Genomic DNA, 516420 nt, shown 5'->3' with positions numbered 1-516420 from the left:
ACACAGACACATGAATGTATGTGGTTCATGGACCTTGTACAGAACTTCAAAAGGTCATTTCATCTGGGTGGTTTTACCTTCCCTAATTTGAAAATCATATTTTCTGCCCCTGTTTGGGGCAAATTTCTAATCTAGCCCCATTGCTTAAAACACTGTTAAAGTGACTGTTTTTGCCAGAGGCTAATTTGGGGAGAGGGAGTTTCATGTTTTTTAGTTAGAAAACATTTTTTGAAATGTTTGTTTATTTTGAGAGAGAGTGAGTGAGCAGGGGAGGTGCAGAGAGAAGGAAAGAGAGAACATCCCAAGCAGACTCTGCGCTGACATTGCAGAGCCTGACACGAGGCTTGAACCCACAAACCGTGAGATCATGACCTGAGCTGAAACCAAGAGACGCTTAACCCGCTGAGCCACCCAGGTGCCCCTAACTAGAAACTTTTAAGTGTCATTTTAAAAAGTAGAATTGTTACCTGCTTTATTGAAGAGAATACTGTCTGAAAAGTACTTTTAACTTTTTAACACGGCTTTTTAACTTCTAGTGTGTTGATACTGAGCTATTTCTACATTAACATTTTATATAGTGTAATTATGCAGGAGATCCAAGATTAGATCCCAGATCTCTTATGGCCAGCATTTCCAACCTCCTCCTTAGAATTTGGAGGAATTCAAAAAAGGTTTAAGAAACAAGATTTCTAGGGTGCCTGGGTGGCTCAGTCGGTTAAATGTCCAACTTCAGCCCAGGTCATGATCTCGCAGTCCTTGAGTGCAAGCTCTGCATCAGGGTCTGTGCGGACAGCTCAGAGCCTGGAGCCTGCTTCAGTTTCTGTGTCTCCCTCTCTCTCCCTTCCCCACTCACACTCTGTCAAAAATAAACATTAAAAAACATTAAGGAAAAAAAATTTCTTCATTCTCCCCACATTTGGGCTCTTCAAACTGTAGTGGAAGGAGAGTACTGTAAAACTTGTAGCTTATATATCCCCTGTCAACAACCCAAATGTCTAATTTGTCATTGTCTAAACACATCAAAGATGCTCTAAGCTATGCTTTAGCTGTAAAAACCTATCCTGACTGTAAAAGAATTTTGAACATAAATAAAAATTTGCCATAGCGTTTGGCTAGCTCCACAGCCACAGTGGCGATAAGCTAAGGCTATCACTTGCATCTCAGAGATGCCAGCTGGAAAATGAGGGTCTCTGTATGTGTAGTGGCCAATTAGTGACTTTAATTGCTACTATATCTGCAGATACTTGTTCTTAATGGTAGAGGAAAACAGAGTTGCTGAGGGTGTTGAGGGTGTTGAGGCTGTGCAGGCTATGCAATAACCTTACGGGTGCCATTTATAGATTAACGTATGTGGTTTCCCCGCAGAGCTGTGCACTAAGCAGCTCTGAAGACGAATTATTTCCCCTTTCGTTACCATGCTTTATGAAGTCTAAAATGGGCATTATTTACTGTCATCTCAGCCAGTGATAGACTAGAAAAGGCAAAGTATGGCATAAACAGCACTGATTTGGGGTCTGGGCTTTAGCCCCATAACCAGTAATGATGAGATCTTAAAGCCACGTCTTTTCTGACCATTTATAAGAACTAGGAAAACAGTTTTGGGCTGGAACAAATGAACCAATGTGCAACCTATTAGCTATAACATGGTTATCAGAGAATGTGTGTGTGCACTCGTTGTTTGGGCAGGGGGTGGGGAGAGTTTGCCCTCAATTGAGCAGCCCAGGACTCAGCTCATGCAGGCCTTCCTAGCTTTACCATGAAATTAATAACTGGAACTTCTTGGCCTTGTAAGAATTGGAGAACACATTCCGTCTGAAGGCAAATGCCACCTCATCCTAGAGGTCTTTGAGCTCTGGTTGACAAACTAAGTAGACTTGGACAAGGGGACCTACCTACTTTTATTATTTTATTCTATCCCGACAGACCTTCTGAATTAAGGCCTATTTACAGTCTCAATCTCTTTATGTGGAACAACTTGTAAAATAACTTTCCCAAAGTCCTATGAGTCACAGATAAAGTAGAAAATAGAACCCACATCTCCAAGCTACCTCTTCAGTACTCTATTCCAAGTTAACTAATTGCTCACTGGAAAATATCTCTTTGTAGGTATCATTGATTGGGGAATTTTGAGTTTGCTGGGAAATTATTAGCCCAGAGCAGGAGGCCTGGTTTTTGATTAAACAGAGCTGCCACTGGATGTGCCTGAGAACACAAAGCTAGATGTACAGAAGTGAAGCAACAGCCAGCAAACAGAATGTGCAGCGAGGCTCTGTTAACTCTGCAGGTGGGTAAGCAGGCATGGCTCAGTACACATAGGACTTCAGAAGACAAACAGAGCCTTTGTTTCTGGAGATTTAAAAAATAATGACATTCCATTGTTGCAGGGAGACTGCAATTTATTATTCAGACGCAAACAAGTTAGAAGTTTTTGTTCGGCCACAATGGTGATAAGTACTAGGGTATTACGTCATTACACAGGAAGGCTGGACACGGAGGGGTTAGAGACATTTATTTTTGATGTGTTAGTGTCTTGTGTTTCTTTTAATGAAATTCCATTTTTCTTTCAAACTCTTAGTGCTTCCTGGATACTTTAGAGTATAATTGTTGGGTATCTGAAAAACATCCTCGGTCACTTTGGCAAGGTTATTATTTTTTTAAGATTTTATTTATAAGTAATCTTTACACCCAACGTGGGGCTCAAATTCACAACCCTGAGATCAAGAGTTACATGCTCCACCAACAGAGCCAGGCAGGTGCCCCTTGGCAAGGTTATTTTCATTAAAATCTTTATGTCTACCAATTCCCAGAATCTGGAACAGGTCTGTGATCTTGATTCCAACCAAAAGTCTTTGCAACTTACCGAGCTCATTAGCATTATTTCAATTCACCAACTCTCAGATGAGAAGAGACTTTATATCTAATCTAGATCACCCTTGGGCCACCTGGCTGGCTTGGGGCAAAGTCGGTAGAGCAGGCAACTCTTGATCTTGGGGCTGCGAGTTCAAGTCCCACGTTGGGTGTAGGGCTTACTTTAAAAAAAAAAAAAAAAAAGTGGGTCACCTGGGTGGCCCAGTCATTTAAGCATCCGACTCTTGATTTCGACTAAGGTCATGATCTCACGTTTTAGAGATCTCACATATTCTGCTGTCAGCACAGAGCCTGCTTGGGAGTTTCTCTCTACCCCTCCCCTGCTTGTTGTCTCTATCTCAAAATAAATAAATATTAAAAGAAAAAAAAAAAAGAAAACTAATTTAGGCCCCCCCTTATTTCTCAGCACATGTCCCCTCTCTGATGTGTGCCAAATGGCAGTCCAGCTTGCATGTCCCACCAGTTTCGTGGGACTTGCTGCTTCCTGAGGCATTCATTCCATCTCCAGGCACTCCCTACATATAACTTCTCAATCTTGTCTCGAAAACTGTGGTCTAGGGAAGGTTTCTTATGCCATCCATTGTGGCTTGACTATAGAATCACAAATACTCATTGGCATTGTTACCAAGTCTTACCAAAGGGGCCAATTGTGTCTGCTTGTTTAAGCAGGGAGAGGAATGCAGGCTAAAGTTCATTTCTAAAGGAAGATACCTTGGCGTTACTAAGGGTGGCTGACTGAAAAAGGCTCTTGTGGTCTGGGTGGAAAGTAAGTACAGAGGAGATCCTGACTCTGGGGTAATTTTGAGGTTATATATAAAGCCAAAATGATACTTCCTGTGTCATGACTTTTTCTAACAGTACTCAAATCTTAGAAAGGATACCTTCACCCAAAACAGAGATGATATCTCCTCAAAGTGAGGATTTGGTGCTTTGTTTTTCATACTGTCTCTGGCCAAGCCCCCCTAGACACCTACGTATAAATACATAAAATACTAACTCTTTAAGAGAATCTAAGTTCTAGCTAGCACAGTCTTAGGTATCAGAGATCATAACTCACTACTGAGAACTCAACCTTCCGAGGCAACTGTTTGCTTCCTGGCACTCCGATCCAATGTGAGGAGACAGAGGACTCAGCCTACTTCTGAGATCGTGCCTCCTTTAAGCCATGGGGTTTTGGGGAATTTTTTTGTTTCTTTGTTTTCTCTTACCATTTGAAGGTGTTAATAAATAATGAAGAGACCAAAAGGAAGGCAAGCAAGTGAATGAGGGCCTGAGAGGATCATGTAAGACTTGAGACCTGGAAAACTCCCAACTCAGAGGTACTTCCTTGGGTTGTCTCAGTTTTGTTTGTTTGTTTTTGTTTTTGTTCTGGTGCCCTCTCTGAGGCTAGTTTTGTTTTGTTGTTTGGTTTTTCCTTCCTCAACCTCATAACTTGGTATTTCGTTCAAGGATCACATATTCTCTCTGGGGTTCTTCTGGCTGGTTTCATGTAATTAGCTATTAACCAATGCAGAGCCAATATGGGCGATTCCTTCATTGTTACACTGAAGGACAGGGTCACCCAAACCTGCCCCGATAGGGGCTGCACATTCTTGGCAAAATGAGCTGAAAAAAGCAGTGATGGGAAGATGAGAAAGAAGTAGCTTCCTGAGATAGGTTATAAGCACATGGGGTGCAAGGGACACGGAGGAGAAATACCTTAGGGTTTAGGTATTAGGGCCCTGGGTCGAAGGGAATTAATGAAGCCTGGGCTACAACTGAAAGGAAATTTTTATATGTATGTACATGCACCCCACCCCCACAAACTTACTTTCTTATAATAAAGGAAAAGAAAGCCAACTACAATTTCCCCAAAAGCTATTATCTTAAAGAACCAGAGTCCCATGGCCAGATACCAGATATCAGAAACAATCCAGAGTTCAGCCCTTGGGGGCTCTGTAAGCCGCGAGCTTAAAAACCACTGGGCTGCTTCCCATTTTGCAGGCAGTTCTGAATGATCCTAGGTCCTGCATGTGGGACTGCAGGACCCTGACTAATTGAAATCCCCACTATACCAGATGCTGGGGGAGAGGGGTGGCCAGATGTCAGTAATTCTTGCTCAGCAAGCCCTGTGCCGAGGCTGATAACCAGCAGTAGGACGGCTCCTTTAGATTTCAGTTCCTTGCTATTTCTCCTGCTCAAAAATGGTGAAAGAATGTTAGATGAGGAATGTGGAGGAGGAGGAGCAAGAAATGAGAAAGAAGGGAAGACATTTTTTCATGACAGGATAATGTGCTTTCGATACAATTGAGTGTTGTCTGCATTTCGGGGGAGATTCTTGGATAGTTCAGAGTTTCTTCCTATTTGATCTAGAAGAAGAAGAAGGCTGGACTAAGATCATCTAAACCTGAAAATTACGGCTCCAGGAATTCCTCATATCAAGCCTTAAACATCTCTCCTCTTTAAAATTGCTTTGCTGTTTGTGAGGCCAGGATGGAGCTTTGGGTCAAAGCAGGTGTCTTCTTTCTTGATGACAAAATAAAACTTCAGGGCAAAGCTCTTACCAACACATAGAACTAGATGCCTGCCCTATTGTTTAATGGCCTAATCCAAACCAGGATGTGCGGATCAATCTGTACGATGCCTTAGTTTACTCTGATCTTCAGCATTATTCCTCATGAAACCAAACACCATAAAACCAGTCACTGAGTGGCCAGATCCAGGAGGAAGTTTTTTCTACATCTACACGGATGGCCTTTTGAATAAATTGACCAGAAAAACTTGGTAATGGGAAATACTCATAAATCACTGGGTCAGTACCAGCCAACCTCTTGGAACTTTTGCTTTCCCTGGCCCCAGGTGTCTCTCCAGGCTCTGGAGAGGAAGAGACTAGTAGTAGGGTCAGAAAAGAGGGCAACTAACCAGAAAATACCAAAGATACAAGATTTATACTTTTTGCCACTTAGAGAAAGCCCACGTGGCAGAAGAAAAATAGCTCTGGCTAAGGTTTTCCGGAATAACCTCCAGGAACGGTACTGGAGGGAGCAGCTAGAGTACCTAAGTGTCTGGCTCTTTGAACCATGGTCTGGCAGACTGTGTGTGAGGACTTCCTCTTCCTAGAATCATCGATCTCTCTAGGCTTGAGGTCCTCGCCTGAAGCCCCAGATCTGCCCAACCAAGATTTGCAGAACTAGTCCGGAAGACAGGACCTCAGTCTTCCAGGCACAGACACATTCACTCCATACCTTAACCTCACCACCCCAGCCTCAGCAAGCATTCACTGCCTCTGCCGCCTTTCTCACACTCACGCAAGACTGATGCAGCCACACCGCTCTAGGAGCTTCCACAGCTGCCACAGCATGAAGTCAGCAGAGAGCCACAACCACAGAACCAAATGAGGGAAGTGGGACTAAGACACAAACATCCTGTCCTCACTGCAGTGAGTGGCTCCAGATCAAGAATCAGGGTCACAGAGCTGATTATTTATGTGGGACACAGCTCCCCGATGACATACATAAACCCATTTTCTCTGTAGTCCTTTTGAGTGAGAGAGTATTTTCTCCTGAATCCATGGCTTAAATGGTGCTATTCTTTGGTTTAGGAGGTTGATGACAGGAGACAGAGACAGTGACAGTGACAGCCCAGCTGCTGACCAGGAAGAGCCAGGATGTGTTGAGCAAAGCCTGGGGCAGGAGTGTTCTCCGGGTAAAGTGAGCACCAGCTTGCTGGAAATCCCATCTCTTCCCACGGACCAGTTCAAGAGAGAAGGGGCTGAATCAGTGGCCAAGAGCTGGGACCGCCTGCCGCCTTCAGTGCTCACCACCTTTTCAGGACTCTGGCGTGCCCAGCCCTGCTCTTCTGTGCAGGACTAGGGATGTTCCTGGGCCAGGTCTCACCTTGTGTACGATCGCTTCCAGCTAAAGATCTCCTCCAGATGGGAAGAGGGAGAGACCTCCCGCTTCTGCAGGGTTCCCCAGCGACGGCGGCCCCCTAGGAATGAAGCTCGGCGCCTGCTCAGCCCCTTCATCCTCTCTTCCGTTCGGAAGAACTCAGTCAAGGCCCGGAAGTACTCCAAGATGACCTCATGGCTCCAGGCTGGCAAGGGCTCCTGGCGCAGGAAGCCACAGTGGCCTCCATGGTGACTGAGCAGGAGGAAGAAGTAGGGGTTGCTGTGAAAGAGTTCGGTGGGCAAAAAGTGGTCTGGGGGCCCACACACGGGGTCATCAGCACTACAGATACACAACACGGGCACGGCAGCCTCGTCCACATCCCGGAGGGGGTCGTTGTGGTCCCAATAGGTGTCCCAGCTGATGGGGAAACTCTTGGTGTGGCAGAAGAGGGTCTCCTCAAACTCTCTCAGGGAGCGGCTCCTGAACAGTTTGTGGGTGTCCACTGTGTCCTGCAGGGCCGAGGCGTACCTGGCAGCAAGAAGGTGAACGGGGAAGGTAGGAAGGAGAGGGAAGAATGAGAAAACAAATTGATAGTAGAAGTAATGGGGAGGCGGGGCGGGGGGGGGGGGGTGGAGTTCACAGGCCAGATTCTGGCCACAGAAACCTTCTTTGGCCATATAATATTTTTTAAAACTTGCATTTCATTGTCATCATTTAAAGATTTTATTTTTTTTTCTTTAAAGTTTTATTTAAGTAATCTCTACACCCACTATACGAGTGGGGCTTGAACTCATGACCCCGAGATGAAGACTCCCGTGCTCTTCCAACTGAGCCAGCCAGGCACCGCTAAAGATTTTATTTTTTTAAGTAAACTCTACACCCCAATGTGGGGCTCAACTTTACAACCCCGAGATCAAGAGTCACGTGCTCTGCCGACTGACCAAGCCAGGTGCCTCGTCATTGTTTAAAACCAGGAGGTTGTACATAAAAGGCAGCTACTTGGGTTCTCGAGGGAAATGGAAAGGTCTGGCAATGTGGGCTGGCATTCCTCAGGGCAACAAGCAGTGCATCTCTTCCCTTTTTCCTGTGTCACAGTTCCTACCAGGCCTGCCACTCTTGACGTGACCTGCCCAGCCCTGGGGCAGCAAATGACTTTACAGCTAATGATCCATAGTGTGACAGCTCTCCTCCTGATCACAACTTCTGATCCTCTGTAGGGAACTTGCTTTGAATTCTCACCTCCTGAACCCCTGCTAGAGTTCCCTGGCTCAGACTATCCAAACCAGCAGGTGACATCCCCCATCGTTAACATTTTACTTTAGGTTATATTAGCCTTTTTTTTTTTTTTTTTTTTTTTAAAGCTAATATGCTGGGGGTGCCTGGGTAGCTCAGTCTGTTGAGAGTCAGACTCTTGATCTGGGCTCAGGTCATGATCTCACGTGAGTTTGAGCCCCGCCTCGAGCTTGGGATTCTGTCTCTTCCTCTCTCCACCCCATTCCCCTCAAAATAAATAAACTTAAAAAAAAAAAAGCCTAATATGGTGCCCAGATAATGGCAAATAAGTGTGACCTTGAGCAGTGATGCAGGTATTCCTAGAGAGGGCCCAGCAGCAGAGGAAGTGGCTGGGAGTATCATTACTTTACAGGGTAACCTCCCACAAGGGAGCCTGAGAGCTACTGCTCTAGGGAAGAGGGACATTTTTGCTGTTTCCACCCGCATGGAGACAGCCCAGCACCCTGACAAGGGGGCCAGGACAGGCAGCTCAGTCTTTTGGGTGGTTCAGTCCAAACTTAAGCCAGTTGAATTTGGATGTGTGTCTCCTACAAACATTCAAAAAGGTTTGCCCTTTTTTTCAATCCCAATTTTCCATGGGCAGGGCAGATCCTAAAGGCCCAGACTTCCTCTCCACTTCTCTCACCTTACTCCAGCTGGTGCCCAGAGTCGGCACTGGTGGTGGTCATTTGGGGATGGAAACTGGCAATTAAGCCATATAAGAACACCTTACCCTTGGACTCCTCACAAGTTCTGGGTTGCCGTGACAGCATTGGGCCATTGTGGAGCTCAGGGATTGGCCTTCTCACAACAAAATGGGGCAAGGAAAGAAAGAGGGGGCAGCTGAGTGGCTCAGTTGGTTAAGTATTTGCAGCAAATTCGAGCCCTGCATTGGGCTCTCCGCTGTCAGCTCACAGAGCCTGCTTCAGAACCTCTGTTTCCCCCCACACACATATATTTCTGCCCCTCCCCTGCTTGTGCTTTCTCTCTCTCTCTCTCTCTCTCTCTCTCTCTCTCTCTCTCTCTCTCTCTCTCTCTCTCTCAAAAATAAACATTTAAAAAATCTATTTAGGGGTGCCTGGGTGGTTCAGTGGGTTGAGTGTCCGACTTCAGCTCAGGTCATGATGTCGAGGTTCATGAGTTCAAGCCCCGTGCTGGGCTCTGTGCTGACAACTCAGAGGCTGGAGCCCACTTGGGATTCTGGGTCTCCCTCTCTCTCTCTGCCCCTTCCCTGCTCGTTTTCTCTCTCTCTTTCTCTCTCTCAAAAATAAATAAAAACGTTAAAAAAAATTTAAATAAAAATTAAGAAAAAAAAAAGAGGAAAGAGAAATCACAATTGCCACCACTTTTTGAGCACCTACCCAGTGCTAGGATTTGAACCCCAGTGGTTCTGACTGCACATCCCAGGTCTTTCTGCACACCACACTTTCTGCTATAATGTCTTTGATCTCATTTTGCCATTTCCTAGGAAAGCAATGGTGCATGCTGAGATGTGGTTATTTGCTGTGGGAACATCGATCAGGCCTTCTCAGTGCCAAAGTCTCACCTGTCACAATAATGGTAGATTGCTCTCCTTTTGGAGACTTTTTTTAAAAACTATGTTGACATATTCTTTAAATGTTGGGATTCAATATACCTAGGAATATGCAAAATATTTGTCAAGTCCAAAGAATGTTAAAAATCACGTAACACCAAATTTCTGATTCCTGTCACCTCCAGTCTCAGACACTGGAAGGAAACATTCTGGATAATCATTTGTAATTGCTTCCAGAGGCCTCTTTGCTGATTTGACAAACTGTGTGAATTAAGTGGTAAATGTCAGGTGCTGCCTCTGCTACAGGTGGGGCAGGTGATCAGGTTGCTAGGACACGCTGGGGCTGAGGTGAGGCCACGCGCTCCAGGCCAGGAGTCCCTATTTTAGCATAACGATGCGAGCCCATCTATGGCTTTTAAACCTGTTTCCCTGGTTCTGTGTAGACCAGAGGGTTAGGGCAGCTTCAGAAATTGTGTGAGGAGAACTTTGCTCAAACTGCCCCAAACCTATTTGATTCAATACTAGGCAGAAATGTTTCTTGGTCACCCTAAGACCTCTATTGCCCCCTTGCCCGGCTGGGGCCTCCGTTACCCACCTGCTGAGGGTGATCTTCTGGTGGAGCAGAAAGCCCCGCTCGTAGGGCCAGGGCAGGCCGGCCTCAAACCACTCGCGGCAGCGTAGCACCGGCGAGATGCAGGCGGCGCCGGTCACATAGCTGGAGGAGCCGCACTCGCCCAGGTAGGAGAGCAGGAGCGCTGAGCCCGAGCCCTCGCTCACCGCGAACAGAGGGGCCGCCGGGTGTCGGAAGCGGATGTAAGTGACCGCCTCTTTGAGGTCGGACGGGTCCCCGAAAGGCTGCAACCGGGGACTGACCAGCGGGCAGCCGTGGTGGCCACGGCGGTGGAAGATGACCGGGTAGTAGCCGCGCTCCAGGGCGAGCAGGCAGAGGCCGAGCACGTTGCGAGTGAGGCGCCCCCATGCATTGGGGATCACCAGTAGCACCGCGGGAAGGCCCCCGGCGTTGGTGACCCGCCGACCCCGGGGGCAAGGTCCCACGACCCAGTCTAGGGCCACCAGCCCGTCGTCCGCCAACTGCAGGTACTCTCGGGCCAGTTCAGGCCCCGGCCCCACCGGCAGCACAAAGTGGCAGAGGGTCTGCAGGTGGGGCCCGGAGAGCCAGGAACGCGGGCGCGGCTCCAGAGCTGCTGAATGTCGTAAGGCGCTCAGCAGGCACTGGGCCAGCGCCGACGGCTTACAGATGAGCCTGCACCCTCCGGGCAGCGGCTCACGCCCGTCGCTGAACTCGTCCGCGGCGCCTCTGCCGTCCACCTCCTCCTCGTGGTCCCGGCCGCGAGGCCCGGGCAGAGTCCTCGCTCCGACGGCGCGCCGCAGCCGCGGGGCGAGCAGGCCGAGCAGGGCGAGCGCGGCCAGAAGCAGGGCGAGGGCGGCGCCCCACGGCGGCATGGCAAGGCGGGAGAGCCCCCGGCGGATAGCGGGCGGCGGGTGGAAGGCAGCGGGGCCGTCCCCTCGGCGAGCTCCCCGCTCTGCCCGCGGCTCCGCCCGGCGGCGGGCAGCTGCCCCAGGCTCTCCTGCGCGGAGGTGGGGGGTGCACGCTCCGGATTGGCCGTGGCCCCGCAGAGGCAGCCAGTTCGGGCCCGGCTCCCCTCGCCCGCCCCCCACTCCCGCCCCTGGCCCTTTGTACAGCGATTGCGACAAGCTGAAGCAGAGGGTGAAAGGAGCCTAGGCCACAAAAAGGGAGTGAGGACGCGCCAGAGGGCCGGAAGGGAGAGGGGAGGGCAGCGAGCCGAGGAGTGGGGTGTTGTCGGCAGACAGTGGGGAGACTCGGAGACCGAGGATCCGGACTCGGGGATGAGCATCAGAGTCCGCGCCGACCCCTCGCCTCTGCCCCGCTTGGTGTGTAGCTGCGAGGGTAGACCCTGAGTCGCTGCGCCCTCAGGGGCCACAGTTGAGAAGTAGCAAAAGGGAGAAGTGCATAAACCACAGCTCAGGGCGCGGGCTCTCCCGTTCCCGCGGGGCGGCTGCAGCCGGAGCCACCAGCCGCGCCTCCCTCCCGAGGCTCGGCCGCGCTCTCTGACCTGTGTGTTCGTCTCGGCCCCGCGGGCACCCTCAACTGCGCGAGAGCCCAGTTGGGCGGGGGTCCGGCTCAGCGCCAGCGAGGGCTGGGCCGGCGTCCCGCCCAACAGCTGGTTTGCTGCAAGGGGCTCGTTCCCTTGCCTGCATCAGCGTGTGGTCTCTATCCCGCCCCCGCCCCCACCCCCACCGGGAGCATAGGGTTCCCCAGGAGCCTGGCTTCAGATAGAAGAAATCCTCAACACCGCTCCCTGAAAAAGACCTCCCCAGAAGCAACAGCCCCAAACTCGGGGAAAAGACGCACTCGGGTGCCTTGCGAGAAGGATGCCTGTCACCCTACGATGGGGCCATGGCAGGGGATAGATCGCAGGCCCTTCATCGGTTCAGTAACTGGCAACTGGGGGGGGGGGGGGACGAGGGATGGGTAAGAAATCCCCCTGTAGGTCACGTTCTTGCTCTATTTAGAAATAACCCGTTCTCGCTCCACTTCTAATTTGAGGCTGGTCATTTCAACCCTCATCCTCCACCCACGTTCCCTTCTTTCGTCAAAATCCTGAGTCGGGCCAAGGAGAAGGGCATTGGAAAGAAGACAGCAGAACCGGCGCCCCCCTGCAGGGGAGGTCCCGCCAGCGCTCCCTGCTGGGGGCGAAGCCTGTGACTCCATCTCACGGTGACAGATGTCTCCCTGGGCACATGCCAGCCATCGGTGAACTAACAACGACAAGAGCGGAGGCGGGCATGGGGGAAACAAAGCAGCCCCAGGCCCGGCTTCAGGTTCCACGGACTTCTGGGCCTAGGGAGGGTGGTGGCCTGAGACCCACCGAAGCTCCTCTGGGTTCGGGCCCTATTTGCGAGGGCACGAGTGGAATGGGCTGAAGGTGAAGCTCTAGAGCGGGGACGCTCTTCCTCCCGCAGCTCGGACTTCGTGATTCTGCCCCTCTTCTAGTTGCAGGTCACACTGACGTGTATGAAGCGGGTTTGCGGGAGGAGCGTACCCGTCTTCCCTCCTGGGCCACTCGGTCCACTGGGATCCCACTTCCCGCCCTTCGCCTGGCTCCATGATCCCACCCAAGCACTGCAGCTGCCCTCCGCAGGCCGTGGAGACTCGCTGGTACTGAAGCGCGGGTGAAGGAGAGGTCCCCGCCTGTGTTGCAGCGCCGTGCGCTTGGGCAGGGTTCCTACGCAAAACTTTTCCGGCTTCGGGTTTACGACGCGTGCGCGCAAGGTCGGTGGTTGTGGGCGGGTATTGGGGCGGGGCGGAGGCGGGGCGAGAGTAGTACGCAGCTGCGGGGGCGGGGCGAGGCGGGAGGCGCGCGATCTTGGGAGTCGTGTGCGGGTGGGGGCGGGAGGGCGCGCGCGCGCGGGCGCGATCCCGGGATCTACGTGGGCGCGCGCGGGGGCGCGGGGAGGGAGGGGGCGCGCGTTCTCTGGCTTGTGGGACTTCGGGCCGAGCCCCGGGCCGCCGGGATGGCGCCTCAGCCGCCTTCGCCCCAGCTGCTGCTTCTGGCAGCCCTTGCGGGGCTCCTAGGTCCCAGTGAGGTAAGGCGACCCGTTCTTGAGCAGGCTTCGGCCTGAGATCTCAAAGCGCTTTGTTGAAAGTTGGTCCTGGAAGGAGTGGCGCGTGGAGGGGGAACTAGGAGTCCTCCCCTGACTGGCTGGGCCTGGGAGGGAGAGGGCAGGGCCCACACCGAGGCTAGTTCTCCCAGTTCTGTGCCTTGGACCCACAGGTGGTAGCTGAGCCAGAGGAGGAAGCGGGGGCCAGTTGTCCCGAGGGCCCGTGGCCTCTGCCCCCACAGGTAGGAGCTTGGCGGGGGATGGGAGAGAGGGGTGTGAAGGGGTAGTCCAGCCCGCTCTGGCCTCGCTGCACCCTCCACCGTCACCCTCTGAGGACCTCTGCCGGTTCCTCTGGCCCTCAGTTGCCAGCGTCTCCATCCCAGCCTGGCCGGGTGGGGCCTGCTGTCCCCTCCCCACCCGCAGGCGGAGCCCCAGCTGCTCTAAGCCCTCCTTTTCCCCTCGTGCATAGGTGTCACCAAGAGTGACCTACACGCGGATGAGCCCATGGCCGGTAAGTACAAGCAGGGAGCCATCCTTGGTGTCTGCCCTCGAAACAGTGAGCTCCTTGCAGGCTTCCTCCGCTTTTTCTGCTCACCAGCTCCATTCTTCACCAGTTCCCTCAGTGTTCTTAGGCCCGGGACAGTGAGCCACAAGCCTCTGTCGTCTGCAGTGCTGTGTCAGGAATGCTGTCTGGTAGCTGTCTGCCCGTGGGCAGGAGGCTGCAGGGGGAACTCTGGCCCTAGTGGCAAAAAAACAACCCATGCCCCAACTCTGCTGTGTGACTGTGGAGAGTCTCCTGACTTCTCTGAGCCCCAGTTTTCTTAAGAGGGGCTGTTAATAATGTCCCACCTCCCCAGGACTAAATGAAGTGTGTGTGATAGCACTTTGGGAAGTAGGAAGCTGTATGAGGTAAAGAGTGTGCCTCAGTTACTGGGCACCAGACCGTGGCTTCACCTTGCGTGGCTGCCTCTCTGTTTTTGAGGCCAGTGGTCAGATACCTTCCCTGTCCCTTTGGTTTTCCTTTTGAAATATCTAACTTTTAAAAAAAATTTTTTTTTTAAGGTTTTTATTTATTTTTGAGACAGAGACAGAGCATGAGCAGGGGAGAGGCAGAGAGAGAGGGAGACACAGAATCTGAAGCAGGCTCCAGGCTCTGAGCTGTCAGCACAGAGCCCGATGCGGGGCTCGAACTCACGGACTGTGAGATAGTGACCTGAGCTGAAGTCGGAGGCTTAACTGACTGAGCCACCCAGGTGCCCCTAACTTTTTTTTTTTAAAACCTTGTAATAGCTTCTGGCCAAGAAACCTCATGCCACCTACCTGATTCTTTCCCTCAAACAGCCCTTTCATTAAGTCATTCCACTGTTTGGAAACCTTCAATATCTTATTTCTCGTCTTATCATGGTCATACCCAACTGACCCCTCACTCCCACCCCCAGCTTTTCGGGCCTTGTCTGACCTCCCCAAATCTTTGGTTCTTCTCCACCACACGTGTGAGTGCCAGGCTTATTCCCACTGCTGTACCTTTAATGCCACTTACTCTCCACACCTGGCCTATCCTGACTAGAAGCTGGAGTGGGCAGCTCCCTGCCCTCCTGCCATCCATCCCATCCACCTCCAAAGCCCAGTGCAAGAGTCAGCTCTTTCCTGAGAACTTGCCTGATCACATCAGCCCTTATTCATCACCTTCTCCAAATTCGTGTAATGGTTACAACTTCTGTCTTACAACTTAATGGCTAATCACTTTGAGTTCTATTAGTTCTTTCATTTGCATTAGTTCTATTGCCCTGAGTTTCCTCTACATTTCCCGCAAGCAGAGTTCAGGCGTTGTCTTTTGGCATCTCCTGTAACATCTGGCACAGTGTGGAGCATTAGGTCAACACAATCAAAAATAATTAGTAATTGATGAAGTGTTTGCATCGTGGAACCGTGCACCTGCTGCCTGAGTGCCCTGCATTTGGATGTTTGGGGAAGATTGAATATATAGGTAGATCAGTAGATAGGAGACCTGGTCTCCATTTGGGGGATGCTTACAGTCTAGACTGGGGACCCGTAGAGCCACTGTCACAGGTGCAGAGAAATACAGCTGAAGAGTGTGTTCTGACAGCGTTAACCAGGCTTGCTGTCATGGAAGCTGTGAGCTTTGAGGTGTGGCATTTGAGGGAGAGGAGGGGTGAAAATGCTCAGAGGCAGAAGGGAGTGCTCACCAGTACCCAGGGCTCTTTGTCCTTTCCTGAGCCCTGAAGGTGGGTCATCTGGCTGCCTTGGAAATCCCTTTAATAAAGCTGGTCTCCAGGATGGGAGAACTTGGGATTCTCAGAGAGTCATCTGGCCTGGCTTAATGTCTCCATGCCATTACTCCAGGCTGAGGATGTCACCTTCCTCTACCACCCCTGTGCCCACCCATGGCTGAAGCTCCAGCTTGCCCTCCTGGCCCACGTTTGTGTGGCCCAGCCCTCACTGGCCCCGGACTCCAGCCTTACTCAGGAGCGGGTAAGCAGTTGATGAAAGGTCGTTGTTTCGCACTGGCAGAGGCTGCAGCCCCATGTGCAGGAAAGGAAAATTCAGGGACTTCCTCTTGCTGGCTCCCCACCTTCAACTTAGTTCTCCTTTCCTAGCCCTTGGTGCTGGCAGCATGTGGGGTGGTGCTGGAGATGGCACGGATAGAGCCAGCCTGGGCTGCCCACTGGCTGAAGAGGCGGCGGCGGCGGAGGAGGCTGAGGAAGGAGAAGGCATGGTTCTGCTCTCACGGTCTTTCTGGGTCTTCTCCCTCGGTGCCAAGGCCAGGTAGAGGGAGGCTGTGCCGGAGAGGGTGTCTGCAGGTGAGGGGTGCTGGGCTTGGTTGGTGGTGGGGTCCTTGGGTTATCTGGGCAGGAAAAGGGTGACTGCTGTCTCTCTCCCCAAAGGCCCCAGCTTTGGCTTTTACCCTGCGGAGCTGGCGGCCCCCAGGTGTGGAGGAGGCAGCTGGAGGGTCCAGGCACCTCTCTCCTGGCGGTGCCAAGAGGCGTGGGCTGCGGGCCGCTCTCGGTCTCCAGCCCACGCCCTCAGCCCTGAGGCTCCCCCCTGCCTCTCCACGGAGCTTGGAGGCCAAGCAGCCCATGCCGGCAGCCCGGGGTGAGGGGAGTGATGCCCCATCTGTGCCCACTCTCCCCTTGATTCATGAGGGGCCCAGAGGCAATGCCAGCTCCAGGATAGAGGCTCAAGTGCTCAAAGGGCAAAGCAGCCCAGCGGGCTGTACCTGTCCAAGTGAGGCTTCCCCAGCCCCTCGGGCAGCAGCGCCCCCGCGGGTAGCCCGGGGCCCTACCCCGCGCACGGAGGAGGCTGCTTGGGCGGCCATGGCCCTGACCTTCCTGTTAGTGCTGCTCACTCTGGCCACGCTCTGCACACGGCTGCACCGAAACTTCCGACGGGGGGATAGCATCTACTGGGAGCCCACAGCGGACAGCCAGGACACGGTGGCTGGTGAGAAGTTAACCCTCCTTACCCACCCAACCCCGCCCTGGACCTCCAGGGCATCCCTGCCGATCACCGACCCTTCCCCACCCTGCCCGTAGCTGTGCTGAAGCGCAGGCTACTGATGCCCCCGCGCCGGGTCAAGCGCTCCCGCCGGAGACCCCTCCTCCCGCCCACGCCGGACAGCGGCCCGGATGGGGATAGCTCCGACTGACTTGACCCCAGCCCTGCCACTTTGGCGGATTTGGTTTCGCCGCGCCTGGTGAGGCCGCGACCTCTGCCACGTGGACCCTGCTCAGGACCGCCCCCTGGTGGCCAGATGGAGCAGTCCTGCCTAAGCATTGCAAACGGGCTTGTTCTTTAAGGTGTGGTTGGCTGGGGGCGGCGGGGGTGGGGGGAGGGATGGGCTGTGTTTCTAATTAAATTATTTTGGTAGAGTTTGGAGTTGAGCTTGTGTCTCTGCCACACACTCTCAGCCAGGACACTGTCCTCGGCCACTTAGGTTTTGTTTGAAGTGGGTGCTTACAAAATCAGGTTAGGCACCCACCAGCCTGCCTCCTCCAGCCTTCCTGGCCTCAGCCAAAGTTTTAGGAGTGTGGTAGGACCAACGGTGGGGAGGGAGAAAGTGGTGGTGGTGGTGGTTACTGACACTTTTATTTCCCAGCTTCTTTTCTAGAACACAAGGGCTTTCCTTGCAAGTTCCAGGTCTGGAGCAGCTGTAGTCTTCGTTTCATGCTCTTGCCAGGTCTGTCTTTGTCCCTTTCATGTCTGTCACCTCCCCACCCCCAAATTCTTTCAACACTAGCAACAGCACATGGTCACTTATTTATTTTTGATACAAATGTACATGACACACGTCTTGACAGTCAGCCCACCCACCACCACACAGGTATAGCCTGGCCCCTAGGGCAGAGGCAGGACAGAGAGAAGGGCTGGTAGGCACGGCCATCTGCCTCTCCAGCCTTCCCAGGCTGCTGCCCAGATTCCAGATACCCAGAGACTGCAGGGCAGGTGCTGGCCTCTCAGAGGTTATAGGAGGGGGCTCTCAGCTGAGTCAGGGACCCCGGGGAGCCAGCCCCAGGCTCAGGTGCTCAGTTCTCTGCCCCAGCCAGCACAGCCCCCTCCACAAGGGAGGGGGGGGGAGGAGAGATGCAGGGAAGTGGTTTTTTTTTTTTTTTTTGTAAGTTCATAGAGAAGGGGACCGATGGGGGAAGGCAACGGGTAGGACCCCAGATGATTTACCAGCAGTCCCTGGCCCCAGGATGGGAGAGTGGGGGACTGACCCCTAACTCTGGTCCTGCTGCCCTGGTCCCCTCACCCTTCACAAAACTCCAGATGGGCCAGGCCTCCGGAACGGCACTGCCGCCCCGCACACGCACACACAGGCACGCAGGGACACTCAGTTACCACAATGTTAAAATTAAGGGGTGGAAGAGGAGAGAAAAAAAAAAAAGATTTTCCAGTGTTTGCTGCTAGGGACCCTGGGAACACAGGTTTGGGCCCTGTGCCCTAGGCAGGGGCCGTTTGGCATTAAAGGAGAGCAGCAGGGGGGTTGGTGGCTACAGGGCAGGGGACATCCACAGAGATTATGTACAAAGGAGGGGATGCCCCCGGCTCAGCCCCCAACAGGGCTGAACTGGCTCATGGGGGTGGGGTGCCTGTAGGGGGAACTGGCCTCACTTGGAGTGTCCCCACCCGACCCTTTGCTGAGGGTGCCCCAGAGGAGAAGGGGCTGGGAGTGATGCCTTAGAGGCCCCTGCACACTAGAAGGGGGGGATGCTATGTACAGGGGGAGGTGCATGGAATGTGGGGGACAGAAGCTCCTGCCACCCCACCTCCCCATCCTTGGGGATTTGAGGGGGGCGGGCACCAGGGCGCCTGGCTGCTGGGGGACAGTGGCAGCACTAAGGGCACTTGTGCCAGCGGCTCCGTTGGGATGGGGATTAGTGTCTGGAGTGGCCCAGCTCCCATGGCCAGTGAGGTCCCAGTGCAGGTGAGGGTGCAGGGAGAGTGGTCACTGCTTCTTTTCTCGGGTGGTGATGGTGACCAGCTGCTTGGCAGCCTTGGCGATGTCGTAGGCGCACTGGATCACCTGCTGAGTCAGCAGCTGGAAGTCCACAGGGGCGCCAGGCTCCGGGGGCACTGTCTTCCGGCACTCACTCTGCAGCCGGTAGGCGCTGGCATTGAGCAGCCGCAGTGAGCTGCGCACAGGCTCCAGGGCTGGCCTCTGGAGGGAGGAGGGAGTTGGGCCTTGGACTTCAAACCATGAGCCATGAACATGGCCCAGTGTGTCCTCCCTCGTCTCCACCCAGGTAGTGGTCACATTCCCTACACCTGCCCCACCCTGAGAGCCTTTCAATCCTGCTCTTCTCTCTGGCCCCTGTACCTTTGGGAAGAGAGAGGCCATCTCCGTCACAGCCAAATGGATCTTCTCCGAGCAGGGCACGAAGCTGTGGGGGCAGGGGAGGGGAAATAGCGGCAGGGTTTGCAGGAACAGGACATTGGTCACCCCCCCCCCCCCCCCCCCCCCGTCCCTTGCCCTCTGCAACACCCAGGGGCTGCTGTGAGCCCTTTACCTGTCATGCTTGAATTCTTGGGCAGCCCGCAACAATTCCTGGATGTTCTTGGTGACCTGTTCCGTCTTCAGGATGACATCCTCTGTGCTGGGAAGCCCAGGGTCAAGGTCTCCATCCAGGCTTTCCAACTCTGGGTGGAAGTCTTCTTCCTTGCCCAGCTCAAGAAACCTCTTCCCCTCCAGTCTGAGGTCAGGGTTAGAAAGAGACATTACAGTGGTAAGCCGCTTGCCTGTACCCTCACAGATCCTCCAGAGCCCACTCAGCCTTCTTCCCTGGGGTGTCTCACCCAAGCAGTGGGTCCCCGCTTTGCGTGTTCTCATAGTCACTGTCAGCACCACTGCCGTGGCGGGAAAGCTTGCTCTGGAGGATCAGGGAAGGGGTAGTGGGTGAGGTTCACATTCACAGACCCACACAGCCCATCACCTGTCCCCTTGGGCCCTAGGGATTGGAACATTACCGTATGGCGGCTTCCTTCCTGGGAGCAGGACAGTAGTGGGGAGGAGGGAGTGAAGGGCACGGCTGAGGCTGACACCCCCTTCCGGATCTGAAACCCAGGAAGACTGGAGTCAGTCTCTCCTCCCTGCCACCCGCCTTCCAGCTTCCTGGCAGTGAGGGTAGGGACCAGGTATATCTAGTCATTCCTGTGCCCAGCAGCACAAAGCCTGACACCCACTGGGGCTCAAGACCTATCTGCGGAAATGGATCCGCTTCCTCCAGGCCCTACTTACCCGGTAAAGGCCAGCAGGGACATGCACTGAATAGATGGCATCATCCTCCAGCTCCTGGGGATTGGCACAGTAGGTGTCACGGAGGGCCCTGCGGCAGCCCCAGCCCTCTGTTCCCCCCAATCCTTGAGACCCACAGGCAACTCACAGTGCTGTGGAAAGGCTGTAGCCGGGTAGAGAGCTCATCCCCAGGCGGGGCCCCAAAGGGCTTCAGGGCAGAGCCTGGTTCATACATGGAGAAGGCCTGGCGGTCCCTGCGATGGGCACTCCCGCCAGGCCCCATGGGTGTGTGTTCTGCCCGCTCGCTGGGCAGTGGGGGTGTGGGCACTGGCCCGGGTGGCTGCCGGATCTGCAAGTTCTCTGCCTGCAGCTTGTGGATCTGAGAGCGGACAGTGATGTCAGAAACTCCAGAGGATCCAGGCAGCACCCCACCTCTGGGAGCGGAGGATCCTCTCCGACCTGGGCACTCCCACCAATGCTGCAGCCCTTACCTCCCTCTGCAGCCTCCGGAGCTCATCACTCAAGCTGCTGTTGACCTTCATGAGCTGTTGCACCTTTGCCTCGGAGGTAGCCAGAGCCTTCTTCAGCTCCAGATATTCCTGCAGCGTCACAGCCCCATCGGACAGGTCTGAGGAGTCCATGCTCTGCAGAGTGAGACAGAAGCTGGTTAGCCATCAGGGGCAGGGGGTGAATGCCCACAGAAGACTGTTCTCGAGGCCATAACCAGCCCACTAGTCCCTGAAGCCCTGGGCTACAAGGGGATAGAGCCGGGCCTTAATGGAGGCCCGGGGAGGGGCAGTGCTCAGACCCGGGCACGGTTGTTCCTAGTGGCACCGGCGCTGCGCAGGGGCTCCTGGTCCGTGTCCTCGTCTGAGGCCACACTGTCGTAATCGTGCTGGTCGTCGAGGTCACTCTGGCTCCGCGCGGATAGCTCAAGGTTGTCTGAGGACATAGTCCAGTTACTCAGTATTCTGCCACACGACCCTTCCATCATGCCACCCCAAAAGGGAGCCATGAAAGAGAATATACTAGAAAAATGCCCACTGCCCTCAGCCCTAGCCACACCCTTCCCACCTGTGGGGCTGCTCAGGCTCTTGCCCTGCTGTCTCCGCTTGGCCTCGCTGAGAATGTCAATGATCAAGGTGGCAAACTCTCGGGCATTGAAGCGGGCCAACTTCTGTCGCCCCTGGTAGGCAGAAAGAACCCAGCCTGCATGACGGGCCCCCTTACAGCTGATAGATGGGTGTGGGAACAAAGCAAGGCCATCCCCTGCTACCTGGCTCACCCGGCCAGATTCTGGGTGCCTGGGGAGCTCCCAAGAAGAGGCTGGAATGTCCCCCAGAAGCTGCTCACGAAGAGCTTAAAAAAAACTGTCCCCCAAATCCCAGTGCCAGCAGGGCCCTGAGAGAGGCCTAGGCCAGGGGAGGAGAAAAGCAGGCCCAGGCAGAAGCCCACACAACAGCCGGTGAGGAAGGGCAGGGCCCGCGAAGCTGGGGACCCCAGCAGGGGAGGAGAGGCCCCTGTCTGTCCCCCTCACCTGATTCCGCGTGGCCGAGTACTCAGGGTTCACAGGCAGGAAGGGTACAGCGCTGCGCTCCGTCACCAGGGTGCTGTGGTTCTGGGTAGCCAGCCACACTGGGGGAGGAGGAGGGGGGGAGGAGCAGGGAGCAGATCATCCAGAGCGTCCACGGTGGCCAGGCCCACGGGGTGGAGGTGGGGATGTGCTGAGCACAGCCTTCCTCGATCCTCCCCACGTCCACCAAGTGCTGGTGTTCAAACCAGGGGTGGTCTTCAGACACCGGAGGCAAGGTTGGGTCAGGGCAGGGCTGGGCAAGGCCAGCAAGACTGGCTAGGCCGATGATGACGAACAGAATGAGGCGACTCCTCCTTGCCAGGCCCAGCCCAGGGTTTGGGCTGGAATCTGGCTGTGGCCAGGAAGGAGTGATGTAGTGGGGGGTGGAGTGGGACTGGGGAGTGAGCCAAAGTGGGAGGCAGCCAGAGCAGAGATGAGCCCCAGTCCAGGGGTGGGGGCGGAGGAGCAGGCTGGCTGCCTCCAGCTCAGCACGCTCCGCCTGGCTGGGGAGGCTGCCCGGGCTGCTCACAGCCAGCAGGGGCGGAGAGGCAGACCTGCCGAGCAGACCAACCTCAGGCCTCCCTTCTTAGTCCCAGCAAAAGGCCCCAAGAGCCACACCAGGTCCTAGCCCTTCCCCAGCAGGTGGGTAGGTACCCGTGTCTCATCCACCCTCGGCCTCAGATGCCCTCTTGGCTCACCAGCGTCATTTTCTCTTCTGTCTACCTCGTCGTACACATCCATGGCAAGTTCCTCAAAAAGCCGGTTGCTGAGCTAGAGACAAAAGGGGGACCCAGTCTTTGTCAAATCAGTTGGTCCCCAGTGCTGACAAGGCCAAGTCAACCAGGATGTCCTAAGATGTGGGAAGTGGCTTATGTCCTTTATGCTGCCCAGCCCCCACAATCTCAGAACTGGAAACTGGGGCAGGGGTCTCTCTGCCAAGCTCCAAGGTGGGAGAGGATGGAAGGGACCAGATCAGACCAGTTAGTGCCCTGGTAGGTCAGAGGTGGAGCTAGGGCCCAGGGAGCCTACGGAGGGCAGAGCCAGGGTCAAAGACCAGGGGTGGGGAGGCGGGGGAAAGAGAGCAGGGAAGACAGAGTGAGGGGCAGGTCAAACCCTTGGAAAAGGAGACCCTCAGAGGAAGGAGGAGCAATCGTAGGGGTCGAGGCTCAGAGGTGAGGACAGCTCCAAGTAGAAGGAGCCCATCCAAGTGGACTCACCGCCTGCAGCTTCTTCTTGGCAGCTTTGGCCAGCTCGGACAGGTCTAGGCTGTGGAAGGAGGAGGGAGATGAGAATGGGCAGACAGGAGAGGTGACCAGGCCCCCACTTGTGACTCCCAAACATGCAGGGATCCCAGGAAGACAACATCCCAGATGCTGCACACCGGATGCCGCCCCCCACCCTGCCCCCAACCTCCAGAGCCTGCTCCCGAGGCAGGCACCATATACCTCTGAGACATGCACTTTTGCCGAGATCTAAGTCCAGAGAAAGGCAGCAGAGGAAAGAATAGGACAGAGGCAGCGATTACCCAGGAGCAGGGCCCCACGTGCCTTCCACGGCAAGCTCAGACCCATCTCCGTGTATACGCCAGACCCGGAGGGTGCAAAACGAACTCCTCTCCCCTCCCAACCTGCTCCTAGACCAGCCTGCTCTCTCCCTCTGTGACCCACTCACCCAGCACCAGCGTCTGCTTCTAGGAGTCACCAGAAACCTCCCTCACCCTCAAGCCCCAGCCAAGCTTTCTCTGGTTCTGCCATCGATCCCTCTTTGCCTGGGCCTTTGCAAGTTTCTTCATCTGTCTTCCCACTTCCAGTCTTGCCCCTACAAGCCTTTTTTTCCCACCCAGCAGCCTGGGTCACCTCTTTGACACGTTGGGCCACACTACCCCAGGCCTTAAAAACATCTTAATGACAAAACACATGTATGGATACTTCAACTGTACTTTAATAAAAAAACTTCCTTAAAAAATATACTACGTGTTTAGTGTGCATTATCTTATTTTAATCCTGTCAACAGCCCAGAAAACGTAGGTACTGTTGCCTTTACTCCCAGGAGGTAACTAAGCCTCAGAGAGGTTAAGTAGCCTGCCTGAAGTCACACAGCCAGTAAATGGCAGAGCTGACATATCTGGGCTTGGAACCTCTCAGCTCTTCTTGGGGCTCACAGGACTCGCCATTCTCTCGCCTGTTTCCAGTCCAGTGCTGCTCCTGGGATTCCCTGCTTCTCACACTATGCTCCAGCCACATGACTCCCTGCAGGTCCTGGCACAGCATTTCTCACTTATACCATTTATGCCTTTACTTCTGCTGTATTCCCCACACTGAACTACAGCTATCTGACCAGGCTGCCTCCTCCTCTGGACTGTGAGCTCCTGAAGGGCAGAGATCATATCTGAGTTACCCGTGTGTCTCAGGGCCAAGAACGGCAGCTGGCACCGGGCAGGTGCTCGGGTTAGCCCTTTACTGAGTCCATGCCCATATGTGTTTAAACACATACACCAGACACACATGCAGGTACACACACCCCGCAGAATAAGACCAGAGAAGTAGGAGGGAATCTTGGAGTCTCAGAACAGAGTAGGTCTGGGTTCAAGGATTCAAGACGCTTAGGCCTGACAATCCCTGTCTGCCCACACTGGTCTTTGGAGAGGGAGGGAGCCTCCTCTCTCGGATCCAGGCCAGCAGGCACAGGTTGGAAAAACAGCCTTCAGATGTGGCCACCAGGTGGCGCCAGCATCCATCTTGTGAACTGGGTGCGTGTCCCCCCACAGCCTAGGCGCGCGGAGGCTTTTCAGATCAGAGGCAGAAACACCTCAGTTGTGAGGGGCCCTGCCCCCACCTCCCACCCCTCCCCAATTTCTGAGCACACCACAGAGGCCCAAAGTTAGTCAAATCCCTGGAGCCCACCATCTTTTCAATGAAAAGCAGAGGCTCGTCTAAAGATTTTACAGTGGGGTGAGTGCCACTGGAGCAGAGCCCAGTGAGCCACCCCTCCTGGGGCAGGTGTTTCTTGTACTCAGGACTATGTGTGATGGCCTGGGGCTCAGGCGGTGCTTGGCCATGGGCTGAGCTGACATCCCTTCCCTGCCTTAGGGCCCAGCATTAGGGAGTGAGGATCTGACTGAAATGTTTGTACACCAGACCCGGGGCGGGGTCCCTAAAGCCCAGGGACTGGGAGGGGTAGAGGTTCTGGGGTTCAGGCACCCACATGGTGTCCAAAAGCCCCTGGGAAGGGGCATCAGGTGGGCACTCACCTGTCAGCCATCTGTGGGATGATGTAATGCCCATTCTTGTGATCTGAACAAAAATAAAAATGCCAAGTCACTGGTGCTGGGTGGCCTTAGCAGCTGGGAGCCCACCTCACTGCCACGAGCAGACCTTGGCACCCAGAAGTGTCAGGGGACAGGGATGAGGGCAGGCCACCCCCAAGAGCCCTGGGAGCTGGCTGGAAGTGATGCCCACCCCCCACTCCCTACCCCAGTGTGCTGTAGCCCAGAGCCTTCATCAATTTCACAGGAGCCAGTTGCCTAGCAACACTGTTCCCCAGCCGGCTCGGTCACCATGGCACCTGCTGCTGGGGTGTGTCTGGGTCCCACCTGCCTGGCCGAGCCAGGCCCACCCCGCATTCTGCTCACCCGGCTTGCGTCCACAGAGATAGAAGGCCAGCCGGTCAGTGAGCTCATACTGGCATTCGACTAGCCTTTCCGCCAGCTCATGGTGCCCCGCCTGCCTGTGGGGAGGGGGCATGGCTCAGCCCTGCCGCAGCAGTCCACTCCCCCCACCCGCCCGAGCCTCACCCATCATCCGACCCTCACCTGGCATAGTCAATGGGCGTTCGGCCATTAACATCAGGGGAGCCAGGATCAGCCCCATACACTACAAGAAGCTCAGCCTGCAGTGTCTGCCCCGCCTTGGCAGCCACATGCAGAGGTGTGGTGCCCTTCTCTGGATGGAAGAAGTTGGCCTGGGCACCCAGGGACAGCAGGCGCAGACATGTCTCCAAGTTGCCCGTCCGCACGCTTGAGTGCAGTTGCTGCAAGGAGCAGAGTGTGCAGCAAGTGTGTGCGAGCACCGCCCCCCACCGCACCCCCAAGCCGTACCAAGTTAGGCAGCTGCTGGGACTCCTACCAGCTCCAAGGGCCCGGCTGAAGTTGGGTTGTCAGGGAGGATAGAGGCTTTAGTGCCAAATACTAACAGCTGCTATCAGTCACCATCTACCTGTGCTATGGGCTCTGCTTGAAACAGGCATTATCTATGAGGGAGATGCTGTTGCTTCTTTCCCATTTTACAGAGGAGGAAACTGAGGCTCTGAGTGGCTAAGAAACCGCCTCAAGTTTTCCCAGCTTTTGGATGGCAGCCTGTTGTGTCCACCTAGAAGCGGAGGGGCCTTGGCCACATGCAGCTGACCACGCAATCCCATCCCCTGCTGTGCCCACGATTCTTGCCTGACCCGGCTGGCTGCCTTTGGGGCCTAGGGCTCGGTGGTGATGGAGAAGCCCTCGGGGTGCTGTGGGCAACAGGAGGGGAGGCCCACCCATCTGTCCACCGTGGGGCCCCTCTAACCTTGCTGAGGTCTTTGGCAGTGACCCCGTCATCTTCCCGGCAAGGAAGCTTGTGCACAAATGCCAGCATCTGGTACTTGGCCCTGATGAACTCTGACTTGATGGGGCTGGATGGGGCACAGAGGATGAAATGGGTGGGGGGCAGAGTGGGAGAGGCTATTCCCCCCGCCACCTCTCAGACCCACGTCCCACACCACGCAGCCCCTGCCACCACCCCTCCGGCACAACTCACTGGACTTTGTCTTGGGGGTTGGCTTTGCGCCGGCCGCTCTGTACTTGCGCGGGGTCCAGCAGGGAATGCTCCCAGATGGAGTTGGCCCCGTTGCTGGCGAGCGTGTGCACCATCTGCAGAGAAGAAGTGCCAAGTGAGAGTGCCCACTGTGCACTGGGTACCGGGGGAAACACCTCCAAGTGCTGGCCGCAGCCGGCGTGGCTGCAACCAGTACCAAGGGGCCTGTTGTGTGCCTGCCACCATCACACCTCCATCCAGCCGGGCCGCCCAAGCACGTGGGTCCTGGTCAGCACCTCAGGTTGTATGGCGAGTGTGCCAAGGCTCAGAGAGATAAAGCGACTTGCTCAGTGCTATGTGGCCAAGCTAGTAAGTGGCGGAGCTGCGGAGAGAGCCCCGGTCTGCGAGACCCTAGTCTCAGAAGCCCCCCCCCCCCCCGCCGTCTGCATGGCAAACACAATGGATGGAAAGGGTCAGGGTTAGGTTCTGCCCCAGGTGGGTGCCGCCCTCTGGAAGCCGCAGAATCCAGAGCAGCGTGTGTGGGTATGGGGGAAGTGTGCCCACGCGGCCTGGCCCCGTACCTGCAGCAGCGTAGGAGGCCAGGCGCTGTGGCGGAGGTGCTTGACAATGGAGATGTGGCGGCCCAGGCTCCGGTGCACACTGCAGCACTCGTCACACACCAGCACCCCCCTGCTGATGGAGGCCCAGCCAGGGTCTGCCGAAGGGGGAAGCGACAGTCAGCGGAGGCCAGGTCGTGGGCAGTGCGTGCCGGGCACCTACTCCGGGCCCACACTAGCACTATGCTCACACACTTCAAGTACCTAGAAGCTGGGACCGCAGGGACACAGGTTGCTGAGGAGGAAGCTGAGCTATGGCGTAGGAGGGATTTCCCCAAAGGCTCGCAGCAGGTGACTGACAGCTGGGCCCCTTCCTACACATCTTTGCCTGTCTGGGGGGTGAGGGGGTGGGGGGAGGAATGTGTGGTCCCCAGGGCCTACTCAGCGGGTATGTCCTGCAGTCTTTCCCAGGGAACAAGACAGTTGGCCCAGGCCTTCCCCAGGGAGGCAGGAATCCTCTGGGGGATGTGACACCGATGCTACATGCCAGACATCCTAGACACTCCTGTGTCTGGGTCAGTGCCACATCTCTCCTGCACCCAGGCTTCTGCTGGAACCACTGGCCACCCGCCTGACCCACCATATCCTCCATGGGTTCCTGCCTTTGCCCTCATCTTGGCAGGCAAGAGGCTGTTTCATGCTGAGCCTCCTGCCACCATCACTGATGGGCTGAGCTGGAGCCCCTCTTAACAGGGATGGAGAGGGCAAAGGAACTAACACTGGATACCCAGTGTGTACTAGATAGACCTGTATGTACGAGGTCTCTCACAACTGTCAGACAAGGCAGGAAATTCTATCCCTGCTTTACCAATGAGGAAATGGTGGCTCAGAGAGGTTAGAGCAGTTGCTCAAGGTCACACAGCTGATGAGCAGGATTGTTGGGATGTGGACCCAGGCACTTTAGACACCAGAAGCCACGCCATGTTCACACCCACTGCTTTTCCTCCGTTCTTGCCTGGAAGGGGTCGGGCCCAAGTGGGCAAGGGCCCTGGAAGCCACTCTTTACTCCCTGGGGAGCAGCAAACTTTGGAAACAAGAAGTGGGGCCAGCATAGGGTGGGAGCTCCTTGGGTGCTTCTTAAGGGCAGGGGAGATGCCACCCATCCCAGGCCCCTTGGGAGAGGGGGAGGAGACAGCTGCACACAGCTTAAGCTGTGGAAAGGTCACGGGGGAGAAAGCAGCCATTGTGTGCCTCCAGAGAGTGGGGGCAGGGAGCTTCTCTCCCAGGACACTGTGCTCTGCCCGGGCCCCCCACCCCAGTCTCAGGAATCCCTGTGCTGGGTGGGGGAGCAGGGACTGGCTATCTTCCTTGCCTGGGAGTGCTTAGGGAGTCCAGAAGTGGGCCCCCCAGGGGAGGGACAGGCTTGGGGTAATGAGAGCCTCTCCAACCAGAAGGCAATCTCAGGCCCTTCCCCACAAGGACTTCCATCAAAGTTTCCAGGAGAATTGTAAGGAGACCGAGTCAGGGTGCAGCCTTTGTTCTGCCTACAGCAAGTGTCCCCTCCATAGGGGACAGGAAGAAACAAAAAGTGAAAGAGGGGGTTCAGCTCTTTGGGTCTAAGCTTCTTTAGGCATCTACCCAAAAACAGGGCAACAAGATGCCTGCCATACACCTTCCTGGGAGCTGATTCCAGGGGCCCACGAGGAAGGGATCCATCATCTGTGCCAAGAGGGGGAGCCCAAGGACACTCTTTAGTACTGGCTTTACCCAAACAGTGAGGCACCCCAGTGAGGCACATGGAAAGCTCCCTCCCCCCACTCCCAAATCACTGGGGTTAGGGGTCTGCCAGCCACCAGCCACCTCCGGCAGCCCAAGCAGGAAGCTGGAAATGACGCAGCCTAAATTCCTCTTGTTGAAACGGTGGGGTTTCCTGTAAATGGGGAGCCGCCCAGGCCAGGATCATAAATGGGCCGCCCTGAGGCCTCCAGCCCAGGCCCATGGCTCTACCGGAGAAGCAGGGCCTGGGAAAACTGCACATATATCGAGAGCCAGACCAGACATGGTGAGACTCTGAACATGGCAATGACCAAGAAGAGATCAGGATTTGGGGAATGTAGTCCAAGGCTTTGCTAGCCACTCAGCCTGGGGGAGGGGTCCTCCCTCTCCTCCACAATGACCTGAAACAGGAAGGTTGAGCAGGGGGCACTGTCCTGGCCTGGGGAATGCTGGTGTCAGCTCACTGGGCTACACAGATGAGAAGCCCACTATCTACTTCTTACATGCCCGAGGGGCCTTGCGTCTACCCAAGCAGGAGCCCCCAAGCCCCACTTAGGCCAGTTCCTAAGGCCAGGTAGAGTTTCTGAAAAGTCAAACGGCTATTGTAGCTGAAGGTTAAGGGACTCTTGCCCCCAAGAGGCTCCCTAGACTAAACTTGGGGTGGAAGGGACAGGGACATAAGGGTTTTTTTGTTTTAACAGGCTCCATGCCCAACTGCCAAGTGTGGGGCTTGATCTCATGAGATCAAGAGTAGTATGCTCTACTGACTGAGCCAGCCAGGCGAGAAGATGCGGTGACCTCCTCAGTATCCTGCCAACACTCCTGGCAGCTTCTGCTTCAGGGTGGGGGTCTGGGAAGTGTGGGCAAGTGGTAGGAGGGATCCTGGGATAATGTTAACCATGCAGGCCTCTACTAAGGTGAATTCATGTCATCATCCAAAGCCATTAGTAGCCTCTAGGTCTGCTCTAAGGGCCAGCGTCTCCTGAGCAAATTGTCACTAGGCACGAGGGAGAAGTCCACCATCTTGAAAGCAGCTAAGAGTAATTAATCCATGGGGATAAAGATCAGAATGGCGGTTACTTTTGGGGGCTGTTGAGTGCGAGGGGGCAGAAGAAGGGTCCAGAGAGTGATGGAAATGCTCTACCTCTTGACTGGAGTGGTGGTTACGCAGGTATATAGACATGTAAAAACTCAACAGGCTAAACAGTGAGCTGCAGGAACCCTGCTGTACCTAAATTAAACCTCAGTAAAAGAGGAAGAGAGCCCACCATTCACCCCACCCAACAATCTACATTGTGAAGAAACAAATGAGCCTGCAGGTTTCCAAATGTCCCCAGCCAGTGACCATCCATGCTCATCCAAGGTGCCACCCGAGGTACTTCAGGTACCTTGAGGTATTCACTCCTGTGCCACCAAAGTGAGCTGGGCCAGGACTGTGTGGCAGAGTGAATGGAGGGGGACGTGGGGGGAACACATTCTCCAGGGTTCCTGACTGCTGCGCCTCCCTTGCCTCCATGGCAGGCAGGTACACATGTGGGGCCTGATGAGGTAGTACCACAGCAGCCATGCCATGCCCAGCTGTCTTACAAAATCCACCTGTCACTTATATGCCCAGGCCTGGGAGCAGAGGGAGGATGAAGACCTTTGGGGTCAGCCTGCACTTCACCTTTCACCTCTTTAACCTCCCCAAATTAACCAACCACAAAAAGGCCACGGCCCCACCCCTAGGGCTGGACACCCCCCTTCACAGTGAGAGAAGCCTATGACTAGGTAGGAGGCATACACCAATGGAGTCCAGACTGTTGTTTACCCTCGAGCCTCATACCTGGACTGCTACAGTCCCACACCGGGGATGCCCCTCCCTGCATCCTACAGTGGGGAAATGGGGTAGCCAGCTGGGTCCCTGACAAGCATCCAAACACTCAGGGAGTGCCTGCTGCCAGGTGCTGGGGTAGGGTGATGTGTAAAGACTTTGTCAGCACCCTGCCCACCTCACTCCTCACCTTCTCACCACCTGCCTCTTCTGACCTGTATTCTGGATCAGGGGAAAAGGAGGTACCTGGGGCAAAAATGCCTCTGTGGGACAATGACTATGGATAGGAACCAGACAGTCCCAAGATATCAGATACATACCACTCCTTCCTGAACCCACTGGGCACCCAGAGGCTTCACACAGCCAAACGCAATGAAAGAGGGACAACTGCCTTGCTGATTCTGCCCTATGTCCCTCTGGCTGAGAATCAGGACCACAGACTTCAAGATGGGATGGTCCTCAAAAACCATTTTTATTCCAACTTCTTTACCTCACAATTGAGGAAACTGAGGCCCAGAGTGAGGAAAGTCTTGCCATGGGTCACAGGGTAAGCTGATATGGTGTCTGCTAATCACTCCCCACCCCCATGCTATGCCTGCCCCGCATAGGTATAGACCAGCCTGGGAGAGGCATAGAAGGCAAGCTGTCCTCTTAGCCCTTCCATCCCCAGACGTGCATGTGGTTGGGGGAAGGAGATCACAGTTTCCAGCTCACTAGGGTAAGGACACATAAGCCCAGATAGCTTCTTCAGGGTCCTCTAGACCTGAGAGGAGTCACAGGGTCACAACCACCCAGAGTACCACGTCTCTTCCAGGCATCCACAGTGCCAAACTCTCTAGCCTGGAGGCATCAGAACCACCAGAGTATCTGTGGGTCCCAACCTGTTGGGGCCCCGGGCCTGTCCAAAGGGTAGCTAGAAGTTATGGGCCCATGAAACAGCACTTCACACTCTCATACTTAATTGTGCCCACAGTCCCCCTGGAGTTCACAGACACACTGAGCCTTCCCAGAGGTCTCCCAGGGAGATAGCTCCTTTTTAAAAGAGAGGATGGACAAGAGCCAGGGCTTCCTTCCCCAGGCCAGCTGCTGAGCCCCATCACTGGCAGTGTCCTCCCACATCATAAGATAACAGCCTCTCAGGTCACTGCTCCTCACTTCCTCAGGTCAGGGGTGGGGGGTTCGCATCAGCCTGGATCTGACTGTGCTGGGAAGAAGGGAAACACCACGGTAAATACAGCCAGGAGACAGGCGAGGAAGCCAGATCCTGAGAACCTAGGCGCCCTTGGGTACTGTTCCCTACCCATTTCTGGTCAGACTGGGCTAGAGGGCTAGGAGGGGTCTGTGCCCAAGCTGGGTCAATGCTAAGCCCCCTTCCCAAGCAGGCCTTACTGGTGCATAGGAAAAGCCGAGCTAGTTGCTCCCAGGGATGCCTCAGAGGAAGATGCCCAGACTGTACTGGCCCTCAGCACCAGGCCCTGCAAGGAGCCCCCGCCTTGGGAAGTAGGGGCAGGGAGTCCTAGGAGGAGCCACCCCCTCGTCTGCTCACGAGGAAACACTATCCAGGCCTCCCCTGGCCCATCTGCCCGGTTCTCTGCCCCTTGACCTCCGCCACCTCAGCGGGCGCGCAGACCATGCGAGCAGCAGGTGCAAGACGCGGGGGTGGCACTGAGATGACACAAAACCACACTCACCCCCACTTCCTAAACCTTGCTGGCCTCTGCCACAGCCCTCCTGCCACCCCACCACCCCAGGCTGGCGCTTCCGTTGGGATACAGAGATGGAAGGTGGTGGCGGGCGGGGGGGAGGGGGGGCGGGGGAGGGAGGGCAGCTAGCTGCCTGCCTCTCTCAGACTGAGGGGTGGGATGTGGCGCCAGGAATGTCCTTCCTTGCTCGTCCACGGACGCGAGGGACTGGGGCCCCCAGCCGGCCCTCCCGCCAAGGACGCGGCTCCGCAGTGGCCCGGGCGGGGGCCGAGGCCGGAGGCCGCAGCCCCCAGCCCCGCCCCGCCCTCCGGCCCCGCACCGCGCTCCCGCCAGGCCCCGGCGCCTGCCCGGCGGCCTCGCCGCGCGGTCCCGCCCCTGGCCCGGCCCCGCTTACCCGGGGCGCTGCAGTCCGCACACACCTCCGCCCGCGGCCCCTTCCGGGACATCCTCAGCGGCGACGCGGCCGCAGCCCTCTGGGCCAGCGTGGGGGGCGCGGGCGGCGGGCCCGGGTGGCGGCGGCCCCTGCTGCCCGGCCCCGCTCCGGCAAGGCCCCGGCTAGGCTCCGCGCGCCCGGCCAACCGTCCGCCCCCGGGGCTGGCCCGGAACCCGCCGTGCCCGCCTGCCCGCTCGCCCTCCGGCGCCCTCCGCCCCGCGCCGCCCCGCGCCGCCCCGCCGCCGCTCGCCGCTCGCTCTCTCCGCCCCCTGCGCGGCTCCGGGCCGCTCCTGCAGGAAGCGGCGCAGGCCCTGCCCACCGGGGGAGGGGCAGCCTGCACTCCCGCCCCGCCGCCCGGCCCTGCGGGCCGCGCCTCCCAGAGAAAGGAAGCCGGGAGCGCGGGCGGGAGGGGGCGGGGGTGCTTAAAGGGGCCGCGCGGCCTCCGCTAGACAGGCCGGAGAGGGCAGCATCGCCTTCGGCCTTGGCCTCTGCTCTGGCACTCTCCGGCCCCGCGGCAGTGTGAGTTACCCTCACAGCCCCATCCGCTTCTCTTTCCAGGTGGAGGGTGGTCCAGGGGGCTCGGCCCCAGGGACAGTGACCCTTGGGGAACAGGGAAGAGAGTAAGGAGCTGGAGGCCCAGGCCCCCTTCCCCGTCAAGAGGCTGTTTGGGGTACCCGCCTATGTCTGGCTGGGGTAGCATGTGTGTCCTGGTCCCCCATGTGTCCTCATCTGTGGGTCCAGGTGTGTGTGTGTGGTCACACCCTTGTTGATTATGCACGACACCAACAATATGGACGCCCAGGTGTTCCCCTGCCTCCCAGCTAAAAATACATCTGTACCTCATCCATGCTTCCATCCCAGGAGGAAAGAATCTGGGCACTTTTTAAGGACCTCCCGAGGAGTGACCACTGTGCCTGTGTGCCACTTGGCATTTCGTCTTGTATACGTCCACGGTGTTTCTGGGCCACCGCAGGTTTGTGTGTCCAGGGCGTGTGCACATAACACACAGGGACCTTTTCTTGTGGTGGCCTTTCTTCCTGGACTTCACACAGAGACTTGGCGTAGGTGGGGGGGACAGGAAGCGGAGGCGCGGGCCGCACGTGGGTGCACCCCTGCACTGAGCATGCTCCCCCATACACGTGTGCCCCGCGTGCACCCAACCCCCATCCCTGCAGCAGCAAAATGCCAGAGCACTTTGCTTGTGGGGACAGGGCACGGGTGGCCAGGACCAGGCCTGGGGGCCAGGTCGGTGGTGACAGAATTAAGGGAAGATTCCCAAGGGGGTAGGGGGTACTGCTCAGTAACAAGGAGGGAGGAGGGAAAGTCCTTGGGCAGGGGTTCGGGGTTGGTCGATTTTATCCCAGCGGTGCCAGAGCAGCAGTGACTTGTGGGTGGGCAGGCTGCTTCCCTGGGGGAGACAAGTAATGCTCATGAGTCACACCACCCGAAATACAAGCAAAGCTGCCTCCATTGCCTTTTGCTGCAGCCCAGATTGACAAGTTTGTTTGAAATCGCGATCCACGGGGTATATTTATAATCGCACCTTAAAAAAAAAAATTTTTTTTTTTTTTTGCAGGCTTCCCCTCCCCCCACAGCCAGCCGCTCAGCTGGCGGGGTTTCTGCAAGCAAAGGTACCTCGCAGTGGGGGTGGGGGTCGGCGGCGGGGGGAGCACCACCTGCCGCCCCATGCTGCACCCGCACCAAGCAGTCAGTCTGTGGGCTTGATGGCCCTAGGCTGGGCGATGAAAAGGAGCGGCTTGGCCGCTCTTTACCGGGCGCACAGCCCACGAGCGGTGGCCGCCCATTCACCCCCGATCGACCCCCAGCTATGGAATTTCATTTATTAAATGTCGAGGCGGCTACTGGCAGCCCCATCGCTCGGCTGTCTTTGTTTCTCTGCTGTGTGGGCGCGTCTCGAGCACGTGGCAGCTGGAGCGCGCAGACCGGAGGAAGAGCGACCCGGGTTTAGGCTATGGCCGCCTGGCAAAAAGAGGCCCGGCTGCTAAGGGGATAGGTCCCCCAATCCAGGCTGAGCTCCCCCTCTCCCAGAGCTACAACGCTTTTCAGGATGATTCACCCCACTGCCCCCTCCCGCCCGCCAGCTCCACCTCTCGGTGGCCCAGGGACTACCTGGGCGTGGCCTAGGCTGAGAGGCACTGTCCAAACTTTGTTCCGGAAGCCCCCAGACCCACCACTGCAGACCTTCTGGGCCTGGGACTAGGGATAGAAGGTTTTCAGGATTTCCCTTGGGAGATGTCGCCAACTCAGGGAGCAGGACAGTAAAAAAGAAATCTCAGACAAGGTTCTAAAAACAGTTTAATGAGGAAACGTACACGCATTCTCCCGGCCACTCCTAGCCGTCCCTACTCCGCTCCAGCCCCCTCCCCAACTCTGGCCGCGGCCACAACACTCTGCTGACCCCTCGCGGTAGAGGTGGGCAGCGGTCCTCGGTTGCCTGAGGTGCCAGCTGGCTCCTCCCAGGCTGGAGAAAGGGGCGAGGCAGTCCACTCCTCCCTTATCCTTTCCCGCCTAGGCCTGGCACCGCAGGGTGTGGAGGAGGAAGGAGAGAAGACCACACAAAGAAACCTGAGAGAGGCGCGGAGAGTTTGCAAGCTTTTGCTAGCACCTCCCACACAAACACTTTTTGGATTGTTCTATCATGAGCTGGTATGGAATCCCTAATTCCTGTCCTGTTCTAGGGTGGACTCAAGAAGGCGCTGTGCCTGGTCCCGCCACCTGTCTCAGTCCGCCTGATTGGGGGCGGGACGCGCCGTTTCCAGGGTAGTTACTATCCTTAGCTCACCCCAGTAGGTAGTATTTCGAGTCTCATTTTAGAGGTGAGTGGTCTGAGGAAGCAGAAAATTTAAGCAATTTGCTTCTGGTCAGGCGGTTAGTAAGGGGGAATTCAGACTGCTCTAAGATCCCAATCCCCTCTCCCTTCAGGTCTGGGCCACGCCTCTAGATCCTTCCAGCCCTTGCAATAGGCAGCCCCAGAGGTCAATTCCATTTTACCACAGCGTCTGCAGGGACCCTTCTGGAAGGACCTTTGTGCCCCGGGGGTTATTCGGGAAGGAGACAGTCTCTGGAATCAGTCACTTCCTCTCTTGAGGGGACCGCATTGGGTGGAGGTGGGGAACTGCCACCTGCTGCTTTCTCTGCCCAGCCCCACTCTGGTCCTTGCAGAGGACAGCAAAGGGGGGGGGGGGGCGGAGGGGGGGAAGGGACTGTACTCCCAGCCTTAGTGGTCATTCCCTTTCTAATGTCAAGTGTGGAAGATGGAATTTAATAAGAGCGCGGGGAAGACTCCTACATAATATTTCACGTGACAGATCCCTGGTTGTTCCAACGACCACTAGTCCTAATGCCCCGAACCTTTCTCGGGATTCTCCCCCATCAGCCACTCTAGGAATCTGGATCCCATCTCACGTTCCACTGGGACCCAAACTCAATCCTGAAAGCCACGCTTTCCTGTGCCCCCAATGGTTGAGCAAGGCCTGTAGCCCCCTCCCTCACCAGCAAAAGGCAAAACGCCGGTGGGTGGGGGTGCGCCCCAGCCCGCCTGGCGTCAGGACACTGTCTCCGTTCCTGTCAGGCCTGACTCCCTCCCCATCCTCTCAGGGGATCAGGGGGACAGAGTGGGACACTCTCCGGCCGCCCGCCACCCCCAGTTCCACGAGGCGGACTACATGCCCCATGATGCCGCGGGGCCGAGCTACAACAAGCTCTGCCCCGGGCACCCGGGTCCCCCTCCCCTCTTCCCCGCATCCCCGCATCTCTCGCAGGCCGCTCGGGCTGAGGGCCGGGCAATGCAGCTGCGGGGAGCCGGGGGCTGCGGGCGCGCGTCCCTGCGGCGGCGTCCCCGGGGTTCGCGCCCCGTGCGCCCCCGCGCCCGCTGCGGGAGCCTGCTCCCTTCGCCGAGTGGCGTCTTTGTGTGCGGGGGTGTGGGAGGTGAGGCGCGAGTCCGCGCCGCGCCGCCGAGCGCCCGCTCCCTCCCCGGGCGGGTGGGGGCCTCTCCGCGCCGCCCGCCGCCGCCTCGCGAGGACGCCCGCGGCCCGCGCCTCCCGCACAGCGCCGGGCGCGCCGCCCCCGCCCGCCGGCGCCGCTCGCACATGCCCGAGCCGCAGCCCTGCGAGCAGGCAGCGCCGGCCCCCCGCCCCGCGGCCCCGGGCCCCGGCTCCGGCGCCGTCCCCCCTCCCCGGCCGGGCGCCGCGGCCCTGGCATGAGGAGCGGGCGATGATCCCAGCCAACGCCTCCGTCAGGAAGGGGCCCGAGGGCAAGTACCCGCTGCACTACCTCGTGTGGCACAACCGCCACCGCGAGCTGGAGAAAGAGGTCCGCGCCGGCCAGGTAAGAGCGCCGTCGGGGCGCCGCGGGGACCCCACGGCCGGGCACGCCCGCTGGGTGTGGGGAGGGGGCGCGGCGCGGGCTGTCCCGCCTCCCCGGCGAGTTTGCAGCGCTTCTTTGTTCGCAGCGGCGGCTTTTGTGCTTGTTGACCGGGAGAGGGTGATGGGAGCGGTCCCCGGCCGCTCCCCTCCGGCTCGGACGGACGGCCCACACGTGTTCTGGACCCTCCCAGGTTGGGGTAGGGGACGCTGTGCCCCTCCTCGGCCGGGGCGGAGGGCTGCGGGGAGGGGCTGCCGGGTCGGTCTGTGCTCCATGTGGTGAGAGAGTCCGCGGAGCAGCAGAGCAGCGACACCTCCCGCGTGAGTGTGCGGAGGTGGGCAAGGCCTGCGTCGGGAGGGGGTCACAGGTCAAGGATCAGAGAATGGGCTGTGGCACTCCAAGGCATCCCAGCCCCACCCAGTGCCCTCTACCCTCCCGCTGAGCTCTTCATCTATTTGCTCAGATTGAGCAGAGCCCCCGGGTCCCACAGACCTCAGCGCCCGCTCTGGAATGGAGAGTGGGGAGAGACTCCCTGTGGGGAAGCCCTGAAGGGCCTTGTCCAGGTGCTGAAAGGAACTCTCCTGCCCTCTGGGGTTGGGGCCTGGCTTCTTGGGCGCTGAGGAAGCTAGGGGCCGCTGGCCTCAGGATTTGGGGTTCTGTACACAAAGTGGGCCCCCTGGTTGCTGCCAGTCTGTGAGAATGAGTGGGTCAGCCAGCTTTGGCTGGGCAGTAGCCTCCAAGAAGACCAGGTAAGGGATGGGGTCTCCTGGTCATTCTTCAGGACCAAGGCAGGCACAGGTCACAGGTAGCTCCGACTCTGCCCTTAGTCCCCAGGCCACAGATGGGCCCTTGGGGTGTGGACAACTCACCCTCCAGGGTGGGGAAGCATGAGCTAGTGCTGGGCCCAGCCTGCTCTGGTTTGCCTCAGGTTGAGGCCTGCAGACTTGGCCGGGATCTGAGACCCCAGGGCCATGGGAGTGGTTTGCTCAGGAGTGGTCCCCTTTGGGAATATGCCTTTGGAGGGCCACTTCCTGAGTCACAGGAAGTTCATTTTGAGGAGCTGCCTGCTTCCCAAAGGACGAGTGAGGGGGGGAGCAAGGTGAGGGTTGGGGAGTCTCTGAAGTCCACTACTGAGCCCTCAGAGTAGCAAGGCATCTGCCTCTGCAGAGCAGTCCTAGGAAATGTTGGGGTGACCTGAGCCTCCAAGCTTCTGGGCTGGTTGGGGTGTCCACTTACTTTCCATCTCTGCTTAAACAAGGGTACTCCAAGTTGCTCCTCAGACCATGCCTCTGTTTTATCCATCATAAAGGACGTGGTTTGCAACCAGAGAGCCCTGGTAAAGGAAGCGAGGCCTGAGTGGTAGGTCCTGGGGGACAAAGATGAACAAACCAGGCACATCCCCCGCTCTCAAGGAGACCCCGTTCTGGTGCTGTGAGTGTGAACCAGGAAATAGAGTATGCTGTGCTGGGTGCTAAAACAGTTCAGTCTCTTCTGAGTCTTCTGTTTTCCTCCCCTGAGGGCAAAAGAAGACAAGCTTCTGACAGAGGTTAAGGCTGGAGGGATTTAAATCTGATCTGAGAGGAACTTCCTGATGGGGTGATAGATGATTGGTCCAAGGATTGTTAGGCAGAAGGCTAGTGGCTGAATCTCCAGAATGTCTCAGTTGTACTCCCTTGCCTGAGGGGTGGGTGGTTCTTTTCTTGCTGAGATTGGAGAGAGGCAAAATGCCCTGGAAGAAAAGACTCTCACCTAGGTCTCTCTGATTGATAGTACTCCAGTCAGCAGCCATCTTGCTGAAGTGAGGTCGAGGTGGGGAGCATTGGAACCCGCTGCAGGTAGGGGTACTTTGGGGCTGATGAGTGTGTTCCTCTTTCCCCTCAGGCTGCCACAGAAACTAGGCACCAGGTTCACCAGTATCTCCAGCCTCCCATCCCTCCCACTTCCCTGGTGTGTTTGTGTCTCCTTGAAATGGACACTGCCTACCCTGATCTAGGATAGCAGGAATATAGGGCAATGGTTGAAGTTAACCCTTGTTCAACCACAAAGGAGTCAGGCCAGTCCTCTCCCTTGCTCCAGGGTTGCCAAGAAGGGGAATGCCAATCCTTCTGCATGGAAGAGGCCCCTGGCTGTATCTCCACATTAGGGCTGATGCAGAGTGGTCCTTGCATCCAAATAGGCACTGCTCAGTCCTCCAGGCATCAGGGTCCCAGGGGGAGCTGAGGGTGCCCAACCCAGCCCTTTACTGCTGGGGATAATCCTGGGGGCAGCGTTCTAACATCATAACAAAACCCCATAGACCCTAAGCATTCCATCCAGCGGGGGTTCCCTGACCTCTGGTTCTCCTGGCACCAGCTGTCACAGAAAACACCCAGGCTTTGCTCAAGCACATACCAGCTGGGTTTCCCTGGTCTTCACCTGGCATAGCTGCCTGTTCTTCGCTCCAAGAAAGCCCCGCAGAGGCCCTCCCATGGGCAGCCTTGGCAATGCTGGCAGGCTGGGGAGGGGGATGGAATGGCGGGTTTCAGAGCAGGTTCATTGGCTTTGCTTAGGGCCCCCACCCCCATAGCTCTGTTGGGGGCTGGAATCAGGGAGTGGTGGGGAGACTGGAGGTGCTCATCAGGTGTTTTGGTGACGGGAAGGATCTATGACCACCCCTAGTTGGCACCCAGCAGTATGATGGTTGCTGGGTGCCCTTTGTCCTGCTATGCACACACCCTGCCAGGTTGGGAGGGGGCATGGGGCTGTAGGCCAGTGGATGTGCTAGTTTCCCCTTGGCTAACAATGCCCTGAGGTTGGCACAGCCAGCTGAGCACAGCCCGGGTTCCTGAGTCAGAAGTCCCTGGTGTTCCCTGCGGGGCAGGAGGTGGAGGTTCGGCTGTGTGGCTCCCTGTGGGAGGGCCAAGGGGGGCAGGGTTCTTTCCTGGCAACAGAGACTCTGGAGGGGGCCAGACTGTTCCCAAGGAAACATTTCTTTCTTCCTGGGGCTGCCTCCATCATGGTCTTCCTTCCTGCTTTCCTCAGTTCATCCTTCTAACCTAGAGGCAGGCAAGATGGGACTGTGGGGACCCTAGATGCTCAGACAGAGGTTACCCCACCCAAGGTACCTGGTGTGTCCCAGAACACCTGTGATCCCCTGTCCCCTAACATAGGCAGACCTAGGTGTGGGCCATCACTACATCTGGTGAGTGGGGAAGCTCAGGAGAGGGACCCACAAACCCCAGAAACCCCAAATCAATGTGTCTGGGAAGCAGATGGGGAGGGGCTGCGTGGGGTAGGGTGGGAGGAGAGTGAGCAGGTGCCACCCTCTCCTATCCAACTCAGCTTGAGGAAGCATCCGGCCTCCCTGCCCCTTGAGTGAGCTCAGGCCTACCTGGTGGAGGCTGCGGGGCTCGGAAGTAGTGACCACACCAGACACCGGTTGTCCTCTTTCTGGCTGGGGGAGGCGAGGGAGCAGGGAAAGGAGATCAAAGCTGAGCATGCATGGCTCTATGCGCTGGGCCCTTCACCTTTCTTTTCCGGCTCTATACGTTTGGTGTGCCCTTGTAAGGTTTCATCTAACAAAAGGATTCTGCTAATGCTAAATAAGTTTGAAAAATAACCTGCTAGTGCCTGTGGGTTCAAGGGGTATGCATGTGCCAATAAGCTGGCAGCAAACTTAGGTGTGACCCCTACAGATCCAGAAGGCAACTGAGCTTGCAGATGCTGGTACACTTATGGGAGCACATGGACCCTCAGTGTGGGGGCAAAAGGAGTGGATTCTTGTGGATTCCTATGGTACCTGTTCACGTGTGCGTGTGTGTAGGTGTGTGCCTGAGTGGAAGCAGGGAGTCTCTCTGCCCAGGGAGCCTCAGCCCCTGAGCTCAAAAGACTCCTGCTTTTGACTCCAGCTGAGGCCTGCTGGGGTGCAGAGTTTCATTCTCTTGGTGGTGAGGTCTGGGTGTTAGGTTTCAGAGGAAACCTTTTCATTCTAGCAATTAAATAGCTGCAGGCCTTTGCTTTGGAAATTAATGAATTCTTCCACCTGGGCGTGGGGCAAGGTGCCACTTTCACTGCAGGCCATGCTTTGAGCAGGTGTGGGGAGCTTCCTTGAGGGGTTGGCTGGGTGTATGTGGGGGGGGGAGGGGGGGCTGTGTTAGCCCTGGAAAACAACAGGGCCCTGGGGACCCTGGGGAGAGCTCCCCAGGAGTGGAGGTGGGGAGGGGCAGCCAGGCCCAGCTAGCAGCACCAGCCTCTCTCTGGGTCCTGGAGGTGAGGCACCTGAGGCGGAGGGTGGCAGGCAGCATCTGGAGCTCTGGGGCTGGGCGGGGTGCCCTGTCAGCTCCCTGGGGCCTTGTTAGCAGCGCAGCAGTAGTAGCATCTGGGACAGGGCTGGTGGGACGCATAGACACATAGACTTTCAGCTGCTGCCCCATGGGAAGGCTCCTCCTGACTTCCCTGGGCTCAGGGTCTGTGGATCCTGCACTCCCACCCCCAGACTGAGGGCCCCACTTAGGCTGGACACAGAGGGGCTCAGCCCATCCCATAATAGATGAAGAGTAAAGAACGCAGTCCTTGTTGTAGGGGAGCCAATGTAGAGGAGCGTAAGATGGGGTGGGGAGAGGGGTGCTTGGATCTCTAAGCCACAGCTCAGAACGCCACGTGGGCTAGGTACATTTTTTTTTTTTGAGGCTCCTAATATATTTAAAAATGAAGAAATGGGGGCGCCTGGCTGGCTCAGTCATTAGAGCATGTGACTCTTCATCTCAGGGTCATGAGTTCAAGCCCCATGTTGGGCATGGGGCCTACTTAAAAAATTAAAAATAAAGAATGAATAAATGCCAACACAGGGTTATTAAAATCATATAAATTACTTAAATTATTCAAAATGTCTTGTTTCTGACAAAGGAGTTAATTCTCATGTTTTAAAAAATATTTAGCTGTTGCTAGAAGAATTATAATGAAAAGCTGTAGTCCTCACTTACCGCCCTCGTTCCCTGGAGGCGACCAGTTTGGACTTTAGGCTGTTCTGTTATTTACCTCCAAGATTACAAACAATATACATCTACAACTACCTCTTGGCTTATCAGTTTTACATTGTATTGCTTTCCCCTCCCCAGGTCCCTTAAATATAGTCATTTATGCATCTGTTGAACAAATATTTATTAAGCACCAGTTACGTGCCAGGCACTGTCTAGAGACTGGGAATATAGCATTGAACAAAACACAAGGACCCTCCCTTTGTGGGGCTTACAGTCTAGATGAGGGAGACAACGAACAAATGAACAAGTAATTTAATGTTGGAAGAGAACTAAAGCAGGATCGGGGCAACAGATAGACAAATAGCAAGTGTCATTTAAGATGGATGGTAAGGGCAGGCCTTTTTAAGGAGGTGACATTTGAGCAGCCACCTGAATGAAGTGAGGGAGAAAGTGCTGTGGCTATCTAGGGTATCCAGCAGAGTGGAACTGGGAGGAGAGGTGGGAGAGCACATGAGTTCAAGGAGACATCCAGGGCTGCTGGATTCTATTCTAAACAGGATGGGAGGTCTTGGGGAAGTTTTGAGCTAAAGGATGTCAGGACCTGAGGGACATTTCACAGGATGATGGAGGCTAGGATGGGTCATGTGGAGACTAGACCTAAGAAGCCAAGAGAGGAGTGAAGAAACCAGTGAGGGGCCTACAAGGCCACCAGGTGAGATAGGATGGCTGCCACCAGAATGGTAGCCTGAAGGTGATGAAAACAGAGAACAGTCTGGGTCTGTTTTGAAGGTAGAGCCCATAAGGTCAGGCCTCGCTGATGGATTTGATATAGAAGGTAAGAGAAAAGGAAGAGATAAAGACAGTTACAAAGTGGTTTTTTTGTTTTGTTTTGTTTTGTTTCTTTTTACCAGGGCACCTGGCTGGCTTAGAGCATGACTCTTGATCTTCGGGTCATGAGTTTGAGCCCCACATTGGGGGTAGAGATTACCTAAAATAAATAAATAATTTAAAATAAAGTTTTATTTTATTTTTTTACCAAAAGGGGGAGAGAATTGAGGTAATGTTTCCTATGAGGGGAGAATTGGGGCAGGTGTAGCTGTCCAGGAATGGCTGGGAAGAAGGCAAAGGGAAAGACAAAAAGTCATGGGAAGTCAAGGTGTCTCTTCTTGTTTCATGAATTCAGTTATCTTTTCATATATTTCTGAGGATATAAATTACTGTTCCCCTCTCCCCAAAAGTGTTCTTGTATTTCCTGCATTGACAGTGTATCCTCTAGGTTTTTAGCATCTATCTGCATGGTTTGGTCTCTTTCATATTGGCAGCTTTCCTCAAATGTCCAGGCACCCTTGGCTGTCGGGGCATATTTAAGAATGTGGGTGTGGAGCTCATTGATGCATGGGTGGTATTACTGTCAAACGATGGGTGCAAGCTGGCCTGCTTATTGGAGGGTCCCCAGAGGTCCGTACCCAGAGGTTTTCGGTGCCTCTAGTTTCTCCAAGAAGAATTCTCCAGTCTCCTGCTGGGGTGGGATGGGGCAGTTGCGTGTACTGTCAGGCTGTTAGTGGTTCAGGACCTGAGGCAGGAAGGGACTGGGCTTTCACCGTTCACTAGTTTTCAGCCCCATGACCTCATCTTCAGACCAGTGTCCCCAAGTCCAGTGGGTCTCAGGCTCAGTTTATACAGAGAATAAATTTCTGGCATCCTATGGAGGGGAAGGGGGACATCTCCCAGCTTTATAAGATTGGGGAGGGGGCCAAGGGTTCTGAATTTTAACCAGCCTCCCCCACCCCCCTGGATTTAGCTCTGAGCCTCACTCATACCTCTGCCATTCCCACTGCCTTCATGTTCTGGACATTTCAAGGGTGGTCTGGCTTGACACTCACTGGGGTTCCCCTATGAGTGTTTGGGTTCTAGTACCCTCTGCTCCACTGAGTCCGTTGTAATGCCCCAGCCACTTTCTATGTTCTAAAGATGTGTTAACATTTCTCATCTGCTAGCATCTCTTCTCTTTACTCTTGTGGGTTTTAAATATTTTATTGACATTCTTACACTTACTCACAAATTTTCCTTTTGAGGCACTCTTCATTCCTTTGTACAGATCTAAGTTTCCATCGGTTAACATTTTCCTTCCACCTAAATAACTTCCTTTAACATTTCTTGCATGTCTTCTGGTGATAAATTCTCTTAGCTTTTTTTGTTTGTCCACAAAAGTCTTCATTTCCCCTCCATTTTTGAAGGATATTTTTACACAGGACAGAGAATTCTAGGTCGACATTTTTCCCCCCAGCACTTTAAACATTTCATTCGATTGTTTTCTAACTTGCATGGTTTCTGTTGAGAAGTATGCAGTATTTCCTGTATTTGTTCTTCTAGACATAGTGTGTCTCATTTCTCAAAATGATTTTATTATTGTTTTTTTAAGATTTATTTATTTTTGAGAGAGAGAGTGAGAGAGCACGTGCACGCAAGTAGGGGAGGGGTGGAGAGACGGGACAGGATCCAAGGTGGGCTCCATGCTGACAGCAGCGAGACCCATGTGGGGCTCGAACCCACGAATAGTGAGATCATGACCTGAACTGCAGTCTCACCGCTCAACCAACTGAGCCACCCAAGCGCCCCTCAAAATGATTTTAAGATTTTCTTTTTATCACTAAGCTTTCAGCAGTTGATTATGATGGGCCTGGGTGTAGTTTTCTTGGTGTTTGTCTTGGTTGGGATTCATTGAGTTTCTTGGTTCTGTGGGTTTATCATTGTGTTAGCTTGTGCAGAAAATTACCACAGATTGGGTAATTTTATTCTTTCATTCTTTGGGAGTTTGGAAGTCCAAAGTCAAGGAGTCAGCAGGGCTCCACTCCTTCCAAATGCTTAAGGGGAGAATCCTTCCTTGCCTCTTCCAGCTTCTGGTATCTCCAGGCATTTTTTGGCTTGTGGCTGCATAACTCCGGTCTCTGCCTCCTCTTTACATGGAACTTCTCCTCTCTCCATGGATCTCTCCTTTGTAGGTCTTATAAAGGCAGGTCATTGGATTTAGTTAGGGCCCACCTGCAAAATCCAGGCTGATCTCATCTTGAGATCCTTACCTTAATTTCACCCACAAATACCCATCACTCACAGGTTCTGGGGGTTAGAGTATAAACATATATTTTGGGGGGACACCACCATTCAACCCCCTATAGTAGCTTTTTTAAAACAACAAATTTGGAAAAATGTTGGTTGTTGTCTCTTTAAATGTCTTATTTCTCCCACTTTCTTAGCCTAGCCTCTGGGACTCCAATTACATATATGTTAAAATGCCTTATAGTGTCTCACATATTGTTGAGGCTCTTTGAATGTTTTTCAGTACTTTTTCCCTCTTCTGTGCTCCATTTCTGTTCTCTGTGCTATAGTTCTATTGTTATGTCTTCAAACTCACTGATTTTTTTTTTATTCTTTAGTGTCTAATCTTTAAAAAATTTTTCTTTAGATGTTTATTTATTTTTGAGAGAGAGAGAGAGAGAGAGAGTGTGAGTGAGGGAGGGGCAGAGAGAGAGGGAGACACAGAATCCGAAGCAGGCTCCAGGATCTGAGCTGTCAGCACAGAGCTCGATGTGGGGCTCAAACTCATGAACCATGAGAGCATGACCTGAGCCAAAGTCAGACATTTAACCGACTGAGCCACCCAGGTGCCCCTATAGTGTCTAACCTATTTTTTTTTTTTAACGTTTTACTTATTTTTGAGAGACAGAGAGAGAGAGTGTGAGTAGGGGAGGGGCAGAGAGAGAGGGAGACACAGAATCTGAAGCAGGCTCCGGGCTCCGAGCTGTCAGCACAGAGCCCAACATGGGGCTCAAACCCATGAATGGCAAGATCGTGACCTGAGCCGACGTCTGATGCTCAACTGACTGAGCCACCCAGGTGCCCTGTCTAATCTATTCTTAATTCCATCCTATGAATTTTTCATTTCAGATATTGTACATATCTCTCATTTCTTTCCCCATGAACATTGTGTTCATGTTTTTCTTTCAACTCTTGAGCACATTAAACTATTCATCATCTTTATCATTTCTGACTATGTTTCTGTTAAATGATTTTTCTCCTGATTATGGGTCATATTTTCCTATTTCTTTGCATGTCTGATAATTTTTTTCTAGTAATTTGTAACTGGATGTTAGATACTGCAAACATCGTAATGTTAAGCATCTGGATTTTATTGTCTTCCTTTAAAGAGTGTAAGGCTTCGTTCTAACAGACTGAGTTAAGTTACTTGTAAATCAGTTTGATCCTTTTGAGGTTATTTTTAATCGTTATTAGATTGGGTTTAGGTGAGCCTTTTCTCTAGAGATAGTTTAATCCTACTACAAAGGCATCACCATTCTTGGGTCTCTGTTGAATACCTTGTGCAAACAACAAAGACCTTCTATTCTAGCAGGTTGGAGTTTGAATGTCTCCCTGCCCTGAGACATGAGTGCTGGAAATTTACCAGCTTATTGCTCCTCTTCTGTCTAGTATTGCTGAGTTTCACTCTACATAGGTGAGGTTTGGTATTCTGCAAAGACTCAGAGGAACCCCATGCAGATTTCTGGAGTCCCTTGTTTGCATATCTCACTCCTTCCTGGAACTTGGTCCTGCAACTTCTTGCTACCTCAGCCTCCCTGAACTCCTCTGTCTCCTCAACTCCTCAGCAAGTCTACCATGCTCTGCTAGGGATTCCCCGCCTCCTGCATTGCTGTCTGGAATGATACTCCCAGGTAGAAATCTAGGCAATCATAGGGCCTACCTTATTTGTTTCTCTTATTTCAGGGATCATAGTCCTGGACTACTTGTTGCCTAATGTCTGAAAACAATTATTTCATGTATTTTGAAGTATTTTTATCTGTTATAATGGGAGGGTGGTTTCAGGTATCTCACTATAGTTGGAATAGAAGCCATTTACTGGCATTTTAATCAAGTTTGGGGAAGGAGGAGTTACATGCATGTCGTCAGTTCACTGTATTTAGCTAGAGGTCTTAGACTCCTGAAATATATTTAAATATTTATGTTTTTATCACACAACAAAAATCTCATGCAATATAATTATGCTATCCACAAAACAATAATAGGATTTGTAAAAAAAAAAAAAAAAAAAAAAGTGTTAATACATAGTGTCCCACATATAAAGGACATGGGTTTGAAGTTGTACCATATTCTTTCATTCCTATCAATATATTACAGCAATTGTTTGTTAAACCTCACTCAGTGATAATGTCAATGATCTAAATTGATAGCCCTTCCTGAAAGTGTGGTCTTGGACCTGTAGGATAAATCTAGTCTCAAGTGCTCTCCTTGGCCAACAGCCTGTCTCGACCACCCTTCAGCTCTGGGATTATTCTTCAAAGTTAGCCCACTGGGCCTTGGAAGAGTGAACCCAGTCAGGGGACTGAGGTGGACAGGAAAGGAGGAAGGTCCTTCCTTTCTCAGGGCTACTTCCTGCCCTGTCCTACAAGCCTCTTTTCACCCACCTGACCCCAGCTCATTGTGTCTGTCTTTTCCATTGCCTTGTAAGGTGAGCAAGGCAGGGCAGCCAGGTGGTTGCTGCTTCCCTAGAGGCTGTTGGGTTCAGATGGGCTGCCTCAGAAGTGACCAGGGATACGTCTTCACCTCCTTCTCCAGGTGGACATCGAGCAGCTGGATCCCCGTGGGCGGACCCCCCTGCACCTGGCCACCACACTGGGACACCTCGAGTGTGCCCGTGTGCTCCTGGCACACGGTGCAGATGTGGGCAGGGAGAATCGCAGCGGCTGGACAGGTGGGCACCCCTGCTCACCCCAGCCCCACAGCCAGCGTCTCCCAGCTTCATATCCTCACCCTTGGTTTGCTGACGGGGGCCACAGGCAGGGTCCTGACCTGTGACTTTGCCTCCTCCCCCCACCCCCAGTGCTTCAGGAGGCTGTGAGTACCCGGGACCTGGAGCTGGTGCAGTTGGTGCTGAGGTACCGGGACTACCAGCGGGTGGTGAAGCGGTTGGCGGGCATCCCCGTGCTCCTGGAAAAGCTGCGCAAGGTGAGGGCCAGCCTCTCAGCCTCCCCACAATGCATTTGAACCCTGTCTCTAGCACAGGCTTAGCTACTCTCTTTTTCATCCTCCAGGCCCAGGACTTCTATGTGGAGATGAAATGGGAGTTCACTAGCTGGGGTAAGGGGGCCGATGGGGGCCTCTCTGGGCATTCTCCCACCTCAGGGCTTTTGCACCTGCTGCTCCCCTGCCTGGAGCTCTATTGCCACAGCTCTTCCTGTGGCTCCTTCTCATCTTTTAGTTCCCACCTCAGTGCCAACTCCTTGGCTAGGCTTTTCCACATTGCCTCAGACACTGTCTTGATTCCATTATTATTATTTCCTTCACTTTGTAATGATTTGCTCATTTGTTTGTTACTTGTCACTCCTTGCCAGAAAGTAAGCTCCAAGAGGGCATGTTCAGTGTTCTATCCTCATTGACTAGAACAGTGCCTGGTACACAGTAGGTATTCAATAAATATTTGTTGGGAGATTGAAAGGTTGAGTGAATGAATTAACAAATGGTGGCTATTAGGGACTTGATAGCGGCTGAGACGTGCCCATCTTCAACTTCGGGTTGCTTACATCTGAGTGACGGGTCTCCATTCACCTGGGGGGAGTTTGGAAAGGGGCTGCTCTCCCACTATCTCTGTTATCCTTGCCCAGCCACAACACTGACCCTGACCCCTATGCCCTGAGGTGGCCCAGGCTGGGTGGACCAGGCAAATTGAAGCCACTCTGACCTTCCCTTCCACCTAGTGCCCTTGGTGTCCAAGATCTGCCCTAGTGACACCTACAAAGTGTGGAAGAGTGGGCAAAACCTGCGGGTAGATACCACGCTCTTGGGCTTTGACCACATGACGTGGCAGCGAGGGAACCGCAGCTTCGTCTTCAGGGGCCAAGGTCAGGCAGGGCAGGAGGTGGGGCAAGGTGGGAAGGCCGGGGACAGCTCCACGCCACCCCTGACCCCCCTGTGCTATTCTGTGGCTGGCAGACACAAGCGCCGTGGTCATGGAGATTGACCACGACCGCCGGGTGGTGTACACAGAGACTCTGGCACTGGCTGGGCAGGACCGTGAGCTGCTGCTGGCTGCTGCCCAGCCCACTGAGGAGCAGGTGCTGAGCCGGCTTACCGCGCCTGTTGTCACCACACAGCTTGACACCAAGAACATCTCCTTTGAGAGGTGAGTGGGCGCAGCCCTCGTAGCCTAGAGCCAGGCTGCTGGATGCCCCCTCACCTGGACCACTCTGCTTCCCCAGGAACAAGACTGGCATCCTGGGCTGGCGCAGTGAGAAGACAGAGATGGTGAATGGGTATGAAGCCAAGGTGAGGCCACCGCTCCCTGGTACCAGAACCTGCCAAACTCTTGCCTGTAGTGCCCTGGGCAGGGGTTTCCTGACCACTCTTTTTCAGCCTTGGAGGTGCAGAGGCAATGCAGCAAGGAGGGAAGGGCACTAGACTAAGAGGCAACTGATGAGAATGGCCCGAGTTCAAGTGCTTATTACTATACTCATGTTTGAGACTGTGTTCTGATGTTTTGTATGTATGTGTGAATACATATGTACACACACACACACATATTTAATCCCAACAACCTTTTTGGGTAGGTGCTATTATTATTCCCATTTTACAGGTGTTTGTTGAGCCTTTCCAACAGGAACCTTCTGTGGGGTGGGGTATTGGCCCATTCTGTGATGAGGAAGGAGGCTTGGAGCGGTTCCATGACCTGTCCAGGGTCACACAGCTACAGGTGACAAAGCCAAGGTTTAGACCTTGGCTGCCTAACTCCAAAGCCCGACCTTTACTCCTAAGAATACCTTGTTGGTCACGCTGGGACCCCTACATCACCCTTGTGGGGCCACATGGTGCCGCTGGTAAAGGAAGGAACTAACAAATGCTGCCAGGCTCTGCATTGTGTCCTGGAAGCGTTCCCTGGCCCTGCAGACTGCGTTAAGGCCTCTGCTTTTTGTTCCCACAGCCCTCTGCAACCTTCACCAGAGTGAATCACACTATATTATAACTGCCCATTTCCTTATCTCTTCAAATAGTGTGTGAGCCTCAAAAGGGTGGGGATTGTCTCTAGTAGTGCTTGTTCACCACTGAGTGGTGCACGTTCATCACTGTCCCTGATGCCTGCCTCAGTGCCTGGCACATAAAGTCTCCTCACAGAATGTTTGTTCAGTGAATAAGAGAATGGATGAATGACTTCAGATATTTACTTGCCCAAAGGCTGGGAGATGGAGCAAACAACTCCCCCATCCCCCAATGGACCCTTCCTTGCAGAAAGTGTTCATAAGGCCCTTGGGGGCTGGGGATAGGGTACTGGAATTGTCTTTGAGCCCTTTCCTCATCTGTCGCCAGGTATATGGGGCATCCAATGTGGAGCTCATCACCCGGACACGGACAGAGCATCTTTCAGAACAGCACAAGGGCAAGGTCAAAGGTAATAAGCAGTGGTGGAGTGGCCGGGGAGGGGTGGTGTAAGGAAGCAGCTCCCACTTGAGTACCTCCATCAGTATTCCCTGTGACATCCCAGCAAAAACCAGGATAGTTTATTCACGTAAATAGGTTTCAGTTCAAGTGCCAAGTGCTAATAATTGGGAGTGACTGTCTGGAGTGCAGCTAGGAAGATTCTAAGGCAACATCTGGGCTCAGTGGGAAGGAATTCTACAACTGGTAACTGACGTCTGCCTTGGATTTGGGAGTGGAAATGTCATGTATGCTACTTATTGGCCATTCCAGTCTAGTGGAACATACCCTAAGCAGAAAGTCAGGGGGTCTGTCACTGATGCTTTGTGCCTCTTGATACTACACCTGACTCTCTGGGCACTGGTTAGGCTGCCTAAGGTAGAAAGACAATTCCTACCTCACAGGGGAACAAAATGAGGTAATTAAGATGGAAGTGCTTGAAGGAAAACACACACATACACATACATCCCCTAAAACTGCTCACCAAAAGCAGGTATTTTTCGTCCAGTGTCACCAACCTGGACACTTTTGGAAGTTTCTCCTAAGCCCCAGGCCTACTTTTATTCCCACTGTGCCTGTAGTGTTCCTCGCCCCTGGCCTTTGGAGTCCTCAGTCACCTTCACATGAAGGTGCCTGAGAGTTTGGTGTGGGTGAGCAATCCTCCCTACCTGCCAGGAACCAGCCTCCTCCTTAGATCGGGGGTGCGTCACTTCTGAGGGTTGCAGTGCCCTCTGAGATGCTACGTTTCTTGTAGGCTGTAAGACACCTCTGCAGTCCTTCCTGGGAATTGCTGAACAGCATGGGGGCCCCCAAAATGGGGTGAGTATGTGCCAGGGGTGCCCTTGTGTGGAAGGGTGTGGATGTGGCTCAGGAGACCTGGGAGGCGTCCTGCCTAGCATGGCCTGCGTGGAACTACTTTCCACAATGCCCGAGGCCGTGTCAGCTCCACAGTGGCAGGGGGGATAGCTCTGGGGCCCATGATACCAAATGGCTGGCCTGGCATCAGAGACTGACAGGCTCATGGGCACTTCCTCATGTGGTACAGACCCTGATCACTCAGACTCTGAGCCAAGCCAACCCCACTGCCATCACTGCAGAAGAATACTTCAACCCCAACTTTGAGCTTGGCAACCGGGACATGGGCCGCCCCATGGAACTGACCACCAAGACACAGAAGTGAGGCCCCCTGCCGGTGCTGGGGAGGGGTGGGTAGGCCAGGGCTGGACGGGGTCTCCAGAATGTATTGGGTGGGAGGCCGTGGCTTCTACTATGTCCCTCACCCCTTGGGATCTGGGGGGGGCAGGTTCAAGGCCAAGCTGTGGCTGTGTGAGGAGCATCCCCTGTCCCTGTGTGAGCAGGTGGCCCCCATCATTGACCTCATGGCTGTCAGCAATGCGCTTTTCGCCAAGCTCCGGGATTTCATTACCCTGCGCCTGCCGCCTGGTTTTCCTGTCAAGATTGGTGAGACCCCACCCCCATTTCTCTTCAGCCGCTGTTGGCTGGGGGGGGGGGGGGGGGGTGGGGGGGGGGGGGGGGTGGGGGTGGGTAGGGCTTAGATGAGGTAAAGATTGGGGATGCCTAAGGTGTGAGAAGGTGGGTGGTGGCACCTGACAGTTTCTTCATCCTCAGAAATCCCAATCTTCCACATCCTCAACGCTCGCATTACCTTCGGGAACCTCAATGGCTGTGACGAGCCAGTGCCATCGGTGCGAGGCAGCCCCAGCAGTGAGACCCCTTCCCCAGGCAGCGACTCCTCCAGCGTCAGCAGCTCCAGTTCCACGAGTGAGACCCCACCCTCTGCGCGCTGCCCTTACGTCCCTCCCCGCCCCGCCCCGCCCTTGCCCGTGCCCTTTCCAGGTGGGCGGAGGGTGGGGCCGCCCTCGCTCTGACGCCCAGCCTGGCGCCCTCAGCCTCCTGCCGCGGCTGCGAGATCTCCCCCGCGTTGTTCGAAGCCCCGCGCGGCTACAGCGTGCTGGGCGGCCAGAGGGAGGCGGCCACACGCGATGATGACGATGACCTGCTTCAGTTTGCCATCCAGCAGAGCCTGCTTGAGGCGGGTAGTGAGTATGATCAGGTGCGTCCCTGCCACCCCGCCGCCCCTGCCCGGCTGCAGCGCCACCCTGGCTGACTGGCCCATGTCCCTCCCTCCAGGTCACTATCTGGGAGGCGCTAACCAACAGCAAGCCTGGCACTCACCCCATGTCCTACGACGCTCGCCGACAGGACAGGTCAGTTCCCGCCAGTCCTGACTTGTCCTCCCTACCCCGAAATAACACATGCACATGTACCATGGTGCCCTGTCCCAGCGGGTGAGGATACTGCTGGCTGGGCAGCTCTTCTTGGCCCCAGGAAACCATGGTACCCTCTGTTGGGCCCCTGCTGGTTTCCAGAAGGCTTCCACCCCCACCGTTTCCTCACTCTGAGCAGTACTCCAAAAGCAGCCAGGGAGCAGGGGACAGGCCTCAAAGGCCTTCAGACCCTTACCAGGCAGGATGTCGGGGCTAGGGTTCTAGAAGATGCATGCCCACATGTGCTGGTCCACCGTCAACTGGGAGGATGGGCTTTGTAGGGGCTGAGATTCGTCACATCTGGGTGGGAGCCAGGGAGGTGATGCGGGATTCATCGCTTCCACCGGCGGGTGACGAGCCCTACTCTGTCTTCGGGCCTCCACACTGTCTCCTGGCCCCGCTTACGGGCAGGTGCGCCCGGAACCCTCGACGTATCTTACCCGCCCCCAGGAGCGCCCCGCCCACGCCGCAGCGCCAGCCTGCGCCCCCCGCGGCCCTGGCGTCGGTGCCCAGCCCTCGGCCCAGCCCGCGCCCCGGCCCAGGTGGCCATGTGTTCCGGAGCTACGACGAGCAGCTGCGGCTGGCCATGGAGCTGTCGGCGCAGGAGCAGGAGGAGCGGCGGCGGCGCGCGCGCCTGGAGGAGGAGGAGCTGGAGCGCATCCTGCGGCTCTCACTGACGGAGCAGTAGCGCCCACTGCCGGGCCCTTCGGCCACGCCCCGCGTGACCCGCCTCGCAGCGAGACTCGATCGCGCCCGCGCGCCCGCCGGGCTGCGGCCGGAGACTGACTGGAGCCGCAGCCTCGGGGGCATAGAGGCGCATCCGGCACCATGCGGGGAGGGGGTTCGGGGGACCGCGCGTTACCTGTCCTGGCCAGGGCCCTGTAGGCAGCTCGCACGGCCCGGTCCCCCTGCTTTGCTATCTCCTGACGCCCACCACTCTATCCTGGGCTCAGACTTGTCCAAGGGGGCCAGGCCGTCCTAAGGGGGAGCCGGGTCCTTAAAGGAGCATTGTCCCCATCCCTTGCTCCTTCTGGTCGGTCCTCCTTTTCTGCTCACAGAACCCACTGTAGGACACTGTCCGTGAAGCCTTTGCATCTCCGCTCTTCACCCCTGGGGGGCAGCTGAGCTCCCCACGTGCTGTGTTGCTGCTTTGTCCCAGACACAAACCAGCACGTCAAGGGCGCAGCTCCTCCTTCACCCCGGCATTTCAGCGTCAAGTGCACTTAGCGGGGTGCCCGGCTTCCCCAGCCCCCCACACCCCTCCCGGGTCTCAGGGTGGTCCCAGTTTCTCCTTGGGCGGCCAGAGGTTGTAGTCCCTATCCCCAAGGCACGCTTTTTGTGATCAGGAAGGGTGCCCAAAGTGGCCCCCCGGCCTGGGCAAGGCCTGGTTCCTTCATGATGTCTTGGCAAATGGGGGGCATATTTGGGCTGGGGGCAAGCACTAGACCCTGTCCCCCGGCCCCGCTTATGGGCAGGTGCACCATGGAGCCCTCTCACCGGCTCAGGGCCCTGGCACCACCACCCACCCCTTCCCACCAGCTGCTGCTAGCCCTCTGTGGTCGTGTGTCCCACCTGCCCCCACCCAGGGGCTGACTCTAAAACCCTTCATCCAATGGTGCTAACCCCCGGCTCCCCCCTGCCCCACCCCACCCACCCAGAGAAGCACAGACCCCGCTAGGGGCAGGGGCCCACTGCACACCCTTGTCCACCTTCTCAGGCTGGCCTTCCTGGCTCAGCCAGTGAGGCTCAGTAGGGACACAAAAGGGATGGAAGAAAAGAACAAAGAGAAACTGTTCCTCTCACCTCCTTCCCTGATGCCAGGGGCACCAGACTGACTCTGAGGCACAAATAAAAGAGGCTTCAAACCCAAGGCTTTTCCTAGCTGGCTTTACTGGGGAAGAACGCCCACCTACGGGTTAGGGGTTCTTTCTGAAACTCAGTGTGGGAGGGTTTTGAGGTAAAAGAATGCCTAGTGGGTCCTGAGCATTTGTCGGCACCGCCCCCCCCCCCCAAGCCTGGGGACAGCATTTACAGAGGCTTGGGTCTCGCCCCCCTCATCCCCACCCATGCTGGAGGCACAGACTGAGCACTTAGTAAAATATTTCATTCGGTAAGTCTTGTTTTCCTCCTAGGGTCAAGGCCACAGCAGAATGCTGGGGGCAGTGGGGGGCGGGTAAGGGGGGGGGGGACGTGAAGGAGGGCGTGAACCTGCTTCCATGCCAGTTTTCTGATTAGTTCTCCGGCGGGGGTGCAGTGAGGAAGCCGCCCTCTCCCCTGTGGGTGAAAAGAAGGAAGAGAGCCCTCTGCCATAGACTGCTGGGTGTAGCCGGTGGATTCGGCTCCACAGCCAACAGGTTGTGTATGTCTGTAGAACTGGGGTGACACCCATACGTTTTACCACTTAGGGTAGTGAAATCAAGTGAACTGATTAGAAGGAGAAGCGTAACTTAACCCCAGTCAGTCTGGGGAGACCCATCGAATTGCCGCCACCCCTTTGAGGTCAAGCCCAAGCTCCTAGATATCCCCAAGAATAGCGCTAATACTAAGCACTTCCCCTGCCCTGACCGGGGGACAGAGGGGACACCGCTTCGCCATGCAGCACCATTGCTGAGGTCCCTGTCACCCCGTGTTTCCCAAGGCCAGCTCCTGCTGAGTCCCGGACGAGGCACGCAGCCCGGCGGGTGCCAGGCAGACTCGAGTCTCTGCGACGCTCCATTTGTCCAGGACTCCCGCGAGGGGCGGAGTTCCCTTCCCAGTCCCGCCCCCGGCCCCAGCCCAGAGAGGCGGGGTCCGAGTTCCAGACCAAGAACCAGGGCGGGGCCAAGGGTGCTCCCGGTCCGGCAGGGCCCCCCAGGCTCGGAGCTTCCCCCCCGCGCGCTGCACTAGTCCGTGCCGTCCACCAGCTCGCACAGCATGTTCTCCAGAGCCGTGATGCGCTGCTCCTGGGCCTGCACCTGCTCACGAAGGGCCTTGATCTCCTCCAGCAGCGTCTCTAGAGTGTGCTGCTGCTGGGGCACAGGGGAGAGAAGAGGCTGTGTCTGGAAGGGATCGGTAGTGGGGGATGTGTAGACTGGGCCGGAGTGGAGCGAGGCCGCATCTTACCGACAATGGGGCGTCGCTGGCCGACTGGCTGCGGCGGGGGCCCGAGGGAGGGCGCACGTCCAGAATATTGCGCTTGGTGACCCGAAGCTCGCGGTGCTTGGGAGGTATGTAACCGTCCCTCAACGAGATGAGCACAGGTTCCGCGTCCTGGCCAGCTAGCCATTCGTCAGCTTCTAGGGCTGGCTCAGGGCCAGGCGTATCTGGGTATAGATCGTCCTGGAACAAGTCTGACTGCGGGCGGCGTGGGGAGAGAGGAGGACTAGTGTTAGCAGAGTGCCTGGCCTGCTCCGCTCCCTTCCTCCTCGGAGCCTTCGCTCAACCCCTCTTCCAGCCTCCTCACCTTGCGGGGCACAGTCATGATGATGGGCTCACATTTTCTTTCGTGCAACTTGTAGAACCTGGAAGGGAGCGGGGTTCAACACCCCCGCAGGCTCCCACCCCCTTTTCTGCCTGGGATCAATGGGTTGGAGACCAACACTTGCTGAGCCCCTATCATGCTCTGTACTTCAAAACACATTATTGGCCCAGCTGGTAAAACATCGCTGATGGGGTGTTTGTATTATTTTACAGATGAGGAAACTGAAGTTTAGAGAGTGTTAAGCTAGTTAATGCTGAGACTGGCACCGAAACAAGCCTGTTTGACACCCCCCCCCCCCCAAGTCCCTGTGTCTTCCCCAATGGCTAGTGGGGACAGACATGGCAAGCGAGAAGGCTGCTGACCGGGCGATCTCACACTTGTTGACTTCCAGTCCCCGCTTGGGCATGAAACCCATGCCCCTCTGAGGCTCCTTGCTGCTGAACGTGTTCAGGTAATGCACGAAAGGTGGTTCGTCTGTAATCTCAAAGTACCGAATGCTGCTGTCGCCCTGCAAAACCAGTCGGGTCAGAGACTCTCCCAGGCAGAATTTCAACATCTCGGTCAAGCCCTTGTACTTCCCTCCCGGCCGCAAGCACCTTGCCGCATAGGTAGACGATGCTGGAGTCGGGATCATAGAAGGGCAGTAGGACCCCGTTGCTTGTGTCCATCTCCTGCAGTGCCACTGGTTCCTCGAAATTGTTCTGCCCGAGCACAGGAGGCGTGACCAGCCCTGCTCTGGCCACGTGCCACTTCTGGACCCCCTGAAAGCCCCTTTAAGCTTCCTACCCGCTCCAAACTCCAAGCGTTCCCAAGGCAGCTCTGGAGAACGCAGCACCACCCCCCCCCCCGCCCCCGCCCCCGCCCGCACATATACCCCTGCGCCGCCGCATGCAGTCACCGCAAACCACCCCCAGGGACTCGGCATCACCAGGTGGAGGTGCCAGCGTGGGCTCCTTCAGGCGACGCAGCAAAACTGGGCAGAGGGGTGGGTGTGGGGATGGCAGGCGCTGCAAAGGGGGCAGCAGCCTCCAGCCCAGTCCAGGTGGGCATGCCCTGCGGGTGGGGGGCGCCTGGCCCCTCTCCCGTGATGCCAGTCCCCGGGGCACACACCCCAAGCTTCCAGCTGCGTTACCGGGTCCCACAGGCCCAGCTCTCGCTGGCTCATGCGGGTGAAGCCCGTGGTGAAGATATGACCCTGGCGCGTGAAGACGGCCCGCATGGGCCTCATTCCCTCGTGGGCCGCAAACCTCTCCTGGGGGAAGGGGGGAGACAGGGAGAGGCGTCACCCAGTTGCCTGCTCTGGAGAGCCTGGAGGGCCGAGCAACCAGCTTGCTGATTTTGGTGGGGAAGAGACAGGGTAGGGGTGGGGGTTGGAGACAGAAGAGGGCCTAACTACTCAGCTTCCTGGGGGTCCCTGGCTGGCCGCTGGCCTGGAGAGAGTCTGGGCCCATAGAGAGTGGGAGGCGCGGGCCTCTCAGCAGATCCCGAGCCCTTAAGCGCCCTCAGAGGCTGATCCCTAGAGCAGGGGATGTCTGCCGGCTCCCCGGGTCGCAGCGAGGCTTTTCCCAGACAGGAGCTCCCCGCTCCGCTTCCGCCTTCTCGGGCACAGGCCGCGGCCTGGGAGGGCGCTCCTGGCAGGCCCAGCGAAGGAGCGAGCGCGTGTGCCCAGCGCGGCCTGGCCTACCGGGTCCCAGAGCGCGAGTTGCCGCTCACTCATCCTGCTGAAGCCGGTGCTGAGTAGCTTCCCGTCTGCAGTGAAGACGGCCCGCAGCGGGCGGGCGCCCTCGTGAGGCCGGGCTCGCTCCTGCTCGCGGGGTTAGTGGGTTAGAGCGCCCGCCGGCCCGCCCCCGCCCCGGCCGCGCCCTCCACGCGCACCCCGCGCAGACATGCACGTGCCCCACGCACCCGCACCCCGCGTAAAATTGAGGCTGGTGAGGCAGGTGCCGCCGCCCTGCCAGGGTACCGAGCTGGGACTAATGAGGCACGAGGGTTGTCCCCTCTCTCCCTGCCGCCCAGTGGGTTGACTAGGGCAGAAAGGGGCCTGCCAGAGAGCCCGTGTCGGGCTCCAAACCCTGGAAGATGGCGCTGGGTGCCAGATGAGAGGAGAGGGGTGCGGGAGGTTTCATGCAGGTTCTGGTGGAGGGATAGAGTTGGCAGGTTCTCGCTCAATTACAACTGAAAGAGCACTGCTCTGAGCTTCTGAGATGCAGGGGAGTGGAGGGAACAGGAGGGGGGCAGAAAATTGTGGACTGTGGGCTTACTTAGGGCTGGGAGCAGTGGTTGCAGACACTGGAAGGAGGGTGGCCTTGGGTTGGGGTGGGGAGGCGAGAGCTGGGACTAGGGGCTCAGAGGATTAAGGGTACAGGGGCCTGACAGCTGGTTGGGGGATGGCCACGCCAAGCACTCACCGCCACCACCTGGCCCTTGCGGGGGTCTATAATGCGCAGGGTCTTGTCCTTGCAGGTCGTGGCTAGCAGGCTACCATTGCTGTTCCAGCAAACACTGTGGATGACGTCCGGGTGCATGTCATCTAGACTCAGGAGCACCTCCCCAGTGCCCACATTCCAGATGATGATCACATTGTCACCACCTGTCCAGAGCAGCCAGTCACCATTACTTGGGTCCTGCCTTTGCTTGCCCCCCCCCCCCCCCACAATCTACAGTAGGGACCCCTCCCCCAGGCCCCAGACCTGCACTGAGCAGAACATTCCGGGCAGTAGGGTGCCAGCAGAGGATGCCCACACGTTTGGAGTGGCCCTCGAGTGTAATGATGGGTTCTGTGATGTTGCGCATAGGGGTATAGTCTGGAATTTGCCACACCTAGGTGGGGAGGAAAAGGCATAGGGTAAGTGGGATGAGGGGCCTGCTTTGTCCCTCTACTCCTCCCTTATTCCGCACCCCGCCCCCCAACCCTACAGGCTCTCTTGAGTGGTAAAAATCAAATGCAGGGCAAGATGTAATGGCGCCTGCCCCAGGCAGAAGCAGCTGGGAGCCAGGAGGGGGCACTGCCAGCTCTCCAGAGACCTCTCTATACACCCCAGCAGGGAGACTTCAGAGCACTGCCCCCTTGCTCTTCAGGCCTCAAGTTGGCCATGGCTATAATTAGTCCTAAGAAGTGCATCCTGGGAGCCGGTGGGCATGTGGCTAAATATAGCCTGGGAGCTGGGCAGGGTAGGGCCCTAGGACCTAGCAACTCTTTTACCACCTTCCCTAACACAGGTGAGGCAGCCCTCCCCCCCCCCCTTCCCCTGTCCAACTGCCCTGAAGCATCCACTTGGCTCCTACCATGACCGTGGTGTCGTCTGAGGCACTGGCGATGACGTTGTCATTATGTGGGCACCAGTCGATGTCCAGCACTGGAGCAGTGTGCCCAGTGACCAGAGGGTAGTTCTTATCCACTCGTCCTGTCTGGAGGGGTCAGAGAGGGAGCTATAGGGTCACTTTCCTGTGTGTTTTTTGGGGGTAGGCAGTGGACCTGTTTACATCTCAGTACTCTATCACCTATTTTCTCTTTGCAAACCCCTTTCTGCATCTTCAGCCCCATCCAACTACTTCCTGTACTTCACTGAAGGCAGAGTTGAAGTCATTTAATATCTCAGACACAGAGAGGTAATGACTTAGCCAAAGACACAGAGCAAGATACTGGTTGAGTCAGTACTTGAACTCTCAGTCCAGAGCTCTTGCAAAAATACCTATTAGGAGGAAGCTGTTCTTGGGCCTGTTCTCCCAGTGAGAATGTCTATAGGAAGCCCCTGGTAGAAGAGGTCAAGGTGAGGTAATATGGAATGCAGTGGCCAATAGCCCTTTCTTTGTCCCCCTTGGCAAGTCTCCCCCTTGTCACTGGTTTGACCTTGGAACCACAAGCAGCAGTTACTCCTAGTGCCTGAGCTGGCGCTCATCTACTTTGGTCCTTATGGGCTTTTTATGGGGGCTCTGAAACCTTTGCAGGGGCTGGAGTCAGTCCAGACCAGGCAGTAGGGGAGTGGGGTGGCTGTGTAGCATTGGAATGGCAGTTGTACTGGGTGAGGAAGTGGCTCCAGCTTGAAATTTGAGCCCTGGGGATGGTGTCCTTAGATGATGTCTGCATTGTCCCCAAGTGAGTCACTGGCTATTGTCAGGCCTCTTTCTGACCCTGCCACCTGTGGAACCTCCCTTAACAAGGTATAGGGGCCAGATCCAGGTCAAGGTCATGACTTCAGGTGGCCATCCTGGGGGGTGGAGATTTCTAAGAGGCTTGAGGCCACTCATCAAAGGTGGCAGTCACTGCTGGCCTCCATCTCTGGGGTAGGGAGGGCTTTGGCCTTATATGTCATGTCCCCCTGCCCTTCGTTCTCATTCTATCCCACTGTAAGAACCACAGTGGGGAGGTGGCCAGGGACTCTTTGGAAAGAGCTTGACTCTGTCCTCAGTGTGCTGCTCTGGGGTGTGATTTAATCCAATGATCACCCTGCTCTGGGGAGAAAGATCCCACACCCAAAACATGAGGAGGCATGGCATTAGGAGAGATGGGGACAGAGTCTGGGCCAGGCCCTGGCTCCACTGCTTCCCAACTATCTTCATAATACTCTTCTGGTCCCTGCTGGCAACAGGGTGCTGCATGGAGTGAGGGATGGGCTATGAGTGGGTGCAGGGCACTGTGATGCTGCTGCTCTGTGAAGGGTGAGGGAGCCTCCCACTTGGTCCCCAAGGGCTTGGGGAACAGGGAGCAGCCAGTGGATACAAACTGCCCTCCTGACTGAAGGAGGGGTCCCCAGGAGCTACAGCCAGTGTCTTCCCCACTGCTTTCTTCCCTTCATCCCTCACCTTGGCCAGAGGCAGGACAATGAAGGCACCTCCACCTCCAGCCTCCACAATAATGGCCAGGAATTTGGGGTTGACAGCACAGAAGGAGCTGTCCCACGTGACCTTGGACACACGGATATCCTCGTAGGACTGGTCAGCCTTTGCTGCCTGCCCAAACACATGGCGGAACTTGCTCTGCCGAACCACACGCCGGCTCATGGCTGTGGGTAGAAGTGGAGGATCTCAGTGCCCAGAAATGCCTTTGGTCCTTAGTCCTGTGAGCTGTGGGAGGGAGGAAGAGTAGGGAGAGGATGGCAAGTGAGAAGGGTTGTCTGGCCACAAGTCAGGTCCTAGAAGCAGGGAGCTTTCTTCTAGGTGATTAAAGTATGGGAGAGATCTTTGCCACCTATAAAGTGCTGCTTAATTCAAGAGGTTACGATTTGGGGACTGACTTTTTTGAGACCCAGGCAGGAGACAGTGGAGTTTGGGACTGAAAGCTTCCTGGAAGCTGAAGTGATTTGGGGAGGAATGTCCATGCCAGGCTGCCCTCCTGCTGTCAGCCTTGGCTGAGCATCTCTTCAGGAAGTGTTTATCTCCCAGCAGCACCTTGTCCAGAATCAGAGGCCCTGGTTGTGGGATCTTGGCTCAAGGCCAGCTATGGGGCTAAGATTGTAGCCCCCCCCCCGCAAGATCCCCAAACCTGTATGTTTAACAGTTCAGGCAGAGGGACTTTTGCCTGTTTCTAAAAATACGCCAAGGAGAAGTTCCTCCTGTCAGCTAACCTGAGCCTTTCCTGCTACTATTTTCATCAATTTCCTCCCATCCTGTTGGGGGACACAGTGTAAGTGGATCTCTCCTCTTTCCACGCTTCTCTTCACTGGCTTCTCTAAGAGGTTTTAACTATGGTCTGGCTTTTGCCTACCACACTTTGGTCCCGTTCTTCTATGCGTCCTCTCTCCTACTCAACTTTCCTGGGGTGGGGTCCTCAACGCCCAGGCTATGGCCAGATTTGCAGGAGTGGGGTGGGTGATGTGGGGAGGGTGACGATCCTTTTCTTCAAACAGGGTTTGTGTTGTGCTCTTCCCCAGGGGGCTCACCGAGCTTTTCCAAAGCCCCAGCCACGGACTCCTGCCCCTCCCCAGCCCCAGGCTTCCCCGTGCCCTTCACGCCGCTTCTATGGCCCCAGGCCTGACGCCCGGCCTCCCCGCACCCTCCTCGGGCCTCCTGCCCCAGCACTGCGTTCTTGGGAGAAGAGGTGTCGGTGCCCTGCAGGCGCGCGGGCCGCTGTCCGGCCAAATATAGACACCAAGTCCGCCCCGCCCGGGACCGAATTTGGCGGCGCGGGGGAGGGGGCGCAGACCTCTGCTTCTCCGGAGACCCCGCCCGCTCCGCTGGCTGCGGTGGCAGCGTGTGTGTGGGGGGGTACCTGGTCCTGAGTGGGCCGAGGGGCGCTCACGCTGCGACTCCTCTGCAGTGGGGGCTAGGGGTGCGCTGGGGGCCGAGGGAGGCGTCAGGGCGACGGAACTGCTTCTCCGGGTGTCCGCTGCGTCTGGGGCCCGGGTGTTCGTCTGAGCGCTCCAGCCACTGCTTGCGGCTCTCTGAGGCCCGGCGTCGCTGCAGTCCCAGCTGCCGCTGCCATCAACCTGCGGAGGCGGGGCCTGTGGCGGGGGCGGGGCCAGAGCTGCCCCGCCCCTCCAGCGGCGGGAAAGTTGAGCGCAGTGGACTCCGCGCCACGGTAGCCAGTCCGCTGGCCAAAGAAAACTGTCAAAAGTAATTGAATGTGTACACGCAGGTTGTGCGCACTCCTTCCCGCCCTCCGTGCCTCCTGGGTGGGCTGGGCATACCGAGCAAGATTAGGTGCCTTCGCGCCGCATTTCTGTTGCAATCGCACTCCCAACTTAGCCTGTCCCGGCTGGCGGTCCTGGTCTTCGGGACTGAACGCCCAGACCCTCCTGGGGAGAGGTCCCGCAAACTGCTTTGAGGGAGTCATTTCAACCCTTGGATGAGGGCCTAGGCTGGCCCAGGGCAGCTCCAGAGTACCTGACAGGGGGCACTGATGTTACTGTCATTGTTGTTATTAATGGCTGTAACGACCACTTCAGAACCTAAAACGTTGGCACTGTAGGCATTTCACCCTTTTAGAGAGGATTCCATGGAGCAAGGCAGAACACAGCCTAAAGACTGGGTGGGGGAGTGAATCCACCTTGACCCCATGGGAACACCAGATGCAAGGAGAAGCAGCTGCCACAGGCCTTCAACAACCAAATTTTAGACGCCCAACCTGACTCTTAAGTCTTCCGGGATTTGTTTGAATTGATGGCCAGCTGTGTTCCAGGGAAGTCCCAGCCCTCATTCACTCCCGCTGGGATCCATGGATCTGAGTACTGATCAAGATTAAGAAGGAAATAGGGGTGCCTGGGTGGCTCAGTAGGTTAAGCATCCAATTCTTGGTTTCAGCTCAGGTCATGATCTCATGGTTCATGAGTTTGAGCCCCCTGTTGGGCCCTGCGCTGTTGGTGCAGAGCCTGGTTGGGATTCTCTCTCTCCCTTTCTTTCTGCCCCTCCCTCTGCTTATGCTCTCTCTCTCTCTCAAAATAAATAAGTTAAAAAAAAAAAAAAGACTAAGGAGGAAATAAAAAGAAACCTAATCAAAATACAGCCAGTGAAAAACAACTAGTCCCTGAAGCTGCTGTACACCCAGTATCCACCCACTGCCTGGATTTCTTGCTCTGGATCATAAGGCCCTTGGAGGCCAGCATGAGGCCAGGTATTACCTCTTCTTCTCTAGGGCACACCTGGGGATCAACGGAACAGCCCTGGGGAGGGAAGATGGTGGAAAGCTCAAAGGCCCACACAAGGGTCCTTCTCAGGAAGATTCCAAGTATCCAGTGGCTTGTAGGGGAACAGAACCAGAAACTGTTACAGGTGCTCCAGAAAGAATTCGTGGCATGGAGGGCCTTAAGGGCAAAGAGTCTCCCTTTTACCTAAAGATTCCAGGTACATGATTAGGAGGAAAAGACCTGAGTGAGTCAGTTGCTCCTTAATAACAATAGCTCACACCTATTGTGTGCCAGACACTGTTCTAAGGTCTTTACACATATTAATTACATTCTGATAACAGTCTTCTGTGATAGCTATTATTATTATCGCTATGTTAGAGGTGAGGAAACTAAGGTACAAAGAGATTAAGTAGCTTACCCATCAGTCAACTGGTAGTTGGTGGAGCTGAAACTTTTATCCAGTGGTCTGGCATCTGGGTCCATGCTTTTCAGCACCATGCATTTCTGCCTCCTCTTGAAGGATAATGCTACTTTATCTCACAAGTGCTGATCCTGAGAGATACTGTCTGTGGCACAAAGGATGCTTGGACTAACTAGAAAACTGGAGCTCTAGCCCTGGCTCAATCACCCCATTTTTGCAGTTCTCTGAGCTGTAAAACAAAGAGAGCTGGGTCAGGTTCTTTCCAACTCTGCACGACCTGTTGGCAGAGAAGGGATTTGACATGTCACCTTCTACCTTGAAGTGACCTTTTCTTCCCTTTCCTTTCCTCCTCTTTAAAGAGCACTCCATTCTAAAGCCCCCTCCCCTTTTTTCAAGTTTATTTATTCTGAAAGAAAGAGAGAGCAAGCAGGCGAGGGGCGGAGAGAAGGAGAGAACCCCAAGCAGGCTCCACGCCAAACTTGCAGAGCCAGACAAGGGGCTCCATCTCACAAACTGTGAGATCATGACCTGAGTGGAAGTCAAGAGTCAGATGCTTAACTGACTGAGCCATCCAGGTGCCGGGAGCACTGCATTCTAGACACAAGAGTTTGAGACTAGGAAGCACGATTCTTTTAATCCATCCTGCCTTCAGTTCTATCATCTGAGAGGAGGGGTGCTCTCCAGGTACAGGAGCAGGGAGTTGCAATAATTACCTGGACCAGGCATGTGTCAGCCCTGCCCTCTGGCTTTCTTCAGAGTGCCAAAGATTGACAGAGAGCTGGGTGGGTGGAGCCAAGGCATAAAGAACTAATTAGCAGGAGAAGCCACTGGGTTTGGTGCTTTCCTGTGTGGTTAACCATTTGAACTATTAGCTGAGCTCTGAACTACAATCTGTAGAAGACAAGCATGGATTCCATTTTTCATAAAGTCATTTTCTGGGAGAGGTGGCCTGGGAATTTAGACATGATTTGGTTCGTTTGCTTTGGCCAGAAAGACTGAGCTTATCTAGACAGGTTGGTGACTCTGGGAACCCCTAGAAAATCTGTGAAATGACCTTGCCTCCATTATCATGCATTCTGGCACTCCAGCCAGAGCCCAGTGATGTGCCCTTTCTACTTGATTTGGATAATTCAGAAAGCAGCAGGCAGACTTCATCTTAGTTCAAGGCAGTGTTTCCTCTGGAAGCTTCAGTACATTGTTAGCAATTTGGAAACTGAGCTTTCCCTAGACAGTAGTGCTTCCTTGTATATGATGACTGGCACCACCAAATAGCTCCTGAAGGGTCGGTCTATGGAGGAGTGGGATTAGTGGAGAATCTCTCTTCCCACACCCTGCCTGTTTTAGAGAACTGCCAGTTGACCTCATCTCCCTTCTTCCACTATTGACATTCAATGCTTCTAATCGCAGGAGGGGGTTAAGAGCTTGTACTTCGTTAGAAAGTCACACCTCATTTCTGGAAACCACTCAGTGAGCTGAGGTGGCTTGTGCTCAAAGTCTGTGAGCTCTATCTCACTAATGTCCAGCGGTCAGCCACCCAGAAAATCTAGTCCCTGATGGGGCAGGTCACAGCAGCTGTCCCAGAGCAGTCGCTCTGTACCACACATGGCAGAGGAATTTTTGGTTCCTTTGCTTATTCATTCTCCTAACATTCAGGTGACCAGGCCAAGTTCCCGCTTGGTCACTTGATTGGAGGCACAATGTCTGAAATAATCTTTAGTGATTCTATTTCCCATCCAGTCTTTACTTTGTGGGAGGTAGAAAGTTAAGATCCACACCCTCCCCCCCCCCCCCCCCCCCCACTGAGTTCAGCTAACTGTTAAGGATGTGCATGATGGAGATCAGTGAGAATCGTTCCATGTTTATCATCAGTGTTCTCTTCCAATCCCTTCACCTGCTCCAGCACCACCCCACTTTTGTTGATCAAGTACACATTTCATCTTCAAAATAAAAATTTATTTAATCTGTAACAAGAACATTGAATCTGCACATTTGCGCACAAGTTCACATTTAAAAACAGCAGAGCACATCAGTAATAAAAAAAACCTATAATACAAGTGGAACATCCCAACCACCAGGAAGATTAAGGGAGGAGATGAGACCACTCTATATTCTGCTTCAAATGCCTCAGAAAGGTCCCAGAGATTCCAGGGAGCACCTGCTTTATTTAATAAAATGTGAGCATAAAAGTTTGGACTGGCCTGGGGCAAAGGTAACAGTCAGTGGGAGAGTCTTTTGGACTTATTTCCTACATTTAAAACAAGTCCTACAAAATAAAGTACAAAGAAAGAAAAAAAAAAAAGGCACCTCAAGCTATGCCAGGCAAACCAAAATCCAATAAAACATAAAAACCAAACAATTCCCTGTGGGCCTGTTGATTGAGAATCATTTCAGGGCCAGTTACCCAGTTTCCAGGTTGGGTCATCAGCTTGAAGTAAGCCCTGGGTATTAGCTCTGCATGTGTAGAGGACACTGCCACCAGTGTCGCTGTGAGGACACAGATGGCAGCTGGTCATATACCCTCTGAGGCATCTTGAAGCCAATGAGGGATGATTCCAGTTTAGAAATCCTGTCCTAGATCTCTGGGGCACTGAGAAAGTGAGGCTGGTTTTCTTTTCATAGCAGGAGCCAGGCCCGGTCACCCACCACTTCCAGGCTGGAAAAGTACAGAAGCACCTTGCAATAGCTCTCCATGGCATCAAGGAACCCCAAAGCCCTGGGACAGGGTTAGGAGTGTGCAGCTTCCTGCTCTGGCGGCAGGCTTTTCCTAAAGTGGGTGTTAGAGGAGTTGAGGCAGCAAATACATTTATGCCTAATACATGCCTTGACCTTTTAGTCTGGAAGGGAAAACAAGGTCCAAGATACTTTCAAGTTGGACTGGTGCTGAAAGAGCTACAATTTCACCTACCATCAAAAAAAAAAAAAAAAAAAAAAAAAAAGGCAAAACAAAACTGGACAAAAATGACACTAGCCATTCACTGTTATAACCATCACTGAAAGACACACCATCACTGACTGAGGAAATGACGATTTCCATACAGAGTGTTAAACAGGAGTGTGGGACACAGATGGAAAAATTAGCTCCAGGTCCTCCCCATGTACCAACCAGTGGGCTGACCACTCTGGCCTTGCTTTGTGTGAGGACTCACAGGACAGCCAGGGCTGGGTGCCTGGAGGAGGATACTGAGTGGCTATCAAGATGATGCATGTTTTAATTATCACAATGTAAACAAAGTATCCACAAATAGTTGTCAAAAAGAGCCAAAGAATGGCTTTATTTAAAAAATTTTCAATGCCCTTAAAAGTAACCCTCTTTGCATAATGCTTTCTTAAAAGAAAACAACTCCCACAAAAACACCTTTACCAAACATGCTTAGATCACTTTAAACTGAAATCCTCAGATGGAACGGGTGAAGATTTCTGTGAGCTGCTATGTCTCAGAAACTTCAGGTCTATCCAAAAGTAACTGTCTGGGGCCTTTCAGTAGGAGGGGACCTCAGAGCCTGGGCTGTCTTCCTCAGGCTGTCCTTGGAGTGCTTGGTAGTTCCCCAAATGAGAAAGAATTGGGATAAAGGTATAGAATCAGGAAAATGCTACAGAGCCTGAAGAGCCCGGGATGCTAAGAATGATCCCAAACATTAAGAATCTGAAAGGCAACCAAAATGAGATGATGATTACTCCACTACAGTACTATAGTTCTACTATAGTATATACCACTCCTAAGTGTTTCTAAAATCCAGAACGGGTTGGGATTTCTCTCCTTCCTACTGACCAGGTAACCAGATTACAGCTCTAAAGTGTTCTCCTGGGGCTTTTACCCCCTGCACCAAAATGTTATTTTATATTTGCACGTGTGCACGCACATACACACTTACTCTCTCCTCCAGAGTAACTTGAGAGCCAGACTATGGTGGCTTTCAAAATAAAGAGAGCAAGAGGTCAAGACTTTTCCTACTCCTGTCCATCTACTAGACCTGCTGTTCCAGGTCTGAGTTTTCCATGAATGGAAAAGAGAAATAGGCCTCCCAAGACTATCAGAAAGTTTGAAGACAAGAAAGTCCGAGAAGTCCTTGAGAGTGCTCATCATGTACTTCCCCTGGACCTCGCTCAGCTATGCAAATAACACAAGAACACTCAGTTGTGGGAGTTTTGAGAGGGCTGGCAAAACCCCATGGCAAGGTTGAATTACAGGCCCTGTGTAGAAGATGTTTATTTAAGCAGGTAAATTAAATGATTAAAAAAAAAAAAAAAGGAAGGCAGAGCAAGACTATTTCCTTTTCCTTTTCTAAAAAGTCATCTTCACAGCATTAGAGGATCTCTTCCCCATCTTTGTTCTTACTTAATGCAGGGATAGTGAGCGTTCGACACGACTGCAGGGGAGTAGAGAGAACAGTGCAATACTGTTGATCCTGCTTGTACTTAATGTGAGGGATGTCACCATTTCAAAGGGTTAATGAGCGGGCACCACTCTCTTCACCTCTCACCCCACCACAACTTTCTGTCTTTTCTCCATCAATAATGGCGGTGGTGGAAGTGCCTCAACAAGACAGGGCCGTTTAGATGGATGAGCCCTGGAAATTCATAACCCTGTCTTGCAAGCCTCCTCACACTGGTACATACCACCTAAAAAAACACTTCATAACATATTAAATATCCAGGAACCACAAAGCCATGTGGATGATACATGTGAACATGTAAGGAAACTATTTAGGGACAGCACAGGTACACAAAATTACTACATCATAAAGACACTAGAGCGGGAGGCTTCTGTCCAATCCACCTCCTGGCAGCGATGTCAGACCCAACCATGGCTTCCACACAGTGACTGGATTCACAGCTCCCCTGGAGCATCTGTGAATAGCTCAGTCCACCTCTCTGTAGCAGGTCACCCTGCTACCTGCCCCCACCAAACTCCAGCCTCTGACATTCCCTTGACAGTCTAGGTATCCACATTTTCCTCTCAGTGCTGTGATGAACCAAAAAACCAAAACTCAACTCTGTACTTGGTCAATCTCTCAGCAAGGTGGACATCAACCAGAGCCAACAGAAGCAAATGTGCAAACCTCTTCAGTTCTGATGAGCTGCAGAGGGTGTTTCATTCCAGGCTAAATGCTTCTTGTAAGCAGCTGAAATAAGCTTGTTTATGGCAAGTGCTCCTGTGTTAAGGATCTCCACAATAGCAGCAAAGCAACAGCATCCTAAATGGAGTCATAATGGGTGCCTGCCCTTGGCGGGGAGGGGGGGGGGCTCCCCACAACCTTTCAGCCCAATCCACATGAGAAGCTTCCACCCTGGGCCAGCAGTAACACTCACAGACTCCTTGGCTGTGGTTCAGCTACTGGCAAACAACCTACCCTGGGATTTCAGTCTCAAAGAGAAATCAGACTTCAGTCAAACTGTGATCTAATGGGAGCCTTTAGGGGTTTCTCTGAGGAGGAAGTTACTAACACATAATTTGGCAGGAGCTGGCGATTAGAAGTCTCCATTTAAACAATTAAAACCACCATCAACATATTCTGCAGATTCCTACCAACACCCATCAGTTTTATTTCTGTGCTGTGTGTTTTCTCCAGTTGCAGCTTTACTTCTTTTTAAAAAGAATAAATCAAAAAGATCCTACGACATCAACAACAAAACACTGTAAGAAAGTGACAACATTATGTACATAAATACTGTGTATAAGCTAGAGAAATGACAAATCTCTCAGGAAAATAAAAAAAACAACAACCCATGTCAAGTGTTAACAGTGATAACATTGGTAAGAAAACTTTGCATTCAATGGAGGTTATACATAGGTAATGTAACAATTCAAATATCATCTATGAAATTAAAAAAAAAAAAGGCAGCATTGAAGAAACAGCATGAAGGAGGAAAGTAAACTGGAAAATATGGCCATTAAACTCAGAAGGCCCACAGAATTATTCAAGTAATGGAAGTGTTAAAACCCTATGTAATGTATTCATTTTACAAGAACACACTGACTTTCAATTGCTGTTTTTCAAACCTGTCCCTATTACGTTTTGGTTGAAAGGATCTTGCATTTCCTGGCAGGGAGGGCCAGGATGACCACCTACGTGGAGCCCACTGACCCAGCCTCTCCAGACTGCTCCTCCTCCTTCTCGTATGCATTCCTCTACACAGGACCCCTCGGGTTTCATTTGGGGTTCACTTTGAACTTAAAAATTATGTGTTTGGGGGGAAAAAACCCTATTTGCTTGCTAAGTTTACAAAGCCAGCCACTATTGTGTCTTTCTGTGATGATATACTCTGGAATACCAGAAGAAGTGGATTCTGGAAGACCCCTTCGAAAGCACAGCGGAATTTGCCAACTTGGGGAATTCCTGGTGGGCGGGGGCCCAAGGCTCAGAGACTTGTGGCTGCCCTTCGGCCCAATCTCAGGCTTTGGGTCTGAAGACCAAACCATCATCACACAGGCCCAGGGGAAGAGGAGCATTTCCAATTCCCAGCTTCCTCCCCACCCTCCCCATCTGCTTCCTTCTGCAAGCAAGCAAGCAAGCAAGCAAGCAAGCAAGCAAGCAAGCAAGCAAGAGTGCTTTTTCTCAGAGGGCAAAAATGAGGAGCTGATGGGAGCTGATTGAAAAACAGCAATTTGCCTTTGATAAAGGTGCTCTTTGAAAATGAGTATTTTTTGAGGTTTGATTTTTCGAAAAATAAAAAAATGATAAAATGGTCTTGCTGTCCAAATCAATCTCTCACGCACACATACACAGAGAAAAAAACCCTAACCCTGCATGCGCCAGGAACAGTAAAATGACCAAAATATTATAAAATTAACCAATAAAGTGCATGTTCTTTACATATTACACCTGCCCCTTTTACAAACATTTCTTTTAGAAAGTCACATGTGTAGGCTCAGAATCACATGGTATTATAGAAGGGGTTGGTTGTCCGTTTTTTATCATTTGCTTTTTTCAGTCTCCTAAGGGGGTGAGTTCTGCCGTGCTGCTGACGGGGCGCCACAGCCAGCCCGGGATCCGGGCCTGCACGCTGAAGTCCCTGGGGTTGTAGCAAAGGAAGGCCTCCTTCAGAACTAGTCAATTTGGGTTCTGCCCTGGGGAGCAAACACTGCTGACCGTAACCAAATTCTTTGGCATACTGTACGATAGGCTTCTCCACTGGCTTGCTCTGAGCGATACACTCTGTTGTTTTGAGTTGCTCTATAAAATACTTGGTGGGCTCTAGGTTCTGGGGGGCATCTGGGTTTTCTGAGGACTCCTGGGGCTCCATGGCATGCATGCCTGAGTCTGTTCTGATGAAGGGCTGAAGCAGTTTGAGATGAGAGGGCTCAGAGGAGACAGGCTCTCTATCTGATAAACAGTCTTTACAGAGGTCCAAGTAACCTAACTTGGCAAGGGAAGCTGAATGCCGCATTTGGGCTGTTTTGGTGAGTCCTGCCTGGCAGATCGCTCGGGACTCGATGTCTTTAGTGCGCTCTTTCACCACACTGAGGCTATGGCTGACACTCTTCATACTGTCACTACTAGAACTATGTGGGGGTTGACAGGCTGCAGGTAATGGGTCCAGTTTTTCTTGTAACTTCCCAATATTATCACCAAGTTTGCTTAGGTCTTCACTCCTTAACAGAGAGCCCTCATATGGCACTTCACTGCCACTGGAGAGTGCACCGTCCAGACCTTCTTCCCAGCCGCCCTGCTCCAAAGAGGGCTCGTTGTCTGTGGTGCTGCTTTGCTCTGTGAAGCCTTCCAGGTGAACTACGGCCCGGGAATGTGCGTAATCCAAGTTGGCAGACGGTACATGGGTTGTGTGACTGACAAAAGGTGTTCCTGTCTCCAGTGCCACTGACAGGCTGTTGTCCCAGTCTTCAGGGCTGCTCAGGGTAGAGGTCAGGTTGGTGGGACTGTCGTGCTCAGGAGAGGAAGAATGAGGCAGAGGTAGCAGTGTGGGGTGCAGAGCAGGCTGGTCGGGGCCCAGAGTCCTGTTCAGATTTTCATCCAGTGTACAGAGGACGGTGATGGAATTCTCCCTTTTCACGCTCCTCAGTCCTTGCTCCCCACTCTTTTCGCTGGTGGCTCTTTCACCCCCTTGCCCAGTGTGACTGGGTGACATAATGATTTCGATCTTCTTGGGAAGGGAAAGAGGGACCGACTGTGTCTCAGATCCCTGGCATGAAACCACAGTCCTCGGATCCTTCAGGACTCCTTCCAGCTTTGTTCTAATATCTGACCCTGGGTACTCTTGAAACTCCAGCGGCTCTAGTGCTGGAACAATGGCATTTTGCTCGGAATGGGGCAGCAGGCCAGCCTCAGACCCACTGCATTTCCCTTTGCCCTTGTTAATCTCTGGTTCCTTGGGGACAAAAGAATGTTCTAGGGTAGCTTCATCACTCTTCCCTTTTGGTGCTAGGTCTGCCACAGAAGACTCATTCTTGGAATTCTTGCGGATGGACAATGAGGTACAACCAGGGGCAGCACCATGGTGCTCTTGCTCCTGTCGCAAGCGTTCTTCAAACTCCAAGGTGGCTCGCCTCACAGACCCAGGGCACCACTTGGCACCCGGGTGCATCCCTGGGCCCCAGAGTTCTTGTTCCTCCTCAGCTGGTTCTTCTTCTTCCAACTCTGTGGTGAATGAGTGTGTAGTCAGGCAGCCTTCTAGGTCCCACTTCCCTGAGTCTTTGGCTAGTTCAGGCTGGGCTGTGTAGGAACCTTCATTCTGCTCCAGATTTCCAGGTTTGTTCTCTAGGGCCTGGGCCCTCTCCAGGGGCAGCTCATGGATGGTGTGCTTCTTTGGTGTATGGCATGGGTTGGATAGGATGTCTCCTTTCAGTTGAATCTGTCCAACTCCTTGACTGATGGATTCGATCTCAGTGACGATTTCTTTGACTGAAATTGCATTTTCTGAGTGAGATTGCATGAAGATATCTGGGCTGACCAGCTCTGAGATTGCCTAGGGAGAAACAGTGAGATGGTTATGGCAAAGTGCAGTCTAATTAAAAATGCCAGATGTTGTACTTATTAATCTTCTAATCCAGGAGAACCTTCTGGCTATGAGGACACAAATCACAGAGTGCCTGGGACTGTCCTCTGGCCATCTGTTTTGTCATACAAAAAAAACCCAGATTCATTAAAGGCAGAGATACAAAATTAGTTACAGGTTGAATCACTGCCTACTAAACTTTTGTTCTGTTTACTCAAACAGAATTCTGACCCAATATCTTGTTCCAAAAATGAACAGCAGATAGCCTTGGAGGTTCCTATAATCCTTACTTTCCTAAGATTATTAGCGTTCAGGATTTAGGCCATATTGGGATAGATGAGATTTTTCTTTTCTGGCCTATCAACTTCCAGTTGGATTTTTTTTTTAATATTTATTTTATTTTATTTTATTTTATTTTAATTAATTAATTAATTAATTAATTTATTTATTTATAGCGAGCACGAGCTAGCGAGCACGGGGGAGGGCAGAGAGGAAGACACAGAATCTGAAGCAGGCTCCAGGCTCTGAGCTGTCAGCACAGAGCCCAACACGGGGCTTGAACTCATGCACCATGAGATCATGACCTAAGCCGAAGTCAGACACTTAACCGACTGACCCACCCAGGCGCCCCTCAACTTCCACTTTGATTCTAACCTTATTTAAGAAAAGGAGTTCCATTCAAGGGCTCAGTGGCCACCTTCAACATGCCCAGTGATAGGGCGAGATGGATGAGGTTATCATCTAATGCCTGATTTGGAGACTCACTGCTCCCTTCTCTCCTCTGTCCTGCCAGCTTTCCTCCTGATCCTCCCCCTGCACCTCCTGGCAGTAGCATTCCAGCACATGAGGGCACTCTGTACCTGATCACACAATTTCCAAGTTTGACATGGCTCCTTCTGGGAGAGGTTTACTTGGCTTATGCAGCCATATGCCTGAGCAACTTAGAAACTGTGACTCTCTGACATTTTACTGTTCTACCAGTTACAATTCCTAGATGGATTTAGAACAAGGCAAAAGAAAACTGGCCAACACAAAATCAAGTCCTATGTTGGGGGAGGGGGGGAAGGTAAGGATTTCAAAATCTGGAAATGGCCATTGGACATCTCTTAAAGTGGCATCATGATAGCCATCAATCTGCTTTGTTAACATTTTTATAAGCCTTCAACATATAATATTTCCGTACGAATTGTTTTGGTCTTTCTCCTTCAAGAGAAAGTCAGAACTAGTACAAACTAACAAGGTCAGTTATGCCTTTGGGAGAAATCTCCTGGGACATTAGGCAGAGGTAAACTAGCCAAGACTGGGAGAGAAGCCACAGTGAGCCCAGTGTGTGCATGGGCTGTGGAGAGTGCTCATATGACTAGGGACTTTGCAGAAAAGCTATTTCTGTCGGAGCTGCTACACCCACTGGTCCAAAGGAGAGCTCAAGCATTCTGATTTCCCAGTAGAGAGAAGACAGCAGCAGAGGCAATGAATGTCCTGGGATAGCTGAGACAGAGAAAAGATGAGTAACGGACAAGGTGGTAAATATAAGTAGATAGATATCAGGAGATATCAAAATGTAGTCACTCCCACTGAAACCATTAAGTGAAATTTGGCAGGTGAGAGTAAATCTGTCATCATTTACTTCCCAACTACTGTATTATATTGATCTAAGATACCATTATTGTTTTTAAGATGCATCCCAATTTCAGAAGTGTCAAAATGAGAATAAGTGTGAGTTTTAGCATTGATGATACACAGTAATTCTTCCCCTGGGCTCCTAAGAGTTCATATGCTACAGAGAAGAATCCAGGGATTCTGTCTGCTCTCAATCATTTCCTCAAACCATCCCCCAAGTCTTGGATACTACAGGGTCTGAGATGAGGAACAATCCAGAAACATTATTAATAACATCATCATCAAGAACTCAGCATTGGTTCCTACTCTAACAACTATTCACACATGTCTAGTCTTTGCATTTTCTGAGACAGAAAGAATTTCCCAAACAAATCCATCTCCACAAAAAGGCCTTACTCATTATCCCAGACACTTCATTATTGGTGAGATCTGGTCTGAACTGCAGAGGATCAGGGAAGGGACCTCTCCTTGTGCAGGCAAGACATTCATTTTGACTAATCCCTTCTTCCCACATCCCCTCTCAGAAGTGCTTCTAAAAACACCAAAAATCTGGAAAGATAAGTTTCTCAAAAGGCAATGGATTAAAAAAAATTTTTAATCCTAAATTTTTAAGGAAAGTCTCGGCTATAGAGTCTCTCCCGTACTGCCTTCCTAAATCTTTAGCAACATCAAAAATACAATGAACAGAGCAGACTCCCAACTATTTTATCTTCAAAGAGAACTTCATTAGGTAGAAAACTATAAAGACAGTTTTTACCTTTGACTGTTCCTCATCTATTGAAGATTCTTCAGATGCATGGGGAGTATTACTCAAAGAGCTGCTTCTCTGGTCGTCAGCTGTCACTTCAGAAGGGGTTACTTCTACCACTGAAAGTCGACAGGTCTCACCCCTTCCTCCACCCAGTTCTTCCATCCTTGAGTGAGAAAAAGATCGAGACCGGGTTTCTTGGGAAAGCTCTACAAACTTCTCTAGGGCGCTAAAAAAATCAATGCGATCTGTACTGAAATCTGAGACTTCAGCCTGGCAAGTGGGTTGGGGGCTCGGTGATTCAGGATCAGGGGACATGGGAAGGTCTTTCAGGCGAGATGTCAATTCTTCCAGAGGCAGTAAGTGGACGTTCACATCTGTTTTCAGCGCATCTGTCTCCAGATCTTCCACTGTTAAGTCTGGGAACTTGTTGGCAATTTCTGGGGCCTGTCCAGGTTGGATTAAGGCTTTGGATGCATGGCAGTTGTCAAGAGGGAATTTTGATTCATTGAGACAACACCCTGATGAGCATCCATTGATGTCATTTAGGTTTAATTCATCTTCAATCTGTCCGGCATGAAATTCCCTAGAAGTAAACTCCAAGCAGATCATTCTTTCTTTGGTACACAGGCCCTTCTGATTTTCATCTTGTGGGACAACATGTTCCACAAAGACGGGAGGTATGGGTGGGTGACTCTCCATGGTCTTCACCTCGGCAATCTGGTCTGCTGAGGTGGTGATCTCCTTCTTGTTGAGTTCTAGCCCTGGTTTGCAGATAGGTTCGTGGTGGTCTGAGAGGTCGCTATCTGAATGAGATCTCCAGAGCTTGTTATGTCGCTGTTTGCTGTGGGGACATACACAGGAAATGCCTCACTCTGGTTTGTGAAATCAACCAACACCCACCCAGGAAATCGCTCCCAGATAATATTAAATCTTAACCTGCAAAATGCTTTGTTAATACCCAGTGGAAGAAGTAGGCAATAAACATTTGTAAAGATGCTCAATTTGGGGCACCTGGGTGATTCAGTTGGTTGAGGATTCGACTCTTGATTTTGGCTCAGGTCATGATCTCACGGTTTGTGAGATCGGGCCCCAAGTCAGGTTTGTGTGTACAGCCTGGAACTTGCTTGGGATTCTGTCTCCCTCTCTGCCCCTCCCTAACTTGTATCTGTCTCTCTCAAAATAAATAAATAAAGTTTAAAAAAAGATGCTCTATTTAACTAATAGCAAAATACAAAAACAAAACAACAAAAATCAATATGATATCTGATTTTTTACCTATCAGACTGACAAGATCTAAAATGGTTAACAGCTAGTGTTGATGACGGCATAGCCAGACAAGCCCTCTCACATACAATCTTGAGTACAATCTGACAATAGCTCTCAAAATTTAACCCTTTATTCAGCAATCAATTCTTTTAAGGATTTTTCTTGGAGAAATACAACTATAGGTGCACAAAGATACAAAGATGTTTACTATGTAATACTATGGTACTAAAGGATCAGACACGAAAAAGAAAGGATTTATTAAAAAAACTTTTTTTAATGTTTACTTATTGATAGACTTTTTAAGAGAGAGAGAGAGAGACAGACAGACACAGAGAGACAGAGTGAGACAGAGTACGAGCCAGGGAGGGGCAGGGAGAGAAGGAGACACAGAATCTGAAGCAGGCTCCGGGCTCCAAGCTGTCAGCACAGAGCCTGATGCAGGTTTCAAACCCATGAACCATGAGATCATGACCTGAGCTGAAGTTGGATGCCCAACCAACTGAGCCACCCAGGTGCCTCAAAAAGAGGATTTATTTGAATTACAGTCCATATACCCACATGCTACAGGTACTTTAGTAGAATGTTGTCCAAGATGAGTGAAAGAGCATGCTGACCACATTTGGAATGGTCAGTTCCCAGGTTAATAAGTACAGGAAAATATTTGGAGGTACATCATCAAATTGGTAACAGGGTTTCTTTCAAGGAAGGCAGAATACTTTTGGAGAGGGCTTTACTGTCTTTACTCTGTATTTCTATAAATTTTAAAATTTAAAAATGAGCATGTTTAACATTAATAACTGGGGAGGGGGAAACTAAAACAAAATAGCACCTAAACAATACAAAGAGAAATATTCTATTGGAGCTCATTCCAAGTTCTCATAATTTGGATAAAGAGCTGATACACAGTTAATCACTGAAATAGAAATGTGAGGAGGGTGGTAATCTTTCTTGAATTAGAAATCAAAGATGAGGCTAATAAATCCACAAAGGTTGGTAACAGAATGGAAGAGGATATGCATAAAGTATAGGCTTCTTCCATAAGGATCTCTGGATAAAAACCATCAAGCTGAGGTGACACCTGGAAAAGCAGGTGGCCTAAAGGAAGATCACACACACAGATCCATCCTTTAGCTCATTTTACGGAGAGAAGGTCTGATGGGATGAAATTTTAGTTGATACCATATTCTCTAACAAGGGAGCAGTTTCCAAAGCCCTAGCCAAAAAGAAAAAGGTGATGGCCCTGTGGCTGGTCAGAATCACCTGCCCAGGAAACAGGTCTCTTATTTAGGGGTGTGGTTTCCATGACTTACAAGTTGATGAAGAATTACCTAACTGCGGGGTGGAATGGGAAACAGCCCAAAACAATTTACCGCCTGCTCAGGGCCACGCCTGCCTATGAATCTCTGCCGAGTCATGCGCCTGCACTAATGTGAACCCCTGTGTGTTCTCAGCTCTGCACCTGCTCTCAGCTCCCCCTGTCTGGCTGTGGCTTGGGTGGGGCTCTGACTCAGGCCTGCACAGCAGAAGAGTGCTTTTCTGAGTAGGGAACAGGTCATTCTGTTTATGAAGACAAGCTATAATCAATAGCAGGGAGGAAGATAGGGTTTTCACCCTTTCCAAGCTGCATGAACTCTAGCCACCCCTAGGAGGAGACAAGATATCACACTTCCCAAACAAGTGAGTGACTGTGGGAGGGGCAGGCTGAATGGTTGGATAGGTGGGGCTTAAATTGTACATTGTGATCAACAGAGGCCAATGTGCTTCCCTTTAAAGTTTCCTTTCTATCTGGACACTCTTGTTTCCTGACCTACATATGGCTCTGTTCTCCAATTTCTATCCCTCACCCATCATGATGATGTTCAAACCTGCACCAAGACCACTCAGCCCCCATGGCAGGACAATTCCTGTGATGCAGATGACTGGGAAGACAGGGAATAGCTGTTCTCACCTTTCTAAGGACAGCTTATCTTATCAGTTAACAGGCAAATGGGATTTTTCTCATGATCCCAAGAACCTTCCGAAGTATGATTTTTTTGAAACTGCCTGCAAATCACTAATCAATCAGGAGGGAATGAGACTAAAATTACACTAATAGGTACCAACAGCGTATGTTTCAGAGGAAGTGGCTGATGTTACAGCTGCTTTCTTTGCCCAGCAGGGATTTCATTCTCTTCCTGGGGGAGATAATCATCAGAAAATATTAGGTCAGGGCTCTGGAATTAAACTGACACCTTCTTGTAAAGGAGAAAGAAAAATCCCAATCCAAAGATAGGTCTGATTCCACTGCCTTTTTCACTTTTGCAATAGCACCTGCAGGGAGAGTGGTGGGCAGCTCTTTGATACAAACAAGACACTCATTACTATGGCCTTTGAAGCACTGCTACTCCAGGGCCCCTTCCTGCTCCCCTCCCTCCTCCTCCCACCTCAGAGGTTAGTAAACTCTGTCCTGAATTTTGTACTTATCATCTTCTTTCTTTATAGTGTCGACATGTTGTGTTTTTGTAAAAATTTTTTGATGTTCATTTATTTTTGAGAGAGAGAGAGAGAGAGAGAGAGAGAGAGAGAGAGAGAGAGAGAGAATGAACACCTGAAGTAGGAAGGGGCAGAGAGAGGGAGACACAGAATCTGAAGCAGGTTCCAGGATCTGAGCTGTCAGCACAGAGCCTGATGCGAGGCTTGAACCCACAGAATGGCGAGATCATGACCTGAACTGAAGTCAGATGCTTAACCGCTGAGCCACCCAGGTGCCCCGACAGGTTGTGTTCTCAATACACTGCCTAGTTTTGTATGTTGTGAACTTATATAATGAAATCATACTCTATGTATGGATTCTTCTGTAACTGCTTTTTGCCTACACTGTTTCTAAGATTCATCAGGAGCGCCAGGGTGACTCAGTGGGTTGAGCTCAGCTCAGATCATGATCTTGTGGTTCGTGAGTTAGAGCCCCGCGTCGGGCTCTGCGCGGACAGCTCAGAGGCTGGAGCCTGCTTCGTATTATGTCTCCCTCTCTCTCTGCCCCTCCCCGGCTCCCACTCAGTCTCTCTGTCTCTAAAAGAAATAAACATTAAAAAAATAAGATTCGTCAGTGTGTATAGCTATAATTTCAGCGAGTATGATGAATATGCCACGGTTTATGTATCCATCTGTTGATGAACAGTTTTGGCTACTACAAGTAGCACTGTCATGGACATTCCTGTACTTGGTGCATACTTTGGTTTCTTTTTTTTTTTTTTAATTTTTTTTTTCAACGTTTTTTATTTATTTTTGGGACAGAGAGAGACAGAGCATGAACGGGGGAGGGCCAGAGAGAGAGGGAGACACAGAATCGGAAACAGGCTCCAGGCTCCGAGCCATCAGCCCAGAGCCTGACGCGGGGCTCGAGCTCACGGACCGCGAGATCGTGACCTGGCTGAAGTCGGACGCTTAACCGACTGTGCCACCCAGGCGCCCCCATACTTTGGTTTCTAAAAGATGCTATATATATGAGAAGAAAAGGTGGGTCATAGGGCATACGTGCATCATCAGTTTTACTCAGTAACACCAAACTGTTTTCCAGTGCTGCTTTTTCCAAGCCAGCTTATTCTGATGCTCCATCACTGGTAGGATAGATGTAAGACATTAGATTGTATTTATTATTTTAAACTGTTAATGTTTAAATTCAGCTCACTCCTTCCATCTATTTCAGGTAGGCACCAAGTAAACAAGTTGTCAAAAAGAACTTCAGAGTTGGTTTGTGGCCTGGATGATGCAAATAAGTCTCAGGTTCTTTTCTCCCCTGAGTGATCGTGGGCCTAAATTTGTATTCACATAAACACACTGACACACACATAAGATGACTGGGTCATTCTGGGCAAGAATTTGGCCTTTTACTTCATAAATGAATAGTAAGGAAATCTAATGACCGGACACATATGACATCCATTTTCTTGCCTCTAATTTGCTTTCTTCTTGTTACATGTTTGGTAAAGCACTAACCTACCTTGTTTGAGAAAGGTTTTTATAGAAGAAAATACTGCTAAAAATGGGGTATCGGTTATAGTAAAATCAGAGTGTTTATGGTTACTTTTTAGGGCATGAGGCAGCCTGAAGAAAGGAGGAAGAAGAAAGAGAAAAAGCACCAACCAAGCACGTTCTGTGTGGTATGCATGGTCGTAAATGCTTTAAGATTATTTCACTGAAGGGGCACCTGGGTGGCTCAGTTGGTTAAGCATCTGACTCTTGATTTCAACTCAGGACATGATCTCATGGTTCGTGAGTTTGAGCCCTGCACTGGGCTCTGTGCTGACAGCGCAGAGCCTGCCTGGGACTCTCTCTCTCTCTCTCTCTCTGCATTTCCCGCTTGTGCTCTCTCTCAACAATAAAACAAAAACCTAAAAGATTATTTCACTAAAAAGCTATTAAGAAAATCCTTTAAATCTCAATTGTGAATTGGGTGCATTTTTGGGTTTCCTTCTGCTGACTGACCACTGTGCACCAGCTAACTAGACTTCAATGTGTCCACCAGCAAAGCTGGGGAGTGTAAAAGACACCTCTGCCTCTTCTGGCCCTGGTGACAGGGGCGTTCAAAGAATCAGAACTGACATCCATGAAGACATGTGGCATGAACTCTCCCTGGCTATAACCCAGTGTTTCTTCTCTGCTCTTTGTACACAGGAACCTAATCTCATAGACACATGGTCCAGCTTGCAAATGACTGAAATCTGAACTTGTCTAACGGAACATAAATCTGCCAGATACCTGCATGATCAGAGTACAGAATAACAAACAGGGATGTTGGCAGTTTAATGGAGGGTTTCAACACACACGTATACACATACACACATGCGCGTGCGTGGACACACACACAGCCTCTTCCTGTCTCACTCTCATCCCCCAGCTATAATAACAGAAAAAATAAAGTTAGATATAAACAGTTACCAGTGGCCTTATGATACCCTCACTTTTAGGTCTAAAGGATTATATTAAATATTCGTCTTCCCTAGGCTCTTAAAGACATACTGAAATATGCAAAAAGTCCCTTGCATTTTAGACAGGTGGTCACTGTTAGGCCCATACCCTCACATCTGATCAAGAGACTATAACCAATTCATAAGTCACTTACCGGGGCCTGGCATCACTTTGGTAAACTTCACTTCTACCAAGACATCAAAGTACTGAGAGCTAATACACCCTCAAACAGAAGGCTGCCACCTCAAGTTAAGTACCCAGTGCCTCCCTAGACAACCATGGGGCTAGAGAATGCTAGGATCAGGGCTCTATCTTTTTGGGAAAACCACCACGTACTTCCTGGGAGAAGATGTGGAATACAAGATCAAAGCACCTCCACAGGAAATGGATTTCTTTGCAAACACAATGAATGGAATTTTTCGAAGGACTTTCCTCTTCTGGCTACCTAAGCTGCCAGGTAACTGATAGAGCTTCAGGCAGTTCCAGGAGTCTGGGGCTTTTCTCTCTTTGCTCTTCTAAGCAGGCAGGTCCTAGAGTAGCACTTTACAGCTGGGCAAGAGTCTGCTGGGCCCACTTCACTTGGCAGCTAGCTCAGCAGTAGTCTACAAGTGCTGTTTCTTAACAACACACCAGAGACTGCAGACCCTAATGGCTGTCCACCCAGCAGGCACTCCCACTTTTTCCTAACTCGCAGAGGCCTGATTTGGTTTGGGTATTCACTGTTCCATGGGAGCCCCAGCAGGAGACAGTCTGGAGGGAGAAGAGTAGGGACAGGCCACTTATTCCCCTAGCTCCCTCCCCACAGGGCCATTTCAGGCTGGTGTGTCCCTTGACTGAAGGTTATTTCTCCTCTCTGAAGGTACCTCTTTTTTCAGGAGTCTCCTTCTAGGTTCTAGTAACTGCTCCCTCCCTCTTTGGGCCTAGCAGCTATTACCAAACAGCTCTGCTGATCCAAGTCCCTTGATTCCACCACAACCCCACACCTCTGTAAAAAGTAGCTTTATAAAAAGCTCTTCTCAAAGTTATCGGATTATCATACTCATAATCCGAGTATGCGGTTTCTTGCTGAAATCCCAAGTGATGGAGGTATTTCACTACTTGCAGCTAAAAGCAGTTTGTATGATATTCCTAGAACTAAGATTCTAGTTCTTAAAATCCAGGAAATATCACAATATAGGAAATTCCATGACCACTTCCTAATCTAGTTTTTTTTTTTAATGTTTAATTTTACTTATTTTGGCGGGGGGAGGGGCAGGGAGAGTGGGAGAGAGAATCCAAAGCAGGTTCCTCGCTGCCAGCACAGAGCCTGATGTGGGGCTGGAACCCATGAACCATGAGATCATGACCTGGGCCGAAATCAAGAGCTGGATGCTTAACCAGCTGAGCCACCTAAGCGCCCTCCTATTCTAGTTTCTAATGGACTTACTGTGTCTGTGGGTGGTAGAAGGAGGATGAAATAAATGGCACATGTATATGTCTGTTTTCTGGGAGCCTTGGAGAAAGGAGATGATGGGAATCCCATCAGAATAACCCTTACCAGTATAGAGTATACATTTATACATGTTTTTATTTACAAAAACCTTGTGAGATAGGGTTCTTGATTTTCATTTTGTAGATGGGGTCAGGTGAGGATCACGACTGTGAAGTAACTTCTCAAAGTTCCAGCAAGGGGATGAACCAGAGATGGAAACCAGATCTACTGACTCAAATTCTGTGGTTTTCTCATTCCTCAGGGCTTGCCTCTCCCTCCATGAATCAAGCCCAGAAAGGCAGGATGGAAGAGAAATGGAAAGGAAGAGGCAGTTGTGATTTGTGGATTTATGCTGCCCTTCTTATCCTCATCTAAGATTTTTCTGAAGTTCCTTTAACATCTAAGAAAAACCACATATGCTAAAAAAACCCAACCCAACAGCTTGCAGTAGCCTGGGATTCCAGAATAAATACTGAAATTGGCAGGACACATAGTATCCTTGCTCTTGATGGGTCACGTGAGGACACTGCCTAACATCCGTCATGTGTGTGTCTGGGAACATACAATATTTATGTCTCATCCAGCACTCAGATGCCTCCTTCTTGTGCCAAAAAGAACTGCTGTGTCCTACCTTCTGATCTAATCTAAAAATGTCATCAAAATCTGGCCCCAAAGACCTATAAATTCTTTTTAAGTGGAGGAGACTTGAGTATCCTCCCAGCCTCCTAAAAGAATGGCTCAGATGAAATCATGCCAAGTACTGAGTAAACGGGAGGGGTTTTTTAGTGGAAACCATAATGCTACGCTGTGGCTGCATTTTCACAATACTTCGGGGGTGGGAGGGTGGTCCCTCTGCCTGGATAGGCTGGAAGGCTAGTTAACATTTTGTTCAGGGGAAACACAGCCCAGATTCAACAGTCAAGACCAAGTCATGAGACTCACTAGAGGCAAACTCTGGCACCAGCCCCAACTGCTTCTAGGCAGCTGTGCCTTCATTTGAACAAAACCACCTAGAACATGCCCACATGGAAAAAACAAAGCAAAATCTAGCACTGCACAGAACTTTAGCATGTGGCATCTCAGGAAACTGATGCTTAAATCCAGTTTAGTATAGGAATCTTTTTCTCTGAAAGCAATGAAGATGGTTATCACTTATATGTGTGTAATCTAAAAAAGCCAAACAGAGAAAGAGAGAATAGAGTGGTGGTATATTAGGGGGTAGAGGATGGGGGAAATGGGGTGATGCTGGTCAAAGGGTACAAACTTCCAGTTATAAGAGTAACAAATTCTGGGGATCTAATGTACAGCCTGGAGATTATAGCTCATAACACTGTATCATATACTACAGCGTTGCTAAGAGAGATCCTAAATATTTTCACCACACACAAAAAATGGTAATTATGTTAAAGGGATGGAGATGTTAGCTAATAGTATGGTGATAATCAGTTTGCAATATATAAGTGTATCAAATCAACACAGTGAACACCTTAAACTTACACAATGTTATAGGTCAATTCTATCTCAATAAAGCTAGGGTGGGGGTTAAATGATGGCTAAGCAGTATAACTGTTGAATATGTGTTGCTATAGTTAAAAAAAAAAAAAAAAAAGAAAAAAAAGACCGGTTATTAGGTGAAGAGGTAGACTGAAGAATAGCTTTTGTGAGAAAATATCCACCAATATATGTGGTAAGACTTGGAGAACATGTAAGATAATGTTGATTACTGTATGTGGATATTGAATTTATAAATGATTTTTCCCTTTGTATTGTCTGCATTTTTGCAAAGCATATATATAAAAGCAGAGGGAAAGATTTTTAAAAAGAAAACAAGAGAGCTATTTCCGGAAAGTGCCTTCATACCCCAAATCTGATTTGTCACGTGACCAAAAATTTGAAGACGACTCACTGAAACCAAGCACTGAAAAAAATAATGCCAAAAATTTCTAAGAATTTCATCTATGCTTAGCATTTCTTCGGGAGCAAGAAGTACCCATTTTGATAAGGTAGCTGTATCTGGCCTTAGATGATGTTGAGAAATGTTTATGATAATCAGCACCTAGTTGAGAACTAAAGTAAGAGAACAGTATTTCCACCTTTCAGTTTAAAAGTCTTTAAACACCCAATCTTCCATACTAATCTTAAATGCTTGTACTTATTTTTTAAAAACTAGATTGAGAGAAGTTTCAATTTTCAAAATGTATCACATATCCAAATTAGGTTGAAAACTAGCTGCAGGGAAGGACATTTTACCTTGGTCCAAGGAGTATAACAGAGGGAAGATCTGAGAAAGTCACTGCAGGACTCACCTGGCCAGCAAGATGCCCTGGTACTCTTCCAGTTGTCTCATGAAGCTGGGGTTGGGCTTGGTCACTGTTCGCCTTTCCTTCACGTAGTCATAGGCTCGATCCAGATTCCACCCATATTCCTTCATTGCGTAGGCAATCACAGTGGAGGCTGAGCGACTCACCCCCATTTTGCAGTGCACAAGGCATTTAGATCCATGTTTCCTAGGTTGGGGGATTGAGGTACAGAGAAAAACACTATAGTGAGTACATTTTAAAAGCTAGGTTCTAAATGTTTCCAAGTCTCCTGTTGCCCTTCCATTTTCTTTCAATCCATCCTACCTTAGTGTAGTTGTATACATGTATAGTCAAATGTGCAGGGAGGGTAGGCAATTCTAGTGTACTCAAACAATATTCAATGTTAATATTAATTCTTTTTAATTTATTCAAGCAAACATTTACCAGGCAACCATCATATGTAAGACAATGTACAAGGTCCTGGGATGCAAAGATAAGTAAATCTTCTAAAGGGTAGGGGGTTCAGTGGGAGAAACAGATAATTAAAATGGTAACTGCAATGACAGTTGATCACAGATTGTGAGGGGAAGAATTTTCAATTTAGAGACTGGACTCCATTTTATGTGTTTGGAGGCCAGTCCCCGCACCGCCTCAGGGACATGTTTCAAGGCTGGCACACTCTTGAGTTAAGAGTGTGACAGTGATTCATCTAATTCATCCAAATGTTCGGAGTTGCTTCTAGTTCAAGTTCCAGTAAAGGTTCTGCCCCTGGAGGAAAGTACAAAACAAATGAAACTAACCCTCCTCTTTACTCAGATGTAGCCCTAGATATTATTTTTCACCACACTACCACCCTGTTCGGCCTAGGGGCTGGCTAGACAATCTGTGAGGTTAGATGGGACCATGTGATGCCCTATGTGACTTTCTTAGTGAGGAGGGTGGAATGATTAACTACCTGTTGTTTTAATGGAGTGGAAGAAAGAGAAAACAAAGTTACCATAAAGTGACACTAAGAAACAAACAAAACCCTTTAGTCTTAACATGCCAGAGCTCATTACGGCTGGATATGAACATTACTCAGTTATGCTACTTCTCTAATAACACAATGTGTGACACAGAGTAAGTCTTCAAATATTTACCAAATATATGAACAAACTTAGGGGTGGTCTGCTGTTAGAGCTGTCAGCTGTTAAGTAAAAATATTTTAAAATATGGAAAAAAGAATGGTTACTCTTTTTACCAGTATACATGGGCTAAAAAAATCCTTCCCAAGTAGCTATTCCAATAAGTTATTAAAAAAAAAAAAAAAATACATCGCCTAATAGGGAAATCTATTCACTCACTCATTCACTATATCACAGTAGACAAGCTTCCTTCCAGAAGCTTGTAATTCTTCTCTTGGAGATAGATACACATTGAAGAGTTAACTACAATGCAAGGAGACATGAGGTTCTGTGCCAAAATGAGTGAACCAGATAAGTGATAGGAAGAAAGAGAATGGTTGGCAATAATGGTCTGGAAAAACTGAAATAGTCTAAAAAGGAAAGTAAGATTAACCTGCTACCCATCATTTAGAGGCAAAATTTTGGAGTCCATAGGTTGGTGCAGGTGTTTGTCTGTGTGTGCTTAGATGATCCCAACTGACTAGGATATTGTTTTGTTTATGACACCACAGGGTTTTCATTTAAACTACAGTGCACAGTGACTCAGACCGAAGTTCAGACATGTGCTCTATATTTTTCCATCAAAAGCTCTGACATCAAATTTCAGGTCTATACTTGCAGGCTTTGAAGGTACTCAAAGTTGGACAGTTTTAAGAAAAATACAATTATAAAACCCACTCACATAAAATCATTTCTTCATTTTGAACTGGGCTTTTTCAGGGGATGGCTTGTAACTCACATACTGAAAGATTTGAAGTCAGTTCTCACCTAATCCAACTTCATCTTTCAGTTCTGGCCACACACTTCCCCTATCTCTCCCATCCCTCCCTGAGCCAGTTGTCTAGATTAAGCCTGGTATCACTTTAGGAATCCTAAACCCACGCATATGTAGGTTGTGTCTGGAATTCAGGACCCTGATTTGGATGAAATACATGAGGTGTCCAGGGGGCCATTTAAGGAGGCACTCACTCACAGACGCTGACCCACACTTGCATGGGCCTGAGCAAGAGGGCCCGCTTACAGCAACCTGGGTGCCTCACATATCTCACCTCAATCCCAGCCCTGCTGAAATTGGCTTTTATTTTCACGGGGACTGGGGCCTCATCTGAACTCTAGCCTCTTTGGCAGTGATCCTGACAACTTGCCTGGTCTTTTCCAGTCTCCTTTGCTCAAGGACCTAGACTATACCAAGGACTATACTAGATGGACTCTGAAATCAGACATGATCTCAGGTTCAAGTCCTATCTTCACCACTTGTTACTTAAGCTCTCTGAACCTCATCTCTACAGTCTGTCCCCATCTCTACAAAAGGATGACAGCACATGCCTCTCTAGGTTTTGGAAAATATTACATAAGAGAATATGGGTAAAGTATCTGGCACGCAGTAAGCATGCCATGAGTGGTATTATTGAGAACAATTTCATAGGCTTCAAAAATATAAAACACTCAGGTGTTAGTTAAGGACTGAGAGTATGGGCTCAAAGCTAGTGTAGGAGGATTCAGGGTAACTAAGAGGAAGGACTTCTTGACTATGGAGGGTCTGCAGAGAGATGTGGAATCAGTGCTGAAGGAGGACTTTAAAAACAGAAGTGCTTCTCATCTGCCATGGATGATTTGGATGTGGTCCCATTGAAGAGGGCAGCACGGCCAGCATGCTCATTTACAGTTCCTTCTACTGAAGGAATATGTAGGATTGGCAAGGAAATCCCCAGGGACTTAAAAAAAAATTAGTGCTGACATATTAATACTAATTAATATTAAACACTAAATTAATACTATTAAATAGTTTCACTAGAAGGACCAATTTAAAGATGACATCAACAGAAGGGCCAGAGAAAAATTTCACTGTTTAGAGTACCATAAAAGTAAAGTAAAAGAATGAGAAGGCTTCCAAACCCCACTACGTGTCTCCTCGTCTTCAGGAAGAAGAGCTCTGTGCTCCGCCCATGCGGGGCAATTTCTATTACACAACTTTCAAATGTCCACCTTGACAACTTAAGCATTTCATTCAGAATTTCTTCCTTCTCTCATTCTTATTTCTTTTGCAGCAGCTTAGGTTTATTTTCCCTAATTTTGTGCTCAATGGAAACAGTCAACATGAGGTGATCTTCTTCCAGGGGCTTCATCTACTTACAGGAAAAGGATGAAGTCTCTAGTCAACTCTTCCCTAGGATTAAGGAATCTCAGTGTCCTTTTTCTCTTTACTTTCTTCTCCCTGAGTATAGTCAAGCAGGTTATCTATTGCTTTAGGCCTCACCCATGGATGGTGCACAAGGAACACAGGTCAGAATATGTGTGTGGGACCATTACTCACTTTGCTTTAGAGATGAATTTGTAAGTGTCATTCCAGTAAGCCAGGAGATCCGTTGCCTCTTCGTCATATACGCGGATGTTATGATACTCAAAGACTCCTGGGAAGAAGTTATCTATCTCTCGAGTGACATTCAAGATATAGCGCACCCTGTGAGGAAACCAAGGGAGAATATGGGCTCTACTACTAGGTTCCTCTTGAGTTGTTAAAATTACCAGAAAGATAGTTTATTTTTTGGAAGTCATTTGTATTAAATCACGACTATTAACATCTACCTCAAGGAAAAAAAAAAAAACCAGGAAAGGGAAAAATCTCCTTTACCTTTCTAAATGTCAGATTTTGCTCTATTACTCTCTCTAAACTACAAGAAAGGCAAAAGAGGTGAGGGATGGGAGGGTCAGAGGAAAGTTGGACCTAAAACTCTCTTAACTCTCTAAGCTGCATTCCTGGCCACCACAGCAGGAGATGTGTCTGAGTTCTCCCATACCGAGAGGCTTGCAGAAAAGGGTTTCTGTATCATAAATTTCTTCTGCTCTCTCTCTCTCACTGCACAACTTCAATAAATGCTTGGGTCTAGTTTGCCACAGGGTTATCTTTTCTCAGTGCTGTGTGGACTTAAACATCACTGGAGTTTACTCCAGCAACACAACACAGACTTACTTATTTCTCTCTGTAGAAGCCGCTTCCTTCTTAGAACTACACATGGGTTCTTACAAACCCAATCTCTGAAGTCAGAGAAATGACTACAGAGAGACAGAGAGAGAGAGTCATAGTTAACCAATTCTGTGGTTAAGTTCCAGAGATCAAAATTTTTCTGAAACATTTGAATCTCGGCATCAAAGTCCATTACTACAAAGAATTTTTTTCCTTTTTAATTTAAAAAGCAAGCATATGCAATTGTGGAAAACAGTATGTAGAGTTACTCTACAGCATATTCCTCTCTGAGGTATAAATCCAAAAGAAATGAAAACATAAGTCTACCCCAAAATTTGTGTGTGAATGGTCACAGCATTCATACAATAGCTAAAAAGTGGCAACAACTCAAATGTCCATCAACTGACAAATGTGGTATTTCCAAACAATGGAACATTACTTGGCAATAAAAAAGGGAATGAAGTTACTAATACATGTTTCAACATTGATAGATCTTGAAAATATAATGTTAAGTGGAAGATACTATTCTTTTTTTTTTTTAATTGTTTTTTCAACGTTTATTTATTTTTGAGACAGAGAGAGACAGAGCATGAACAGGGGAGGGTCAGAGAGAGGGAGACACAGAATCTGAAACAGGCTCCAGGCTCCGAGCTGTCAGCACAGAGTCCGACGCGGGGCTCGAACTCACGGACCGCGAGATCATGACCTGAGCCGAAGTCGGCTGCTTAACCGACTGAGCCACCCAGGCGCCCTGGAAGATACTATTCTTAAAAAACCACATATTATATGATTCCATTTAAATGGAATGTCCAGAATAGGTAAACGTATAGAGACAGAAAGTAGACTGATTAGTAGTTTCTAGAAGCTGGGGGAAAAAGGGTACAGGATTTCTTTTTCGGGTTAAAAAAATGTAAATTAATACCATGGTAATAAATACCATTTAAGTGTACATTTTAAAGTATATTTATTTGAGAGAGGGATGACAGAAGGCAGGGAGGGGAGGGAGGGAGGGAGAGAGAAGGAGAGAGACGGAGAGAGAGGGAGAGAGGGAGAGAAGGAGGGAGAGAGAGGGAGAGGGGGGGGAGAGGGAGAGGGGGGGCAGAGGGGGGGGGAGAGGGAGGGAGAGAGAGAGAGAGAGAGAGCGAGCGAGCATGTGCAAGCTGGGGAGGGGTAGAGAGAATCCCAGGCAAGCTTCTCATTGTCAGCCTGGAGCCTGATGTGGGGCTCGAACCCATGAACCATGAGATCATAACCTCAGTTGAAATCAAGAGTTGGACACCTAACCAAATGAGCCATCCAGGTGCCCCAAAGTATACATTTTAAATGAGTGAACTATATGTGAATTTTATCTCAATATAATGGTCAGAAAAAAAAAAAAAGGAAAGCACGCTTATTTTATTTAAAATAAAAATGGAACCACCTCCCACCTCTAATCCCATACTTTAGTAATAGATTACGGCAGTACAAGGTTTCCCAATCCTATTCATTACAGAACTCTACACAGCCACTACCAATTGAGATTAGCACCCCCTGAAATTTGTTTGCCACCTCTATATGGAGTAGCACTTTACTTGGGGTTCTGAAGTCAGTAAGATTGGGTGAAAATGGTCTTATGTAAAAATTAAACTTGAATATCCTTTAAATCATCCACAAGGGGCAGTATACATGTTTTGTAACTGTAATTCTTAATCCACAAGAGTTTAAGAACCGGTGAATTTATGAAACAAGATCTAAGTAGATGTCTGAGCATCTAACTATACTGTTTTTTAAGACAGATCATCTGTGTTTTATAATTTAGCATTTTAGGCAGTAAATGAGATGAACAGGTATCATCTCCACTGATCTTGTCAAAGTGTATTCTAAACTCAAAGATGTATGCATGATGTAATTTCAATGCATTTGCCAGGCAACAGCTGCATCAAGTCTCAGAAAATACTGTATCTCTGTGCTAGTTTCTGGCAAGTCAGTCAATTTTTCTATTATTCCTTCACATTTACTGAGCACCCCCTTGGTATAAAGCTCTGAGTAAGGTAGACGTACGTTTTACACAAAACTAAGATACAGTCTCTATTTTCAAGAACTCTAGACTCAATTCTAATCAATTTAAAATTTCTAAGTTCTCTTTATTTTCATATCTTAAATTAAGTAATAACCAGATTCACAGGCCCCCTTCTCTCAACCCAAGAACTCTTTGTATAATTCTTTGGCTTAGGTCTTGTCCCAAATTCACGTTAACAATTAGGATATATCTTTCTTTTGAGGGAGAAGTAGGGAGTATGTATCTAATCATGTTAAAGATAACCAGAAGGCTGACTTACAGCTGAGAAAACAGGCAGCCATCACTACTTCTGGGTTTCAGTAGGTCTGATCGCTGTCCACAATCAAGTTACATGTGGCCAATTTTCAGACATGACTTTCTCTTCTTTTACTGGGATAATTTGGCCTCCTAAGGCCAAATTCAATGAAAAATTTAGGTATTAGCTAAGAAGTAAAAAGGTTAGAAGAATGGCAGCTTTTTGGTTGCTGAATGTTCATGGTCGTCTCAACAGCTACAATCAAACTCAATAACCATGCTGCTCAGGGGCACATTTCTTAATACAAGGTAGAAAGTATTCTTGTTCAATTTCAGAAGCTTGTCCACTTTATATTTAAAACCTACTTAGGGGCACTTGGCTGGCTCAGTCTGTGGAACATGCAATGCCTGAAATTGGGGTTGTGGGTTCGACCCCACATTGGGTATGGAGATTGCTTAAAAGTAAAATCTTAAAAACAAACAAACAAAAAACTACTTAGACTTCAAGCACCTTACTAAAAAAGGATGGGACTGAGTCTTATTTTTCTTTGGATTCCTAGTATCTAGCACTGTACCTAGTCCACAGAAAATGATCAATAAATGTTGATGAATAGCTGTGAACCCAACATATGCAGTTCTGTGTACTCTTACATAAAAAATAGGAACAAAAGGTAAAACTATGAAGACAAGTAAAAAGATCAGTGGTTGCCAGAAGTGGGAGTGGGAATAAATGGTCAGAAGAGGATTTTTAGGGCATTGAAAATACTCTGTATGATACCATAATGACGGATGCACGATATTATACATCTGTCCAAAGCCACAGAATGTACACCACCACCAGTGAACTGTACAGTAAATATGGCCTTTGGGTGATTATAACGTATCAATGTAAGTTCATCAATTGTTAACACATGCAACCCCTTTGGTGGGGATGGTGTTAATGGGAGAGGCTATGCATGTGTGGCGGCAGGGGGATATGGGAAATCTCTGTACCTTTCCCTCAATTTTGCTGTGAACCTCAAACTGTTCTAAAAACAAACAAAAGGGACCAATAACTACATTTGGTTTTAAAACAGTGCAAAAGACATGCACATCTGTTTTGGAAAGCCTTTCCATTGAAACAGAAGATCTTTCTTAGGAGGTGTTGGATGAAACAGTGGGATAATAGCCACTTAAATTTTTATTAGATTCCACCTGATTAGAATCAACTGGAAGCAACTCTTAAGCTTAAAGTTACTCATTGACACCATATTTAACAGGAAAAAGTAAAGAACAAACAGTGATTTCAGTCATGGGGTTGAAAGCAACTGTTGTGTGTGCTTACCCTCGGTTTTGTAAATCCTCTAAATTTGAGGCATTCCATTCAGAGCCCTGTGGAACCAAAAAAACAAGGTCAGAGAGTATTAGCAAATGAACAAAATACAATATTTGAAAAGGTGTCATATGAGGGAAGAAGCAGATCCAATAACATCTATCACATTTCCTCTCTGTAACTCAGGTACTTCGTATGTTATAACAATTAGTTTTCACAAATGAAAGTGTAAAAAAGTTATTTTCATTTTTACAGATAAGAAAACCAACTCCCATAGAATTTAAATAATTTTTGCTCAAGATCATACTCTGGAAAGCTGTCTTTGATCATACTCCAATTAAGTTAAATGTCATCTGTTTTTCTGGTTTATAGTATTCTTATTTCTTTCAAAGGTATGTATCACAATTTCTACTTGTATATTTATTTATTAGTTTCTTTACTACCTCTCTCCTCCACTATAATATAAGCTTCCTGAGGACAGCTTGTTGCCTATGGAAACCCCTGAACAGTGAGTGCCTGGCACCTGGTAGGTACTGAATAAACGTGTTAAATGAACAAAGTGGCATTATTATGAATTAAACCTAGATTTCATTCTAAAGCCCACATTCTTTCTAGTGTATTATATTACATCAAAGGATAGCTAAATAGTAGCTTCTGTTAAATGAGGGAAATATGATAATGCAAAACTTAAAAAAGGGAGGGTTGTACAGATTATTTGGAGATCAATTTTTCATATTTTGCCACATTTGCTTTCTCTCTTCCCTTTCTTTCAGTATGTATCATACTTTTTTCTCCTGAACCATTTGAAAGTAATTTGAGCAATCATGACACTTCAATACTTGACCATGTATTGCTTATGAACAAGAACATTTTCCTATTCCCATTTTTACAACTAAGAAAGAGAACACTAACACAATGATATTCTAATACATTATATTTGAATTTCAAAAACTGACCTCTCAAACTATTCTTTATATTCATCCAATCAAGAATCATACTTTACAAGGGGTGCCTGGGTGGCTCAGTTGGTTGAGTGTCTGGCTTTGGCTCAGGTCATGATCTCCTGGTTTGAGCACCATGTCGGGGTCTGTGCTGACAGCTCAGAGCCTGGAGCCTGCTTCAGATTCTGGGTCTCCCGCTCTCTCTGCCCCTCCCCCGCTCATACTTGTCTCTCTCAAAAATAAATAAAACATTAAAAAAATTATACTTTGCATTTAGTTGCCATGTCTCTTTCTCATTTAATCTGGCCTTGGACAGTCCACCCGGACTTTGTTTTTCATGATGACATTTTTGTAGACTACAGGTCTGTAATCTTGGAGAACTCTTCACAATCTGGATTTGTCTGATTTGTTTCCTGCTGATTAGATTCAGGTCAAACATTCTTGGCAAGAATATTACAAGGATGATGCTGTGTATTTCCTATTGCATGAAATCTTGAGGCACACAATGTCAGTTTGTCTCATTATTTGTCATGCTGAGTTTGAATTCTTGCTAGGTTCCCTTGTATCTGCCACATCCCACTATTGTAAAGGTTCCTTTACAATTACTAGTTATCTATAGGTATTAATGATCTTTTTTTTTTTTTTAATGTTTATTTTTGAGAGAGAGAGAGAGAGCAAGCGAGTGAGTGAGTGTGAGTCGGGGAGGGGCAGAGAGAGAGGGAGACACAGAATCCGAAGCAGGCTCCAGGCTCTGAGCTGTCAGCACAGAGCCTGACGTGGGGCTTGAACCCACAAACTGCGAGATCATGACCTAAGCTGAAGTCTGATGCCTCGCCAACTGAGCCACCCAGGTGCCCCAGTATTAGTGATTTTTGAAGTCATGTGAATATCCTGTTTCACAATAATCTCTTACTCTATAGTTTTGGCATCAGCTGCTGACCTTGCCCAAATTACTTTACTGGAGGTTTACAAAATGGTGGTTTTCTAATTTTATCATTCCTTCTGCATTCCTACCTGCATTCTTCTGTAAAGGAGAGCTTCACCTAATCATTCCTTCCACACTCTGAACTCTTGAATTCTTTTTGCATTTAGAATGTTTTTATCCATTACCATTTTTTTTGACACTCAAATTGTCCTGAATTGGCCAGTGGGAATCTCTTCAAGTAAGCAAGCTCCTTTTGTTTTTTTTCTTTTTTTTTTTTTCATTTTTTTTTTTTTCCAATGTTTTTTATTTATTTTTGGGACAGAGAGAGACAGAGCATGAACGGGGGAGGGGCAGAGAGAGAAGGAGACACAGAATCGGAAACAGGCTCCAGGCTCTGAGCCATCAGCCCAGAGCCTGACGCGGGGCTCGAACTCACGGACCGCGAGATCGTGACCTGGCTGAAGTCGGACGCTTAACCGACTGCGCCACCCAGGCGCCCCAAGCAAGCTCCTTTTGATATTGACCCCACTAGTCTTTGACCCCACTACTTCCTTGCTTCCTAGTTTAAGAGTTGTTCCAGAATCACTCTGTGAGTGGAATTAGCCATTTCCCCAAGGAGTCCTGGTTTTAGCAAAGAATGGTATTTTGTAATCAAGATCTGGACATTAATTAGATATGTTTAGAAGTATGGATCATTGCTTCTAAACTTTCCAGTAGACAGAGCTAGGAAATATTTTTTAAAAAAAATATTGAATTTACATTGGTACCTCCAGTTCAAATTTAACACCACAAGGTACTTCCTTTCTTTCTTGCCCCTTTGCCATCATTTATAGCTCCCTATTCCACTGGGATAACCTTGGTTTCCAACAACTCATTTGCTCTATTTACAAAATAGTTTCAACATTATTTTTCCAATACCAATTACACCAATTACAAACCCATTAAGTTCAAATTTTCTGGGGTGTCTGGGTGAATTGGTTGAGTAAGCATCTGACTTCAGCTTAGGTCATGACCTCATGGTTCGTGAGTTCAAGTCCCGCATTGGGCTCTGCAGTGATGGTGTGGAACCTGCTTGTGATTCTTTCTCCCTCTCTCTCTCTGCCCCACACGGACTTGTGCTCTCTCAAAAATTTTTTTCTTTCTTTGCAGTTTTTTTTTCCTCTTCCCATGAAGAGGTTAAGTCAGAATATAATGCTGAAAGTTACTTGAATTAATTTCTTTCTGTGAAATTACCCATTTGATATACATTTGGATTCATTTGCTCCTGTTTGTATTCAATTTTAGGGTGTGATTTTTCCATTCTTTTCCATTTGACTTTGAATATGCAAAACTTTCATAAGACTGAAAGTCAAAAGTTTATTAAAAGGTAAACTTGAACCCTCACTCCTACTCCAATCTTCCCAAGAGAAACCACTGTAACTAGTTTCCGGTTTATTCTACCTATGTTCTAAGCAAATACGCCCTTATTACCACTTGTTCCTTATGTAAAAGTAGTATACAATACATATGTTTGTTCTTTGCTTGCTTCACTTGACAATATAGCCTCAGAACCACTCCACAGCACAGTTCAGAGACCTTCCTTACTCTTTCTTACACCTACATAGCACTTCATTGGATAGTCATAGAATAGTTGATTCACCTAGTCTCCTGTGAATGATGTTTCATATCTGTGGAAGTGAGACTGTTGAGCCAATGAGCAGTTTTGTTGGGCATTGCTCAATTCCTCTCCACAGAGGCTGAGACAATCTGCATTCCCATAGCAATGTAGGGAGAGTGCCCCTTTTTTTCCCCAGAGCCTTGCCAACAAAACCTGGGGTTAGGCTTCTGAATTTCTGCCAGTCTGACAGGTGTAAAATGTTACCTCAGTGTAATTTCAATTTGCATTTCTCTTAAAAGTGAGCAACTTTTCAATGTTTCAGGCTCATTTTCTATCTTTGGACTATCTGTTCATCTCTTTTGAAAAGGCAAACATTTAAAATAATTTACCTATTTTCGAATTATGTATTAAATGGAATTTAGCATTAGAAGACTCAGGTTCAAATCTCAACTCCCCATTCTACTGTGGGGCACTGAGCAAACTGCTTAACCTGTCTTCACTTTCCTTATCCATAAAATGGAACATTCCTCCCACCCTAGTCCTATATACCTAATGGGTACATTCTCAAATTATAAAGTTTTTCCTAATTCCTTCTGCCTGTGAGAACACACAGAGAAGTTAATGACCCAGAAGATGGCTGTCGCCTGACCATGCAGGTGCCCTGATCTCAGACTTTAGCTTACAGAACTTTGAGAAGTTTCTATTGTTTATAAGTCCCTGTTGCTCCCCATCCTTGTCAAAACAAAACAAACCCAAAACGTTTCACCCATATTAAAATGGAAAAACTCTCTTTCCATCATGAATTCTTTTCTAGACACTCTCCTTTTTTCCCTTCCCTTGCCAAGATTCATAGAAATCTAATCCCTTGCCAACATTCATAGAAATATAATCTAATACCTTCTTTGATTACTCATTTCCCATAAGTCTCAACCCACAGCACTGTGGCTTTTGCCCTCACTACTATTGCTAATGTTACTAATGACCTCTTCTAATTGTCTAACCCAGGGGTCACTTTTGTGTCTTCCTTCCATGTCATTTGTGTCATTGGCCTTCCATGAATATCTATCTGATAGGATTCATTACTCCCTCCTTGTAGAATTAAAAAAAAATTTTTTTTAACATTTATTTATTTTTGAGACAGAGAGACAGAGCATGAACGGGGGAGGGGCAGAGAGAGAGGGAGACACAGAATCGGAAGCAGACTCCAGGCTCTGGGCCATCAGCCCAGAGCCCGATGCGGGGCTCAAACTCACGGACCGTGAGATCGTGACCTGAGCTGAAGTCGGACGCTTAACCGACTGAGCCACCCAGGTGCCCCTCTCCTTGTAGAATTAGATCAGACTGCACAAATATCTAGCCTCTTGTCTGGTACAAAAGAGAGGGTCAACAAATATTTGTTGAATGAATGATCAAATAAGACAAATAAATGAAACACTCTGAAACTGTAAAGTGTTATGCAAGCACTATCATTGTATTACAAGTGATATGTAATTTAATTTGGCTGTTGAACTGGGAGACAGATCAAGGAGGCTGTGAAGGTGCATTTAGGTAAATGGACTAATGGACAACTGATATTTTCTACAGACCAGGGCTCAGCTGACTTGCCTTAAAAAAATATGGGACATTCTGAAGGCTCTGTGCTCAACCTTAGGAAATAAGCTCCCACACCAAAGAAAGAGGTTAAGAACTATAAAGGATTCAAGGAGACAGAAGCAAGCCATAAGGGTTGAGTGGCTAAACGGTAGCCAGGGAAATGTGACCACTTCACTTCTTAATTTAGAAATCTAAATCCTCTGTGGAACTCTGTCCAGCTAGATGGAAATAACCCTTACGCGATGGGAAAAGTCCATGGTTTTCATCTACCTGTCCAGAGAAAATTCAATCTGACAATCTGAAATGGCACATATCCAGAAACAAAAGAAATTAAAAGCTTTGGCTACCGACTGACTCAGTGAAGTCCATATAACGTGACTTGGGTTGTGCTTAGGGTTGCTTCAGGTTCAACTTGAAAGAAAGAACTGGAGTCTATGTGGTGTAATTACTTTTCTGTCCTCAATATAAATGCCATGCATATTAGCCACCTGGGGCCCTCCACGGACTCCATCTATTTTTTTCCTCCATGCTTCTCAGGCTTACAATGACACAATTCCAAGGGGTTTTTCCACTATGTTCTATGTAATTATGCAAAGTATATTCTAATCTTACTGAAGTGTAAGATGAAATCTTGGGACTATAATACATTCTTTTTTTTTTTTTTTTTAACGTTTGTTTATTTTTGAGACAGAGAGAGACAGAGCGTGAACGGGGGAGGGTCAGAGAGAGGGAGACACAGAATCTGAAACAGGCTCCAGGCTCTGAGCTGTCAGCACAGAGCCCGACGCGGGGCTTGAACTCATGGACCGCGAGATCATGACCTGACCCGAAGTCGGCCGCTTAACCGACTGAGCCACCCAGGCGCCCCAATACATTCTTAAGTAAGTTCATTTCCATCTTTCACTCTTGTTCCCCTATACTGTGCCATTCCCAGAGACCCAAGTGATTAATTCCTTTCTTTCTTTCTAAAAATATATATTTTTTAAGTAGGCTTCACGCCCAATGTAGGACTCGAACGCATGACCTGAGATCAAGTTGCACGCTCTACCAACTGAGCTAGCCAGGCGCCCCCAAGTGATTAATTTCTTCTCAAATGTCATCCTCAGGAAATAGCCTTGTGAGGGTCCAAATGTTCCAAGCAAAATAGAAGAGAGCACATTTATAGCACCTAAAGGAAGACTGTATTGGGGTTCTGCTAGGATCAGTATAACGTGATATCATCTCCAGGGATTGGTATCCTGTCCATATCTTCTTCATCATACGACACCTACAGCCTCAATATTGTGAATCAAATTACTGAGACAACCAGGCACAACATCTCTAATTAATTTTTCCTTCCGAGAAAAGTTTATGCTATACATCTTCAGGTGAGGGACAAAATCATGAAGGATTAAAATAGCCCATCTGTTTTAAGTTCTATCTGTTCATATACCCTCCATTTCTCTGCACCTACAGAAGTAACTACAATTTGAGGCTTAATTTTTCTTTGGAAATGAAACATTATTTTAAAAGGAGCTGTAATGTCAAATATTGAAAAATATTACAATCAGCAATAAAAATCAACTAGTTTTTTATTCATGAACAAAATTATTGGTTGTGTCCAATATTCCTGTTTCCCTTGTTCAACTAAGAAAGCTGCCTGCCTTTCAGCAAAGGGTCTCTGTTCACATTTAGCTTTTTCTCAGCCAATGGGACAACATCCAGGAGAGCTGTTGATATTAAGACTTGATTGGGCAAAGGCTTCCAGCTCAGAGAAGTGGTACACTCTTAAGGATGTGGAAGAACTTTTTCTGGAAATACCCTGGCTTCCAACCAATCAATCCTCTCTTCTTGCTGAAGGTTTTCTTTAAACTATGCTCTATACTTTTCTCCATACCAGCTGGACACCTTTCTAAATAAACATCTCTGTGCAGTGCACTGCAGAGCTGAGCATTCTTTTGAAGGGAGGGGAAAAATCCTGCTGCCTCCCTTCACGCAATCTGCTTTGCACTCCAGGCATGGCAGCTAAGCACAAGATGAAATGACTTTGCAGAAAACTAACACCACCACTTGCAGCTTGGATAAGACCTTTTTCCGTGTCAATTGCTGGAAAAGCCAGCAGAGCACAGACTCACTGGAGAAGAGACAGGGGTTTGGATATAGGATATGGTGGTTCAAACAAGGGGAGGAAGCCATTGGGGAAGAAGTGTTCATGTACCCATTTTGTGCATAAGAGTTAAATTTCAGAATTCTTCAGTTGAAAGTTTTTCCCAAATAAGAGAAATATTCAGAATGGAGAGAACATGTCCATTTCCTAGAAAATGGAATTATATGTGAAGCTGAGATTTCCCCTTTTTCAAAAATCTATAGATACATATTAAAAAAATAAAAAAAGACTAATATAACAAAAGATATCAGTGCTTACCTCTTTTGGTGATGAGCAAATGTTATGTTATTTATAGCTTTCTGAAATTGTCTAACTTTTCTACAATGAACGTGAATTATTTTTGTAATGAATAAAAAACCCAAGACAGAAGAATATGCCAATAATCATGCTAAGTGACATAAGTCAGAGAAAGACAAGTATCATATGATTTCACTTATATGTGGAATATAAAAAGCAAACAAATAAAACCCAACTCAAATACAGAGAACAAACTGGTGGTTGCCAGAGGAAAGCTGGATGGGGGGATGGGTGAAATAGATAAAGGGGATCAAGAGTTACAAACTTCTGCACTTGGGTGGCTCAGCTGGTTAAGCGTCTGACTTCGGCTCAGGTCAAGATCTCATGGTTTGTGAGTTCGAGCCCCACAGGTTCTCTACTGTCAGCACAGAGCCTGCTTCAGATCTTCTGTCCCCCTCTCTCTGCCCCTCCCCTGCTTGCATTTTCTCTCTCTCAAGATAAATTAATAAGCTTAAAAAAATAGTTCAAGAGTTACAAACTTCCAGTCATAAATTACAGACATGAAAATGTACAGGATAGGAAATACAGTCAATAATATTGTAATAATGTCGTATGGTGACAGATGGTGACTGCAGTTATTGTGGTGAGCACTGAGTAATGTATAAAACTGTCGAATCAACAATGTTGTACACCTGAAACATTACATTGTATGGTAATTAAATTATACTTCAATAAAAAAATAAATAGAAAAGAATGGACTTTGTGTAGCTCACTAATAAGCAGTCTAAGCTTTCTATAATGATCATGAATCATTTTTATAATAAGTAAAAACACCCAAGACAGAAGGATATGCCAATAATCACGAAATAACAGGATCAATATACTGGTAGAAATACTGAAATGCATTTGTACTTGATTAGGGACTCTAGTCTGGGAAGAACTGGATTGTTTTTTCTGCTAAGAGTACTATTAAATTTTCTCTATTTGTCCTAAAATAAGCCAAGGAGAAGGTAGTTCTTGAGCGGGTGGCATCAGAGACACAGGGAAGTATACCTGAAGTTAAACAGGTTGAATAGTCAGATATTAATTATATTTCATAGTCATCATGTCTACGTCCTTTTTGGTATTAAAATATAAGCTAATGGAAAAGTGACTTCCAAGTTTATAGCTCTGGTCACTTTCTAACATGAGCTATTTTTGGCTACAGGCACTTGCCCTTCATAAAAATTAGTCATGTTACATAGACACAGTCAGGGGCAGGATCCATTTGAATGAGTGACTCATAAGTTTTCTATAGAGAACACAAAAATTCTTTCCAATAATACAACAGCAGGGAACCCTTGTGGAGGTACACACAAAAGACAACAAAGTCAAGTGCTTTACAAATGGAAAGGTCAATGACAGCTTTGTAGTATGATCTACACTTAGACATGGCAACACACATTGGTCAAGTTAAAGTAATGGAAAAAAAGTTCCTTTTCCAGCTCACAGCTTTTCATGAGTAATTTCATAGCTATACACCACTGTGAATCACTCTACAAGCACACACAGAGCGTCAAAAAGTTAATTCAGGGCACAAGCCTTCAATGGCATAAAATCTGACTGCTTGGTGACATAAACTCTTGAATATTCAGGGTGAGATGATCCAATTTAGCCAGTTGCTGTGCATTTATTCCTCTTATCTCCTGTTTCTCAGCTTCTAGTCATTTCACAAATGTCCTTACCGGAGAAAGGAAGTGAAATTCAAACCAAATCAATTTAGTTTCTGGTTATTAGCATTTTTGGTCAAAGTGTGTGGGAAGTGGAAACAAAACAAAGTTTTGACGTTCCCCACTGATTTTAATGACCCTTTTAACCTCATTCCCACTACCATGTATAGATGAAAACTAAAACTCTTAACATTTGGGAAGAAAATGGGTCTTAGGATTGCAGAAGGTTTCCCAATCCATCAGTCAGAAAGGTGTCCTTGGGCTAACCGCAGGTCATTAAATGTTCAGGAACCACAAAAAACAATTTTAAGTCACTGAAATTTTAGCAATCACAAAAGTATTTGGGGAACTCAAAATGTGGCTATAAGGTTCCAAATGTTTAAAAGTCCAATAGCATCTCAGTTATAAGTAGTTCCCACCTGCTCTGCTCAGATATATTAGACCTTAGGCAAATTTGGCAGATTTGAAAGAGTGATGACCTCAAAGGATCATTCTATTTGGATACATTGTATAAAACTATTATGGACTATTTTTTTTTTTTTTTGAGAGAGAGAGAGAGAGAGAGAGAGAGAGAGAGAGAGAGAGAGAGAGAGAGAGAGAAACAGTGAGAGAGAAACAGTGCACAAGTGGGGGAGAGGAGCACAAGGATAGAGAGAGAGAGAATTTCAAGCAGGCTCCACCCTAAAGCTCCATCTCATGACCCTGGGATCATGACCTGAGCCAAAATCAAGAGTTGGATGCTCAACCGACTGAGCCACCCAGGCTCCCGTTTTGGACTTTTGACTGTCATGAAAAACAGACGAGATACTTAACAATCGATGGGTGGAAGAAGGGCATGATTTATAGCATTTGCCTACTTCCTTGGTCTAAATTTTTCCACCCATTTAAAAAAAATTTTTTTTAGTGTTTACTTACTTTTGAGAGAAAGAGACAGAGTGTGAGTGGGAGATGGACAGAGAGAGAGGGAGACACAGAATCGGAAGCAGGCTCCAGGCTCTGAGCTGTCAGTACAGAGCCCGACATGGGGCTTGAACTCACATGTGAGATCATAACCTGAGCTGAAGTCGTACACTTAACCGACTGAGCCACCCAGGCGCCCCTCCCACCCATCATTTAAAAGATTTATTTATTTTGAGAGAGAGAGAGGGAAAGCATGCACATGAGCAGGGGAGGCGCAGAGAGAGAGGGAGAGAGAAAATCCAAAGCAGGCTCAGCGCTATCAGTGCAGAGGTGATGAGTGGCTCAATCTCACAACTGGGAGATCATGACCTGAACTGAGAAATGAAGACTTGGACGCTTAACTAACTGAACCACCCAGGCAACCCCTGACCAGTCAATTTTAATCCACCAGCTTGATGTCACTGAATGAGGAACTGGGAAGAGATGAGCAGAAGCATACTACTAGATAACATTTCCACCATACAATAGATGTAAATAATCTAAGAGCACAGATAACAGTAAAATGTAGCAAAAAACTAGGAAGTAATGAAGTTTGAGTATTTATTACCTTTGTTTTAAATTTAAGTTACATTTTATTTAAATATAATATGGACTAGATTCAGCACATCACTTAAAGCAGCCTGAGACTTACCAAGAATACATGCTCAAATATCTGTGTAGGACTATCCATCTGACCAAGGATCACTATCATTTCATTATCTATAAATTCCTTGAATTCTCGCAAGTTACACACCATTTGCATTTCCAACTCAGTTCGTATCTGAAACAAAGAGGACATATTTTACTTCTCTGGAAAGTGCCTCTGTACTTTCAACCACTATTTCTTTTTTTCTTTTTAAAATTTTCTTTTTTTCTTTTTGAGAGAGAGGCAGAGTGCGAGCAGGGGAGGGGCAGAATGAGAGGGAGACACAGAACTGGAAGCAGGCTCCAGGCTCTGAGCTGTCAGCACAGAGCCCAATGCGGGGCCTGAACCCATGAGCCGTGAGATCATGACCTGAGCCGAAGTTGGACGCTTAACTGACTGAGTCACCCAGGCACCCCAGTCATTCACTATTTCTAACCCCACACCTGCTATTCCATTGCTAGCCTTGGAACAGGAGTTCAAGGTTTCTTACCTCTTTGGATGTGATATTCTCCAAATCCTTCTGCATCATTATCTCCCTTAATTTGGTTTTAATTAATCTTTCTGTTCGCTCACGTTCAGTTGGTCTGAGAAGAGAGAAATGGTGATTTTTTTCTTAGGCAGGCATTTGACTAGCTTAATGAACATACCATTTGATTATGTTTCCCAACTGGCAGACCTTCCCTCTATTACCCTCAAAAATTTATATTCTGAAGGTATGGTAAAAAAAAAAAAAGTAATTGAGGAAACTTTCTTTGCACAATGTACAGAATGTAAACATGTATAGAGAGGCTGTACATGTAAAAGCCCTTAAATATATGCATAATCATCTATGAAGGAGTAAAGACAAATAGGCTATGCTGTGTATGCTACTTTAACACAGAACCACAGCCATACTTCTCCATCAAGTACCCCTGGCTACCACCTGCTGCACTAGAATACCAAGCTGGGTAGAACAATGCTGTGACCCACTATGGAACTGGGTCTTCTGTAGGTTAAAATGCCACCTAATGCTCATCATTCACTGCTGTCGTTCTAGAAACAGGAAAGACAAAAGAATGATTTCTGCCTTATTCAATGAGGCAAATTCTTTCCAAAATGGGTTTCCAAGAATTAACTACCCAGAGGACTTCCATCCAAAATGCATTCCTTTTCATGAAGGTTCTCATAACATCTCTGTGAAATTATTATCCCCATTTTACAGATGAAGGAAGCAAACACAGTTGAAAGGTTAAATGACATACCACAGATCACATACCCTGGCAGTTGAACCAGCACTCTCAGCCCAGCCTAACACCCTACCTGCAGGATTATGTTACTTCCCTTAATCTTCTGACTCTCAAAAATAAAATTACCCCAGGAACTAAAGGAAATTAAACTAGGAAGCTGACTCTCCAATTACTAGAAAGACATTGGTTCAATGTAACTGGATGCTTCTCTCTAAAAGCACTACTTCATATTATGCAGAATTTGAGTGAGGCTGACAAAGAGCACTTTCCATCTCATCTTTCCCTCTTACCTACTCAAGAAGGTATCTGCTCTGTACCTCCTTATTTGGAGATGGAAATGGACTAAGCCTTCAGGCATCCTGCCTGCCTTTGCTGCCTAAAGCCTTATCACTGGCTGCAAAAATAGCTTCGGTAATCTCCAAAGATGGATGCTCTGACCTCACAACCTTGGGGCTCCCTACCACTTGGACTCTTAGTTTCTCATGAGCCCTGCAGAATACAGATAATACTGGTGCCATTTCCCTATCCATCAAGGCATCCCTGTCTTGACCAGGATTAAAATTCTTAATCATGCTCCCCACGATTTTTCCTAGACACAGCTAATGGTAGGAACTTCTATATTTCAGTCTTTTATTAAAAAATATTGATAAAAACAAATTTTACCACCTATGTGCATGAGTTAGATTCCCTAGTTTAGTAATCTTTCTCCTAATCCTTCACAACACTTGGATCAGAGTGGTTTGGGAGCAGATACACCTGGGTTTTAATCTGAGCCCTGCTACTTACCAGTGGTACAACCTTGAACAAATTCCTTCCCTTTTCTCAGCAGGTTTCCTTTTCTATAAAATGAGGACAATATCTGCCTCATGAGATTCTTGAGGATTAAATGAGGTACCATGTATGAAGTGGCTGGCATAATATTTGATATACACTGGAGGTACTACATACGTATGTTCCCTTCTTCCCCTTCCTTGGATTTCAAAATATAAACTGTATTTGCACTAGAGCACTTCAATCCATTTTGGCACACATTCTCCCTGTATGCTCAGCATTCTTTTTTAGGCTTTTCTAGTCAATTTAGGGAGGAGGGAATGGAAAAAACATGACAACACAGACACAATTTCTTGCTCAATTTCACTAGGGAAAAATTTGGAAAATACATAAAAATGCAAAGAAAAATAAAAATCACTAAAAATCCCTGCATCAGAGATAATCATCAATACTCTGACCTATAGCTTTCAGTCTCTTTCTAAGGCAGATATATAAATATATCTTAAAATTGGGGTTATGTTGTACATACCAAGAACTAACATTTAATGAGCCTCTACCATGCGCCAGGGACTACACTTTACATTACTCTTTTTGCTTGGGGATATATATAGATAGAAAATGGCCAATTTCCTTGCCTTTTCTTTCTTTCTGCTCTAATACCCAAATTTTCTCCAATAAATCATGAGAAATGAGAAGGGTTTTCTCTCTCTCATGCAAGTCTGCTTTAGAATGTCCAGTTTTGCGGGGCACCTGGGTGGCTCAGTTGGCTGTCTGACTTTGGCTCAGGTGATGATCTCGTGGTTCGTGGGTACGCGTCCTATGTTGGGCTCTGTGCTGACAGCTCAGAGGCTGCTTGGGATTCTCTCTCTCTGCCCCTCCCCCCAACTCTCTCAAAATAAACTTGAAAAATAGAATGTCCATTTTTGAGTCAGATGAGACATCCATCCCTTTGATACCCATCAACCAGCTATAAAGCATGAAATCAGTAACATTTTCCAAGATTCTGAAAGCCAGACTAATCCTTATTTTTTCAGTTACTGTGGGATCGTCAAAGGATTAGGGATAATGAAAAAGGAGGTCCTATTATCAGTAACACCCTATGCAAAAGAGCTTCCACCGCTTTTTTGACTGATCTGTTCACACAATTCTTGGATATTTTAGCTTTTCTAGTAAAAATAAGTTCACATTATCTAAATTAAGCATTTTCTTAAAAAACAAAAGAACTCCACCCCCCGAACTATTTTGATAGGACTTTAGGAATCTGAAGGTGAAGGTTTATATGATCAGACAGTAAGTAACTACTCTTTTTTCCTAGCTGTAGAATACCTTGGAAGTGCTGAGATGAGTTCAGAGCAAAATAAACACCTTTTTTAATTTCCAAAATAGTCACATAAGTTTCAACACATAGACCTAAAAAGGAAATAAACATCATCTCCACCTCAGGCCTTTATCCAACTCAACAGTACACCAGGGAGATTTAATAAAATCTCCCTGACAAAGACCCAAAAAGGCAAAGGTGGGGCTGATTCCAACACTTGAATTATAAATTATTTTTTGACAAACGTGAACAGAAATCAGTTTAAAATTAGCATAACAACCTAGGCAGTCTTTTAAATTGACTGGAAACATTAGAAACATCCCTTTAATAGCTTCTCTATGTCATTAATTTGCTTACCAAATGCTTCTTTCACAGATAATGCAAAGGCAGACTTCAGCCTACCTCCCTTTACATTTTTTTATTTAAAAAAAAAATTTATTTTAGAGAGAGAGCGAGCAAGCACGTGGGAGCCAGGCAGAGGGAGACAGAGAGAATCTTAATCAGGCTCCACTCTGAGCGACCACTGAGTGTGGAGCCTGACATGGGACTTGATCTCATGACCGTGAGATCATGACCTGAGCAGAGTTGGATGCTCAACTGACTAAGCCACCCAGGCGTCCCAGCCTAACTCCCTTTAAATTCAAATTTCAAATTAGTGGAATCTGAATAGGATTTTATGGTATTGCAGTTTTTTAATATGGAGATTCCAGTGTGCCCAGGAGTGAAACTCCTAAAGCCTTTGCAGATGGAAAGAATAGGGTTCTTTGTATGGCAGATGTGTAGTGTAGACAATGACTAATATCACTGGTAAGATTAATTCTCCAAGAGGAGAGATTAGGGGGGAACATGTTGCTTATGACACTTTGGACACAGTACAGAAAAATTCCGTGATCCTAAGTAAACTGACTTACATGTCTGTGAAGAGAGCTGGAGAGTCGGGCCGGTGGGACTGCACATCCTGCATAGCATTCCATTCATTGACTGATGACTGATCTGAGTTGATATGGCTCTCGTAATAACTCACCCAGGTGAGAAACAGACTGCCTGGATAGTAGTTATGCATTCTGGCCACCTCACAAGCCTTGTGTAAACTCTGTAATGCAGACCTGAAAGATACATTGGGAAATAAACACTGTAGAACTGTGGGGATACCAAAAAGCCAATAATCCATGTGTACCCAGAATTCTTTCAATTTTTAGATCCTATAGAATTTGGCCTCTGGAGAATCTATTCCCTGGAATTTAAGATTCTCTGATTCTGATTATACTATATTACCTATTCATAGCATTCGGCTAGATACTTCTTGCTGAAAGATATGATGCATTATTAAGATTGGGTTAGAGATGGGGGTAGGAGAACTGACAACCCATCAGTGAAAAACAAGTACCTATGGAGCTCATGACCCTGTGGTTGGAACATGCTATCTATGGGTGTACTATGTCACTACAGAACTAAAGATCTCAACCATTTACTATATTAACTATATAAAGATTAGTTTCCTTTGGTGCAGAATCATCTTACAGCATATATTCCCTATGATTCTCAGAGGGTCCACGAAGAACACATAGCTAGATGTCCCTAAGCCTTGAGGACATGTCCTTTCATGCCCAGGAAGGACTAATCTAATGACATTTATCATTCTTTTTTTTTTTTAAGGTGTTAGAACCTTTATTTTTTACTTTTTTTAATTTTTAATTTTAATTTTTGTTTTAAATTTACTCCAAATTAGTATATAGTGCAACAATGATTTCAGGAGTAGATTCCTTAGTGCCCCTTACCCATTTAGCCCATGCCCCCTCCCACAACCCCTCCAGTAACCCTCAGTTTGTTCTCCATATTTATGAGTCTCTTCTGTTTTGTCTCCCTCCCTGTTTTTTATATTATGTTTCCCTTATGTTCATCTGTTTTGTCTCTTAAAGTCCTCATATGAGTGAAATCATATGATTTTTCTTTCTCTGATTGACTAATTTCACTTAGCATAATACCCTCCAGTTCCATCCACATAGTTGCAAATGGCAAGATTTCATTCTTTTTGATTGCCGAGTAATACTCTAACATACCACATCTTCTTTATCCATTCATCCATTGATGGACATTTGGGCTCTTTCCATACTTTGGCTATTGTTGATGGTGCTGCTATAAACATGGGGGTGCATGTGTCCCTTTGAAACAGCACACCCAGGGGCACCTGGGTGGCTCAGTCGGTTAAGCGTCCGACTTCAGCTCAGGTCACGATCTCGCGGTCCGTGAGTTCGAGCCCCGCGTCAGGCTCTGGGCTGATGGCTCAGAGCCTGGAGCCTGCTTCCGATTCTGTGTCTCCCTCTCTCTCTGCCCCTCCCCCGTTCATGCTCTGTCTCTCTCTGTCTCAAAAATAAATAAAACGTTAAAAAAAAAAAATTAAAAAAAAAAAAAAAAAAAAAAAAGAAACAGCACACCTGTATCCCTTGGATAAATGCCTGGTAGTGCAATTGCTGGGTCGTAGGGTAGTTCTATTTTTAGTTTTTTGAGGAACCTCCATACTGTTTTCCAGAGTGGTTGCACCAGCTTGTATTCCCATAATGACATTTATCATTCTTGCTGCGTAAGTTTCCCAGTCTCTTTAAACCATTTATTCATATGCTTGAGCTACTTTCTAAGAATAGCTCTGGTTATACGAAGACTAATTAAATCTCTGACTCTGAACTTAGGAACCCAAGGGTAAACAAAACTGAAAAGTACCTTTTTTTTTAACTTTTATTTTTTTATTTGAAAAGTACCTTTTTGGTTATATGCTTGGGAAAAGCTAAAGCCAGAAATGCTAGGAAGTCAGTTACATAAAAGCAGGGATCTTTCTACATTTTGTTTACTGACATATTTCAAGTACCTAAAAGAATGTCTAGTTTATGGTTGGAGCACAGTATTTGCTAAAAGAAATGTCTTATTAGCTGTTAGCTAATGCTGGTCTCCTGTGGGAAGAGGGCAGTATGAGAAAATTCTATAGGCAATCTATTTACATCTTACTTCTAAAATTTTGCCTCAAAACAGAAGTGATCCATGTTAACTTTAGAAAATTTAGGGATCTTAAGTATAAGGCAGAAATAGCCTATAATCTGGCCACCTAGAAATAACCACTGTTAAGGTTTTAGTATAGATCTTTTCAGTTTTTTTGTTTATGCATAGATCTATAATAAAGATATGATCACATTCTATATACCTTTTAACTTGATTTTACTTTGTACCTTCTTACCAACGTCTATGTCAATATTCTTCAACCAGATTCTTTTTTAATTTTCAAAAATATTTATTTTTTGAAAGACAGAGTGCGAGTGGGGAAAGAGCAGAGAGAGAGGGAGACACAGAATCAGAAGCAGGCTCCAGGCTCTGAGCTGTCAGCACAGAGCCCGACACAGGGCTTGAACTCACAAACCACAAGATCATGACCTGAGCCGAAGTCGGACACTCAACCAACTAAACCACCTAGGTGTCCCATCAACCAGATTATTCTTAATGGTTGCATTATATTTAGTAACATGGAGGCACCATAATTTAATTCCTCCTTTTCAGACATTTAAATTGTTTTCCATTTTTTGCTATTATTACAACACTTATGGTTAAAATTTTTGTACACGCCCATGGTTATCACCTTAGGATAAATTCTTAGAAGAAGAATTACTAGGTTAAAAGGGCATGCAAAATGGTAAGGCATATTGGCAAATCATCCTTAAGAAAGGCTGTTCCAGTTTATTCTTCCACCAATAGTAAATGACAACGTCTGTTCCTTAAGTCCTTGTCAACCCCATATATTGTAAGTTAAAAAAGAAAATAGTTGCCAATTTAATAAAGGAAAAACATTTCAGTCCATTTTTATCAGGGAAACAAATTTTTCCCTAAAAACAAAGTTGCAGAATCTTTTAAAATGCTTTCTATTACTCAAAGTAAGCCAAATTCTCAAGAGAAGTTTGTCAGATTCTGAGAATTCTCAGTGAATTTCAGTGTCATTACATAGATTGGAAGGTAAGGGCCAGCTGAGTGCAATGTACAGGATATTCAACACATGTTTTCTTTATCCAGGAAACATGTGCTTCAAAAGCATATGCCACAAGTGTCTGGGGCAAGTGCCCTAAAATACACTCAAGGCTTATTAGCCACCTCAGTTATTTTAGCTGCATACAGGATTGGGAGGCTGCAGTAACCACCTTCTCTATGAAGGAAACACCTGGTCTAAATGCTGCTTTGATCCATACATTTTTTTTTTTTTTCCCCTGTGACTTTCAGTTCACTACTCCCCATGTGGTACACCAAAAACTTTATTCTACAATGAGCTAACAGAAGTAGGACTAGTCAATTTGCTTTAGAACATCCCAGATTGAACTAGGTTATTACTTGAATCTTCACTGTCTTATGAATTAAGACTGCTTTGTACTCCTTTTCAAAATATAACTAAAAACACTGTCATTTTTGGGACTTACGCTGTTTGGTTTTACTTGAGACCTAGGAACAGATATAGGTCAATTGCCTTTAAAGGAGTCTTCGTCAGAGAAGGTAAGTTTTCCATGAGAGATTTATCTGTGAAACGTGCCCTAAATCTAAAAATCTGGCTTAAACACATAACTCTGTTCTACCTCAATTACTGCATGAAATGGTGACTCTTAAGCTCATTTGACTCTGTTTTATCCAGCTCAAGTCTATCAATCCTGTTATTCAGGGGCAAATGAGCTCTCTGGAATCTTTTTTCAGGCTCCTTTATTTCCTGTTGGCTTTCATTCTGTCCATTCTGTTCCCCAGGGGGACTTCTACTACAGAACAGGCAGCTGAATGAGAAACTAAAATTCAAATCCCTGAACTCAGGGATAGACTAAATCTTAGAGTCACACCATTCCCTAGTTATATGAGATCATTTTTCTACATAATCGAGAATAAGTAAGAGTCGATTCTGTCTAAATAGAAGAGATACTCTCAGGCCAGTTATGTAACCTTTCCAAAACCTCAGTTTTCTCATCCATAAAAAGGAGCCACTAATATTATATTGGGGAGTTGGTGTGATGACTAGATATAATCCACATAAAGCACGCTGTCTGACACATAGTTAAGTAGCTCCAAAGCATCAGCACACCAGCTGATGTTTATTGACAACTATAATGTGTAGGCTTTATTTGTATTATGTAGTCTTGCAAACAGTCACCAGCAATTTAAATGGAAACTTATCTACCTATAACTCCATCAATAATATCCCTGATTACCTTAAGAAATTCAACACTAATGCATTGTAGTACTGCAATGTTGTAGATTTGGCTCTAGACTGTTACTAACTTAAGTCAATGTGTCCCTGTAAAACTCTGTTCCAATTGGCAATCTGATCCATTAAGTGTCTTCCAGAGTCTAAGAACATCTCTGAATTTTACTTGTTTACCAATGCTTAAGGCCTTCCACTATGAGAATTTGAAAACTGAACTCTTAGGTCATCTTTAACTATGAGGACCACACGAACAGATCACACAAAATCTTAAACACACAAACAGATCATATAGCATTTTCATAGAGAACTGTGCTATTTCAAATACTGCTATTCACAAAATATTGCCCTAATACTATATTTAAAAACGTTCATAGAGACATTAAAAGTCCTCTTACCACATTGCCTGTACAGATACAGGTTTGAATATGTGCACTCTGTTATCCGTTGATACACTGAACCCACTAAGGAAAAAAATGAGACAAAAATCCACAAATGAGAGTAGGTTATTTCAGTTTTGAGTTTTTGAGGTCATTTCCCAGGCTCACAACTGCTGGCTTGGTAGAAGAAATCACCAGGTTCATGTAGAAGTTAACTGGAGTATAGTTGACTTGAAAAGCTTGACTGAAAAGCTTCAACAAATTGTCTGATTTTATCTACCAAGCAAAACGAATGGACTCCCACACTGGAGTTAGGAAATTACATATAGTTTCCCAGCTGTAGCTACAGACAAACTGTTCTGCTGTATATTTCTATTTGGAAGTCTTGTGGGTTCTTAGCAAACCTGACCTGGGTTTTATAAACTGGAGCAAACATCTTGGTCTCTTGGGGACACATTCTAAAAACACCAGGAGGTGGGGGTGGAGGGTCACTGGAAGGAATTGGCACAGGAAAGGGGTTATACTGTAGGCTGACAGCTGGCAGAGGCAGCAAGAGGTTATTTGAAACAGAACATATCATCCTCTGGGAGAGCATTGCAACAGTCCCACATGCTCAGATGAAAGAGTGAGCCAACAAACTAGTTTTTCTTTGTTTGGATTCTTACTGTAGCCAGCCTAGAAGAACAGAAGTGAGAGGCCCTGGCAAGTTATATTTTTACTCCACTTTACAAAACAGAAGTTTAAAAGGACTCACTGAGTTGCTGACATGACAGTTTACTTGGGCACACTGGGCCTCCCATTCAGCTGAATGAATGGGCACTAAGATGGAACCCATCCCTTGGCTTTCTGTAGGAGAATAAAAAGGGAAAGCTCTTACCCATCACCATCCAAATGAATTAGGGTGTCACTCCAGAGAGGCAGGACTAAGCCCATGGTACAAGTGCTGCTGCAAGACAAGAAACAGTCCACAGGTTAATAATGCCTATTATTCTAGGAAGCAGTTCTTTATTAACTCTTTCAACACAAAAGATAAAGCCCCTCAGCTCTAAATTCTGGCGTGTTAGGAGTGGAGGAATTTCTATCATATTACTATCAACCTAATGCATGTGCTCTGGAGCTGTATCAAACAGGTGGTTATTAGGTCCTTACATATTTAACAAAGAAAACTTATTGACTGAGCAACTTGTATTGCAATCTCGAAAGTGGCCACTGTCTAAAAATCCACATGCTGACTTGTGATTGGCAGGTTTCACCCCAAAGTCACAGCACCTAACACAACAACAAAAAAATTTCTTTTAATATTTATTTTGGGGGGGGGGCAGAGAGAGAGAGAGAGAGAGAGAGAGAGAGAGAGAGAGAGAGAGAGAGAATCTGAAGCAGGCTCCAGGCTCTGACCTGTGAGTATAGAGCCTGACAAGGGGCTCGAACCCATGAACTGTGAGATCATGACCTGAGCTGAAGCTGGATGCTTAACTGACTGAGCCACCCAGGCACCCTCCAAAATTTTTTCTAATGCCAAGAACTACTGCTGGTTGCTGAAGACCTCTGAATATATAATTTTCTCAAATTTAATTCTGAAGTTTATGTAGATTTACTAAACATCAGAACACATTCAATTGTCTAAAAGAGAAAGGGAATTAAAATATGTAAAAAAGTAATTGTTAATGGTTTGTGATCAAGTTAGAGAGAAAAAATAGACACAATGCAACTTAAATAAAACAGAGCCTGGTGACAGTGCACTGAACTAGACCAGCACTGCTGAGATGCAGAGCGAATAGGAATGTTAACAAACCAACAAAAGGACAGCCCTAGTATACTGAAATCCTATTTAAGTCACATATTAACTCAGGGAGGAAATTAGCTTTAAGTTAAGGGAATAGGTTGGGATAGAAAGCCATAGGTTCTCAGGGTGCCTGGGTGGCCCAGTTGGCTAAGTATCCGACTCTGGCTCAGGTCATGATCTCACAGTTTGTGAGTTTGAGCCCCATGTTGGGCTCTGTGCTGACAGCTGAGGGCCTGGAACCTGCTTCTGATTCTGTGTCTCCCTCTCTCTCTGCCTCTCCCCCACTTGTGCTCTGTCTCTCTGTCTCTCTCTCTCAAAAAAATAAAATGTAAAAAAAGAAAAAATTAAAAAAAAAAAAAAGAAAGAAAGCCATGGGTTCTCAATTGTGTCTCTATTGCACCACTTCTCTGTAGTCTTCCCCGGACCTCTGCCACTTTCTCTCCTTAAGGTTGCCATAAGCCAATTTCCCCTTCCATCCAGTCTCCCAAAGGCTTTGACGCCCTCTCCCTGCCAATGTATCTAGAAGAGCAGCATGGTATAGAAGGAACCGTACACATGGGAGGCAGAACAGCAAATTATGGTTGAGAGCACGGGCTCTGGAGTCACATGGGCTCTGGAACCTAGATTCTGGCACTAACTGTATAATTTTAGGCAAATTATTTAATTGCTTTGTGCTCCAGTTTTCTCATCTATAAAACCAAAAACACCTTCTTTTGAAGATTAAATAACACACTAAAAATGTGTATCACAGTACCAAAACATAACAAAACACTTACACTGTATCAAAATATCTGGATTTGATCTCCTTCGGTATTTCAATTCTTTTTGGTAAGTTATTTACCCTCTCTGTCTTAATTCCTTCATCTTAAAATGCAGGTAACAAAACCTACTTTCATAGAGTTATCATAAATATTTTAAGTATTTAAAGTGAAACAATACATATGAATAGTCATATAAAACAAATGCTGAGTATGAATTTTTGGTGAGTGTTCTAATACAACTGAAAGTGGGGGCATGGAGAGACAGGAAACATCACAAAGATGCAGTGAAAACAACATGAAGAATATCAAGCTTTGACTGTTGGGAGTCAGTGCAGGGCTGACCAAGGCCATTCCCTAGGTGGGCTGTGTCTAATGCTTTGCACTGTGCTTGCTGGTCTGTGTTACTCAGTGCTCCCTCCACTAATGATTCCAGAGTTCAGGAGAGTCAAATCAAGATTGCAACAGCTTATCCACATTGGAAGGCTGGGCCTGAACTCCAGACACACAGCTATCATGCTAGAGTCCAGGGGGGAGGAAGACAACTCTACCACTATTTTCATTGAGAAGATGAGATGAGCACAAGTAAAACTTGTTTTGAAAATGGTGTCCTCAGATGGAGTGGGGTTATTTTCAGAGTAGTTCCTTTTTCCTTCTTTTCTTTTTCTTTTTGAAGTGAGTGCCTAGCCAGGTTCTCAGCAACAAGTATAGTTTGGGTATAAACACAAAACGTTTATAGCCTAGTGACAAATCTTGACATTAAGTAACTACAGAAGAGGATGCAGAGGTCTAAAAGAGTGTGATATATGAGCTTGTGATCAAACACCAGTTAAACTTTGGACAAGAGGCAGTGATATGTAGGAATCAAACATCACATTTTCAGCTTATATTCAGGCCAGGCTCCTTCTTTACATTAAGAAATAGCTTTTTCACATGATAGGAAAGACAGGCCTGAATTAGGCACACCTAGTATTTTTTATCTAGTTTACCTTGAGTTTCATGAGATTTTTCTCCTTTAGAGTATAGGTACTTATTTTAGTACTCATCCCATTCAACAAATATTTATCAAGTGCCTATTTGTACCAGACATTTCAAGGTGTTGGGGGTTCAAAGGAAAATTACAAAATGACACCAAAAAGCTCTATTATTTTATAATTTGAAATATATTCAATGCAATTTGGAAACCAAGGTTACACTGTATATTAAATATTTGTTATGTTTTCACTCTTATGTGGATCCTGAGAAACTTAACAGAAGACCATGGGGGAGGGGAAGGAAAAAAAAAAAAGAGAGGGAGAGAGCCAAACCATAAAGGACTCTTAAAAACTGAGAATAAACTGAGGGTTGATGGGGGGTGGGAGGGAGGGGAGGGTGGGTGATGGGCATTGAGGAAGGCACCTTTTGGGATGAGCACTGGGTGTTGTATGGAAACCAGTTTGACAATTTCATATTAAATAAAAATGTCTTCCTTAAAATATAACACAATACTGAAAGAACTTGTAAACAGGCTAAATGAATTGGCATATCATATCTTGGGGACTATTTGGGAAGATATGTCTGTCATAAACAATCGGTTCTACTTTGGTTTAGTGCTATTTTGAAACATGAACTTTTTATATTCTCTGATATAAAATGATACAAATTCCTTCAACAGCAGTTGAGCTAGAAATGATACTAGATTACCTGAGTGCCAGTATTCTGAAGTGGGCAGCACTTTTTTTTATTATCCAAGGAGATTAATCAAACAGAAGATGGGAATTCATAATACTGAGGTTACCAAACAGAATGAAAACTAGTTTCTATAGCTTTTCACATTACATTCTGTCTTCCATAAAATAAAATTTTCTTTTGTTAGTCAGATGTGATTCAGGCAGGACCATTACTGAAGACAGATGAAATTCACTGAGGATAAATTATTGGGCACCCATATTAATAAGCATTCTTTATGATTTCTGGGAACATTTGGAACAAAGTAAAAGAGATAAGATTACACAGCTCATTTCTCACATGCTGAGTCAGGAGAATCTGAAGTTGTTGCCTTGGATCCCTAGGGGAAGACTCAAGTATAAGTTTCCACGCAATCTCAGTTCCTGTTTTATGGGGTTTCTAAGAGAAGAATCAGGAAGAACCAAAGGAAATAAGATATAGAGTAGCACTGCCCAACTGAACTTTCTGCAACAATGGAAATGTTCTGTACATGTACTGTCCAATATGGCAGCCACTAGCCACATATAGCCAAAGTACTTGAAATGTGGCTAGTTGTGACTGAGGGACTGACATTTAAATTTTGTTTAATTTTAACTTATTTAAATGGTCACAAAGTGGTTAGTGGCTACTGTATGGGACAGCGCAGATCTAGAGAGAGAAAAGTCCAAATCAGAGGTCTTAAAATACTAATGATGTAGGCAAGGTAGGTAGTTAAAAGGATAAATGCTTACTTTCTGAAAGGTCTATTGCTTAGCTAATACCAGAGGTTAAATCCATGCAGGAGAAAACCGAAATGTGGTCTATAAACCTGTGTAATTTCAGAGCATACAATTAAAGGCTGTATACAAGGTAACAACTCTGGCCTCGTGAAACCACAAATAACTTTCAGGTTGACTGTACAAGTGTAGGTAAACACTTGTTTGGGAAACCTAATGACAAATGTGATTTTTTTCTTCCCAAGATCAGGACAATTAGAATCACTCCCTGTCTTCTCTTTGTGGCTAAATTCTCCCAGGCCCGGATCACACTGCCAGCTACTCCACAGTTCCATTCTAGTCCTGAACCAGGAAGTCAATGCTTTGAGACATCTGGCAGGATTTCCTGAGGCTTATTATCTGGAGTGCAAAGATCTGCTTAGCCACATTCCACAGTCTTCTCAAGGTTTCTCCAGAAGAAGTGGGAAAATAAAAAAGGAAAGCAATAAACCTTATGGACACAAAAGAGCCAGGTTCTGAGTGGTGTATGGTATCTTTAAATATAGGATGCAAAGTACTGCTAAAGCCAAAGGTGTAAGATTATAAAAGGTTCTGTTCTGAGTTTAAAGAATCAATTCCTCCCAACCCTGCCCTTCTACCTCAGAAGCAGGAAAAAGGAAGTAAAACATTTGGTAAAAGCAAGGTGTAAGGCCAAGAATAAACAGAAGAGATTGCAGTTAAAGTGGGCTCTCTTTGAACCCAAGACCCACTGGTGCACTATATTAAAGGGTACGTGCCCTAGAATCAGCAATGTGAATCATTACTGCTTAAAATAGAGTTAACTACAAAGAAAAGGTAGCTTTTTATTCCTGGAGACTGAAGTTTAAATCATTTGCTTTATATTCATTACCACCTAAGGGTAGAGGAAGGTGAGGAATAGGTGATAAATTAGGAACACAATCAAAGACATTCACTAATCATTTTCATCCCTCAAGATTGTATGGCTAAGATAACTTTTGTGCTCCCTAGTTTTAGGCATTGACCTTTAAGAATAGAATTGGCAAAATATGTTTTTGTAATAACTCAAAAGGCAACTGGAATAGGTTATTTAAAAAGGAGTCTTCTCATCCTCCTTTTGGGGTACCGTACCTGTCATTAGAAGAGAAATCCATTCCTAGGACGATGCTTTCTTCAGTGTCTTGTCTACCATTAGTTGAAACCACTACCATATAGCGTGTTCTATTCTGGTAAGTACTTTCTAGTCTTACAGCCTGGAAGATAACAGACAACAGATACGTTAGGAAATTTAGAAGGTTAGTTGTAGATCATTCAACCTTTTTTATATCAGCATCTTACAGCATGCTCAGGAAGACTTAAATTCACATCCCAGCTCATGTATTAACTATGAAACCTTCAGTAAGTTACTAAATTAATTGGAGGGAGATATAATAATACCTACCCCCATTGGATCATAAGAATCACATGAAATAATGCATGTAAAACACAGTGCTTGGCATAGAGTAAAAGCTCTATAAATATTTGCTACTAGCATTTATAATAACAACTACCAGGGCATGTTCTAAAGATCGAAGAGGGAAATGTGAGTTGTATGAATGTGAGCACCGGACTCATAGATGCAAGTTGCAGAAACAATTTCAATACAAAGCAAGCTATTAATATATAAGAGGAGTGTACTCAATTGAAAGATTATACACTATGAGATTTCCTTCTTTAGTTTTAGTGATAAAGACATTGCTTTTTCAGAGGCTTATATTATTTTTTTGTTAAAAATTTTATTTATTGCTTGTTTATAGTACTTTAAACGGGCCTTCCAAAAATTTGAATATGGACAGGATATTAAATGATATTAAGGATTTACTGTTAGTGTGATAATGGCACTGTGGTTATGCTTTCTTCTTAAGTATCTAGAGTAAAATGACATGGTGTCCAAGTTTTACTTTAAAATGTTCCAACAATGGGAAGCAACCAAGATGTCCTTCAGTAGGTGAATAAACTAAATACATACAAAGGAATATTATTCAGCACTAAAAAGAAATGAGCTATAAAGTCATGAAAAGACATGGAGGAATCTTAAATGCATATTACTTTGTGTGAGGAGCCATCTAAAGAGGCTACATATTATATGATTCGAACTATATGACATTCTATAAAGGGCAAAACAATGGAGTCAGTAAAAAGATATGTAGTTGCCAGGGTGTAGGGGAGTACAGAAGTTTTTAGAGCCATGAAACTACTCTGTAGGATACCAAAGTGATGGATACATATCATTATACATTTGTCAAAACCCACAGAATGTACAACACCAAGACTGAACCCTAAGGTAAACTTTGACTTTGAGTAATAATGATGTGTCAATCAATGTAGGTCCATCAATTGTAACAAATGGGGCAGGCTATGAAAGAATGGAGACAGAGAATATATGGGAAATCTCTACCTTCTGTTCACTCTTCCTAAAACTGCTAAAAAAAAAAAAAAAAGGCCATTAAAATTTTTGTTAAGAGGGCACTTCTTGGGGCGCCTGGGTGGCTCAGTCAGTTGAGTATCCGACTTCGGCTCAGGTCATGATCTCAGAGTCTGTGAGTTCGAGCCCTGCATCGGGCTCCGTGCTGACAGCTCAGAGCCTGGAGCCTGTTTCGGATTCTGTGTCTCCCTCTCTCTCTGACCCTCCCCCGTTCATGCTCTGTCTCTTTCTGTCTCAAAAATAAATAAATGTTAAAAAAAAAAAAATTAAAAAAAAAAAGAGGGCACATCTTATGTTATAACAATAAATAATAACAATTATTATAATAAAGAGGGTTGGGGGAGACTTTGGGAAATGATAGAGATGTTTATGGCATAGATTGTGGTGATGGTTTCATGGATGTATACTTATCTCCAAACTCATCCAGTTGTACATATTAAATATGCACAACTTTTTGAAGATCAATTATGCCTCAATAAAGCAATTTAACAAAATTTTCCAATAAAGATGGGGGCCTGGCTGGCTCAGTCAGTAGAGCATGTGACTCTAGATCTCAGGGTCATGAGTTCAAACCCCACATTGGGCACAGAGTTGAAGCTTAAAAAAATAAAAATTCCAACAAAGAAAGAAAAAAATGTGGGGGTGGGGTGGGAAACAGATGAAAAAAATGGCTTCCAGTTAACATCCATTCAAATATTACTATACATTTACTGCATATATAATCAGAGCCAAGTGCTAAAGATTCAACGGTAGAAGAAAGATACCGTCCTTGCCCTTGCAGAGTGCATAGTCTAGTTTGCTCTTCTCTTTTTTTTTTTTTAATTTTTTTTTTAACATTTATTTTTGAGACAGAGAGAGACAGAGCATGAACAGGGGAGGAGCAGAGAGAGAGGGAGACACAGAATCTGAAACAGGCTCCAAGCTCTGAGCTGTCAACACAGAGCCCGACGCGGGGCTCGAACTCACAGACTGTGAGATCATGACCTGAGCTGAAGTCGGACGCTTAACCGACCAAGCCACCCAGGTGCCCCTCTTTATTTGTTTTAATAAAAATCCAGCAAACTGCACTGGAGGCAATTTACTCTGTATAAAATACCCACCATTCCTTATCTTTCCTTATCTCATAAGAGACACAGAGTTCCAATCCCATCAACTAGCTCAAGATATCTGTCAGAAATTTGACAGAAATTTCTATTTGGGATTCTTTCAGTGCTTCTCTTGGAGTTTCCTTTCCCTCAATTCTGTCACTAATCCAAAAGTAGCCATGCAAAGAGAAAAAGAAATGCAGTCACACAGCTTAAGTGAGCCATTTAGCAAGGCAGAGAGAGGTAAGACTCACTGCCATGGCTACCTTTTTGTCTCTAATCCGATACAACTAGGAAAAGTTAGGGAAGCACAAATGGCAAAAGTGGCCATATTAAAGCTTGTTTCTAATAAGAGCTGATACAACAAGAATGTAACATCCACCATTCTGATTCCAAGTATGCAAGGTTGAGAGAGCTGTACTGCTAACTTTATGTTCCACAAAGCAACAGAGCATTTCAAATCAAATTCATTTGTGAGAAGCTAAGAACTAATACTTAAATGGACAAAGGCCTAACAGAGGGCTGGGCCAAATGAGCATTATACACATATAGCTATGGATAGGAGTAAATGCACATGAGGAGACTGGAAGGCAGCATCAACACTCTGATTCTAGGAACACAACACAGAATATTAAACTAATCAGAAACCAGGTACAGGTAAACTAGAATTTTTTATCAACAAGAGCTCACATATTATTACATACCTAAACTTGGGCTTGCCTTGGCAAGCTCTGAGCTAACTGTTCAGTTTCCTAAATATGTTAGAGGCTCTTTCATCCTCTGTCAAGGCTCAAATACATACAGAATGGGAACAACTGAACTGTGCTCCTGAAATTTATCCACAGCTTCTACACCAACCAGTGGCTAAGCTGAAACAAATAAAAGGAAAAAACAAATAACCTCCACAAACATTACCTATCATACAAGTTATGAGACTAAGTTAGCAGGTGGGCAGCAAGAGTTTCTTTGGGATATTCAGGGTAAACATTAGTGGTCTTAAAAAAATTTTTAATGTGTATTTTTTCAAAGAGAGAGAGAGAGAGAGAGAGAGAGAGAGAGAGAGAGAGAGAGAGAGAGAGAGAGAGAGAGAATATGAACACACAGGCTGGGGAGGGAGAGAGGGAGGCACAGAATCTAAAGCAGGCTCCAGGCTCTGAGTTGTCAGCACGGAGCCCAACACGGGGCTCAAACCCACGAGCCACAAGGTCATGACCTGAGCTGAAGTCGGACGCCTAACCAACTGAGCAACCCAGGTGCCCTGCCCCATTAGTTCTCTTTTGTAAATGTGAGGGGTTTATTTATTCATAACATCAAGAGAATTTCAAACATTTGGCCTTCCCTTGCTTATTAATATAATCATAACATCAGACCCCAAACCTAATGGGAAATGCTGATTTCCCATTTTATACTGATTTAGGATTAAGTAATAGGTACATCTCAGATTTCTTCAATTCTAGGCTTTTTAGATGGCAGAAAGGCACTTAGAGGCCTTAGGGTTTGATCTCGGACCTCTAGAGAGTATCTGTGTAATTGCTAATACGTTTTTGTTTGTTTGTTTTTTATTTTTTTGAGATCTATTTTTAGGCAATCTCTACACCCAATGTGGGGTTCAAACTTACAGCCCTGAGACCAAGGGTTACATGCTCTATCGACTGCGCCAGCCAGGTGCCCCAACTAATTCTTACTAAAAGGAAGTGGTGCTTTAATCAGGAAGTCAGAAGCCATTAACACTTATATACTCAAGAAGGTTGAGATGAAAGCTTTTATAGAAAAAATTGCAATGCTGAGGATGGACTCAAGGTTTTAAATTTCCTTTCAAAGTTCAAGATTCTAGGTTATGGAATTAAAAATTTAAGAGCCACAGCATAAAGAAAAACCCAATACCCACCTGGGTTTGAAGTTTATTTCATACTCTTCTGTTGGGAAGAAGATTGACAAAATCTAATAATGTAATTTAACCCAACAAGTTAATCAGAGAAATGTAATTTAAAATGGCAGTTTTTTACATAATTCCCTAATATTGGAATTGGCAGTAATTCGCGCATTTCCTTAGTTTCCAACATTTACATGGAATAGATGACTAGAATAAGACAACAATTCAGATGCATTTGATCAACTAAAGTTCTCACTGAAAAGAATACCACTGAAATTTATTCTAATTGTCCAGCCAAAACAATATTTTAAATTTCAAAACTTGGCAATAATAGCAACTGAGAAAATTATTCCAAGAAAGTCCATTTATTGCCTAAAGTTGAAATCTTGTTACAAGTTTCAGGTGAACTGGATTCAGCAATCTGAGGACTGGGGTAGGTCTGAGAAGTCACCTGCCTCTGCTTTATTTCTGAGAGATAAGAACTCAACCTGTTTGCAAAGCTCATCTATCAAAGAATGATGTTAAAATTTCTCTCAGTAACTAATTTAAATTTTTAATCTCATTATAAGCAGTTCACAAACACCACCTGGTAAAATAACTTCTGTCTTCAGTATCATCCAACATCAAGAAATACTATTCCTTAAGCTTATACTGCACCTTTGCCTTTAATTTCTTTTTACTAAGAGTCTTACATCATGCCACTGCATGCAATGTTTATCCTCAAGGAAGCCACATTATAAAGTCCCAATGTCTAGACAGGCAGCTCACCCAATCCATCAGAGAGAAAGGTTTCAAAAGTATGTAAATATTAAATTCTAGCCAAAAGAACAAAGCAAAGTCAATATATAAAATTAAAATAGACTTCAGATGTGATACTAATAAACTAAAGAACATTGTTTTCAAAAGAAACAGAGCTTGAGGGAGTCTCAGGATTTTATTCCTTCAGTCTATCTCTATGAAATTCTTCAATTAAAAAAATCTATGTATTATATTCTTTGTAGCCATTAAAAACAGATTTATTTGCTGACACGGAAAGATATCTATAATAAAGTGTGAAGAAAGCAGGTTATAAGACAGCATTTATATTTTTTCTATTTCATCTTTAAAAATGTTTATTTACTGATTTTGAGAGAGAAAGAACGCAAGCAGAGAAGGAGCAGAGAGAGAATCCCAAGCAGGCTTGGCACTGACAACACAGAGCCCAATGCAGGGCTCAATCTCACAAACTGAGATCAGGACCTGAGTTGAAATCAAGAGTTGGATGCTTGACAGAGTGAGCCACCCAAGGAGCCCCTTATCTCATTTTTGTAAAAAAAAAAAAAAAAAAAAAAAAAAAAAAAAAAAAAAAAAGGTGCTTTGACATATACTCTTTTCCCCTTTTATTATTATTATTTTTTAATATTTATTTATTTTTGAGAGAGAGGGAGACAGAGTGCAAGAGGGGGAGGGGCAGAGAGAGAGGGAGACACAGACTCTGAAGCAGGCTCCAGGCTCCAAGATGTTAGCACAGAGCCTGCTGCAGGGCTCCAACTCACAAACCATGAGATCATGACCTGAGCTGAAGTGAGATGCTTAGCCAACTGAGCCACCCAGGCACCCCTCTCTTTTCCTTTTAATTCTAAGCTCAGATCAAGTGTAAGAAGCCTTCATTGTTTGTTTGTTTGTTTGTTTGTTTTTTATTAAATTTTTTTTTTTAATTTATTTTTGGGACAGAGAGAGACAGAGCATGAACAGGGGAGGGGCAGAGAGAGAGGGAGACACAGAATCGGAAACAGGCTCCAGGCTCCGAGCCATCAGCCCAGAGCCTGACGCGGGGCTCGAACTCACGGACCGCGAGATCGTGACCTGGCTGAAGTCGGACGCTTAACCGACTGCGCCACCCAGGCGCCCCTGTTTGTTTGGTTTTTTAATAGTTTTCTTTCTTTTATTTATTTTGAGAGAGAGAGAGAGAGAGAGAGAGAGCGCGCGCACATGCACAAGGGAGGGGCAGAGAGAGGTGGGGAGGAGAGAATCCCAAGCAGGCTTCATACTGTCAGCATGGAGCCTGATGCAGGGCTCGAACTCATGAATCGTGAGATCATGAGTCAGATGCTTAGCTGACTGAGCCACCTAGGGCCCCCCGAAACCTTCATAGTTATACAGGTCAGTAGTAAAACCTTTTCGTTACTCAAAACTGATTAGCCTTTCATATACACACATTTCCCCTAATTTCATTCATCCATGAGCAAGTTGTCAGTTATTCACTGTCACTTTTTTTTCAAATGTATTTGTTTTGAGAAAGAGAGAGAGAGAGAGAGAGACAGCATGAGCAGGGGAGGGGCAGAGAGAGCGAGAGTGAGAGCGAGAGCGAGAGAGAGAGAGAGAGAGAGAGAGAATGAGAACGAATGAATCCCAAGCAGGCTCCGTGCTGCCAGTGCAGAGCCTGACTCGGGGCTCAAACTCACAAACTGTGAGATCATGACCTAAGCTGAAACCAAGATCACACATCAGGGAGACTAGTAGGTTTTCTGATACTCAGATTTGGCTATTTTTATCATTGATCCACTTCAGCAAGAGCAGAGTCAGAGAATCTGACACATACTTTTATATATACACATAAGACTGGAAGGATGCTTATCCAAATTACTAAGAATTGTTTTTTCAGAGTGTAAGATACAAAGTGATTTTTACTTTCTTCCTTATACCTTTCTGTTTGTATGATTTTTAAAACTTTTGTATTTAGAAAAAATAAACCCATTTTCATTCTGAGCAACTATCAATGAACTATAAAAAACAAAACCAAAAAACTCCTTATTTTCTTAAACTCTTCTACAAAGTGAAAGTACTAAAAAACATCTCCCTGTATCTTATGAGCACCTTACCTCTAGTAAAGAACACTGAACTTCAAATGTTAAGAAAGTTTTTTATTTCCCAGTCTGTTTTTTTTTTTTTTAACGTTTATTTATTATTGAGAGACAGAGAGACACACAGAGTGTGAGCAGGAGAGGGGTAGAGAGAGGAGGAGACACGGAATCCGAAGCAGGCTCCAGGCTCTGAGCTGTCGGCACAGAGCCTGATGTGGGGCTTGAACCCACAAATGTGAGATCACAACTTAAGCCCAAGGCAGACACTTAACTGAGCCCCCCAGGCACCCCCCGTTCCAGTCCATTTTATGTTAAATGGGTCTTTGATAATGTGCAAGAATACCAAAAAACCCACTGTCTTTATTTTATCAGCTACAGTTTTCCTAAGTACTGAAGTTAATGCTTGAGACTGTATTTGGAATGCAGAGCTTCCCTGAAGGAAAAACTGGTTCACTCTTACTTTCAATGCTAAAGCAAAATGTGGGATTTGGTGCCTCTATTTGTTGTTTGGTTACTGAAAAAATAAAGGCAGGGCTTTCAGTTGACTATCAAACTTTTAACCTTATGTACAAGTCCCAGGATGAGAATTTTAGCATTCCAAATTTAACTCAAAACAAAAGGCCTTGCTTTGAGTCTACAAATGCTCCTTTCAGTTAGAAAAGTGCTAATTTGTCCAAAGTCACACAATGTATTCACTCATTTTCTTGAAGATGACTCACTCAATAATCTGAAACATAATGACTATGTGTTTGTAACAATTCAAAACAACTGTAAAATGGCTGGTCATTTAAACTGAATTAATTCAGAGGCATCAGTTACATTTTCTGAATTTGTATTTTATAAATGTAAAGCAGCTGAAGTTGCACATTTTAGCAGGGGAAGAAAAACAGTTAATTGCCAACTCTGCCTTCTTAACTGCTTCCTTAATGCTCTCCTGTGGTTAAAATTATTTTAACATTTAGAGGTACATTCTAAACTCCAGAAGGTTATCAAAGAGAAAAAGATAAAGTAAGTGATGACAGACCTCAACTTTAGCTCTACCAAACCACACAAGTTTTGGAAACTATAAACAAATATATCTAATGGACATCTAGTACGTGCAAGTGACCATTATTATGGGTTCTAGAGGAGGTGTTCTCAAAGTGTGACTCCTGGATCAGCAGCAACAACATCACTCGAAAACTTGTTAAAAATGCAAATTATCACTGCCTACCCCTTCCCAAATCAAACATTGTGGAGTCCAGCAAATGGCAGTTCAACAAAGCTTTGCAGGTGATTCTGATGGGCTCCAAGGTTTGAGTATCTGCTTTCAAGCATCTAAAAAAAATTTGTTTTTACATTTATTTATTTTTGATAGAGAGAGACAGAGCACAAGTCGGGGAGGGGCAGAGACAGAAGGAAACACAGAATCCGAAGCAGGCTCCAGGCTCTGAGCCGTCAGCACAAGCCTGATGTAGGGCTTGAACTCACAAACCACGAGACCATGACCTGAGCCGAGGTTGGACGCTTAACTGACTGAGCCACCCAGGTGCCCCCGCTTTAGAGCATTTTTGCTGTAAGAGCTGTACCCCACTTTGTTCAATTATAAATAAGTGTTAAGATAGAAGTATATAAAAATATAGACAGGATTTACATAAATGTATGATGTGATTTTCAGATTAGGACATAAAATAATGATGTAAGGATTTATTTCATATTCTTTCAATTTCAAAGGAAGTTTCTCAAAAAAATTGGTGGTCATTTTAAGGTGACAGAGGTAGCATCTGAGAGGACAAAATGACCTAATTTAAACACAGAACAAATAAGTGAATGAAAAATCAGTTAATCACTAGAGAGTTCAGAGACCTGATCATCAATTTTCCATTTACTCTTGTATTCTACTTATTATCTCTCTCCCCGTTCAGACAGCAGAGATCAACTATTTGAACTGAACGTGCCAGTAGAAACCCACTTTCCAAGTTACCACCCAACCTAGAAAGGCCCATCATCACATGCTTGGATTACTGCAATAACTGCTTAGTGGTCCCCCATGACTTAAATGGCTTCCTCCACCCCACTATTCTGTATTAGATTCTGAGGAATCTTTCTCTCTCTCTTTCTCTCTCTTTTAGATGTAATCTCTACACCCAATGTAGGGCTCAAACTCAAAACCCAGAGATCAAGAGTCAGATGCTTTACTGACTGAGCCAGCCAGGCACCCCTCTCAAATACTATAGCTGTTCCATCGAATTCCTTGCTCAGAACCCTGTAATGTTTCATTACTGCTTACTGAGGTACTACCTCCAAGTATTAATCTAGACAGTCAGATAGGGAATGTAAATGAGAGAAGGAGGCCACATGAAAACTAAATGGGTAAAAATGCTCTTCACTTTTCTTAAAGAAACATACTCATCCCATTTTTGTTTTCCTACTTGAATTAAAGTTCTACACTACAAGAAAACGGTGAAGATATGATGACAAATGGAGATACCTGGCTTCAGTGCCTAGAAGACCAGAGGATATGTGGGGATTATGGTAAATTAAGAGCCTGGGCCATACCAATGCCTGCTCCTCCAGGTCTAGCAAGTTTTGTCATGTGAGAATAAGGTTCCAGTGTTGCCAGATTTTTAGATTTTTGAGGACAAGCTTCAAGTATTGATTTTTATGTGAAATCATTCAACTTTAAAATTCTGGCTTGGAGTCAAAAACACTACCCCTGTGGTCCAAACAAAACATATCTGCCAATTTGAGACCTCTAGTATGGAGCATTAAGGTCCTATTTGCCTGCCTTTTTTCTGGTATTTTATCTTCCTTATAGTAACAATAATCCCCAGATTTAGGCAGCAATACGCTTTCATGTCTACTTGGTCCTCTTAACTGTGAGAGGCAGAAAGGAGATGGACTCAAACAAACTAAGTAACTTGTCCAACATCATATGATTAGTAACAGCCGAAGCCCAGGTCTCCTGACTCAGAGACCAGCACAAATCCCTGGTCCTTTTACTCTCTCCTTGTCCCTTCTTAACACGTGTGCTTTTGCTTTGTCATGTCCTCATCTAGAAGGACTGTCTTCTTTTCTGCTAATGTAAATCCATCATCATTCAAGACCCAGCTTTACTGTATATGTAACCCCCCCTTTTTTTAAAATGTTTAATTATTTGAGAGTGAGCGAGAGAGTGAGTGAGAGCAAGCACAGCCAGGGAAGGGGCAGAGAGAGGAGAGAGAGAGAATCCCAAGCAGGCTCCACGCCCAGCACAGAGCCTGACGTGGGGCTTGATCTTACAACCATGAGATCATGGCCTGAGCCGAAATCAAGAGTTAGACACTTAACCAAGTGAACCACCTGGGCACCCCTACATAAAAACCTTTCTAACTAAGCCAAGTCTCCAAGTATTCTTTCTTCTGAAATTCAGTTGTTATGGTCAATAACTCACAAACTGGTGCTTATCAACAGCTCTGACTCATCAAATTATTTTGCATCATTTCACCTTAACTCCTATCCCCAATTATATTCTAAACTTGCTGGTAGTGCAGACATGTTATTCTTTTTTTTGTTCCACATAGTTCCCAGCACTCTGCTGGTACACAAAAATGACTGTTTAATGTTTGCTATCTTAGAAAGTCTTTTGAGGAAGAGTTGTAATGATAACACTAACTTACCAGCCTGATGTTGTCTTCTGGGCGCAGTAATATGAACATTGCTTGGAGATGCTGTTGGAGATCACCTGGTTAAATTGGTAAAACAAAACAATAATTATTCCTTATTGTAATGTCAACAGAGAGGATTCCTTCTACCTTAATAACCTGCGTAAAAGAAAGTTCTGGGTCACTCAAGGACTGTAATTAGAAATTAAGTGAATGTCTTAATATGATTAACTTCTTTTTAAGTGAAAAGACAGAATGGCAGACTGCATCTCTATACATTTACTTTTAGCCTGTACTATATTAAAATTTGCTTTGTGTCTGTCCAACGGAAAGTGCACTTGAGAGCAACCTCTGTTCTGTACTGCAGTGGGTGCTGAAAAGAGCAACAGTGATATATGTCCGGGCACAGACACCACTGGCTGTGCTCTCAGGCACACTGAAGGTAGCAAGGAAGGAATCCTGAAAATGAGGTGTGTGACTGAGGTTAGAATTATCCCTAACTTTAAAAAAAGCTAGCCATTTTGCCATTCTTATTCCTGTAAATCTTCTGTTGCATTTAACCTAAGAAGATTTTTAGATTTCCCATAAAATAATATCAATAGTTAATGATTTCCATATTAGTGGCTGATATTAAAATAAGAGTTCTCATTAAATATAGCAGATCCCAAGAAATATATATTCCACTGAACCTATTATTAGGTACTTTAACACGGCCAATCAGTATTTGAAAACATACTTGTTCCTATACATTCTATAAAACTAAGTTGAATTTTTTTTGTATTAAAGTATTAGAAAACCTGAGGCTTTCGCTAGAAGATAATTAGATAACATACTGTTTTTTTTTTAATTTGTTTTTTTTTAACGTTTATTTATTTTTGAGACAGAGACAGAGCATGAACGGGGGAGGGTCAGAGAGAGAGAGGGAGGCACAGAATCTGAAACAGGCTCCAGGCTCTGAGCTGTCAGCGCAGAGCCTGACGCGGGGCTCGAACTCACGAACCGTGAGATCATGACCTGAGCCGAAGTCGGCCGCTTAACCGACTGAGCTACCCAGGCGCCCCGATAATGTACTGTTATAAATAATGACAATCAGAGAACAAAAAACTTCATTTGTGCCCATCCAGATCTGTCTCTTTTTTAAGAGTCTAAAGATTCTGATGTTCTCACATTCATCTTGAAATCTGCATACAAAATTTTCTTCCAGGTTAACTTCAACTCTTAACTATGAGATGAAATACTGATATATGCAAGAAGTGGTGAGGGGGAAGAAGGAAAAAGTAGGTTAGCAAACAGGTATTTGTCTAAAAGGTCAGCAAGTCTGGGGCAACTAGGTGGCTTGGTTGGTTAAGTGTCTGACTCGTGACTTTGGCTTAGGTCATGGTCTCACAGTCATGGGATCGAGCCCTGTGTCAGGTTCTGCACCAGGCATGAAGCCTGCTTAAGATTCTCTCTTTCTCTCCCTCTGTCCCTCTCATGCTCTCTCTCTCTCTCTCTCTCTCTCTCTAAATAAATAAATAAATAAATAAATAAATAAATAAATAAAGGTCGGCAAGTCTCAAAGACTTTCCTTTTTCTTTCCTTTTCTTAAAGAATAGTTTTCTTGCCTCACTCCCACCCCACCCCTATTTCAGTGCTGGCTTCTGACCAATTCCATTATGGCAGAATCTTTTAACTTTCAAAATTAAAAAACAGAGTCATTATGTTTGGCCAGGTCTGTTCTGCTACATTTCAAACCCAGAGACACAATCTAAGTCTCATGTGTAAGAACCAATATGGGCTCATAGGTATAAAACCAAGAGAAATTAAAACATGTCCACATAAGAGCTTATACATATATATTCATAGTGGCATTACTCATCACAGCCAAAAATGGAAACAACTCAACTGTCTATCAACTGGTGAATGGAAAAATAAAATATAGTATATCCATACACTAGAATATTATTTGGTCATAAAAAGGAATAAAGTAGTGATACACAGTATAATGTAAATGACCCCTGGGCACCTGGGTGGCTCAGTCCGGTTAAGCATCCAACTTTGGCTCAGGTCATGATCTCATGGTTTGTGAATTTGAGCCCCATTTTGGGCTCTGTGCTGACAGCTCAGTCTGCTTTGGATTCTGTGTCTCCCTCTCTCTCTCTGCCCCTCCCCTGCTCACACTCTGTCTCTCCCTCTCAAAAATAAATAAGCACTAAAAAAAATTAATATAAATGACCCTTGAAAACATTATGCTAAGTGAAAGGAGCCTGTCTCCAAAGAGCGTTTATATAATTACACTTATATGGAACACCCAGAACAGGCAGATCTATATACAGAGAAAGTAGATCAGTGGTTGTTTAGGATTGGCAGGGAAGGTGGGGAATATAGGGAATGACTGCTAATGGATAACTGGGTTTCTTTTGGAGGTGATGAAAACATTCTAAAATTAGAGCGATGGTTGCACAACTCTGTATATATGAAAAAAAATCACTGAATGTATACTTTAAATGAGTAAATAGAGTGAATTATATGGTATGTGAATTATATCTCACTAAAAGTGTTTAAAAAAAAAAAAAAGAACCAGTGTGGGGAGAAGACAAAGTGTTAGGAATAAACAATGAAGAGTGACTTAAGTTTCATGTTACAACTGAGTTAAGCAGCTGAGGCTTTTTAAAAATTAAGATTTCTTCTGTTCTATCAGGACAAATAGCCTGAGGAAAGGATTTTTAGGATGGAGAACTTGTAGAAGAGAACCATTTCTGGGCAATAGTGGGCCTAAGTCCCTACTCTAAGTGCCACTGGCCCCAAGATCCAGATGGCTTCTTTGAAGGTCAGGCAAAAGTCAGGGAGCCCTATCCCCACTGTAAGGCTTCTTATGTGAGCTGGGTATGTGGAAGTTCAGGTTTGTTAGCAGTGAAAAGTACTGCCAGTAAGCAAACTGAGTATATTCTACTGGGAACCTTCATTGCTAAATCATAGAAAAATTCATTAGAGTATTTTTGTACCTTAGTATTTGTCCAACAAAAATTTACTGAATACCTACTACATATATAAGGCATTCTGCTAAGTGCCAGAAAAATAGTGAGAATGAAGGAAAAGTGATTATAGCACAGTACAATTCTTTCTTTCACTATTACAAAACTGTTGGAGAAATGGGAATGGGGTAGTCAGCCTTGTAGAACAAAAAAAAGGCTAAGAAACCAAGAAAGGAATGGTATACATGGAACTTTACCTGCATGCTTGTTGCGTCTGTGGCTGATTCTTGGTGTGGATGAGCCATTTCCCCGTGGTAGAAAAAGGGCAGCACCTTTGACAGTTAGAAAGCTCTCGCTGATGCTGTCAGGAAGAAGTCAAAACAAAACGAATTATTTAAGGAAGGAAATCAGAGTATGATGGAGATCCATTTTGGGATTGTTCTCTCTCCCATCTTCCAAAGTCCCAATTTCAAGGGATGAAGTAAAAATAAAATCAAAAGAGACCTTGATTATTTGCAAAGTCATTTCTACTCTAGACAATTTTTCTGAAACATAACTTACAATATTCTCTACATATTACATGGTAGTAGTTAAGAGTGAAGGCTCTGGAAACAAAAAAGAGGGTGAAGGCTCTGGTGCCAGATTGCCTGGGTTTAAATCCTGGCTCTGCTACTTCTTACCTGAGTGAATTTTGGGGGCCCTAAATTTCCATATCTGTAAAAACAAAGCTGTCATGAGGAGCCAATATAAATACAGTTTCTTACAGTGGTACCCTTAACAAATATTAGGTATTGTTATTAGATCTATGATTACCAATAAGTGTTTGATTAGTGTCCTAATCAGATGTAAAGTATAATACTTTAACAGGCTCAAAGTTTGCCAAAAAAATTTATTATTTTTTGTTTGTTTGTTTAAAATACACCTACACTGGGGCGCCTGGGTGGTTCAGTTAGTTAAGTGTCTGACTCTTGATTTCAGCTCAGGTCATGATCTCACGGTTCGTGGGTTCGAGCCTCACATCGGGCTCCACACTGGCAGTGTGGAGCCTGCTTGGGATTTTCTCCTTCTTTTCTCCCTCTCTCTGCCCCTCCCTGCTCCCTCTCTCTCAAAATAAGTAAATAAAAAACTTAAAAAAAAAAACTTAAAAAAAATACACATACACCACACTAAAGTGTTACTCAAGATTTTACTTTTACAGACTTGTATTCCCATATGCCTGAAAGGAGTAAGGCACAGGAAATGTGTTTAACCTATGGAGCTGGCCAGGTCAACACCATCCTTCATGTAAATGACAGTTCAACGGAGGTGGAGAATTACTACTCAGGATAGCAGTAATATAATTACTAGTGAATATCCACAGAAAACAAAATATATCCAAACTATTTCATATCAACAGACTAAGACTTTTAACGTTACCCACAAATCTGAAAAGGTCTAATAGAACTTTTAAAACACTAATGGCAAAATTCAGAACGGAGGGTTCCAAGTTTGCTTATAAGCATGTTATGCAGAGTTAGGTAATGTATTGTGAATTACACTCCCTACTCAACATTTCCACTTGGAAATCCAACTGGCATCGCAAATTTGCATTGCCAAAACAAAGCTCTTGCGTCCCTGCAAACCTGATCCCTATTCTCATCCACCCAAACTGTTTGGGCCAAATACTTAGCAGTCATCCTTGGTTTCTCTTTTTCCCTGTAACAATATGTATCCTAATCCATCAGTAAGACCTAGGGGTTTTACTTTCAAATATATCTTGAATCTGCCCACTTGTCTCCATTACCACTTTGACAATGTCCATAGCACCATCATTTTTCATTTAGACCACTATTAAAGTTTTTTTTTTTTAGCTTTTTATTATGGAAAATTAAGGGCATAATATAATGAACCCCCATGTTCTCATCATTTCAGCTTTAACTGAAGGCCAATCTTCTACATCCTTAGATGTAGATGTAGATGTTTCTTCTACATCCTTACTCTATTCACCTGGTCCCTGAAGTGAAACTAAATCCCAGACATTCTATCAGCAAAAAATTTCTTAACTGGTCTGTCTGCAACCACTTCTGCACCACTGCTATCCACTTACCAAAGAGTAACCAGAGTGATTTTACGTATATAAAATACACATATATATCACATAATGCCACTTCCCTCCTTAAAACTCTCCAATGGCTTCCCCTTTGTACTGAACAAATAAAAGCTGAAGTCTTCAGACTTCAAGGCCCTGTAACATCCAATAATACACTGCTTCTCTAATTTTGCACTATCTCCCCTTTTGTTCACTGTGGTCTGGCTGCACTGGTCTCTTTTGTTTCTTCTATATTTTAGGCCCCTTCTCAGGGTCTTTGTGCTTTTTGTTTTCTACTTGGGACACATTTCTCTTGCCCTGCCGCTATTTAAGTCACAGCTCCAAATAGATCACCTCTCACCTATCCCAATCATACTCTGTCCTGTTGTTTTATTTCCTTCAGGATATTTATGTATCATATACTAAAATTACATTTACTTACTTTGTATACTTAATGTGGTTATCTCCTTATGACAGAATATAAGCTCAATGAAGAGCAAGGATTTTATTTTGCTCAGCACTATATCCTCAACATTGGAAATAGTGTCAAGCACACATTAGATGTTCAATAGATATTTGACAAATGAATGAGTTCATCTCAGGGTTTTTTCCACACTGTTTTATCTGTCCTGTCATTGCAGCAGGAACTATAATTTAGGACAAGAACACAGAAATTCTGTAATTTCACATGCAAAAAATAATTGTTACAGAACTCAACAGATTTGGCAAATTAATGGATTGTAACTACAAATGTTTGACGATAAATTAATTGGCAAACAATTAAATCACCTTTATAATGTCACTTGTTGACTCAGTTTTATTCTTTAATTAAGTGGCATGAAGCTGATAAACTTTTGAGCTAACTTGCTAAATAGATTGGAACATGTCTTCTAAAAACAAACAGAAGAATCCACAGATGCCACTTTAAAAAAAATCTGCATGCTGGCTAGGAGGGACTGCCTTTATTTTGTTTTGTTTCCATCTTTAAATAAAGTGTTGCGCTCTTGTGGTCTATTGCACAAGTCTTGTCTCTTGTTACATTCGTGGCATGCACATGTCACCCTGCTGTGGGTCACTCTGTTTCACTCACATTACGGGAACAACCTAAAACAAAATGTCTTGAGTGACAGGATGAGTGGGGTACACCACAGACAGGAAATGAAATTCACACTTCTGCCAACACAGCAAGTCTGCTTTATCAAATGAAAGTATTTTAAAAATATAGGCTAATATTCTACCTAACCCAGACAAAGTTACAGGTGTGGGCACTTTGGTTTCCAGTAAACAAAGTGGTTTCAGTATCTTCAAAAGAAGTATATGTAGAGAGCTTAAAACAACAAAGCATATTTCAGTTGTTCCTTTTGAGACAGAGGTAGTTTCTCTTTGACAAAACTAATCTAAGAACTAACTTCCTCGTTTGATACATTTATTGCTGCTTATGCTTTAAAGCAAATCTAAGTGTGCTCTTTAAAATGTAGGTAGTGATGGGCACCTGGGTGGCTCAGTTGGTTGAGCGTCCGACTTGGGCTCAGGTCATGATCTCACCGTTTGTGAGTTTGAGTCCCAGGTCAGGCTCTGTGCTGACAGTGCAGAGCCTGCTCTGGATTCTGCATCTCCCTCTCTCTCTACCCCTCCCCTGCTCGTGCTCTATCTCTTTCTCTCTCAAAAATAAACATTAAAAAAATTTTTTTAAATGTAGGTAGTGCTTTTCACTAGGGGAGGGTTGGGGTAGGGGCAAGGGCCCTTGGTTAATTCAAAGCTACTTGGAAAATTCCTTATTATAAAATAAAAGAAAGACCAGGAGTCAAACTTACATCTAGTATAAGAGAAAAGATGCTTTTCTATTTAAATCATTTACACAAATCTCAATGAACTTTTCAGAACAAAATGCAGAGCAGAAACAGCTGGGCCAGGAGACTACCATACCAGGTGCAGCACAGAATCCCAGAGAGTCATGGCAGACACACACGTGCTGGATGGTACAGTCAATCCTCTTTATGCTGTGGTCCCAGATTGTGACTCCCCAGTTAACACAAAAGTGGCATATATTGTTGGTCACTGGAGATCCGGAATAAAAGTGTGGATGATTACGAAAATCCTTTATCATCACTGAACAAAAGTCAAAGCTCTGTAAGTGCTATCAAAGACGGGATGGCAGTATGATGGCACAGAAGTGAAAAAATAAAATTCACAACCAACAGGATTTAGGTGGTTCAAATTCAACTTGAAAATTAAATGCCTTATTTACATATGAATAAAATTATATGTAAATTTAATCACAGGTACTTCAGTGTAAGGTAAAAGCTTATTTTGCTACAACAGCAAGAAATTCATTGCTCTTTTTGAAAAGCTTCCTGAAGATTCAATCAACATAGAGTTCATTTCTACTTAAAAATTTAGACAGGCAGGTGAAACCATTTACACATTTTCTGAGTTGACCAATTCTGGACCAGACACAGGACTTCTCCAATAAATCTTACGGAGCCATCCATAGGTAATTACAGATGCCTAAGGTAAACACAAACCCAAAAGGACTCCAGAACCTCTATATTAAGGAAAACACAAGAAAAGAGAATACCACTCTCTCAATCTAAAGACGGATTGTGATTAGGAAGTGATTAGGTGCTTGATAAGAAAATGACACAGTATCATGTTTCTAACAGAGTGACCATGAAGTTCTCCAGTCTATCAGAACACAGTTGAAGTTCATCTATTCTTCACTTGCTCAACAAAGAGAAGATCATTCCTAGTTAGACACGAATAGCTAATAATAACTAATGTGACTAGAAGCCTAGTGTGTGTGCAAGGCACTAAGCTAAGCATGGGACATTATTTCATTTAATCTTCATAACAACTCTATGAAGTAGGTACTATTTTTTACCCCTAATTTACATGTAAGAGACTGATGGACTCAAGAGATTCTAAGTTATTTGCCCAAGATCACACAGCTAGTAATACTCAGAGCAAGAATTCAAACCAAGATTTCACTTGGAAGTTCATGCTCTGAATTACTACTCTCTCCACTAGGCTGTTCTAGTTTTACGATATTATGTAGGATGAAATATAATGTTTTCCCACAGAGTTTTCAACAGAATAGAATTTAAAATAGAGTACAGGAGTGAAAGAAAAGACTGAAATAAATCCAGATCTCAACTCTTCTCATGCCTTTTTTGTTTCCCTTATCAAGGCCAGGAGCAGAAAGACCATACTGAGGGGAATCAAGAACATCTGGCTGAGAGAGATGAATCCAAATGGGATGGACAGTAGAGAAGAGAACTCTAACTTCTGTTGGGAATGGCAGTAGCATTTCAAAAGTCTCGAAAATGTAGGAAAGACTATTCTGCTTTAAACAGATTTGGGAAGCACTCCATACCACTACCTCCTGATCAAAGTCACTTCTTAAAGCATGAAATTTGTTAACTGGCAGTTAATTTTCAGGCAAAGTATAGAGAAAAAGGTCAACTAATGGAAGAAAATACTTAACTCTTCTAAGGTTGGAATGATTTCTGAAGAATGTGGCCAGGGCGATCATCCATGACCAGGAGAAAGGCCAAGGAAGCAAAACAAAGCAACACACCTGGCCAAATTGCAGGATATCAGCTGGACACATATTCTTCTGTTTTATATACAATACACACGAAGAACTGGATTATTTACAATGGGAAATTGGGTTTCAGAAAGTGGATGTAATACTTGTATTTCAACATTAAAATGAAGGAAGGAGATTTTCATGTTTATAGTGTTTGTAATGTTTGGTATGTCTGTATAACGCTAAAATTTAAAGGTAAATTATATTTTACCTATAAATTGCACAAAGTGAGATGGTTAGCATTTACATAAAATTAAAATACACATAATCTAAACTGTTATATTTTTGTCTTGAGGAAGATTCATCTACTGGAAAGTTTCAAATATATTCTACCCTAATATTCTGCCTTTCCTGATAAGTGTTCTCCGCTTATTTTAAAGTTGTTTAATTTTCAGATTCAGGGCAGTAGGGTAGCTTCTATAAGTTTCTTAGGTGGAAAGGAATTCATGTCTCTGTTTAGTATGACCATTATCAAACAGAAAGGAAATTTCATAATAAAAAGTTTCAAATATCAGACGAGAGGTCAAAAACCAAAGAGCTACCAAAAACTACAGAGCTCCCACTGCCTCCTCAAAAGTTTGGCTAAATCCAAAAACAGGAAGGAAAAAGTCATTGTGCTTTCATGTTGAAACATGGCTGCAAAAAGTCAAAGCATACTTCTAGGCAGTTGAGAAAAAGTTTGATTCTGTAATCCTCAAGGAATTTAGGGACTACACTACAATGGGAGAAAGTCTTAAATCCAAATATCATATGTAGTCTTCTCTGTAATTAAACATTTCCCAATCCCATCCCCACCCCCACCATACATGGCCATATGTTCAAATGATAGTATTAGGACAGCAATCACTATCTGTTGGAACCCTCTCCCCCCAAGGCATAAATTCCAGACACATGCCTATGAATGCAGGCAGCAGGATTATTTCTCTCATCAGCAGACAAGTAGAGGTTGGGTACATTTGTAGACCAATTATTGGCAAGGTGAAGAAGAACTTAGGACTCCTGTTCTTACTCATTAACTATAACCATCAGATCATTTTAGTTCCAGCTAATCTTCCACTTAAACTCTCTTGCACAATATCCAACACAACTACCCTCAGATGCAGCTATTTGTTTTACCTTTTTCCTACTTTTCCACAATCTAAGAAGAAAAGAAAGGGTCTGTTTGTTTAAGACTGAGAACAAATTCCTTCAGGACTATCCTCCTGGTCTTTTCCCTATAAATCATAAACGGGAGAAGAAACAAACCCAGAAAATTCCTTTTATTTTGTTCATTTTGAATGTTCACTTACTTGGTAAGATCTTGTAACAATTCCATTTTGCCTCAAACATGTGCATCTCAGAAATGTTCAGACAGAAACATAACATAGGATCAATAATTTTGCCACTGACCACACAACTCAACCTTCTAAGTTCTGTAGACTGGAGTACATCTAAATTGACATCTGTTATTTTTGGCTGTCTGGAAATAGATCTTCCTTCCTAATCTCACTCTAGTCTCCAAATGTGCATGGTCTTGGTGGCCTCTAGCTCTGGAACTGTAAGGGGCTTGCAGGAACCTGGCATGTGGTTTAGGCTTGGCGAGTTGGAAATTCTCCCTGGATCTTAGGCAAGTGACCCAAGGGAGCAAGAATAGTGGGGAATGGTCACATTCACTACGGGGAGAATGGCAAGGTATAGACCAGACTACTACTCCCTGGCCTTCCTTTAATGCCTTTGGCTCCTGCCTGTTCTCTAAGCCTCCCTGTCCATATGGTGAGCTCTGACCTCCTTCAAACAAAAATTTTGGTTAAGATAGTTAAAATTAATTTCTGAGCTTGCAACAGAGAATCTGATATATCAATTGAAGTTCAAAGAATTTAATGACTGGGATGCCTGGGTGGCTCAGTTGCTTAAGCATCCGACTTCAGCTCAGGTCATGATCTCACGGTTCGTGGGTTCGAGCCCCATGTCGGGCTTTGTGCTGATAGCCTGGAGCCTACTTCGGATTCTGTGTCTCCCTCTCTCTCTCTGTTCCTCCCCTGCTCGCACTCTCTCTCTCAAAAATAAATAAACATTAGAAAAATTAAAAAGAAAAAAAGAATTTAGTGACTTGTTGCAAGTCACACAGCTAGTTAGTACTGGAACCTAAACTAGGCCCCATGTCATCTGACACCCTGGGCAGCACTTTAACCCTTTATCCGGAGTTCGATGTTCCTACATGTTGTGGATCTAATAATTTGAAGCAACCAGCAGTTAAAAACACATCTGGTCAGTTCATCTAAAGAGAACAAAGACAGGATTTTACTGCAAAGCCTGGTGTGATATTTGTTCTATTTTTCACAGCATCCTGAAGACAAAGTTGAGGTTCGAGTGAGGAAAAGCTTAGACATATTCCCATGAGGCAAATATTTTCATGCTGTTTCTTAAAGTTGTTTCTTTTCTTTTTTGTTTAGTAAGTTTGTTGACTATTAAACATTGCTTTAAAAATATCAAAAACAAGATGCCAAAAACAAAGACTATGGGACCTAGGAAGGAGGGCAAGAAAGACTACTTGACAAAAGAAGTGGATGCAAAAGAAAAAGAGGGAGGACTCAATAAATCAGAAATGAAAGAGAGGAAGTAACAACCAACACCACAGAAATATAAAGAAGAGGATTATATGAAACTAGTATGAAAAACTATGTGCCAACAAATTGGAAAGCCTAGAAGAAATGGGTAAATTCCTAGAAACACACAATCTTCCCAGACTGAACCAGGGAGAAATAGAAAATCTTAACAGACCAATTACTAGTAACAAAACTGAATTAGTAATCAAAACACTTCCAACAAACATTAAGTCCAGGACCAGATGGTTTCACAGGTGAATTCTACAAAACATTTAAAGAGTTAATGCCTATTTTCTCAAACTATTCCAAAACACAGCAGAGGAAGGTAAGCTTCTAAATTTACTCTAGGAGGCCAACATTACCCTGATACCAAAACCAGATGGAGACATTACAAAAAGAGATAACTACAGGCCAATATCCCCAGTGAACATTGATGCAAAAATCCTCAACAAAATACTGGCAAACTGAATTCAACAACACATTAAGGGGATCATTCACCATGATCAAGTGGGATTTATTCCAGGATGGTTCAACATCTGCAAATCAATGTGATACATCACATTAACAAAATGATGGGTAAAAACTGTATGATCATCTCAACAGATGCAGAAAAAGCATATGACAAAATTCACCATCTCTTCACGATAAAAAATATCAATAAAGTGGGTTTAGAGGGAACATACCTCAATACAATAAAGTCCATATATGAGTGGGAGTCTTATTCTCGAGAAGGTCCTCCTCTAAGGAGAGGAGAAAACTGCCTCAGCTCAAAGGAGCCCATTCCCTTTACAGGCCGAATTATCAAAGCTCCTCGGTCCTGTGGCTCTAAACTCTAGGCTTAAATACTTTTTTTTTCTAAAAAGGTTAAGTTTTAAAAGCTGTTTGGACCAAAAAGTAAATGACCTGAACAGTTCTTTCTCAGTATTCAAATTGCCAGGTGTACTGGTTACCAAGATATGACCAATATCACTTGGGACCAAATTTAAAATAGTTGGTGGGAATAGATAAAACAAAATGATAGTAACTCAGAAAAACTGTTCAGCATTTGAAAAATAATTTCATCTGCATGATTCAACAAATGCCTTTCCAGGTATTTAAAACACACCTGCAGAAGGAATGCAAGCTGGCTCTTAAGCACTTGGCCAAATGTCCAACCCTGTTTTCAGATTTCTCTTTCGCTCTAATGCAAAGGAGGCTCAGGTCATCTTCTATTCTTTGCTGCTGTCACCTTCTGACACCCTTGTCACCATCTTTTATTTAATCTAACTCAATCATCTCTCTTTTCACTTATTTATTTAAAATGTATTTATTTTTGAAAGAGAGAGAGAGAGAAAGAGAGAGAGGGAGAGAGGGAGGGGAGGGAGGGAGACAGCACAAGAGGGGGAAGGGCAGAGAGAGAGGGAGACAGAGGATCTCTGTGGACAGCAAAGAGCCTGATGCGGGGCTCAAACTCACAATGTGTGAGCTCATGACCTGAGGTGAAGTCAGATGCTTAATCAACTGAGCCACCCAGGCTCCCAGTAAGGCATCAGATCTTGATGGACTTAACTTCAGAAACAAAACTCCCACTTCTCGTCTACAATCCCCTCTCTTATGACTCTCATGTGTTTACTCTCTTCACCACACTCATGGCCATTCTGTCCTATATACAGATGACTTCTGACTACTTATCTATTGCTGAATAACAAATTACTCTAAAATGTAGAAGCTTAAAACAATAAAGAACATTCATTATCTCACAGTTTCTGTGGGTTAGGAATTCAGGAGCAACTTAGAGGGGTGGTTCTGGCTCAGAGTGTCTTATCAGGATGCAGCAGACATCTGAAGCCCTGACTAGGGCTGAAAGATCTGCTTCTAAAAAGGCTCCCTCAGTATATGGAGAAAGGGGAACTCTCTTGCCCTGTTGGTGGGAATGCAAACTAGTGCAGCCACTCTAGAAAACAGTATGGCGGTTCCTCAAAAAGTTAAAAATAGAAAGAACTACTGTAGATTTGGCAATTGCATTACTAGGTATTTACCCCAAAGATACAAAAATACAGATCTGAGGGGCACCTGGGTGGCTGTCAGTTAAGTATCTGACTTTGGCTCAGGTCATGAACTCAGTTCGTGGGTTCGAGCCCTGCATCGGGCTCTGTGCTGACAGCTTGGAGCCTGGGGCCTGCTTTGGATTGTGTCTCCCTCTCTCTTTGACCCTCACACTCGCTCTCTCAAAAATAAACATTAAAAAATAAAAAAAAAACACAGATTCAAAGGGAATCTGCTAGGGAAAGAGCCCAAATATCCATCGACTGATGAATGGATAAAGATGTGGTGTGTGTATGTGTGTGTGTGTGTGTGTGTGTGTGTGTGTGTGTGTGTGTAATGGAGTATTATTCAGTCATTAAAAAGAATGAAATCTTCCCATTTGCAATGATGTGGATGGAACTATAGTGTATTAAGCTAAGCGAAACAAGTCAGAGAAAGACAAATACCATTATGATTTCACTCATATGTCGAATTTAAGAAACAAAACAGCTGAACATATTGGGGGGGGGAAGAGAGGGAAACAAACCATAAGAGATTCTTAATGAGAAGAGAACAAACTGAGGATTGATGGAGGGAGGTTGGGTGAGCGATGGGCTGGATAGATAATGGGTATTAAGGAGAACACTTGTTATGATGAGCACTGGGTGTTGTATGTAAGTGATGAACTACTGAATTCTACTTCTGAAACCAACATTGCACTGTAAGTTCACTAACAAGAATTTAAATAAAAATTTGAAGAACAAAATAAAAAAGATAAAAATTAAAATAAACAAAATGGCTCCCTCAGATGGCTATCGACAGGAGGCCTCAGTTCTCTGCTATGTATACTTCTGCACTGTCCTACTTGAGAACTCTTGTGACATGGCAGCTGTTCTTCCCCAGAGTGACCCCAGAGAGAACAAGGCAGGAGTGCAAGGTTTTAGGACTTAATCTTGGAAGTTCACCATAATTTCTGCAACATACTATTATACAGGTCAACCTTATTTAAAAATATTTTTTTAATGTTTATTTTTGAGAGAGACGGAGCATGAGTGGGGGAGGGGCAGAGAGACAGAGGGAGACACAGAATCTGAAACAGGCTTCAGGCTCTGAGCTGTGAGCACAAAACCTGCCACAGCGCTCAAACTCGGGAATGGTGAGCTCATGATGTAGGCCAAAGTTGGAGAATTTGGACGCTTAACTGACTGAGCGCCCAGGTGTCCCTTATTTAAATAAGGTCATCCTTATTTAACATAGGATGAGACTACATAGGGATGTAAACACTGGAAGTCAAGCATCAATGGGAACCATCACAAAAGCTGGCTGCTACAACTTCCACAATGGTTCTGGAGCTCAGATCCATCATCAGAGCCCTAAACCTGTACAATCAGCTGTCTACTGGATAGCTTTTTGTTGATAATAATGCCAATAGCTTTACAAGTATTTCACATACTTTTATTTGTGAAAACTTGCAATCTGGTACAATGATATATCCATCAAAATGTTCTCTTTGGGAATTGTGTCATGGTGGTAGAAGTGGTTAGGTGTTGGTTCTGAGCACTATCAAACAAGCTTAAGAAGGATGTTGTAATTATCATTTATTGAATACCCACCCTGTGTCAGACATGATGTCTAGTGCTTCATATCACTATCTCACAACACCTCTATGAAAGGAAGGCATTCTTCCCATTTCATAAAGAAACATAGATGAGAGAGATGAGAGTAACTTGTCTAAACTTACCAATTACACAATCAGTATGATAGAGCAGGAATAAAAATTTAGGCCTATTTCTTTCTTTTTTTTTTTTTTTAATTCCATTCCATGGCTTCTTTAGCAGTTTGAACTTTGTGTACCCTACCCACCAGGGTATCTTTACTCTCTAAAGGAGAATTCTCAAATATCAGAAAACTCAGGGTCTGGTCTGGTCTTGTCCATCTGTCTGTTCTTTTTTCTTTTCTTTTCTTTCTTTCTATATGAGTCAGTTCAGTGCTACATTATTGTATGTAGTCTTAGAAGTAATTTTCAAAACTCACTGGCCATAGACATTTAATACAGTTTGTAAAACACTAGTCTGTCAATTTTCCTTATCAAATCATTTCTCCTAGAGTTGTTTTCTACCTTACTAGGCTAAGAAAATGAAATAATTTGCTAACTAGTATTCTTAAAAAAGTCCCTCAAAATGCTAATTCTTAAATATCAAAAATACAAATTCTTTTTTTTTATTATTTTTAAAAAATTTTTATTTATTTTTGAGACAGAGAGAGACAGAGCATGAACGGGGGAGGGTCAGAGAGAGAGGGAGACACAGAACCTGAAGCAGGCTTCCAGGCTCTGAGCTGTCAGCACAGAGCCCAAAGCGGGGCTCGAACTCACAGACCGTGAGATCATGACCTGAGCTGAAGTCGGAAGCTCAACCCACTGAGCCACCCAGGCACCCCCAAAATACTAATTCTTAAATATCAAAAAAAGGGGAATAGAGAAAGGCATGGCAAGGTATGTTGAATATCTTCTGCCTGGTTTTCTTTACCATCACCTTACTGTCTTTTTATAGTCCTTGGGCAAACCCTTATTCTCATAACTGTTTTGATGCATATTACAGATCCCCTTGGCCCTGTACTGATGCACAATGAAATCCAGGAGGAACAGGGTTGCCACTGCTTAGGTTCTGACACTTAACAAAAACAGCGAACTTTTGTAAAATAGTGATGATGATGGAGGAAGAGGAGAAGGAAGAGAAAAGAAAATTAGCTAAAGGCAAAGTTCAAAGGGCAATTTAAGGAATTGCCAAAGGAAAAAGAGAAAGCAAGTGGCAGTCTCAGGCCTTAAATAGCTCAGTTTTTAACCAATTCCAGTGTTCCTTGCTTCCTACTCTCTTCCTTCTTAATCATTACTGACTCATTGTAGACTTGTACCACCAGTACAGATGAAAAGTTTACTCCACTGGTTTCTTGAAAATTTAATTTATTGAACTTTCTTGATGCCTGATGTAATGTTTATTTTTCAAATTTGCTAAATGCACATTTTAGATAAATTTATGAAGAAGCAGTGACCCAAAGCACTTTCTTCCCTATTTTCCAAACACTATTCATAAGAAATCAGAGAGCTAGAGACAAAGAGATCATACAGTAGTATTTTGCAACACTCTAGAGTGCCATGTGAAGCAATGAAAATCCAAGCATTTTAGTTAGGATTTGGATAAAAAAAAAAAAAAAATTCCAATCAAACTGATCCAAGAGTAAATTTAAATTTCATATGTGTTTACAGGGCCCTTGGGTGGCTCAGTTGGTTAAGTGTCACACTCTTGATCTTGGCTCAGGTCATGATCTCTCAGTTCATGAGATCGAGCCCCACATGGGGCTCTGCGCTGACAGCGTGGACTTGGGATTCTCCCTCTCTCTGCCTCTCTCTGCCCCTCTCCTGCTTATGCTTGCTCTTTGTCTCCCTCTCAAAATAAGTAAACTTAAAAAAAGTTTTTTAACTTAAAAAACTTTTTAAAAAAAGTTTCATATGTGTTTTAAAGAAAAAAAAAAGTTAAAACATCACATATTTTCAGGGCACCTGACTGGTTCAGTCAGTGGAGCATGTGGCTCTTGATCTTGGGGGTGTGAGTTTGAGCCCCACGTTGAGTGTAGAGATTACTCAAAAATAAAAATCTTGCAAAAAAAAGTCACATATTTGCTCCAGTGTAGAAGACATTGCTGTACAATCCCATACCTAGAATGGTTTTAGGTTCTGTTGAGCTAGGTCCTAAAAACTCACAAATGGCAACTCAAGACATAGGAAAACGTAAACAACAAAAGGAAATGATTTTAACTGTCAAAGGCAAAATTTTTGTACAATGACTCTAAGGAAAGCTGCAATCCTAAAGAGCGTCTTTCATTTTTTCACATGGTAGCAGACAGCTGGCATGGCTCTATCTGAGTTTGGCAGACTTGCTTAGTCATCATCAGAGGACCCTACACACCCCAGAGATTCATCCTTTAAACATCTAAGCACAGGACACACAGTTTCTAAAAGGAAGGTGGCTGAAGATATTCTATTTTACCAAAACAAGAAGATATGGCCCATTTCATTCTTTTTCATCAAAAAAGAAAGGAAGAATAATGAGAGACATGGATATGGCCTCACTCACCATTAGAGAACAAAGGGGGAGATGTACAGATGGCTCATGATAAGGTTACAAGTGAAGCATGGCTACCAAACAAGACTAGTGAGGTACTGGGAGAGTTGAGGCTTGTAACACATACGGGACAAAAGATATAGACATTTTTTTTTTGGCTGTATGAACTGGTAAGTTTATTTATATTTGCTGTAAATACTGACTGTGGACTAATCTGTGTTTTCTATTTACTTGATTTTTCTTATATATTTTCTTTTATCTATTTTCTTGCATATTATCTTTTATCTATTCGTGTATGTTAAACTTTATTCTGTTTAGTGAGATGAATACTCCTAGGTCTACACTATTTGCTTTTCGTGTCAGGCAATGAAAGGAGAGTGCACTTTATTAGGGTAAAAAATAATATATATTCTATTTCTACCTTTACATGCATATCTTAAAACTTTAATAAGTATATTTAATGCAGCAAATCAACAGTTCTACATTATAGACACTTTTTTTTCTAAATAAGGCTGTTCTGGAGTGGGCCTAGTAACGTGCCTTGAAAAATCAATGTAATTTAAAATACCAGTTTTTAAGTGTTAACGAAATTAAAAATCCTACACATAAATGTCTTACTTTTAAAAATAAAGGTTGGGTCTCAGCCATACTCTAAAAACTAGAATACTTGGGTCTATGAAAGGAAAATAAAAACTAGAACTCACTGACAAAGTAGTGATAAAGTTGCAATGCCCTTTTGGTAACTCAAGACCAAAAACCAAATGAGGCTAGAATCAGGAAGAAAATAGGGAAGTGACTGTATAACAAAGTACCTGAACTTCTGCTTAAGAAAAAGGACATAATCAGGCAAAAAGCTATGCATGTGAAGAATGGGAAAGTAATATGGCAGGAATGGAAATGGCTATTAGCAAAGGAAGGTGGCATTGTGGGTGATAGTTTTCTGTTTTGCAAATTTCTCTTTAACGATGTTGTTACACTGGGTTTTCATTTTTTTTTTTTTAAAAGGACAAAAAAAAAAAAAAAAAAAAGCCTAACAGTACAGGAAAACACACCGTGGGAACAGAGTCAAGCACACAGATGTTTTGCGTAAGCTGCATTTTCAGAGACATCTGCCTTTGTGCAAGACTTGAAAAAGTAAAGCTGTTGTCAACAAGTTCTCCAAAGTGAGGGGTGGGGCCTGAGAGAAAGTGAGCTGTGAAGAAACCAACAATTAGAACCCTGAGGGCTGAGAAACACATGGTTTCTTAGACTAAGTTCCTCATTTATGAGCCACCTCTCTGCCCAAAATGCTTTACCATCAGCGATGTCTCCTACTGAAACAAAGAGGACTCAAGCTGCCCATGTCTCTACTCAAGTGACTGAGGTTCTCTGTTAGCAGTGCCACTCAGCTCTTTGCAGTGGTTGCCTAACTCTGTGGTAGGAGAGATAAGGCAGAGTCTATGTAAAAATCTGAGCGGGAAGCAAGATGCCCCACTCCTCCTTTCTTGTTCCAACTCCAAATAAAAACACTTATTATGTATGAAAAAATTCATGTAAAAGCAAAGATAATAAATACGTTCATCTGTTCTACTGCCTTGCTTTCGTGTAAGTTAAACTTTATTCTGTTTAGTGAGATGAATACTCCTAGGTCTACAGCGTTTGCTTTTTCGTGCCAGGCAACGAAAGGAGAGTGCGTTTGCACTTGCTTTACGTACTGCCCAGTCTAACATCACGTACAGAATGTTTAATAAATGTGATCGGAAAATGATAACAGGGATGATGCTGAAGACTCAAGTATACTTCGGAGGATAATAAAGGAGGAAAATCACTGTGTGAAACCTCTTCTCTGCTGTTCATGTAGGAAGTGCCTAAGCCCATATGTCTGCAACACAGACCACAGGGAAAAGCTGCCTTACTTGCTCTTGTTTGCAGCCTTCCATCATGCCTGATGTGAGTGGGGGACTTCTCAACAAAAGAACTTTCAACTTACTTGCAAAGTTCTTACAAAGTTCTATGTAATGTTCTGTCTTGAACTTCTCTTTTCTGAGAAGTTGGGTGGGTTGTATGGGTTACTGTCCTACATTTGCCTTCTGGGCAAGTTGACTGCAAAAGATTTTAGACACCTCTTGTTCAGGCACAGGAGCTTCTTCTAGGTCCTATAAAAGCTCTACTTACTGTTAACATGACAATGTCGCTAATAATCTGTAGGTTTATACAAATTTGTTAGGATAAAGCTACCCAAACTGCTAATATAATCTCACTATATTGTGAAAGAGTGGTGGCAGGTCTGCAGTAAAGATGGGGAGCGGTAAGCTGGGCACAGATCTGAAAGGTCTTATACAACTTGCCAAAGAATTTGGATTTCACTCTGATAACACAGATCCAAAGTTAGCATTTCCAGAAAGATTTCTCCAACTACAAATGCAGAATGGATTGGAAGGGGTTAAACTTAGAAAAAAAGGAAGATAGATGTTACGTTAGTATTCCAGGCAAGAAAGAAGGGTGGTCTGATCTGAGCTGATGGGAATGAAGAGGACATGGATATCTTGGGGATATCTGTCTGGTTTACTTTCTGGTAAGATGGAAAATTTGTCCATAAATAAATTCAAATTGTAAGAAAAATCCGAGAGAAAAGCTTTGATATGTGCAAATTTCTTGCACTCAAAGAACGTCTTTTTCTGTGTACCTCCTGACTTTCCAGACTGATCATCTTTTCCCTTTAATAAATTCCAATGCTTTGTGACTCTCACCCAGGAGGGTCCAAGAAAGAAGCATATTTACATGGCTAACAGCCTTCATACCACCTGCTTTGTCCAAACTTTTCTCAAAATAGGTTTCTTTCTCTTAAGTTATACTTTGTTAATCCTCAGATTTTGATGTAAAATCTGTTTTACTCTATCTGCCAGCTGACAGCCAATCATCCTGGACAAGTCAGGGAACCTTACAGGCAATTTTTGTTCATGTCACTTTGTTATCACACATGTCTATATCATTTCCTGCCAGGCACCAAACTTCCAGCATCAAGGAAGAACAGCGGAGGAGAATGCTTTTACACAAAGGACTTCCCTCCTTCCTTATCCCCTATGCAACGGATATGACAATATACTGAATGATACAGTGAGGGCTCAAATGAAATGAAAGATAATGCAGCTAAGTTCTGAAATCACCATTTTAAAGCACTCAAAGACAGAAAACTTAGTTGTCTGAAAGTAATAGCAAGCAAGATGAATCAAAACCTGAAGGTACTTCCATCAAAGGAAAGCAAATGAATTTTATAAATTCATTTGTATTACATTAGAATAGGACATGTAGGGAGGAACTGCTAGGCAGGTAGTGCCAAATCTCTTTGGCTCTCCATTTTTAATAACATATTTTAATTTAGCTATCTATTAGAAGACAGTTCTCATAGATAATTTCTCTGTCTCTAAAATCAGTAGTTGTGCAAAATGCAGCTGTTTGAGAATTTTAAAAGAATTTACTTTACAGATGAACCACAGGCTATCCAGATGAAAGGACTGGAGCAAGTCTGGGGAATAAGATTTGATTCAATACACATCTATGATTTTTTTTTGTAAAGTAGACTTCATGCCCTGCGCAGAGCCCAATGAGGGGCTTGAACTCATGACCCTGAGATCAAGACTTGAGCTGAGATCAAGAGTCGGACGCTTAACCAACTTAGCCACCCAGGCGCCCCTCAGTATATATGTAAATTACAGTATAGTTGCCATGCTATAATAGGCAACTATCTTTGCTTCTTCTCTTCTACAAATGAGATCATAACACTAAACAAGATGTTTGAGTGAAACAGGATGAGAAGTATAAGGTGGCTACATCAAACCTTTCCACAAATAGACTTCCAGTTCTCAGATCACGTTTTCCCTGACTTAGGGGAAGCAGTAAACAGTAGGTGCACATTTGGCTAGGATTCACCTGACCCGTGTTTTCTAATCTCACTTTGCCTATGGCTAGATGCTTCTGAGTCAGTTTTAACATGTAGGCAGATTCTCCATTTACAAAAGAGAAGGTTAGTATCTCACTTCTTGCAGGGAAACACAAGGTAGGGAGAAAAGCATGGAACTGACAGGTGACCTGGAATTCTTGTCTGTCACTAATGAATCATATAAAATGAGGTGAGACAATTAGATCTCAATTTTCTGATAGAACATTATAAACTCTCCAAGTTTATGATTTTTAAAAGATTATCACTAGGAACCTTAAAAGCACTCCACTAGTTCAAGATGAAATCATCACCATATTTTAAGAGTATTAAAAAACAATGAAAAAAATACAACCAGGTTTCTCACAGAAGAGACGAACTCTCAAAGAACACTCCCAAAAGTTATGTCACAATGGGATGGACTATTCTGTAAATATGACTTCAATCCTATAGGTTTCTGTTTAGTTAATTTGTTTACTAGATTCCGGCTTCCACTGGAAAGTTTTTCTACAAGTGGAATCTCATCCCTCCCCAACCCCAGTGTTGGTTAATTAAGAAAAAAAAGGGATGGGAAGATCATATGGGTAGTTTTACACTCAAAAAAGAGGGTAATAGATGGCTGTTTAAGCTAAAGGGTAGTATATTGGAATTACCTGCACTGGCCATATTACCGATTCATTTAGCCCTCTAGAAAACCATTATATCTCGCTTTATCTGAATTTCTTCATCTGTAAAACAGGAGATCAGATTGATCTACCCTGTCTCACATGCTTAGGGATAAAATATCCTTTTTTCTTGGTAGACAAAAACTGGTGTAAGCTTTCTAAAATGGAGCAAGTATTGGGACTATATAAATGCAAGTTATTAAAGTACATAAAGCTTAGGCTTTACCATTTACATCTTGAATAAATGTTTTTTTAAATTAAAAAAAATTTTTTTACATTTATTTATTTTTGAGAGACAAAGCCAAGTGGGCGAGGGGCAGAGAGTGAATGAGACAGAATCTGAAGTAGGCTCCAGGCTCTGAGCTGTCAGCACAGAGCCCTATGTGGGGCTCGAATTCACAAACCATGAGATCATGACCTGAGCCAAAGTTGGACACTTAACTGACTGAGCCACCCAGGCGCCCCCTGAATAAATGTTAAGTTTAGGTCAATTAAATGGAAAAAGAAATCACCCTCTAGGCATGTTTTCATATGGAATGAACTCTGGCTTCCTTCTGAAGGGACTCATGTTAGCTTTTAAAACAATTTATTGGTTTGGTGCAGAAAGCTTTTTACCTAAGGAAGCTGAGCAGTTGGAAAGAACATCTAAGCCTATAAGCAAAACTAGAACACTGTCCCTATTTCTTTAAATTTAGTTGTTAACACTAGTAATGAAGACCAGCTAAGGTCATTCTTCTGTCTCTTACCATATCAGCCAAGTCCACACCTCGCTATATTTAGATAAGTTATGCCTATCCCATTAAAGACAGGAGATTCAGATCTACGCATAGGATCACAGCAGTGGGGTTTTACCTCAGCTTAGGGGGGAAAGACGCTAACAAAAAACCTGTATAATGATGTATTCCTTGGCAACCAAGAGAACAACCAATGCTCAATTTTATTTCATTCTTAACAGACATATAATCTCTAGGATGCATACAGCAATCTCTACCACAAACTCTGGCATAGTCATGACTAAAGCAAAACTGTGAATATCTTTTGGGTAACTCTCTTGCCATGACTGCCTGTCATGTCTTAGCCAGAGACAAGGAACTGCCCAGGTTAACAGGGTAAAACATTTCAACAGTCTGGTCTCCTGGGAATTGGAACAAACAGGTTTACAACTCAGGAATCACCATTATTTTAAAACATCAGGGTCTGGCTGGGTACAGCCCTGTAGCAGTGTCCAGCTGACAGCCAATAGGACCCAGCATTCAAAAAAGGAAGAACCGGGGCACCTGGGTGGCTCAGTCGGTTAAGCATCTGACTTCGGCTCAGGTCATGATCTCACGGTCCGTGAGTTCGAGCCCCGTGTCGGGCTCTGTGCTGACCGCTCAGAGCCTGGAGCCTGTTTCAGATTCTGTGTCTCCCTCTGTCTCTGCCCCTCCCCTGTTCATGCTCTGTCTCTCTCTGTCTCAAAAATAAATAAACGTTAAAAAAAAAAAAAAAAAGGAAGAACCAAATGGAGACAAAGTGACTTATGTATTTATAAAAAAAAAAAAAAAAGTTATGGAACATGGATTTTATAATAAAGGATGTGATGAAGTGAGTCAGAGACATGGTAGTGCAGGTAATGGGGAACCTGCTTGGATGAACATATTTCCTTAAGTGGCCTCTAAATCTGGAATCAAAAGAATGTATCTTAGGAAAATTTCTGAGGAAAATATCTTAAAGAAAAATAAAATTGCCCTCAAGAGAAAGCTAAGAAAACTCCAGTAACAATCAGATGTTTTGACACCTCCCCAACTGTCAGGGGGCGGGGGGGGGGGATTACATACATTTAAAGAATGTAGTAAACATACTTCTGAAACATAAGTATAACAAACAAATCTGTTTATCTTTATTCAAAGGAAACTGCACACTGCATTATGAACATTTCCACTGTAGGTAAGATAAGCAGATGTTGGATGTTTTCCCAAAGTTTCTCTAGTGTCACTGAAGAGGTTTATGAAATCTGCTTTACATTTTTTCAGTTAACAGTTAATGCTAAAAAGGCAACATTCTGAATGTTTTTCTCTTCATATTTTATCATTTCTACAGTGACATAGTTAAACAATAGTTACCAAAAAGAAAACAAAACATATAGTTAGACATTATACTTGTATCTTCATTTTCCAATATTTACTTCTAAACTAAAAGTTACATAAATAGTTCAATATTTCAAATAGAGTGAATTTTTAAAATCCCCATTTTCTGCTTCCTCTGCCTCAAACCCCACTTAAAGAAAAATACCTATGTCTAAGAATTCTCAATTGACACTGAAAACTGAAGTAATCCTCTTAGGGGAAAAAGTCCTAAGACAGATAAATAAAGCTGTTTTTTTTTTTTTTAATTTTACTTTTTTTTTCTTTATAAGGTGTTTAATTTCTTTTTTCTTTTTTTTTTTTTTTAACGTTTATTTATTTTTGAGACAGGGAGAGACAGCATGAATGGGGGAGGGTCAGAGAGAGAGAGGGAGACACAGAATCCGAAACAGGATCCAGGCTCTGAGCTGTCAGCACAGAGCCTGACGCGGGGCTCGAACTCACGGACTGCGAGATCATGACCTGAGCCAAAGTTGGATGCTTAACCGACTGAGCCACCCAGGCGCCCCTAAGGTGTTTAATTTCTAAGAGAGCTAAACTGGTCTGAGTTTTCTCAAGTCTTTATATGCAAAACCCAGATTTTTTTTGCCACAAAAAATAGGTATTGGATTAATGCCTAAATAAATAACGTGAGATGGCAAGAAAGCAAAAATGGCACCTAAAACTTGACTGGTCACACTTCTGAAAATTTATAACTATATGTGGTAGGCTGTAGAAATTGGTCTTAACAGCAAAGAATGGTTTAATAGCTTAGAGAATCCTTGACCTTCAGTGCACAACTGAGTTCAATAGCACATTCATTCCACTAAATGTCTAAGCCCCGGGCAATGTCTCCCAAACCTCCCAACAAGCCCTTTATAATTAATTTACAAGCCCTTTATAATTAATTTACTAAGTATCTGGATTAAATGAAATTAGAAATTCTAATTCCTCTCATAACTTTTTCTTCAAAGTAACAACTTTAAGTCATTTTTGCCTTCTAGGATATAGTTCAAAGCACCAGAAATACTTTACCCACTATTGCTTCTCTTTACACTCATCACATAGGTTGTGACTATTTGTTGAAGAACACACAATATTCAGACTTTACAGTAATATTCCTAGTTTTTCTTAAGCAAATTCCATTTCTGGAATATCTACTCCAAGATTATTATGAGAGTGAGAGAGAGGGAGGGGGGGAGAGGGAGAGAGAATGAAAATTCAAGAGGCTGCACAATCCTTCTCAATAGTGAGAAAATGTTAGCTCAGGATCTTTCAGAGTTGGGAATCATGAGTGATTGTTTAAAAATGGATAAATGAATCTCACTGGTAAGGTCGAAAAGCTTAAAAAGAGTTCTGACTTGGGGCGCCTGGGTGGCTCAGTTGGTTAAGCGTCTGACTTCAGCTCAGGTCATGATCTCTCAATTCATGAGTTTGAGCCCTGCATCTGGGCTCTGTGCTGACAGCTCAGAGACTGGAGCCTGCTTTGGATTCTGTCTTTCCCTCCCTCTGTCCCTCTCCCACTCCCACTTGGTCTCTCTCTCTCAAAAATAAACACTAAAAAAATTTTTTTTAATTAAGAAAAAAAGAGTTTTGACTTAATTTCTAAGTCAAATGCCTGAGACAGTCTATTCCAGGTTCTTAATTTGGGGCATGAGAAGGGATTGGGAGGGAATGTCACTAGATTCCTTTGACAGTTTGATGAAAGCTATGGCCTCTCCTGCAGAAAAATAAATGTATTAATCATATACAAACCCACTTTTGCATGTGATTTCAAAGTATCCATGAATTTCTTAGTCTAAAACTCTGGATTAAAGGAACCTGGTAATTGCTTTACAGAAACTATGGGCAGCTGAGAATTAATAGCCTCCCCACTATTACCCCTCATCTTTTAGCAGCTAACAACTCCACTTTAACAAGAGGCAAACACTGATCAATGCTTGGATTTAACTTTGAAACCAAAGGAAACACACATCAATAGATAAAGTTTGGGACTTTCTAAGGGTCTTTTTTAATTAATACTTTGGACTCTTTCAATTCTAAAGCACACAACAGGCAAATCGAATGAAAAGACCCTCTACCTCTCCCCACTATGCTGCCCCCATTTCTTCCTATTTCTGAAAAATCCCTCTCCAACACATTTAAATTACAAAGATCCCCAAGCATTAGGTGAAACTTCACTCAGTGAACCCCTGAAGTACTAGATATAACAGAATTTCAGTACAATAAAAAATTCTGGACAAGATTTTGAAATTCATTAAAGTTGAATCAGACCAGCAAATGAGATGTTACATTTCTTAAACCTGATGGATACTCCAGAAATTTTAACAGCCACCCAGAGCATGCCATTCCATGTACCATGCTGCTACAGTACTTATTTTTGAGGAGTGTGAGAAATCTAGTATCACTAATACATTAAACATTGCTTTATTATGGTAAGTGATTCATCATGAAGGAAATGAGTAGGTTTCGAACTTTATTGATCTTATGATTTTATAATGCATGCTACACGGGAAAGGAGATTAAATGCAAAGTGTAACTGTTACTATAAAGGTTAATGTTTATCACAGTTAACAATCCTCCTCTATTGCCGTTACGTTCATAAATGCAGTGGCCTCATATTGTTTAGGTGATTTTTTTTATACCTAGAAATTGATTTATACAATACACCAAATATTTACACTTCAGTCTGTGGCTCAAACAATGATTTATCAGGTTGCTGACCATTTTTTCTAAAATAGGATCGCCTACTCCCAGCTTACTTTTCATCACTTTGTACTGCTTTTTCTTTACAGCTAATTTATTATTTTTTAATTTAATTCCAAGTTAGTTATCATATAGTGTAATAATGATTTCAGGAATACAATTTAGTGATTCATCACTTACATATAATGCCTAGTGCTCATCCCAACAAGTGTCCTCCTTAATGCCCACAGCCCATTTACTCCATCCCCCCCACCAAAAACCCTCCAGCAACCCTCAGTTTGTTCTTTGTATTTAAGAGTATCTAATGGTTTGTCTCCCTGTTTTTATTTTTGCTTCGCTTCCCTGTGTTCATCTGTTTTATTTCTTAAATTCCACACACGAGTGAATCATTTTGTCTTTCCTTGACTTCTTCTGCCTTGCATAACACACTCTAGTTTCATCTATGTTGTTGCAAATGGCAAGATTTCATTCTTTTTGATCGCTGAGAAATATTCCATTGCGTGCGCGCGCGCGCGCACACACACACACACACACCCCCCCCCCACATCTTTATCCATTCATCAGTGGATAGACGTTCGGGTTCTTTCCATAATTTGGCTATTGTTGATAGTTATAGCTAATTATTAGTAATAATTTATTTACATGAAGGAATGTAAGCTCTAAGAGCTGTGACTTGAGTCTTTTTGGATCACTGATGCATTCCCAGTGCCTAAAACATTATAGGTCATCAATAAATGAATGAAAAGATATTTACTAAGTACAGATTTGAAACAGAGGCAAACATGGCACAGCACAAAAGCATGGGATATGAAGTTATGACTTGGATTTCAGTCACTGTTATTGCACTTATTGTTTACAGAACCTTGAACAAGTCACATCTCTTTGAATCTCAATCTCTTTCCTTTAAAATGATGCTAAAATATTACTGCACAGGGTTACTGCAAGTATTACAGAAAGTAACAGAAGTAAAAATGTGTTGCAAATATTCGTGATTGTATCTAAGAAGTTATTCTTGGAAAACTGGCAGAAAATTCTGTAAAACGGATCAATCTCGAGAAAGCAAGTTATCTCAAGTCACCTTATCCTTGGTCTTGCAGAACTGTAGAGGGAGAATGAAGTAGTGAGAAAGCCCTGAGTTAGAAAAGATGGGCTTGAACTTCACTTACCAGCTGGCTGACCTTGAGAAAATCTCTTAACCTAAGGCTTAATTTTCTAATCTATAAAATGAGGGAAAAATACTGCCTCAGAAGTGTAATTGTTTGATTCAAATGTTCCATTAATTATGAAAGCACTTTTAGAATATAATGCAGAATATGTGTTTTTATTAAAATCAATTAACTGGCATTCCTTAAAGAAAATCCTAATCTTATTTGTTCCACCAGTCAAATAGAAGGTTGTATTATTCAAGAATGTGATCACATAGACTATAGGCAGAAGTATACCTACTCCCAATTCTTGCTGCGGGCTCTCCAACTTTGGTGAGAGGATGGAACACAACAGATGATAGAATAGGAAGATAGAGAGTGGGAAGAGAAAACAGAGATTCAGAAAGACGTGAATAAGTAGCAAAGCTCTGATCAACTACAGGTCTATTTAATTTCACATTCCACAGGCAGGGCCAACTTCAGGGATGTGTGATCTGTGCAGTTGCACAGGGTAGGAGCTCGCAGGGGCCCTGCACTCGGTTTAATGCTGTTGTCGCTGTCTTGAAATTCTCAGTTCTTTTTGAACAAGTGGTACCACATTTTCATTCTGCACTAGGCCCTGCAAATTATGTGGCTGGTCCTGCCCATAATCTTTCCACTAGAGGACAAGAACAATAGCTTAGTCTCAATGACTCTGTATACAGGAATCACTGCTAACTTAAAGGGCATTCACTAAAAAGGAGATCTTAAAACATGTTGGTGATCACACATTTATAATACTTGAAGTATTTTGAAGTGAGCAAAATACTTCTTAGAAGCCAATTTAATTAAAAAGCATTAGCCCCAATTAGAAATACAAATGCCATATGCCTTTCCTATTTTTGTGCTCCATCACATCCTAATAATGAGCCAAAATGTGATGAGTAAATTGAATACCTGAATCTAATCAAACTGACTTTCCATTCTGAAATCCAACAAAAGACCCTTTAATGTGGATTGTCTTTGGTTTTGATTTGATATCTGCTATCTCACAGTAAGCCAAGTAACATTACCACAGAAATCATCTCTGGAATGATATCCTTAACACAACCCAATTCAATGAAATCACACCCTTTAAATAATGGTTTGTTTATTTCTGCTCCTGCTGACTACAGACAGTTGGTGACTGTTTTTCCTTGACTGAAACGGAAAGGCTGAAGCTGATGAACTGAACATTTCCCAGGCTGCAATTCAGTTTTTGACGTCTGCAGGCCAAAAACATGCCTTTTCCTCTGAAATCCAGACTGAGCCTATACTAGTCCATTTTGACCTTTAGATTCCTTATCAGTCACCTTTGGTCTCTGACAGTGGTTGGACAGGCCAACCAACAGAGGTCTACTCTCCATGAACAAAGGCTGGTTATGTAAAAGAGGTGAGCTGTGGGCAGAGATACGATCTGAAGAGAAGGTGCTGAACTCATCCTCTGTGTTCCAGCAGCATGTCCAGGACTGCTGTCACTACAAAAAGTGAAACTTCACCCAAAAACATTTTCTCTGCTGGTGATTTAAACCCACACCTTCATTAAGGAAGCAGCTGGATTTCAGAGAGAGGCAGGCAACCACCAATACTGAAACCAGCATGCAACTGTGGTCTGTACTCTTAACATTCCTTTCTCTTTCCTTTTTTTTTTTCCCCTTTAAGTCTGCCAGAGGACCCCTTGGTTGCTATATATATACACACATATAGATATGCCAGTGACATTTCAACGTTAAGATTCTTTTTTTTTTTTTTAAGTTTATTCATTTATTTTGAGAGAGAGAAGGCACAAATTGGGGAGGGGTGGAGGGGTAGAGAGGGAGAGGGGGAGAGGGGGAGAGGGGGAGAGGGAGAGAGGGAGAGAGGGAGAGAGGGAGAGAGGGAGAGAGGGAGAGAGGGAGAGAGGGAGAGAGAGAGAATGAATCACAAGCAGGCTTCACACCATCAGCACTGAGTTCAACGTGGGACCGGCGCCCATGGACCCTGAGATCATGACCTGAGCTGAAGCCGGATGCTTCATTGACTGAAACACCCAGGCGCCCCATCAAGGTAAGATGCTTTAAAAGCTTTAGGAAATACACCTTTCTCCTTTCTCCATTACTCAATACTCATAGAGACTCTAAGATGAAAACTTTTATTCCAAGAATTTAGCAGTTTGTTCCCTAAAAACGTTAACCTCCTCAACTCTGAGAAATACATCCACTGCTTCCTATAGATAGAATCTGGAAATTCTAACTTCATCAGTTAGAACTGTTTACAAACTAATGTGTTTGATCATCTTTTTAAATTTCACTATCCTTAGAGTAAAATGGTACTACTGGAAATCTCAATGCTGTTTAACATTTCCTAAACAGAAAACAACAAAATGTTGCTCAAGGTCTGAATTAATTTGCTGCAGGATTCTAGGTAAGCTGGATTTCTCTGAAATCCAGCTGCTTCCTGTAAGTTTATCTTTGGGGTCTAAAATTCTCTAAGTCAAAAATGGTGATGATTTTAGAATAAAATGAAAAAGGGGGGAGCCAACTAAAATTCACAAATGCTACATATATACTCAACAACATCTCAGGATAATTAGTTTATTTTGACCTCTGACCAACAATAATGTATTGATAATACATTATTATTTCATCTTCCTATTAGTTCTACTCAAATAGTTCACAAATTAAAGCATTTTCCATTAGTGTTTAGGTAGGAAATAGCTTCCTGATAGAAAAAGGCAAATGAGGATCGGTTTTTCTAGGTCTCTAAGTAGTTCAGATGAATTAGTGAATAAAATTCTATTTATCTCAATTTCACTTATCATTTCAGGAGGGTTATGAAAATGAATTACCAAAACTGCTGGTGGCAGTGAGACTGGTATATTTCTGGTAAGCAAACTAGCAATCTATCAAAAGTCCTAGAAATAGGTATACACTTTGGTCTAGCGATCCCACAATTGAGCTTTAGGATAGTTCTTTTAGGCAAAGATTGCATAAGACACGTGCAAAGATTTAGGCACAAGGATATTCATTCAGTGAGGCTTTCTTTATAACTGAAAAAAACTGCACATAATCAAAATGTGCAACAATAGGACAGAATTTGAATCAGTTCTATGGAAAACAAACAACTCTGAACAAGGATATGAGAGAAATGAGTTTGAGGACAATGGCAGGATGTTCGCAATATGCTAAGTGAAAAAATCAGATTACAAAGCAGTAGATAGAGGACAATCCCATTTTTAAAAGTATATACATATATAGAAAAAGCCTGGATGATGTTAATAGTAAGATCTTTAGGAAATAAGAATGAGTGTAATGCTTTTTGTGGGAGAAAAGGAGTGCTTTAGTATTTTCTGTTTTTTATATAATAAATGTACATTATCTGCAAATATTAAAAAAAAATAACTGGGGCACCTGGTGGGTATCTGACTTAGAAACTAAGGAGCTGAACATTGCTTATAGAACACTAAATAAGTTGAGCCATTAATAGGCAACCAGGCCATTAAACTGGTAACCAAGCCAATAAGAACAAGGGCAAATAGTTATCAGCACACTCCACCCATTATAGCTCACTCTACTGTAAATATTACAAGCGCTCTGTGCCATGGGAACCACCTTGCCTACCACATGATGCTGATGTAATAATATCCAGAGCTAAGCACCTGGAGGAAGCAGAGAAAGGTTTTGCTTTGAATTACTTGAATGCATTTTTCTTTTTCTTTTCTCTTCTCTCTCTCCTCCCTTTTTAAACCATAAAGCTTCCACTAGCAGATAGTGTAATGATTTCTATTCTTATGCTGCCTGTGGGGATTTCACATTATGCTCCCAGCCACCGGTACTGATTCATTAACAGCCTTGTAAAATTGGCAGCCTTCCTAAATAAGCTATGTAAAGTCTGCAAATGTTACTGAGCTGTGTACTCAGTGGGTACTCAATAAAACTTGATAAATTCTGCCCATGATAGATCCAAAATATGCTCATAGCAATATCCCAAAGAAAATCATCAGTCTATACAAAAGCTTTTCTGGATTCTTCTGCTAACCACAAATCATTAATAGCAGTCCTTCACTGAAAAGTAACTATTGTAATATGGTGATAACATCCACCACATTCATCTTCCTTTTCTCTCACCACTCAAGTATCCTTTACCTCTGTTTATACAAATCAAGACATTTAAGACAGCAAGAAATAAAGGTCAGAGCCCCAGCTCAAATCCTACTGTAATGCCTTTGCTAATTGGCTCATTTACAATACCTTTCTGTCCTCTGAATACTTAACATTTGTACCATTCATCTGACACTTAGCACCTGTTAAATTGTTTTCTTAGTTATCCTTTTATTGACCAGTTCCTATATCTTCAACAGACTGAGCATCCTGACTGCAGAAGAACCATGTCTTGTGTTTCTTTGTATCTCCCACCCTTTGCCCAGAATAGGTGCAATTATTACAATGATGCAAATGATAGGATTTTACCATCAGGCAGGCTCACCACTCTGTATTCTAATTCTTACTCTTATATTTCAGCTTATGTCAAAAGAGCAAAAATATTAGCTACCATTTACTGAGTGCTTACTATTAGTAGTACTTCACACATATCACATTTAATCCAAATAGGTATTACAAGCTCCATTTTATTAATGAGGAAAATAAGGCTTACAGTGGTTATATAATACATTCAAGGTCACACAGCTCATACATAGGTGATGAAACTCTGAATGGGACTCTTACTATTAGCAACAAGAACAAATGGCAAGTAAAATCCTGAACATGTGACCAAGAGACCTTTTGAGACTTTTTAAAAAGAATATTTAAGGAATGGGATACTTTAAGAATTGACTGTGAGGGGTGCCTGGGTGGTTCAGTTGGTTAAGTGTCCAACTGAGGCTCAGGTCATGATCTCGCAGTTCGTGGGCTTGAGCCCTGCATCAGGCTCTGTGCTGACAGCTGAAGCCTGCTTCAGATTCTGTGTCTCCCTCACTCTCTGCCCTTCCCCTGCTCACGCTCTTGTCTCTCTTTCTCAAAAATAAATAAACATTAAAAAAAAAATGAATGAAATTTTATTGGGGATGGATAAACATCACAGAGGTGGGATGTCAAAGAAGTTCAGTTTCACATACTGTTTGTCCTATTCCATTCATCTCCTAGGAACAGAAATATACACTGAGAATTTATATTCTCCACAGATGCTGCAACTTTTCAAACTAAAGCTCTCCACAATAGAAAATAAAAAATTAATAATAATAGAAATTAAAATATTTTTGGTGTTGTGGGAATTTGGTATATCAACCTTAGGAGGAACATTGTACAGGTGACCAGTATGAACAGTATGGGTCTGAACTGCCTAAGTCCACTTATGTGCAGATTTTTTCAGCAAATATACTGGAAGGTATTTCAGAAAGCTGCAGCAACTTGAAAAAATTCACAGATGAACCATGCAGCACAGAAAAAGTCAGAAGTTATTATAAGAATATAGTATATAATACATATGACATACAAAATATATATTAATTGGCTGTTTATTTTATTAGTAAGGTTTCTAGTCAACAGCAGACTATTAGTAGTTAAATTCCGGGGGAGTTAAGTTATACACAGATTTTTCTATGAACAAGAGGGTCAATGCCCCAAACTCCTGCTTCGTTCATTCAAAGGTCAACTGTAATTCTAAGTCTTCTACATTTAAAAACTAAACTGTTACAACTAAACAAAACAAACAAACCAAAAAAACCAAAAAACAACCCTAACACTCTAAAATACACTAACCCAGAGGTTTCTCTTTATTTGAAAGTAATTTGAGCCACTGGATTCTGTTGCTTTAACAGACATAACTAATGCCCAATCCCTCAGGTTACTAAAATAAGGATCACAATCCTCTAGAAACAGATTAATGCAGAAAACAAGAGTTGCTCACTCAATTTGCACAAACCTGCAAAAAATGAAGTGGGCCCATATTTGCCCTTTGGTGTGTAACACTAGCAATCTATTTATAAATAATTTGCTACATCCTTTCCAAATCACAGGAACACCCAGAAAACACCCAACAAAGCAAAGTTAATTTTAACTCTATCTTAAAGTAGTTAGGATACCAATTTTTTTTTCTTTCACCTTAGAAATTCAGAAACATTATGGGATAGCATCTACACCACTACTCTTTAGCACCAAGGCAGTTTAACATAATTAAGAGGACTCACAGTTACTGGAAAGACCCAAGAAGAGATGTGAGCAACATGATACATAGAAGTTTGGACCCTTCTATTACTCTGAGGTCCAACAGCTCTTGAAAACAGAGAATGACAACATCCTTAATTATTTAGCTTTGGGCAGTGGTTTCTCAGTGTTAGTCAAAAGGAATTGCTCAATTTCAGGAGTGATTACACATAAGCACACAAACAAAAAGCAGTACTTTAGGGGAAAAAAATCCACTCTAGATTTATCAAAAAGAAATTTTGACTTGAATGTATTACAACCTCACCATTCCTGTTCATCTTCATTGTGCAGATTTACTCTTTAGTTAACCTGCTTAAGTAAGCATGGTTCCAATAAAACCAAAGTTGAGAGCTCTCTTTGTTTTTTTTCTCCTTGGTTCCTAGCCAATTACTGCTCTGACTTCAAACACACACAAGTGTGGATAAAGTCACATAAAATTATCACCACCAACGAAAACATAAATGTACCTTTATACTGTGACAGCAGATCATTAACCTTTCCTTCATATTTGAAGGCCAGAACACCTAGAAGATTCACTAGATGTAAATTTACTTGATCATCTTTTAAAGGCATTACACTTTTTAAAAATTTTTATTTTTTGTTTGTTTTTATATTAGAGAGTGAGTGGGGGACAGGGTACAGAGAGTGAGAGAAGGAGAATCCTAAGCAGGCTCCACGCTCAGCAAAGAGCCTGATATCGGGCTTGATCCCACAACCCTGGGATCATGAACTGAGCCAAAATCAAGAGCCAGACGCTCAACTGACTTGAGCTACACAGATGCCCCAAACAATCCGCTTTTTGAGGCTATCTTCTCTGCATAAGAATCTGATAACTACAAAAAACAGTCGGTAGTAATTTAAAATCAAAGAAAAAGAAATATCCTATGCTTCTTTTAACTGTATTAGTTTCTTTACCCACCAAAGAGAGAAAAAAAAGACCTTAAATTGCAAATAAATGCCTGGTTTCAATCCATTATCAATAATCTATCAATTATTCTAATTATGTTTGTCCATTTCTGTAAAATACATGATTTAGATTTAAAAAGTATCACAGAGGAGCACCTGGATGGCTCAGTCGGTTTAACATAATTGGCCAACTTTAAGTTGCCAACTTTAAGTGGCCAACTTTAGCTCAGGTTGTGATCTCATGGTTTGTGAGTTTGAGCCCCACATTGGGCTGTCTGCTCTCTGCACAAAGCCCACCTTGGATCCTCTGTCCCCCCATCTCTCTGCCCATCCCCACTCATGTTCTCTCTCAAAAATAAATAAAACATTACAAGAAAATAAAAAAATAAAAAACATCATGGATGAGGGGTGCCTGGATGGCTCAGTCTGTTAAGTGACTGACTCTTGATTTCGGCTTAGGTCATGATCTCAGGGTTTGTGAGTTCGAGCCCTGCATTGGGCTCTGCTTTGACAGTGTGGAGCCTGCGAAGGATTGATTCATTCATTCTCTCTCTCTCTCTCTCAAAATAAATAAACTTAAAAAAATATCATGGATGATAACTATACTTATGCAATGAGAACAAAGAAATTTAAAAACTTGAAAGGCAAAAAAAAAAAAAATTCATAAAATTATAACACTGAGAGTAGGACTTCTTGGTTCCAGGCTTGTCAAACACAGGTAATTTTTGCTAAAGAACTGTTTCAGAGCTAGAAAAAGATGGAAGGCTACACCTAAATTATTCTACAAATCAGACATAAGATGGACAAAGACTGTATCAAAGATTCAACAAATACTCAAAAGCAAAAATCGTAAACAATAGTAAACCAAATCCAGCAATCTCTTAACAAATAACGCAAATAGCATGTAAGGATGATTTAACTTAGTAACTCAATATAAGTTGCTGCACTACTAGCAAATGGGGGGAAATATTATCATTCCAATAGATGTTCAAAAATCACTTAAAAAATTCAATAACTACACCTAAAAATCTTTGATTGGATATACAGTTGACCCTTGAACAATGCGGGGGTCAGGAGAACTGAGCCCCCATGCATTTGAAAATCTGCAAATAACTTCGGCTCTCTGAAAACTTAATGTCTACTGTTGACTAGAAGCCTTACCAGTAGCAAAAATAATTGATAATACATATTTTGTATACATATTCTATAGTGTGTTCTTACAATAAAGTAATCTAGACAAAAGAATGTATCAAGAAAATCCTAAGAAAATATATTTATAGTACTGATTATAAAAAAATCCATGTATTAGTGGACCTACAAAGATAAAATCCATAATGTTCAATCCTCAACTTGAGAAATGGCCTATGCCAGAACCTATAGCACACAATACATCTGCTAACAAAACATAAGAAACATTCCTTTCACAGTGGAAAACAAGATAAAACCATTAGCACTATTATTTAACATTCCACTAAAGCCCTAGCCAAAGCAATGTTTCAAATAAAACTCATTTACAGATGATATAATGATGCATGGAGAAAAGTAAAGAAAATCAACTTAAAAATCTATTGGATATTTGGACCAAGCAAGAGTTCAGCAAGGTGGTCTGATATAAAAGCAAATATAGAAATTTTTACTACACAGTTACAGTGACTAATTAGAAAATGTCATGGGAGAGAGCTCAAGAAATACATTAAAACAAGAGCAACAAAAACTTTAAGAAACACCCATGAATATACCTAATAAGAAATGTGTAACTACTATATGAGGAAAAGTTTAAAATTTAAATGAAAAGCATTTAAAATATAGTAAACACACACACCACATTATTCACTGGAAAGGCTCATTTCATAAAGCTGTTAATTCTCTCCAAAACCAGTTCAGCGCAATTTCAGTCAAAATCCAAATAGGACTTTTGTTTGTTTATTTATTTGGGGGAGAGAGAAAGAGTCCCTGGGTGTATGCAAATGAGCAGGGGAGAGGGAGAGAGAGACTCCCAAGTAGGCTCCAATAGGGGAGAGCCCCATGCAAGGCTTCATCTCAGTAACTGTGAGATCATGACCTGAGCTGAAATCATCAAGATACTTAACCAACTGAGCCACCCAGGAGCCCCCTTAACAGGATTTTTTTAAAGTGGAAATTGACAAGGTGTTTCTAAGACATTTGGAAATAAAATAAGAATAGCTGATACATTAAAACATAATAACGAGGCAAGCCTTGCCATACAAGATATCAAAATACCCACTAAATTCCTATAGTAAGTACACAATGTGGTATTGGTGTATGAATAGAAAAACTATCAATAGGACTTAATTGTACAGAATCAACTCCAAATATCTATTAGAATTTAATATACAATAACTGTAGTGTTTCAAATCAGCAAAGTGAGAATGGACTAAATAAATGATACTGGGATAAATGACTATCCATTTGAAAAAAAGGTAAAGTCAACACCCCTATCTCACATTATAAATTCCAGATATTTTAAAGAGTGAAATACTTAAAAAGTATGGACTTATTAGAAAAAACATAAAAGAATACTTTTATAATCCTGAAAGTGGGTGGGAAGGGTTTTTTAAACAAGATACAAAACTCTGAAATCCTAAGAGAAAATATCAGATTTTATTAAATAAATACTAAAAACTTTTAGGAGCACTTGGCTGGCTCTTTTAGAGCATGCAGCTCTTTTTTTAATTGTATTTTTGAGAGAGAGGGAGAGAGTGAGAGGGAGAGAGAGAACAAACGAACAAGCAGGGGAGGGGCAGAGAGAGAAAGAGATGGAATCTGAAGCAGGCTCTAGGTTATGAGCTGCCAACTCAGAGCCCTGTGCCTTGCTCGAAATCACAACCCATGAGATCTTGACCTGAGCAGAAGTCAGATGCTTAACTGACTAAGCCACCCAGGTTCCCCTGAGCATGCAACTCTTGATCTCAGGGTCACAAGTTCAAGCCCCCTCTTGGGTGTGGAGATTACTTAAAAACAAAATCTTAAGAAAAAAAATTAAAAACTTTCATTTTTTAAGTTTTTAATGTTTTTATTTTATTTTTGAGAGAGAGACAGAGTGCAAACAGGGGAGGGGCAGAGAGAGAGGGAGACACAGAATCTGAAGCAGGCTCCAGGCTCTGAGCTGTCGGATCAGAGCCTGACATGGGGTTAGAACTCACAGACCGTGAAATCATGACCTGAGCCAAAGGTGGACGCTTAACAGACTGAGCCACCCAGGCGCCCCTAAAAACTTTTATAACAAGATGAAAAATTAAAAGACACATAATAAACCGGTAGAAAGGGTTTTGGGGTTTTTTTTTTTTTTTTTTTTTTTTGGCTACATATTAAGATCATGTAGAGTACATCAAAAAGAAACAAATAACAACAGAAAAATAGTCATAAGTACAAACATGCAAATTACAGAAGAAAAGTGAAAAAGACCAATAAAAAAATATAAAAGGATACTTAAACCTCTATAGTAATAAAGGAATTGCGAATAGAGAAATATTTAAGAGCAGGCCCTGGAGTCTGAATGCCTATGTTTGCACCCTGGCTATATTTATACAAGTAACTCAACATCTCTGTGCCTCTCATCTGTAACTGAGGAGAATATCTAACTCATAAGAAAAAAGAAAGATAATGTGAATAGTATTCAAAATAATGCCTAGTACATAGTAAGAGTTCAATAACGTGCCATTTAATGTTATTATTAGTATTACCAGGATTGGTGAAGGTCTATTCCTACAGCTGGTAAGAGCAAATTAGCAAAGCCTTTTTTGAAGGCAATTTGGCAGTATGTATCAAATTTTTAACATATACATACCATTAGACCCAGAAATTCCACTGCTACAAATTTATCTAAAGAAATGTTTCCATATGTATACAAAGATAGCAGTCCAGTACAGCAGTGTAGGAGCTCTGTGTTTTGAGACAGGAAATGCTGGTTCTAGTTTCAGTTCTGCCAATAACAAATCATGTAACTGCTATGCAAAAATCACTGCACCATTTCAATTTTTTTTTAGTTTATTACTTCATAAAATGTGGATGAAGACTTGCTCAATCTGCCTCAGAGGAATACTTTAAGGATGTTGTTGCCAAGTGCAGCCCCTGGACCAGCATCATCTAGGAACTTGTTAGAGATACAAAACACCTTTCAGTTTCACAAAAAGTTATATTTTGGATAATTATCTGGATATGCTCTCCTGTTGTTAAACTTGAGCTTTAGAAAGCATCCATGTATAGCTTCGAAATCAAACTCATATATGAAATCAAATACTAAATACAAGTATTTTAGGTCAAGGATAAAAAGCTCAAGGTAACCCATTTCACAATCAAGCAATGTTTCAAGCACTTAAGTTCCAAGATTTCTGATCAGAGGTTTTCATAATGGGAATACTGTTTTAATGGTAGCCTCTGTCAGCATTTTGTCTAATAATTCTTGATCTTTTTCTGATCTTTTTTGGTAGGCACAAAAATAGCCACCTATTTGATACGTTGTTTGGCATATACCAATAATGCTAGAAGACCCCTTGCTTAGTGGCCACCTCTCAGGGATTGAATGTTGGCTCTCGAAACATAACATAGGCTCCCATATTTTTCAGAAATTGATTTCTCCTTTATTAAAAAAGTATGCATAGACTCTTAAAGGGCATGTAACTTGTCATGATTATTTGAGAAGTCTGATTTAAGACTCCTGAAATTTGATCCTATGATGCTCTGGGTCGCTCACATATTTTTTTCTAGTAGGATTTAAGTTTATGGCAGGGACTATTCTTAGTTTCTGGAGTGAATTTAATCACTTCTTAATGTTCTTCATTGATACTTCAAAATTAACCCCCTATTTGGTGAGTTTTATGCAATGACAAAGGGAGACCATAATGTAATAATGATGATATAATTTCCAGTAAAATACAGTAATACCCTAGTTATTCTCTAATTTCATCTATATATAACAGTTGAAACTCAAGAAATTAGTATGAACCTGTGAAATCACCAAAAAGGTATCTAAACACCATACTCTAAAGGTCATGAACTTTCTCCATTGGAGAGCCCCAAGGATCTCAGTCTGTTATGCTGGCCTTTTTCCTCTGACACAATTCTCATAGCATTTGTTACTTGGTTTCTAAACCCACAGCAAATCCCAGGCAGCAAATAAGAACAGAATAAAAATTCATGAGTGGATTCTCAGCAGTGACAAGAGAATTATCTGGCTAAGAGTACACGTGTGTCAAGGTATCCCCTTCCCCAAACATACACTTCAAATTTTTTTTTGAGTCAGTCTCCACTTATGATCCTAAATCTTAATCTTTTAGTTACTCCCACTAGTCGCTATTTATATATCTGGCACCACCAGGGAAATGCTCACACCAATTGAGCTCTACATTATCAAGCCTTAGAAATAATACTTCCCTTTAGGAAACAGATTAACTTTTTATAAGATCACATTAGAGAATCTAATTTTAAAAATATATTTATCTACACAACATTTTCATATGATCTTAAGGAGTTCACTTTTTTTAAGTCTATTTATTTATTTTGAGAGAGACAGAGATAGCACAAGTGGGGAGGAGAGAGAGAGAGAGAGAGAGAGAGAGAGAGAGAGAGAGAAAATATATCCCAAGCAGGCTTTGTGCCACCAGCACAGAGCCCTATGAAGGACTCAAACTCACCAAACCATGAGATAATGACCTGAGCAGAAACCAAGATCCAGACACTCAACCAACTGAGCCACCCAGGTGGCCCTAGGAGTTCAGTGACCTTCTAAAGCCAATCCATAAAACTCTAGGTGACCATGGATCCCAAATTAAGACCTTCTACATTACATGCCAAAAATGTGTGTTTCAACAGAATTTTTGGTATTATTTTTATTAGAATGACCTCTAAAGATTCTTAAATAATGATGAACTGGGGAACACTATAAATGCAAAATAAAAATGATGGCTGGTGTAATACTAATGAATATACTTTAGATGAAGTGAATTTGGATATTACATCTCTTATAAGAAAAAAGGGTAGCAAAAGACAAAAATTAAAGAGATATTCTGCAAATTCTTTAAAAGACTGTCTACGTTAGCAGCAAATCTTAGTGTAGCAAATACATTTTTTTACTGCTAAGTTGAAGATGTCAGCAGTTAAAGACAATTCGTAAGATTAAGTCTCAAAAGTGACCTTGCAACTCCTCAGAATATAATTTTTATAGTGGTTGAAAGCACCAGTCTAGGAAACAGCTCTGGATTCTAAGGACAGTTTTATCATTTACTAGCTACATGGCCTTGAGCAATTAACATCTCTGAGTCTCAGTTTCATTGTCTGTAAATAGAACAAATTGGTTCATAGAGTTGCTGTTATGATTATGTGAGACAATACACGTTAAACTCTCAGCACGGTGACAAGAGGTCAACAAATGGCAGGCATTAGTTATTAATTTCAATTCACTCATTTTTAATGTAGGTATTTATGGTTTGCAAAGTGTTACTGGCACATATGGTCTCTTTTGATCCAACCTGGGGGTAGGAGCCTCATTTTACAGTGGAAGAAACTGAAGTCAAATGATTTACTCAAAGGCAATAATAAGTAGGAAAAGAAATTTGGGCTTAATTTGATTATACTAGGAACTAAAATGCAAAAGCTGAGAAGCTCTGCCTTTTAATGTTTTTTAAAAGTGTAGTTCAATATACATAAAATTTGCCATTTCAACCATGTTCAGTGGCATTAAATACATTCACATTGTTGCATAATCATCATCATTCATCCCTAGAACTTTTTCTTCCCCCCTTTTTTTTTTTAACGTTTATTTATTTATTTATTTTTTGAGACAGAGAGAGACAGAGCATGAATGGGGGAGGGTCAGAGAGAGAGGGAGACACAGAATCTGAAACAGGCTCCAGGCTCTGAGTGGTCAGCACAGAGCCCCACACGGGGCTCGAACTCCCGGACCACAAGATCATGACCTGAGCCGAAGTCGGCCGCTTAACCGACTGAGCCACCCAGGCGCCCCAAACTTTTTCTTCTTTTAAAAAAATTTTTTTTAATGTTTATTTATTTGTGAGACAGAGAGAGACAGAGCATGAGTGGGGGAGGGTCGGAGAGAGAGGGAGACACAGAATCTAAGCAGGCTTCAGACTCTGAGCAGTCAGCACAGAGCCCGACGCGGGGCTCGAACTCACGGAGCATGAGATCATGACCTGAGCTGAAGTCGGTCGCTCAACTGACTGAGCCACCCTAGTGCCCCTTTTTCTTCTTTTTAAATGAAATTCTATCAAACACAAACTCTCCATTCCCCCTCCCCCAAACTCCTGGGGATTTCTTTAGGTGCCTCAAGTGGAATCACGTGGGATTTGTCCTTTGTCATTGGCTTATTTCATTTAGAATAATGTATTCAAAATTCATTCTTGTTAGAGCATTTGTCAGAATTTCCTTCTTTTTTAAGGTTGAATAATACTCAGTTGTACTGCATACCACATTTTGTTTTATCCATTTATCTACTGACGGACATGTGGGTTGCTCCCCATGTTGTTTTGTTTTTTCAAAATATTGTTAACACTATTGATATAAGTTATCCAGTTTCTGATTATTCCCTCCTTTCCTTCTCTTTTATTCCATTTCTTTTTTTTTAAGGAAAAAAATGCAAGTAAGTGGCTGATTTAATTCTGTAGAGTTGATATACACACAACTAAAACCACTTTATTTTGTGGCTATTTTTTGTAGGAGCTCCACCATGAATCAACACAAAGAAAAAACCTGAAACTCAAATGAGCTTAATTTGATTTGGTAGGAGAGCAAACCATCAATTAAAATAATAACTTATGTGTAACATTATAAATCACTTCACATGCTATTTTAGGACTTTTAATAAGAGATAGTGGAAAGTTTCTGTTGTTGGACATTAAAAAAAGTTTTTCAGGGTTGACCTGGGAGGGAGAAAGAAACATTCCCTAAGTATCCAAAAGTCTGGAAAAACCTCAGTAGCTGACTCTCTTGAAGCCACTCCGGAGTGAGTGCTAACACACTACGAAGACCAAACTGCTGATACATAAAGTAACCCTCGCCTTAACTGTGAGGCGAGATTAACCACAAGCTTCGGCACACAGTTCTCAGAAATAGCTCAACCACAATGGAAGGGAAGGACGACAACTCTAGAGACTTCAAAAAAACAGCGACGATTTAAGATGCATTGAATCTTGTACTTTCGTGGATGAAGGTGTGCATGCAGGCTTGGATTTTGATTACGTACTGGTACAAGGGGAGATTAAAGGAAAAACAGCCAAATTACCGAAATTCAATTTTCTTAAATAATTCCACACTACATACAGCCAGCGGGAGCGAAGAATGGACAGCCTTCTTTTGTGTGAACGGCTTTCGAAAAGAAACCTATAGTCACACGCAAATTTATTTGAAACAGCAACCCCAAAACAACAAACACGGGAGCTTGATCTCCAGCAGGACCCGCGAGGGAGTCCAAGCGTTTCCGGGCGACGGTTCAGAAGCTACAGACCGCCCTTCACCCAGAGCCTCCCGGCTCGGCTGTCACTCGGTCACCATAGACAGCTTCCAAGGGAGGACTGCACTTTCAGATTCCCTCAAAGTTTACCAGAAATTCTCGCAAAGGGTTCTTTAATCCGCCCAACCCCCAGGGACACTTTCTGCCTCCAAGAACTGCTCCACAGCTTCACCCCACTATATCCCCGGACACTTCGAGACCTCCAAGCACGCAGGGCGCGATTTCGCCCTCGCTTGCTTGCTCCCCAGGATGCTGGGGAAAGCGGCTCCGGAAAAGCAAACTTTCCGAGCTTTCGCGGAGGGCGGGAGGGCGCGCCGCGAACTCACAGCTGGTTGATGGCGTTCTGAGAGATGACCGCGTTGGCGGAGAAGTAAGGGATCATGTCGGGGCTACCGAGGTTGCAGGTGCAGGCGGGAGACGCCTTCCTCTCGCGGGCCAACGTGCTCAGGGTCATGAGGCCAGCTCAAGGCGCACAGCTCCGCATCCTGGCCCCTCCCGGCTCGGGCACGAGGCGATCGCGTAGGGCTCCGCGGGGCCAGAGGCGCGGGCAGCTCGGGATCCCCGCGTCCAAACTGGGCCCGCCGGGTCGCACGGAGGCAGTCGCCGCAGCCCTAGGGCTCGGCTGTGGAGTCTCGGCGGCCGGGCGCCACCAACATCCCACCCCAACCCGCGTCCGGGGCGGGGCGCTGCGGCGGGGCGGGCCGAGCCGAGCGGGCGGGGAGAGTCCTAAGAGCAGAGAGGGTCGGCCCTTTCGGGCGCTCCGCCCCTGAGCTCGTGGCACCCACCGGATCACGCTGCGTGCCTCTCGGCGGGCGAGCGAGCGAGGGTCGGCATGAAGACATCGCGGCTCGTGTGAAGGAGTGAAGCGAGCCTGGGGTGAGCAAGAAAGGCTCGCGTTTCTTGGGAATGTTTCCACAGAAAGGTCCTGCTTATCTTGAACGGCTCTATACATTGAACCTCAAGTCCCATTTTTCAAATGATCTTAAAACTTTAATAAAAGGTCGTACATTAACAAATGTAACGAATACTTACCAGCGGTTTTCTAGGTGTTAAGGGCTAGGGAAATTCGGTAATAAACTATTTTTTTTTTTTTTTAAAGCAAAACATCTGAAGTTATAATGGGGAAAAAACCTATTTACATTGTCGATAACATCTGCTAACCCTTGTAAATAAATTTATAAAAGGCTTTCCTAACCATCCTCCAAACCAAGGACTCATAGCCGTTAGCTGCACATATGAATCACCTGTGGGGATTTTAAACACTCCAATACCTGGCTACACCACAGACCAATCAAATCAGAGTCTCCTGAAGTTGGGATCCTAAACATCAATATTTTTTCAAAGCTCCCCGGGTGATTCCAATACGCAGCTGTGGTAGATAGCTATTGTGCCAGATGATCTAGGAGAGGGAGACAGGCTAGAGAATATAACCTTACTTTACAGATGTGGAAATAAATATAAAGGGTCTAGCCAGATAACCTCATTTGTAAGTGACATCACTTAGATAGGAACCCTAGTTTTATGACTTCTGATCTAGGTTGGGCTTTTCCCACCAACCCTATATACCCTGATGCCTTCATGAGTTTAATCCTTTATCAATGTTGCTAACAACTCACTGAAAATCTCTTTTCTCTCCTGCGAGCTATATAGTGGTTTACAAAAGGGGCTGACCTGGTGTGGGCACTCAGTAAAAGTTAGCTCCCTCACCTCTTGCCCTTCCAGTTTCATCAGAACAAATATTTTCAGGTATGAGCATTTTATGCTTTTTGAATACTTGACTAAACTATATATCAATAGAACTGTCAGGAGTTCTAGAGCTGGAAATTAATAATTTTAAAAAATGATTTCACTATCCTATTACCAAAGAGACTAAAATGAGGAAGAAGTCACTTTAAGACTCAACATATGCTAGAATCAAGAAGAAATATGTCTTTAATTTTTATTTTTTAATGTTTATTTTAGAGAGAGAGACAGAGCAAGCAGGGAGGGCAGAGAGAGGGAGACACAGAATCAGAAGCAGGCTCCAGGCTCTGAGCTGTCAGGACAGAGCCCAACCTGGAGCTCGAATCCACGAACCAAGAGATCATGACCTGAGCTGATGTTGGTCGCTTAACCTGAGCCACTCAGGCGCCCCTTAATTTTTTTTTAATGTTTACTTATTTTTGAGAGAGAGAGAGAGAGAGAGAGAGAGAGAGAGAGAGAGAACACGAGTGGGGGAGGGGCAGAGAGAGATGGAAACACAGAATCCAAAGCAGGTCTAGGCTCTAAGCTGTCTGCACAGAGACCAACGTGGGGCTGGAACTCAAGAACTGCGAGGCACCCCAAAATGTGTCTTTGTTTTATATATACAATTTTTCAGATCTCTTTTTCTATTGGGAGGTTTGGCAATTTTCTAAATACTAGTAATTAAATAATCAATCTAAATTATACATTCTATTTCTAAAACCAGAAACTCTTTTGTTAGTTTATCCTTCCATAAAACTTAAAAGTTGGTGGGGTGCCTGAGTAGCTCAGATGGTTAAGTGTCCAACTCTTGATTCTGGCTCAGGTCATGATCTCATGGTTGGTGGGATCAAGTTCCTAGTCAGGCTCTGAGCTGACAGCGCAAAGCCTGCTTGGGATTCTCTGTCTCTCTCTCTTTCTCTGCTGGTCCCCAGCTTGTGCCAATGTGGGCGCGCATGCTTGTACTCTTTCTCAAAATAAATAAATAAAGATTTTTTTTAAAAACCTTAAAGTTGTTGCCCAGGGATTTGAAATATTGCAAACTCATACTGGAAATAGGATCTAAGTTTCCTATGGATCTGATAATAGGAAAGAACCAGTTGGCAAGTGAAGAGTTAATGAAAGGTCTGGAGTCCAGTGCATCATCGTCTTCATCCATCTCTGGTAAGGAAAATGTTTGAAAGATTTATTCAGGCTGTGTCAGCAGGCACCCAAATGGCAGTGTAAGAAAAAAAAATCTGCTGATACACCCCAAAATAAATTGCTTTAAATATCTGGCAAAGTTGCCAGTTTGAAACTTCTTCCAGGCTGTAATTTATTATAGCCTCCTGGCAGTGATCAAAAAAAAAAACAAAACAAAAAAAACGCAGCAGGCTCTTTAGAAGAGCACTGTTAAGGTGAGTCCAGTTCCTTTCATGACAGCAGAGATGGGATTTTATGGAAGTCAATACTAACTGATGCTGCTTACGGAAGACGATGGAATGTCATCTGTATCTGTCTGAAAAAGAAGTCAGCAGGAAATGTATCTTACTCAATTCACACTTAATATCTCTGGCATTTAAAAAACGCTAAAGATAAGGATTTCATAAATATGTATATCTGTCTTTTATAGATAGGTTCCTATAGTGACACTCCAGAAGTGCATAGTCCTTTGTTTCCCCTCAAAAGACCTCTGCCAGTGCCTTTTCAGTGAAGTCTATTTTAACACCCCCATCTAGGCCTTTTCAAAAGCTTTCAAAGTTAAATTCTTGCTTTGAACTGTAATATAGGAAATTGGGAAAGTGCTACAACGTGCCTCATAGGTTTTTAAGAAAAAAATGGAATCATCTTTGCAAAGTGAGGTACCTTTAAGGGAATAGATCTTTCTGCTACTGTTTTAAAAGTTTAACAAATTCCTTTTCTTTTCACAATCTGCAGAGTGTCAAAATGTCAATCAATTTAGTTTCAGCTCAATTTAATCCTTTACTCTACACTGTCAGAAAACAAGGCTCTAGGGAGCAAGCTCTCTGTACCCAAGCTTCTAGGAATTCAAAAATGATTCTAAATTAGACTGAGTGACGTGAAATAAATGAAGCTAGTTTTCTACTCCACATGAAGTCCAAAGGGGCTTTTAAAAATGTGCACAAAGGCCCCGAAGAAAAATTGTTGCATTTCTTCACACTCTTGTTTGAGTTAGAAGATTTAAAATAAATTTTGTCATGTCATTTGCTGACCATTTCAAGGCTCAGAAATATGAATATTCTATAATGTTAATCTGGCTCTTGATAGCATCAGCTATGACCAGATTAAATTTTTATAGAATTATATGGTAAAAGCATTAACAAAATTTTAAAGTAATAGATGTCTCTTGTATCCATCGGTACTTCCATTACTATGCCTTCATGTGTCTCTCCATAAGATACAAACACTGTAAAACTGTAAAACCAGAGACTTACTTGTTGATCAATCGGTATTCCAGGACAGATATGAAAGTGCACTTAAGTGTGAGTGAAGGATGTAGGCATGTTTTTGCTGCTGTAACAAAATTTCATCATGGGTGGATCACTTGAAGGGAAGGTAGCTAATGAACTAAAAAGTGACAGTGTAACGTGCCAAAAGCAGTAGGCCAGAAACCAGAGAGGACCTAAGTTCTAGTTCTAACATGGCCACTTAATAAACTAAGATTTTGGCTAAGTCACTTATTTTCATCTGTAAAATGGGATAATAAAACCCTAAGGAAAGGTCCCCAAATCTGTTTTTGTGAGAGTTAGGAACCGTAGGAAAGGAATATCATTCAGCTTAGAAGTCCTGAAAAATACATTTAATCCACTTAAGATAAACAGTCATCTAGATGAAAGCAGTAGAGCCCAGCAGTTAAAAATCTCAATCTTGGTTTTATATATAAAATGGAATATTACTTAATCATAAAAAAGAATGAAATCTTGCCATGTGCAACAACATAGATACAGCTAGAGGGAATAAGATTGAGAAACAAGTCAGAGAGAGACAAATATCATGGTTTCACTCATGTGAATTTAATTTATGTGGAATTTAAGAAACAAAACAAATGAACAAAGAAAAAAGAGACAAAAAACTAGACTCTTAAATACAGAGAACTGGTGGTTGCCAGAAGGCAGGTGGGTGGGGGAGGATGGGTGAAATAAAGGGGATTAACAATACACTTATCTTGATGAACCTTGAGAAATTTAAAGAATTGTTGAATCATTATATTGTACACCTGAAACTAATATAAAACTATGTTAATTATACTTGGAAAAAAATCCTAGCCTTGGAATTAGTTGGATGGGTTTGAATCCTAGTGTCACCATTAGCTGTGTATTTTGGATAGTTATTTAATCTATGGCTCAGTATTAGTCCCTAATTTATGAAGTTACTGCAAGGATTAATTAAGTTAATACATGTAAAGTGTAAAAGAGTGGCACAAAAATCTACTCTTTGGACTTAAGGGCTCTATAAACTTAAGAGAGCTAAGAGAAAGGTTGAGGAGGAGATTGCCCTTCAGGAATAAAATCAGAGAGTTGGAATCTCCAAAGAACAATCTTAGATCAGAGTGCATGGCTGTAATAAATCTTTTTATTTTATTTTTTAAAGATTTTATTTATTTTTTTTAATGGTTTTTTTTTTTTTTAACGTTTATTTATTTTTGAGACAGAGAGAGACAGAGCATGAACGGGGAGGGTCAGAGAGAGAGGGAGACACAGAATCTGAATCAGGCTCCAGGCTCTGAGCTGTCAGCACAGAGCCCGACGTGGGGCTCGAACTCATGGACCGCGAGATCATGACCTGAGCCGAAGTCGGACGCTCAACTGACTGAGCCACCCAGGCACCCCTAAAGATTTTATTTTTAAAGTAATCTCTACACCCAATGTGGGGCTTGAACTCACAACCCCAAGATCAAAGGCACATGTTATACCAACTGAGCCAGGCAGGCACCCCTAAATCTTTTTTATTTTTAAGTTTCTTTGCTTCTCTAACTCCTCCATTTATCTGATCTTTTGGTTGTTTCTCTGAGGTAAAAATTCTTAATAGGGAAAAGACCTATGTGCCTTTCTTCAGGTCATTAAGAAAGCTGTGTGGTGTGTGTGTGTGTGTGTGTGTGTGTGTGTGTGTGTGTGTGTGTGTTGGGAGTGGGCAGGGGGACTCTGAAGTCTGTCTGGCAGCCTTGAGGTAAAGTTGACTGTACATTTTAATTTATGCACTGACGAAATTAAGATGTTGACTAGAAATAATCTTCTATGAAATATAGTCTGAAAAATAGCTAAAGCGGGGTGGGCAGCATTAAAATGTCAGTGAGTCTGATGTCAGAGTTATAGATTCTAGTGACTTTATCCAATGGGCTAACAGAAAGCTAGCCGTATTTGTTTGTATTTGGGATGAGAAGTTGAAGAATGAATGAAAATTAACATACATACAGATTTCGCCAATGTACCACACTATTTCTTCCAGGAGTCTTCACTATTATTGTTTGCTAAGTAGCTAATTACATTAACTTAATATTGCATTCTGTAGTAATGTGAGATCTGCAGTGTTCACTACAGTTTTGTATTTATAACCTTTGAAATAATAGTATTACCTTATTAACTTTATTTAAAAAATACCTAGTCATAAGAAATATGATTGTACCTGTCAGAAGACCTATTTGTATTTTTATGTTTTCTCTAAGGGCGTATCTACAGAAATAAATAGTAAATTAATCCCCTGAGTGTCAAAAGGGAGAAAACCAACACTTTAAAGAGTTACAAAACAAAAAGCCTGTTACCTGGAGTAGCACAACATTCTGTCTCCTGTTAATCTGTAAAACGCTAGGATAAAACTCTCAAGATAATACACACAAGTTCCAAACTTGTTGCCCAGACAGCACCAAGAGGTATCTCACTACATTTAGTCAAAGGCACTCTTCATACAATACAATAAACTAAACTCTGTAAACAAAGGCTCTTAAAAGCAATCATTTTGCAATCACCATGTGGCTAATAGTTTTATTTAAAAGAGTATCTGACAATAGTTTTAAACACTGGATAGAGCAATGTCACTGAACCCTTCTAGTCCTTTCCATGGAACTTTCCACCATAAGAGCAATGGGAATACTGAAAAGATCTGCATATCAACTCCATGAGAGGCAATCTCTAAGGCATTCACCCCCATGGTCTTAACCACCATATGCTCCAGTAGGAAAAGATGCTGAAATGCTGCTTTCTTCAGGTTACAAAAGCCCCACGTGCTATTGTTTAGTAAAAATAATAGGCATTTATAGATCACTTTTCACATCCAACACGCCTTATAAAACATTTAACCATTTCATCCCCATTCTATCTGTTCAGTTTGTTTTTTAAAAACTAGTTAAAAAAAGTAAAATACATGCTGAATTATTAAAACTTTTTTTCAGTATTTGGAAAGGTAAAATAAAAGTCACTCTTTCATTCCCATCGTCCTACTCCCAGGGATTGCTGTTAATATTTCCAGAAATGTTCTTGCATATGCAAATGTTAATATATTGAAGCTGCCCTTTTAGAAACACACATGCACACAAACATAGAATTATATATATTATACATATTATTCTGCTTCTTGCTCCCCCCCCAAACTTATCACCACATCTTAGACGTTTTTCTATGTGTATATAGATTTGCCTCATTCTTTTAAAGGAGTTCATAGTGTTTTATTTTATAATTATATATAATTTATTTAAACAGTCCACTACTGATGGACATTTAGGTTGTTTACAATTTTTACTATTACATACAATATCACCATGAACATGTCTTTATGCATACATGTGAATATATTTCTTGGATTTACATCTAGAGGTGGAATTGGCAGTTAAAATATTTTAAACATCTTAGGAATTGGTAGATATGATCAAATTGCCCTCCTAAAAGGTTTAGTTTTTTATTTTCCCATAGAACCTTAGCGCCTTCTCTCCTGTGAGCTATTATTATTTTTTTCAATATATGAAGTTTATTGTCAAATTGGTTTCCATACAACACCCAGTGCTCATCCCAAAAGGTGCCCTCCTCAATACCCATCACCCACCCTCCCCTCCCTCCCACCCCCCATCAACCCTCAGTTTGTTCTCAGTTTTTAACAGTCTCTTATGCTTTGGCTCTCTCCTGTGAGCTATTAAATTAACTCAGGGTCCAAGATCCTCTTCTACGTCCTATCTTTTATATACTACATTAAGAAAAACCATATATATATACATATATGTATATATATGTATATATGCATACATATATGTATATATATGACACATGCTTAAAGAGAGAAACTAGAAAAATAGAGTAAATTATAAAGAAAAATATGTTAATTTTTGGGGCGCCTGGGTGGCGCAGTCGGTTAAGCGTCCGACTTCAGCCAGGTCACGATCTCGCGGTCTGTGAGTTCGAGCCCCGCGTCAGGCTCTGGGCTGATGGCTCAGAGCCTGGAGCCTGTTTCCGATTCTGTGTCTCCCTCTCTCTCTGCCCCTCCCCCGTTCATGCTCTGTCTCTCTCTGTCCCAAAAATAAATAAAAAACGTTGAAAAAAAAATTAAAAAAAAAAAAAAGAAAAATATGTTAATTTTTAAAATTTACATAAATGTAAATAATTTAAAAAATGTTAAAGAAAAATATAAAGAAAAACTATGTTAAGGATCATTGATTTCAAAGAATTACTTAGACTATAATAAATATAGGTAATACTTAAACTATTTTGAAGATAATACAATTTTAAATTCAGAAGATATTTAAGGATCTTGTTGATGCTAATGTTGTAGAACATACTGTAGGCAAATGAGCCAAATGTGGCCTTCAGTGTCCTGGAATGGGGTGAAACAAGAGATAGAAAAATAGAAAGTGAATCGGGGAATAACAAAAAATGGAGGCTAGACGAGTTGAGGAGGTCTTGAAAATAAAAACATTAATTGACATTTGTTGAGCTAACGTTCACTGTGTACCAGATCCTCTATTAAGAGTTTACAAGCAGTATCTCACTTAATTCTCTCAAACAACTCTATGATTCTATTCTTATCTTTATGAGGCTCAGAGAGATTGAATAATTTGCTTACTGTTAGATAGCAGTATTTTGACCCCAGCCAGTTATTCTGGTTCCAAAACCTGTTTCCTTAAACCAGTATTCTACACTGTCTCCATGATGATGGAGGTTCACTACAGAACAGGTTAAGTCTGAAAAGTTCTACTGCCAACGGGAAGGACTCCTGGAGACCTTACTTACCTGACTGCACTTGGTATTTTCTCCTCTATTTGATCCTAGCTATGTCTAGCAGGTCCTGACAATAATAGGGACCTAACCTAATATTAAATATAGTACATCTTTTGGCTGTTGTATACCATCTTCTTGCTACCAAATTCCTCAGAACTCTGAATTCAAACTAATATTCATCACAAGATTCTCTAAGGCATTCATATCTACATTTTGTTTCCCTCGTTTCTTTACATGGTATCCTACGTGAAGGAGGCATTTAATGTATTTGTGGATAATAATGGCATCATCATCTTATTTGATGTTTGAAATAAACCTACTAGCTAGGCAGGTATTATCATTCGTTGTGACAGTTAAAGAAAAACATGAACCAGACTAATATCTAGGTGATAAGAAGCTTAGACTCTAGGTGCAAATGTGTCTAATTCATCCTATATGTTGTTGATAGACTGACTGAATTCAGTTGGACTAATCCTGAATAGCTGTATGTCAGGCACTTTCTAAGATACTATCAAAATGACTTAAGAGTTAAGTACTTTCATAATAGTTCCTTACTCAGAATCCCCAAATAGTTCCTTATTCCCTTTCAGAACAAGTCCAAACTCTTCCTTCGGGCCTCCAGATCCTCCTTAATTTAAATCCTACCATAATTCAGTCATTATGGCATGTTACCCACAATTCCATTCCTTCTCAGACACAATCAGTGTAACTATTTTTTACCCATTCTCCCAAAATAAATCTTTGCTATTATTAGGTGGTTTCTATCCTGTCCTCCTGTATCTGAGTCTCATTCTCTTCTCTGTTCAAGTTGTCCCTCTCTGAGACCACTTTCATCTAGTCTTTCAAATTATCCATATAAAACCTATCTCTCAAGGTCTAGTTTCAATTCTCAGCTTTTTCAATAATTAGAAACTCTACAGGGTTTTCACATTTATCCTCACTTGCTTCTCATTACAATCCTGTGTATAGCTAAGCAGAGCTAGCTGGGATTATCAGCTTCATTTTACAGATGAGGAAACTGAAGCTCAGAAATTAGGCGACCCGCCCAAGTTTACATAGCACGTGTCAGAGCTTGGATTTGAACTTAGCTCTTCTAGGGGCACCTGGGTGGCTCAGTCAGTTAAGTGTCCAACTCAATTTCGGCTCAGGTCATGATCTCATGGTTCGAGAGATCAAGCCCCACGTTGGACACTCTGCTGACAGCACACAGCCTGTTTGGGATTCTTTCTCCCTCTCTCTGCCCTTCCCCTGCCCCTTGCTTGCATGTGCGTGCTCTCTCTCTCCAAACAAACAAACAAACAAACAAACATTTTAAAAAATGAACTTAGGTCTTCTGGTTAAGTCCAATGATCAATTCCTGGTTCATAGTATGCTATGACACTTTTCTAGTTTCTTTGGAATTTATAATCTATATCATTATTCAAGGTTTTTACTCTCTCTTTTATGCCATATAGCTTATCTTTTGTGAGAGCAAATCAGACACAGTAACTCTCTCTGGTGGTCTTCATAGAGCCTAGCACAGTGCTAGGTTGGTTGGTTGATCCAACCTTATACCACACCCTGCTGTAGTTTTCTTAGGGCTCTAGATAAACATTTCCTGAAGGAATCAATACATTAGTGATCTCCCTCACAGCTGGTATAGGTATAAGCTGGCATAAGACTCCTTTTCACTGCCTCATTTTTCTCCTGCTGTCTTTCTTTTCTGATAGATAGATGCTTCCTTCATCAGAGAATCCAGTAGAGGGCCTGGAACACAACCCAGTTAGGTAAGGGCTTTATTTTTATTTTCAGGCTTGTCCTAGACTTTCAGGAGCCAAAAGTTCAAATCGCAGCAGGATTGATTCAGTCCTTTCACAAGCAATTTAGTACTATGCAGTTTGTTTAGACTGGTCAAGTTTCTAGGCCCTGGCTGAGCAGCATCATTATCTCTTCAAGCTTTCATGTATCAGCTTCCCTGGCCATATTTCACTTTCCATGTCTTTCTTTTCTAAAATCAGGTGAACATGCAAAATCACATACTGATACAATTATACGCTTTTCAAAAACCATGTCAAATATCTTCAAGGAATTTAAATACAATACAGGAAGTTTTTTTTTTTTTTTTCTCTTTGGGTTAGTCAAAACCAAGAAGTATGCAAAAGTTATACTCCTTAATCCTTAGTAGAAAGGAGGGTACATTGTATCATTCTTTAGCTAGTGCATCAACTGAGAAAAGATATGGGGTTGTCAGATTCTATTCAATCCACCTCAGCTGTAAGGCCAACTGGACAATGGATCTTAAGTGAAGTGAAAAATACTTTGCCAGGGGAAAACAAAACTAAGTAGCAAATCTTTTAATTTTTAATTGTGAAATATTTCAAACATACAGCAAAGAACGGAGAGGATAACAAGCAGCCAGATACTCAATAGACAGTACTATCACATTCTAACATTTTACTCTTCAGAATTTAAGAAATAAAACATCACAACTGAAGCCCCCTGTAAACTTCTCAATGAGCCCTTTCCCCTTTCTCTGTTTATATAGCTCCTCTTCCTGAATTTGGTGTTCATCTTTCCATTCATGTTTTTATATTATGCATATGGCATATTTTTAAATGTAAAATTAATTCAGAAAAGTGTAGCTTGTAAAGTCTTGAACTTTTAAAAAATTTCTTATATATTGCTACATAAAACACATATAAAAGAATAAATAAAACATTTTTCCTGTTTAAAACTTCTAGTCCAGGGTGGATAGGTGAATAGAAACATGATAAAGCCAATAGAGCAAAGTGCTAATTGTGAAGCCAGGAGGGGTGTATATTTCAGTGTTTACCGTTCTTTCAATTTGTCTGCACATTTACTTTCTTAAATAATAAAATGTTGGAAAAATGAAACAAAAATCTCTAGTTCATATTTTGTGTAAAAATTTCAGTGAAGAAGAGCCTGGATGGCTCAGTTGGTTGAGCATCTAGTCCAATTCTTGATTTTGGCCCAGATCATGGTCCTAGGGTCACGGGATTGAGCCCTGTGTCAGGCTCCAAGCTGAGCGTGGAGCCTGCTTAAGACTTTCTCTCTCTCTCTCTCTCTCTCTCTCTCTCTCTCTCACCCACCCTCTCCCCCAGCCCCCACTCATGTGCTCTTTCTCACATAAAAAAAAAAGTCTCAGTGAAGAATAATATCAACTGGTTTCAGATACTTAAGAATCTAGTATAGTTATAGGAAACAGTAATTAGGCTTGCTAGTCTAATTACTGTTTAAGCTCTTGCTTTATGGTATCTAACAAAAAAAAAAAAAAAGACCAGTCCCTCTAAGATTTATCTTCACATAGCCACTTCTCGTGAAGCAGTTATTTCAGCTTTGGCTTTTCCATCCTTTACTAGGGAGTTCATGAAATGATCTGAAATTATTTTATAATCCCTTTCTCACCATGATTTAAGCCCAGAGCTGGAAAACTACTTATGATTGATAAGCATCCCTAATAAAATGAGTTTATTAATAATTAGAAGAGAAATACTTTTAAAAGTTTTTTTTTTTTTTTCTTCAACATTTATTTTATTTTTGGGACAGAGAGAGACAGAGCATGAACGGGGGAGGCACAGAGAGAGAGGGAGACACAGAATCGGAAACAGGCTCCAGGCTCCGAGCCATCAGCCCAGAGCCCGACGCGGGGCTCGAACTCACGGACCGTGAGATCGTGACCTGGCTGAAGTCGGACGCTTAACCGACTGCGCCACCCAGGCGCCCCTACTTTTAAAAGTTTTTAAAAGATTTTTGTAGTCCCCCTTTATAAACCTTCTAAATGAACTCTTATTTTAGGAAAATGCTCTGTTACAAACTGACCACAGGAAGAACTATAACAAATGATTCACTAATGATAAAAATACCACTGTGATAGAACATGCAGTGCTTTGCCTGTTTGACGTATTTTCATATTTGTATATTACTTATGCCCCATAATAAGCATGCTAATTTTTTTTTTAAGGAAGAAGAAATTAAGTCTCAAGGAATGAATCTAAGGTCATGCAACCAATACAAACACATCTCCTAACTCCAATACCAGTGCTTTTTTCACATAACTGCAAACAATGGAATATAAGCCTTTTGGTTTGGGTGTCATTCTAAAATGCCAGAAATTGCATTATTTATTATTTGTTTGTGGGGTACTTCACTTTAAGTGGGCTAATTTTAATAGTAATTGCTCCTTGAGGATAATGTTTTCATAATTTTATAGGTAAAGTAATAGATTCAGAGAAAACTAAGCTTGAATGTGGACTGTTTCAATTGTAGAATACTACCTTTCAAAAGGAAGGTCTTTAAGGAAAAGGATTGTGTTGAGTTAAAAATAGCAATTCAGTTTTGGGAAATGAGAGATATTACTGCCTTAACCCAAACTCTAACAAAACACTTTTTTAATGTTTTATTTATTTTTGAGAGAGAGAGAGTGCAAGCAGGGGAGGAGCAGAGGCGGGGATGGGGGGGACAGAGGATCCAAAGCAGGCTCCATGCTGACCGCAGAGAGCCTGATGTAGGCTCGAACTCACAAACCAGGAGATCATGACCTGAGCCGAAGTTGAACCCTTAACCGACTGAGCCACCCAGGCGTTCCTCTAACAACAACAACAAAAATTTTTAAATTACTTCTTGCAATTAATCATTTAGGTTAAAATTAAATTTAAAAATATGTCCAAGCTGATTTTTTAAATTGAGCAAATAGGAAGATATAATAAGTGGCTGTTAAAAATAAAGTCCTTAGTGTAATTTATTGATTGCTGAAAACCACTTATAATTATAGCCCCTTTAGTGTCATAGAAAATAAATTTGGGGCTTTGAGTGAGAGTGTGGTGACAGATTTAGCTAACACTGAATGAATTACAATTAAGGAAAGCTTTTTTTTTCTTATATTATTACCATGAGTAATTTATTCTAGTTATTACTGGAACAGAGGTGGATGATTAAACAGTCAGTTAAATTATAACAAAAACATAGCTCCCAAACTCTTCATTTGAAACTCTTCATAGTTGAATGGAATCCAAAGTGGCACCTAAATACACATTTAAAACTTAATTCCTCTAAGAAAAAATCCCATCACTAAAAAAAGAACAAAAGCACACAAATACCCACCTTTGTGGGCAGTTAAATTTCATCTTTGTCTAATGCAATCCCTGCTTACAGGCATTTTAGTTCTACATAGCCACCCCATCTCCAAAGGGTCATACTGATGATATTGGACTATTTTGGGTGATACTGCTTGAATGACGGATGTGTTCAACCAAACATTAAGTTCACATTTTTCAAAGAGTTCAAATTTTGTTCTGCATCCCAAAAAACATAAGAGGTAGCCATTGTTTGCTCCGAGGACCTTTTCTTAAAAAATCTCACAAGTGGGGTGCCTGGGTGGCTCAGTCCACCCTTGATCTTGGCTTAGGTCATGATCTCACAGGTTTGTGAGATCAAGCCCTGCGTTGAGCCCTGAGTCAAGTTCTGCACTGACAGTGTGGAGCCTGCTTAGGATTCTCTCTCCATCTCTCTCTCTCTGTCCCTCCCCTGCTGTCTCTCTTTCAAAATAGATAAGCATTAAAAAAATAATTTTAAAAATGTCACAAGAAAGAGGCTTGAGTCAGTCAAACTAAAGCATTCTCTACAGAAGAACTGCTGCTTACACTTTTACATGGGCATACTAGTAAGTAGTGAAATGGTAAGTGCTAATACTTTAGAGAAAAACTATAATAATAAAAACAGAACACTGGGAGACAGAATATTAAATTTCTTATACTGAATCTTCACAACAGGGCTTTCAAAGTCCTTTCAAATAGTAATTCATGTTTGAACATATACTATAATTACTGCTCATATTTTACAGATGGATAAACAGAGGCATACCAAAATATGAAAACCAACTCTGCCAGGCACCGTTAATGCTAAGCATTCAAAAAAAAAAAAAAAAGAGGATATATAATTATATACCAAACAGTTCACAGTAAAAAAGCAGGGGAGACAGATGAGATACATGAAAAATTGGCCCTCAGCTCACCAAACTACTCAATGTTCTCCCTGAATGCTGTTCTCGTTACTGGTCTGCATTTGCAGATGTTGTCCACCCAAATTGAAAAGCCTATTCCTCCCCTCCACTCATCACCACCCAATGCTGTCTGGTTAATACTTTACTTAAGACCCCTTCTATAAAGGTTATAATAGGTCTTAGTAATAGTAAATAACATTTATTGAACATTTACTATGTTCAATTAAGCATTATGCCAAACTATGTAAATGGATTCTGTCACATTTCATCATCACAGCAATCTGTGAGAATTGCTAACCAGCTTTTTTTTTTCTTAAAAACATTTTTTTTTCTTAATGTTTATTTATTTTTGAGAGAAAGAGAGAGAGTGCAAGCAGGGGAGGGGCAGAGAGAGGGGGAGACACAGAATCCGAAGCAGGCTCCAGGCTCTGAGCTGTCAGCACAGAGCCCGAAGCAGGGCTCAAACCCACGAACTTCAAGATCATGACCTGAGCTGAAGTTGGAAGCTTAACTGACTGAGCTGCCCAGGCACCCCCAAACAGCTTCTACTTTTAAAGGACTTGCTGGACTGACAGTCTCCATTCTCTCTATAAAGCACACTGTCATAGTAGCAGAGATGCTCCTGCTTAGCAGGCTACTCCTCTCTAGTGATGCCCATTCACTTCTACTTTTACCAGTTAAGTTGCATGCTTATCAAGAATCTGCATGTTTGTTTTAAAAACTGTTGTATCCATTGCATTTCTTATCATAATTGTATAATTTAATTAAGTATTATGTAAACTAACTACATACATGTACAGAAATAAAAAGTTGTTATTTCTAAGAATATGAACTCGAATGTTTTTGACAAGCCTAATCAATAAAGGAGACTTACTTTAACAACTGCTGTTTAATTAGGTGTGGCTAAGGGGGCTGTAAGAGACTGAAAGAAAGTGCTAAACTTCTAGTAGAATTCTGTACTTAACTCTTGCCACAATTATCTATAAGTTCTCTAAAGAAACCAAAACAGGAGACTAAAAAACAATGCTTGCGTTATGGGTTGGATTATACAAGAAAAACTACAAATCACACAATCAGAAAACCAGGACAATCCACATCTCATCTAATTCTAAAATCCAGGTTCTTAACCAACACTCAAAAAGTGCTCAGTAAAAGTTCACAAGATAAATGAATGAAAAGAGAAAACTCTCCATGGGAGGTGATATGAGATATAGACTTTAACGGATGAATGGAATGTTACTAGACATTAAAAGGATGGGAAAAGGCATTCCAGAAGAGAGTAGGAAAGGCATTAATTAGTTAGAGTGAAGATATACTGAGTTTGAATTGGAGTTTGGTACTGTATGATTTGAGCAAGTAACTAATCTCTTTGGGTTTCCTCTTTCTCACCTGAAGAACAGACAATAATAATTCCCTGGGATTGACAGCAGTACTGAATGAGATAATAAATACAAAGCATTAATTTGGTGCTTGAAGGCATATACTAGTTAGCTTTGAGAGGACAAAAGGCATGTTTAGGGAAGAGCACCTAATTCTTTAAGGCCTGAATAAAGGTTGTAAGGTTGAATGGCAATAGGTAAAGCTGGAAAGTTGAACGGGGGTCGGTTTTTAAAGTTTTTTAGATATCATAAACAAAGTCTAGACCATTCTATAGGCAATGGGGAATAATGGGAGACTTTAAGTTGGAAAGTGACATGAATAAATCTGAATCATGCCTTAGGGTGGGTGAAGGATGTATCAGCATGAGGATCAGTTAGATGCAAAGAGATGATGTTAGAAGGCAATAATTCAAGCAAGAAAAGGCCTAGACTATAGTGAAGGCAGGGGTTGTAAACAGAAAAGGAAAAGTCTGATATAAAAACACATATATGTACTTTATGTAACCCCTTCTGCCTTTAATGATTCTATAAATACAGAGTTAAAGTCCTTTATAAAGCTAATAACATAGGGTGCCTGGGTGGCTCAGTAAGTTAAGCATCCTGATTTTAGCTCAGATCATGATCTCAGGGTTGTGAGATTGAGCCCTGGGTTGGGCTCTGTAGCAGGCATGGAGCCTGCTTAAGATTCTCTCTCTTTCTCCCCCTTCATGCACTTTCTCTAAAAACAAAATTTTTTTTAAAAAAGGATTTTTTTATTAACATAAATCCTGCCAGTAAAATAAACTCTATATTGTTATGTTAAGATAATAAACCTTATAGCATCACCACAGAATAAAAGGATTGGTCTGTCCAAATCCACCTTAAACCTGTGCTTACTATTCTTACTTGGATATTTGTTCAAGAAGTTATTTTTGCGGTGATTGGGGAAATGGGTAAAATAGGTAAAGGGGATTAAGAGTACACTCACCATGATGAACACTGAATAATGTATAGAATTGTTGACTTACTGTATTGTACACCTGTAACTAATACAACACTGTACATTAATGATACTGGAATTAAAAAAAAGAATTATTTTCACTAATTTAAAATGATTCTGTCTGTACTAATTCCTTATTTCAGTCTATAACCTTTTCATATTTGTGCTTTCATCAGTAAGCAGTTAGGAGGTAGAAGTGACAGACACAGGGATTTATTGAATATGGGGGGTAGGGAAGAGTCAGGGATAAATATGAAGTTTCTTAGACTAATAAGTGGATGGTGGGGTCCTTAATAAGAAGAGAAAGAAACTTTGTATGAGAAACAGATTTCGTAAATACAATAAGGACAATCAGAAGATATACGAGAGATTGTAGGCAGTTAGAAATAAGGGTTTAAAGCACCAAAAAGAGATCTGAGGTGAATACAGAGATGTGAAAGTTCTTGGCACATGGGCATGAATAATAGGGTGGATAAGGTCACCAAAGGACAACATACAGAGCAGAGAATGGGATACCATCAGCACTCTTGAAACTGTATGCAAAATTAAGTTGTATGCACACATTTTTCTTTTGAAAAGATTTAGCTTTTTTTTTTTTTTAAAGCTTATTTATTTTGAGAGACAAAGCAAAGAAGAAAGTGTGAGCAGGGAGGGGCAGAGAGAGAGAGAGAGAGAGAGAGAGAGAGAGAGAGAGTGAGAGAGAGAAAGAATCCCAAGCAGGCTCCACACTGTCAGCATGGACTCCAATGTGGGGCTTGAACTCACAAACCATGAGATCATGACCTGAGCCGAAACCAAGAGTCGGTCACTCAACCAACTGAGCCACCCAGGTGCCTCAGGTCTAGTGTTTTAACTAGCTTTTCAAATGATTCCATGTTTTCCAAAAGGTTGAAAATGTCACTCTATACTATAAAATAAAAGAGAGGTAAGGATGATTTCTGGGGAAAAATTAACTTTTAAGAGATGAGCAGGGGCAGACTTGCTGGTGAAACCAATTGGGAAGCTATGTGCAGAGGATATAAGGGGAACCAGCAATGAATGATGATAAAAAGCCAAAGGAGGTGAGAACCTGCAGAGAAGAAAGGTCAATAGTGCCATTTAAAATGGGAATCAAAAAGTATTCACTAGTGTTTTTTGGGTTTTTTTTTTTTTTTTTTTTTGAGAGTGATCAAGTGTACATGTGAGCAGGGGAGGGGGAGATGGAGAGGGAGAGAGAGAATCTTAAGCAGGCTCACGATTGTGAGTTCACGACTTGAGACGAAATCAAGAGTCTGATGCTTAACCAACTTGAGCCACCCAGGTGCCCCTTCGCTGGTGATCTTAACAAGAGCAGCAGTTTGAGTCGGTAGAGGGGATAAAAGCTAGATTTCATGAATTGAAGAGTGAATGGGAGTAGACAAAGGAGGTAATAAATACAGATGGTCCTTTCAAGAAATCAAAATTGTAGTTTGAGGTGAAAGCAAAGTTATGGAATGGTACTTTATTTTTTTTAATTTTAACTTGTTTTATTTTTTAAAAATTTACATCCAAATTAGTTAGCATATAGTGAAACAATGATTTCAGGAGTAGATTCCTTAGTGCCCCTTACCCATTTAGCCCATCCCCCCTCCCACACTCCCTCCAGTAACCCTCTGTTTGTTCTCCATATTTATGAGTCTCTTATGCTTTGTATCCCTCCCCGTTTTTATATTATTTTTGTTTTCCTTTCCTTATGTTCATCTGTTTTGTCTCTTAAAGTCCTCATATGAGTGAAGTCATATAATTTTTCTTTGATTGACTAATTTCACTTAGCATAATACCCTCCAGTTCCATCCATGTAGTTGCAAATGGCAAGATTTCATTCTTTTTGAGTGCCGAGTAATACTCCATTATATATACACAAAATGGAAAATGGCTGACAAGCCAACATGATGTGGATCTTGGAGGTTCAAGTGTGTGAATACATTTTGAAAAGTACACACACACACACACACACACACACACACACACACCCCACATCTTCTTTATCCATTCATCCATTGACGGACATTTGGGGGGCATGTGTCCCTTCGAAACAGCACACCTGTATCCCTTGGATAAATGCCTAGTAGTGCAATTGCTGGGTCGTAGGGTAGTTCTATTTTTAGTTTTTTGAGGAACCTCCATACTGTTTTCCAGAGTGGCTGCACCAGCTTGCATTCCCATGGAATGGTATTTTAAAATTATATTTTGATTTCTTTTAGTCCGATAGAGACCTGACCACATTGATGTCCGATAAAGACCTGACCACATTGATAAAATGAGGGAAACAAGCCAGTAAAGATAAAATATATACTTAATCCAATGACAAAGTAGAACATTATCAGAATAATTGATCTTGATATGCAAACATTTTTAACTTAAAGGATATAATATTTATAGAGTCTAAACTCCAAGAAACCATTAGAATGTTTTTAAGGCTATTAGAATATTTTGCAGATTCAAACTTTTCAAAATGTATTCACACACTTGAACCTCCAAGATCCACATCATGTTGGCTTGTCAGCCATTTTCCAGAAATTTCTAGAGTGACAGAAAAATGTAATCATGTGTGTTTTAAGGATAATTTAAGTTTTCATTCTTGACATATGCTTCACATATAAAGATATCTGTATAGGCTCATTTTCTGCCCCTCCCCCCTTTTGCCTAAGAGCAGATACACAATCAGTGGTAATTGTATTAAAATAATGGCTAACCGTCTTCCTGGGCAATCTCAACTAATCTCTTAGTTTCCATTATTATTGCAATGCTGCTAAGTAATCCTGACCTTCTCAATTCCAGGCCAGTTCCTAAACTCCATAGGACAATCCTACCTGCATACTACATGGCATTTAGAGTTCAATACATCCCCAAATAAACTATAGTATATATAAAAAAACAAAACAGTATGTGTGGGGCAGACAGAATTCAGTGAATGCGCTCTGCATGATAGAACCTGGTACTCTATAAAAATTGAGCTCTTGCATAGATACCTTATCTCAGTTAAGGAACTTGGAGTTTCATAACTTCTAGCCAACAGGTTATTTAAAACAACAACAACGACTGTTTCCTTTTCTCAGTCACAGATAAAATCTCCAACTTAAAAATAGTAACACACATGAACTTCCTATTGGGATAATATTTTTACATGTAAGTATTTGCAATCTTCCCAAATATGCCATTCTTATCTTCTATATGGCCTCTATTTTCCTGTTCCAGAGGATATAAATGTTTCATGTGGCTAAAGATGCAGCAGCAATGTATGTATAAGTATAATGTGTGTGTGTGTAATGTATATATGTTATAAAGCATCTTTTAAACAGAAAGCCCAAAGTTTGGTTTTCTTAAAACTAAGTCATTTGCTATTCTATAAGATTCATATACCAACCTATCTAAGACAATCATCACTTAACTCAGTTGAATATTAAAAGTGATTTCATGGGGCGCCTGGGTGGCTCAGTCAGTTGAGTGTCCGACTGCAGCTCAGGTCATGATCTCACAGTCCATGGGTTCGACCCTGTGTCGGGCTCTGTGCTGATGGCTCAGAACCTGAAGCCTGCTTCAGGCTCCCTCTTCTCTCCCTCTCTCTCTGCCCCTCCCCCACTCACGCTCTATCTCTGCCTCTCAAAAATGAATAAACATTAAAAACAATTTTTAAAAAAGTGATTTCATGGATTATATGTTCCAGTTGTTATGAGGAGGGACAGTTAAGCAAAACAAAACAGAACAAAACAACTTCGGCCTGCCAGGTATATTTTAACTTATTTGAAAACAACTTTAACCTTAAAATCAACTGCTTTCTCCCTGCTTTGAGGAACTAGGCTGTAGTGATTTTGAAGGTTTCCGAAATATGTATTGTGAAGATTTATTTATTATGGACAAAAAATTATGATCCTAGTTTTAGAAGAACTTAGTTTATAATGATAAAAAGGAAAAATAGTAAAAATAATAATAGTCACTACTTCTTGAGGTCCTATTACTGTGATAGGCACTTTTATATTTTATGAAAATCCTTAAGAAAAACTGTAAAATATTCTTATTTTTATTACAGAATTGAGGAAATGGGCTCAAAGAAGCTAAATATCTTTTCCCAAAGCATGAAAATAGATGAAAAGCATGGGTCTTTATTTATTCTGTCTACAGAAACTGATACCTTCTATGTGCCAGAATTCAAGGATACAATCAGAACCTTGCTGTCCTCACTTAGTTTTAAGTGGCAAGAACAGACAATAAATAATGTGTAACAACAGTGTTGGAAGTGTTGTATAAGGAAAGCAGGGCATGTAAAGCAGGAAAGGTTAGAGCATGAAGTAAGAATTTTTCTACTGAAGAGTGCGGATTTTTGTAAGCAAAGATGGCTCATAACCAATCATGTGTTTTAAACAGTTTCTAAATTTCCCGACCTTTTGTTTGGTGTTTCAGCAGAATAGCTGTTTTAGGGCGGGGCTAGGTAATCAATAACAGGTCCTTTCTTCTCTCTCCAAATGACTGCTTGGCTTGGGGAAATTCCCAGTGAATAATTAACACCACGATAGTCTGCCAGTTATGTTTATTAATATATTCTTTCTGCCCCAGGACAGTGGAATAGTAGTGAGTCAGAGAAGCAAGTAGATGAGTCTTTGCTTAATATTCATTGAATGAATAAAACAAGATGATGAGTACCTTTAAACAGGAATTTCCAAATAGCATCCAATGGCTTTAACTTTAGGTTATCATCCAGACTGAATCAGATCTGAACTACTGACCTGGAGATGGGAAGCTCCCGTTTCTAATTCAATACTAGATTTGTACTAAATAAGAATTATATTGGTATCTAAAAAGTCTGTCAACTTCTCTTGTTATTTTTTCTCAGTAAATAATCTTAATACTACATAATATAAAAAGGTGTCAGCCAAAACAAAATTTGATAAATTAGGCCTGTGAGTTTGTGAAATTAATATGGGAAAGAATTTATTTATTTATTTTTAAAGTTTATGTATTTATTTTTAAGAGAGAGGGAGTGGGGTGGGGGAGAGAGGGAGAAAGACAGAATCCCAAGCAGGCTCCGCACTGTCAGCTTAGAGCCCCCAAGTGGGGCTGGAACTCCCAAACCCTGAGATCATGACCTGAGCTAAAATCAAGAGTCAGATGCTTAACCAACTAAGTCACCCAGGCACCCCAAAATGGAAAAGAATTTAGATAAGTACTAGTGAAAGTACCACCAGTTTACATTTTGCTATAACATAGGATGCTTAACATTAAGGCTTTCCTATAGGCTATTTTGCTTTTTCAACAAACCTATAGGATAGATGGGTGGATGTTATCCTCTTTTTACAGATGAGGAAACTGAGGCTTAGCACAGAAATGGCGAGACAGAATTAAAATTAGGTCTTCTTAGTCTTACTTCACACTCTTTCCCTCTATTACACTGCTGGATATCCACACTACCCTTGATGACCCCGTTGTATATATAAAAAGAAAATCAGATCAGCTGTAGACTTAGAATCTTAGCTAATGAGACAGTAAGGTTAAAACAAACTTTTATAGAAATACTACAGTTAAGATTGAAAAAATAATAATGTCCAATTCCCTGCTATTAAATAGGTGTGATAGAAATTGTAGGCCCATAATTTATCTACATTTCTGCTTTAATTTAATTTGAAGAACACATGCTGCTCTGGAATAAATTTTTACTTTTACCTGGAAAATTTTTTGTTTTTCAGAAATCTTAATCTCTAAGATGAAAATATGGGAAACATTTTAAACTACCTTTTCAGAAGACTAATGTTCTATACATAAAACTAATATTCATATTAGTCCTAGTAAGTGCTCTTTATTTTTATTTATTTATTTTTTTGAAAGAGAGAGAGGGAGAGAGGGTGAACAAGCAGGGGAGGGGCAAGGAGAGTGGGAGAGAGAGGGGAGACTATCTCTCTCTCTCTTTTTAATTTAAATTTTAGTTAGTTAACATACAGTGCAATATTGGTCTCAGGAGTAGAATTCAGTGATTCATCATTTACACACAGCACTCAGTATTCATCATAACAAATGCTCTCCCTAATACCTATCACCCATCTAGCCCATCTCCCATTCACCCCCTTCCATCAACCCTCAGTTTTCTCTATCATTAAGAGGTTCTTGTGGTTTGTTTCCCTCTCTCCTCTATTCAGATGAACCCCATATGTTCATCTGTTTTGTTTCTTAAATTCCACATATGAGTGAAATCATACGGTATTTGTCTTTCTCTGATTAACTTATCTCGCTTAGCATAATACATTCTAGCTCCATCCATGTCATTGCAAATGGTAAGATTTCATTCTTTTTTTGAAGGCTGAGTAATAATATTCCATTGTATATTTATACCACATCTTTTTTTATGCATTTATCAGTGGACATTTGGGCTCTCTCCATAGTTTGGCTATTGTTGATAATGCTGCTATAAACATTGGGTGCATGTGCCCCTTCGAATCTGTACTTTTGTATCCTTTGGGTAAATACCTAATGGTGTAATTGATGGATCGTAGGGTAATTCTATTTTCAGTTTTTGAGGAAACTCCACACTGTTCTCCAGCATGGATGCACCAGTTTGCATTCCGACCAACAGTGCCCAAGGGTTCCCCTTTCTCCACATCCTTGCCAACACCTGTTGTGTTGTTAATTTTAGCCATTCTGACAGGTATGAGGTGGTATCTTACTGTGGTTTTGATTTGTATTTCCCTGATGATGAGTGATGTTGAGCATCTTTTCATGTGTCTGAGCCATCTGGATGTCTTCTTTGGAAAAGTGTCTATTCATGTCTTCCACCCATTTCTTAACTGGGTTGTTTTTTAGGTGTTGAGTTTGATAAGTTCTTTACAGACTCTGGATATTAACCCTTTATTAAATATTCATTTGCAAATATCTTCTCCCATTCCATAGGCTGACTTTAGTTTTGTTGATTGTTTCCTTCACTGTGCAGAAGCTTTTTATCTCTTTTTTTTTTAATTTTTTTTTAACGTTTATTTATTTTTGAGACAGAGAGAGACAGAGCATGAACGGGGGAGGGGCAGAGAGAGAGGGAGACACAGAATCGGAAGCAGGCTCCAGGCTCTGAGCCATCAGCCCAGAGCCCGACGCGGGGCTCGAACTCACGGACCGTGAGATCGTGACCTGAGCTGAAGTCGGACACTTAACCGACTGAGCCACCCAGGCGCTCCCAGAAGCTTTTTATCTTGATGAAATCCCAAGAGTTCATGTTTGCTTTTGTGTCCCTTGCCTTTGGTAATGCATCTAGTAAGAAGTTACTGTGGCCGAGGTCAAAGAGGTTGCTGCTTGTGTTCTTCTCTAGGATTTTGATAGTTTCCTGTCTCACATTTAGGTCTTGTACCCATTTGAATTTATTTTTGTATATGGTGTAAAAAAGTGGTCCAGTTTCATTCTTCTGCATGTCGCCATCCAGTTTTCCCAAAAGCATTTGTTGAAGAGACTGTCTCTTCTCCATTGGATACTCTTTCCCACTTTGTCAAAGATTAGTTGACCATATAGTTGTTGGACCATTTCTGGGTTTTCTATTCTGGGTCCATCTATCAGTTCCACCGATCTATGTGTCTGCTTTTGTGCCAGTACCATACTGTCTTGATGACTACAGCTTTGTAATACATCTTGAAATCTGGAACTGTGATGTCTCCATTTTGTCTTCCTTTCTCAGGATTGCTTTAGCTATTCAGGGTCTTTTGTGGTTCTACTCAAATTTTAGGATTCTTTGTTCTAGCTCTGTGAAAAATGCTGGTGATATTTTGACAGGGATTGCATTAAATGTGTAGATTGCTTTGGGTAGTATAGACATTTTAACAATGTTTGTTCTTCCAATCCATGAGCATGGAATACTTTTCCATTTCTTTGTGTCCTCTTTAATTTCTTTTAAATTTTTTTTTTCAACGTTTTTAATTTATTTTTGGGACAGAGAGAGACAGAGCATGAACGGGGGAGGGGCAGAGAGAGAGGGAGACACAGAATCGGAAACAGGCTCCAGGCTCCAAGCCATCAGCCCAGAGCCTGACGCGGGGCTCGAACCCACGGACCGCGAGATCGTGACCTGGCTGAAGTCGGACGCTTAACCGACTGCGCCACCCAGGAGCCCCTTTAATTTCTTTTATAAGTGTTCTATTGTTTTCAGAGTATAGATCTTTCACCTCTTTAGTTCGGTTTATTCCTAGGTATTTTATTGTTTTTGGTGCAATTGAAAATGGGATTGGGGTCACCTGGGTGGCTCAGTCGGTTAAGCATCTGACTTTGGCTCAGGTCATGATCTCATGATTCGTGGGTTCAAGCCTGGCATCAGGCTCTGTGCTGACAGCTTGGAGCCTGGAGCCTGCTTTGGATTCTGTGTCTCTCTCTCTCTCTGTTCCTCCCCTGCTCCCCCTCTGTCTCTCTCTCTCAAAAATAAAGATTAAAAAAAAAAAAAGAAAATGGGATTGATTCTTTGATTTCTTTTTCTGCTGCACTCTCCCCGTTACTATTTAACATAGAACTGGAAGTCTTATTCTCAGCAATCAGACAACAAAAAGAAAAAAAGGCATCCCAATTGGCAAGGAGTAAGTCATACTTTTCCCTACTTGCAGACAACATGCTATTCTATGTAGAAAACCCAAAAGACTTCACCAAAAAATTACTAGAATACATGAATTTAGCAAAGTCGCAGGAGATAAAATCAATGTGCAGAAATCTGTTGCGTTTCTATACACCAATAAGGAGAAAGAGAAACTTAAGCAGGCTCCATGCCCAGTGTGGAGCTCAACACAGGGGCCTAATCTCATGACAGTGAGAGCATGACCTCAGCCAAAATCAAGAGTCAGATACTTAACTGACTGAGACACCCAAGCACTTCAGTAAATGCTCCTTAATTTCAATTTCACTTGTAAAAATTCTCCATTAGAGGGTTTACTCCTCTTTTGAAATAATTAAATATAAATATTGAAGTAATATGGAATTTGATGATGATGGCAATTTGAGAGTTCATTTTGGTTATAATAGGAAATCTTTCTGTAGTATCCATTTCCCCTAAAATATATTTAAAACATAAACATACACACAGGTGATATATATATTACATATATACACATATACATATACATATATATAAAATTTTTCTTACCCTGAAATATATACGTGTGTGTAGATATGTGTGTGTGTGTGTGTGTGTGTAAACACACACACATGCATATATGTATACTTGTTTCAGGGTAAGAAAAATCATGTATATGAGGAGTTCCTACATTTATACTGTTTAAATCCAGAAGCACGAGAGTATCAGAAGAAGAAAAAGCTTGACCTTATACTGAACTCAGCAGTTCTGAATTAAGTATTCAAAATAAACCTTTCCTAATAGTGTCTTATCCTTTCAACCAAAACAACTTGTAGTGAACAAGAAGGAAAGTATATCAACTTTATTAATTTTTTTAAAGTTTCCCTGAATATTTTCTGGAAGAAGATGAGATTCTAATTTGGGGGGTTGGACTAGGAGGGTAGGGAAGTGGGGAAGAAGGATGGGCAAATCTTTGGTTCTTATTTGTAAGCTTTTTTTTTTTTTTTTTTTTTTTTAAATGAAGTCAATTACACTTTTCATTCAATTGGGAGAATCATTTTGGGAGAAGGTAATAGCACTATAAAAAGTTAATCATCCAGTCATGAATTACTTTTAAAGCTACAAGATACTTGTTGCCATACAAGCTTCCCTAGGTTCAATTCATACATTTATCATTAATTTACTTAGTAATTGAACAATTAGGTAATGTATGCCTATTAGTTGCTAGGGGTTGGCATGGACCTTGGGAATGCAAAAACGAGGAATGCATGTGAGCTGAGTGCCTAAAGGGGAGACAAATAACAGCATGGAACCTGAAGTCCTTTCCTACAGAGAGATCTGTGAATTATGATGAACTTCCATTGCTAAGTTTATTCATCAAATTAATACAGAAGAGACCAGCAAAATTCAACAGTTTTAAAACAGGACTAACACCAAATTCACTAAAATTGTTTCATGAGTGAGTAGAACTATCCTGTGAATATGTCTTTAAAAATATACATAGTTGTCTTTTATTTGTATGTTCTGATTTGTTGTTGTTGTTGATGATGATGGGAAGAAAAGGAAGTCCTTAATATAGTGACTCTCCTGTCCTGGATTTATGCCTTCAAACTCATTTCCTGAGTTTCCCTGGCCATACTGTTTTGTTTGTAGCATAGGGCCTTATCCCGAGACAATTCCACTTGATGGTCTTGCTAAATTGGTAAAGCCAATGCCAACACAAGTTATCAATACTCTATCTCTGCCCTTTAATTCTTTACAACATGGCTTTAGTTTTAATTTTAAACATAATCTGGAATAGCTCTTCATATGCCTCAAAAACTATGGTAAAGGAAGACAGCAAGTCTAGCAGGACTGTGGATCATGAGCAGCTTCTCAACTCAGGCTCTGGTTAGTAGAATCTACACATTTGCCCCTGCAGACTCCTTCCAGCAACAGCTTGGCAGAGTTTCTGCTGAGATGCCCTGGAAACCAGCTGCCCCTTGACCCTGAGGGTAGAGGGCCAGGTCAGCAATGGGGAAGTTTTCATCGGTGGTCTTAGCAAAGAACAATAGCCCAAAGCTAGAAACTTCCCAAGGCTGGCCCCTTTCCTGTGGTCTGTGTAAAGTACAAAGTTGTTGAAGGTGCTCCTTTAGAGTGCCACAACTTAGTCATCTAAAGCGGTAACACTTATGGATTACACTATTCCTCTGACACTTGATTTACCTAGGATCTGAGAGATGAATAGGTCTCAAGACCTTCCTTATAGGAGATGAGAAAAACACTTCTAGGAGTCACGCCTCAGTGCACAGTCCTCAAACTCAAAAGATTCACTATCAATTTCAAACTGTTTCTGTAGAGGGCTGTTGTCATAAAGAGCCAAGCAAAAAAGGCTTTCCAGGTAATAGCCACTATTGTGACAGACACTCCAGTTGTGTTCTACAGACCCACCACAGAAAGGCATACATAGCTGATAATAAAAGATCACTCTAATTCGGCTCATTTCCAATTTGAGAATCAATAATTGTTTTTGTCTACCATTATGACACTGACTTCAAAATCTCTGGGCCTGGGTTGTGGTCTTTGGCCTGGATCTTTTGGACCTTGATGGAATGGACAGACACGGACACAAAAGTTGTAGCCCACACAGCTGAAGAAGCACATCTGGATTGTCATGTGGGTGCCATGGAGGTACTGTACCCACATATAGAGCACTGGAGATAGTAATAGTGGCTGTGGCTTCAACTCTCTCTTACAGCTCCCTGAAAATGCCTTTTTTAAAAGGATTAACTTTAAAAGAATATTTGTATAAAACTATGCTATTACTGAAAGAAGACTTTTAATTCAAAAAATACAGAAACTTCATACTGGATAGTGGCTGAAATTAAAAATTCATTGCTATTATCATTAAATATTTAATTATTTTATAAATTAAGATATTTATTCATTAGATATTATAACTTACAGCATCTATCCAGCTCTGATAGGGAGATGCCCCTTGGTTCTAGTAGTTAGCACATATATACTTGATAGTTACTGAAAATTACTTATTTTGCTAGAGGCATAATCATACATTTTTGGCCACTGGACCTTCTGCTTAAGGACTCAAACTTTACCTATAAAATGTAATTCTATATTTGTCAATTATTTCTCAATAAAACTAAAAAAAGAGTATTACTCAAGGACAATCTAATAAGGCAACATATAGTATGCTGCCATACTGTAAAAGCACAATCCCCTGGCACCTATGTTCATTTTACAAAGGGTAAGAATGGAAAGGGAATCTTCCAATCACTAACCTTTGTCTTTAGAAAATTTGAATTATGAACAATTCTTTCTATTGCTACTGGTTGATCTGGAAGGTCTCTATGCCAGAGGCCACATTGCCATACCTTTCTCTGACTTGTAATCTGTCCAGCTTGCCAGGGAGAGGAGACAACAAGTAGGAACAGTATCCTCTCAACTGCTCAAGAGTTCTTGACTATCAGCTCTTTCCTCTACTCCTGAAAGGGACTCTTTCCTCTTCTGATGTGATTGTACTGTTGTTCTTCCCCATTTGCCCTCTCCCCAGCAGAAAAAAAATAAACACTGAATTGACTAAGATATTATTTATTCTAACACTTTCAGTGCTTTGATGAGAACTGAATTATGGAATGTATAATGCTTTGAATGGTGGGAAAAAGGTAGAGGCCACATTCCCAGAGCTGCCTACCTCTTATTTCCCTTCTAGTGGAGGAATTTTACCTCAGACCTTTTCACTCCAGAATATAGAATTTCTGCTAAATATTGGCCCTGGTAATAAGAGAAATAGTCCAGCCAAAAAGAAAATATCAAATTCACTCATTTCCAGGATATAGTCCACAGGAATCTATAGTCACAAGTCATGTAGCTAAAAAGATTTTGCTACTACTAAATAATCACCACTGATAGGTATTTTTTTTGTCTTTTTGTAATTGTGGTAAAATACACATAACATTTATGATCTTACCCATTTTTTAGGTATACAGTTCAGTGGTATGAAATACATGTAACCATTACCACCATCCATCCTCATAACTCCTTTTCTTATAAAACTGAAACTCTATACCCATTAAACAATAACTCCTTTTTTCCCCTCTCTAGCAAACACCATTATACTTTCTGTCTTTATGATTTTGACTATTCTAAATATCTCATATAAGTGGAATCATACAGTATTTGTCTTTTTTGTGACTGGTTTATTTTACTTAACATACTGTCCTCATGGTTTATCTGTGTTATAGCATATTGCATAATTTCCTTCCTTTGTAAGGCTGAATAATATTCCACTGTATGTATGTATACCTACACACACACACACACACACACACACACACACACACACACACACATACACACTCACACACACACACACATATATGTGTGTATATACACACACAATAAAATATATATAACAAATATATATTTATGATCTTACAGTTTGTGAGTTCAAGCCCTGCATCAGGCTCTGTGCTGACAACTCAGATCCCAGAGCCTGCTTTGGTTTCTGTGTCTCCCTCTCTCTCTGTCCCTCCCCCACTCATGCTGTATCTCTCTCTGTCTCTCAAAAATAAATAAATGTTAAAATTTTTTTAAAGTTTTAAATGTTTATTTATTTTGAGAGAGAGAGGGAGAGCGTGTGTGCATGCTAGTGGGGGAGGGGCAAAGAGAGAGAGGCAGGGAGAAAGAATCCCAAGCAGTCTCCTCCCCTAACCGACTGAGCCACCCAGGTGCGCCAATTTATACTTTTCTTTGTGCAAAGCCTTTCATCTCTCTGGTTAAATTCCAAAGTATTTATCCTTTTTGATGCTATTATAAATGGAACTGTTTTTATAATTTTCTCTTTAGGTTGTTCATTGTTTGTGTACAGAAATGTAACTGACTTGTGTGTTGACTTAGTATGTTGCTACTTTACTAAATTCATTTATTAGTTCTAGCAGGTGTACGTGTGTATAATCTTCAGAGTTTTCTCTATATATTGTATCACCTGCAAGCACAAAAATTTTACTTCTTCTTTTCCAATTTGGATATTCTTTTATTTCTTTTTCTTCCCTAATTGCTGTGGCTAGAACTTCCACTCCTATGTTGAACAGAAGTAGTGAAAGTAGGCATCCCTGTCTTGTTCTTGATCTTAGAGGAAAAGCTTTCAGTCTTTCACCTTTCACATCAAAGAGTACTGAATTATGCTAAATGTGCTTTCTGCATCAAATGACATGATCATGTGTTTTTTCCCTTTATTCTGTTGATGGGGCATATTACAGGGGCTCCTGGGTGGCTCAGTCAATTGGGTGTCCGACTTCGGCTCAGGTCATGATCTCAAGTTTGTGGGTTCAACAGCTCAGAGCCTAGAGCCTGCTTCAGATTCTCTCTCTCTCTCTCTCTCTCTCTCTCTCTCTCTCTCTCTTTCTGCCCCTCCCCTGCTTGTGCGCATGCTCTCTCAAAAACTGAATAAATAAACATTAAAAAAAAAAAAAGAAATCTCTCAACAAAGAAAAGCTTGAACCCAGTGGCTTCAGTGGTGAATGCTACCAAACATTTAAGTTTTTTTTTTTTTTTAACACTTATTCACTGGGGCGCCTGAGTAGCTCAGTCGGTTAAGTGTCTGACTTCAGCTCTATTGTTTTTTAGTCTCTATTTCACTAATCTCTGCTCTAATTTTTATTATTCCCTCCCCTCTGGTAGTTATGGATTTGGTTTGGTCTTTTGAGTTGTAAAGTGGGCTGCTAGTTTGAGATGTTGGGTATTTTTTTTTTTAACTTTTTAAAATAAGATTTTATTTTTAAGTAATCTCTACACCCAGTGTGGGGCACGAACTCACAACCCCGAGATCAAGAGTCACATGCTCTAACGACTGAGCCAGCCAGGTGCCCGAGATCTCGTTTTTTTAATGTAAGCATTTATAGCTATAAAATTTTCCCCTTAGCACTACTTTTGCTGCATCCCATAAGATTTGGTATGCTGTGTTTTGTTTTCATTTGTCTCTAAGTATTTTCTAATTTCTCTTGTGGTTTCTTCTTTGATGCATTGGTTGTTTAAAAGTATGCTCTTTAATTTCCACTATTTTGTGAGTTTTCCAGTTTTCCTTTTCTTACTTACTACTGTCTTCACTCCATTGTGGTCAGAGAAGATATCTTGTATGAGATCTATCTTTCAAAATCTATTGAAACTTAATTTGTTGCCTAACATATGGTCTATCCTATAAAGTGTCTCATGTGTACTTGAGAGGGATATATATTCTGGTGTTGTTGGATGGTGTTCTGCATATGTCTGTTAAATCTAGTTAGTTTAAGTCTTCTAATTTTTTACTTATCTTTTGTCTGGTTGTTCTATCCATTATTGTGAGTGTAATACTGAAGTCTCTAACTGTTATTATACAAATATCTATTTCTCCCTTCAATTATGTTAGTTTTTGCTTCATACATTTAAAAATGTTTTTAAAGCTTATTTATTTTGAAAGGGAGAAAAAGAGAGAAGGGGAGAGAGAGAGAAAACGAGGGAGAGAGTGTGTGTGCTTGAATGGGGTAGGGCAGAGAGAGAGAAGAGGAGAGAGTGAATCTCAAGTAGGCTCCACACTGTCAGCACAGAGCCCAAGACAGGGCTTAAACTCACGAATCATGAGATCATGACCTGAGCCAAAATCAAGAGTCAGACACTTAACCAACTGAGCCACCCAGGTGCCCCTCATACATTTTGATGGTCTGACATTAGGTGCATAAATATTTACAATTGTTCTATCTTCTTGCTGTATGCAATCTTTTTTTTTTTTTTTTAATTTTAACGTTTATTTATTTTTGAGACAGAGACAGAGCATGAACGGGGGAGGGTCAGAAAGAGAGGGAGACACAGAATCCAAAACAGGCTCCAGGCTCTGAGCGGTCAGCACAGAGCCTGACGCAGGGCTCGAACTCAGGGACCATGAGATCAGGACCTGAGCCGTAGTTGGACGCTTCACCGACTGAGCCACCCAGGCGCCCCTGCAATCTTCTTTTAAAATTGAAGTGTAAGGAACATACAGTGTTATATTACTTCCTGTATTAATATAAAAATTCAACAATTCTATGTATTTACCTAAGAAAATAACTTTTCCAAAACATAGTTTAGAAAAGTCAATAAGTGAGGGGAAATTTACTTTACATTTTTTTTGTTGTTGTTAATGCCATGAAGAACAACATCTGGAAAAAAGGTAAAACTATTTACCTACCTTTAAAAGATATGCATAATTTCATCCTGGCTGCAATAATTAGATTTGCTTTTCAAATTAGATTTAAGAAGAATGCCTTTCATAGCTACCAGAAGCAGAACATGCCAGATAAATGCAAAATACCTGTGACTACATTCTTCAGAAACAAAGAATGCTTCAGTGAAATGAAAATTCTCACTCTTGTCAACAAATGCAAAGAGCCTTTAAAAGTGTGCACTTAACAATTTGAAGAGGAAACTCAATACAGTGGCAGAATTCAATAGAATAAGAAGCCAGCTCACTACACCCTGTGTTGGCCAGACCCAAATGTTTATAGACAGTTGATAGTTCTCTGGATTAGAAGAATAACCTGCATGGTGGGAGGCAGAGACTGAGACCTCAGAAGGGCCAACAGCAGAAGATGTATACTTCAATGTGATCAGTTAGAAACAGTTTTTTTTGTGTGTAATTTTTAAGTTTATTTATTTATTTTGAGCAGAGGAGGGACAGACAGAGGGAAAGATAGAGAACCCCAAGCAAGCTCTGCACTGTCAGTACGGAGGCCAATGCGGGGCTCAAACCCACAAACCGCGAGATCGTAATCTGAGTTGAAATCGAGAGTCAGATGCTTAACCGACTGAGCCACCCAGGCACCCCTAGAACAAGTTTTTAATTTATGGAAAGCTCTAATTTTGTAAGCAAACAACAGATCACACACACACACACACACACACACACACTGAACTCACAGCAGTAAGTTCAATAAATATTCAGTTCATCTTTGAAATGTTAATGCCATCATTCTATTTCTTAAAACAGAAAAGCAAGGTGATAGAGCATCTTACTATCACATGGCTGAGGAGAAAAAATGCCTTGTATTTGCAACTTTTGTAAATATAAGATTGTTTCAAAATTTTATTTTATTTTATTTTATTTATTTTTTTTTAACGTTTATTTATTTTTCAGACAGAGAGAGACACAGCATGAACGGGGGAGGGGCAGAGAGAGGGAAACACAGAATCGGAAGCAGGCTCCAGGCTCTGAGCCATCAGCCCAGAGCCCGACACGGGGCTCGAACCCGCGGACCGCGAGATCGTGACCTGAGCTGAAGTCGGACGCTTAACCGACTGAGCCACTCAGGCACCCCTCAAAATTTTAAAAGAGATAAAAATTAGGATTAAATCATCAGCTCACATTTACAATTGACTTCTATCTTGTTTCTCGTTTTTTTATTTAATACTCTTATTCTCTAGGACAATATGTTCTTTAACTAGGACGTACATTGAGGTAGAAGTGTATGTGTCCTTTTCTTATAGTCAAAAGATGGGCAATGCATAATGACATTTATTGTCATTATGATATTTAAATCCATACTAAAGTTATTTTACCAAATAAATGGAAGACATATCTCGAAAGTACAAATAACAGAATGAATACAAGATAAAAAAAAAACAAAAACACAACAACTTGATGAGGTACCAAAGAGGAAAGATTTGGCCACAAATTGAATGAACTCATAATAAAATGCCATTGTGAAACTATATCTCACACAAAGACATGTCTGATTCTGTTTTCTTCCAACCGTCTTCAAGCAGTCTACTTGACTATCACACTGGTATTTCACATGTTCAAAGGTGAACTCCTCATATAAGTTCTGTTTTTCAACTACATCATTTCTAGTAGAGCTATCAACACTCTCCTATTTTCATTTATTCATTCAACAAGCATTTCCAAACACATGCTAATTGCTGTGGATACTGAGATAAAAGATGTAACGCTTGCCCTCACAGGGCTGTCAGATGGAAGAAGATTGCCCACCTCTAGCCACTTGCCTGAAACAGCTTCCTGGATAGTTTTCTTGCCTCTTCTCATACTGCTTAACACTGCCATACTCTTTTCTGGCAATCATGTCATTCTTCTAGACAAAGATCTATCAAATAGAAACTCTGCTTTTAAGATATAGGCAATAATCCTCTATCACTGAAACACATCAACACCTACTTCTAGACTTTTGAGGGTATCTTTCTATTCTCTCCATCCTCCTATATTTGGAATGCTCTTCTGTTCTCCTATCTAAATCCCATTCATTCAAGATCCAGCTCTTCCAAGAGATTTCCCGAGAGTACTTTGGTCCCCACTGCTCTCTTTACCCCATCTACTGAAAACTTTGTTTTCATTGCTAGGTTTGAGGTATCATGGGGAAAAAAACATGTTTTCAATGGTAAAGAACTTTCTCAGTAGATGGTGAGTAATTCTTCATGTCTATGAAAGACTAAAAAGGAAGAAACCAGGCTTAAAAACAGGAGAGGTTTTGGGTTGGACATGGAAACTAACTTCACAGAGGCAACTGGCTGGCTCAGTCAGTGGAGTATGCAACTCTTGACTTCAGGGTTGTGAGTTCAAGCCCTACATTGGGCATAGAGCTTGCTTTAAAAAATAAATAAATAAATAAAAATTAAAAAGAAAAATAACTTCACATTGAGTAATTTAAAAAGAAAAGGTTCAGTACTTCCAGCCCCCATTATTTTGGATTCCTCCAGAGGGTAACAGATTCCTGCTGGTCATATTTTGGATATAACCGGCATCCACTAATAGCTATGTAACCTTAGAAGTCACCTTCTGGAGGTGGGATCAAGATGGTAAAGTAAGAGGATCCTGAGCTCACCTCTTCCCACAGACACACCAAAATCTACAACTATATATAAAACAATTATCTCTGAGAACAAACTGAAGGCAAGCAGAATAGATCATATACAACTAAGGATATAAACAAAAAGCCACATTAAGACATGTAGCACAGGTAGAGACTCAGTTTAGTTAGGACCCACACTTCCACCAATGGAAGGAATATTGCAACCATAGAGGCTCTTCCTAAGGAAGAAGAAGTCTGAGCCACACATCTGGCTCCATAGTCCAGGTGACCTGCACTGGGAAGACACACACCCATAAACTCTGTCTTTCAAAATCAATGGGACTAATGTCTGGGAGAGCTGGAAGGCAGTAGGAAACCGAGGCTCTGCTCTTAAAGGGCAAGTGCACATTCTTGCTCTTAGTCCCAACGCAGAAGCAGCAGTTTGAAAGTGCCTGGGTTACACATGAAGGAGATCCATTGACTAGTTTTATGGTGTGTGCTGGAAGGGCAGTGATCTGTTGGAATGTTCTCTGAAGATAGAAACACCGGTGGGCACTTTTAATTTTTTTACTTCCCTTCTTGCCTGGCTTGCCTGGCCATAGCAGGTGCCATTTCTGACGCTCTCCATCTACTGTACTAGTACAGCTAGCCCCATCCAACCTGCCCACCCTGGCCTGGAGTCCCTCCCACATGGCTCCCTGATCCACCACATCCCACAGTCATACTCAGCACCAGAGCCATTCCCAAGTGCTCCTGCCGTGGAGTGCCAGCCCTGCATTTAGAATGCTTGCAATAGTCATAGCCAACCTGGCAATCAGCTCTGCCAGAGGCCTGCCCAGCCCACTAGCATGCTTACAGCTGCTGCAGCTGCCCCACAGACCCATGAGATTGCACTGATCATGACCAAGCCACAACAGGAAGGTGCATGTAGCCCATACAAGAAATATCCCTGAGGCACCTGAGCCAGGTGCCTCAGGGATGTTCGCAGTACTGGGCCCCAGGATGCCTTCTGCATAAAGCCACTCTGCCAAGACTGGTACATGTAACTGATCTAATATATAAAAACAAACAGAGAGTTACGTAAAATAAAAAGGCAGGAATATGTTCCAAATGAAAGAATGTGATAAAATCTCAGAAAAAGAACTAAACGAAATGGAAATAATCAGATAAAAAGTTCAAAGTAATAGCCATAAAACAATCTCACTGTACTCAAGAGAAGAATGCATGAACACAGCAAGAACTTCAACAAAGAAACAGAAAATAAAAAAAAACAACAACAATCAGAGCTGAAGAATTCAGTAAGTGAAATGAAAAATATACTAGAGGGAATCAACAGCAGATCAGAATGCAGAAGAATGGATCAGCGATCTGGAAGACAGGGTAGTAGAGATCACCCACTCAGAAGAGAAAAAAGAAAAAAAAATTTTTTTAATGAAGATAGTTTAAGGGACGCTGGGACAACATTAAGCATACTAACATTTCCATTATAGGGCTCCCAAAAGGAGAAAAGAGGGAGAGAAAGGCACAGAAAAACTATTTGAAGAAATAATTGCTGAAAACTTCCCTAACCTGGTGAGGGAAACAGACACCCAAGTCCAGGAAGCAAAAAGAGTCCCAAATAAGGTGCACCCAAAAAGACCCATACCAACACACATTATCATCAAAGTGTCATCAATTTAAAGATAAAGAGATAATCTTAAAAGCAGCAAGAGAAAAAAAAATCTATTTATGTACAAAGGAACTCCCATAAGACTATAATTGATTTTTCAGCAGAAACTTTACAGGCCAGAAGGGAGTAGCACAATATATTCTAAATGCTAAAAGGAAACAACTTTCAACCAAAAATACTCCACCCAGCAAGGTTATCACTCAGAATTGAAGGAGACTTCTGCTTTTCCCAGAAAAGCAAAAGTCAAAGGAGACACCAAAGTGGCCCTATAGTAAATATTAAAGGGATTTCTTTAAGTGGAAAAGTACAAAATTAGAAATAAGAAAATTATGCCTTTTTAAAAGTTTATTTATTTTGAGAGAGAGTAAGAGCAAGCGAGCATGGGAGGGGAGGGGCAGAGAAAGAGAGAGGGAGAGAGGGAATCCTAAGCAGGCTCTGTGCTGACAGTAGAGAACCTGATGCAGGGTACGAACCCAAGAACTGTGAGATCATGACCTGAGCCAAAATCAAGAGTCAGATGCTTAACTGACTGAGTCACTTCGGTGCCCCAAGAAACTTATGAAAGAAACAAATCTCAATGATAAAAGTAAACATAAAGGTGGTGGATCAACCACCTACTTTAACTAGTCTGTAATCAAAATACAAAATTAGTAAAATCATCAGGACCTACAAAGAATATACAAAATAGTAAGATGTAAAACATGACATAAAAACATAAAATGTGGGGAGAGAGGAAGTAACAGTGTAGTGCTTTTAGAATGCATGAATTGAAGCAATCACTGACTTAAAATAGGCTGCTATATACATAAGATGTTATGTATGAACCACATGGTAACTACAAACCAAATACCTATAATTGATACACAAAAAATAAAGAGAAAGGAAAATAAACATAACACTAAGGAAATTCACCAAATCACAAGGGAAAAGAGCAAGAGAAGAAAAAAGGAACACAGAAGAACTACAAAAAACAACCAGAAGGCAACCAACAAAATGGCATAAGTACGTATCTATCAATAATTACTTTAAATGTAAGTGGACTAAATGCTCCAATCAAAAGACATAGGGTGACTTAATGGATAAAAAACAAGACCCATGTGTATGCTGCCTACAAGAGACTCACTTCATATCTAAAGACACATACAGACTGAAAGTAAAGGGATGAGAAAAGATATTCCATGTAAATGGAAATGAAAAGAAAGCTGGGGTAACAATATTTTACATGTGTAAAATATTTATATCAGACAAAATAGACTTTATTATTAGTTTCTAAGTATTTATTTTTAAGTCAGCCCTACACCCAGCGAGGGCCTCAAACTCACAACCCCAAGATCAAGAGTCCTATGCTCTGCTGAGATAGCCAGGTGCTCCAAGACAAGATAGACTTTAAAGCAAAGACTGTAAGAACAGACAAGGACATTACATAATGATAAAAAGATCAAGAAGAGGATATATTTTTACATGTGTAAATATCTATACACCCAACATAGAAGCGCCTAAATACAGAAAGCAAGTATTATCAGACATAAAAGAAGAAACTGACAGTAATACAATAATAGTAGGGAACTTTAACACTCCACCACTTCCATCAGTGGATAGATCACCCAGACAGAAAATCAATACGGAAACACTGGCCTTAAATCACACATTAGACAAGATGAACTTCATAGATATTTGCAAAACATTCCATCCAAAAACAGAATAGATTTTTTTTTCTCAAATACACATGGAATATCTCCAGAATAGATCACATGTTAGGTCACAAAAAAGTCTCAATAAATTTAGTAAGACTGAAATCATATCACGCATCTTTTCTAACTATAACAGTATGAAACTTGAAATCAATTACAAGAAGAAAATCAGGAAAAACACAAACATGCAGCTGAACAACATGTTATTAAATAACTAATGGGTCAATGAAGAAATCAAAAGGAAATAAAATACTTTGAGACAAACTGAAATAAAAACACAAAATCTATGGGACACAAAGGTAGTTTTAAGACAGAAGTTTACAATGACACAGGCCCACCTCAAGAAACAAGAAAAATCTCAAAACAATGTAACCTTACACCTAAAGGAACTAGAGAAAGAACAAAGCCCAAAGTTAGTACAAGGAAGGAAATAATAAAGGTTAAAATGAAAATGATATAGACACTAAAATAAAAAAATAGAAAACATCAATATAACTAGGAGCCAGTTCTTTGAAAAAAGAAATAAAATTGATAAGCCTTTAGTCAGACTCATCAAGAAAAAAAGAGGGAAGGCCCAAATAAATAAAATCAGAAATGAAAGAGAAGTTACAACTGATACCACAGAAATACAAAAAATCATAAACAAATAATTATTTGACAATAAATGCGACACCTACAAAAACAGATAAATTCCTAGAAACATACAATCTTTCAAGACTGAATCAAGAAGAAATAGAAAATCTGAATAGACTGATTACTAGTAATGAAATTGAAGCAGTAATTTAAAAATTCCCAGCAAACAAAAGTCCACAACCAGACAACTTCACAGATGAATTCTACCAAACATTTATGGAACTATTAACACCTATCCTTCTCAAACTATTCCAAAAACTAAAGAGGAAGGAATGCTTCCAAAATCATTCTAAAAGGCCAGCACTACCCCAATATAAAAAAAAAAAATCAAAGACACCACAAAGAAAGAAAATTACAAGCTAATACCCTGATGAATATAGATGCAGAAATTCTCAACAAAATATTAGCAAATCAAATTCAACAACACATTAAGAAAATCATACACCATCATCAAGTGGGATTTATTTCAAGGATGCAAGGATGGTTCAGTATCTGCAAATCAATCAGTATGATACACCACATTAACAAAAAGGATAAAAATCAGTTGATTATGTCAATAGATGCAGAAAAAGCATCTGATAAAACTCAATTATCCATTTATAATAAAAATTCTCAACAAAGTGGGTATAGAGGGCACATACTTCAACATAATAAAGGGCACCTATGACAAACCCACAGCTAACATCATACCTAATGGTGAAAAGCGAAAAGCTTTTTCTCTGAGATCAGGAATGAGGGGGCCCCTCTTGCCACTACTAGACACATCAGACAAGAAAAAGTGACAAAAGATATCCAAATTGGAAAAGAAGAAGTAAAACTGTCATTATTTGTAGATTAAATGGTACCATATATAGAAAACCACAAAGACTTCACCAAAAAATTATTAAAATAAATTAATTCAGCAAAGTTACAGGATATGAAATCTGTATACATAAATCTGATCCATTTCTATACACTAATAATGAACTATTAGTGAAATTAAGAAAACAATCCCATTTACAATTGTATTAATAAGAATAAAATGCCCAGGAATAAATTTAACCAAGGAGGTAAAAGACCTATACTCTGAAAAATGTAAGACATTGATGAAAGAAATTAAAGTTGACACAAATAAATGGAAAGGTAAACAATGCTTATGGACTGGAAAAATTAATATTGTTAAAAGGTCTATACCACTCAAAGCAATTTACAGATTAATACAATCTCTATCAAAATACAATGGCAATTTTTCACAGAACTAGTACAAGTAATCCTAAAATTTGTGTAGCCACAGAAGACTGAATAGTCAAAGCAATCTTGAGAAAGAGTAAAGCTGAGGTATAATGCTCTTTGATTTCAAACTATACTACAAAGCTATAGCAATCAAAACAGTAATAATATTGGCATAAAAACAGACACATAGTTCAATTGAACAGAAGAGAGTCTAGAAATAAATCTACAATTATACAATTAATTTTTGACAAAGAATATGCAATAAAAAAATGACAATCTTTTTATTAAATAGTATTGGGAAAACTGGACAGCTACATGCAAAAGAATGAAACTGAACCAATTTTTTTTTTACACCATATACAAAAATAAACTCAAAATGGATTATACACCTAAATGTGAGACCTGCTCTCACCAGGAACTGAATCTCCCAGCACGTTGATCTTGGATTTCCCTGCCTCCAGAATTGTAAGAAATAAATTCCTTCTGTTTAAGCCACTCAGTCTATGGTATTTTGTTATAGGAGCCTGAGCTGAATAAGACAGGTTGTTTTTGTTTTTGTTTTTGTTTTTGTTGTTGTGGTGGTGGTGGTGGTTGAGTTGTAAGAGTTCTTTATATATTCTGGACATTGACTCCTTATCAGCTATATGATTTGCAAAAATTTTGATGTAGCCTAATTTATCTGTTTTTGTTGTTGTCTGTGAACACTGGTTTTTAAGCCTTCATAGTTTGGGTTGGTTATATTAAACTACTACTTTTAACTTATGAATTTCCCAATAAATGGCATTTGGATAAAATAAGAGATAATTAGGGGCACCTGGGAGGCTCAGTTGGTTGAGTGTCTGACTCTTGATTTCAGCTCAGGTCATGATCCCAGAGTTGTGGGATTGAGCCCCATGTCAGGTTCCATGCTCAGCATGGAGATTCTCTCTCTCTCTCTCTCTCTCTCTCTCTCTCTCTCTCTCCTCTGCCCCCCCACCCCTCTCACATGTGCTCCCTCTCTCTCTCTAAAATAAAAATAAATAAATAAAAGAGATAATGAATACAACATCTTTTTTTATTACCTGGAGCTGCATTAGTTTTAATAATATGCTACTTACTATTCAATTCTCTACTACAAACCAGAATTGAATCTGCAAACTTGTAAAGATGAGTTCAGGCATGCTCAGTGAAATGATGCTAACTCAATGCTGGTTTATTCTGTGGTAAGTGGTGAAGAATGCCAGAATAATCTGTAGTGGTCAAGCATACAAAAAAATCAACTTTTTACACACCTCTAGCTATAAGGGGCATTCAAGTGGCACTTAAGAAGTTTCTTTTCTTTGAGTAAGACTAAAGCAATTAGATTTAGAAATAGCCTGGGAAACATACTGAATGTGAGAAATTGCAATAAACAAGTAAATTTTTATTTTTAAAAATGGGTGCTACCAGGTTTTTCTTCATTTATTATTTCTATTTCTTATTTCATTCATTTCTTCTTATTATTTGTATCATTTCTTTTTTTTTAATATATGAAATTTATTGTCAAATTGGTTTCCATACAACACCCAGTGCTCATCCCAAAAGATGCCCTCTTCAATACCCATCACCCACCCTCCCCTCCCTCCCAACCCCCAACAACTCTCAGTTTGTTCTCAGTTTTTAACAGTCTCTTATGCTTTGGCTCTCTCCCACTCTAACCTCTTTTTTTTTTTTTTCCTTCCCCTCCCCCATGGGTTTCTGTTAAGTTTCTCAGGATCCACCTAAGAGTGAAACCATATGGTATCTGTCTTTCTCTGCATGGCTTATTTCACTTAGCATAACACTCTCCAGTTCCATCCACGTTGCTACAAAGGGCCATATTTCATTCTTTCTCCTTGCCACATAGTACTCCATTGTGTATATAAACCACAATTTCTTTATCCATTCATCAGTTGATGGACATTAGACTCTTTCCATAATTTGGCTATTGTTGAGAGTGCTGCTATAAACATTGGGGTACAAGGGCCCCTATGCATCAGTACTGTATCCTTTGGGTAAATTCCTAGCAGTGTTACTGCTGGGTCATAGCGTAGGTCTATTTTTAATTTTTTCAGGAACCTCCACACTGTTTTTTGTATCATTTCTTAAATCATCTTTTTTCTTATTAATAGAAGTCTACAAAAACCCTCTGCTAGTCATATTAATGATTTATTGCCAACAACTTTAAAAACAGTGGTCTGTATGGTTCCTAATGGCTTGACAATTCAGTGTTGTGAATGAGAATAAACTTTCATTGCCTCATCATTATGTAATTTTTGGAACAACAATTATCCCAGTAGATGCCAAGTCGATACGTAAAGCTGAAAATTAACCCAAAGATCTTTACATTTGGCCTACTAGAAAATTTCAGAATCTTTTGGAATCTTTTTTTAACTCTAATGGGAATAAGCTTATGATGCCTCTGTAGTGCCTCTGGTAATTTCAGCTAAAATTTTTTCTGGGTTTGTATCCCTTAGCCCTATGCAAAAGAGTGACACATCACTGTCAGATTTTCCCTAAGAGAAAGTAAGAAATTAAGCTTCAAGCCAATTTTTTTTATGCTAACCAACACAGAAAAATATTGTCAATAAACCTCAGTTACTGATGAAAGAAACTTTTTATATAAAGTTATAGTTTACAAGAGGGGTAAACATCAACAAACCCCTGATAATTCATCATTAAGGAAGCATTCCCTTTAGCCAGTTTCTCCACATTGAGCATGCTTATTGTATCCATTCTCTGTATTGTGCAGAATGGTTCATGTGATTGAGTTCAGAGGATACAAGTTTGGTAACATTTATTTTTTTTATTTTTATTTTTCCTTTTAATTTTTTTAATGTTTTATTTTATTTTTGAGAGAGAGAGAGAGAGAGAGAGCATGTGTGCACGTGAGTGAGCAGGGGAGGGGCAGAGAGAGAGGGAGAAGCAGATCTGAAGCAGGCTCCAGGCTCTGAGCTGTCAGCACCGAGCCCAATGTGGGGCTCAAACCCACAAACTGCGAGATTGTGACTGGAGCTGAAGTTGGAAACCTAACCAATTGAGTCACCCAGGTGCCCCAAGTTTGATAAACATTTAGAACTTACCAGGACTATTTCTTGTGGAAAAAAGTTGTTTTATAAAACCATTTAAAGGAGATAATAATCTCTCATAATTTTTTTCTTTTAATGGCAGTAGGTATTGGTACCCTTTTAACCACATGCCCGCTACTCCGTGAGTATTCATTATATTCATTGTATTTAAGATTTGTATTTAGGAAGTGAAATACTGACCAATCTATAAGGATTCAAATTATCTATCAAAATGAATGACAAACCTAAGTACAAAACTGAAGGCTGAAATGTTCAGTTGATAGTGTCCTAAAAGGCAATAAAAACGTACTTTTTTATTACTCAAGACAGTTCTGGAGACTTGAGTCAAAACTGGGCTAATATTGGCATATCTGCACTTTCTTAAAGCAATCTACCATTGTATGTATGTACGTATCATTGACATACAACATTCTATCAGATTCATGTATACAACATAATACAATCTGCCATTTTATTTTATTTTATTTTATTTTATTTATTTATTTATTTTTAACATTTATTTTTGAGACAGAGAGAGACAGAGCATGAACGGGGGAGGGTCAGAGAGAGAGGGAGACACAGAATCTGAAACAGGCTCCAGGCTCTGAGCAGTCAGCACAGAGCCTGACGCGGGCCTGGAACTCACTGACCGCGAGATCATGACCTGAGCCGAAGTCGGCTGCTTAACCGACTGAGCCACCCAGGCGCCCCACAATCTGCCATTTTAAATCTTTGAGTCGGTAACTGGATTCTTTTTTTTAGTGTTTATTTAATTAAGTAGAGAATTAATTTAATTAAGTACAGAAATGCTATAGAATATAATAAACAAACATACCTCCTGGGCTGTGACCGGCATTCCTCCTCCCCACTGTCTGCCTCCTGCATAAACAGGAAAAATGATAAAAAAATTATTTAAAACCTGAGGTCTCATATCATAATATCAACAATGCAATTTTACTAAGCTTTGTATGTAGGAGCATCTCATTCACCTTGTGCACTTCAACGAATTCTCTCCATAAATAGCAACTTCAACCACCCCAGAAGGTTGATATGTATCAGAATTTATTTCTGGAGGAAACTTCAACAATAGTTTTACAAATTTCATTGATAACAAAATACTAACAATTAAAAGAACTATACCTCTGAAAACCAACTAAAGATGTTATGCTATTGTTATGTTACTTCAAATTCAAAATAAGTGGGCATTCTGATTACTATCAGCAAATCTCATCAAGATGACCTATTAATAATTCTGATCCCCAAAGAACAACCTAAACAATGAGCACCACTTCACAAAATGCTCATGATCAAATCACCAACAGTATCACCATCAACACAATGGTTACTACTTATTGAGTATTTATCATGTGCCAGGCACCTTGCTCAACACTTTAAGTATATTGACTTATTTATAAGTTCTAAAAGGTTGATGGTACTATATTTCTCATGAATTCTAACACACACACACACACACACACACACACACACACACACACACACACACACACAGCTTAGGATAAGTATCTTCAATCAATAAAAAAGTACTGAATCATTGTTTAATTACAATGTTTAGTTTTCTTAGTAGCACATAAAATAGTTGAGGGTGTTATAACATGGCAATTAGACTCAATGAAATATGGATTTTACAGATGAAGAAAATGAAATCCAGAAAGTAGAAATAAATAAGTTGTTTAAGGAAATTCACATGGTGAAGTAGAATTAAAACTAATAAAAATACTGCCTCCCAACACATTGTAAAAGCTTACCCCTCCCTGGCCTAGGTCAGGACTTACAAGTTATTATACAGATTTTCATGGACACAAGAATATTGACATAAAGGAAAAGTGAGAAAAGATGTAAGAAATAATAATACTAAGGCGCTAAATGTTTCTTTAAATTTGCTCCCTGACATTTTACATTTGTTTTTTGGTCACTTTTGCTCTATTTGGCAAACATAAAAAAAAATTCACTTTTGCTGAATTTCAAGCAGTATGTGTACTGTCTGCCAATGAGCCACCTACATTTTTGAGTTTATGGAACTATCTCCATTCACCTCTGTTATCATTCTGTCTCCATTCCTGAGCAGCTACTATAATTTAAAACTCTACAATTTTTATTCCCATTTTATTTTCATTATTGATTTCAGGCATGCCTATTATTTTCCACAAAGGGAAGAACACAGCAAAGAGGGAAGACAGATTAAATGTCATAGTGCGCTCAACTATTTGCTGTAGGGGAGGTTTTAGGTTCAGAAGTATTCCCTTTAGGGATTGAAAAGAAAGGTGTCACAGGAAAAGAACTGATTATCTCTAGAGTCAATAGTCAGAACCCAGAAACCAAGTGAAAAGATTCAGATAAGCAAATGTAAATGTTAGATTTTGACTCCCAAAGGAACTATAATCAATAGAAATGATTTCCTGTAATCTCATTTTTCGAATAGTGCTTCATTATTATTACTGGTTAATAAAGCTCAACTTCTGATATATTCTTATCATATTTTTAATTATATGAACAATTATACAAAGGTTATATTTAAGATAAATGTAAGTTACGAGGTGCAATAAGATAATGAATACCTGTGAATACCATTCCACTTAAGAGCTAAAACAGTATCAATCCCTTTGCATCTCTGTGCTTATTAGCTATCTCCCATTCCTATCCTCTCCCGATGTGACTACTATCTTGAATTTTAATTATCATTTTCTTGCTCTCACTCTACTATAAAAAAATTCAAACATACAGAAAGGTTGAAAGTTCTTGTAGTGAATCTGTATATTCATCATATATATATATATATACATATATACATATATACATATATACATATATATGTATTCTACCATTAATATTTTATATACTTGCTTTATTACATATTATTTTTCTGCCCATCCATCAATCCATCTTCAAAGCAGGATACAGACATCAGTATATTTGTCCTTAAATGTGTATAATTAATTAGAATTCAGTATTATAGTTTTTTTTCTTTTACGGTAAAATTTATACACAATGAAATGCACAAATCTTAAGTGCATCATTCAATGAGTTTTGAAAATTTATGTATCTGTGTAACCCAAACTTCTATCAAGAAATGAAACATTTTTATCACTTCAGAAATTTTTCTTGGGCCTCTTCTCAGTCAACACCTGGTACCACCTACTCCTAGAGGCAACTACTCTTCTGATTTTTCTACAAACTTTTCCTCCCAAATTAGTACATAGCATATGATTCCATTTATATGATTCCACTGTTCATATAAATAAAATCATATAGTATGTACTGTCTTGTGTGAAGCTTCTTTTATGCAGCATTATGTTTTAAGATTCATCCATGTTGCATTTAACAGGAGTTCATTTCTTTTTACTCCTGAGGATTCCATGAATTCACCAGTTTGTTTATTCATCTCCTATTGATATATATGCTTCGGGTGTTTGAATTTTTGTCCATTATGAATAAAGCTGCTATATGCATTCCTTTGTGGGGTTTTGGTAGAGATATGTTTTTGTTTCTCCTGGGTAATGGGATAGATGCATGCACAGTTTTATAGGAAAGTGCAGGCCTTTTCCCAAAGAGATTCTAACACTTTACACTCATCAACAACGTATGAAAGTAGCAATTACAGTTTAATTAGCAATTTTCTTCTCCAATGGTTATTGTTTTCCATGTCCTTAGAAACTTTTGCTTAGCCTTTAGTCACAAAAATACTCTACCATATTTTTTTTAAGATTAAAAAAAATTTTAAGTCATCTCTCCACCCAACATGGAGCTTGAACTCATAAACCTGAGATCAAGAGTCATGCGCTCTACTGACTGAGCAATCCAGGTGCCACTCTACCATATTTTTTAAATAAAAGCTTTATGGTTTTATATATAAGGTCTATAACTCATGCTGAAATAAATATTTGTATATGATGTGAGGTAGAGGTGAGGAGTGAGGTTCATATTTTTCCACATGGATATCCAGTTTTAAGTACCATTTGTTTATGACTTTCCTTTCCCATGGATTACTTGGCTCCTTTGTAAAAAATCAAATGACTGTACAGGTGATCTCTACTTCTGGGTTCTTTATTCTGTTCCATTGATCTATTTGTCAATGTTTATGCCAGGACCACATTATCCTGATTACTGTACTTTATAGTACGTTTTGAAGGAAATATAAATCCTCTAACTTGATTCTTCTTTTTCAAGATGGCTTTATTTTCTATAAGATTTTTTGTCTTGAAAGCTATTTTATCTGATATTAATAGAGCCACTACAGACTTATTTATGCTCACTATGTTGAGCATATTTATGCTCACTTATTTATGCTCTGTTTGCAAGACATATTTTTCAATCACTTTATATTTTAATGAATGTCTCATAAACAAAATATAGTTGTATCTTGCTTTATTTTTATTTCATTCATTGTGACAATCTTTGCCTTTTATTTTTTCTTAAAAACTTTTTTTTAATGTTTATTTATTTTTGAGAGACAGAGAGGCAGAGCACAAGTGTGAAAGGGACAGAGAGAGAGGGAGACACAGAATGCAAAGCAGGTTCCATGCTCCAAGCTGTCAGCACAGTGCCTAACGTGGGGCACAAACTCACAAACTATGAGATCATGACCTGAGCCAAAGTGAGACACTTAACTGACTGAGCCACCTGGGTGCCCCTTTGCCTTTTAATTGTAGTGTTTTGTTCATTTACATTTAATGTAATTTGATATAGTTAGATTTGGGTCTACAATGTTACTGTTTATTTTGTTTGTCATCTACCTTTTTATTCCTTTGTTACTCTTTTTCTGTCTTCTTTTATGTTATTTGAATATTTTTTAGAATTTCATTTTAATTTACTTTATTTTTATTTATTTTTTAATTTTTTTTAATGTTTATTTATTTTTGACAGAGAGAGAGAGAGAGAGAGAGAGAGAGTGAGAGAGAGAGAGAGAGAGAGAGAGAGACGAAGCATGAGCGGGGGAGGGGCAGAGAGAGAGGGAGACACAGAATCCGAAACAGGTTCCAGGCTCTGAGCTGTCAGCACAGAGCCTGAGTGGGGCTGGAACTCACAGACCGCAAGATCATGACCTGAGGTGAAGTTGGACGTTCAACCAACTGAGCCACCCAGGCGTCCCTTAATTTACTTTATTGGTTCTACCTCTTTTCATTATTTTTTTTATTCCATTGTTTTTTTAAATTACATGTCTGTATTCATTCTTTTTCAAGATTTTTTTATTTTTATTTTCTAATATAATTTATTGTCACGTTGGCTAACATACAGTGTATACAGTGTGCTCCTGGTTTTGGGGGAAGATTCCCATGATTCATCGCTTACATACAACACCCAGTGCTCATCCCAACAAGTGCCCTCCTTGATGCCCATCACCCATTTTCCCCTCTCCCCCGCCACACCTCCATCAACCCTCAGTTCTCTATATTTAAGAGTCTCTTATGGTTTGCCTCCCTCCCTCTCTGTAACTATTTTTTTCTCCTTCCCTTCCCCCATGGTCTTCTGTTAAGTTTCTCAAGTTCCGCATAAGAGTTAAAACATATGATATCTTTCTTCCTCTAACTTGTTTTACTTAGCATAATACCCTCCAGTTCCATCCACGTTGCTGCAAATGGCAGGATTTCATTCTTTCTCATTGCCAAGTAGTATTCCATTGTATTCAAGATTTTATTTTTAAGTAATCTCTACACCCAACGTGGGGCTTGAACTCACAACCCTGAGATCAAAGTCACATGCTCCAAAGACTGAGCCAGCCAGGTGCCCCATGTCTATATTCTTAAACAATGTATTATTTAGTTTTGATTAAGAGATTTAAAAATTGGCCCCAATGTTTAAATTTTTAAACTGAGCCTGGGTGGCTCAGTTGGTTAAGCATCTGACTTTTGATTTTGGCTCAGGTCATGATCTCATAGTTAATGTGTTTGAGCCCTGCATCAGGCTCTGTTCTGACAGCGTAGAGCCTGCCTGGGATTCTCTGTCATCCTGTCTCTCTGCCTGTCCCCCTGCTCATGTGCACAAGCACTCTCTCTCAAAATAAATAAATAAATACACATTTTAAAAAGAGACCTTTAAATATTGTATTATATGTATGTGGTCTTCCCAATATGCTTTTTAACACTAAGTATTATGCTAACAAGATTCATTTACTTATTACATATAGCCATAGTTCATTTTTACTGGTGTAAAATACTTAGATAGATTGTTTCCAATTTTTGGTGACATCAATCATGCCGCTATAAACATTCTTGTAAATGTCTTTTGGTCTACATGTATAGGAGTGTACCAGGGATTGGAATTGCAGGGTCACATAGTAAACAAAGGTTAACATTTACAAGATACTGCCAAATTATTTTCCAAGATGGTTGTGCTGATTTATACTCTTACCAGGAGTGTATTACTAGCCTATTGCTAGCTTCACACTCTTATCCTCATACCTAAAATGAGCAGACCAATAGGGAGATAATTCAAATTATTTTCAGTTCTTTGGTGGATTTTTCTAAGGGAATTTTTGTGAAAGTATGTGGAGAAGGAAAAAACAAAAATACCCTTGGTGCTTCTTAGGGGGCACACAGAGCCAAAACTAGTTACATCTGCAGAGGAGAACTAGCATTTATTGAGCATCACTATGGCTCAAGTGCTTTACATGTTATTTTATTTAATATGCACCATAGTGGGACGTGTTCAAAGTCATGATGCCAATAAATGGTATAGTTAGGATTTGAACTCACGTCTATCTTTCTGTTACAACCAAGCTTCCTGTAATCTAAGAATCTGACATTAATACCTACATCCAGAGTCAGGGGTTAGGGAGTGAGCCATAAAAGAAAGCATTTCTTTTTTCAGGACTTAAAATAAAATAATATCCTCTGTCATTTTTCTATGACTTCAACACTTTAAAATAGTGCCAAAGGAGTGGAAAATTTCTTTTGGCACACACAAAAAAGCAAGTCAGAGTAGTATTTCTTTTGTTTCGTTTTTTTTTTTTTTTAAGTTTAGTTTTGAGAGGGGGGGGAGGGAGGGAGGGAGGGAGAGGGAGAACACGTGAGTGGGGGAGGGGCAGAGAGAGAGAGAGAGAGAGAGAGAGAGAGAGAGAGAAGGAGACACAGGATCTGAAGCAGGCTCCAGGTTGCAAGTTGTCAGCACTGAGTTTGACCTGGGGTTTGAACCCACAAACCATGAGATCATGGCCCAAGCTGAAGTCAGATGCTCAACCAACTGAGCCACCCAGCTGCCCCCAGAGTAGTGTTTCTAACACAAGATCCTCAACATTTTTTTCTTTCTTTTTTAGATTAATATTACAATCATCATGGCAGTGAATGATGAGCCAGTTGTTAGATTTTTAGGAATCTTGTGACACTCACATTGGTAGCCTGAAATTGGCCATGGTGGGAGTATTTACCAGGAAAATCAGCAAGTGCTGCAAGTCAGCCCCCACCCAGAGAAAAGTTTTTTAAACAATTACCAGTACATCATGAGGTGTGGGACTTAAGAATGTATACATTCTATTTATTTTTTTAACGTTTGGTTGAGAGTGCGGGGGCACAAGTGGGGAAGGGGCAGAGAGACAGGGACAGAGGATCTGAAGCAGGCTCTGCACTAACAGCAGCGAGCCCGATGTGGGGCTCAAACTCATGGACCATGAGATCATGACCTGAGCCGAAGTCTGATGCTCAACTGACTGAACCACCCAGGTACCCCAGAATCTGTACATTTTAAAAGCTTCATAGATAACTAACAAACAGTTAAGATTGAAAATCTTTGTCTTAAACAATTGGAAAAACATTTTAAAGCCTGGGATACACATAGCTACTACTCCCTCAAGGTAACTGTGCTAGTTACAAGGGAGATCAGTGGTGATGGGCACTTAGCTCTCCAACAGGATCTATTGTCCCCCTTCCTAGACTGAAAGTCTGCAAGGGCAGGACTGTGTTTGCATAGTGGCAGTCATATGCTTAGCAGATATTATATGAATTAATAAATATTGCCCAAGGTATCATAACCACTAAGTGGCAGAATTAGGAATAAGCCTTGGGGCTAACTTCAATATATTATGTGCTTCATCTCCATTAAATTATTGGTCATATCCTTGGTTTGTCAATCCAAGATGAGTACTTAAAATTGGGTAGAGATCAAGCAGTATCTGATTTCAAACTATACTACAATGCTATAGTAATCAAAACGGTATGGTACTGGCATAAAAACAGACACATAGATCACTGGAAAAGAACTGATAACCCAGAAATAAACCCACACTTTATGCTCAATGTACTCCTACAACAAAGGAGGCAACAATATACAATGGGAAAAGACAGTCCCTTCAATAAATGGTATTGGCAAAACTGAACAGCTACATGCAAAATAATGAAACTAGAGCTTTCCTGCACCATACACAAAAATATTTCAAAATGGATTAAAGACTTAAATGTAAGACCTGACCTGAAACCATAAAACTCCTAAAAGAGGCAATAATCTCTAAGACATCAACCTTAGCAATATTTTTCTAGATATGTCATCCAATGCAAGGAAAATAAAAATAAACAGTTGGGACTATATAAAACTAAAAGGCTTTTGCACAGCAAAGGAAATCATCAACAAAATGAAAAGGCAACCTCCTGAATGGAAGAAGATATTTGTAAATAATATAACCAATAAGGGGTTAATATCCAAAATACGTAAATAACTCACAGAACTCAACACTCCAAACTAATATGATTAAAAAATGGGCAGAGGACCTGCATAGACATTTTTCTAAAGACTTATAGATGACCAACAGATACATGAAAAGATGCTCAACGTCACTCATCATCAGGGAATTGCAAATCACAACCACAATGAGATATCACCTCACGCCAGTCAGAATGGCTAGTACCAAAAAGATAAGAAATAAATGTTAGCAAAGATGTGTAGAAAAGGGAACCCTCATGCACTGTTGGTAGGAATGTCAACTGATGCAACCACTCTGAAAAACAGTATCGAGGTTCCTCAAAAAACTACAAATATAAGTACTATATAATCCAGTAATCCCACTTTTGGGCATTTATCCAGAAAAATGAAAACACTAATTCAAAAAGATAAATGCAGCCCTATGTGTATTGCAGTGCTATTTATAATAACCAAGATATGGAAGCAACCTAAGTGTCCAAAAGTAGACAAATACATAAAGAAGATGTGATATAAATGGAAAATGGAGTATTACTCAGCCGCAACAAAGGAGATCTTGCCATTTGCAACAACATGGATGGACCTAGAGGGTATTATGCTAAATAAATCAGGCAGAGAAAGATAAATACCATATGATTTCACTTATATGAGGAATCTAAAAAACAAAACAAAACAAACAAATAAGCAACAACAGCAACAACAAAAAACCAAAAAGAGAAATAGACTCATAAATATAGAAAAAAACCCTAGTGGTTGCCAGAGGGATGGGGGGCGGGGGGTGGGTGATTCATGAAATAGGTGAAGAGAATTAAGAAGTACAAACTTCTAGTTATAAAATAAATCACAGGGATGTAAAGTACGGCATAGGGAACATAGTCAATAACATTGTAATAACCTTGTATGGTGACAAATGGTAACTACACTTATCTGGTGAGCATTTCATAATGTATATAACTGTGGAATCATTATGTTATATATCTGAAAGTAATAAAATATGCCAACTATACTTCAAAAAAGCAAGCAAGCTAGCAAGCAAGCTGTCCAAAAACACAGGCAGAAGGGTAATGAAGGAACACGGATTACCTGCCAAATATTACTAAACTAACAGCATAATTATTTCAAATTTTCCAAAGTCATTTTCGAACTGAGGAGTTGATAAATACAGTTAATGGCTCTGACCAAAAAGAAATAAGAATTTTTTTAAATATGAAATTTATTGTCAAATTGGTTTCCATACAACACCCAGTGCTAGAAATTGGAATATTTAAGACATTGATGTACTGCTAAGACTAGTTTGATAGGGGAAAATGCATTACTATTTTCCGAGTATTCATATTTAAATCTAGACAATTAGCTATTCAGCCACCAATAGGGGAAGGGATAGAGTGAGGATCTGGGATATCTTCGGGGAAATAAAAAATCAACATATTCACTAAAAGCTGCTGGAGTCCACAGGAGAAAAAAGGAAGTGTGAGACAGTACCATAGTCAAGGAGTTTATCTTCCTGAAGAGATAAGGTTATTATTATATTTGAAGAGTGGATCCAAAATTTACGGTATAAATGCATGGCACAGTGAGTACATTTCACAGAAGTTCAGGAGATATGGTGGTATACTGTTCATAGGAACAAGTGAGCTATGAGTCCAATATTGAAGGAAGCGTAAGATCTGAAGAGGCACAGAGACTGACAGGGCATCTGAGACATGAACAAAAGGAAGGAAAGCAGGAATATGTCTGACACATTGGGGTGCTGGTGAGCTGACCAGCTGAGTTGAAACCCAGGGCTTGCCTTGATGTGAGTTGCAAAGTTGCAAAGGGCAGGGATCTAGGCCTGATCCTATGGGGAAGCTGGGGAAGCTAGGGAAGGTATTTATCAGCAACTTAGAAAACGGAACAAAATCCTAAATATATTGCTTTGGTGGTAATAAAATTCTTTTAAGGAAACAGGCTAAAATTTGGAAAGCCAATTACGAAAAATGAGGTCCTTTTCCTAAAGCCAGAAGACACTACTCAGTTTAACCACAGATCTCCACTAGAGGGCAGACAAGTCAAAGCTTATTCTGTGGTTAACTGGCAAAATTGCCTCCACAGAAAATATTAAGAGAAAATGTCTTGTGTTGTGTAAAGACCATTTTCAGTGCTTTTAACCTTGAACAGAGCCTTTAGCTAGCATATAAATGTTTCACAGAATAGTTTTGTGTGGTGTGAAATGCTTCTTAATTGCAAATTGGACCAGTGGAAAAGTTCTACCTTGGGAATCTAGCTTAGGTGACAGGCGCATGTGCTCATCATACATTGTAACGTAACTGGAATGCCAACAGCAGGACTCATCACTGACTACCTTACTTCGATCTTCCCCTCCCATCTCAGGCACATCCTAACCACCGCTCAAGCCAATGCCCAACAATGTGTATATTATCTGGACTGTGATTTCAATCTAGGTTCTCCTTTTGGTCAACTGGGGATGTGCTTGGTTTTAGGGACTCATTCCTTTGAAGTCAGAGTGAGGTGAGGTCACCAGATAGAGGATCTTTTATGTACATTTGACTCAGCAGGCTGAGTAGCTGTCATATAGGGGTGTTAGTGGGAGTCCTCAGGTCTCACTAACATAGCATGAATATTAACATCTAAATAAAAGGGTTGAGAATTCCATCAAACTTTTTAGATGCTAAGGCTAGATTCTGCAAAGTACATAAACATTTTTTCTGTTTTTTTTTCTATTATTTTTTTCAATTTTTTATTTAAATTATAGTTAGTTAACATACAGTACACTATTGATTTCAGGAGAATTCAGTGATTCATCACTTACATACAATACCCAGTGCTCACCACAAATGCCTTCCTTAATACCCATCACCCATCTAGCCCATCCACCCCCCCCCCCCAACATTTGTCTGGTTCTCCATAACTATGCGTCATACGCATGCATTATCTGATCATTTAAAAAAAAAAAAAAAAGAAAGATGTTAGTTGAAAGATGCTTTCTTTGTATACACATACCACTTCCATGACAGATGAAGCTAGAGTAGTATTATGCTAAGTGAAATAAGTCAGTCAGAGAAAGACAAATACCACATGATTTCATTCATATGTGGAATTAAGGAACAGAACATATGGAAGGGGGAAAAAAAGGGAAACTTTTTTCTGTTTTGATCTCTTGCAAAATATCTGTCATTAAAGAAACGAGGGCGGTAGTAGGTCGATTTTCTGTTATTAGCTGGAAGTAGTTTTCTTCCACTCTTTTTTTATTTTTTTAAATTTTAACTAGGTTCCACACCCAATGAGGGGCTTGAACTCACGACCCAAAGATCAAGGGTCCATTGACTGAGCCAGACAAGGTGCCCCAATTTTCTTCCACTTTTGATCAATGCTATTATCACAAATATTTTCTTTCTCCTTGAAAAATGACATTTGGTTTCAGGTATTAGGTATTTCAACTGCAGGTAAATTTTACTATACTCAAATTCTGGTGTTATCTTCAACAAGCCAGGCCATCTTGAATCTCAGACTTTGCTATACTGTTCCTTTTGCCTATGATATACTTCATTCCCCTCTTTGCTTGCCTACTGCTACTCAAGTATAGTGGAAAAGACCCTTCAACCAAGGTGTCCCATTTTCTATAATGTAGATTCAGTCTTCAAACATTATTTACTATTTTAATTTAAATACAAAAATGTAGTAGTAATTCCCAGCACAAGAATATTCATAGCCATACCTATTGTACATTTTCACATGGCCAATCATTTTAGAGGCTTGCATAACAGAATTCTGATAGAAACAAAGATGAATGGGGGCAATGTTGGCAATAACAGTTAGGAATCAGTGACCTAATCATCACCCTCTTCTTTTAGAAATGCATTCTATTTATTTTATTTTAAATCATATCCAACAATCTTTTTCTTTATAGATTCTCTAATATTACTTAAATATTTAATGAGTTCCCTAAAAATTTAGCTCATTAATTCAACTATCATTTCTTGTGGTATATGGTTTAATATATAGCAATATAACTTCATTTTTCCCCAAAATAGTTAATCAGTTATTTCGGTACTATCTGGTTATTGGCCAATTTTCCCCCACTGACTAGAAATCCTATCTTAATTAAAAAATTTTTTTTTCAATTGTTTATTTATTTTTGAAAGACAGAGAGATGGGGCGTGAGTGGGGGAGGGGCAGAGAGAGAGGGAGACACAGAATCTGAAGCAGGCTCCAGGCTCTGAGCTGTCAGCACAGAGCCCAATGCAGGGCTCGAACTCACAATCCGTGAGATCATGACCTGAGCTGGAGTGGGATGCCCAACCTACTGAGCCACCCAGATGCCCCCCTTAATTATACATTAAATATTTTCATGTACTTGGGTCTATTTATGGGAGTGGTAATACCTACATTACCCTTGCAGAAAATAAAAGTATAGAAAGTATAGAAAGACCCACTAAACTGTGAGCTTTTTGAAGGCAGGGACTATGTTTTACCTTTATATCCAAGTACCTGGCACACAATATGTGTCTTGGGGGTTTTTTTTGGTTAAACATCTTTATTGATACATATGAATTATGTCTCATAAAATTTACCTATTAATTTTTTAGTATCTTCACGTGGTTAAATATGTGTTCCTAAGTATGTGGTCATGCATTTTATTTATTATTATTTTTAAAAAAGATTTTAAGTAATTTCTACACCCAACATGGGGCTCAAACTCATGACCTAGAGATCAAGAGTTGCATGCTCTCCTGACTAAGCCAGCCAGGCACCCTTTGTGGTCACACATTTTAAAACCATGCCATATATTCAAATATAAAAAAATCTATGTACAGAGGAAAGCAGTAAATTAAAAAAAGAAAAGTCTAATGACAAACTGAAAAATATTTTCACCATATATAAAACAATGGATTAACAGTTTCAATAAACAAAGAATTCTAATGAATCAATAAAAAGTCAAAGATAATTCACAAATGAGATACAAAGGGGCTGGAAAGGAAGTTAAAATATGATTAGCTTGAATTTTTTTTTTTTGAGAGTGCAAGAGGGGGAGGGGCAGACAGAGAGAGAGGGAGAAAGAGAATCTCAAGCAGGCTCCTCACCCAGTGTGGAGCCTGATGAGAAGCTCGATCTCATGACCCTGACACCATGACCAAAGCTGAAATCAAGAGTTGGGTGCTCAACCAACTGAGCCACCCAGAAACCCAAGGTTAGCATGAAATTAAACACACACACACACACACACACACACACACACACACACACACACAAATTCAAATAAAGATGCTGTCCCATATTTTCCCTATTAAATTATTTAAGATAAAATAAATAATAATGCACAAAACAGTCAAGAATTCATGAAAATGGGCATTCTTTCTAGCAATCTATATTACCAGCTTTAGAATGGGTCATATTTTTTACCTTATAATTTCATGTCTAGAAATGTATTCTAGTGAAAAAAAAAAATCAGAAATATCCCCAAAGGTTTATTTATATACAAGGAAACCAAATGCAGACTACTCATTTTAACAAACAAGTTGTAAGCCACTTTAATGTATCAAGACAGGAGAAGTTGAGTAAATTAAGAGACTGCTAAACGACAGAATTTTATTAAGCCATTAGTTTATACTATTTAAAATGAGAACATGATCAGAATGTAACGATTACTGAAAAAAAGGCAGGTTTCTTATGGGATGTGGTTATAAGTGGTAACCTTCTTCTTGATGATCATTTATATTCTCTAAACTTTCTACAATGATCATGTATTATAATCAGAAAAAACTAAAAAATGTGGAGTAGAACATGGGAGGAATGTACAGATTCCTATTCTTTTTCGTTTCTTAATTAGATGTCTTCTGATATATTAGGTAGAAGATTACACACATCGTCTAACCACTGTTTTAAAAGAGACATAATTAATAAGTTGGAAGATCATCAGCTAGTAAAAGCCTCTGTTGGCAGGTGGCTACCTGAATAAATGATATGCTCCGTTTCCTTCCTCTTTGAACAGTAGCTTCTAAACTCTTGCTACAGCCATGTGAACTCAACTCAAGTTCACAACTTTTCCTATTCAACGTCCTTTTTCTCTAGAGCCATGCTTTTTAAACAGGAGAGAAGTACCCCAGGGTCATGCCTCAACGTGGTAGGAATTACTGAAATCAAAGGATGAATATAAATCATATTCCCAGAGCATCAGTTTTCCCTGATGGGAAGTAATATTTTTATGGTAACAAAGATACAGATATATAAATGTGAAGTTTGAAGTAGATCATGACAATCCAAATAAATCTCAGGCTTATAAAGACTCCTTTAAACTCTATATACCCAGACAGCTAGGGGTTTCCTATTCACTCCCCTCTGCTGTTAGAGAAACTTCTGGTGGAAAATTTGAGGAGCACTGCAGAGGACTGCTGTGTGTAACTTTATGTATGTATGTATGTATGTATGTATGTATGTATGTATGTATATATGTATGTAATGTATTATTATTATTTTTTTGTTTTTACATAGGTTCTACACCCAATGTGGGGCTTGAACTCCTGACCCCAAGATCAAGAGTCACGTGCTCTACCAACTGAGCCAGCCAGGCAATGCTTGCTGCGTGTAACTCTAAAATAAAGCTTGTGGGGCACCTGGGTGGCTCAGTCAAGTGCCTGATTCTTGATATGGGTTCAGGTCATGATCCCAGGGTTGTGAGACAGAGCCCTGTGAAGGGCTCTGTGCTGAGTGTGGAGCCTGCTTAAGATTCTCCCTCTCCCCCCACCTGCCACTCATGCTCTCTCTCTCAAAATAAAATAAATCTTTAAAAATAAAATAGGGGTGCCTGGGTGGCTCAGTCAGTTAAGTGGCCGACTTTGGCTCAGGTCATGGTCTCACTGTTCATAAGTTCAAGCCTCACGTCGGGCCCTGTGCTGATGACTCAGCGACTAGAGCCTGCTTCGAATTCTGTGTCTCCCACTCTCTTGGCCCCTCCCCTGCTGCTGCAGCTCTGTCTCTGTCTCTCTCTCTCAAAAATAAATAAACATGAAAAAAATTTTAAAAATAATATAAGATAAAATAAAATAAAGCTTGTGCCTAATATTGAACAATTAATATATAAGTTAAATTCTGGGTAGTATGGTCAATTAATAAATATGAAAAGATCAGATCAGATTTCTTGATCTACCTCTAAGACTACAGGCGGGACACTTAACTTTATTTGGTTTCCATAAAAAAGGCTTGAAAAACAAAAGTGGTGAAAAAGTTGATTGAGTACTTTAACCAACAAACCTAAAGCCTCCAAGCTTACTTGAAGTGAAACAGAGGTACTGAAATGAAGAAAAAATATGAAGTTATAAATCAGAATGTAATCTAATTCCTAATATAAGTTAGGCCTAGCTAGTGAACCTTGCTAACACAGTGAACATCATAAGGAATCCAATTATTAATAGTCTTCCACAGTTAAAACACTCCTGGCTTTATTTTATTAATGGGAATAAATGACAGAGGAAAAAAAAATTGGCGACTTATTGCAGGAAACTTTTAATTACACTCACAGTCCCCATTAACCTTGACAACCTACCAACTCAACTATAACAAGAGTGCCTCCCCCACTAATATAAGTCTAACTAGACAGAACTGCATGATTACAAAACATTGTTTAAGAAAAAGGTAAAATCTTGTGAGAGAGAAGCACTCAGTCACCTGAATTTCCCCACCAATTTGTTAAACATCAGAATCATGTATTGCCAATTTTTAGATTACCTAACCCACCTCAGAAGCTTCTTGGCTACTCACTCTTATGTATCTATTGTTTTTCATTAAATATTTCCACAAAAAAGCCTAAATGTCCATCAACTGATGAATGGATAAAGAAATTGTGGTTTATATACACAATGGAGTACTACATGGCAATGAGAAAGAACGAAATATGGCCCTTTGTAGCAACGTGGATGGAACTGGAGAGTGTGATGCTAAGTGAAATAAGCCATACAGAGAAAGACAGATACCATATGGTTTCACTCTTATGTGGATCCTGAGAAACTTAACAGAAACTCATGGGGGAGGGGAAGGAAAAAAAAAAAAAAGAGGTTAGAGTGGGAGAGAGCCAAAGCATAAGAGACCGTTAAAAACTGAGAACAAACTGAGGGTTGATGGGGGGTGGGAGGGAGGGGAGGGTGGGTGATGGGTATTGAGGAGGGCACCTTTTGGGATGAGCACTGGGTGTTGTATGGAAACCAATTTGACAATAAATTTCATATATTAAAAAAAAAAAAAAAACTTCCACAATGTCTCCCCATTTTCTCCTCCAGCCTCACTTTTACTTCCCTAAGGCTCCTATCCACCTTTCCCTTCCATTTTGCACAAATCTCAAAAAGTTTTCTCCTTGGTCTTTTTATACGTTGAGATAACTGTAGAAAATGTTTATACTCTAAAGTTTGGGGAAATACTGATGCATCTCTCCCACCACTCACTCACTAGTTAACAGCCTAGGACAGAAGAAACTATTAAAACTAACTTTTCAATGCAATCCTTTTCTTCTTCCATCTGCAGGGAGTTCAAAATGTACCTCATTAGTGATGCTTTGGATAGTCAGAATTCTGAAAATCAAGACAAGTAACCACAGGAAGCCTCTGATGATAGTTTGCTAATTATCCTATGTTATCTATTAGTAACTTATTCTTTGATCTAGATTTTGCCCCCAAACTGAATAGAGCTGGGGAGGAAAAGGGAGAAAAAAAAGGTAAACATTAAAAGGCAAGATGGGTATACCTGATAGGAAGCCCCTTTCCCTATTTACAGATTCTAGTGCAAATAAGTTTAACTGAAAGCATTTATCTCTCAATGTCATTAGTTAGATATTTCTTCTTGAGAAACTAGCACAGTCCCAAAAGAGATTTTTGCTATAGGCAAAAATCCAAAGGACAAAATAAAAGCACCAGCAATTCCATAAGAACAATTCCTGGAAGCAAAAATAGTTTTAAAAAGACATTTGCCAGCAGTATCTTGGTCACTAAACACTTTGAAGCAACTACCAAGAAATATTTATTGCTTTCCCAATTTCTTGAAAACATAACTTTCCTGATAAGCAATGCCTTAAATATCCTATGAAAAGAGTACTGAAGGCTACGAACTAAGTGTTGGTAAAATGAAACATTACACACTACTATGATACAACTTAGAGTCAACTGAAACTATGGAATAAAATAGTAGCTATAAAGTATTCTGTAGATTAAAAAAAAAAAAAAAACCCTCAGGGCGCCTGGGTGACTCAGTCAGTTAAGCGTCGACTTTGACTCAGGTCATGATCTCCCAGTTTGTGAGTTTGAGCCCCGCGTAGGGCTCTGTGCTGACAGCTCAGAGCCTGGAGCCTGCTTCGGATTTGGTGTCTCCTCCTCACTCTGCCCCTCCCATGCTCATGCTCTGTTTCTCTCTCAATAATAAACAAATGAACGTTAAAAAAAATTAAAAAAAAAAAAACCTCCAGGGGCACCTGGGTGGCTCAAGTCAGTTAAGCATCTGACTCTTGATTTCAGCTCAGGTCACAATCTTATTATGGTTCGTGGGTTCAGGCCCTGTGTCAGGCTCTACACTGACAGTGGGGAACCTGCTTCAGATTCTCTCTCTCTCTTTCTTTCTATCTCTCTCCTGCTTGCTTGCTCTCTCTCTCAAAATAAAATAAACTTAAAAAAAAAAAAACTCTCAAACTATCAAAGTAAATTGAGATGGCAGACAAAATGCTTTCATGCTGTATTTCCTGAAAGATCTAAGAGACCAACAATAAGAAAACCTGGGCCTTGAAGAAAATCAATAGTGGCTTACAGTTGTATCTCTGTGTATGATGTGAACACATGTACACAGGCATCATCAGTCTTAAGTAAGTGCTTCTACAGACTGCACCATCGAACTGAATTTTATAAATTTTTATAAATTTCCAATTTTAATAGCTTTGTGGAATCACATAACTGAATACTCAGTATGCACAATCCAATAGCAAGTAAGCAGTCATTAATAGTTACCTGTGACAATTATGAAAGCTATGTAATATACTCAGATCTGATCCTCAGCCTTTAGAGCAACTACACTGTATAAATAACTTAACAACAATGCTGGGTTCACAAATACTTATTTCTTGACCTGTATAAGTCAAGGGTTTAAAACAACATCACATAAGTAAAATATTAAAAATATTTCTCTAGTGAAGTAAAACAAATCCACTTTTTAAACATTCTATTTTATATGAACTAGTCCCATGACATTTTCATACTGGGGTGCTGGGCAAACTAATTCAAAAGTCATGGTTCTTCCCCTTATATTGGTTAAAATAAAGGCCAATGCCAACAATAGTTATGGTAATAATATAAAGGGCAAAATAAATGTAAACTAAAGGGTATACCACAGGCTGTGAATATTCAACTTTTGTTCTAGACTTCACTTCAAAAAGCTTATGTGAGAAAAGCAAATATAGGATTCTTTACATTCTTAGATTCAAAATGAATCCACCACAGAAATATGGGACATGATCCTTCAGACCTACATGCCCATGTATTCAGAAAATGTCTCATAAGTCACTCCAGTCTCCAAGTACTGTGCTAGGTGTTGGAGGTAAGACAGATATAGTCCCTGCTTCAGTCTGATAAAGGAAGCAATAAAATAATCATAAGCAAATAAGCAAAAATAAATTGTTAACTACAAACAGTTGGGAAATAAAATAGTATTACTGGTCTTTATCACACACACATACTATGCACCCCAGGTCCCAGTTTTTATGCTGTCTACAGTAAAAATCCTAACTCCCTTCTAGAAGTTATTCCTCACGATTTCTTTTCATTCTTCATCATTCATTTACAAAATAAAACAAATTTAAATAAACCATTTCTATTGAATTTCTGACAGAGTGCTGCCATGGAGACTACCTCACAGGCTATTAATGTAGGCTTTGGATTTTAAATCATAAAGGAGCCTACTAGAAAACTAGCTAGGAAAATTTTAAAAATTACAATAGATTTAAAATTCAGATTAGATTGAATTCAGCCCGTTGCCTCCTCTCTCTTGCCCCTGGTCCTTGGACCGTGCAGCAATTTCTGACTCTGCTATTTGGGGGCACCGTCAGCCATGAGAACTCCAGGCACTTTCATTTCTCTCTTCTCCTATACCTCCTACAAGCATCAGAAAGATGTCCATTCAGAATTCAGACCACTGCAAGTTATTCTTAGCACCACATCCCAGAGAAATGCTTCAGTCAAAAACATATTTTACTTTGACCTTCCTTCATCAAGGACTTGGCTCCTGCTTTTTAGGAAGAAAACTCATGTAAATTTCTAAAGTCTCTGATCTCCCCAGATTGGGTATGAGCCCCGCTTTCCTAAAGTCCTATTCTTTCTTCTTGCATTTATGTACTTTTTAAAATTATAATTACATGTAATCATGACTTATCCTTATTTATTAAAAAAAAATTTTTTTTAACATTTATTTATTTTTGAGAGAGAGAGAGAGAGAGAGTGAGTGAGCCGAGAAGGGGCAGAGAGAGAGGGAGACACAGAATCTGAAGCAGTCTCTAGGCTCTGAGCTGTCAGCACAGAGCCCGACATGGGGCTCAAACCCATGAATCATGAGATCACGACCTGAGCGGAAGTCCAGCACTTAACCAACGGAGTCACCCAGGTGCCCTGACTTAACAAGAGTAAAGCACCTAATAAATGCTCTTTAAATATTTACTGAATGAGAGAGTCATTGGAGCAAATTATGAAAAAAAAGTTTCTAGGTCAGGGAAAGGCAAATGAGTAAAACAGACTTCATAATAATGAAAAAAACCATGGACGTTATGAAAAAACCATGGAGGGGGTACATTCTGGTCTACTACATAGCAATAAGGACTTAAGTAATCAGTCAACCAAGGCAATAAGTAAAGAATATCTAATGTGTTATACCTAATAAAACTTGGAATTCATGGTAATAAGAGACTGGAAAAGAAACTAAATAACAACCTGGGTCAAATTTGTAGCTAAGTTAGGGCAAAGGCTCTACTTTATATGATCACAGTTAGAACCAGAATCACCAACGCAATCTCATTCAATGCATCTTGTCCTCTGAATTCATCGACGCTGCTACCTCCATATACGCTGACTTACCCCTTTAGCATTTCCAGTGATGGGTAACCTACCAGCTCAGTTATCTGAGACTGGCAATTAGTTAATAAGTATTGCACTTCCTCAATCTCATGAAACTAAGCAAATTTTAAGTGGTATGTATTTCTAGCTATGAAAGATTTTGTTAAAATGATGTACAAAAACTGAAGAAATACTTCTTATGAGCCAGGTACTTGTTTTTCCTTCCCTTTATTCTGGCCCTAGTTTTCCCCAATCCTCATTTCCATAAAGTACCTTTAATAGACAGTTAATAGCTCTTGGTTTTAGGAAAATTAACCTAGTTGTAGTTCTTCCTGAAGATCACAGTGGGACCTATGTTGGCCATATTTGCCACTAATAAAATGAGGCTAATCTTGACTACCTGATCACATTTGTAAAAGAATCGCAACCATATTGTGCTGTTGTGTTGGTAACAAGGGTGAGCTGAAATTTTTGCTTACAAAAATCAAAGAGCTTGGAACATCAGTAAGGTTAATTTTTTTTCCTCAAAAGACAATTTCTATCAGGTTTCCTTTGAAACTTTTTAGAAGTGCCAAAGTACAATTGTGAAAAAGTTAGTTTTACTCCACTGAAAACTAAAATGAAAAATATTTTCTATGTAGATGAGATGCAGATTATAATTAATGAAATTTATGCATTATAGAAAATAAGCTGATTTGCTGGGAAGGTGAAGACACTTAAATAGAAGGGCTTCAAGGAATTTCATGTGATATATTAAAATAAACAATAGTTTCATATTTTGAAAAGGGGCATTGGAAAGGTTAATTTTGTGATGTTTTCATTAAAAAAATGAAAATTAAAAAATGAAACAAGGTGCATTTGAGGCACAGATGATTACAAAATTACAGTAAAGTTTCCAAAACAGTGTAAGCAGATATCTTTCTCATCCCACTCAGGATCTCACACCTTGCACTGGGCCAATGTCCCTCTGTATAGAAGCCTTCTTCATGTTCCTCAGGCTCTAACACCCCCTGTATTAGGACATACAATCTTTGCTTCCCACAGAGACTCCCTCCTCACCCTATTCAGGTTCCAGCAATCCACTTCAGGGTTGCAATATCCCACTCACACGGGGCCTTGGTGCCTGAAGACACCTAGCATGCTTAGTCCCATCTAATGGCTTTTGTACTAAATTGTTAGAAGAAAAGTCTTTTATTCTTTTAGTGCTTTTTTCATAAACACAAATAAATACAACCACATTCCTCTAAAAAGTATTTACTGTGTTTCAACTATGTGCAAGGCATATACTAGGTCCAATGGAACTATGTAGCTCTCCAAGAACTTCTTTTCTGAGGAGCCCACAATGTCTCTACTTATTACTCAGGATGTTTTTCAGTCTCAAGTAATTTAAAAAGCCACCCCAAAATGGCCTAAACAATAAAGAAAAGTTTCATCTTAATTCTGTAGCTGAACTTTATCAACAATGCAGTTTTTCCCATCTTTTGGCTCTGCCATCCTGATTGTAGCAGCGTTTCTCTCAGGCTAATATGGTCCCAAGATAACTGCCACATTCAAGGTCCATCACATATATATCCAGCAACAGTCAGCTGAAGAAAACAGCTCTTTTCCTGTGTCTCTTCAGTACAAGGAAAATTGTCCCAGAAGCCTCCCTGCAACCCTACCTCCTCCAGCTTCCCCTCTCATCTCACTGCTTTGACCTGGATCACATGGTTAAGCCAACCATTAGCAAAGGGATGGCACCCTCAGACTGGCTGCTAATGAAACAACAAATAATTTTATTTTCAACAATAAATAGCCTTTATTTGCCTACTTAAACCAGTTTTCTATTACTCTAAACCAAGAATCCTGACAAATACATTATGCACCACATTTTCCCATGTGCACAATCAAGGAGAAGAATGGGAAAATTTGTTTCTTTCCATTTTACAGGTAGAATTACCCAATGTGCTCTGCCCATGAGAATATGCTGCCCTTGACACAAACTGGACAATCCAACACAGATACTGAAGATTACAATAAATAAATAAAAAGAACAGGTGTGTGTCAGTGTCTGTGTGTGTATGATTTTTTTCTTACAATAAAATATTCCCCAAAATTTTGGTGAAAAATTTTATACATCTGCCTTTAAAGTCTAGCACTGTGGGCATGTTTTGTGTGGCATGAACACATGACACTGCCTCAAAGAGGCGTGGCTCAAAGAGGATGTTCATGCCCACAGAGCTCATTGCTGCCTATATTACACACACACTCACTCTGCAACGACAGCAGCTTCCTTGATGGTTATCTGCCAAGGGTTCTGTTAATTCCAAGGCTTCCCGACTGATACTACATGACTGCAAATCAGGCTTTTGTTCAATCTGTCCTTAAACCATTCCCTCCTACCTGTCTGGTTTCTCTATTTTCAGAGAGCAAGGCCTAGTTAAGGAGATACCCCACTGTCCAGGCCACATAAGAGAAGCTGTCATGGGCAAGGCCAGAATGCTTACATAGTGTCTGAGTTTTAAACACCTGTCATTATAGACTTTGTCCTGCCACATAATATGAAACAAGGCAACTGTAATTTGGTCAGGGGTCACAGTCCTAAAAGCAGGTTTAATTCCTGTATAGTAGACAAGGAAACACTGCTGTTTACTTCTAGCCTGTACGTTAATATGGAACTAAGATAACTATTTATACTAAATATTTTAAGAATCTCATTCTGAGGACACTGGTATTTTGAGATGTTATATACCAAAATATTTCTTCACCTGAAATGTTTAGAGAATTTTAATATAGAAAAATGTATTCCATATGGATATCAAATCAGATCAGCTAGAAAAACATATAGCATCAGAGTCTTAGTGGCTTAAAATAATAACAGTTTCTCATTTATGCTATATGTCAATCTTAGATTAGTGGAGATTCTACTCCATGTTACCCTCACTCACCAAGGACATGACTGGTCACTATGGCAGGGAGAATGGAATATAACAAATCATTCATCAGCTCTTAAGACTTAAAGACTTCCACCTAGAAGTGACAAAAGTCACAAATTTCATTTGCCAAAGTATTTCACGTCACCGTGGCTGTATAATTCCACCGTTATCTGGAGTAAGGAGAACCGGAAATACTAGCAAACACAAATGACTACCCCAGTAACAGATAAGGATACTGTATTATACAGATGCTTTTGGTTACAGGCAATCTGACTTAAAAACAAAAAACAAAAAGTAGTAGTTAGGTAGTGGTTCGCATAACTGGTAAATGTAAGGGGGACTCAGAAATGCAATGATGTTATTAGATCTCCATCTTCCCCTCTCTCCCTTTGGACTCTTTCTTCTTATTCTTAGGCAGACTCCATGTGGTAGTAAGATGACCATAAACCACACCAAGCATGTATCACTCTCTTAATCAGAAAGTCCAGAAGGAAAGAACTAAACCTTTTTTACCACCAGCATCTGTATCTGTCTCTTAACATACTCCGATGGGCCCAGCTTGGGTCATATGCTACTCTGAACCAACCATGGAATCTAGGGAAAATGGGTACTTTGACCAGCTTGACATGGGTCTATTGACATATGGCTGTCCTAATGGTAGCAAAGTAGGGCCAAGGGATTGTCAGCCCCCCCAGAATCACACAGAATAGAACAGACAAGCTACTAAAAGGAAAGCAGACCATACCAAAAAAGCAGCAGCTATCTAACTAGAGCACTCTGTTATTTCATTTCCTTCATCATTTCCTGCAACTGTGATGACACATGTGAGATTAATTCTATAAACATAAACTCGTGGTCTTGGCTTTCATATTACAAATTGTTGCTGATGTTAAGCCAGATCCGTTGTAAAAACATAGGAGGGAACATACACAGGTAAATCCGAGGACAAAATTTCTTTAAGTTATTTTGTATAAGGCTCCTCTGAGTATAAATCCAAGCAGTTAACAAGGAAATTTCCTCTTACACAACCAACACCAACACAATGGACGTTTTTTGAGATAACCGGATAAATAACATGACAACACGATTATTACGCTTACAAGTAAGAGGATCAAAGATGGGAAGTAGCCTCCCAAGGTCACAGACAACATGCAGTCATACTAGGATTTGAACCCAGCACTTCTCTTGGCGGAGGCAGAACGTGAAATTGTAACAGGCATCAGACTATAAGCTTTATAGGGCAGAGCTTTTGGTTTGGTTCACAGATGTCTCTAGAGCAAGTAGAACAGTGTGTGGCACACACTAAGTGGTTGATAACAAAGCGTAAGGATTAAGTTCCTTTTCTTATTTTAAGAAACAGTCAACAGCAATAAGATAAACTTGGTTTTCTCACATTGTTATTCTTCTAAAATTTGAGTAAACAAATTTCTACAGAAATAAAATGTCCAGCTCCCAGGAAGTTCCAGGCAACACAAACTGTGACTTGGTACTTTCCTCAGTGTTGCTTCTTGAAGCTGAGCAGGACAAACACAAAACAATGAAAAAGAAAAAGAAAACAGAATGAAAGGGAACATTAAAAAAATCAACATGGTTATAACATCTGTATATGAACATTTTTCTAGATTAACATAAGTCCACACTACCTTAGGTTTTAGTAGTAATGCTATATAACGCGTTACTTAATAATTTTAAAGAAGGTAGTTACATATGGTAAAACCTCCATTTATCTTCTTGCAACAGCTGGTAAAGCCCTGTTTTTGGCCAATTCTTTCTCACTCAACACCCTTTCCACTGCCAGAACAATTTAGCTGATTCTTTTGGGTATTCCCTTAGAGCACAGAGCGACAGAAAAAACAGCTATACAGGTGGAGCCATCATGTTGGACAAGAGAAGGAACAAGACACAAAGCTCACTTTCATTTTTAAAATGGAATTATTCACCATCTGTGAACCATTTCACCACAGGAAGTCTCTGACAAATTCAGTAAGTAAACGTGATTGCAGTGAACTCTCATTGACTACATGAGAAATGTTAAATTTTTTCTTTTGTAGCACTTGGCAGCAAAACTCCCTTCAAAATCTTGCCCTCTTATGTTCTCAAGCTAGAAGACAATTTTTAAACACAAAACAAAGGATTTCCGGGCAGGGTCTGAATCCACTGCAAACTTTCAGAATAGATTCCCACCTACCCAAAACCCCCAGGACCCTCATGAAAGATGACATGCTTCAGCCACTCTCTCCAGTTCCACAAAATGGATCAAAGGATAAATGTATAATTTTAGAGAACAGGCTAAAGATAGCAAAAGTCAGGCGGTGAGAATTTCTGTAGGCATGTGATATGGCAAACTTTAAAGTGAAAGAGAAAACACATTTTCTGTGTATTAATTTCTCAGAAAATATTAAATTGAAAGATCCCAGTTTTCAAGCCTAGAATTATATCTCACTGAATGAAGAAATCAATGGCATTTAATCTTTTGTGGAGCTGGAACAATCTATTTTGGAAAGGCAGCTTTTGGGGGAGACATTATTAACATTTCAAATACTGTCAACAATTAACCTCTATCAACCTGAAGCTTTGCTCAGCAGTATAATTACACACATTAGTTACCTAGTATTGTGGGAAACAAAGAAATACAGATGTTTCCAAGCAACTAACTACATTCTGTTGGGCTTCCTGTGTCAGATCTTCACATTGGTGTTTGTAAAAAATCAGCTTTAAAAATTTTTTTAATGTTTATTTTTGAGAGAGAGGGAGAGAGAGAGAGCGAGCGTGAGCAGGGGAGGAGCAGAGAGAGAAAGGGGGACAGTGGATCTGAAGCAGGCTCCAGGCTCTGAGCTGACAGCAGACAGCCTGACAGGGCTCAAACCCACGAGCCGAGAGATCATGACCTGAGCCAAAGTCGGTCACTTAACCGACTGAACCACCTAGTCACCCCTGTAAAAAGCCAGCTTTAAAGCAAAACCATAGCTAGGGTTCAAGGGAACAACCATTCCTCAGCTTCTATTTCCATCTTCAAATGACATTTGTAAAAGTAAAACAAAAGCATGATGTTTCCTTACCAGTTGACGACACTAGATTCCTACAGTCCAGTGGTGGTAGCGAGGCAAATCCACACATGACCTCCAGATGGAAAGCTACTCCATCGACCACCAAGAATGGGCGGTTCTCAGAGGAACAGATGAACCCTTTGTGAGACTGTTGGATTATAACAGTGGCTAACATTTATTATAGGCTTATAATAAACCAGGCCTTAATCTAAGCGTTTGCAGGCATTATTTCATTTAATCTTCACAATAATCCCATAAGGCAAGTATGTTATTTATTATTTCCATTCTTTGGATGAGCAAATTAAGACTTATAGATGGAAAGTAACTTATCCAGGGTCATACACTTTTCACCACCACACCATACTGACTTTCTGGTCAATTTCCCTCTTATTAAGCATGCCATCCTCCAACAAATTAGTTAATCAAATCAAATCACAAAAAAGCAAACAGCCATAGACAGTTGGGGCTTTGTTTTTCTGCACATTCTCCAGAGTAAAACCAGGTAGATCTTTTTAAAATGTTAACTGGTTCACTCCCCAGCTCTTCAATGGCTTCTTATTGTTTAAGGAATAAAGACCAAGATCCTTAATTTAGTTTACAAGAGTCTTCACCATCTGGCCTTTGCGGACCTCCCTAGCATCATCTTGAGTTATTTCCTCCCTTATTTTCTATTTTCCAACCTCACTGGCCTCCTTTTGGTTCCTTGAATTTGCCATAGATTTCCTGACCTGTATTTCTTTCCCCACTCTCTCCACCCAGTTTTCTAGTTGACTTTGACTCATCTTTCAGTGTACCACTCAAAACACTCGTTCTCCAAGGAAGCTCTCTTTTTGACCACTAACACTTAAGGAAGTCAGGTTCAGCTTGCTATAATCTCATAGTATGGTGTACTTTCCCCTTTTCAGAATCCATCACGATTATAATTTAAATATTCAATGTAGAATTAGTTGCTTAATGCCACTTTTTCTACTAGAATATAAGTTTCAAAGGGAGGAACCATGTTTGCCATAAGCATCATTATATCCCAGCAACCAGAACAGTGTCCAGCACACAGGAGGTACTCTACATATTTACTGGCTGAAAGAATAATGAGTGAAAGGTAACCATATACACAAGAAATAGAAACTAAGGTCATGCCCTTAAGGCACAGGGGTCAGGCAAAGAAGTGTGACTATAGTCAATGAAGGAAGTACCAAGGCCAGTTCTGCTCCACTTTTGGTATTGTGCCGAGTGCTGCTCCCTGTTGAGCCGGTTTAAATAGTTCAAGATACAGCCATAGAACCAGACCAGTGGAAACCATGAATGGAGAGGGAAATGAAACGGTAAGGCTTTAAAATATAACTTAGGGGCACCTGGGTGGCTGAGTCAGTTAAGCGTCCGACTTCAGCTCAGGTCATGATCTCGTAGTTCGTGGGTTCAAGCCCCACGTCAGGCTCTGTGCTGACAGCTCAGAGCCTGGAGTTTGTTTCGGATCCTGTGTCTCCTTCTCTCTCTGCCTCTCCTCTGCTTGTGCTCTGTTTCTCTCTGTCTTTCAAAAATGAATAAACATTATAAAAAAATTAAAAAAATATATATATATAACTTAATGAGAGATAGAGCTGATCATAAGACCCGGAACTAACTCATATGGTAGAATTTAAATTATTATGACACACATCACAGTGGGTTTTAATTGGTGTTTACTTGTTATATGTAGCTCATAACAGGAAGGCCATAAATTCTGAGTGTCAGAATTGTTCAATATAGTCCTGGCTGTTCTGTAGCTCACTTTTAAGACATCTAAAAATGGCCCTGGTAAAGGTCTGCTAGTGTTAAAGAAGCTCTTTGAGAAGGGAAAAAACTGTTATATACCAAAAATTGAAAAGACGCCCCACCTCCCATGAAGATCACTGAGCACTTCTACAGATATAACTTGTACACTAATTAGTTCCAAGGCTCTTCACAGTAACCTGGAGAGATTCAGGCTTAAACTGTGTAGGTGAAAGTAAAGAGGTATGTGTGATAAAGAGACTGTTTATTCCATATATTAACTTAGGGCAAACACAGTACTTCTTACCCTCTCATCTTTAAGACTATGAGTAGGGGACTCTAGGGACTCTGGCTTAGCTGAGTCCTGATTACTTGATTTTTAAAAAATGTTTATTTATTTATTTTTGAGACAGAACATGTGGGGGAGAGGCAGAAATAGGGGGAGACAGAGGATCAGAAGCAGGCTCTGCACTGTTTGATGTGGGGGCCAATCATGAACTGTGAGATCATGACCTGAGCCGAAGTCAGATGCTTAACCAACTGAGCCACCCAGGGGCCCCTGGATAACTTGATTTTTAAAAATCTAAATTAAAAAAAAAAAAAAAGCACTGTCTTTAAAATATGAATAAGACAACTCTGATATTCCAAAAGGCTTTCACATCGTCACCATTTGAATGAAACTTCTTATATTTAAGGCTTCTTCTGTGTTTCCTCTTTTTGTTATTTATTTATATAGTTTTAATGTAGTTATAATCAGAGTATACATGTAAATTTTGTTCATTTTTATTTCTTTTAATTTAAATTTTATTTAAAAAATGTTTATTGAGGGGGGGAGAGAGAGAGAGAGAGAGAGAGAGAGCAAGAATGCAAGTGGGGGAGATTCAGAGAGAAAGGGAGAGAGAGAATCCCAAGCAGGATCCTGACACGGGGCTCAATCTCACTAAGATCACTACCTGAGCTGAAGTCAAGAATCAGATACTTAACTGACTGAGCCACCCAAAGCCCCAAGATTTTTTTTTTATTTTTAAGTTATCCCTACACCCAGTGTGGGGCTCAAACTTACAACCCTGAGATCAAGAGTTGTATGCTCTACTGACTTGAGCCAGCCAGGCATCCCAAATTTTGTTCATTTAAAAAAAATTTTTTTTTAACATTTATGTATTTTTGAGAGACAGACAGAGTGTGAGTGGGGAGGGGCAGAGAGAGAGGGGGAGACTCTAGAGCTGACTCCAGGATCTGAGCTGTTAGCACAGAGCCCAAAGCAAGGGCTTGAACTCACAAACTACAAGATCATGACCTGAGCCAAAGTCAGACACTTAACTGACTGAGCCACCCAGGCGCCTCCAAATTTTGTTCATTTGTAAACTTGACATATCAAGTAAGTAATGAATTATTCTCTTCTTGTGCCACATTGTACTTAGTACACACATCTACTCCATTATTGTACTTACCATACTATATTTTAATAATCTTATTTAGGTACCTCTTTTTCTAGGCTGTGGGTGTTTAAGGAAAAGAGATGTCTTATTTCTTTTAAAATAATGTTTGTAAGGGGTGCCTGGGTGGCTCAGTCAGTTCAGCATCTGACTTCAGCTCAGGTCATGATCTCATGGTTTGTGAATTCAAGCCCCGCATTGGGTTCTGTGCTGACAGCTCAGAGCCTGGAGCCTCCTTCAGATTCTGTCTCCTTCTTCTGCCCCTCCTCTGCTCATGCTGTCTTTCTTTCAAAAGTAACATTAAAAAAAATTTTTTTAAGAAAATAAATAAAATAATATTTGTGGGATGAATGAATGAATGAATGGCGACTATGAAATTCTGTTCTACTCCTCTTTTTCAATTATTTTAGCATTTTTAAAAATGTTTATTTTTGAGAGAGACAGAGCACCAAGTGGGGGAGGGGCAGAGAGAGGGAGACACAGAATCCAAAGCAGGCTCCAGGTTCTGAGCTGTCAGCATAAAGTCTGATGCAGGGCTCAAACCCATGAGCCTCGAGATCTTGACCTGAACCAAAGTTGGACACTTAACCAACTATGCCACCCAGGTGTCCCTTATTTTAGCATTTTTTAAAAGTAGGTATTGGAGAGAGGGAAGATGGCGGCGTAGGAGGACGCTGGGCTCACCGCGCGTCCTGCTGATCACTTAGATTCCACCTACACCTGCCTAAATAACCCAGAAAACCGCCAGAGGATTAGCAGAACGGAGTCTCTGGAGCCAAGCGCAGACAAGAGGCCCACGGAAGAGGGTAGGAAGGGCGGCGAGGCGGTGTGCGCTCCACGGACTGGCGGGAGGGAGCCAGGGCGGAGGGGCGGCTCGCCGGCCAAGCAGAGCCCCCCCGAGTCTGGCTGGCAAAAGCGGAGGGGCCTGACAGACTGTGTTCCGACAGCAAGCGCGACTTAGCGTCTGGGAGGTCATAAGTTAACAGCTCTGCTCAGAAAGCGGGAAGGCTGGAGGACAAAGGGAGGGAGAGCTGCTGAGCCCCCGGACGACAGAGCTCAGTTTGGTGGGGAACAAAGGCGCTCGCCAGCGCCATCTCCCCCGCCCATTCCCCAGCCAAAATCCCAAAGGGAACCAGTTCCTGCCAGGGAACTTGCTCGCTCTGCGCAAACACCCAACTCTGTGCTTCTGTGGAGCCAAACTTCCGGCATCGGATCTGACTCCCTCCCGCTGCCACAGGGCCCCTCCTGAAGTGGATCACCTAAGGAGAAGCGAGCTAAGCCTGCCCCTCCTGCCCCCATGCACCTTGCCTACCCACCCCAGCTAATACGCCAGATCCCCAGCACCACAAGCCTGGCAGTGTGCAAGTAGCCCAGATGGGCCACGCCACCCCACAGTGAATCCCGCCCCTAAGAGAGGGGAAGAGAAGGCACACACCAGTCTGACTATGGCCCCAGCGGTGGGCTGGGGGCAGACATCAGGTCGGACTGCGGCCCCGCCCACCAACTCCAGTTATACACCACAGCACAGGGGAAGTGCCCTGCGGGTCCTCACCACTCCAGGGACTATCCAAAATGACCAAACGGAAGAATTCCCCTCAGAAGCATCTCCAGGAAATAACAACAGCTAATGAACTGATCAAAAAGGATTTAAATAATATAACAGAAAGTGAATTTAGAATAATAGTCATAAAATTAATCGCTGGGCTTGAAAACAGTATAGAGGACAGCAGAGAATCTCTTGCCACAGAGATCAAGGGACTAAGGAACAGTCACGAGGAGCTGAAAAGTGCTTTAAACGAAACGCAAAACAATACGGAAACGACGACAGCTCGGATTGAAGAGGCAGAGATAAAATTATGGAAAAAGAGGAAGCTGAGAGAAAGAGAGATAAAAAAAATCCAGGAATATGAGGGGAAAATTAGAGAACTAAGCGATACACTAAAAAGAAATAATATACGCATAATTGGTATCCCAGAGGAGGAAGAGAGAGGGAAAGGTGCTGAAGGGGTACTTGAAGAAATTATAGCTGAGAACTTCCCTGAACTGGGGAAGGAAAAAGGCATTGAAATCCAAGAGGCACAGAGAACTCCCTTCAGACGTAACTTGAATCGATCTTCTGCACGACATATCATAGTCAAACTGGCAAAATACAAGGATAAAGAGAAAATTCTGAAAGCAGCAAGGGATAAACGTGCCCTCACATATAAAGGGAGACCTATAAGACTCGTGACTGATCTCTCTTTTGAAACTTGGCAGGCCAGAAAGGCTTGGCACGAGATCTTCAGTGTGCTAAAGAGAAAAAATATGCAGCCGAGAATCCTTTATCCAGCAAGTCTGTCATTTAGAATAGAAGGAGAGATAAAGGTCTTCCCAAACAAATAAAAACTGAAGGAATTTGTCACCACTAAACCAGCCCTACAAGAGATCCTAAGGGGGATCCTGTGAGACAAAGTACCAGAGACATCACTACAAGCATAAAACATACAGACATCACAATGACTCTAAACCCGTATCTTTCTATAATAACACTGAATGTAAATGGATTAAATGTGCCAACCAAAAGACATAGGGTATCAGAATGGATAAAAAAACAAGATCCATCTATTTGCTGTCTACAAGACACTCATTTTAGACCTGAGGACACCTTTAGATTGAGAGTGAGGGGATGGAGAACTATTTATCATGCTACTGGAAGCCAAAAGAAAGCTGGAGCAGCCATACTTATATCAGACAAACTAGACTTTAAATTAAAGGCTGTAACAAGAGATGAAGAAGGGCATTATATAATAATTACAGGGTCTATCCATCAGGAAGAGCTAACAATTATAAATATCTATGCGCCGAATACTGGAGCCCCCAAATATATAAAACAATTACTCATAAACATAAGCAACCTTATTGATAAGAATGTGGTCATTGCAGGGGACTTTAACACTCCACTTACAGAAATGGATAGATCATCTAGACACACGGTCAATAAAGAAACAAGGGCCCTGAATGATACATTGGATCAGATGGACTTGACAGATATATTTAGAACTCTGCATCCCAAAGCAACAGAATATACTTTCTTCTCGAGTGCACATGGAACATTCTCCAAGATAGATCATATACTGGGTCACAAAAGAGCCCTTCATAAGTTTACAAGAATTGAAATTATACCATGCATACTTTCAGACCACAATGTTATGAAGCTTGAAGTCAACCACAGGAAAAAGTCTGGAAAACCTCCAAAAGCATGGAGGTTAAAGAACACCCTACTAACGAATGAGTGGGTCAACCAGGCAATTAGAGAAGAAATTTAAAAATATATGGAAACAAACGAAAATGAAAATACAACAATCCAAACGCTTTGGGATGCAGCGAAGGCAGTCCTGAGAGGAAAATACATTGCAATCCAGGCCTATCTCAAGAAACAAGAAAAATCCCAAATACAAAATCTAACAGCACACTTAAGGAAATAGAAGCAGAACAGCAAAGGCAGCCTAAACCCAGCAGAAGAGAAATAATAAAGATCAGAGCAGAAATAAACAATATAGAATCTAAAAAAACTGTAGAGCAGATCAACGAAACCAAGAGTTGGTTTTTTGAAAAAATAAACAAAATTGACAAACCTCTAGCCAGGCTTCTCAAAAAGAAAAGGGAGATGACCCAAATAGATAAAATCATGAATGAAAATGGAATTATTACAACCAATCCCTCAGAGATACAAACAATTATCAGGGAATACTATGAAAAATTATATGCCAACAAATTGGACAACCTGGAAGAAATGGACAAATTCCTAAACACCCACCCTCTTCCAAAACTCAATCAGGAGGAAATAGAAAGCTTGAACAGACCCATAACCAGTGAAGAAATTGAATCGGTTATCAAAAATCTCCCAACAAATAAGAGTCCAGGACCAGATGGCTTCCCAGGGGAGTTCTATCAGACGTTTAAAGCAGAGATAATACCTATCCTTCTCAAGCTATTCCAAGAAATAGAAAGGGAAGGAAAACTTCCAGACTCATTCTATGAAGCCAGTATTACTTTGATTCCTAAACCAGACAGAGACCCAGTAAAAAAAGAGAACTACAGGCCAATATCCCTGATGAATATGGGTGCAAAAATTCTCAATAAGATACTAGCAAATTGAATTCAACGGCATATAAACAGAATTATTCACCATGATCAAGTGGGATTCATTCCTGGGATGCAGGGCTGGTTCAACATTCGCAGATCAATCAACGTGATACATCACATTAACAAAAAAAAAGAGAAGAAACATATGATCCTGTCAATCGATGCAGAAAAGGCCTTTGACAAAATCCAGCACCCTTTCTTAATAAAAACCCTTGAGAAAGTCGGGATAGAAGGAACATACTTAAAGATCATAAAAGCCATTTATGAAAAGCCCACAGCTAACATCATCCTCAATGGGGAAAAACTGAGAGCTTTTTCCCTGAGATCAGGAACACGACAGGGATGCCCACTCTCACCGCTGTTGTTTAACATAGTGCTGGAAGTTCTAGCATCAGCAATCAGACAACAAAAGGAAATCAAAGGCATCCAAATTGGCAAAGATGAAGTCAAGCTTTCGCTTTTTGCAGATGACACGATATTATACATGGAAAATCCGACAGACTCCACCAAAAGTCTGCTAGAACTGATACATGAATTCAGCAAAGTTGCAGGATACAAAATCAATGTACAGAAATCAGTTGCATTCTTATACACTAACAATGAAGCAACAGAAAGACAAATAAAGAAACTGATCCCATTCACAATTGCACCAAGAAGCATAAAATACCTAGGAATAAATCTAACCAAAGATGTAAAAGATCTGTATGCTGAAAACTATAGAAAGCTTATGAAGGAAATTGAAGAAGATATAAAGAAATGGAAAGACATTCCCTGCTCATGGATTGGAAGAATAAATATTGTCAAAATGTCAATACTACCCAAAGCTGTCTACACATTCAATGCAATCCCAATCAAAATTGCACCAGCATTCTTCTCAAAACTAGAACAAGCCATCCTAAAATTCATATGGAATCACAAAAGGCCCCGAATAGCCAAAGTAATTTTGAAGAAGAAGACCAAAGCAGGAGGCATCACAATCCCAGACTTTAGCCTCTACTACAAAGCTGTAATCATGAAGACAGCATGGTATTGGCACAAAAGCAGACACATAGACCAATGGAATAGAATAGAAACCCCAGAACTAGACCCACAAACGTATGGCCAACTCATCTTTGACAAAGCAGGAAAGAATATCCAATGGAAAAAAGACAGTCTCTTTAACAAATGGTGCTGGGAGAACTGGACAGCAACATGCAGAAGGTTGAAACTAGACCACTTTCTCACACCATTCACAAAAATAAACTCAAAATGGATAAAGGACCTGAATGTGAGACAGGAAACCATCAAAACCTTAGAGGAGAAAGCAGGAAAAGACCTCTCTGACCTCAGCCGTAGCAATCTCTTACTTGACACATCCCCAAAGGCAAGGGAATTAAAAGCAAAAATGAATTACTGGGACCTTATGAAGATAAAAAGCTTCTGCACAGCAAAGGAAACAACCAACAAAACTAAAAGGCAACCAACGGAATGGGAAAAGATATTTGCAAATGACATATCGGACAAAGGGCTAGTATCCAAAATCTGTAAAGAGCTCACCAAACTCCACACCCGAAAAACAAATAACCCAGTGAAGAAATGGGTAGAAAACATGAATAGACACTTCTCTAAAGAAGACATCCGGATGGTCAACAGGCACATGAAAAGATGTTCAACGTCGCTCCTTATCAGGGAAATACAAATCAAAACCACACTCAGATATCACCTCACGCCAGTCAGAGTGGCCAAAATGAACAAATCAGGAGACTATAGATGCTGGAGAGGATGTGGAGAAACGGGAAACCTCTTGCACTGTTGGTGGGAATGCAAATTGGTGCAGCCGCTCTGGAAAGCAGTGTGGAGGTTCCTGAGAAAATTAAAAATAGACCTACCCTATGACCCAGCAATAGCACTGCTAGGAATTTACCCAAGGGATACAGGAGTACTGATGCATAGGGGCACTTGTACCCCAATGTTTATAGCAGCACTCTCAACAATAGCCAAATTATAGAAAGAGCCTAAATGTCCATCAACTGATGAATGGATAAAGAAATTGTGGTTTATATACACAATGGAATACTACGTGGCAATGAGAAAGAATGAAATATGGCCTTTTGTAGCAACGTGGATGGAACTGGAGAGTGTGATGCTAACTGAAAAAAGCCATACAGAGAAAGACAGATACCATATGGTTTCACTCTTATGTGGATCCTGAGAAACTTAACAGAAACCCATGGGGGAGGGGAAGGAAAAAAAAAAAAAAAAAAAGAGGTTAGAGTGGGAGAGAGCCAAAGCATAAGAGACTGTTAAAAACTGAGAACAAACTGAGGGTTGATGGAGGGTGGGAGGGAGGGGAGGGTGGGTGATGGGTATTGAGGAGGGCACCTTTTGGGATGAGCACTGGGTGTTGTATGGAAACCAATTTGACAATAAATTTCATATATTAAAAAAATAAATAAATAAAAGTAGGTATCATTTGCACATGGTACACAATTAAAAAAAACAGCAACATGATGAACATTAAATAGGTCTCCATCTCACGTCCATTCCTTGAGCCAACAGGTTCTTCTCCCTAAACACAATTGCCGTTTTTAAAATTATTTTTAAAGTTATTTTTATTTATTTTGAGAGAGAGATAGAGAGCAAGCAGGGGAGGGGCAGAGAGAGAGGGAGACAGAATCCCAGGCAGGCTTGAAGGCGATGTTCTCAATGCGGGGCTCAAACTCATGAACGCGAGATCATGACCTGAGCTGAAGTTGAGTCAGATCCTTAATAGACTAAGCCACAGGCACCCTACTGTTTTAAAATTTTTTTTTAATTTTTTTTTAACGTTTATTTATTTTTGAAAGAGAGAGACAAAGCATGAACGGGGGAGGGGCAGGGAGAGAGGGAGACACAGAATCGGAAGCAGGCTCCAGGCTCTGAGCCGTCAGCCCAGAGCCCGATGTGGGGCTCGAACTCACGGACCGCGAGATCGTGACCTGAGCTGAAGTCAGACGCTCAACCGACTGAGCCACCCAGGTGCCCCTTAAATTTTTATATATATTACCAGATACAATCTATGCATATTTAAGGATCTAAATATATTCTTTTTCCTCTAATTGTTTTTCACACAAATGAAACACACACACTGCTTTGCATTTTGGTATTTCAACAACAGAAGACAACTCCATATTAGCTGATATGGAAACACCTTGATAGGCATCTAGGATATTTCAAATTTTTTGTCATTATAAATAGCAAATTTATATTCAAATTTGTCAAATTCATTTACATTGCAAGGAATATCCTTCAATATATGAAATTTCACATATATAGGAATATTTCTGGAGGATAAATTCCTAATGAAATTTCTAGAGTAAATGCTATTGGCATACAGAATTTTAATAAATATTTCCAAAATGTCCTCTTATTCTAATTTAGAGTCCACCAACAATATACAGCATTGCTGTTTCCCCTAAGTACCTGCCAACACAATGCAGTATCATACTTATATGACCTTTGCTGATCTGATTGGTAAATAATTGGTATGAGGACTACTGAATGTTTTCTCATATGGTGAAGAGCCATTTATGTATCTTTCTGTGAAACTCTGTTAATTTCTTTTGCACATGTTCTATTGTGTGTCTGATCTTAAAAAAATTATATAACACATTACATATTATAGAAATTAGCTCTTTTGTCATATGTGTTGAAAATCTTTTTCCAACGTGTTGTCTTGTGATTTTATTTATAGAATCTTCTAATGTAGAATTTTTGGCTTTATGTATTTGAATTTATCAGTGTTTTCTTTTATGGTCCCTGGGTTTTGTGTCTAATATTAACCACAGTTTACTTAACCATTCCCTTTCTCCTATTATTAAATATAGTCACTAAAATTTTAGTACTACACTATTTAAATAATTTCTTCAGAGGAAGTTTTCAAGAATTAGATTTCAGGGTCATAGAGTTTCAACGTAATTATAACTTTTGACTGAACTGTCAGATTGCCAGGATTTACAATCTTTACCAGTATAATCATCAAGTTAAGATATAGACATGAATATCATGCACAGACCTTTTCCAAACATAAATTTATACTAAGCACTATTCAAATCTACAGTTAGGTTCATAATCCAGGGTTTAAAAACTTGTATTACACTTCTACAGAATCTAAACAGCTTAAGAACTACTGTTATTTCCTGGGAGGAAAAAGATTAAGTGGACAAATTCTTCTGGAGCAAAGGGGGAGTTCAGAGGACTCTGCTGGAAAATCCTAAGAAAGTAACTTGGCAAATTAAGCATTGCAGTAAAGTCAAAAGAAGACCGCAGCATTTAAATGCAAGGCTGTATTTCACTGTTCACTTCGTTCTTTCCCTTCCCAAGAGCAGTTTCCCTTCCGTCAACATTCTTTCCAAGTATCCTGAGGTTCTAGCCACCACGTAACACTCCTCAGTCAGCTTCTTCCATTAGATGTCTTCTGCTTGGCTCCTGGATCAGCACCTTCAAGTTCAAGTTCAAGTAAGGCCAGGAAATAAGATGTTGATCCAAAGTGGAACACCCAGTCCCAGCCCATGCATGCCAAGAGAGCACTTCCTCATGCAAATGTACCTGGTGCAATTATAGCAGAGATTTCCAGCTTCTCTGGAGCTATGTCTATCATTTGCTGAAATCCATATACAGCTTGCAATATTTTTTGCTATCCCTTCTCCTTGCTGCCTCCTAGGGCTCTCTTTAAAGAAGTATTTAGGAGGCAGATTTTTTTGGAAAGAAACATTATTATAATTTCTTATTTATAAATTTTATGATGCCCTTCTGGAAATTTGGTACGGTGTCATGACAGGAATGCTTGTCAGACCAGATAGGAGAGTCTGGCAGATTCCAAGCACATGTCTGACAGGCAGTATAGCTTAGTGAGCATAGCCTTGGAAATCAGACTTGAACTTTATCACTTCCTAAATGTGTGACACTAAGCAAATCCCTGAACAATTCTGAACTAAAATATCACCATGTTAGGGAGGCCCTTCTTGACCACCCTTTATCTAACTGGCTATTGTTTTGTTATTCTTTATTATTATTTTCCCATTTGTATTTTTCATTGCACTATCAAATTTTATAATTGAATATTTATTTGTTTTTTATTATGTGTCTTCCCCTGTAAGTTCCATTAGGGAAAGGGTTTGGTTTGTTCACCACCGGATACTCATTGCCTAGCATGGTACCTGCCACAGAGGAGACTCAAATAACTGTAGAATAAATGAGCTCAGTTTTATTATCCCTAAAACATTGTCCACATCAGAGATGCAATATGAGATAATACATGTAAAAACATTCCTACAGAGCCAGGAACATGGTTAGTGTTCAACAAATGTTAGCCATTATTTTAGTTATAGTTCTCAGCAAGTCCTGGCCTTTGTAACTCAAGCTTCCTAATTGTAAAGTGAAAGGAAAAATTACTAACCCTTCCCTGTTGCCAAAGTATACTGTGAGATTACAAAAAATAAACAGAAGGTATTAGGAGGGACTCAGAAGACAGGATCCATTAAGATTAAGAATTTGTTAAATTTACATTCTCCCATCACATTTGTCTTAATCACTGCCATCCACTGCTCTCTTCAGAGTTAGCAGTTCTTGCCTAATAGTCTGAAATTGCAAATTCACTAGAACTTTACCCCAACCACTGGGTAAAAAGATATCTGGGAGAGCAAAATAGGGTTGAGAAGGACTGTGCTTAAGTACAATAGTGGGAGCACTCTAGAGATTCACAGAAAGAATGGAGAATTAATCTGGCTATAAAATAACCTGGTGATATATCCAATTTCTGATGACACATACTATTCTACCTCTTGAAACATGAAACTTTATTATTATTAAGCTACCTCTTTTTCCCCTATACTTTTATCAATGGTGTGTCTTTACAATATCCCAAATTCAGTCTTCAGATGCCCCCAGATCTGTAATCTTATAATTCTTCCCTACGGAATTTCTAAGAACCATGATTCTTAACATTGGCTGTGTGAAGTAACCACCTACGTACCTTGTAAAGAATACAGATGTCCAAGACCCACTGAATGAGAAAGTCGTTAAGGTAAGATTTGAGTCTCTATTTTTTAGAAGATCCATAGATTACTCTGGTGCAAAAACAGAGCTGAGAACCACTATTCCATTTGTCCCAACCCCCTAGCACTAGAATAACAATATTCCATTCAAAGGCAAAGGTAATCCAGCATAAGATGAAAAGTTCAAATAAGTGTCAGGCAGACCTGGCTGTCACTACCAGCATGGTACATACCTCACACAAGCCTCTTTTTCTTTAGCTTTAAATGGGAAATACTAAAAGTCCTTAACCTCAAAAATTTGGATTCAACACTAATGTGTACGAAAATCACTTAGCATGTCTGGTAAATAGTAATTGCTAAATAGATTGCTTACCTTCCAAAGGGTAACTCATTTCCAAGCTGTAATCTAAAAAAACTCTGTATAATTTTATTAATGAAAAATCCTACAAGTCATGCCATCTTCTGCTTTTCTTGCTTTCCTAAACCAAAATAAGGAACAAGTACACCCGAACAGGCCCTGCCTCAGATTATGGAAGCAGGATAACTCAGCTAGTTGGAGCTTTTATTTGGTTGATTTTATAAATCAGGTCAAGCTCTTGGTGTCTGCCTACAATTATCTCACTGCTACATTCTATATCCTTGTGCCAGATGTCGCCAAAGTATGTCTCTGGTCAAAAGAAGGGCCAGAAGTCAGACCAATATAAAACCAGTACAGGGGAAAGCCTGGTGTGCCTGAAGCATCATTTTGAGGTTCCATTACCCAAGGCATTCCATATATGTATGCAACTTGCAAATCACTACGGTAGGCACTGTGGCAAATATAAAGAAGAATAAAAGAAAGCTTCTGGCCCTTCAATAATCATTTTACAAATTTAAATAATATATTTTAGAAATTGCCACAAGTTATTCGGACCACAAGCCAAATCAAGGGTGGTGAAGAAAAATAAAGATGGTCAAGATGTCCACTTTTTCCTCTTCCCTCACAGCACTGGATGGACTACAAACTTAAATTGTGCCCACGGACAACAGTGGCACTGTCCTGACTCTGTGGAAGACATGGTGACATCAGGGAATCCTACATCTGTCCTTGCTCTCTATTTAGCACAGAAAATGTGCCAGACCCTCTAAGTACCTTACATAAATCTTATTTAATTCTAACAACACTCTGAGACAGGTACTATTATTAATCCCATTTTACAGATGGGAGAAAGGAGGCTTAGAGAAGTGACATCATGAGCCAGGAAGTAGAGTTGCGACTCTGACCCAGGTTGTCTGAATCTTGAGCTGTAATAAAACTCACATCTCTTTGGCAACAAATTTTCTTATTTTTATCCTTTTTATATTTGTGTATGTTGTCTAGTGAAATGGTATCTCTGTAAATCAGCCTGCAAAAATGGAAAAAAATACAATACCGAGAGCTAAAAGAAAAAAGGTAAATACAAACCATCAGAAATGACTAGGTGCACATACTATCAGCCTACACCATCACCACCTTCCAGCCAATTACTTTGGTTATCATTGTATCTCTGAGTTTATCTACGACCTACTGTTTAGTGTGCCTGCTCACAATATCTAGAGTCTTACAAAAGTAGATTTAATGACAATAGCAGTTCTCCCCCCTTTTCAAAAAAAATTTTTTTAACGTTATTTATTTTGAGAGAGACAGAGACCGTGCAAGTGGGGTGGGGCAGAGAGAGAGGGAGAGAGAAACCCAAGCAGGCTCCACACTGTCAGCGCAGAGCCTGATGTGGGGCTTGAACTCATGAACCTTGAGATCATGACCTGAGCCAAAACTGAGTCAGGCGCTTAACCGACTGAGCCATCCAGGTGCCCCAATTTTCCCCCCTTAAATATAGTTTTACTTTCTAAGCTGACAAATAATTCATTGTTTTGATCATCCCATATACCACATTCTAAAATGTAAAACATACAAGAAAAACAAGATGCTTCAGAAGAATCCTAAAGATTAAAGTGCCTTCTGTTCTCAACCCATAGGCTGACTACTCAATAGCAGGCCTTGAATTAGGGCTTGCTTATCTTAATGCTAATAACTTTTTACAATTCTTAAATTTATCTTAAACATAGGTTAAACATTCTCTCTCTCTCCAAAGCCATTTCTCCCACAAAATGACTACACATGAAAACCTCCATAGAAGTTGCCACCTAGAAGGATACTGCTATATTCTGAGACACCTGGCCTGCCCTAGAAAAGAATGCAAATCTACAGTTTAAAAATGTAAAGTATGCTACACCAAATAATTCTTACATTTTAGATTTCCCTTTTTGTCTGCCTTTTCCACATTTGATTCAAGGGTAACATTTTCTTTTTTTCTCTCTTTAATAACAGAAGGCTAACACTCCTTCCTTTCACTGGGCTAATCAAACAAAATGCTGTTTTGATTGTAGGGAAGGGAAATGCATTCCCTACAAAGATATAATATCCAAGCATAGGAATGAAATAGACCATAAAAATAGTATGACCACCCATATGTGTCCCTCCTCCTGTTTGGTAGGGTGGGAGTGGGGGTCAGAAGACCAGGGGAAGGAGAGAAAGAAAGAAATTGTATCCTGAGGAAAAAAACTAACATAACAAGCATTTTCCTGACCTCCAGGCTGGGGAAGATATAACCCTGCAATGGTAATGAATCTGCTTGGTTCTAGCTGAACCCCAACAAACATGGTAATTGGAATTCCAGCTTACACAGAGCTTTTTCTCCTTTAAGGCAGGAAAGCAAGGTATGGGGATGAGGAATAGAGAGGACTCTCAGGAATCTCAGTGGCTACTGTGGCTAACAGTACCCCAACCTGCTTTAGTCACTACCTACATTCTTTCCTATCTGAAGCCAAAGTGAAACTCCTGCAGCTAAGGCCAGTATCTTCTCCTCTGCTACCTTTTCCAGTCATACTGTCAAGCCTGCTCTGGGGGCAGGCAGTCCCTCTTCCCATTATGGAGACCTCCAACAACCCTGGACACAGCAAAGGGAACAAGAAGCTGCTTCTACCCTTTATCTGCTTCCCCAGAGGCTGAATAAGACCAGAGAAGAGGGAGAAGCTTTTCTACACTCCTCCCTTCTCTTCTAAGAAAGCCCCAAGAGATCTAAGGCAGCCATCCCCTCTTTGCCTCCAGCCAAGTTTCTTTCCACTCATCCACATATTTCTTTTCTTCTCCCCATGTACTGCATATGAATGATTTTCTCCTCTCCTTTTCATGGCTTTCCATAAAAATCCATAAAACTAAGCTGTTGAAGCATAGTTATACATTCTCCTAGGGTAGATTTTTTTAAATTCAGTTTTATTAAGGTAAAATTGACAAATAAAACTGTAAGATTCTAAGGTGTACATCATGGTGCTTTGATATACATATACATTGTGAAAAGATCCCCCTCCCCCCATCTTCAGATATTTATCTTCTCTGTGAGAACATTTAAGTTCTGCTTTTTTAGCCATGTCAAATTATCAAATGCAATGTTATCAACTATAGTCACTATGTTTTACATTAGATCTTCAGAACTTATTCATCTTATAGCTGAAAGTTTGCTCTTAGGGTAGATTCTATATTTTATGCCTAACTTCCATGGCCCTGCGCCCAGTGATTACTACGAGATAGTCAATCAGTGCTTGGAGATGATTGAATGCATGCATGCATGCATGCATGAATGAATATAGATAACCAAAGTTCATAATTCTGTTATCCCGAGATTGAAGAGAAAGTTCTTCAGTGATTGACTTTATGTGCTACTCTTCTTTACAATAGTTAACTTCTATTTCAAATAGTTATCAAGATCCCATGCAATTTCCTTTGAAGAAAATTCAAAGTGGAGATTTCAATCAGTTTGTTCTCCAAACAATTTTGTTTTCAAATTTAAGGCATCAAACTGGGAAGGAGATCTTCAACCTCCTTTGACATGAGGGTGGGAATGGGAGCTGAGGAAAGGGGGAAAACATATAGGAAATACTCCCTAAGCAACCAAATAGGAGGATAATTCAATACTTTTTAAGAGCCAGCCAAATACATGTAACCACTTTTGCCTTATAAAGAGGAAAAGATAACAAACCTGACTTAAATGAATGAAATCTGGCAATAAAATAAAGCGATCCAGAATAATCTGCAAATATACATACCCAATTAATTGTTTCTCAGAGAACCATTAAAACTAGAGTCATCTTTTCCCCACATGTGCACAACTTCATAAAAATTTTCTTCATATAGATTGTCATGCATTGGTCTCTTTAAGACAAAGTCAGCCAAAAAATAAGGCAGTCTAATCCAGAAGATGCCACTGCAGACTGAGCAAAGTAAATCTTGAGGAAACTATATAAACAGCCTTGGTACATATTCCATCAATGATGTTGCTGCCTGCTGATAATGAGAGCACTGATGACAGCACTGATGGGTGCTGAGATCTGACATCAGCGCTGCCCCTGCTTATCACACAACACTGGGCAAAGAATACAACCTTTCTACCCTCAGTTTGTCATCTGCAAAATGTTGATAATAAATGAGTGTTCATGTGAATTCATCAATGTTTTCAAGCACTAGGGAATGAGCACAGCTCCAGCTATTAGTGAGTCACAATAACTAACTTAATGCCATTTCAGACTCATCATCAACGCTGAAGGAAGTGCAACTGGGTCAGTCAATATAATAGTTGGATGAAGTCCTGAAGTAGCGATCACCTTCTCTGTGAAGTGAAGGTGAAGTAAAGAAGACAGTTTAAGAGCAGGCTAGGCTGTACTATGGTGATATACTTAGGAGGCCCTACTTACTTCGAGAGTTTCAATTGGTAAAACTTTAACATTTATAGAGTGCCTACTATATACAATAAACATCCTAAAATAGACAGGATCCAGATTTTATCATCAAGGTTTGTAGAACCTAGCATTAGCCATGGCTAGCAAAGGCAGTTATCCTGTTACAAGACATATTTAAATTTTTTAAAAGTCAATTTAAGTCCTTCTCTAACTAACTTCAGCCTGATTCAGCCTGGGCAATTTGTGGTAATTAAGCAACTATTTTGGGGGTCCAGTGAGATAAATAAATTTATAACATCTCATGAAATGTATTTAGTTAGATAGCATGATCCAGTAATTAAAACATTATTTGGCTTAACATTCTCAACAGCCAGGATGTGTTAGGTCTACGTCTGTGGGGCATAAAGGTCCAGTGAAGCACCAATACCAAGCAGTTGCCACAGGGAAAAGGAAACTACTGACCATTAAAAAATGCAAGGGGGCACGTGGGTGGCTTACTCAGCTGAGCGTCTGACTTCAGCTCATGTCATGATCTTATGGTTTGTGAGTTCAAGCCCCACATTGGGCTCAATGCTGTCAGCGTAGAGCCCACTTTGGATTTTCTGTCCCCCTCTCTCTGCCTCACCCCTGCTTGCACTCTCTCTCTCAAAAATAAAATAAACATTAAAAAAAATTTTTTTAATGTAAAAAGCCCACTAAAACAATCATCTTTACTGAGGGAGAACTCACTCACAGGTTACAACATTTTTCTACTTTGGTAAATACACCTTGAATGGAGATTATTATGCATACAAATATACTCATATTTATATTTATAAATATAATGCTTATATTTATATATATATACTCATTCCAAGTCCCTTATTTGCTTTCACAGACTATGTATTTTGCTGAGTGAGGCCAAACAGATGAAACAATAGGTACTGTATCTCAGTTGCATTTGAAAGCCAAGTTTACCCAAAAAGCTTTCACTTGGAATTACCAAAGGCTGTATAAAAACATATACCTACGTACATTGGAACCACTAAAGATATCTGATTCTTCACATTCACAGGAAAGTAACACTGCTGATTCACTGTCTTCCAAATGAGAACTCTGTAATACAAACAAGATCATTTCACAGATCCAGATGAATGGGGCCATAAGCCTGAGGGAAAAGCCAGCAGACATCACCGAGTCATGTTAGCTCATACGTGAGAAGCTGAAATTCTGATTAGTGATGGCTATTTTGGAGAGAATAAAGCCAACAAGTTGATTGGTTAGGTGACCAGAAAATTGATTGAGGCATGTTTGATTAGCTGAAGCATTTTCTATGGTTTCCAATTTGGGCAATGGGGTGTCCCTTTTCTGTAAAGATGGTACTACTAACTGTTTATAGTATGTCCTCTGGACTATTCCCAGAGGGTAGGCTTGTGTTCATTTATCCTCATATCCAAAGGTACATATTTAATATGACTGTTTAGAGTCAGGCTTCAGAATATAACATAGGACATGACTGGAGGTATCTAACTACTAGCCTCATCAGCCATCTTCTAACAAGTGTTTATAAGAACAGCCAAAAGATATGCCCTACCCAAGTCCACCTGATGGATGCCAGAAAACAATTTAAAACCTTTCTTCCACTGTCCAATCTCTTTTTCAAAATCTGTCTAGAAGACAGATAAGGAAAATGAGACAAAAGAGTGAAATAATTAGCTGGTAACACAAGACTATTCTTCCCTTATGACTACAACACCACAAAAAAGAGAAGAAGAAAAAAAGCTCCAACTCTCACCCATTAAGTTCCACCCAAATGTTTGCTGTTTGAGTAAAAGCTACTGGAAACTGAGCTATCCCTACATAAAGATGTAAATGCTTATATCATCAAAACTTCTCACTATTGTATTATCAAGCAATTCCACTTCTGGGTATAAATCCAAAAGAGCTGAAATCAGGATCTGGAAGAGGTGTCTGCACTACCATGTTCATGGCAGCACTATACACAATAGCCAAGATGATGGAATCAATCCAAATGTCCAACAACAGACAAATGGCTAAAGAAAAAGTGATATATACATACAATGGAATATTATTCAGCCTGAAAAAAAGGAAATCCTAAGTGAAATAAGCCAGTAACAGAAAGACAAATATTACACGATTCCACTTATATGAGGTATCCAAAATAATCAAATTCACAGTAGCACAAAGCAGAATGGTGGTTTCCAGGGCCTAAGGGGGAAGGAGTAAATTGAGAGTTCTTCTTTAAAGAGTACAAAGTTTCGGTTTAGTGAGCTAAAAAAGTTATAGAGGTCTGCTATATGACATAATGCCTACTGTTAACAATATTCCATTGTGTATTTAAATTTTTGGTAGGAGGGCATACCTCATGCTTAAATGTTCTTACCACAAAACAAATAAACAACAAAAAAAAAATGCAAAGAGGCATGAGGAAACTTTGGGAGGTGACAGATAGGTTTAGAGATGGTTATAGTGATGGGTTTCACAGGTGTATGCATGTGTCCAAACTCATCAAATTGTACACATTAACAATGTCTGTGTTTTGTATATCAGTTATATCTCAATAAAGCTCTCAAATGACAAAAAAAAACACAAAAAACAAAAAACCCACCTTGCTACCAGTGGCTGAAACTTAATCTTAATCTACTCTGTGGCTATCCTAGTTGACTCTTACTTTGACTTTTCAAAGCTGAAACTACATTTAAACCCACTTAATACCTGTAGAGATTGAGTTTTGAAGTGCAAATAAACAACTGAAAAAAAAAAAAGGAAAGCTCAGAGCTATTATTTCTGGTAAGTGCCTTCTCCTGGTTTATCTTCTTTTTTCCTACCCTGATCTTTTGCCTACTTTAGTTTTCCCTCTTACAACCAAGTCTCATCTTCCATTTTCCCTCCCTCTTCCTCTTTTAGAAAATAAACAGAAACAACCAAACATTTAAAATCACTTTTTAAATCCTACAAATGCAAAATCTCTTTATTCCTCACTCCCTTGAATTTTGGAGGGGGAATAATAAGAACATTTACTTTCCACTTGTCTTTAAAAAAAAAAAAATCAGACTACAAAATACTTGAAGACTTATAAAAGTCATATTAGAAAAGCTAAAGGCATAATTAAAAAAACTAAAATATTTGAAGAAATTAATAAGGTAGAGATCAAAACTGCTTTCAATTCTCCCAAATTCTCGGATCACAACAGATGACAACATAAGTAATATTAAGCATATCAATAGTGGCTTGTCACTGCCACAGTGTACAATTAATCCAAATTACACTAGTTAAGATTTTCAAAGTTTTCATTCTTAAAAATATTTCAGCATGTTTACATGATTTCTTTTAAAATATCTTCCAAGAAGGTGGTTCTGTGATGACTCACACTCCTAAAGTTATTTTAAGACTTTACTGCATACGTATTAATTGTAATTTAATTCATTAAGTTACAAGGTATCAATTTAAGTGTGTTGGCAGCATTAAAAATAATTGGTTCACGGAACAAATATTTACTAGCAAACAACATATTTAGTTCCAAATTAAAATCTAATCCTAAAGGAAGACAAAGGATATTTCAAGTTCTTTCCTCTGCTTTCTGGGGTACTTGGTAATTCCAGTTCCTGAGTTGTTCCTGGGTTCTGCAGAGTGAACTGTCTTGCTTATAACTATAAAGGACTTATTCCAAGAATGAATGAATATTTAGGAATTCTATTAATATAATTTAGCATATTAGGTCAAATGAGGAAAACTATAAGATTATCTAAATAGATGCTAAAAAGTACTTGATAAAATTAACATTACTAAACTGGGAATAAAAGATGCTACCTTGATCCACTCCCAGGTGGACTTTTATATATACATAGTACTTCTCAAGTTGGCAGGCTCTTCCCCAACCTGGCCTTGCCTGAATTTCATATTGAACAAAATCCTCCAGTGTTTTTCTAGCATGAAGATAGTGATCATGCCCAGTTTGTAGTGCAGATGTCAATTCTCTTTTCTTTTCCTTCTTTCTCCTCCTTCCCTTCTTAAATGTCCCTTTGGCCAATTTTGAAGTGGATAATGTCAAATTCATATTTTTGCATTAGAAGTGCCAAGTCCAAATCTTAACTAAACTAAATTGAGTTCATACCCTGGTTCTGACACCTACTAGCCATGGGATGGTGAACACATTACTTAATCACTCTGAGCTCAATTTCCTCATCCATAAATATAGGCACGAAAATAGCATTTATCTAATAGGGGCATTGGAAATATTGCCTGAGAGATAATACAGGAAAAGCACGCAGCATGACTTACTGATGTCACTACTGTTGCTCCTGCTGTTGCTGCTGCTGTTAATGATGATAATAATAATATAGTAATAATCTCCCTATTAGATGCTCCCTATTAGATGCTTATAAATTTGCATTAAATTCCCTTTCAAAGAAACTTCTACTATATAGGGGAATTTTGCTTCTATAAAATTATAGGTGTTGGGGTGCCTGGGTGGCTCAGTAGGTTGAATGACCAACTCTTGGTTTCGATTCAAGTCATGATTTCGTGGTTCGTGGGTTTGAGCCCTGCGTTGGGCTCTGTGCTAACAGCGCGGAACCTGCTTGGTATCCTCGTGCCCCTCTTTTTTTCCTGCCCCTCCCCACTCACTCTCTCTCTCAAAATAAATAAATAAACTTTAAAAATATATAGGAGTTTCACTTCTAAATACAGACAATTTTGTATACCCTATATAACCCTGAAGTTTTGAGTTCACAATGAGTCATTCGTTACCATTTATTGTACCCCTACTATGTACTAAGCAATTTTCTGGGTGCTATATTAGCTACAGGAAAATTCTAAACAAAAAGGGAAAGATAACTGAACAGGCTCCAGAATTAGTTTTTTGTTTTTTATGAAGATGAAAAACTACAAAAAGAAGTATATGGCTCTATGGAAATATGCTTTGGCTAAGCATTGGAGAAAAACAAGGGCCAAGATTGTTGGTAAGGAAAACACATCCGTATATAACAAGAAGTTTCAATCCAGAATAGCTTCTAAGCAACAATTATAGTAATAAAATGTTGCAATCTTTATATGGAATGTATGATGCAAGGACTCATGTACTAAGAAGGATGTTTTGAAGAATGTTAAAATCTAACTTGTCCAGTTACCTAACAATTTGTAAGAAGAAGTCTTAAGAAATAATCCCACAAGAGTCAAAACCTGTTTCTACTGTTAAGTGTCTTTTATTCTATTCTTGTTGTATACAGGTTATGTGATTTTTAAGAAGCAGAAAATATTGGCTATTATATTTCTTTTGTCTTTTCTATTTTCATTTATATTTTCTCCCCCAACTTTTTTCGGAGGTTCTAAGTGAACACACTGCACTTATTCTTAAAGAAACTAGAGATTTTAAAAATATACTATTAGATACCAAACCATAACATACATGTGTACCTTAAAGCCTAATGACCACTTTGAAACTAAGCTTTTAACTCTTTAAAGGCCAAAACAAGAAGGTCTTATTTATCCTGACACTTAGACATAGCTGGATTGACAAAGCGATTTCACAGTCTAAACATGACCCAAGTGAGAAAACCCTCTCTGCAGTCCCTAACCCCAAGTTACAGATTTAAAAACCTTATGACTTCCTCTCTCCCTTCCTCCTTCCATTTCCTTCTCCCTTCCTTTCTTCCTTCCTCTCTCTCTTTCTCACTCTCTTTCTTTCAGTATATTTCCATTACTTATTTTATAACTAGAAGTTTGTGCCTTTTGACTGCCTTTATCCATTTTGCCCAGTCTTTCCCCAACCTCTGGCAGTCACCAATCCGTTCTCTGTGTCTCTGGTTCTCTGTGTCTATGAGCTCAAAATTATTGTAAATTATGGTAAAAACCATTACTTCAATATGTAATATATGCATGTGGCCAATAAAATTCAGAAGCTGTCAAGGAGTATGTAAGTTTTCCTCCCATCCCTGTCCTCCCACTTCCTAATTCTCTACAATCCCATTCTCATAAGTAATCACTACGTGAGTTTCTTGGGATTTTTTCAGAGATATTGTGTGTGTGTGTGTGTGTGTGTGTGTGTGTGTGTATACTTTCTCTAAAAATACACAATGAAAGCACACTACACCTATTTTTCTGTCATTGCCTTTTAAACTTGTCTTTGGTTTCACTATTTTTAAAACTTCAAATTGTGGTAAAATAATATAACATAAAATTTACCATCTTGGCCATTTTCAAGTAAAGAGTTCATTAGTATTAGGTATATTCACATTGTTGTTCAACCAATCTCTAGAACTTTTTCATCCTGCAAAATGAAAATTCTATATCCATTAAAAAACTAATTTCCCCTTCCCATAGCCCCTGGCAACCACTATTCTGTTTTTTATTTTTATGAGTTTGATTTCTCTGAATACCACAGATAAGTGATATTATACAGTATTTCTCTTTTTGTGACTGGCTTATTTCACTTAGCATGTGTCAGAATTCCTTTCCTTTTAAGGCTGAATAATATTCCATTGTATATTTATCACATTTTTAAATCTATTTATTGGTCAGTGGATATTTATTTCAGTATTTTTGATCACTGCTATTTCATTGTATAGATGTTCCAAAATTCATTTAATCAGTCTCCTATTAATGGACTCAGATTACTTGTAACTGTATTCATTTTTCTAATTTGCTGTAACAAGATACCACAAACTTAAGTTTAAACAACACAAAATTTATTATCTTTACAGCTCTAGAGGTCAGTAGTCCTAAAATTAAAGTGGTGGCAGACCCATGTTCCTTCTGGAGGCTCTAGGGGAGTATTACAGGCTGAATTTGCTCTCTCCACCCTGCCCCCATTTATATGTTGAACTCCTAATCCCTAGGACCTCATAATGTGACTCTATCTGGAGATATGGTCTTTAGAGAGGTAATTAAATTAAAATAAGGTTTATTAGGGTGGGTCCTAATACAATATGACTGGCGGCCTTGTAAGAGGAGGAGATCAGGACACAGACACTGAGAGGAAAGACAATGTGAAGACAGAGACAGGACAGACATCTACCAGCCAAGGAGAGAGATATTAGGGGGAAAAAAAAAAATCAACCCTACCAACACCTTGAATTCTGACTTCTAGCTTCCAGAACTGTGAGAAAATTAATGTTGTTTAAGCCACTAGTCTATGGTACTTGTTTTGGCAGCCCTAACAAACTAATACAGGCAGAATCCGTTTCCCTGCCTTTTCCAGTAACTAGAGGCCACCTACACTCCTTGGCTTGTGGCTCCCTTCCTGCATCTTTAAAGTCAGCAAAGGTAGGGTGAGTTTTTCTTATATTTTATCAATACAACCTCTTCTCTGTCTCTATCTTTCACTTTCAAAGGCCCTTATAATTATATTTCCCCTTATTCCAATAATCCAGGATACTCTGCCTATTTTAAAGTCATCTAATTAGCAATCAATTCCATCTGCAACCTTAATCCACCCCCTGCCCCAACCATGGAACATGATATATTTGCAGGTTCACAGGGGATTAAGATGAGGAGACTCTTTGGGTGGGAGGAGGGCATGTTCTCCCTACCACAGAATCTTCTTTTCTGCAAGTTTTACTGGGGAAAATAATTGTTTTATAGAACCCAGTATTCATACCTAGTATAGCAGGAAGCACAAAATTAAGTAAATAAATAACACTACAGCCATATACTCTGTACATAAAGAGGATCCTAAACACCTAACAGCAGCAGTAGAATGTTTGAAATTGCTTTTTCTGGATGATGATTTGGATTTGATTCAACCACAGTATTTCACATAGGCCTCTTTGTAATCAATGGTACAGATCTGTAAGACAACTGGCTAGTATTAAGGATGGTGCAGCCATTGTGGAAAACAGTATGGAGGTTCCTCAAAAAGTTAAAAATAGAACTAACCTATGATCCAGCAATTATACTACTAAGCATTTACCTAAAGGATACAAAAATACAGACTTGAAGGGGTACACGCACCCTGATGTTTATAGCAGCATTATCAATAATAGCCAAACTATGGAAAGAGCACAAATGTCCATCGATGAATGAATGGATAAAGAAGATGTGGTATATATACACAATGGAGTTATTACTCGGCAATCAAAAAGAATGAAATCTTGCCATTTGCAACTACGTGGATGGAACTGGAAGGTATTATGCTAAGTGAAATTAGTTAGAGAAAGACAAATATCATATGACTTCATTCATATGAGGACTTTAAGAGACAAAACAGATGAACATAAGGGAAGGGACACAAAAATAATATAAAAACAGGGAAGGGGACAAAACAGAAGAGACTCATAAATATGGAGAACAAACTGAGGGTTACTGGAGGGGTTGTGGGAGGGGGGATGGGCTAAATAGGTAAGGGGCACTAAGGAACCTACTCCTGAAATCATTGTTGCACTATAGGCTAACTAATTTAGATGTAAATTTTAAAAAAATGAAAAATAAAATTAAAAAAAAATAAATAAAAGCCTTTCTAGACTTGGGAAAAAAAAAGATGTGGTATATATACACGATGGAATATTACTCAGCCATCAAAAAGAATGAAATCTTGCCATTTGTAACCATGTAGATGAAACTAGAATGTATTATATTAAGCAAAATAAGTCAGTCACAGAAAGACAAATACCAAATGATTTCACTCATATGTGAAATTTAAGAAACAAAACAGATGAATATATGGGAAGGGGGAAAAAAGAGAGAGGGAAACAAACCATAAGAAACTCTTAACCATAGAGAACAAACTGAGGGTTGATGGAAGGATTGGGTGGGGGATGGGCTAGATGGGTGATGGGTATTAAGGAGGGCACTTGTTATGATGAGCACTGGGTGTTACATGTGATGAATCACTAAATTCTGCTCCTGAAACCAATGTTACATTATATGTTAACTAATTGAATTTAAATAAAAATTAAAAAAAAAAAGAAAGAAAAAAAGGATATAATCTATGTCCACTGAAGGACAGCAATAATTAGACTGAGTCACCTAGAGTTTAAATCAGGATTAACTAACTGATGGTTCCTTCTTCTAGGCATTCACAGTTCCTTGTACATATATTTTCTAATCCTTATCTCATTCTACTATAATTATCTCTCTATATATTGTTTCCCTCCCTCTAGACTATAAGTTTTCAACTTACATCTTTAGGGCCTGGCATACACTCAGCATTCAATAAATGTTCAGTGAATGAGTGACTTAGCATTAGTTGATGCAATTCTTCCTTGTTGTCAACAACAATAGTACAAATTGAAGATGAGTTATGATCTTTGTGTATAGCTATGGTTAAGACACCAAGAATCTTCTCCAAACACAAGATGTTTGTCCTTTAATTAGTCATAGTAGCAACAGCTCCTACTGAAGAGCCAACTGTTACATGAGACACTGCCTTCCTTGGGCTCCAAGTCAACATGGAGGCTTTAAGCCAAAAGAGCATCTTTATTTCTCAGAGATACTTAGAAGGTTGGCTTGTCAGTGGCTGAGGCAGTCCAGGTATGCAGCACTCCCTAACTTTCATGTGCAATTTGGCCCATTTCACCTGCAGAGGTATTGCTGCTTTTCACTCTTTGCAGGTAACATGTAGCTATTTTATGGTAAGCTTCACAGACATGTTTCCCCACCCACTGCTCCCTTCAGAAGTTACAGAATCTCTCAATGTAAATCTTACCCATCCTTCAAAGACCACTCAAATCTCAGAATTTCAGGGAGTTTCAAAATGATGACTTCAGCCTCAGTTATCTCCCTCTCCTCTGAGCCTTCATAACCTTGGCAGGGTTGGCAAACTATAGCCTATTTTCATACGGCCAGCAAACTAAGAATGTTTTTCACATTTTTAAAGGGTTGTGGTGTTTTTTTTTTTTTTTTTTTGAAGAAGAAAAAGCAAGGAAGAAGATGCAAGAGACCATTTGTGGCCAGCAAAACCTAAAATATTTACTATCAGGCTTTTAACATGAAAAGGTTGCCAACCCCTACCCTAGAGCATACAATTTTGCCTAATGAGAAAGTGCCTAGAACTGTCATCTTTACAGATCACAGTATTAGCTCCCCTTAGTAGACTCTCCCTGTTGTCTACCAACAGTCATCTCTCAACTCTGTCATCTATTAGTCCTACCATCTGTCATTTTAGCCTTCCTGCAGGCTAGCACACAGTATCCTAATCCTGGTCAACAAGACCTAAGGCAAGTCTGCTTGAGGGAAAGATTTTCCACCCTGATAAAGGAGAACTGAGAAAAACAACAATAAAAACCCTGCCCTTTTTCTGCCTTTGGATGCAGTGGTGCAAAGATATGAGGTCTACAGCTGTGACAAGTCATTTTGTGACCTGGAAAGGGGAGGCTCAAGAACAGAAGGCAACATGCTAAGGATGACAGAGCACAAAAGATGAAAAGAATCCAGAACCTTGATAACTGCATTGAGCCACTGCCTTACCTCTGACCTTTTTATGTTTAAAAGGTCACAGTTTATCCCATTTTTAATATAGTAGTTTGGTACTTTTTTTTTGTTTGTTTAAGTTTATTTATCTGAGAGACAGAGAGAACAAGCAGGGGAGGGGCAGAGACAGACAGAATCCAAATAAGGTTCCACACTGTCAGCATGGAGCCCCATGCAGGCCTCAAACTCACAAACCATGAGAATATGACCTGAGCCAAAACCAAGAGTTGGATGTTCACTGACTGAGGCACCCAGACACCGCAGTAGTTTGGTAGTTTCAATGGAAAGGATCCTAACTCTCTAAGCAGATTTTACGTAGTTCGAGAACAGGGTCCTTATCTTCTATGTCTGCATTTCTATAGCATCCACAGGGCTGCAAATGTTGGGATCCAATTATAAGTAATGACTTTGGATAAAACTTATCACATAGAGTTTGAAAAGATTCCTGAGTATACAAAAGCAACAGAGGAGGCCAGCTTCTATGAAAATAACCGATGGACAACGATAAGCAGAGCATTTCATATTTGTTACCTTATTTAATACTAAACAACCTAGTAAAGTTACACACTCCTAAGTCATTCATTAAATGTAAGTGGCAGAACAAGGATTTTAACTGATGTCTCCTAGATACCAACATTCCTACTCTTTCATTATACCTCCTCTCCCCAAGTCTTTTATCACAAATAACAGTGATAAGAAGTCGCCCCCCCCATTTTATTGAGATAAAATTGATATATAACGTGTATTAGTTTAAGGTCTACAACATGATATCTTGATATATGAATATTTTGTAGATTTGGAGATTCCACTTTTTAATTCTTTGAATGTTCACTTAGGATACTATCTCAGATCGTATACAAATGCCACATTACTCGTAATAGCAAATTCACATCTTCACATGGAGATCATTTGAATATATATATTTTAAAGCCCACCAAACTCTGTCATCTTCTTGAGGTTTGGGCTTTTTTTTCCTTCTCTTTTTTTGATATAACCATCTGTCCTACGAGGCCATGTTTCTGAAATAGGAGAAAAATCCCTAAGCAGTGATTCTTTTTTTTTTTTTTTTAAAGATTTTATTTTTGGGGGTGCCTGGAGGGCTCAGTTGGTTGAACATATGACTTTTGGTTTCAGCTCAGGTCATGATCCTAGGGTCATGGGACTGAGCCTTGTGTTGGGCTCCACGCTGAGCCTGGAGCCTGTTTAAGATATTCTCTCTTTCTCTCATTCTCTCATTCTCTCTCACTCTCTCTCTCTCTCTCTGTCTCTCTCTCTCTCTCTCTCCCCCTCTGTCCCCTCTCCCCAGCTCACAAACAAAACAAAACAAAACAAAAACAACCCAGCATGGGGCTTAAACTCACAACCCTGAGATCAAGAGTCACACACTCTACTGACTGAGCCAGCCAGGCACACCCTGCCTGCCCCAAGCAGTGATTTCTTAAAAGTGTGGTCCCCAGGTCAACAGAAACAGCATCACCTGGGAACTTGTTAGAAATGCAAATTCTTAGGCTCTGCCCTGGATCTAACAAATCAGAAAATCTGGGGGTAGGGCCCAGAAATGTGTTTTTAACAAGCCCTCCAGGTGATTCTGATAAACATTGAGGTTTGAAATACACTGGTCTAAAGTATTTGCATCTACAGAGAACACTTAAGTCACTGCTTTAGAATCAGAATGGTGCAATCATATCAGTCCTGAACTAGTTCTCTATAGCAAAACCAACAAAAGGAAAGTGGTGAATCACCAGTGAGATATAAAAGCAGCCATTCATATACAGACTATTCAATTTACAAAAAGGGGCACTACCCATATTTATTGAATGCCTACATAGGTAACTAGGGTACCATGGTGGATTTTGAAAAGCAATCATCCACAGAAGAACAAATTAATAAGCAAGTAACAAGTAAGCTCATAAATACGTGAAAAAGCAAAGAAGCCAGTGGTAGATGTTCAACCTTCACTGAAATCTCATAAAAAAAAGAATAAAATAGCAGCAGTAACTCAGAACTTCTAGATCTGTAATCTCAAAATAAAAAAGAAAATTTTTGGATTTATGTCTCTAGTTGCTAATTAAGTGGCTTAAAATTGATATATAATCCATAGAGAGATAGATTTGTTTTAATTTAGGCAAACCAAATAATCTATTATTTTCCATTTTGGGTTAGGCTTCTGCTATTAACAAGTTAGCTGATTACTTCCCTCCTGTTCTGTGTAGGAGTTTGGGGGGAAAAAAAACTGTTCTGTCAACTTCATGAGCTGACAGCAGGCTAGCAAAACAAGGAGATAAAGAAAGTTTAACTCCCAACATGTGCTGAAAGCATACAATTCTTGTTGTCCCCTTTTTATTTAGTAAATCATCTTATATACTGTTTTTATGGTCTTTAAAACCTGAGACTTCTAATTCTTTATTTCCCTCTTCAGACCAACGCATGAGAGCTACCTGTGGTTTAAACACAGCCATAGACTCGTGCCCCACAAACACCTTAATATTTTTTTGTGTGTAGCTTGATTTGGAACCTGGGCTATGAAAGTGAGTTGGGTTTTAGAGATGCTAACGCATATACCATGTAACATGACCACCGTACGCTTCTGTAGAATGTGCAAAGAAGCAAAGCTCTGTTATTCCTTTGGGGAATGCAGGTTTGAAGAGCAAAGAGAAGGCTATTTTAGAGAAACTGGGAGAATTCAGAAAACAAGAAGAACTTGAAGACAAGAAGACACTGAGTACGAAAGAAGAGAAATGCCTCCCTTGGACAAAGGTCTGGGTATGTGTGCCAGGAAAGAAAGACAAGTGCAGAAAGATTGCTCTTACTGAGATAGAGTCCCAAGACATTATCAAGTCAGGTTTCAGATGATTGTGAAAAGAGCAGTTTTTACTTAGGACCAAGGATTAGGCCTATTTCTCAGTAAAGAGCTTGATTCCCTCTTCAATTAAGTAAGAGAACTGAAAGACTGAACTCTAGTACCAGAGAAGGATCCAGGCTGATTAGCAAGGAAGGCTAGAGATACTTAAAATTAAGGACTAACAAGCTGAACTGGGAATAAAGTGAGTGATGATTTTGTACTTGTAATTAATTTCCTATTATTTTAATGTGTATTTATCTTTGAGAGAGACAGACACAGAGCATGAGTGGAGGAGGGGCAGAGAGAGAGGGAGACAGAGAATCTGAAGCAGGCTCCAGGCTCTGAGCTGTCAGCACAGAGCCCAACGTGGGGCTCGAACTCACAAACTGTGAGATCATGACCTGAGCCGAAGTCTGACACTTAACCGACTGAGCCACCCAGGCGTCTCTTAATTTCCTATTTTGACCACAAGATCTCTTCATACTGCAGAAAGGTCATTTTTATATTCTAATTAATTAACTGAACCTGACGAAAGAAGCTGCCCAGAAGGAGCTGTAAGGTTGTAAACTTCAGATAAAATCTTTCTAGAAAATTCACTCCCTATTCTTTGGAGAAAGAGTTATACCAACCATTAAAACTATCTGAGGTGAACATCACCTGAATACCTCTCCAGAGCTCTCCTTCCCCGATTTGACTCTCAATGTGTACTAAAAATCACATTCAGTTTTGGGTCTGGTAGAGATAGGGCTTACTACTCAAGATCCTTAAATTCATAAAACTGTTAATGGTGAGAGAAGCCCAATTACAAAATCTGCCCAAGTCTGCCTTTTTTTTTTCCTGCAGTCACCCACAATTTAGCAGGTGACACCATGGTGAGATTGCTAAACTCTTGGGGAAACTCTCACGCTGGTAGGAGACAAGGTGACCACATAAAATTCAGTTTCTGCCAGAGAATTCTGAGAAAGGTCCCTCAAACATCGGTCATGGGTCTGAGGAGTTCTTCCCGCTACCCTCAAGAGGAGAAAAACAGACTTTTCAGCCTGTCTCATCCAGCATTATAGAAAATAACCTGGAAAAGCGGGTCTTTATTGAGGGCTAACAGCAGCCCAGAGCTGACTACAAGTTGAGCAATGTCAGGAAATGAGCCCAGGGATGAGAGGGGAAGTGTCTCAAGAGATCCCAGACATAAAACAGCAACACCCCACAGCCAGAGAACAGAGGAGCAAGAGACTAGAGAAAATAACCCACGAAAGAAAGGGAGCATTTCTCTCAGTTTAGTTCCACTTTAGAGAAAGGATTTGGGAGATGAATTCAGAAATTACTTCAAGGGCCAGAGATTCCAGGTGGATAGTCAATACCAAGGTGTCTTACCTCCTAAACCACAACTCGGAGACATCATAAGAGCCACTGTGGTGAGAAAAATCCCCAAAACTAGTCTAGGGGTTCCAGTGATAAAGGAGTCCCTCCTGCAATCAAGAATATTGGTTGTGGGTGCCTGGGTGGCTCAGTTGGTTGAGCATCCGACTTCGGCTCAGGTCATGATCTCGCAGTTCGTGAGTTTGAGCCCTGCGTCAGGCTCTGTGCTGACAGCTCGGAGCCTTGGAGCCTGCTTTGGATTCTGTGTCTCCCTCTCTCTGCCCCTTCCCCGCTCATGCTCTGTCTCTCTCTGTCTCTCAAAAATGAATAAACATGAAAAAAAAATTTTTTTTAAGAATATTAGTTGCCCCAAATCCAAGCTAACAATGCCTCGAAGAGAAGCTTGCTGGTGAGTCAAAGCTCAAATTTGAGATAGGGCTCCAGTACCAACCATAGGTCTGTCCCCATGCAGTGCTCCTTGACTCCGGTTGGCTTCTAAGGTCTCATAGTTCCATCTCCTGAATGTTTCCACTGGGGCCAGGGCAGCTTTCCAGGTGCTGTGTGTCCTTATGGAGGCCAAAGGGAAACACCTTGGGGCCCTAAGCTTCAGGCCAAAAAAAAAAAAAAGAGACAGACAAGGATGCATCCCCAACTGATAACAGCAAGGATACTAGAGACCCCAAAGAAGAGAGCATCAAGGAGGATGCAGAATCAGGGAGCTCACAAGGGAAGAGTCACTCTGCTCAGGCCAGGGGTCAGCAGAAACCTTTGTGAACAAGGCCCCCTGATTACTGCCACAGAAAGGAGTTCCTTTGAAAAGAAACTTGCATAAAAAGATGAACTGCTTTTGACAGTGGCTTCTTCTCAAGAGCAGAGGCAAAATGCAGGAAGGTCCTCTGCAGAAATCAAAACCCATGTCAGTAGAAATCAGAGCTCTTTTCATGAGAAGCAGAGAAAGACACTAAAGCACAGGAGTTTATGGTTGCTACTGTCTTGATCCTAGAAAAAACTTGGGGCTTACACATGGATTTCTTGCATTGGACATTAGTCAGCACAAGGATGAACTCCAGGCCCAGGCAATGCCCCTGAGGAAGCAGTGATAAGTGCCAAGTCCTACAGACATCAGTCAGGTTTTGAAAGGCAGAGCTGTCTGAGCATGGGCAGGATTGTCAGAAACCGGGATATTCCAGCAAAAAATCCCCTCCTGGGAGGATAATTTCTCTAAAAGAAAATGTTCATTCCATGTAGAGAAAAATCTTAGTTCTTTCTCATGTTAATATATCCTCTGAAAAGGATGGTCTCTGTTTCTCATAACCAAGAAAATTCTTTCCAAATATACTAGTTTCTTCTAACTGGGGAAAAAGAAGAAAGCAAAACAAAATATGAGAAGCCATTGACTTGGGAGTTGTCCTAGCTCATTTTGTTATTCTCACTATTCCAGTGTCTAGATGGAGAACAAATATTGGCATGAGAACAACACTGGTATTCTTAGTTGGTAATTAAGCCATGTCCATCTTAGAATATTATTGTCTAAAATACAGTAATTTACTATCATCCCTTTGCCACAATAAAATAATTTCATTAGGAATTGTAATGTAATTTCCATCAGGAAATGCATGGAAATACATTTCCATCAGGAAATGTAATGAAACCCTACACCCTCCAGAAACTTTAAATCTGGAACATATTTTCTGTAAGTTCAGATCATTGTCATTGGCTCTGTCATTGTCATTGTCATGTGGATTTATCAAAGGAAGGTGGTTATTAGAAAAATTCAAAGTAAAAATCACCCTACTATAATAGTTATGCTCCCATTGGGGTAGAAAACAAAAACCTCCACTACCAAAATGACAAGTTTTGGATCCAATTTGGGTAGAAATCAGAACATACAGTGCCACAGAATAAAACTTCCTCAGATTAAAAGTTCTAATTTCAAATTTCTGAAGCAATATCCTTTTTTCTCTAATCTTCAAAGAACTACAAACTGAGATGAATGGATAGACCCCTCTTGTGTTTCTAAGCTCTGAACTGTCTTCTGTAAAGGATAAGAAACAGTTCCATATTTTGACAAAAAGATCGCTTGTGAGGTTAGGGATCATAAAAGTCCTCTCTGCAAGCATTGTTCATAGTTTACTTCCAGTCAAGTAATACTACTAAGTATACCCAGTTTCCTCAATTCCAAATAATCAAATGAAGAAAGATACTTTCTAAACTTCTTACTGAAAGTTTTCAGGTTTTCTGTGTATGTTTTGGCATTAGCCTTGGATAAATTTCCTTAGCTAGTTATTTCCCACTTATTACTAAATCTAAACAGCTCTGATCATTTTGAGAATAAGAAGCATGTCCTTTCCAGACCTATAGAATCTTATGACGTTAGCACTGCCTTTGAAATTTTGAAAGTTTTGGTGTATTTGGGAGGAATATGTAGTTATATTCTCTGTCCCATCTGAGCAATGGGAAGCTGGGAATCTCAAAAGGCAGACACCATATTCATGCTCTCCTAGCAAGCCCCTTGGCAACAAACCATGTGTTTGAAAATCTCCCCCAAAGCAGTAATCAACCAGCTTCTACTCATCAAACTGCAGTAATCAAACTTCAGACTGAGACCCATTAATAGCTTGTGAAATCAATTTAGTGGTTTGCAGCAACTTAGCTTTAAAAAAAAAAACAAAAAAAACAACAAATAGAAAATATCAGAGCACCCTGCATAAAAAGGGAGAACTGTTTCATGAAACTTCTGTTTTAGATATGTATGTGTAAGAGCACTATACAAGTGTAACAAGTCATAATGTAAAATGTATTTCTTACCGTGGATCTCCATCATAAGAATGGAGATCTTCCATTCTTAAGAATGAAAGCTACTCCTCTAGACTACAAGTTTCAAGAGGAAGAAGATCAAGTGTACCTGATTCACTCATTACTGTTTGGCCAGCAATTACACACACTGCCTGCCACTTATAATAGGCACTCAAATACTTTTTGGCTGATTATTCAATATGCATTCTTAAATCATTAATACTGTGGTCCATAAATAAAAATTTGGATTGAATCCAAGTAATTAGAAAATATCTTCTATTAAGGCACTAAAAAATAACATTTGATTACTAAATTTAATTTAATTCCTCTTTCACTTGCCATCTAATTGATGTGCTAAATAAATGGTAGATCCTAGGTGCCTGGGTGGCTCAGTCTGTTGAGCGTCCGACTTCAGCTCAGGTCATGATCTCACGGTTCATGGGTTCTAGCCCTGCATCGGGCTCTGTGCTGACAGCTCGGAGTCTGGAGCTTGCTTGAGATTCTGTGTCTCCTTCTCTCTCTGCCCCTCCCCCGCTTGCACTCTATCTCTCTTTCTCTCTCTCAAAAATAAATAAATTATTATTTAAAAAAAATAAATGGTAGATCCCAGCAGGAAATAAGAGAAGGCAAGACCTTGGGAAATGACAAACTAAATGATCATTCCCAGGATATATTAGATCTACATGGGCCTATGATCTTACTATATATGCATATATTCTGGCATAATATGCACAGTGGGAAAAGCACTTTGGAATCAGAACACACAGTGACAACTCACAGCTCAATGACCTTTGACAAATTGTTTCAACCTCACTGAGCCTAGTTTCCTCAAATGTGAAGACTAGTTGTGAGAACTATAAATGGTTACCAAAAAAATAGGTGTAACTTCCAGAATACAGGAACAAATCTTTGTGGCAATGGGTTAGGCAAAGATTTCTTAATGGCACCAAAAGCACGAACCATGAAAGAAAAAATTTATAAGATAGATTTTAACAAAATTAAAAACTTGCTCTCAAGAGACACACTTAAGAAAATAAAAAAGTAAGCTACATACTAGGAGAAATATCTGCAAAATATGTCTGACAAAGTATTTGTATACAGAATATATAAAGAATTCTTACAAGTAAATAAGACCAGAATAAAAGACAAAAGATTTGAACAGATCCTTCACCAAGAAAAGATACAGACAGCAAATAAGCACATGAAAAGATGTAGCCAGGTGTACCATTTATTGAAGGAAAAACAAAGAAACAAATTATAGACCATGATATAACATTAAAAAAATGAAAAGCATCCTTTCTGAATTTTTGCCCAGATTGTGAACTACTAATTTAGTCAACTTTTTGAGGGCAAGGACAATGTCTTCATAGAATAAGAACTTAATAAACGTTTAAACCTGCTGCAATGTGAATGAGTTTAAAATCATGATGCTATTTAAAATACCAAACATTAATGTTTTAAAAAGTGCACAGCAGTATTTAGGACAGTAGCAAGTTGAATAAATGAACTCCTTAGAATCATATAATTGCCTTGAAATACCTATGGCAAAATATTTTAAAACGCTGAATTAAAGTTATTGGTCATCACTGAATCATTACCAGAAAGTAATCATTTGGGGCACTTGGGTGGCTCAGTGGGTTAAGGGTACGACTTCAGCACAGGTCATGATCTCACTATTCGTGGGTTTGAGCCCTGCCTCAGGCTCTGTACTGACAGCTCAGAGCCTGGAGCCTGCTTCTGATTCTGTCTCCCTCTCTCTTTGCCCTTCCCCTGCTCATGCTTTGTATCTCTCACTCTCAAAAATAAATAAACATTTAAAAAAAAAGTAATCATTTAGCATTTTCACTGCCATTTTTACTTACATAAAGAAAAATATTTTAAAGTCATCTTATTAAATGACACAAATCAGAATCCCTGGTCAGCTAACTATGACCTCTATTTCTTTTCAGGTTTGGTAAAAACCCTTGGGTCTCATCCTAGCTTTATGTCTACTTAAAATAAAACTGTATTTTCTCTTTGGCCCAGCAACTCTGTTTCTAGAAATTTATTGTAATTATGTGAGATGACATTTTTCTAATGTTATTTATTGCAGCATTTATTCTAATAACAAAAGCCTGGACACCAGTTAATTAGTCACTGAACACCTATGCAATGAAATCCCATCCAGGAATAATAAAAACAAGGGAGCTTTTTATGTATTAATATGGAATATTTCTAAGTTAGACTATGTGAAAAAAAGCAAAGATATTATGTATAGTGTGGTACCACTAGTGTGAAAGTGGGGAAAGGCATACACACACATGCACGTGTACACACACACACGCACAGCTTGTATATGCATAGAATATGTCTAGAAGGAGTCACAGAAAACTAGTAGCATTAGTTAAGTAGTTGTATGTTAAGAGTAGAATTGGATGGCTGGGAAACAGAAAGAACTTTTTGAATTTTGAATCTTATGAATGTTTAAGAAATGCATCCACTTTAAGAAATTAAATTTTAAAAACTTAAATCAAACAACAATGAAAATATTTACTTATTAGCCTTTCGGCATAAGCAAACCCCAGAAAAAAAACCAGATTTGATTAAACTCTGACGCATGAGTGAAGATACTGACAAATGTCACAAAGCACCTATCTGTGCCTGTGTGAACTCCTTTACAACCTGGAATATTGGTATCATAAACCCCAAATCTGTATGTGCCATCATTCAGGCGATGATTAGCAAATTCCTACTGCAATTACCATGTCTTCATTGCCCATTTGATAAACAAAAATAATAGTTTTCTCTTAAAGTTTCTCTTCATTCCCTGTAAATTTTACCTCAATACAAAATGAAGAAATAGGCTTTCTTATGATGGATATAATATAAATGAAGTCTGGGTATATCATTCCATGGGTAAACCCTAATTATATACAGGCTTCTAGATATGACATCATCGTAGGGGGCCAATTAAAGCAGTATCAAGACCTTCTGAAATTGTGAAATTCCCTTCAGCATTTCTAAATCTTCTCACATGAGAAAGAAGGGAAGCAAAATATGGAATTTTAGGAATGAAACTCTGGCTAACAGGGTTATGGGGCATCTGAGAAGTCACGGGATAGGTCTGACTTTCTCAGAGGGGAGCTGCTTTTTTTTTTTTTTTTTAATATTTCCAACATCTGCTATTAAAATTAGTTCTGCACAAATGTTTGCAGATGCAGAGCAGCTGGCAGTCTTGCTTGCATTTTGCCCATTGGTGGATCATAAGCAAGTCACTGAAGTAGGGCTCTTGAATTTTCCATTTGTGTTCTACCTTTTTCAGAGAACTGGCAAATTTGTGTTCTGGAATACTGGATTCAGAATGTTAATATTCTGCATACTGGTTATAGCTTGAGATATGCTAGCAGAATTGAAAGTTTACCTCTATTCTCTCAAGATAACAAGATTTGAAAATATACTCTCTTGCAGCCATTTGTATGTAAGCAAATCTTTTTCACGCCAGTGTGGAATAAAGATACACTATTCTATTTACACTAGTGCTTTCTGATTCATTTGATTTTTTTCAGAGAAATCTGAAAATAAACATGTCCTACTCCATTAGTAATCAAAAATGCAACACAGAAAAGGATATAATTTTTATCCTTCAGACTGGCAAAGATAAGAGACTATAAATGTTTCCAAAGCTATTGAAGAAAAAGAGGAACTTGCCCGACAATGGCTGAGAGTATAAACTGGTAGAGTTTTTCTGAAAAGTGATATGACATTGTATCAAAAATCTTGAAAATGTTCATTGTCTTGAACTCAGTAAATTCCAGAATTAATTTTAAAGAGACAATCAGAGATGTATATAAAGATTTATGTACAAAATAATCCCTACAGAATTATATATAATGAAACCCAAATATCCAACAGGTAAATAGCTAAATTATAGCATGTTGAAATGACTATCTTAGTAAAACACAGGGAGACCCTTATTTCAAATCCTTTAATAAGCCTGAATTATTTTTTAAAAACAGAAAAAACAGTGACTAAAGTGATAGTCTACTAGACATGCTTGCTTTTGGCTTTTAAAGTTATGGAAGGGTAAAATTATTTCTTTTGAATTATGTAATGTTGGCTTTAAACTAATTCCAGCTTTGATTCTTGAACACTGAGAGTTTACAGCTTTACGTTTGTTTTAGCATCTCACAACTGTAACTGGTGACTATTAGTGCTCACTGGACATACCACACAGTACAACATTAGCATGAAGTATTGGCTCCCCTCCAATAAACAACACAATAGCAACAATAAAAATCAGTGTGTATTCCTATGCCTAGATCCTACAAGGAAAAAGAAAGGCCAAATCTCTCTCTCACTCAAAAAAGGTTAATGATATTTACATAAGGTTAGGTGGGCACAGGAACAACTAAAGGGGAAGGGGGGGGGGCTAGTGTTCTTATAACATGATGATACTGAGCTCAGGAGGGCTTACAATGGCAACGAAAACCAACGAAAATTCTTGGTAGCCTAAAAGGTATTTCTTTGGCACAGTAAGGTGCAAGTAACAAGGCTCTGAAATGTTTAATGCTTGAAAGAAGAATTTGAATAATTCTGGCGAGCTTCAGAGCTACAGGGTTAATAAAACAAGGAAGCAAGTCCATATGCAAGCAAAACAAAATATCCATACTTACTAATGGGTTACCTAAAAAACCCCAAGAGAAATGAAATTGAGTAGGATAGCTTTTAACATAATTTTTTCAATGAATAGGCTTTAGAATGTATAACTGGCTCAAAAACCTCTAAAGAAACATTTGGAACAAATAGAGACAAGAAATATATTTAAAGAAAGAAAAGAAAAACCAAGGCCACATACCCAGAAGAAAAGCTGGGCTTTTTCATCATTACCTACTGAGGCAAACAGTATAAGACATGTAATCTGAATGGAGCAAATTTATTATTTTAACTGGAAATTTCAAGGGAAGGTTCTCTCCACCCCATCCCCTTTGTGTTCTAGTTTTATAAGAACACAAATGGACTGGCTGATTTATAAACAAGCTAGGAAAACTTCTGAGATTTGATATTTGGCCCACTTTCCAAATCTATACTCCCTCTAAAGAGAAGTGTTGAAAATAATGGCTGCTTTCCAGAAAAGTTTATGAATATACTAAAGAAAGATATTTAATTAAAAGGAGTTTTCAGATTAACACTTTAAAAAAATTTCACAGTTGGGTTTATATTAATTGGCTTTATGAGTTGTGAAAGAGAACACAGAGATACAGAATTCTCATTGTCAGATAACATGTAACTGGGCCAGAAAATGAAGCTAACTAGAATGTTGCAGACTCTCAAAAGATAAAGGACTTGGTCTTTTAAAAAAAATGTTTTTAATGTTTTTATTTTTAAGGGTGGGGGCAGAGAGAGAGGGAGACAGAATCCGAAGCAGGCTCCGGGCTCTGAGTGGAAGGACTTGGTCTTGAGCTTTCTTTTCTTTCTCTATAACTCTCCCCCCGCCAAGTGATTTCATTAGTCACAGGATTTTAAATATCAACTATTCACTGATGATACCCAAATGTATATTCTTAGCACCAAACCTTTCCTCTATGGTCTAGACTTACATATTTAACTATTTGTCACCTCTACTGGGGGTCTCACAGTCATCTGTAAACTCCCAATTCAATTCCCACTCCCTCCCCGAAATCTGCCCTGGCCTAGAAATCCTTATCTTGGAAACTGGTAAAAATATACACCTCACCTGCAATAATCAGAAAGCTGGAGTCATGTCTTACTTATTCCTTTGCCTCAATCCTCTATCCAACTTATCACGAAGCTCTACAGGTTCTACCTCATATCTATGCACTTCTTGTCTCCCCCCTCGTGGCCTCCCTACTGGCCAGCCTGTTTCTACCTTATCTCCTACAATCTATTCTCTACATAGGAACTAAAGCCATCTTTTGAAAGCAGAAATACGGCCACACCCTGTTGAAAACCTTTCAGTGGTTCTCCTGTATCTCTTGGGCGAAGTGGGGGGGGAGGAAACAAACTTCTGTGTTCTATAAAGCCTTATGTAATCTGGCCTTTGCATACTTCACTAGTTTCCTCATTCTGCCTCAGTCACTGCCAGCACACTGGCCTTCCTCCAGATTCTAACATGCCAAACTCTCTACACCTCAGGACCTTTGAATATGTCATTCTCTGTTTAGACTACTCTCTTCCTTGTTTTCCTACAGGTGGCTCCTATGCATTCTTCAAACGTAAGTTTGACTTCTTCAGGGAGGCCTTTCCTAACCTCCAATCTAAGCACCGCTCTCTACTTGTTTCAGTTATAGAAGTGTCAGTTTGTAATTATGAATTTGTGTACATGCTTAATTTTATCTTCATTACTATACAGAATAAGCTTCATGAGAGAAGGAACTATGTCTGCCTTATTCATCAATACATATTTATTGGCCTAGCACAGTATGTAACATCTAGTAGATGCTCCACACATATTTTTAGAATTAACAAACAAGTTAAGATTTTTTATAAAGCAACTGGAGAAATCTATGGAAACAATGAGAATATCAAAAAAATCAGGACTGCAATATATCATACATCAGCATTCATATTTCTTCCAGATTTCTACTATAGTAGATATTACATATTAAGTGAATTACTAGTCATAAGTATCAGAGAAGGCATATGCAAAAAATATATGAGATAAAATCTAGCCACATCCTACTAAGTATATTGCATGGTTATAACTAGTTATCTACTATGATTATAACTAGTAAACTTATATTAATAATGCAGATACTTAGGATCTCAACTTATTAATTATCTGAGCTACATAAATTATGAAATAGGTAGAAAAATAAGCTCAAAGCAGCAAGTAAACAACTGAAAAGGTCTGGTTCAAGATTGGTTGATTTTCTGATATCAATCATAGGCAATCTTAAGTACAGCATTTGGTGTTATTTTTCATAATTATACAAATTGTACAAATTGGTGACTAAGGTACATGAATGTCCCTTAAACCTCATGTCTATACATTTTAGTTTTTAAAATGTGTCCAGGAGTATCTAGTTTGTTTTTTTTTTAATTTTTTTTTTCTAGGAGTATCTAGTTTTTAAATTCCATGGTGAAAAAGTCTAAGAACTAAAATATGATGACCATGCTTTCCAAACACAAAGAAATCAGAATGTATTTTGATGAATATTTAAAACTAGAGAGTATGAAAATCCATAATTATTATCATTTTCATATTACAAATAAGGGTACAGAACTCAAATAATTTACTCATGATGAGTACAAGAGTTAAAATTAATATCCAAAATAGGCTTTTCTTAATCTCAGAGGTGCAAGCTGTTTCCAATTTGTTACAATGCTTTTCAACTGTTCATTTTTTCATTTATGCTGATATTAATTGAGTATCTACTAGATGCTTCTGTGATTTAATGGATATTAGGAAATTATAACTTTTCCTTAAAGCTAACAACTACTTCCAGAATTAAACTAAACCTAATGAGAAAGAGAGAGAGAGAGGCTATTTGAAACAAAGAGGATCAACTGTCTGTCGTTTTCTTTGTTAGATCTGCTCCAACAGCATGTGACATCCATTTGAGGCCTCTGGTCCATCAGAAAGTTATCAAAACAAGATGCATTGTTTCCAAGTCCGAACCAAGGTCATGAAATTAAGCTGGTGAAAGCAATGCCATAAATATAATGTTGGATATTCTAAATTTTGACACCTAGACATGTTAGAGAATAGAATACTAGAAAAATGAAGGGTGTTATCAATGTTTTTTTAAATTTATTTTTGAGAGAGACAGAGACAGAATGCTAGTGGGTTAGGGGCAGAGAGAGAGGGGGAGACACAGAATCCCAAGCAGGCTCCAGGCTCTGAGCTATCAGCACAGAGCCCGATGCGGGCGGGGCTCGAACTCATGAGCTGTGAGATCATGACCTGAGCTGAAGTTGGCTGCTCAACCGACTGAGCCACTCAGGCACCCCACAAAGGGTGTTTTTAAAAACTTAATGTTACAAAATAATTTGTTCCTGAGAATCAAATAAAAAAATAAAATGCAAACCAAGTGGAAAGCCACAATTAATACACTTATGCACATGATGCTAGGATAAAAAGCCCACTAGCCATCCACCCATCCATCCATTTATCTTTCTAATATCCACCTGACTAGCTGGCCATCAAACATCACTGAGTGCCTGCTACAAAGGACACTCCTCCCCACAGTATATAAGGATGAATTAAATGTGGAGTCCATTCCTAAGTAGCCTTCATTTTAGTACTTAAAGGAAAAAATAATTCCAAGATAAAAAGGAGAGGTTACTTTCGTCTCAAGGACTAGGGAGGGATTTGTGGAGAAAAGGTGTTTAAATCAGGCCTGCACACACAAAGGTGTGGATAGATGGAGATGTGAGGAGAGTACACTTGTGCATTCTGTCTAGGTACGGATGGCAGGCTGACTACTGTAGAGAGGCTAAATGGAATCCAGGCTACACCCTGGAGTCCATAATTCTACTATTAACTCAGCCCATTTAACTCATAAATGTTGAGATACTTCCCACTTCTTCCTGTAAAATGAAGCTAGCATCACCTTCCTCCTTGACTGGGATTTTGTGAGAAGTAATTAATATGTACAAAGGAGTAATATTCTCAAAGGAAGTTTCTTTTCCTGGATTTTAAAAGGTAGAAAATAATTTTACACATTACATTTTCTTTCCTAGCTTCTCCTTAATAAGTCTTTTTATAAGCCAAAGTTACTCTAGCCAATCTAATGAATAAAACTAAGATAATTCCATAAAGTATCAGAGAATCCTTTTTTCTCCTCCAGTCTATGTCCTAACCTTACTAAACTAACAACAGAGGTTAAGACACAGCACCTGCTTGGGAGGTGAAATAGTGAGACAGAAAATACACTCAGATGAATTAGTTTGCTGCCACCAGAATATAAGCTTCTTAACATAAAAGAAAGTAATTCTCAGGCAGTGTAAGGGTCATTACACATGGATTTAGTTCAACTTACACAGATGAGGGAATGGAGGCTGAGAGAGTTCTAATGACCTACTCAAGACTTCCCATTTAGTCAATGGCAGACCCAGGACTTTTCATATCTGGTTCAGCATTCTTTCCTTTACACCAGAGGCTCTGAGAAAGAATCCTGCCTGAAAAACTGCTTGGCGTAGCCCTCACAGTATTTTCTTTGTTAATCTGAATTTTTAAAGCAATAGATACATAAAGACTGACTCCAAATATCACAGATTCCAAATATTTCCTGTCTTATAAAGTCCTAATTCACATATTCATGCTACCTGCCTGGTCTGGCAGAATGAGTTCTGTGTTGCTGTTTTATTTACTCTGTGCTGCCTTCTTTAATAGAACATACTGAATTTATTTAATTTTTAATTTTTTTAATGTTTATTTATTTTTGAGAGAGAGAGACAGAGTGTGAGCAGGGGAGGGGCAGAGACAGAGACACATACACAGAATCTGAAGGAGGCTCCAGGCTCTGAGCTGTCAGCACAGAGTCGGATGTGGGACTTGAATCCACAAACCGCAAGATCATGACCTGAGCCGAAGTCAGACGCTCAACTGACTGAGCCACCCAGGTGCCCCAGGACATACTGAATTTAATCAAGTTATTTCTCTACCATTCCAAATCTTAAATGCCAAAGTTTTTTCTTCTCTCTAATAATATTACCTCATATTTGAGTAATATTAATTATATTCTTTGTGTAAGACATTTTATAAAAATACAGAGATAAGTCATATGTTCGAGGTTACAAAGCTAATTAGTGACAGAGCCAGGGCTAGATCCCAGGATTCCTGGCTCAGTTCAGGGGTCTTTTTACTAAGCCTTGAGCCCATAGGACCAGACACCATATGCCAAAACAATTCATCTATAGCTCAATTATTTCCTTCCAGAAAAACATTTATATCAAACTAAAAGTGAACCTAATGCACTCTAAATAATATATTTCACTAGGTATAGGGAATCTAAAAGATACAGAGTAGTATCTGTATGCCCATTATATATCCCAAACCATGCTAATGTCTTCAAATACAAATATATAACCAATGAGCGCAAATGGAATGTAAGATGAACAAAGTGTTAAATGGCTAAGCATTTTTTTTTAAAGAACTAAAGACAGAAACTATAATTTAATAATAAACTGCTAAAATGTACACATATGCAAAGTGCTAACGATTTCCCAAACCTTAGTTATAGTAGCTACAAAATACATTTATTATCACTCAGCTACCAAAGAGTAATAGGATGGTTTTAAAATGAAAAAGAGAGGGGTGCCTGGGTGGCTCAGTCAGTTGAGCATCCGACTTCGGCTCAGGTCATGATCTCACGGTCTGTGGGTTCGAGCCCTGCGTTGGGCTCTGTGCTGACAGCTCAGAGCCTGGAGCCTGCTTCCAATCCTGTGTCTCCCTCTCTCTCTGCCCCTCCCCCGCTCTCACTTTGTCTCACTCTGTCTCTCAAAAAATAAATAAAAATGTAAAAAAATAAAAATAAAAAATAAAATGAAAAAGAGAAATAAAATCCTTATATTAAATGGAATTAGGGAATCATAAACCATCTATAGCCCCTATTTTCCCAATTTCTTTGTTAATAACAAAATAATTATGAAAAGTACACCAGGGAGATGAAATTAGAACCTGAAATTCCCTAAGAACTGAAAAAGGAACTCAAACTTTTAAAGGCTTCAATGAAGAAAAAATATTAAATATCTCCACTGAAAAACAAATTACATAATTGGTTTCTCAAGATGTGTACAATGTGGTTTGGTTATGGAACTCAATAGCTGGGAGCTTCCAGAACATCCATAGCTTGGTACATAGCTATCAACTTTGCCTGCCACCTGAACAGCTATACAATGTCAATTTTCTCAACTTTTCCTAAAATGAGAATATAATTTTTAATTTTTGGAAAATGATGTTTGGGGCATACTCACTGTCATTGCTGTTGGAAATGTAAACAATATAACTTTTCTAGAAAGCAATTTGGCACACTTGCCAGAATTCTTTAAAAAGTTTGCTGCCTGTTTTCTAGTAAATCCATTTTGTTATGCCATGTTTCTTTCTCCTACTATTATTACCATCAAATGAAGATAACAAATTTGAAATCATCAAGGATTTACAACTGGCCTTAAGGATCTAGAGAAAGAACAAGTCTGACTTTTTTTCTTCTTCATTGTATACTCAATGTATCTGAGTACATACGGATTTATCCCATTCTTCTTAAGCACTGCATGGTGTTCCAAAGTTTATGTAAGCATTCCCCTATTGATGGATATTTAGGGTTTTTGGTTTTATTTTGTCTTGTTTTGCTATTACAAACAACACTACAATGATCATTCTTGTGGCACATGCTTGCATTACACGGAAGGAAGTTTTTCTAGGGTAAATACCAAGAAAGGGAACTGCTGAATCATGAGGTACAGGTATTTTTAAGTTTTAAGAGATATTGCCAAATTGCCCTCCAAAGCACCTGTATCAATTTATATGTCCACAGTTTATGAAGATATGTCTTTCCCTATTTCCTCATCATACTGGATATTTTCTCATTAAATATTTTTCTTAACCCAATGAGTGAAAATTTTATCTTATTTTTAAATTTCTCTAATTATTAATGAAGTTGAACATATTTTCTTATTGGTCATTTTTATTCTTTCTTCTATGAATTTATTTTTCCTATTAGGTAGTTTTAAATTATTTGTAGGAATTCTTCATATATCATGAACACAAAGCATTTGCTATACATATTACAAATATTTCTCAATTATTGCTTGTCTTCTAGTGTAATTACACTATCTTGTACTACATTAAAATTTACATTTTGATATAGTCAAATTTATTAATCTTTTTTAGGGTTTTTGCGTTTTGTGACTTAAGAATATCTTTTCTTGGGGCACCTGGGTAGCTCAGTCAGTTAAGCATCTGACTCTGGATTTCAGTTCAGGTCATGACCTCAGGGTCTTGAGATCAAGCCCCACATTGGGCTCTGTGCTGGGTGTGGAGCCTGCTTAAGATTCTCTCTCTCCCTTGGGGCGCCCGGGTGGCTCAGTCGGTTAAGCATCTGAATTCAATTCAGGTCATGATCTCACGGTTCATGCGTTCCAGCCCCACATCGGACTCTGTGCTGACAGCTCAGAGCCTGGAGCCTGCTTCGGATTCTGTGTCCCTCTCTCTTTCTCTACCTCTCCCCAACTTGTACTCTGTCTCTCTCGCTCTCAAAGATAAATAAACATTAAAAAAATTAAAAAAAAAAAAGATTCTCTCTCTCCCTCTTCCTCTGTCCCCCCCTCAAAAAAAACTTTCCTTTCTCAACATCATAAACATACTTTCCTATATTTTTCTAATAACTTTATATACTTAAAAACTGTTAGGCCTATAATCCATCTGGGATTATTTTTGAGATTGAGATAATGTGGGGCTCTACTTTTTTACTTATCAAGAGCTTATTACCAACTCCAGTTGTAGTTCTTCCCATCCCCACTGACTTGAAACATCATTTCTATCATGTAGTAAATCTCCAGATATATTCATGGATCTGTATCTATTCCATTAATTGATATTGCTTTAGTAATGGCTAATAATACGTTTTGACATCTGCTAAAGTACGTCTTCTCTCACTCTCTTACTTAAAAATATTTTGCTATTCTTGAGCATTTTCTCTTCCACATGAATTTTAGAATCAGCTTATCGAGTTCCAAGAGAAAGCCTTTTGGGATACTGACTGGAACTTCACTGGATATAAATTAGGGGTAGTGGGCTGGCCCAGTAGGTAGAACATGCAATTCTTTATCTCAGCGTCGTGAGTTCAAGCCCCATGTTGGATGTAGAACATACTTAAATAAATTAATAAATAAAATTATATTTTTAAAAAGATATAAATTAATTTGGGTAGAAACAACATCTTTGCAATATTAAGTCTTCTCTTTAAGGAACATGCATAAGTATCTACTCAGGTTTTCTTTTATATCTTTCAATAGGTTTCATATATGTCTTACAGATTTCTTGTCAATGCTGTCACACACAGTAGGCACTCTGTAAGTGGTAGTTACTATTAAAGGCTTATTGGCTACAGTATATTGAAAAATAAACAAGGAAGCATATTCTAGAAACCACTGTCAGTTTCCCAGGCCAAAACTAAATCTGGATCCTATTCTTTATCCCATATCTCCCTTCCTATTCCTACACCTCTACCAAAAGATACATTTTCAAAAATTATTTAAAAAAATTTTTTTAACGTTTACTTATTTTTGAGACAGAGAGAGACAGAGCATGAACAGGGGAGGGTCAGAGAGAGGGAGACACAGAATCTGAAACAGGCTCCAGGCTCTGAGCTGTCAGCACAGAGCCTGACACAGGGCTCGAACTCACTGACCACAAGATCATGACCTCAGCCGAAGTCGGCCGCTTAACCGACTGAGCCACCCAGGTGCCCCTCAAAAATTATTTTGGAGTCAAGTTTTAAAAACTCTTAGTTACTAATGTATTAACTCATTAGAGAATATATTTGAGCCTTTTAACAGTCTTTGGGCAGATCCTTTTTTTTTTTTTTTTCTAATGTTTATTTTTGAGAGAGAGAGAGAGAGAGAGAGAGAGAGAGAGAGAGAGAGAGAATGGGAGGGGCAGAGAGAGAGGGAGACAGAATCTGAAGCAGATTCCAGGCTCTGAGCTGTCAGCACAGAGCCTGATATGGTGCTCAAGCTCACAAACTGTGGCATCATTACCTGAGCCGAAGTCAGATGCTTAACCAACTGAGCCACCCAGGTGTCCCTGGACAGATCCTTAATAAAACACTAGGAGCATCTAGGGGCACCTGGATGGCTCAGTTGGTTAAACATCCGACTCTGGATTTCGACTCAGATCATGATCTCACAGTTTGGGGGTTTGAATGCCATATCTGGCTCTGCAATGTCAGTGCAGAGCCTGCTTGGTATTCTCTCGCTGCCCCTCCCCCACTCACACTCTCTCTCAAAACACTAAGAACATCTAAAAATACAATTCTAAGACATAGTATATAAATCACATTTCCTGTGCAGGGACAGGGGTTTCTACTTCATGGATCCAGAGGTCAACTAAGAGAATTCTCTCTCGGTCTATTCTGCATGCCCACCAATAATCACCTTAAAATCCAAGGAATAAAACCCAATTATGGTACTCTTTCAACTTCTCTTCCATGGGCCTGAAGGCACTTTACCAAGAGTATGTAGTATCTCTGAATGCTAAAACTGAACAGGACCTTAGAGATTCATTCAACTTTTATTTCTCACATGAGAAAACCATGGCCAGACAGATGAAGAGACTAGCCAGGGCCATAGAGTTAAATGGCAGCAAAGCCAGATGAATGGCTCTCCTATCAGGCCAATGTTATTTCTTCTACATTGTGCAGTTTATGTTACTTTGAGGCTACCTGTTTACTTGGTAACATCCCTATGGATGATATTTCAGTAACAACTTAATATAATACCCAGGAGCAGTAATTAATTAATATTACAAAAGCTATAAGTAATTAATTAATTAATTATATTACTATAGGCTGTAAGTAATTATATTACTATAAGCTATAAGTAATTAATTAATATTACAAAAGCTATGTTCATACATAGACTATGATGTTCATCATCATAGACTTGTTTAATGAGGATTAATGGAGAAAAAGCTTCAGCTTTAGTAGAAAAACAAACAAAAGGCACTTCTGGTGTATTTCCTAGATCCTCTTTCCTAGACCCATCAAAAATGACATGAAATTCAAGACTGGAGTTTAAGACAAGAAAGATAAGGTAGGCCAATCCTTGGCATGAGCTGTTAAGGTTCTGAAGTCAGACTGCCTGAATTCTGACCCTGTTCTATCCCTTATTGGTGCCTCAATCTCCTCATTTGTAAAATAGGGTGATTAACAGTACCTATCCTCAGAAGGTTGTTGTGAGGACAACACACTTATAAAGAGCTCAGTGCCTGGAATAGAGTAAGTGCTCAGTAAATGTTCATCATTCTTACTTCTTTCTCTTTGGAGAGAAGAAACTTTATGGTCATCATAGCGCAGGGAATAAGACCTATTTTTAAATGGTCATCTATACTGGAGGCCATAGGATTCTATTACTAAATAGTAATTTTAGGAAAGAAAGAAAGAATTTGTGATTTAATGTGAAGAAAACATTTCCTCCCTCATCTTTTATAAAAATTAGGACGATCTTTCAAAAGGTATAATAGCTTTATAGGCTAGTATATGTGAAGTTAATAAAGGAAACTGATTAGAGATTACACTTGATCCCACCATAGAGATGGGTATATACCAGCAAGAAAAAGCCTACTTCCGCGAAGCTCAAGAGTGGGAAGTCTTCATGGTCCCATGGAATGACTAGAAAGGCCTTTGAAGAGAATCAGACTTTAAGCATATTCCTTTCCTTCTAAAATCCAAGAAAACAAGAGTTGGAACTTTATACATGAGATTTGGTTCCATGGCAGAGACAAATTGAAAATTAGGCAACACTCTGGGTTGGGATCTATACGAATGCAAAATAAAAATTGAGTAATTTTTACAAACCAAATATTTTAATGGTTTACATTTCTATAGTCTTAACTGCAACCTTAACGACATAAATAGAAAAAGTCACTATAAAGAGGGGTGCCTGGGTGGCTCAGTCAGTTAAGCATCCAACTTTGGTTCAGGTCATGATCTTGAGGTTTGCGAGTTCTAGCCCCGCATCTGTGCTGACAACTGGGAACCTGTAGCCTGCTTCAGATTCTGTGTCTCCCTCTCTCTCTGCCCCTCCCCCACTCACACTGTCTCTCTCTCTCTCCTTCAAAAACAAGTAAGCATTAAAAAAAAAGTCACTCTAAAGAAAGAAAATTGATATAATTCATATATATTCTTTCATAGGTAACTTCTATCCTTCTAATTTAAAATAATGAAAAGCATTTTATATAAAAATCAAGTCTAGTTTTTTATTTTTTAATTTATTTTTTATTTATTTTTTAATTTTTTTTAATGTTTATTTATTTTTGAGACAGAGAGAGACAGAGCATGAGCAGGGGAGGGGCAGAGAGAGAGGGAGACACAGAATCTGAAACAGACTCCAGGCTCTGAGCTGTCAGCACAGAGCCCGACGCGGGGCTTGAACTCATGAACTGTGAGATCATGACCTGAGCCAAAGTCAGACGCTTAACCGACTGAGCCACCCAGGCGCCCCTAGTTTTTTAAAAAGAATGAACAAATGGTACTGAGACAAATGGATAGCTACATGCAAATGAAGGAAGCTGGATCCTTACCTCACGCCATATACAAAAATTAACTCAAAATGGATCAAAGAACTAAAAGTAAAAGAAAAACTCTTAGAAAAAAACATAGGAGTAAATCTTCATGACATAGGGTTTGGCAAAGGATTCTTAGAAGTGACATTAAAAGCTGAGCAACGAAAGAAAAAATAGAGAAATTACACACCATCAAAATAAAAATATTTGTTTCAAAGGATACCCTAAAGAAAGTGAAAAGGCAACCCACAGAATGGGAGAAAATATCTGCAAATCATATATCTGACAAGGTATTTGTATCTACAATATATAAAGAACTCTTACAACTCAAAAATGAAAAGACAACCCAAAAATAGTGAATAGACATTTCTCCAAAGAAGATATAAAAATGGCCAAGAAGCACATGAAAAGATGTTCAGTATCATTAGCCATCAGAGAAATGCAAACTAAACCCAGCATGAGATAGCACTTCATACTTAAAAAGATTGCTAGACTCAGAGTCAGATAACAAGTGTTAACGTGGATATGGAGTAATCAGAACCCTCTACACTTAAGTTCCTTTACAGGGAACGTAAGATGGTGCAGCTGCTTTGGGAAACTTGTCCAGCAGTTCCTCAATTAAACAGAGTTACCTAGCAATTCTGCTCCTTATGTAAATACCTAAGAGAAATGAAAATATATCTCCAAAACATAAATGATTATAGCAACCTTATTCATAATAGTCAAAAGATGGAAACAACCTAAATGTCCATCAGTGGAAGAAAGGATAAATAAAATGTGCTACCTCCATATAATGAAATATTATTCTATAAAAAGGAATGAAGTACTGATACATGATACAATATGGACAAACCTTGAAACTATTATGCTAAGTGAAAGAAGCCAGCCACAGAAAACAAAATAGTATATGATTACATACATATAAAAGTCCATAACAGGGAAATCTATAGAGACAGAAAGTAGATTAATGGTTGCTTGGGTGGTGAAAGGGAAAGAGAGGGTGGTGATAATTAAAGGGGAGAAGGTTTCTTTCTGAGCTGTTGAAATTGTTCAAAAATTGACTGTGGTGATAGGTGCACTTATCTACAAATATACCAAAAAACAGTGAATACTTCCAATGTGTTAACTATAGAGTATGAATTGTATTTCAGTAAAGCTGTTTAAAAATAACAAGTCTCAACAAAATTTAAAAAGATCATCCTATGAAAAACACCTGGTCATGTACTCATTTGATTTAGGTCCTGACCATGGGCACTTTTGTCACATTCAATGGAAGAATCGGTCTGGGTCAGACTTAATCACAGGCTAGATCCCTGGTACCAGTTTTTCATACTTTAGTGCCTACCAGAATCACCCAAGAGCAGTTTAACAACTCACCGTCCTAAACCTCATTAAAAGAGATTTGGTGGGACAGAGATGAAGCCTACGAATCTATGTTGCTACGTTCCCATGTGTTTAATGCAGATGGTTAGTGACTACATTTAATTACAAACACTTCCCTGCACTATGTTATCTGGATGAAACCCACCAGATTGAATACATTTCTAAATAAATTCTAAAATGTCAAACAGGTACCCTAGTCATAGAAAAAAAAAATAGCCTCCAAACTTATGACTTGCGAAAAGCAGTCCGAAGGTTAACTACAGATTTTCCAGACTTCTCATTTGAATGAAAGGGATGTCCAGCTGCAGACAAAAGAACCATATATAGCTATAAAAGCACAGAACAGGACTGCATTGTTATATGGTGACCCACTTAAATCAAAAGTCCTCAGTATAGACCACACCACAAATACTTGGTAGTATTAACTGAAAAATATTTACTCTTGCACGTTTTTTTTAGAGAAGGCTTCACACCCAGTGTGGAGCCCAATGCAGGGCTGGAACTCACAACCCTGAGATCAAGACCTGAGCTGAGATCAAGAGTTGGAGGCTTAACCGACTGAGCCACCTGGGCGCTCCTACTCTTGCATATTTTAATGGTTATTATTCAATACTTTTTGTCCTGTTTGTCCCATTACTTTTCTAGATTCTAGTTTAAAAATATCCTTAAACTGAAGAGATTTTATATGAACAACATATAGCTTAAGATATTTACCATCAAGAAGCTTTTCAAAATGAGAAAAATGGCTTTTAGAATTTTAAAAAGTAGAGAAATAAAGAGATAGTAGACATATGTATATATAAACTTCTAGTAGTTCCTTATCTGGTATTTCTATCTGGAAAACATAGAAATTTGAAAGCAACTCCAATCTAACACCTCCCCTAAAAAAAAAGGGATTCTAAATACAGAAAAGACATATCCCAAAGCTTATAAACTCCATCTCTTGGGGCTTTAGGGTTGCATGCCTTTTAAACCTTCAGTTTATTTATTCTTACTTCCTATTCAACTCTGCGAAGCTTGGCTTCCTTGTTTTCTAGTTGGAAGCGGACATAAAGCAACAAATGTTTTTTTTTTTGTTTTGTTTTGTTTTGTTTTGTAAAGCAGCAAATTAGTAGAAGTAAAGAGCTACTAGAGAAAGACACAATGACAGCAGGAAGTAACAGCTGACACTATGCCAGTAAGGGAGAAGATTCAGTAAAGCTATAAAAAGTAGCCACAAACACAAACACCAAGAGCACAATCCTACTTGGAAAAGATGCCCCTAAGGGCATTACTGTATTAGAGCTCAGTTTAATACTTCCACCCCTCCAAAGCTAATCTCTCCATCTGTCCTCTGGAACCTCTCTCCTCCCATTTCCTCTGGAATGTTATTCCATGAATCATCTGTTCTTCCCTACTACATCTTGACCCCTTTTCTTGCCTAAGGACTCCTTCCTCTCAGCAGAGAAATATTCTCAAATCTCTCCCAAATAACACACACACAAAAGCCCTTCTTTTACCTGAAACTCTCCTCTAGTTACTTTTTTCTCCTTTCCTTCAGAGACAACATTTTGGAAAGGGCAATCTCTGCTTGCTTCCTCCCCTTCCTCACCATTCATTTATCTTTTAACCTTCTGCAACAGAATGGTCTTCTGACCACCAACTGTACCATAGCTGCTCTCTTATAGGTCACTAGCGCCCTAACTACCAGGGTAACTGACTGCCTACTCTTTCTACTCTGTTGACCTCTCCAAGATATATGATCCAACAGTGACCACTTCCTTCCTGAAACTCCCTTTTTGCTTAGAGTCTGTGAAGCCATACTCACTTGAATTCTTCAGTTCTGGGATGTCAATGAAATGTATGCAAAAAAAAAAAAAGGTGGTGGGGGGAGGAGACTCATGATGAAACAGGTTTGGGAAATGTGGTACTAAGTTAAACAAGTTTCCTTACTACAGGATTTCTCAGATTTCTCATATCAATACCAGAGTTCATTGTGACTGTACAAGATGGGGTTTTGCAGTGTCTCCCAAACTTACTTGACTTTAGAACACTTCTCTCCCTTTTAAAGAACGATCTTATATGACAAATTAATTGAGGAACATAATTTGAGTAACATTGCTCAAATTATTGTTCTTTTTATTGATGTTCTTTTCAGTCTTATCTGTAAGATCTTCTTCCTCCACTAGCCTCTCAAATGTCCAAGGTCCTCAAAAGTCCACTTTTAGTGCTTCACTCATTCCATACCTTAGTCACCTCTCAGTCGTCCACTTGTCTCCACCGTATATATTCATCATCATATCATATTCTCAATAAGTGACTGCCACTTACTAACTGTGTAACCTTGGATCTTGGTTTCCTAATCTATAAAATGAGAATAACGATGCCTATGCATACGGATTAAATGACATAATATATATAATGCATTTACCACAGATATTTACACATCTACAAAATATATACACATTTAAGCAAAAGTTTAATAAGTGGTCACAAATATTTTCTCTGTCCCCAGCCTAGATCTTCTTGATGAGCAGCAAATATATCTATCCAACTTAGGAATTTCCCTTGGTTGTTTCATATATACCTCCAATTCAAGATGCTCACTTCTCATCTTATCATCTAAATGGCTCCTGTACTCTCCAGCTGGTTGAATAGCACTACTCTCTACCCAGCTGCCCAAACCTGAAACACTGAAGCAATACTCATTCACATTCATACACATTCTCTCTGCCCACCAATTTAGTAACTAAATATATCTGACTTCCCTCCAATACATTTTCAGATAGCTATCTTTCTAAAGTGCAAAATCTGATCACATCACCCCTCTGTTTAAAATTCCTCAATATTTCCTCAAGGTTTTCAGGATAAAATTCAACCTCCTAACATATCATGTAAGGCTCCTAATGATCTGGCCTCTTATGTCTCATCTCCCTCTATGTCCAATCCTAACATATACTCTCCACTCCTGTCAACTCAAATCACGTGTATTTCTACAAATGGTCATTACTGTCTTGTCTTTGCACATCGTATTCTTCTGTTCATAAGGTCAATTCAACCACACTCCTACCCACTTTACTGCTGGTTAATTCCAAATGGTCTTTTTCATGAATTTAATTATATGTTATTTCATTCCCAGCCTTTAAATTTTCTCTATAACAAATGTAAAACACAGCCTATAAATGTAAATATTCATTCTCAACCTATTTAATACTATAAAATACAAGCAGTACATTCAACCTGGTTAGGTAAAATTATCAGCCCCAGAACCATCTTATTTTAGTAATTAGGAAGGCTATAATTAAGATTAACATTCCTTTGCTGACATATGTTTACTACATATTTTTAATATTCCAGATACTAAGGAGGTCACAAAAATGAACAAGAAAATCTCTTGACCTCAGTCTAATGAGGGAGGCTGACCCTTAACCAAATAACCCCAATATAATTCTATAAAGATGTATATGTGTATAAAATTGTTAAGAGAAAACAAAGAAATGACTAACTCGGGTGCTGTGATTTCAAAATAATATAATAAGAACATATTCCAAATAAATGTTCTCCCCCTCTGTGAAAACTCACCCAATAAATACCAAGATAAATTCTAGCTTTATCACTAGGGTCACCATGTGTCCCCATTTGTATATCTTCATTAACAGCTATTGCACAGTGAAATAATTACTAGCATCCCTTTCATTCTCATTATTTGGTAATAAATTATAAGTTTGGACAATAAATTGTAAGTTCACCTTATTTATCATCCACTTCCTGTTCCCCTAAAAACAACTTCAATAATTTGTTCTTTTCACTCTGAAGGCTATATCTATCATTTAACATCTTTAGGAGGGGAAAGTATCTAATTTTAACTACTCTGTCTCTGAGATGGATCAGCTCAAAATATTTTTCAGTTTTACTACCTCTTTCTCCTTCCCTCCCCTTCATATTTGCTGGGAAAGAAGACTGTCTTTTTTAGCCTAGAAAAAAAAAAAAAGTAAGTGGTAGAGGCATCTAGGAGAGCCAGGAAACAATAGACAAAATCTATGTTAATTTACAGGGCAAATACTTAAAAAGTATATATGTATATATATATTTAATATACATTTATTTTAAATATACATTTAAAATACATTTATACATTACTTTTAAATATACATTTATTTATTTATTTATTTTGAGAGACAGTGTACCAGCAGGCTTGAGCAGAGGAGGGGCAGAGAGAGAGAATCCCAAGCAGGCTCCATGTCAGTGCAGAGCCCAACTCAGGGCACAATCCCAGAACCCTGGGATCATGACCTGACCTGAACGGAATTCAAGAGTTGGACTTTTTTAACTTACTAAGCCACCCAGGCGCCCCATACATGGTGATACTTTTTGAGAATGTCTCTCAAGGTAAAAATATTCAATTTAAATATATGAAATAATAAACTAATGAAAGTTTCTTTTTTTAACCAACAAAACAGAATGTATATTTTTAAATGAATATTCTCTTCAAATAGTCATCTTGAGAGGTTCTATGATTTCTCACTACTTGAAACATTTTGGGAATATCTGCTTGGAAACTGTGTTTAAGTCAGTTCTGGATTCACAGAAATTTATCTTGTACACAAGGTTTTTTTTTTTTTTTTTTTTTTTTTAAACTCTAAACTCACAACCCTGAGATCAAGACCTGAGCTGAGATCAAGAATCCAACGCTTAACTGACTGAGCCATCCAGGTGCCCCTATTTTCATTTCCTTTACTTCTTTACTGAAATTATTAATTTTGTGAATTAGGTTCTATGACTTAGGGCCCCTTCCCTGTTCTTATCTCTCTGCCAAAACCCTTAGACAAGTTTTTAGATGTGGTTTCTGCCCCAAGATTATGCACCATCCACATCCACCAAAGTCCCACAGCTTTGAAAGCAGGGACAAATTATTTCAGACATTCTTGTACCCATAGGGCCTGAAATATAAAAGACACTCGATTAAGAAGTTTTGGTTTGGTTAATTACTAATCATCAGACATGGATACAAATTTTTCTGGCTATTGCCAATAATCAAATTTACCTTCAAAGGAAGATTTGCTTCCTTGGAGATATTTAGAAGAGCTAAGGGCAAAGCCAAGAACAGCAGCTCCAAAGATGCTAAGCAAATGTTGCATCTTTTGCACAAGTATGTTATCTAATTTCTTTAGGGACTAGACAACAGTGTTTCAAATATACAAGCTCTGTTATGTCTGTCAAAAGAACTAGTCTTACTATCCTATATCCTAGAACTCCTTAACTAATTGAAATAAAGAAAACACTAAGGTCCAAAACCCAAATTGGCTATTTTTCATCAACATCTGGCCTTAAACACTTTGTTACTTTTAAAAACTCTCTGATTATCTCCAAGACCACCAATCAATCAAGAGTCAAAATGCATCAATCCTGCCAAAATCTTAATCATGTTTCAATCATTTTCCAAAGGTTTTCATTGAGTTTCTCTAAGCCTCTCTTAGTTATAGAAGATTGTTAAAAACTATATTCTTCATTACTGTAAAAATGGCTTGAGTTTAAGTTTCAATACAATTTCTCTTACAGGAAATCATAAAAATCTCTTAAATCTCTGTAACTAGGAAAATAAATGTCTATGTATATCTCCAGTTATCCATACCTGTCCTCTTTTTACTAGCAAACAGTATTTCCAGGTATCATGGCAATATCTGTATAGCTATAAAGATATCAAAATCAAGTTTCCATTAGGCCTAGTTCCATAACCACAGTAAGATTAAAAAAAAAAAAAAAACATAAAATAAGACTCAGAAGCTGAATTTAATTAACTGTAAATGGATAAATCAGCCAATCATAAATGAATGAGTCTCAAAGGACAGCAGGAAAAAAATAATCACAGATAAGAGAGACTGAGAGATATTTAAAGTTTTAGAAGTATAAGCTAATTATAACTCATATATTATAAACGTCACACCTTAAATTCCCATGGTCACATAGCAGTCATACTTAACCATTCTTACTATTAAGACTTTCTGGAACCAGGTCCCTGTACACTCAGATTCCTAAGAATTCCCAAATATGAATTAAATTCTATGGGAAAGTTGCCAGTGTCTGTTATTACTAATGCTCATACTGAGCAAAGAAACACCACCCTGTTACTAATGTACTACATCACTATATGAGTCACCTTAAAACAAGATTTTCCTCCTTTGTTTAAAAACAAGACAACCCTATACCAAGCAACAAGTGATAAGGTACAAGTTTAGACAACTTTACATTCAGTAGAAAACACTTGGATAACACTTGAAAAAAAGCACACTACTGCTCTTAAGAGTTTTACTGTCTATCACTCTTAAGCTTATTTTAAAATTTTGGATCTTCAAGAAAAACATTCAGAGGCTGCACCCCTGCCCATTGTAACCTGCAAAGTAAATTCTTCTCAGAAAAGGGGGTGTCCTATTTGTCTTCCTATATGGCAATTTCTTAAGCTATATTTATACCTTACCCTATATATGATTCATTATATTTGAGCACTCCAATATGACCCAAGCAACTTAAGTCCTAAGTATTTTAAGCTACAAATGTAAGTACAAAAAAGTACTTTTTGTCAGTGGTACAAGATCTTGTTGGACATATGTGTCAACACTGTAAAACAGATCACCAGTAGCTATTTATGGCTCAGTATAGCTTTAGTTGAAAATGGTTAACATCCTTGATGAATGAGTCCCAGATGAATTTTATCATTAGGGTTTCCTAACCCTAACATCTTGCACTCCACTTAATATCACTTTGTCCTTTGAAAACCTTTACATCATAAATTTGAAAGGAAGCAAAAAAAAAAAAAAAAAAAAATTTGCATTAAAATAAAAATATTCTTTAAAAATATTCTTCTGTATAGGGGTGCCTGGGTGGCTCAGTCGGTCAAGCATCTGACTTCGGCTCAGGTCATGATCTCTTGGTTTGTGAGTTTGAGCCCCGTGTCAGGCTCTGTGCTGACAGCTCAGAGCCTGGAGCCTGCTTCAGATTCCGTGTCTCCCCCTCTCTCTGCCCCTCCCCTGCTCATGCTCTGTTTCTCTCTGTCTCTCAATAATAAATAAAATGTTAAAAAATAATAATAAAATAAAAATATTCCTCTGTATAAATGATACACTTCAAAATTTAAACAATAAAAATAAAGGGGCGCCTGGGTGGCTCAGTCGGTTAAGCGTCCGACTTCGGCTCAGGTTGTGATCTCGCGGTCTGTGAGTTCGAGCCCCGCGTCGGGCTCTGTGCTGACAGCTCAGAGCCTGGAGCCTGTTTCAGATTCTGTGTCTCCCTCTCTCTGACCCTCCCCCATTCATGCTCTGTCTCTCTCTGTCTCTGTCTCAAAAATAAATAAACGTTAAAAAAAAAATAAATTAAAAAAAAATATATAAAAGAAAATTAGCATATTTTCTTCAGATCATATTAACTTTGGCCAATATATTTGGAGGCAGTTATGTTAGAATTTTCCCTTGATATACAATTGATAATCTTTGTCCTAATCCCTCAACAGTGACATTATCACTTTGTCTAAGTTTTGGCTAGTGTGACAGAAAAAAACCCATCTTTGGTCCATATTGCACATCAGGAGTCTAGATGAGCCCTAGACAACTTAAATTTCATCATCCTCACACATCATGTGCTATACCTATGGTAAAAATAACAGCTACCATTATGGGAGACTTAAAAGGCCCAGGTTCTGTGACAAGTACCTCATAATAACTCTGGAGTTGCAACAATTGTGCATTTCATTTATGCTAATTTGATTACATGTGCTTGGAAGAGAGTAAATACGAATGAAAATATAAGTTATCCTACAGTGCACATGATTTTACCTGCAATTACATTCAACAAGTGCATGTAACAAAGTGAGCATGAGATGAAAGAAACCACATCCCCTCAGACAGTCTCAGTTACAAAGTTTTATGCCCAAAACCATATATATTGTTCTTTATGGGTGGTTTAAGAGATATATTTCAGGGATAATTTTGACTATAATTTGATTTTTGCCTTATATGCTAACTTTAGAACTCTGGAGGATAGGACTTCCTCTGTGTCTGTGATAGGACTTCACTGTGTCTCATGGGTTTTCATAAAGACTCTGTGAGGTAGGTACAACTATTAACCCTGTTTTACAAAAGAATTAACAGGCAGAGAGATCATGCAACTTGCTTGGCAGAGGTAAGATTCCAACTTGGGTTTTTCTGATTCCAAAGTCTCTGCATTCAACTACTATGCTCTATTGCAATATGCCCATTTTCCAGATGAGAAATGAGAAGTTCAGAAAGATTAAGCAAACTTGTCCAGTATTGCTCTGCCAGTAAGTCTTTATACCAGTACTTAAACTCAAGTTTTCTCATTTCAAGTTCAACACTCTTTCCACATTACAAAAAGATGCTTCTTTTCCACCAAGTTATCCTAGAAACCTAATAAAATAACTAACTGATGTAAGTCAGGAGTGAGTAGTAAATGGGGGAAAAAAAAATACTGTTATAAAGTATTCACAAACTGGTGGCCCACAAGATAAATCTGGGGCCACAGATAAGCTCTCTTTAGCCCTCAGGATACATTCCTTTAAATCTTCATTAGTTGTGGGGCGCCTGGGTGGCTCAGTCAGCAAAGCCCAGACTTCGGCCCAGGTCATGATCTCACGGTTCGTGAGTTTGAACTCCACTTTGGGCTCTGTGCTGACAGCTCAGAGCCTGGAGCTTGCTTTGAATTCTGTGTCTCACTGTCTCTCTCTGCCCCTCCCTCACCTACACTCTATCTATCTCTGTCTCAAAAATAATCATTAAAAAAAAATTAAACTTCATTAGTTGTTATGATAGACAAAGTCTGAAACAGCTGTTGCAAATATCCTTCTCCCTTCCTGCCACTCAATGATTAAGCTGGAAAGTCACATACTTGCCTTCCCAGGCTCTCTTGCACCTAGGTAATCATGTAACCTAGTTTTGGCCAGAGACTAAAAGAGAAGTCGGCTAGGAATGGGGGGTTTGTTTGAGAGAAAATTTGTACTTTCCTAATCAATCAATCAATCAATCAATCAGCGAAATGCTGGCAGTGTACCGTTTTACCTCTTCTTGCATCAAACATGGATGTACTGCCTGGGCTGCCTGGAGCTACAACAGATACTTTTTTAATGTGCATTAAGATGGGAATCAGTATACTATTAATGACAGAACATAAAGTTATAAAGGACTTGGATCCTTATGACATTGTTCAGCTACTGAGTAGTCCTGGACTATCTATCTTGGACTTTCTGTTACATAAACCAAAAATATTCTTATGATTTAAACTTGGTCTTTTGTTACTTGCAGCCAAAATCATTTCCAGCCAATTCAGTTGCCAACATTTAAAAATCAGGAGATTTCACATAACAATCTGCATTACTAGTATTTCTTGAACTAGAAGACTTTTCTGGAAACACTGTATCTACACTCTCACTTTGTTACAACTGCCAGCCCCTGATAATAGAGCTCTTAGTCTCCAAATTATCACAGGCCCCATTTGGCCAGTTTCACTAATTTTGTTCATCTGCCTAATCCCACTGCCATATTTAAATATGTGACCTTCTATATTACATTTCAATGTATGTCTAGCCTAGAACCCAGGTGGCCACTTGAATGCCTAGCATTCTAGAAAACCTCCAATCAATTCCTACCTAAGACAAAGTGTAGGGTTTTTAGTATAGCAAAAACTCTCCTAAAACTGCTCAAGAAAGGAGTTATTCTAAACTTTATTCCTGAGGCCAAACTCTGGAAACTAACAGTGAAAGAGTCAGAGTAGTCAATTTTCCAGTTCTGAAATTCCGTGAAACCCTAGGAGGCAATATTTATAAATAAACACTAAGATTTTGACAGTAATCAAAGGTTTCAAGAAACTTCCTGCATTTCCCCCATAGAAGTAGCAAAGAAATATAAAAATTATTGTATCCAAGATCCCCAAAACAAGAAATTTGGGTTGTGATTTTGTAGTCTTAGCAAGGTAAGCTTACACCACTACTGCACATTACTGGTAAAAGGTTTAGGGTTCTGATAGCCAAAGCTATTAAGCCAGAATTTCACAAAAATCTCATTAGTCACAGGTGGGGGATGATGTTGGGGGCTCTTTCAAGATGGCTGTCATTTAGAATTGCCTAAATAATGTAGACTTTCACTAGAAGCAGTTCCAAGAAATGACACACATCTCAACTACCAGAAGACTATTTCTCGTGAATTCCTTGGAAAATAATATAAACGAAGGGCTGAATTATCTTAAATATCACCCATTTGTGCCCACTGAACATTATATTTGGACATACACTCAGTGCAAAAGTTCACCCTATCTTTATCTGAAGAGAATTTTAATAGCTGTAATGGTAGTTGTAGGTAACCACAAACTACAGTTCTCACCATCTTCAAATATACTTCAATTACACATTACTTCATTACCATTACAAAGATGGCTGTGTCCATTTTAATCCAGGGTATACAACTTCTCATAAAGTAACACATCTGAGAATACAACATACTGGACACAATTCAGGAAAGACCCAAATATATCACCTAAAATAAATATGCTTTGGTAGCCAAGCTATCATAATCTCTTAAAATTAAGTATGTATGTAATACTGTGCAAAAAGCAAAGAATTAAATCTACTTAACAACAGTAATCACGAGCAGTTACTGAACACTCATTATGCTATAATGCTAAACACTGTGCTAAGCAGTCATTCAGTTATTTCGTGAAAGCCAACAGTAATTCTATAAGATAAGGAAGCGAAGCTTAGAAAGGTGATTTGCCCAAAGTCAGTACTTAGTAAGTGGGAGAGCTGGGATTTTAACTTCAGAATCTGAGTCCAGAACCTAAAGCCAATCTAATCACTATACTATAATGCAGCCTACTTCCTTGAGAACAAGTTCTTAAGACATAAAATCATTATTAAATTAGCCAGAGAGGGAAACTGTCCTTTTGGATCCGGATGTGGCAGGGAGAAAAGTATACTGAATGAGGGCCAGTGTATAAAATACTTTTTCTTCAGAGGAATATAATCAAGAAAGGTTTAGCAGCATTAAAAAAATAAAACAAAACAAAAAAAACCTCATTATTTCAATATCACTGTCACATTACCTAATAATCTTAAAAAAAATTCTGCTCTCTACTTCCAAAATTATATTTCAGAAAGTCAGTAACAAATCAAGTACAGTAGGTAAAAAGCAAAATGAGGAAAGAGAACTTTCTAACTTTAGGGAGGGGTTAAGAAATAACTATCTCATAAGGCATTTTCTCTACTATTGACCCATACATTTTCCAAGAACATTTGTGTGTGTTCAAATATTTTCCAAAGGCAACTGTCCGTTTCAATAATTTTTCCTTCCTCTTTGAATGCAGGACCATATATGATCTAATTCTATATAAGGTTTCACTTTGGAGTCCACACAACTATTGCAGAAAAGAGAATCACTAATTAGAGAATTTCTAATTAGAGAATCACTATCATGGTTACTTCCGAAATGTGAGCCACAAATAAAATACAGAATAAAAAAGTACAAAATGAAATGGGACATTTCAGTATATCAGCAGATGAAGAGAATAAAACACAGAATCTCAATCATCTAATTTTCTAGATCACATACTTAAGATAAGGCAAGTTGTTTTAAAAAGGGTAGACTACTAGTAGCTTAAATGACAAAGTCTTGTGCACAGTACACTTAAATGTTTTGCAAATGAGTGCAATCCAATAAAGTGAAAAAAAAAATCTATGAGAAAAAGAAAGAAAAAGGCTGGGACCTGTAAAACACAGTCTTCCTCTGAGTGCCTTGAATCACCTGAAAGGACAGCTGGAAGCAAAGGAAAGACTAATTTGGTGAGCGATATCTCTATTTCTAACTTTTGGCAGACTGGCATTCTAAACAAGCTCACCCAGTACAGAGGTTCAAATCAACCTTGTGCCTTTAATGATTTTCATTTTGTGCCATAACTACAGTCTTCTATAAGACATTTTTCAGAAACAAAATAAGACTTTATGGTTTAATTAATAAAACTCTTAATTTTTAAAATCTTTTGGATTAAAGCTCCATAAAACAGTGCTTAAATGGAAATCTCCTAAGAATATCTTCTTTCTCCTAAAAGCCCTATATTTAATTTTCAAGATTCTATACCCTGCAAAAATGTTTTGTAAGCAAGTGGAGGAGTTCCTGGATTTTTCGGCCACATCTTGTCTAACCAGACTTCCTTTACAGTCAGTATAGTTTCCTTTGAAGTTTAATTGAAAACCATAGAATCAGCATAAAAAACGCTCACAGTTGAAAAGTTGCAGCTTATATAAGATAGATCAAGAAGAAGAATCAAAATACTGTGCTCATAGAAAACTTAGTGCAATTTTTTAAAGTACTCTCTCAAAGAAGAAATAGGTTGTCTTATTTTCTAACAGGGTTCAATAATAAAAACTATAATCAAAATGCAGCCAAAGCCTGAACCAAAGACCTCTTGTTATATCACCATTCAGTTGCTTTAGAAATACATCTTCTAAAAGCTGCATTCAATTTCAACTCCCAACTGTTTGGTATAGCTGAATTAGACAAATCATTCTTCTCACCTATAGTTTCTTTGTACAAAGATATATTTAAACCCATGAATACATTCAGTGTCCTCAGATTCTGCATATTTAAAAAATATCTGTAAATTTCTGTTCTACTTTGCCACATGATTTATAGCCTCAATCATTAAAAACACCAACACAGCCTATTATTTGACTATCCAAACTACGATGACCACTTCCAATGATCCATCCTACCATATAGCAGAACATCTAATAAATTCATATGCTGCTAAGCATGGCCTAGTAAATTGATAAGCTCTCAAGGGAAGGAGAGTTTTAAAGATTACAGTTGCATTAATGATTCTGTATGGTGCTCCAGGGTCATTACAAAATCACACACAACATACTCTGCCGGGAGACTGGCAACTAGAGCAGAGACTCCCTGATTTAAAAAATAAAGCTATTGCTAAGTAAAAAATAATTAAACAGAAAGAAAAAAGATATAGAGAAACTAACCCCTGAAACGGGCTATTTGTTTGAATTCTATTGTCATAAAGAAAGTATCTTCTCCACTAAATGTGTACTCTAATGAAAGATTGCTTAATAAACAAATAGCCATCCTAAATCACCATCATCGTAAAAACAACTAATACTCCATGAATGTATGCTTATTTGGTGCCAGACATGGTACTAAGGCATTCTCTCATTTAATGCTTATTTCTCTGAAAGAAGTACTATTATTACTCCTATTTTACAGATGGGCAAACTGAAGCATAGAACACTGAAGTGACTTATTTATTAAGTCTAGTAAATTGTAAAGTCAGGATTCAGATTCAGGCAGATATTTTCCAGACCCTACACTATTAACCACTACAGTGGACTGCTTCATGTTGCTATAGGTATTTTTGAAGCTTAAGAAGAGAGAAATGAAAATACTATTAGGGCTTCCCCATCACATGGTATATATTAGAATCATAGATACTATTTTTACTCTAAACCACAATCTCTTTCTCAAACCCCAAAGAATCAATGAACTTCCTTAACAGATTAAGATGCGTCATGAGATGCTAACATGTGGTTTACTTTAATTTTGCTTGAGACATGCTAAGTATCATAACTGTGAAAAAAAAAGGGCTCTCCCAAGTTGTTGCTGTTTCTATAAAAATGTCTGAAGTAATAATCGGAAAATCATTGCTCCAATGAGCACGTTGCACAAAGACGTCTTTCCTTAAACTTCAATAAATATAATTTCATATATCCCCCTATCTGTCTGAAGCAGTGAAAAAGAAGTTGTTATATTTTTCTTTCACTAGGGGAAGGTATGGAGTTGGGAGAGGAAGAGTAGGTAAGAGGCAAGGTAACACTCAGAAATACACATTTTCCAAAGATAAAAGAAGCTTGATTATCAGGCTACCATGCCTTAGACAGCAATATCTCACAATAACCACCCTGTAGGAAAATAAAAAAACAAAAACAAAAAAACTTGCTTCTAATTATGAATGGAACTGGAAGGGATTAATATTTAGAAGTAAATAACATATCTTTCATTTTCTTAGTCGCAAAGATCTTTTGTTCCTCCATCTTTTCCAATTACTGTTTCACATTCCCTATCCATTATTCCTTTTGGAAGTGGTATCTTCTTCCTTGTACACACTTGGTTTTGCCTCTCCCATTGCCCTCACTATACTACTTTTTTTGGTTATGCTGCCTTCCCCCACTAGACCTGAAAATTCTAAGACAAAGATAATGCTTTATATCATTCCACAGTGCCTGAGAAGGCTCTCAAATGAGTTTATCAACTACCAAGAAAGGCATAAGCAGGAAAATGACACAAGTCACAGCGATCCAAACTAACACAGGGCAAACATGAAAAAAATGACTTTAAAAAAAGGGAGGGGGGAAGAAATCAAACAGCACCTGGGAAGAGAGACTAACTCTAATATCCAGAAGATAATTTAGTCTAGTAGTTTGTTTCTGAGTATGATAAGCAAAGTTTAAATCCCAGCTCTGCCACTCCATGCTGGGGGAATCTAGACATCTCTCTGAAAATCAGTTTATCTGTAAAATAGAAACGATAATGGTACTCCTTCGAATGGTTGTTGTGATGCCTGTTTAGCACTGAACCTAGTTTCTACAGCACAGCAGACACTTGAAACATGGTAGCTATTAGGACAGTTATACTTGCCCCTAATCACAAACTTTAACAAACTCGCTTTTACAGGAAAGTCAAGAGAACAGACATACTGTATGAAAGGTAAAAGTAACAGCACAGATGTTATAGTTCAGAAGAAATTATGTTTACTTCTCCAGCCCTATTTTCTGCACTTTGCAAGACATCAGCACTGTACTGCTTGTGGTTCCCAGCGTACATCTGCCATTTCTACCCTTGTGCTTTAAGTTCATGCTTGAGAATGCTTCCCTCCCTCCTGCTACTCACCCCTAACCCTCTGTCTGCTAAGCCAACTCCCACTCACTATTGAAGCCTCAACTAAGAAACCCTTGGTGGCCTTCTTTCTCCTCCTCAAGGCTTATATCATCTATGATTACTACACTATTTACTTAATACCAATCTCTCTACTTATACTCTAAAAGCTTCCTGAAGCCAGGGACTAACAGGTTGCTGGATCCTTGACACTGGCATGAATGAGTAAATAGATAACTCTGGAACTGAGTATAGCCCAGGGTACAAAAAGGTACTAAATTACCTTTAAAAAAAAAAATTAAATTAAACAGCTTCATGAAAACTAGGCTGGAACACAGTACGCTACTTCTCCCCCATTTGTTTCTAAGCATATCCTCTCTCATTCAGCAAGTGAAATATTTCCCGTCTTTCAGGAAATCTAGGGAACCATGGGACCTCTCACTACATTTCAGAGCCAAGATCACCTCACAGGACTTTCTCTTGACAAACAGGAAAATGAAGGGCACTGTGAACAGCAGCTGTGCTGCTCAGCTGGACAAGAAAATGGAGGGCAGTTTGTAAAAGAATCTGAAAAGGACTCAGCACTAAGAACCAGAGGAAGAGAATGGATGGGGTTACTTGAGCAAAATAGCACTCATTAAATATTTGCTGATTAACAAGCTTCCTTAGGTCTCTCCCATGTATACTTGAGCTCTGGCATATTTCAGATTGGATAAAGGGTCTTATCAATAATCACACTATTATTATTATTATTAGAAATAGTTCCTTTACTATAGCTAAGATTTTTGAATGAATGAGCAAATAGGTGGAAAAAAAATGGACACGTGAATGCCTACGATGGGCCAGGCAATGTGTAGCCAGCAAAACAGCAGGCATTTAATGGAAAAACAGTAAAGCTGTTTTTCCAAGCTGCTGGTACTAGGAATGATATTTAATGGTGCTATATAGGAAGCAGTATGGGCTCTGCATGGTACCTTTTTCAGACTGCACATAATTTAGAATCTGTTCCCTCTCACTTAAAGCCAGATAGAAAGGACAAGAAACCTGAAGATGCCTTCCGATTACCAAAGGCATGCTCTTGCTCTGGACTTCGCAAGGCACCTGAGTCAAAATTTTTAAATCTAAGCTAGTTTAAGTTTATTGTCTGTCCATCCAACTCTTAATGAATACTAAGTAGTATGTGTTAAACTAAACTCCTGTGGGAATAGCAATGGAACACATTCTAGCTTATACTCCAATTTAGTATTTCCCATAGGTAGAATTATACACCATTAGAAAAAGAAGTGATTGGGGAACATCTGAGTGGCTCAGTTGGTTAAGTGTCCGACTCTTGATTTTGGCTCAGTTCATGATCTCACAGTTCGTGAGGGGCTCTGCGCTGTCAACACTTGGGATTCTCTCTCTCCCTTGCTCTCTGCCCCCTGCCCTGCTCGTGCTCTCTCTCAAAATAAATAAACATTAAAAAAAAAAAAAAGAAAAGAAAAAAAGGTGATTGTTTCATAAAATGCACTGAGACAAGTTGTTATCTATTTGGGACAAAATAAGTTTAATATTTACCTCATACCATGTAGTAAAATTAATTTCAGGTGATAAAAGTTAAACATAAAAATAAACTATTAAAAAACTTAAGAAATACAGGTGAATATTTCTCTAATGATGGAAAATTGAACTAAGCAGAAAAACAATGGAAAAACATATACACATAGACTTTAGATTGATGGCATTAAAATTTTTAAATGTCTACACATCGAAATGAATAAAACAAAGTGGCAAATGAAAAACCAAGGCAAATGTCCACCATAACAGAAAAAGGTTAATATTCTTAGTGTATAAAAAATATTTACAAATCAGGAGAGCTCCGCTGGCTCAGTCGGTACAGCATGCAACTCTTGATCTTGGTGTCATGAGTTCAAGCCCTACATTGGGTGTAGAGATTACTTTAAAATTCTTTACAAATCAATATGGCAAAAATAACTATCCATGGAGAAAGCTGGGCTAATCGCATGAGTGACTTACCAAACAGGGAATATAAAATATATAATAGCAAATATTTGAAAAAAAAATGTTTAACCTCTGAAAAAAATGTAAGCAATAAAACAGCAGAGGTTAAGAGGAAAATGTCTGGGGTCAGACATCAGGCCTATCACTCATTTTACTTGGGCAACTCATTTTACTTCTCTGAGCATCAATTTTCCTTGTAAAATAGGGATAATAATATCTAAACCACAGGAGTGATGTAAAAATTAAGTAACAATGCATGTAAAGTACTCAGCATAGTGCCTGGTACAGAGTAAGTGTTCAATAAACAACAGCACTTATTATAATAAAGAAAATGGATGATGATGATGATGATACTCAGGGCTAACGAGGGAACAGCAGAGCCAACATTTTATGCACCTGACCTCTGGCATATTTCACAGTTTGTCTACAAAGTTTGATTCAGCCTTTCTAGAGGACAATTTAGCAATATGTACCCAAAGTCTTAAAAGGCTTCTGGAAACAGAAATGCTTAAAAACAATGGAAGAACTTAAAATGGAAAAGACTGCTGAATAATACTACATCCATCGAGTCATCCGGATATCTGCTGATCCACATGTCCAATATTTTTGACCCTAATGATACAAAATTATGAAAACAGACCTAGTCCCTGGCTTAAAGGTTAGTTGGGGAGATAAGTAGTCAAACAATCAAGTATGTTAAGGAGACAAGAGCCACGATGGGTAAGTATAAGGTACTACGGTGCGCATAGGAGGAGCACCTACCATAGTCTGGGAGTGGAGCCAGGGAAGCTTCCCAGAAGAAGTGACATTTAAGCTGGGACCTGAAGGATGAGTAGGAATTAGTCAGGTAAAGAGATGAAGAAAAAGTGTTCCAGGGAAAGGAAACAGCATGTGCAAAAGCCTAGAGATCAAAGGGAGCATGGCATGTCAGCTTGACTGAGCAGTGTGCAAGGCAGGAACTTGGGAAGATACAGGGCTGAAGAGGTAAAGCAAGGTTAGCTCATTAGAAGTCTTGCTAGCAAAACTCTGGAGTGTAGACTTTATTCTAAGGGCAATACAAACAATTCCAAGCAAATAGTGCTAATAAATGAAGAGTTAATATTCATAATATATCAAGAGGGTACACAGGCTGAAAAGAATGACCAAATAGCTCATATAATGGAAATAAGGGATTATAGTGAAGGTTGTACAACTCTGTAACTTTACTAAAAATCACTGAATTATAAAATTATTAAAACGGGTCTATTTTAGGCTTTGGAGACGATAGCTCAATAAAACTATTTTTTTTTAATTTTTTTTAACGTTTATTTATTTTTGAGACAAAGAGAGACAGAGCATGAATGGGGGAGGGTCAGAGAGAGGGAGACACAGAATCTGAAACAGGCTCCAGGCTCTGAGCTGTCAGCACAGAGCCCGACGCGGGGCTCGCACTCACGGACCGCGAGATCATGACCTGAGCCGAAGTCGGCCGCTCAACCGACTGAGCCACCCAGGCGCCCCGAAAACTATCTTTTAAAAAACTATCTTTTAAAAAAGTTAAAGAAACGCCTAATAAAGATTTGAAAAATACTCAACCTGTCTAGTAATAAGATATACATAAAACCAACGAGCTACTATTCATTATCTTTGAAAATTACTAATGATTAAATGTGAAATGAGAATATCCAGTGTTAACAAGGTTAGGATAAATGAGTATTCTTACACTATGCTGGTCTGTGATCCAGTAATTCTATTTCTTGAAATTTTAGTAAGGTCCAAAATGCTGTCAAATATTTATGCCCAATGATGTTCACTGCAATGTGATTTAAAATAGCAATAAAAAAAATTTGGAAAAAATCAGATGTTTACTAATAACGGAATGGTTAGAATGAGTTATAATATAACTGCTCAATGCAGCCATTTGAGTGATATGGTACTACATCTATGATTTATTTCAAACTTAAAAAAAATATATATATATGAAGTTACATACACAGCAGCATTTCAGCTATGTTATATATATACAGATATAACACATATATAAATAGATAGGTAGATAGATAGAACACATATATTTTATTATCTTTTCTGTGCTTTTCTATATTTTCTAAAATTTCCTACACTGCCCATGTATTATTTCTACAGTGTAAGAAAGTTTCTAAAGCTTTTAAAAATTTAAAGGCATCACTTTTAAGTATTTATACTTCAGATAAATCAATTTCATATTTGCTATGGTTTTATTTTCTCTGGGGAAAGATGCAGTCATATTTGAATATATATAATAAATAAGTAATTTAATAGTATCTTATTTATCAAGTATCATATATGTAAATAAATTTCCTGATTAATTAAAATGTACATTATAAACATCAAAACTTCAGTGAGAATTGGATGGATGTCTATCTAAAAGTACAATTCACTCAATCCTGACTGCTTAAATGAAGAGAAAATAAGATGAAGCTTTATTATGATTATTCAGGGTCATCTTAGAGAGGGATTTGTCCTCACATTAAGTAGTTCATAACTGCCAAATTTTTTCTTATGCCAGCTATTTAGAAATCATCTTCTTCCTCCCTTGCTATAAAACCATCAGCTATCATTTCCCAGAACTATTAGCAGCCTGTCTTTAGCAGCACTTGCCACACTTTCCATTCCTTTTTTGCTGTTGATAATCTTCTAAGAGTAAGAAAACTAAATATCCAAGTTTTAGGAATTATGTATAAACTAAGAGATAATAGGCTTCAAATAAGGGTATCACCTAAAAATGATTTGCACAGACCTAGATGATTCTGTTCTAGTTAAGCTTACAATATAAATGAACTGCAAAGAGGAGTTCTTGATTGTATCTTAAGTCTTGATTTCTTTACTATACTGGCAGTCAAGTTCTCAGGATCAGAAACTCATATGCTGTTTCACACCATGGAAAGAAATGTGGACTAGGAGCCAAGGAACTTAGTTCTAGTGCAGGTTCTTACACCAACCAGTTTTGTAACCTTCAGTAAGTCTTTTAACCTTGGTACCTGTCCTGCATAACTTATAAGGCTGCTCTAGACTTAAAGTAGATCACAAACACAAAAACACTCTGAAAAGTATAAAGCACTACACAAAAGTAAAATATTTTTATAGTATTTCATTATGTTTATATGACCCTGGATCAACATAGGTATCCACTCATAAAATTCATACCAGAAAGAAGGAAAGAGATAATTCTTAAATTGCTTCCTATTAATTAGGAAACATCTATTATCTTAGAAGAACAATACATTCCAAGAGTTGGCATCTCTGATTCCTCCTCCCCTATATCCAGTCAGTTCCCAGGCCCTTTGTGTTTTCTCCATAATCCCTCACATCTGTCCCTTTCTTTCCACTACCAGTTCACATCCCCAGTTTAGGCCTTTTTATCTTACACCTGAGCTACCACAATAGCCTCTGGTTCCACTCATGGCCTTCCTTTGCCTCTCTCAAATCTCTCTGGCAACAGCTGCCAGATCAATTTTCTGAAAACACCACTGTGATTATATCTGCTCAAAACCTCTGAAGACTCTCCATTACCTTCCCCATCAAGTTCAACCTCCTAAGCTCAGGAGTCTCTATGCAGTCCCAGCTTCCTCTTCACCTTTATCTCTTACTACTCTTCCAAAGAAATCCTTCTTCAAACTGGTCTAGTTAAGTCCTTCAGATATGCCTTGTACTTTTCTGCCTGTAAGTGTTGGGAATATAGCTTCTCTCCACCTGGAATACTCTCTACTTCCCAGCTTCTATCCCAGCCTATAAATATTCTACCCATCCTTAAAGGCCTAGTTTGAGATCCACCTACTATGTGTACTTTTCTTTGATTACCAGATGGAAAATTCTAAAGTTAGACAAATCTTCAACAGCTAAGTGACACTGGGCACATTCCTTAATGGCTCTTTGCTTCAGTTTCTTCATCTGTAAGATAGGGATAATAGCAATTTCCTTTGGACATATTGTGAGGAGTAAATGAGTTAATCCACGTAAAGCACTTGGCATGATGCCTGGCACAGACAAAAACCCAAGAGATGTGAGATACTGTTACTTCTACTATTGCCAGTAGTGAATTTATCTTAATCTGAATTCAGACAATACTGGCCATTACAAACCAGCTATTCATACACATGCGGTATCATTTCCCTCGCTCTCCTTTTCTACCCTCTCATCTCACATTTGTTCTTTCTGCCCCCTCCAAGATTACATGATCCTGATAGACAGGGTCAATGTCTTATACATGTTAGTATCTATAACAGCCACACATACCCAGTAGATGATCAATAGATTTTTTTAATCCCCAAAATGAATATTGAAAAGCTGACAGTATTAAAATGTCCTACACCACAGTGAAAAAGTAAAATGAAATGCTTAAAATTATTAATTAAAAAATCTAAATCTCCAGTCTCACAAAATTAAATCTCTACTTTCATGGTTCTCTAGATTCTTTTTGCTCTCTTTTACTTTTAAAACAAACAACTTAACCTATTCATGCAGCAAGAGATGCAAGAGCAAATATATGCAGGTCAGACAGCAGCCAAATATCGGAATACAAGAACCACAAGACAACTCTGCTGAACACAGCGCTGGATGAAGTGAAATAGGAAGACAATTTAAAGGGAAAGGTAACTGGCTTATCAGTCATACAAACACTATTGAGTGTTACACACACACACATCCCAGGATTCCGAGGGCCATGCATACACAACTGAAATAACCAAGTTACCATGGTAAGTAGACATAGAAATATCAGCTCAACAACTGAGCTTACCACATGATCAATTTAATTACCTATCTCAAAAGTGACTATTACTATACCTCAATATTCTAATAACTAAGTTTTGGCTAATTAAGTCATATCAAGTAGATATGGCCTTATTGTATACTAATCATTCACCTCAAGGAATTTAGTATGATAACTCGATACATGTATGTATGTTATTATTATAGCATAAACTGTTTTGAACAATGCCCAGGGGAAATGATGTTACTATAATACTGGTTTATAGTGTATTTATTTGCATGACTCTACTAACTTTCAGTTGCTTTCTCAGCCAAAATCACACCTGGTGACCACTATTCTCAAAGGGTTTACTAGTAAAGAGAAGTAAAATGGTCTGATGGAATGTTAACTTTCCAAAATCTAGCATAAAGTACTACATATAAATAAATTTTACTAAATTTCTATCCTATGATACTTGTCTTCAGAGGACCTTAAAAACGTTTTACCACCTTTGAAGTGCAACTATTCTCAAATCACAAAATCTTAAGAGTTGGAAAAGGCCTTAGAAGTCCCTCACTGCAGGAATTCTTTATACTAACTTCCAGGCAAAAGGTCCTCCATCTTTTCTTTTAATACTTTAAGCAACGGACATTCACTATTTTTGCAAGGCAGTCCACTCCACTGTTACAAGATTCTTCTTCCTTACAATCATTGAAAATCTGCCTCCCTGAACTTCTACCCAACGATCCTAGTTCTGCTCTCTGCAACAATACAAGTTAACCCCCGAAATATAATCACTTCTAGAATTAGGATATAATTGTCAATTTGGTCACACAAAATTCACAAGAAAGCTCAGGGGAAGAAAAAAAAGAAACCACCACTATACAGAACAAAATTTTGAAATTCAGGAAACTATGTTGAAATCACAAGTCACTGTATTTTCAAGATATCAAAGCCCACAGCTCAGTGAACATATAAATATAAAGAATAACCTGATGTTTTACAGTGAAGGGTGGTACAGTGTTTAGTGAATACCTTTTGGCAACTTGAAACTACTAAATCCACCAACACAGTTTTAAAAATTACAATTCTGTAGGAAGTTCAAGATGGCTTTTCCAGTTGCTCATTATTTTCATTCTATTTCCTTCTACAACATTTGCATGTTTTAAAGATCCCATTTCGCCCCACTGACGCAATATTTTATTTTTTAAATAAGCATTTTCAAGAATAAAGCCTAAAAGAGTGGGGTGTAAAGGGATGGAGGTGGGGCTAGGAGCCAAGTCAAAGAAGGGCCCAGCAGGAAAAGGCTGGTTATTGGGTATTTTCCTTCTGGAAGCATGCTTCACTGGCATACGCATCTGAAGCATACAAACACGACCCAAGAACAAGAACGATCATGAGCAATGAGTGCAAGGCATTAATACCTGTAAGATGTAAATGAATTGGCCCTGGTTATCAAACAGCGCCAGATGCTTCAGGACTACTTAGAGAAAAGGTAAGACGTCCAAGAAAGAGACCTCTCTGCTGGAGAGGAGGGAAGAAACCAAGGAGTAACTACCAGCTCAGCAATCCAATGAAGCCCAAACAGTACCAGAGCCCAAGAAAGACAGCAAGTGACTAGAGGGAAGGCACATACCCCGGAGAGCCTGAAGAAGGGGTTGCAGGGTGGGAATACTGAACGAGTCCATGAAATGGGTGTGGGTATAGGGATGTGGTGTGTGTTAGGGGCAACGCAGGAGTCCCATGGTCCTCTCCCTGCAGCAGAGCAACAGAGGGTACAAGGAAGGGGGAGGGTGAAAAGCAAGAATGACTCATTCGCGAAAGGAAGTGTTCAAGCCGTAGGAAAGCATGCCACGGGGGTGGGGGTTCGGGGCGAGGACTGTGAGAGCCAGGTGTTCAGAGTGATGGGGGCAAAAACCAACGTCCCGTAGGTCCCGTAGCTCGTCTTAAAGATGGGGGGTGTGGGGGGTTCGCGGCAGCCGAGTGCCAAGGCCTGGGAAGCGGCGCGGCGCGTGCGCAGTGGCGCTCGGCGGGACCCGCTGAGGCAAAGCGGAGCCGCAGTGACAGAAGCGAGCGGAGCGGCCGCCGGGTGGGACTCACCGAGGCGCAGGGGCTGGAGGTGGTGCTGGGGGTAGGCGACCGCTGGACCGTGACCAAAGCCATCTAGGCGCTGCTAGGTTGTTCCGGGCAGGGCATTCTTGTCCTGAGTATGGGGGGCGGGAGGGTGACGGAGCCGGGATGGGGAAAGGGGTGTGGGAGGGGGGTGAGGGGAACGGGGAGGAGGAAGAGGCCGAGGGAACGGCCGCAGGCTCCGCACCCACCACCGGACTCTCGCCGACTGACGCGCCGAACGGGCGGCGGGCGGGCGGGCGGGCGGGCGGTTCGGCAGCAGCGGGGCACAATGAGCGCTCCCAGTGCGCAGGCGCCACCTGTCAGCAACCGCCTCTCCCCTCGGCGCGCGCCGCCGCCTCGCCGTAACCCTTGAGTTGCCGGAAGCCGGCCGGTTGTTTGCGCCTCTGACCGCCGCCCCTTCCTGGGTTTCCTCCTTTGCTCTGGAATCGCGCGGTTTGCCCGCGCCCGGAGGCTGTGAACTGGGATGGGGGGAGGGGCCCCGGTTCTGGGAGCCTTTGGAGTCCCCACTCCTGAGAGACGACCATTTTATGAGGTGGGGGCGCGCAGCTTAACCGATCTTAGAGAAAGGAAACTGAGGTGAAAATCCTGAGGCAAACACGTTGTCTGGTGGGAAAGGGCTCCGCGGGGCTTCAAAGGCTTTCGCTAGGCGTGAGTGAGACTTACTGGACTGGAGACCCTCGTGGCGCGACCAGGAGACGAGTTTATCCCCCTTTGACCCGGCTCTCGGGGGCTTTTTCAAAGCTGTACCACCCTCTATCTCAGAGTCCATGTTTTATGATGCGACTTCATGAAAGAAAGAAAGCTTTTTCATATTATACCCTGAGAAGCTTCATGGTAGGTACCCTCACACTTCCTCTATTACCCTGGCCCCTAAGGACTCACTCATTCATTATTCCTGAGGTGAGAGAGACTGTATGAGCCCGGGAGGCCGAGAAAGCAGGGCTCACAGAGTTATAAGGGTCCAACCTGCTATTTACCTCCCACTTGCTTCCCGCTGGGAAGAAATTCTCTTAAAAAGCATTTGCTCTTTGAGATTTTTTTTTTTTCTCCTTCGGCTCTAGATTTCATTATTTCATAGACAAATGTGAAATGTAGGTTATTAAATATTTTAAAGGAACAATCTAAAAGATAAACCGTCAGCATGGGGCGCTTGGGTGGCTTAGTCGGTTAAGTATCGGACTTGGGCTTGGGTCATGATCTCACAGTTCATGAGTTTCAGCCCCACATAGGGCTCTGTGCTGACAGCTCAGAGCCTGGAGCCTGCTTGGGATTCTGTGTCTCCCTTTCTCTCTGCCCCTCCCCTGCTCTCGCTCTCTCAAAAATGAATAAACGTTAAAAAATTAAAAAAAAAAAAAGATAAACCATTAGCAGACCATAAGCGAAGAAAGTAATGAAAAATCAAGATTTAAAAAGGGGGGAAGTCTCACTATGCAAATATCATTGATTGTTTACACAGAGAAAGAGAGTTGACAAAGCTATTTCTCAATTTGAGTGGACGCTCTGGAATATACCACCATATGTATCAAAACTGAGGAAACACACACATTAAGGAGTTTGCAGTTATTAAAGCCACCTCCTCCTGTTTGTCACTCAAACTCTCTTGGATTTCATTGCTTCCTTTAAACTGACAGGACTGTCATGTGCTCCTTCTGGCTGCTGTATGGTTAAGTGCCACTAGAGCCCTCTGTGCTGAGCCTTTGTTCTCTCCCTGGGGCCCTGCGGTTGAAATAATTAGCAGGGAGGTTCCATCAAGAATCAGACACTAAGGGTCCCTGTACTGTACAGTCCTGTGTAGAATGAATTGCTGAGAAGCCAGCTGGTAGGCTTTTGCCCCCTGGTGGTGGTCAAGAGTGCCTGCGAGACGAAAATTAAACAAAGATGTATGGTTCACAGATTAAACAATCTGTGTTTTTCCCAGAGCTGCGAAGTAAACAGGAAAAGACAAGACAAAGTTCAGAAGTAAGAACTTTGAACCAATGCTTAGGAGACCACACAGGAAGCTGTATGCATAGGTAAGAAATATACATAGCTGAAAGCTGAATGAACTCAAATGAAACACGTGGTTTATAAGCCAAAGTATTGTTCTAGAAAAAATATACAGATCAATAGGTCTTAATGTACTTGTATGTTGATTTTCTTACTGACTCAGGATAGCAACACTGCCTATCTAGTTTTGTGTCAACATAATATTAAGAAATTCTTTTGGCAGATGAGAGAATTCCATTAATCTCCCAGTGGGAAAGATCACTACTGTAGGAGTCAGAAGACCTGGCTTCTAGTTCCAGTTTGTAAAACCTTATGCAAATGGCTTAAACGTTTTGAGCATTGGTTTCTACAATGGAGCTCTAACTCACAGGATTCTTGTGATCAAATGAGATAATGCATGGTAAATTCCTATATAATCTGTGAAGCCTTGTATGTAATTAAGATAACTTTATTATTGTTTGAAGTTTGTTCCAAGTTCAGTCAGCTTTTGCTGAGTGTACCCTATGTGTAGAAAATAGCATCAAGCAAAAAGGGACTAAAAAGGGCTAAAAAGACATATGATTCATGCCTTTCTCAACAGTGAGAGAAGTAGATCAGTGGTCAAGAGATGTGTCATCTGTAGGAAGATATAGAACATCTCTATTAAACATATCTGAGAAGATAAAATCCTGGTCAAAATTGGGATTATAAAAAAGTTGGGATTATAAAGTACCCAGATTCACATTAAGTTTATTTGTATCAGGAAATTAATTTATTAATTTACAGAGGAAGTATCTCTTCCTGGCATATAACCTTTTAAGGAAACTAAGATTTGGAAATTAATGGTGCGTGTTCATTAATTTATTTGTCATTAATTGAGAAAATACTGAGTGTATATTTTATACTAGAGACTGTTTTAAAAACAAAATAAAAGTCTATCTCTCAGGGGCTCAAAACCTGTTAGGGAAAAACACACCAAATAATGACAGTATGGCAGAGTGGCACTGTGGATTTTGTCACCTCTGCTAGGCCCCCAAGGGAGACACATATATAGGAGAAGTCTAGTTATGTGCAAAGTGCTTTAGAAACACAGAGGAAGAGGTCTGGGCAAATATACATTTTACAATATTGCCTTTCAGGCTTTGGCTGCAGAGCTAGATCAAATGTGAGCATTTGAAATCTATACTGTCTTCCCTGGATTCCACCCTGGTTTGTACTTTCTGGTGATCTGAGGAAGTATTTACTTCTAACAGAGAAAAGACCCTAGAATCCTCTTAATATGTTAGTTGAATTTAAGAAGAGAGAGGCCAAGAGCAGGAGTCCCAAAAGAGGGAGCAGGAGACAGAAGTCCTCCTAGTTCTATTTATAGCACCTTTATTCTTCCCACCTGTGATAATGGAGGCCTAGTTGTGCTATTGGAATTCCTTTAACCCTTAACTTGTAACATCACTTCTTTGGGGATGAAATTATAGGGGAACTTTTGAAATTCTTCACTTGGTTCTTAAGCTTTGAGAACTTATGAAAAGTATTAACTATCTCTCAAGAAAGATATATGTGCGCATTTCACACACCCACTGAAATCCATTGAGAGGCCCCAGGTAAAGAGTCCTATCTAAAGCTAAAGCAGTGCTTCTGAACCTTTTTTCATATCATGACATCCATAGAAATAATAGTTGTATAGCACACTGGGATAAATTTAAAGGAGATTGGGAGGCAACTATAATGGGGCATGGTGAAAATACTTGTATTTATATAATATAATGAGGAAAAGAAAACATTCAGGATATTAAATATTGAATTTGTATAAACTTCCAAATAAAGTTTCTCAAAAATTTAATGAAAAACTTGAGATTGCTTCTATAAGCATAATGTTTTTTACGTAGGGTTTTTAAAAACATTATTACAATATGATTGATTATATTCTCTATGCTATACTTTTCATCTCCATGACTTATTTATTTTGTAACTGGAAGTTTCTTAATCCCTTTCACCTATTTCACCTGAACCCCTATTTCCCTCCCTTTTGGCAACCATCACTTTGTTTTCCATATTTATGAATCTATTTCTGCTTTTTGTTTATTTGTTCTGTTTTTTGGATTCCACATATAAGTGAAATCATGTGGTGTTTGTCTTCGTCTGACTTATTTCACTTAACATAATACTCTTCAGGTCCATCCATGTTGTTGCAAGTGGCAAGATTCCATTCTTTTTTTATGACTGAATAATAAATATGTATATGTATATGTGTATATATATATATCACATCTTTTTTATTCATCTGTCTATAGATGGATACTTGGATTGCTTCCATATCTTAGGTATTGTAAATACTGCAATAAACATAGGGGTGCTTATATCTTTTCAAATTGGTGTCTTCACTTTTTTTAGGTAAATGCCCACTAGTAGAATTACTGGATCATATGGTAGTTCTATTTTTAATTCTTTGAGGAATCTCTGTAATATTTTCCATAGTGGTTGCACCAATTTACGTTCCCACCAACAGTGCACAAGGGTTCCCTTTTCTCCATGTCCTCACCAACACTTGTTATTTCTTATCTTTTGATACTATCCATTAAGACTGGTGTGAGACAATATCTCACTGTAGTTTTGATTTGTCTTCACCTGATGATTAGTGATGATGAGCATCTTTTCATGTGTCTGTTGGCCATCTGTATGTCTTTGGAAAAATGTCTAGTCAGGTCCTCTGCCTATTTTTTTTTTTAATTTTTTAATGTTTATTTATTTTGAGAGAGAGAGTGCAAGTGGGGGAGGGGCAGAGAGAGAGGGAGACACAGAATCTGAAGCAGGCTCCAGGCTCTGAGCTGTCAGCACAGAACCTGATGTGGGGCTTGAACTCAAGAACCATGAGATCATGACCTGAGCTGAAGTTGGACACTTAACTGACTGAGTCACCCAGGTGCCCCTACCTATTTTTTAATCAGAGTATAATTTTGTTAGCGTTGGCTTATATAAGTTCTTTGTATAATTTAGATATTAACTCTTTATTGGTTATATTGTTTGCAAATATCTTCTCCCATTCAGTGGGTTGCCTCTCTGGTTTGTTGATGGCTTCCTTTGCTGTGCAAAAGGTTTTTATTTTGTTGTAGACCTGATAGTTTACTTCTGCTTTTGATTCCCTTGTTTGAAGAGACATATCCATAAATATGTTGCTAAGGTCAATGTCTAAGAGTCTATTACTTATGTTTTCTTTTAGGAATTTATGGTGTCAGGTCTCACATTTAGGTCTTTAATCCATTTTGAGTTTATTTTTGTGAATGGGATAAGAAAGTGATCCAGTTTCTTTCCTTTGCAAGTAGCTGTCCAGTTTCCCCAGCACCATACATCGAAGAGACTGTCTTCATTGCATATTCTTGCCACCTTTGTCAAAAATTAATTGACCATATAAGTGTGGGTCTGTTTCTGGGTTCTCTATTTTGTTCTGTTGATCTCTATATATGTTTTTGTGGTTTTACTATACTGTTTTGATTATTATAGTTTTGTAATATATCCTGTAATCTGGGATTGTGATACCTGCAGTCTTTGCTCTTCTTTCTCAGGATAGCTTTGGCTTTTCAGGGTCTTTTGTGGTTCCATACAAATTCTAGGATTATTTGTTCAAATTCTGTGAAAAATGCCATTGGTATTTTGATAAGGATTATGTTGAATTTGTAGATTGCTTCTTCCAATCCATGAATATGGTATATCTTTCCATTTGTTTGTGTTATCTTCAGTTTATTTCAACAGTGTCTTATATTTTCAGAGTATAGGTCTTTCACCTTCTTGGTTAAATTTATTCTTAGGTATTTTATTCTTTTTGCTGCAATTATGAATGGGAGTATTTTTTTTATTTGTCTTTCTGCTACTTTCTTATTAGTTTATAGAAATGCAACAGGTTTCTGTATATTAATTATGTACCCTGCAACTTTACTGAATTCATTTATTACTTCTAATGGTTTTTTGGTGGAGTCTTTAGGGTTTTCTATATAAAGTATCATGTCATCTGAAAATAGGGATAGTTTTACTTCCTTACCAATTTGGATGCGTTTTATTTCTTTTGTCTGATTGTTGTGGCTAGGACTTCCAGTATTATGTTGAATAAAAGTAGTGAGAATGGAGATCCTTATTCCTGATCTTATAGGGAAAGCTTTCAGTTTCATCATTAAATATAATGCCAGCTGTGGGTTTTTCATTTATGGCCTTTATTATGTTGAGATGTGTTCTCTCTAAATCTACTCTGTTGAGAGTTTTTATCATGAACAGATATTGTATTTTATCAAACGCTTTTCTGCATCTATTGAAATGATCACATGGTTTTTATCCTCCCTCTTGTTAATGTGATATATCACATTGATTGGTTTGTGAATATTGAACCATCCTGGAATAAATCCAACTTGACTGTGGTGAATAATCCTTTCAATGTATTGTTGAATTTGGTTTTGGTTTGCTAGTATTTTGTTGAGGATTTTTGCATCTATGTTCATTGGGGATATTTGCCTGTAGTTTTTTTTACAGTGTCTTTAAAAATTTTTTTTTTCAATGTTTATTTATTTTGGGGAGAGAGAGAGAGAACGTGCAAGTGTGATCAGGGTAGGGGCAGAGAGAGACAGAGACAGAGGATCTGAAGAAGGCTGTGCTGTGTCAGCACAAAGCCTGATGTGGGGCTTGAACTCACAAGCTCTGAGATCATGATCTGAGCAAAAGTCAGACACTTAACCAACTGAGCCACCCAGGCACAGTGTCTTTTTGTGGTTTTGATATCAGGGTACTTCTGTTCACATAGAATATATTTGGAAGTTTTCTTCCCTGTTCATTTTTTGGAATAGTTTTAGTAGAATGGATATTAACTCTTCTTTAAATATTATATTAATATTATGTATAATAATTATAAATTATATTATTTATAATATATTATATAATAAATATATAAAATATAATGTATTTAATATATAATATAACAACATTAAATATTTTATATATTATATAAGATATATATATTTACTATGTATTTTGAGAGAAAGAGTGAGCAGGGGAGGGACAGAGAGAGAGAGGGAGAGAGAGAATCCCAAGCCAGCTGTGCGCTGTCAGAACCGTGAGATCATGGTCTGAGCCTAAATCAAGAGTCTGACGCTTAACCAACTGAGCCACCTGAGGGCCCCAGTATTAACTCTTCTTTAAATGTTTGGTAGAATTCAGCTGTGGAGCCATCAGGTCCTGGACTTGTGTTTGTTGGGAGTTTTTTGATGACCTATTCAATTTCATTACTAGAAATCGGTCTGTTCAAATTTTCTATTTCTTCCTGATTCCATTTGGAAGATTGTATGTTTCTAGGAATTTATCCATTTCTTCTAGGTTGTCCAATTTGTTGGCATATTATTTTTCATAGTTTTATTTTATAATCCTTTGTATTTCTGTAGTGTTGGTTGTTATTTCTTCTCTTTCATTTCTGATCTTATTTATTTGAATCCTCTCTTTTTTTCTTTCTTAATGGATTTGTATAAGTTTATCCAATTCTATTTATCTCTTCAAAGAACCAGCCATTGGTTTCACTGATCTTTTCTATTGATTTTTTTCGTTTCTCTTTCATTTATTTTCACTCTAGTCTTTATAATTTTCTTTCTTCTACTAGCTTCAGGCTTTGCTTGTTCTTTTCCTAGTTCCTTTAGTTGTAAGTTTATATCATTGTTTTGAGCTTTCTCTTGTGTCTCAAGGTAGACTATAAACTTTCTTCTTAGAACTGCTTTTGCTGTGTCCCAAAGATTTTGGACCATTGTGTTTCCATTTTCATTTGCCTCCATGTACTTTAGTTGTTGTTGTTTAGTTTTTATTTCATAATCATAAGCTTAACTCTGCAATCCAGCTAGACTTGGAGGGGAGTGAGGAAAATATGGAACCCATAGAACTACAGTGAGAGCACAGATTATAGGATATTTCAAGCAGGTAGGGGTGAAGGGATGTACTCTTGAGCTATAAAAGGAATGGTTTGGTAGTTAAAATAAAACACAAGTCAAATTTATTAGATTTGTCCAGTCAGCATTGGTGATCTTCTTGCTGATCTTGCCATTCCTATACCCAAGGTGCTCCATGGCTTCCACAGTATTCATGCCCTCTTTCACCTTGCCAAAGACCACATGCTTGCCATCGAACCACTGAGATGAAAAACTGGGAACCATTTGTGTTGCATCCAGCATTTGCCATGGATAAGATGCCAGGACCTATGTGTGTCAGAATGAAATTCTCATCAAATTTCTCCCCATAGATGGGCTTGGATCCAGTGCCATTATGGCATGTAAAGTCACCACCCTGGCACATAAATCTTGGAATAATCCTGTCAAAGCAGGAAACTTTATAACCAAATCCTCTGTCCCCAGTGCTCAGAGCATGAAAGTTTTCTGCTGTTTTTGGAATTTGTCTGCAAACAACTCAAAGGAAACACGGCCCAAGGGCTCATCATCCACAGCAATGTCAAAGGACACAGTGGGGTTGACCATGACTGGGTGGCATGGGCGACTCTGGGATGGTGGCACCTGCAAGTCTGTCTCCATGTATTTTTTGATTTCCTCTTTGATTTCTTTGTTAACCATTGGTTGTTTAGTAGCATGTAGTTTAGCTTCAATGTGTTTGTGTTTTTTCCAGTTTTCTTTCCTTGTTTCTAGTTTCATATTGTTGTGGTCAGAAAAGATACTTGATAGGATTTCAATCTTTTTATTGAGACTTGTTTTGTGGACTAATATGTGATGCTGGAGACTGTTCCGTGTGCATATGAGAAGAATGTCTGTTTTACTGTTTGGGGATGAGATGCTCTGTACATATCTGTTAATCCATCTGATCTAATGGGTTATTCAAAGCCACTCCTTCCTTATTGATTTTCTGTCTAGATGATATATTCATTGGTGTAAGTGGGGTATTTAAGTCCCCTACTATTATTGTGTTACTGTCAATTTCTCCCTTTATATCTATTAATATTTGCTTGTATTTAGGTGCTTCCATGTTGGGTGCATAGATATTTACAGTGTCAATCCTGTTTTTACATTGATTCCTTTTTATCATTATGTAATGCCCTTCTTTTTCTCTCGTTACAGTCTTTGTTTTTAAGTCTGTTTTGTCTGATGTAAATATTGCTACCTTTTTTCCACCTTAATTGCATGGAATATCATTATTTTATCCCTTCACTTTCAATTTGTATGTGTCTTTTGGTCTGAAGTATCATAGACAATATATAGGTGCATTTTGGTTTTTTATCCATTAAGTGACCTGATGTCTTTTGATTGGAGCATTTACATTTAAAGTGATTATTGATAGGTATGTACTTATTGCCATTTGTTGTTTTCTGGTTGTTTTTTAATTCTTTGTTCCTTTCTTATCCTCTTGTCCTCCTTACTTTTCCTTCTGGTTTCATGACTTACTTTCGTGTTATGCTCAGGTTTATTTTTTTATTTTGTGTATAATAAGTTTTTAATTTGTGGTTACATATGGGGTTCATATATAACATGTGTATTAGCGGTCTATATTAAGTTGGTCACTTGAGTTCACATGTATGCTGAAGAATACATTCTAAAGGCACTAAATTTTTACTCCCCCTGCATGTTTTATGTATGTGATATCATATCTTACATCTTTATTTTGTGTATCCCTTGACTACTTTTTTGTAGATATAATTGATTTTATTATTTTTGTGTTTTAGCCTCCTTACTGACTTTATAAGTGATTAATCTGTTACCTTTATTATATGTTTGCTTTTACTAGTGAAGTTTTTTCTTAATTTTCTTCCATTTATGTTCTTTTCTTTTCATTTAAATAATTCCCTTTATTTTATTTTTTCATAAATATTTATTGAACAAATGCAGAATAAATTAAGTGGGGTGTGGGGAGATGACCTGAAGATACAATGAACATCTCCAAATATTCAGAGGGCATCACACAAAAACTGAAAGACTTGTTCACTCTTTTTCCAAAAGGCAGAACTTGAACCAAAGGATAAATATAAGCAACCAGTAGGCTGCAGGACAGTTGGGCAAAGTGTATCACTTATCTTAATAACTTTGCCAGTATAATGCTTTCCACCCTACATTTCCCTGCTCCTACAAGGAATATTACATCTAATATGTCTCCTGAGGGTCTTAAATAGTCACATTTTCATGACAAACCCTCCACTGCCAGTACACTGGATGTACTAACACTATCAGGAAACGATGTGAAGTTAACACACTGCTTTACTGAGGAAATGGTCTTTTGTTCCTCATCTACATTTCAGCATTCTGTGTGTGATATTCAGGAGGTGAGGAGAAAGGAGAGCACATTCTCTGAAGAGGGTGGATAGGAATCCTCAGCAGCTCAGATACTGCCTCTGGGGGCAGTCTTTCTCAAATCCCACATGAATCACTGTAACTCTTAACCATCGGTGCAGACTGGGGGGTGTGCTGTGCTGCGGCAGGAACAAACAATTGACAACCACTGTCCCACATGAAGCAGGAAATCTGTGTTTTATAGTCACTAGGAAATATAAACTGCATAATACTGACGGGCTCCATCCAAATTGTCAAATATTACAAAACAAAAATTGTTTCAACAACTATTCAGCATAATGTTTAAGGACAAAATACATATAATATACTTTATATATGTATTTTATCACATACTCAGTAGGGAATGCTGGGGTGCTAATCCATCCAATAAATTGAAAATAAAAATTTTACATTTCTATATTTGTCAGTATACAGGATTCTGAAGGTGGATCTTGAATTCAGAATGATATATCAGCTTTTGATGAAAGCCACATAATTGGTCAGTCTGGCTAACTGCTGCTTGTTGGGGATTGGTGGAATTGGGGCAGTTTCTGATGAGGGAATGATCCAGTTGAAGGAAACATCCAGGGCCCCTGCAACTGGTTTTTTGGGCAAAACATTCTTGTGGTGAAGTGGGCTTGCCATCCTTGTTCTAATGTACCTTTCACAGGCTCTTCCACAGGAGCCTGACAACGGCTGCAAAGTCATTGGCTCTTTATGGAGGTGTAGGCTTGAGAGACTAGGGTGAAGGCTCTTCTCTTTGTGGCATCTCTAAGTGCTTCTATGATTGGCCAGACCATCTCAGACCACTGGTGTGCGTTGAAGGTCATGTAGATTCCAGGAAAATCTCTCTCCAGATTCTTTGTCCTACTGACCAAATTCCCCCAAGTTCAGAATTTACAGATTCTATAGTATCCTTTTCCAAAGATATCTTCCATTATTCATGTCATTATAAAGCCTAACAGCTGACCATACACTGGGGGTGTAGCAATTCCTCCAGGAGCCTTGAGTTCCTGGTTCCCACACTGATCCAGCAACTTACTGAAATTAAGGCACTTTCTGTCATAAAACCATCACTGGCATCTTCCCAGCCAGTCCCACCTCAGCACCTTCCCAAAAGTAGACCCCAGACAGCCCCTTGGCCATCGCACCCACAGTGAAGTACTAAAAAATTCCCTGTAAACAAAAACCAAAAACAAATAGAAAGAGGAATTCCATTTAACATTTCAGGTCATCATTCAGAATTTAAGAAGAGATAAAGATTTTCCCAGATAAAAGTTAAAGGAGTTGCTCACCACTAAACTAGTCTCACAAGAAATGTAGAGTCTTATGATTAAAATGACTGCACATAATTCCTGAACAAGACAATTCAACAATGATCACTTGGTAGTCATTATTGATGAGAATATAATTCATGCAACTAAGTGATAAATTTAAAATAATTTTCACAACAATTAAAAAGTTACAAGTATAAATTATATTTGACTAATCACTCTTACTTTTTTCCTACTGGCAAATGTAAGGTGGCAATATCTTATGATAACATGACTGGTTTCATAATCCACTTTTTCATATCAATTATATATTATAAAATAATGGTCAAACTCTAATTTGCAGAGTATGACTATGTTATTAAAATGAAAATCCAGCAGCTAATTTGTATGTAACTAAAAGGGCATATCAGCCATGAAGAAAAGGAAGAATTCAATATATAGGAAGAGAGATATTGGGGGTTGAGTCCATAAGGAGTATCTGGCAGGCCTCCCTGTGTTTCCTGGCCACACCTTAGGCTGTGAGTCCTGCCCCTTGGGTACCTGGAACATGCACTCTTCCAGCAGCTCTAAAGCTCAGTGTTTATGACAAGCAGCAATACTCACTGCAACTGGCTTTGGAAGGTGATGCCCTGGTAGTAGAATACTCCTTGGCTTTGCTCTTTTATTAAAGGATACTTGCTTTAATAAAGCAAATTCTTAATTATGCTTGCCTCCTATGGGACCATGGGGGACACTAGAGTGGATCATCAGTCTCTGATTATTTTGGGCTACTCTCTGAGAATCCTTCGAACAAATTGCTTTTGGCCAGGGGTGAATTATGTAGAGGCACCAATGACTCCAGTCCTTTCAGGCCCTCATAGGGCTGGATAGGTAACTATCTTGCGGTACACCTGTAACTCATTTATTATGTACTAAATGAAGTGTGTCACTTAAAAGACTATGGTTTATATAGCTAAGCTGGTTAAAACGGGGAAAAAGAAATCATACTTTCTGTTTTTAATAATTCAATTCCTTACATTTGAAGTGATTATATTACAAAGTAACATGACTATAAATTAATTAGTACAGGTGGAATATATAATAGCTAGAGTATGAGCGAGTCATGTATTGCCTTCACCTGGTTGTAATTTTTCTTAAACTTTAATAATTTGTTACTAACTTCAATAGTGTCCATATAGGAAATGGAAATCATACCAGTTATTTGAATAGATAATTTTTTAATTTTATTTTTTTAATTTACATCTAAATTAGTTAGCATATAGTGCAACAATGATTTCAGGAGTAGATTCCTTAATGCTTCTTACCCATTTAGCCTATCCCCCCTCCTACTACCCCTCCAATAACCCTCTGTTTGTTCCTCATATTTAAGAGTCTCTTATGTTTTGTCCCCCTCCCTGTTTTTATATTATTTTGCTTCCCTTCCCTTATGTTCATCTGTTCTGTGTCTTAAAGTCCTCATATGAGTGAAGTCGTATGATTGTCTTTCTCTGACTAATTTCACTTATCATAATACCCTCTAGTTCCATCCACATAGTTGCAAATGGCAAGATTTCATTCTTTTTGATTGCTGAGTAATACTCTATTGTATATATATATACCACATCTTCTTTATCCATTCATCCACTGATGGACATTTCGGCTGTTTCCATACTTTGGCTATTGTGCTGCTATAAACATGGGGGTGCATGTGTCCCTTCGAACAGCACACCTGTATCCCTTGGATAAATGCCTAGTAGTGCAATTGCTGGGTCATAGGGTAGTTCTGTTTTTAGTTTTTTTTTTTTTTTTTTTTAATTTTTTTTTTCAACGTTTTTTATTTTATTTTTGGGACAGAGAGAGACAGAGCATGAACGGGGGAGGGGCAGAGAGAGAGGGAGACACAGAATCGGAAACAGGCTCCAGGCTCCGAGCCATCAGCCCAGAGCCTGACGCGGGGCTCGAACTCACGGACCGCGAGATCGTGACCTGGCTGAAGTCGGACGCTTAACCGACTGCGCCACCCAGGCGCCCCTGTTTTTAGTTTTTTGAGGCACCTCCATACTGTTTTCCAGAGTGGCTGCACCAGCTTGCATTGCCACCAACAATGCAAAAGAGATCCTCTTTCTCCGCATCCTCGCCAACATCTGTTGTTGCCTGAGTTGTTAATGTTAGCCATTCTGACAGTTGTTAATGTTAGCCATTCTGAAGGGGGTATCTCATTGTGGTTTTGATTTGGATTTCCCTGATGATGAGTGATGTTGAGCATGTTTTCATGTGTTGGTTGGCCATCTGGATGTCTTCTTTGGAGAAGTGTCTATTCATGTCTTTTGCCCATTTCTTCACTGGATTATTTGTTTTTTGGGTGTTGAGTTTGATAAGTTCTTTATAGATTCTGGATACTAACCCTTTATCTGATATGTCATTTGCAAATATCTTCTCCCATTCTGTTGGTTGCCTTTTAGTTCTGCTGATTGTTTCTTCTCTGTGCAGAAGCTTTTTGTTTTGATGAGGTCCCAGTAGTTCATTTTTGCTTTTGTTTCCCTCGCCTCTAGAGGCGTGTTGAGTAAGAAGCTGCTGCGGCCAAGATCAAAGAGGTTTTTGCCTGCATTCTCCTTGAAGATTTTGATGGCTTCCTGTCTTACATTTAGGTCTTTCATCCATTTTGAGTTTATTTTTGTGTATGGTGTAAGAAAGTGATCTGAGTTCATTCTTCTGCATGACACTGTCCAGTTTTCCCCGCACCACTTGCTGAAGAGACTGTCTTTATTCCATTGGATGTTCTTTCCTACTTTGTCAGAGATTAGTTGGCCATAGGTTTGTGGGTCCATTTCTGTGTTCTCTATTCTGTTCCATTGATCTGAGTGTCTGTTTTTGTGCCATGAATACATAATTTAACAAGAATTGTTACCCAGATATAAAGTGAAGGAAGTGACTACAAAGCTAAAAAGAGAAATCCAAGGTATTATAGAGGGAGCAAATGTTACCACATCTAGAGCTGGGGGAAAAAAAATGAAGCAAAGGAAGAAACTTACAGAGGAGTGACCCCTCAGTTGAAACTCAGATGTATGAGAAGATGCTGCTCAGTTGGTGTCGGTGTCCCTGAGCTTAATGGAGGGACTCTGTGGGACCCAGACCTCTAAGGCAGGAACAATGGCTGGCTGGTGTTGATGTCTTTGAGTCGATGAAATGACAAAACTGTAGAAAAACTACAAACTGGATTCAGTTGTTGCTGCAGAAAGGGCCTGCTGCTACCAGGATGAAGAACCATTGCTGGCATAAAGCACACAGAAACCAAAAGGCTATAGGAGGCAGTCTTGAGGTAGACAGGAAGGAACAATTCTCTTGCCCTCCCACAGTCTCGGGTTCTCCCTCTGGTGCCACCAGTTAACAGAGCTTAACAGGACCACCTGGCAAGGCAAAGAAATGTGGTTTTCAGAGTCCCAGCTCCAGCATCAAAGAATAATACAAAAGGGTGAGTTGAGAGCTGAGATAACGATGTAGTAACTGGCATTTGACTGATGTGAAAACTGGTACCAGAAATGGGGTTTACATACATACATACATACATCCTCTGGTTTGCATATATCTCATAAAGATAGTTAAAGACCTTGCTTCTTCCTGCGCCTCATATCCAATGAGTATAATGTCATCAATGTAGTGGACCAAGTCAATGCTGATTGGAAGGTCAAGATGCTCAAAATCTCTGTGGACTACATCATGGTAGAGAGCAGGAGAACTGTCATAGCCCTGGGGCAAGACAGTGAAGTTACATTGTTGGCTTTGCCTAGTAAAAGCCAATAGCTTCTGGTGTTCTCTACCAATTTTTATGGAGAAATAAGCATTTGCTAGGTCAATAGCTGCATACCAGGTAGCAGGGGGTACGTTGATTTGCTCCACTAAAGATACTACATGCAGAAAGCAGCTGCAATTGCAGGCAGACATCACCTGATTAAATTTATAATAATCTACATTCTCCAAAATCCATCTACCTTCTTCACAGACCAAAAGGGCAAGTTAAGTTGGCATGAGATAGGTTTCATCACTCCCTGCTGCTTTCAAATCTTTATTGGTGTTACTAATCTCTGTAAATCCCCATTCTGTCATCCCAGGAAAACAATATTTTTTGTTTACTCTCCTGGTATATGTATATGTGGGGGAGGGGAATTTCCAAGGGCTACAACTTGACCCTTCATACTATAAGCCTCCTTATTTCACGATCAGAAATTCTGATCTGGAATTCTAAACTGAAAATTCTGCCAGTTACCATGTATCTATTCTAATTATACACACAGGAACTTATGAAATCACTATAGAGTGGTTCTGTGGATTTACTTAATCCACTGATTCAAACTTGAGTTAAGACTCAATTTCTCGGGGGGATTGTGGGGTGGGGAATGGGTTAAATAGGTGATAGGGATTAAAGAATGCACTTGTCGTGATGAGTACTGGGTGATGTATGGAATTGTTGATTCATTTTATTGTACACCTGAAACTAAAATCACACTGTGAACTAACTGGAATTAAAAACTTTTAAAAAATAAAAGGAAGGTGCAAGGACTAAGCTCTGGGAGCACTCCGATGTTAGAACTCTAAGAAAAGAAGAGTAACCAACAGGAGAGACATAAAAAACGACTAGGGAAGTGAAAGAAAAACTCAAGTATTGTTATCTTGGAAGCCAAGTGAAGAAAGTACAGGTTTTCCCCACTGTCTGAAAGTATGACATTCCTGTGAAACCTTCTGCAAGCCAGAATGACATAAAGCAAAGAAGCAATTACCATTTATTTATATGGCAAAAAATTTTGAACATTCCTAGACCCCAAAAAATCAACTCTTTTAGGCTTTTCTGTTTCCTCAGGACACACCTTGTTAATGGATGCACAATATATGTCGAGATAAAGCACAGATGCTTCAGACACAGTTCAAAGCTACGGTTGCTGAATGCTGAGCTGAGTGTGGCTCCTGGGAAGGAGCTTAGGATGCATGCTGCCTCTAAAATGACTTGCCTCAAAACAAACGCTGAATGCTATTTTTACTTTCTGCCTTTTTTTGTAAAGGCAAAAATCCCTTTGGATTTCTTTCCCTTAGGGAAACCAGGTGGTGGTCAATGCATCATCAAGATTAATACTCAGCTACGACCTCAAGACCTAACTCACCAATTGACCCCAATTCAACTGTGTTCAAACTCTTCATCACCACTGGGAGAAATGGTGCTAATCTTAAAGGACCCCAAGTCAGGTCATGGGCATTGCAGCAATACTTCTTCCTGAGACCCTGATGTTGGGCCATGTGCAGTTCAGTATTACTTTGCTAGACATCCCAGCAAGCAAAGTCTTCCATGTCCATGCAGATGTCAGAATGGAGAAAGATCAGTGTGAAGATTCAGGTGTCCTCCAGAAGTTTCTAGGTTCTCACCAGACCATCCTCTTTACCCTCTTTGTGGTGCTATCGTAACATTTTTTTTTTTTTTTGTCTTCTAGCATACAATGCCTTCTTAAACAAGATACAGGCAATTACAGTTGTTTATGTAGCAACTCTAGGAATACCACAGCCATGTTCTTAGACCTCCACATATTCCTCCCCACTCTTTCATGACTCTACAAACCCCACCAGCCCAGAGTCAGCTACAACATTGGCTGTGGAGTATGAGGCACTAACCTCCACTTGGACAAGTCCCCTTAACTGTAGAGGACTGGAGATTTCTAGCAACCAGGAACTAGCAGCAACCTCTATACTCATAAGCCCCTAAACAAGGGTTCTGAGAACTGTAATTAAATGATCCTAAGCTGTTCCATAAAGAGAGAGAGAGACTCAGTTTCTCACCTGTGCACCACAAAGCCCACACTTAAACTGGTGGGCTGCAGTGGCATTTAGAGTCCCCAGGAATTAACATCAATTTAGTGCCAATGTTTAGAAATCCCTGAAAAACCTGAATGTTTCTTTTTCCCTGGCACACAGTCATTTTAGGAGATGGCCACAGCTCCTTGTAAAGAAGACTTGGAGGAAGATTTTCAGTATATACTAATGGCAGTGCTACAGTAGCCTCCTTTAAGGGGATGCAACCTTGCCTTCAGTTATGGGGCTTAGGCCTGGTAACTGGTAAGAGGTCAGAACTTTCTACTGTGGTGACTAAAGTCATATTTTTGGCTACCATATATGGATTTTTTATACTAAATGTTGGTGACCAACATTTCAGTAGGCTGGTCATCTATTTTATTCCTACAACCATCATAATCATTTAGCCACAAAGATTGGTGAGTGTCAAAAAAGCATCTGATTACCACTATATTTCTACTTCTCTCTTTTAAAAAATGTTTACTTAGTTTTGAGAGAGAGAGAGAGAGAGAGAGACACAACATGAGCAGGGGAGGGGCAGGGAGAGGGAGACACAGAATCTGAAGCAGGCTCCAGGCTCTGAGCTGTTAACACAGAGCCCGATGCGGAACTCGAACTCATGTACTGTCAGATCCTGACCTGAGCTGAAATCGGATGCCCAACTTACTGAGCCACACAGGTGCCCCTATATTTCTACTTCTCTTTATAGTAAATGTGCCTGCTTTGTCTTTGGTGATTAAACACTAATGTTTAACTTCTGCTACTCGGAAATGGATCATCCCACATGCCTAACCTACAGAAGAAAGCCACTATAGAGCTTTTCAAGGATGTAAATACTCCCACTCACTAATATAATTTTCAGTGTGTTGGTAAGGGGATGTTCCCAGAATCCTCTCAGAGGATATACTTGGAGGGAGTGGATGTGCAAGCCAAAATGTGATAAATATACTCCAACATTCCTGTCTTCCTAAGTCTTTGGATTTCTTCCTACACGATGCCAGGGATGTTCCAGTATCTCAACTTAAAACACGGGCCACTGTGGAGTCCAAGTTTCAGTGAGTTTACCAAATAAATGGTTAGCATCACTTACAGCTGTAGATGCTAGAACATTAAATCCTTAATGTCTGATAAGTGTACCCATATTAATAAATTCTAACCAACTCAACATTATATTCTGTGCTCCTTGTTTTAACTCCCTTATAGTATACTCTCACATATTCCCTGGATTTTTGTCACTATATATGCAAATCCTGAGAGTCTTTTGCTGTAAAAGCTATTTCCTCCTGGTCAGACTTTGTATTTGCCCTGCTGGGGCATTTGAACATCTGACTGTAGTTATGAGTCTACTAGAAGTAAGAGATGGTTGTGGTGAATCTTCAGGAAAATGGGAGTCCCTACCAAGGCAGTTGCCTCAGATGAGATTTTTACAAGGTTTTCAATTTAGTGAAGGCTAGTCTCCACAAATACAGGAGGACAAACTGCCTCCATTTGCAAGAGAGGCTAGAGTGACTCAGGGGTTTGAGATTATTAGTCTCCTAGTTCCACTAAATCTTGGAAATTTGTAATGAGGTCCTTCTTCCCAATCAGTGCCCCAATTTTCACATGAGTAGCTTGGCTGGGATGTGAATTCAGTTAACACTGAAACCCATAATTCTTGATGAATTGACCCCTTTATCATTCTATAATGACTTTCTTTGTTTCTTGTTGCAGCTTCTGGCTTAAAGTCTATTTTGTCTGATGTAAATATAGCTACCTCTCCTCTATTTTGGTTTCACTTGCATGTGATATCATTTTCTATCCCTTCACTTTGAGCCTATGTGTGTCCTTAAAAGCTGATGTGAGTCTCTTGTTTAGGCAGCACATAGTTGGGTCTTGTTTTTCATCCATCCAGCCACTCTGCATTTTGATGGAAATTTTAATCCATATGAATTTAGAGTAATTATCGATAGGGAAGAACTTAATCATGTCATCTTGTTAATTGTTTTCTGGCTGTTTTCATAGTTCTTTGTTGCCTTCTTCCTCTCTTACCACCTTCCTTTGTGAGCTGATGATTGTCCATAGTGGTATGCTTTGATTGCGTTCTTTTTATCTTTTGTGCATCTACTGTGGATTTTTGCTTTGTGGTTACCATAGGGCTTACGTAAAACATCTTATAGATACAACAGTGTATTTTAAGCAGATAACAATTTAATTTCAGTTACAGACAAAGAGTCTACCCTTTTACCCTCCCATTTAAAAAAAATTTATTTATTTGGGCAGGGGGGCAGAGAGAGACAGAGAGAGAGAATCCCAAGCAGGCTCCACACTGTCAGCACAGAGCCCGATGTGGGGCTTGATTTCATGAACCATGAGATCATGACCTGAGCCAAAATCAAGAGTCTGACATTTAACTGACTGAGCCACCCAGGCACCCCTCCCATTTTGTTTTTGAGGCCACAATTTACATCTTTTTATATTATATATCCATTAGCAAATATTGTAGCCATAGTTATTTATAATACTTGTGTCCTTTAACCTTTATACTAGAATTAACTGATTAACACACTACCAGATTACAGTATTGGAATATTCTGAATTTGACTATATAATTAAATTTATCAATATGTTTTATATTTTCATGTTTCCATGTTACTAATTAGTGTCTCTTCATGCCTGCTTGAAGAACTCCTTTCATCATTTCTTATAAGGCAGTTCTAGTGGTGGTGAACTAACCTCAGCTTTTGTTTGACTGGGAAAGACTTTGTCTCTCCTTCATTTCTGAAAACTTTACCAGATAGAGTGTTCTTGGTTACTTAAAGTATATCACCCCACTCTCTCCTGGCCTTTAAGGCTTCTGCTAAGAAATCCACTGATAGTCTTATGGAGTTCCTTTATAAGTAGCACACTTCTTTTTATTGCTGCTTTCAAGATTTATCTTTGTCTTTGATTTTTGAAAGTTTTATTATAATGTGTCCTGGGGAAGATCTCTTTGGGTTGAATTTGTTTGCAACTTCATGAACTTGAATGTGCAAATATGCCCCCAGATTTGGGAAGTTCTGAGGCATATTTTTTTAAAATAAGCTTTCTGCCCCTTTCTCTCTATCCTTAGATTCTCATAATACATACGTTGTTTCTCTTAATGGCGTCCCATCAATCCCATAGGATTTCTTCATTCCCCTTCATTTTTTTCCCCTTTGCTTTTCTCTGAGTGGATCATTTCAAATGATCTGTGTTCCTAATGAGTATTTACACAAAGAAAATGAAAACACTAATTCAAGGAGAAGTATGCACCCCTATGTTTATTGCAGCATTATACACAAAAGCCAAGGTGTGAAAGCAACCCAAGCACCCATTGACAGATGAATGGACAAAGATGTCATACACACACACACACACACACACACACACACGAATATCATTCAGCCATAAAAAAGAATGAGGTCTTGCCATATGTGACAACATGGATGGACCTGGAGGATATTACACTAAATGAAGGAAGTCAGAGAAAGACAGATACCATATGATTTTACTTATACGTGGAATCTAAAAAACAAACAAACAAACAAAAAACCCCAAATAAACAAGAAGCAGAAACAACTAATAAATATAGAGAACAAAGAGATGGTTTTCAGGGGGAGGATATTGAGGGATGGGCAAAATAGGTGAAGGGAGTGGGAAATACAGGCTTCTGGTTATGGAATGAATAAGTCACAGGAATTAAAGGTACAACATAGAGAATATAGTCAGTGGTATTGTGATAGCATTTTATGGTAACAGATGATAGCTATACCTGTGGTGAACATAGCATAATGTACAGACTTGTCAAATTACTATGTTGTACACTTGAAACTAATGTCACATTGTGTGTCAACTATACTTCAATAAAATAATCTGTATTCAGATTTACTAACTTTCTTCTGCTTGGTCTCATCTGCTATTGAAGCTCTTTTTTGAATTCTTCATTTCAGTCCTTGTATTCTCCAGCTCTGAAATTTCTGGTGTTCTTTTTTATATTTTCTCTTTGTGGAATTTATCATTTCATTCTTCTATTGTTTTTCTTACTTCATCAAATTGTTTATCTGTGTTCTCTGTTAGCACTCTGAGCATCTTTAATACAATTATTTTGAATTCTTTGTTAGGTAGTTTATGAATCTTTACTTCTTTGGGGTCCATTACTAGAAGTTTACTACATTCCTTTAGTGGTCTCATGTTTCCCTGATTCTTTGTGATCCCTGTCACCTTCATAGGTGTTTGTGCATTTGAAGAAGCAGTTATCTCTTCCAGATTTTATGGAATGAGTTTGGTGAGGAAAGACTTTCACCTATGGTTGGGGGCATTTTGGCACATGCTGTGACCCATGGTCTAGTACTGCAGGATACCAAGTGTGAGGGCATGTAGCATGTGTAGATGGGTATGGGTGGAGGTGGCATGGTGTCTCATTGGCTCCAAAAGCTGTGGTCCATAACGTCAGTTACATGATCCTTTGTGGGAGCTACAGGCAGTCCACAATGTCTGCAAGGACTGTTGGATTCTTTAATGGCATCTCCAGTCTAGTGGCTAGGGACATGCCAGACAGTGATGGTGACCATAGCCAGTGGTGTGCACCCTCCTAGCTATGGGGCTAGTTGAGGGGGGTGGCTGCAGGGGCCAGTTGCAGGCAGATGTGCAGTGGTGAAGGCTAGGTCCTTCAGCAGAGGCTGGGGCCAACTGCAGGCACACAGGCACCTGCAGGGGCCCTGGTTGTCAGTGTGTACATGTGTAACCATTGGGGCCAGCTGTAGGCATGCATTTGTCAGGGGAGGCCAGTGATGGGAGTTGAGGCTGGCGTCTTGCAGATGTACAACCATAGGGTTAACTGCAAGTGAGAGGGGCTGTTCAGACCAATGACAGGGGTTAGGGTTCAGTTCAGACCCATCAACAGCTATTCAGATGTTGGCTGTTGGCATATATCTGTGGGACTGCAGGAGCTTGCCATGGCATATGCCCAGCAGTAGAGGCTGGTAATGAGAGTCAAGCCAGCAGCATGCAGGTCAATAGCTGCAGGAGTCTCCTGCCATTCTCAGCAGTTATCTGTCTTACACTAGCTTTTCTTTCTTAGCCTTACCTTTAAGTGTTCATCAGCAAGGGTTTATCCTTAGCTTTTTTTTTTTTTTTCATCTCCTAGAAGATACTCGTATTGGGTGAGCTCCACTAGCATCTTCCTGCAAATGCGTCTTTCTGTCAGTACCCAGGGATTTAAGATTCATGAAATCCAGCTATATGATAATGCTTATCTTCTATTAGTCTGACAAATCAGAATTGTGTATGATTACTTTCTTATACTGAGAAACCTCTTCCTCAAGGATAACTAGCTACCCTTTCATCTATGACTGACAGTCTTGCCAATCAAGATGTCAAATGCTGCAATTCACCAATTTATAAATCTATTGGGAGTGCATGTGAAAGGCCCTTACCAGATTCACAAAAACCCAGCCTCAGAGCTGACAATCTAAGTAGGATGACTCTGGAATCTCATGAGTGGGGTGTGTGAGATGTGAATAATGCTGTGCACTGTGGGTAACTAAAATGCAAATTAATACTTCAGACTGGACAGTGCTTCTATCATTATCCAATGGACTTGATTCTGCATAACGTCCTACAATATATTTCAGTCACAATATATTTCAGTGGCATGAAGATTCTTACTGCTTGCAAACTTCTATCAGACTATTGAGCAGGTATCTTAAATGTGTTAACACCTACAAACTCAAACTCTTATCATTCCTCTAACCTGTTTTCCTCTCCTTTCCATATTTCATTTAATGGCATCATGATCCATTCAGCCTTATAAATATGAAAAAACACTCAGTGAACCTTAACTATTTCTCTTTTTCTCTTTAGATCCAACTTTGCCCCCAATCCTGATGATCATATCTGTTTTAGTTTAGGTTCCTTCAGAACAGACCTTGATCCAAGGAGTTAAATGTAAGTTCATTTGGGAGGTGGTTCCAGGAAACAATGGCAAGGGAGTAGGGAAGTAATACAGGAAAGTGAGGGAAGCCTGTACTATTAGGCAGGTTTCACTGAGGCAACTAAGGCTCTATCCCATTGGGGAACTCTGGGAGACAGATATGTTCCACCCATGGGACTCTATGCAGCTTCCTATTCATCACTGGCTGAGGGCTTCTCCTAGAAGATATCAACTCTCAGGCACTTCTTGCCATCCCACATTTGGACTGGCACAAGCCCTCAGACAGAATTGCAGGTGCTTGCAGTCAGAGACCATTCATATGTACTGAAAAGTGAAGCTGAAGGGATGTAGTTAGGGTATTGGCAATGTCTAGCAGAAAGTAGATTAGAGTGAGGGGCACTGAAACGTGCAACATTTACGGGTGCAAAATTTACCTTTATTCTGCGCACCCTCCTCCCATCCTTCATAATTCTAGTCATTGCTGGCAGAGTTAACTTTTTAAAAACACCAATTTGATCACATCTGTCCTGTGCTTAAAAAGCACAGAGTAAAGTCCATCCTCCTTGATTTCACATGAATAAACATTATAGACTGAAAAGTTACCTTAACAAATTTTTAAAAACATTTATTCATTTTTGAGAGACAGAGTGTGAGTGGAGGAGGGGCAGAGAAAGAGGGAGACACAGAATCTGAAGCAGGCTCCAGGCTCTGAGCTGTCAGCACAGAGCTCAAAGCAGGGCTTGAACTCATGCACCATGAGATCTTGACCTGAGCTGAAGTTAAATGCTTAACCGACTGAGCCATCCAGGTGCCCTGAAAAGTTACCTCTTTAGCCTCATCTTCTGCTATTTTCTTTTATGTAACTAAGCTCTGTACATGAATGCTTCACTTCCTGAACTTTTATACCCTAGTGTGTATTGTTCCTTCTGCCTCAAATACCCTTCCCCACTCCTTTACACAAAAATTTCTTACTAGTCCTTTAAAATCCAGTTTAGAAATCTTTCTATGAAAACTTCCCTGAACTCCCTGGGAAAATTAATTGCTTACTCCTGTGTGTTCCTTAACACCTCTGCTTTTGCACTGTGCAGATGGAACTGCACCTGTAAATCCTTTTTTTCATCACTAAACTAGGAACTCTTCAAAGGAAGTTTTCCTGTCTCCCTGAGCACAGGTCTTATTTATCTTTTTTAACCCCAATGCTTGCATATAGAAGTCACCCAATAATGATTTATTGCATTGAATTTATCTGGGTGCATCAAAAAAACCCTGATTTTAAAAGAAATGGAAGGGAGCTTCTAGTAATTTCAGGAGATGGACACCATAAGCAAAGAAAGCAGGCTGTGAGAATGTACAATTGGGACCTACCAAAGAAATCTATTTTATATTACTTATTTATGAACTGCTTCAAAAAGGCTTTGAGGCAGCTATTCTTAAGTGCTGGAATCTGTTGTCTCCAAAGGCAGTACTTCTGGTTTATTCTGCTGGAACATGTGTTGATAAAAAGACATGCAAATACTCTAGCATAGTTTAAAGAAACCATTTTAAATTAAATAGTCCCTAGATTGTAACTGTCCTAGAGGCAAAGGCCGTGTATATAAAATTTACTTTTTACATAGCACCTAGCCTAAATATACACAAATTCTTAAATGATTTTTGGCACAGCAGTAATTTTGATTACTGTAGTCATTTGCAATGAAGTAAGCATCAGATAATTATCCACTTTAATTCCTTAATATGAATAAATAAGCAAGATAAATCACATTCCTCTCAGAACTCCCCACTCAGAAAAATGCTTTGTAGTGAGATTATTATTCTAATATCTGTATGCCTTTCATACATGATGAATTGGGTAGCCATCAGAGTTTCACTTCACCTAATCTTGTTATTTCAAAAATTATTAAGGATGATAATATATTTAAAAATTTTTTTTTAATTTTTGTGTTTATTTTTTTTTTGACAGTGAGGAAGACAGAATGTGAGCAGGTGAGGGACAGAGAAAGAGGGAGATACAGAATCTGAAACAGGCTCCAGGCTCTGAATGTCAGCACAGAGCTGAACATGGGGCTCGATCTCACAAGCCGTGAGATGGTGACCTGAGCCGAAGTCGGGACGCTTAACCGACTGACCCACCCAGGTGCCCCATGATGATAATAATGTTTTTAAAACTTCACTTGCATTACTGTTGCTGCTGCTGCTGCTGCTGCTGCTGCTGCTGCTGTGTGTGTGTGTGTGTGTGTGTGTGTGTGTGTGTGTGTGTGTTTCTTTCTTAAAATGATAATGGTGGTGATTGTTATGGTTGAGCTTTCCTGTCTCCCTGGGCACTAGCCTAGCATTAATCTAGGTTTGGTCAGTAACAACAGCAGTAACAGTAGTACAGTTTGAAAAGTTTAGCAGTTGAGAACTTAGTACCATTCAATAGAATGGTGGGATGCAGTGGGGGTTGGGAGTGACTTTGGTCTCCCACAGTACTTTTTGTTGTTTAATATTTTCTTTCTGTTATTAATATTGGTCTGATAATAGTGTTCCCTAATATTTGATGATACCTTTTAGTGGTCCAGATGAGTGAGCCAGCATCTCAAGAGGGATCCAAACCTGTTCAGGTACTTGGCTTACATAGATTTCTAGCCATTTAATTATAAGAGGATTTGAGATTTAACATTCTTGAGAAAATTGAGATGCAAGATCATATTTTATCATTTACTTACTTCTCTTTTTAGTCAAAGTATTCTGCCTCAGGTCATGACAAAAGTACTGGAAAAAGGGGTTCAAATAATAGTTGGGTTACAGTAACCTTCTAGTTGGTTGGCATTTATAACATGTCTGTTATTGTTTGAATTTTTTTTAATTTTTTAACGTTTTATTTATTTTTGAGACAGGGAGAGACAGAGCATGAACAGGGGAGGGTCAGAGAGAGGGAGACACAGAATCCGAAACAGGCTCCAGGCTCTGAGCTGTCAGCACAGAGCCCGACGCGGGGCTTGAACTCACGGACCACGAGATCGTGACCTGAGCCTAAGTCGGCCGCTTAACCGACTGAGCCACCCAGACGCCGCTTGTTTGAATTTTTAATATGGCTACTTTGTGTGATTTTATTTGGTATGATGTTTGCCCATTATGTAATTTTTTTTACATAAAAAGTTTGCTATACTAGAGTATAAGATGTTAGTTTTATCTTTAGCTTCTTTTGGATCCCACTTACTAATACTGTTTCCATTTCAGGAAAATGGAAAAGAAGAGAAAGAAAGGAAACAGGAAGCAACTGAAGTGAAAGTCCCTACTGAGGTAGAGTTTTCATAAATAATCAGATGTTAATGCTGGAGAATACACTGGTCAAATTAATTTTCTTATGAAAAAGGAAAAGAGGGGTGCCTGGGTGCCTCAGTCAGTTAAGCATCAGACTCTATTTCACCTCAGGTCATGATCTCATGTTGAGAGACTGAGCTCTGCATTGGGCTCCGCACTGTGCGTGGAGCCTCCTTAAGATTCTCTTGCCCTCTTCCTCTGCCACTCCCCCACTCATCCTCTTGCTCTCTCAAAAAAATTTTTTTTTACAAAAGGAAGGAAAAGATGTGGATGTCCAAAAGGATAAATAAAATGCCAAATGGAAATGAGCAAATTCATGTTAACCATTAAGCTGACTCATCTGAGACAGTTGCAGAAAGTGTCTGTGGACAGATAAATTATTTTTGAAAAGCTATTACAAGTTATAGATAAATAAAGGTTGCATTCTAAGGTCAGAACCATTACCCCAAGTACAAAACCCACCAGTTTTTAGGATAACTTCATTATTCATTCTGAAAATATAATTTCCATATTAATAATTTAAGTAACTTTGTGTTTATTTGAATACAAGACTTCAATGAGGAAGAATATTCTATAGAAAAAGGGATGCGATTAAAAACAGTTATATGGGGCTCCTGGGTGACTCAGTTGGTTAAGCCTCTGACTCTTGATTTCGGCTCAGGTCATGATTTCATGGTTCATGAGTTGGAGCCCTGCATCTGACTGCGCTGACTGCAGATTCTGCTTGGGATTCTCTCTCTCTTCTCTGCCCCTTCCCCAATCTCTCTCTCTCTCTCTCTCTCTCTCTCTCTCTCTTTCAAAAATAAATAAACTTTAAAAAATCTTAAAAAAAAGAAAATAGTTATATGGATTCACCATTAAATTCAATAATATGAGTCTTAAAAATATTGTTATCGTTCTTTTAACATTACATCAACATGAATACAAAAAATGATTTTTCCACCATTTATTCATGAAACTAACCTTTAATTTCAATTAAGATGAAATATTTTTCTTTCTACCACAAACATAGAAGATGATTCTAATAGTAGAAGAAAACAGTAGCATTTTCAAAAGTCCACTTTCATCTTGCAGTGGTCTCAAATATTGTTTCTAGAAAGTATTGTATAATTTGAAGATTAATGTACATCTGAAATAATATTCTTTGCATATCACTTTGTTAGCCATAGAAAGATGGGATGACATGTTGAACCAATGTATTTTATCTTATCAATGCAGTAAGCAGTCTTTGCTTCTAATGCACAGCATTAAATCCTAGAAAAATCAAACATATGTCTGGTAACTCCTGTAAGTCATTTATCTGCATTCTTTAATTGGGAGGGTTGATGCAACTTTGAAGAAAAGTAACTCATTTTACAATTGGGATTTCTTTTCTCTTTTCAGAGTTCACAGAGCGTACCAAGCAGCTCTGCATTAGACAACAGCAGCAATGTGCCAGAAACAGCAACAGATGAAATCAAATCCCAAGGTATAGAACTAGCCTTTCCCCTACACAATGGAATTTAAAACAATTGTGTTTTCACTGGGGATGCATTCCTTAAGATTTTGCCTTAAAAAAATATAGTCTCAGGGGTATTTTAAACACAATTTGGGAAATGGTTTAAAATGTATTCCCTTCATCATCTATTAATATTTTTGAAGCAACTTTATGACTATTCATCCTGTGCTTAAAGAGAAAATTTAGCTGAGATCTGACTGATACATAGCAGGCAACCCATTAATGAAAACATTAAATGAAGAACGCAAATGATTTGGCCTGCTTATTGTTTTTTGTTTGTTTGTTTGTTCGTTTGTTTCTCCTTTTTACCTCTGTACTTGACCACACATTTATTGTGTTTGATTTCTAGCCCCATCCTTAGCCCATATCCCACGTAATTATGCATCTTGGAAGTGTATCAGATCAAAGACAAAACACAAGTGGGAAAGACAGTCATCCCTTTCATTGCAGTTCTTCAAACTTTAGATACTTAGTGAAATCCTGTACCAAAAAAATTCTTTACAATATTTGAAATTTAACAATTTTAATTAATTGAAATGTGCTTCTGTTCAGTTTCAAGTATTAAGTGTTAAGTATGTGCTAGGCAATGCTAGGCCAAGTTACCATAATAATTATTTAAAGCATTTTCTAAAGTATAAATTGTTATATGGGTGCTACTTACCGCTTTTAGGTACTTACTTTTCTCCAAAGGGTTTTCTGTCTCTTAAACCAATTAAAAGCAGTTATTTACTATTTCTTCTTATCAACACACATTATAATACATACACATTAAGAACCAAATTTTCCAACACTTACTCTGTTTTTATTATAAACTTGTACTATTTTCATAGCTTCACTAACTTTTAAAAAGTTTCTCAGAAAGTCCCTCTCCACCTGCCTCTCCACCCACCCCAATTTCTTGATTTTACTTCTTCCTCACTCCCACCCTCCATCACCATTGCTGCATACATATACTTTGCCTTTACCTTAATCATTTCAGCCATGTTTTTTTAAAGTTTATTTATTTATTTTTAGTAATCTCTAACACTCAAGGTGGGGCTCAAATTTACAACCCCATGATCAAGAGTCACATACTCTTCTGACTGAGCCAGCCAGGTGCTCCTCAGCCAGGTTTTTAAATGAACTCTTTCATTTTAAATATGCCAAACAGAATTGGGATCTTGGTAATTTGTTATAAATTTAATTAGATGTTCACTTTAATCAGTTTGTGGCCAAATTTGCACATACAACACTCACGCATGCATTCCATCATGTAATTTATTACCTCTCTAGAAAACGTATCAATCAAGAGTTTGTGTTATTTCTTGTTCCTGTATTTTCAATTTCTGTTATAGCTTTTCAGTTTGTGCTATAGGGAAGTGTGTTTTGTTTAAATCTGTGCATCCCAGTATGTGTTATATACTGAAAACATTGCAGTTGCTTATTACAATATCAGTTGCAAGGCAATGTACTTATTTATTTGGTGACCAGGCACTATTAAGCCCTAATATTCTAAATCTCCCTTTGTAAATGTGTGTGTGTGTGTGTGTGTGTGTGTGTGTGTGTGTGTGTTTGTGTGTGCGTGTGAGAAGTGGGAAGAGGAACTGTTAATGCAATTTCAATATATCAAAGGAAGTGTCTTTATTCTTGTTATATATTTTCAAAATTAAAATGATGTTATCTTGTCAGGCAGCTCTCAGAACGCACTCAAGTATGTATCTTTGCAAAGAAAATATTGTGTTTAAATGTACCATGAAAATTCCTCATTTCTTTACCCTAGTCATCATACATTTCAGGGTATGAACTTAACTTGCATTTTGAGAAATCTTTTTTTGAAAATGTGTTTGCTCGGGGCACCTGGCTGGCTCAGTCAGTGGAACATGTGACTCTTGATCTTGCAGTTATGAGTTTAAGCACCATGTCGGGTATAGAGGTTACTTAAAAATAAAATAGTAAAAGAAAAGAAAGAAAATATATTTTCTCAACTCTGTTCTTATTTCACAGCCCTAAGATTAACAATTTTGTAGGAAAATACATTTTCCTATAGTTATTGAATCCTAATTCCAATAGTATTTGATAGTGGTTCTTTTCCTCCTTGTTTCTTTATAATCATTCTTCCTTATGTACAAATGTTAAGAATCAAGCCAGGTGGAAAAAAAAATCAAGCCAGCTGAGTTTAAGACAGGACCTATATTTAAGGAGAACATCACACATGTATTTGAGTAGCCCTGCTGGGTCAATTTGCACCAGTTTAATCAGCTGACAGTCCTACTAATGTTATAAGCCCTCTTGTGAAGAAAGAATCTGCTAAAGCTTATAATGTGGATTATAATTCATTCCTATATATGTCCTTAAATAGGGTGGTACTGAGGCCATGCCCAGCAGGGGGCCATGAACTAAGTGCTGGAAATGGTAAAAGTCACTTTGAAGGCTGGGCCTTTCAAAATATGAACAAGGAATTCTTTTATGTCCCTACTTATTTAGTTGAAAGCATTTATGCCCAAAGTACCTGAATAAGTCTTTGCATGTTAGAAGGTAGATTAATACAGGGTTGAAGGTATACATGTCGAGGAAGAATGTGAAAGGCTCTTAATACTATGAAGAGTTTAGGAAGATAATCCTGAAAAAGAATTCCAGGGCTTAGCATAGTTCCTGGCACAAAGTGAGACATCTATAAATATTTATTAGAGTGAATGTATAAACGAATCAGTCAGTCTGTGAAAGGGTTAGGAATGTCCACGCATAGACCTGCTAAAAAACCCTATACCTGTTTGAAACTATATTCAACTGAACCTCAGAATTAATTTGCCCTTGGGGCAGTTGGGGCTGTAATTTATGAACCTTGAATTCAGAGGTCGCTCAATCAAAAGGGAACTGCAGTTAGGCTTGCTTAGAATCCTGATTTATTAACCCTGCTATTGCTGTGCCTCCTCTTTTCTTGGTTTTATGGCTCTAAGAGAGAAGTGTTTGACTAGAGTTGTAACCAAATACACATCTTCTATTCTACATGTCAGTGCAAACACTAGGATTATTGCTTAGCAACCTATAATAGCCAAACACACTAGAGAAGCACTAGCAGTCTGCAGCAAGATGCAGAATGTCCTAATTCATGTGTGAGTGTACAAATGAGCCGTGGCAGATGGGTAGATATCAAGTTGCTGTACATCTGTAGCAGTATCTTTAAAACAGGAGAGGATCCTCTTTGGGTTATGTCCGAGAGAGAAAAAGCAAAGAGAGTAACATTAGAATCCGCAGGCTTTAAAAGTTTTTTTAAATTATTTTTTCAATTTACTTCAATTTTATTTCAATTATTTTATTTATTTATTTATTTATTTATTTATTTATTTATTTATTTTGAGAGAGAGAGACAGAGAGAATGAGAGAGGGAGGGGCAGAGAGAGAAGGAGAGAGAGAATCGCAAGCAGGCTCCGCACTGTCAGCTTGAAGCCTGATGTGGGGCTCAAACTCATGAACCGTGAGATCATGACCTGAGCCAAAGCCAAGAATTGGATGCTTAACTGAGTAGCCCAGGCATCCCTAAAAATTTGTTTAAATATTTATTTATTTTTGACAGAGACAGAGTGTGAGCGGGGGAGGGGCTGAGAGGGAGAGAGATACAGAATCTGAACCAGGCTCCACGCTGTTTGCTGTCAGCACAGAACCTGACATGGGGCTTGAACCCACAAACGATGAGATCATGACCTGAGCCAAAGTCGGACCCTTAACTGACTGAGCCACCCAGGTGCCCCAGAACCTGTAGACTTTAAAGAATTGCTCTCTTTCACACTTAGTAAGCATTGTACCCAACCAGAGTGTAAACATCCCTTCACACTCAAAAAAGTGGTTAATTTGTTTGCAAATCCAACTGAGAGATTAGGGAGAGCATTATACTACCCTCCTCACTTCCCCCATATTGGATAAAAGAATTAGCCAAAGAGCAAATCAAAAATTGGGAGGAGGTTCATAAATACTATTTACTATTGGACATAAGACATTCTTCAGATGAAATGTTGGCTTTTCAAGAGTTTCTTTATAGACTACTTATTTTTTTCCTGGGAAGAAAGATGGATACTATCTAGCTAGGTAGGATTTAAAAGTATTCTTCAGAGTATTCTCAATTAAGCTAGAGGAAATTTTAAATAAATTAATGAAACGAATTTGAAATATTTGTGGATAGCTCCCCACCGAAAATGAGAATGAATAAATACATTGCAATAGTCATATAATGAAATACTATGAAGCAGTGAAAAATGAATGAAGTTCATTACAAGTGTATCAAAAAACAAACAAACAACAACAACAACAACAAAAACCTAGGAATAAACCTAACCAAAGAGGTGTAAGACCTGTACTCTGAAAACTTTAAAATGCTGATGAAAGAAATTGAAGATGATACAAAGAAATAGAAAGACATTCCATGCTCATGGAGTGGAAGAACAAATATTGTTAAAATGTCTATATTACCCAAAGCAATCTACACATTCAATACAATCACTACCAAAATACCAACAGCATTTTTCACAGAAGTGGAACAAACAATCCTAAAATTTGTATGGAACCACAAAGGACTCCAAATAGCCAAAGAAATCTTGAAAAAGAAAAGCAAAGCTAGAGGCATCACAATTCTAGACTTCAAGTTATATTACAAAATTGTAGCAATCAAAACAAAAATGGATACATAGATAAATGGAACAGAATAGAATATCCAGAAATAAACAATTAAATGGTAAATTAATCTCCAATAAAGCAGGAAAGAATATCCAATGGGAAAAAGTCTCCAGCAAATGGTGTTGGGAAAACTGGACACCAATATGCAAAAGAATGAAGCTGGACCATGTTTTTACACCATACACAAAAATAAACTCAAAATGGATTAAAGACCTAAATGTGGGACCAGAAACCATAAAAATCCTAGAAGAGAGCACAGGCAGTATTTTCTCTGACATTGGCTATAGCGACTTTTTTCTAGATAGATGCCCTGAGGCAAAGGAAACAAAAGCAAAAATAAACTATTAGGACTATAAAAAAACAAAAAACAAAAAACAAAAAACTTCTGCATTGTGAAGGAAATTATCCATAAAACTAAAAGGCAACCTATGGAATGGGAGAAGATATTTGCAAATGACATACCCAATAAAGGGTTCATATCCAAAATATAAGAAGAACTTATAAAACTCGACACCCCAAAACTAAATAATCCAATTAAAAAATGGTCAGAAGACATGAACAGACATCTCTCCAAAGAAGACATCCAGATGGCCAACAGACACGTGAAAAGATGCTCAACATCACTCATCATCAGGGAAATGCAAATTAAAACTACAATAAGATACCACCTCACACCTGTCAGAATGGCTAAAATTAACAATACAGAAAACAACAGGTATTGGCGAGGATATGGAGAAAAGGGAACCTGTGTGCACTGTTGGTGGGAATGCAAACTGGTGCAACCACTGTAGAAAGCAGCATGGAGGTTCCTCAAAAAGTTAAAGAAGAATTACCCTATGATTTAGCAATAGCAGTGCTGGGTATTTACCCTGAATAAAAAAACAATGATTCAAAGGGATACATGAACGTGTGCATCATTATTTACAGCACCCAAACTATGGAAGCAGCCTAAGTGTCCGTCGACAGATGAATGGATAAAGAAGATGTGTTATCAGTATACACCGAAATATTCTTCAGTGGTAAAAAATAATGAAATCTTTCCATTTGCAACAACATGGATGGAACTAGAGTGTATTATTATAATACTTATTAATATAAGGGGATATAATAAGTGAATACTGTATTTCACTTATTAGTGACAGAAGCCAGAGAAAGATAAATACATATGATTTCACTCATGAGGAATTTAAGAAACAAAACAGATGAGGAAAGGGTGGGATGATGGGGTTAAACAGGTGATGGAGATTAAGGAGTGCACTTGCCATGATGAGCACCAGGTGATGTATGGAATAGTTGAATCACTATATTGTACACCTAAAACTAATGTAACACTGTATGTTAACTAACTGGAATTAAAATAAAAACTTTAAAAAAATCAATGAACTAGAGCTGCACTGAATGATGAATTTCCAGATGAATTTACAAACATAATATTAAGTATTAAAAGGTTGCAGAAAACACATGGTATGAAATAATTTTTATAAGGTTTAAAAACAAGAAGAACAATATTATATTGTTTAGATACAATATAAACAATTGCAGAGAAATGATAAACATGAAATTCAGAATAGAGTTTCTATCAAAGTAGGGGGATATGGGAGGCTTTAATATTTAGGTAATTTTTTTCTTTTTCTTTTTTTAGGTAATTTTTTTCTTAAGCTAAGAGCAGATATATGGCTATTTATTATATCATTATACTTATAGGTCTTAAATATTTAATATTAAGATTAAAAAAACACTGCTCTATGTTATGGAGGTTCTGGTCTCTTGCCTTTTATTGCACTACTAATATTTATTGAGAGTTATTAATGGTTGAGGCATGAATCAGTAACTACTTTCTGATTATCTTAAAAATAATGAGTATAAAAATAATTTTCATATTTATTTCTTCTTTTCTCCTGCATCAAAAACAAAAGACTTTAACAATAAATGGCCCTGATCCTATTGTGGTTCAGCTGGGCACTAATATTCTTTTCCAGCACACAGAAGCAAACTGACTAGTGGATAATGTTTGAAAAGGCCTGAAATAACTTCATCTCCATGACCATGTCAGAAAAAAACTTAAGATTCCCATTAACTTTTTCATTCCAGTCACCTCGGCATCCATAAACAAAACAAAACAAAACAAAACAAAACAAAACAAAAACCAAACAAACCATCTGATAGCTTATTGTTCAGAGCCTGAGCTAGCTAGGTCCTGGGAACCCAGAGCCCAGTAGCCAGTTAATGCTAGGAAAAAGTCATACAATTCTATGTCCTGACACCAATAAAGATATAGTCTTCCATCTCAGATGGACATTCTGTATTACTTGGAAATCCATTTAGGTGTTTGTTTTCTGCTCCTTTCCACTTCCACAAAAATTATTTTAAACTTTTATCATGCACAAACCTATGATCCCACCATTTGTTGGTTTTAGCAATATTTATTTTATTCCACAAAAAAATAGAGGCTATTAGAGGGAATGTCCTCAATATAGTGTAGGAAACACCTCATCCAAATTTACTATATATTCTTGATCTCAATCTCTCATATCTCCTCAGACCCTAAGGACCATTATCTAATCTCCCGTCTGTAGCTTCTGTTTTCCTTTCTACATTGGCTCCTTTCTTTCACTCTCTCTATATAGTCAAGACTATCCCACCTTTAAAGAAAATCCTTCTCTTCACAGTCCGATTCCTTGATATAATTGTCCACTTGTTTAGTCTACACTTCACCCCCAAGTCCCTCCTCAACCCACTGAAGTCCTGGTTCCATTCTTATCACAGAAATTGCCCTAAGGTCAGTGAAGAACAACTGGATGCTAAATCCAATGTATACTTTCTACTTCTTTTCTTTAAATGTTTATTTATCTGTCTTGAGAGAGAGAGAGAAAGAGAGAGCAGGGGTGAAGCAGCAGAAAGAGAGGAGGGAGAGAATCCCAAGCAGGCTCTGCAATGTCAGTGCAGAGCCCGACGGAGGGCTCGAACTCACCAACTGCGAGAGCATGACCTGAGCCTAAATCAAGAGTTGGTCGCTCAACCAACTGAGCCACCCAGGCACCCCAGTATATTTTCTACTTCTTATATCATTTGATTTTTCTGCAGTATTTGACACTGTTTACCACTTCCTCTACAGTGATAATTTTTTTTGTCTGTCCAATGTCTCTTTGGGAAACTATCATCCTGTCCTTCTTAATCCCTTTGGCTTAGATGGGGCTGACTCCACCCCTTTATTTCCAGGGATAGGTGGTAATCCAAACCTGATCAATCAGAATACTTACTACCCCTTCAATGCTGTGGATGGTTCAGAAATAGGCATATAATTTATACCAAGTAAAACTTTTCCCAGATTTTTAATACTGGAATTTTAATGGCAGATTTTTTAAGTCAATGATTATAAAGATTATGCAAATCTAAAGCTGCTGTTGATCATTTTTAACAACATGTGAGGACAACCTGCCTAAAAATTAATTCAGTAGAGCAAATTAGAAATTAGAAGTGGATTTCAGCTATGCCTGAGAATAGTCATATTCCTGGATTTTCCAGCTATAGAAGCTAATACATTCCATTTTTAATTTATGTAAGATGGATTTCTATTGCTTGAAATTGAAAGGGTCTTTAATAATACATCCTTTTGGGGGCACCTGGGTGGCTCAATTAGTTAAGAGTCCAACTCTTGATCTCAGCTCAGGTCTAGCTCAGGTCTAGGATAGAGGGAGGATGGCAGCATAGGAGGACGCTGGGCTCACCGCGCGTCCTGTTGATCTCAGCTCAGGTCTTGATCTCAGCGTCATTAGTTCAAGCCCCACATTGGTCTCCATGCTGGGCATGAAGCCTACTTAAATTAAAAACAAAACAAAACAAAACAATATTTAGTAATACATCCTTCTTGAAACTCTTCTTATGGCTTCTGCAATTTTAACCTATCCTATTTTTCTCCCACTCTCAGACTTTCAGACTCCTGTATAAGTGTTCCTTTTCCACCTTAAAAATGTTGCATAAGATTCCTTTCTTGGTCCTCTTCTCACTCTAGACATTCTCTCTGTGTGAGCTCATCCAATAATAATAATAAGTATAGATTTTTTAGTATATATAATTTCATATATGTACATAATTTTCTCGTTGTGACTATCCTGCAAAGTATAATTATTGTTTCCATTTCACAGAAGTAGAAACTGAGTCTAAATTGAGTAATTTGTTCTAAATCACAGGGCTAGGAAATGTTAGAGGTAGAATTTGAAACTGGTATCTCTGATTCCAATGCCCATAATATTTTTAAACACATTTATTCATTTATCAAGTATTTGAGTTCTTAGTATGTTTCTGACACTGTTCTAACCACTAGGAGATCAGTAGTAACCAACACAGAGTCCTTGCATTAATATGTTTTAATTTCTAACGTGTGTTAGAAACAGATTATTTTCCTAAAAAAATCCATGGTTTTAGCTAGTGCAATAAGGCAAATAAAGTTATAAAGATTGTAAAGAATAAAGTGGAAATATCTCTTTTTTTGCAGATGACATAATTGAATAAGGCAATCGATATAAATTTAGCAAGGTTTCTACATACAAAGTCAATACACAACACACAAAAAAAACAATTATGAGTGTTTTACTTATCTTGATTCTTAGCTTATTGGGGATGGTAACTGGGACCCATTGTCTGCTCCTGTTGCCAGCACCTTTTACTGATAGCCACCATGCATGAGTGCATCTCCATCCACATTGACCAGACTGGTGTCCAGATTGGCAATGCCTGCTGGGAGCTCTATCGCCTGAAACATGGCATTCAGCCCGATGGCCAGATGCCAAGTGACAAGACCATTGGGGGAGAAGATGACTCCTTCATCACCTTCTTCAGTGAGACAGGTGCTGGCAAGCATGTGCCCAGGATGATGTATGTAGACTGGAACCCACAGTCATTGATGAAGTTCACACTGGCACCTACTGCCAGCTCTTCCACCCTGAGCAACTCATCACAGGCAAGGAAGATGCTGCCAATAACTGCCTGAGGTCACTACACCACTGGCAAACAGATCATTGGCCTTGCCTTGGACCAAATTCAGAAACTGGCTGGCCAGTGCACAGGTCTTCAAGGCTTCTTGGTTTTCCACAGCTTTGGAGGTGGTATTTGTCTGGGTTCACCTCCATACTGATGGAATGTCTCTCTGTCGATTATGACAAGAATTCTAAGCTGGAGTTCTCCATTTACCCAGTCCCCCCAGGTTTCCACAGATGCAATTGAGCCCTACAACTGTATCCTTACTACCCGTACCACCCTGGAGCATTCTGACTGTGCATTCATGGTAGACATCAAGGACATCTATGACATTTGTCACCCAACCTACACTAACCTTAACCACCTTATTAGCCAGATTGGTCTTCCATCACTGCTTCCCTCAGATTTGATGGAGCCCTGAATGCTAATCTAACAGAATTCCAGACCAACCTGGTGCCTTATCTCTGTACCCACTTCCCTCTGGCCACATATGCCCCTGTCATCTCTGCTGAGATATCCTACCATGAACAGCTTTCTGTAGCAGAGATCACCAAGGCATGCTCTGAGCCAGCCAACCAGATGGTGAAATGTGACCCTCCCCATGGCAAATATATGGCTTGCTGCCTATGATTGCCCAAGATGTCAATGCTGCCATTGCCACCATCAAGACTAAGTGTAGCATCCAGCTTGTGGATTGGTGCTCCACTGGCTTCAAAGTTGGTATTCATTACCAGCCTCCCACTATGGTACCTGGTGGAGACCTGGCCAAAGTACAGTGACCTTTATGCATGCTGAACACCACAGCCATTGCTAAAACCTGGGCTCACCTGAACCACAAGTTTGACCTAATGTCAAGAATGCCTTGTTTACTGATATGTGGGTGAGGGTTTGGAGGAAGGAGAGTTTTCTGAGGCCCATGAAGACATGGGTGCGCTCTTGAGAAAGATTATGAGAAAGTTGGTGTGGATTCTTCTTCTTTTTTTTTTTTCTAAGTAAGCTTCATGCCTAGCACAGAGCCCAATATGGGGCTTGAATTCACGACCTTGAGATCAAGACTTGAGCTGAGATCAAGAGTCAGATGTTTAATAATCTGAACCATCCAGGTGCCCTGGTTGGTGTGGATTTTTTTGAAGGAGAAGGTAAAGAAGAAGGAGAGGAAAGCTAATTACCATTCCTTTCAGTCCCATAACATGTCACACTCAGAACTTTAGATTCAACATTCACTGACAAGCATTAAAGGTTTCTGGTTAGATTGTCTTCACTTTTCACTGTGATCATGTCTTACTTTTCTATGTGTACCTGTGAGATTTTTCCATCATGTCTCAAAGTAAAGGCTTTAAGAAAGAAAACAAAGGGGTTCCTGGGTGGCCCAGGTGGTTAAGTGTCCAACTCTGGATTTTGGCTCAGGTCATGATTTCACAGTCATGAGATCAAGCCCCGTGTCGGGCTTCATGCAGGGCATAGAGCCTGCTTAAGATTGTCTCTCTCCCTCTCTCTCTGCCCCTCCCCCACCTGCACACATGCACACGCTTGCTCTCTCTCTCAAAAAAAAGTATATTTCTATATATATTAGCAACAAATAATTAGAAAATAAAAACTTTTAAATACCATTTTAATAGCATCAGAAACATTAACTATCTAGAAATAAATCTAACCAAAAATGAGCAAAACCTCTATACTGAAACTATTAAGCTTTGCCAAAAGAAATTAACGATGTTCAAATAAATGAATATACACACCTTACTCATGAATTACAAGATTTAATACATATTGTTAAGATAGTAGTTATCCCTCAATTGACCTCTAAATTCAATGTGATTCTAATCAAAATTTCTGCAGGGCTCTCTGTATATGTCTGTATGTGTATAAATTGACAAGTTGATTCTAAAATGTATGTGGAAATGCAGAAGATCCAGAAAAGCCAAGGAAATCTTGAAGAACAAAGTGGAAGGATTTATAACAGCAAATATCAAGATTTGTAAGACAATTACAAAAATTAGGATGGCATGATAATGGCACAAGGATGGACAAGCCAGTAGAACAGAATAGTCCAATTGAAAGTCCTGTATTGAAAACAGGTGTTCTCAATAACGATGCCAAATGGAAAACATGTATTTTGAGTCCTACCTTACCTGACACACAAAAATAAATTCTACATGTATTTTATATCTAAATGTGAGTGATAAAACAATAAATCATTTTAGAAAAATACATTGGAGAATATTCTCATGACTTGGGAGTAGGCAAAGATTTCTTAAGCAAAATGCAAAAAATACCAATGATAAAAAAAATTCAGAAGTAGACATTAAAATTAAGAACTCCTGTTCATCGTAAAACACCATTAAGAGAGTGAAAAGGCAAGCAAGGTATGAGAAAAGTTATTTACAATACCTTTGTTCATCAAAGGTTTTCATCTGACTATATAGAAAACTCCTACAAATCAATAAGACAGACAACCCAACAGAAAAGTGGACAATAGATATAAACAGATACTTCATTTAAGAGAACATTCAAATAGCCTATAGATAGAGGAAAATGTGTTCCAGTTTATGATTTACCAGGAAAATGCAGATTAAAATCACAAGATAAAATTATGTGTTCAGCAGAATAACTTAAAAAACAGACAATGCCAAATGTTGGCAAAGATATGGAATACAGGAATTTTCGTACATTGCTGTTGGGAATCTAAACTGGTACAATTTCAGAAAATTGTTTGGCACTATTTATAAAGCTGAATGTACCCCATGATCAGCATTTATACTCCTAGAGAAGTGAATCTATATGTCTACTAAATGACATGTAGAGAATGATTATGGCAACTTTTTGTTCTAGTCGAATATGGAAACTATTAAAATGTCCATCATTAGTAGAATGAATTTAAAAATTATGGTATATTCATACAGTAAAATACATGCATCAACGAATAACAACTACTGCTATGCAATATGGATAAAAGTGGTTAAAGGGCACTTTAAAAGTGGTTATTGGGCAAAGGAGAGGAGTTAAGATGACAGAGCAGCATGGAGACCCTGAGCTTGTCTTATCCCTGAAGTGCAGCTAGATCAGCACCAAACCATTTTGAACACCTAGGAAATTGATCTGAGGATTAACACAACGATATACATAACTTGAGCCACAGAACTCAGCAGGTATGCGGTGAGGAGAGGTAAACTGGGGGAGACAAAGGCCGAGGAAGGTAAGGAGCTGTTTTTGCGGAGAGAGGACAGAGAAAGAGAAAGGGGAGAGTGCACCCATAGGGATAGCACAAGAAAAGCACTTCCCTGAAAGTAGCTGGAGAGAAAGAGAGACAAAGAGTGAAAACACTCACAGGGGACTGAACAGGAAATCTGTCTGCAAAACCAATGCTGGGAAGAAAGGAGAGGGTTTCAATACCACCTGGATTCTATAAACAGTGGAGCACAGAGTCTGAAGGTTCAGAGCTCAGTGCCTGGTGGTGCTCTGGTGAGGAACTAGGGCAAATCCCCAGGAGCAGCCAGTGTGGTCTGAGGAGTCCACATGCCACATGGAGAGAAGTGGTCCCCTTGCTTGGAGTACATTTGGTAGAGGCCACACAGCCTCCCCACAGGCAAAGGTCCAGCAGACCCTGGAGAACAGCCACATTTGCTGGTATTGGGACAAAGACGGCAAAGTGTGGTGATGCCTGGTACTGGCTGTGTGCTGTTATCTGCCATAATCTCTGAAACTCTGCTACTGTGTGATTACATGAAAGTTTTCTGGGGGCAAACCCAGCCATTACTCAGTGATACACTCCCCCAAAGAGTTGGCTCATGTCCAAGCCACAGGGGTCTCTGAAGTATGGGGTTTTGAAACACTTTCCCATCTGAAATAAAACTCTGGAGGGAGGTGTCGCCTGGAAGGTGGACAGCTTGGACATGGACAAAGTAGAGGTGGGGAATGGATGGAGGCCTGAGAGAAGGAGGGGTGCACCGGTTGGTGAGAGCGAGAAGTTCCTGCTCCAAAACTAGAGGGCAGGGTGAAGCCATTTCCACCTCTACTGCAGGCACACTCATGCACACCACACTGATCCACCCCGGTAGGCTAAGCAGCGCCACCTAAGGGAGAATGGAGCCATTACACCAAGCCCCTCTCAACTGCGCCCTCTAAGCACACTCCCCACGAGACCAACACAAGTCACCTCACCTGCTTAGTGTATGGAATATAGAGGGCTTCATAGTTTCAGTTCTAGGCAAAACTGGGTGTAACTTTACTTGGGTTTCATTAGTTTGCTGGTTCAGTTATTTGTTCGTTTTCTTTGCTTCTGTTTTTGCTTAAATTATTTTCTTTTTTTCTTTCTTTCTCTTATATACATGAAGGGAAAATTTTATTTTTATTTTTTACTTTATTTTTATTTAAAAATTTTTTAAATTCCATTTCATTTTCTTTATTTCATTATATAATTTTTTTAATTTGTAAATTTTTTCTTACTTTTATCTTATTTTTTCTTTTCCTTCCTTTTTTTCTCTATTCTATCAAGCATCTTTCAACAAGCAGACCAAAATACACCTAGGATCTAGCTTCCTTTATTTGATTTTTTGTTTTGTTTTTTATTGTTTAATTTTAATTTTTAATTTTAATTTTTTTCTTCCTCCAAAATGACAAAATGAAGGAAATCACCCCACAGACAGAATAAGAAGAAATGACAGCCAGGGGCTTAATCAACACAAATATAAGCAAGATGTCTGAACTAGAACTGAGAACCACTAGCTGGGGTTGAAAACTAGAATTGAGAACCACTAGCTGGGGTTGAAAAAAGAATAGAATCCCTTTCTGTGGAGATAAAAGAAATAAACCATAGTCAGAATGAAATTAAAAATGCCATAATTGGGATGCAATCTCAAATGGATGCCATGATAGCAAGGATGAAGCAGAGCAGCAAATCAGCGATATAGAAGATAAAATTATGAAGAATAATGAAGCAGAAAAAAGAGGGAAACAAAGGCAAAAGATCACTATACAAAACTTAGAGAACTCAGTACTTATTAAAAAGGAATAACATCTGAATCATAGGAGTCCCAGAACATGAAAAGAGAGAAAAAGGGGCAGAAGGTTTATGTGAGCAAATTATAGCAGAAAACTTTCCTAATCTGGGGGAAGTACACAGACATCAAAATCCAAGAAGCATAGAGAACTCCCATTAGATTCAACAAAAATCAACCATCACAAGGCACATCACAGTCAAATTCACAAAATACACAGACAAGGAAAGAATTGTGAAAGCAGCAAGGGGAAAAAAGTCCTTAACCTATAAAGGAAGACAGATCAGGTTCACAGCAGACCTATCCACAGAAACTTGGCAGGCCAGAAGAGTGACAGAATATATTCGACATGCTGAATCAGAAAAATATGCAGCCAAGAATTCTTTATCCAGCAAGACTGTCATTCAAAATAGGAGAGATAAAGAGTTTCCTAGACAAAAACTAAAGGAGTTCGTGACCACTAAACCAGCCCTGCAAGAAATTTTAAGGGGGACTCTTTGAGTGGAGAAAAGACAAAACAAAACAAAACAGACCAAAAGCAACAAAGACTAGAAAGGACCAGAGAACATCAACAGAAACACTAACTCTACAGGCAACAAAATGGCACTAAATTCATATCTTTCACTACTCACTCTAAATGGACTAAACCCTCCAAACAAAAGACATAGGGTATCAGAATGGATAAGGAAACAAGATCCATCTATATGCTGCTTACAAGGGACTCATTTTACACCTAACGATGGCTTCAGATTGAAAGCAAGGGGATGGAGAACCATCTATCATGCTAAAGGACATCAAAAGAAAGCCAAAGTAGCCATTCTTATATCAGACACACTAGATATTAAAATAAAGACTAACCATAGATGAAAAGACATTATATCATAATTAAGGGGTCTATCCACCAAGAAGATCTAACAACTATAAATATTTATGCCCCCAACTTGAGGTCCCCAAATATATAAATCAATTAATCACAAATATGAAGAAACTCATCAATAATAATACCATAATAATAGGGGACTTCAACACCCCACTTACATCAATGGACAGGTCATCTAAGCACAAAAGCAGCAAGGAAACAATGGCTTTGAATGACACACTGTACTGGATGGACTTAACAGATATATTCAGAACATTTCATCCTAAAGCAGAAGAATACACATTCTTCCTGAGTGCACAGGTAACATTCTCCAGAAAAGATCACATACTGGGTCACAAATCAGCCTCAACAAGTACAAAAAGATTGAAATCATACCATGCATATTTTCAGACCACAACCCTATGAAATTCAAAATCAACCACAAGAAAAAAACTGGAAAGACCATGAATACTTGGAGATTTCAGAACATCCTACTGAAGAATGAATGGGTTAACAAAAATATTAAAGAGAAAATGAAAATAGGACAGCCCAAAACCTCTGGGATGCAGCAAAGGTGGTCATAAGAGGGAAGTGTATAGCAATCTAGGCCTTCCTAAAGAAGGAAGAAAGGTCTCAGAAACTCAACCTAATGTTACACCTTAAGGAGATGGAAAAAGAACAGAAAATAAAGCCCAAAACCAGCAGAAGGAGGGAAATAATAAAAATTAGAGCAGAAGTCAATGATTTGGAAATTAAAACAACAAAACAACAAAACAACAACAACAACAACAGTAGAACAGATCAGTGAAACCAAGAGCTGGTTCTTTGAAAGAATTAACAAAATTGATAAACTCCTAGCCATATTGATCAAAAAGAAAAACAAGAGGACACAAATAAATAAAATCACAAATGAAAAAGGAGAGATCACAACCAACACTACAGAAATACAAACAGTAATAAGAGAATATTATGCCCAATTATATGCCAACAAATTGGGCAATCTGGAAGAAATGGACATATTCCTAGCAACATATCAACTACCAAAACTGTAACAAGAAGATATGGAACATATGAACAGACCCATAACCAGTAAAGAAAATGAATCAGTAATCAAAAATCTCCCAAAACATAAGAGTCCAGGGCCAGATGGCTTTCTAGGGGAATTCTACCAAACATTTAAAGAAGAGTTGACACCTATTCTTTTGAAACTGTTCCAAAAAGTAGAAATGGAAGGAAAACTTTGAGACTCGTTCTTTTTTTATTATTTTAATTTTATTTTTTTAAATTTATATCCAAATTAGCATATAGTGCAACAATGATTTCAGGAGTAGATTCCTTAATGCCCCTTACCCATTTAGCCCATACCCCCTCCCACACCCCCTCCAGTAACCCTCTGTTTGTTCTCCATATTTATGAGTCTCTTCTGTTTTGTCCCCCCTCCCTGTTTTTATATTATTTTTTGTGTACCTTCCCTTATGTTCATCTGTTTTGTTTCTTAAAGTCCTCATATGAATAAAGTCATATGCTTTTTGTCTTTCTCTGACTGACTAATGTCACTTAGCATAATACCCTCCAGTTCCATCCACGTAGTTGCAAATGGCAAGATTTCATTCTTTTTGATTGTTGAGTAATACTCCATTGTATACATACACCACATCTTCTTTATCCATTCATCCATCGATGGATATTTGGGCTCTTTCCATACTTTGGCTATTGTTGATACTGCTGCTATAAACATGGGGGTTCATGTGTCCCTTTGAAACAGCACACCTGTATCCCTTGGGTAAATACCTAGTAGTGCAATTGCTGGGTTGTAGGGTAGTTCTATTTTTAGTTTTTTAAGGAACCTCCATACTGTTTTCCAGACTGACTGCACCAGCTTGGATTCCCATTCAAAACTCATTCTATGAGGTCCACATTACCTTGATTCCAAAACCAGACAAAGACTAAAACGGAGAACTATGGACCACTAAAAAGGAGAACTATGGATCAATTTCCCTGATGAACATGGATGCAAAAATTCTCAACAAGATACTAGCAAACTGGATCCAACAATACATTAAAAGAATTATTCACCACACACACAAAAAAGGATAAGACTCACATGATCCTCTCAATAGCTGCAGAAAAAGCATTTGACAAAATACAATATCATTTCTTGATAAAAACCCTTAAGAAAGTAGGAATGGAAGGACCATACCTCAAGATCATAAAGGCCATATATGAAAGACCCACTGCTAATATCACCCTCAATGGAGAAAACCTGAGAGCTTTCCCCCTAAGGTCAGAAACACAAGGATGTCCACTTTCACCACTGCTCTACAACATAGTGTTGGAAGTCCTTAGCCTCAGCAATCAGACCATTCAAAGAAATAAAAGGTATCCACATCAGCAAGGAGGAAGTCAAACTTTCACTTTATGCAGATGACATGAACTGTACGTGGAAAACCCAAAAGACTCTGCCAAAAAACTGCTAGAACTGATAGATGAACTCAGCAAACTTACGGGATATAAAGTCAATGTACAGAAATCATTTGCATTTCTATATACCAGTAATGAAGCAGCAGAAAGAGAAATCAAGGAATGATTTGTAAATGATCCCATTTATAATTTCACCAAAAACCATAAAATACATAGGAAGATACTTAGCCAAAGAAGTGAAAAATCTATACACTGAAAACTATAGAGAGTTCATGAAAGAAATTGAAGAAGACACACAAAAAATGGAAAAATATTCCATGCTTACAGATTGGAAGAATAAATATTGTTAAAATGTCAATGCTACCCAAAGCAATATACATATTCAATACAATCTCTATCAAAATAACACCAGCATTCTTCACAGAGCTGAAGAATGTTTAAGATAAACAATCTTAAAATTTGTATGGAACCAGAAAAGACCCAGAATAGCCAAAGCAATCCTGAAAAAGAAAACCAAAGCTGGAGGCATCACAATTCTTGACTTCAAGCTGTACTACAGAGCTATAATCATCAAGATAGTATGGTACTGGCACAAAATCAGACACTCAGATCAGTGGAACAGAATAGAGACCCAGAAATGGACCCACAAATGTTATGGCCAACTAATCTTTGACAAAGGAGGAAAGAATATCCAATGGAAAAAAGACAGTCTCTTCAGCAAATGGTGTTGGACAGCGATATGCAGAAGAATGAATCTGTACCACTTTCATACACCATACACAAAAATAAATTCAAAATGGATGAAAGACCCAAACATAAGACAGGAAACCGTCAAAATCCTAGAGGAGAAAACAGGCAAAAGCTTCTTTGACCTGGGCCACAGCAACTGCTTACTTGACATGTCTCCAGAGGCAAGAGAAACAAAAGCAAAGATGAACTATTGGGACCTCATCAAGATAAAAAACTTCTGCACAGAGACGGAAACAATTAGCAAAACTAAAAGGCAACCGATGGAATGGGAGAAGATATTTGCAAATGACATATCAGATAAAGGGTTAGTATCCAAAATCTATAAAGAACTTATCAAACTCAACACCCAAAAAGCAAATAATCTAGTGAAGAAATGGGCGGAAGACATGAATAGACACTTTTCCAAAGAAGACATCCAGATGGCTAACAGACTCATGAAAACATGCTCAACATCACTCACCATCAGGGTAATACAAATGAAAACCACAATGAGATAACCACCTCACACCTGTCAGAATGGCTAACATTAACAACTTAGGCAACAACAGATTTTGGCAAAGATGCAGAGAAAGAGGAACTTTCTTATTGTATCTTTTGATGGGTAAAAGTTACTAATTTTGATGAAGTTCAGCTTACCTATTTTTTCTTTAGTATGCTTTTGATGTCCTATCCATGAAGTCATTGTCAAATCCAGTGTAATAAAGATTTTCCGCAAGTTTTCATCTGACAGTTTTATAGTTTCAGCTCCTAAATTTAAATCTTTAAATAAATTTGTGTTCATTTTTGTATATGGTGTAAAGGTCCAGCTTTCCACCTCCTTTGCATGGGATATCCAGTTATCCTAGCATCATTTGTTGAAAAACTGTTCTTCCCTCATTGAATGGGCTTGGAACCTATTGAATATATATACATACACATATTTACTTACATATATAAATATATATATGTAGATTTATTTCTGGGCTGCCTATTCAATTCAGCCGGTCTAGGTCTGTCCTTATGCCTCTACCATACTGTTTTATTTTTTATTTTTTATTAAAAAAATTTTTTTTAACGTTTATTTATTTTTGAGACAGAGAGAGACAGAGCATGAACGGGGAAGGGTCAGAGAGAGAGAGGGAGACACAGAATCTGAAACAGGCTTCAGGCTCTGAGCTGTCAGCACAGAGCCTGACACGGGGCTTGAACTCACGAACCGCGAGATCATGACCTGAGCCGAAGTTGGACACTTAACTGACTGAGCCACCCAGGCGCCCCTCTACCATACTGTTTTAACTACTTTAGCTTTGTAGTATGTTTCAAAATTGAGTAATGTGAATCTCCCAAGTTTATTCTTTTTAAAAAGACTCTTTTGGCTATTCAGGGTCATTTGCAACTCCATATGAATACAAGGACCAGCTTATCCATTTCTTTGAAAGAGACAATTGGAATTTTGATAAAATTGCATTGAATCTATAGATCCCTTTGAGTAGTATTTATATCTTTACATGTTAAGTCTTCCTATCCATGAACACAGGATTCTTTTCATTTCTGTATGTCTGTAATTTTTTTCAGCAATGGTTTGTAGTTTTCAGCATTCAAGTCTTCCATCTCTTGGTTAGATTTATTCCTAAGTCTATAATTCTTTTAGATGCTACTGAAAAAGGAGTTGCTTTCCTAAACACAGAAACACAGAAACACAACTGACTTTGTGTGTTGGTATTGTATCTTGCAAACTTGCCAAATTCATGTATTAGCTCTAGTAGCTTTTTTTTCAAGATATTCTATATAGAGGGTCATCTCATCTGTAAATATAGGGGTTTTTTTTCTTTCTGACTTGGATGCCTTTTAATTCCTTTTTCTTTTAATATCTCTCTAATATCTCTGGCTAGAACTTCCAGGACAATGTTGAATAGCAGCCGTGAAAGTGGGTATCCTTGTCTTTTTCCTGATCTTAATTAAGTCTTTCACCACTGAGTATGATATTAACTGTGGGTTTTTAAATAAATATCATTTATTATTTTGAGGAATTTCCCATCTGTTCCTAGTTTTCTGAGAAGTTTATTTTATTTTATTTTATTTTATTTTATTTTATTATCTTATTTTTAAATCATGAAATGGTGTTGGGTTCTGTCAAATACCTTTTCTACACCAATTGAGATGATTATGTGTTTTTTCTTCCCCCTTCATTCTATTTCCTTTTCTTGTAATGTCTTTATCTGCTTTTGGTATCAGAATAATGCTGGCCTCATAGAATGAATTAGAAATTATTCTGTCCCCTTCAATTCTTTGGGAAGATCTTGGTAAGGATTGATTTTAATTCTTTAAATGTTTGATTGCACTGGGGAAGCAATATGGTCCAGACCTTTTCTTTGTTGGCAGAGTTTTGATTCCTAATTCAATCTCCTTACTTGCTGAAGTATGTTGAGATTTTCTATTTCTTTTTGAGTCAGTCTAGATAACTTTTGCGTTTCAAGGAATTTGTCCATTTATTCTAGGTTATTCTTTTTATCTCTGTGAGATTGGTGATAATGTTTCCATTTTCATTTCTTAATTAATTATTTTATTGAAGAGAGAGCACCCATGAGTTGGGGAGAGGGACAGAGGGGCAGAGGGAGACGGAGAGAGAGAATCTTAAGCAGGCTCCAAGCTCAGCACAGAGTCTGACATGGGGCTTGATCCTACAATCCTGGGATCATGACCTGAGCCCAAATCAAGAATTGGACACTCACCTGACTGAGCCACCCAGGCACCAAATTCATTTTTTGTTTTAGTTATTTGTGTCTCTTTTATTCTTTGCCAGTCTAGCTAAAGGTTTGTCAATTATGTTGATCTTTCCAAAGAACTAACTTTTGATTTTATTGATTTTCTCTACTGTTTCTCTATTCTCTATTTTGTTTATCTCCACTCTAATCTTTATTATTTCTTTCCTTCTGCTTCAGTTCTGAGTTTATTTTGCTCTTCTTTTTTTAGTCCCATAAGATATAAAGTTAGGTTATTGATTTTGATGTTTTTTTTTTTTAACGTAGTCACTTACACCTATAAATTTCCCTTTGAGCACTGCATTCACTGCATCCTATAAGTTTTGGTATGTTGTGTTTTCATTTTCATTCATCTCTAAGAATTCTCTATTTCCCTTCTGATTTCTTCTTTGGCTCATTTGTGTTTAAGAGTGTATGTTTTAATTACCACAGATTTGTGATTTTTCCAGGTTTTCTTTTGTTATTGATTTCTAACTTCATCCTGCTTTGGTCAAAGAAGATGCTTTATGTGATATCTGTGTTTTTAAGTTTATTGAGATTTGCTTTATGGCCTAACATATGGTCTATCTGAAGGATATCCCATGTGCATTTGAGGAGAATGTGAATTCTGCTTTGTTGGGTAAAATGTTCTCTATATGTCTGTTAGGGATAGCTAGTTAATTTTTGTATATGATGTGAGGTAGAGGTCCAACTTAATTTTTTCCCCATGTGGATGGCCAGTTGTTATAGGCATCATTTGCTGAAGAGAAAAAATTTTCCGTTTTGAATGACCTTGGCACCTCTGTCGAAAATTAGTTGGTCATGGACATATGGGTTTAGTTCTGGACTTGTAATTCTTTTTTAAAAAAATTTTTTTAATGTTTATTTTTGAGGGAGAGACAGAGCATGAGTGGGGGAGGGGCAGAGAGAGAAGGAGACACAGAATCCAAAGCAGACTCCAGGCTCTGAGCTGTCAGGACAGAGCCCGATGTGGGGCTCGAACCCACAAACTCTGAGATCATGACCTGAATCAAAGTTGGACACTCAACCGACTGAGCCACCCACGCGCCCCTGGACTTTTAATTCTATTACATATACTTATGCCTATCCTTATTCCAGTGCCAAAATTTTTATAGTTTTCTTCATATTGGTCTTAACACATTTTTTGTTAGGTTTATCTGTAGATATTTTCAAGTTTTGTTGCTATTATAAGAAGAAATTTTGAAAAATTATATTTTTAATCAGTTATTGCTAGTACCCAGGATATCTCTATCCCTATCATCCATCTATCTATCTATCTATCTATCTATCTATCTATCTATCTATCTATCTAACAAATGATAAACAATTTCTTACAAATGTCGATTTAAGCATATGCAAAGGTGACTTCAACCTCAACTGGCTCAATACTGATGGAACTAATTTGTTTAATGATATCAGAAGGCCTGTGCAAATAAATGAGTTGCTTATGGATCCTCATCTGAAAATGATCCCAAGTCTTAGAACCTTCGTCACAAAGAGTTTTTCTTACAGTGATTCTCAAAGTTTTGGTAGGCATCTGAACTGGTCCTTTCACTTTGCAATTCTTTACTTTTGCTCTTCTGATCAAGTAAGCCAGCACATACCTTCTCCAAAGATTTTATATTGTGGTTGGTTAGAGTATTCTAATTTCGTGAATTGCCACCTCTGGTTCCATGGGTGTCTTCCCAGCATCTTTAAAAGCCATGGCTGCAGTGGATTTCCTGATCAACTTGTTCCTCTGAGACAGTCAACAGCAGTGAGTCAGGAGCAGGAGCCAGATGTCCAGAGCTTTACTATAGTGCCGACTGCATCTTCCTCAAAAGACTTTTGTATTTTAATCATGTATCTTGCATTGATTATTTGGTGCTTTAAAAAAATTGTGATAAAATGCACATAATATAAAATTTACCATTTAAACTATGTTGGGGTGTACAGTTCAGTGTCATTAAGTAAATTCACATGTTGTACAATCATCACCACTATCTAGTTCCAGCAATTTTTCATCATTCCAAACAGAAATTCCATTTAGTAAGCCTTTTAAAGTGCAAGATTTGTTTCTTTCTTCAGGGTTACAAGATTTTCTTGCATTATCTCTTTGAATATTCCCTTGTCTCTATACTCTTGACTCACTCCATTTAACACTTGTATAAGATGAATATTAAAAGTTCTGGATCTATCCTCCTTTCTCTTTGCCTTTTTTATCTGCTTTGGCTTAGCATTCCAGTTTGCTGGTTAGTTGTTCAGTATTTTCTGATCTTCAAGTCAATGTATTGATGGTTTTGTTGGCAACAGTAATTCTTTTTCATTCCCAAGTGATTTCTCTTTTTTTTTTGGTTCATTTAGTTTCTTTTTTAAAGATCATGACCTGAGCCTAAGTCAGATGCTTAATGGACTGAGCCACCCAGACACCCCTAGTTTCTTTTTTAAAATAAACTATTATTGTTTATTTTTAAATAGTGAAGTCTGTCAGAAATTCATTTTGTCTCTATGTAGAGGCATTATCCTGCCTCTCTAGCCCAAACCCGCTTGTCCCAGTACAGGGGTGAACACCTCTGATGCCTGATGGTTAGCTCACATGGGGATGAAGGTACACAAATGGTCAGTGATTCCCCTGCTACCCATATCCACATCCTTTAAACTTGGGGTGCCTCAAAGTTGCCCCCCAATTTCACAGTGATTTTCTCTTGTTTTTTTTTTAATCCTATAGTTTTATCAATCAATCTGATTCTCCCTATCTTACATTTTTCAGAAAAGTTCAAAAGTTCTGACTACTGAAGACCCCCTTCATAATTGCCATGATTGACAGTTTTCTCATGTTTATATTACACACACACACACACACACACACACACACTTTTTAGTCATTTCTAGGTATTTTAGTAGATAGGGGATGTAAGTGCCTGTTCTTACTCTACTCTCTTGGTCTAATATCTCCATATTGCATTTAAAGATTTTTAAAAAATGTTTATTTATTTTTGAGAGAGAGAGCGAGAGAGCAGCAGCAGCAGCAGCAGCAGAGAGAGAGGGAGCAGCAGAGAGAGAGGGAGACAGAAGATCCAAAGCAGGCTGTCTGCTGTCAGTGCAGAGACGGATGCAGGGCTCAAACTCACGAACCGTGAGATGATGACCTGAGCCAAAGTTGGACACTTAACCAACTAAGTGTTGGGGCAACCGGGTGCCCCACTCCATATTGCATTAAAAATTTTTTTTAAATATTTATTTATTTTTGGGAGACAGAGAGACAGAGTGCAAGCAGGGGAGGGGCAGAGAGAGAGGGAGACACAGAATCTGAAGGAGGCTCCAGGCTCCAAGTTGTCAGCATAGAGCCTGACGCTGGGCCTGAATCCTCGAAGTGCGGGATCATGACCTGGGCCAAAGTCGGACGCTTAACTGACTGAGCCACCCAGGCACCCATATTGCATTTTTAAAATGAAAATCTGGAAGAGGCTGGAAATAACAAGACTCTCTTCAAGAGAGAGTAGACTCTCTTCACTGCCTACTCAGCAGAAATTTACTCACCTTTTTGCCTGACAACTAAACCTCAATTCTGTAGCAGGTGGAAATCACTTGATACCATAGAACTTGTTCTTTTTTTAAATTAATTAATTTATTTTTAAAGAGAGAGAAGAGAGAGAGAGAGAGAGAGAGAGAGAGAGAGAATCCCAAGCAGGCTCTGCACAGTGCAGAGCCCAAATTCACTCACACGGTAAGATCATGACCTGAGCTGAAACCAAGAGTCAGGCGCTTAACCAACTGAACCACCCAGGTGCCCCCAGAGAACTTGTTCTAACCCCTAACATGAAGGAATAACTTATGATTAGTCAAAATTATTCATAGTAATTCTTTTTCCCTTTACCAGTTACTGGTCTAGGGGTAGACATGCAACTGAATAAGGCCAATGAAATGTAAAGGAAAATCTTAGAGTAGCAAGTCTGAGGTATTCTATTCTTATATAATAAAACAGAACCATAAGAGGAAAAATCCCCTTTGTTCTCAAATCTCTTCCTTTAAAAGGATGCTGGGAGCTACAATAGCTATCTCGTGAGCCTCAGGTACAAGCACAAAAAATTAATAAAGAACAATTGAAGCAGGCTATGTACTTAATGAAAAACAGTGAGCTGCTGAATGACATCTGATTAAGTCAACAATTAATGTCCTTATGCTTAAAGTCACGGTTACCTGATTTTCTGTTATGTTCAGTTGTGTTTGAATACACCATGTAAATAGATGTAAAAAAAACTTTTTAAAAATAATATTCTAAAGTAACATAGATTAAAATCTACTTCTAGTATTTCTTACATTTCACTTTTTTTTTTTCCTCCTCAGAAATACACTTGGAAGAGCAAACAAAAGCCTCAACTGATTTAATAAAGGACTCTGACACTAATGTCTCAAAGAATTTTGTGGTTAGAAAACCTGCCAAAGTGATTTTCAACTTAGATCCAGATGTACTGAATTCAAAGCTAGAACAGCCATGGAAGAAAAATTTTTACAAAAGAGTGGAGGCAAGAGCCCAGGCAATGCAGCAGAAAATAATAAATAAGGATAATCTGAAGAAAGAACTAGAAAAAAAGGCTGAAAAAAAATTCCCTAGGAATAATTTGGCCAAAGAGTGGTTTAATACTGAAAACATGACACTTAAAACTCATGCATATTTGCTTGACAAACTTCTACCCACCTTAGTTCCTGGAGTGGAAAAAATGTTAATGCAAGTGGAAAAGAAGAAACTTTGGGCAGAAGCTGATATTACAACCAAGTTTGATCCAATTAATCATTTGGGGGAATATTTAATGAGAAACAATCCTTATTATATCAAAGACTCAGGAATGTCTGGTTATCAGAGGGTGATGAGGGATGTCACGGAAGAACTGAAGATACATGTTCCCAATACTATTGGCAACAGGTACAGTTTGATATATGTAATTTTTTTTTTTGAGAGAGAGATAGAGCAAGCATGAGAAGGGAGGGGCAAAAAGAGAGAGAAGGGGACAGAGAAAGCGCAGAGAAAGGCGCTGACAGCAGAAAGCCCAATGTGGGGTTTGAACTTACAAACCATGAGATCATAACCTGAGCTGAAGTCAGTTGCTTAACTGACTGAGCCACCCAGGCTCCCCATAATTTGTTATATTTTCAGTTGATGATCTAGGTCCTTTCGTTGAAAGGAAGTAGAATAATAACATAATCATACAAATAGGACTTAAATATTCAAAAAGTATTTATTGAGCTGCTAGTATGTGCTTCACTATTTATGAGGCACTATGAAGATTAATGAAGCATATTAAATAAATTCCTTGAATTTGTGGATTTAGTTATCTTACTATGATCCAAAGTATATATTTATTTGTTTACCATCTGTCTCCCTGCACTGGAAAGTAAGTTACATGAGAGCAGGGACTTCTTAAAAATTTAACTTTTCAGATAGGCAGCATATTCACCTGGTTTAAATTCAAAATGTATTAATAGTTATACAGTGAAAAGTTTCTCATCCATTCTTATCCTCCTTGTACCCAATACTCCACCTCTGCCATAAATAACTAGTGTTCTTCATTTTCAGTGGGTTTTTTTCCAGTTTCTTTATACATACAGAAGCAAATGCAAATTTGGATTCTAAATTTTCTTCCTTTATATAAGAGCATCTGAGTTACAAATATTTTCTTCTGTTTTTATTTATCTTTTGTCATGCGGAAGATATTATTTCTATGTGGTTGAATTTATTTACTTTCATTTTATGACTTAGAGTCATTGTTACATTTCAAGATATTAAAAGAATCCTCCCATGTTTTCTTCTGGAGTTTTAATATTTTAATTTCCATTTTAAGTATTGATCCATATGGAATTTATCCTAATATAAGATGTAGATATGAATCCAACTTTTTCCTTTTCCAAATGGTTACATAGTGATCCCAACAACTGTCGAATAGTGTATTTTGCCCCACTGTTTTGAGATGAAATTTTATTACTAAATTCCTGTATATTTTGGAGTGTATTTCTGGGTTTTTCTATCCTATCCCTCTGACTATCTCCCTGTTCATGCACCACACCACACTGCTTGAATCATTGAGACTTTTAAGTATACAGACAGCCCCCAATTTACACTTAGGATTTTTTGACTTTACAAAGGTGCGTAAGGGGTATGTGTTCAGTAGAAACTGTACTTTGAATTTTGAATTTTGATCTTTTCCTGGGCTAGCAATATGCAGTATGATGCTCTCTCATAATGCTGGGCAATGGCACTGAGCCACAACTCCCAGTCAGCCATGTAACCATGATACCCTTCATGGTATCATACACTTACATACATTACATACATATATATCATAGACTTAACATACGTTACATACACACATATCATACACTTACATACATTACATTACATGCATTACATACATACACTTATAACCATTCTGTACCCATACAACCATTCTGTTACTCGCTTTCAGTACAGTATTCAATCAATTACATGAGATAATGAATATGTTTTTAAAGTTTATTTATTTTGAGAGAGAGAGAGAGCATGAGCAGGGGAGGGGCAGAGAAAGAGACAGAGAGAGAAAGAGAATCCTAAGTAGGCTCTGCACTGACAGTGTGGGGCTCGAACTCACAAACTGCAAGATCATGACCTGAGCCAAAAACAAGAGTTAGACACCCAACTGACTGAGTCACCCAGGTGCCCCAAGATATTCAACACTTTATGAGATAAGCTTTGTGTTAGATGATTTTGCCCAAGTGTAGACTAATGTAAGTGTTCTGAGCACATTTAAGGTGGGCTTAGGCTAAGCTGTGATGGTGGGTAGTTTAGGTGTATTAAATGCATTTTCACCTTAGGATATTTTCAACTTATGATGGGTTTATGTGACAAAACCTTATCATAAGTCAAGGAAGATCTGTATTTCAATAAATCTGACTGTGCTGGTCCTTATTATTTATTCTTCTTTTATTCTAGTGTTTTTACTTAAAAAAAATTTTTTTTAATGTTTATTTTTGAGACAGAGACAGAGTATGAATGGGGGAGGGGCAGAGAGAGAGGGAGACACAATCCAAAGCAGGCTCCAGGCTCTGAGCTGTCAGCACAGAGCCGGACATGGGGCTTGAACCCACGAGCTGTGAGATCATGACCTGAGCCAAAGTCAGACGCTCAACCGACTGAGCCACCCAAGCGCCCCTCTAGTGTTTTTACTTTTCAATATGAACTTTAGGGTTCATTCACCTACTTGAAAAAAAAAAAAGAACAGAAAAACAAACCTTATAGGAATGTTTATTGAAATGTTTAAATTTATTTATTAACTTAGGGCAAATCAGCATCTTTAATAATGATGTGTTTCTGAAAACACATGTCTTTTCATTTGCTCATCTTATTTTGTATCTATCATTGTTGTCTTAAAGTTTTGTTTTTTTTCATTAGGCTTACATCTCTTGTTAAACTTATTACTAGTTATTTTATTATTTTTTATTCCCATTGTAAATGGGAATTTTTTATTTTATTACATTTTCTATTTATATGTAGTTTCTATTTATATCTATTAAATTCTGTATATTTTTATACGCTACTACCTTACTGAGTGTGACTGTTTATAGAATAATTTTAGTTGATTATTTGGGTTTTCTAGTGAGGCAACCATATTATCTGCAAATAATAGGAGTTTTCGTTCTTTTCCAATTTTTATACTTGTATACATTTAATATCTTCCTCTTAGCTTGTTATGTTATTTTCAATACAATGTTAAATAATTGTGATGATATGGGCATCCTTGTCTTGTTTATGACTTTGGTAAGGATGATTTTTATATCACTACCTCACCATGAACAGTTTTTTAAAACTATATATTAATGTCATAACTCTACTCCATTTGGATCCGAAAAAGATATATTTTATTACATTAGAAAAGTGTGCCTAATTCCTACATTATAGAGTGATTATTTTATTTTATTTTATTTTATTTTTATTTTATTATTTATAAGTGTATCTACCTCCCTCTGGTAACTATTAATTTGTTCTCTATAGTTAAGAGTCTGTTTCTTGGTTTGTCTCTCTCTCTCTCTCTCTTTTTTCTTTGATTATTTTTCTCTTAAATTCCACATATGAGTGAGATCATATGGAATATGTCCTTCTCCCACTGACTTATTTTGCTTAGCACTATACTCTCTAGCTCTATCAACATCATTGCAAATGGCAAGATTTCGTTCTTTTTTATGGCTGAAGAATATTTCATTCTATATATATAACACATCTTCTTTATCCATTCATCAATTGATGGATGCTTGGGCTGCTTCCATAATTTGGCTATTGCAAATAATACCGCAATAGACATTGGGGTGCATGTATCCCTTTGAATTAGGGTTTCTGTATTCTTTGGGTAAATAGTAGTGTAATTTGTGGGTTGTAGGGTAGTTCTATCTCTCACTTTTTGAGGAACCTCTATACTGTTTTCTACAGTGGCTGCACCAGTTTGCATTCCCACCAACAGTGCACACAGGTTCCCTTTTCTCCATATCCTCATTGTTTCCATGTCCTGTTGTTTCTGGTGTTGTTAATTTTAGCCATTGTGACAGGTGTGAGGTGATATCTCATTGTAGTTTTAATTTGCATTTCCGTGATGATGAGTGATGGTGAGCATCTTTTCATGTGTCTGTTGGCCATCTAGATATCTTCTTTGGAGAAATGTCTGGTCACGTCTTCTGCCCATTTTTTAATTGTATTATTTATTTTTTAGGTGTTGAGTTTTATAAGTTCTTTATGTATTTTGGATATTAACTCTTTATTGGATATGTCACTTGCAAATATCTTCTCCCATTCCATAGGTTGCCTTTTAGTTTTGTTGATTGTTTCCTTTGTTTTGTAGAAGCTTTTTTAGTGTATTTTTTGTTGTTGTTGTTTCCCATGCCTCAGGAGACATATCTAGAAAGAAGTTGCTACAGTTGATGTCAAAGAAGTTATGGCCTGTGTTCTCTTCTAGGATTTTTATGGTTTCTAGGTCTCACATTTAGGGTTTTAATCCATTTTGAATTTATTTTTGTGCATGGTGTAAGAAAGCGGTCCAGTTTCATTCTTTTGCATGTTGCTGTCCAGTTTTCCCAACACCATTTGTTGAAAAGACAGTCTTGTTCTCATTGGATATTCTTTAACTCCTTTTTAAATGTTTGGTAGAATTAACCTGTGACGCCATTTGGTTCTGGACTTTTGTTTTGGGAGAGTTTTTTGATTACTGATTCAATTTCATTACTGGTGATTGGTCTGTTCAATTTTTCCATTTCTTCCTGCTTTGGTTTTGGTAAGTTTTATGTTTCTAGGAATTTATCCATTTCTTCCAAGTTGTCTAATTTGTTGACAAATAGGTTTTCATAATATTCTGTTAGAATTGTTTGTATTTCTGTGGTGTTGGTTGTTATTTCTCCTCTTTCATTAGTAATTTTGTTTATTTGTGTCCTCTCTTTTTAAAATGAGAGGAGTATCAATTTTGTTGACATCTTCTTTCTTTATTATGAAAATTCTGTGGGCTTATCTATTTTATTGTTATTTTTAAAATTAAAAACATTTTTTTGATTTCAGGAATAGAATTTAGTTATTCATCACTTTATATAACACCTAATGCTTACCCCAACAAGTGGCCCTCTTAATGCCCATCACCCATTTAGCCCACTCGCCCACCCAATATGCCTCCAGCAACTCAGTTTGTTCTCTGTATTTGAGAGTCTCTTATGGTTTCTCTCTCTCTGTGTTATTATATTAGTTTTGCTTCTTTTCCCCTAGGTTCATCTATTTTGTTTTTTAAATAACACATATGAGTGAAATTATATGAATTTGTCTCTCTCTGACTGACTTATTTTGCTTAGCATTATACCCTCCAATTCCACCCATGTTGTTGCAAATGGCAAGATTTCATTCTTTTTGATCACTGAGTAATATTTCATTATATATATATATAATGTAGGAGTAATGTAATATATATATATACACATACACACACACACCGTATCTTCTTTATCCACTCATCATTCAATGGACATTTGGGCTCTCTCCATACTTGGGCTATTGTTGATAGTGCTGCTATAAACATTGGGGTGCATGTGCTCCTTTGAATCAGCATTCTTGTATCCTTTGGGTAAATACCTAGTAGTGTAATTGATGGGTTATAGGCTAGTTCTATAGGTCATAGGCCTATAGGTCTATAGGTCATAGGCTAGTTCTATTTTCAACTTTTTGAGGAACCTACATACTGTTTTCCAGAGTGGCTGTACCAATTTGCATACCCACCAGCAGTGAAAAAGGGTTCCGCTTTTTCTGCATCCTCACCAACATTTGTTGTTTCCGAGTTGTTAATTTCAGTCATTCTGACAGGTGTGAGGTGGTATCTCATTGTGGTTCTGATTTGTATTTCCCCGATGATGAGTGATGTTGAGCATCTTTTCATGTGTCTGTTAGCCATCTGGATATCTTCTTTGGAAAAGTGTCTATTCATGTCTTCCACCTATTTCTTAACTGGGTTGTTTTTTTGGGTGTTGAGTTTGATAAGTTCTTTATAGATTTTGGATACTAACCCTTTATCTGATATGTCATTTGCAAATATCTTCTCTCATTCCGTCGGTTGCCTTTTAGTTTTGCTGATTGTTTCCTTCGCTGTGCAGAAGCTTTTTATCTTGATGAGGTCCCAATGGTTCATTTTTGCTTTTATTTCCCTTGCCTCTGGAGACACGTTGAGTAAGAAGTTGCTGTCGCTGAGATCAAAGAGATTGCTTCCTGTTTTCTCCTCAAGGATTTTGATGGTTTCCTGTCTTACATTTAGGTCTTTCATCCATTTGGAGTTATTTTTGTGTATGGTGTAAGAAAGTGGTCTGGGTTCATTCTGCATGTGGCTGTCCAGTTTTCCCAACATCATTTGCTAAAGAGGCTGTCTTTTTTCCATTGGATATTCTTTCCCGCTTTGTCAAAGATTAGTTGGCCATATATTTGTGGTCCATTTCTGGATTCTCTATTCTGTTCCATTGATTTATGTGTCTGATTTTGTGCCAGTACCATACTGTATTGATGATTACAGCTTTGTAATACAGCTTAAAGTCTGGAATTGTGATGCCTCCAGCTTTGGTTTTCTTTTTCAGGATTGCTTTGGCTTTTCTGGGTCTTTTCTGGTTCCATACAAATTTTAAGATTGTTTGCTCTAGCTCTGTGAAGAATGCTAGTGTTATTTTGATAGGGATTGCATTGAATTGCATGTAGATAGCTTTAGGTGGTATCAATATTTTAACAATATTTGTTTTTCCAATCCATGAGCATGGAATGTTGTTCCATTTCTTTGTGTCTTCTTCAATTTCTTTCATAAGCTTTTTATAGTTTTCAGTGTATAGACCTTTTACCTCTTTTGTTAGGGTTATTCCTAGGTATCTAATGTTTTTTGGTGCAATTGTAACTGGGATGGAGTCCTTGATTTCTCTTTCTGCTGTTTCATTGTTGGTGTATATAAATGCAACTGATTTCTGTTTGTTGATTTTATATCCTGTGATTTGTTGAATTCATGGATCAGTTTTTGCAGTTTTTTGGTGGAGTATTTTGGGTTTTCCACATACAGTATCATGTCATCTGTAAAGAGTAAAAGTTTGACTTCCTCCTTGCTGATATGGATGCCTTTTATTTCTTTGCATTGTCTGATTGCTGAGGCTAGGACTTCCAACACTATGTTGAATAGTAGTGGTGAGAGTGGACATCCTTGTCATGTTCCTGACCTTAGGGGGAAAGCTCTCAGGTTTTCTCCATTGAGGATGGTATTAGTGACGGGTCTTTCATATATGGCCTTTATGATCTTGAGGTACGATCCTTCTATCCCTACTTTCTTGAGGGTTTTTTTCAAGAAAGGATGCTGTATTTTGTTAAATGCTTTTCCTTCATCTCTTGAGAGGATCATGTGATTCTTATCCTTTTCTTTTTTTTTTTTTATTAATGTGATGTATCACATTGATTTGCAGATATTGAACCAGCCCTGCATCCCAGGAATAAAATCCCAGTTGATTATGGTGAGTAATTCTTTTAACGTATTGCTGGATCTGGTTTGTAGTATCTTGTTGAGAATTTTTGCATCCATGTTCATCAGGGAAATTGGTCTGTAATTCTCCTTTGTAGTGGGGTCTTTGTCTGGTTTTGGAATCAAGGTATTGCTGGCCTCATAGAATGAATTTGGAAGTTTTCCTTCCATTTCTACTTTTTGGAACAGTTTCAAAAGAATTAGGTGTTGACTTTTCTTTAAATGTTTGGTAGAATTCCCATGGAAAGCCATCCGGCCCTCGACTTTTGTTTGTTGGGAGATTTTTGATTACTGATTCGATTTCTTTACTGGTTATGAGTCTGTTCAAATGGTCTATTTCTTCCTGCTTCAGTTTTGGTAGTTTATATGTTTCTAGCAATATGTCCATTTCTTCTAGATTTCCCAATTTGTTGGCCTATAATTGTGCATAATATTCTCTTTTTATTGTTTGTATTTCTGTGGTGTTTGTTGTGATCTCTCCTCTTTTATTTGTGATTTTATTTATTTGGGTTCTTTCCTTTTTCTTTTTGATTAATCTGGCTAGGGAATTATCAATTTTGTTAATTCTTTCAAAGAACCAGCTCCTGGTTTCATTGATCTGTTCTACTATTTTGTTTTGTTTTATATGATTGATTTCTGCTCTGATCTTTATTATTTCCCTTCTTCTGCTGGTTTTGGGCTTTATTTTCTGTTCTTTTCCCACCTCTTTTAGGTGTAATTTTAGGTTGTGTAGGCCTTCTTTAAGAAGGCCTAGATTGCTATACACTGCCCTCTTATGACCACCTTTGCTGCATCCCAGAGGTTTTGGGCTGTCCTGTCTTAATTTTCATTGGCTTCCATGTACTTTTTAATTTCCTCTTTAATTTCTTGTTAACCCATTCATTCTTTAGTAGGATGTTCTATAATCTCCAGGTATTCATGGTCTATCCAAATTTTTTCTTGTGGTTGATTTCAAGTTTCATAGTGTTGTGTTTGGAAAATATGAATGGTATGATCTTAATCTTTTTGTACTTGTTGAGGGCTGATTTGTGATCCAGTATGTGATTTATGATGGAGAATGCTCAATATGCACTCAGGAAGACTGTGTATTCTGCTGCTTTAGGATGAAATGTTCTGAATATATCTGTTAAGTCCATCTGGTCCAGTGTGTCATTCAAAGCCATTGTTTCCTTGTTGATTTTGTGTTTAAACGATTTGTCCATTGCTGTAAGTGGGGTGTTGAAATCCCCTACTATTATATTATTATTATTGAAGAGTTTCTTCGTGTTTGTGATTAATTGATTTATATATTTGGGGACCTCAAGTTGGGGGCATAAGTATTTACAGTTGTTAGATCTTCTTGGTGGATAGACCCCTTAATTATGATATAATGCCCTTCTTCATCTCATGTTAGTCTTTATTTTAAAATCTAGTCTGTCTGATATAAGTATGACAACTCTGGCTTTCTTTTGATGTCCATTAGAATGATAGATGGTTCTCTATCCCCTTACTTTGAATCTATAGGTGTCTTTAGGTGTAAAATGAGTCTCTTTAAAAATTTATTTATTTATTTTTGAAAGAGGGAGAGACAGAGCATGAGCAAGGGAGGGCAGAGGGAGAGGGAGACACAGAATCCAAAGCAGGTTCCAGGCTCTGAGGTGTCAGCACAGAGCCTGATGTGGAGCACAAACTCATGAACCATGAGATCATGACCTGAGCCAAAGTCAGATGCTTAACCGAGTGAGCCACCCAGGCATCCCTAAAGTGAGTCTCTTGTAAGCAGCATATAGATGGGTCTTATTTTCTTATCCCTTCTAATATCATATGTCTTTTGATTGATTGCATTTAGAGTGAGTACTGAAAGATATGAATATAGTGAAATTGTGTTACCTGTAGAGTTGCTGTTTCTGGTGATGTTCTCAGTCCTTTCTAGTCTTTGTTGCTTTTGGTCTCTTTTGTTTTGTTTTGTCTTTTCTCCACTCAAAGTCTCCCCTTTAAAATTTCTTGCAGGGCTGGTTTAGTGGTCACAACTCCTTTAGTTTTTGCTTGTCTAGGAAACTCTTTATCTCTCCTTCTATTTTGAATGACAATCTTGCTGGGTAAAGAATTCTTGGCTGCATATTTTTCTGATTCAGCATGTTGAATATATCCTGCCATTCCTTTCTGGCCTGACAAGTTTCTGTGGACAGATCTGTTGTGAACAAGATCTGTCTTCCCTTGTAGGTTAAGGACTTTTTTCTCCTTGCTGCTTTCATATTCTTTCATTGCCTGTGTATTTTGTGAATTGACAATGATACACTTTGGTGATGGTCAGTTTTTGTTGAATCTAATGAGAGTTTTCTGTGCTTCTTGGATTTTGATGTCTGTGTCCTCCCCCAGATTAGGAAAGTTTTCTGCTATAATTTGCTCACATAAGCCTTCTGCCACTTTTTCTCTCTCTCTTCATGTTCTGGGACTCCTATGATTCGGATGTTATTCCTTAAAAAAATTTTTTTTTTAATGTTTATTCTTGACAGAGAGAGAATGAGAGAGCATGAATAGGGGAGGGGCAGAGCGAGACAGGGACACAGAATCTGAAGCAGGCTCCAGGCTCGGATGCGGGGCTCAAACTAACGAGCCGTGAGATCATGACCTGAGCTGAAGTCAGACGCTTAACTGACTGAGCCACCCAGGCACCCCATGGGTGTTATTCCTTTTTAATAAGTACTGAGTTCTCTAAGTTTTGTATTGTAATCTTTTGCCTTTGTTTCCCTCTTTTTTTCTGCCTTATTATTCTCCATAATTTTATCTCCAAATCACTGATTCACTGCTCTGCCTCATCCATCCTTGCTTACACAACATCTATTCAAGATTGGTCTTGGTTATTCCATTTTTAACTTTGGCCTCCCTTGATTTTAGTGATTTTATTTCTGTAGAAAGGGATTATATGGTATATTCTATTCTTTTTTCAACCCTAGCTAGTATTGTTATAATTGTGGTTTTAAATTCTAGTTTAGACATCTTACTTATATCTGTGTTCATTAAATTTTTTGCCATCATTTCTTCCTATTCTTTCTATTGGGGTGAATTCCTTCTTCTTGTCATTCTGGAGGGCAGAAGAATTAATAAAATAAAAAATTAAAACTAAAAAACAAAACAAATAAATCACATAAAGGTTGCTAGACCCTAGGTGTGTTTCCATCTGCTTGTTGAAAGAAGCTTGATAGAATAGAGAAAAAAGGGAAAGGTAAGAAAAAAAGTTAAGAAAATTTTTAAAAATTAAAAAAATATATAGAATAAAATGAAATAAAGAAAATAGAATAAAAATTTTTTTAAATAAAAAATAAAATAAAATAAATAAAAAATAACATGTTCTTTCTGAATCCAAGAAAGAGAAAGAAAATAAAGAAAAAAAAAACAATTTAAGCAAAAACAGAAGCAAAGAAAACGAACAAATAACTGAACCAGGAAACAGAATGAAACCCAAATGAAGTTATATCTAGTTTCCTCTAGAACTGATATAAAGCCCTCTATAGTCCATACACTAAGCAGGTGGAGTAACTTGTGCTGGTCTTGTGGGGCATGTGCTTGGAGGGCACAGTTGAGTGGTACTTCGTGTAATGGCTCTGTTCTCCACTAGGTGGCGCTGCTTAGCTTAGTGGGGTGGATCAGTGCAGTAGGCATGTGCATGCGCAGAAGTAGAAATGGCCTCACCCAACCCCAAAGTCTCTGGTGCAGGAACTTGACATTCTCACTGACCCAAGATCAAGCACCCCTCCTTTGTCTCAGGCCTCCATCCATTCCCCACCTCTACCCTATCTGTGTCCAAGCTGTCACCAGCCAGGTGACACCTCCCTCCAGAGTTTTATCTCCGATGGGGAAGTGTTTCAAAACCCCACACTTCAGAAACCCCTGTGGCTGGACATGAGCCAGCTCTTTGAGGGAGGGTCTCACTGAGCAATGGCTGGATGCTGGCTTGCCCCAGAAAACGTTCATGTGATCACACAGCAGCAGAGTTTCAGAGAGTATGGTAAATCACAACACACAGCCAGTGTCAGGTTTCACCACACTCTGGCATCTTTGTTCCAATACCAGCAAATGTGGCTGCTCTCTGTTGTCTGCTGGGACCTTTGCCCACAGGGTGGCTGTATCCTCTCTACCAAATTCACTCCAAGCAGGGGAACCACTCCTCCCCGTGTGGCACATGGACCCCCGCAGACCACACTGCCTGCTCCTGGGGATTCACCCTACTTCCTCACCAGAGCACCACCAGGCACTGAGCTCCCAACCTTCAGACTCTGTGCTCTACTGTTTATAGAATCCAGGTAGTATTGAAACCCTCTCTTTTCTCCCCATCAAAGGTTTTGGGGCACAGATTTCTTGTTCAGTCCCCTGTGAGTGTTTTCACTCTTTCTCTCTCTTTCTCTCCAGCTACTTTTGGGGAGAGTGCTTTTCCTGCATGACACTGTTGTGCTGCACTCTCCCCAATTCTTTCTCTCTCTGCCCTCTCTCCACAAAAATGGCTCCCTACACTCCACAGCTTTTCTCTCCCACAATTTACCTCTCTGTACCGTGTACCTGCCAAGTTCTGTGGCTCAAGTTATGCAGATTGTTGTGTTAGTCCTCAGGTCAATATCCTAGGTATTCAAATGGCTTTGTGCTGACTAGCTGCATTTCAGGGATGAGACAAGCTCAGAGTTTCCATACTGCTCTACCATCTTAACTCCTCCCCCACCCCCAATTTTGCTGACCTTTTCAAAGAACCAGCTCCTGGTTTCATCTGTTCTATTGTTTTTAAATTTTAAAAATTCATTTATTTTTTCAAACCGAGGTCTCACATATTTATTACCGAAGCAACCTACTGAAGCATAGTAAGAGAAAATCATTTCCCTGGATAAAACACGTCTGTTGTTTAGGTAGCAGCAATATTTACAGAGTCCCAAGATACAAGTACATGCCCTTCATGTAGCATAAATATGTGTGCCATCTCATGTGTGATCCCTTATAGTCCCAGCTTGGTTATTCTCCGATGCCTCCTCTTGAAGTTGTACATGATTTTATTACCAGTTTTCATCTGATTCCACTGAAGAATGGAATCTTCTTCAGTTGTTTCTTGGCCAAGAATTGCTTGATCCTGAAAGTCTTGTGAGAAGACATGGAAAGAACACTCAACTGCACACACCATTATGGCAGAGAAAAGAAAAGCTTTTCTTTTTCTTTTTTTAGCTTCTATATTATTTATTTCTGCTCCAATCTTTATTATTTCCTTCCTTTTGCTGGGTTTGTGTTTTGATTGTTCTTCTCTTTCTAACTCCTTTATAGAGTGATTTTTAAAGCTCAAGACTGTTAATTTTGTCAAACACTTTTTCAACACCTGTGAAGATAATCATTTGATTTTCACCCTAGACCTGTTAATGATGAATTTTATTAATAGGTTTCCTAATTTTGAGCCATTGGAATCCCTACAATAAATCACATTTGATTGCTATGTATTTGGTTACATTGAAATATGCTTCCTACTAGTAAGACAAAATTAATGTTTAATTCTTTCCTTTTAATTGCAGATTTTCAGAGTATTGTATATTGTATCTCTGTGTATCTATGTGTCTACCTATTTATCTATCAATAGTCACCTGGAGGGGCAAATTTGAAAGATTGTTTTCCCTTTTGGGGGAAAGGTTCCTTTTGAGTATCATAATGGACACATTGATTTTAATATATATTCAATGTATTTTAATCCATTATAGTTAATTTTTATTTTGTTTTAATGTTTATTTACTTTTGAGATGGAGAGAGAGAGACAGACAGACAGAGAGCAAGTGCAGGAATGGCAGAGAGAGAGGGAGACACAGAAGCTGAAGCAGGCTCCAGGCTCTGAGCTGTCAGCACAGAGCCCCACATGGGGCTTGAACTCATGGACCATGAGATCATGACTTGAGCTGAAGTCAGACACTTTACCGACTTGATCCTCAGCTTGACCCAACTTTGGCCCCTGTGTTCTTCCAACATTACTCCTTTAGTCTTTGGAAGCTTCATGCATTTTTTAAAAGGATTCTTAGTTCCTTTTAATGGGGATCACTCATCTGAGAACTAGGAATGCTCAAAAATATTGTATCATATTGCTTTAGGCTCTTTTAGGGTTAACAAGTATAATTTTTTTAAATAATGAGTAAATATTGATCATTTCATATCAAATATAATATTGCAGGGTTTTTTTTTTTTAACCTATCCTTGAGTTTATATTTGTAGCTCTCTTTTTTTTTTCTTACTGAAAATCTTGGCTCCTAACAACATTGACAGAATTAGTTGTCTTATCCTACAATTTACGTAAAATAACTTAAAAATAACAATGGTAATAATCCTACTAATAATAGAGCTACTAAATGATGTTTAAAAATGTTTTTTAATGTTTATTATTATTTATTTTTGAGAGAGAGAGAGAGAGAGAGAGAGAGAGAGTGGAGTAAGGACAGAGAGTGGGGTAAGGGCACAGAGAGAGGGAAATACAGAATCTGACGCAGGCTCCAGGCTCTGAGCCGTCAGCACAGAGCCTGACGTGGGGCTCAAACCCACAATCCACGAGATCATGACCTGAGCTGAAGTTGGACGCTTAACGGACTGAACCAGCCAGGCATCCCTACTAAATGATGTTTTAGATTTATTTGCAGCTTTTTTATCCATAGAACATATCCTACTAAGTATATGTATGTGAAAAATGAAACCATACAAAAACTAGAAGAAACCAGGGGTTAAATCCCCTTATTACCAGAGAAAAACCTTTTTCACCACGACTCAAAATTGTGAAATTATTTTTTTAATATTTATTTATTATTGAGAGAAAGAGAGAGAGCATAAGTGGGGGAAGAGCAGAGAGAGAGGGAGACACAGAAGCCGAAGCAGGCTCCAGGCTCCAAGCTGTCAGCACAGAGCCTGATGCGGAGCTCGAACCTACGGGCTGTGAGATCATGACCTGAGCTGAAGTCAGACATTTAACTGACTGAGCCTCCCAGGCACCCCAAAATTGTGAAATTATTGATAAATTTGATTACATAAAAATTAAAAGCTTTTTGCCTGGAAACTTTAGTCACAACTACTCAATTTTGCTGTTGTAGTACAAAAGTAGCTATACACAATAGGTAAATGAGTAAGCATGGCTATGTTACAAGAAAACTTTATTTATGAATACCAAATGTGAATTTCATAGATTTTCTACCATTCTACAACACATTATTCTTATTTTGATTTTTAAAAACTATTTTAAAATATAACAGCCCATCTTAGCTTTTGAGTGATACAATACCAGGCAGCAGACCAGATTTGGGCACTAGACTTGGTTTGCTGACCCCTGGTCTAGAAAACATCTAGCTCTCTTCCAGATCTGAAAAAACAAACTAAGAACAACAACAAACAAATAAGACACTTCTGATTCTCTTCCTAAATCTTCATATTTTCCTCTGAATGTCTTCTGGCATGCCTATACTTAAATATACATAATATACTTAATATACATATATATGTAAAATAATATAATAATATATTTAATATATTTTAATTAATTTTAATTTAATTTAAATATAATTTAATATAATATAATTATAATATATAATATATAATAATTATATAATATATAACAACATATATTACATATATAATATAATAATAAATAATATAAAAACATAAAAATAAATATATATTTATTTATATTTTAATAATTTATTTATTTTCACATTTACATCCAAGTTAGTTAGCATATAGTGCAACAATGATTTCAGGAGTAGATTTCTAAATGCCCCTTACCCATTTAGCCTATCGCCCTCCCACAACCCCTCCAGTTACCCTCTGTTTGTTCTCTGTATAAGAGTCTCTTATGTGTTGTCCCCCTCCCTGTTTTTATATTATTTTTGCTTCCCTTCCCTTATGTTCATCTGTTTTGTATCTTAAATTCCTCATATGAGTGAAGTCATATGATATTTGTCTTTCTCTGATTGACTCATTTCGCTCAGCATAATACGTTCTAGTTCCATCCATGTTGTTGCAAATGGCAAAATTTCATTCTTTTTGATCACTGATACCACATCTTCTTTATGCCTTCATTCGACCATGGACATTTGGGCTCTTTCCATACTTTGGCTACTGTCGATAGTACTGCTGTAAACACTGGGGGGCATGTGCCCCTTCAAAAAAGCACACCTATATCCCTTTGATAGATACCTAGTAGTGCAATTCCTGGGTCGTAGGATAGTTCTATTTTTAATTTTTTGAGAAACCTCCATACTGGTTTCCAGAATGTCTGCACCAGTTTGCACTCCCGCCAACAGTGCAAAAATGTTCCCCTTTCTCCTCATCCTTGCCAACATTTGTTGTTTCCTGAGTTGTTAATTCTAGCCATTCTGACAGGTGTGAGGTGGTATCTCATTGTGGTTTTAATTTATATTTCCCTAATGATGAGTGATGTTGAGCATTTTTTCATGTGTCGGTTGGCCATCTGGATATTTTCTTTGGCCATCTGGATATCTATCTTCAATAAACTTTGAAGTGTCTATTCATGTCTTTTGCCCATTTCTTCACTGGATTATTTGTTTTTTGGGTGTTGAGTTTGATAAATTCTTTACAGATTTTGGATACTAACGTTTATCTGATATGTCATTTGCAAATATCTTCTCCCATTATGTCGGTTGCCTTTTAGGTTTGTTGATTGTTTCCTTCGCTGTACAGAAGCTTTTTTTTTTTGTATATGAAATTTATTGTCAAATTGGTTTCCATGCAACACCCAGTGCTCATCCTAACAGGTGCCTCCTCAATATCCATCACCCACTCTCCCCTCCCTCCCACCCCCCATCAACCCTCAGTTTATTCTCAGTTTTTAAGAGTCTCTTATGGTTTGGCTCCCTCCCTCTCTAACTTTTTTTTTCCTTCCCCTCCCCCATGGTTTTCTGTTAAGTTTCTCAGGATCCACATAAGAGTGAAAACATATGGTATCTGTCTTTCTCTGTATGACTTATTTCACTTAGCATAACACTCTCCAGTTCCATCCACATTGCTACAAAAAGCCATATTTCATTCTTTCTCATTGCCAAGTAGTATTCCATTGTGTATATAAACCACAATTTCTTTAACCATTCATCAGTTGATGGACATTTAGGCTCTTTCCATAATTTGGCTATTGTTGAGAGTGCTGCTATAAACATTGGGGTACAAGTGCCCCTATGCATCAACACTCCTGTATCCCTTGGGTAAATTCCTAGCAGTGCTATTGCTGGGTCATAGGGTAGATCTATTTTTAATTTTTTGAGCAACCTCCACACTGTTTTCCAGAGAGGCTGCACCAGTTTGCATTCCCACCAACAGTGCAAGAGGGTTCCTGTTCCTCCGCATCCTCTCCAGCATCTATGGTCTCCGGATTTGTTGATTTTAGCCACTCTGACTGGCATGAGGTGGTATCTGAGTGTGGTTTTGATTTGTACTTCCCTGATGAGGAGTGACATTGAGCATCTTTTCATGTGCCTGTTGGCCATCTGGATGTCTTCTTTAGAGAAGTGTCTATTCTTGTTTTCTGCCTATTTCTTCACTGGATTATTTGGTTTTTGGGTGTGGAGTTTGGTGAGTTCTTTATAGATTTTGGATACTAGCCTTTTGTCTGATATGTCATTTGCAAATATCTTTTCCCATTCTGTTGGTTGCCTTTTAGTTTTGTTGATTGTTTCCTTTGCAGTGCATAAGCTCTTTATCTTCATGAGGTCCCAATAGTTCATTTTTGCTTTTAATTCCCTTTTCTTTGGAGATGTGTCAAGTAAGAAATTGCTGCAGCTGAGGTCAGAGAGGTTTTTCCTGCTTTCTCCTCTAGGGTTTTGATGGTTTTCTGTCTCACATTCAGGTCCTTTATCTATTTTGAGTTTATTTTTGTGAGTGGTATAAGAAAGTGGTCTAGTTTCATTCTTCTGCATGTTGCTGTCCAGGTCTCCCAGCACCATTTGTTAAAGAGACTGTCTTTTTTCCATTGGATATTCTTTGCTGCTTTGTCAAAGATTAGTTGGCCATACTTTTGTGGGTCCAATTCTGGAGTCTCCATTCTATAACATTGGTCTGTATGTCTGTTTTTGTGCCGATACCATGCTGTCTTGATGATTACAGCTTTATAATACAGCTTGAAGTCTGGGATTGTGGTGTATCCAGCTTTGGTTTTCTTTTCAAGATTGCTTTGGCTATTCTGGGTCTTTTCTGGTTCCATACAAATTTTAGGATTGTTTGTTCTAGCTCTGTGAAGAATGCTAGTGTTATTTTGATAGGGATTGCTTAAAATTTATAAAAGAATCTAAAATTGCTTGTGATTTGTTTTAGTATTCTTCCTACAGGGTAAGGAACTAATCAGAAGCTTTAGAATAACAATTCTTTTGAAATTGGGTACATATATTCCTCTAGAATAAAGTAAGAGATATGTACAGAACTCTTCTTTTGTTTTATTTTATAGGTGGACATGGCATTTTAAATTTCAGTTCAAACAGTCTTTCTCAGAGTGTGGTTGCCTAAGAATGACATCAGGATTACCTGGATGCATGGTAAAAAAGTGCAGATTCCTAGCTTCTTCCTCAGATCTTCTGAATCAGAACCTTTAGGGATGCATTGAAAACAAGTTCCACAGAAGGTCATTCTGCACACTGACAAAAGTTTCAAAACCAATTATGTAGAGAAACCAAATTAAGGGAATTTTAGTACTAGTGAAAACTTCCAACAGCAGCAGGGGGCAGTGTCATTAAATTTAATAAATAGCTTAAAGAACATTTCTGTTCACCATCTGTTCTTGCAAAGCAATAAATTAGATTTGTATTTAGATCAATTACCATGAAAAATACTTAAAATCTGAGAGCTGGTGTCAAGGCTGTAAGTCAATACATTGACAAATCCTTCCTCCTGTTAGGGATATGTAAATCTCAATCAGTACATAAAACTAGTCATTTATCAATATCTATAAAAGAATAGTAATGGGCGCACTTGGACACTGGCCTAGGTCTCATTGCCAACAAATGACACAACACAACAGAGTTTATTTCGGTAATGCTTCTTGAATTGAGAGTTTGAATATTTAGGGTCATTTGAAGGTTGATAAGAGCCCTAGTTTCTATTGGAGCAATACTGTAGGAATTTCATGAAAGAGTTAAAGTAATCATAGATGCTTTGTTTGCCTAGATTGTCAGGAGTAGGGCTTTATCTCTTTCTGCAAAAATTCAAGATCTATATGCCAACATATGACAGTGTCAGGCATCTGCAGAATATTCAGAAATCCTTGACATACTTTTACAACAGCACAGTATCTATTCATTAAAGCTTGGAAACACAAGAATCTTAGCTAAAACAGTCTTGCTTTTAAATTCTCTAAACTATATCATTTTTTGGGTCATCTTACAGAGTTTTGGAGAAGTCCATTTATTTTAGGAATGAGAGTTTTTCTTACTTATATTCAAGAAAAAAGACAAATAAAATTTTTGTTTGGTTTGTCAAGACTTTATCTTCTGGTGATGATGTTAAAGCATTCATTTGCCTCAACTAGATCCAAAATTTTTTCATCTCACTACTTCCCTGGGTAAAAAGGGATTCGTCTCTGTTCGGTGCCCAAGAACAATAGATAGAGAAGATGCTCCTTACTGACTTGGAACAATTTTTATAGTGGTAGCCACTTAACTAAAAAATAAAATATCACTGTTGTTTGTAAGTTTTACATATGCAATATACCCTTATTGCTTTTCATCAGGGTTTCTGAACAACATATAAAGAATTGAAGTGGACTTTAATTCTTGTGTGTAATTTTGCAAAATTGATATGTTAGGTTTCTGTCCTTTTGCTTTCCTTCAGATTTTCTTTTCTTTTAACATCTTTCTTTCAGTATCTTTTCCCTCTGACTCTTGATTCCTCCTGTGCTTGTGAATGCATATTTTATAAGTCACGACTGCCTTATTGTGAACTGATAATGAAAAGCATTTGCTTTTAAAATAGGATTATGAACTTCCAATAGCCTGATTATAGTGATGGTTACACATTTATGTATGTGTTTAAATTTATAAAACTATGTACCAAAAAAGGTCAATTTTACTATATCATATTTCTAAAAATAAAAAAATTTAAACAGTAAAGAATATTACAGAGATGTATATTAACTAACTGGAATTAAAAAAAAACTTTAAAAATTACAGAGAGACTATTAATGCTAGAATTTTACTATTCCAGAGAAGCAGGGCCTATTATACTGTAAATGTCCTCACTTTTCTCTACCAGTCCTGATATATAGTCCTGAGCGTAGATGAGAATTCAAATGAACTAGGAAGTAGATATAAGAGACGCAAGGCAAAAAGTTGGATCTTTTCCTGTGTGGCAATTATAGTGATGCCTACCAGGTTCTGGCTTGGTAACGATTTTAGATTCCTACATCCTTTGCTTATTGCATAATCAGTGTGGGGTCTGTGCAGCACCTTGAGATACCTTTTGTGCATTTTCCCTTTGACAACTCTTTATTAGCCTTATGAAGTAACAATGGAACATTTAACGCACAAAGAGAAGAATCACGACAAACTATTTCATAGAATTACTTTCTCCACCACAGCTACAAAAAGGAGAAAAATAAGTCAGGATAAATGCTCAAGCATTAAGGATACATATAAGCCAAGTAAAAACTAAAAGGAAAAGAGACAGCACTCTTTATTTTACTTAATATTTTAAAAAATGTTTTACTCAGTAATTCCCTGAGAATTAACTCGTTGTATAGTGTTCAAAGAACTTATGCAGACCATATGACAGCACCCATTGTGTATGTTTCTATTGGAATTTGGTATCTGCAAAGGTTTGATGATTTACTTCAAAGTACTTACTTTTTGTGTTTCAAAAAAAAACCCCCAAATGTCTAACTCATGCTTGCCAGTCACTAGGACTTGGCAAGACTAAAGGAATGATATGGATCTTCTTTGGTTGCCAGGAGACAGTGACTTCCTAGACAGATGTCTGTCTGCTCATACACCACACCAGCTGTCACCTCTTTACCCAGCCAAACTCTTATGGTTATATTAAGCTAGGAAATCCCATGGGCGCTTCTCCCACAAGTGATATTATTAATATCAATCATTTTGTCAATTCATACTGAATATCATAGTTTATCAATCCAGTAAAACAGATTATGCCAAAAGTGAGTGGATAGATAGGGAAAATGTGTTTTTATAGCATTTGAATGACTATTATAGCCAATGGTGTGTGGTAGGACTTTATCAAGTAGGTTCTACTTTTGTTCAACCCGAAGCATAATAATAATGTTTATATATTACTAGTTTCCTATCCATCTCTAGGTCACACTTTGTTGCATATGTATATATCCCCTTATTAAGTACTTAGAAATTCAAGTTCTTACAGACTGAGAAATCATGGTCTCCTTGAATGTTATCCTAATATCCTTCAAACACACACCCTGAAACTTGATGGTGAATGAGTCTGTGGTCCTACTTCAGTGGCATAGACATTCCTAATGTTAAAAAGACTGAAGTTCCTAAGTCAAGTTCACTCCAGCTGGGGCTGGATATCTGTCACAATGCATGACAAGGTGTGGTGGTCCTGGAATAAGACTATCCAGGATATCCAGAAATTCCTAGGATTTGCCAGATAAAGCTATTGATTCATTTAAAAAATTTTTGTAATGTTTATTTTTTTTTGAAAGAGAGACAGAGTGCAAGTGGGGGAAGGTCAGAGAGAGAGGAAGACACAGAATCCGAAGCAGGCTCTGGCTTCAAGTTCCGAGCTGTCAGCACAGAGCCCGATGTGGGGCTCAAACCCACCAATGGTGAGATCATGACCTGAGCCAAAGTCAGATGCTTAACCCATTGAGCCACCCAGGTGCCCCAACTATTGATTCATTTTAAACTATCCAGTAACTGATATCCTCAGAAGAAAATAGGATTTTTTTTTCTATTTATAGAAGAGAACAGATGGAAGACCTTATGTGCTTCCACACTGGTTTATATATCCTCTACCCAACCTCAGTCCTACACCATCAAAATAGATGCTTTCCAGGACTCCCATGGGAAATATCCAGTGGGAAATGTCCTCTGCCTTGCTCATATGCTTCCAAGAAGGTGGTTTAGTTGGAGTTCAACCACCTGATTTGGAAATAGAAATCTTGACCACTCTTCAATTACTGTTGCTAAAAAAAGGTGGGGGGGGAGGGAAATAGAAATCTTCACCATCAAGTCCAGCTTAAAACTTGTAGACACTAGATATGAGGTACCCAGCATGTAGTGAGATTGAACTCAGATCATAAAGCCCTGACTTCACTCATCTGGGCTAGATAGGCTACATTCTTTATGCACATCAATTTTATTATCTCTTACATATCAACTAAAGAAAACCACTAGCCAGATGTCCTTTCCTCTAATCCAGAGTGCCAGCTTTCTCCATCTAGAATATCCTTACCCTCCTTTCTCTTGCTGGACAATTTTTCCTTGTGCTTCAGGAATCAGCCCAAGTATGACTTCCTCTGGATACCTTCTGTCTCACCTTCTCTGGGTTAGGTACCCTTTCTTTATATTCCTGAAGCACCTGTAAGCTCATGTCAGCATTTAGCACATTTTTTAATGTAATTGTTGATTTACCTCCCTATAATCTCTTTGAAGACAAGGACTATTTTCTATCATATCTGTATTTTTAATACTGAGCACAGTACTTGACATGAGTTGGGGCTCAATAAATATGTGTTAGATAAATTAATAATTTATTAAGGAGTCTCAGTTAATCAGTATTAAGATAATAAATTATTAATTATTAATCTTATAAATTAAGATTTATTGAGGAGTCTCACTTAATCAGTATTTATTGCATAACTATCAAGTACTCAATGTTGAGCCATACCTTATAGGGAAAAAATTCAAAATTTGGTTCTTGTTGTGAGGAATTTATACCCTCAAGTTGAAGAAATGTAACTAAAACATAGCTAACTTTATTAAAGCAGTTGTCCATATACATTTTCCCCACTCCCAACACATTTCTCAACCTGTTATATCTGGCTTTCATTCCAGGCTGTCTTTCATAAATGTCACTTACTGAGATCACAATGTTCTCCATTTTTCCAAGCCCAGTGGAAAGTTTGCAATCCTCATCTTACTTGGCCTCTTAGCAATATTCAATAATGTTGACCATTTCCTCCTTGAGATACTCTTTTCTTACCCTTCTATGATATTATTCTTTACTTTTTTTCCTTCTACCTCATTTTAGTTCTTCTCAGTATCCTGTGCTGGCTCATTCTCTGCCATCTGATCTTCAAATATTAAGGTTCCTTAAGTTGTGGTTGTCCTGTCACCCAAAATCATTGCTGAGTGCGCTCATTCCAACACATGACTTCAGTTACCATCTGTACCTTCATGACTCTTAGATTTAGATCTCTAGCCCAAACATCTTTTTTGAGCTTCAGACCAGTATATGTATCTACTCAATATCTGTACTTGGATGTTTCATAAGCACTTCATCTTCCACAAGTCATTTTCTTATTTCGTTTTGCATCAAGATTTTCAAGCCCAAACCCAAGAGATGCAACTTGACACCTTCTACTTTCTGACTGTGTGCTTTTCATCAATCATTAAGTCCTATTGGTTTTACCTTCTTCTCTCAAATCTGTTCGTTTCTGACCTTCCCTGCTGCTGCCACCCTAGTCTAAACTACCATCAGCTGTCACCTGCACTATTACAGCAGTCTCCTGATTGGTATATTTATATCCACTCTTACCCTCTTGCAACCCATTCTTTACTTGTAACAGAAGTGATTTTTTTAAAAAAGGTTAATCTTATTCCGTTTTCCCCCAGTATGGAACCTTTCAATGGTCTGCACTTACTCTTAAGATAAAGACCAAAATCCCTAAGTAGGCCTATAAGACTTTCCTTGTATGACCCACTTGGTCCCTCTCTTTGTTTGGCTAGATCCTCCACAAACTTTAGGTCTCAGCTCAGACATCATTTCATCCCTCTTTTTAATAAAGAAACAAAACCTAGTCTGTATTTCCGGGCCATTGAACACGAGACTCCAAATATAATCCAAATGGGTTAACTGGATCCTGGTAACGTCATCACCATCCAACCAAGCTAGCATAGGACTTACTTTCTAGCCTTCACTGCTGCCTCTCTTCTTCTCACACTCTATACTTACTCCAGGCATACAGGATTACTTTCAGGTCTTCAAACATATTATGCTTCTTTTCACCTCAGGGTCTTGTCGTTTGCCATTCCCTCTGTATCATTCTTCTCCTTCCTCTTTATCTTATCCTACCAATCCTTTAGAGTTAGCTCACATACCACTTCATTGTGAAATTCTTCCCTTATATGATCTCTTATTGCACCCTGTGTTTCTCTTTTACTGCATTTATGACAATTGTAATGGTTGTTTCCCCTGCTATAATGTAAGCAGGAACTGTCTGTAGTATTCATCTTCACATCCCCAGTCTCTAACACTGTGTTGTATAAGTAATGCTCAATAAGTATTTGTTAAATGAATTAACTAATTTATTCTAATCCTGCTTTTGTTTTCATGATGAAAGTTTTCTTGTGTGAGTTTTGGGTTTGTTTGGGGTTTTTTTGTTTTGTTTTGTTTTTTTGTGGGCTTTTTTTTGCCTTTTTGTTCTTGTTTTTAGGCACATATGATTATTACAAGATATGTCTTAATTTGGGGTAATTATTTAATTTTGTAATCTCAGAATTAATTTTCAGTATTTAATAAGGAAGCTATGATAACTGTTTTTAATCATTTTATAAAGTTCTAGATAAGCCTAATTATTCATCTATTCAAATATTTGATTATCCAGTAACTTAGACTTTGCTTCAGTCATTATACCTTTCATAATAAGATATGGGTGAATAAACAAAAATAAGAGTTAAGTAAGTATAATAATTAAGTAGACACATGTCATATGTGGATTTTTATAGGAATACTCATCACAGAAATAATATGGACATGCTCCAGGGATGCCAAGAAGTCCAGTTTAGCTTTGTGAAACTAAGACCACCATAGCTTAAAAAGAAACAAGCAAAAACTTAATTTATTAACTTTCCAGGCAAAGGAAGATACAGCAGTGAGGAATTCACTAACTACTTCACAGAAGGGGAAAATATAGGAGTTTCAAAAAGTTTATAATGGTTATAGTTATAACAACTGAAAACTATCACACTGTATGGGACAGAGGGAATCCATAGGTTTGTACATGATTGATTAAAACAAGTCCCATTGTTCAGCAGTCCAGAGTCTTCAGTTAGGCCCAGCAATGGTCTGGTACACTGCGGTCACTCAAAGTTTATAGCCAGTTCTCAATATAAGCTGATTAGAATTGGTTTTGATGAAATAAAACATTCAATTTTAATATAGGCAAATGATGCTGTAAGAGGAAGATGTTCCTTGCACTGCTTGAATGAATGGATAGAATTTGAGTGGTCACAAAAATTTTGAAGGCCTTATATGAGCATAAAGCAATGACTTAGGTTTCGATTGATTCTTTTGGATTATTAGAGGTATCCAATTTACCAGTCCTAATTGTAAATTCTTTTGCGTTTCCAAATCTATCAGATCAGATTGGAAGACCTTAGTCTTTCTTTTTTAAAGCAAGAATACCGGGCTCAAGCAAATTGTATTCGGAACCAGCAGATATTTTGATTACTTTGAGACATTTTGGTGTTTCAATCCAAACCAGTTTGGGGTTTTAGAGTCCTAATAGGGATGACAAATATGGGAACAATCAAAATCACAATTCTTCTCCCATTCCCAACATGGATAATGTAACTCTCTCTGAATATAAGGATAACTATGATGCTCAGGGACTGTCAAAGTATTTGACTCTGGATGTTTAAAGGAAATTGGCAATATATATTCCTAGACAGAAATCAAAAGTTTGGTCCAAGACATTAGAACTACCTAAGATGCTTATTATAAATGCAGCTTCTATACTTCCACTGTAGACCGGAAATCAGAATCTTTCCAGATGATTTCTGTATCCAGAGAAGAGAGAGTCCCACCACTGTAAGTCTTTAGTGCATTCAGCTTTGCTTTTAGGTATATGTGGCAGCCTCTAGGGCTATTTTAGTATTTCTTAAGTATGATATTTTCTTGGGCAAAATAAGACCCACCTCTATAAAAACTCAAATAATACTAGAAGACAGCCTGTGATCAGTGCCAAATTCAGTAAGTGCGGGGGGGGGGGGGGGGAAAGGGGGTCACCTCAGGCCTAAATCAAGAAGATTTCATGGAGTAAAGACAGGAACAAATTTTAAATGAGGCTCTGAATTCTTGTTTTCTGCCATTTGAACAATCTGAATCAAACCCAACAGTCTTAACTCAACCTGTCTTTTATTTTGACCTCCTTCAGAGTATCCAAGATGAAGGAGAGTATTAAACAGAAACGAGAAGAAAGAGAATGCATAAATGAAGTCAAAATCAAGGTGGCCAATATACGGAAGCAGGCTCTGCAGGAGCAGTTCAGTGAATGGATTCTAGACCCCAAAGGAATGATTCCTCTGGTAGTGGTAAGAAAGGAGGATATCTGTGAAGGGGAGGCAGAGTGGGTGATAAGAGGATGATTGTTGGAATATTGAGTGGAGTGCCAGAAACCTACCTCTAAATTTTCAGTGTTACTGAGGTAAGCTGATTCTTGACCTGTTTGGTCCATGAGAGCTAATTTCTTCAATTTTCTCTTGAGCATTTAAAAAAAATTCTAGCTAGCTATTTCTAAATTCTAGCTATTTCTAAAATATTGACTCTGGCTGAGGTTCCCAAACTCTTCATTAAGGGCAGACATTTTCCAAAGAAGACATCCAGATGGCTAACAGACGCATGAAAAAATGCTCAACATCACTCATCATCAGGGAAATACAAATCAAAACCACAATGAGATACCACCTCACACCTGTCAGAATGGCTAAAATTAACAACTCAGGAAACAAAAAATGCTGGCTAGGATGAGGAGAAAGGAAACATTTTTGCACTGTTGGTGGGAATGCAAATTGTGTAGCCACTCTGGAAAACAGCATGGAGATTCCTCAAAAAATTAAAAATAGAACTAGCCTATGACCCAGCAATTGCACTACTCGGTATTTATCCAAAGGATACAGGTGTGTTGTTTCAAAGGGGCACATGCACCCCAATGTTTATAGCAGCACTATCAACAATAGCCAAAGTATATAAAAAGCCCAATGTCCATCGAAATATTATTCGTCAATCAATGAAATTTTGCCATTTGCAACAATGTGGATGGAGCTAGAGTGTATTATGCTAAGCGAAATTAGTCAGAGAAAGATAAATATCATATGACTTCACTCAAATGTGGAATTTAAGATACAAAACAGATGAACATAAGGGAAGGGAAGCAAAAATAATTTAAAAACAGGGAGGGAGCAAAACATAAGAGACTCTTAAATATATAGAACAAACTGAGGATTGCTGGAGGAGTTGTGGCAGGGGGTTGGTCTAAATGGGCAAGGGGCATTAAGGAAGACATTTGTTGGGATGAGCACTGGGTATTATATGTAGGGGATGAATCACTGGATTCATATTCTTGCACCATATGCTAACTAACTTGGATGTAAATTTAAAAAAGAAAGATATAAGCAGAGAGGGAGACTCTCTATATAAAAACAGGGAGGGGGACAAACTATAAGAGACTCTTAAATACAAAGAACAAACTGAGGGGTTCTAGAGGGGTGTTGTGTAGAGGGATGGGCTAAGTGGGTAATGGGCATTAAGGAGGGCACTTGTTGGGTTCAGCACTGGGTGTTAAATGTAAGTGATGAATCACTAAATTCTACTCCTGAAACCATTGCTACACTATATGTTAACTAGCTTGGATTTAAATCTAAAAAAAAAAGGACAGACATAGTTTTCATTTTTCTCTTTGTTTATTGTATGTGTGTGACTAATTACTTCTGTAGACTAAGAGCCTGTGTCTTTTACCTTTAGAAAACAACTGTACTCTAACAGTTAAACATATTCTTTTAGGTGTACATAAGTGTGAGAACATTTCTTGGCTAGATACATGGCCAAGCATATTTTTAATTCAAAATGGATTATTAAAAATAGACCAAGGAAGGTAGGCCACAGACTGGAAGAAAATATTTCAAAAGAGACATCTGATAACAGACTATTATCCAAAATATACAAAGAACTCTTCTACAATAAGAAAACAAACAACTGACTTAAAAATGGGCAAAAGACCTAAACAGACATTTCACCAAAGACATGTAGGTGGCAAATAAGCATATGAAAATATGCTCCACACATGACATCAAGGAAATGCAAAATAAAACAATGAGATACCACTACACACCTATCAGGATAGTTAAAATCTGGAACCTTGACAACATAAAATGCTGCCAAAAGTGTGTAGCAGTTGGTGGGAATTGTTGGTGATAATGCAAAATGGTACAGCCACTTTGGCAGTTTCTTGTAAAACCAGACACAGTCTTATCATATGATCCAGCCATAATGCTTATTGTATTTACCCAAAAGGAGCTGAAAACTTATGTTCCCAGAAAAATCTGCATGTGGATGTTTACAGCAGCTTTATTCATAATTGCCAAAACTTAGAAACAGCCGAGATTTCCCTCCATGGTTAAATGGATAAATAAACTGTGGTACACCTAAACAATGTAATATTACTCAGCACTAAAAAGAAATGAGCTGTCAAGCCATGAAAAGACATGGAAGAACTTTAAATGTGTATTACTAAGTGAAAGGGGCCAATCTGGAAGAATATCTACTGTATGACTCCAATTTTATGATGCTCAGGGAAAGGTAAAACTATGGAGAGAGTAAAAAGATCAGTGGTTTCCAGGAGTGAAGACAGACGGAGGGATGGATAAGCAGAGCACAGAAGATTTTTAGTGTGATGAAACAATTCTGTATAATACCGAAATGATGGATACACATCATGATACATTTGCCAAAACTCATAAAATGTACATCAAACAGTGATTCTTAATGTAAACTATGGACTTTGGGTGGTGATGTTTCATGTAGGTTCATCAGTTGTAACAAATGTGCCACTGTGGTGCGGAATGTTGATTGCAGGGGAAGCTGTGTATGTGGTGGCAGGAGGCAGGGAGTATAAGGAAAACTCTGCACTTTCTGCTCAATTTTTCTGTGAATGTAAAGTTGACCTAAAAAAAATCAAGTCTCCTTTTTTTTTTTTTTTAAAGTAAGCTCTACTCCCAATGTGGGACTTGAACTCAGGACTTGGAGATCAAGAATTGCATGTTATACTGACTGAGCCAGCCAGGGGCCCCTCAAGTCTATTTTAAAAATTTTTTTTCAACGTTTTTTATTTATTTTTGGGACAGAGAGAGACAGACAGAGCATGAACGGGGGAGGGGCAGAGAGAGGGAGACACAGAATCGGAAACAGGCTCCAAGTCTATTTTTAAAAAATGGACCAACGCCACCTGGGTGGCCCAGTCGGTTAAGCGTCCAGCTTTGGCTCAGGTCATGATCTCACGGTTTTGTGAATTCGAACCCCACGTGGGGCTCTGTGCTCTCAGTTCAGACCCTGGAGCCTGCTTTGGATTCCTTATCTCCCTCTCTCTATGCCCTTCCCCCCATCATGCTGCCTCTCTCTCTCTCTCTCTCTCTTTCAAAAATAAACATTAAAATTTTTTTAATGGACCAAGAAGAACTCTGAAATTTTGTTTTTTAGTAATTGAGGAATGAATTATAGAGGATTCTTTGGATTGCTAAACTGGTTGCCAAAGGTGCCTAGTGTCTGAGGGTTGCTAGAAATGTCCTTGGAGGGGACAAAATAGGATCACTCTGGGCATCCTAGTTCTCAACAAAATGTTCTCAATGGGAGTCATTGAGGATATATATGAAAAAGCATTTGATAAACCTTGAAGTAGTATATAAACTAAATGTTAATTACTACTGTTTCTGTCCCTGAGTTAGAAAGGTTACCCAAGACTTAAATTGAAAGTTCCTACGTGGATTTTAGTCTAAAATACTAAATGTATGATAACTGAAGTAATATATGGTCTACTTTCTTTAATTTGCAGATTCAGAATGTCCTTCATGAATTTTTTCAAAATCCAGATTTCCAGCTTGGTAAGCCTGCCTATTCCTGTGGTATTTCTACTTGTCCCTCTTTTGCAGGGGAGCAGTGAGGGGAGGGATGCTGAATTACGATGAAAAGTCAATATTGAGAAATATGTTATTCAAAGCTCTTATAAATGTACTTAAGTTCTTTTGCTCTTTCCAGATGGAGAATGTAGAAAAACAGAAAAGCAATCAGCAATTTTCAATTCTTTTGAAATGCTGTTTTATTATAAATATTCTGTATTATCTCTTTATCATCCTATCAAGTTCCTAGAAAATATTACTTACATACACAGTATTTTAAAAGAGAGTTATAATGTCTGAACTATAATATAAAATAGAAATACAAGGAAAGACATAAGAAAATTATATGCATTGCATTAAAAGAATTATTCACCATGAACAAGTGGGATTTATTCCTGGGCTGTAGGGCTGGTTCAATATTCACAAATCAATCAACATGATACACCACATTAGTAAAAGAAAGGATAAGAACCATATGATACTTTCAATAGATGCAGAAAAAGCATTTGACAAAGCACAGCATCCTTTCTGGATAAAAACCCTCAAGAATGTAGGGATAGAAGGAACATACCTCAACATCATAAAAGCCAAATATTCAAGGCCCACAGCTAATACCATCCTCAATGGGGAAAAACTGAGAGCTTTCCCCCTAAGATCAGGAACACAACAGGCATGTCTACTCTCACCACTGTTGTTCAACATAGTACTAGAGGTCCTAGCCTCAATAATCAGACAACAAAAAGAAACAAAAGGCATCCAAATAGGCAAGGAAGAAGTCAAACTTTCACTATTTGCAGATGACATGATATTCTACGTGGAAAACCTGAAAGATTACACTGGTAATCTAGAACTGATACATGAATTCAGCAAAGTTGCAGGATATGAAATCAATGTACAGAAATTGGTTGTGTTTCTATACACCAATAATGAAGCAGCGGAAAGAGAAATCAAGGAATTGATCCCAGTTACAATTGCACCAAAAAACGTAAGATTCCTAGGAATAAACCTAACAAAATAGGTAAAAGATCTGTGTGCTGAAGACTATAGAAAGCTTGGAAAGAAAGTGAAGAAGACAGAAAGAAATGGAAAAAACAATCCATGCACATGGATTGGAAGAATAAATACTGTTACAATGTTGATACTACCCAAAGCAATCTACATGTTCAATGAAATCCCCATCAAAATAACACTAGCATTCTTCACAGCGCTAGAACAAACAATCCTAAAATATGTATGGAACCAGAAAAGACCCAGAATAGCCAAAGAAATCCTGAAAAAGAAAACCAAGGCAGGAAGCATCACAATTCCAGACTTTAAGCTGTATTACAAAGCAGTAATCATCAAGACAATATGGTACTGGCACAAAAACAGGTACTCAGATCAATGGAACAGAATAGAGAACACAGAAATGGACCCACAAACGTATGGCCAACTGATCTTTGACAAAGCAGGAAAGAATATCCAATGGAATAAAGACAGGCTCTTCAGCAAGTGGTGCGGGGAAAACTGGACAGCGACATGAAGAAGAATGAACCTGGACCACTTTCTTACACCATACACAAAAATAAACTCAAAATAGATGAAAGACCTCAATGTAAGACAGGAAGCCATCAAAATCCTCAAGGAGAAAGCTGGCAAAAACCTCTTTGATCTTGGCCGCAGCAACTTCTTACTCAACACGTCTCCAGAGGAGAGGGAAACAAAAGCAAAAATGAACTACTGGGACCTCATCAAAATAAGGAGCTTCTGCACAGTGAAGGAAACAATCAGCAAAACTAAAAGGCAATCGACAGAATGGGAGAAGATATTTGCAAACGACATATCAGATAAAGGGTTAGTATCCAGAATCTATAAAGAACTTATCAAACTCAACACCCAAAACACAAATAATCCAGTGAAGAAATGGGCAAAAGACATGAATAGACACTTCTCCAAAAAAGACATCCATATGGCCAACCGACACATGAAAACATGCTCCACATCACTCATCATCAGGGAAATCCAAATCAAAACCACAATGAGATACCCCCTTCACCTGTCAGAACGACTAACATTAACAACTCAGGCAACAACAGACGTTGGCGAGGATGCAGAGAAAGAGGATCTCTTTTGCATTGTTGGTGGCAATGCAAGCTGGTGCAGCCACTCTGGAAAACAGTATGGAGGTGCCTCAAAAAACTAAAAATAGAACTACCCTACGACCCAACAATTGCACTACTAGACATTTATCCATGGGTTACAGGTGTGCTGTTTCGAAGGGACACATGTACCCCCATGTTTATAGCAGCACTATCAACAACAGCCACAGTATGGAAAGAACCCAAATGTCCATGGATGGATGAATGGATAAAGAAGTTGTGGTGTATATATACGATGGAGTATTACTTGGCAATCAAAAAGAATCAAAAGAAATCTTGCCATTTGCAACTACATGGATGGAACTGGAGGGTATTATGCTAAGTGAAATTAGTCAGTCAGAGAAAGACAGAAATCATATGACTTCACTCATATGAGGACTTTAAGAGACAAAACAGATAAACCTAAGGGAAGGGACACAAAAATAATATAAAAATAGGGAGGGGGACAAAACAGAAGAGACTCATAAATATGGAGAACAAACTGAGGGTTACTGGAGGGGATTGTGGGAGGGGGGATGGGCTAAATAGGTAAGGGACACTAAAGAATCTACTCCTGAAATCATTGCTGCACCATATGCTAATTTGGATGTAAATTTAGAAAAATAAGAAATAAAATAAAAAAATAGTTTCTAGACTCAAATTTATTCTGAGGAAGTTTTTTACCTACTTGAATATTTGGCTGAATGGAAAAAGTCTTCATTGTGCAGGAATTGCAGGATTTCTGACCTGACTCTAATTCGTCATCATTGTGGCAACAAAAACGTAAACTGCGGATTTCCGCCATGGTCACAAGAGGCAGAAAGAGACAGTACTATAACTACAGAAAAACATAGATTTTGATGCTTTTGTTTTCAGAATTGTTTCCTCATATGAGATTAAGCAAAATATTCTGACTTGTAGGCACGCCTGGCTGGCTCAGTCAGAAGAGCATGTGACTCTTAATCTTGGGGTTTTGAGTTTGAGCCCTATGTTGGGTGTACAGATTACTAAAAAATAAATAAATAAATAAAAATAATTCTGACTTGTAGAATAAAGCACTAGAATTTGGGTCCTGAGATTTACATTATTTATATCAAGTTGCTTTTTTTCAATTGATTTTTGACTGCTATTACATTGATAACAATAGATTGTCTGAAATCTATTCTCATATTTCATTTAAAAAATAAAATATGCTTCCCATCTTCCTGATAACTGGTCCCCAAACATGATTGGGGCCTTGCTGACAACTCTTTCTCCTACCTTTTCACAGCCTATCCAAAATATAGAATTTTCCATGGTTAGAACAACCTCAACTTCTCCTTCAGAAAAATCTGTGAATAACTTCTTTTATTTTTATTTATTTAGTTTTTGATAAGTATACAGAAGGAATGAGTGAAGAGAGCTCTATTTGAAATTGTGATAAAATTAGAGAAATTCCAGACCATTCTAACTGACAGTGATTGTTTTCTCTTCTTACCTCCTATACTATCTGGTATTTTCTGTACCATTTATTCATTCATTCATTCATTCAGTAGTTATTAAGCTCTCAGCTAGTTCCAGATACTGCGATGAGGTAGAGGAGGCAGACAGGACTAAGGCATGTTTCCTCTCAAGTTTCTCAAAGTCTAGCCAGGAGACAGACACATACACTTAATAACAGCTATTATCATTAGAAACCAGTCTGGACTGCATAATCATCCAGAGCTTGGGAGGAAGTTTAGGATGAGGCTAACAGCATCTAATGCATAAGCTTATACTAACATTTATACAATCTTCTTATGACAATAACTGATATAATAAATCGTTACAAAAATCAAGAGTATTAAAGAATCTTTTATGTACCAGACTATGATAGGCAGGAGAAGTTGCTGCTAGAAGTAGGAGAGGAAGCCAGTGCTTTCATCATGAACTTCTAAACAGTTTGTGTGTTTGTGTTTTGGTAAGGTCAATAAAGGTTTCATAATTTTATATCAAAAGGAGGTTTAAAAAAATCTTTATTTGAACTAACTGCCACATTTACCATTATTGATCATTCTGTTATTCATGAAACTCTTTTTTTCTTGGCTTTTGTGATATCATTCTATCTTGATTTTTCATCTATCATTGATCACCTCTTAGCATTTTTGTTTCTCGCTTCTTCTTTTATTTGTACCTCAAATGTGGCTTTCCGAGTTTCCTTTTTGGCTCTATTATCACTTTACATACTATACACCCTCCTTGGGTTTTCTTATTTAAACCCATGACTTTAGCTAATGACCCATCCGTATATCTACATTCCCATCCCAAACCTTCTCCCTGAGTTCCAGATCCTATTTGAAAAGATCTACAAGATGAGTAAGTGAAAAAAGCAAGTTGCAGATCAATGTAACCATATTTATGTGTAGGAAAATAAAAGGTGTCTAATATATTTAAAAATGCTTAGAGAAGTTGCTTGAAAGGTGGCAACAACAGTTGGAAAACAGTGGTTCCTTCTGGGGCAGAGGGGAGTGAGAATGCTGGCAGTGGGGAGAGGGAAAAGGTAGATATTCATGTTTTACTGCTTATGTTTTTGTATTATTTGAATCTTTTACTAAAAGAACATATTCATATATTTTTTATTTACTTTAAGAAACATTAAAGACATAATATTTGAAAAGAAAATTTGTAGAAGTGTGTTTTAGGACCTGCTTCCTTAAATGCTAGCATAAGCCAACACAGTTGTTTTTGTAATCTTTATGCTATTGACATGCATATTTGTTTTTACTTTATCTCAGGCTGGTCATTAAAAATGTAGGCACGTTTATTTCAGTGTTTGAGTTGCTCAGTTAAATAAAAGCCAGGAAAAATAATCATTTTGTAGGAATTGGAGTGTTACTCAACTATATATCATTTACTTGTAAAAACTGATGGACATTAATTAAGAAATAATTTTATGTTCTTTTTTTTTATGTTCTTTTAAAGAGCTATAAAATGAATATGAAATCTGACTGTATTACAACCAAACTAACTAGCAAATAACATTTTTTTCCATAATTAGAAGCATGTTGCAAACAATTGGATATTGCTGACTCAATGGGACCAAGACTGAACAAAATGGAATTTACAGAAGTAAGAAGTTATATTATTTGTTATTTGAATCAAATTTTTTTGCCAGTTTCACTTCTGGGGGATGTCACACATACATTAACTTATAATTACATTAAATTAAAGCATACTAACTTACTTTGATTCTAAGATGCAATATTATTTTAACTCCTCTGAAGTTAGGGTACATTTTATGATCAAAGGCATTTTACAATTTCTTTCAGTTAGTGGTACTCATGATGTGAAAGTGAAAAACTTCCACTCACACCTTCAGTTAGGATCAAGAAAAACCAGCTTCTTTTTTTTTTCAGTGAAATCTAGTTATACAAATAATAATGAAATCTAAAAATGGAAAAACATCTCTTATAGGCCAGGCATTGTACTAAGCTATCCATGTATTAACTCAGGCAACCCTCTCCGCAATCTTTATTCCTGCTTTTATAGAGGAAGACACTTAAGGTGCAAAAAGGTTAAGTAATTTGCACAAGGTCTCAAAATTAGTGAAGCTGGGGAAATTTGTACTTAGGCAGTTTAGTTTCAAAGTCTACATAATATTTCATCTGTGAAAGTATGGGATTACTTTTGTATTGATATTGTATTGGGATAAGCAAAAGAAACAATGTAATAGTATCAGAGTCATGTCTTTTACAGGCTGCTTTTTTATTTGTTCATGTCTTTCCTCTAATTTCCCTTGTTTTTCTCTGAGTCCCAGAGTCAAAGTAACTTTTTCCTTCTCCCGCCTCACCCTTGCTCCATTGTAGATGATGACTATGTACTATATACAATTTCAAGGTTCTATGTGAAGGATTCTGGAATCCTTCTTGAAATCAGGAGATAAGTTGGAAAGTCAGGAAAACTAATATTAATAGTTCAAACCCCCCATTAAAACAAAATTGTATACGTGTACACACACACACACACACACACACACACACACACAAAGGTATTATGTAGAATGCTAATGATTTTGTATCAAGTATTATTGGGTATACATCACCCATACCCATTTCCTCATTTTAAATGTGTAGATATGTATACACACACACACACACACACACATGTGTGTGTTTTATATGTGGATATATATGTATTTGTATAGGATTTGTGTGTATGAATGCATGTATGTGTGTATATGTATATATTTGTTGAATTAATTAAATGAAGGGAGAAAAACAGTAAGACTGACATCAGACTTCACAACATTCAATTCCAGAAAACAAGCAATGTCTATATTGTTCTGAGGTAAAAAGAAAAGAAAATGTGACCTAATTACACTATAATCCATCCATGGTATATTTTAGAGGCAATATGCAGACATTTTCAACACAAAAGAACTCAGAAAATATAATACCCATGTGACCTTCCTGAAAAAAGAAAACTATTTTATAATAAATTCAGCGAATTAATTGATGAATCAAAATAAATGTTTCAGGAATAGCGAAGCCATTGTAAAAGAACAGGAAGTGCTTTTTATTGTGGTGTAGTCCCAATAGCTTAATTTTGCTTGAGGAGACATATCTAGAAAAATGTTTTGACAGCCAATGTTCGAGACATCACTGCATGTTTTCTTCTATGCGTTTTATGGTTCAGGTCTCACATTTATTATTTTTTTTTCAATATATGAAGTTTATTGTCAAATTGGTTTCCATACAACACCCAGTGCTCATCCCAAAGGTGCCCTCCTCAATACCCATCACCCACCCTCCCCTCCCTCCCACCCCCCATCAACCCTCAGTTTGTTCTCAGTTTTTAAGAGTCTCTTATGCTTTGGCTCTCTTCCACTCTGCAGGTCTCACATTTAGGTCTTTAATCCGTTTAGAGTTTATGTCTGTGTATAGTGTAAGAAAGTGTAGCTGTCTAGTTTTCCGTTTGTTGAAGTACCATTCTAGTACCATTTGTTGAAGAGACTGTCTTTTCCCCATTGTATATTCTTGCCTCATTTGTTGAAGATTAATTGACCATACAGTTGTGGGTTTATTTCTGGACTCTTTATTCTGTTCCATTGATCTAGATCTCTCTTTTTGTGCCAGTACCATATTGTTTTGATTACTACAGCTTTGAGTATATCTTGAAACCTGGAATTTTGATGTCTACAGCTTAGTTCTTTCTCAAAATTGTTTTAGCTATTTGGGGTCTTTTGTGGTTCCATACAAATTTTTGGACTATTTGTTCTAGCTTTTACATAACAAAGGAAGGCATCAACAAAACAATTGAATAATAGAAGATATTTGCCAATGATATATCCAATAAGGAGTTAATATCCAAAACATATAAAGAACTTATATAACTTAATACCAAAAAACAATCCAATTTAAAAATGAGCAGAACACTGAATAGAATAGATATTTTTCTATTTCTAATTTTAATGGGTGTTTTGAGCCATTAATATTAGTTTTCCCAACATTTCCAACTTCTCTGCCTGAAATATAAACAGCCCATATTAAGGTATTTCATTATAGAGAAGAGCCGTTACATCAACAGAAACCAAGAAAATATTTCTTGTATAGAAATATTTATTGAAAATATTTAATTATCTGATCAATAAATCATTGAACCATTCTGTATAACATATGACATAGAAGTAGTGTTTGGAACAGTGCCTTTTTTTTGGTGGAGGGGGTGGACACTTGCTTTTAAAGAGATTTGCTTTGGGGTGCCTGGGTGGTTCAGTCAGTTAAGCACCCAGCACCCGACTTGATTTCGGCTCAGGTCGTGATCTCACGGTTGGTGAGTCCGAGCCCCAGGGTGGAGCACTGCATTGAGTGGCGCGCTGACAGTGCAGATCCTGCTTGGGATTCTCTCTCTCCCTCTTTCGCTGCCCCTCCCCCACTTGTGCACTCGCTCATGCTCGCTCTCTCTCAAAAAAATAAGCTTTAAAAAAAGATAAAGAGATTTGCTTTCAGGCTATTTTGTCAGCACTCATTTAATGACACTGGAAGACAATAAAATTGTAAATGCTGGGTTTAAAGGCAAGATACTACACACACCAGCCATCCAGTGAAGATACTATGCCATGAAATTACCCCTCTGATCATTTGTAATGAGCCGAGTGATTAGCATTCAGGATGGAGCGTGTTTGGAGAAAGTGGAATCATTGAGTAATAATTAATATAGAGAAAAAGACAAATGGAGAGAATGAAAGGTCACAAATACTTCTATATACATATCATTTTCCTAGGTTTCTGTTTTCTGATATATAAATGAACAGGTGACAATATTTTTGTTGAGTGTAACCTCTCTCACTTTCCATCTGTTTTACTCTAGTAAATGAAGATCAAAAGTAACTGTTTTTAGAAGAATATTTTCTATTCTTTATAATATATTATGTAAGAATATTTATGTCTAGTCTCTTAGTTATTAAGTATATACTAAATATTTATTTACTCTCTGGTAGGAGAGATGTCAAAATAGGAAGTTGTATTTCTTGCCCTTAAGGACCAAATAATGCCTTGTTGTGTGGGAGTGTGCCTATGAGTATATATGTAGTATATATGTCATATGCGTGTGTGTGTGCGCACATGTGTGTGTGTATGTATGGGCATGCATGCCTACACATGCTGGGTGGAACTGGAGTAGGATCTAGGGAATAGAAGGATCAAAATATAAGCACATTAAGGACACACACCACAAGATAATTACAAAGCAACAAACAGGTTCAAACCATTATGATTACTATATTCATCACTGCCAAAGGATCCATTGTAAAAGAAAAATGAGGCTTCAGTGGGGCAGGTTTCATGTAGGAAACTCATCTGGTGGTCATGAGGTTTGAATTTTTTCCACCTGCCATACCTGTAGCCCCTTACTTTGAAAGGAACCTTAATAACAGTGCTTTAAACATTAATATATTGACAAGAACAATTTAAAATGTAGAATGTACTGGTTTATCTGGGATTCTTGTTTTGTTTTGTAAGTTGGATATTTAGACACAAAAGAAATGTTTTTGGAGAGTGTCAGGCTTGTTTTGAATTCTCAGAACACTCTGGTTTCCAAAAGACAACTCATTCCAGGAGACAAAACTTAGCATTTGTATCATTTTAACACTGGTGTTCAGTTGTCCAAGTCGATATTGAATATAAGTTTAAAAAGGAACGGAAGTCTTAACCCTTAGATTTCACTGTGTCCCCATTAGCATAGTAACTGCATTACTGTGTTCAGGCCAGAAGTAAGCAGTTCCTGATAGGTGTATCCTTCCTGAAATTTCCAGATTTCAATCCTTCAGAGGACAAACCTTTCATTTCACCTTTCATCTGATTAGTTAATTTGTTTATCAGCAGAGGAAAATCACCATGAATATGATTATAGAGAATTTAGTTAACTTTTTAGGTAGGAAGTTTCTTTTTTCATTTCCTGGACTCTTTGAGCTCTACAAATTTCATTTGCTTTGATAAAGAATTTTTTACTAATTTGCTTCCAGAGAAGTCTGAGAGTTGGACATGTTTAAATTTTTCTTGGTACATTTCAAAGCAAAATTTACTGTGAGTTGTTAAAGTGCCCATACTTTTAATTTTATTTTTTAAGTGTTTTAATTTTTATTTTTGAGAGAGACAGAGCATGAGCGGGGAGGGGCAGAGAGAGAGGGAGACACAAATCTGAAGCAGGCTCCGGGCTGTCAGTTGTTAGCACAGAGTCCGACACAGGGTTGAATTCCAGGAGGTCATGACCTGAGCCGAAATCCGACGCTTAACAGACTGAGCCACCCAGGTGCCCCTAAAGTGCCCATAATTTTTAAATGACAGTCCCACAAGTGGCTGTATGCCCTCCCTCCAAAAAAAAAAAAAGGTTTCCGTAGGTTGTTTGGAACTTCGAACCCATTTCCTAAATAGAAGCAATATTTTGTGTAGTGGCTGGAGTCTGTGGTTTGAATGTGCCTGAAATGGAGTTCTTAATAAAAGTGACTATTTCTGTGGGGAAAATGCTACCTGAAGAAGGCATCACCATGCACTACCAGGGAAAGGAAATTTGTTATCTCTAAACCATTAGTGATGGCCACATACAAGACTTTTAGTATGACAAGAGTTCATGGAATGAGGGGTAAGGATGGCCTCAGGTAGAGGAGAATCTTCTAAGATCCCAGAGTGAGGAACTGAGGGAGGCTGACCTCTTATCACTGCAGATCCTCCTTCCCTACCTCTGGGGGCTCCAGAGATTGACATACTTCTGTTTCTACTGATTGTATCAGCTGGCTCTGGCCTGGGTTATATTCCTTCCCTAGTATAATTTCAAAGTTAGTCCCCTGAACTCTTGCCTTCAAAGTAGTACAAAGTATGGCCTTCTCAAACAAGAGTGAAGTCTTTCAAAGCATTATTCTCTAGGGGAGTGTGACCTGCTTATCAGTTCTGCTCATTCTAGGCACCAGACTCCTGACTCAAATTGTCATTTGTGTTCATCATCCTTCCCGGTTATCTATAACAAATACATATTCTTTATCTTGTGATTACATAAATACAACAAATGGTTTGAGAATGGATGAATGCATACCATAGAATAAGAACTCTCTGTACAGCTTGTCCTATGTGTGGTTGTCCAATGGGATGGTAATGGAAAGATGCTTCACACACAGTTAAAGGCTGCAAAATTTCTTTTATAGCAAAGGATTCAGGTATTAACAGAGATGGTTTGTTATATAAAGCAGTATACAACACAGTATGCTTCCAAACAGAGGTTCCTCCAGAGTTTCCCACAGGAATTAGACCATTGGCATGGATCAATGTTTAGAGTTTCAAACCGTTCTGATTTGCTTGGAAGTGAGGGGTTTCTTAGAACATGGGACTCTCAGTGCTAAAACTAGGGAAGTCCCAGGCAAACTGAGGCAGTCAACCACTCTGAGTTTGCTTTGCTTTGATCCTATCTCCTACCTGGTCATTGTGGAAACTCTGGCTGCACCTACCTGCTCACCAGAGGCAAGTGAAAACAATCTAGCATCTTGTTTACTGTGGGACTGGGTAAAGTGAGGGTCAGTTTCCTGGGAGCATCCTTCAGTAGGCCTGGGCTTCAAACAGTCTGAGATCTGCACCTGAATTATATAATAGGCTTGAGAAGAATTCTATGCAAAAACTACAAATACTATACAGTGGGATTCAGATATTAACTTCTGATTTTGTGACACTAAGAAACTAGGGAGTTAAAGAGGAGTAAATAAAGGCCACATCTCTGCCTGAATTCTCTTCTCTGGGGCTTAGTCTGTTCTTGCTCCGTAGTGGTCTGCTTTGAGATAGCCACTTTCTTAGGCTCAGTTGTTTTGTCAGCCTTCAAGCTGATGTGACTCAAAGTTTAAATTTTAAAATAGAGAGGTTTCATCAAATTACTCAAAGACTGTATCTTTCCTTTAACATATTCTACTAAATCCAGGCTGTGCATTTTCCCCAAAATGGTATGTATCTGAGTGACTCTCTATTCTGTTATTTATAATTTTACATTTTGTAATTTGTGTTGTTTTGTTCTGTTTATTTTGTGTTTCATATGCTTTGAGTTATGGCAGGGAAGGACAGAAGAAGGAAGAATGATGGCTTTTTTTGTGTTTTTTTTTTACCATTTAATTTAATTTATTTTTTAAATTTACATCCAAGTTAATTAGCATATAGTGCAACAATGATTTCAGGAGCATATTTCTTAATTCCCATTGCCCATTTAGCCCATCCCCCTTCCCACAACCCCTCCAGTAACCCTCTTTTTGTTCTCCATATTTTAAGTCTCTTATGTTTTGTGTCCCTCCCTGTTTTTATATTATTTTTGCTTCCCTTCCCTTTTGTTCATCTGCTTTGTATCATATGAGTGAAGTCATATGATATTTGTCTTTTTCTGACTGAAGGAATGATGGCTTTGGTGGAGGTAGAGGTAGGAGTAGCAATATCTTGTGAAAACTGCATGAAGGAAATGAGGGAGAAATGAGGGAATTTTAAGCCCAGGAAATGGGACGGTCTATGGTAAACTGTCCTCCCAGGTATGTGTCTTCCTACGTGGTCTTCAACTGTAAGAAATACATAAATCAAGGAATTTGCTGATCAGTAATTTCTTATTGTTTGTATCAGTTTGCTAGGACTACCATAACAAAGTACTGGGTGACTTAAACATCAGAAATTTAATTTCTCATGGTTCTGAAGGCTGGAAGTCCAAGACAAGGTATTGGCAGGGTTAATTTCTTTTGAGGGTCTCTCTCCTTGGCTTATAGATAGATGGTCATCTTCTCCCCGTGCCTTTGCATGGTCTTTCCTCTGCACATGTCTGTGTCCAAATTTCCTCTTCTTATTAGGACACTGGTCATATTAGCTTTTGGCCCACCCTAATGACCTCATTTTAATTTAATTACCTCTTTATTTTTTTTATTATTTTTTTTAACTTTTTTTTTTTATTTTTGAGACAGAGGGAGACAGAGCATGAATGGGGGAGGGGCAGAGAGAGGGGGAGACACAGAATCGGAAGCAGGCTCCAGGCTCTGAGCCATCAGCCCAGAGCCTGACGCGGGGCTCGAACTCACGGACCGTGAGATCGTGACCTGAGCTGAAGTCGGACGCTTAACGGACTGAGCCACCCAGGCACCCCTTAATTACCTCTTTAAAGATCCTATCTCAAAATACAGTCACAATCTGGGGTACTAAGCGTTAGGCCTTCAATGTATGAACTTTGGGGGGACACAACCTAACCCATAACATTGCCTAAGCTGCCTTTTACCAATAGGGGGAAAATCGTGTGTTTCAGTCTGTTACTTTTATTATTTTTATTTTATTTATTTTATTACTTTTGTTATTATTGGATAATTATATATAATATGTATTATATATAATATGTACTATATTATGTATTATTGGATAATTGAATAAGGTCTTTGTTGAAATTCATTTGTTAAACAAATGATTCTGATTTTCAAAAATTGGAAAAGTTAAAGTATATTTCTGTTTTGTTGGGCATATTAATTAGCATTAATTGTTTTTAAAAATTCCCTCTCTGAGACTGGAAATCTAATTTTCTGTCCAAATCCTATATGAACACACCACTTCTTCAATGATAGATAGCCAATATAATCTGTGTATTTCAATATTTTATAGTCCTTATCTGCAGGCATTTCTGAAAATGTTATATGCTACCAGGACTTACATATATAGTTTGGAAGTTAATGCCTAAAACAGCTTCCAAATATAGTTTTCTTTCCATCACTCTTATATTACCCACTTCATCAACTCTCCAGTATGTCTACAATTAAATAAATATGAATCCCAATGGCCCAGAGTTGTAGAATTTAACAGTAGCTATCAGTCTGTTAATTGTGACTTTCACTACATTCTCAACATTTTGGTTTTCAAGTCAGAAAGAAAAAGTCCAGAATTCATCACACTGGGACCCAGAACATGAAGATAACTTAAGTACAATTCAAGTGTTTATCAGCTCACAGAGCTATTAAACTGAAGGATATTAGTAGTTCATTATATTCTTAAATTAAACTAGGCAATCATTTCAGGACTGGCAGGTATTCATTGTTTTATTCCTTGGGAGGCTATGCAAACACAAAGGTCATGTGTTTTTGCTTTCTCTGTTTTTAGAAGAGATACCGGCAAACTTCTGTAATTGTTCTGTTTGGAATTTGTAGTTAGTTGGCAATTGCTAGTCTTTACGTCATATAACCCACACTTACAGAACATACTCAGAAAACCCATACTCTATAAATCCAGAATGTTGAAGTGTCTCTTGGAGAGGCAGTTAAACTAAGCCGTGGTTTAATAGGATTACCGCATCCAGAAAACTCAAATGTCTTTGAGGTCAATTCCCAAAAGGTTAATTTATATATTAGGATTCTGGAATAATTAGGATCAGTCGCCCGCATGTCATATATTTCAATGGTTCTCAGCCTTTAGTAAACATAAAAATAGCCCAGAGGGTTTATTTTTATATTATATTTTATTTTATTTTATTTTTTCACTCCAGAGTGGACTTTTTATTTCAAGTTACCATGTGTAAAGTTGGAGGAAAAAGACCCAAGTCTGTCTCCTTGACTGGGGCCCACTTAGATTTCTATACATAGTTTACACAACCACATGCCCCCCACTGGCTAATGTCACAGGATTTCTGAGTGTTGAGATACAAGGAAAGAATAACAGCGGAAAAGTGTTTAGGTCTGTCCGTATTTTAAGAGGGGGAAAGAAAGATGATTTCCCTTCTCCAAGAACTCTGGGGGCAGCTAGTCTGGTCATGTGACATTAACTCATATTATTTCTGTTCTGACTCTGCACACTTGTGACAGGAAGGAGCCTGTTTAAGAGCTAGAAGTGTATTTTGCTCCCAGAGGGCTTTTAAAAACACAGATTCTGGATCCCACTCCCCTCTCAGAGTTTCTGATTCAGTAGATCTAGAGTAGGGTCCCCAAATTTACATTTCTTCTTCCTTTTTTTTTTTTTTTTTTGGAGAAAAGTGTTTGTTTCTTTAAACACATTTTGCTTTAATAGCCACCCAAAGGATTGTGTTTCTTTCTTTTTTTTTTAAAGTTAAGTTTCTTTTTATTTCCAGTTAACATACAGTATCATATTAGTTTCAGGTATACAATATAGTAACAACACTTCCATATATCATCACCCTGTTCTCATCACAAGTGCTCTCTTTAATCCCCATCACCTATTTAACTCATCCTACTCACCTCTTCCCTCTGGTAGCCATCAATTTGTTCTCTATAGTTAAGAGTCTGTTTCTTGATTTGTTTCTCTCTCTTTGTCTTATTTTTTCCCCTTTACTTTTTTGTTTTGTTTCTTAAATTCCACATATGAGTGAAATCATATGATATATGTCTTTCTCCTACTGACTTATTTCACTTAGCATTATACTCCCTAGCTCCATCCCTGTTGTTGCAAATGGCAAGATTTCATTCTTTTTTTATGGCTGAGTAATATTCTATTTTGTATATCCCACATCTTATTTTTTTCCCCAATATATGAAATTTATTGTCAAATTGGTTTCCATACAACACCCAGTGCTCATCCCAAAAGATGCCCTCTTCAATACCCATCACCCACCCTCCTCTCCTCCCCACCCCCCATCAACCCTCAGTTTGTTCTCAGTTTTTAAGAGTCTCTTATGCTTTGGGTCTCTCCCACTCTAACCTCTTTTTTTTTTTCCTTTCCCTCCCCCTTGGGTTTCTGTTAAGTTTCTCAGGATCCACATAAGAGTGAAACCATATGGTATCTGTCTTTCTCTGTATGGCTTATTTCACTTAGCATAACACTCTCCAGTTCCATCCACGTTGCTACAAAGGGCCATATTTCATTCTTTCTCCTTGCCACGTAGTACTCCATTGTGTATATAAACCACAATTTCTTTATCCGTTCATCAGTTGATGGACATTTAGGCTCTTTCCATAATTTGTATCCCACATCTTCTTTATCTATTCATCAATTGATGGACACTGAGGCTACTTCCATATCTTAGCTATTATAAATAATGCTTCTGTAAAAGAAACACTCATGCACTGTTGGTGGGAGAGCAAACTGGTGCAGCCACTGTGGAAAACAGTATGGAGGTTCCTCAAAAAGGTAAAAATAGAACTACCTTATGATCCAGCAATCACACTACTGGGTATTTACCCAAAGAATACGAGAATACTAATTCAAAGGGATACATGCACCCCTAAGTTTATACCAATTTTTCATTTCTAACAAGCTCTCAGGTGATGCCCTCAGAGGTTCTAACAAGCTCTCAGGAGTTGTAGTCAAGGGGCAACATTTTGAGAATCCCTGATCTCATTGGATTTTTCCTTCTAAATAGATATGTCTACTGAGAAGACTTTTATTCTTTTTCTTGGTCAATTTTTTTACCTACCTCAAAAAGAAGCAGGAGCAATGGCTACAGAGAACTTATTACATGAAATACTTACACTCTGTACATACACAAGATCCTCTTCATGACTCAGTGAGAAAGCTACTGTGGTACGCATTTTATCAATTAAGAAACTGGGAAGTTCAGTGACTCAGCCAAGGTTACTCAGCCAGTATATATGGGAATTGGGATTTGAACTCAGATAGGTTCCAAAATGTGAGGGGTTTTTTTTTGTCTCCACCTTCTGGAAATGTTTAGAATCTGATGTCTTCTCACCACCTGCACTCTGTTATAAGCCATCTGCATCTCACAATTGCCTTATTTCATTAGGTTTCTGACTGACACCCTTATTTTCACTCTTGCCTTTTTTTTAATATATGAAATTTATTGTCAAATTTGTTTCCATACAACACCCAGTGCTCATCCCAAAAGGTGCCCTCTTCAATGCCCATCACCTACCCTACCCTCCCTCCCACCCCCCCATCAACCCTCAGTTTGTTCTCAGTTTTTAAGAGTCTCTTATGCTTTTCACTCTTGCCTTTTAAAATGGAAGGTAGGGGTGCCTAGCTCTCTCATTTGGAAGAGGATGCAACTCTTGATCTCTGGGTCATGAGTTCCAGCCCCACATTTGGTGCAGAGATTACTGAAAAATAAATAAACTTTTTAAAAAAGAAATATAGGTAAATTAAGCCAGTCTTCTGCTCAAAACCCTCCAAGGGCTTCCCATCTTACTTAAAGTAAAAACCAAAGCCCTAACATGACCCCAGGGCTTGACCTGGTCTGTCTGATGACCCCTGTCTTCACCTCTCTCTCTGTACTCCTCACTCATTCTGCCTCAGTCACATTAGCTACCTTGCCATTACTAGAAACCCCCAAGTATGTTCTCCTCAGGGCCTTACCACTTTTCTAGGACAGTGCTCCTCACATATTTCCACATGGTTTACTCCCTCTTCTCCTTCTTGACTCAAATGTCACTTTCCCCATGAGGCAGATGCTGAGACGGATCCTGGTACACAGGTTATTTATTAGGGATCAATAGTTGTGAAGGGAGGGAAGCGTAACAGGATTAGGCAGAAGTCAGCTGCAATACAGGCCTGGTAAAGCCTCATCGATTCTGTATATAAGTGAAATCATAAGTATTTGTCTTTCTCTGTCTGGCTTATTTCACTTATCATAGTACCTTCTGGGTCCATCCATGTTGTCGCAAATGGCAATATCCTTTTGTACGGTGGAGTAACATTCCACTGTATACATATACCACATCTTTTTTGTCCATTCTTCTATCGATGACACTTAAATTGTTTTCATATCTTGGCTATTGTAAATAATGCTTCAATGAACATAGGAGTACATGTATCAAATTGGTGTTTTCATTTTCTCTAGATCCAGAAGTAGAATTGCATGTAACTGTCCTGTTTTTCCAACACTGTTTATTGAAGAAACTGTCTTTTCCTCCTTGTATGTTCTTGCCTCCTTTGTCATAGGTTAGTTGACCATACATGCATAGGTTTATTTCTGGGGTCTCTATTCTATTCCATGGATCTATGAGTCTATGTTTATGCCAGTACCATGCTGTTTTGCTAACTCTAGTCTTGCAGTATAGCTTGAAATCAGGAAGCATGATGTCTCCAGCTTGATTCTACTTTCTCAAGGTTGTTTGTGTTATTTGAAGTCTTTTATGGTCCCATACAAATTTTGGGATTCTTTGTTCCATTTCTGTGAAAAATGCCATTGGTATTTTGGAAAGGAAAAATGTGAGTTCTTAACCATTACACTATTCTGCATCCCAAGGGAACACATAAGAACTTAATTGTACTCATTGATCCATCAGAAATAATGACAATTAGAAGGTTTCGGCTGCCAATGAAACTAAATATTTAGAAAACCTCTCTTACACTGCTTTAAATTTCCTCTTTTGATTTCTAAGTCAATTGAATATGGTTTACGATTCATTAGCATGGATTCAAGCCTAATGTATCTCTTACATAGTACATTCTAAATTTGCCTAGATGATATTAGTGAGGAAGTGAAATGTTTACTACATTCTTCATTTCAAAAATTATGCCAATGAAATATGCCAATAAAATATTCCATTTTAAGCAAGCTATATTAGTCTCCTTTAATGGTAAGAAACAGAAGCCAACCTGAGTTAATGTAGATGAAAATGAAATGTATGGAGTCCAAGAGCAAGAATATGGTCTGACTTCTGGAAGTCAGGGACTTGGAAAAATCAAGACTCTTCTTTCTGCTTTCTGTTTCATCTGTCTCTATATACTGACTTATCCTGCATCCTCCATTTACCTGGAGGAATCTGGCCACCCAAAACTCTTAAGTTTACATTCACAAGTCCAGCCCCTCTCAGAGGACAACCAACCATTTCCCAGTCCTAAGTCCCAATTTCTAGTGGAGAGAATCTGAATGGCTTTGTTTATATCAGGGATCATCCCCTGCTCCAATCATTTATGGCTATGGAAGTAGGGTGATTTGATCCAAATTGGACTCCCAGTACAAATTTGGCTACCACTGTGCTGGGACAGACAAGGAAATCATTTACTTATGAGTTGGGCTAACACTTCAAGAAAGGTTCCCTCAGAAACTCTTCCAGCACTAGATCCATTTGTCCCTTAACATAAGATCTTTATAGTCAAGTATAGATCAAGAATGTTATGTTCCTGACCCATAAAATGAGGGAAAATCCAGAAGACAATACACACTGGTGGTGAGACTGAGGAGGAATGGCCACTCATTCATTAGTACTGGAAGAACAAAAAAGCCCAAGCCTGATGTAAAATCCTACCCAAAAAACAGATGCATTTACCTTCTAAGCTAACAATCCCACTTCCGGGAATCTGTTCAATAGGGACCAAGAGAAATGGCCCATAAGTGTAGATGTCTTCAGACTCTATACTTTCAAAAAAAAAAAAAAAATAGACAAAGGATACCTTATTATAATATCAGAAGATGCAGAAACTTTGCACAATCCCCGTTCTTTATACTCCAATAATTAAATGTAGCCAGTCTCGGAAAACACATGGTTTTATATGCCATTCATCAAAAGAAAACTGCATCCAATTTTTAGAATGATTAACTTACAGGCAATGTTTTATAACTGCTGCTATTTCATGCTGGGAGGTAAAAAGTGTGCTCCGTATAATGCTGTTGTGGTCTAGAGGGGAGTTGCTCCAAAAATATTTAGTCTCACTGGTGTATGGTTTTGGTGTATGGTTTTGTATTAATTACCTCTGTCTGCAGCACAGCTGAAGAATAGTACTAACATGAAAATGCTTTATTCACGTGACAAGCAAATGATAAGGAAAAAATTGTAGCCAATAATTTCATACGCATCAACTGAATCCCAGGGAAAATCCAAGTAAAGAGCCCTGTTTTAAATCAATCATTTATCTTCTTTTTCTCTGCAGTACATCTCCTCATACATTGCAGACTTTAAAAGTGAAACGTTTGAGAAACTCCTTAAGCACCTCTGTCATTGTGCAGATGAATTCCGGGAGATCATAAAAACGGATATGCGGAGGCAGATGTTTGCTGAACTCTTCCTGTGTTGTGACCGTGGGAAGGTAGGATAAGACCTTAAAGCAATACTTCTCAAACTATTTTTTTGTGAAGGACTGGATTTTAGGTTGTTGTAGATGGTGATGTTTTTAATTGCTAAACCGTTGTGGACTAACACTCAACGAAAACGGATTGCTGGGGGGGAAAAATGCACGTACAAAAGACAATCCACATTTTTTATTATTAGATTCAAATATGATTTATCTGTTACTTTCTCAAATTGCTATACAATTTTTTAGATACTATCCTCAATTTCTATACCTTTCTTGTCACAGACTGGTACCAGCCTATAGACCATGTCTTCAATGGCACTGCCATTTTACAATGTACAACTTGTCTCTTTCCATTCTTAAGAATGTATTTTTTTAAGATTGTTTTTGCTTACTCTCTTTGCTGCTGGCTTCCTATAGAAAATAAATTGTTGGGAATAGGAAGCTTACCACATTGTATTATGCTGCTTCTTAAAATAAGAAAAGTTTATATCAAAAAGTATTTCGGGAGACCGGCAGAAGATGGCAGCGTAGGAGGACGCTGGGCTCTCCGCGCGTCATGCTGATCACTTAGATTCCACCTACACCTGACTAAATAACCCAGAAAACTGCCAGAAGACTAGCAGATTGGAGTCTCCGGAGCCAAGCGCAGACGAGAGGCCCACGGAAGAGGGTAGGAAGGGCGGAGAGGCGGTGCGTGCTCCACAGACGGGCGGGAGAGAGCCAGGGTGGAGGGGCGGCCCGCTGGCTGGGCAGAGCCCCGGAGTCTGGCTTGCAAAAGCGGAGGGGCTGGATGGAGTGTGTTCCGACAGCAAGCGGGACTTGACATCTGGGAGGTTATAAGCTAACAGCTCTGCTCGGAAAGCGGGAAGGCTGGAGGACAAAGGGAGGGAGAGTTGCTGAGCCGCGGGACAACAGAGCTCAGTTTGGCGGGGAACAAAGGCGCTAGCCAGCGCCATTGCCCTCGCCCATCCCCCAGCCAAAATCCCAAAAGGAACCAGTTCCTGCCAGGGAACTTGCTTGCTCCGGGCAAACACCCAACACTGTGCTTCTGCGGAGCCACCCCTCCGGCAGCGGGTCTGACTCCCTCCCGCTGCCACAGGGCCCTTCCTGAAGTGGATCACCGAAGGAGAAGCGAGCTAAGCCTGTCCCTCCTGCCCCCGTGCACCTTGCCTACCCACCCCAGCTAATATGTCAGATCCCCAGCACCACAAGCCTGGCAGTGTGCAAGTAGCCCAGATGGGCCACCCCACCCCACAGTGAATCCCCCCCTAGGAGAGGGGAAGAGAAGGCACACATCAGTCTGACTGTGGCCCCAGCGGTGGGCTGGGGGCAGACATCAGGTCTGACTGTGGCCCCGCCCACCAACTCCAGTTATACATCACAGCACAGGGGAAGCGCCCAGCAGGTCTGCACCACTCCAGGGACTATCCAAAATGACCAAACGAAAGAATTCCCCTCAAAAGAATCTCCAGAAATAACAACAGCTAATGAACTGATCAAAAAGGATTTAAATAATATAACAGAAAGTGAATTTAGAATAATAGTCATAAAATTAATCGCTGGGCTTGAAAACAGTATAGAAAACAGCAGAGAATCTCTTGCTACAGAGATCAAGGGACTACGGAATAGTCAGGAGGAACTGAAAAACGCTTTAAACGAGATGCAAAGTAAAATGGAAACGACCACGGCTCGGATTGAAGAGGCAGAGGAGAGAATAGGTGAACTAGAAGATAAAATTATGGAAAAAGAGGAAGCTGAGAAAAAGAGAGATAAAAAAATCCAGGAGTATGAGGGGAAAATTAGAGAACTAAGCGATACACTAAAAAGAAATAATATACGCATAATTGGTATCCCAGAGGAGGAAGAGAGAGGGAAAGGTGCTGAAGGGGTACTTGAAGAAATAATAGCTGAGAACTTCCCTGAACTGGGGAAGGAAAAAGGCATTGAAATCCAAGAGGCACAGAGAACTCCCTTCAGACGTAACTTGAATCGATCTTTTGCACGACATATCATAGTCAAACTGGCAAAATACAAGGATAAAGAGAAAATTCTGAAAGCAGCAAGGGATAAACGTGCCCTCACATATAAAGGGAGACCTATAAGACTCGTGACTGATCTCTCTTTTGAAACTTGGCAGGCCAGAAAGGATTGGCACGAGATCTTCAATGTGGTGAACAGAAGAAATATGCAGCCGAGAATCCTTTATCCAGCAAGTCTTCATTTAGAATAGAAGGAGAGATAAAGGTCTTCCCAAACAAACAAAAACTGAAGGAATTTGTCACCACTAAACCAGCCCTACAAGAGATCCTAAGGGGGATCCTGTGAGACAAAGTACCAGAGACATCACTACAAGCATAAAACATACAGACATCACAATGACTCTGAACCCGTATCTTTCTATAATAACACTGAATGTAAATGGATTAAATGCGCCAACCAAAAGACATAGGGTATCAGAATGGATAAAAAAACAAGACCCATCTATTTGCTGTCTACAAGAGACTCATTTTAGACCTGAGGACACCTTTAGATTGAGAGTGAGGGGATGGAGAACTATTTATCATGCTACTGGAAGCCAAAAGAAAGCTGGAGTAGCCATACTTATATCAGACAAACTAGACTTTAAATTAAAGGCTGTAACAAGAGATGAAGAAGGGCATTATATAATAATTACAGGGTCTATCCATCAGGAAGAGCTAAAAATTATAAACGTCTATGCGCCGAATACCGGAGCCCCAAATATATAAAACAATTACTCATAAACATAAGCAACCTTATTGATAAGAATGTGGTCATTGCAGGGGACTTTAACACTCCACTTACAGAAATGGATAGATCATCTAGACACACGGTCAATAAAGAAACAAGGGCCCTGAATGATACATTGGATCAGATGGACTTGACAGATATATTTAGAACTCTGCATCCCAAAGCAACAGAATATACTTTCTTCTCGAGTGCACATGGAACATTCTCCAAGATAGATCATATACTGGGTCACAAAACAGCTCTTCATAAATATACAAGAATTGAAATTATACCATGCATACTTTCAGACCACAATGCTATGAAGCTTGAAATCAACCACAGGAAAAAGTCTGGAAAACCTCCAAAAGCATGGAGGTTAAAGAACACCCTACTAACGAATGAGTGGGTCAACCAGGCAATTAGAGAAGAAATTAAAAAATATATGGAAACAAACGAAAATGAAAATACAACAATCCAAACGCTTTGGGATGCAGCGAAGGCAGTCCTGAGAGGAAAATACATCACAATCCAGGCCTATCTCAAGAAACAAGAAAAATCCCAAATACAAAATCTAACAGCACACCTAAAGGAAATAGAAGCAGAACAGCAAAGGCAGCCTAAACCCAGCAAAAGAAGAGAAATAATAAAGATCAGAGCAGAAATAAACAATATAGAATCTAAAAAAACTGTAGAGCAGATCAACGAAACCAAGAGTTGGTTTTTTGAAAAAATAAACAAAATTGACAAACCTCTAGCCAGGCTTCTCAAAAAGAAAAGGGAGATGACCCAAATAGATAAAATCATGAATGAAAATGGAATTATTACAACCAATCCCTCAGAGATACAAACAATTATCAGGGAATACTATGAAAAATTATATGCCAACAAATTGGACAACCTGGAAGAAATGGACAAATTCCTAAACACCCACCCTCTTCCAAAACTCAATCAGGAGGAAATAGAAAGCTTGAACAGACCCATAACCAGTGAAGAAATTGAATCGGTTATCAAAAATCTCCCAACAAATAAGAGTCCAGGACCAGATGGCTTCCCAGGGGAGTTCTACCAGATGTTTAAAGCAGAGATAATACCTATCCTTCTCAAGCTATTCCAAGAAATAGAAAGGGAAGGAAAACTTCCAGACTCATTCTATGAAGCCAGTATTACTTTGATTCCTAAACCAGACAGAGACCCAGTAAAAAAAGAGAACTACAGGCCAATATCCCTGATGAATATGGGTGCAAAAATTCTCAATAAGATACTAGCAAATCGAATTCAACAGCATATAAAAAGAATTATTCACCATGATCAAGTGGGATTCATTCCTGGGATGCAGGGCTGGTTCAACATTCACAAATCAATCAACGTGATACATCACATTAATAAAAGAAAAGATAAGAACCATATGATCCTGTCAATCGATGCAGAAAAGGCCTTTGACAAAATCCAGCACCCTTTCTTAATAAAAACCCTTGAGAAAGTCGGGATAGAAGGAACATACTTAAACATCATAAAGCCATTTATGAAAAGCCCACAGCTAACATCATCCTCAATGGGGAAAAACAGAGCTTTTTCCCTGATATCAGGAACACGACAGAGATGCCCACTCTCACCGCTGTTGTTTAACATAGTGCTGGAAGTTCTAGCATCAGCAATCAGACAACAAAAGGAAATCAAAGGCATCCAAATTGGCAAAGATGAAGTCAAGCTTTCGCTTTTTGCAGATGACACGATATTATACATGGAAAATCCGACAGACTCCATCAAAAGTCTGCTAGAACTGATACATGAATTCAGCAAAGTTGCAGGATACAAAATCAATGTACAGAAATCAGTTGCATTCTTATACACTAACAATGAAGCAACAGAAAGACAAATAAAGAAACTGATCCCATTCACAATTGCACCAAGAAGCATAAAATACCTAGGAATAAATCTAACCAAAGATGTAAAAGATCTGTATGCTGAAAACTATAGAAAGCTTATGAAGGAAATTGAAGAAGATATAAAGAAATGGAAAGACATTCCCTGCTCATGGATTGGAAGAATAAATATTGTCAAAATGTCAATACTACCCAAAGCTGTCTACACATTCAATGCAATCCCAATCAAAATTGCACCAGCATTCTTCTCAAAACTAGAACAAGCTATCCTAAAATTCATATGGAACCACAAAAGCCCCCGAAAGTAATTTTGAAGAAGAAGACCAAAGCAGGAGGCATCACAATCCCAGACTTTAGCCTCTACTACAAAGCTGTAATCATCAAGACAGCATGGTATTGGCACAAAAGCAGACACATAGACCAATGGAATAGAATAGAAACCCCAGAACTAGACCCACAAACGTATGGCCAACTCATCTTTGACAAAGCAGGAAAGAACATCCAATGGAAAAAAGACAGTCTCTTTAACAAATGGTGCTGGGAGAACTGGACAGCAACATGCAGAAGGTTGAAACTAGACCACTTTCTCACACCATTCACAAAAATAAACTCAAAATGGATAAAGGACCTGAATGTGAGACAGAAAACCATCAAAACCCTAGAGGAGAAAGCAGGAAAAGACCTCTCTGATCTCAGCCGTAGCAATCTCTTACTTGACACATCCCCAAAGGCAAGGGAATTAAAAGCAAAAATGAACTACTGGGACCTTATGAAGATAAAAAGCTTCTGCACAGCAAAGGAAACAACCAACAAAACTAAAAGGCAACCAACGGAATGGGAAAAGATATTTGCAAATGACATATCGGACAAAGGGCTAGTATCCAAAATCTATAAAGAACTCACCAAACTCCACACCCGAAAAACAAATAACCCAGTGAAGAAATGGGCAGAAAACATGAATAGACACTTCTCTAAAGAAGACATCCGGATGGCCAACAGGCACATGAAAAGATGTTCAACGTCGCTCCTTATCAGGGAAATACAAATCAAAACCACACTCAGATATCACCTCACGCCAGTCAGAGTGGCCAAAATGAACAAATCAGGAGACTATAGATGCTGGAGAGGATGTGGAGAAACGGGAACCCTCTTGCACTGTTGGTGGGAATGCAAATTGGTGCAGCCACTCTGGCAGTGTGGAGGTTCCTCAGAAAATTAAAAATAGACCTACCCTATGACCCAGCAATAGCACTGCTAGGAATTTACCCAAGGGATACAGGAGTACTGATGCATAGGGGCACTTGTACCCCAATGTTTATAGCAGCACTCTCAACAATAGCCAAATTATAGAAAGAGCCTAAATGTCCATCAACTGATGAATGGTTAAAGAAATTGTGGTTTATATACACAATGGAGTACTACATGGCAATGAGAAAGAACGAAATATGGCCGTTTGTAGCAACGTGGATGGAACTGGAGAGTGTGATGCTAAGTGAAATAAGCCATACAGAGAAAGACAGATACCATATGTTTTCACTCTTATGTGGATCCTGAGAAACTTAACAGAAACCCATGGAGGAGGGGAAGGGAAAAAAAAAAAAAAGAGGTTAGAGTGGTAGAGAGCCAAAGCATAAGAGACTGTTAAAAACTGAGAACAAACTGAGGGTTGATGGAGGGTGGGAGGGAGGGGAGGGTGGGTGATGGGTATTGAGGAGGGCACCTCTTGGGATGAGCACTGGGTGTTGTATGGAAACCAATTTGACAATAAATTTCATATATTGAAAAAAAAACAAAAAACTAAAAAACAAAACACAACACAATGAAGCCGATCAATAATACCAGAAGCTGGTTCCTTGAAAAAAAATCAATAAAATTGATAAATTTTCAATTTTACTTTGAGACATTCACCAAAATGATCAAATGATATACCATGAAAGTGGTCTCAATAAACTTAAAAGAATTGAAATCATATTGTGTATGTTCTTTGGCTACAGCAGAATCAATTAGAAACCAATAACAGAAAGATACTTGAAAAATGCCCAAATATTTAGAAATTAAAAACACACTTCCAACTAACCAATGGACAAAAAAATATCATCAGAGAAATTAGGAAATAGTTTAAAATATTAAACTAATTAGGGGCACCTGGGTGGCGCAGTCGGTTAAGCGTCCGACTTCAGCCAGGTCACGATCTCACGGTCCGTGAGTTCGAGCCCCGCGTCGGGCTCTGGGCTGATGGCTCGGAGCCTGGAGCCTGTTTCCGATTCTGTGTCTCCCTCTCTCTCTGTCCCTCCCCCGTTCATGCTCTGTCTCTCTCTGTCCCAAAAATAAAATAAACGTTGAAAAAAAAAATTTTTTTTTAAATAAAAAATAAAAAAAAAATATTAAACTAATTAAATAATGATAATTAAAACTAATAATTTAATGACAATTAAACTAATTAAATAGTGATAATTAAAACACAATGCATTATAATTGGAGCAATACAGTGGTGCTTAGAAATTTATAGCTTAGAATGCTTTTATAAAGACAATAAGAGAGGTCCAAAATCAGTGATCTAGGCTTCCATCTCAAAAAGCTAGAAAAGTAAAGCAATACCAAATAAATAACAACTAAGTAGAAAGAAGGGCATGATAAAGAAATGGGCAGAAATTAATGACATAGAAAAAATACAGTAGTAAAAATCAATCAAAACAAAAGCTGGTTCTTTGAAAAGATTAATATAATTGATGAATCTCTAGGTAGACTAATCAAAGAAAAAAAGGGAAGATACAAATTACTGATATCAAGAAAGAAAAAGGGGACATCACTACAGAGCCTGAAAACATTAAAAGAACAATGAGAGAGCATTATGAACAACTTTTTGTCAGTAAACTTGCAAATTAGATTAAATGGACAAGTTTCCTGGAAGACACAAATTACCAAGTCTGACTCAAGAAGAAATAGAAAACCTAGATACTCTTATATGTATAAAGAAATTAATTAATGCCATTAAAAACATTTCCACAAACAAAACTCCAGGCCCAGATGGCTTCACTGATTAATTCTATCAAACATTTAAGGAAGAACTAATTCCAAACCCATGCAGTCTTTCAGAATATAGAAGAGGGAATACATCCTACTGGTTTTATGTGACCAGCATTATTCTTAAATCAAAACCAGACAAAACTCTTCCAAGACAAAAAACTATACACTAATATCTCCCCTGAACAAGATACAAAAATCTTTGAGTTAGTTTTACTTATTTAGTTCAGTAATATATTAAAAAAGTAATATATCAGTATCAAATGGAGCTTAATCTAGGGATGCAAGGTTGATTAATGGTAAAATTCAATCAAGTCAACTCACCACATTAAGAAATTAAAAAAAGAAAAGCTGTATGATCATCTGACAAAATTCAACATCTATTCATCATTTAAAAAACAAAAACAATAAATCTCTTGGCAAATAGAAATAGAATTTCTTCAACCTGATAAAGAGCATCTATACAAAAACTTACAGTTATACTTAATGGTAAAAATTTTAATGATTTCCTCCTTATATCAGGTGTCCACTTTCACCACTTCTATTTAACATTGTCCTGGAAGTAATAGCCAGTGAAATAAGGCATGAAAAGAAAAAGAAAACTCCTTCAGGAATTACATAATCTTCTATGTATAAAATCCTAAGAAATCTTTGAAATAAAAATTTTTATCTTTGAAGTAAAATCTTTGAAATAAAATCTTTGAAATACCCACCAGAACATATACATGATTTAGTAAGGCTTCAGGACATACAGTCAATACACAAAGATCAATTTATTTCTATATATTAGCAATGAACAATTGGAAGATGAAATTTTAAAATTCCATTTGCCTGGGGTGCCTAAGTGGCTCAGTCAGTTAAGCATCTTACTTTGACTCAGGTCATGATCTCACGAGTCATGGGTTTGAGCCCCGCATCAGGCCCTGTGCTGACAGCTCAGAGCCTGGAGCCTGCTTTGGATTTTGTGTCTCCCCCTCTCCCTGCCCCTCCCCTGCTCACTCACTCTCTCTCTCAAAAATAAATACAACATTAAAATTTTTTTTAAATATATAAAATAAAATGCCATTTGCATTAATATCACACACACGAAATAGAGATACATTGAACAAAGTACTTGCAATGCCTATAGACTAAAAACTAAAAAACACCGTTGAGAGAAATTTTAAAAACCTAAAAAACAGAGAGAGCATTTCTCATTTGTCTCAAAGACTATATTCATAAATCAAAAGGCTAAATATTATTCGTTCCCAAACTGACCTATAAATTTAACACAGTTCCAACCGAAATCTCAGTGAACTTATTTGTAGAAATCAACAGGACTAGTTTTACATTTTACATTTTTTTAAATGTTTATTTATTGTTGAGAGAGAGAGTGATAGACAGAGTGTGAGTGGAGTGGGGTAGAGAGAGGGAGACACAGAATCCAAAGCAGGCTCCAGGCTCTGAGCTGTCTGCACAGAGCCTGACAAGGGGCTCGAACCCACGAACCATAAGATCATGACCTGGGCCAAAGTTGGTGGGCCAAAGTTGGACACTTAACTGACTGAGCCACCCAGGAAACCCTGACAGGACTGGTTTTAAAAGCTATATGGCATTTCAAAGGATGCAGAATAGCCAAAATAATTTTGAAAAAGAACAAAGTTGGAGGAGTCGCACTACCTGATTTAAGGATTTACTATATATCAACAGAAGTCAAGAACACACAGTATTGGTGTAAGGATAGACAAACAGACTAATGGAACCAGGTAGAGTCAGACATAAAACCACATGTGCACAGGCAATTGCTTTTCAACAAAAAGTGGTGCCTAGGATAATCTTTTGAAATAAAGGTTCTGGAAAAACTGGCTACCAACTCTAGGGGGAAATAAAAGTACCTCAAGCTTTACCTCACACGATACAAAAAAAAAAAAAAAAAAAAAAAAAAAAAGCTTGAAATAAACTTTAGACCTAAATGTTTAAGGTAAAAATCAAATTTCCAGAAGAAAACATGAACCTTAAAAGAAAATTTGATAAAAAGCAATTTTAAAATTCCATTTTTGGAAAGACACTATGAAGAAAATGAAAAGGAAGCTATAGACTGGGAGAAAATATTTACAATACATTTAATGACAAAAAATTTGAATCCAGAACCCATAAAGAACTCCTATAACTTAATGAAATAATTCAGTTAAAAATGCCATGGACATGTCAGAAGAGAAAATATATGTATGCTCAATACATGGAAATATTTCAGTGTCAGTCATCAGAGAAATGCAAATTAAAACCATGAGCTAAAAATTACACCCACTTAGAATAGCTAGAGTTAAAAAGACTGCCAGTGCCAGTACAGCATCTATTCATGATTAAAAACCTTCAACATGGAAGGTTTAGAGGAAACATACTTAATAAAGGCCATATATGAAAAACCCACAACTAATATCATACTCAACGGTGAAAAACTAAGAATTTTCTTCTAAGACTTGGAGCATAACAAGGATGTCCACTCTCACCACTTTTATTCCACATAGTATTGAAAGTCATAGCCATAGCAATCAGACAACAAAAAGAAATGAAAAGAATCCAAATTGGTAAGGAAGAAGTAAAACTTTCACTATTTGCAGATGACATGATACTCTCTATAGAAAACCCTAAAAACTCCACCAAAAAATGACTAGAACTGATAAATGAATTCAGTAAGGTAGCAGCATACAAAATCAATATGCAGAAACCCATTGCATTTCTGTACACTAATAATGAAGTAGCAGAAGAAGAAATCAAGAAAACAATCCCATTTATAATTGCACCAAAAATAATAAAATACCTAGGAACAAACTTAACCAAGTCAGTAAATAACCTATACTGTGAAAACTGTAAAACACTGATGAAGGAAAATGAAGACGACGGAAACAAATGGAAAGATATCCCATGCTTATGGACTGGAAGAACCAATATTGTTAAAATGTGCATACTACCCAAAGCAATCTACAGATTTAATGTAATCACTATCAAAAACCAACAGAATTTTTCACAGAACTAGCACAAATAATCTTAAAATTTGCATGGGACCACAGAGACCTTAAAGCCAAAGCAATCTTGAAAAAGAAGAATAAAACTGGAGGTATCACAGTCCCAAATGTCAAGATATTAGTACAAAGCTATACTAATCAAAACAGTATGATACTGGCACAAATATAGACACAGAGATTAATGGAATAGAATAGAGACTCAAGAAATAGCCCCTTGTTGGTATGGTAAATTAATTTTCAACAAAGGAGGCAAGAATATGTATTGGAGAAAAGATAGTCTCTTCAACAAATGGTATTGGGAAAACTGGACAGCTATAATCAGAAGAATGACACTGGATCATTTTCTTACACCATGCACAAAAATAAACTCAGAATGTCCTAAACACCTAAATGTGAGACCTAAAACCAGAAAAATCCTGTAAGAGAGCACAGGCAGTTATTTCTCTGACATCAACCATAGCAACATTTTTCTAGATATGTCTTCTGAAGCAAGGGAAACAAAACCAAAAATAAACTATTGGGACTGCATCAAAATAAAATCTTCTGCACAGCAAAGGAAACAATTCACAAAACTAAAAGACAACCTACTTGAACGGGAGAAGATATTTGCAAATGACATATCCAATAAAGGGTTAGTATCCAAAATGTATTAAGAACTTTTAAAACTTAACACCCCCAAGACCAAATAATCCAATTAAAAAATGGGCAGGAGACATGAACAGACATTTCTCCAAAGAAGAATCGAGATGACCAACATACAAATGAAAAATGCTCAACATCATTCATCATCAGGGAATTGCAAATCAAAACTAAAATGAGATATCACTTCACACCTGTCAGAATGGTTAAAATCAAAAACACAAGAAACAAGTGTTAGCAAGGATGTGGAGAAAAAGGAGTGCTCAGACACTGTTGGTGGGAATGCAAACTGGTGGAAAACAGTATGGAGGTTCCTCAGAAAATTAAAAATAGAATTACCATATGATCCGGTAATTCCACTACTGGGTATTTACACAAACAACACAAAAACACTAATTCAAAATGATATATGTACCCCTATGTTTACTGTAGCATTATTTATAATAGCCAAATTATGGAAGCAGCCCAAGTATCCATTGATAGATGAATGGATAAAGAAGAGGTGGTATATGTATACAATGGAATATTACTCACCCATAAAAAGGAATGAAATCTTACCATTTGCAACAACATGGATCAATCAGGAGGGTATAATGCTAAGTGAAGTAAGTCAGTCAGAGAAAGACAAATACCATATGGTCTCACTCATCTGTGGAATTTAAGAAACAAAACAAATGAACAAAGAAAAAAAAAAGACAAACCAGAAAATAGACTCTTGGCTATAGAGAACAAAGTGATGGTTACCAGAGGAGAGGTGGATGGGGAGATGAGTGATATAGGTGGAGGAAATTAAGAGTCACTTATGATGAGTACTGAGTAACGTATAGAATTGTTCCATCACTCCATTGCATACCCAAAATTAATATAACACTGTATGTTAACTATACTGGAATTAAAAAAAAAACAAGACTGACAATGCCAAATATTGGCAAAGATATGAAGCAACTAGAATTCTCATATATTGCTGATAGGAATGGAACAAACACTTTGGAAAACATTTTGGCAGTTTCTTAAAAAGTTAAACATATAAGGACACCTGGGTGGCTCAGTTTGTTACAGCTTGGACTTTGACTCAGGTCATGATCTCATAGTTCGTGGGTTTGAGCCCATGTCCAGCTCTGTACAGACAGTGAAGAGCCTCCTTGGGATTCTCTCTCTCTCTCTCTCTCTCTCTCTCTCTCTCTCTGCCCCTCTGCAACTCTCTCTCTCTCTCTCTCAAAATAAATAACTTTAAAAATTTTTAATAGAGAAAAAGTAAACATATATTTACCATATGAGCCAGCAACCAGCAATTCCACTCCTAGCTATTTACCAAGAAGAAATGAAATAAAATTAGAAAAAATGAAAAATATGAATATTCAAAGACTTGTTTGCCAATGCTCTTAGCAGCGTAATTCACACCTCCAAACTGGAAACAACCCAAGTGTCCATCAACTTGTGGATAAACACATTGTATTATATCCTTACAATGGAATACTACTTTGTGATAAAAGGAGATGAAGTACTGATACACACAATAACATTGATGAATTTCAAAAATATTATACTAAGTGAAAGAAAGAAGACATAAAAGAATGCATACTACATGATTTCGTTTATATGAAAATCTAGAAAAAGGAAAACTAATCTATAGCAGTAGAAAGCAGAATGATAGTTTTCTGGGGCCATGAGTACAAAGGGGCACAAGGGAACTTTTTGATTTAATGAAAAAATCTATATCTTCATTTTGGCGGTAGTCATGTGGGTGTATATACATTGTCACAAGTCATTGAACTCTACGCTTAAAATTGGCTCATTTTATTGGATGTAAATTATACTTTTTTGAGGTTGATAAAAAAACAAGAATGCTCATAGTATTATTTATAATAGTAAAAAACTAAAAATAGTACAAATGTTTATCAATAATGGTATGATTAAATAAATCTTTATATATTAATTAATATATATTAATAAATCTATATATATTAAAGATTTTAATAATAAATCTTTATATATTAGTGGATTATTATGTAGCAATGAAAAAAATTACAGAAAAATTAAACATGAATAAAATTTATGGATATAATATTGAACAAAAAAGATACAAAAGGGTATATACTATATAATTTCATTTATATGAAATACAAAAATAAGCAAACTAATCTATAGTGAAAACATCATAATAACAATAATAATTACCTTTGAAGGAATTATTGACTAAGAGATGCCATGAAGGAGCCTTCGGGCAATTATGAAAATGTTCTATATCTTTATCTGAGTGGTACTTATATAGAGTATACAGTATAGTATAGGTAAACATTCGCTGAAATAAACATTTGGTATTTGCACACCTTGTTACGTATTTATTATTCCTCAATGAAAAAATATTTTTAAATTGTCACTGTGGTTGCTTGGGATGAAGTGTCTTTTGAAGGAAGGGCTTTAAGAGACCAAGTGGCTGTTGCATTTAACCATAATTACAGTAAGTGTTGACTACAAGGGCTGTCAGTGGATGGGCTTCATTTCATTACATTGGAGATATTGTAGAAAGTAAAAGACAAGCTCAGGGCTTTAAATTCTCAGCTCAAGTTGCAGTCAGAAAACGATAAAATTTTCATAATGGCTCTGAAGGAATCTCTATTTCTTTTATTTTTAGGGCAGATGTGGATGAAAAATCAGCCTCTAAATTTAATGTAACAGGATTAAAATGCAAGTTGAATTCACAGAGTTGTCAAGTCTCTTATAGGAAAGTCAGCATGCTACTTGGAAAATAGAGGGACCTTGAGACTTGGAATGTTTACGTTTGGATGGAAGCTAAGACTTGAAGTACAAATCTCTCTAAGCCTTCCTTGGCAGCAGAAGCAATCCCTTCTCTCCTGTTTGAGAATATTAGCTTTTCTTTCCTTATAGCCCCCATAATAACTTCACTTAAGGCACTTAGCTTGCAGGGGGCTGTCTATTTTCCTTAAGGCCCACCTGTCCAACATTCATTGCCATTAGACCCAAAGTTGGAGTCAGATCTCAGCATGTCCCAACAGGACTAGTCAAATCTGTACTGAGAGGTGATTGTTGGTACTCTAAGGGAATAGTAAGTTTTTACTAATTCATAGCAGCAAAAACCTAGAGAATATGTGTGGGGACTGATTATAAAACTTTTAGACTAGGAAGGATAGATATAAGTTTGGATTGGCTCAAACTAGTCAATATTGTTATACTTAGAAAATTTACTTAGCAATAATATTTTGAGTATCTGTGAATGGTTTTAACACTTTTCTTGGTAGGTAAATTGAAACCTTGACTCAAATATGGCTTATGTTCAATGAGATTGAATACTCTATAGTATTCTTGGAATACTATAGAGGAAGAAATCCAAAAGCTTATAAGGTTGTTAAAGTTGATTTCTCTTATGTAGCCTGCCCATTATGCACCTTTACCATATCCCCCCAGAGGGCACAGATGACACTTTCCTGAGAAGTACGTTAATGAGGAGAAGACTAGTATCTCCAAAAAAATCTCTTTGGTAGCTGTCCTCTGTAGGCTGAAGTTGATGGTAGTAGATAGTGCCATTGAAATTATGGGATTCCAGAATGATAGAAGACATGGTATTTAACTGCCAGAGACAAGATCTACTGGTCAAAGTCAGTGCTCATAGATATCATAGATAAATGGCATTTTAACTCAATGCCCAATGTCAAGGTCCATATTATAATGAATTCATTTTGTCTGGGACTTACACTGTGGTTATTTACCTACTTACTGAATGTATACTTGGAATTACCACAATGAACAATAAGAATTAAAGTAGCCATCTGAAAAGTTTGACCGGTTTCCTTAGAGTTACATAGATAGGATGTCTATTAAATTATTACTAGAGTTATTCACAGAAAAGCTCTAACTATGAGGCTAAAAACATGAGTTGAGACACCTCAAGGGAGAGTCTTGGCTTCTCATCCACTTTCCAGACTTAAGCCAATTTATACACCCAGAATTCTTTGATTGAACAGGAGTCTGGCTCTCTTGAGAAAGAATCCTACAAGACTGCCTCAAACATATACTGTAGATCTTACTGCAAGCATTCCTCAAAATACCTGTAGCCATTTACTAGGGTGATATACATTGGAAAAAGGAAAATATCCCAGACTTTCAGAGATTACCAGACACTGACTGCAAGTTAATACTAATTCCTAAGATCTCAAAATCCCCCAGTGGACCACTGGTTAAAATTAGAGCTTATAGGTGTCAAGTGATAAATGCTATTTTGGTCCCCCAATTAATCTTTGGATTTAGCTCTGTTTGTTTCTGGTTCCTGAATGTATAATTAGAATAGACATACTCAGCGACTAGCAGCATCCTCACAAATTAGGGACTAAAGGATGTCATGGTAGGAAGGACCACATAGAAACTCCTGAACTTTCTCAGTCTGCCAGAATGGTAAAAATAAACAAAAATAACAAAAACAAAATCATTCCACAGAAATTAGATATAAAAACACACGAATGAAGGTTCAGAAGAAGTAACCCTATCACATTCTTGTCTAATTCTCCTGTTTTGCCTATGCAGAAGATAGATCTTAAAGAATGTTTGTAGACTATTACAACTCCATTTGCAGTTGTTATCCACTGTGTGGAATCTTTATTGAACCAAACTGACACAACCTCCTCATTTACAACTATTGGTTTGTCAAATACTATTCTCTCTAGAGCAGTTTACAAGGACCAACAGATGTTTGATTTAACCTGTCAGCACTATACTTTTACTGCCTTGCCAGAGCAATAAGCAGCCCTCTTTCTTTCTATTAAAATCTATTATGCAGACATTTCACAGAATGTCAGATCTACTAACCACGATGATTTCCATCATGGTGATTGGATCTGCTGAGCATGATGCTTTAGATGTTTTGGTACAACCCATATGTGTCAGAGGGTGAGAGATAAAAACCATACAAATTCAGGGTTTACTACCATGGCAATATTTTTAGCATATCCTGAAACATGACAGGATATCTCAAATATGAAGCAAATATGTCGCCTGCCACTAAAAAAGAGGAACAATGCTTATTGGACCTTTTTACATTTTAGGAACAACCTTTACTCTTATATTTTGTTGTTACACATTAAATGAACTGTTAGCTACTAAAGTCCTAGAGAAAGAAAAGGCTTTGTAGGTTTTGTACTCTACAGTGCAAAAACTCTTCTTTACTTTATACCTTAACACCTAGATTATCCTACAGTATTTGAAGTGTATGGGGCGAATTGGAATGTTATGGCAAGTTGCAATAGAAGAATTACAGTGTAGATTACTTGAGTTTTGGAGCAAAATTATACCCTCTACTAATGTTAACTATTCTCCTTTGAGAAACAGCTCCTGGTGTGATTATACTGTGATAAAACCATATGCTTATTATTTGTATACTTTTCTGTATGTATGTTGTACTATAAAAAAAGGTTTACTTTTTAAAAGCTGTATAGAAATTAAGGTCCAAATATAGCAAAAACAATTATAAAAAGAAGAGCAAGCTGGGGAGGATTTCCCGGGTTTTTCAAAATAAAGCTGTATTTACAGAATATTGGACCTGACATTAGATTTATGAGTATGTGAGAATTTAGCATATGACATAGGTAGCAATAGATATCAGTAAGAAGAGCCTAATCAACAAATGCTAAGTTGGAATAACTGGGAAAAAAGTTAAAATTAGATTTGAGCCTCCATAATGAGGAAAAATAGGTCCTATCTAATCAAAGACCTAGATATGGAAAACAAAATTATAAACATTTTAGAAGCCCATACAAAGTATAGAGCATGCCTTTAAACCTCAGGTAGGTAATATTCTTAAAGAATACCTCTAGTAAGCACAAATCATAAAAGAAATAATCAATATATTTGACTTCCTCAAAATTAAAAACTATGATATGACTAAACTCACCAAAAGTTAAATTAAAAAATAAGAGATAAACTGGGAAAGGTATTTGCTATATCGATCACAGAATGATCATTGTCAAAAATTTACAAATTAGTAAGAAATAGGCAACTCTTTCTAAGTGAAGAAAGGAAAAGGACGTAAAAAAGCCATTCATAGATGAGGGAATGCAAATACATAGTAAACAAATGAAAATATTTAATGTCACTAAGAATCAGGGAAATGCAAATTAAAATAACTAGATACCATTTTTTATCCATCAGATTGAAAAAAATTGTAACCTTTAACAATATCTAGTATTGGCATGGATATGGAGAAATGACATTCTTATTCAGTAATGGTGAGAAGTAAATTGTATAGGTGTTTTGTTGAACATTTAGCAATAACTACTAATAGTGAAAATGCACATAGTATACAATCCATTAATTACACTTTTAATTATTCCCTAAAGGAAATGTTTACAGGTGTACTCAAGGAGATGTGTATAAGGAAATCCATTGCAGCATTATTTGAGTATCAAAACACTGGAAATGATTGAAATGCCAATCAGTAAAGGGACTTAAAAAAATTACAGTGTTTTCATATTATAGAATAGAAAACAGCAGCTAAAAGGAATAAAGTATATTTCTTTACATACATGAATTGATCTCAATGTTGAGTAAGTAAAAGCAATTTTAAGAAGTACACGTTTTATGATGTCAACAATATATTTTAAAGTACATAAAACATTTCTGGGTGTTGGGAACACAAGTGTTAGTTTTATCATTTTCTCTATTTTTCTATAATTAAAATGTTTCTCAAAATAAAAACAATGCGAAAAATAGAACAAGTAGGGAGCAGTTAATTGTTTCAAGTGTCATACTCAGATCAAATTAGATAAGAACTGAGCATTGTATATTGGATTTAACAATTAAGTCAGTAACTATTTGTTAAGCATATATTTAAGTGCAAGGTATTTTGACATGTCACAGGATGGGGAAGTAGAATATAAGCCTGAAGACAAGGTATAACTTTCCTGACTTTGACTCCTCAGCTTTTATTTACGTAATGATGGTAGTAGTGGTGATGATAAAAGCTTCAATATGCCATATTACATTTACACAAAAATCTCAAATTTTCTGTGACAACTAATTGCAAACTTCCTGCTTAGGTAGGGTTTTTGGGTCGGCAGAGGACATTGGCCTTGCTGGAAACATTCTATGACCAAAGTTCGAAAATGCTCAGAAGTTTGCTGCGAAACCCAAGACAATGTAAGTGCCACTCAAAGGGAGTGTGCTCAAGCTGGAATGATGTAATACACCGGCATAATAAAAGCCATTCTATTCCCATGGAATCCCTTCACATGACATCTCCCTTAGATCATGATAGCTATATCTAACTGTTCATTCCCCACACAATTCACTCATCACAACTAGATGTATTTTTCACTATAGTGCGACACTAAAGTTGTCAAGTTAGAACTCAATTTTAAGTTCATTCAAATGAAGAGGTGCTTGAGTGATAATCTGAATATTTTGGAAATTAAGTTGGTAATGGTAATTCTAGTTTTAATATCTAACTTAGAATTCTAACATTTCTAGGTTTTCTTCTCCCAAGCGTTTTTACTTGTATGCCTTTATTGAAATAATACAGTAAAATGTTTTTTATGTAACTACCAAAACAAATAGAATTATGGGTTTTATTTTTATTTTTTAAAGAAAAAAGGCTCTAAATTGATGGGTTTTCCAAAGAATGTCAATATTTTAGTTCTATGTAAAACTAGTTGGATACTTAAAAATCTATGGGTGATATAGAGTAATCCTGAAAACTGTGGGAATCACACTTTTATAGCATAGCTACTAAATGTTTTGGGTGAGAAAGGAACAGTTTTGTGTCATGAATCCCACTACAGAGAGTGGTCCTGGACACCAGGTTTGTTTTGTTGTTGTTGTTGGTGGTGGTGGTGGTGGTGGTGGTGGTGGTGGTGGTGGTGGTGTTTAAGTGGAGTTCTGGTGAATGCTATATAATCTTTCCCTAGATTTATGAAACAGGTGTTCATATAAGTTGAGGAGGAAAAGAATTAAGGAATGAAAAAGAAAGAAAGGTGGAGAATAAGAAAGGGGGGAAATTAATATTGGGAAAACATAGTCCAGGGAATGATAGTCATGGATAGAGACTTGCCTTATTTTGATATTGCAGATATTGAAAAGGTATTTGAGGTGGAAGACATGTGTCCTCCCCCTAATCCCTATGCTGTGCTTATTGTGGGAGGACCAAGAGTTGATAAATTCTTTTTTAATTTTTATTAAAATTTAGTTAACAAGCAGTGTAATATTGGTTTCATCACTTACATACACCGTGCACTCCTTAACACCCATCACCCATCTAGCCCATCCCCTGCCTTCCATCAACAAACCCTCAGTTTGTTCTCTATAGTTAAGAGTCTCCTGTGATTTGTTTCCCTCTTTTCTTTTGTTTCCCCCTCTTCCCATGTGTTCATCTGTTTTGTTTCTTAAATTCCCCATATGAATGAAATCATGTAATATTTGTCTTTATCTGGGTGACTTATTTTGCTTAGCATAATACATTCTAGCTCCATCCATGTCATTGCAAATAGCAAGATTTCGTCCTTTTTGATGGCTGAGTAATATTCCATTGTAAATATACCACATCTTCTTTATCCATTCATCAGTCAATGGACATTTGGGCTCTTTTCATAGTTTGGCTATTGTTGATAATGCTGCTATAAACATTGGTGTGTGTGTACCCCTTCAAATCTGGATAAATTCTATTTGTTTTGGCAGTTTTAAGCAACTCTGCAAGTAGAAAAAGAAGAATCATGTTCATTTCCAAAGCCACACCTTTTAGGAAGAGATGATTTCTAACTTACAGTAGTGAGCATCTTTTATGTTCCTTTGAATATCTTTTTGCCTCTTGTGTTGGAGGGAAAGCTGTTATTTATTTAAAACAATAAGCCTATGTTATAATTACTGTGATCAATGCTGTTTTGCATTAATTTACTGGCTCTGATTCTGCATTATAAGATCATTGTTTACGTAAATATTTTGTTTTCTGCATTAGGGCCATTCATTGAATTTGAAGAGATAGACTTGCCTGAGTTCTGGGGAGACATGGATAATCAGAAACATATTTATGAAGACTTTGACAAAGTGCTCTTAGAGATAAATGCATTACTTTCTGAAAAACATGCTAGCAAAACCCAAAGCAAATTGTTAGAAACTCCAGAAGATCAACATAAACATGATGAATATACAGAATCAACACCACCAGAACAACAGAGAGGGACGACAGCAGAACAAGAACCAAACAGAATTTCAACCAAAGAACAAGAACAAGACAAAGAGTCTACTGGAAAAAAAGAACTATACAGAGAAATAGTAACAAAACAAACCCACACAGGGTCAACTCCAGAACAAGGATCAAGTAGAGAGTTAATAACAGAACAAAGACGACATAGTGATTCAGTAACAGAACAAGGACATAGTGATTCAGTAACAGAACAAGGACCACCACAAAGAGTATCATCTTCAAAACAAGGAGTCCACATGGAATCAACTGCAGAACAAGGACGCCACAGAGAATCGATAGCAGCACAAGGACCACACAGAGGGTCAATCTCAGAACAAGAATCACACAGAGAGTCAGTAACAGAACAAGAACCACACAAAGGGTCACGTGCGGAACAAGAACCATCTGGAGAGATAATTCCAGAAAAACAACAGGACATAGATTCAACTTTACAGTCAGGAAGAGGTAGTATCTTCAGAGAAAGTAGAAAATCTAGGGAGTCTGCTTCCTTTGAACATACTGAAATCCTCCCACAGGAAAAGAGGACTCAGGAGCAAATATATGAAGAGGAACTATTTGTGAGTCCTGAACTGCAAGAGGAGGTTCCAATATCAAGAAGAAAATATCATCTTTCAGGTAGTAATGCAGTTTTTCTATGACATTGGCTCCCTGTTTTGTGGAATGATTGTTAAAGTCTTTTCAGAAAATAATCATTTCAATTAGCATTTTTTCTGGCATATCAGATCAATCAAACCTTAGACATATTTGGCTACTGAATATGCATCTAGGCCTTGAACAATCAATTAAATGCAAACCAGAATGTTTCTGTTGTCAATTTACTTAGAATTCCTTTTGCACAGGAAGCCCATTCATAAAGAAGTAATCTGGTGATGTTACATATAGAAAGCTTCATTGGACTCCTGAAAAGGCAGTAGAAGCCCTTTAGTTTTAAATGTAGCGTGTAATATTAGAAGCCACTTTTAAAAATGTATTTTATTTCTTTTTTAAAATTTTTTTCTAGAGAGAAAGTGTGTGTGAGCAGGGGAGAGGGGAAGAAGGAGAGAGAGAATTCCAAGCAGGCTCCATGCTCAGTGCAGAGCTCAACACAGGGCTCCATCCTATGACCCTGGGATCATGACCCGAGCAGAAATCAAGAGAAGAATCAGACACTCAACCAACTGAGCCACCTAGACACCCCTAAAATTTTTTTTGTTTCGACTATAAAATGGGTCTTGCTTTTTTCAGTTATATAAAATATATGTTCTAGAAACATTTCTGAAGGTTACATTGAAGACAGAAAGCACCCTGCATTTCAAATATTTATTCTGCAAAAGACTTTTCCTCTGAATTACCTATTCCAATGTATGCCTTTTTTTTAAAATCTTAGAGAGCCAAACTCAATACCGCTTAAGACCTCAGTTAGGCACGAATATTTTTAAAGTTCTGCTCTTTAATTTTAAAGTCCCATGGTCCCAAAGAAAATCCTTATTTAAAACTCCTAAGAAATGAGTAACCTGTGTTGTAGTTTCTACATTATCATTAACTAATTTGAAATCTCTCATTTTTTCAGCATGATGTTTATTTCTTCACAAAAAGGGCCACTAATTTCTGGCTCTCCTTGTGTAGGAGGGATGCAGCTAGAAAAATTGTGAAGTTACTATTCAATTAGATGTTATTGGTGATGACTTGATTTTGGCTATGTGTAGCAGTGATTCAAAATGACAGTGTCTAAAAAAAACATAAAAATAAAACAAAATAGCAATGTATAAACAACATAGAAGTTTCTTTCCTTCTGATATAAAAGTCATGTGACAGCTCAGTCTCATGAAATCAGCAATGGCTCAAGTCCTATCTTGTGTCTCCCCTAACCACATAGTCCAGGATGGCTCACTAACATATCCACATTCTGACCAGAAGGTAAGGAGAAAGAAGAAGGGATAGGCATTACATCACTTGCTTACACATGACACTGGTCAGAATTTAGGCATTTGATGACACCTAGCTGTGACAGAGACTAGGAAATGTAGCCCTCATATTGAGTGGCCAGATTTGGGTACCAGGAATAGCTTTTGTCATAGAGCTGCTCTCGACAACTAGAGTTATTAAGTGATATCATTATGGTTCAGTGTGATATAACATATGTGGGAAATTATCTGATAGAAAGTTTTTAGTGTTCTGTATGCAAAGCATTTTTCTCATTTATTAACTTAGGAATTTATCATAGAATATATAATGTCCAATTCGAAGGCCTTTTATTTTTTTTTCAAGTTCTTATTTAAATTCCAGTTCATTGTGGTACTTTCTCTTATACCTTTTAGAAACTACAAAAAAGGAAGTTCAGAAAGATCCATCTTGTGAAAAGTCCCAAAAAATAGAAGGAAAGTCATGGTCAGGTGACTCCTCATTTAATCCTCCTTTCATTTATACTCTAGAACAAAAACATTATGAAAGTGAAATTAAATTGTCCATGTTATGGAATGTATATTTTTTAGGTGAACTTTTGACATGTAACTGGAATATGGATTATATCAAATGCGAAGAAGAAGAACAAGCAAACTTACTCTACAGTAGCTCCAGGTTCACAGGTACATGTCAGCAACCAAATTAGGAAGGATAGATGGCAGTCCAGTTGATGAATTTAATTTACTGTGGTACCCCATGAACTTAGCCAAGACACAATGGCAGGATGATCCTTGCATTATTTTGTCACTGAATTGATGGATCTAAATATATACAAGGTGGATGTTTTTGGTGGTAGTGTACATGTAGGCATGTGCTATTGATGAATGCTTTTCTGCCTTAAGTCATATGCATTAGTATATAATTTGTTTTGACCATTACATGGCCCTACAACTTCTTTGAAGCTATGATACAGGTGTACAAAAGGAATCAGATATTGGATATTGGAACTCAGTGGAAATCATTCCAGCTATTCCTCTCCCTTGTAGTCCCATAACTCAACATGTCAGACAGGTGAGAATATGTCATGTTTTTGAAGACTTATAAAGAAAGATCTACTCAACAGCAGAGAGAGCAAAGACTAACTTTTAGTTCTCAAATAAACCATGTATTAAACAATGATTATTCCAACCAGTACTCATATTACTACAATGCTATTTTATCATTTTATCTTTCATCAACAGGCAGTATATTTGATTACTAATCATATTAAGATTGTTTTCTTCCTATCAGCAAATTTTTTTCTCATTTAAGCCTGGGTCAAATAACAAACTTCCTATCCTCAAAATATTTTGGTAAAAATGCATGGCATTGGTCAAGCTCTTGTGGCCTATACTAGTTCATATTCTTCTGGTCTTACTTCTTTATTTCAGTTTTGCTTTACGACCTAAAAAACTGCATTGGTGATTATTTTCAAGTCATGTCAATCTCATATGGAAGGCATGAGGGCATGAATGATTGAATCGATGAATAAATCAAACATAAGTCACTGGGCTGATATCTTATGAAATATGCTTCATAACATTGAGCTTCAAGATAAATATATTAGTCAAGACTCTTTGGGGGAGAGATTGCAATGGTATTTATAGATTTGTTTAACTGTGAAGTCCAGACTACAGCTGGCTTCAGGCACAAATGAATCCAAGGGCTCAATAATAGCAGCGAGACACCATCTTTGCTTCTCAGCCCCGTTCCTCTCTGTGTAACTTTCAGTTTTAGGTAGTTTTCTTCATGTTGTGGCAGATATATTTATAAGAGTATTGCTAAGCCTATATCCTACTAGTTCAGGAATCAGAATACAAAAAGAGTGATTCTTCCCCAATAGTTCCCAAAAAAAAGTTCTGGGGCTCATTCTCATTGGCATATGTAGTGGATTACATTGCTGTCATATAGAAATCATTGGCCAGACCTATGTCACGTAGTCATTCTTGTCACGAGGGTGGGGGAGGCTGAGTGCCACCTGATTAATCTAAACTGACAGTGGGGAAGAGATGTTTTCCTCATGAAGGGAGCATGGATTCCTAACAGGAAAAAAGTAGCAGGTGTTTATTACAATAAGTACTCGTATATTTTCTCTAAGCTTTAAGAAATTGTTCACTTTACTGTTTGTTGTATGTTTCTTGCTTAATAGACCTACATGCAATTATCAGAAATATTCAGTCTTACAAGGAAGTAAAAGGTGGGAGTGCTTTCAATGGAGTTTCCTTCAATCTGCTCCAGTTTGTGCAACTTCTGGAGACATTTGTTGGTGAAGATGCCCCCCTGAGTGTCAGTGAGACCCTCACATCCTTTTTTAAGAGGGGCTATGTTGAAACAAAAGAGGAGAAAATAAGTGGCTTAGAACAGGTGAGTAATATTATTTATCAATAAAACAGGTGAGGTCAGAACAACAACAGCCTTGTGAGTTGACTGGACAAACATCCCTGCAGATGAGAAATTAAAGCAGAGTAGAATGGTCAAGGTCACACCCTAAATAAGCAATTAAGAGGGCTCGAACACAGGTCCCACAATCCCTGGGTCAGAGCAGCCTAGGGCTACACACACATAGACAGACCCCAGGCTCTAACTTCTTCAGGCTGAAGTTGTCTTGACCCCTGATGGAGTCAGTGTCTGCTGCCAATGATCTTAAATGCAGATTTGTCTCTGTGTTAGAGGTGGAAGTCTTGCAGTTGAGTGGGGGAGCTCCTCCTAAGAAATTCAGAAAATTTCACTGAGTGAGCGAATTCTTTCTTGCAACAGGGACTGCTTCATGCATAATGTAATATGGTTCTGGATTTTGGAAATAAAAAGTCCTGTGTAAATCCAATGTAACAGCACTAATACATTAAGGGTCCCTTTGGAATTGCTCCTCAGCCTTCTCTACTCTGATTTAGGCCTTTTATCCTGCACATGGCCTCTTACTGTTTTTCCCACTTAATCCTCCTAGCACTCACTCCCAGCTGGCCTTGACTAAGGAGAGACTGGATAGGGCAGTGGTTGGGAGTATGGCTTCTGGAGGCAGAGCACCTAGACTCAAACCATGGTTCTGCTGCTTATTTGCTGTGTGACCTTGTGCCGGAGCCTTGACAGCAATGCTGGCTCAGTTGCCTTATTTTCAAATGAAGATATAATCGTACTGACCTCACCAGGTTGATAGGAGAGTTAGATGTGTTAATTCAAGTACTTAAACAGTGCCTGACCCATAATAAACCTTAACTATTATCATCTTCTTCAATTCTCTTGTCAGAAACCCTAAATAGTTATAGAATTGAGGACAGTGTTTAACCTGAAATAGACTTTCTTGGCCTCTTTTAACCCATGCACTCCAGCTCAGTTTCCCAAACCTGCCCTCCTGACTTGACTCATGCTGACCCAGTACTACCATCAGTTGAAGTCACTGCTGCCCCTCAAAGGCAGGCTCTCTGGTCAGAGAGAGCCTTTGAGCTCCTTTGAGCCATTCTAAGTATCTCAGTATCCAAGTTCCTCTAAAGTTGTAGAGGAGGGGCACCAGGGTGGCTCAGTCAGTTCAGGGTCTGACTCTTGATTTCGGGTCAGGTCGTGATCTCACAGTTCATGAGTTTGAGCCCCACATCAGGCTCTGCACTGACAGTGCAGACCCTGCTTGGGATTCTCTCTCTCTCCTTCACTCTCTTCCCCTGCTGTGTGCTCTCTTCTCTCTCTCTCTCAAAATAAATAAAATAAACTTTAAAAAATTATTTTAAAAAATAATAAAGTTGTAGAGGAAAGCTAAAGTCATCGTCATCAGACATGAAAAGTATTCTCCAAACAACTGACCATTTAAAAAATTACTTTCCACATAGACATTATTAAACAACAAAAATTCAACTGAGTAACTTTAAAGATCAAATTGGCTTGATTCAACAACTCATGAGTTCAGCAACATCTCATCCAGCAATAGAAAGGAGCTCTGAAGGGCTGCAAGGTTTTTTAAAAGGCAGAAATGGGGCTGGGAAGGCAAATTATTACTAAAGAATGCATTATTCCAGGAAGGTCGCCTTTCTAACAGGAACAGAAGGGGTCTATCAAGTGGATTATCTCACTAGTGCTGACTGGGTATTTCCATGATGACTGGTTAAAGGTTATGCCTGGGGAGCCGAAGGTGCACTTAGGTTAATTATTAAGCCATGATTTACTGACATGGGGCGTGGAACAAGCCTAGTGTCTCTTTTTTAACATCTCCCTACCTAACACCATCCATCCATCATAGCCCATTTCATACTTACGACTGTGGGATGTTGTAAACTTCTGACATTGACAATGCAACAAAATGGTGTCAAAGTAAAATTTAAGTTTTAAAACCTAGAATTTCATAAAGCCATGAAAGTGTTATTGCAAAACTGCTCAAAATGATTGCAGTCATTGGCAAATGAGGATCTGAGAGTCAGGTCCATTAACAAATGAAGAACTTCATGGAACCAAGTAGGTACTTCATGGGGGTGATTTGAGTATCAATGAGATAATGGATAAAGAGAGGCCTTCAGATGTGGTATATATACACAGTGGAATACTACTCGACAATGAAAAAATAAAGAAATCTTGCCATTTGCAACAGTGTGGATGGAACTCGATGGTATTATGCTAAGCAAAGTAAGTCAGTCAGAGAAAGATACCATGATTTCACTCATGTGGAATTTGAGAAACTCAACAGATGAACATAGGGGAAGGGAAGGAAAAATAAGATAAAAACAGGGAGGAAACCATAAGAGACTGTTAAATACAAAGAACAAACTGAGGGTTGCTGGAGTGGGGGGCCGGGGGTGTGGGTTAAATGGGTGACAAGCGTTAAGGAGGGCACTTTTCAGGATGAGCACTGGGTGTCATATGCAAGAGATGAATCACTGGGTTCTTTCTATTCCTGAAGCCAGACTACACTTCATGTTAACTAACTTAAATGTAAATAACAAAAAGAGAGAGAGAGAGAGGCCTTCAGGAAAACTGAGGAAGTCCTTGACTAACTTTTGCAAAAATGACTGATTGCCCTATGGAAATGGTGTCCTATTGGGCAATCATATAATTTTAGGTAGGAAATATACTTAAAATAATTTTGTTCTACGAATTATCCCATAGTTGCAATTACATTTTGTTAAGCGATACTAGGTTTAGTAGTAGTTTTATTTTGCAAGAAGTTCCAATCAAACCTTTTCTACCATTTATTGTATGCCACTCTGGTCTCCATTTTAAGTAGGTTGACTCAGAGAAGCCTTTTCAGGTCTCAGTTCTTTTTGGATAATGAGCGCCTTTTAACTTATTTTTATCTGCCCCATCTTCCCTAACAGACAGCACATTCCTAGGGCATACGGTGCTGAGACAGAGAGAAATGCCATGTCATCATCTCATGGGACAGTGGGGGCAGATATGCATGAGTCACCGATGAAGCCTGTGCAGACCCATAGCCCTTGTTAAATGAATGAGTTCTGGTGTATTCAGAGCTGTTGGAAGCAAAGACAGTGAGGGTCCCCACCAATGAGAGGTGACTAGATGACCTCAGATACCCAGGCTCTTGTCTTCAGTTCTGTCTGGGCTTTTCAGGCATTGGCAGTGATCTCCAAAAGTCTGGAATGCTTTGCAGGGCAGGGCTGGGTGAAGGACATGAGAGTGGTAAGGGTGATCAGGGATGCCCTTGTAAGGAGAGGCAGAGGCCCCTGCTGCCACTCCTCTGACCACCCCTCCAGTAGCATACAGAAGTTGTGTAAAGTAGCTTTATGTGCTCTGGTTCATTCCTGCCTGTTATGGTTCAGAAACTTTTTAAAACTGAGCTTCATAACCAGACTGAATGATGGAGTTTTCCCAGTCCCAGTCCCCGGGAAGGTGCCTGGAAAGAGGAAGTTACCTTCCTACTTGGGAGTAGAGGTGAGAAGGGCCAACTGGCACCAATGATCACCCCGGCTGCAAGCAGTGACTGCTTGGTAAGGGACCACCAAACCTAGCAGAGGACAAAAAACAAGGCCAGCTGCTGCAGGCCTTTCTGTTCAGCCCTATTTTTTTTTTAAGATTTATTTATTTTTGAGAGAGAGAGCACAAGCAGGGAAGGGGCAGAGCTGGGGGGAGGGGGGTGGACAGAAGATCCAAAGTGGGCTCTGCACTGACATCAGTGAACTCGATGCGGAGCTCGAACTCATGAACCATGAGATCATGGCCCGAGCTGAAGTTAGACACCCAACTGACTGAGCCACCCAGGTGCTCCCAGCCCTCCCTTTGCCTGACAAAATTGGGTTAGCCCTCAGGCCCATGAGACAGTCCCAGAGTTAATGCCTCAGAACTGTGTGGGAGCAGGTGGAGGAGGTGTATACATGAGGCACGACCTTGAAAACTGTCTCTAGCAGGAACACCTGATGCTCTAGCAGCTTCCCCAAGCTCCTGGGAAAGATTGCCTTTGTTGCATCCCTGGTAGACTCATAAGGAACTGTTGTTAATAAAATGTCCCCATTTTAAATGCCTTGATTTATAAGTCTCCGAGGAAGCATGCATGAAAGGAGGGCAGAGAACTGAGCCTCAGGAATACTAATACTTAGGAAGCAGGGAAAGGACTGTCAGACAAAGCCCCTGAGAGCCAGTTGTAGAGGTGTAAGAGCCAGCAGGAGGTTTGCCATGCTATGAAGTGCTTTGAGAAGGAATGCTTTGGAACAGGGGCTGGAGTACCTGGCTAGTCCTTGGGGACATCTGAGGACAGTGTCAGCAGGGCAGAAGGAGCCTCTAAGACAGCAGCTGGTTTATCAAGTCAGATGAAAGAATCAGACCCCTGAGGTGCCAGGGGACTGAGGTCATGTCCCAAGGGCTGAAAGAGACCTCAAGAGTGGATGCCCTCCCAGTAAACAATGTATGCTAGCTTATACCAGCACCTTCTTGGTGACCTGAAAGAATCTCCAGTTCTAGGGATTGACCTTCCAAATGGCAAAGTACAGTAGAGGAACCATTTATAACTAACATTCATCTGTTTAAATTTGGGTGACAAAGTCTTAAATATGTTCAGCTACCTTGGGTCCCTTTGGCATTGGAGATGGCAGAGAGGATCATATGAATGCAAGGTCTTCACTTCCTTTTACAACCTTGGGCTCTAGGATCCTCATGGAGGCTTTTTTACTAGATAGAGCACACAGCCCAGGCCCTGGCCTCTGCCTCAGACATCTATACCGAAGAGGTAAGGGCCACTGGCCCTGCCTCCCCTGCTCCTCAGCCTGGAGAGCTGGTCTACATTTTACAGTTCAGTCTGTAGTCAGGATCCTCAGCAAAGTGACGTTACATCAGTCTCCACAGGGCTCAGGAGTTCTTTGATGCTGCCTCTACCCCAATAAGCAGTTCTTCTGTTGGCCCCCTTCCCATTGCTTTTATACAACTTTAAAGCATCAATACACCTGAAAAAATTTAAAAATTTTTAATTCTTTAGTAATATATATATATATATATATACATACAAACTTAAAATTTTTAACCTGTATCCATTAAAAAATTTTAATTCTTTAATAAAATATATACATGAACTTAAAAAATAAAATAAAACAGGTGAGGTTACTATTATTAGTAAATCTCTAACCTCAGTTACTCCTAATGTGGCTTTTTAAAAATTTACAAACTTATCATCTTATTTCAATGAGCATAGTCATTAAATATTTTATTTTATTGTCAAATGGTCCAAGATCACACTCCAGAGAATTCATTCCCCTAATAATAACATGATTGCTAGTGTCAAGAGATGGTTTATTGTACAGCTTTGTTTTTCCTCCTCTGAAGCTTGCAGAGCAGATTCTGAGGACCACATATGTGTATGTGCAAAAATGTGTGTGTGTGTGTGCACTGTTTATCTGCTTTGTGAATGCATTTACAAGTGCACATACCTAGAAGTACAATTATGATTTGAATATATATTTTTATTCATGTGAATCCAGGTATTACATATTTCCTAAAAACTTACTACTTATTTGAGTGATAGATAAATGCATACATGTTAGCTGATATAAACAATTTATGTGCTCTTTTGTGAAATATGTAAATTACATTCTCCAGGCATATCCATCAGCCTCATGAGTCTTCTCAACCTAATTCTAGAGTTGATATCCCTTTTGCCTCCTCAATTGCAGTTCCCCCTTTTAAACAAATTCTATATATTCACTTTCTTTTAGTAATTAAATCTAGATAACAGTTACTATTTTTTTTTAAGTTTATGTATTTATGTTGAGAGAGAGCACACAAGTTGGGGAGGAGCAGAGAGAGAGAGGGACAGAGAGAGAATCCCAAGCAGGCTCTGCACGGTCGAGAGGCTCAAACTCATGAACCATGAGAGATCATGACGTGAGCAGAAGTTGGATGCTTAACAGACTGAGCCACCCAGGCACCCCGATAATAGTTACTATCTGACTGATATTATAATTAATCTAGTAAAAAATCTAAAAGGTAAATAAAACCAACGTCCAGTTAGGTCAATGTTAAATATAAAAAGTAATTTTTGAACATGGTTATTTTTCATTTTTTGAACACTGCCACTCATCCTCCTTAACTACATAGCATATCCCCCTCCCCACCCCCCAAGAACCCAGGTCAAGCATACCATACGTTTATCACATTCCTAAGCAAACAGCAAGGGAGTGGAAAGGAATGAATCAAAGATTCTTAAGGAGTGTGGCCCCCTTTCTAAGTTAATGTGTTTTAGTCCAATGCAGAGAATGCCTGTTTTTGTTTTTGTTTTTGTTTTTGGTCTAGAGGTGAAACAGAGAAATAGTATTTAGAGTATTAACATTAAATGCTTCATTTTACCATTAATATCATGCTTAGTCCAAGTTTTTTCAATAAAGCTGTTTTTAGAAATAGTGCTTCACTTTGGGGGAATAAACCTAGGATGGCAGCTAGCACAATAAATAGTGTGTCTTCTGTGCTTTGTTATCCGGTTTCTATCCTAGATTAGACATAATGCTTCCAGAGTCCGACGGGAACTTCTCCTAGAAGCCCTGTTTCAGAAGTGGGACAGTGATGGCTCAGGCTTCCTGGATCTGAATGAAGTTGATGAACTCTTGTACACATACAAGGAGGGAATGGAAAAAGAATCTATGAAGAAAGGTAAAAAGATGAGAATTTTCTCATTAAAACTGTGGTAACAACTTGGTTTCAAGTTTTCTAGTACTATGTCATACATAGTTAAAACTCTCATTTTGAAGCCACAAGACACCACTTCACGGCTATTAGAATGGCTATAATTTTTTCAGTTTTATTGAGATAAAATTAACATATAATGTTGTGTAAGTTTCAAGTGTACATGTGTTGGTCTGATATCTTTATATACTTAGAAATGATTACCACAGCAGCATTAGTTAACACCTCTATCACTTCACATAATTACCATTTCTTTTTTGTGGTGAGACCATGTGAGATCTATTCTCTTAGCAAATTTAAGTATATAATATTGTTAACTATAATCACCATGCTGTACATTAGATCCACAGAACTTATTCATCTTATAGCAAGTTTATACCCTTTGACCAACAATCCCCCATTTCCCCCAACCCCATCCCCTAAGAACCACCATTTGACATTCTCAGTTTGGCTTTTTTAGATTCCACATATAAGTGATATCACACAGTATTTGTCCTTCTTTGTCTGATTTCACTCAGCATAATGCTTTCAAGATCCATCCATGGCAACACTCTATCTTTTTCATGGATGACTAATACTCCTGTGTGTGTGTGTGTGTGTGTGTGTGTGTGTGTGTGTGTGAATCACACTTTCTTTATCCATTCATTCACTGATGGTTAGTTTTTTTTCATACCTTGGCTATTGTGAATAATTTTGCAATGAACATGGTGATTCAGGTATCTCTTCGAGATTGTGATTTCATCTCTTTCCATTAGATACTCAGAAGTGGAATTGCTGGACAATATGATAACTCTATTTTGTTAATGTTTTTTATTTGTTTGTTTTGAGAGAGAAAGAGAGAGGGCACAAGTGAGGGAGAGGGGCAGAGGGAGAGAGAGAGAATCTTAAGCAGGCTCCATGCTCAGCACTCAGCATGGAACTCAACGCAGGTTCGATCCCACAGCCATGGAATCGCAACCTGAGCCAAAATCAAGAGTCAGATGCTCAACTGACTTGAGCCACCCAGACACCTCTATTTTTAATGTTTTGAGAAACATCCATACTGTTTTTTATAGTAGTTGTATCAATTTACATTCCCACCGGCAGTGCACACTGGGTCCCTTTTCTCCACATCTTTGCCAACACTTGTTATCTCTTGTCTTTTTGATAACAACAACTCTGACAGGTGTGATATGACATCTCATTGTGACTTTGATTTGCATTTCTCTAATTGTTAGTGATGTTGAGCATCTTTTCATGCACTTTTTGGTTATCTGCATGTCTCTGGAAAATTCAGTTTCTTTGCCCATTTTTAAATTTTTTTTTCTGTTTAGGTGCATGAGTTCCTTATATATTTTGGATTTTAACCCCTTATCAGATATAGGATTTGCAAAAATCTTCTATTCTGTAGGTTTCCTTTTCATTTTGTTGATTGCTTCTTTTGCTGTGTAGAATCCTCTTCGTTCAATGTACTTCACTTATTTACTTTTGCTTTTGTTACTTATGTTGTATACTTTAAAAATAGAAAAATAGCAAGTGTTGACAAGGATGTAGAGAAGTTGCAACCCTCGTACATTGTTGGTGGGAAGTGTAGAAAATGTCAGAGCTATCAGGAGTGTATTGTGTTGTAGAGTGCTTTGTCCAAGACCTTAACTCTTATCTAGTTAGATTCCTTCCATGTGCCTAGCTACCCTCACTCTTGGGGTTAAAAAAATCCAAAACATTCCTCAATTCTGCCTATTTTCTCTTCTTGTTGTATCTTTCTGCCTCTACAAGGTCCGATTCATCTCTCAAGTCGGTCTGGCTTACAAGTTTCTCCTGAATTTACTAACTTAACCACTAAATTCTCCTTAATGACTTTTCTTGTCCTATACTACATTTTTCTCTTCTGATCAAACTTCCCAATAAAAAGTTACTAAAATTCTTATTCTAGTATAATAAGTTTCCTCATTCATTTGATTAGATTCTAGTATAAATGATTTTGCTTTTTTACTGGGTTTAAGGATTTATCTGGTGACTCTTGCATATTAGATTTCCAATTCTTAAAGTGTATAGTAAGTGAAAGAAAGAATGATCAGGGTTAGTTAAGTTCTTCAACCTTTTAAAAAATTATTGTATTCGTTTATCTTCAAATGTACCTAAGTTTATCAATTGTCATGTGTTCTTCATTCACTACATCTTCTGCAAACTTGACATTAAACTACACTACTTGTCTTAGACTGCATCCAAAGAATGGAATTTCAAAGGGCACAATGAGATGGTTTCCACTTATAAAGTGGGAAAATTTTATAATATAAAACCATGTTCTATAGAGGAAAACACCACACAATGGTCAGGAGAGCTGGGTTCCAATACTGGATCTTTCACTTAATGGTCACAGGACCAAAGAGAAGTTACTGAACCTCAATAGATTCAGGGGTCCTCATTTGTAAAATGAAGGAATTAGACGTGATAATTTCTAGAATTTAAGAAACCTGAGGATGACATTATAAGGAAGTTCCAATATATATGAGTGAAGTACAGCAATAGGGATAGGTAGAAAGTATAAAATGTAATGGGTTAAGCCCAGCAAATGAGAATGAGGAAAGTAATGAGGAGACAGAAACTGCTGCCAGAAATAAATTTCTGCAAGCAGGAAGAACAAATTATTCCCTGCAAGGGTAGGCTTATACAAAATGACTCTCTCTGAACACATGTTGGTAGCCACCTGGCCTGAGGAGATGATTGCTGAGCTGATGGCCATATGGAAGAAGAAAGGCAGATTTAGCTTCTTTTAAAAAGGGAGAAAATTCCAAATTCAAACATTAGCTAATAACTGATCAGCAAATCTTCAAATAGCTCTTTGTTTCATTTTGTTTTGTTTTGCTCTACCCTTCTTATCTATTTCTGTGTCCAAGATTAAAAATTGGATAAAAATTGGAGAAATAGGATAAAGCCACAGAATTAGAAGTGTCTATAAATGTTTCTGCTGGTATTCTCAAAATGGAAGTTGTCTATATAGAGGGGGCAACTTGAAACTTTTAGCTGGTAATTTCCCTGTTTATTCTTGTCTAATACAGCTCAATCTTTAGAGGAGAAATATTACATATAAAATCTGTAAAACATGTGACCTGTCTACACTGTAGAACTTAATGGAATAGATCACTCTTTCCCCATTACTTCCCATGGAATAGCTGTTAACATTTCTGGATATATATACCCTCTAATTTCCTATTAAATGATAAAATTTACTTTAATATAAAAATTTCTATATAAGTAGGACATTTAACTCTTTTAAAGTTATGAAATTTTGTCCATTCGTCAGTGGATCCTGAGAAACTTAACAGAAGACCATGGGGGAGGGAAAGGAAAAAAAAAAGGTTAGAGAGGGAGGGAGCCAATACATAAGAGAGTCTTAAAAACTGAGAACAAACTGAGAGTTGATGGGGAGTGGGAGGGTGGGGAGGGTGGGTGATGGGTATGGAGGAGGGCACCTGTTGGGATGAGCACTGGGTGTTGTATGGAAACCAATTTGACAATAAATTTCATATTTAAAAAAATAAAAATAAAATAAAATAAAATGTTATGAAATTTTTGTGATGCATTTTGTAACCAAATTCCAGAAATCTTGAACACTTATGAACCATGTTTATTCAGAAAAATCTCATTGAAAAACTCACATAGTGTTTTTTTTTTTAATATTTATTTATTTTTGAGAGAAAGAGCAAGCAGGGGAGGGGCAGAGGTAGAGAAAGAGAATCCCAAGCAGGCTCCACACTGTCAGCGCAGAGCCCAATGAGGGGCTCAAACCCACCAACTGTGAGATCATAACCTGAGCTGAAATCGAGAGTCGGACGCTTAACCAACTGATCCATCCAGGCATCCCACATAGTGTTTTTTAAAGAAACTGAAAACCGGACAAGAAGTTAGTGTAAAACAACTGCTGTTTCTTTACTCTGCAACAAGGGATCTTTAAGAAACTCTTCAGTCTTTCCTTGATTGTCGTGTCTTTGACAATTTGAAGATTATAGGCTGTTTGTTTATAGTATGTCCTCCTTTTAGGTTGGTCTAATGTTTCCTTATGATTAAATTCAGATTATTCATCTTTACCAGGAATGTCACGTAAGTGATGCTATGTTCTTCTCATTGAATCCTAGCAGAAGTCCCATGATAATAACATGATGTCTGTGGAGGTTCTTCAAAAAATTAAAAATAGGACTACCCTATAATCCAGTAATCAAACTACTGGGTATTTACCCAAAGAATACAAAAACACTATTTCAAAAAGGTACATGCACCCCTATGTTTATTGCAGCATTATTACAATAGCCAAACTATGGAAGCAGCACAAGTGTCCATGATAGATGAATGGATAAACAAGTGAAATCTTATGGTATTTGTCTTTGACGGGCTTATTTCACTTGGCATTATACTTTCTAGCTCCATCCATGTTGTTGCAAATGGTAAGATTTCATTCTTTTATATAGCTGAATAATTCAGCCATAATTTGTTAAGAAACAAAACAAACAAGCAAAGGGGAGAAAAGAGAGAGAGACAAGCCGAAAAATAGACTCTTAACTATAGAGAACAAATAGATGGTTGGGGAGGGGGGGCGGTGGCGCGGCTAGGTGAAATAGTAGCTGAAGGGCCTTAAAGACGAACTTATCTTGATGAGCACTGAGTAACATATGGAATTGTTTAATCACTATGTTGCACCTGAAACCAATGTAACACTGTATGCTAACTACACTGGAATTAAAAAAAATTTTTAAAGATGATATCTATCAGTCCCTTCCATTTAAAAATTACTCTTTCTCCCTTTGTAATTAATAGATTTTTTTTGTGGTTGTACTTTGAAATCATAGAAACTTTCCCTTTTTTTCTTTTTAAATATTTTATTTTTAAGTAATCTCTACACCCAATGTGGGGTTTGAATTTACAACCCCGAGATTAAGAATCCCACACTCTACTGACTGAGCCAGCCAGGTGCCCCAGAAACATTCTCTTCCTTATCAAACTTTTTATTTATTTGTTATAACAGTATGTATTCATGGTTTCCTATTTTATTCAACATGTTGTAATCCAACACTATCATTATTTATTTTAATGTTCCTATTGTCTCAGATTTGACCAATGGGAGTCCTTTCAGTCTGAATTTTATGTCCTCCCCTTCCCTCCAATATTCTATTATGAAAAATTTCAAACATACAGCAAAGCTGAGAGAATTTTATAGTGAACACCTATATATCCATCACCTAGATTCTATCATTAACATTTTATTACACTTTTAAAAATTATTTATTCATCTCTTTATCCCTCCATTTCTCTTATTTTTTTATACATTTCAAAATAAATTGCTGACCCCAATACACTCCTCCCTAAACACTTCGGCATGTGTATCTTTAATTAGAATTCAATATATGTTAACAGCTTTTTTTCTTTTGAGGTAAAATTAAACAAATGAAACACAAATTTTAAGTGTACATTCACTGAGTTTTGGCAAATACATAGATTGTGTATCCAAAACCCCTCTTAAGATATAGAACACTAAGTTCCCTCATGCCTCTTTCTCACTCAATCCCCACCACCCAATCCCCAAGACAACCACCCTTCTGGTTGTTTTCCACTACAGATATGTTTTATCTCTCTGAGTTCATATATATGGAATCATTTGTATGTACCCTTTTGTGTAAAGCTTCTTTCACTCAGCATATTTTTTTTCTTGAGATTCTTACATGTTGTTTTGTGTACCAACAATTTCCTTATTTTGTTTGTTTGTTTGTTGAGTAGTATTCTGTTGTATGAATAAACTATAGGTTGTTAGTCCATTCTTCAACTGGTAGTCATTTAGACTGATTTCATTTCTTGGCTATTATGAATAAAGATGCTATAAACAATCTTGCACAAATCTTTTGTGCAGATACATGTTTTTATTTCTTTTATAATAAATACCAAGCGGTATGATTTCTGGGCTATAGGGTAGATATATTTTTAGTTATATTAAGAAAATGACAGAATATTTCCTGTGTCCTTTTAACATGTATCCATCATTCTTTGAGTACTTCCTTGCTTTGCACAATGAGATGTTCTAGATTCATCTTATACTTTCCTACTGCCAGCATGGAATCACCCATTTCTCTAAGGAACCTTGGTTTCTTTTAGTGGAGAATCGTATTTAGAGGCCAAGATCTTGGTTCTTTTTTTTTTTTTTAATGTGCAATTTTAATGATTTTAAAAATTTATTTATTTATGTATTTATTTGTTTATCCTTGAGAGAGAGAGAGTGTGAGTGAGGGGCAGAGAGAGGGAGAGAAAGAGAATCCCATGAGGTGCACAGAGAAAGGGAGAGAGAGTGCAGAGCCCAGAGCAGGGCTCCAGCTTACCCAATGTGGGGGCTTGAACTCACAAATCATAAGATCATGATCTGAGCCGAAATTGGATGTTTAACTGACTGAGCCACCCAGACATCCCAAGATCTTGGTTCTATACATGCTCATTGCTTCCAGGTCCCTGCTCCCAAGTTTCTCATAGGGAGTGTGTGTGTGTGTGTGTGTACACAAAAATTTACATCTGTACATATCTCTGTAAATATCTATTAATATTAAAAGCTGTAAGTTCAAGGCACCTGCCTGGCTCAGTTCGTGGAGCATGTGGCTCTTGATCTCAGGGCTGTGGGTTTGGGGCCCATATTGGGTGTAGAGATTACTTAAAAGTAAACTCTTTAAAGAAAAAAATAACTGTAAGTTCACACTCATACCTCCAAGTCCAAAATAGTAACAGAGTTCATTCTAGTTTTCTCCCTTTTTGTAGCTCTCTTCTTCTCTCTTGCTTGTATTATCCTAAATTTGTTTATTTATCTAATCAGTCCTCTTGTATGGAACTAATCTCCCATCACACTGTCCTCTCCCCCACACTGATGTTCTTTCCTTCTCACTACACTTAAGTCTCAACACCCTGTATTAATCTCCCTTCCCCCAGTTGCCCTCCTTACTCTGCTCAGGCTCTAACATCCCACAACATTCCCCCCCCCCCACACACACACACACACCTCACGAGGATGCCTCTCATACATCCCCTTAAGTTCTGGCATTCTGTGACAAGAGACCTTTTCATGTAGATGCTCTCCTTAATCAAACTTCTGATTCCTCATGCTGAGCTAAGTCCTACCTGGAAGACCTCATTTTGCTTGGGTCCTGATTCCCCATGCTGGGCTGCCCCTATACACAGACACCCTCCTCACTCTGTTTATGTTCTGACTTCCAAAATCAAACTGTCCTTCCATTTGGATGCCCTTCTCACTCTTCTCAGGCCTAATACCCCATGTTGGGCATCTACCCCATGTGGGTATCCTCTTCATCCTGCTTGGGTTCTCACACCCCAAGCCAAACCACCTCTGCAGGGCCACCCTCTTGACTCACATAGGCTGAGATTGCCCTTGCACCTGGGTAACATCCTCACCTGCTCAGGCTCTGACAACCCATGCCTATCACTTCCTGAACAATGCCCTCCTTACCCCACGGGATTTCTGCTACCCTATTCTGCGCCACTGGGCTTACTTTGACCAGGAGAAAATGCTTACCATGCCTTACCTCACCAATGGCTTTAGGACCTAATTGTTCAAGAAGGGAAAGGAATAAAAAGAGGAGGAGAAGGAGGAGGAGGAGGAGGAAGAAATGGAAGAGGAAGAACCCACAAGTTAATTTAATTCAAGACTATATCAGTTAGGACCCTTTGAGTTCAAGTAATAGGAAGCCCAGCCTAGAGTGGTTAAACAAACAAAAAAAAACTTTATTGGTTCATATGATAGAAAAGTCCAGGGCTAGTTCAGAACACAGATTTGGGAGTTCAAATAATGACATGAGGACAAGTGTCTGCTTCTTTCTTTTTCTTTTTCAGTCTGATCTTGCTCTTTTCTATGTTTTGACTCATCTTCATACAGCCTTCCCCCTTGTTGAGTCCAGGTACAATCTCACATCCTCCAGTCCAGTGGGAATAAAAAGGAAAATATCCTCTTGCTAGCAAAGAGTTTGGCATTAGTCTGGACTAAACCAACCACTCTGCCTGAAGGAATAGAATGTCCTGACTGGTTTAGGCCTGAGATGCATGCTACATCTCTAGAACCATGATTGGAATCCTACTCAAACAAATGAAGTGAGATGAGAATGGAGTAGTTTCCCCAAAACAAAATTTGGGATACTAGTAATAGAAAGACGAATGGATGTGATAGAGCAAAAATTAACAAAAGTTCACACTAGAGGGGAGAAGTTAAGATGACGGAGAAGTAGGGGGACCTTGGGCCTTCTTCATTCCTCAAACACAGCTGTATTGAGGTCAGGTCACTTGGAGCACCCAGGAAATCGATCTGTGGACTGGCAGAAGGATCTCCCTGGTCGGAAGGAGATAGTGTGGCAGGTGCGAGGCTCATTTTAACAGACAAATCAAAGCACGCCTAGTTGAATATCCAAACACTCCCAACTGTAAGCAAGGAGGAGCTCTGTAGAGGACTGACAAGTGGGAAAGAGCAGCCAAAATGCAACAGCAGAGGGTAAACAGCATACATCAAAAAAACTTCCTAAAGTGCCAGGCTCTTGACAGTGTATGACCCCTTTTTAATACAGTATTATTCTCAGGTGAAGGAAACATAGCAAGCTTTCAAAACATGCAAAAGACAGAAACTTAGCCAAAATGACAAGTGGGAAGAATTCTCCTCAAAAGAATGGTCAAGAAGAAATCACAGCCAGGGACTTGCTCAAAATAGATATAAGCAATATATCTGAAAAGGAATTTAGAACAATAGTCATAAGACTACTAGCTGGGCTTGAAAAAAGCATAAAAGACACCAGAGAAACCCATCCTCCAGAGCTCAAAGATCTGAAAACTAGTCAGGCTGAAATTAAAAATGCTATAACGGAGTTGCAAAACCAACTGGATATATTCACAATGAGGATTGAAGAAGCAGAGGAGAGAATAAGTGATATAGAAGATAAATTTATGGAAAATAATTAAGTTGAAAAGAAGAGGGAAAGAAAACTAATAGATTACTAAGGGAAACTTAGGGAACTCAGTGATTCTAGAAAGCAAAAACAATATCCATATCATAGGAGTCCCAGAAGAAGAAGAGTGGGAAAAAGAGGCAGAAGGTTTATTTGAACAAATTTTAGCTGAGAACTTCCCTAATTTGGGGAAGGAGATAGGCATTCAAGTCCAAGAAGCACAGAGAATGCCACTCAAAATCAACAAAAATAGAACAATACCATGGCATATCATAGTGAAATTTGAAAATACAAAGATAAAGAGAGAATTCTGAAAGCAGCTAGGGACAAAAGTTCCTTAACCTACAAGGGTAGACACATAAGGTTAGAGGCAGACCTGTCCACTGAAACTTGGCATGCCAGAAGGGAGTGGGAGGAAATATTCAACGTGCTGAATCGGAAAAATATGCAACCAGGAATTCTTTATCCGGCAAGGCTGACATTCAGAATAGGAGAAATAAAAAGAGTTTCCCAGACAAACAAAAACTAAAGGAGTTCATGACCACTAAACCAGCCCTGCAAGAAATTTTAAGGAGGACTCCACAACTCTACAGGTAAAATAATGGCACTAAATTCATGTCTTTCAAAAATCACTATGAATGTAAATGGACTAAATGCTCCAATCAAAAGACAGAGGGTATTAGCATTGATAAAAACAAGACTCATCTATATGTTTCCTACAAGAGCCTCATTTTAGACCTAAAGACACCTTCAGATTGAAAGTGAGGAGATGGAGAACCATCTATCATGCTAATGGACATCAAAAGAAAGCCAGAGTAGCCATACTTATATCAGAAAAACTGGATTTTAAAACAAAGACAATAACAAGAGATGAATAAGGACATTATATCATAATTAAGGGGTATATTGATCAAGAAGTACTAACAATTATAGGGGTGTCTAGGTGACTCAGTCAGTTAAGTGTCCAAGTCTTCATTTTGGCTCAGGTCATGATCTCACACTTTGTGAGTTCAAGCCCTGCATCAGGCTCTATGCTGACAGTGTGGAACCTGCTTGGGATTATTGGTCTCCTTCTCTCTCTACCCCTCCCCCAATCTCACACACACACACACACACACACACACACACACACACACTTTCTCTCTCTTTCTCTCAAAATAAATAAATAAACATTAAAAAAAATTTTAAAGAAAAAGTACTAACAATTGTAAATATTTATGCCTCCAACTTGATACACCCAAATATATAAATTAATTAATTAAAAACATAAAGAAACTCATTGATAATAATACTAAGAGACTTTAACACTCCACTTACAGAAATGGGCAGATCATCTGAGCAGAAAATCAACAAGGAAACAATGGCTGTGAATGACATTCTGAACCAGATGGACTTAACAGATATATTCAGAACATTTTATCCAAAAGCAGCAGAATACACATTCTTCTCTAGTGCACATGGGACATTCTCCAGAATAAATCACATACTGGGTCACAAACCAGTCCTCAACAAGTACAAAAAGATTGAGATCATACCGTGCATACTTTCAGATCACAACACTATGAAACTTGAAATCAACCACAAGAAAAAATTTGAAAAGCCCTCAAATACATGGAGGTTAAAGAACATCCTACTAAAGAATGAATGCGTTAACCAGGAAATTAAAGAAGAAATAAAGAAATACATGGATGCCAATGAAAATGAAAATATGACAGTCCAAACCCTTTGGGATGCAGCAAAGGCAGTCCTAAGAAGAAAGTATATTACAATTCAGGCCTATCTCAAGATGCAAGAAAGGTCCCAAATCAACAATATAACCTTGCATCTAATTGCTAGAAAAGGAAGAGCAAATAAAGTCTAAAGCCAGCAGAAGAGAAATAATAAAGATTAGAGCAGAAATAAATGATGTAGAAACAGACAAACAAGAAAGTAGAACAGATCAACAAAACTAAGAGCTGGTTCTTTGAAAGAATAAACAAAGTTGATAACCCCCTAGCCAGACCTATCAAAAAGAAAAGAGAAAGGACCCAAATAGATAAAATCACAAATGAAAGAGGAGAGATCACAACCAACACCACAGAAATACAATTATAAGAGAATAAGAGAACACTATGAAAAACTATATGCCAACAAACTGGACAATATGGAAGAAATGGAAAAATTCCTGGAAATTCACAAACTACCAGAACTGAAACAGAAAGAAATACAAAATTTGAACCGACCCATAACCAGCAAAGAAATTGAACCAGTAATCAAAAATGTCCCAACAAACAAGTCCTGGGCTAGATCCCTTCCCAGGGGAATCCTATCAGATATTTAAAGAAGAGTTAATACCTATTCTTCTCAAACTGTTCCAAAAAAATAGAAATGGGAGAAAAACTTTCCAAATTCATTCTCTGAGGCCAATATTACCCTGATTCCAAAACTAGACAAAGACCCACTAAAAAGGAGAATTACAGGCCAATTTTCCTGATGAACATGAATGCAAAAATTCTCAACAAGATACTAGCAAACTGGATCCAACAATACATTAAAAGACTTATTCACCATGATCAACTGGGATTTATTTCTGTGATGCAGGGCTGGTTCAATATTTGCAAATCAATCAACATGATACACCACACTAATAAAAGAAAGGATAAGAACCACATGATCCTGTCAACAGATGCAGGAAAAGCATTTGACAAAATATACCATCCATGCTTGATAAAAACCCTCAACAAAGTAGGGATAGATGGAACATGGCTCAACATCATCAAAGCCACGTATGAAAGACCCACAGCTAATATAATCCTCAATGAGAAAAACTTTCCCCTATGGTCAGGAACAAGACAAGGATGTCCACTCTCACCATTACTATTTAACATAGTACTGGGAGTCTTAGCCTCAGCAATGAGACAACAAAAAGAAATAAAGAGCATAAAAATTGCAAGGAAGATGTCAGACATTCACTATTTGCAGATAATATGATACTCTGTGTAGAAAACCTGAAAGACTCCACCAAAAATTGCTAGAACTAATACGTGAATATAGCAAAGTCGCGGGATATAAAATCAACATGCAGAAATCTGTTGCATTTCTATATGCCAATAATGAAGCAGCAGAAAAAGAAATAGAGGAATCTATTCCATTTGCAATTGCATCAAAAACAATGTTACCTAGGAATAAACCTAACTAAAGAGGTAAAAGATCTGTACTCTGAAAAGTATAAAGAAATTGAAAGGGACACAAAGAAATGGAAAAGAATTCCATGCTCATGGATTGGAAGAACATCGTTAAAATGTCTATACTACCCAAAGCAATCTACACTTGTAATGCAATCCCTATCAAAATTACATTATTAGGTATTTACCCAAAGGATACAAAAATACAGATTTGAAAGGGTGCATACACACCAATGTTTATAGCAGCATTATCAACAATAGCCAAACTATGGAGAGTGCCCAATGTCCACTGACTGATGAATGGAAAAAGAAGATGTACATGTATATCTATACAATGTAATATTAGTCATCAGAAGGAATGACATCTTGCCATTTGCAAAGATGTGGATGAAGCTAGAATGTATTATGCTAAGTGAAATAACTCAATCAGAGAAAGACAAATACCATATGATTGCACTCATTTGTGGAATTTAAGAAACAAAGCAGATGAACATATGGAAAGAGGAGGAAAAAAAGAGAAGAGAGGGGAAACAAAACCACAAGAGACTCTTAATGATAGGGAACAAACAAAGTTGATGGAGGGAAGTGAGTGGGAGATTGACTCAATGGGTGATGGGCATTAAGGAGGAAACTTGTTTTGATGAGAGCACTGAGTGTTGTATGTAAGTGATGAATTACTGAATTCCACTCCTGAAACTAAATTGCACTGTATGTTAACTAAAATTTAAATAAACTTATAAATAAATAAACAGTATAAACTCAGAAAAAAATCAACAAAAGTCCAACCACAAAAATGAGAAACCTTCATCAGTAGGAGGACCAAAAATAATAGGCAGTATTTGTTAATTGTCAAACATATGGTATAGAATAGATGCTTGTCTTCCAAAGGAAGGAGATATCGTGGTGGAAGCCTTCTTCAGGAAGGAGAGATTTTGAAATGTAAACAAGAAGGGTACATACCCTATGACTTATTAATTTATAATGAATGTCAAAGAAACTTGCACATACATACTGGAAGACATGTATAGCAAAACACTGGAGACAACCTACATGCCCACTGACAGGAGGATAAATCAATGGTGGTATACACACAGAGTGACATAGTATACAGTGGTGAAAATGAATGAATCACAGCTACAGGAACAACATGGATGGATATGGTAGCATGATGTGGAATAAAAAAGTAAGTCCCGGGGCACCTGGGCGGCTCAGTCGTTAAGCGTCTGACTTTGGCTCAGGTCATGATCTCGCGATTCATGAGTTCGAGCCCCGCATCAGGTTCTGTGCTGACAGCTCAGAGCCTGGAGCCTGTTTCAGATTCTGTGTCTCCCTCTCTCTCTGCCCCTCCCCTGCTCATGCTCTGTCTCTCTCTGTCTCAAAAATAAATAAAAACATTAAAAAAATAAGTCCCATAAAACTATATATATACATACACACACGCACGCACACATATATATATGAACACTCAGTGCTCATCAAAACAAGTGCCCTCCTTAATGCCCATCACCCATTGAGCCAATCTCCCACCCACTTCCCTCCATCAACTTTCAGTTTGTTCTCTATCATTAAGAGTCTCTTGTGGTTTTCAAAAATGAACTACTGGGACCTCATCAAAATAAGGAGCTTCTGCACAGCAAGGGAAACAATCAGCAAAACTAAAAGGCAATCGACAGAATGGGAGAAGATATTTGCAAACGACGTATCAGATAAAGGGTTAGTATCCAGAATCTATAAAGAACTTATCAAACTCAACACCCAAAACACAAATAATCCAGTGAAGAAATGGGCAAAAGACATGAATAGACACTTCTCCAAAGAAGACATCCAGATGGCCAACCGACACATGAAAACATGCTCCACGTCACTCATCATCAGGGAAATCCAAATCAAAACCACAATGAGATACCACCTTACACCTGTCAGAATGGCTCACATTAACAACTCAGGCAACAACAGATGTTGGCGAGGATGCGGAGAAAGAGGATCTCTTTTGCATTGTTGGTGGCAGTGCAAGCTGGTGCAGCCACTCTGGAAAACAGTATGGAGGTGCCTCAAAAAACTAAAAATAGAACTACCCTACGACCCAGCAATGGCACTACTAAGCATTTATCCATGGGATACAGGTGTGCTGTTTTGAAGGGACACATGCACGCCCGTGTTTATAGCAGCACTATCAACAACAGCCACAGTATGGAAAGAACCCAAATGTCCATGGATGGATGAATGGATAAAGAAGATGTGGTGTATGTATACAATGGAGTATTACTCAGCAATCAAAAAGAATCAAAAGAAATCTTGCCATTTGCAACTACGTGGATGGAACTGGAGGGTATTATGCTAAGTGACATTAGTCAGTCAGAGAAAGACAAAAATCATATGACTTCACTCATATGAGGACTTTAAGAGACAACACAGATAAACATAAGGGAAAGGACGCAAAAATAATATAAAAATAGGGAGGGGGACAAAACAGAAGAGACTCATACATATGGAGAACAAACAGAGGGTTGCTGGAGGGGTTGTGGGGGGGGATGAACTAAATGGGTAAGGGGCACTAAGGAATCTACTCCTGAAATCATTGTTGCACTATATGCTAACTAATTTGGATGTAAATTTTAAAAAATAAAAAATAAAATCAAATAAATAAAAATAAATAAATAAAATAGTATTTAAAAAAAAAAAGTCTCTTGTGGTTTTGTTTCCCTCTCTTCTCTTTTTTCCTCCTCTTCCCATATGTTCATCTGCTTTGTTTCTTAAATTCCACATATAAGTGCAATCATATGGTATTTGTCTTTCTCTGATTGAGTTATTTCACTTAGCATAATACATTCTAGCTTCATCCACATCTATGTACATATGTATGTGTGTATATGTATGTATGTGTGTGTGTGTGTGTGTGTATATATATATATATATAGTACGATGTCCTTTTCCTGAAATTTACAAATAGGCCAAACTAAACTACATGTTGTTTAGAAGTGCACACACAAACACACACACAATAACACTACTAGGAAAATAAAAGGAAGGGAAAGATAATACAAAAGCAAAATCGCAGGTTATTGGTGGGGCTGTGGGGGGGCAGGGGATGAAACAGGGTAGGAGCATGGAGTAAGATGTGTTATTGCAAATGCTCAAGTTTGGTAGCACATTCATAATTGTACAATTAAAAAAATAGAAGAGATATGGATGCAGAAGTGTGTAAGGCATTGTCAAGACCATGAGTAGAATGGAGATACTAGAGCAAATAATTTCTATATGGTGTTATGGGTAGATATTATTGGAAAATGAACTGGATCTGTATATGGTAGGACTTTTTCCCCTATCTCTTAATTTTTATTTATCTTTAATTTTTAAATTTCAGCATAGTTAACATACTATGTTACATGAGGTTCAGGTGTACAACATAGTGATTCAACTTCTCAATATATTGTGCTATGCTTACCTCAAGTATATCGTCATCTGTCACTGAATATGGTAGGAGTTTGAACCAGGGAATTGCATACTGCAAATTGTGTTTATTTTTCATTTTAGTTTTTGTTTTTGCATGTTGATATATTTTTATTCTTTAGAATAATTGGGGAGTGTGTTTATGATTGTTTAAATACCATGATTAATAAAAGCCATAAATTTGTCTTAGTGCCTTTGAGGTTCATTCCAGTTGTGTGATATGTATATATGTATGTATGTATGTATGCATGTATGTATTTATTAATTTTTTTACTTAAGTATAACCAACACACAATGTTACATTAGATTTAGGTGTACAACATAGTGATTCAACTTTTCTATCTGTTATGCTATGCTCTCCTCAAGTGTAGATACCATCTGTCACCATACAAAGCTATTACAATATTATTGACTATATCCCCTATGCTATGTCTTTTATTCCTGTGACTTATTCATTCTATAACAAGAAGCTTGTATCTCCCACTCCCCTTCAACCTTTTTGTCCATCTCCCCACCCACCTTCCCTCTGGCAACCATCAGTTTGTTCTCTGTATTTATAGGCCTGATTCTGCTTTTTGTTGTAAGTTGTTTTAATTTAATTTTATAAATATGTATTGAGACTTACTATTGGTAATCTAATTATGTATAAAATGACTAAGACTGGTTTGGGATTATGGAATTAGGAATGGAGAGGAGTGGCAACAAGATATATTGCCAAAGGCTAACAGGATAGGATTAAGTGGCCTATTGGATATGGAAGGTAAAAAGTAGGGAGGAGTCAGAGTTGACCCTGGAGTTTCATCTGGCTGAGCGGCGGAGTTAAAAAAACAAAACAGAAACAGGGAAGATGACACAGGATATTATGAGTTCAATACAGGAAGTCACTGTAAGATGTTTCATTAGACTTTGAGATGCCTTTGATATACCTGGTTTTCCATGGGGAGCAGTTGTCAGGGGCTTCAGTCTGCTATAAAAGGGGAATGAAAATTTCCCCCATAGATAAATGAACTTTTGATTAGTTCTTCATTTTGTGTTTATGTCTTTTAGCTAAACTACACATCCAATTTCCAAAGCCACACCCTGGTCAAGAAGTGAGGATGTCTTCAAAACAATTTCAGAAATACATACAGTTGGTTGTATCTGAACTCAGGGGCAATGAAGATCATGTTCTGGAAAGTGTTGTGGAGTTCCTGATGAATTCTTTAGAAAGGAGCCCTACTGAGAACCTGAGGAATTGTGCCAGGCGGAAGTGGCTATACCGAATCCAACATGCTGCAGAGACAAGTGGGGTATCTTTGGAGCCAGTGTACACCGAGACCTTTAAGGCTCTCACCCAGGTATGTTTTTCTAAAATGAAATATAAGAGGAAAAATTTCCTCCTAGTATGTGATGTTCAATGGTTGCAAAGGGGGAGCACACTAAATTCTCTTGAAAAATTACTGAGTACTGCTATAGATGTTTTGTTCATTCCAAAACATTACAGTGACCCAAAGCCTAGGAAAGACACAACTGGAATGATTGCAGGTTGGGAAGGTAGCAGTAGAGAGGAAAGGTATAAGAGACAGAATTGTGTCTTGGGATTTCTAATTTCATTTGTGCTGAGAGTCAATAAGCTTAGAGAAGACAATAGGCTAATATTGAAAAATACCAGTAAGGAGATGGTACAGGCAGTTCAAGCTACATTTTCCTTGAAAAATGTTTTAGGAGTCAGTTTAAAAAGGAACTATTTAGGGTCATCTGGGTGGCTCAGTCAGTTGAGCATCCAACTCCTGATTTTGGCTTAGGTCATGATCCCAAGGTCATGGGATCAGACCCTGTGTGGGGTTCTCGCTGAGTATGGAGCCTGGTTAAGACTCTCTCTTTCTCGCTCTCCCTCTGCCCCTCTCCCCTGCTTGCACACACTGTCTCTCTCTTTCTCTAAAATGAAAAAAAATTTAAAGGAACAATTTAAGGGGCACCTAGTTGGCTCAGTCAGTTAAGTGTCTGACTCTTGGTTTCCACTCAGGTCATGATCTCATGGTTCATCAAATCGAGCCCCGTGTTGGACTCTGTGATGACAGCATGGAGCCTGCTTAGGATTCTCTCTCTCCTCTCTCTCTGCCCTCCCCCCACTTGCTGACTCTCTTTCTCTCTCAAAATAAACATTAAAATTTTTAAAAGAAACTATTTAAATCATAAGGTCATTAGGAAGTAGGATCCAATATCACACAATATTTCATTGCACTGCCTAGAAACAAGCTGATACTATTATAGAATCATGTCACTTAAAACACATGACTCTGATGGACCACTGCCCACAGCTTTGCCACCCCCTCAGGCACTCCCAGCTTGCTGCCCCTCCCGGACAGAAACAGCCAGCATGGTTGTGATAGATAGATAGATAGATAGATAGAGATATAGATATATAGATATATAGACATATAGAGATAGATAGATAGATAGATAGATAGATAGATATCACAGATTCCACTAGTCCAGGGAACCTGGAGCCATTCAGCTCAATTAAATAGCAACACTTAATTAATGGACTAATCAACTGAATGGCTAAATTTTCCAATGTACTTTGAAATGGTGTGACCAGGAGCAGAAGACCAATCTAGAAAAAGAAGTATTACTCCAACTTGCTTCAGAGGTCTGTGGTACCCTAAGAGAAATCTTACTACATTTGCTAGTTACTCTATAGATCTTTTATGTAGAAAAGAAAGAATAAAGGCAAAAGAAACAAAAATACATGAAAAGTAAACCCAGTGCTTGCTTCAGCAGCACATACACTAAAATTGGAACAATACAGAGAAGATTAGCATGGCCCCTGCTCAAGGATGTCATGCTAATTTGTGAAGCATTCAATATTTTTCCAAAAATGAAAAGAAAAAAAAAAAAGCAAACCCAAATATATAGAAAGGGAAGGCAAAAATCAAGGAAAGCATTTTTCATGTCCCCAAATTATAGACATGCTCAATAATGTGTCAACACAATATTGTTAATAACATAATAATATTTTAGGTACAGAGAATTTTCTGTTATTTTAGTTAGAAATAGTAGTTGCATAAACTCTGCAATCTGAGACCCCAAGAAATTTTTTCCTGGCATAAATCAAATATCATAGCCAAACTATGTTAAGAATTCCCTGAGAGCATTTTTTCCTACATTCACTTCAGAGTAGATGGTGAAAATGTACTCAAGAAATATGAGTTAAATGAAGCCATATTCTTGCCCTGGCCCTCTAAGATAAATACTTTTAACTGAAGCCGAGACAATATGACTATAGTTCAAAGGGATCCAAGTTTTAAACCTCTAAATTTGAGAAGACTTGAGAGATTTTTTTTTAGTCTAGTTGACATAAAGTAAATCCATTCCATTCATTAAAACTCAGATTTGGGGGGCATTTGGGTGGCTCAGTTGGTTAGGCGTCCAACTTTTGATTTTAGCTCAGGTCATGATCTCACAGTTGTAGAATCTAGCCCCTCATCAGGCTCCACACTCACTGCGGAGATTCTCTCTGTCTCTCTCTCTCTCTCTCTCTCTCTCTCTCTTTCTGTCTCTCTCAAATAAAAAACAAAACCAAAAACTCAGGTTTAGGAGACAGCTGTGGTGTCAGCCTTTTCCCCACTGCCCATGAATGGTAATTATTGTGGTCAGATGCACAAACTGGCTAATGATGGGAGACATGATTAAGAGAATAACTCTTAATCACCAAATACATCATCAGAAACATTTTGACATAGGATGCTGAATCCCATGGAAACAAGAAGATCAGTGCTCACATTTCCCTCTTAGAAGAAAACAGACTACTGCCTGACAGAGGGAATGTTCTATTGAGGAACGTAGCTTCTACTTTAGATGATGCTCCATTTGTACTGAACAGGGTACTCTACAGGGACATGAAGGGAATCAGGTAAGAATTTCTTGAAGAGGTTGGTTTTACACTTCTAAAAAAAATAGTTCCCTTTCTGAAATAAACTAGTATAGAAATCCCAGTTAGCTTCCCAAGAGAGAAAGACCTCAGGCCACCAATGCTTCTGGAGTGGGAGGTGATGGGTTTCCAGTCTTAAATAATTTCACCTGGTCAATTCTAGAGCTGACTCCTAGGCAGTGATTTGCCATGTTGGAACTCTGCCTCACAACATCAGCTCAATTACTTCTGCCTGCTTTATAAGTTATGTCTCCAGCATCCTGTTCATATATGTTTTCTCTGGTATGAGCTAAGCTTGTTTTTTAATCTTTTTCTCAAGTCAGACTCTCCAAACTAGTAATTTCATGAGTCCACTTCTCTGACATATAATGACAATAACTATGAATGGAGAATTGATCTAATTTCCTGCACGGTTTCATCTAAAGCCTTCTCCCGTGCCTTTCTACCACCTTCTAATTCCTATTCCTCAGCTTTACAGTAGTGGATGAAGGGAAGCCAATACATGTCCCCCAGGTTCAGCACCATGGGAACGTCTTCTTCTGGAACAATTCCATCAACAAGAGTGATCAAAATGGTTCATTCCTGGCTCTGCCTCTTCAGGATGCATATATGAGGGTCTTTGGGGTCATGGCTGTTGACACCCTAAGAGATCCCCAAAAAATAAACATCTTTGTGCCTCATGAGATCAGATTCTATCAGGTAAGTCATGGAGAAATTCTTCAAGAGAAATGGTAAGATGGCCTCTCCTTCTATACTTTTTAAAAAGCAAAACCTAAAACCAGATGAAAATAGATAGTGTCATCATACTTGTTACTGTTTACTGTGTATGTCTAACAGTCTTTGGAGAGGTTCTCCATTACACACAGGACTCTCAGCCTCATCTATGCTTTAGCTTCTGGGAAGATTGTTAATATGTGTCCTATTGCATTAATTATAGGAAGAGCATTTTATGCTGTAGCACTGAAATCCAACCATTAGACTACTAACTAAGACCCACAAAGTAGGAATGAATCTTTAGAAGGGAGATATTTATGTTTTATTAGTAGGGGGAATCTAGAAATCTTTTACTCTTTCCACAAATGCATTCCCATGACTCTTAATTTCAGTGTCATGATTTTTAAGGATGAAGAATGTAGGAAGAAACCTAAATGTTTCTTGAGTATTCATGTTTTCAAATTAGATCACAAAAAAGATGGGCACTTAAAATTTTTTTCAATGTTTCTTTATTTTTGAGAGTATGAGCAGGGAAGGGGCAGAGAGAGGGGGAGACACAGAATCTGAAGCAGGCTCCAGGCTCTGAGCTGTCAGCACAGAGCCCGACATGGGGCTTGAATCTATGAACCAGGAGATCATGACCTGAGATAAAGTTGGATGCTTAACCGACTGAGCCACCCAGGTGCTCCAAAAGATAAGCACTTTTAAGACTATAACTGGATCATTTATTTCTACAAGCATTTTAATTTGATTTTATGAATAGTAATTGCAATGAAGAAAGATTGAAAGCCTTTATGGAGGCGATGGACTGGGATGTAGCAACAGTCAGGAACTTGCTATGCCTTTACCACGTATTCCCCTCTAAGCGTCTGGCTCTTTATGTTTATCTACCACAATTTCAAATTTTCTCTTCTCAGGGTACCTGGGTGACTCAGTCAGGTAGATTAAACTCTTGATTTCAGCTCAGGTCATGATCTCACAGTTTGTGAGTTCAAGCCCCTCATTGGGCTCTGTGCTGTCAGCACAGAGCACTGTGCTTGGGAATCTCTCTCCCTCTCTCTTTGCCTCTCCCACTCTCTCTATCTCTCAAAATAAATAAACTTAAAAAAATTTTTTCTCTTCCCATTTATTGGATGTATAACTGAGGAAAGTGGTGGAATCTTTTTCTCTGGACATTTTAAAAAAATGTTTATTTAGTTATTTTGAGGGAGAGAGAGCCCAATGTGGGGCTCAAATTCATGAACTGTGAGATCATGACCTGAGCCGAAATCAAGAGCTGGACCCTTGGGGCGCCTGGGTGGCGCAGTCGGTTAAGCGTCCGACTTCAGCCAGGTCACGATCTCGCGGTCCGTGAGTTCGAGCCCCGCGTCAGGCTCTGGGCTGATGGCTCGGAGCCTGGAGCCTGTTTCCGATTCTGTGTCTCCCTCTCTCTCTGCCCCTCCCCCGTTCATGCTCTGTCTCTCTCTGTCCCAAAAATAAATAAAAAATGTTAAAAAAAAAAAAAAAGAGCTGGACCCTTAACTGACTGAGTCACCTAGGTGCCCCTGGACATCTTTTTAATAATGTGATTCACTCTTATCTGATATAAGAATGATATAAAGATATCAAGAAGAAAATGGAGGAGTATGGAGTTAACAGTAGGTGAATTATATATAATCTTATTAGAGACCATGTCAAAATGAACTTTATTTTTTATTTTTTTAAGTTTATTTATTTTGAGAGAGAGAGAAAGCATGCTCAAGTGGGGAAAGGGCAGAGAGAGAGAGAAAGAGAGAGAGAGAGAGAGAGAGAGAGAGAGAGAGAGTCCCAAGCAGACCCTCTGCTGTCAGCACAGAGCCTGACGTGGGGCTCAAACCCTTGAACCGTGAGATCATGACCTGAGCTGAAGTTGGACACTTAACCACCCAGGTGCCCCTCAATATGAACTTTAAATAGATTCTCCAGGACCTAGAGGTAAAGTGTCCTGAGTTACCCTTAGATGCCTCAGGTTGTATTATAAAATTCATATAGTCTTGAAGAATTTGTGGTTCCTAGAGTCTCTTGACAACAAGACAACAGATGCGTTCTAAGGACTTCATCCCCCTTTTCTGTGTAACAGCCTCTCTTAATGCCTATAAGAAGACTGTGTTGTCTAGCATGTTGCAGGCCTTGGACCAGAGTACAACCTGTACTGATCTGATGACAAAAAGGACAGAAAGATCCAGAAATTGAAATTGCATCATATCAGGGCAGCTCCTACCCATCTGCCCAAGGCTGTCATTAGCTCCTGGCTTTTAAATATTTTTTCTCATTTCAAACTTTATCTTGTTCTTCTGACTCTATTCTCTGATAGCACATATCACAAATTTCACTGGATGATTATCAGGAAACATAATAAAGTTATGCGGATCTTGTAGTAGATATTTCCTTACATCTTTGATTTCTTGAGATCTTTTTTTTTCATAGTAGAATCTGGAACACTGCCTTTTGAGAACTGATGAATACTTTGTCTGAAGTAGGTCATCATTAATTTAAAAAGATAATCCGGGGCACCTGAATGGCCCAGCGGTTGAGCATCAGACTTCAGCTCAGGTCACGATCTCAGGGATCGTGAGTTTGAGCCCCACATCGGGATCGCTGCTATCAGCACACAGCGTGCTTCAGATCCTCTGTCCCCCTCTCTCTGCCCCCTCCCCGTTTGTGCTTTCTCTGAAAAATAAACATTAAAAAAAAGATAAGCCAATTGGTGCATTATTCTGCTATTTTAAAAAGAAAAGACAGTTGGGGTGCCAGGGTGGCTCAGTCAGTTAAGTGTCCGACTTTGGCTCAGGTCATGATCTCACAGCTTGTGGGTTCAAGTCCCATGTTGGGCTCTGTGCTGACAGCTCAGAGTCTGGAGCTGCTTAGGATTCTGTGTCTCCCTGTTTCTGCTTCTTCCCTGCTCACACTCTTTCTCTCTTCTCTCTCAAAAATAAACATTAAAAACAATTTTTTCAAAAGACAATTAAAATTTTCTGTCTCTACAGGGTGTTGCCAATGTCTTTAGCACTGCCTATCACTACGTCCACAGCAGGGAGCACATCCTGCATGTTGTGATCACTGGCATCGCCTGGCTCTGTGAGATCACATCTGACATCACCACCATCACTACATACTTCATCGAGCCTGGCCCAAAGCAGGTAGGCAAGGTGGGGCAATGTTAGACCTCTAACAGAGTCTCTAGATAGTATTGTCTTGCTAATATGCTAAAAGCATATTTAGTTAGCTATTAGGCCAACTGGGGACGTACTTCCCATGATCCCAACTCAAGATCCTTGGTTGTGAGTGGCAAAAGTCCATCTCAAACCGCCTTAAGCAAAAAAGGGAATTGATTGACTTGTGTGATCAAAATGAAGAATGGACAGGAGTCAGGCTGGCTTCCAGGATGACCAGAAAGAACCAGGAATTCGATATCGTCAGCGCTCTCTCATGTTCTTTCTCTCTGAAAGTCTCATGTGTGCTTCCCTCTACACTTTAGCTTGGTCCTTCCAGTTTAAGATAGGCTTTCTCCATAGGGCAAGCCAGATGCTTGGTAACTAAAAAAGAATCCTCTTGTTTCAATTTGGAAAACCCAAGAGAGCATTTTTAGTCTATCCTGAGACATGGCCCCCATCCGGGGGTGGGGCTGGTGGAGTTTACAATAACTGGCAGCCCCCACCAGAATCGTATGGGTGAAATAGGAAGGAATGAGGCACTACTCTTTTGGAAAGACATGATTACATCACACCAGTTAAAGAAAAAAGGCCCATCTATAATGTAATGAGTTTTTGCTGAATGTTTGTTGTGCTTCTTTACACTCCCCCCCCCACACAAAGTTTTTATTTAAATTTCAGCTAGTTAATGTACAGTGAAATATTAGTTTCAGGTGTAGAATTTAGTGATTCATCACTTACATACAGCACCTGGTGCTCATCACAACCAATGCCCTCCTCAATCTCCATCACCTATGTAACCGATCCCCCCCACCTTCATCCACCTCCTCTCCAGTAACCACCAGTTTGTTCTCTATAGTTAAGAGTCTGTTTCTTGGTTTGCCTCTCTCTCCTTTTTTTTTTTTTTTTTACACTTAATTTTAATGTTAAGATTTTGCATGTAGTGAGAATGGGTGGAAATGTGTCTGTCTTCCTTTTAAGAAAGGGGTGCCTGGAGAGCTCAGTCAATTAAGCATCTGACTCTTGGTTTTGGTCATAATCTTGCAGTTCATGGGATCGAGCCCCATGTCGGGTTCTACACTGACAGCATGGAGCCTGCTTGGGATTCCCTCTCTCTCTCTCTCTGGCCCTCTCCTGCTCTCTCCTTCTCAATAAATAAATAAACATTAAAAAAGAAAAAAGAAGGGTGCTTGGGTAGCTTGGTCAATTAAGCATCTGGCTCTTGGTTTTGGCTCGGGTCATGATCTCAAAATTCATGAGTTTTCAGAGCCCTGCATTGGGCTCTGCTCTGGGTGTGGAGCCTGCTTGGGATTCTCTGCCCCTCCTGCTCTCTCTCTCTCTCTCTCTCTCTCTCAAAATAAATCAATAAACAAACAAACAAAAAAAGGCTAAACAATCCTGCGTGGTGCCTGATCAGGTGATAGCATCACCTTGGTGGTCTCTCAGTCCCTCGGCTAGCCCTCCACATGTGTCTGTCCCCTTCTCTCCAGGCTTCTTCTTTCTTCTCTCAGTGGCTGGACCAAGCTGATGAGGGCTTGGCCAAACAGCGGAATCACAGAGCTCTCTGATGGAGCGAACAGACTGAGGAGGTGGAGAACCCTAGTCCAGGGTGCTGCTCCTGGGGGTGGGGTAGGAATGGGAACCTCCAAGTACCCTCAGAATGGGGGTGGACAACTCACTGGGGGGTGAGGTGGGTGAGGACCATTTGGTGTGGGGGACAGACCACCAGGTCTGATGGGCCACAGTCATAGTGTGGGATCTGGGGAGGATTTGACTTGGCCAGTGTCCACACCTAAGAAGACCCCTGTTTGGGCCTTAAGGGAAATGATATCTAGGGCACTGTGAAGAAAGTTAAAATCACCCACAGCAGTCAACAAAAAGTGTGCCTTCAGGGGCATGTAGTTTTCACAATCGCAATGCTGTGGACAAGATCACAAGGGTCACTGTCCATCTAAGTCATGTTATGGAGTGAAAAAGATCATTCCCAGAATGAGGAGGAGGACCACTCTGCAGCCCAGGGTCTGGGTGAGGTCACAGCTGGGCAGAGACCAGTGCACCTGTCCAAGGGTGTAGTCAGGGGTTTGTCCTAAGTGGAAGATAGGTGAGGTTTTGGTGTTAAAAATGGCTGTGGGTGGCAGTAGGGATACCTTTTTCCAAGCACTTAATTCTACTAACTTCCTAAACCTCCTCCTTCCTCATCTGCAGCTTCTCCAGTCTATTCTGCTCTCTTCTCCAACCCGCTCTGCTTCATAAAGTAGACAGTATCAATAGGCTCCTTGGCTTCTGTTTAGGTTTGTCCAATGAGACATACCAATAGGAGATGCAGGACACGCGGAGAGTGAGGCTGGGGTAATTTGCTTCTGGCAGTCTCTCTGCCAGGTTGCTGTAGATTGGCTGTACTCTTCTACTAAAGGCCACTACACCTTCAGTCAGGTGACTCTCTCCATACAGCTGTCCTCTCCAGGTTCTAGTAGTCACTTTCTTCCCTTGCCTCTTCAGGCTAAGTGTGGTAACAATTCCCTATTGTTACTAGGCCTGGGATTCTGTATACTACCCAGGCCTTTGCAAATAGTCCCTGATTGGGGCTCCTGGGTGGCTCAGTCTGTGGAGCATTTGGTCCTTGATTTCTTGATTTTGGCTCAGGTCATGATCTCAGGGTCGTGGGATGGAGCCCTGGGTTGGGCTCTGAGCTGAGCTTGGAGCCTGCTTAGGATTCTCTCTCTCTCCCTCTGCCCCTTCCCCGCTCACTCCCTCTATCTGTCTTTCTAAAATATATATAATTTCTTCCAAAAAACTCTAAGAAAAATCCCCCAATTTTTTAAGTTGACCAAATGATTTTAATTTTCATTCGGAGAAAGAATAAATAAGTGCATGAGCATTGCTAAGAAAATTCAGGATGAGAGGGAATTTACCATCTTTGGGGAAGAATGGCTAACCCTACACCAAAGTTGAAACAATTAAAGTGAGGCTGATACATTGATGGCATAATCATGTGCAACTTCCTTGCACCAAAATTATAGACAAAATAAGTTGCTTTAGGTGAATCGGGGGAAATTGCCACATATTTAACAAAGGGTTAACACTGCTCTACACAAATCAATAAGATTTTTTAAAAAATCCAAAAGAAAAAAAGCAAAAGACAAGTCTACTAAAAAAAATTAAAAAAAAACCATGCTCAATAAACATATGGAAAAAATGTTCCATTGTTCTTATAATGAAATAAATACAGTTAAATAAAAGTTAACTTTTTACCTAATAAATTGAAAAATATTTTTTAACTATAACTTAAAATGCCTGTTAGACATCTAAGTGGAGATATTAAAAAGACAGTTGAATATATGAGCTAGTATTGGGGGAAAAAATCCAGTCTAGCAAATAAATGGTACTGAAAACTGTGAGACTGGGTTATACAACATCATTAATGTATTTCGTGCTACCAAATTGTACACCTTTGAATGGTTAAAGTAATAATATTATGCTATGTATATTTTACCATAATAACCTAAAACAAAACAAAAACCATGAAACTAGAGGGAGTGACCAAGAGAATGAATGAATATAGAAAAAAAGTCTGAGGTCCAAGCCCTGAGGTACTCCCAAGTGTTTGGAATCATTGTGGCTCAAAATTATATTGACTTTGACCTATCATATGAAAACCATTTTATGTCCTGACCCCTTACAGACACACATACATACACACACACTTAAGACTGAAGTTTCACAAAACAATACCTACTTTTACTATGTGATGTTTTCTGCTATTTTCTATATATTTCATTCTTTCTTTAAAAAATGTTTGTCACAAGAAAAACAAAGCAGAGGAGGGTAAATACTAAATGATGTGTAATATATAAGGTGAGAATGAACCGATGCTATTATTCCCACCTTCCAGAAGTTCATGTTAGCCCACTTCTGTTTTCCAAAGGCCCTCAGTAGTATCTGTTTTTGCTAACTGAAAGAAATCCGAAGAGGATTTTGCTTTTATGAAAAAAGGTAAAAAGTGAAAATAGCATTTGGTGTTTGTTTGGAGTTAGCCCCCAGAGCAGCAAGAGTGTCCCCACCAAGACCTCCTTCCCCCCAGCTGCACTCAGCAAAACCACCACATCTTTGAATTGTGTCTGTGAGCATCTGTGCTTTATCTCAATTTATTTTGTGCATCCATTAGCAAGGTGCATTCTAAGGTATCAGAAAAGCCTAAGAATCATTATTTCAGGGGTCTGGGAATGCTCAAAAATTTTTCTGTATGATTTAATAGTAATTGCTTCTTCACATTATGCCAGTCCAGCTTATGAAAGGTTTCATAGGAATGCTCTACTTTCATATAGTGGGGCAAAGCTGTATTGGAAAGGTAAGGGGGGAAATAACAAGCCAGTAGCAGAAGAAAGAAAATGGGGGAAAATATCGTTGCAGCTCTTTCTCTAAACTGTTTCCTAGAAAATTTTAACTATGGTAGTTATCTCACTACTGAATAATTACTGAGGCACTTGCTGAATTTATAGTTTCTTGCTCCAACTAAAATTAAATGAAAAGCTTGTTTTTAGGCATATTATTTTACCAACCCCTTATTTTCTATAGTATGCTTCCAGTCTTTTTTTTACCATAAAATCTTTTTTTAAATTAATTTTATTTTTTATTTTTTAAAATTTACATCCAAATTAGTTAGCATATAGTGCAACAATGATTTCAGGAGTAGATTCCTTAGTGCCCCTTACCCATTTAGTTCATCCCCCCCCCCACAACCCCTCCAGCAACCCTCTGTTTGTTCTCCATATGTATGAGTCTCTTCTGTTTTGTCCCCCTCCCTATTTTTATATTATTTTTGCGTCCCTTCCCTTATGTTTATCTGTGTTGTCTCTTAAAGTCCTCATATGAGTGAAGTCATATGATTTTTGTCTTTCTCTGACTAATGTCACTTAGCATAATACCCTCCAGTTCCATCCACGTAGTTGCAAATGGCAAGATTTCTTTTGATTCTTTTTGATTGCTGAGTAATACTCCATTGTATACATACACCACATCTTCTTTATCCATTCATCCATCCATGGACATTTGGGTTCTTTCCATACTGTGGCTGTTGTTGATAGTGCTGCTATAAACACGGGCGTGCATGTGTCCCTTCAAAACAGCACACCTGTATCCCATGGATAAATGCTTAGTAGTGCCATTGCTGGGTCGTAGGGTAGTTCTATTTTTAGTTTTTTGAGGCACCTCCATACTGTTTTCCAGAGTGGCTGCACCAGCTTGCACTGCCACCAACAATGCAAAAGAGATCCTCTTTCTCCGCATCCTCGCCAACGTCTGTTGTTGCCTGAGTTGTTAATGTGAGCCATTCTGACAGGTGTAAGGTGGTATCTCATTGTGGTTTTGATTTGGATTTCCCTGATGATGAGTGATGTGGAGCATGTTTTCATGTGTCGGTTGGCCATCTGGATGTCTTCTTTGGAGAAGTGTCTATTCATGTCTTTTGCCCATTTCTTCACTGGATTATTTGTGTTTTGGGTGTTGAGTTTGATAAGTTCTTTATAGATTCTGGATACTAACCCTTTATCTGATACGTCGTTTGCAAATATCTTCTCCCATTCTGTCGATTGCCTTTTAGTTTTGCTGATTGTTTCCCTTGCTGTGCAGAAGCTCCTTATTTTGATGAGGTCCCAGTAGTTCATTTTTGCTTTTGTTTCCCTCACCTCTGGAGACGTGTTGAGTAAGAAGTTGGTGCGGCCAAAATCAAAGAGGTTTTTGCCTGCTTTCTCCTCGAGAATTTTGATGGCTTCCTGTCTTATATTTAGGTCTTTCATTCATTTTGAGTTTATTTTTGTGTATGGTGTAAGAAAGTGGTCCAGGTTCATTCTTCTGCATGTCACTGTCCAGTTTTCCCCGCACCACTTGCTGAAGAGCCTGTCTTTATTCCATTGAATATTCTTTCCTGCTTTGTCAAAGATTAGTTGGCCATACGTTTGTGGGTCCATTTCTGGGTTTTCTATTCTGTTCCATTGATCTGAGTGTCTGTTCTTGTGCCAGTACCATACTGTCTTGATGGTTACAGCTTTGTAGTGTAGCTTGAAGACTGGGATTGTGATGCCTCCTGCTTTGGTTTTCTTTTTCAAGATTGCTTTGGCTATTCGGGGTCTTTTCTTGTTCCATACAAATTTTAGGATTATTTGTTCTAGCTCTGTGAAGAATGCTGGTGTTATTTTGATAGGGATTGCATTGAATATGTAGCTTGCTTTGGGTAGTGTCGACATTTTAACAATATTTGTTCTTCCTATCTAGGAGCATGGAATCTTTTTCCCTTTTTTTGTGTCTTCTTCAATTTCTTTCATAAACTTTCTATAGTTTTCAGCGTATAGATTTTTCATCTCTGGTTAGATTTATTCCTAGGTATTTTATGGTTTTTTGTGCAATCTTTTTTAAAAATTTCTTTTAACATTTACTCATTTTTGTGAGACAGAGACAGAGCACAAGCGGGGGAAGGGCAGAGAGAGATGGAGACACAGAATCTGAAGTAGCTGATAGCACAGAGCCCAACGTGGGACTCAAACCCACGAACTATGAGATCATGACCTGAGCTGAAGTCAGACATTTGACTGAGCCACCCAGGTGGCCCAGTATGGTTCCAATCTTAACAAAAGTGGCCAAATTGACAAAATTTTGAGGGGAGAGGTGGGAACAGGAGAGGAATTGTTTAGTTTGGGCTAAAGATTTAAACCTAGAAACACAGACACAGTGAGATTCTAACCATGGAATTAGATGGATTCAAACCATGGAAGAAATATATTAGGAAAAGCTAGATGCTCCATTGCCAGCATCAGAGAATCTTTACAGTTTGCTAAACATTCTATTGAAAACATTTTTCATCTAAAGGGTTTGGGAGAACACTTGAGGTCATGGCAAGTAAACGTTCCACACCGCAAAACAGTTGTTCTTCTCCCAGGCACCATTCATCATGCTGCCCCTATTGATCCTATTGTCAAGGTTCCCTCTTAATCAAAGAACTTTTTCTTTATTTTTAAATGTTTGTTTATCTTTGAGAGGGTGTGAGTGGGGGAGGTGCAGAGAGAAAGGGGGACAGAGGATCTGAAGCAGGCTCCACGCTGACAGCAGAAAGCCCCACGTGGAGCTCGAACTCATGGGTGAGATCTTACCTGAATGGAAGTCGCTCAACCAACTGAGCTACCCACGTGCTCCAATCAAAGAACTTTTTTTTTTAATGGTTATTTATTTTTCAGAGACAGAGAGAGACAGAGTGTGAGTGGGGGAGGGGCAGAGAGAGAGAGAAAGACATAGAATCCAAAGCAGGCTCCAGTCTCTGAGCTGTCAGCACAGAGCCTGATGTGGGGCTCGAACTCACAAGCCGTGAGATCATGACCTGAGCCGAAGTCAGAGTATTAACTGACTGAGCCACCCAGGCACCCCTCAAAGAACTTTTTAAAGGCAGACATAAAAACCCCTTTTTACTTCTTCCAATTGAATTAGTCTTTTCTACAGTCATATATTATACAGTCATAAGATATATCCTGCATATTTTACAAGATATGTTAATATTACTTTCTTATAAGTAAATCAGTCTCCACCAATAAATAAATAAATAAATAAATAAATAAATAAATAAATAAATAGTTGGTCAAGACTCAGTCCAAACTCTTCAAATTGTAAACATTAAATATGTGCAGTTTTTTGTATATCAATGATACCTCAATAAAACTGGTTTTAAAAGGCATTAAGGGGTGCCTGGGTGGCTCAGTCAGTTGAGCATCTGACTCTTGATTTCAGCTCAGGTCATGATCCTAGGTTCGTGGGATTGAGCCCCATCCAGGCTCTGCACTAAGCATGGAAACTGCTTAAGATTCTCTTTCTCTCCCTCCCTCCCTCTCTCTCTCTCTCTCTCAAATAATAACATAAAATAAAGGCATTAAAATGTTTTCACAGCCCATAGGTAGGTTATGGCCTACAGCTTGAAAACCTCTTAGAGGTGAGGAAGACAAAGAAGCAGCAAGAAATATGAGTGATTTGTAGGAATACTGGAGAGAGTGGTGTCCCAAAAGCCAAGTGAAAAAAGTATGTCAAGAAGGGAGTTGTTCATTCTTTCTCATTGCCAAGTAGTATTCTATTGTGTATATAAACCACAATTTCTTTAACCATTCATCAGTTGATGGACATTTAGGCTCTTTCCATAATTTGGCTATTGTTGAAAGTGCTGCTATAAACATTGGGGTACAAGTGCCCCTATGCATCAACACTCCTGTATCCCTTGGGTAAATTCCTAGCAGTGCTATTGCTGGGTCATAGGGTAGATCTATTTTAAATTTTTTGAGGAACCTCCACGCTGTTTTCCAGAGAGGCTGCACCAGTTTGCATTCCCACCAACAGTGCAAGAGGGTTCCTGTTCCTCCGCATCCTCTCCAGCATCTATGGTCTCCGGATTTGTTCATTTTAGCCACTCTGACTGGTGTGAGGTGGTATCTGAGTGTGGTTTTGATTTGTATTTCCCTGATGAGGAGCAAACATTGAGTGTCTTTTCATGTGCCTGTTGGCCATCTGGATGTCTTCTTTAGAGAAGTGTCTATTCTTGTTTTCTGCCTATTTCTTCACTGGATTATTTGGTTTTTGGGTGTGGAGTTTGGTGAGTTCTTTATAGATTTTGGATACTAGCCTTTTGTCTGATATGTCATTTGCAAATATCTTTTCCCATTCTGTTGGTTGCCTTTTAGTTTTGTTGGTTGTTTCCTTTGCAGTGCAGAAGCTCTTTATCTTCATGAGGTCCCAATAGTTCATTTTTGCTTTTAATTCCCTTTTCTTTGGAGATGTGTCAAGTAAGAAATTGCTGCGGCTGAGGCCAGAGAGGTTTTTTCCTGCTTTCTCCTCTAGGGTTTTGATGGTTTTCTGTCTCACATTCAGGTCCTTTATCTATTTTGAATTTATTTTTGTGAGTGGTATAAGAAAGTGGTCTAGTTTCATTCTTCTGCATGTTGCTGTCCAGGTCTCCCAGCACCATTTGTTAAAGAGACTGTCTTTTTTCCATTGGATATTCTTTGCTGCTTTGTCAAAGATTAGTTGACCATACTTTTGTGGGTCCAATTCTGGAGTCTCCATTCTATTCCATTGGTCTGTGTATCTGTTTTTGTGCCGATACCATGCTGTCTTGATAATTACAGCTTTGTAGTAGAGGCTAAAGTCTGGGATTGTGATGCCTACTGCTTTGGTCTTCTTCTTCAATATTACTTTGGCTATTCAGGGCCTTTTGTGGTTCCATACAAATTTTAGGATTCCTTGTTCTAACTTCAAGAAGAATGCTGGTGCAATTTTGATTGAGATTGCACTGAATGTGTAGATAGCTTTGGGTAGTATTGACATTTTAACAATATTTATTCTTCCAACCCATGAGCACGGAATGTTTTTCCATTTCTTTATATCTTCTTCAATTTCCTTAATTTTCTATAAACTTCCTATAGTTTTCTATAACTTTCTATAAACAGTTTCCATAAACTTTCTATAGTTTTCAGTATACAGATCTTTTAAATCTTTGGTTAGGTTTATTCCTAGGTATTTTATGTTACTTGGCAATGAGAAAGAATGAAATATGGCCTTTTGTAGCAATGTGGATGGAACTGGAGAGTGTTATGCTAAGTGAAATAAGTCATACAGAGAAAGACAGATACCATATGTTTTCATTCTTATGTCGATCCTGAGAAACTTAACAGAAGACCATGGGGGAGGGGAAGGAAAAAAAAAGTTATAGAGGGAGGGAGCTAAACCATAAGAGATTCCTAAAAACTGAGAATAAACTGAGGGTTGATGGAAGGTGGAGGGAGGGGAAAGTGGGTGATGGGCATTGAGGAGGGCACCTGTTGGGATGAGCACTGGATGTTTTATGGAAAGTAATTTGACAATAAATTTCATTTAAAAAAAAGAAATAAAGGAACTAAAATACTTCTAAAAAATAAACATTAATAAAAATTTAAAAAATACAGCCCATTTAAAAAAAAAATAAATAAAAATTAAAAATTAAAAAAGAAAAAGAAAAAGAAGGGAGTTGTTCACTGAGTCAAGTGCTGCTATAGAGAAAGATGATGACTGGGGGTAGATCAGTGGATAATACAATGACAGAGCCACTAGTAACCTTGACCAGAACAGTTTTTGTTGAAGTTTTGGTGAAGACAAAGACCTAAATGGAGAATATTTTTTATTGTTCTTATTTTCTTTGGACTTTTATGTATTTTCCAAATGTTCTACAATGCAATTTGAACATCAAAAATAATAATAATAATATAAACACACAGTTTTGTCACAATTATAAAAAATAAGTTTGTTTATTTAAAAAAATGTTGTGGGGCGCCTGGGTGGCGCAGTCGGTTAAGCGTCCGACTTCAGCCAGGTCACGATCTCGCGGTCCGTGAGTTCAAGCCCCGTGTCAGGCTCTGGGCTGATGGCTCGGAGCCTGGAGCCTGTTTCCGATTCTGTGTCTCCCTCTCTCTCTGCCCCTCCCCCGTTCATGCTCTGTCTCTCTCTGTCCCAAAAATAAATAAATAAGTAATAAAAAAAAAAGTTGAAAAAAAATAAAAAAAATAAAAGAATGTCGTAATTTGAAATTTTTCTCTTGTGAGCACCTCATTCTCTTTTTAAAATGTTTATTTTTGGGGCGCCTGGGTGGCTCAGTTGGTTGGGCATCCAACTTCAGCTCAGGTCATGATCTCATGGTCTGTGAGTTTGAGCCCTGTGTCAGGCTCTGTGCTGACGGCTCAGAGCCTGGAACCTGTTTCAGATTCTGTGTCTCCCTCTCTCTCTGACCTTCCCACATTCATGCTCTGTCTCTCTCTGTCTCAAAAATGAATAAACGTTAAAAAAAATTTTTTTTAAATAAAAACATAAATAAAAATAAAAATGTTTATTTTTGAGAGACAAAGAAAGAGAGAACACACACCCATGAGCAGGGGGTGAGAATGGGGATCGGGGTGTGGGGGAGGGGCAGAGAGAAAGGAAGAGAGAATCCCAAGCAGACTCCACACTGTCAGCTCAGAGGCCAATGCAGGACTCAGTCCCCCAAACCCAAGATCATGACCTGAGCCAATGTCAAGAGTCAGACACTTAACCGACTGAGCCACCCAGGTGCCCCGTGAATACCTCATTCTTAATAGTACTAGGTAAAATGTCCTGATACTTCAAGCTAGACATCATCTAAACTTTCCTAAATTTTTTCCTCTATTTTTCTGTTCCCCAAATTTCTCTAAAGGGAAAGTAAGGTTTAATTATTTCTCTCTGTGTTGAAATCTCTTCCTGTTTTCAAGGATTCAGACTATGTTTTACGCAATATGATGGTTACAAGGCACCTGGGTCTAACAAAAATCCACAGGAATCCCCCTATCATCTTCAGGAAGACATGCATCTTCAGGTATGAGAAGCATTTTCATGTTTGTTTTGCTCGACTGCCAAAACACATTCCCCTACTGTGATAGTAGATCTGAGAGACACAGCTTTTGTCTATTATTAGTATACTTAAATCTTACCCTGATAGGTTTTAAAGAAAAATTCCTGTTTGCGTGGGACATGTTAAGTCCTTTCCCCTTCAAGTACTTTTTAAAACAGATTTAATTGGTATTTTATATTAAAATTGCATGTTTTAAAGCATGATAGTGTTTTATTTTTCTGTGATGTTTTTTTCAAACATGGAATTCAACAAAAATCCACCATGATTGTGAAAAATATATCCATGTCACTTACCAGAGCTCATCATGTTAATGTTAGCTAGCCTGTGGACATGTATTTTTTATTTGAAGAAAACAGGCCAGGCAAAGGTGGGGAGGAAGCAGAGAACATTGTCTTTAATAAGTACTCAGCTCTGGGTTACTTTGCATGCCTTTCATCTGTGGGATGCCAGGAACACAAACCGGACAGATGCAAAACTGATCTCAACCAGGGACGCACCTATCACAAAAGGGACTGACTGCTTGTTAGAGGTCAGTGTGGTTGAGTAGGCAGTAATCTATCCCAGTCCAGTAGGCTAATTTGACATTTAAGCACATGTGTTAATTAAATTTTAGTTTGGCCTTATATCTGAATGTTCATTCAGTTTCAACCTCTTTTCCACAGTTATTCCTTGTGCTGGTCGAATTTTATGAGAGTCCTTGCACACCCAGACTCAATCTTGGACTCCTGTGTGTAACTTACAACAGGTGCCTCTTGAGGAACTTTGTTGACCAATCAGCTTTATCTTTATGCCTGGAAAGTTTGGCATGATGCTTCATGACTGTGGTTATCATAAAGACACAAAGTGGTGGCTCAGCAGCAGGAAGGAGTGGGAACAGCAAAAAAAAAAAAAAAAAAAAAAAAGACATAAAGGACATAATCTTCCCTGGCATTATAGGATTGGTATTATGAGTCATAAATGTGCTTTTTGAGGCTAGGCAAAGCACCAACATTTTTACAAATACCTCAAAAGAATGACATCTGAATGTCAACATAGACTGGAAAGGGGGAAAAAGATGTGTCTATACCTCACTAGAGAGAGAAACCACTACTACATTTCAATGAAAATCTCAGGTCCCTCCAGGGAGCAGTGCTGCTGAGGCCCTACCCAGATCCTTAATATACATTCTGCTAGGGGCTGCACACTGTAGCTTCCTCTGGAGCAGTGCCCTTGAGTGATGGGAGCCCCTTACCTGGCTGTGCGTCACAGTTAGGTAAACACTTGTCTTACAACACACACTCAAAGATGCATGGTGGAGCCAATGACTGATAAAAGACCTCTCCAAGGTGGGGCAGATTCTTGGCACCATTTGCCTTCCAGAGCTCCCCTTAGGATGAGGCTGAGGCTAGCCTTCACATTCTTTTTAAAATTTTTATAAGTTTACTTATTTTTGAGAGAGAGAGAGAGAGAGAGAGCAAGCAGGGGAGGGGCAGAGAGAGAGGGAGACACAGAATCTGAAGGAGGCTCCAGGCTCCGAGCCCGTTGCAGGGCTTGAACTCACATTGAACCCACAAGCAGTAAGATAATGACGCCCAAAGTCGGATGCTTAACCAACTGAGTCACCCAAGCGGCCCTAGCCTTCACATTCTTAATTAGCTGCTTCTTCCCTCTTCTGCTTTCCTCAGACCCTTACAGGTTTCTGTGGAAAGCATTCCCTCTATAAATCCTTTGCAGAAGCATTCATGTCTCGGGCTCTGCTTCTAGGGAACCTGACCTAACATACTCATCAGTTCCTTCAGGCATTCAACTGGTACTTATTGGACAATATGTAAACAAAAACCAAATACCTTCAGACAAGTAGAAGTATAGCAAAAGACAATAAAACAGAGTAGCAGATGGACAGCGACCCGGGCGCTGCTACTTTATTTAGATTGCTTGGTCAGAGAAGGCTTCTCTCTCCAATGAGTGAGCTGAGAGAGAGAGCTCTGTGAAAGAAAGGGGGGAGCGGTCCAGGCAGATGAAACAAGGGCTGGTGTGGCTGGAGCATCGCTGGCACAAAAGAGCGATTCAGTATGTTTGGGTGGAATGTTACGAGACTGCTGATGTCTTATATCCTTATGCTTATTTGGTTTTGGTTTCAGAGACTTCCTCTTTAAGTGTACAGACACTTCAGAAGTCATTTTGGCCTCTGTCTGTGGAGAGAACCACATAGTAATTCCACTCCGTGAGAGAACGGGAAAGGCCTTAGGAGTTCTTGACTTTAACATTGGCAGGAATAAGATGCTACTGTATCGAGAATTTAAAGATCTGCAGAAAATGATAAAGGTGGTCCAAGCTGCTTGCTACGAAATATTGGGAGAAATATCTGGAGAAATAAAGAAAAACTATATCCTAGGTATTGTGAACGTAAATGTTCTGGATTCATGGGTTTAATAAATTAGGGGGAATCACAGATTGCAATGAAGGATGCACTTTCTAAAAGGAGTTGTTACAATATACAGCGATATACAGCATGAAAGGAATTCCCTCATGCAGTCTTGGGCTGATGAGTGTGGTCTATAAATTAGAGGAAAGGGTATTAAGTCTCATTTTCTTGGCTAGAATCATATGGTTTAGAACTGGAAGGACTCATAAAGGCAATATAGAACTAGCATTTATTAAAAGCCTCATCATGTATCAAGCACTTTAAATATGTAATTTCAATTAGTCCTTACCCTAACTCTGTGAGGTGAATGGTGATACCTCATTTCACAGGTGAGGAAAGTGAAGCTCAGAGAAACTAAACAACTCACACCAAATCACACAGTTAGCAAGTGATGAAACCTGGATTTGCACCCCAATCTGGTGCTCTTTCCACTAGATTACACAGTATTCATTTGCTGGGACAAGTGAATCTTATCTTGTTTTACAGATAAAGAAGCTAAAAACCATCAGAGTTAAGGTCCAATAGGAGCTTAGTGGCAGAACCCAAGACTAGACCCCAGTGCTTGTGATTCCACATCCAATAGGCTGCTCTTAGTACAAAATCAGTTTGGCCATAAGGGAAGGAAGAAGGAAACATGGAGACCTTTGGCTATCTAGAATGGAGTAAATAGAGTAACACTACGTGGGATTAATCTGAGAGGTTTCTTGCCACCAGGTAGGGTGGAGTAAGTAGAAAAAAGAAGAAAATTTATGTTTTTTGAGCATCCACTATGTACTTACCACTAAGCACTTTTACTTATATCATCTTATTCAATTCCCAGATCACCAGGGAAGTAGGGATCAGCCTATGCTCACAGAAAGGAAAAGGAGGTTCAGAGAGACAAACCTAAGAGTGGGTATTCAACCTGAGGTCCAACTCCAAAACCTGAGTTTTTACCTTTCCTCAAAGCCTCTTCCTGTGAGCTTCACCAGTGTAATTCCATTTCTGCATATTAATTTCATGACTAGAGAAACAAAGGTTGTTTAAAAGCATAGGATATGGCTCTTTTTCCTGGAAAAAAAAAAAGTTTACTGTATTATGTTCAGAATGCTATGAAAAACCAATATATGTACTGAACAACAGTGTGAGATGTTGCTCTGTTGTTTCAGAGATTGAAAATGTAGGTGAAGTCCAGCGGGCAGGAATTCTCTTTTTCCGAATCATGCTGCAAGAGCTGCAGGAAAGCCTCCAACTGCTTACCTCCTTAGACTTTGTATCACTGTTACTCTATGACTATCATCCTTCGGTAGAGCCCACATACCTGCCAGACACCAAGTCCCAGGAGGTGGAGGCCAACACAAAACTAGTACATGACATCCTGTTAGCGGTTATCTTGTTCATTCATCCAGAGCTGGAATTATCAAGTGACTTCGGAAATTGGGACAAGTGTAAAATGGTAAGTTTTTTTTTTTTAAACGTTCTTTTTGTTGAAGAATAACCCACACAAGTTTAGGTATACAAATCATAATTGCACAAATCCTAAGTGTACAAATGCAAGATTTTTTACACAATAAACATTTGTAACCAGCATCTAGCTCAAGAAACATTAATGGCACCCCCAAAGCCTTTCTTTGTACCCTCTCCTCACCCCAAGAGTGACCAGAATCCTGACTCCTAACACTGTAGATTGGCTTTGCCTGTTTTAAAATTTACATAAATGGGGGCTCCTGGGTGGCTCAGTCAGTCGAGCATCTGACGACTTCAGCTCAGGTCACGATCTCACGGCTCGTGGATTCGAGCCTTGCATCTGGCTCTGTGCTGACAGCTTAGAGCCTGGAGCCTGCTTTGGATTCTGTGTCTCTCTCTCTGCCCCTGCCCCGCTCACACTCTGGGTGTGTCTCTCTCCCAAAAATAAACATTGAAATTTTTTTTTAAATTTACAGAAATGGAATTATGTAAACTCATGAATTGGATACTCCCACTTGCTGATGCTCCCATAACTTTTATTCTTTTGTTCACAGTATGTTAACAGACACTTTGTCACGAACATTTGTGCCTTTGATCCAACTGCTAGGCATGTGGAAGTTAATTTAAAGCTCATTGGTGAATATATCAGAGGTAAATTTACACTTCATTGTGTTCGAAATCTAACAGTAATAAAACATAGTTACAATTCAAATATTCAGATATTTTTATCACAATAAAGCAAGTGCCTCATAAGTTCAATTTTTAGGAAAAATAGTTCTGATAGTAATCCTCTACAGGGAGGAACACTATAATCGAGTGCATTACCCAAAGTCACTGTCTATGCCACACGTTTGAGAATTCAGAATCATGTTCATCTCCCACTTTATTGACTACATGTGCATTATTTACTAAAAAACAATAGAGGATATGGGCTGCAGTGAGGAAAAGAAACAAGTACATTAAGGAAAAAGGCTTTTACTATCTTCGGGTTTCAATGAAGAACCAAAGAAAATGATAGATCATGAGACTTTATATGCCAGTAATGTAGACTTTTTGGAGAAGGAGAGTCACCAGAAATCAGAGTAGGGGAGCTCCCAGGTTGGAAAAGGTGATGAGCTCTTTGGCCACAGAGAACTGACCACATATAAGAGTAAATATCCAGAGTGAAATAGGTGAAGGGATTTTCTTTATTTCAAATTTGTACTGAAATTCTAGTTAGTTCACATATTTGGTAAAATTGGTTTCAGGTGTAGAAGTTAGTGATTCATCACTTACCTATCACATCCAGTGCTCCTCACAAGTGCCCTCCTTAATACCCATTAGGTGAAGGGGTTAAGAGTACACTTATGATGAGCGCTGAGGAGGGTATAAAATTGTGGAATCACTATATGGTGCACTTGAAACTAATACAACACCATATGTTAGCTACACTGGAATTAAAATTTTAAAAAAGAAATATCTATACATATATAGGCATACATTCTTCCATGGGTGTATGTTATCCCACCAGAGACCTCAGGCCATTTGTGCGAATGTACCAGTTAGGAAGAAATTTAAAGTTTGTATCTATTTTGTTACTGATGAAAAACTAACCATCAGTTGGGAAAATGGCTCTGTAGAAGTTTTTTACTAAACCTGTCCCTTTCCTCCCCTTCCACCTTTCCAACTCTCTGTAGAGACTCTGGACTAAGTCAGAAGGGTTTCTAGACTTTTGTGACGTGCATATTATGCCAAGAGGCTGAGAACCAGAGAAAGTCTGAGAAGAGGAAGGCAACCACACTCCTCAGGGTGTCTCTGGCAGTGGAAGCATGTAGCAGTGAGCCAGGGCAGATAGATGAAGGGGAGAGATCGAATCGCCTAGGAAAGCAAGATACTGTCAGAAGTTTGGGAATGCTAGAGAACAGGAGAGAACATGACATTCAAATAAAAGTTAAGATTAGAATTTCTGGGGTGCCTGTGTGGCTCAGTCAGTTAAGCATCTGTAAGCATCTGACTCTTGATCTGGGCTCAAGTCATGATCTCATGGGTTTGTGAGTCTGAGCCCTGCATCAAGCTCTGGGCTGAAGGTGTGGAGCCTGCTTGGGATTCTCTCTCCCTCTCTCTCTGCCCTTCCTCTCTCTCTCTCTCTCTCTCTCAGAATAAATAAATCAACTTAAAAAAATAAAGATTAGAATGTGTATTTGGAATGGCTTCTCCTGTAGCCTCATGACTCTGGGCTGATTCATGGGAGCCTCTGAATTTATAGATGTCACAGGTATCACTTCTTTTAAGGTGCTATTCAAGGGAAATTATAATAAGAGCAAAACCAAAGATTAAAACTTGTTTAACTCTATCCTTGTCTACACTTGTTCCATACTTGTTCACTCACTGTTCACTGAAGACTTAAAAATCCAGAAGAAACATCTCTGTGTCAGTGCCTGCTTGCTGCTCCTCCCTTTAAGGTAGATTTAGTCCCCACCATGAGCACCAGTAGGCCCTTCCCCTCCACGTGTGACCTGAGTCCCTGCTCCACTTGGTAGGCCCCAACATGCCAGCCCCTTGGCCTAGAGCCAGACCCTGCTGCTAGGGTCACTGGTGTCCTCTCAGACTGCTGTTTCACCTTCTCGGGCAAGGACACAGGCGCTCACCACTGAAAAATCTAGTCCTTTTGTCAGATGGGAGCTGGGGATGAGGAGCAAGCCCCACAACCCCCCATCTTGCAAGTGTGTTCAGGATTTGGCTCTCACCCTCAATTAGCTCATCTCCAGACAAAGACATCTTCTGTAACATTGTCCCAATGCTTTATGGGAATCTTTTCAGTTCAGGTTCCACCTCTGATTTGCCTACCAGAACTAACTCCTATAGTCACATGCAGCTCCTTTGTTTGGGTAAACATGCAAATTTCTGCCTCCTCTCCTCTCCTTTCAGCTGTGCTAGCCAATTCCTGAGCAGCCTTGATTGCCAAAGCTTCCACCACTTTCTCTTTTCCAACAGTGTCCTCAGGTGGCAGGAATTCCAACTGCAGTTAACACAGCTGGATTCAGCCAGAACCCTAATAGCCCTCAGGCCCCCCTTCCACCACCACTGCCAAACCTTTAGCATTATAGCAGTCTCTGCTGCAATCAAGAAAGTTCATAGGCCACCCAGACACCAACCCTCTCTCCTTCAGACGCAATTGTATTAGGAAATTGTAAGCTCTCCATTTAGGGAAAGAAGGGGAACTCACAGGGGCACCTTTCTGTTTGTGCCCGAAAGAGAAGAGCCTCTGGTGGGGCAATTTGTGGCTCAAAATTTATCTGAGCCTTCTAGCAGTGTCAACTAAAGCCCCGGTCAACAACACTACCTAGCATGAAATACCACCAACAGTGGTCATTTCTGCCCAGGTTGGGGAGGGACTGTTAACACAGCTCCTAACCCACCAAGCCTTTCAAACTAATGATTTTGCCAAGAAGATAAAATCAGGGCTGGTGATGTGTCTACACTTTCTTAGGACTTCTGCTGTCAACTTTCACCCTACTTCATCCTAGTTCTAGAAAGGAATATATATTTTTTTAATGTCTTAGAAAAGGTACACTTTATTTTTTATTCTTTTTTTTTATTTTTCCCAGTTATTATTGAGATATAATGACATATAACATTGTATTAGTTTAAGGTATGCAACATAATGATTTGATATATCTACATATTGAGAAATGGTCACCACCAGTAGGTTTAGTCAACATCCATTACCTCACATAATTAAAAGATTTGAGGGGGAAGCACCTGGGTGGCTCATTTGGTTAAGCGTCTGCCTCTTGATTTTGGCTCAGGCCATGATCTCCCAGTTCATGAGATTGAGCCCCGCTGATATTCTCTCTCTCCCTCTCCCTCTGCTTCTCCCCTGCTCCTTCTCTCTCTCTCTCTCTCTCCCTTCCCCCCCCCCCAAGTAAATAAACATTTTTTAATTAAAAGATTTTTTTCTTGTGATGAGAACCTTTAAAATGTACTCTCTTAGAAACTTTCATATATACAGTATAGTATTGTTCACTATAATCACAAGGCTGTACATTACATTCCCAGAATTTATTTATCTTATAACTGGCAGTTTGTACCTTTTGACCACCTTTGCACATAGCCCCTGTCTCTGGTAACCACCAATTCATGCTCTGTTTCTGAGTTCAGTTTTTTTAGATTCCACATGCAAGTGAGATCGTACAGTACTTGACTTTGACTTTTTTTCACTCAGCATAATGACTTCAGGGCCATCCATGTTGCAAATGACAGGATTTCCTTATTTTTATGGCTGAATAATATTCGTTGTATATACGAAATGTACACCACATTTTCTTCATCCATCCAAGTCTTGGATGTTTTCATGTCTTGGCTATTGTAAATAATACTGCAATAAACATGGGGGTGCAGATATCCCTTTGAGACAGTTATTTCTTTTCCTTCAGATATATACCAAAAGTGGAATTGCTGGATCATATGGTAGTTCTATTTTTAGTATTTTGAGGAACCTCCATATTGTTTTTTACAATGACTCTACCAATTTACCTTCCCTACAGTGTACAAGGGTTCTATTTTCTCCACATCCTCATCAATATTTGTCATTTCTTGAATTTTTGATAACAGCCATTCTAACAGGTGTGATATGATATCTCATTGTGGTTTTGATTTGCATCAAAAGGGGTATTTTATATTCTGGTGGAATTCCAGGCAGCTGAATCCCACCTTTAGATTGAGGCTGTCATCTATGAAGGAGCATTGGACAGCTTTGTTCAGCAAGCTTGGCGTCCTAAGGCTGTGCCATTCATTGCACGTGAATGTTGCTGACATACTTTCCTGTAAGGGAACCCAGTGCCTCCAGTGACCCCTGGACCAGGACCCAGACAGCTGTGCATGCAGTAGTGCATCAACAACCTCTGTCACTCTGCCTAAAGCACTTCCAGTAGTTGTCCTCTTCTTCCTGAAGACCCATGACCTGACCACCTTCTCAAGGATCTATTTTCCCCACTCCACTTTGGACCTATGCTGCTAACTTTGCCTGCTCTTTCTGTAGGGTGTCCCATACCTGTCCCATGTCCCCATCCCAGGGGGTTAGACACATGTTATCTACCGGGAAATGTTATCAGACTTGGAAGCAAGAAGAATGATCTCTCATTTCAACTGTGACCAGAATCACTTTGCTCTCTAGAGCCTGTATTTCTGCCAAGTGGCCATACTTCCTCCCCATGCCTAAATCCAAGGGTCTCTAAGTCTATAGATGCTGGTCTCTGCAGAAGTTCCCCTGCAGGAGCCCTAGAGCTCCTCCTCTGCCAAAGCAGCCAGATAGATGTGCTATTACCATCTATAAAGAAACTCACCAGCTTCCTCAAAAAAAAACACCACCATGATCCACCAGAGATGGCAATGGAGGGAGATGACCCACCATCATGGGGGAAGGACTGCTGGACTCACAACCCTGATTAACTGTCTTCAAGATTCACCTTCCCCAGGCGATCTTTCCCTAAGCACTATTGCCACCATCGTGGTGGCTCTAGCAATTGCTATTCTCTATCTCCCTCCATTGCAAGAGTGGGACAAGCCTCTCCTTCATTCCTCATGGCACAGCTGAAGATGAGATAGGAACCTTTAATAAGACACTACCAACTTTCCACAAATAAGAAATGTGAACACAGCACTGAACTGAATATGCAACTGTGATCATATGCCTGGTTCTTTTAAACAAGTCAAAGTGAAATGAACAAGATACCAAGAATATTGTTTTGTCCTATTAATTTGGACCCTCTATATACCCTCATTGGTTTGGATTTAGTTACAGTTCTCTACCGCCTTCTTAGACTTGGTTTCTTGGGTGGTGATTCCTTCTGAGATTTGTTGTTTTCCCACCTGCAATCACAGTTAGACCTGGGTTAAACAGGGAGCCTTGAGGGTGCCTTTTATGAGATGCTCACCAGATTTCAGGCTCTAGAGGAGGAAACATCCATTTAGTTTCAGAATAGATTCCTTTTGTTCTGGCAAATACCTCTTAAAGGGTGTTGTATGAAAGATATTGGAGAAGCACTCAACTCACACACTGTCTGGGAAACTAGTTTAGGGTTCAGTAAAGACCTGGGGCCTGGATGCTTAACCCATTTCCCATGCATGCAGACCCTTTCCATCTCTAGTCCAAGTCATCCTGGGGGAAAAAAGAAAGAAAAAAAATCAAATCATCAATTCTCTTTTTGCTTTTGGTTTTAAATTTTGAAGTTTTCCAACAGTTGTTATTGAAATTAGAGAAACAACATGGTTTTATTTATCTAGGTACCATCACTGATGCTTTAATATCCAATAAGGTCTGTTAAAAATCAGTTGAATGAGAACATTTTTCTATTTAAGGCTAAGATATTTTTCCAGATTTCCTTGACACAGTTTTTTTTTTTCATTTTAGTGGATGTTAAATAATCTTTTATCTCAAAGGAGTATAAAAATTATATGTTTTTTAAAAGTATTTTAAAAGGTCAACTGGAACTAAAAGCCTTCTAACAAAAGAGTCATTAGCCCATCCCTCTTCTCTCTTCTCAGTCTCCCCAGGTCCCCTCACCAGAGGCCATTCTTTTTGACTCTTTTGACTATTTCTTCTGGCATGTGCACATTTCTGTCTTTTTAATACTGTAGAGCATTGCTATCTTTTCATTCCTCAATTTTAAACCTCGTCAACTGATTTCCTCTTATTATAGATGAAAGTTGAGTTCTGTTGTACCACCATTCTCTTATCCTGTCCTCCCAATATAATTATATTATCATTTGGAGTTAAATCAAAATGCATTGTTTACATGATTTTGCCTATGCAAATATGATCCACAGCTGAACATATAACATATTTTGGTTGCTCCTTTTTCACTTTTTGTCTTTCCTGAAGTAAATAATTCACTTTTTTTTAATTTATTTAAAAAGTTTTTTAAATGTCTATTCATTTTTGAGAGACAGAGACAGAGCGTGAGCCGGGGGAGGGGCAGAGAGAGATGGAGACACAGAATCCGAAGCAGCCTCCAGGCTCTGAGCTGTCAGCACAGAGCCTGACGCGGGGCTGAAACCCACGAACTGTGAGATCAGGACCTGAGCCGAAGTTGGAAGCTTAACCAACTGAACCCCCAGGGGCCCCTTAGTTTTATTTTTTAAATCCTAAATTTTCTTTGTATTTCTTGACAATTCCCACCCCATCCATTTTGTCTCTCCATATAATTTCCCTTGGGGGAAGTTTTATCAGGTAATTTTTTTTAGTTCCATTTTTTTTTTTTTTTTTTTGCTTTGAAGCCATCCCTTCTAGAGATCTTGATTCTCCTTCTATCTGGGGTCTTCCCTCACTCAGATCTGCTACTCAGTTGCCTTCTGAAATCCATTTTGCTGCTATCATAAGAATTTACTTTGCCTTGCTCTGAGGTAGCGTATCTCTCGTAGTTTTCTGAGAAAGAGTGTGTGAATGGTAAATTTTTTGAGACTTTCATGTCTGAAAATGTTTTTATTCAGCCCTCATATTTGATTTTTAGTTTCCCAGGGAACATAATCTTGAAGACAATGACCCGTTGTCTTTTTTGAGAAACTGAGATTATAATTCATATACCACAAATTTCACCAATTTATCCTGTACCATTCAGTAGTTTTTAGTATATTCATAAAGTTTTGCAAACATCACCACTAATTTTGGAATATTTTCATCACTTGGAAAAGAAACCCAGCACCCATTAGCTGTTCTATTCTTTGCCCCTCCCTACCCCTACCCCTGGCAACCACTAATCTACTTTCTGTCTCTAGGATTTGCCTGTTCTAGACATTGCATATAAATGGAGTCATACAAGGTGGATTCTTTCACTTAGCATAATGCTTCAAGGTTCATCTTTGGTCTATGTATCAATACTTCATTCTTTTATTATGGCTGAATAATACTCTATTATATGGATATAGCACATTTTATTTATCCATTTATCAGTTGATGGAGACATGTGGGTTGTTCCTACTTTTTGGCTATTGTATATAATGCTGCTATGAACATTTGTTTACAAGTTTTTGTGTGAGCATATGCTTTATTTTGAGAGACAGGGAGGAAGGGAGGGTGTGAGTGGGGGAGGCAGAGAGAGAGGGAGAGAGAGAGAATCCTAAGTGGGCTCCGTGCTGTCAGCACAGAACCGGATGCAGGGACTGAACTCACAAACCGTGAGATCATGACCTGAGCCGAAATTGAATCTGACACTTAACTCATTGAGCCACCTGGGCACCCCAACAATAATTATTTTTTGAAGTTTTCTCTTCCCTGTTGTTTCTCCTTTCTTTCTGTTTTTAGTGTTGTTGTCTGTATCTCATTTCTACATCACACCACTGGGCAACTTCCTCTCCCCAACACTAGAAATTTATTTCTCAAAGGGGATAACATAGAAAGTCTCTGGACTGGGGGACATCAGACACAGTTGAGAGGGAGAGGACCAGAGTGAAAACTGGGAGATTATGAGTGTGTTTACTGAATATAGAGCCCTCTGTAAGCTTCCTTGACAAAGCTCCAAACAAAAAGGAGGAAACAAAAGGACAAACAGCTGATACCTGTACTTTTGGGGTGTAAGAAAAATACTATAGGACTTTTGTTTGTAATTATTGCCTATTGCCCATCACTGCCTACTTTGTTTTAAAATGAATGATTTATAAATAAATATACATGTATTGGGGCTCATGCTCAATATTTGTTATTGATGGAAGTACATAATCAGAGTTCAGAGTCTACTGCATTAAACTATGAATTTTTGTAAAGCAAATTGCATTGATTTCAATTCTCACATTAAAAAAAAAAAGTTTATTTATTTGGAGAGAAAGAGAGGGAGAGAATGAGGTCGGGAGGAGCAGAGAGAGAGTGGGAGAATCCCAAGTGGGGCTCATACCCATGAACGGTGAGGTCATGACTGGGCAGAAACCAAGAGTCAGATGCTCAACCAACTGAGCCACCCAGGCGCCCCTCTCATATTTGATTTATAGATATATCATGAAAAAAAGCGCCAATACAATGTGATATTGTAAGGAAATTATACCAACAGAAATGAAACTAATATGCCTGCAAGAACACAATGTTCAGTCTGGAACAAACTTCTACCCAACTTTGGATAATTTGAGAAAAAATGTGTTTTTACCTCCCCATTTAACACTGATCCTAGAAGCAGCACTCTACAGTACATTTTGGATCACTTTAAGTTAATGATAACATAGTAAGTGCCTGAAAGCCATGGCAAATATGGGTGTTCTGACCTACTTAAGAACTGACTGAAATATGCACACACATGATCTTTTAGCTATATGATGTTGCAGGACATTCAGCCCATTGCATGTGGCAGTAATGTTAAAAGGTGGCACAAGGTATACAAAACAATAGAAATAAAGGAACTAAAACTAAGAACTAAGGCTAAGGAGAGAAGCATTCAAGAAATACTTGGGTTATTAGTTGAAAGGAGCAGTTATACTTTGACTTTTGAACTTGATGCTTAAGTACTTCATTATTTTTGCCTTGCCCATCTTTCTAATTGCCTATAATTCCCAAAAGGGGATTTTACTAATCTAGTGTTAAAACAGAGATCTGTAAAGGGAGTTTGAATTAGAAATACCCTGGACTATCCCACAGCTTTCAGCAAAATCAATTCCTTATGTAATTAAAAGTTTGATTAAACTAAAACCTACAAAAATACCATTAAATGTTTCTGAGTTAATAGGTTTATAAACAGATTCAAGGGTTTGACCCAGCAATTTTTTTAGCTCAGATTTCCTCCAATAATTTACTATAAGCTTTACCAAGGCAAAGCAAATAAATAAATAAATAAATAAATAAATAAATAAATAAATAAATAAATAAAACAAAAAACAAAAAAACAAAACACAATTTCTAACAGTTAGAAAAGAAACAAATTGGTCTGTTTGAAAGAATTACCAAACCTGTGCAATCTGGCTCTTGTCATCTGCCAAGCGGCAAAATCTGGCGTCCATCCACAAGAGGGCAGTAGCGCTCAACCGTTGTTAATGGGAACCCAACAGAGCCAAGGAGGCTTCATTAGAGAAATCATTACAGCTGTTGTTAACACATCACTCTCTCACTGGAAAACGCAGGCAAACAGGGATCACAACCCAGATAGGTTCAGAGCTTCTGTCCTGGGTAACAATAAGACAGGAAATAAGCAACAGGGGCTTGTGAAAGGGAGAGGCCTCCCTCCCCATCCTCATGTCCTTGAGTCACCGTGGAGATGGCCGACTAGCTTAATAATGGCTGCAGATAGGGGTCTGTTTCATTTGGATGTTGAGATAAAAACGCTGTGGCAGGCAGGCATCAATGGAACAGAGCTCTTAATGGGGATTTGGAAAGGGCAGAAAGAATAAAAACTGTGGGGTGCAGCAGAGCCGATATCTCAGAAAATGAATTAGGTTTGGTTTTAGGTGTGTTCTGGGATGAACTTTAGATTCATAACACTGGAACGTTAAGATAATCAAAGCAATCTTTCCAGCCTATAGCATTACTTTGTAAAGTTTCCAGGAAGTGAATTAATAAAAAAAGGAATCAATTACAACTAGTGCACCTCAATATTTTAAGTATGTATGTGGATTGGTCTGGGATTGCCCAGAACTTGAGATGAATCAGATATTTGTACTATGCTCTCATGACCACCATCTGTTTTTGTTTTATTCATTTGTTACTGAGCTATAATCTGAAAAGACTTTTAATATTTGAAAGACCTAATTTAACCATTCTGTAATTTAATGTTGTTTCAACATTTATTGAACAGTTACAACTGAGAGAAAAGACAGTGCCTCTGTGTGTGTTGAAAGAAAAAGTTTTAGAAAATTGTACCTCCATGTTTTAAATCAGCCTCAAATAAAAATTGAGACTTGTGAATGTTTCCTACTTTTTACGTGCCTTTCATATCTTGTATTGTACTTTTGTTGAAGTCAAAACTTCATTGTTGAAGTCAAAACTGAAATCATAGAAAGGCTAAATCTAATTCAGGGAATCTTGTTCCTTCACAGAAAGAAGGGATAGAATATAGGGAAATAAAATGTTCTGTCATTCTTTTTTTTAAGTTTATTTATTTATTTTGAGAGAGAGGAGGGGAGGGGCAGAGAGAGGAGAGAGAGAATCCCAAGCAGTCTCTGCATTGCCAGCTCAGAGCCCGATACAGGGCTCGAACTCATGAACTGTGAGATCATGATCTGAGCCAAAACCAAGAGTTGGATGCTTAACCGACTGAACCACTCAGGTGTCCCTGTTATCCTTTTTTTAAAATTTTATTTTAGAGAGAGAGAGAGTGCAAGCAGGGGGAAAGGTGCAGATGGAGAGAGAGAGAGAGAGAGAGAGAGAGAGGGAGGGAGGGAGGGAGGGAGGGAGGGAGGGAGAATTTAAGCAGGCTCCATGCTCAGCACAGAGCCAGACACAAGACTTGATCCCAAGATCCTGGATCATGACCTGAGCTGAAATCAAGATTCAGATACTTAACCAACTGAGCACCCAGGCACCCCGTTCTGTCATTCTAATACAGATCCATGAAGGACATACTTGTCATTAATGAGCCATTAGATAGAAGGTGACATTTAAAAACTCTTATTCAATTATAAGTATCACTTAATGGTTTATTCAACTCAAATTAGCAAACATTTATTGGATTAGTCACTGTGGTAGACATAAGAAGTAACAAAAATGAATAAAACATTGAGCTAATGGTGAGAGGCACCTGAAAGAAATATTGTTTTAGCAGCTACTCTGTGACAGATTTTTAAATATCTTTTCTTATTAATCCTCATAACAGTTCTGAGGTGTTATCCCTGTTTTGTAGAAGAAGAAACAGGCTAACACCAATTAAGTGGCCTGCTGAAGGTCACAGAACTAGTTGGGATAGTGCCAAGATTGAAACCCAGATATGTTCAATTTTAAAGTATATTCTTTTTTCATTGGACCATTCTATCTGGATATTAGTCACTGACTCCTGGGAAAAAGTAACTTTTATGAATGGCAGTTTAATAGTTTACAATTTAACAAATGAAACATATGGTGTGCAGTTATTACATATTTTAAAATAAATTTTAATTAGGAAAAAATTTAAACATAGAAATTATAGGGGTGCCTGGCTGGCTCAGTTGGAAGAGCATGAGACTCTTGATCTCTGGGTCCTGAGTTCCAGCCCCACGTTGGGTGTAGAGTTTACAAACCAAAGTTAGAGACTAACACCTGTGTAGTCATTACAGAGCCATATTCTGTATCCAATCTGAATGTTATACATGTTTGAGTCAGACTTTTTTTTTAATTTTAATGTTTATTTTTTGAGAGTGAGACAGAGCACAAGCAGGGTGGGGAGGAGGGAGCAGAGAGACACAGAATCTGAAGCTGGCTCCAGGCTCTAAGCTGCTAATGCAGAGCCCCATGCAGGGCTCAAACCCACAAACCATGAGATCGTGACCTGAGCCAAAGTCAGATACTTAACCAACTGAGCCACCCAGGCGCCCTGAGTCAGACATTTTTAAAGAAATAAAACATTAGAGAAACAGTTGAGACTTTCTACCTCTCCTTGATCCCTCCCATTCTCTTTTTTTCCTCTCTAGAGCTAAGACTATTATGAATTTGATGTTTATCAGTTTTATGCATGATTCCTTACTTTTACTTACATGTTTATGAATCCATAAACAATACAAAATTATTTTGCAGTGTTTTAAATTATATTTTAATTGTATCCAAAAGAACGTATTATTCTACAACTTGCTTTTTGTGATAATACATTCTGAGATTTATCCACAATGGAATGTGTAGCTTTAGTTCTTTATTCATTAAATGCTATGCAATATTCTATTATATGAATGTATCAAAATTTATTTATCCATTTTCTTATAATTATACATTTAAACAAAATTCTGCCATGGTTTTGATTCAAAGCATATCTGATGAACTTTCATCATAATACTGGAACTTATATATTTTAATAATAAAGGTACAAAACTATCCATACTAACTTTTTTTTTTCTTGGTATAGATCATTCTCGAATCGAAGTATGGAAGTTTGGTAATAGTGTCATCGAATACCTATACCACTGGGCACACATCTGTTTAACTCTCATGGAGCTAAGCAAAAAAACAAGTAGTGCCATTGCACCCCCATTGCCCTCCAAAACTGACTCCTATGTGTATGCAAAAATGCCAAAGGGAAGCTTGCCAGGGAAATGCTAATGAATTGGTACTGTATTCAGGCTATTTTTGTCATGTTCAGTTTTGCTTGTTAACTATAAAATATCTTCAATTGGAAAGGAGTGTCGCATAGACATATTTTGCTCCTAGACATTGACCTCAGCATTTTCCAAAACGAAAATGCTACCTAAGGAGAAATTTGATCTAAAAAATATCCAGTTAAGGTAGCCATAACCAAATGCATGTTATAAGATATATTGAAAAGTTTCCTTTTAGTTTTAGCTTTGTATCTGCCGTGGGACTATTGTGGTTAATTGGGTAGAATTATTTCAACTCTTTAAAGGTGCAAAGTAAAGACTGAGGATTTATGGAAAAATGGCTATTTTTACATTAAAGGAGTACCAAATAATAAAGATTTTAAGACATGAACTGGGAATTGTTTTTCTAATTTTTTCAGAGACTTAAATTTGCATCACCTTTTCCCCCTCCCCAACGATCACTACTCCTCCCTACTGACTTTAACAACTTAAGTTACTTCAATAAATAGAAATTCTTGTAGGAAAATGTCCATGACTCATGGAAAAAAGAAAACACCTTTTTTTAATAACAAAAACCTCTCAAGTTAAAGAACTGCAAAAAGAGTTTATATTTATTTAAAGCTTATTATTACAGCAAACTTTACTGCTCTTTTGTGAGATTTCATCTTTGCAATAACATATCTGATGAGAGTCCATTTTTAATAAAAATTTGGGAAATTAAACTTCATTTTCTTTATTTGGTTGACAAAATGTGATGTGTTGCAAACATCTTATAATTTGAGGTTGGAGGTCCCTTCTTAACCTTCTCTGATAAAGTGGCAGCAGAGTTATTACCAGTTCTCATCTCTTGGATGATCGCATGCCCAGTCTTAACCTATAAGCCTATTTCATATTTGGAAGAGGGCTTTTCAGGGCATTTGCAACAACATTTCTAGGAACAATGTTCTTGAAGATATTAAACTGATAGCCACATATCCTGATGGCTGCAGAACAAGCTTATAGAGTTCACTGTGCATACAAATGGCATTTTAGGCAGCGAGCAGAGGACTTTTTTTGCAGAATGCTATCTTATTAACCATTATCATGGGAATTAAGTTAACTAAATGACATCTAGCTTAATGAGAACAGGTATCATACACTTGCATGGAGTTTAACTTGTTTGAAGTATTTTCACACACAAGCTTATAACCTCCCAATAACCTGTAAGGTAGGTGGTCTAATACCATTATCCTCACTTTATAAATGAGGACATACGCTCAATGCATGAGTTACCTACTTCACAACAGCTGGTAAGAAGCCAGGGGACCTAGCTTCCATCTATCCTACCTTTTGCCAGCACTCAGACATCTCACTGACACTTTTCAACCTTTACCAGACTAATGATTATGCTATCAGTCTTTTAGAAACTACTTTAAAATTAAGCAACCAGGGATGCCTGGGTGGCTGGTGGTTGAGTGTCCTACTTTGGCTCAGGTCATGATCTTGCGTTCCATGAGTTTGAGCCACACATTGGGCTTGCTGCTGTTAGCACAGAGCCTCTGTTCCCTTCTCTCTCTGCCCCTCCCCTGCTCACACACACATTCTCTCTCTCAAAAATAAATAAAACATTAAAAAAATAAGTAAAATTAAGCAACCAACAAGAAAGATTAATTGAATTTATTTAATGATCATTCAAGTAAAATACTATCCCTTAACACTAGGAGCTTACTTTTTTAGTGACGAGGATGTTATTTATACTTGACAAAATTTACATACAGATTTATATTTAAATCCGTTTATTGAATACATTGCTTTACCTATAGTTATATATACTTCAGAAGCTTGGACTTGATTAGTTTTTTGTTGGCTTTCTTTACTGTAGCTTATACATAACATGGACACGGTATGGTGTTGACCATCCAGACCATTTTCCCTTTATTTTTTTTAAGTTTATTTATTTTGAGAGAGAGAGCACATGAGCAGGGGAGGGGCAGAGAAAGGGAGAAAAGAGAATCTCAAGCAGGCTCTGCGCTGTCAGTGCAGAGACTGACACAGGGCTCGATCCACAAACCATGAGATCGTGACCTGAGCTGAAATCAAGAGCCAGATACTTAACCAACTGAGCCACGCCTCCCCCCCCCACCCTTTTTTAAAGGAGACAGATGTTTTTTGAAAACACTGTAAGGGAGCAGTGGCATGCAGGACAGCAAAGGATAGGCTGTCTGCCAGGAGGCGGTGGTGGGGGCCTATAGTTATGGGGTGAAATGAGGTATGGGAACCTATGGAATTTTCCTTTTTTGGTAACTGCCTGGTTGTAAGTAGCCCATTGGTCAGCTGGGGCCTACGGCTATTTTGAGGTGGGTCATTTAATGAGCCTGTTTGCATGCAGCCTGGTTATCACTCTGGGCCCTTTTGCCTTACTCAGGTTTCCATTGCTCAAACCTGTTGCGTAAAACAGCCTCTGGATTCCACCCTGACAGATCAACAATGACAAATCTTTGGTATTTGAGTAGAGGTCTCATCTTCAGTAGCTGCTTCTTGCTAGACAGGGTGGGTGCACGTCTCTACCTCAACTTGTGGGTCCATCAGGGGTTCTGTGCAGTTATAGACCAGAACATGGTATTATTTAATGTGCTGAAAGGAGATTGGAGTGAAATTCACTGGTAGCCAGGTCCATGGGATTTAGGGAGAGGGGACCCTCTGATGGCATGGCCTGGAATCCTTATTGAATAATCATTCCTATACATAATTGTTGGATTCACTCAGACAGGTAGGAATGTATTTTGCCTGTAGATCAAGATGGTGTTGGATCTGAGGGAACAAAGGAAAAAAGCGTGCAGGGGAGAAGGAAGCAAGGCAGCTGAGCGTCAGCCAGCATCAGAAAGAGTCCCAACCGAGTCTGTAATGGGTGCAGATTTGTCCTGGATGAGCTTCTGCTGCCAAATGTGCTGCAAATTGGTAACAGAGACCTCAGGGGGATGGAGTGGGAGAGGAGAGGAAAGCAGTCTTCGCCCTCACAGGCATGAGGTGTCGAACCTGTTTGCCCTTGGACCTTCAGACCACATGGGGATAGCTGCCCTGGCCAGAAAGCTTCAGTTGTGGTGGAGTACTAGGGTTAGACTGCCAAAGGGCTGAAAAGAGAAAGGTGAGGGAAGAAAGGATTCCTCTGAAGGTCAAGAGGGGAAACCCCTCACCCTTTCAGGCAAGGGCAGTCTGGCAATTTCCCTCTGGGGGCTTTGACTCCTTACCAAGGAGTGACCTCAGCCAAGGTCATCAGTTCCTCAACGACTACTAGAGATGGTTCTCTGAGGAAAAGTCCTGAGAAATTCCTGGAGAATCCAGGGAGAGTCTGGGCCCAGCAGAGATTCCCCATATGGGCCACAAAATGCCAGGTCATCCAGATTGGGTGGAGAATGGTGGCAGGGGCAGTGAAAGAATTCACCCAGGACAGAACAAAGGAGATAGAAGTTTACTGAATACACTGCAAGGGAGCAGTGGGCAGGACAGCGAAGGAGAGACTGTCTGCCCAGACCATTTTCCTTTTTAATTATGGCTTTCCATGGTCCAGCAACAACTTAAGATTTTAAGACAATAATACTGGAATCTCAGGAAAGCTTCTACTGCCTCTTTTCAAGCTTTATGGAAATATAACTTACATGATATATAATTCATCTACTTAACAGGTACAGTGCAATGGTTTTTACTGTATTCAGAGAGTTTTGCAACCATTACAACAATCAATTTTAGAACATTTTCATCACCCCCGTGAGAAACCCCATACCCATTAGTAGTCACTGTCCATTTCCCCCCACCTAAGCCCTAGGCAATTATTCATCTTTCTTTTTCTATGGATTTGCCTATTCTAGACACTTCATATAAATGGAATCGTACAATATGTTGGTCTCTTGTGACTCACTTCCCATTCCCTCTTTATCTAAATATGTTTAAGCAACCAGCTACCCTTAACTTCCACAGACATCTCCAATCCAGACTCAGAAGATCTTCTGCAGGTAATTTAGGGAATTTTCATTCTTCTCATGTAGGTTTTATGCAATGCCACTCCCACCTAACCCCACCCTACATCATTAACTCTGTGTTCTTACTCTCCCCTGAATGATTTTATTATAAAGATCTCCCTTAATAGATATCAATTAAATATTGCCTATTTCTTTGTCCTTAGGCATAGTAATTACCCTCAGTAGCTGTTCCATCTCTTAGTCATTAGCTCTATTTTACCTCTCTTTGACTGTCCCTTCCATAGACCACAACTAGGAGGGTACCTCTTGGTGGCCATATTCTGTTCTATGTGACCCTGACTCTGTAGCCACAGCTTTTTGAACTGGGGTTGACCCCTTGCCAAAGGAAGACCAATTTGTGAAAAGGCCTAATATACAAAGTAACCAAACCATGGATAAGCCAAACTAGGAAACAGCAATAAGAGCAGTGTCTGGAAGGATAGTAAAGAGTTTAGAGAGGCCAAAAGTGTCACGTCAGGCCTTAAACAAATTAAAGGATACTGCCTTCCAGACACTCCAAGTTGGCAGCGAGAAAGTTTAGAAAATGCGTAGTTGGTTAGGGACAAGAATGCACAAAAAGGCAGAGGGCACAAAAAGAAGCAGAGACTGAAAGAGTAGGGAAGTGACATCAGTAACATTAATGTCAAAAGATTAAATGGAAGATCCATTAGTTTGGGTGCTGAGGTCCCTACAGTTGCCTTGGATCCAATGCTAGTCAACTGTTCTGTGTTTGAGGTCTTATTGGGAAGTCTAAGACAGTTGGAATTCTCTGTTGTGTAATAGGAGTATGGTAGTAATGATACCATCTTTTATTGGTTCACTCTGCTTCTGTTCTTACACCATCTTCAATTAAAGTTCCCAAACTTGGGTTCAAAATGTTAGGAGTCTTTTCCGTGTCTCTGATTCACTGCTGCAGGTACCACCATTGCTGCAAACTCTGCCAAGTGATTGAAGAAGTTGAACTCTCTGAAACAATGCATCAGAGAAATCAGCCTTCTACCTTTAGGAAAATCTCACAACTGCTTCATTACGACATCCCAAAGGCAATGGGAGAATACAGGATTCAATACACCAATTCAAAAGCTCACATTATATATAGGATATTGAGCTGGGTAATTTTGTGTAACTAATTCCCCATTCAGTCTCTTTAAGCAAGAGGCAGACAGTCTTGGCAGGGGGCTTTATTTTTACCCTCTATTGATTCTTTTTATTTTAAGCAAAATAACACATACTCATAATTTAAAGAGTCATCTTGTTATACAAGGTCTTTTAAGACCGCAACATTTCCCAGCCCCACCTCACCCCTGTTTTTCTTACCTCCAAGTCAACTACTTTCAATTCCTTTAGGTCAGGAATTAATAAACAGCTCAGGCCTATTACGATAAAGTTTTATTAGAAAAGCCATGCCCAGGGGTGCCTGGCTGGCTGAGTCCATGGAGCAAGTGACTCTTGATCTCAGGGTCATGAGTTCAAGCCCCACATGTGATGTAGAGTTTACTTTAAAAAAAAAAAAGAAAGAAAGAAAAGGATACCCATATTGTTTATGACTGCTTTCATACTGCAAGGGCATAGTTGAGTAGCTGCTATAGCTACTAAGACCCCAAGACCCACAACCCCTAAATATTTACTATCTGACCCTTTGCATAGTTTCCCAACCCCTTGATTTTGACACGTACCTCCATATTGTGAAATAACATGTGGTGTGGCTACATTTTTTTCCCTGATTTAAGCAATATTTATTAACCTCTCAGTATGCATTACAAAGATTCAGCTTCTTCCTCGTATGTGCGTCCACACACACACAAACATTTCCCATTCCTCTATCCTTTTCAATATATTGCACTAGAATTTAAATTAGAATAGATTGATATTCATCATTTGCATTATCATGACTATGTATGCTATTTAGGGCTTAGCCATGTAGTATATTACAATCATTTTCCTTTTCTGAACATCTTTTCACTTTCCCTGGAGTTAATGTTTGGAGTTAAAGTTTCTTTTGGAGTCAATGTCCAGAGTGGCTGGAGTGACTATAATAATAACACACAAAGTAGATTTCAGAGCAAAGAATATTACCATGATAAAGAAGGTCATTTCGTAATGAAAAATAGGTCAATTAATTAAGAAACCATAACAATCTTAAATATTTATACATCTAATAACAGAGTTTCAAAGCATATGAAGCAAAAACTGAGAGAACTGCATCCATGGAGACACAAGTAGATAACTAGTTACCTAGGGTCAAAGGGTTTGTGCAGAAATGAGTGACTAATGTATATATGCTTTCTTTTTTGGACATTAAAATTATTCTAAAATTGATTATGGTGATGGTAGCACAGCTCCTTGAATATATTAAAAACCATTGAATTATATACACTTTAAATTGGTGAATTACATGGTATGTGAATTATAGCTCTATAAAACTGTTTAAAAAAGAATGGCTGTGGGGCGCCTGGGTGGGTCAGTCAGTTGAGCATCTGACTCCTGATTTCAGTTCAGGTCATGTTCTCAGGGTTGTGGGATTGAGCTCTGTGCTGACAGCATGGGGCCTGCTTGGGATTCTCTCTCTCCCTCTCTCTCTCTGCTCCTCCCTTGCTTACACTTTCTCTCTCTCTCAAGTAAGCATAAAAAAAAAAAAAATGTCTGTACTAGATAGAAATCTGATCTACATAGAAATAGTAAATGTGTGCATAAACATAATATTTTTCTTATTTTAAAAATAGCTTTGAAAGATAATTGCTTGAAGCAAAAATAACAATTTATTGTGTGCTTGTAACATAGGTAGAAGTAAAATGTGTGAAAATAATAGCACAAAACTTAAGAGAGGGAAAATGGAAGTACACTTTTGTAAGGTTTTTTTTTTTTTTTAACATTTATTTATTTTTGAGAGAGAGAGAGAGACAGAATGCAAACAGAGGAGGGGAAGAGAGAGAGGGAGACACAAAACCCAAAGCAGGCTCCAGGTTCCGAGCTGTCAGCACAGAGCTGGACACGCGGCTTGAACTCATGAACTGTGAGATCATGACCTGAGCTGAAGCCAGACGCCCAACCGACTGAGCCATCCAGGTGTTCCATAAGGTTTTTTAACTATACATAAAGAGGTATATTCTTTACTTGAAGACAGACTGAGATAAATTAAAGATGTATACAAGAAACCCTAAAGCAATACCTTAAAAAACAATAAGCAAAGAAGTATGGCTAATAAGTCAACAAAGAGGTTGCATCATAAAAATTGTAAGCTGAAACATAAAAATTTCTTGATTAATCCAAAAGAGGGCAAAAAAAAAAAAAAAAAAAAGCAGGGAGGGTTAGAGAACAAAGAACAGATAGGAAAATAGAAAAACTGCAGCCATACTCATACTCACTTTAATGAAAACGTTCTAGGGGTGCCTGGGTGGCTCAGTTGGTTAAGTGTCCAACTCTTGGTTTCAACTCAGGTCATGATCTTGCAGTTCCTGAGTTCCAGCACTGCACTGCCAGTGCGGAGCCTGCTTGGGATTCTCTCTCTCTCTCTCTCTCTCTCTCTCTCTCTCTCAGAATAATAAACTTAAAAAAAACAAAAGAAAATGTTCTAAACACGCTAATAAAAGAAATTATCAGAGTAGATTTAAAAAAAAAAGCAAGACCCAAATACAGTAAAATCTTGGATTGCAAGTAATTTGTTCTGTGAGTATTCTGCAAGACAAGCAAACATTTCTAATAAACAATTCTAAATTTTTTTTTAACGTTTATTTATTTATTTTTGAGACAGAGAGAGACAGAGCATGAACGGGGGAGGGTCAGAGAGAGAGGGAGACACAGAAACTAAAACAGGCTCCAGGCTCTGAGCTGTCACCACAGAGCCTGATGCGGGGCTTGAACTCACGGACCGTGAGATCATGACCTGAGCTGAAGTCAGACGCTTAACCGACCAAGCCACCCAGGCGCCCCTCTAATAAACAATTCTAATAAATTTTAACTTGATAAATGAGCAATGTCTTACAAATACGAGTAGTATGTGATGCCAAAGGTCACACAATCACCACAACTGAGCCAATGGTTCTTCTCTCTCTCTCTCTCTGCAGGATTGTGGGTGATCACCTCCCATGCTCAGATGCTCAGTCTCAGACCATGGTGTTTGGCAGAAATCAGTGATTTTTCTGAACTTTGGAAGTGCCCATAACTGGCACTAGTGTATTTTTTGTCACTTCAAAGCACCTATGGACAGTCTTTTGCTTTTCCATACAAGAGTAAGCTTAGGAATGCTTTGATTCATTCTAGGTCAGGCTGCCTACAGATATAGACCTTTTCCTCTGCTGCTTTATTGCCCAGTTACATTAAAAACAGTATATGGGAATGCAAACTGGTATAGCCACTCTGAAAAATGGTAGTATGGAGATTCCTTAAAAGTTAAAAATAGAACTACTCTATGACCCAGCAATTGTACTACTAGGTATACCCAAAGGATACAAAAATACAGATTTGAAGGGGAACATGTACCCCAATATCCATAGCAGTATTATCAATAGCCAAATTATGGAAAGAGCCCAAATGTCCATCGAAAGATGAATGGATAAAGATGTGTATAATACATATATAGATTACATATATACATATGTACATATGTACATACACATATATACATATATATACATATATACATGTATATGTAATCTATGTGTGTATATGTATATATGTGTGTGTATATATATACACACACATGGAATATATATACATATATATGTATATATATATACACACACACAATGGAATATTACTCAGCAATCAAAAAAGAATGAAATCTTGCCATTTGCAACTCTGTGGATGGAACTAGAGGGTACTGTGCTAAGTGCAATTAGTCAGAGAAAGACAAATATTATATGACTTCATTCTTATGAGGAATTTAAGATACAAAACAGATGAACATAAGGAAATGGAAGCAAAAATAATATAAAAACAGGGAGGGGGGAAACATAAGAGACTCTTAAATACAGAGAACAAACTGAGGGTTGCTGGAGGGGTTGTGGGTGGGAGGATGAGCAAAATGGGTAAGGGGCATTAAGGAAGACACTTAATAGGATGAGCACTGAGTGTGATAGGGGATGAATCACTGGAATCTACTCCTGAAATCATTATTGTACTATATGCTAACTTGGATACAAATTAAAAATAATAATATACAAATAAAATACAGTATATGACAAGTTTATTAATATTGTACTGTAGTCAACATCCCTGTGAGCATATACAATGGCCCCCATGCAGAAGATTCCATTGAGCCAACAGACAGCAGTGACCCCGTTAGTGGTAGTGAAAGCTGTCCTACACAATAACCCTCCTCTCTCTCTTGTCTCCCTCACACCAGCCACAAAGGTTTTCAAAGGTTAAGTGCGGGTTAATTTATTTTTCTTTATATTTTATATTATTTTGTATTTTATTACAGTATTATAATCATTTTTATATGAGTATTTTGGGTTATGGAACAAATCGTCTGAGTTTCCATTATTTCTTATGGGGAAATTCACTTTCATATACATATGCTT

General features: G+C 40.2%; 7 protein-coding genes, 2 non-coding genes and 3 pseudogenes across 41 annotated transcripts; 4 read left to right on the top strand and 8 right to left on the bottom strand.

Moving 5' to 3' along the window:
- Positions 1–3197: 3197 nt before the first annotated feature.
- ABHD15 (abhydrolase domain containing 15) lies at positions 3198–12853 on the bottom strand. The gene is made up of 2 exons (XM_015534872.2): positions 10139–12853; positions 3198–7265 (listed from the first exon to the last, which is right to left on the bottom strand). Exons 1-2 carry the CDS (start codon positions 11005–11007, stop codon positions 6740–6742), a joined length of 1395 nt encoding a protein of 464 aa, XP_015390358.2. The 5' UTR covers positions 11008–12853; the 3' UTR covers positions 3198–6739.
- Positions 12854–13007: 154 nt separating this feature from the next.
- TP53I13 (tumor protein p53 inducible protein 13) lies at positions 13008–17011 on the top strand. 3 transcript variants are annotated; one of them, XM_042966165.1, is made up of 7 exons: positions 13008–13173; positions 13362–13430; positions 13658–13699; positions 15553–15681; positions 15807–16010; positions 16095–16650; positions 16743–17011. In XM_042966165.1, exons 1-7 carry the CDS (start codon positions 13102–13104, stop codon positions 16853–16855), a joined length of 1185 nt encoding a protein of 394 aa, XP_042822099.1. In that variant the 5' UTR covers positions 13008–13101; the 3' UTR covers positions 16856–17011. The 3 variants fall into 3 exon arrangements, with proteins under 3 accessions (XP_042822099.1, XP_042822100.1, XP_042822101.1); XM_042966166.1 differs by lacking the exon at positions 13658–13699; XM_042966167.1 differs by lacking the exon at positions 15553–15681.
- A 443-nt stretch (positions 17012–17454) lies between these two features.
- On the bottom strand, positions 17455–32703 carry GIT1 (GIT ArfGAP 1). Its single transcript, XM_042966638.1, has 20 exons — positions 32546–32703; positions 26884–27017; positions 26306–26418; positions 26075–26180; positions 25327–25544; positions 25147–25241; positions 24766–24808; positions 22733–22781; positions 22214–22286; positions 21480–21577; positions 21017–21128; positions 20751–20884; positions 20434–20586; positions 20091–20321; positions 19946–19999; positions 19675–19761; positions 19504–19577; positions 19218–19400; positions 19028–19091; positions 17455–18868 (listed from the first exon to the last, which is right to left on the bottom strand). The coding sequence occupies exons 1-20, from the start codon at positions 32595–32597 to the stop codon at positions 18656–18658; spliced, it is 2286 nt and encodes a 761-aa protein (XP_042822572.1). The 5' UTR covers positions 32598–32703; the 3' UTR covers positions 17455–18655.
- Positions 32704–36759: 4056 nt separating this feature from the next.
- ANKRD13B (ankyrin repeat domain 13B) lies at positions 36760–54561 on the top strand. 2 transcript variants are annotated; one of them, XR_006211202.1, is made up of 15 exons: positions 36760–36931; positions 47554–47689; positions 47819–47943; positions 48030–48075; positions 48693–48836; positions 48928–49117; positions 49194–49260; positions 50296–50377; positions 51158–51222; positions 51449–51579; positions 51762–51864; positions 52033–52185; positions 52314–52477; positions 52555–52631; positions 53142–53224. XR_006211202.1 is itself a non-coding variant. In XM_042966625.1 (15 exons), the coding sequence occupies exons 1-15, from the start codon at positions 36818–36820 to the stop codon at positions 53377–53379; spliced, it is 1890 nt and encodes a 629-aa protein (XP_042822559.1). In that variant the 5' UTR covers positions 36760–36817; the 3' UTR covers positions 53380–54561. The 2 variants fall into 2 exon arrangements, 1 of the variants encoding a protein (XP_042822559.1); XM_042966625.1 differs by having other exon boundaries at positions 51707–51864; positions 53142–54561.
- Positions 54562–54609: 48 nt separating this feature from the next.
- On the bottom strand, positions 54610–62446 carry CORO6 (coronin 6). 12 transcript variants are annotated; one of them, XM_042966626.1, is made up of 13 exons: positions 62360–62446; positions 60955–61215; positions 59437–59559; positions 58842–58971; positions 58560–58741; positions 57836–57955; positions 57284–57403; positions 56748–56852; positions 56514–56659; positions 56134–56191; positions 55794–56024; positions 55602–55699; positions 54610–54965 (listed from the first exon to the last, which is right to left on the bottom strand). In XM_042966626.1, the coding sequence occupies exons 2-13, from the start codon at positions 61150–61152 to the stop codon at positions 54923–54925; spliced, it is 1554 nt and encodes a 517-aa protein (XP_042822560.1). In that variant the 5' UTR covers positions 61153–61215; positions 62360–62446; the 3' UTR covers positions 54610–54922. The 12 variants fall into 12 exon arrangements, with proteins under 12 accessions (XP_042822560.1, XP_042822561.1, XP_042822562.1 ...); XM_042966627.1 differs by having other exon boundaries at positions 55602–55696; XM_042966628.1 differs by having other exon boundaries at positions 54610–55699.
- Positions 62447–66065: 3619 nt separating this feature from the next.
- SSH2 (slingshot protein phosphatase 2) lies at positions 66066–320708 on the bottom strand. Of its 7 annotated transcripts, none has more exons than XM_042966620.1 (17): positions 320481–320708; positions 276807–276959; positions 262765–262845; positions 217837–217880; positions 132875–132978; positions 129679–129743; positions 118907–119028; positions 113692–113757; positions 112833–112898; positions 108134–108328; positions 104398–104491; positions 103914–104042; positions 93187–93233; positions 88919–89065; positions 85448–85648; positions 75464–76298; positions 66066–73056 (listed from the first exon to the last, which is right to left on the bottom strand). In XM_042966620.1, the coding sequence occupies exons 1-17, from the start codon at positions 320541–320543 to the stop codon at positions 71011–71013; spliced, it is 4458 nt and encodes a 1485-aa protein (XP_042822554.1). In that variant the 5' UTR covers positions 320544–320708; the 3' UTR covers positions 66066–71010. The 7 variants fall into 7 exon arrangements, with proteins under 7 accessions (XP_042822554.1, XP_042822553.1, XP_042822555.1 ...); XM_042966619.1 differs by having other exon boundaries at positions 113692–113760; positions 320481–320707; XM_042966621.1 differs by lacking the exon at positions 262765–262845 and having other exon boundaries at positions 113692–113760; positions 320481–320706.
- On the bottom strand, positions 125659–125739 carry LOC122233862. The gene has a single exon (XR_006211587.1). It is a non-coding gene; the product is annotated as a small nucleolar RNA U2-19 (small nucleolar RNA).
- EFCAB5 (EF-hand calcium binding domain 5) lies at positions 319212–507294 on the top strand. 13 transcript variants are annotated; one of them, XM_042966610.1, is made up of 27 exons: positions 319212–320511; positions 322432–322525; positions 343705–343788; positions 345735–345757; positions 346325–346374; positions 346994–347056; positions 348461–348545; positions 374294–374870; positions 400304–400460; positions 403973–404021; positions 409170–409240; positions 423433–423588; positions 441922–442021; positions 443832–444695; positions 446378–446452; positions 446552–446644; positions 448150–448364; positions 454910–455066; positions 471712–472001; positions 474390–474559; positions 475048–475276; positions 478297–478449; positions 489744–489847; positions 492004–492257; positions 493436–493722; positions 494288–494384; positions 506714–507294. In XM_042966610.1, the coding sequence occupies exons 5-27, from the start codon at positions 346333–346335 to the stop codon at positions 506905–506907; spliced, it is 4482 nt and encodes a 1493-aa protein (XP_042822544.1). In that variant the 5' UTR covers positions 319212–320511; positions 322432–322525; positions 343705–343788; positions 345735–345757; positions 346325–346332; the 3' UTR covers positions 506908–507294. The 13 variants fall into 13 exon arrangements, with proteins under 13 accessions (XP_042822544.1, XP_042822549.1, XP_042822552.1 ...); XM_042966614.1 differs by lacking the exons at positions 319212–320511; positions 506714–507294 and adding exons at positions 320940–321347; positions 495410–495733; XM_042966608.1 differs by lacking the exon at positions 319212–320511 and adding an exon at positions 320941–321045.
- LOC102954903 lies at positions 328347–328966 on the bottom strand (annotated as a pseudogene).
- LOC102963443 lies at positions 331142–331720 on the bottom strand (annotated as a pseudogene).
- LOC107179052 lies at positions 371313–371672 on the bottom strand (annotated as a pseudogene).
- On the top strand, positions 473412–473518 carry LOC122233921. Its single transcript, XR_006211636.1, has one exon. It is a non-coding gene; the product is annotated as a U6 spliceosomal RNA (small nuclear RNA).
- Positions 507295–516420: the final 9126 nt, after the last annotated feature.

Source organism: Panthera tigris, chromosome E1, assembly GCF_018350195.1.
Source record: "Panthera tigris isolate Pti1 chromosome E1, P.tigris_Pti1_mat1.1, whole genome shotgun sequence".
NCBI lineage: Eukaryota > Metazoa > Chordata > Mammalia > Carnivora > Felidae > Panthera > Panthera tigris.
Note: the sequence above shows the minus strand (reverse complement) of the source record. Positions and strands in the feature narration are given on the sequence as shown.

Bases quoted from the DNA above. Each gene is read 5' to 3' on its own strand.
- ABHD15 (XM_015534872.2), bottom strand. From the start codon at position 11,007: ATGCCGCCGTGGGGCGCCGCCCTCGCCCTGCTTCTGGCCGCGCTCGCC. The intron at 7,266-10,138 runs GTGGGTAACGGA...TCTTGCTGCCAG, and splicing joins CAGAAGATCACCCTCAGCAG to GTACGCCTCGGCCCTGCAGG.
- TP53I13 (XM_042966165.1), top strand. From the start codon at position 13,102: ATGGCGCCTCAGCCGCCTTCGCCCCAGCTGCTGCTTCTGGCAGCCCTT. The intron at 15,682-15,806 runs GTAAGCAGTTGA...CTCCTTTCCTAG, and splicing joins CCAGCCTTACTCAGGAGCGG to CCCTTGGTGCTGGCAGCATG. The intron at 16,011-16,094 runs GTGAGGGGTGCT...CTCTCCCCAAAG, and splicing joins GCCGGAGAGGGTGTCTGCAG to GCCCCAGCTTTGGCTTTTAC.
- GIT1 (XM_042966638.1), bottom strand. From the start codon at position 32,597: ATGTCCCGGAAGGGGCCGCGGGCGGAGGTGTGTGCGGACTGCAGCGCC. The intron at 26,419-26,883 runs GTACGGGGCCAG...TCTTCTCTGCAG, and splicing joins GGCCTCCTACGCTGCTGCAG to ATGGTGCACACGCTCGCCAG. The intron at 20,000-20,090 runs GTGAGTTGCCTG...GCCAATCCCCAG, and splicing joins TACAGCCTTTCCACAGCACT to GAGCTGGAGGATGATGCCAT.
- ANKRD13B (XM_042966625.1), top strand. From the start codon at position 36,818: ATGATCCCAGCCAACGCCTCCGTCAGGAAGGGGCCCGAGGGCAAGTAC. The intron at 47,944-48,029 runs GTGAGGGCCAGC...TTCATCCTCCAG, and splicing joins TCCTGGAAAAGCTGCGCAAG to GCCCAGGACTTCTATGTGGA. The intron at 48,837-48,927 runs GTCAGGCAGGGC...TGTGGCTGGCAG, and splicing joins CTTCGTCTTCAGGGGCCAAG to ACACAAGCGCCGTGGTCATG.
- CORO6 (XM_042966626.1), bottom strand. From the start codon at position 61,152: ATGAGCCGGCGTGTGGTTCGGCAGAGCAAGTTCCGCCATGTGTTTGGG. The intron at 58,742-58,841 runs GTCTGGGGCCTG...TGCTCTGGACAG, and splicing joins GAATGTTCTGCTCAGTGCAG to GTGGTGACAATGTGATCATC. The intron at 57,404-57,835 runs GTAGGCCAGGCC...CCCTTCCCCCAG, and splicing joins AACTCGCGCTCTGGGACCCG to GAGAGGTTTGCGGCCCACGA.
- SSH2 (XM_042966619.1), bottom strand. From the start codon at position 320,543: ATGGCTTTGGTCACGGTCCAGCGGTCGCCTACCCCCAGCACCACCTCC. The intron at 129,744-132,874 runs GTAAAGTTCCAT...CAATTTAACCAG, and splicing joins CAGACGCAACAAGCATGCAG to GTGATCTCCAACAGCATCTC. The intron at 76,299-85,447 runs GTGAGTCCTGCA...ATGTCCCCACAG, and splicing joins CAGGGCATCTTGCTGGCCAG to CAAACAGCGACATAACAAGC.
- EFCAB5 (XM_042966610.1), top strand. From the start codon at position 346,333: ATGAGTGAGCCAGCATCTCAAGAGGGATCCAAACCTGTTCAG. The intron at 404,022-409,169 runs GTAAGCCTGCCT...TTCCATAATTAG, and splicing joins AAATCCAGATTTCCAGCTTG to AAGCATGTTGCAAACAATTG. The intron at 493,723-494,287 runs GTAAGTTTTTTT...TTTTGTTCACAG, and splicing joins ATTGGGACAAGTGTAAAATG to TATGTTAACAGACACTTTGT.